Below are 576,716 nucleotides of genomic sequence, written 5' to 3'. Positions count from 1 at the left end.
TCTCCATGCCAGTGAGTTCTATTAAACCCCATATCAGCCCTATCCTTGGGGACAGACTTGTAGAGTTAGAAAAAATCTACACAGGTGATTCTGATCAGCCACTTTCCCAGTGAAAACCACCATTCACTCCCCCATTCACCTGGACTACATCTTTCCTTTTACTCCATATCCTGCCATCATCTTGGTGACTTTAACACCCATGAAGAAGCTTTTGATGGCTCCTGAACTTAGGTGACCATCTCCAGGCCCCTTCAGCAACTCACTGTTGTGACCACATTTGCCATCACCTAGAATTATTCCACTCCTGAAGTTCATCTTTAATTCTAATTTCTCATTCTGTGACTAAAACCTCCATTAGTCTTAGCTTTATCCTTCCCTGACTGCTTCTACATAAGCCTTTAGATATCACTGACATTCCAGTTCCTTGTTTCTCACATTCTCACAATTATCAGTTGCCCCTTTAATTTCACTTCCATCTCAAGTGTGTGTGTGTGCTTACTTGTTCAGTTGTGTCTGACTCTTTGCAACCCTAGTTACCAGAACCCATTTCTTCAATTACTTTTTTTTTAATCAGTACACTTTTCCCCTCATACTCATGTCTCTCTCACATATATCCTCAGACCACCATTCTTGAGCCAATTTAAACATGACACCACTGTTCCTAGCACTCTGTCCTTAATTCTTACTTGCCACAGTAGCAATGTCAAATGTTCTTGAATCCCACAACCTGCTCCCCAGCCTCCTCTGGACTCTGCTCTATCATTAAATTCCTCTTTCCTAAGAATTTTCAGTCTCCCTGAGCGCATGTGTGACGATACTCCAGTATCTCTCCTCTTACCCTTCCTTAATGCAAACACTCCCCAGATCAGTGCCACTCAAAGAATGGGCCATGGACTGTCTGTTACTGGTTCTTGAGGAGATTAACTTTCTCCAGATGTAAGACATCCCTATCAACCAAAATCTTTTTAGTCCAACTGATACTATCTCCTTACTGTAACTGCTCTAACCCCTCCTGTCATGTCATGCTTAGAATCCTTCTCAAAGTTATGATGTTTCATCTCTCCAACTTTTACAAGGGCCATTGACTAAGAATGCCATTTTCTTCCTTAATTCCTACTATTAAGACTTAGTAAACTCCGGGAGTTGATGGACAGGGAGGCCTGGCATGCTGTGATTCATGGGGTCTCAAAGAGTCGGACACGACTGAGCGACTGAACTGACTGAAAGCTTCATTTTTCTCAATGCAATCACTCCAGCACCACTCCAAGCTAGATTTGATGTCTCCCGCATGCTTGCATAGATCAAAGATATATCTCTATTCTAGCACTTTCCATATTTATTATAATTATCTGTTCAAATTAAATAACTTCTCTCTTATCCCCTATTGTGAATCCGCTGAAGTGACTTTCTTACTCATTTTTCTATCTCAGCTTTTAGTACAGTATCTGGCTATTGATAAATGTTTTAAGGGAGGGGGGTTCAGGATGCAGAACACATGTACACCCATGGAAGATTCATGTCAATGTATGACAAAACCAATACAATATTGTAAAGTTAAAAAAAATTTTTTTAAAAGAAAGGAAAAAATAAAATTAGAAAAAAAAAAGAATGAATGCATTTACTGTCTTTTCTAAACCCCATGATCTTTACTTTTTTCATTCCCAGATTGTGTAAATATCTGTGTAAAAAAATGAAAATGAAGTAGAATTTCCCAGGTTTATATCCACTCTTTGCTTGAGCAATCATCTATCTACTATTAATTTCTTTGACCATGATTTTGGTACCATTCCCTTCTGTCACCTTTGAGATTTTGCTCCATCAGTTAGCACTCCCTCATTCCATCATTCCTCTTTCTATTTTCTCCTTGACTTTGGTATGTAAATATATTTAAAGCATTCTAACATCTAAATTAACTATCCACCCACCCATATCCCTTCCCTAGAAACTGCTCTTTCTCATTAACTTTATAAACAAAAATTTTTATGTAGTCTACTTTCAAATATATCCAGTGGAATCTGGAATCCATATTAACAAATCCAATTAAATTGCTCAGGAAAATATCACTAACTTCTCTCCTACCCTTCACACCAAATTTGTCACCAAATCAAGTCAATTCTATGTCTTAAGAACACTTTCAAAGCCATGAAATTCTTCCAAATCCAGCTCAGGCCCCCATCTTTGATATGACATCTTGTACTAACCCAATAACTCTACTACAGCATCTTGTCTATGTACCTGTCTTTTCTCCATCCCCTAAGACTACTAAGATTTTTAAATTTTTTATTTATTTTTAATTGAAGGATAATTGCTTTACAGTATTGTGTTGGTTTCTGCCAAACATCAACATGAATCAGCCACAGGTGTATCTACGACTACTAAGCTTTTGATGATAGATATTTTTGTTTTAGTTACCTTCAGTTCCTAGTGCTTTGCAGAATGACTGCCACTCATTATGCATACAACAAACACAATGAAACCTGAATAAACATTCCGGTTACAAAGCAAATCTACTTACATGTTCTCAACTATAGTCTGTATTTTTATATAATTCCCAAATCAAAATCTTAATCAACAAATATTTAGTGATACCAGTCACTGTGTCATAGAAAGTATAAGGATGACTACCTAAACTTGAGCTTAAGATATCCAACTGGGGATTAAATGGGACTTTGGCTCTCAGGTAGAATATAATAAGTTATGTTGGACCATGTTTCCCCAACAGCAAAGGAAAAAATATATTAAGACAGAGAATCAAGGAAGTAAAATGAATTAAAATTCCATCTTATCTGTATGACAAAGAAAAAGAGAGGCCATTTTTCAAAAAGAAAACATCATTTAGAGTTTCTACAGTTCCTTTTTTATATAGTGACTAGCATGCAACAAAACTTACTAGACATGTGAAAAGGGAGAACATTATATCAAATAATCAACTTTAAAAAAACATTTCCACATTTGAGCCAGATAATGGAGTTTTTTAAAAAGGACTTTAAAATAATTTAAATTTAAAAGTTAAAGAAACAAGAAGCAAAAGGAACAGAAAGAAGAGATGGAAATCTCAACAGAAAATCAAATGGAAATGATAAAACTTCAAAATACAACATAAGAAAACTTGAAGAAATACCGTAGAAATACTCAAACTGAAGCCCAGAGGAGAAAATGGGGGAAAATACGTCAGTGTGTAAAAGACATGTGGGGAAAATGTTTTAGATGAAAAAGTCATAAAACTAAAAGTTGCTTCTTTGAAAAGATAAACAAAATTGATAAAAATTTCAGCAAATTTATTAAGAAAAAAGTGAAGGGCTCAAATTAATAAAATTAGAAATGATAAAGTAGTTACAACTGATACTATAGAAATCCAAAGACCATATGAGACTACCACAAGCAGTTTCCAGGCCAGAACACTGGAGTGGATAGCCTTTCCCTTCTCCAAGGGGTCTTCCCAACCCAGGGACTGAATCCAGGTCTTCTGCATTGCAAGCAGATTCTTTACCAGCTGAGCCATAGGGAAGCCCAAGGATGCTGGAGTGGGTAGCTTATCCCTTCTCCAGCGGATCTTCCCAACCTAGGAATTGAACTGGGGTCTCCTGCATTGCAGGCAGATTCTTTACCAACTGATCTCTCAGGGAAGCCACTACAAGCAACACTATGCCAATAAAATGGAAAACCTAGAAGAAATGTACAAAGTCTTAGGAAGTTATAAACTTCCAAGGCTGAACCAAGAAGAAATAGAAAATTTGAACAAACCAATCACAGTTCTAAAATTGAAACCATGACTTAAAAATTCTCAACAAACAAAAGTCCAGGACCAGGTGGTTTCACAGGCAAATTTTATCAAACATTTAGAGAAGAGTTAACATTTACCCTTTTGAAACTATTCCCAAAAATTGCAGAGGAAGTAACACTCCCAAGCTCATTCTATGAGGCCCACCATCACCCTGATAACAAAACCAAAGATATGACAAAAAGGAAAATTACAGACCAAAATCAATGATGAACATAGACACAAAAAATCCTCAAAAAAAAAAAAAAAACCAGAAAATTTAATTTAACAATATTCAATCATACACCATGATCAAGTTGGATTTATCTCAAGGATGCAAGGATTCAATATATGTGAATCAATCAGTTTCATACACCACATTAACAAATTGAATAAAAACCATATGATCACCTCAATATACGCATAATAAAGCTTTTGACAAAAAACAAAACCCATTATGATCAAATCTCTCTAGGAAGTAGGCAGAGAGGAAGCATGCTGCTGCTGCTGCTAAGTCGCTTCACTCGTGTCGGACCCTGTGCAACCCCATAGACAGCAGCCCACCAGGCTCCCCCATCCCTGGGATTTTCCATGCAAGAACACTGGAGTGTGTTGCCATTTCCTTCTCCAATGCATGAAAGTGAAAAGTGAAAGTGAAGTCGCTCAGTCGTGTCCGACTCTTAGCGACCCCATGGACTGCAGCCTACCAGGCTCCTCCGTCCCTACCTCCACATAATTAAGGCTTTATACGACAAACTCACAACTTTTTCTCAATGGTGAAAAACTGAAAGCATTTTCTCTAAGATCAGAACAAGAAAAGGAAATCCAGACTTGTCGCTTTTGTTCAACATAGTTTTGGAAGTCTCAGCCATGGCACCCAAAGAAATGGAAATAAAAGGAAGCCAAATTAAAAAAAAAAAAAAAAAAAACGCTATCACTATTTGTAGATGACATAATACTATACATAGAAAATCCTAAAGATGTTACCAGAAAACTACTAGAATTTACCAATGAATCTGGTAAACTTGCAGGATACAAAATTAATACAGAGAAATCTCTTGCATTTCTATAACTAAAAACATAAAATCAGAAAGAAAAATTCAAGAAATGATCCCATTTACCATAGCATTAAAAAGCAGGGAATACCTAGGAATAAACCTAAAAAGGCAAAAGACCTGCACATAGAAAACTATAAGATGCTGATGAAAGAAATCAAAGATATATCATGTTCTTGATTTGGAAGAAAAGTTAGACAAAGATAAATCTCATATTAAAAGATCCCCTGGAGAAGGAAATGGTAACCTACTCCAGTACTATTGCCTGGAAAACTCCATGGACAGAGGAGCCTTGTAGGCTACAGTCCATGGGGTCACAAGGAGTCAGACACAACTGAGCGACTTCACTTCACTTCACTTCACTTCAGTATTCTTGCCTTGAGAATCCCATGAATAGTATGAATATATGACCAATAATTTTTAATTGATTGTTTAAAAAAAATGCTGATAATGTCAAGCACAATCTATAACATATGTACATGTCAAATATGATAATAATAATGCAAAGAACAGAAGAGAATTACTTTAAATACTATAAGATTCTTATACTGTTCATGAGATAATAGACATTAATTTGAGATAGGCTATAATAAAGAGTATATACATTACATGTAAATGGACTAAACATTTACATGGACCAAATAAGAGAGATCTTCAGAGTTAATTTAAAAACTGAAAAACTGTACTATACTCTGCTTACAACAAACAAAAGTTGAAAAGGTAAAGGACATACTATACAAACATTAAGCAAAAGAAAGCCAATATGGTTGTATTAATATTAAAAAAGGGTAGACTTAAAGAAAAAAGACTAGAATTATTACAGGTAAAGAAGTATATTTTTAATGATTAAAGAACATATTGATTCAATAGAAAGATAAAAGATCGTATTTGTCTGTATGCTCCCTCAAGAAGTACAAAATAAGAATCTGACAGAGATAAAAGGAAATAAAGAAGTCTATGGTAATAGTTGTCAAATTAAAAAGACCTCTCAGGATGAAAGACCTGTATGCACACTGAAAAACATGAGACAGATGAAAGAAATGGAAGATACAAATAAATGGAAAGATTTTTCATGCTCATGAATTGGAGGAATTTATATTTGTATAATGCTCATACTACCCAAAGCAATGTACAGAACAATATAATCCCTATCAAAAACCCAATGGCATTTTTCACAGAAATAGAAAATTTCTAAAATTTGTATGAAATCATACAAGATTTCAAAGAGTTAATGTAATCTTGAGAAAGAAAACCAAAGCTGGAGACTTCACAATCCCTTATTTCAAATCTAGAAAAATGGTACAGATGAATGTATTTCCAAGGCAGAAATAGAGATGCAGAGATACAGAATGGACATGTGGACACCGTGGTGGAAGGCAAGGGTTGGATGAATCAGGAGATTAGGATTGACATATACAGACTACCACATGTGGGGAAGGCAATGGCACCCCACTCCACTACTCTTGCCTGGACAATCCCATGGACGGAGGAGCCTGGTAGGCTGCAGTCCATGGGGTCACAAAGAGTCAGACATGACTGAGCGACTTCACTTTCACTTTTTTCTTTTATGCATTGGAGAAGGAAATGGCAATCCACTCCAGTATTCTTGCCTGGAGAATCCCAGGGACGGCGGAGCCTGGTGGGCTGCCATCTCTGGGGTCGCACAGAGTCGGACACGACTGAAGCAACTTAGCAGCAGCATTACTATCATATGTAAATCAGATAGCAAGTAGAAAGCTGTCATACTGTACAGCAAGCTCAGCTCAGTGATCTGTAAGGATCTAGAGAAATGAGATGGGGGTGGATGGGAAGGAGGTCCTGGAGGGACAGTATTTATGTATGCATACACATGGACCTCACCAGATGGTCAAAACCGAAATCAGATTGATTATATTATTTGCAGCCAAAGATGGAGAAGCTCTATACAGTCAACAAAAACAAGACCAGGAATTGACTGTGGCTCAGATCATAAACTCCTTATTGCCAAATTCAGACTGAAATTGAAGAAAGTAAGGAAAACCACTAGACCATTCAGGTATGACCTAAATCAAATCCCTTATGATTATACAGTGGAAGTGAGAAATAGATTTAAGGGACTAGATCTGATACATAGAGTGCCTGATGAACTATGGATGGAGGTTCGTGATATTGTACAGGAGACAGGGATCAAGACCATCCCCATGGAAAAGAAATGCAAAAAAGCAAATGGCTGTCTGGGGAGGCCTTACAAATAGCTGTGAAAAGAAGAGAAGCAAAAAGCAAAGGAGAAAAGGAAAGATATAAGCATCTGAATGCAGAGTTCCAAAGAATAGCAAGAAGAGATAAGAAAGCCTTCCTCAGTAATCAATGCAAGGAAATAGAGGAAAATAACAGAATGGGAAAGACTAGAGATCTCTTCAAGAAAATTAGAGATACCAAGGGAACATTTCATGCAAAGATGGGCTTGATAAAGGACAGAAATGGTATGGACCTAAAAGAAGCAGAAGATATTAAGAAGAGATGGCAAGAATACACAGAAGAACTGTACAAAAAAGATCTTCACGACCAAGATAATCACGATGGTGTGATCACTGACCTAGAGCCAGACATCCTGGAATGTGAAGTCAAAGTGGGCCTTAGAAAGCATCACTACAAACAAAGCTAGTGGAGGTGATGGAATTTCAGTTGAGCTATTCCAAATCCTGAAAGATGATGCTGTGAAAGTGCTGCACTCAATATGCCAGCAAATTTGGAAAACTCAGCAGTGGCCACAGGACTGGAAAAGATCAGTTTTCATTCCAGTCCCAAAGAAAGGCAATGCCAAAGAATGCTTAAACTACTGCACAATTGCACTCATCTCACATGCTAGTAAAGTAATGCTCTAAATTCTCCAAGCCAGGCTTCAGCAATACGTGAACTGTGTACTTCCAGATGTTCAAGCTGGTTTAGAAAGGGCAGAGGAACCAGACACCAAATTGCCAACATCAGCTGGATCATTGAAAAAGCAAGAGAGTTCCAGAAAAACATCTATTTCTGCTTTATTGACTATTCCAAAGCCTTTGACTGTGTGGATCACAATAAACTGTGGAAAATTCTGAAAGAGATGGGAATACCAGACCACCTGACCTGCCTCTTGAGAAACCTATATGCAGGTAAGGAAGCAACAGTTAGAACTGGACATGGAACAACAGACTGGTTCCAAATAGGAAAAGGAGTACGTCAAGGCTGTATATTGTCACCCTGCTTATTTAACTTATATGCAGAGTACATCATGAGAAACGCTGGGCTAGAAGAAGCACAAGCTGGAATCAAGATTGCCAGGAGAAGTATCAATAACCTCAGATATGCAGATGACACCACCCTTATGGCAGAAAGTGAAGAGGAACTAAAAAGCCTCTTGATGAGAGTGAAAGAGGAGAGTGAAAAGTTGGCTTAAAGCTCAACATTCAGAAAATGAAGATCATGGCATCTGGTCCCATCACTTCATGGGAAATAGATGGGGAAACAGTGGAAACAGTGTCAGACTTTATTTTTGGGGGCTCCAAAATCACTGCAGATGGTGACTGCAGCCATGAAATTAAAAGATGCTTACTCCTTGGAAGGAAAGTTATGACCAACCTAGATAGCATATTCAAAAGCAGAGACGTTACTTTGCCAACAAAGGTCCATCTAGTCAAGGCTATGGTTTTTCCTGTGGTCATGTATGGATGTGAGAGTTGAACTGTGAAGAAAGCTGAGTGCCAAAGAATTGATGCTTTTGAACTGTGGTGTTGGAGAAGACTCTTGAGTGTCCCTTGGACTGCAAGGAGATCCAACCAGTCCATTCTGAAGGAGATCAGCCCTGGGATTTCTTTGGAGGGAATGATGCTGAAGCTGAAACTCCAGTACTTTGGCCACCTCATGCGAAGAGTTGACTCATTGGAAAATACCCTGATGCTGGGAGGGATTGGGGGCAGGAGGAGAAGGGGACGACAGAGGATGAGATGGCTGGATGGCATCACTGACTCAATGGACGTGAGTCTGAGTGAACTCTGGGAGTTGGTGATGGACAGGGAGGCCTGGTGTGCTGCGATTCATGGGGTAGCAAAGAGTCGGACACGACTGAGTGACTGAACTGACATGAACTGATGGATGATTCACTTCATTGTATAGAATAAACTAATGTAACATTGTAAAGCAACTGTATTGCATTAAAAATAAATCACAAAGCTACAATCATCACATCTATAGTATTGGCACAAAAATAGATACATAGATCAATGGAACCAAATAAAGAGCCCATAAATAAACCCACACATATATGCAGTCAATAAACTTACAATAAAGCAAACAAGAATATGCAATCGGGAAAGGACAGTCTCTTCAATAAAATGGAGTTGGGAAAACTGGATTGCCACATGCAAAAGAAGGAAACGGGACCACTACCTTACTGTATACTCAAACATCAACTCAAAATTAACAAAAGTTTTGAATGTAAAACCTGAAATCATAAAACTGGAGGGAAAAAAGCAACAGATTCCTTGATAATGATTTTGGCAATTATATTTTTTGACACCAAAATCAAAGGCATAAGTGCAAAAAATAAATAAGTGGGATGACATCAAACTTAAAAGCTTCTGACCAACCTACTCAATGGGAGAAAATATTTGTAAGTCATGTACCTGTTAAGAGGTTAATATTCAACAGATGAAGAACCCGTTCAACTCAATAGCAATAACAATAACGATTCAATTAAAAATGAGCAGATGATCTGAGTAGACATTTTTTCCAAAGAAAACATACAGATGACCAACAGGTATGAGTAGAAAGATGTGCAACATCACTTATCATAAGGAAAATGCAAATCAAAACCACAATGAGATATCATGTCACATTTGTTAGAATGACTTATGGAAAAGACAAGTGTAGGCAAGGACATGGAAAAAGGGAATGATGTGGTACTGTTGGTGGGCGTGTAAACTGGTGCAGCCACTATGGAGAACAGCATGAAGATGTCTCAAAAAATTAAAAACAGAACTGCCATTTTATCCATCAATTCCACTTCTGGATATCTATCCAATGAAAAGAGAAACACTAATGAGACAAGATATATACACCTTCCACATCCACATTAGCAGTATTTACAATAGTCAAGATATGGAAGCAACCTAAGTGTCCAACAATGGATGAAAAGATAAAGAAAATTTAATGTGAGATTTATATAATATTTATATATAAATATATGAAAGCATTATACATTTGAATCTATTATTTTATGTATAGATTTATATATTATGTTTAATATGTATTTTTATTAGGCATAAAAGATGAAATACTATCATTTACCACAATGTGAAACTTGGAAATGTCATGCTAAGTCAAATAAGCCAGACAGAGATAGTATGATCTCACTTAGGTGTGGATCCTAAAAACAAACAAACACAAGCTGATGGATACACAGAACAAATTGCTGGTGGCTAAACATGGGGATGGGGAGTGGGCTACATGGATGAAGAGGTCTAAAAATACAAGCTATAAAGTCAGTCATGCAGACACTGCCATGGGGACAATAGCTAATAATGCATGCTGAGTTGCTCAGTCGTGTCCAACTCTCTGCCAAGGACTGCGGCCCTCCAGGCTCCTCTGTCCATGGGATTCTCCAGGAAAAGAATACTCGAGTGGGTTGCCATTCCCTTCTCCATGGGATCTTCCTGACCCAGGGATCGAACCTGGATCTCCTGCATTGTGGGCAGATTGTCTATCGTCTGAGACTGGGGAGAAATTTTCTCATTTCTGGTAAAGCCTTAATCAGTATTAGTCACTTGAAGAGATTAGGACTTAAAATAGCAACCAGCAGCAAACCTGAAGGACTGAGCCGAGGCTGTTGCTTTGTTTTGTGTCTCTGGGGAGTGGAACTAGGCCTGGGGGGGACATATGTCTGTCCCTCACTGGACCACAAGCAATCATGACTCACTGAGGGCTGGCTGGTATGTCCCCACACCAAGCTAATTACACTGTATTGTATGTTTGAAAGTTGCTAAGATGAGTAAATTTTAAAAGTTTTCATCACAAGAATAAAATGCGTTAATTACGTATGGTGATGAATGTTAGCTAGACCAACTTTGATGATTATTTTGCAACATATATAAGTATCAAATCATGTTGTATCCCTGAAACTAATATAATGTCATATGTCAATTACATCTAAATTTTTTTTTTAATGTTAAGACCTCTATCAGTATCTGATAGAATAAGCAAACAAAAAATCAATGAAGATATAAAACATTTGAAGAACATGACTAAGCAACTTAACAAAACTGACATTTAGAATACTGCACTCAATGACAATATATTTCTGCTTGAGGGGATAATCAATCATTTAACAAAATAGTCTATATACTGGATCATAAAACAAGTATTAAACATTTCACAATACTGTAACATACAAAGTATGCTCTCTGATTAACGAAATTTAAGAAGCACTCAAAAATAAAAAGAACTAGAAAAGTTCTAAAAGTTTAGAAATTAGGCAACACAAATCTGATTTCATTTAAGCAAATAGCAATGAAAAACCAATATGTTAGAGCTCATAAAATGTAGCTAAAGTACTGCTTTAGATGGCGATTTATAACTGAAGATGCATAAAATGAAAAAATATAAATATTGAAAAATACATAATGTTTCCAATTCAAAAAAACTAAAGAAAAAATGACAAAGTAAGCTACAAGAAAAAACTATATATAAGAGAAAAATAAAAGAAAAAGAAAATGTACAACTAAAAAAAACCTAGAATTTACTCATTAAAATTTTAATTTTTTAATTAATAAAAACCCTAGAAAGACTGATTAAGAAAAAACAGGGGAGAAAAGCCACAAATTATGAATAACAGAAATTTAAAAGAGGGCATCCCTATAGATCCTACAGACATTAAAAAGATAAAATATAAATACTTCTATCAATAAACTTAAAAGTTTACATAAAAAACTTTTGAAATATACAACCTATCAAAAATGACACAAAAATATATAAATTCTGAATATTCCTGTACCTATTGAAGAAATTGAAACAATAACTTAAAACTTCTCAAGAACTATAACAATAAAAAGTCTAGTCCAAGATTTCCACTCTTAAGTTCCTCAAAACATTTTTAAGGAACACATTACTACGTTTACACACACTCTTCCAGAGAAAAAGAGTAACAATTTCCAAATCAGTTTACAAGGTCAGCATTATATTCATACCCAAACCTGAAATACATTTAAAAAAAGAAAGAAAGAAAGAAAAGTTACATGCCAGTGGTAAAGGACACACCTACCAGTGCAGGAGACATAAGAGATGCAGGTTCAATCCCTGGGTCGGGAAGATGCCCTGGAGAAGGGAATGAGAACCCACTCCAGTATTCTTGCCTGGAGAATTCCATGGACAGAGGAACCTGGCAGGCTATCATCCACAGGATTGCGAGAAGTCGGACATGACTGTAGCAACTTAGCACACACAGAGCACATCCCTCTTGAGTATGGGCACAAGAAACGTAGACAAATATTAGCAGATTGAATGCAAATAAATTGGTTATAAATAAGAATAGGCTATAATAACCAAGTAGGGTTTACACCAGGAAGGAGAGGATGGCTTAATATTCAGGAGCAAATCAATATGACTTCACCATATTAACCAGATAAAGGATAAAACCCGAGACTTCTAACACCTATCTAAAAAGGTATGGGAAAAAAACATGTAATATATTCCAATAGCCATTCATCACTAAAAAAAAAAAAAAATCAGCAAACTAGGAATGAACGGGTTTGGGGGTAGAAACACTTACAGGTAAAAACTGCCCATAAAATTTCTATATAAAATTTACATGGATATACAAAAGTCCTAAATTGGCCAAGAAAATATAGAAGAACAGGAAAACCGAAGGCCTTACACTACTGGGCATGAATATGTATTATAAAGCTAAGGTAATTAAGAGACTATAGAATTGCCTTCATGGAGGAGAACAGAGTACAGAAATAGGCACGCCCGCACACACACTCAATGCACATGCAGAGTCACTTGATTTATTACCAAGATACGAACTGCAATTTAGAGTGGAAAAAGACACGCTTTTAAATAAAGGTACTGGAGCATGCAACTAAAGAATCATTTATAAATATGAATATAATTATAAATACATATGAATGATATAAGGAGAAACGGTGACCTCGACCTGAACCATTTACAAGTTAATTGAGGGTGGATCATAGATCCAGTGTACAAACCAAAACAATAAATCTTCTAGAAGAAACCATAGAAAAAATATCTCCATAACCTTGGAGTAAAAACTTCTTAAGCAGAGCAGAAAAAAATACTAACGATAAAAAATACACTGATAAATTGTTCTTCATTTAAATTAAAAACATCTTTTGATCAAAGTACAACATTAAAAGAGTGAAAAGGCAAGATGAGATAACTTCAAAGCCTACGTTCAAGGATAGAATCATATCCAAACATATTAACAACTACCCTCATAAATCAATGAGAAAAAAGAAAAACAACCCTATTTTTTAATGGGTAAAAATAAAAAAAAAAAAAATCTTAAAGAACAAATGCAATTGGCCAGTAAACATAAGGAAAAATGTTCAATATGGTAAAAATTTTTACCCACAATGCTAAAATTAACTAGATAATACTAAATGGCAAGAATGTGGAACAATTAAAACTCTGATACATTACTGATGGAAACAGCTGGTAAAACTATTTTGGGAAAATATTTGGCAGCATCAAGTGAAGATATACATATGCCTATATGTGACACAAAAATTGCACTCCTGGGCATACACCCAACAGAAATGAGTATTTCAGTCCACTAAAAAAAATTATACAAGAATGTTGATGACAGTAATTTTATGATAGCAAATACTAGAAACAACCCATATCTGACATTCAATGTAGAACAGATAAATTAATTACATACAGTATGTTCATATATTGAAATAAAACTCAGCAATAAAAAAAGAACAAATTACAAATACATGCAATAACATGGCGGAATCTCAAAAAAACAATGTTGAACAAAAGAGGTCAAACAGAAAGAGTACATACTGTATGATCTATAGTGATAAAAAGAACAGTGGTATATGACTGAAGGGAATGAGTCAGTGGTACATGACTGAAGGGAGTTAGTAGAACATTTCTGAAATATTTTATAGTTTTATTTAGGTGTTGATTACATTAGAAAAAATCATTGCACTCCACACTTAAGATTTATGTACTTTAATATATTTAATACCTCACGTTTTTTAAAAAAGGAAAAGACAATTGAAAATCATATGTATGTACGATGTTGTTTAGTCACTGAGTCATGTCTGACACTTTTGTGACACCGCAGACTGTAACCTGCCAAGCGCCTCTGTGCGGGGGTTTCCCAGGCAAGAACACTGGAGTGGGTTGCCATTGCCTTCTCCAGGGGATCTTCCTGACCCAGGGATCGAAGCCACATCTCCTGGCAGGCAGATTCTTTACAACTGAGCCACCTGGGAAGCCCCTATATGTACTATGCAAGGCAGTAAAAAAAAAAAAAAATGTAAATACAAAAACTGAGAAGTAAAGTACAGGAGTTCAGAGGACTCTCGAAGAGTTATATCTAAAATAGTAAAAGCCAAAAGATTTGGACTGAGTCTTGAATAGATAGGAACTGCATAAGCACAGAGTAAGTATATGAGCAAACTATATATACAGTAAGGAAACACAGGGCGTATGCGACGATTGGTGAGTACTCCAACTAAAATGATATATATCAACAGTTCCTAAAGTATGCCCTCAGGTCATCAGTATCAGTTGCTCAAAATTTGAATTCTCAGGTCCCATCCCAGGCCTACAGAATCAGAAACACAAAATCAGCTTCAACAAACCCTCCAGGTGATTCTGATGTACAAAAAATTTGTGAACCCATCATAAAAGAAGCTGGTATAAGAAAAATCTATAACAGCACTCAATATCTACAGTTCTACTCTTTGGAAAAGCCATAAAAAATATTTGGGATAAAAATCAATATATTAGTGGCTTCCCTGGTGACTCAGATGGTAAAGAATTCAACTGCAATGTGGCAGACCTGGATTCAATCCCAAGGTCAGAAAGATCCCTGGGAGATGTGAACGGCTACCCACTCCAGTATTCTTGCCTGGAGAATTCCATGGACAGAGGAGCCCGGCGGGCTACAGTCCAAGGGGTCAAAAAGAGTTGGACACGAATGAGTGACTAACAGTAACTTTCAATATATTATAAGAAAGCAAAAAGAGGAAGAGATATTCTGGTGATGAGTTTGATCTGACATATAAAACATACTATTCTAAGAGACATCAAAGTGGAATGGTTTAGCAGGAAGATCAGAATACAGGACTAAAAAAGAGGTTAAGGATAGGTTATAGATACAAAAATAGAATATATGAGATAAATAATTTCAAAAGAATTTATAAAGTGTTACATACTGCTAGTTCCTGGAGACACAAAGATGAATAAAAATAGACCCTGCCATTGCTGCTGACAATTTATAATCTAGATCAGAGGGCCTTAAACTTTTTAGTATCAAGACTCCTTTACACAAAAACTATTGAGGACCCCCAAAACCTTTTTTTGCATGGATTATACCTACAATTACCACATTGGAAATTAAAACTGAGAAATTTATACACACACACACACATATACACACACAGAAGTTCATTTAACAAACACATTGCATGTATTTTTATGAAGAATATATTTTCAAAAACAAACAAAAAAACCGCAAGAGGAGTAAATTTCTGAAAATCATCTTAATGTCTAGCTTAACAGGGACAGCTGAAGTTTCATATCTACTGCTGCATTCAATGTATTGGAGTAGATCACTTTGGTTCAAGTATGTAAAGAAAATCTGGCCTCAAACTGTCAGGTAACTGGAAAGTTATTTCAATAAATTTTCCAGATAATTGTGGATATTTTCTTCGATACCACATCAGAACATAACCAGGGATAGTTTCCTAACAGTTGCAATATGATATCTGGGACCATATCAATGAAATTTTCATACTCCATACACTTGGAGAAAATTAGAGTGAAGAAAGCAAATAAGATGTATTCAGACTTATGAAAATAGTTTTGGCTTTGAAAATCTCCCAAAGGAGCTCAAAGAGCCATTCAAAGATCCATGAACTATACTTTCAGTTCAGTCGCTCAGTCATGTCCGACTCTTTGTGACCCCGTGAATCGCAGCACGCCAGGTCTCCTTGTCTATCACCAACTCCCGGAGACCACCCAAACCCATGTCCATAGAGTCAATGATGCCATCCAACCATCTCATCCTCTGTCGTCATGTCGGTGTTTTTCTTTCTGGCTTACTTCACTCTGTATAATAGGCTCCAGTTTAAAAGAGAAATTATTTTAAAAGAACCTAACAGAGCTGAAGACTACAATAACTGAAGTAAAAAAAAAATACACTAGAAGGAAATAACAGATTACATGTTACAAAAGAATGGATTAGCAAACAGAAGACAAGAGTAATAGAAATCATTCAAGTTGAACAACAAAAAAAAGGGAAAAAAAATGTTAAATAAGGATAGTTTAAGAGACTTTTGAGACAACATCAAGCATACTGTGTGCATATATGCATGCTGAGCTGCTTCAGGCATGTCTGACTCTTTGTGACCCTATGGACGGTAGCCTGGTAGGCTTCCCTGTCCATGGGATTCTCCAGGAAAGAACGCTGGAGTGGGTTGCCAAGCCTTCCTCCAGGGGATCTTCCCGACTCAGGAATCTAATCCATGTCTCCTGTGGCTCCCGCAATTGCAAATGGATTCTATGCTGCTGAGCCGCCAGGGAAGGCCATCAAGCCGTACCAACATTCACATTGTAGGGATACCAGAAGAAGAAAAAGGGTCAAAGAGATTAACTGAAGTAGTAATGGTTGAAAATTTCCCTTACATGGGAAGAAGACATCCAGTACCAGGAAAAAGAGAGTCTCAAACAAGATGAACCCAAAGAAGTTCAAGACACATTATAATTAAAATAGCAAAAATTAAAAGACAGTTTTAAAAGCAGCAAGATAAATGAAACTAGTTATGTACAAGGGAACTCCCATAAGACTCTCAGCTGACTTTTCAGCACAAAGTTTACAGACCATAAAGGAGTGGCACAATATATTCAAAGTGAGGAACTGGAAAATCCTACAACCATGAATACAAGGCAAGGTTATCATTCAGATTTGAAGGATAGAGTTTTAAAGACAAGCAAAAGTTAAATGAATTTAACACCACAAAATCAGCTTTAAAAGAAAGTTAAAGGGACTTTCTAAGTAGGGAGAAAAGTCCACAACGAGGAATATAAAGTTATAAAAGGGAAAAAAAATCTCACTGGTAAAGGCAAATAGACAAAAAGAAAGTGAAAGAAAGAAAGTGAAGTCACTTCGTCATGCCTGACTCTTTGCAACCCCATGGAATGTAGCCTGCCAGGCTTCCCATTCATGGGGTTCTCCAGGCAAGTATATTGGAGTGCGTTGCCATTTCCTTCTCCAGAGGATCTTCCCAACCCAGGGATCAAATCCAGGTCTCCTGCATTGCAGGTGTATTCTTTACTATCTGAGCCACCAGGGAAGCCCAATATACAAAAGGCAGTATATTAATCACTTATAAATCTAATAAAAATTAAAATAAAAAAGTAATAAAATCATCTATATCCTTGATACGTAGTTAAGGGATACACAAAGCAAAGAGATATGAAATATGTTGTCAAAAAGATTAAATATGGTAGTGGGAGGAATAAAAATGCAGAGTTGTTAGAATTCATCAACTTATATATGTCGATATAAACCTCATGGTAACCAAAAATCTACAATAGATAAACACAAAAGGGAAAAGGAATCCATAAAAGAAAAGGAACCCAAATATAACAGAAAAACTAGTCATACCACATGGAAAGAGAAGAAAAAGAAGAAACAAAAACAAACTACAAAAGCAATCATTAAACAATGAAAAAAATGGTAATTAGTACATACGAATAATCACTCAAACTATAAATGGACTGAATTATCCAATCAAAAGTCATAGAGTGGCTGACTGGTTTTAAAACAACAAGAACCATATATATGCTGCCTACAAGAGACTCACTTCAGATCTAAAGACACACGTGAACTGAAAATGAGGGGATGGAAAAAGCTATTCCATGCAAATAGAAAAGAAGTGGGGGTAGCAATACTCAGATCAGACAAAATATATTTTAAATCAAAGACTAACAAGAGACAAAGAAGAACAGTACATAATGATAAAGGGATAAATTCAACAAGGAGATCTAGCAACTGCAAATACATTTGTATATATATCCTCAATGTAAGAATATCTAAATACATAAAGCAAATATTACAAAATTTATGACAAAGGATGAAGTAAAGTACAATAGGGAAAAGATATCCTCTTCAATAAATAGTGTTGGAGAAACTGGGCAAGCACAAGTGAGAGAGTGAAACTGGACTACCTTCTCACACCACACAGAAAAATAAACTCAAAATGGGCTATGTAGACATAAGGCCTGATCACAAAACTGCCAGGAGACAAGGCAGAAGGCTCTCTGACATCTTTTGGCAATGTTTTTGGGATTTATCTCTTCAAGCAAGGGAAACAAAAATAAGCAAATGGACCACATCAAACTAAAAACCTTTTGCAGAACGAAGGAAACTATCAACAAAATATAAATCAGCCTAAAGAATGGGGAAAGTTATTTGCAAACTGTATACAGGGGTTAATATACAAAACATATAAATTATTCAGACAAATTAACATCCAAAAAAACAACCTGATTTTAAAAATGGGCAGAGGACTTGACATTTTTTCAAAGGACACATACCGATGACCAACAGATACATGAAAACATACTCAACATCACTAATCATCATGGAAATGCAAATCAAAACCACAATGAAGAATGAAATTAGAATGTTCTCTAACACCATACAAAAAAATAAACTTAAATGGGATTAAAGACCTAAATGTTAAGACCAGACGCTATTAACTCTTACAGAAAAACATAGATTAAAACACTCTGACATAAATCACAGCAATATCTTTTTGAATACACCTCCTAGAGTAATGAGAATAAAAGGAAAAATTTAAAAATGTGACCTAATTAAACTTAAAAATTTTTGCATGGGGAGCTATAAACAAAATAAAAAGACAACCCACAGAATGGGAGAAAATATATGCAAATGAAGCAACCAACAAGGGATTAGTCTCCAAAATACGCAAACATCTCATTCAAATCAATATCAAAAAACCCAATCAAAAAATGTGCAGAAGATCTAAATAGACACTTCTCCAAAGAAGACATACAGATGTACATCATACATACATACATACATTGTACATCATGACATTTTTTTTGAAGACATACAGATGGCCAAAAAGCACATGAAAATATGCTCAGCATCACTAATTATTAGAGAAATGCAAATCAAAACTACAATGAAGTATCACCTAACACTGAGCAGAATGGCCATCATCAAAAAAATCTACAAACTATAAACACTGGAGAGGGTGTAAAGAAAAGGGAATCTTCCTACACTGTTGGTAGGAACGTAAATTGATGTCACCACTATGCAAAATAACATGAAGCTTCCTCAAAATCTAAAAACTGAACTGCCATACAATCCAGAAATTCCACTTCTGGGTATTTATCTGAAAAAATAAAAATACTAATTCAAAAAGACATATGCACTCTAAGGTTCATTACAACATATTTACAATAGCCAAGATATTGAAGCAAGCTAAGTATCAATAGACAAATGGATAAAGATGATGTTATATATATATATGCACAAAAAGTATTACTCAGCCATGAAAAAAAAATGAAGTCTTGCTATTCTCTGAAATACTTAGCAGCAACACGGATGGATCTGGAGATAATCATGCTGAATGAAAGCCAGCAAGAGAAAGACAAGTATCATATGATATAATTTATATACAGAATCTAAAAAGATCATAAAAATGAACTTATTTACAAAACAGAAACACTCAAAGATTTAGAGAACAAACTTATGGTTACCAGAGGGAAAGGGTAGGGGAAGACGGATCGGGAGTTTGGATTCAACAGGTATATACTTCTATTATTATATTTAAAACAGATAACTAACAAGGACCTACTGTATAGCACAGGAAACTCTACACAGTATTCTGTGATAACTGGAAAAAGGATTTGTAAAGAATGCATACTTTTATGGGTATAATTGAATCCTTTTGCTGTATGTTGTACACCTTAACAAACACTCCATTGTTAGTCAACTATACTCCAATATAAACTTTTTAAAAAATCTTGCCATTCTTGACAACATGGGTCTAGAAAGTATTATGCTAAGTGAACTTCAAGTCAGAGAAAGACAAATACCATATGATCTCACTTACTTGTGAAATTGTAAAAGCAAAACAAACCCAAATAAAAACAGAAGCAGACATACAGAAAACAAACAGGTGGTTGCCAGTGCGGGAAGTAAAGGGGATTAAGAGGTGAAACTTCCAGCTATATAGTAAGTCATGGAGATATAACATATACCATAAGGAACAAGGTCAGTAATACTGTAATAACTGTATGGGGACTTGTATAATGCATGCAAACATCCAATCGTTATGCAGTATATCTGAAACTCATTTTGTACATCAACTATATGTCAACAAAAAATTAAAAATTAGAAGGCAAATAAATCTGAAGTCAGATTGGATCATTTCTCTACTTAAACCTTCCAGTGGCTTCCCACCTCATTCCAAGTAAAATACAAAATTGTCAACACAGCCTTCACAGCTTTATATAGTCTGATCTCTCCCACCTCTCTGATCTTACTTACATCCTCATCCCATTGCTCACTCTGCTGTAGCCACAGTCAACTCCTAAGAGTCTGGGAACACTCTCAGTAAACTCCTACTTCAGAACCTTTACTCCTGTGATTCCTCCACTTAAGATAATTTCTCATGAACAGCCACATGTCTTACACTACCTCATTTCACTCAGATCTGTGAGGGTGAACTTACATGGAAATAGCGTTACAAACCAGGTTCATTGTATCGGATACACAAGCCAATACGCTGAGACACCAAGTTTCGCAGAGAAGAGAGAGTTTACTTACCAGACAGCCAAGTTCGGAGACAGAAAACACATCTCAAATCAGCCTCCGGGAAGTAAGGAGCTGGAGGTGGGGGGGCGGGGGTGGGGCGGGAGGTATTTATAGGATACTAAATAAAGCAGTGAGATGGTCTGAAGTGTGGGGAAAGGTATTCGGAAAAGGTGCAGTTATCGTCCTGCACAAGTGCAACACGGCTAGGGGCCTCTGCACCCTCTCAGGGCAGAGGGCAAGAGCCAGAGATTCACGCATGCCCAGTGGAAGGGTTGGTGGTTCTAACCAGTCTCAACCAGCTCAGCTTCAACTAGACACAGCTGATTCAGCTCAGCTGAACTAGGCAAAGTTCCTGGAAAATAATTCAAGCAATCCTAAAGAATCCACCTACAATGCAGGAGATACAGGAGACATGGGTTTGATCCCTTGGTCAGGAAGATTCCCCTGGAGGAGGGAATGGCAACCCACTCCAGTATTCTTGCCTGGAAAATCCCAAGGACAGATGAGCCTTGCAGGCTACATTCCATAGAGTCACAAAGAGTTGGACATGACTGAGCACACAAATATGCTGTTTAGGTTGCATGCAACTTGGTGGGCAAAAGTCTTAAAACAACCATTAGTGAAGGCAGGTGAAATGGATTCGAGCCACAGGTTTTTTGGTTTTTTTTTTTTTTTTTTTTTTTTAATGCAGATATAATTAACTTAAGATGAGATCATTAGTGTAGGCCCTGATGCAATGACTGGGGTTCCCCAAAGGCAAGGGAAATTTGGGCATAGAGACAAAGGTTACAATGCCTTGTGAAGACAGAGCCAGAGATTGGGATGATACACGTCCAACCAAAGGATACCAGGGATTTCCAGCCAACATCAGAAGCTAGAAGAGAGGCATGGAGCAGACTCTTCCTCGGAGCCCACGGAGGGAACCAATCCCAGCACATTGATTTCCGATTTCTAGTCTCCAGAACTGTGAAAGAACACATTTCTATGATTTTAAGCCATTCAGTTTATGGTACATTGTTGCAGCAGTTCTAGGAAACAAATGTAATACTAACTGTTTAAATAAAGAAGACCCAAATCTCCCATGCGGAAGTACTCCAGATAACTTATGTAGGTGCATCACGCTCAAAGTCCAGTATAACCAGTACCCCCCACCAGCTCATTAAGTGTGAGCTGCATGTAGTGACTACTTTCCAAAGAGTGTAGTTTGGGGTATGGGAGGTGGAATAACTTTACAGAAGAGAAACTTGACAAAAGTCAGTATCAACAGTGATAAGTCACACACTCATGATGTGATGTGATAAAAATGGCAGTTTACCTCTATGGTCTTCTTTCCAAAATCTCACGCATGCATGCTAATCCACTTCAGTCATGTCTGACTCTTTGTGACCCTATGGACTGTAGCCCGCCAGGCTCCTCTGCTCGTGGGATTCTCCAGGCAAGAATACTGGAGTGGGTTGCCATGCCCTCCTCCAGAGACTCTTTCTGACCCAGGGATTGAATCTGCATCTTCTGTCTCCTGCATTGGCAGGCGGATTCTGTACCACTATTCCCACCTGAGAAGCCCTTCACCCCAAATTTATAAACCCAGTCTAATCATGAGGAAAACAGAAAAACCCCAAGAAATATTTTACAGAATACCTGATGAGAACATCTGAAAACTGTTAAGGTTGCAAAAAGCAAGGAAAATCTACAGAAAAAGAGTAAATTTTAAAGTTTATTGTTACAAATGAAATAAAGCAATGGCTGATATTAAATAGAAAGTACTTTTATTCAGTATTACTTCCTCCCAGGTACTGTTGTATTATAGGAGCTAAGAATAAAATGATAGAGAAACAAAATCCCTGCTCTGAGTAGGTTACATTCTGATGTGAAAACACTGTAGTTCTTAAAGACAAAGAAAATCATAAATTCTTACCTGATCGTCAACATACAATTTCAAGTATACAGCCCAGAGAGTCCAGGGTTAGACTGTCTTCACTGAAAATACGTAAGCAGATTAGCCTGCTCTTAGAAAGGGGGAGGTAGGGGCCTCTAACAGAGACGGCAATGGCACCCCACTCCAGTGCTCTTGCCTGGAAAACCGCATGGGCGGAGGAGCCTGGTGGGCTGCAGTCCATGGGGTCGCGAAGAGTTGGACACGACTGAGCAACTTCACTTTCACTTTTCACTTTCAACCATTGGAGAAGGAAATGGCAACCCACTCCAGTGTTCTTGCCTGGAGAATCCCAGGGATGGGGGAGCCTGGTGGACTGCTGTCTATGAGGTCACACAGAGTCGGACACGACTGAAGCGACTCAGCAGCAGCAGCAGCAGCAGCAGGGGCCTCTAAAATGACCAGTATGGCAACATACGGTAAGTTTTCATATAGAAACCACATATAGAAGAAAAGAGGCTTTTCTTCTCAAGGAGTTACTGGATTGTAACAGTCTTGGCAAAGGAGGAAGAAAAGATGTGCTACAGGAAAAAAGTTTCCTGCTAGTAGTTATAGATGTCTCACTGGCTGCTAGTAATTTTATAATACAGAAGAGGGAAAACTTTCTAACTGGCAATTATTAAATGCTTAAACAAACTAGGCACAGGGATAAATGCTTTGCATAACTTACCTTTTTCAGTCCTGATGGGGAAAAAAAGTCATTCTCTTTTTACAAACAATAAAATCGGCACATGAAATGTAAGCCCTTGTCTAAGATCACATAAAAACAATAGAAAAGTGCTGGCGTGATCGCTCTCTCAGTCACTCCCACAGCCTTCAGTTTACCCAAAAACAGCACAATTAAATGCCCCCAGGTGGTGCAGTGGTTAAAAAAAAAAAAACCTGCTTGCCAGTGCAGGAGATGCTAGAGACTCCAGTTGGATCTGTGGGTTGGGAAGATCCCCTGGAGAAGGAAATAGCAACCTACTCCAGTGTTCTTGCCTGGAGAATCCCATGGACAGAGGAGCCTGGTGGGCTACACTGTATGGGGTCGCAAAGAGTCGGCAGAAGAACCAGAGATCAAATTGCCAACATCTGCTGGATAATGAAAAAAGCAAGAGAGTTCCAGAAAAACATCTATTTCTGCTTTATTGACTATGCCAAAGCCTTTGACTGTGTGGGTCACAATAAACTGTGGAAAATTCTGAATGAGATGGGAATACCAGACCACCTGACCTGCCTCTTGAGAAACATATATGCAGGTCAGGAAGCAACCGTTAGAACTGGACATGGAACAACAGACTGGTTCCAAATAGGAAAAGGGGTACGTCAAGGCTGTATATTGTCACCCTGCTTATTTAACTTATATGCAGAATACATCATGAGAAACGCTGGGCTGGAAGAAGTACAAGCTGGAATCAAGATTGCCGGGAGAAATATCAATAACCTCAGATATGCAGATGACACCACCCTTATGGCAGAAAGTGAAGAGGAACTAAAAAGTAAAAGAAGAGAGTGAAAAAGTTGGCTTAAAGCTCAACATTCAGAAAATGAAGATCATGGCATCCGGTCCCATCACTTCCTGGCAAATAGATGGGGAACAGTGAAAACAGTGTCAGACTTTATTTTTCTGGGCTCCAAAATCACTGCAGATGGTGACTGCAGCCATGAAATTAAAAGACACTTACTCTTGGAAGGAAAGTTATGACCAATCTAAATAGCATATTGAAAAGCAGAGGCATTACTTTGCCAACAAAGGTCCATCTAGTCAAGGCTATGGTTTTTCCTGTGGTCATGTATGGATGTGAGAGTTGGACTGTGAAGAAAGCTGAGTGCCAAAGAATTGATGCTTTTGAACTGTAGTGTTGGAGAAGACTCTTGGGAGTCCCTTGGACTTCAAGGAGATCAAACCAGTCCATTCTGAAGGAGATCAGCCCTGGATGTTCTTTGGAGGGAATGATGCTAAAGCTGAAACTCCAGTACTTTGGCCATCTCGTGCGAAGAGTTGATTCATTGGAATAGACTCTGATGCTGGGAGGGATTGGGGGCAGGAGGAGAAGGGGACGACAGAGGATGAGATGGCTGGACGGCATCACTGACTCGATGGACCTGAGTTTGAGTGAATTCTGGAAGTTGGTGATGGACAGGGAGGCCTGGCGTGCTGCAATTCATGGGGTCGAAAAGAGTCGGACACGACTGAGTGACTGAACTGAACTGAAACAGTCAGACACGTCTCTCTCTCTAGGCATCTGTGAGTGGACCTGGGACTAAACTGAATAAACACAGGGGGCTTCCCTGGTGGCTCAGACGGTAAAGCGTCTGCCTGCAATGCGGGAGACCCGGGTTCGAGCCCTGGGTCAGAAAAATCCCCTGGAGAAGGAAATGACAACCCACTCCAGAAGGAAATGACAACCCACTCCAGTACTCTTGCCTGGAAAATTCCATGGACAGAGGAGCCTTGTAGGCTGCAGTCCATGGGGTCACAAAGAGTCGGACACAACTGAGCGGCTTCACGTCTTCACTTCTGCCCTCAGGGAAACTTCACCAACGCTTTCATTTCCCCGTGCTCTTACTCCGGTCCTTCCTTCAAGCCCTTTTCTGCGTTTACCACAGTCTGAATGTGCTTTTCCTTTCTTTGCATTTACTTAGAATTGAGTCACTTTACAGTTTCTGACTTACCTCTTGATTCTTTAGTTATACTTTTCTATCATATCTAGTGTTACAACACTGAAATGCTGTATTCCATCCTGGCCGACTCTGACATTCCCTTTGAGGGTGGAGGAAGAGAGAAACTAATGCTTATACTGAATTACATTTTACAACAGTTATTATAAATGACAGTTATTCAATAAAATACCCCTCCCTTGGTGCCGCAACCTCTTGGAATATTGCCAGTTGGTCATTTGCTCAGTTGAACCTGGATTAAATGGATATATCTAGAAGAATACAAAGTGATAAATTTGATAAAATAAAAATAAAACTTGAACAAAGTAAGCGAACATTAAAGAAATTGAAATGGTGGCCAAAGAAATAAGATATAGGCCAAGAATATTTAACAGCTGAGTTACACAAAGGTGCTCAGCTAATTGCCTGAAGCTACTGTAATCACGATGCCAAAACCAGGTAACAGTAGAAAAAGAAAAACTTGTATATTATTCATATTACTTGTGAATGTGGGTCTAAAATTACTTTCAGAAATAACTAACTCCAAAACTACATTTCAAAAAGACATCATTTTGATTTTGTCCTAAGAATGTAAGGATGGTTTAGCATCAGCAAAATCTATTAGCATAATTCACCACATTAATACATTGAAATATAAAACTGACATGTTCATGGCAAATGATACAAAAGTATTTGATAAAGTTAAATCATATTTATTGTTAAAAGTTTAAGCAATAAAGGGACCTATCTCTGCTTGGTGAACCAACAGCAAAATTTATGTGGTAAGCCAACTTTAAAAGTTTCCTCTAAGGTCATAAATAAGATAAAGCTGACTCTTATCACCACCACTAATTAACAGATCATTAAAGTTCCCAGAAAACACTATAAGAAAAATAAAAGGAGAAAGGAGCAAGAGAAGAAAGAGTGCAATGGAGAAAATAATGAATGTATTATAATACGGTAGATTAGATGAATAAATGACAAAATTCACATGATTACCCCAGTAGACACAGAAAAACCATTTTACAAAGTCCATTATCCATTCTCAACAAATGAGAAATAGAAAAAAAAAAAAACTTCCTTAACTTGATAAAGGGAAACACTATAAAGCTTACAGTTATTATTGTATTTCATGGTAAAAGTATAAATGCTTTCCCTGTAAGATTAGGAAAAGGCAAGATTATCTACTTTCATCATTTCTATCCATCATTAAATTGAATGTTTTAGCCAGTACAAGCAAGTACAAAAAAAAAAAAAGACATCCAGATTGTAAAGAAAGAAATAAAACTCTCTTTACTGCAAATGATATGATCCTGTATATAGAAAATTTTCAAGCATCCACATACCAAAAAAAATCATTTGAACTATTAAAGGCATTCTGCAAAACCATAGGTTCCAAGATCAATTTACAAAAATCAATCTTACATACTACCAATAATCAGTCTGAAATGAAATAAATACAGCTCCACATGTAATAATATCAAAAAGAACAAAACATCTAGGAATAAATTTAACAGAAGGAGCGGGAGACTTGTACAGTAAAAATTACAAAACATTTTTGAGAAAAATTAAAGATCTTAATATAGGCATCTCCCAGTGTTTTCAGGGCATTGGTTCTAGGGCCTGGTTTCAGATACCAAAACTGGGTGTACTCAAATCCCATATATAGAATGGTATAGTATTTGCATGTTCACATCTCCATGGGATCTTCCCTACCCAGGAATCGAACCTGGGTCTCCTACACTGCAAGTGGATTCATTAACAGCTGAGCCACCAGGGAAGCTCATAACCTACACACATCATCCCACATTCTTTAAATCATCTCTAGATTATTAATAACACCTAAATCTCACATGCTAGTAAAGTAATGCTCAAAATTCTCCAAGCCAGGCTTCAGCAATATGTGAACCGTGAACTTCCTGATGTTCAAGCTGGTTTTACAAAAGGCAGAGGAACCAGAGATCAAATTGCCAACATCCACTGGATCATGGAAAAAGCAAGAGTTCCAGAAAAGCATCTATTTCTGCTTTATTGACTATGCCAAAGCCTTTGACTGTGTGGGTCACAATAAACTGTGGAAAATTCTGAAAGAGATGGGAATACCAGACCACAATATTTGCCTCTTGAAAAAACTGTATTCAGGTCAGGAAGCAACAGTTAGAACTGGACATGGAACAACAGACTGGTTCCAAATAGGAAAAGGAGTATGTCAAGGCTGTATATTGTCACTCTGTTTATTTAACTTATATACAGAGTACATCATGAGAAACGCTGGACTGGAAGAAGCACAAGCTGGAATCAAGATTGCCAGGAGAAATATCAATAACCTCAGATATGCAGATGACACCACCCTTATGGCAGAAAGTGAAGAGGAACTAAAAAGTAAAAGAAGAGAGTGAAAAAGTTGGCTTAAAGCTCAACATTCAGAAAACGAAGATCATGGCATCCGGTCCCATCACTTCATGGGAAATAGATGGGGAAACAGTGTCAGACTTTATTTTTCTGGGCTTCAAAATCACTGCAGATTGTGACTGCAACCATGAAATTAAAAGACGATTACTCCTTGGAAGGAAAGTTATGACCAACCTAGATAGCATATTCAAAAGCAGAGACATTACTTTGCCAACAAAGGTTCCTCTAGTCAAGGCTATGATTTTTCCAGTGGTCATGTATGGGTGTGAGAGTTGGACTGTGAAGAAGGCTGAGCGCTGAAGAATTGATGCTTTTGGGTTTTTTTGTTTTTTTGGGGGGGGTTATTTTATTTATTTATTTTTAATTTAATTTTATTTTTAAACTTTACATAATTGTATTAGTTTTGCCAAATATCAAAATGAATCCGCCACAGGTATACATGTGTTCCCCATCCTGAACCCTCCACCCTCCTCCCTCCCCATACCATCCCTCTGGGTCGTCCCAGTGCAGTAGCCCCAAGCATCCAGTATCGTGCATCGAACCTGGACTGGTGACTCGTTTCTTACATGATATTTTACATGTTTCAATGCCATTCTCCCAAATCTTCCCACCCTCTCCCTCTCCCAGAGTCCATAAGACTGTTCTATACATCAGTGTCTCTTTTGCTCTCTCGTACACAGGGTTATTGTTACCATCTTTCTAAATTCCATATATATGCGTTAGTATACTATATTGGTGTTTTTCCTTCTGGCTTACTTCACTCTGTATAATAGGCTCCAGTTTCATCCGCCTCATTAGAACTGATTCAAATGTATTCTTTTTAATAGCTGAGTAATACTCCATTGTGTATATGTACCACAGCTTTCTTATCCATTCATCTGCTGATGGACATCTAGGTTGCTTCCATGTCCTGGCTATTATAAACAGTGCTGCGATGAACATTGGGGTACACGTGTCTCTTTCCCTTCTGGTTTCCTCAGTGTGTATGCCCAGCAGTGGGATTGCTGGATCATAAGGCAGTTCTATTTCCAGTTTTTTAAGGAATCTCCACACTGTTCTCCATAGTGGCTGTACTAGTTTGCATTCCCACCAACAGTGTAAGAGGGTTCCCTTTTCTCCACACCCTCTCCAGCATTTATTATTTGATGCTTTTGAACTGTGGTGTTGAAGAAGACTCTTGAGAGTCCCTTGGACTGCAAGGAGATCCAACCAGTCCATTCTAAAGGAGATCAGCCCTGGGATTTCTTTGGAAGGAATGATGCTAAGGCTGAAACTCCAGTACTTTGGCCACCTCATGTGAAGAGTTGACTCATTGGAAAAGACTCTGATGCTGGGAGGGATTGGGGGCAGGAGGAGAAGGGGACGAGAGAGGATGAGATGGCTGGATAGCATCACTGACTTGAAGGACGTGAGTCTGAGTGATCTCTAGGAGTTGGTGATGGACAGGGAGGCTTGGCGTGCTGTGATTCATGGGGTCGCAAAGAGTTGGACACGACTGAGTGACTGATCTGATCTGATCTGATCTGAAATACAATATAAAGCCTTTGTAAATAGTTGTAACACAATTTAAAGACAATGTGAACAGTTGCCAGTTCCTGACAAATTCAGGTCTTGATTTTTAGAACTTTCTGAATTTTCTTTCACATATTTTCAAACCCCAGTTGGTTGAATTCATAGGTGCAGAACTCAAGGATTAAGAAGCACTAGTGTGAATGGAACAGGACATCCCATGTTCATAGATTTGAAGACTCAAAATTGATATCAAATTGATCTACAGTTTCTGTATAATCCCTATCAAAAAACCTACAAGCTCTTTTGCAGAAATTGACAAACTAATTCTAAAATTTACATGGAAACCGAAAGGATCAAAACTGCCAAACAAACAAAAATGACCAAGAACATTTATTTTTATCTCACTGGACATATTTTCATTTCATTCTGTGAATATATTTATAGTAGTTGCTTTGAAGTCTTGGCCTGTTAGGCCAACATCTGGACCCACTTGGAGTTGCTTTTTTATTGACTCCTACTTTTTCTGAGTATGGGTCACACTTTCCTGCTTCTTTGCACGTCTAGTAATATTTGGTTGGAAACTAGACCCTATATAATCTATATAATAATATGTAGTGACTTAGAATTTTGTTGTGTTCATCTGCCTGTATCATTTCAGTTCATTCAAGGATTTGGATAGATATTAACCTTATGTTTGAGGACTGACTCTAAAGGTTTCTTGTTTCCAGGAAACTCACACCCCCATTTCAAAATAATCTACAGTTTTCAGACTCTGTTCTCTAACATTTGAAATCCTAAATTTTCAGCTTTATCTTGCCCAAACTACACACAGTTGGGAAATGCATTTGACTTAAAAAAAAAAAAAAAAAGGAAAAAAAAAGACAGAAATTCACAACTCTTTTACCCTGTTAAACTCTATTTTTTCAAGTTTCCCTATTTTTTTTTTCGCTGTGTCCCCTGAACACCATACATAGGTTTAACTATCACCCAGGAATTTAGGGCTTCCCAGGTGGCATTAGCAGTAAAGAACTCACATGCTGATGCAGGAGACGTGAGACCCATGTAAGAGACCCACATAAGAGATGCAGATTCAGTCTCCAGGTTGGGAAGATCCCTTAGAGGAGGGCATGGCAACACACTCCAGTATTCTTTCTTGGAGAATACCATGGACAGAGGAGCCTAGTGGGCTACAGTCTGTAGGATCAGAGGGTTGGACATAACTGAAGCTACTTAGCACACACATAGGAACTTAGATTTTGGGTTTTACTCTTTATTATTGTCCCACTCAGACTATCTCCTTATATTTCCGGCTGCTTTTTCAACTCTGAAGTCTGATCTGGCACTTCAACTAGTGAGGCTGTGGTTTGCATCTGTGATTTCCCAGCTCTATTGCTTTGGGGTTTAGGAAGAACCTTCAGGCCAAGTCCTTCTCAGGTCAAGTCATAACCTTGCAATTACCCCATCCAGTTGCAGTTTTTGCAAGAGAAAACATTTGTCTGGCTTCTGTTTCCAATGCTTTCCAGTACTATTAATTCATGACATTTTAAAATATTTTATCCAGATATTATAATTATTATCTTTTGAGTGGTTCACATAATAAGGTCACTTCATAGCCACTTACTAGAAGTTTCCCCTCTTCCTCAATACTTTAAATTTCCAATATTATGGAAATTTTCAATTCTGTTAGTAGTCACCTTTAAATGCATTTTTAAACTTATATTGCTTTCTGTTAAAGTTGATATTGAATAATATACTTATTATAAATTCTCCCTGTTTAGGAACATTGGGCATAGGAGGAGAGGGTAGTCAGTGAGAGCAATGTGAATGAGCTTCTTAACTACTTGAGTCAGTTCAGTTCAGTTCAGTCGCTCAGTCGTGTCCGACTCTCTGCCACCCCATGAATCGCAGTACGCCAGGCCTCCCTGTCCATCACCATCTCCCAGAGTTCACCCAGACTCACGTCCATCGAGTCAGTGATGCCATCCAGCCATCTCATCCTCTCTCGTCCCCTTCTCCTCCTGCCCCCAATCCCTCCCAGCATCAGAGTCTTTTCCAATGAGTCAACTCTTCGCATGAGGTGGCCAAAGTACTGGAGTTTCAGCTTTAGCATCATTCCTTCCAAAGAAATCCCAGGGCTGATCTCCTTCAGACTGGACTGGTTGGATCTCCTTGCAGTCCAAGGGACTCTCAAAAGTCTTCTCCAACACCACAGTTCAAAAGCATCAATTCTTTGGCGCTCAGCTTTCTTCACAGTCCAACTCTCACATCCATACATGACCACTGGAAAAATCATAGCCTTGACTAGACAGACCTTTGTAGGCAAAGTAATGTCTCTGCTTTTGAATATGCTATCTAGGTTGGTCATAACTTTTCTTCCAAGGAGTAAGCTACTTAGATGAATTTAAATTGTGGATTTTTCCAAGAAAATAGAGTTATTACCATAGATACCTTTAATCTGCTGCTGCTCCTGCTAAGTCACTTCAGTCGTGTCTGACTCTGTGTGACCCCATAGACGGCAGCCCACCAGGCTCCCCCGTCCCTGGGATTCTCCAGGCAAGAACACTGGAGTGGGTTGCCATTTCCTTCTCCAATGCATGAAAGTGAAAAGTGAAAGTGAAGTCACTCAGTCGTGTCCGACTCTTCACCACCCCATGGACTGCAGCCCACCAGGCTCCTCTGTCCATGGGATTTTCCAGGCAAGTGTGCTGGAGTGGGGTGCCATTGCCTTCTCCACCTGTAATCTAGAGCTTCCCAAATGGCTCAGTGACTAAGAATCCACCTGCCAATGAAGGAGACTTGGGTTCAATCCCTGGATCAGGAAGATCCCCTAGAGAAGGAAATGGCAACACACTCCAGTATTCAATCCCATAGACAGAGGAGCCTAGTGGGTTATAGTCCATGGGGGCACAAAAGAGCTGGACATGACTTAGTGACTAAACAACAACAAAACCTGAACCACTGTGGCTTTTTGCAGCTCTAAAGCTACCTTCTTTTCTTTCTTCTATGTCCTGCATTTTAGGTAATTTGTATTATATGATATTCAAATGTTTCTCAATTCCTCTGAAACAAAGTAATAATTTTCACTAAAAACATGGAATGCCCATTAAAATATAATAGTAATCAATTATTTACTGTACATCTTATGAAAGAAAATAAAAATTATTATTTGTGAATAGAAAGCTATAAATCAAACTGGAGAAATGACAATATTGGTTAATCTGAATTTTTCAAATCACAAAAATACTTGAACTACCATAGATAAATGGGGAAAGAAGATAGAAAATACATGGATAAGTATTAGTGGATCAGAAACATGAAAAACATTCAACCTCACTAGTAACCAATAAAATTCTGAATAAAATAGGATATAAACTCCTATTATTTATGTTCATCAATGTAACAAATGTATGCCTCTGGTGGAGGATATCAATAATGGGGGAAGCTATGAATGTGTAGGGACAGAAAACATATGAGAAATTTCTGAACCTTTTTCTCACTTTAGCTCTGAATCGAAAACTAGTCTACAAAATAAAATTTATTTTAAAAATTTGCAAAGATAAATGATATTCAAATTTAATTCAAATGATAATATCAAATTATTCTCAGGTTTCATAAATTGAAAACATGTCACCTGAGAGTTGCAGTTTAATTCATATCAGTTTGGAGAGCAATTCGGTAATATTTATTAAGGGTCCTTAGGACAGTTGTGATCTTTAAAGACCATACAGAACCAATGTCTTTAGGACGTTAGAGTCTTAAAGATAGACCTCATTTTAAGGATACATCACAAGGATGTACCGTGACATAGACAAAGCTCTTTACCACAGGTTATTTACAATAGAAACTTTTGGAAAACTCCATAAACATTTAGAAAATTAATAAGTAATTATTATCATCCATACAAGAGAATGTTATATCAGCAAGCTAATTTTTAAAATAATTTTTAAAAATAAGCGAGGCTAAAATGAAAAGCAAGTCTACAGAAATGCATACGTAGTCCATGGAATTGTCCAGGCCAGAATACTAGAGTAGGTAGCCATTTGCTTCTCCAGAAGATTTTCCCAACCCAGGAATCGTACCCAGGTCTCCTGCTTTGCAGGCAGATTCATTACCACCTGAGCCACCAGGGAAGCCTAATACAATGTTAGGTATGTAAAAAAAAATTGAGAAATGTAATGTAAAAAAAAATTGAGAAAATACACAGAGAAAAAATTACCAGAAAGTACCAACGTGTTACATCTGATCTTTTCTGGGTGTTAAGATAATATGTAAGTATTTTATTTTTCTTTTATGTCATCTGTTTTCTTACCTATTAAAAAATAGTATGTTTTACTTCTTTCAATTATGACAATTTATTTGTAGATTATATTTTAGGTTTTCTTCATATATAGAACAATTCCTTTTCCAACCCTTGTATCCTTGATTTCTTCTTACATTACCTTGCTGGCTGGGGTCTCTAATCCAATGTTGAACACATGTAGTGATGGCTGGCACTTTGCAGATTTTCTAATCTTAAAGGGACTGTTTTCAGGGTTTCCATAAGTTTCCATTTCTTAGATTTCTTGAGGACTGTTTATGTTGAATATGAAATTTTATCAAATAGTTTTATTTGTTAAAATCATGAATAAAATTTTTCTCCTTTAAGCTAATATGAAAAATTACATTTAGTGGTTTTCTTTTATTAAATCAACCTTTCGTAGAAGGAATAAACCCAACTTGGTAATAATAAACTAACATTTTCATCCATAGATTATGATAGCTACTATTTTGTTTAGGGTTGTCCATATACATTATGAGTGAGACTGACCTGTAACTTTCCTTTCTTGTTCGATCCTTGTCAAAATTGTGGTAGTATCATATTATCAGGGATGTTCTCTCTATCTATATTCTAGAATAATTTCCTTAAGACTGGGATTATTTTTTGCTTAAATTTTTGATAAAACTTCCCTATAAAGCCATCTGGGACTTGTATTTTTTCCTTTATGAAGAGAATTTTATCTTAATTTCTTAACACAAGTTTTTCTAAGAATTTTTCAATGTCATCTAATTTTGGAGTATGTTGGCATAAAGTTGTTCCTAAGAGCCTCTTACTGTTTTCTTCATGTCTGAAACATCTGTAGTAATAAACCCTTTTTTAAATTACTGATATTGTTTATATCTGCTTCCTCTTTTATTCAAGTTTGCCAGAGGTTTGTGAAATATGTTCCTCTTTGAAAAAAACAACTTTTGTCTTGATCCTTTCTATTGTCAATTTATTTACCATTTTGTTAATTACTATTTTTACCATTATTGTTTCCTTCCTAATATTTTCTGTGAGCTTCTTCTCTACTATTCTTTTTTTTTTTTAACACCTTGACTGTAATACTTAAGTCCCTCTTCTCTTCTAATATAAGCAATTAAGGCCCTAAATCACCCTCTTGATACTACGTTAGATGAATCAAACAGTTTTAATATATAAGACTTTCATCACCCAATGTCAACATTATTTTAAATTTCCATTATGATTTACTAGACACATTAGTTATTATAAATATTCTTTTACCAAGTTTCAAACATATGGCATTTTCTAGTTATCTCTTGTTTGTGATTGCAAACCTAACTGCAGTGTAATCAAAGAATAAAGTCTTTCAATCTTTAAAAATAGTTGAAACTTGCTTTATGGCCCAGTAGGGAGCTGATTTTCCTAAATGCATATATTCTGTAGTGGTAGAACCCTAGGAACATGTCACTTTATTGTCCTAAGGATCTATATTACTACTGAATTTTTATCAGTTTGATCTATGAATTACTGAGAAAATATCTTAAAATCCCCAATTATAGACTGTGGATTTGGTTAAGTCAAGCTTGGCTTTACATATGTTGAGATTATGTTATCAGATAATTTCCTAATAAATTACAGTTTTTCCACCATGGAGTCACTCTCATTATCTCACATTCAGTTCAGTTTAGTTCAGTCGCTCAGTCGTGTCCGACTCTTTTCGACCCCATGAATCGCAGCACGCCAGGCCTCCCTGTCCATCACCAACTCCCAGAGTTCACTCAGACTCACGTCCATCGAGTCAGTGATGCCATCCAGCCAACTCATCCTCTGTCATCCCCTTCTCCTGCCCCTAATCCCTCCCAGCATCAGAGTCTTTTCCAATGAGTCAACTCTTCGCATAAGGTGGCCGAAGTACTGGAGTTTCAGCTTTAGCATCATTCCTTCCAAAGAAATCCCAGGGCTGATCTCCTTCAGAATGGACTGGTTGGATCTCCTTGCAGTCCAAGGGACTCTCAAGAGTCTTCTCCAGCACCACAGTTCAAAAGCATCAATTCTTCGGCGCTCAGCCTTCTTCACAGTCCAATTCTCACATCCATACATGACCACAGGAAAAACCATAGCCTTGACTAGACAGACCTTTGTCGGCAAAGTAATGTCTCTGCTTTTGAAAATGCTATCTAGGTTGGTCATAACTTTCCTTCCAAGGAGTAAGCATCTTTTAATTTCATGGCTGCAATCACCATCTGCAGTGATTTTGGAGCGCCCCAAAATAAAGTCTGACACTGTTTCCCCATCTATTTCCCATGAAGTGATGGCACCAGATGCCATGATCTTCGTTTTCTGAATGTTGAGCTTTAAGCCAACTTTTTCACTCTCCATTTTCACTTTCATCAAGAGGCTTTTTAGTTCCTCTTCACTTTCTGCCATAAGGGTGGTGTCATCTGCATATCTGAGGTTATTGATATTTCTCCTGGCAATCTTGATTCCAGCTTGTGCTTCTTCCAGTCCAGCGTTTCTCATGATGTACTCTGCATAGAAGTTAAATAAGCAGGGTGACAATATACAGCTTTGATGTACTCTTTTTCCTATTTGGCACCAGTCTGTTGTTGCATGTCCAGTTCTAACTGTTGCTTCCTGACCTGCATACAAATTTCTCAAGAGGCAGGTCAGGTGGTCTGGTATTCCCATCTCTTTCAGAATTTTCCACAGTTTCTTGTGATCCACACAGTCAAAGGCTTTGTCATAGTCAATAAAGCAGAAATATATGTTTTTCTGGAACTCTTTTGCTTTTTCCATGATCCAACGGATGTTGGCAATTTGATCTTTGGTTCCTCTGCCTTTTCTAAAACCAACTTGAACATCAGGAAGTTCATGGTTCACGTATTGTGGAAGCCTGGCTTGGAGAATTTTGAGCATTACTTTACTAGCATGTGAGATGAGTCTTATTTTAAAATCTACTTATTTCTGACAGTAACATATCCGTTAACTTAATTTTTGTTATTATTTGCATGGAATATATTTTCTCAGCTTTTAACTTTTAGACTTTTCACTTTTCTATATCTTTATATTTAAATGTCTCCCATAAGCAGCAATTTTTAAAGATTTTTACTTTGAAATTATTATAGATTTACAAAAAGTTTAAAAGATATAGGCGGAATTGTGGATTTACAGAAAGTTGAAAAGCTTCCTTTCGCTCAGTCTCCCACAGTTCGTTTACATTTTAAATAACCATAGCACAGTATCAAAACCAGGAGACTGACATTGGCATAATGAGTGTGTATGGAGCCGTCATTTTATCACATGAGTAGTTTTGTGTAACTACCACTGCAATCAAAACACAGAACTATTCCTTCATTACAAAGATGGAAACAACCAAAAGTGACTCAGCCAGTTAGTGTTAGGCAGCCCTTGTCAGTGCTCTCCCACTCAACCCACCTCCACAATGTGATCAGGCCAGTTCAGTTCAGTCACTCAGCTGTGTCCATCTCTTTGTGACCCCATGGACTGTAGCACGCCAGGCTTCCCAGTCCATCACTAACTCCTGGAGCCTACTCAAACTCATGTCCATCATGTCAGTGATGCCATCCAATCATCTTATCCTCTTTTGTCCCCTTCTCCTCCTGCCTTCAATCTTTCCTAGCATCAGGGTCTTTTCCAATGAGTCGGCTCCTTGCATCAGGTAGCCAAAGAATTGGAGTTTCTGCTTCAGCATCAGTATTCCAACATTGAATATTCCAATGAATATTCAGGACTGATTTCCTTTAGGATCGACTGCTTGGATTTCCTTGTGGTCCAAGGGACTCTCAAGAGTCTACTCCAGCACCACAGTTCAAAAGCATCAATTCTTCAGCACTCAGCTTTCCTTATAGTCCAGCTCTCACATACATAAGTGACTACTAGAAAAACCATAGCTTTGACTAGACAGACCTCTTGGTAAAGCAATGGCTCTGCTTTTTCATATGCTGCCTCGGTTGGTCACAGCTTTTCTTCCAAGGAGCAAGCGTCTTATAATTTCATGGCTGCAATTACCATCTGCAGTGTTTTTGGAGCTCAAAAAAATAAAGTCTCTCACTGTTTCCATTGTTTCTCCACCTATTTGCCATTAAGTGGTCGGACCGGATGCCATGATCTTCGTTTTCTGAATGTTGAGTTTTAAGCTAACTTTTTCACTCTCCTCTTTCACTTTCATCAAGAGGCTTTTTAGTTCCTCTTCAATTTCTGCCATAAGGGTAGTGTCATCTGCATACCTGAGGTTATTGATATTTCTCCTGGCAATCTTGATTCCAGCTTGGGCTTCATCCAGCCCAGCGTTTCGCATGATGTACTCTGCATATAAGTTAAATAAGCAGGGTGACAACATACAGCCGTGACGTACTCTCCTTTCCTTATTTGGAACCAGTCTGTGGTTCCATGTCCAGTTCTAACTGTTGCTTCTTGACCTGCACACAGATTTCTCAGGAGGCAGGTAGGTGGTCTGATATTCCCATCTCTTGAAGAATTTTCCACAGTTTGCTGTGATCCACACAGTCAAAGGCTTTGGCGTAGTCAATAAAGCAGAAATAGATGTTTTTCTGGAACTCTCTTGCTTTTTCGATGATCCAGTAGATGTCGGCAATTTGATCTCTGGATCCTCTGCCTTTTCTAAATCCAGCTTGAACATCAGAAAGTTCACGGTTCATGTACTGTTGAAGCCTGGCTTGGAGAATTTTGAGCATTACTTTGCTAGCATATGAGATGAGTGCAATTGTGTGGTAGTTTGAACACTCTTTGGCATTGCCATTCTTTGGGATTGGAATGAAAACTGACCTTTTCCAGTTCTGTGGCCACTGCTCAGTTTTCCAAATTTGCTGGCATATTAAGTACAACACTTTCACAGCATCATCTGTTAGGATTTGAAATAGCTCAACTGGAATTTAATCACTTCCACCAGCTTTGTTCATAGTGATATTTCCTAAGGCCCACTTGACTTCACATTCTAGGACATCTGGCCCTAGGTGAGTGATCACACCATTGTGATTATCTGGGTCGTGACGATCTTTTTTGTATGGTTCTTCTGTGTATTCTTGCCACCTCTTCTTAATATCTTCTGCTTCTATTAGGTCCATACCATTTCTGTCCTTTATCAAGCCCATCTTTGCATGAAATGTTCCCTTGGTATTTCTAATTTTCTTGAAGAGATCTCTAGTCTTTCCCATTCTATTGTTTTCCTTTATTTCTTTGCATTGATCACTGAGGAAGACTTTCTTATCTCCTTGCTATTCTTTGGAACTCTGCATTCAAATGGGAATATCTTTCCTTTTCTCCCTTGCCTTTAGTTTCTCTTCTTTTCACAGCTATTTGTAAGGCCTTCTCAGACAACCATTTTGCCTTTTTGCATTTTTTTCTTGGGGATGGTCTTGATCCCTGCCTCCTGTACAATGTCATGAACCTCTGTTCATAGTTCTTCAGGTACTCTATCAGATCTAATCCCTTAAATCTATTTCTCACTTCCACTGTATAACCATAAGGGATTTGTTCAGTCATACCTGAATGGTCTAGTGGTTTTTCCCTACTTTCTTCAATTTAAGTCTGAATTTGGCAATAAGGAGTTCATGATCTGAGCCACAGTCAGCTCCTGGTCTTGTTTTTGCTGACTGTACAGAGCTTCTCCATTCTGGCTGCAAAGAAAATAATCAATCTGATATTGGTATAGACCATCTAGTGATGTCCATGTATAGAGTCTTGTGTTGTTGGAAGAGGGTGTTTGCTATGACCAGTGCGTTCTCTTGCAAAACTCTGTTAGCCTTTGCCCTGCTTCATTTTGTACTCCAAGGCCAAATTTGCCTGTTACTCCAGGTATCTGTTGACTTCCTACTTTTGCTTTCCAGTTCCCTATAATGAGAAGGACATCTTTTTGGGGTGTTAGTTCTAGGAGGTCTTGTAGGTCTTCATAGAACCATTCAACTTCAGTTTCTTCAGCATTATTGGTCAGAGCACAGACTTGGATTACTGTGCCCAGTGTGATATGATGGCATATAAATGAAGTGGTCATGTTAGCAGATATGTGGTAGGACCACATGCAAGAACTCCTTGTTCTAGGGATTCAAATGATGTCATTGGGACCATCTCTGCTTCCCTATGAGGTGGCTTCATTGTCAGGCAGGCTTTCTTTACGTGGTGGAAGAGCGGAACATAGGAAGCTTCTGGTTCCCATCATCCACAGTTAGTGGTTACAGAGAAAGGGTCGGGCCCACTTTACCTTGGGCTACCTTCAGAGAACATGAAATACTGCAAATATTGGTTATCATACTTGGCCATTTTTTGGCAGAGTTGTTAGTACTTTTTGAGGATGTTTAAAAGAAAATCTGGGAGAAGGCAATGGCACCCCACTCCAGTACTCTCGCCTGGAAAATCCCATGGACAGAGGAGCCTGGTAGGCTGCAGTCCATGGGGTTGCTAAGAGTTGGACATGGCTGCGTAACTTCACTTTCACTTTTCACTTTCATGCATCGGAGAAGGAAATGGCAACCCACTCCTGTGTTCTTGCCTGGAGAATCCCAAGGACGGAGGAATCTGGTGGGCTGCCGTCTATGGGGTTGCACAGAGTCGGACACGACTGAAGCGACTTAGCAGCAGCAAGCTAAGTGTTAAGAGGGCACTGACCAGTCACTATAATTAGAAGCTAGATGCTCTGATTGTATTGGGTTGCAGGCTCTCCTTTATGATGGAGAAGAGAAGATCCCATAATTGTCGCCTTCCCCTGCGCACAAACAGAATCACAGGGAGAGAAGCAGAGACAGCTCCTGAAAGGAACAGAGGTCTTCTGTTAGCAGAAGAGGGGGCAGGCGAAACAACTGGTCCACTGCACCAGTGATTAGAATACATGGCCTGGGTGGAGAATCAGAGTTCTGCACATTTTCCTGGAGAATCATTTCTTCTCCGGGCTTAAACTTTCACTTCTATTAGGAGGATTCTCAGACATACAATTTAAACCATAATTTCTTTACTGAGTTTCAGGCCTGGCATTTATAATGACCTGTATTATTATCACCTCAGTTTAACACATCTAAATCTAAGATAATTATTTTCCCTTGAAACCAGCTTCTCCTCTGGAGTTTGAGATTTCAGGCATGGTTTCATCATTATTCATCCTCCTGACTATAAAATTGTGGAGGCATTCTTAGTACCTCCTATAAAGTCTTCCTTTGTAATGCCTCTTACAGCTCCTCATTCCTTTCCACCACTTCTATGGAATCCCAGGTTCCACTATCTTAATGGCAACACTCTTTCTCATTCTAACCTCTACCTTACCCATTCCATACACTGATACCAGATTAACCTTCTCAGAATATTACTAGACTTCCACTCCAAACTGAAAAATAAAAGCAATTTTCTCTATTGTTTATAGGATGCAGTCCAAAATACTTAGCATGGTATTTCAGGGTCTTTTACAATCTGGCTCCGACCCACTTTTCCAATCTACTTGATTATTATTTGCTTATACAAACCCTCTGATCCAGCCAAGCTGATGTACTTATCATTCCCATACATACTGTGTGCATTTGAACCCCTTCTTGTGCTTTTGTTTATACCAATTCCCCTGCCTTGAATGTTTTCCCCATTTCTTCTCCCTATTTAAGCCCCATCCTTTGTCTTCAAGACTGCAAGATCTTAAATTTCATTTATTCCCCCAAATTTTCTTTACAAATTCAGCAGTCTGCGGCTTCTTCCTCTGTGGACAATTGGTCCCACTATTCTTTTAGTAATAAATTTGAGCACCCTTCTTCCCCAGCTGTAGTCAAATTACATGTGTCACGAACCAGCTCAGCTCTACTGCCAGCTTCCAAGACACTCCTCTCTAAGACAGGTAGTACACAAGAAGTCTCCAGATCTAAAACAGTCTTGGCCTGTACTCACTGTTATATTTAAAACAAATAACCAACAAGGCCCTACTATATAGCACAGGGAACTCAATATTACATGGCAGCCTGGATGGGAGGGGAGTTTAGGGGAAAATGGATACATGTATATGTATGGCTGAGTCCCTTTGCTCTTCACTTGAAACTATTCCACAACATTGTTAATTGGCTATCCTGCAATATAAAATAAAAAGGTTAAAGAAATAAAAAATAAAATCAGTCTTGGGACTTCCCTCATGGTCCAGTGGTAAAGAATTTGTCTTCCAATGCAGGGGACTGTGTTCGACCTTTGTCTGGGAACTAAGATCCCACATGCCGCGGGGTAACTAGGCCCATGCGCTGCAACTACTGAGCCCCCTGCCACGGCTAGAGAGACCATGCAATATAAACTAGAGAAGATTTCATGCCACAACAAAGAGCCTGAGCCCTGCAATAAAGACCCATCACAGCCAAAAATTAAAAAATAATAAAAAAAAAAAATCAGTCTCATTGGCCAAGGCCAGATACCTGGTGTCATCTGGGGGTGGGGAGGAAATATATATGTACATATACACACCCACACACACACACACACGACCTAAAAGTTGAGAGTTATGTTTTACTCAGCAGACAAAACTGAAGACTTAAGCCCAGGACACCGCATCTCCTATCACTCTGAGAGACTGTTCCAAAGAGAAGGGGGGAGGAGAGCCAGGATACATGGGGGTCTTTCCAACGAAGACCAAATACTTGTAAAATTTAAAAATTACTGTTAATTAAAAAAAGAAACATATATCTCAAGGAATTTATCGCTTTTCTATATACGAAAGATGGAAGAGTCTGGAATCACTGAAATCCTTCCTTTGATATGCCTCTCAGCTATCCAGGGCCAGGATCATGTCCTTTCTCACCCTGGGTTTTCTCAGGGTGCTCTGTTAGGAGCGGCTGTAGCAGTTGACTGCCAGGTGGCAGGCATCCTACAGGGACGACTGTAATGTGATGACCTGATGGCTGCAACATCCCTTGTTTACTGATGCAGCAGGCAATATTTTTCACTCACCCTGGTGTGGATACGTTCATATACCAATGTGTTCATTGAATTACAGCCTTTGTCTGTGTCCAAGACTGTTGACATCACCCATATCATTGACCTTCTGCTTCAAATTTTTCTTCAGCTTTCCAGTTCCTTCTAGAAAATGGAATCCAGCTCTATATTTCAGTCCACTTCTGTATGATCTCCCAGGTTTTTGAGCTCTTGTCAGCCTCCTTCCATGTTCCCTGTCTGTTGGGAGGCTCACTAACAACAGACTTCTTTTACAGATGGTTCTGCCACCCTGTATATTGTCATTTCCACTTCTGATGTTATAAATTTCTCTTTGGCAGGGATTTGCCTTATTTGTCTTTGCATCCCCAGCAACTAGTAGGTACCTCAGTCATATTTTTTAACATGATGCCCTAAAACCTCCACTAAGTTAGACCTCCATGAACACTTGGGCTAATACTAATTATACCAACTTTGTCCTGCCTCTTTGGACACAATGTAATTAACAGATAGTTCCCCACCAAAGATCAGTTCTCCTGTTTCCAATTCCTATCTAGACTTTCTTCTTCCTCTTCTCTGTCAGCCAATACTACCAGATTCCGGGAATCCCTCACTGCCAGCCATGAGATTTGACGTTTAGCACTTGCCATCTTAAATATATGTTTGGATGTCTCTGAGCGTCTAAAAACACCAGACATCCAGTAAGGTTTTGTTGATGATGCTTTCAGCATATTGCACAAAGCTGAACGTCTCTGTTGTCTTTTAGTCTTATAATGAAGGATCACCTATCAATCATTCTCTACCAGTTTCTTCTTCCTCACTATACCCTTGACTATGTAGATTCAGACATTTCCTCCAGATGTGGAGTCCTTCTCAGTCTATTTATCTAAGAACTTTTTAGTAATTTTCATTGCAATGATAATTACAGATTAACAAGGAAGATGTGATTTATAAAAGGGAGGGAATCATTAGCTCCTTTTAATGCACACACAAAAAAACAGTCAAGCACTAAAACAAAGGTCTTTCCTTTTAAGATTTCTGGTTAACAACCTTTATTTCTGTCTTATCTATTTAATGCCTTTTTTTGGCCTGATTTAAAAGTCTATTGCTACAAATTTTCTCTTACTAATATCATCATATAAGGTGAGAATGATTTCCTGTCATTTGGATCACATAGATTATTAAAGCAGTTATTTAATTTTAAAAGCAGTAGTTAGAGCCTCAATGTATTAGCTATAATACGAAGGTATAAGAAATGGCTTTTACTTTAAGCACACTATTATTAGAGGCCTTATTATAGAAATTAGTTTCAATTATTTTGAAGTTTAAAAAATGTTTGTATACATCTTTGAGGGAAAGATGCGGGAACTGAATTATTTTTGCCTGGAAGGAAAAAACCTGATAGGTGGCCTGATATGACTCTTTAAGAAGGTAAGGGTTCCTGTAAAGAGGATGGCAGCCTCGTCTTCCCCCAGTTGGGCATCGAGTCAGTAGAACTAGTGATGGAGTCTGCACTGGCAGTTTTGAATGAGCCAGAGGTACTGCGGCTGCATTTGCTGCCAGACTGGAAGTCAAACACTCTCTCCTCCTGCCAGACAATCAGAAGAGAGACATCAGATTCGTCCTTCCAACTTCCACAGGAAGGGACCGAGGGCAGACCAAGCCAGGTGGGAGGGGCTGGAATCTATCCTAGTCTGATGTAGAAATCTCCATCTTACCTTCCCTGGAAGCACCCTCTTATTCCCCAATTCCTTCAGGGAGGAAAAACCCAAGACCTTCTATGCCTTGGAGTTAAGGGATGCTCTCTCAACCTAATTCTCTCCCCATTTCTGTCAGAGTCTAAAAGATTCAGCTACATCATATTTTGGAAAAGGAGTTTTTATTTTAACTCATCCATCTTACTTCCAGTCTGGCACCAAATGCTCTGTATTTCCTATATTCACTAAGGAAATGAAATTAAATTGCTCCAGGAAAAAATTTAGAATATGCAGAAAGAACAATGCCCTGACTTCAAAGTTTGTTGGTTGCTGCTACTGCTGATTCGCTTCAGTCGTGTCCGACTCTGTGTGACCCCATAGGCGGCAGCCCACCAGGCTCCCCCGTCCCTGGGATTCTCCAGGCAAGACACTGGAGTGGGTTGCCATTTCCTTCTCCAATGCATGAAAGTGAAAAGTGAAAGGGAAGTTGCTCAGTCGTGTCCGACCCTCAGTGACCCCATGGACTCCAGCCTTCCCGGCTCCTCCATCCATGGGATTTTCCAGGCAAGAGTACTGGAGTGGGGTGCCATTGCCTTCAGAACAGGTAATTGTAAGGAATTCTAGTATCTTCTTCCAGAACCAACCTTGGAGAAAAAAATACAAGTGAGATTTTGAGCTGGCCTTCCTAGTGGGAGACTCTGAATGTCCTTTACCACCCACCGATACATCAGAATTTCAGTAATTAGATTGAAAACGCAAGAGTTCAAATGCCTCAATACTCAGAGCCATCTAATGGTGTTATTTTGTAGCCTTTATTTATTCAAGAGATTATTTTATTAACCTATCCTAAGGACCTAAATACTTTAAACATGGATTTTATTTTCAGTGTTAAACTGAGATCAGCAACACTGGAATTCCTATTAAAGACTCTAGGAAAGATTATCCACACTGTTTTCATTTGCAGAAAAATCAGTAGCTTTCCATTCCTTTGCATGGTAGACTATATTCTTCTCTCCTCTGATACCTTTTTCTGTAATTATGTCTTTCTGTTAATGCAACTTTTATCTTTGCTTACCCACTGGTTTTACCTTTTTCTTCCAAAGTTAAAGTTGTGTCTGACTTTTTGCGACCTCATGGGCTATACAGTAGATGGAATTCCCCAGGCCAGAATACTGGAGTGGGTAGCCTATCCCTTCTCCTGCAGATCTTCCTGACCCAGGAATCGAATTGGGGTCTCCTGCTTGCAGGCAAATTCTTTAACAACTGAACTACCAGGGAAGCCTTTCCAAACACATCCTTTAAAAGGTAAGCACATACTTATCAGAATCTGCCATACTGTAACAACTGTCCTATCTCTGTCCTTCCCATCATACATGGTCCCTGCCTGCTTCTTCCACGTCTCACCCTCATTGCTCATTTACAATTTAGGTTTTGCTCCTTTTGTTCCTTAGATTTACACAACTTTCCACAATGACCTCTTCATGCCAAAAAGTCTTTTTCTAAGTCCCTCTGGGACAACAGGCAGCTCACACCTTGACTCTGCCCGTCATGCTGTGACACTGCATCCAGCCGTTTCTCGCTGTCTCCTGGCAGTCCCTTCTCCATCCCTCTGCTGTCTCTTTCCCGTATCCCGTCTCTTATCTGATGACATGTCTTGAGATTTAATCATCCCTCTCCCTTTTTCATTTTCTATACTTACTACTTCCTGGACACACATTATTCTCAAGACTTCCCTGACCTTTCTTTGCTTCTAATTTCTAAATTTTCGTCTCTAGCCCTCATATCTTTAATTATTCAATTTTATCAGGAAAAGCTCCAGTTTACAGTTTCTCAGACTAGGAAATGTGAATTCACCCTTTACTCTTTTCTCTCATCCCTGACCTGCCTATTTTCCCTAACAGTAAGAAATTTGGAAGCCCACCCTTCAGAGATAGACTGACCCACTCGGGGCTACTTATGTGAGCAGGAGTCCTAGGACCACGATGGGTAGAAGGGTGTATATGAATGTGTGGAGGGAATCACAACCAGGCTATAGCGTGTCTGTCTACAGAGATTCTTTTCTAAGAGGGACTAAATCAGTGAAATCCTGGGAAGAGAGACTGGAAGGTGGAGAGGTAAGAATATAGCATCAAGAGAGAAAGTCAAATTTACACAAATTTAAAAGTTTAATGATATCAAACTGATCAGTTTGTGGGAAAGCAGGTACTTTCATAAATAGATAGCATACCATATAACTTGATATGGCCACTTTGAAAAGACATTTCAGAATGTCGCTTACAAATATAAATATATATATTCTATGACCCAGCAATTCTCTTCTTCATATAACTAATGAAATATTTATTCACACATGAAGAAGAAGGCTTGCTTACAATTTTATTGCAGCATTGTTGATAATATTAAAATATTAGAAATAATCTAAATGTTCCAACTAGGGAATGATTTAGTAAACTGTGATATTTCTATTATTCAGAACACCATGCAGAAGTTCAAGATTGAAGGAGAGGTGCACAAATACAGGAGCCTCTACAAAGACATAATGCTGAATAGGAAAAAGAAAGGCATGTTGCAGAATGAGGCATACAACATATAATTTCTATAAAACACACACATATATATAAACAACACTAAGATACTACTTTTTTTTCAGGCACATGTAAATATACAGTTGTGTGATAGAAGATCTGCACAGCTAAATTATTAGGAGGATTATTTCTGGTGAGGAAGGAGAGAACTGAGGCTGGGATGGTAGACAAAGAGGACTTTATCCCTATCTGGATATGCATTATGTTTAGAAGAAAAAGTCACGGTTATGTTAGTTGTGTGATTATTAGAGACAGGGAGAGACGGGAAGAGAGAATGAAAGAGAGAATGAGAAAGCAAAGAAGCAGAGAAGGAAGCAAAGCAGGAAACGGAATGGCCAGAAGTGACCTGGGTCGAAGGTCAGTTAAGGAACTGGCTCTGCAGACACGGCCTGTCCACTGCAGTGTTTCTCCAGTGCGTGTTTCAGCGCACTTGGCTGGCCCAGAAGTGTCCTTAAAAGAACCAAGTTGTGTTGGAAGGAATGGCCACTGCAGACAAGGTTGGAGGGACCAGAAAAGCAGTGACTGATTTAGCGTCTAGCTTTGGTAAGGTGCAGATAAGAAACAAGCCAGAGCCACGGAAAGAGGTCTAGTTAATGGGAAGGAAGTCCCAATAGAATCCATGGACAAAGAGTCTGGCCGGTGAGTACATGTCCTCTGTGCATGCAAAGCAGAAACAGCTCATAGAGTCAGAGTTAGATACACATTTCAGAGATGACTGTCAGTGGGTTTTGTTATTTCCATGAGATATTGAAATTCCTGTTTCTTTTTACATTGAACAGTTTCTATTATTTTCTAGTCAGTCCTTTTTTGAGAACTTACCTGAAAACAGTTTAAAGTTTCTTCCTGATTGTTACTGGCACACTCAGGCACCTTGTCCTCTTGTATTATGGTAATAGCCTAATAAATGGCTTCACTACCTCTTCATTCCAATGCATCTTACCGATCACTGCCAAATTTATTTTCTTAAAGCATTACTTGCCTCATATTATAATTCACATAATCAAGAAATGGCAGTGGTCCTTTTTTGTCCAAGATCTTATCCAACCAAACATTAAAGATGAAACTCCTCTTCTTTGCTCTAAAAGGTCTAAGTAATGTGAACCATTCCCTATTTAGCTAACACTAACTCCCACTCTGCCCATAATTTGCATCATCAATTCCTCAGAACACTGGAGTTAACTTTTAAAGTCGATTCCTTTAAAAGTATAGGAAGGCAGTGGTAGGCGTCAGATTTGTCCTTTGGTGTATCTGCTTCCCAACCGGGCCTCAAATCATGTACATTACTGTCATCCAAAGAAAACTGTTTGCTCTGCTTCTCACCTACCATCGTCCTTCTTTTCCTGAACCGAGTCATTTATTCTATTTCTGTGACCTCACCCACAGCACTTTTCATGTTAGTCTCTCCTTCTTCTTTTACATCCAGGTCAGGCTCTTCATGTACTTCCCTCCTCTCTTGTGCCTTTCCTCGGCTACTAGCCAACCCTTGAAGAGCTCTCCCTGCTTCTTCATCTATCCAGATTCTACATATCCCTAACTCAAGAAGCATCCCTATCATGTATAAAGGCCCTTGTGGCTCAGATAGTAAAGAATCTGCCCACAATGCAGGAGATCCAGGTTCAATCCCAGGGTTGGGAGGATCTCCTGGAGAAGGGAATGGCTACCCGTTAGAGTATATGACAGAGATGCATCCTGATGCATTACTATCAGGATGCATCTCCAACATACAGCCTTTTCTAATAACTCCAGCCTATAGAGAGGTTGATCCCATCTCTTGATCCCATCCCTTGAGGTATTTATATGCATCAGAAAATAACACCAGGCCTCTCTTGCCTTCTAAGATGGCCCATATTCTGTGGATTGTGTTTCTCTCTAAATAAATCAATTTCTTACCCATCACTTTGTCTCTCACTGAATTCTTTCTGTGCTGAGACACAAAGAACCTGAGCCTCAGTGAGTCCAGACAGTAGTCCCTTGTTACCAAACCAAACCTGGATAGGCTCACCAATCTACTGATACTGAGTTGTAGTGAAGTAGGTTGACTGATTGTCAATAGCTAGAAAGCGAGGATTGGCTTCCCTTTCCAAAGGCAAATAACACTGAAACCCACAGTGAGTAGGAGAAGTTAAGTATGCTTCCCCCAAGCACATAGAACCCAGACTGGCTGGAACCAGAATTTGATGATGCTGACTCCCACTTACCTTGCCATTAAACAATCAAAAGAATCCATGAGTTGATCATGCCCTCTTTGAACTATTACTATAAAATTCCTCACTACCCTCTCCAGGTTGGGATACAGTTTTTAGGGCATTATTCCACTATGGCCGCAATCTCCTGGCAAAGCCATAAGGCTATTCTTTTCTATCTCACTCCCTCCTAAAAAGAAAACACTAATATATATCTTATTCTTCATGATTTCATGCATGTGTGTTTAAGTACCATAGAAGGAATCATATCTTTTATTGTATTCTCTGTAGTCTTTAACATACCATCTTGCTCATAGTGAACACTAAGTATCAGATAATGAATTGATTTGATATATTTTCCACTTGTGCAAAATTATTCTTTATGTATCATATTAAGCAGGACTGTTTTGGTTGCAAATGGCAGTAACTCAAACTAACTAAATTTAAAAGGGATTTGATTCACCTAACTGAAATTGTAAGTATACTTTGACTTAAGGCAAAATTGGATCCATGTGCTGAAATAATATCGTTAAGGATCAATCTCTCTGAAATTGCATCAAAATAAAAATAAATATAAATTATCTAGCAACAAATTTAACCAAGGACCCGAAAGACCCATTTACACTGAAAACTGTAAAACATTGATGAAAAAAATGGAAGAAGACACAAATACATGGAAAGATATTTTGTACTCATAGATTGGAAGAATTTATATTGCTAAAGTTTTCTATTATCCAAAGCAATCTACAGATTCAATGCAATTGCTGTCAATATTCCAATGGCGTTTTTCACAGAAATAGAACAAATAATCCTAAAATTTGTATAAAACCATAAAAGACCTTGAATAACCAAAGAAACCTTGAGAAAGAAACAAAGCTGGAGGCATCATGTTCCCTGATTTCAAACTACATTGCAAAGCTGTAGTAATAAAAAAATATGGTATTGGCATAAAAACAGATGCAAAGATCAATAGAACAGAATAAAGAGACCTACAGTAAATCTGCTGCTGCTGTCACTTCAGTCGTGTCCGACTCTGTGCAACCCCATAGACAGAAGCCCACCAGGCTCCCCCGATCCTGGGATTCTCCAGGTAAAAACACTGGAGTGGGTTGCCATTTCCTTCTCCAATGCATGAAAGTGAAAAGTGAAAGTGAAGTCACTCAGTCGTTTCCGACTCTTAGCGACCCCATAGATTGCAGCCTACCAGGCTCCTCCATCCATGGGATTTTCCAGGCAAGAGTACTGGAGCGGGGTGCCATTGCCTTCTCCATTACAATAAATCTACACATATATAATAAATTAATTTATAACAAAGCAGTCAAAAATACACTATGGGACCAGGACAGTCTCCCTAAATTAAATGTTGTTGAGAACACTGGACAGCAACATCCAAAAGAATGAAATTGGACCACTATTTTATACCATATCTAAAAATTAATTCAAAATTGATCAAAGATTTGAACTTAAGGCCTGAAACCATAAAACCCGTAGAAGAAAACAAAGGCATCAATTCCTTGTTATCTGTCTTGGCAATTATTTTTCAGGTTTGACAGCAAAAGTAAATAAATAAATAGATGCGATAATATTAGACTGAAAATCTTCTGCATGACAGTGGAAACCATCAATGAAATGAAAAAAAGCAAACTACTGGATGGAAGAAAATATTTGTAAATATTATATCTAATAAGAGGTTAATATCCAATATATATTAAGTCATACAACTTCTTAGCAAAAGGAAATTAATTGATTTTTAAAATCCAATTAACAGTGTGAAGGAGACCTGAATAGACATTTTTCCAAAGAAGATATACAGATGGCCAATGGTACATGAAAAGTTTTTTTGCATCATTAATCATCAGAGAAATCTAAAATGAGATAAAACCACAATGAGATGTCGTTTCATGCCTATCAGAATGGCTGTTATGGAAAAGACAAGAAATAACAAGAGATGGTGAGGATGTGGAGAAAATGGAACTTTTGTGCATTCTTGGTGAGAAAGTAAACTGGTGCAGGCACTGTGGAAAACAGTATGAACATTCCTCAAAAAATTCAAAATAGAACTACCATATGATCCAGCAATTCCACTTTTAGATATGTATCTGAAGAAAACAAAAACATTAACTAGAAAAGACATATGCATCCCCATGTACATTGCAGCATCGCTTAAGATAGTTGAGACATGGAACCTATGTATGTTCATCAATAGATGAATGGTTAAAGAAATTGTGGTACACACACACACAGACACTCACAAAGGAATACTATTCAGCCATAAAAAGGATGAAATCTTGCCATTTGCAACAACATGGATGGACCTTGAGAGATAGTGAAATAAATCAGACAGATAAAGACAAATGCTATATAATCTCACTTATATGTGAAATCTTAAAGAAAAGAAAAGAAAGAAAAGAAAAAGCCCAGCTCATAGATATAGAGAACAGATAGGTGGTTACCAGAATTGGCGGGGGGAGGGGAGTAGTGAGCGAAATGGGTAAAGGAAGTCAAAAGGTCCAAATTTCCAGTAGCAAGTAGGTCAAGGGGATATAATGTACAGCATGGTAGCCATACCTAATAATACTGTTTTGCATATTTTAAAGTCATTAAGAGAATAAATCTTAAAAGTTTTCATCACAAGAAAAATTAATGGGTAACTATGTATGTTGATGGATGTTAACTATAGCTGGTCCTGACTTAAGATGGTTTGAAGGACAACTTTTTTTTTTTTACTTTTTCTAGGCTAGCTGATATGCAGTATGATACTCACTTATGATGCCAGGCACCAGTAGCTCCTGGTTAGCCACACTACCACAAGAATAAAGAACCAATATACTCACAACCACCCTGTACACACACAACCATTCTGTTTTTCACTTTCAGTACAGTATGTGATAAATTACATGAGATAGTCAACAGTTTATTGTAAAATAGGCTATGTGTTAGAGGATTTTGCCCAACTGTAGGCTAATACAAGTGTTCTGAGCACATTTAAGGTAGGTAGGCTAAGCTGTGATTTTCGGTAGGTTAAGCATATTAAATGCATTTTCACATGATATTTTCAAGTTTCAATGGGTTTATTGGGAAGTAACCCCATTGCAGTAAGCTGAGGAAGATCTATAGACTTGTTTAGGTGATCATTTTGCAATATATATATAAATATTGAATCAGTATTTTGTACACCTGAAACCACTATAATGTTGGATGTCAATTATCCTCGCCCACTCCCCCAGAAATCTGTCTTTCTCCATCTCTGCATTCTGATGTTCTCTGGGTTGGCTCTCAGGGAGTCTGTCCATCATAAGCAGCAAAAGCAGTCCCCAGAAGCTACAGCCTTTCATCCCATCACCCCAACAGCCCCAGGGAAACTCTTAATATTATGTTGAAATATATAAAGTTGTCATTTATGAAGGTCAAAAATGGTTGAGTAATGGCAATTTCATGTTTCAACATAATAGTTCTAGAAAAAGTCCCAAGATCTACAGTTCACTACTTCAGCTTAGATTTCATACCCATTGATAAACCAATTATTTATGGACTAGAATGTAGTACTCTTCTTGATCAGGTTGGAGTCATATGCCTACCCAAGAGCCATGTGACAAAAAGTGAGAGAAGATGGGTTTCCTCAAAGGAAATTTAAGATGCTATTAGCAGAAAAAGGAAAATAAAATCAGACGAGGCAAAACACCAGATGCCCACTGTGCATATAAGAAACAAATGTGGCAATTTACTATAAAGGGGTGTGTGTGTGCTCAGTTGCTAAGTCCTATATATCTCTCTGTGACCCCATGCACTGTAGCCCTTCAGGCTTCACTGTCCATGGGATTTTCTAGGCAAGAATACTAGAGTATTGCCATTTCCTCCACCAGGGGATTTTCCCAACCCAGAGATCGAACCCAAGTCTCCAGTGTCTCCTGCATTGGTAGAAAGATTCTCTACCACTGAGCCACCTGGGAAGCCCCTACCATGAAGGCAACAAAGCCTAATTTCAGGGAATCTCAAATTGCACAGGCTCCTCCCAAGACCATATATCTAATTTTTATTTTAATTTTTTGAATTCTTTTTCTCAAAGGAGGCCCCCCAATTATATAAGCTTTAGGATCAATAAAACCTGGATCTCCACCTAATAAAAACACTCAAAAAATTTTGTGAAATTAGTAAATAAGTATTCCAAATATATTGCACTTTCTCCTGATTTTAGTGGAAATAAACCATTTATTAAATAGTTTATTCACTGAATTCTTCATAATAACATGATCTCTTTTGACCCTAATAGAAAATAGCTTGATCATTTCCTTCAGATCTTTTCAATTTCTCAGGGTTCAGTATTCAATATATTTTTCTTCACCTCTGTCACAGATCCACACCGAAAAGGTCCTTTTTCATCTTTGACCAGCCCAAGTTGAATGTGCATCTTTGGGTCTCAATGTGGTTTCTTATAGCATCCATTTGAAGAAACTTACCAGTTGTTCAGATGGTAAAGAATCCGCCTGCAATACAGGAAACATAGGTTTGATCCCTGGGTTGGGAGGATCCCTTGGAGAAGAGAAATAATAGAATGGGAAAGGCTATGCTCCAGTATTCTGGCCAGGAGAATTCCCTGGACTGTATAGTCCATGGGGTCGCAAAGAGTCAGACACAACTAAGCAACTTGCACACACATACCAGTTGTTCACATTCACACTAATACTCATTTTTTTTAAAATTCTCTATTCTAAAGCAAAACAAATTCTGTAAAATTACCATAGAGAGAACATGAAACATAAGATGGATCTTACATTGGAATGAATCTAGGATGTGAGTTAGATCAAAGCTAGACAGCTACTGAGGACCCATTATCAGGATTGTGCCGGAATTGGGTCTAGATAACTAGAAAATGTTCCCTTGTTTGTGGGATTTCCAACTACACTCTACCCTTCTATCTGGCAGTCAAACAGCCCCAGGAATGTAAATTCATGCTGGTTTGAATGTGGGGGAAGGTGAGGGAACTAAGCCTGCCTGCTGCTATTCTGATTACAGCATTTTTCCCCGGGAGAGACAGCTCTGGGATTGATGCTATTTTTCTTCCCTCTCAGGAAAGTGACTTGGGCTATGTATCTGAGAGGGCCAAGGAGCACCTACACAGGACAATTTCTGCTTAATCCCCCAGCAGGTTTTTGAATCTGTAGTCCTTCTGGTGTGCCATAGACTTTGACCCATTCATCCCCTCCCCCACCTCCAGCAAGAAATACAGCATAGAAACAGGGCAGTGCAATTGTGTTGCCTTTTTTCTTTTAATTTGTTGAAATGGTCTCTAGGCAGAAGCAGCGGGGGGAATAGAAACCAGATGGTTGTATCTGGAGTAGAAACCCAATACTGAGGAGCTTGGAGATGCTCAAATCTGGTGGCAGTACTTTCCTGTAAGGACAGGGGATGAAATAGCAGAGTGGTGGCAAAAGATTTATAGAAGACTCACCTCCAGTTTGCTCTATCCTCTATCCAAGGTCCACACACCTTAAAATGCAGTCCCTTTTCCTTTAATTCTTAAAATCACCACAAACCTTGGATTAGAATAGACTTCTTTAAGTTTGGTAGTGAGCAGAGAGGTAGGTAGTGGTAACACAAAGAGGAGAAAAGGAAAGATATATCCATCTGAATACAGAGTTCCAAAGAAAAGCAAGGAGAGATAAGAAAACCTTCCTCAGTGATCAATGCAAAGAAATAGAGGAAAACAACAGAATGGGGAAGACTAGAGATCTCTTCAAAAACATTCTGAGCAAAGAAGGGCACAATAAAGGACAGAAACCATATGGGCCTAACAGAAGCAGAAGATATTAAGAAGAGGTGGCAAGGATACATAGAACTATATAGAAAAGATCTTAATGACCCAATTAACCATGATGGCATGATCACTTGCCTAGAGCCAGACATCCTGGAATGTGAAGTCTAGTGGGCCTTAGGAAGCATCACTGCAAACGAAGCTAGTGGAGGTGATGGAATTCCAGTTGAGCTATTCCAAATCCTAAAAGATGTTGCTGTGAAAGTGCTGCACTCAATATGCCAGCAAAGTTGGAAAACTCAGCAGTGGCCACAGGACTGGAAAAGGTCAGTTTTCATTCCAATCCCAAAGAAAGGCAATGCCAAAGAATGCTCAAACTACTGCACAATTGCACTCATCTCACACTAGCAAAGTAATACTCAAAATTCTCCAAGCGAGGCTTCAATAGTATGTGAACCGAGAACTTGCAGATGTTCAAGTTGGATTTAGAAAAGGCAGAGGAGCCAGAGATCAAATTGCCAATAGCCGTTAGATCAAAGAAAATCAAGAGAGTTCCAGAAAAATATCTACTTCTGCTTTGTTGACTACGCCAAAGCCTTTGACTGTGTTCTTTAGTGGGTAAGTCATGTCTGACTCCAGCAACCTCATGGACTATTTCCTGCCAGGCTCCTCTGTCCATGAGATTCTCCAGGCAAGAATACTGGAGTGGGTTGCCATTTCCTTCTCCAGGTTAGACTGTGTGGATCACAACAAACTGGAAAATTCTTCAAGAGATGGGAATACCAGGCCACCTGACCTGCCTTTTGAGAAATCTGTATGCAGGTCAAGAAGCAACAGTTAGAACTGAACATGGAACAATGGACTGGTTCCAAATTGGAAAATGAGTATGTCAAGGCTGTATATTGTCACTCTGCTTATTTAACTTATATGCAGAGTACATCATGCGAAATGCCAGGCTGGATGAAGCTCAAGCTGGAACAAGATTGCTGGGAGAAATATCAATAACCTCAGATATGCAGATGACACCACCCTTAAGGAACTAAAGAACCTCTTGATGAAAGTGAAAGAGAAGAGCAAAAACTCTGGCTTAAAACTCAACATTCTAAAACCAAATATCATGGCATCTGGTCCCATTACTTCATGACAAATAGATGAAGAAACAATGGCTACAGTAAGAGACTCGTTTCCTGGGCTCCAAAAACACTGCAGATGGTAACTGCAGCCATGAAATTAAAAGACACTTGCTCCTCGGAAGAAAAGCCATGACCAACCTAGACAGCATATTAAAAAGCAGAGACATCATTTTGCTGACAAATGTCCCTCTAGTCAAAGCTATGGTTTTTCTAGTAGTCACGTATGGATATGAGAGTTGGACCAGAAAGAAAGCTGACAACTTAAGAATTGATATTTTTGAACTGTGGTGTTGGAGAAGACTCTTGAGAGACCCTTGGACTGCAAGGAGATCAAATCAGTCAATCCTAAAGGAAATCAGTCCTGACTATTCATTGGAAGGACTGATGCTGAAAGCTAAAGCTCAAATACTTTGGCCACCTGATGTGAGGAACTAACTCATTGGAAAAGACCTTTATGCTGGGAAAGATTGAAGGCAGGAAGAGAAGGGGATGACAGAGGATGAGATGGGTAGATGGCATCACCAGCTAGATGGACATGAGTTTGAGCAAGCTCCCAGAGTTGGTAATGAACAGGGAAGCCTGGTGTGCTGCAGTCCATGGGGTCACAAAGAGTCAGACATGACTGAGCAACTGAACTGATCTAAACTGAATTTACAAATGAATATTATCTATCCTTCCTTCACCTCCTTGTACCTTCCTTCAGCATCTCAACCACTCACCAGATCCCAGAAAATTTCACCAAAACCTCTAATGTGTTCTCCACTCCCTCCTCCCTACACAGAGGAAGTAGAGAGAAAACTGAGACTGGGGGGCACAAGGAACAGAGTTGGCTAAGAGTTAGTCTCTTTATCTTCCTATCTTTGTGGAGACTCATCCAAGAGGCAACCCCTTCACCCTGGTCTCTGACCATCTAAACACCTGGAAGACAGCTGCTGCACACTAAAGTCTGGGGTGGGGGCTGATGCTTCTCTCCTAGACTCTGCCTTAGGGAAAACTGATTTTCAATCTTTTGTGAAGACTGGAAGGACTGTTGCTAAAGCTCAATACTTTGGCCAGCTAATGTGAAGTCAATTCATCGGAAAAGACCGTAATGATGGGAAAGATTGAAGACAAAAGTAGAAAGGGGCGGCAGAGAATAAGATGGTTAGATAGCATCACTGACTCAATGGACATGAATCTGAGCAAACTCAAGGAGAAAGTGTAGGACAGAGGAGCCTGGAGTGCTGCAGTCCATGAGGTCTCAAAGAGTCAGACATGACTTAGTGACTTAATAACAATGCAAATGCAGCTGAATATTCCCCATGAGAGTTTTTTCCTCTCCAAACAAATATGTGGATTCTTTTTCAACACTATTTCTCCAACTCTCCAAAATCAACTGAGTGCTCTACAAATTCAATACCCCAAGTTAGCAGCAGTTAACTTCTGTCCAACTTGGCTACAAATTCAAGAGTTTCCACAAACCCCTCTCAGATTTGATAATTTGGTAGCATGACTCGCAGCACTTGGGAATGCACTTTACTTACCAGTTTATTATAAAGATTATGACTCAGAAAGAGATGTGTAGGGTAAGGTATGTAAGGTATGGGAGTGGGGAGGTGGAGATGCTATGCCCCCTCTGAGTATGCCACCCTCCCAGCAACTCCATGTCTTCACCAACACAGAAGCTCCCTGAACCCCATCATTTAGGGTTTTTAATGGAGGTTTCATTATGTAGGCATGATTGATTACATTATTGGCTCTTTGTGATTAAATCAGTCTCCAGCCTCTCTCCCTTCTGTGGAAGCTGGGAGATGGTGCTGAAAGTTCCAAATGCCTAATCAAAGCTTGGTCTTTCTGGTGACAAGGGGCTCCTATCACCTTTGCACGTATGCTAAGTCACTTCAGTCATGTCTAACTTTTTGTCACCCTATGGATCGTAGCCCACCAGGCTCCTTGTCCCTGGAATTCTCCAGGCAAGAATCCTGGAGTGGGTTGCCATTTCCTTCTCCAGAGGATCTTCCTGGTCCAGGGATCAAACCCACGTCTTTTAGATCTCCTGTATTGGCAGGTAGATTCTTTACCACTAGTCTCACCTAGGAAGCCCCGTATCACTCTTACCACTGAGGAAATAACAAGAGTTTTAAGAGCTCTGCATCAGGAACTGAGGACAAAAAACAAATACCTTTCTTATTATACTACCCTGTTATGTTTATCCATCCTGCAAAAAAAAAAAAATCTAGAAACGTCTCCTTAGGGTGTTAGTCTTTCTGGCTATTTCTGACTTTCCCTCTCTGTATACTCTCTATAACCCCATAAGAGACTGACTAGAAACTTTCGTTTTGTTCTTCATTAGGTTTTTTAATACATAACTAGTTCCCCTGTGACAGACTTCTTTATCTGTCCCCTCCAAACAAACCGTTCATGGGAACAAGCATTCTCAGAGCACTGGAGTTGAATGCCCACACTAGCTCTCTTCCTTCCAGAAGAATCTTAGGAAGTCAGTGGTAAGGGTGATCTTAAATGGCCAAGGAACTCACTCCAGGGCACCCCTTTCATGGGCCACCTCCTTTGGCCTCTGAGTCACTGAGATCCACAGAGGAGAACTGAGCCTTTCCAGTGTCCAGGGAGGCCTGTTGGCTCTTGTTCAGACCTCCACCGGGAAACTCTCAGAGCTGGGTACTCAGCCTCTGGAACGGAAGACCAGGAACTTCACTAGTTAAGATGGGATGGAACGGCTGGAGGACCAGTTTGACTGAAGGCCTCTTGCCTTCTGCTCCCGCTGCTGCTGGTTTCCCTCCCTGCACATGCTGAAAAAGACAAAAACAAAAACACAACAAAACCCAGGGAAACAAAGCTATTTTCAAATACTGTTATCAAGAGATCTTCCTTCTGAGGTTAAAAACCTCACTTCCTCCTCCATGGGTTCTGCTCATCTGTGGCCCCGGAACGTCTCTAACGGCGAGGGCCTCAAAGCTCACACTGGCTGATCTGGGATCTGGGTTTAGGTCCCAGCATGTGGCAATGTGCTCCACTCTGATGACACTTTTCGTTTCTAATAATAGAGCCGATGAAGTAATATTGCAATTGATGTTCCCGGGGATTTGATTGGATAAGTGCATAAGCCCTGGAGGGGGAAGGGGGTTGTATGGACGGATCACATTAGTATTCCCATCCTATCGATGCGCCGGGCCGCGAACCACGTCAGCCGGACTGATTCCCTGCGTCTGCCAGTCCCGCCACGGATTCATTTGGGATCCTCAAACAGGCGAGCCCCGTGGAGACGAGGGATCAAGACAGCGGATTAGAACCAATTGCCTGCTTCGGGGACAGCCAGCCCTTCCAGGCCTGGTGACTGGGGAGGGAGGGGAGCGCCGCCGCCGTGGGAAGACACCCGAAGCTAGAGCGACACTCTCCCCGCTGCACCCCCACCCCCTGCCCCCTTCCACCTGGCAGCGCAGGCTTTTGAAAACTGTCCATCTGAATGGAAACTCGGAACCGCCGGGCGGCGTGTTCCTTCTCGCCCAGCCTTGCGATCCATGCCGAGCGGAAAGCGGTGCGAGCCCGCGCCAGCGCCCAGCTCCTGGGACAGGGCCGGCAGTGTTGCTGAGCAGAACTTGACCGAGCCCCTTCCTCGCTGCTAGTGGAAGCGATGCTGCACGGCACAGCCAGCGCTTCCCCGGCTCTCCTTCAAGCTGAAGGTTACCCACCCGCGCAGTCAGCCCCAACCCTGTGAGCGCCGCGCCTTGGGTCCCAGCTCCGGCTGCTCGGCGGCGGCTCGCAGGGCAACGACCGGGCCGCCCGCGCCGGGGCGCACTGCACCAGCGGCTTCGGCTTGGTGGATGTGTATGCATGAGTTCTGCACCGAATGGGCGCAAAAAGCGCCCCAGCCGGTCCACCCGCTCCTCAATCTTCCAGATCAGCAAGCCCCCGCTGCAGACCGGGGACTGGGAGCGCAGGGGCAGCGGCTCCGAGAGCGCCCACAAAAGCCAACGAGCCCTGGACGATTGCAAGATGGTAGGTGGAAAATGCGTCTCCTTTTTTTCTTTTCCCTTTGGAGATGTGGGGGAATCGTGTCTGTTAATAGTTCGCCTGAGTGCCAGCCACTCCGCCACCCTCATCTCCTCCATGCCGATCACGTGCACATGCACTATTTTAAAATCTGCAGTCCCCCAGATTCGGGGTGACACCTGGGTCGTCATGGACCCGCCAAGAAGTGCCGCGGAGAGAGTCTTGGGGGCAGCGGTTGTAGGTCATCCTTCTAACCCCTCGGAGAATGGCAGATATGAAAGACTCGGTGAACTGGCTGGCTCACGAGGGAGGGAGGGGTTAGGAAGGTAAGAGTGCTGTGTTGTGGGGAGACAGGAGCAAACAAACCCAAACAGGACGCACAGGGCTCTGCGGAGGGGACTAAGGTTCCAGCGCAGAGGCTGTGGCAGGTCTTCCTGTCAGACACCAGAGCCTGAACTGTTCAGTGGTCTGGCAGGAAGTGAACGGATTGCCTAATACAACCCACCTTTCGCCTTTTGAAATCCACAGGCCAATTCAAATTCACATCCCAGCTGTAGTAGAGGGGAACATTCTATGCGAGAGTTGCCAGCATCACTCTCTGGTGACCTGGGAGTGGCGTGGTAGCTCTCCAAATATGCTCTCGATCGTCAGAAACTTGAGTCTGAACGGATGGGAGCAAGTAGGTCTGGAAATAGAACTTCTATGACCAGACTTAGGGATGAAAAATAAACACTTGCCTTGGACAAAGAGAACAATCTTTGTGTCCCAGTCTTTAAACACTCTGTAGGCTCTTTTGCTCTTTTGCAGGATATTTGAGGTGGCTCGGGGGTCAGTGAAAGCCTCTGTTTAGGTAGGAAAAAATAGCAAACTTTCTGTTGATAAATGTCTTATGAAAGAAACTCACTTCTTTTCCAGCTTGTGCAGGAGTTCAACACGCAAGTGGCCCTGTACCGAGAATTGGTCATTTCCATTGGGGACGTCTCGGTCAGCTGCCCCTCTCTCCGAGCGGAAATGCACAAGACAAGAACCAAAGGCTGTGAAATGGCCCGCCAGGCACACCAAAAACTTGCTGCCATCTCCGGGTAGGAGCCTCTTGGCATTATTTGGTAATTCATGTATATGATGTGTGAATGCTGGCACACAATGGATATTGAGAGTGATCAAGGCCTCAGAGATGATTGCTGCAAATGTGAGGTTTTAAGAGATCAGGATTGTCTAGAGAGCTATGAACAAACTATAGGCCAAATTATAATCCAAAAGTTGTGTGATTTTTGTATATGTATTGAATATTTGGGTCATTAAGTGTCTTTTTTTTTTTTTTTTTTACAAAATTAACTTTCAGTATGCTGGCCACATTTTGGAATTTGAGGCTTAAGATGTTTTTGCACCAAAGTGAAGTTAAACCATCATGCCTCAAGATTATTTTGTCATCTGCTGCTAAACATGTACTGCACAAAAATCTTTGCTAAATCCCAGATTTACTAAACTATTTATACCATGAGTCAAATTCCTATGATACCATTTAAAATAAGATCCCTAAAATAAAGTCTTGGATATAAATTACTCTCTTCACTGTAGTGTATGAAAGGGAAATTTGAATTTGAGAAAAACTTTTTCAGGATTGGGGAAATTCACAAATTTAACTAATTTTAAGCTGCTTTTGCTCCTTTCTCCAATTATTTTAAATTCTTTTTTTATCACATTTATGGATTCTCATGCCTATTTTAGGTGATAAGACAGTGAGTGAAAACTTCTCTCCTGAGACCATACTCACTTCCTCCTGATCTCCCAATAGTGGGAGAAAATTTAATTGTGGATTTTGTTAACAGTTCCTACTTCAGATAAGTACAAAGAGCAAGGAAACACAGGAATCTTTATGCAGGTACATTGATTTAAGTGTTTCATTCAGTCTGGATTTAGCCTTTCTATGTTTGTCTTTATCAGTATGATTATATCACAGTAGAAGTTCTAGTTAGACTCTTGTGCTAATGTTGTAGATTGATAACTTATAGGAATTATATCCAATTTACTTTTTTGAAAGAATCATTTTATCTTTAGTGCCATTAATATATATGGTGACAGTTATTGGTATATAAAGATTAGAAAGCTGTATGTCACCTCTCTTAATAACTAGTTTACATTTGACAACATGTTTATATTTTATATGATGAAAAATGATACACTCTACTAATCTCCTTGAAGTGAGAGACATATAAAATGTTACAAACCTATTTTATTTAGTAGAAGTATTGAACATTATTGTCCTTTTCTGTTTTGTCTGTTATACTATACTTAACAAGAAGTGAATCTGCGAGTGACTCTAAATGTTTAAGGATTTTGGGGAGGAAATGCAGCTGTGAAAAGTATCAGAGAAGAAGAGAGAAAAACAATCAGAAACACAAAAGGGAATCATGGTGGATTAAAGTCTATAAAGAAACAATGGTTCAGAAGAAAAAACAGGTTTAGAACAGAGAGTTTTATGCTCAGAGCTAAGGAACTGCATATTTGTAAACTATGTGTCTAAAAGTTTATGGTGGGTTTATATCCAGGATTCCTTTGAACTGGACCTCAAATTGAGAACATGTTCTAATCAGATAAGATGTACTGGAGAAATGAACAAGGAGGTCAGTTTAGTCTGTTCTGCTACACACACTTCTAAAGGTTTAGAAAAGAAAGAGTCTGCAACTATCGGGTACCAGTTAAGTTTTGAGGATTTGAGGTGAATTTTATTAATTCAGGGAATTATAGCCATTCACTACTTGCTTACATGTTATTTGAGGAATGTTACTGGGGCAGGTTTATAAGGATTCGTGGGAAAATGGGTTGTTCTTAGAGCCTTGCAAAAGTAAGGTCAACTCTATTGAATGTTCTGGTGTAGAATTTGAAACATTTTCCTCCTTAAAATAATGAGATAGAGTTTAACCTTTCTGAAAAATGACAGCAAGATAATTGAGGAAAATCCCTTAAACCCATCACCATCTGGACCCCATTAATGAAGGATGTGATTCCCCTGGGTGGAATTCTATTCCTGATATTGCTGGTTATGCAGGCTCTCATTTCAGGCTTCCTGTGAAGGTTGGTAGGGAGGCTGAAGGATTCACTTTACAATTGGATGCAGGGGTAAGAAAAGCAATGATTCCTGGGGAATGTAGACAGAAAGACTAGATTTCTTGAGTGCCCATTGTCTGCTGGTACAATCCATTTAATTGACAGAATAATCCTCTGAGGGAAGGATTAGTATCTTTATTCGACAAATTGGTTTCAGGGAGGTTGAGCAAATTGCCCAGTCACACAACTAAAAAGTGGTACTTGAATTGGGCCCCAGGTTTGCATGCTTCTGAAAACCATAATCTTTCCTCCATATAATGCTGCCATTCAGAAAGATGTCAGGTAGAAAGGAACAAAATGCTACGACATGCTCAAGAGATGAACTTCCAAAAGAGTACATAAAGTGAAAGAAGACAGTCAGAAAATACCACATATTATATGATTCCGTTTAAGTGAAATGCTCAGAGAAAGCAAATCTATAAGAAACAGAAAGTAGATTAGTGGTTTCCTAGGGTGGGAACAGAGAGTAAGTGCAAATGAGCTTGAGGTATCTTTGGGAGTGATGGAAATGATCCCAATTTGAATTAGGGTGATAGTTGTCAACTGTATGTTATCTGAAAATCAATGACTTGCCCGCTTACAATGAGTGAATTTTACAGTATGTAAAGGATACCTCAATAAGTGTTTTTAAAAAGGTGTGATCACTGTTACCATGATTAACACTTGCCTTTCGTTGGGTTTATTCTTTTCAACATATGTAGCTTTTAGTGAAAGTGATATGAGCTACAGAGATGGGACAAATAAAGCTTGGCTCTCCATGCGTGCATCAAGTTGCCTGCCTGATAGTGATCATCTAAGCATCAATTTGTTTCTCTGGGGAGGAACATAGTTTGGGTCAAAAGTTAAAAAAAAAAAAAATTAAGCCACAAATGCTATATGGCTTCTATCCCTGACCAATTGAAGTCCTCAAGGAATGGTGACCACAAGAGAAGAAGATTCAAAGTGTGGTTCTCACTAGCTGGCCCTGGGTAAGCAGGCCTTCTTCACAGACACAAGGGAAACGCTTTCTCAAATTGTATTTAGATCAGCAGACGTTTGGGTACAGCCTTTTCTTTCTTTACTGTACCTTCGCCATGCCTATCTTCTCCTAGGTGTTAAAGCTAAGCGGGGCCCTGCTCCGTGTTTCTGTGTATATGTGAGTTCTGGGCCCTGTCTCCTTGAACTTCCTTCCAAAAATGACTTCTGAGACACCTTTGAAGAATCCCTAGGGCTCCATGGTACTGAGAATACTGAGTAAGCAAAATATCCTCCCTTTATATTTACAGAATCTGAGTTTTGGAGGATTTAAAGTGACTTTACAAGCAACTTGGTCATATGAGTGTGTATGAGGATTTTATAGTCAGGCAGACCTGTGCTGAATACCATATTTGCTGATCTTGATGGAATTACTTAACCCTCTGAATCTCAGTTCCCTCATTTGTAAACTAGTTGTCATGCTTACTCCTGAGTTAGTTGAGAGGAGTTAGGGAGCCAGCTGGGTGATGCCTACCCTGGCAGTGGCACTCTGCCCTTCCCAGGTTGCTCTAAGGGTGCAACCCTGGCCTCATGCTTCCTGGTCTAGTGTCTGTTCCATCAACCACATCATCTCCTGAGAGTGAAGACAGAAGAGCACGAGCTAGGAGGACCAGAAGAGACAATATCCTCTAGCAAACCCTCTAGTTTATGCTGTGGCTGGTGGGTTGGTGATTAGGAGTCCTTGTCCTATATGCTTCTATGGTGTCTATGTTGCTCTGGGTCTTCACACCACAACCTTCTGTTAGTGGCTGCTGATGAGACTGAAAGTGAGGTTTGAGTATGCTACTATGAAAGGCAGTATAGCTGTCATAGGAAAGAGCACTGACTCTAAATCAGATCGTATGATTAGTCACTCAGCCATGTCCAACTGTTTGCAACCCCATGGACTGTAGCCTGCCAGGCTTCTCTGTCCATGCGGGTTCTCTAGGCAAGAATACTGGAGTGGGTTGTCATGCCCTCCTCCAGGGGATCTTCCTGACCTAGGGATCGACCCCAGGTCTCCTGCATTGCAGACTGATTCTTTACCATCTGAACCTGGATAAAATCCTGGCTTCACCACTTACTAGGGATACATGCGAACTGATATGCCAATTGCTTCACAGGGTAGTAAATGGCAGTCTGGTGTGGTGGCTAAGTACATAGACTTTGGAGCAAGACTGCCATTGTTCAAATCTCAGCCTCACTACTCACAAATAGTGTGACCTTGGGCAAAGATACTGTCTCTCTGCCTCAATTTCTTAATCAGCAAAATAGGGCTGATGAATAATGGGACCAAATCATAGAGTATTCTGAGAATTGAGTAAAGTAACATACTTAGAAGACTGCCTAGCATCCAGCAAATGCTAGTGTTAAGTTCATATTAGTGTTACTGTAATTATTAACAAAACATTTAAAATTCAGGTGGTCAGATACATTTATATAAAAAAAATGTATCCATCAAATAGTTTTCAAATAAATATTTCAGCTGGAATAAATTTTTGTTTACCTAAGCTTCTTACTTTATGTTCTGAAAAACTTTCTAGACTGAAATTTCCTAGATGGTTATCGGAAGACCTCTTCTTGTTAAAAACACTATGGAGATGCGAAGGTTCAAAAGTAGTTAGGTTTAAGATTATTTTCTTCATATAAATCAACCTAGATTCTTCATAAATCATAATATTTACAAAATCTTTGAGTCTAACTCTGGTATAAGTTGTGTGACATTGGACAAGACTGTTAAATTCTCCGTACACCTCAAAAATGGAATTGAATGATTTCTGAGTCATCTGGCTTTATCATTCTAGTGTTTTATGTTAATTCATGTAGAATCACATAGATTTTCTTTACAGAACTGAGCTATTAAAAAAAAAAAATAAGCACATGCCAGAAGTTTGATGATTGAATTCCAGAAATAATGTTAGGATGTGAACACACTGTGATCACAAGAAGAATCTTAATCTCCTAATGGCTTCCGGGAACAATATCGTGATTATCCTAGGGGTCTGTATTCACAGATTTTACGGTTTTCCCTTCAGCAATTGTTTTCCTGACCAGCCAGGCCTATGTTTTTCTCCTTGTATCTCTCCTCGTGTCTTTTCTTCTTTTTTTGGTCTATTTTAGTTGTGTTTGATTCTTGTTTGACTTTCCTGCTCTTTTTTTTCCCATCTCCCTGTGTGTCCATTTCCTGTCTTGTTTGCTAGGATACTGAGATGGGAGAGGAAGACTCCACAACTGCAGCTTAGTCAGGGTGCTTCCTTTCAGCACTTTGCCTGAGGGTGCAGTGATTACGTGGGGTGATGGAGAGCGGAAGGAGTGTTTGGTGAGAAAGAGGAAGGGGTGTTTGGTGACTATGGACGCAGCTCACTCAGCTTTCTTTGATCCACATTATAGAGGAGGCCTGGGGTGTAGTAAAAGACGCCTAGTTCGTAGTCACGCCAGGTCACCCACACTGTCCTTTATGTTTTCTTCCTATTAAAGATGCTGGGGTTTTAAATTTTTAACTCTCACTGGTCAGATAGTGAAAGGTGAGTTATATCTGCACCAAAAGAATATGCTATCCGTCTAAGATAATGACAATTCAGTGTTACTTTTCTAGGACTATAGTAACAAAGTACAACAACCTGAGTAGCTTAAACTATGAAAAGTTCTTTTCTCACAGGACTGGAGGCCCAAGATCAAGGCAAGGCTAGTGCCCTGTGAAGACTGTTTCTTTATCTAGCTTCTAGTGGTTTGCTGGCAATCTTTGGTGTTTCTTGGCTTGTTGAAATATCTCTGCCTCCAACTCCTCACGATCTTCTCTGTTTATGTACGTGTATCCAGATTTTCCTGTTTATAAGACATCAGTAATACTGAATTTGGGGGCCACTCTACTGTACATTTTCCTTTGGAGAAGGAAATGGCAACCCACTCCAGTATTCTTGCCTGGAGAATCCCATGGACGGAGGAGCCTGGTGGGCTACAGTCCACGGGGTCGCAGAGAGTCAGACACGACTGAGCGACCTCACTCACTCACTCACTCACTCACTATGACCTCATGCTAACTTTACTGATTGCACCTGCACCAACGTGTTTCCAAATAAGGTCACATTCTGAGATCCTGGGTGTCAGGATTTCAACATATGAATTTGGGAGGAGGGGTGCGGACACAAGAAGGGTAATTCAACCCACAAATTTCCTTCCCCCATCTGCAGTAGAATACATACTTTGGGTTGTTTTGCCTGGTGGGGATGGAGTTTTGCCCGACACTATCTGCAAAGATAGTGGAGGACAGAGGAACCTGGTGTGCTGCAGTCCACGGGGTCACAAAGAGTCGGATCCAACTTAGTGACTGAACAGCAACAGCAATCTGCATACTTTCTCGACACCTTTGCACTTCCCGGCACCCAGTGTTTTATCATTTGCAGCACTGCAGCTCATATTGGGGTGGGATTTGTGACCATGAAATAGGATACTTTTTGTATGAAATGGACGTATGTGTTCACAAAGAATCCCCAGTATGGTTAGCACTTTGCTCTAACCGATTTAATTACTGATGTCTGAAGGTGGACCAAAATCAACTGCAGAAAAGAATATTAGGGGGAAGTAGTAATTAATACATCGACTATTAGGCACCTGACGGTCCACATATAGGATGCTCACTTTCTCGGGTCTGCATGGCTAGGAGTAGGTGGTGGCCCTCAGTGGTACTGATACTGTACTCAGGAGCAAGTAACAAAGGACTGGCTCACACCCAATTAAAGAAGAGTGTTATTCTTACTAAGCACACCAAGTGTGATAGGGAATCTAGACACATGTCTCCCATTGCCTATTGAGGTTTAGCCTTTTTATTTTTGAACAGACCTAATGACTTAGAGGAGAGTGAAAAAGTTGGCTTAAAGCTCAACATTCAGAAAACTAAGATCATGGCATCTGGTCCCATCACTTCATGGGAAATAGATGGGGAAACAGTGGAAACAGCATCAGACTTTATTTTGGGGGGCTCCAAAATCACTGCAGATGGTGATCGCAGCCATGAAATTAAAAGATGCTTACTCCTTGGAAGGAAAATTATGACCAACCTAGATAGCATTTTCAAAAGCAGAGACATTATTTTGCCAACAAAGGTCCGTCTAGTCAAGGCTATGGTTTTTCCAGTAGTCATGTACGGATGTGAGAGTTGGACTGTGAAGAAAGCTGAGCGCCAAAGAATTGATGATTTTGAACTGTGATGTTGGAGAAGACTCTTTGAGAGTCCCTTGGACTGCAAGGAGATCCACCCAGTCCATTCTAAAGGAGATCAGTCCTGGGTGTTCTTTGGAAGGACTGATGCTAAAGCTGAAACTCCAGCACTTTTGCCACCTCATGTGAAGAGTTGACTCATTGGAAAAGACCCTGATGCTGGGAGGGATTGGGGGCAGGAGGAGAAGGGGACTACAGAGGATGAGATGGCTGGATGGCATCACTGACTCGATGGACGTGAGTCTAAGTGAACTCCGGGAGTTGGTGATGGACAGGGAGGCCTGGCATGCTGCGATTCACGGGGTCGCAAAGAGTCGGACATGACTGAGCAACTGAACTGAACTGAATGACTTTTACCTTGTTAAAGCTTTCTAATAGATGTTTCAATTTAGAGAGAAAATTAAATCTAAAACAAACTTTAGGAAAACTCCTCATCACTATATTTATTCTGTGAAGTGCAAGAGAGCAAGGCTGTGTTTAATTCATGTTTATACCGGGTGCCAAGCTCATGAGGAAACGTGCACCTTGTTTGTTCATTAAGTTTACTTGGTAGTTTTAAATCTATTCTTAAAAGACATTGTGTCATATACTTCAATTTAAAAATCAACTAAACTTTAATAAGAGGGAAATAACTGTGTCTTGATACAGACTTTAGAAAAAAAAATGAGCAAATACATTAGCTTACATTTTATATTTTTATTATATTTGACTTTATCTTTTCTGGTTTATAACTATAAAACCAATATGTTGGTTTTTAAATGAGAGGACTTGAAGAACACACTTAAGATCAATTTCTGAGGCATAGATTTTCGTTCTTATAAGAAATTAGTGGGCACTCTGTATTTTAGAATTACTCAGAAGGTAATCATGTTTCAGGTTATTTGATAAATAACATCCTAACATCTATTTGGTGACTTTATGTTGAGTAGTTAAACAACCATTTTCTACTGAGATTATTTTTTAAAAACCATTTTTTAAACAGCCCTTGAAAGTTTAGATGTGTCTCATCCAAAAAGATACCTATAGAAAGCAAACTCTGGAGCAGTAACTAAACCACCAGACAGTTCTTTTATTTCCTCTGCTCTAGAAGACATGACTTTAAAAAAAAAAGTGAAAACTTCCTGAAAAACATTTAACTGCTTGTCTATACACATATATACACATACGTATATTGCTTGTTCATACATATATATACTTATAAATAAACACTAAAATTTATGAAATAGATTCCTATTAGAATAATGTGTCTAAGCCTTTAAAAAGAAGTGCTGCTTTAGCAAATAATGTTTACAATCCAATGGAAAACTCTAGTTACAATAGGTTAACAAAAATCAACTTAACATTTGCAGGTGTAGATAAATAGTAAGCTAACAATCTACAGCTATTTAACTGAGTTTGAGCCAAAGTGTGTGTGTTGTGGGGGGGGATGCATACTAACCCAGAAGGCATCAAACCCCTAGGGTATTCTTCAGTTACTAAAAATAAGTATCTCAAAGTCTCCCACAGTCTTATTCTGTCAGTTACTAAGTCCTGTGCTGTTTTATCTTTTCCAACATCTGTTGTATCTCTTTTTCACCCCATTTCTGTGGCCACCCACTTAGTTCAGAATCAAGTCCCCTCGGGCCATCAACTATTCCAGTTGGTCTCCTTACCATTAGTCTCTCATCTCTTCTTTTCAGTTTCTCACTAGATCCAGACTAATCCTGCTAAAACTCTCCTCTGATCTTGTCACTTCCTTGCTTTAAAACTTTCAAAGATGCTCCATTGCCTAAAGCAGTGTTTCTTCAAATGGGATTCATGCATTAACCTGTCTCAGAATCATGTGGGGTGCCCTCAGACTGACAGAACCAAAGTTCTAGGGAATGAGGCCTGGAAATCCAACTTTTTAACAAGCACCACCCCATCCCCCAGGAGATTCTTGAACATGCTGAAAATAAGGCCTGTCAGCCTGAAGCGGTGATTCTCAACCTGGGCTGCACACTAGTCACCGGGGAAGCTTTAAAAAATTGCTGATGCTTGAATTCCATCCCTAGAGTTTCTGATTTAGATGATCTGGGAGGCAGCCTAGGCATCGGGATATTTTTTTAAAGCTCCCTATGTGAGCATTTGTATAAAAATGGATTACATTTGGCTACACTGAACACAAAAATTCAAAGTAGCAGTTGCTTAAAGACATCGGGGTTTATTCTGTTACAGAAAAGAAGCCCTAGAATGGCCAGTTTAGAACTGGTATGCTGGCTCACCAGAGAAGGCAATGGCACCCCACTCCAGTACTCTAGCCTGGAAAATCCCATGGACGGAGGAGCCTGATGGGCTGCAGTCCATGGGGTCGCTAAGAGTCGGACACGACTGAGCGACTTCACTTTCACTTTTCACTTTCATGCATTGGAGAAGGAAACGGCAACCCAAACTCCAGTGTTCTTGCCTGGAGAATCCCAGGGACGGGGGAGCCTGGTGGGAGGCCGTCTATGAGGTCACACAGAGTCGGACAGGACTGAAGTGACTTAGCATAGCATCCTGCTCACAAGTGAGCGTTTCTGTTGCCTGTTGTTTATGGCTTCCATCAATTTCACTTTATGATGTGAGATTACAACAGGAGCTCCAGCCACGAGTCCCAGTTCCAGACAAGAAGAAAGGTTGAAGGCGAAAGGCCACTTCCCAGCTGGGTCCTCTCTTTTTAAGCAGACCCAAACAGAACTTCTTCCAGAACTGCATCATGTGGCCACATCTCACTGTGAGGGAGACAAGGAAAAGGATTCTCTTATCCTTGCCACCTTAAATAAAAGAAGGACTTTAACACTAAGGAAAAGAGAGAGAGCAAATATGGGGAAACAACACATGACCTCTGTCCCCAGTCTGTATTCCTGGACTTAACTTTTACCATTTAATTTGTAAATACTTTGCTTATTCAGACTAATCTGCTTTTTAGTCCTTAAGGGTGTGTAGCGGGATTGCCCCATTCTATCAAGTCTGCATCTATGGTTTCTAGATGAAAAATCCCATTCCATCTATTAAAAGAAATAATTTACTCTCCTAAATGTCAAGGTCTTACTTGCAGTCTCATTGTCTGCCATGCTCCTTGAACAGAAATTCAGAGTGGATCGGAGGGTCCCAAAGTGAATAAGAATATTTTTTCTGCTTTTAAATGGACCCATGAAAAAGATGAAAGGTTCAGGAACCACTTGGGAGGGCAGGAAGTTAGGCAAGGTGCCTTTGAAAGGGTTTGAGTATCATTTTCACACAGCAGGATGTGAAATAGGATAAGGCCTACAAGGAGGATAAGTAGTGGCATTCAAGAAATCAATTTTTAAAAATCTACCAGAAACGGAATGGGTTTAAAAAAAAAAAAATAGACCTAAACTTTATTTTTTAAATTTATTCTTAATTGGAGGATCATTGCTTTACAATATTGTATTAGTTTCTGCTATACAAAAACATGAATCAGCTATATATCCTCTCCCTCTCGAGCCTCCCCACCCCCACCCCAGCATTCTAGGTCAACACAGAGCACTGAGCTGAGTTCCCTGCACTATACAGCTGCTTCTCACAAGCTATTTTACACGTGGTTGCTAAGAGTTGGACACGACTGAGCAACTTCACTTTGACTTTTCACTTTCATGCACTGGAGAAGGAAATGGCAATACACTCCAGTGTTCTTGCCTGGAGAATCCCAGGGACGGCGGAGCCTGGTGGGCTGCCGTCTATGGGGTCGCACAGAGTCGGACACGACTAAAGCGACTTAGCAGCAGCAGCAGCAGCAGCAGTGCATATATGTCAGTGCTACTGTCTCAATTCATCCTACCTTCTAAACTTTATTTTAAATCAAAGAAAAAAATTCCATCAAGGGGCTAAAATCTGATGAGCTATATTAGAAATAAAAGGTAGGGAGGCAGGGTTTTTTGGATACGGGTATAAGCTTCAAGATGATCTATGATCAACATTGTGAGTTCATTAAGAGAGACTGAACTTGAAACTCATTATCTCATGTAAATGGTGTTATATACAGCAGTCGGGACATAAATGGTATTTAACCCATAATTTCCTAAACTATAAACCTATTCAACACATGTGACAGTATCTTTGGTGAGGAAACATATTCATTTCCAACTCTGGAAGTCGTCTTCCTTTCTGAGGACCTATTCATAGAGCATCCATATGCCACGTGCTTTTCTAGGTGCCAGAAACACAGCAGTTCTGAAAAAATAGAGAAGGTCCCTGCATTCATGGTTAGGGATGATCAAGAAGAGCTATAGTCTAAAATTTTGTGTCCCCACAAAGTTTATTATGTTGAAATTCTAATGCCCAGTGTTATGACACCGGTAGGTGGGTCCTTGGGAGGTACTGAAGCCATAGGATGGAGCCCTCATGTATGGGATTAGTGTGCTAATAAAGAAGGCTCCAGAAATATCCCTCACCCCTTCCGCCAGTAAGAACACACAGAGAGGGCACTGGCTATGAGCCAGGAAGAAGGCTCTCACCAAACAGGGCCTTTTTGTGCCTTGATCTCATATTTCCCATCTCCAAAACTGTGAGAAATACATTTCTGTGAAATGGCACCCCACTCCAATGTTCTTGCCTGGAGAATCCCATGGATGGAGGAGCCTGGTGGGCTGCAGTCCATGGGGTCGCAAAGAGTTGGACACGACTGAGCAACTTCACTTTCTTTCTTTGTTTCTAAGCCACCCAGTCTGTGGTATTTTGTTATAGCAGCCTGAATGGACAAAGACAAAAAGAAACAAGCAGGGGAGAGAGCATTTCAGAGAGTGATAAAAGCAGTGGAAAAAATAAAATAGGATGATACTATTAAAGAATGATGGGTGCAGTGTGGTGACATCTGAGAAGGTGACATTCTAACTTGATATCTGACTTTGAGAAGTCATGTGATGAGCTAAGAGAAAAACATTTCAGGTGGAAGGAATAGCAAGTGTAAAGGTTCTAAAATGAACTGACCTTGGCATGTCTGAGGGAAAGAAAGAAGACTAGATGATCAGTTTGGAATTGACTTCAGCTGCAAGTAACATAGGCTGAATTTCTGTGACTTTCATAGATATAGGTTTATTTTCTTGCATAATTATAAACCCAGTGATAGGGGATAGCACACATTGGTTCATGATTTAAAGGTATCAGGCCTGAGATTTCTATAATCGGGCCTTTTCTCTAAGTTCCAAGATTGGTGCTTCAGCTCCAGAAATTCTCTCCATGCTTCCAAGTAGGAAGGACAGAGAGCAAAGGCAAAGACATAGACAATTGTGTCTCTTTTAAAAAGAGCTTTTTCAGGGGGCTTCCCTGGTGGTCCAGTGGCTAAGACTCCGCACTCCCAATGCAGGGGGTCCAGGTTCAATCCCGGGTCAAAGAGCTAGATCCCACCTGCTGCAAATAAGAGTTCACAAACCACAACTAAATATTCCACTGTTGCTGCTGCTGCTGCTAAGTCGCTTCAGTCGTGTCCGACTCTGTGCGACACCATAGACGGCAGCCCACCAGGCTCCCCCGTCCCTCCGATTCTCCAGGCAAGAATACTGGAGTAGGTTGCCATTTCCTTCTCCAATGCATGAAAGTGAAAAGTCAAAGTGAAGTCACTCAGTCGTGTCCAACTCTTAGCAACCTCATGGACTGCAGCCAACCAGGCTCCTCCATCCATGGGATTTTCCAGGCAAGAGTACTGGAGTGGGGTGCCATTGCCTTCTCCAAACATTCCACTAGCCGAAGCTAAAGAAAAAAAAACAATTCTACATGCTGCAACTAAAGATCCCACGTGCCCAGCACAGCCAAATAAATAATTAATTAAAAATAAATAAATGAATAGCAAGCTTTGTCAAAAGTCTCACATAACAACTTCCATGAACATCCTGTTGGCCAGGAATAAATCATATGACTTTCATGCTGTGACTTACATACATCTCTGTCCATATTAGCTGTCTAGTGAGGACAAAAATTTCCCAATCTGTAAGCCAAAGTGATGCTTCCTGAGGCCCAGGATAGGGGAACTTTAGCAAGACTAGGGAGACAGGAAGGATAGGGCGCTTGGATGTGAGAAGTGAGGAAAGGGGTGTTCAGTTCAGTTCAGTTCAGTTGCTCAGTCATGTCCGACTCTGCGACCCCATGAATCTCAGCACACCAGGCCTCCCTGTCCATCACCATCTCCTGGAGTTCACCCAGACTCATGTCCATCGAGTCAGTGATGCCATCCAGCCATCTCATCCTCTGTCGTCCCCTTCTCCTCCTGCCCCCAATCCCTCCCAGCATCAGTCTTTTCCAATGAGTCAACTCTTCACATGAGGTAGTCAAAGTATTGGAGTTTCAGCTTTAGCATCATTCCCTCCAAAGAAATCCCAGGGCTGATCTCCTTCAGAATGGACTGGTTGGATCTCTTTGCAGTCCAAGGGACTCTCAAGAGTCTTCTCCAACATCACAGTTCAAAAGCATCAATTCTTCAGGGCTCAGCATTCTTCACAGTCCAACTCTCACATCCATACATGACCACAGGAAAAACCATAGCCTTGACTAGACAGACCTTTGTTGGCAAAGTAATGTCTCTGCTTTTGAATATGCTATCTAGGTTGGTCATAACTTTCCTTCCAAGGAGTAAGCGTCTTTTAATTTCATGGCTGCAGTCACCATCTGCAGTGATTTTGGAGCCCAAAAAAATAAAGTCTGACGCTGTTTCCACTGTTTCCCCATCTATTTCCCATGAAGTGATGGGACTAGATGCCATGATCTTCGTTTTCTGAATGTTGAGCTTTAAGCCAACTTTTCCACTCCGTTGGGGAGGAGATCCCCTAGCATCTACCCCTCCTTCCTGCCCATTTCCTTCTTGGCTAATAAGCCAAGTCCTTCCATTTCTTCCTTAAATATTGAATACGTACTATGGGCTGGCCACTGTGCAAGGCTCTGGAGGTAGAAAAAGAAATACAACACATTGCCTGCCCTTCAAGGAGCTTATTGCCTAGCATCTGTGTAAACAAGCAGACGTGTAAACAAATCATTGCAAAACAGTGGGATCACCGCAACAATAGAAATATGTAGATAGTAGGAGAGGCACAAAGGAGGTGGCAGTCAGCTCAGCTTGTGTGGGTGTAGCCAGGAAAGACTACTTCATTAAGGGCAGGATGTCACCTAGACAGAGCTTTGGATGCAAGGAGTAAAGCCCTTCCTCTTTCGTGTGTCTTTGAGGTTTCTGCCGTGAGTAAACTTGAAAAGACACCGCTTGTGTGTCTTGAGCCAAGGGGAAACAGAAATAGGAGTGTCACTGTGCTGAGAACCAACCGCGTGCTGTACCCCTTTGCCTATATTATTCCATGATTAAATGCGTTCATCTGAAATAATATTTACTTAGAACCCAGTGAGATAATATCTTAAAGTGAGCTATTTTGGCTAAGAAATCCTTGTACCTATGAGTAGCAGAGACCAGCCTAATCATAGAGCCTACTGTGAATTAGGTAGGTGGGAGCTGGGATTCTTTCACAAGTTCAAGCATGTCAGAACAGTGGTCCTGGTGATTCTTGTGGTTCAAGTGACTTAGCCCTTGTGGGTCCAAGATCATGGTCCCATTCATAGCCAATAAGACTCCAAGGCTGACTCTTGAGATTAGACCAGAAGTCCCCAACATTTTTGGCACCAGGGATCTGTTCTGTAGAAGGTGATTTTTTTCATGGACCCTGGTGGTCGGGGGGAAGGATAGTTTCTGGATGGTTCTCATAAGGAGTTTACAACCTAGACCCCTGACATGCACGGTTCACAGTAGGGTTTGAATTCCTATAAGAAACCTAATGCTGTCACTGATCTGAAAGGAGGCAGAGCTCAGGGGTGATGTGAGTGATTGGGGAGTAGCTGTAAATACAGATGAAGCTTCACTTGCTCACCCACCACTCATCTCCTGCTGTGCAGCCTGGTTCCTAACACAGGAGTGGGGGACCCCTGTGCTAGAGCTTCCACACCTCACCTGGAAGCTCCCCAGAGCACCCATAATGCTAAATATTTTAGAATTTCCATTTGGTAGTACATTTAGTTCAACAAGTTGAGGTATTTGGTCAAGATATTGGGCAGGGTTGGAATTTGAACTCGGGTCTTTCTAGTGCCTGAGTCTTTATTTTGTCACTACACAGGGCTATTTTGTTTCCCCAGGCAGCTCCTTTCTTTCTCCGAGTGGCCCCAGAATTGGCCGACCTGCCTTCCTTCCCTTCCACTGTTACAAAATGTTATTTCCACTCAGAGTCTCTCTGCTTCCCTGGACTCACTTCAGCACAAGGACCTCTTCAGCCAGCACATAGCTGACTTGAGGGTTTTTAAGGTTTCCTCAGCTAGTAAGAGAAGAAAACAAGCAGGCAGGAAAAAAATAACAAAATTATGGCCTTGCTGAAGCCGCCAGTGGAATGTGAATGGATCTCAGCTCTGCATTCTCGAGGCTTCAGCATTTCTCTCTGGGCTCCAAATTTTTCAGACTTCCTCTCTCCATACTGGGTCTACCTCAAATTGCTTCATCCTTGGGCACCCCTTTTCTGGTCTGTTTCCCTACTCAAGTCCTAGAAATATTGGACCAGGTCGAGGCCGGCTGAATTCTGGATTTCAAGAAACCACGTGCTTCTTCTCAGCAGAGCATGCTGGAGGAGGGGACACTCTAGTATCACAGTGACACCGGCCACCCAGCTCCATGCCAGCACATCAGTGAGCACAGGAGTGGGAAGAGAACTGCAGATAAAGTTAGGAGTGGTGCCCACTCACCACTTCTGAGGAGAGGCTCAGAAAAGAGCTTCCCACTGGGTGATGGGTGATAGGACCACTCAGGAAAGTACCATAGAGGCTGGGTAAAAAGATGGGAAGGACTCATAGGTGACAAGAATGGGAAGAGATTACCAGACCAGTCTCAAAACATCACTTCTTAAAATACCAAAATCCCTTGTCAATAAACCCAAAAGAGCTCCTGCTTTCCCCACAAATGAAGTTTAAAATTGGAATACACAGTAATTATCTAAATCGGCCCCTTCATGGGATTTCCAGATTTCAACCAGACAGATAACTTCTCAGAGCTTCAGGCTCTAAGTTTTAGGCCCTGTTATTCCCTTACTGGGTCTCATTTTGAAGCATCAAATATGGCTTGGAAGTTTTCTCCCTTTTTGTATGCAGACATACCTCATTTTGGTATACTTTACAGATACCGCGTTTTTTTAAAGAAATTGATGATTTGTGTCAATCCTGCATTGAACAAGTCCGTGGCTTGGAATTCTTATTTCTGTTCTTGCCATCCACTCCCTGAGCTCAGGAATTATGTGAAACTGACAGTTTTTTCCTCTCTCAGATATTCATTATCAGTAAACAGATGATTTCTGATTTTTTAATCTTCAATATCATATTCCTATTATTCCATTACTATGAAAATTCCTACTTGTCTTAGAATCAAAGAATAAATGATTCCCCCTTACCCTCACCAAAATATTTCTGATGTAGGAAAAATTTAGGTAGAAAACAGATTAATTCCTAAAATTACCTCTGGTGTATAATCATATATAATTCATGTTTCTTAAGTCACACACTTTAAACATTTGGGGGCTTAGTCATTATTTCTGTTCAAGGGGGGATTATTTGAAAAAAACGCACTGATGTCTGTAAGAAGAAGATGTGGTCAGAAGTGAGTTTTGGGGAAGTGAGTCAAGGATAAGTGATCTTAAGACTCTTGTTCTTACTAGCACTTTTATAAAAATCTATTTGTTTTGGTTTTGTGATGGTCCTCATCTGGGTCCTGCTCAAAAATAGGAAGACCTTCTATCTGAGGACCACAACCGAGTGTTCATTCCTACAGGCACCAGATGAGGCAAATGGTAATGGTCAGGATCTTTCTGTGGTTGTGATTTGGGGATGTGTAGCTTGGATGAGCACAAATACGCTCACGGTGGAAGAGAGAAACACTCACCCTACTGAGAAGTGAGTGACAGATCTCTCCCTAGTGTGAGGCATATTAGGATTCTCCAAAGAAACAGAAACAATCAGGTGTGGGGGTGGGGTGGGGGTGGGGTGGGGGTGGTAGGTAATATAGAACGAGGCTCACACAATTACGGAGGCAGAGCGGTCCCACAATTTGCCATCTGCAAGCTGGAGACCCAGGAAAGTGGTGGTCTAATTCACTCAGAGTCCAAACACCCGAGAAGCAGGGGAACCAATGATGTGAGTCCTAGTCTGAGGGCAGGAGGGGACTAATGTCCTAGCTTAGCATTCAGAGAGAGAATTCAACCTTCTTTCACTGTTTTGTTCTGTTTGGACCCTCAGGGGATTGAATGGTGCCCACCCACACTGCTTTACTCTGTGCCAATGCAAATGCTAATCTCTTCCAGAAACAGCCAGAAACAGGGTTTCACCACATGCCTGGGCATTCTGTGGTCGAGTCAAGTTGACACATAAAGGTCATGATTATACTGGGTCAGTTGCCTTGACCATGGCAGAGGGCTGAAAGGCCCAGAATTCATTATTCTCCAAGAGCAGCTGTGGAGGATCACCTGTGGACATCTGAGGAGACCTCTCTGTGCATAGTGAGAGGGGTGAGTTGAGGTGGTCCCTGTCTATCAGCATGTGCTCAGGAATCAGGACCCAGCCACCCCTCACCTCAGAGCCACTACATGGAGGATGACAGGGTTTGAAGGAGATGGCTGTATCTTCCAAGCTGGGTGACTTTCATGAACGTTTTTTGCCATAAACCCTGTTTTCTTACTATCTGAAGTTGGAGCTCAAATGGCTGCATCTGTTTGCGTACTGTACCATCATTGAATAATGAGGAAACTGCTCAGATTATTTTAGGCCACAGCATGCACCATAATGCAAAATCACTCAGCAAATGTTCCCTCCAAAAAACAAGCCTTCTCAACTGTTTTTATATTCATGGATTCAATCTTTTTGTTTTCTGAGGATGAAATATGTTTTAAGCTACCAAGTCTGTTGAGAGAAGCTTTAAATGATTCTCGAAATTTTCCTATTAGGTTATTGTACAGGCACCATCGTGGATTTGATGTGAAAATGTGAAACAAGTTAAAATGTCTGTTTAGGTGTAATCTTTCCGAAAGACAAGTCATCCCAGTTCATTTGGGGAAAGTCTTGCTTTTCATGCTTCACCGTTATAAAGACAATCTCCAACTTCAGAGAAAGAAATTCTGTGGGATGTGAGGGGGAAAGAGGCAAGAAAGGAGAATGATTCAGCTGGAAAAGAGGAAAGAAAATGAAGAAGGAGGAAGTAATTAGTTCTTTGGGAACTGTGCTGATTAAGGAGCTGGCACTGACGAGGGATAAAGGGAAAAGAAAAGGGAACATGCAGTTGTAAGGTTGGAGGCAGTTGTGCAAATCAACTCTCCAAACTCAGATCCATCAGGGGCCAGAGAGGCGATGTGAAAAAATGAAGTGGTGGGGGAAAGGGGAGGGGGCCGATGGAGCGTCCACACCTGTGGGTCTAAGGCAGGCTGCTATCAGACTCCGCTGATTACTGATTCCCATGCAGAAAGGGGGGCCAAATGTGCCATATTTGTGACTTTTAAAAAAGAGAATCCATGAATTCATGTTTGTCTGTGAAATATCACAATTTTTAAATGTTGGCTAACAGAAAAGTCTGCTGAGTGAAAGTGGCCCTCAGCCATGAGTGGCTACCTGTATTATCACCTGCTTGCTTGCTCAGAATATTTACAGAAGGTTGGATATGAACAATTAGAGAGATGCCAGGATGTGTGACCATTTTGTATTTGTGTTAGTAACTGTATCACCTTCTTAATTTCTTTGTTGCTTTCTGTGTGGAGTATTAAAACTCACTAATACCTGTCACCTCATTAAACAAAATGAAACCTAAAAAAACCCTAGCAAATATAGGAAAAAGAGAGATGTATATTTTGGCCTTGAATTGTTAGTTAATGAAGGTCAAACATATTTAATTAGCCTTCAGTTCAGTTCGGTCGCTCAGTCGTGTCCGACTCTTTGTGACCCCATGAATCGCAGCACGCCAGGCCTGCGTGTCCATCACCATCTGCCAGAGTTCACTCAAACTTGCGTCCATCGAGTCAGTGGTGCCATCCAGCCATCTCATCCTCTGTCATCCCCTTTTCCTCCTGCCCTCAATCCCTCCCAGCATCAGAGTCTTTTCCAATGAGTCAATCAACTCTTCGCATTAGCCTTAGGAATATGTTAAACATTTTTAGAATTCAACCTAAGGAAAGAAATTATAATATTTGTACATGTATCCTGAAGTCAAATTGCTTGAAAGATGCTCTCTTTTGCCAAGACAATTATTTACATTATCATCTAGCTCACACCGTTACTCTTTTGTATCAAACAGGAGCCATTGATCTTATTAGGATCAAGATCAAGACAAATAGCCTGTCAGATATCTAGCAGAGTCTGAGTTCCACATGAAAGCTAAATATAGGACATACATATTTTACTTTAGCTAAATGAGATCCTAAGGGGGGGGAAATACTCTCTTAACCTGATTTCTTATTATTTATATGATTTAGTAGCTATTCGGATTTAACTGAAAAAGGATGCCGTATACAAATACAGACAAATGTCAATTTGCACGAAAGAGTCAAGGCCATTTCTAGACAACTATTCCTGAATTCCCAGCAAAGGGTGTAATTCTCTGATCAGTTTTCTCTGTTTAAGAGTGTGGAACCTACATCAGGTATTTTCTTTTTACTCAACAACATGTCCCTTCCAGACTTAAGATGGAAGGGACAACCTCAGTAGATCATCCATGCTTCTCTTGCCCTTCCCCCTACCCATGCCGCCCCTCCTTCAAGCAACTGGAAGAACAGCTAGAGGGACTTCCCAAGTAGTCTTATAAACACAGTTCCCCTCCCTACCATTGCAGGGGTTCTTTGGGCCTCTGCCTTTAGAGCTAAAGTGGGTACTGTCTAACATTCCTTGATTTCGTGGAGCTACAGTGGCCCCTGAGAGGTGCACTCATCCTTCACTGAGTAAATAGAAGCCCTGTCAGTATGGATATCTGCTGCTTTGCAGGATGCAAAGTGCTGCCACAAATATTAAGTCACTTAATCCTTTTTATACCTTTGTGAGCTGGAAATATTATCCCTGTTTTATAGATAAGGAAATTAAAGCTCTGAGAGGTGAAGTGACTTATCTTTGACCACACAGCCTGTGAGTGACAGGAGTAAATTGAGAAGCCGGGTCTTCTGCCTTCTAGCCCATGATCCTGTCCACCACCCCCAGGTACCACTCCCCAGTCATCCTGTTATTTGTCTCTAAGGAATTTCTGGATAACCAGACCTGAGACCAGGCAGATTCTTTTCTCTTATAAACGGACATGCATCTGCTCCATTTGGATGTCCTCCATTCCTTTCAGTTGGTGTTCTGATGTATTATACAGATCTGAGGAATCCACATCATATTCAGGACAGCAGGGAGGCCCCAGGAACAAATCCACCATAAGGAAGAAGGAAGCTGGCACTTTTCTGTAATTTCTAAGAGTAGTATTCTATGTATAGCATGCTCCCTGAACACTTTCCCTCCCAGGCCTTGGGATAGAACCTGTGGCTGTGAACCAAAAGCTAAATCAGTAAATGCTAGAGCTGCACAGCTCAACTGACTTTGCTTCCAGATGTTTCTTCGAATAAACATAAGACATAGTGAACAGTCCTTTTCTAACTTTTCAGTCTCTGACCTGGAGGAGTGAGGTGAGCTTCACTTTCCCCAGCCTCAGGTTACAGTCAGTTTCCAACTCCACTGCTACCAGGAAGAGGCAATGGCAGTGGTGGCCGGTTCTCGTTCAGTTGGCACCTGTGTGGGACAGCTGGGACCTGGGGCAGCAAAGTCTCAGGCCAGCTTACTGCGTGAGTGGATAACTTTAATGGGGCTATTTAAACACTCTACCAGTAGTTTCCAGAAACACCACCCAAGAGTTCCTGGAGATGCTGGGGGTGCAACCAAACAACCAGGCAGGTGGAGGAATCAGAGCCTTTGTGCTCTCGGGGCTAATGCTAAAGGGCCTTGTAGCTGTGCGTACACGTGGTGAAAAGCCAAAGACACTCAGATTTCCCTCCAGCTGCAGCTGCTCATTTGCCTTTCCCCTGTACTGGCTCTAAAACAAACATTCAAAGCTCTCTAAAATCTGAGCAGTTATGAAAGTATGCACTGGTCTTTCAGCTCTCAAGACCAAATATCCCATGAAAATTGACTAAGAAATCACCAGAGTAACACTCGAGTGCTATTAGCTCAAGAAGAATAATTAATTGTAGGAGTATTCATGTTCCCCCTTTAACAGGAGGGATAATAATAACGGGCAGAAGTGAGTGCTGAGAGGATCCCAGGACACCTGACTGTGTGCTCTTGATTCCAGAAGCCCCACGGTGCTGAGCAGGGGATCAGACTCTGCTGCGTGTTAGACTTCCTGGAGGAGTTTTTGAACATACTGATAGCTGGATTCCGCACCCCAGATTGATTACATCAGAATGTCTGGAGGTGAGGCCCAAACATAATATTTTTAAAATTTTCTGCAGGGTTGAGAACCTCTGGTATAGAGGAATGAGGTCCATCTTGATAATCAATTTCAGCCAAGCTTTCAACTGAGTAATTTTGATCAATCCCTTGACTACTCTAGACTGTGGTTTTTATATCATTTCTAAGTTTCCTTTGGGCTTCCCTTGTGGCTCAGATGGTAAAGAATCTGCCTGTAATGCTGGACAGGCAGATTCAATCCCTAGTCAGGAAGATCCCCTGGAGAAGGGGATGACAACCCACTCCTGTATTTTTGCCTAGGAAATCTCATGGACAGAGGAGCCTGGTGTGCTATAGTCCATGGGGTCTCAAAGAGTCGGACATGACTGAGAGACTTAAGCTGCAAAAATATGTGTCTGTACATTATAGAATCACCTGTCATGGTTAAAAAATAGGAGTGATCTAAATATTCAGTAGAAGATTAATTAAATAAATAACAATATACCTAGAGGCTAGAATACTGTGCAAACCTTGAAAATGACAGTAAGTGGAAAAAACAGATTATAAAACAGTTTTACAGTATGACCCATATCTGAAAAAAAGAAAAAGAAAATTATATAGCTAGGGATTTCCCTGGTGGTTCAGTGGCTAAGACTCTGTACTCTCAGTGCAGGGAGTCCAGGTTTGATCCCTGGGTCAAGGATCCCTGGAATGAATAGATCCCACAGGACACAACTAAAGACCCTGCATGCTGTGCCAAAGACTGAAAATCTCCAGTGCTACAACTAAGACCTGGAGCAGCCAAAGAAATGTTTTTAAAAAAGTATACGGCTAGATGTAATTGCAAAGATATGCACCAAAATTTTATAATTTTTCCTTTCTGGGTAAATTATTTTCATTTTCTCTGTTATATATATGTGTGTGTATTTTCTAAATATCCTGTATTAAACATTAAAAGGGGAAAATTGATTCATACGTCGTCTTGAATATACACCTTGATCATACTTGTAGAATAATCTCAAAAATAAGCATATTTGTCTATGTGGTGGTTCTTCTAGACACTGGGCAGCTAGAGGAAAAAAAAAAAAACACTTGAAGCTTTGCTTGTCCTCTAGGTTACCTTCAAAACTGCTTTAGACTCGTTCATTTTCCTGATTTGGAACTACTGATCTAGAGAAAAAAAGTAGGAGAAAGCATTTCTCCGGCAGTATTTGTTCTGTGTCCTGGCGGGACTGCCCCCGTTTCACTGGAAAGAATAATTAGAAAGGAAGCAGGGGCGAGAAAGTCAGGAGGAGAGACAGCCAGGAGGCTTTTGATCTGTGCTTCTTCCCTAGAGCATCCTGTCATATTTTTGCCTGTATGTCAGTGGTTATAAAGATAAAATGAGAGACATCAGTGCAAGGACTTAGTGCACCTTTCTGCACACAACTGCTCTATAAATTTCTGTTCATTCACACATGCCTCTGTGAAGAAAAGAACTTAGGCACTTACCAAGTGTGTGACGTGACCTCACAGCCTCCGCATCCCCTGTGTGCCTCAGTTTCCACTTCTGCAAAAAGTAAGAGTTATGATATCTGTGAGAATTAAATGATGTGATGAAGGTAAGACACTAAGCAAAATGTCAAATACCTCACAAGTGCCAGCTATTATTATTATTCCTTTTTCCCAAATTCCTTAAGTAAAAACACCTTGTGATATTGGTAGGACTTTCGTTGCAATCCAGAAAAATAGAATTGTACAAGCTTATAGCTTTAACAATTTGGGAGGGGAATGATAAAAATAGTTTGGAAGATTATATTTTGATTAGAAAATGTATTTTTTCTGCCATTTCAGTACTAAAAAAAGAGTATTATTTCAAGCACTCAGGAATAATTCCTCTGTGATTTGACACCAAGAATAGAGTATTTCATTTCAGAAAAAAATGCCTTAGTGAAATGATGAGCCACTGATAAATGCAGTCACATTAGAAAATGACTTTGGGTTTAAGGCAAATATTTTTCTATTATAAAAGTGATTACGCTGTTAGAAATGTTTTCAGTACAAAACAATATATATGCATAAAATATAATGAGTGTACCTGGAGCATAAAATATAATGAGTGTACCTTTTTGCTGTCAGGCTCAAAATTCACGAGAACTAAGAATAGGAGAGGAATGGGAAAAAAGAAACTTTGACATCGATGGTTGCAATTCACAAGCTTTATTAACATAAACAGGATCTGAGAACAACATAGGCCAGTGGTTCCCACACTGGATTCCAGTGTTGCCAACTGGAATCACCTGGGAAGCTTCAAAATATATTAGGGATTGGGTCTCATCCTCAACGGTTCTGATTAAGAGGTAGAGGGGATGGCCTGGGCTCCAGGATTTATTAAATATCCCTAGGGGATTCAGATGCATAGATAAGTTTGACAACCACTGGCATAGACAAAGGGTTCACCAAGCAAACAAAAGGTGTCTCCCTTCCTTTTTCCTCAAAGGGATGTTCCCAGGCTTTGACAATAGGGGGAGCCCCAACATGGGACCCTCTCTTCTTCCCCTCTTTTTCCTGCCCTCAGCTGGAAGAGTTACATCAGCTGCCCAGAAACAATTTACGTTACATCATTTAAGACCAATGACCAGATTTCAGACTGTAATCCTTGCTAGGCCAGCATCACGCCACCTCCCTTTTTCTGCCTCAGTTTTCACAGTCTTCCTTTAGCTATGCCTGCAGTACATGGCCAGAGAGCTTCCATTTGTATCCACTTAAGAGCTTCCATGGGCAGGACTTTAATTCTATACTAAATGACATCAAGAAACTGGGAAAACATGTTTCAGTCACAAATTTTAGGTAGAAGCCAAAGTTCGAACAGTAGCTTTGAAGGATGTGATGATCAACAGGCAAACAAACTATGGTTTGAGCATGGCACCCCACTCCAGTACTCTTGCCTGGCAAATCCCATGGACAGAGGAGCCTGGTAGGCAGCAGTCCATGGTGTCACACGGAGTCGGACACAACTGAGCGATTTCACTTTCACTTTTATGCACTGGAAAAGGAAATGGCAACCCACTCCAGTGTTCTTGCCTGGAGAATCCCAGGGACGGGGAAGCCTGGTGGGCTGCCGTCTATGAGGTCGCACAGAGTCGGACACAACTGAAGTGACTTAGCAGTAGCTATATGTTTTTCAGTAGGAGAGTGGCCTCAGTTGGGTCAAATATAAACTCAGCTGTTGAACTAAGAAACAAGAAAGTCATCCACTCATATTTTTAACTTAGTTTTTGCTTTATTGCTTACATTGGAAGTAATAATATAAAGTATTTTTTGAACAAGAATTTGAAGCCAAAGAAGAAACGAGGAAATATGTAATAGATGTGGATTATGAGCAGGAGCTGGTGATGGACAGGGAAGCCTGGCATGCTGCAGTCCATGGAGTCACAAGGAGTCAGATACAACTGAGCAACTGAACTGAACTGGTGGACAAGATGAGATTCTATAGAAGAGATTTTGTTTGCCTGGAGTGATAAAAATAGCTTTAAGATTTAAGACTCCTTTAATGATAAAAATAGTCTCCTATTGTCCTTAGAACATACCTATGTGATGGATTTATTCTTGTGCTGTAGGTGAGGAAATGGAGATTCTTAGAGATTAAGTGTTTTACCCAAGGTCACATAGTAAATGGCAAGGTCAGTTCTTGAACTCATGACCTCTTGACTCACAGGCCACTAGACTTCCTCTGGTGCCACCATTGGAAGAACATAAATAATATCTGAATGTGGTTCAAATTTACTTGATAATTTATCATTTTTGCTTCCCCCTTCATTTTTTAATAACTGCCAGGAACTGTTCTGTTATTGATCGGTAATTATATCAATTTGGGTTTTTGTTGCAAGCAAAAGCAGCTTGCTCTGGACATCTTAAGCAAATAGAAGGATATTTGGAAGGTTGATGGGGAGATCATACAATCAAATGGGGGAGTGTGAGGGAGGGCGTGGAAAATAGATGTAAATCGAGGAAACTGTATGGGCTACATATCAAAAACAGGCCGGCCAGGGTGTTGCCCTGGCTAATGCCACTGATGGGCGCTGCTGCCCCAAATGAGTCCTAATCACCCCTTCCTCTTGGGTCACACTTGAGTTTCAGAGGCCTGGAAGGATTGCCCAACTGCTCATCTGCTGCTAGCACCCTGGCTGCAGGGAGCAAAGGGAGAGTGATTGCCCTGCATCAGCTTCCATAATGGGAAGCAGGACATTGTGACCCCTCAGCACCACTGATAATGGGGAATCTCTTACTAGGTAAGACAGGTTGAATGTTGAACAATAAAAGAAAGGACTAATGTCTCCTGCAAAACAACAGTGGTTTAAAAGATGTATTTTCCTATTGTCCTGCAGTGTTAGGGAAAAAACCTCATAAGACAGGTTCCTAAGGACATTACAAGCTATTATAAAAATACCTACACTCATTTTTTTAATTTAAAAAATTTGTGGATCATGACTCAAAGGTCATTGGAGACATCAATTTGAGAAGAATGAGAAGAAAGCAAGACTCTGCAGCTGGGGAGTTTGTTATCTGCCGTCTCCCGAGTTCGGAGGTCTGTGGGTTTACATTCTCCTTATGTTCCAGTCGAGCTCCACTGCATAGAGAGTCACCCCAAGCAGTAGGGTCACAGCTGCTGTCAGCCAGACTCTGGAAATGCCCTCCTTGTTCATTCAGTTATTCTGCCTATATTTATCATGCACTTCTGTGTGTGCTAGGCACTGAGGCTTCCAGTACCCCGTTCTGGGACTTCAAAATGAAAGATTCATACACCCTTTAAAAATAGATCTTGTTTGTCCCTGTGTGTGATGGGCCTGTTCTTGCATGTATGAATTTGAGTCCCTGTGTTGTAAGTATGCTGCAATGTAAGAATTAGAGATAGTCTCATTTTTCAAACCACATAGGGGATGTAGGTAATTTACAGAATCCCTGTAGTGATAACACTGGGGTAGTAAAGAGACTAATATGGTTAGACAGTGTTTAAAATGTGCATCATCCTGGAAATTCACCTCCTGTTCTATCCCTGGTTTCCTACCTGCTAGGTACCCCCCTCCCCACCCCTTTTCTTGCTATGTACATATCCACACAGCTAAAGTATAAAAATTCCTTACTGGTAAGTGCTGTTTTTAGAGAGAAACTTAGGTCTTGAAAATTTTTGTTTCATAAATCTTTTGGGCACGCTCACTGCCTTTCAGAAAAATTAAAGAAAGGAGCTCACCCAAGACAAGTTTATACGAAAAGTCAGGCTAATTTTGATGATAAAAATGGAGCTGGAGCCATAAATGGAAAGAGCTGTATAATGACTTAATGTTATCATTGTTTAAATCTTTATCTAAACCATGCAAGCACTACCACAATTTGTTGCAATATCCTTTTTTCCTGAAGCTGAACCTGGGTTGTATCAGCCCCATGTCTGTTTTTTATAAACCAAAACAGAAAGCACTCCCTAGAACAATGGGGCTTCATCTGTAAAGCAGAGAGAGGCAGAATGGGCTTTATAAAGAGCATTTACTCTTAGAAGAAATTGTGTAAATACCTTTTCAAGTGTCAAAATAATAACCTTTTGTTTCAGGAAGTTGAATTGTTAGAGCATCTGTGTTTGCTTTTCTAACTATTCGGAAGGCCATTTCCATTTAAAAACAATGAGTAAAAAGCGATGATCTAGTCTCCTACTTCACGAAGTAAAAGCATCAGCTGCTGAAATACCTCTAGAAATAATGAAACAAAACTTCTCTGTTCTCCAGTCCCAGTGGCACTGCTCTTACCTTTAGTCCACATCCGACCTTCTTCCAGGAGTCTGACCCTCCCAGGCCCTACACCCTTCCTTTCCATTCTGCTCTGGTACGTTTGAGTAGCTGGGGGTTTGTCTCACGTGTGCTCTTACATCAGCCTCTGCTGCAGCCTGAATCACTGACTTTATCAGACAACCCCCCCCACCCCCCAGGATTGTTCTTGGCTCTTGTGTCTCTGAATCTCTTTTCTCATAGCTTCATCCTATACACATACTGATTGAAATAGAGACCACTGCTCTTGTGTCATTTCCCCAAGACACCACTGCTGTTACCAGTTAATCTCTCCTCCTGCCCGAGTATCCCCTGGTTGTCATCCCTGAGAACTCTTCCATCAGTTGAAATAGTCCAAGAGACAATCATATCAGTTTCTCCATTGAATCACATATGTAACCCCTTCATTTCTTATCTCTTGAGTGGAACATAATCTCCTACCTGAATTCAGTTCTCTTCTTACTGCTTCTGAAATGCATTCAGTCTTTTTGTTGCCTTCTCAGCTTTAGGGAGACTGCTGTCGTTGGTGATTCTGAAACTCAACCAGGATAAAATAGGCGTTTTCTACCGTGGTTGTATTAATGAAGAAGAAGCTGTGGAAACCTCACATACTAGATTCTAAGACAAATGGCTCTATTTTTCAGATTTCATGGGCTTTGGAAAAACATTTCATGAAGTCCAAAAATATCTCCTAGAACAAGGATTCTCAACTTTGGTCGCATACTAGAAGCACCTGGAAAGCTTTTAATAACCACTGATGCTAAGGCTACAACATACATCCATAATATCAGCATCTCTATGCGTGAGACTCAAGCCAGCCAGGTGATTCCAGCAGGCAACCAACATTGAGAACCACGGACCTTAAAAGTGGCAGGTTAAGGAGTTAAATAAGTAGATCATCACCTGAAATTTTCTTTTATAAATGAAATTATATACCTTCAAGAGGTCTGGATTTTAAGAAAAATCTCACACGCATTCAAAGCTTTAGGCCTATTTGTAATTTGACACACTGCAGTAAAACTGCCCCAAGTAAGAGTTGGAGGTTACTCCGATCTGTTTCTCACACCTATTTCTGAACTACAGTTACTCTTTCAACAAAGATTTATTGAGCACCTGTGTGCCAGGCAGCAGGGATACCTCAGGAAATAAAGTAGATGCGATACAGTGCTACACCCTCATGGAATTTATAGAGGAGACTTGTGACAAATAAGATAACAGGCAAGATAGTTAGAAAAGTGGTACCTGTACAAAGATGATAATATAAAAGGATAATAGGACAAGCATGTCACATCCAGGGCAAGGGGAAGGCAGCTGGTTTGGGTGGTCAGGGAAGTCCCCTCTGTGGGGGTGATATTTGAGATGAGACTTGAATAGTAAGAGGAACTAGCCCTGCAAAGATCTGGGGCAGAGCATTTCTGGCAGAAGGAGAAGAAAGTGCCAAGACCCTGAGGCAAGAACAAGCTTGGCGAGTTCTAGAATCTGACAGACCGGAGAGGGTGGAAAAGCAGGGCCAGGTAAGGTCAAGGAGGGAGCTAGAAGCCAACCCAGCAAGGCCTCATGAGGTAACAGATAGGAGTGGATTTGATTCAAAACTGCAGTGAAAAGCCACTGGAGAATGAGATTTGTGTTTTTAAATATGTGGGAGAAGACTTTAGAGGGCAAGAGAAAAATCAGTTGCTCAAGTAGGAGTGGCTTATTTTAGAGGTGAAGGCAGAAGGATTTCCAGATGGACTGAAGGTTGGAGAGGGTGACATGGAGGTGGGAGATGAAAGGAAAAGAGTCATACAGGAATCCTTTGTCTTTGGCCTGAGCAGCTGACCGGATGCCTTGACAGGAAACAGGGAGGTCTAGGTGAGGCACACTTCGGGGAATGAGAGAGCAAAAAATGAAAAGCGCTATTTGAACATAATAACTTTGAGATTCCTTTAGGCATCCATTAATATCCATTAGAAGCTAATGTCCATTGGAACAAGCCTGGAGCTCAGAGGAAAGGTCAGGGCTATAAATTTAAATTTGGAAATCATTGGCATGGAGGTGGTATTTAAAACTTTGGGACTGGATGAGTTCACTTAGAGAGGTAATGTAAATAGGCAACAGAAGAGAACTCCGGGCTGAGCATGTTTGGAAAGAAAGGAGAGACCCAGGCAACACGACTGAGGAGGAGCCAGGAATTTAGGGTTGGAGTGCCCTGGAAGTCAAGATAAAAAGTGTCTCAAGATGGAAGGTGTGGGGACTTTCCTGCTGGTCCAGTGGCTAAAACTCTGCACTCATTATGCAGGGGGCCCAGGTTCCATCCCGAGTTGGAGAAGTAGATCCCACATGCCGCAACTAAGAGTTTGCGTGTTGAGACTAAAGATTCGCCTGCGGCATCTAAGTCTCAGCACAGCCAAATGAATACATAAACAAATATTTTTTTTTTTAAAGATGCAAGATGTGATTGTTGTGTCAACTGCTACTGAAATGTCAAGTAAGAGAAGCAGGGGATTTTGTGAGAGAGAGGTTCTTGGTGACCTTGATGTGAGCAGCTGGCAGAGTGGTAGGGACAAAAGTCCAGATTGGAGGGTTGAAGAGGAAACAGGAGGTGGGGAAATGGAAACAATAGCTATTGACACAGGTGCCAAGAAGTTTTCCTATGCCTTAGAAGCGTGTATTTATCTCCATCCTGATTTAGACCATAAAGAAACCCACTCCAGTGTGCACATTTCTCTTGTCAGGGTAGGTGACTACATCGGATGCCTGATCCCAGTCTCAGTGTCATATATTCAGTGCATCCCCTGGTGGGCATAATGCTGCAAAAAAACCTGAATGAATTCTTGGGATAGGATTGATTCTGCTCTCACCCCAAGAGTGAATAACTTCTGAAGAGATGCTTCCTACCAGGCTCATCTTTCCAGCTCACCATCACAATCAAAGAGCAAAACACATGGTCAGCTTAAAAGCTATAAATAAAAGCTGATCATTAAATGACAAAAAAGCTGTCAAACATAACTTAGATATTAAATAACACAAAGTAAGACATCCTCAAATTCATATTCATTTCTGTCTAAAACTGAACTAGATGTTTCGCCCTCCTTCTCTAGCAGATAGGAATGAACGCCTCTTCCTTTATGGAGATTAAATGGTCTTGCCAACACCAATATCAGTGTTTTAAAAGGTGAAAATCTAGTCTTTTGGAAGAAAGTCTCAGAATCAAAATGTATAACATAAAAAAGAGCCAGAGACTTAATTGCCTGGGGTATCCATTTAGACAAGTCTTTGGGGTGCAGTCGTAATTGAAAAAAATACTGTGGAGATACCAAGTCTATATTTTGCAGAAAAGAATAATGTGTAACTCTCAAAATCAAAATAGTCTTGCCCTGTATAGCAGGCTTTCAGAATTGGAGTCCTAATATCCTCTTCATGTAGGGGATATCCTCATTAAATATCAAGGAACAGCCAAAAAGATGCTCATAATCTTGGAACAGGGCCACATTTAAAGACAGAAACCTATAGTTATAGCAGTAAAAACAAGGTATTTCTGATTTCTGTGGGCAAACCTCAATGGGAGCAGGACGTGATGATCACAGTGAGGGAAAAGAGAAATAAGAAAATTCTTAGAGGGATCTTGTGAGCATTAGATATCCTCAGAGAGAACATGAAAAAAAAAAATTGTGTTAACCAGGATGATTATGTTCCTTCTGGTGTTTATTGCCATGTACATTCACAGTTTAAAAAAATCCAAATAGGTTGTAGTAGTAGTATGAAAATCTTAAACCTGTTTGTACTTCTTCCTGCAATTTATCTTTGTTCAGAGAGGGGTTGATTTTTCACCAAAGCAAGGAATATATATAAGACACTTCATATTTCAAAACAAAATGTATATGAAGCATACATGTCATCTGTCAACCAACAACACAGAACATCTACACCTCAGCTACTGTAGGTATTCTTCCAGCTGACCTTCACTTTCTTAAGCCTGCTGGATTAAGGGAAGCTCTCTGCTTCTTCTGTAAAACCTCCTAACACCCACACTGTTGTTGTTCTTTAGTCTCTAAGTCATGTCCGACTTTTTTGTGACCCCATGGACTGTAGCTCTGGAGTGGGTTGCCATTTCCTATTCCAGAGGATCTTAAACTAGGGATCTAAACCATGTCTCCTGTGTCTCCTGCATTGGCAGGCAGATTCTTTACCACTGAACCCAAAATGCCCACATTGGAAACCATCTAATACATGCTATGGACTTCTGCACACCCCCATCCAGTTGAGTTATATGCTTATCAAGAGTCAGTTATGCTGGTTTCCAAACATGTTTATGCTATAATTTTAACTATGTAAAGTGGTGAGATAGGAGGGGCAAAAGAGACCTGTTAACATACAAATTAAGTAGTTGTATACCTTAGAAAGGGACCATAAAAGTGAGCTCGTGAGAAAAAATTACTATCAAAGTAGGGGTGGACAAGATAACTGTAAAACACTAGGAACAATAATCATAAAATTTTAGGAGGATTTTGCACTTGGTGTGAATCACAAGTATTTAAGTTCTTGCTGCGCTTAAATTGAAAGTAGAAATTGGAGATGATTATTATGGGTGTGGGGTTTTGTCAAATGGAGAACACTGATCAATGAATCCACATTCAAAAAGAAAACCAGTTTTCATCAGAAAACTGGTGGGTGACCATAAATGTATGTCTCAGCTTAAAATAACAATTTAAGATACAGAATTAGAGCTGACGTACTGGTCACCCAATTACCAGTCTCAGCAACACTGGATAAGAGAGCTTTTACTGTACCTGCTAGGGGTTTTGGAGTCTCTGAGCTGTACTTCTCACTAGAAGCTTGGCTAAATCATTTATATTCAAGAGAGATATCCTAGAAGTAGGTTAGCCATGAATTTCTCTCAGTTCTATCCCTGGGTCAAGTCAGATCCCCAGAAAAGCTACCATTTTGATCTAGATTATGATGGATATTCCCTCACAGAAATATTTTAGCGTTAGACTCTTGACTTTTATCAAGAATCCGTAAGAGAGATGATCATATAAAGACTATCTCTGCCTGGTCTGTCAAACTGCTTTTCTAAGCTTTCTGATAGACTATTCAAAGCCTGGTACGTGAAGACCCACAGGGAAGTTTCACTCCATGTTAAATGCCTGATGGCAGCCACATGAGAAGTGTGAGAGACGAAGGGAAGGGAGGGAAATCACAGCCTTGGACATAACTGTCTCCACTGATTAATTATAAAGCTCCTCTTTCCTTCTGCTTTAACATGTTTTCATGTGGATTTATGAATTTTAAGGGTTGATAAACCTAATTAATATGCATTATTTAACCTCAACCATACATACAACTAACTTTAATTTATATCAGTTTTAATTAAAAAAAAAAACAATTTTTTTCAGCTTCAACAGTTAACATTTTCCAAACATTTCCACTTTATTGCCCCGACTTAATTTTTACCTTTTGAAAATTTATTTAGCTTCAGTTCAGTCACTCAGTCATATCCGACTTTTTGCAACCCCGTGAATCGCAGCACGCCAGGCCTCCCGGTCCATCACCAACTCCCGGAGTTCACTCAAACTCATGTCCATTGAGTCGGTGATGCCATCCAGCCATCTCATCCTCTGTCATCCCCTTCTCCTCCTGCCTCCAATCCCTCCCAGCATTAGGGTCTTTTCCAATGAGTCAACTCTTCCCATGAGGTGGCCAAAGTACTGGAGTTTCAGCTTCAGCATCAGTCCTGCCAGTGAACACCCAGGACTGATCTCCTTTAGGATGGACTGGTTGGATCTTCTTGCAGTCCAAGGGACTCTCAAGAAAGAGTCTTCTCCAACACCACAGTGAGTAAAATTTTCTTTTTTGTTGTGCATTTTTATAAGTTTTGACAAATGCATACAGTTATTTAAGCACCACCAACATCAAGATACAGAAGAGTTGGGACTTCACTGGTGGTCCAGTTGGCTAGGATTCTGCGTTCTCAATGCAAGGGTCCTGGGTTCGATCCCTGCTCAGGAAACTAGATCCTGCATGCTGCAACTAAGACCTGGTGCGGCCAAATAAATAAATAAAGTTTCTTTAAAGATACAAAAGAGTTCCATCACTCCAAAACATTCTCTCATGCTGCCTTTCACAGTCAGTTCCTCTGGGAATCCCCAGCGCCTTGGCAAACGTTGATCTGTTCTTTGTCCCTCTATTATTGCCTTTGTCAAATGTCATATAAATAGAATCACATAGCATATAATCTTTTAACTCTGGCTTCTTTCACTCCTCTGAGATTCTGCTTGATTCTACTTGAACATGGTCCATGTCATTGAATGGTCATTCCTTTTTATCGCTCAGTAGTGTTCCATCGTACAGACATACCACCATTTATTTATTGATCAACTAAGTGAAGAACATTTGGATTATTTCCAGTTTGGGTGTTTCTGAATAAAACTGCTGCAATCATTCACATACAGGTTCTGGGGAAAACGTAATTTTCATTTATTTGCAGTAAATACCAAGGAGTAGAAAGTCTGGGTCACATGACAATGATGTATTATGTATTTAGCTTTGTAAGACGCTGCCAAACTGTTTTCCCAAATGACTTTTCTAGTTTGCACTCCAGCCAGTATGAATAGGAATCTCTGTGCCTCCTTGCCAGCATGTAGTACTGTTAGCTTTTATTTGTTTTAGCCATTCTAAAAGCATATAGAGGTATTTCATGTTATTAATTTGAATTTCCCTAATGACTAAGGATCGGTGAAGGCAATGGCATCCCACTCCAGTACTCTTGCCTGGAAAATCCCATGGATGGAGGAGCCTGGTAGGCTGCAGTCCATGGGGTCTCGAAGAGTCAGATACGACTGAGCGACTTCACTTTCACTTTTCACTTTCATGCATTGGAGAAGGAAATGGCAACCCACTCCAGTGTTCTTGCCTGAAGAATCCCAGGGATGGGGGAGCCTGGTGGGCTGCCGTCTATGGGGTCACACAGAGTTGGACACAACTGAAGTGACTTAGCAGCAATGACTAAGGATATTGAGCATCTTTTTATGTGTTTACTTTTCATCCATATCTCATCTTCAGTGAAGTGTCTGGTTAAGTGTTTTGCTTAATTTTTGTTATTTAGTCATTTGTTTTCTAAATGTTGAGTTTTGAGAGTTCTTTGTATTTTCTGAATAAGTGTCTCTTGTCAGGTGCATAATTTGAAAACACTTTTTCCAGTCTGAGGTTTGTATTTTCAATTTCTTAACAGTGTTTTTCTGGAGAAGGCAATAGCACCCCACTCCAGTACTGTTGCCTGGAAAATCCCATGGACGGAGGAGCCTGGTAGGCTGCAGTCCATGGGGTCGTGAAGAGTCGGACACGACTGAACCGACTTAGCAGCAGCAGTAGCAACAGTGTCTTTCACAGAACAATCTAAAAAAATTATTGATGAGCTTCAATTTATCAGTCCTTTATGAATCATGATGTTGCCTTGTTTAAAATCTCTTTGTCTAATCCAAAAGAACAAGGACTTTCTCCTGTGTTTTCTTTTAAAACTTTTGCAGTTTTATGTTTTATATAAAGGTCTGTGATCCATCTTGAGCTAAGTTTTGTAAAAAGTATGATGAATAGGCTGAGTTTATATTTTTGAACACAGATGTCTAATTGTTCAAGCTCCATTTAAAGTTGATTTGCATTGTTTTAAAAAATCAGTCAAATCTAATTTTAATGATTATTTATAATATTAGAAAGTTTGAAAAATTCAGGAGAGTAAAAAAGAAATAAAATTACTCAAATATCATCAAAGAATAACTGCTAATTATGTTTTAGTATTTTTCTTGTTTTCTAAATGCCTATAACTGTACTATGTAAGTTAAATGATAAGTATTTTTACCATAATATGTCCATGCAGAATTTAGAAATTAAAGAAAAAAGGACAAATATATCTTGAATATATACATTGTTCTTTTGTCTACATATTTAATAAAATTTTACCACTTATAAATTTTTTTACATTAACAAGTCTAGGATATAATGTATCCAATCCTTTATGATTAGTTTATTTTCCATTTTTTGCCAGTTGTAAATAATACTGTCAAATAATGTCATAAAATTTACAAATATATCTCTTAATTTCCTTAGTGTCAATTTCTAGAGGTGAAATGTGGGTCAAAGAGTATTACTATAATGACTTCCAGAAAGATTGTACTAAGTGATTTTCTTCAGATTGTCTGGGAAGCAGACACTAAGATGAAGTTAGGTGTGCCAGATATTTATTGGCGAAGACATTTGTGAAGGGTTAGGGAGCGAGGGGGTTCCCAGGTGGTGCTAGTGGTAAACAACCTGCCTGCCAATGTAGGAGACATAAGAGATGCAGTTTGATCCCTGGGTCTGAAGACCCCCTGGAGGAGGGCATGGCAACCCACTCCAGTATTCTTGCCTGGAGAATCCCCATGAACAGAGGAGCCTAGTTGACTATGGTCCATGGGGTCGCAAAGAATTGGACACAACTAAGCGACTAACACACACACAAGGGAGCGAGAGCAGAAGTACAAAGGAAAAGATTTCAGCAGGACTGACACCTATGAAAGAAGTGTGGAGGGAAGTAGGAATGGGTGAGCAGAGCCTCAGATTGCAGTGCAGCACTGGAAAAGTCTTAGCCAGGTCCATGAGCAGCCCCTGAGCGAAGAAGTCCTGCACTGGAAGGAGTGGCTGGGTTCTAGTGGCCCACTGTGCTCAGTCACCAGCAGGGAGCTCTGCAGAATGTGGCGCTGCATGCACAGCTGGGTGGACCCCATAAGTAGAGCACCAGAGGCCTTGAGCTTGCTGCACTGCTCACAGCACATTCTCTCCCCGGGGGCTACCATATTTACTTCCCACCAGAAGAAGGCAATGGCACCCCACTCCAGTACTCTAGCCTGGAAAATCCCATGGACGGAGGAGCCTGGTAGGCTGCAGGCCATGGGGTCGCTAAGAGTTGGACATGACTGAGCGACTTCACTTTCGCTTTTCACTTTCATGCATTGGAGAAGGAAATGGCAACCCACTCCAGTGTTCTTGCCTGGAGAATCCCAGGGACGGGGGAGCCTGGTGGGCTGCAGCCTATGAGGTCGCACAGAGTCGGACACGACTGAAGTGACATAGCAGCAGCAGCAGCAGAAGGATGTTAACTTACTCTTAAAGCATGGCCAGTGTATCTCATTTGAAAATAGTATCTCATTTTCTTTGTCAGATGCAGTGCAAATACACTTCCTTAGTTTATTCTTTGTCAATCTTTTCTCTGCTAGTTCATCTTTTGATTTTTTTTTTTTTTACTTATAAAGAGCTTTCCTAAGTCAAAATCAGAAATATTTTCATGTATTTTTCTGTTCATTCTATTTTTAAATGATTTTTTCCTTTTTACTTCTTGTTCTAGTATATAATCTATAGCAGGCATCCATTTATTTCTAAATATTAACCAATTTTCATAGCACTATTTTTATAAATAATTTATACTCTTTCTCTCTTCTAATATGCCACATTCATCAGCAGCTTCTTATCTCTTGTATTCAGATGATATGTTAGCCAAAGAGTTGAAAGGTCAGAGTGGACCCCTGTGTATCACACATCTTACCCAAAGCCAAGCTTTACAAGTTATACACAGGGTTCTGTCAAAAACCCATCACAGACGATGCCTATTCACTTTTGGAAAAGCCTGAGTCCATCAGATGCAGCTTCCCAGAACTGCCCCTTTTTCCTGCATTAGGATATGTTTTGGTTTCAGACTAACAACTGAGTTCTAAACAATTTATGTGAACATGCTGTTCTTACACACACACACACACACACACACACACACACACACACACACAAAACCATCATTTTGATTTTGGGGTTCCCAGTTTTACATTTTTTTAGTTAGACAGAAAATGCTCATATGACTACTTCCCCATCTCTAGCCAGCCATGCCCCCATCAAGCCATAAACTGCTGGTTTATTTATAATACACAGTCTAGACAGCCCAGGTCTATGCTGCCAAAAAATGTTAGTATTTTAGATAGGGACTCTTGGGTATCTTTCTACTAATAAATACCATTAGCATGTTTATAAGTGGCTCTGGCTGAGGTCAATCGCTTTCCCCTAGTAAGGAGGGCAGGAATCCCAGACCCGCTGTTAACTCTACTTCCCATGTTAGCTTGATGGTAAATCACTTGATTTACCACTAAAAGGTAACATACACAATTACTTTTGTACCCAATTTACATGTTTCTTCCAGCACCATGAACTGAATACTCTGAATTTTACCACTAGAATTCATCAGCATCTATAACATCACATTTTCATCACAAAAAATTAATGAATAATGCAAATCAAAACTACAATGAGCTATCACTTCACAACAGTCAGAATGGTCATCATCAAAAAGCCTACAAACAATAAATAAATGCTGGAGAGAATGTGAAGAAAAGACAGCTCTCCTACAGTGTTGGTGGGAATGTAAACTGGTACAGCTACTATGGAGAACAGTATGGAGGTTCCTTAAGAAACTAAAAATAGAGCTACCGTATGACCCAGCAATCCCACTCCTGGGCATGTATCTGGAGAAAATCATAATTCAAAAAAGATACTTGCACCCTAGTGTTCATAGCAGCACTATTTACAGTAGCCAAGACATCAAGTAACCTACATGTCCATCAACAGGTGAATGGATAAGAAGATGCGGCACATATATACAAAGGAATATTAGTCAGCCTTTACAAAGAATGAAAGCATGCCATTTGCAGCAATATGGATGGACCTGGAGATTATCATCTATCAAGTGAAGGAAGTCAGACAGAGAAAAACAAACCTCATATCATATCATTTATATGCAGAATCTAAAAAAAAAGTATACAAATGAACTTATTTGCAAAACAGAAACAGACTCACAGACTTAGAGAACAAACTTATGGTTCCCAGGAGGGAAGGGTGGCAGGGAGGGACAGATTGGGAGTTGGGGATTGACATGTACACACTGCTATATTTAAAACAGATAAGCAACAAGGACCTGCTATATAGCACAGGGACCGCTGCTCAGTACTCTGTGATAAATGGGAAGCAAATTTGACAAAGAATAGATGCATTTATAAGCGAATCACTTTGCTGAACACCTGAAACTAACACAACATAGTTAATAAACTATAATATAAAAAAAGGAACTGAAAAAATAAAGTTATTAAGAAGCATGTGATGCTTGTCTCTTGTACACACCCATCCCTGTATGGCCTCATACAGCTCTGAAGTCAGTGTTTGGGGAGAATTCCTGTATCTCATTCCAGACATCTCCTTCCATGTGGAAGTCCTTTCACTGATGTCCTATTTCTGATCCATAACAGGAGGCACATCCCCACATTGGAATGTCATAATAGTTAAATGGAAAATGCTTTGAGTATATATGATATATCTAGAAAAATATAACTCTTACAAGAGAACATGTCTTAAAACATAGAAAGTCTACTTAAGTGTGGCCAAATACTCAAAGAGCTTTATCAATTCAGTTCAGTCACTCAGTCGTGTCTGACTCTTTGTGACCCCATGAATCGCAGCACGCCAGGCCTCCCCTGTCCATCACCAACCCCTGGAGTTCATTCAGACTCACGTCCATCGAGTCAGTGATGCCATCCAGCCATCTCATCCTCTGTCATCCCCTTTTCCTCCTGCCCCCAATCCCTCCCAGCATGAGTCTTTTCCAATGAGTCAACTCTTCGCATGAGGTGGCCAAAGTACTGGAGTTTCAGCTTTAGCATCATTCCTTCCAAAGAAATCCTGGGCTGATCTCCTTCAGAATGGACTGATTGGATATCCTTGCAGTCCAAGGGACTCTCAAGAGTCTTCTCCAACACCACAGTTCAAAAGCATCAATTCTTCAGCGCTCAGCTTTCTTCACAGTCCAACTCTCACATCCATACATGACCACTGGAAAAACCATAGCCTTGACTAGACGGACCTTTGTTGACAAAGTAATGTCTCTGCTTTTCAATAGAAAAGCATAGGTCAGTCATAACTTTCCTTCCAAGGAGTAAGCGTCTTTTAATTTCATGGCTGCAGTCACCATCTGCAGTGATTTTGGAGCCCAGAAAAATAAAGTCTGACACTGTTTCCACTGTTTCCCCATCTATTTCCCATGAAGTGATGGGACCAGATGCCATAATCTTCGTTTTCTGAATGTTGAGCTTTAAGCCAAGTTTTCACTCTCCACTTTCACTTTCATCAAGAGGCTTTTGAGTTCCTCTTCACTTTCTGCCATAAGGGTGGTGTCATCTGCATATCTGAGGTTATTGATATTTCTCCTGGCAATCTTGATTCCAGCTTGTGCTTCTTCCAGCCCAGCGTTTCTCATGATTTATAACTGTAAGCAAAGGACTTTCCATCCTATTTACTTTGCATAAGAAGCTTTAGTATAAAAGTACTAGACAACTCAAGAGAATTAACATATAGCAGAAAAACACACTGAAAAATAATCATCATTTTAGAGCCAAAAATAGGGCAATGACAAGAATTTTTCACAAAGGGTCACCCTCTGGACAAGTAAAATGAAGGAGGAGTCACTCTGTGGGCATGCGCACAATACAAGGCTTATTCTAGGAAAAATGTCTGCTGGTAGAATAGAACCGTATTATCTATAGTTTGTGTATTGATTACTTAGCCAGATTGTGAGATGTTTGGGGAGCTTTACTGTGGTAGTTTCAGCAAAGACAGAAACATTTCACTGTAAATCAGACAAAATTCTTTCAACTACAAGGCACAGAAACCTGCACTAGACTAGTTTAGGCCAAAAAGAAAATTAATTGGTGCAATAACTCTATGAAAGAGTTGAAGTCAGATGTAGGAAGGATAAGGAGGTCCCTGTCCATTCAAGAATAACTTTCAGAATAATTGGATCCAGAACTTAAACACCATGAGGAGTTCATCCCCTCACTTAGGACCAGCTCCCTCCACCTGGAGAGAAAGTGTAAAAGAAAAAAATCCCAGAGAAAGAACAGACTTGTTCCCATCTCTCAGTTAATCAGTTGGGGGCAGGCAATGGGTTCTATGATGAAACAACTTAAGTCTGCTGTCCACCTCTGTTAATTACTGTGTGTAGGTCATGAAGGAAAATGCCAGATCTGTAGGAGCTGCATGGGTGGAGCAAGGAGAGGAATTGTTGCCAGGAGGTCTGTGCTCAACAAACATGGCAGGTGTGGAGGGTGGAGAAAAGGGTACTCCCTCTATGCCTCCTGTAAAGAACAGAGAAGAGGGGAGGGCAGAGGCCTTGAAGTCATGGTCTTCAATCACTATTTTTAAGTTCCGAGTTTAATTTCTGTAGACAAAGTCTTTGGTATCTCTATACAACAGGTAGACTTTGAGTATGTAAAAAAAAAAAAAAAAAAAGTTTGAATATGGCTCTGCTTTCAGAAATGTGAAAAAGATAATGCTTCAGACACCCCTGACTCTCTACTACTTCTGTTAGTAGCACAATTATGTGTATACACTAATAATGTTTAATATGTAGTACTTTTTAAATGGTTGACTTATCCTTCATTTAACAAGTACAAAGCCAATGTGTCAGGCACTGTATCAGGCACTGGGGCACAGAAGTGAACAGGTCAGAGCCCCTGCTTACTCTGCAGTGGGAGATGGAGAGCAGCTAACAGGTGATAATATTTCAGTAACACACACGTCATCTGAAGGGTAAACATAGGGTGTATTGTACTTCACAGGGATGGATGGCACTTAATGCAGATTAGGGATTTTAGGGAGAATCTGCCAAAGAAAATTATGTTGCTCTCTGAGACTTTAAATAAGTATAGGAGTTGGAGAGGATAAATGAATTGAGAAAAGTGTGGCAGCCAGTGGAAGAGCAGGTGCAAAGGCCCTGAGATGCAAGAAATGATGTCACGTCTTAGAACTGAAAGTAGTTTTAATATAGGGCTGTAGCGTAGTAATCAATGAGCAGAAGAGAGAGATTAGACTGAACACGTAATCTAGAACCATGTTGTAAGCCATATAAGCAGTTGAATTTTATCCTAAAGGTAATGGGGAGCCATTGAACAGTTTTAAGCAAGGAATAATATGATCAAGTTGGCATTTTAGAAAGTTTACTCTGGAGGTAGGGGGCTGGATCAATATGTAGAAGGATGTGGAGCTCATCCCCTCTCATGAATCTGTCAATTATACATATATATATACATATATATATATATATACACACACACACACATACACACACACACACATATGGAATGATTCTCACAGAGTACTTGTGGAAAGTTCACTTTGGTCCTACTGTGGAGAATAACTTGGAAGGAGGTCTAAATTTAGGAAGATGTTGGTGTGTGGTTTATGTAGTGATGTTAAACTGAACTCTGTTAATGTAGTGAAATGGAAATAAGCAGAGGAAACTGAGTATAACTCAGAAGGTAGAATCAAAGTGGTTAACTGCATCTGAGGAAAGAAAAGGGAATGCATTAAGAATAACCCATAAAATTCTGGCTTGGTCATATGATTGATCAGGGGTATCAGTCATTGAGGTAGGGAATACAGGAGGAAAAGATTTGAGGGCAGGGTAATAACATTGAACTAGGAACACCTTTGGGAAATCAAAATGGAAATGCCTAATGGCTGTTAGATACGTGGACCTGGACTTCAGTAAGTGGACTGCACTGAAAGTATATGTTACAAGTATAAAGGGAAGTAGTGGGAACAGGTAAGGTGGGTCATGGAGAGTGTATAATATAATGTGAGGTGATGAGTGCCAGGGCAGGATCTTGAGGGACATCAAAATTAAGGACAGACAGATAGGAGAGCCAGAACAGGGACTAACAAGCAACACCCTGAGAGGTAGGAGTGAAACCAAGTGAAACAGCATAACAGGAGCAAGGATGAGAATGTCAAGGGAAAGGAAACCAAGAATGGGGAATGCTCCAGAGAGGTCATAAAATCATGAAAAATAGTCCATTAGACTTGATAGCAGGAATAATAGGGACCTTGGAAAGGGTGTCAGGGCAAAGGGGAGGAGAGAGATTGAATCAAGTGGTTGAGAGATTAGAAATAAAGTGAATACATACATCTTTGAAGGAACTTTGACTGTAAAGGGAAGGACAGAGAGAGGCAGGTACTGGAAGGGGACACGGGATGAAGAATTCTTTTAAGCTGGAAGAACCTTCAATATGTTTATTCTAACTTTCATACAGTAACAACAGAATTTTTTGTCATATGAGGTGGAACAGTGAGTTAATACACTCATCTTAAGTGTATAGTTTATGCAGTTCCTACATGTGAATACACCTGTGAACCACCATCTACATCGACATGTAGAACATTCCCAGCACCCCAAAAATTCCCCTCATACCTTTTCTCACGCAACCTCATTCCCCAATGCTAAATAACCACTATTATAGGTATCACCATAGATTACTTTTATCAGTTCTTAAAGTTCATGCAAATGAAATCATACAGCATATCTGTGATATGTATCCATGTGTTGCATGTAGGATGAATTTCTTAAATTGAGTATAATATTACATGGTAGGAATGTACCATGGTTTATCCACTTTCCAGCGTGGGGCTATTACGAATAAAGCTGCTATGAATATTCTTGTATATGTTTTGGTAGACATACATTTTCCATTCTCTTGGGGAAATGCTGAAGAGTAAATGCCAGATCATAGACTAAGTGTGTATTTAGTTTGAGTAAATAGAGCCATGTGTTTTTTTGAAAGGAGGTAGTACCAATCACACTCCCAAGATCAACACATAGAAATTCCTCTCACCAAAGCTAGGTATTGGCTGTCTTTTTAATTTTAGCTTTCTGGTGAGCAGACATTTTGAAAGTCAGGTTTCCTGAGGTTACAAACCACAGCTTCTCAGCTGGTACTCATAAAAATTTCAAAGCATTTTATCTTAAGTATTTCCCATCATTGGCTACTGCCCCTCAGTAAACCAAATCTAATATTAAAAACAGGTAAACATAAGTCAGGATGTTTCATAAGAAAAAAGTAATTTAATTCTCCTTTAAAGTTAGCTAAATTATAACATAATGATCAGGAAAATCCTGTCAGAAAGAATCTTAGTCCTAATTATGAAGATGTTGGAAATATTGCCATCCAATGTACTAGTAAGAACAGAGTGGTTTCTGATGATAAAAATTATTCACTGATACATCAATTCCAATTTACATTCTGTATAAGTAGTAAGTTTGGAGATAATGGCTCTGTTTCCTCATTTTCATTTAAATGAACTATATTTGAAATCATCACTCACTATGATCAGAATTATAGACTCTGCTATTTTGAAGAATACTAGTGAGTCTTTTGGGGGGAAAATAATGAAATAGAATAAATGGTGGACATAAAATTGAATACTGATTATTTTGTAATCACAATCTTTCCCTCTCTTTGATGCAGTTTCTATTTGATTCAATATCTGAAATCTGACAAAGAAAATAACTGTATGACACAAAAATAACGTTACCTGTATGATGTATGGTTGCTTTACATAAAAGCTTGTTCATGTTAGTATTACACACAGGATTGGTTGTCAATAGCATCACCTAATAATTTACTTAATTCTCTCAAGTGTCATGGTAGATCTATTAAGGAATCTGTTCAAAATCTTACCAAAATAAGAAGGGTTACAGATTTAAGTGTAAAACTTGATAAAAGTACTGGAAAATAATAGAGATACACTTTCATATAATTGTAATGGGAAAGGCCTTTCTAAAAATAACATGAAAGCCAAGACCACATGTAAAATGTTTGACACATTTAAAAATTTTAAAGTTTTAAACTTGTATATGTGAGTAAAATAATATCACATAGTAATAGACACATTCAGAATGTGAAACATTTTACTGGACAGCTGTTCTGGTCTCTTCAAAAATGTCAGTGTCGTGGGAGAAAAAAGATAAGAGACTGTTGTAGATTAAAAAGACAAAAAAGACCTAACCTGTATGATGAGCCCTCACTTATTCCTGGTTTAAATTTTTTTTTTAAGTTTTTAAAAACTATTGACAAAATTTGAAAACATTATTAGATACTATTAAGAATGCTTTGTATTAACTATAAAGTTAATTTCTTAATTTCTATAGCTGTTTGTTTTGCAATTAAAGGGAAAACATACTAAGAAAAATATACTGAGAAAAATATTTTCAACAAATGTTTTTGAAATAAGATAATAACTTACTTTTATGACTTTAACAAATTAGTAAAAAATATAAATACTTTGTGAATAAACTAAGCAAAGGATGCAAAATTACAAATAATGAAAGGAGAAGTGATCAGAAAACTTATGGAAACATTTTCTAATTTCTTGGTAATCAAAGAAATGAAAATTAGGTTGTCAAGATCAAAAAATTATAAATCTATATTATCATAAATAGCTGGTAGAGAACATGAATCAGTTTAAAGTTGATGGATGTCTATTTAGCAACATTTATTAAAAGCCCTAAAAGTATTCCTGCCTTTCATATAGTGCCTGTTGGCCATTTGTATGTCTCTTTTTGAGAAATGTCTCAGCATTATTTTTCATCAGAGAAAGACAAATCAAAATCATGATGAGATATCACTTTACATCTGTTACTATGGCTAGTATCAAAAGACATGGAAATAATCTAATTATCTATGGATGCATGAACAGATAAAGAAAATGTGACATGTAACATTTACTTATCATATATACACATATGGGGCTTCCCCAGTGGCTCAGACGGTAAAGAATCTGCCTGCAGTACAGGAGACCTGGGTTTGATTCATGGGTCGGAATGATCCCCTAAAGAAGGAAATGGCAACCCACTCCAGAATTCTTGCCTGGAGAATTCCATGGACAGAGGAGCCTGGTGGGCTACAGTTCATGGGGTCGCAAAGAGTTAGACACCACTGAGCAACTAACACTTAGACTTAGTATAACACACACACACACACACACACACACACACACACACATAAAGGAATGTTCAGCATCAAGAAAGAAAGAAGGAAATTCTGCCATTTACAACAACATTGATGAACCTAAAGGACATTATGTTAAGTAAAATAAGCCAGCCAGTATTCTTGACTGGAGTATGCCATGGACAGAGGAGCCTGGTGGGCTATATAGTCCATAGGATCTCAAAGAGTCAGACACGACTAAGTGACTAACACTTTCACTAACATTCAGACCATAGTTTGAACATTCCTCATCTTATAAAACAAACACAGTTTTAAATATATTAAACATGAAGCGGTCTAAACCTATCAAAATAATATTTTGCAATGCAATTAGATGAGAGTAAAATCATATCAGCAATTTCTCAAACCAAATGCTCACTGAAATGATGTTTTATTTTGTTGAAACCCCAGTCTTTACCATCTAGTCTCTGTATTGAGCTTTCCATCTGTCACTCTCATTCTAAAAGTGCCCCCTTTGGCCAACATAGTAGTAAAATGTATTTAACCTGACATCCTCATATTAAGTTCATTAGTGTGCTCAAGCAGTATCAAGTTAGTATCTCCATGTCTGATATCTTACAAACTTGATCTTTTCTCTTGACTCAGAATCTGAATATGGACCTTTGTCAAGTATTTTGGTTTTTAGTCAAAGCATCTCTTCATCTCTTATCTACAGAATTAATTTTCCTTATTTTAAAGTATGTCTTAAAGCAAATTACCTACACACACTATAAACTATGCTTTTGATGATCACAAAATATTGATAATGTGGTCTAACATAAAAAGTATACTCCCTAAATAGAAGTTCCCCAGATTACATTTTAATGTATACATATCAGAAAATTTCCTTTTTCTTATTTTTAACTCCCTTTTTTCTATCAATTCTGATTACTTTTCCTAAGCAGTATTTTCTGAATAGCCTTCCAAAATTAATTCAGTTTTAAGCCTGTATTAGCTATCTATACTCCTGACATTTTTGGACTATTTGGCCTTTCATGTAGAATGTATTTTACTGCATTCCAGGAGGTGGGGCAGGGATCCTTTTTCTTTTCCTTTTTTTTTTTTAAATCTTCCCTCCTGCCCTTATTTTTTTGTCTTTGCATTAATTTCTCAAAAAAGCAGGATTTTTCTTTGCTTTTGCAAAATGAAAATTTTAAAATATAATTGGCCTAATATTCATTTTTAATTTCTTCTTCACATGAAGCAGTTATGTGACCTGACTCAACATAATCAAGAATCAGAATTTCTGATGATTAAGTTTTAATTTCTTCACTATTAATTTCTTCTATGCATGAGGCAGCTATGTGACCTGATTCAACATAATCAGGAATCAGAATTTCTTCTCTGTGCTCTACATCAACTTCTCTCACTTGGGTCTGAATTTAATCTGAGGATTTTTCTAGACTTTTAAATGTTGCTTTTTTTCTTTTAATATGTCTGTTGACTATTTTATTTGGAGCCGTTTAATTCTGTTTTGAAGTAACATGGTAATGGTACTCAGATAATTTTAAATCAGAGTATTTTTGTTTCAAGTCTCATTGTTCAAAGAGAAATAAATGATCAGGATTCATACTCTCTTAATGATGGATTCCATGGAAGAATCAATGTCAAATTCAAACCTGTAAACATAACACTTTAATGCTAGTTCTATATTAATGACTCTCTGACACTCTTTTTTTTTTTTTTGTCGTCTTCTCTTTTTGGAGCTTCACAGTTAGTTTTACAGATGACCTAGTATTAGCTGAATTTATAAACCTTCCTCCCTTCCTCTATCTTTCCCACCCTCCCTTCTTTTCTTCCTGTTTTCGAAACAGCAGCCACACAGCACGCCTGTATCCAGTGTTTCCTGTCATAGAAAGAGCCTGGATTTTGGAGGCAGTGTTCTAGTCTGAAGCTCAGTAGTTCTATGACCCCTGAGAAAGTAACCCAAACTTGGTTTCTTCATCTTTAAAATGTTAATAATGACAGAGAATATATATAAGATCGGGTGAGATAATTTGTGTCTTCTGTGTTAGAAAACACAAAGTTTCTCGCACAGGGCTAGACAACTCTAAAGTGTCAGATAAGATGTTTAAAATATGACAAACACCCTTTTAAATGTCTGAGAGCACAAGAAAGATCAGAGAGATCTCCAGGGTCAAAAAATGAAGAAAGAATTCCAAGTGGGGTGGTAGGTAGCATGGACTGATCTGATGGGTTACCTGGGGGAGTTTGCTAGTTCCATTATCAAGGAGCTTGCAGTTTGATGGTTTTATGGGGACAGGAATTAGAAATGAGATATCCACCTAGAAAGTCATGAGCTGAAAGTCTACTCTTTGATCCTCCAGATTCACTCTTTTCCACCCTATATCACTGGGGTCCCTTGTTCTGTGTCTTCTAACTGAGCTTAGTCAACAGGAAACCCTGGCAAAAACCTGGAGAAAGGTGAAATCAAGGTATCTATTCTCCTGTTTCCTCCCCTATGAGGTCATTTTGAACTGGCTGTGTCCCGTAAAACCAAGTCACCTGTTCTTTCCAAGGAAGCTGCACTGTACCACTCTCTCCTCTCAGGTCCCAAGAACCTCTCTCTCCTCTCATGACTTAGTGCCGATGAGTGGTGCTCTGCAGTCAGCCTTAAGTTCCCATTTACCACCCACACCTTTTTATTTTAATCAGTCCTATGTAAATAAATGCTTCTCAAACCGTCCATTTGCTTCCTATTAGGATTCTGATAAAAAAAACAAAATACTCAAAGGGCTATAAGTTTAGTGAAAAGGTAGTCCAAGGAAAATGTACCACCAAAACAAGAAGAATAACTGGGATGTTTACATGACCTGTTCTCCTAAGAAATTATAATTACATTTTACACTACTATTATAGCCCAAAAGCAATATTTCTCAGGAATCTACAAAGTCCTGTGGAAAATGAGATCACAGGTTTAAATTGTAAGACACAAAGAACCTCACAAAGGTGAGGTAACATGCAAAATAAACAGTAGGGTTTTAACCCTCCAAGAACTTTAGTTAATAGCATTATCTGATAATGACTTCGAGTAAGCATGTCTTAAATCATTAAAGGTACAAAAAGAAATTAAAAACATGGGACAAAAGAGGGTATGTAGAAAGACTGAGTATATTTGTAAAAGAAATCATTCCAGAAGTGAAAAATATGATCCTCAAAATGAAAACCTAATGGATAGATGATATACAGCTAAAAAGAGATAAGCAGAGAGGATCTAAGGAAAATGACAAGAATGCAAGAGAGAAAAGTATTAAGGCTAGAATGAGATGGCCCAATATATTTCTAGTAGAAGTATTAGGAAGAGGAAATAGATTGGAATGATACCATAGGGTCCCATGGAAAAAGGAAGACCTTAAGAGCAACCAGCAAGAGAAGACATTACCTACAGAGGAACTACAATTAAGCTGAAAGTGGGTTTCTCCACAATAAAAATTGAGGCCAGATGCTAATGAAATACAATGTATAGCAGATCATAGACACTCAGCAAATAAGCAAAAAAAAAAATCTTGCAACACCTCTCAGTGGATTGTTTCCTCATGAATTGAATGAGCTTCGTATTTTATACAAACATATTTGTCTTTTGGCTCAGTGTAATCACTGTTTGCATCTTTCTTTGTTTTAATACTAATTTTATACAGTCAAATCTGTTAATTTTAACTAAAGTTGTATTAAACCTCAAACAAGAAACTGTAAGTAAAAATGCAGAAATATTTAATGCTTATTTAAAAATACAATGGAAAAATCGTACTGAAATTCTAGGAGATACAAATTATAAAAAATATATATATATATAAATTTAGTAGGAACTGTGGCCAGAAGAAATGAAACATATTGCATGGGATTTATAGCGAAGACTTCAGCCAAAAATGGGCAAAGGGCATAAACACACAATTGCAATGAGCAAAAACAAAGGAAAATATTCAACTCTGCTAATATAATAGTCGAAAAAGCACATGGTAAAATGATATATAGAGTTTTTCACACTGTAAATTAGCAAAATGTCAAAAAATGATTACATCCAGTTTTGGTAGTTCAGTGGTGAAATTGGTATGCTTATAATAATGCTGGAAGCATAGAAATTTAGATTTACATAATTAAAATTAAAAATTCAGGAAGGGTTGGGAGTTTGGGATTAGAAGATGTCAACTATTGTATATAGGATGGATAAACAACAAGGCCCTAATGTATAGCACAGGGAACTGTACTCAGTATCCTGTGATAAACCTTAGTGGAAAAGAATATGAGAAAGAATGTATATGTGGCATAATTGAATCACTTTGCTGTAAAGCAGAAATTAATACAACATTGTAAATCAATTATGCATCAATAACATTTTGAAAAATTAAAAGTTCAGTTCCTCAGCCACACTAGTCTACTTCAGGGCCTCAGCAGCCACATGAACTGACTGGCTACCACACCATTCAGCGCAGAAGACTATTTCCATCATTGCAGGAAGTTCTGAAGAACAATGCCGCTCTAGAAGACAGACATAGGAGGAGAATTGATGGTTGGTTGAATATGTAACACTTTCCTTGTACTTGATGCCAAATTGTTCTCCAATGAGTCTCCCATTGCTACTTGCTACACTGCTCCAATTCCTCTTAAACACTTGGTATTTTCAGACTTTCATTTTTCTATCTAATGGGTATAAATTAATAGAGCTCACTGATTTAAATTAGCATTTTCCTGATTACTAATGAGGTTGAGGACTTTTAAAGGATTGTACTTTTATATTTCCTCTTCTGTGAGTTTCCTACTCAAATTTTTCCCTCATTACTGTGTTGAAATTATTTAACATGAGAAAGTATTTATGATAAAATGATAAGTTTAAAAAAAAAGAAAGGAACACAAAATTGGCCTATGATTATTTTAAATGAGTAAAAGCAAAAATCTAGATAGTCAAAGTTTGGGGAATTTGTCACAAAAGTTAAGTTAGATACAGTAAGATGTGGGATTTGAGAATTATTTGTTTTTCATCTAAAAATGATTTTAACGTCATAATACTGTTTTCTCATTTTCAAAGAGCAAACAAATGTAATATTGCTTGATGCTTGGGGAAATTGCCTGACAACTTCTGACTAAATCTTCGTCTTGGCTCTGTGTAGAATGAGTGATTCTTTTTCTTTGTTCTTGCTATTATTTTTGACATTGTTCCTTTCTGGTGGAACACTGCATGCCTGACCTGAAATCTCTGTGTGTGCCTGTGTGTGTGTGTAAGAAGCAAGGATAGAATGGTGAAAAAACATAAACATTTCAAGATTTGTATCCTTAATTAGACAGCATGTTTAAACTGCAGCAGAAATTGCCTTTCGTACTTCACAGTAAAGGCAGATGAATGTGTGTATATCACTCAGAGACTTCACATATTCATGTTTAGAAATGTAACTTAAGCACACACTAGTCAAAGATATCAACTCGAGAAGGGAATAACATTCTTTACAAAGAGGACCAGCAGTGTCTATAAAAAGCAAAACCAAGACAGAGAGAAATGGTCATGTAAAAATTAAGTAGAAGTTAATTCCTGTCCACCCAAACCCCTGGGAAAAAATGGACTGTATTCCATGTTTCACTGCCGCTTTAACAGCCAACACGCATAGCCTTCCACCAGTGAAAGGTAGTTAAGTTTCCAAAGAGAGTTGTCCCCACTGATCCTTTCCCTGTGTCTTCATGTCAGCCAGGCTTTTATTCTTCCATTTCCTGCCTGGATTTCCAGTTTCCCTGGTACCCTCCACTGAGGAATGTTCCCCACCCTCATGCAAGTGCTCTTTGCAGTAGGTCCAGAGAGCACAACCAGGATTTTTACCTTTCGTGAGGACAGATAGGAGCTGTATTTTAACTTCGTGCTGAGACTGCAGGCCCAGTCCATGCTGCAGCTTCCTGTCTCTCAAGCAGTTTCCATCAGCCATAGGCATGTTGGGTTTCTGTTATGAATCTCTGGGATATTAGTAATGTGAGCTGAAACATACTTTTGTGTGTTCCCTACCTTTCCCACTAGCTTCCAAATAAGCAAGAGGCAGAGGTTATCCTCCTCGCCTTTGCTCAGAATTGTTTCACTTCCCAGTCGTCTCAGCATTTGAGTGCTTCACTAACTCATCCACTAATTTGTAAAGTCGTTGCATTTCCTTTGATTTGCAATAAAATGTCAGTTCATATTAAGAGTGTTGCGACGTGAGTTCAAAGATAAGAAATGAAAGAAGGCCAAAATGAAGCCAAACTTTTAAAACAGGATGTTTTTAAAATTAGGATAAAACCTTGCCCAGTAAAACCTGGAGAGCCAACCAAACAGGATTTGCAACTTGAATGCACACCCTCCAGGAGGCCTCTCAGAAGAATCTGCCAAGCCATGTTTGGCTTCTCAGGGGTGCTTGCCATGTGGGGTGCTGTATCACTGCAGTCCTGGGACCTCCCATGGTCTTCCATCTGCTTAACTTTGAGCTAAGGTGTGGGTTTGGATTCCTTAATGTGTATCTGGAATATTATCTGAAAACATTTTTCTTTCTGTGGGCTTGGAATGTACTTAGATGTTTATTGAAGCTTCTCTTTGGCTTAATGGAATCAGCTCCATGGCTGAGTGTTATGATTTGGGGGCACCCTATAGGGTCATCTGCTTTAAATGTCAGCCTTACCATTGGTCAGCATTATTACTGCTTCTTTTCTTTGGACACTAGATACTTTCCCTAAGGAGTAAGGCTGTCTTAGGTTAACCCGTTGCTTCTCAAAGTGTGTTTCCTGAATCAGCTGGGAACTTATTAGAAATCAAGTGATCAGGCCCCAACCCAACCTCTAGGGATGAAGTCCAGCTTTCTGTGGTTTAATAAGCCTTTCAAGTGATTCAAATGCACATTAAAGTTTGAGAACCTCTGGGCTTACCCTCTGGGCTTCAAAGTGTATGCTAGATGATCTGAAGGAAAATATTATAACTTTATATTTTATGATCTCTTTTTCTAATCTTGATTTCTTTATATACTCAGTACATTAATACATTAATGTATCATTTATCAACAAATGTATGTACAGTAAGAGTGCATGCTTAATTTTTTTATAGCTAGGGATGCATGGTATGCAAAGTGTGAAGACTGCTTGTTTAAGTATAACTTTTTAAAATTCTTATGGTCTAAGTCAACTGAGCCACTAGCCACCAACAATGTCATATATTTGCATTAATATATTTATCTCACTGCTCACTTCTGAAATGCTTTGCAAATAATTTATAGTGTTCATTTCTCCTCCTGTGCAGAGAGCTCTCACATTTCCAGTAATGTGGTAAAAAGAGGCCTCTGCATTGCATGCTGGAGCCTTTTTCCTTCTCCATGAGCAAAATCAAAATAAGAGAATAGTGACGGCCCCTGAATAGCATCAAGGGCATCTCCCATCACCCCACCCCACCCCTGCCAGTCCATCCATTTTTATGCATCAGGAAAGAGCACAGGAATCCAGAAAGAGGATTCTATTTGCAATATTTAACATGCCCTTTCCCCACTCTCTTTGCTCTGCTTAGATGGAGTGACCCCTGGGGGTTAGGGGACACACAGCACTCTCTGAAGGTTCCCCCGCTCCCCCACATGTACCAGCTTGCACTAGCCTGGCATGCCTCCTGTCTTGTACACTTATGCTCCTATTATGTTATGCATTTCTGTGAGCAAAGCAGAAAATATCACGGTGCATTTATTATAAATGGAAAACCTGAAGAACTAGGAGTAGAGCCAACTTAAGTTACAACAATTTAGGGGCTGAACAAAGAAAATGTAGAAAAAAAATTATTTCACTCCTAGCATAATATTTTACATAAAATATGATTGCGATAACAAGGCGTGAGACCAGTGACAAAGGTATAAACACAGCTTGGTCCCTGAGCACTCAGTGCTGGTAATATGAAGCAGTTAAAAGCATACATACAGGTTTGAGTCTTATCACTCTGTTTACTAATTATGTGACCTTGAGCAAGTTCCTTAACCTCTCTTAAGCTTCATTGCCTTCTATTGGTAGATTAAGGATAAGGACACAGTAAGTACCTCATAGACTATTGGGACAATTAAATGAGATCTAAGTGCTTGGCATGATATCGGGCACCCAGCAACCCCCCAGTAAATGTTCCATTTTATTGCACTTTGTAATCAAATGCCAAGAAATAATAAAGTGAATTCCTATCCTGTGACAGTGAAGCCCACAACCCAGTGTTTCTTCCTAGCTAAAGGTTAATGATCTTACATAATTCATACTATTTTGAAAATTTAAAGCAATGCCTCTATTGGAGAGACTGACCTAAAGATTTGTTAATCACTCTCTCCTCCTGCCCATCTGTCTGTCTGCCTGGAAGAGCTATTTCTGTTCTTGAGCTAACTATTGGCAGGGGTGCAGAGTCCTTTTCTTCTGTTTCACCTAATGGCACATTATACTTCATCATTAAGAAAGGGAAAAAAAATTACATCTAGATCTCCACCACGGAGCCATTAAGTTGAAAACTCGATGGCAATAAAATGATACCACATCAAGGAAGAAATAAAAGACTGCAGGTTTTCTGTCACTGTTCAGAGAAATTAATGTGTCTTAGAGGAGACTTCACAATATGTTATCATCAAATAAAAACACCATAGGATAATAATGGGGTTTTCTATGAACTCTTTTTTAAAAAGTAATGCTTTCCTTTTTTTTTTTTTCCAGATCCACCTTTTGTTAATAGAAGGATATGGGTAAATATTATTTGAATTAATAATAGGAAAAAAACCTGTAACAAAATTGTAAAGATGTCTAGGCAGTATTTGCAGAACTGCTTCCCTGGAATACTTCCCTTATTTATCTGTACTTGTTATGACCATATAACTCCCATATATTATTTCACTTAAATCTTTTCAATAATGCTGTGGATTAGGTGTGTTAGTTGCTCCGTTGTGTCCAACTCTTTGCGATACCATGGACTGTAGCCTGTCAGGCTCTTCTGTCCAGGTGATTTTCCAGGCAAGAACACTGGAGTGAGCTGCCATTTCCTCCTCCAGGGGATCTTCCTGACCCAGGGTTTGAACCCAGGTCTTCTGCATTGCAGGCAGATTCTTTACTGTTTGAGCCACAATTAGGTATTACCATCCTAATTCAGTTTTTAAAGCACTGAGAGGTTCAGAAAGTTGTCCAAGATCACATAGTTATAAGTAATGAAATCAGGATCTAAACCCAGAACTGTTCGATGCAGGACCACTTATGCTTTATATGGAGGCTGGAATGTGGCCTTTATGTTAATATTTTTCCTTCTTTAAAAAAACATGAACTACTGTAGTAAAGTGACCTCTACTCCTCCTCTGACTACAGAGTCCACTTTATTACAGTAGTTTTACTACCAACATTCTCCTTCACTGACTTGACCACTCTGAAATTATTAGCCTTGCCCCTATGAGAACACTCCAGGTAGTACATGGATTCACAGGGTCAGCCTCCAGCATCCAGTTTGATTCATATCAACAAACATGGATTGAGAGCTGTGAATGAGCCAGGCATTCTGCTATGTGCTTGCTTGTTTGTTTTGCAACCCCATGAACCATAGCCATGGGGTTTCCCAGGCAAGAATACTGTGGTGGGTTGCCATTATCGTCCCCACTGAATCTTCCTGACCCAGGGATCAAACCCGCATCTCCTACATTGCAGGCAGATTCTCTACCACTGAGCCACCAGGGAAGCCCATTAGGTGCTTGACAAAGAGAAATAATGGATAAGACTTCTGGCTCTTAGCGATATTAATCTGGAAGGAAATATACCAAAACATTAATAATGGATACCTCTGGTATTACTATAAGTCATCTTTTCCTTTTTTACTTAGCTACATAAAATGTGTGTTAAAATGTATTAAAGACAGCTTAAAGGAAAAAAGAAGGCTGCAAAACAAGAAATTCTTAAGAAAATGATCTCTAATTGTGAAATGAGGCTGGTGATGGCAGAACCAGTGCTGAAATTCCAGCCTTCAGCTTCTTACCATCTAGGTGCTACTTTTTAAAACTGCCTTGGGGTACTGTTTAATTGAGAACTTACTATGTTCCCAACAATCTGTTAAGTGCTGGAAGATATAAAGATAAATAAGGTAAACTTTCTGGCCTCAAGGAATTTATAGTCCAATGGGGGAAAAACTCATAAAGGAATGTGAGATTTTTCCATGTGTACAGATACTGGTCTCTTCTGTTTGCATAAATCTTTTGCCTTTTTTGTAGAAAATAGCTGTTACATCTGTCTTAGAAATGTACATTTCCATATTGGCGTGAAGTGTCATCTTTTGAGAGTTCTGCAAAAAAATACAAGTTATCATTGCGTGCCAATGGAAAGACAGAATAACACGACAGAATCCCATTAGGTATAGTATTTAAAGAACCTCTAGCATTGGGTAGGAGTCTGAAGTTGGACAAGTAGACTGCAAAATGCTAAAAAAGTTTTAACTCTTCTCAAAATCCTTTATGCAAGCTGAAAAATGAGCCAGAGAGCTAAACTGGCAGCACCAAAGCTCTGGCACAAACAAGAAACTCTATGTATTTGCCAGTGTTATTTGTATGATAAACAGACACCATCTTTCTACCCCTTTCCTAAACCTTCCCCAAAGAGTCTTCCTGGTTTAATCATTTCGTGAGACTAAAAAAAGAAGAAAAAAAAAAAAAGGATTTCAGGCCTGTGTGGACTGTAGTTTGGACTCCCGTGATCTTTTGTCACCCCTCAGGCCATCGCTCTATATAAATAGTCTCTCACACATAAGAGGAGGCCAAACCACAATGGACTTATTAACTCTGTAACTAGACACATTAGTGTATGTAACTATACTGAATTGTCATCATTAGATATTAAAGTATTAACATTTTGTGCTGTCCAGTCAAATAAGATGGGGAGATTTCTCTCTTTTTTTTTAAATCAAAAACTCTCTTTTGGATTAACTGAATGAGTTAACCTTGGTCATCCCAGTTATCTTAGGTTGTTTTAAAGTCATATCATTGTTTTGGCAATACTCATGAAGGCTATAACTTTAGCTAAAAAGAAATATAGCTTCACCCAGGTTAATGACATAACTAGGAATGAAGGGCGAAATGCCATTTAGATAAACCAACAGTTTAGTATGTTGAACTCTAAATTCCAGTGGATAAAGGCAGGAATTAACCACTTGCAGCAATTACTGACCCAGACTTTGAATATAATGAAAATTAATAAGCTGAATTCTTTCCAGTGTAACACATGATCACTGAATGATAACTGACCTTTGAAGATCATTGCTATCATGTGAAAATAATAAGCATTAAAGGTTGAAAACCTTGATTTTGATGCAAAAATAATATTTTCTAATTAAAGTGCAAAAGCATATATATGTTTCCTTAATTTAAATATAAATGTAACTATGAGAGCTAAAGAATTGATGCTTTGAATTGTGGTGCTGGAGAAGACTCTTGAGAGTCTCTTGGACAGCAAGGAGATCAAAAAAGTCAATCCTAAAGGAAGTCAACACTGAGTATTCATTGGAAGGACTGATGCTAAAGCTCCAATACTTTGGCCACCTGGTGTTAACAGCCAACTCTTTGGAAAAGATCCTGGTTCTGGGAAAGATTGATCCTGGTTCTGGCAAAAGGAGAAGGGGGCAGCAGAGGATGAGATGGTTGAATAGCATCACTGATTCAATGGACATGAACTTGGGCAAACTCTAGGAGATAGTTAGGGACAGGGAGGCCTGGCGTGCTGCAGTCCCTGGGGTCACAGGGTCGGACATGACTTAGTGACTGAACAACAACAAATACTAGGTATATATGTGTGTGCTTTTATCGTTCAGTCACTAAGTTGTGTCCAACTCTTAACGCGCCAGGCTCCTCTGTCCATGGGCTTCTCCAGGCAAGAATACTGGAGTGGGTTGCCATTTTATCCCCCAGGGTATGTGTGTGTGTGTGTGTCTATCAAATATGCTGATCCTTGCCATAGTCAGTGGGATAGGGCTGGTTGTAGCCTATCCCACTGACTCCTACTAGCCTAGCCCAGTAACCCATGGTGCTGATTAGCATCTCAGCAGAGATTCAGGAATCTAAAACTCAGACTCCACCAGCCACAGGCTTCTATCTGGTAACTGTAAGAACCACAAGACCTGGTAAGCCAAGGCCTAAAGAGCTGTTTGCAGACCCCACATGTCTCCCAACTAGAGATCTTAAAGAGGAAAAACACTGAAAGAATCAGAGGGAAAATGGAAAGATCAAAAGACTCGCAAGCCCAAAAGGATAGAAGGGTGGGAGAAGAGGCCAAGACAGAATAAGATATTTTATTCTGAAAATGGAAGGAACAGTGCCTTGTAAATGTCAGTTTTCTCCGATCAATAAGCATGAGTTTCAAGTATCAAGAAAAAAAAGTTATGATGTTCAGCCCATTAACTCCTTCAACCTCAGATGCCCTGGGACATGCCCAGAAAGGCCTTTCAGCATCACCACAAAGGTCACCACCTATCCTCAGCTCTTCTCAGTAATGCCTTAAACAGTACCATTTAAGATAAATAAAAGATGATTTACAATTCAATAGTAGTATTTTTAGTCTTATTTCATTTTAAGTATCACACTGTCAGAAAAATGATGGCTCTCAATTTTTTGTGTGTGTTTAAATATAAGTTTTATTCTGTAAATGGAAAAAATGAACAAGCTGCTTGGTAATGCTACTCACTATTTATCAATCTCTCAACTGGGTCATGGGGAAATGTCAAAGGTCCTGCCAGAGGGTAAACCAAAAACAACAGGGAGATGAAGACCAGGATACAGTGCTAAATCGTAAAAAGTGTTGCCTCTCTGAGACCCGTCGCTTTGCATACAGTACTCAAAGCAGCTACCAAAAGATAATACTGTTGCACTACAGGTTTTAACCCTGCTTTTGAAAGTCAAGTTTCCTTTCTGACTGAACCTGTATAGCTCCAGGGCAAAATTTGATCCAGATTTGTGTTCAGTGGTGAGAAAGTCCCAGAGCCATATGGTCCCATGAAATTAACATGCTGGGAAGCGAGGGAATTACAATTACTTCTTCAAAGGCTTCTGGGGTGGGGGAGAACCAAACTTGCTATGACTCTCTATGAAGAAAATACAGGAGGTTGTCACCTAAAGCACAAGTTTCAGAAAAAAAAAAAAATCACTAAAAGAAGATTATGAGAAAAATGGAGACAAAAGGGAGAGTCAATTATTACATATAGAGATACCTTGAAAAATATCTTGTTCCTGTTCTTCTGATTCACTGGGCTCCTCTTTCTATTGCAGGGCTTATTTTGGTGTGAAAGACTATAGTCATTTAGTAGGTACAAGCCATCTGTTCTGTTTATGAACTTGCATAGACCCTATAATTATGTTTAAGAATTTGAAACCCAAACTAAAAACTAGGTCACACACACACACACATATACACCAACATATACACCCTTGTGCCCTCTCTGCCCTCTGACTATTCATTGATTATGTTAACTCACAGAGCCACCGTGAGAAGTGTCCTTCACGAAGAGAAGGAGTAAGTGTACAAAGGCTGGCCTCTGAAACCATCACTGAATTTGGCACAGCATTGGGATATATCCTTGTTAAGCAGAATCTATCTGAGGGGAAACCATTGCAGGTATTTTGAGATCAGTATCCTAGGGTAAGCCAGTTAATCCCTTTCCTCCTTAATTATTTGCTCTGAAAAATAAACTGAAGATTATTATCCCTTTCCCTCATGCCATTTGGCTTCCTGAGTCTTTCCTTACCATTTGAATTAATAGCCAACAACAAAGTTGACTCTGAGAACGACTCTGATATATTTGCTGCAACAGCAGTTCTGGTTTCCATCTCTGCTACCTGACAAACTCCAAGTGTATCTGTCATCACCAAAGTCTGTGATATGCTGAGGGGTTGTCAGTGGGGTCACACCTTTCTTTCTCAGCCTATTGGCATGTTTATTTAACCAAAGTGTCCTTCAGTTCCATGTTTGGGAGCTGTAAACAAAGAAAGAATGCTGTTGAATGGCAGAGAAGTTTTAATACCAAAGACTATACACAAGCATAAGGCTAAGTAGACAAATTTGATGTGTTCAGTTGGATTGCAGCCAACTTCCAACAGTCCTTCACAGTTTTTACTTATTTTCCCACCATGATCTCATTTGATCCTTGCACCAACTTTAAGATACTTCAATCATAAGTAGCTATGCTTCCCTGGTGGCTCAGATGGTAAAGAATCCGCCTGCAATGCAGGAGATCTGGGTTCAATCCCTGGCTTGGGAAGATCCCCTGGAGGAGGGCATGGCAACCCACTCCAGCATTCTTACCTGGAGAATTCCATGGACAGAGGAGTCTGGCAGGCTACAGTCCATGGGGCCACAAAGAGTCAGACACCGCTGAACAGCTAAGCACAAGCACACATGCCTATTTCACAGCTAAGAAGACTGAGTATTGAAGAACTTAAAGTGATTTTCCTATGATCACAATTCTAAATAATGAAGTCTAAATTTAGAATTGTTTTCTGACTCCAGAATCCATTTTCCTTTTATTATGTCTTGCTGCCTTCATCTATTGATAAATATATAAACCACTGCATTAGAGACAGACTTTTAAAATAACAAATTTTGCTGGTTTTTAAGAAGCTATTAGCAGCTGCGCAGAACACCAAAGTCTGGCGAAAGAGCAGACAGATGCAGAGTCAAGTCATTTCATAACCACAGTCCCCAGTGTGCTAACTCCTGAACTTGACCTTACTAGTTGTAAAGCTTCCCAGTTGTTTTGTTCTGTTTATGCCAGGTAACTATTAGGGGAACCGTAAATCCTTGGACATCAAGTAAATGCCCATCATCCAGATTCTACCATTAAGTTGTACTTGTTTACCATATGTCTGCCTGTATATTCATTCCTCCATCCATAATCTATATTTTTTCTGAAGTTGCAAACATCAGAAAACTTTACACCTAAATGTTTCAGCATGCTTACTATTAAGTGGGGTTCAATATTTGCCTATGGTCCTATTTTTTTTATTTCATTTATTAATTAAGCATCAATTGAAAGGGTTGAAAAAGATAAAAGAGTGGAAGTACATGCTTCCCTTGTGGCTCAGCTGGTAAAGAATGTGCCTGCAATGCGGGAGACCTGGGTTCAATCCCTGGGTTGAGAAGATCCCCTGGAGAAGGAAAGACTGCCCACTCCAGGATTCTGGCCTGGAGACTTCCATGGACTGTATAGTCCATGGGGTCTCAAAGAGTTGGACACGACTGAGCGACTTTCACTTTCACTTCACTTTCACCATATGTAAAGGAGTGCTTATAACTTAAAGTCATCTTAATAACAACTTTCGTGTCAAACATGCTTTAAAACATCTTTATACATAATTAAGGAAAAAATGTTTTTTAATATACTGAAAAAATTAAGGAATAAATGTTTTTTAATATACTGAAAAAGTTAAGGAATAAATGTTTTTTAATATACTGAAAAAATTAAGGAATAAATGTTTTTAATATACTGAAAATCTGACTAAGATTTCCTCATTCTTTACACTCAAGTCATACTTTCCAGGTTCATGTTACAAAAGCTTCAGGACAAATTTAAACTCATCTATACTCTCTTTTATGAAATATCATTGCCTATACTTCTTTTTTAAAAGTTTAAAATTTGCATATGATCAACTAAATGCCCAAATCTCAAGTGTACCATTCAATAAGTTTTGTCAAATGTGTTGTTGTTGTTGTTCAGTCACTAAGTCGTGCCTAACTCTTTGCAACCCTATAAACTGCAGCAGCCAGACTCCTCTGTCCATCACTATCTCCCTGAGTTTGCTCAAACTCATGTCCTTTGAGTTAGTGATGCTATCCAACCATCTCATCCTCTGTCGTCCCCTTCTCCTCTTGCCCTCAATCTATCCCAGCCTCAGGGTCTTTTCTAATGAGTCAGCTCTTCACATCAGATGGCCAAAGTATTGGAGCTTCAGCTTCAGCAACAGTCCTTCCAATGAATATTCAGGACTGATTTCCTTTAGGATGGACTGTTTGATCTTGCAGTACAAGGGACTCTCAAGAATCTTCTTCAGCACCACAGTTTGAAAGGATCAGTTCTTCAGCACTCAGCCTTCTTTATGGTCCAACTCTCACATCCATACATGACTACTGGAAGAAGTATAGCTTTGACTGCTGCTGCTAAGTCACTTGAGTTGTGTCCGACTCTGTGCAACCCCATAGACGGCAGCCCACCAGGCTCCCTCATCCCTGGGATTCTCCAGGCAAAAACACTGGAGTGGGCTGCCATTTCCTTCTCCAATGCATGAAAGTGAAAAGTGAAAGTGAAGTTGCTCAGTGGTGTCCGACCCTCAGCGACCCCATGGACTGTAGCCTTCCAGGCTCCTCTGTTCATGGGATTTTCCAGGCAAGAGGGACCTTTGTCAGCAAAGTGATGTCTCTGCCTTTTAAAACACTTTCTAGATTTGACATATTTCTTCTTCCAAGGAGCCAGCATCTTTTAATTTCATGGCTGTAGTCACTGTCCACATTGATATTGGAGCCCAAGAAAATGAAATCTGACACTGTTTCCACATTTTCCCCATCTATTTGCCATGAAGTATAGGACCAGATGCCATGATCTTAGTTTTTTTAATGTTGAGTTTTAAGCCAGCTTTTTCACTCTCCCACTTTCATCAAGAGGCTCTTTGGTTCCTCTTCACTTGCTGCAATTAAAGTGATATCATCTGCAAATTTGAGGTTGTTGGAAGAAATACCAACAGTCTTGATTCCAGCTTGTGATTGATTCATCTAGCCCAGCATTTCTCATGATGTATTCTGCATAGAAGTTAAATAAGCAGGGTGACAATATATAGCCTTGATGTACTCCTTTCCCAGTTTTGTACCAGTCCATTTTTCCATCTCAGGTTCTAACTGTTGCTTCTTGTCCTGCATACAGGTTTCTCAGGAGGCAGGAAAAGTGCTGGTATTCCCATCTCTTTAAGAATATTCCACAGTTTGTTGTGATCCACAAAGTCAAAGGCTTTAGCATAATCAATGAATTGAAGTAGATGTGTTTTTGGAATTCCCTTGCTTTTTCTGTGATCCAGCCTATGTTGGCAATTTGACCTCTGGTTCCTCTGCCAAATGTATATACCCATGTAACTCAAACTTTCATCTATATATGAAATATTACACTCACTCTAGAAAGTTCCCTCTCTTATGCCCATTCCCAGTCAATACTCTCCCCACCATAGTTCTAACACCTGTTACTATGGATTAGTTTTATCTGTTCTAGAACTTCATATAAATGGAGTCATGTAGTATTTACTCTTTTGTATAAGGATTTTCTCACTCAAAATTGTGTTTGGCGTAATTGAAAAGCACACATGTACCCCGATGTTCACTGCAACACTATTTACAATAGCTAGGACATGGAAGCCACCTAGATGTCCATCAACAAATGAATGGATAAAGAAGCTGTGGTACATATATACTATGGAATATTACTTAGCCATAAAAAGGAACGCATTTGAGTCAGTTCTAATGTGGTAGATGAATCTGGAGCCTATTATATAGACTGAAGTAAGATGGAAAGAGAACAGCGAATATCATATATTAATGCATATATATATATATATATATATATATATGGAACTAGGCAGATAGTACTGATGAACCTATTTGCAAGGTAGCAGTGAAGACGCAGGCATAGAAAACAAACCTGCACACAGTTAGAGAAGGAGAGGGTGGAACAAAGTGAGAGAGAAGCACAGAAACATATATATTCCCATATGTAAAATAGATATCCAGTGGGAATTTTCTGTATGACACAGGAATCTCAAACCCGTGCTCTGTGGTGACCTAGAGGGGTGGGATATGGTAGAAGGTGGAAAGGAGATTCAAAATGGAGGGGATGTATGTATACCTATGGCTGATTTATGTTGACATATGGCAAAAGGCAACAAAATATTGTAAAGCAGTTATCCTCCAATTAAAAACAAAATTTTTAAAGTGAAAAAACAAATAATGTGTTTGAGATTCATCTGTGTTGTTTTGTGTATCAGGAATTTACTCCTCTTAATTATCAAGTATTAGTCTACTGTAGGAATATTCTAGTTTTTTTTTTTTTTTTTAACTGAAGTATAGTTGATGTATGAGAGTCTAGTTTCTTTATCCACTTTCCTCTTGACAGACACCCAGGCTATTTCTAGTATTTAGTTATCTTAAATAAAACTACTCTTTTTTTTTTACAGGGTTTTTTTTTGTGTGTGTGTGTGTGGAATATATTTTTTTTTAATTTTATTTTATTTTTAAACTTTACATAATTGTATTAGTTTTATAGGTTTTCATTTCTCTTGGGTAAATACCCAGAAGTGGAATTATCAGGTCATAGGAAGGTATATGTTTAGTATACATATTTATTACAGAACTCTTTTCAAAATTTTAACTCCTACTAATAATGTACAAGATTTGGTTTTGTCAGTCTTATTAATTTTAACCATTCAAACAGGTATTCATCGTATTACTTTTGAGTTATAAAACAAGAATATCCATAATAGAGAGCATTTCCATGATCACCGGGTGACTCAGGCAATGTCTATATTCTTGTCCGCCTATTACTACACCAGTTCACTTCTCTTAAGTCCTCGTATTAAGACACTAAATCCTGATTCTCAAGCTGATTGAAGTTTCATAAATTGGTGGTTATTTTTAAAGTTTTTTAAATTCAACTTGAGCTCTAAATCACTGAATATCATTTAAGTTCATTTTAGAGTGGTTTTCTATTAATACTTAGGCTTTCAAATTAATCAAAACAAGGTTAGTTCTTGATTTATGATCAGTAGAAAAATAATCACACCTTATAAAATTTCTTTCACAATTAACTGTGCATCAGATTGACTCTCATAGACTTAAACTTGAATAACATGAGTAGTTTTAGACTAAGCATCAATCACATGTGGTAAAGTTACCTGTAAGTTATGTCAGTTCCTAGAGGAAGTATGTAGGTCTAATTTTGTTTCATGTAAAATTCTCTGTGGGCCTCCTAGTTTATTCCTAGTGAGTTTCAAGCCTTTACATTGCTGTCTTCTTGACTTTTCTTCCATTTTCAACTTCTAACTCTTGCTCACTTGTTACAAAAATAACCTAAATACTCTTAATGTTTCCCAAAAATGAATTTCAGTGCACTGATCATATTAGACATATTATTATAACCCGTTTGACAATTTTTCTTTTAACAAACTTTAGTAATCAATAGCAGCAACACAGCTTAGAGCTCTAAAGTAGGAGAAATAGGGCTTCCCTGGTGGCTCAGTGGTAAAGAATCCACTTGCCAATGCAGAAGACACTGGTTTGATCTCCAGTCCAGGAAGATCCCACATGCTGTGGAGCAACTAAGCCCATGTGCCACAACTGTTGAGCCTGTGCTCCAGAGCCTGGGAGCTGCAGCTACTGAGCCCATGTGCCACAACCACTGAGGCCCGAGTACCCTACAGCCCACGCTCTGCAACAAGAAAAGCCACCATGATGAGAAGTCTATGTACCGCAACTAGAGAAAAGCCCCCAAAGCAATGAAGACCCAGGATATCCAAAAATAAATAAACAAAGTAGGAGAAATAAACTGTACAAGACCTGAGGCTAATGTCTAGTCAAAGCATTGGGAAATACTAACATAAAAGGTAAATTGTCCACTGCCCTTTGACTATTTTTTTTCTTTATACTTCAGTTATCAAGATGTTAAAGGATGATCTATGAGCATATGTAAGAATTTTTAAGTAGGAAATTTATAATGCAACTTTAGTATCAATTAATTTTTGTTAGCCTGACTATATTTCTGGTAGCATCCATTCAGTTTCCTCCCATAACATTTCAGTTCAGTTCAGTGCAGTCGCTCAGTTGTGTCCCACTCTTTGTGACCCCATGAATCGCAGCACGCCAGGCCTCCCTGTCCATCACCAACTCCCGGAGTTTACTGAGACTCACGTCCATCGAGTCAGTGATGCCATCCAGCCATCTCATCCTCTGTCATCCCCTTCTCCTCCTGCCCCCAATCCCTCCCAGCATCAGAGTCTTTTCCAATGAGTCAACTCTTCACATGGGGTGACCTAAGTACAGCCTCAGCATCATTCCCATAACATTTAGGAAGGGCAAAATGGTTCCATAGTTTCGAGACTCACCATTGGTTACAGAGACCATTAAAGAGACCATTACAGAGACCATTGCATCCAAGGAAATGATATGAATTAGGCATTTTAATCTCTATTCTGATGTCTTTTTTTTTTCAGAACCACTTGATACATTGTCTCTCACCATCTAGCTGTAAAATAATAAAACTTACTGGCTCTTAAGATATGCTAATACAGTAATCATTTGTTTAAATTACATAAAACATCATCTATATATGAAATTTGCATATTTTTGGAATGAAGCCACAAAGCACATATTTTGTACTTTTGAAAATAATATTCTAAAAAAAAAAAGAAAATAATATTCTGTGGCTTGGAATAATACTGTACTGTTAATTTCCCCAATCATCAAATGTATACTACATACCACATACTCATTGCAGTTTTTTTTTTTTTTTTAATCTGCATACAAGCCACCAGGGCCAACGTTATGCATAGGTGAAAACAAATAGCTATAATTGAAATGATGAAGCAGAACAGAAAAGACCTACCTGCCATAGAATATTTTTGCTCTAGCTTCTCTTTGGGAATAAGACATTATCTTCAAATTTTTCTATCAAAATTAGTGTATTAGCAGGTAATATACCAGGATCACTTTCTATTATATGAACCATTGATGCCCATTATTCCTTCAGAGTCCAGCAGGGCCATGAGGGGAGGAGAGGGGACACAGACATTTGGAAAGGCTGGAGTTAATATGAAATAATGAGGTGGTGGGTGGGTGGGTGTGTGTGTGTGTGTGTGTGTGTGTGTGTGTGTGTCGGCATGGGGGAAAGCTCCAGGAAGCAGAAGGACAGCTTGAGGGTAGAAAGCACCTGTGGGAAGAAGCTCTGCAAGAATCTCTGGGACTTTTGCCAGAGATGCACTTGCTCCCAATGTTGGCCTAGGGCTGGACCCATGAGACACAAACGAGAAAGTAATGTAAGCTCATATTTTTCAGATAATGCCAAATTCTGCATGTAAGCTTTTATGAAGTCCTTTGTTCTGACACAGGAAAGACATAGAATAGTTTTGCAGGCATCATTCATACTCAGGCAAAGGATTTTGCATTTTTCTGTGTTACATAAGCCATATAGTTAGATAAATGCTGGCTCATCTACTAAATAAATATTGAAAATGAAAACTTACTATTACGGTAAATTGCTGTGTAAATACAAATTCTATTTAGTGTGATTCCAGAACTTATATAAAAATGAAGTCACCTTTTTTTTCCCTGATAATTGCCCCTGCTATTTTGTAACTGACCACTTTACAAAGGAATCAAATCCAAATGCTGCATTGCTTAGTCAGATTTCATTGCATTTTAAATGAATGGAGATAGAAGTAAAGATACCCTAGGGTATTTGACAGAGTTCACTTTTAGGCTTCTTCCATTTATAATCTAGCTCTAAACTGTATCCCTTTTATTTAGTTTGCTTTATTCAATACACGCTATTTTAGTAACATATAAAATAGTGTCCTATCCACAACTAGTTTCTGTCCTCTCAAAAAATAAAAGTGATCACTTCATGTTTTATCATATTCACATTTGTATATTTTACCATAGTTAATAGAGAAAGGCTCAAGGCTTCAAATAAATTTGAGAGCATAAATTTAGTATTTATTTAGAATTAGATCATGAAGCAAAATTATCAGAATTTTATTACATTTCATTTTTCATAAATTTTTCATTTTTTTCAATAAAAACACTTAGCCTTTCATAAATTAACCATAGCAAACAATAAAGGGATGTCCTTTAGACTGAGACAAAGACCTTGATAAAAATAATTTCTATCTTGGCTCTCTAACCATATTATCCTAGGGCCTTAATATTAAAGAGCTATCTTCTAACTGGTAATTGAATACCTCTTTGTTAGTTTCTCCAAAAATAAGAGTTTTAAATCTAGTCTTACAGATTAGGATAGTCTTATGGTTTAAATATATTTTGGAAATTTGTTCCAATATTTAAATTGAAAATGTCTGATATTTTCAATTACTTAAAACATTTATGATTTTAAGCTCCTAGCAGAAATCTGCTGCTGAAAGGGGAAAAATATTAAGAGCTGTTAGTCAGAAAGACACTTATATAAGAACTGTGACATTGGTTATTGGTTTGAAAGCAAAAAGTCCTATATTTTAGATTCAAGGCTTTAGAAATCTTTAGTGAGCATTTTCCCCTCTCAGAACTGAGACAAATGGCTGATGAGTGAAATCTTGAGAATGTTCACAGCTTTTCTCCTTCATTCTGTTGCAGCCCAGAAGATGGTGAGATCCATCCAGAAATCTGTCGGCTCTACATTCAGCTGCAATGCTGCTTAGAAATGTACACAACAGAAATGCTAAAATCTATATGCCTGCTGGGGTCTCTTCAATTTCATCGAAAAGGTATCTACATTTAATATATTGCCATAAACAGTGAAAATTTTAAACCAAAACTTATATTTTGCAAAGGCCAATATGTACCATATGTTTGAAAAGTGAAAAGTGAAAGTGAAGTTGCTCAGTCGTGTCCTACTCTCTGCGACCCCATGGAATGTAGCCTACCACTCTCCTCTGTCCATGGGATTTTCCAGGCAAGAATACTGGAGTGGGTTGCCATTTCCTTCTCCAGGGGATCTTCCTGACTCAGTGATCAAACCTGGGTCTTCTGCATTGTAGGCAGACGCTGCCTACACACAGTTAGAATATGTTCAGGAAATATTTGAAATAAATAAAAGAAGCCTGTACCAGTACTGTCAAAATGCATAACAAGCCTGATTATCTTGAACAGAAATTGTGGTAGAAGCAGTTCTCAGAATTATTATTTTACCACTCGTGAACATGATTTTTGCTAGAATCAGGGTGGGCAGCAAAACTATATAATGATCTTACTAGGGTAGTAAATGCTATCCAAAATTGCTGCTATGCCCCTAAATGTATTTGATTGCAAGATGACAAATCACAAATTGTGCCCCAAAGATTTAAAAATAGGGGGAACTCAATAAACAATAGGGAGGCATATTAGTGACTGAAAATCTCATCCTCTGGTTTAAACTTATAAAGAGACTATATTGGCCTAAAGGACTGAAACCTGCAGAGATGGAAGTGGCTTCAGCATGGTTTGATCAGATTTCTGAATTCCATTCTGAGCGATGCTCTGCCTTCTCCTGGGTGTTGCTGTTAACCCTCAAGCTGCTTTCCCCCACATTTAGAAACTGATTCCAACAGTTTCAGTCATCACATATGCATAGAGAGAATTTCTCCCACTACAGATTAGCTCCCTTCCCTTCCCATCCCATCCCTCTGGGTTGTTCCAGTGTACTGGCTTTGAGTGTCCTGCTTCATACATCGAACTTGGACTGGTCATCTATTTCATATATGGTAATATACAAGTTTCAATGCTAGTCTCTAAAATCATCCCACCCTTGCCTTCTCCCATAGCGTCCAAAAGTCTGTTCTTTATATCTGTGTCTCTTTTGCTGTCTTGCACATAGGGTCATTACCATCTTTCTAAATTCCATATATATGTGTTAATATACTGTATTGGTGTTTTTATTTCTGACTTACTTCACTCTGTACAATAGGCTCCAGTTTCATCTACCTCATTAGAACTGATTCAAATGTGTTCTTTTTAATAGCTGAGTAATATTCCATTGTGTATATGTACCACAATTTTCTTATCTGTTTGCCTCTGGACATCTAGGTTGCTTCCATGTCCTAACTATTGTAAACAGTGCTGTGATGAACACTGGGGTCCACATGACTCTTTCAACTCTGGTTTCCTCGGTGTGTATGCCCTGCAGTGGGATTGCTGGGTCGTATGGCCGTTCTATTTCCAGTTTTTAAAGGGATCTCCACACTGTTCTCGGAGAAGGAAATGGCAACCTACTCCAGTATTCTTGCCTGGAGAATCCCATAGACAGAGATGTCTGGTGGGCTACAGTCCATGGGGTCACAAAGAGTCAGACACAACTGAGCAACTAACACACTCACACACACTGTTCTCCATAGTGGCTATACTAGATTGCATTCCCACCAACAGTGTAAGAGGGTTCCCTTTTCTCCACACCCTCTCCAGCATGTATTGTTTATAGACTTTTTGATAGCAGCCATTCTGACCATTGTGAAATGGTACGTCATTGTGGTTTTGATTTGCATTTCTCTGATAATGAGTGATGTTTAGCATCTTTTCATGTGTTTGTTAGCCATCTGTATGTCTTCTTTGGAGAAATATCTGTTTAGTTCTTTGGCCCATTTTTTGATTGGGTCGTTTGTTTTTCTGGTATTGAGCTGCATGAGCTGCTTGTATATTTTTGAGATTAATTCTTTGTCAGTTGCTTCGTTTGCTATTATTTTCTCCCATTCTGAAGGCTGTCTTTTCACCTTGCTTATAGTTTCCTTTGTTGTACAAAAGCTTTTAGGTTTAATTAGGTCCCATTTGCTTATTTTTGCTTTTATTTCCATTACTGAGAGCTGGGTCATAGAGGATCTCACTGTGATTTATGTCGGAGAGTGCTCTGCCTATGTTTTCCTCTAGGAGTTTTATAGTTTCTGGTCTTATTTAGATCTTTAATCCATTTTGAGTTTATTTTTCTGTATGGTATTAGAAAGCGTTCTAGTTTCATTCTTTACAGGTGGTTGACCACTTTTCCCAGCACCACTTGTTAAAGAGATTGTCTTTTCTCCATTGTATATTTTATTCTTTTCGTTGAATGGGATTCTTTCCTTAATTTCTCTGTTTTCTCATTGTTAATGTATAGGAATGCAAGGGATTTCTCTGTGTTAATTTTATATCCTAATACTTTACTATATTCATTGATTAGCTCTAGTAATTTTCTGGTGGTGTCTTTAGGGTTTTCTATGTAGCGAATCATGTCATCTGCAAACAGTGAGAGTCTTACTTCTTCTTTTCCAATCTGGATTCCTTTTCTTTCTTTTTCTTCTGTGATTGCTGTGGCTAAAACTTCCAAAAGTATGTTGAATAGTAGTGGTGAGAGTGGACACCCTTGTTCCTGATATGTAGGGGATATGCTTTCGATTTTTTCCCATTGAGGATAATGTTTGCTATACGTTTATCACATATGGCTTTTATCATGTTGAGGTATGTTCCTTCTATGCCTGCTTTCTGGAGAGTTTTTATCATTAATGGGTGTTGAATTTTGTCAAAGGCTTTTTATGTATCTATTGAGATAATCATATGGTTTTTATCTTCCAATTTGTTATTGTGGTGTATTATATTGATTGATTTGCAGATATTAAAAATTTTCCTTGCATCCCTGGGATAAAGCCCATTTGACCATGATATATGATCTTTTTAATATGTTGTTGGATTCTGTTTGCTAGAATTTTTTAAAGGATTTTTACATCCATGTTCATCAGTGATATTGCCCTATAGTTTTCTTTATTTGTGGCATCTTTGTCTGGTTTTGGTATTAGGGTGATGGTGGCCTCATAGAATGAATTTAGGAGTTTTCCTTCCTCTACAATTTTCTGGAAGAGTTTGAGTAGGATAGGTGTTAGCTCTTCTCTAAATTTTTGGTAGAATTCACCTATGAAGCCATCTGGTCCTGGGCTTTTGTTTGTTGGAAGATTTTTTTATTAAAATTTCGATTTCCGTGCTTGTAATGGGTCTGTTAAGATTTTCTATTTCTTCCTGGTTCAGATTTGGAAGGTTATATTTTTCTAAGAATTCATCCATTTCTTCCAAGTTGTCCATTTTATTGGCATATATTTGCTGGTAGTAGTCTCTTACGATCCTTTGTATTTCTATTTGTCTGTTGTGATTTCTCCATTTTCATTCCTAATTTTGTTGATTTGATTCTTCTCCCTTTTTTTCTTGATGAGTCTGGCTAATGGTTTGTCTATTTTATTTATCTTCTCAAAGAACCAGATTGTAGTTTTGTTTATTTTTGTTATAGTCTTTTTGTTTATTTTTCACTTATTTCTGCTCTGATTTTTATTGTTTCTTTCATTCTACTAACTTTGGGGTTCTTTATTTCTTCTTTTTCTGATTCTTTATGTGTAAAGTTAGGTTATTTGATTTTTCTCTTGTTTCTTGAGGTAAGCTTACATTGCTATGAACCCTCCTCTTAGCAGTGCTTTTACTGAATCCCATAGGTTTTGGGTTGTCATATTTTCATTTGCTTCTATGCATATTTTTATTTCCTTTTTTATTTCTTCCATGATAATAAAAAACACATAGATTCTTAACTGATCATTTCATCTGACCTGCACTGCCTCCTGTCTTCACTGTCAGTCTCTGATTGGTGCTCTTCTCTGCTTCTTCCTTTAAAAATATAAGCCTCTGCTCCCTGCTCTAACATCTTACCATCTAAGTAAAACTCTTAAAAGAGCATCTTTCATTTCTCCTCTTTGTAGGATTAAGTCTCCATTTGGATTTCTATTTTATTCTCCTAAAGTACTACTTAGAATGTAAATCCTTAGAAAATGTGCTACAAAATTATCCAGGATAAACATGGAGATGCACAGATCCTGCCCAGGACCCACTGAATCAGAATCTGGGGGCACTCCAGGTGATTCTGAAACACAGTGAAGATGGATAACCATTTAGCTACCCTTTAAAACAAAAGGAAATAACCTCATTGTATGTATAAAAATGGAAACTTCCAAACTCTTACCCGGCTATTCTTACTCATCTAAGTACATACATGTTGTATGCTTTCTTCTTTTTCAACACTAGAAAGAAATTTGTCCACCAAGATTTAAGATGCCAGAAAATACACTCTTTATCCAAATAGTGATAGCTCTAGTGTGGCCTTGGGCTAGGAAGGGTCTAGGCGATCTCACAAAGCCCCTTCCTGAAATAAAATACATTTGACCCTTCCGGATTCAAACAATGGCAGACCATGCACTATTCTTACAATCTGTGGCTGTTTGGATCCATGGCTGTGGAACCACGGATACAGATGACTGACTCTGGGACTTGAGCATCCATGGATTTTGGTGTCCAGGGTATGTCCTGAAACCAACCACCCCACCTCCCCACACATACAGATACTGAGGGATGAGTGTAGTCCTCAGAATCTTAGGGGAATGGTGATTGCCATTCTAGTCTATAACATTCAATCTCTTTATGCTTAGAATCTCTTTCTGGTATGTTTCTTTTAATGCTATAGTAAAAATTTGCATTTTGGTAACTATTAGGTTAGCTAATTTCTTCTTCCTGCTAATTTCTTATTACAGGTTGGCCACTTCTCTTATTTATTCTATTTCATCAAGGCGGGAAAAAAGAGAATTGCAATTGAGTCATTATTCTGGCTCTATATGAGAGTTTCTGGTCAATTTTTTGTTGTGATTAGATTCTGAAGCCAAATTATTTTGCAGTTATCTGTACTTTTAATTTATTTTTATTTCTAATTACCTCCCTGACTGCTACCAGAAGTCCAGAAAGGATTGTATATCACATTTAGTTTTACTATTGTATTGAGTGGTCATGTGTTTACTTTTTGGAGGAAAAGGGCACACAAGGTTACTGCAGGGGCGAGGAGTACAGTTTGTTTCTGGGAAAAACCAAGCCTCAAATCATTTTAAAGCTTCTGCAGGGAGCTTGAATTTAATAATGAAGATTGTCCTTCTCTCTCAATTAAGCAAATTATAAGTATCCTTCATTAACAATATATTCAGTGGCTCTTCATGCTTTCTGCATACCCCATGTTTCTAAATTTTTGCTGTCTCATAAGTCTGATTGGTACAATCTACTTGGGAATCTTTTATACTTATAAGATCAGGCTGTTGCCAAAAATGAAGACAAACAGTACTGAGATGATTGTCCTATTTCATGGCCAACAAAATTAAAGTAAATTACAGAAATATGAGGTAAAAACACACATTTAATAAAGGCTATTAGATTATGCTATACATGTGTGGTTCTGAAAAACTGTTATGAGAATATGACAGATAGGAATAATTTTAGGCCTCATATTCTAACAGTTTTAAGTTGTAGATTGCACTATCATTTGACAAAGTCTAATTTCTATGTTTATAGCGAAAAATAATTGCTCTTACTTCTTCACAGTTAATTAGGTAGGAAATCTTTTCCCACAACTGAATCCATGTATCACATTGACCATTAATGCCTGTTTCCTGACACCAGATAAAATGAGACCTCAGGATTCATTCACTCCAGTGGCAGAAAGCGAAGCCAGGTTTCTAAGAGAATTCAACAATTCTGCTGTTTTTTCCACAGCTTTCTTCTCTCCCATTCTACTCCCAGTTAGTCAGTTTTTACAACATTCCCATTCTGGAAGAAGCAGAGATGAGAGAACACTCCAGTGCAAGCTCCCTTTACATGTGAACTTGCTCTTTCCGTTTTTATGCTCATTTCTCCTCACTCTGTCAAGCACTTTCTCTGACTCTGCTCCAACCCTCTGCCATCACTTACAGTCAGATTTCCCCAGGTCCTTTGAAGTATACCACCCTCCCTTCCTCCCTCTTAAGATCTAAGATAAGATGGATTCTTCCCCTGTATTGTGCCACTAGGATATACACAGATAGAAAAAATGCAGAGGAAATGTAATCACAAAAAGGAAGAGAGAGATGCTGAAAGTTAAAAATTCTTAATTCAAAATCTAGTGGGAGTTGAGAGATCAAGATGCTCTAATAAGAAATTAATGAACAGCCATCCATCCAGCAAAAACAGGATAAGCTCAAGACAAAGAATAACATATGAGCAATAAAGACTCCTGGGTATTCCATCTCCTATTAAGGAATGTAAAGAAAATGACCCACACCAATAAAAGAAACAAGCAACATAAAGACAGAAATAGAATAGAGCTGCAAGCCTTACTTTCCAATGTAATGAGGCAATTGATACTGAAATAGAACATTAGGTTAGAAGAAATAAAGCGGGATAAATCTTAAAATAGATTATGATTCAAATTATGGGTGGACACATGCATTTGTCCTTTGAACAAATATTTATTGAGCACCTATCATATGCAAGGTACTGGGAGACTGAAATTATCAGGACTACACAGATGGATCTGTGTTCTTGTTGAGTATATAGTCTCGTGCAGAGAAATAGAAGGGGAAGAAAGTTCTAAAAACCCCAAACACTAATAATTACAATGTCAATAATTAAAATAGAATAGGTAACGTAATAGAAAGTGACCATGACTGGGTGACCATTTTAGAAGGGGTGATCAAAACTCTGAGGAGACAGAACTTAATCTGAGATTTAATGACAAGAAGGACACAACTTCATAACCATTTGTATCTAATACAAAGGACCCAAGACCAGAACAAGTTTGTACTATTTGAAGAACATAAATATAAACAACTTCTGGGATCTAAGGGCAGTCTAACACCATCTATTATTCTGTCTCCTTGTCTTAAATACCAAACAGGGCGCAGGACACCATGTTCATCACCTTTAGTCAAAGTAGATGTCAGCTAAGGACTAGGAAGATAACAGTGATCACAGCTTCCACTTGTTGTGTACCTTCTGCTTGCCAGGTGCTTTATCCATGCCATCTTATTTCATACTCAAATATTGTTTTTCCCATTTTACAGATGGAGAAGCTGAGGCGCAAAGAGGTAACTTGTCCAGGGTCACTTAACACATTTATCCCCTCCACAAAGTTTGTGATTGTTCTACCCCACCAAATCATTGCCCACTAAGCTACCTTGGAGAAAGACAAGAGAACATATCAAATGGAGAAACGAAAAATACTAGACTAGCACTATGAGCCAGAGAAGGCAATGGCACCCCACTCCAGTACTCTTGCCTGGAAAATCCCATGGACGGAGGAGCCTGGTAGGCTGCAGTCCATGGGGTCGCTAAGAGTTGGACATGACTGAGCAACTTCACTTTCACTTTTCACTTTCATGCATTGGAGAAGGCAATGGCAACCCACTCCAGTGTTCTTGCCTGGAGAATCCCAGGGATGGGGGAGCCTGGTGGGCTGCCATCTATGGGGTCACACAGAGTCGGACACAACTGAAGTGACTTAGCATAGCATAGCATAGCATAGCACTATGAGCTGAATTTGTTCTCAGATCTGACTTAATGATTGGTGTGCATATTTCAAGACACCATGTTTAATGAACTGCTAAAATTCATTGTGCATTTTATTTCTTACCAAAAGAAGTTCAGAGAGTTACTTCTAAGATGGGAGGGAAAGTGAACTCCATCAATCACTTAATGATTTACAAAATATTTTGATTTGGGTAAAGAAGTTTAATTCTGCCTAGGAAATGCTTGTATTTAGAAAAATCAAATGAAGCTTTCATGTGATACAAAGGAAGCATGATTTTAGCTATGATACTCATTCTGGGAAAGTTGAAGTTAATTAACTACACAGTTGATACCTCCTGTACATTATTCTGCTCTACCTTAGGGGCTGGAAATGGAGCAATGAAAGCCTCACAGGGACCTCCCTCAAATGTGTTTCTATTGTCTCCAGTGTCCTGTTATTCTGCTTCCTCCATGCAGCTAGGAGAACCACCAAGATGACTATGACTCTGGGGGCACTACTACTCTAGTGTCAGAAGGAGTACAGAGGACATAGGGAAGTGGGAGGGGCTGGGAAGAGGGAGGTAGCTCTGTCTCTTCTCTAAATTGGAAAATGTTCATTTCCCAGTGTATGGGCAGGAAAAGAGCTCTGTTTATGGTATAAGTATTATTTTTCCACTATATGTTTTATGGCACTATGAATATCTCAGCACGATGTAGAAGAGCCTTTGAAACTATTTTTCAATACAGGTAAACAACTAACTGAATTAATATAACTTATTTTTTTTTTAATTACATGCTTTTTGGAAATGCAAGGATAAAAGCCAATTACTTAACAGCCTACATTTCCCCACTCCTTTTCACAGTGCATGGAGTTACAAAGCTTCTACCATTTATGAAAATGCATGAGAACAAGCGTAACCATGTGGATAAGCTTCCACACATCTCCTGTAAGCTGTGTTCATTTAGTTGCTCACAGTCAGTACAAAAACCATCCCAGGAGCCTTTCCTAGATACAGTATCATAGCAGATAATGTGTCTGGAGCACAGAGGACATGAGAAATTTGCCCCTGCCATCAAGGAAATGATAGTGCGGTGATACAATATTTGCTCAGAGAAGATTAGTTTGTTTTGTTTTGATTCCTAGGGAAATTCACACAAATGAATAAAGTTGACTACGGTGGACATCAGAAGCCAAACTCAGGGCCTCCAAGGGGACGCTATGGCAGTGCTTTCTACCGTCACTCTAGGCTGAAGACGGAGTGGCAGCAAGAAGGAGGGGAGGGGAGGGAAGAGAGGAAAATAGTAAGAGAAGAAAGAGAATGGGAGAAGTGAGATCAGGAGTAGGAAAGAGGTCTCCAGAGTGGAGGGTGATAAAGGGGCCACCACTCTACATAAAAGACCCCAGCCCAGTCTTCTGGGGCTAGTACAGTCCTAGGACTTTGGAGGTGGAAGGAGCTCTGTGGGACTTTTGAGGCTGCCCCACAGTCAGACGTGTTTTTATTCCTCCTCAACAACTGACCATTTCTCACGAATATAAGAATACCCAACTGGTATGTGCTTCATGGGTGGTTTCCTTTAACTTTTTCTCAAACATGCCTGTTATAGTATCCATAAACAGGCTAAAAATACATGGAAATCCCAAAGGAGCTGAAGGCCAAAAGCTTTGCACAGCCCTGAGGAAAGTGGCCAACTTTTTGATGTCTCGGTTCTCGACAGGGTAAAGCCAGCTTACTGTGATTTTAAGGTACTCTAAAGGCTGTCCTTCTCCCCTCCTTCCATCTCCTCCCTGAGAAAATACTTGTTCACTGAGGCCTGAAATTGATTTTTCAGGGGACAGAGTCTTTCATTTCATAATTAAAAAAAATGATTTTAAATGCATAGTCACTCTTGGGCAAAGTAAAACTTTGCCTTGAAGTTAGCATCTGGAAGCAGCCTGACCCTTTTCCTGTGAGCAGCACAGACACCATCTGAGGTGCTCCTTCCAAGGATCCCTGGTCAAAGGGGGGGAGCTGGGGATGCAGAACTCAGATCTGCCACTGTCCAGGTGTGTGGGGCACTCCCCTGCTGACTTTCTGATGGGACTCAAAAGAACATCTAGCCTCTCCAACCTCATCTCTAACCAGCCACCCCACCCCACCTGCTCCCCAAACCCTGCTGGCCACACTCAAGGAATCTTGAACTACTTTGAGGAACCTGAATTCGGCAGTTCTTTCTAGTTGCTCCCTCTGCCTGTAACATATTGTCCACCCTACCCTATCCCACAACCGCCCTTTCACATAGTCTACCCCTACGCTTTCTTTGAGTTGGAACTTAGATGGGACTTGCCTGCAGAGAGCGTTCCCTGGCTCTCCATGGCTGCACCTCTGCCCACCCAGTGTGTTTCCCAGGCACATGTTCAATTGAGGGGTAGACATCTGATCTGTTGTCTGTTGTCCTCTCTAGAATTGATCATCTTGAGTGTGTTCACCATTACTTTCATTTAATAATTATTGAATAAGCAAAAGGAATGTGCTTTCATTCTGTTGTTGAAAGAGAGGGAGTGTACCAGGAGAAAAAGAAGCTTGTCCAGAGACGTTGGACTGAATTAGTACCAGCAAAAGACACAATGAACAGAATAAATCCATATTAGTTCTTGAATTTGTCAGGGTAGGGTACCAACTATATGAAACAACACCAAATCTCAACGGATTAGAACAAAAGAGTTCACTATTTACCCATGTCAGAGTCCAGCCCCAGAGCTGGGGTGGGCTGGGCCCTTTTGTTCTTTCCATTCCCCACATCCATCCAATGGTCAGGGGAGAAAAGAAAGCATAAGGGTTTCTATGGGAGGATTCTTAGACACTCATCTGGAAGAAGCATACATCATTCTTACTCAGAATTCATTTGCCAAAACTCTGTCACACAGGGAAAAAAAAAAAAAGGAGGAAGAGGAAAAAAAATAGAGGTCGGCAAACACCAAACAGTCTCCTATGGCCCTGAAAAACAAGGAAGGATGATTTCAAGAAACCAGAAATTGAGGAATTTCTCAAAGCTCAAAAGCAATGGAGATTGGATTGGTGGATATAAATGAAGAAAGGAAGCCAGAGCCGATAAGAAACTCAAGGAGAAACATAAGAAATTCATGCAGGAGAAAAATACCACAAAAATAAAATTGATTCCAGAGATCCTTTAGCCTAAGAGTCAACAAATGCAGATCACAGAAAGGATTTCTGGAAACGCTGTCAGGGAAATGAATGTTCGAAATTGAATTCAGGAAGAGCTGGACTACCCCACGCTGAGTAGCTGAGATAGACATTGCTTGCCCCAGAAGGACACCTGCTGTGAGTGTCGGGTCTGGGCGGCAAAGCAGAACAGAGGGTGAAATAACTGGGATCCTCCTTGAGGGCAGCTGCGGAACAGGAAGGGGAGCACAAGACCGCAGCGTTTTTTCTCAGGCTAAATTGTTCCACCTATCTCTTTGGAGTAGACCTTGTAAACAAGAAACTCCAAGCAAACACAGGACCCAAGAAATAAGATGTGTATCCAGGTCAGCTTATCAGTGGAGATGAGAAGCACCCAGAAGACAAGCACCCAGAAGAAAGATGCTCATCAGAATGACAGGCAAACAGAAAAACCCACACCCTGAAAGGGATGTACCAAATGGCAATATGCAAACAGCTAATGCTCAGTGAACAGATTTTAAGTAGAAACAGGTGAAGAATTTAAAATATAAATGTAATTAATAGTCTCAGAGAGATTTGTGTTAGGTCTGTCACACCTCAGAAACAGCAGTAAGAAATCTATCAGTTTTGTTGGAAATGAAAGTGTTATCTATCAAATAAAATTTCAGTAGATGGTTTAATTAGTGTTGGGAGACAGTTTTTCAGTCGCTAGCATGTCTGCATATCTTGCAAAGTGAGATACTGACTGCCTTTGTTTTACACTATCTTTTCAAGGATGTTTATTTAGTAAATGTCTTGAAAAAGAGAGACTGTGTCTCCCTCCAGAGCAAGGGATGCTTACAATTCAGTATAATGAAAATATTTCCCTCTGAAGCAAAGGGCAGACATGCCTTCTTACCGAAGGCATGTCTCTTCTATAAAGTCTTCTTATAGAAGACTTTGGATCCTTAATTTCAGGGCTCTTATCTCCTGTGTGTGTGGAGGTATGAGACACCCTTCTGGTGTCTCAAGAAATTAACACAAATGCTGCTACTCTATTCCTGTTTTGTGTACAAAGTTGTCTTTGTCTCTAACCTAGGAGTCTTGTGTCTCTTTCCAGTACCCATGAGATTGTGGCAGGTTAACACACATAGAGGAAATTCAGACCCTTCACAGTTCTTAACAATTTATATTATAATGGAAATACTGAGAGCTTAAAATAGGGACTCGTGGTTAAGACTCTGGGCTTCCAATGCATGGAGTATTGGTTTGGTCCCTGGTCAGGAAACGAAATCCCACATGCTTTGCAGTACAGCCAAAACAAACAGAAACCCATAAAATCGCGACCTGAAAGGTCAAGTCAAGTTACTCTCCCAGAACTCAGTCCCCACAGTGAATATAGAATATAGGGGATAAATACGATCCAGAGACTAACATGAAATAGGAATTCTGATAGAACTGAGAAAATATAAATAATCAACAAATAGAAAAGCTTTCCCCAAACCTAATGAAAGAAATATTTAAATTGAGAAGGCTATAACATCTCAATAAATCACTCCACATATTACTTAGTAATTACAAAGGGAAAAGGATTCCTCCACGTATAAATCCTGGAAGAAATCACCTTAACCACGCTATCGGTACTTAACTAACCTCATTAATAATGGAACAAACACTTGTGTGCTTTCTAATGCGATGCACTAAAAAGGACACAGTATTGCTTCTATAATATTCTCACTTAAAATGAGAATTATTCTCACTTTACTCTGAATCTAGACTTATGGAAATAATCAGACAATTCTATATTTAAAGACATTCTTTAAAACAACTGGCCTGGACTCTCTGTTCAAAAATATCAACATCATGAAGGATGAAAAAAGACCAGGAGTCTGTTCTAGATTAAAAGAGAATAAAGAAACATGACAGATAAATGTGGTGCATAATCCTTAATTGAATCCTTCAATGTAAAAAGAAAGCTATAAATGACATTACTGGAAAAACTGGATATTGTGGAATATTTGGAAAACTGGAAATTTTAGATATATATATTAAATAATAAAGTGAAAGTGTTAGTTGCTCATTGTATCTGACTCTTTGCGACCCCATGGGCTGTAGCCTGCCAGGCTCCTCTGTCCATGGAATTTTCCAGGCAAGAATGGTAGAATGGGTTGCCATTTCCTTCTCCAGGGAATCTTCCTGACCCAGGGATCCAACTGGGATCTCCTGCATTGCAAGCAGATTCTTTACCATTTAAGCCACCAGGGAAGCCCATCTATTAAATAATAGTATTGCATCAAATTGAATTGAATCATGGATTTAATTAAAGTTAAATAAAGTTTTTCATGTGATAATGGTTTTAAGATTCTATAGAAAAATGTTCTTTAGGAGATATATGTTGAAGTATTTGGGATGAAATATCATTAATGTCTGTAACTTTTACATGGCCCATCAAAAATTATAAACATTGTACATATACATAAATTATATACATAATCTTATATGTGAAATCTATATATATGCATATATATATATATATACACACACAGACAGAGAGGGAGAGAGACAAAAGAAAAATATGGCTAAACCAACAACACTGTAAAGCAATTTTCCTCCAATTAAAAAATAAGTTAAAAAAAGAAAAATAGGCCTAAATATTAACAATTGGTGAAACTAGAATATTTGGATGTTCATTGAATTATTCTGGAAGTTTGCTATAGGCTTGAAAATTTTCAATATAAAATAACTGGAGAAAATAGACTACAAATGCAAGTCAAATGCCAAAAAAGGAGTAATGTATAAAGTACTCATATCTAGACATATTTAGGAACCATTTCATAACTCAATTGTTTAAAGATAAAACTCTTTCAGAAGGCCATAAACAGTCTACATACATAGCATCCTTGGATATATATAGAAGAAAGAGAATAATATCAGCCAAGTTCTGAAAGAAACTTAGAACATAAATTTTTATATCCAGCCAATTAGAATTTAAGTGCAAGTACAGAGAGAGAAGCAAAAAGTATTTTCAGTAATATGAAGACTAAGAAATTTTGTATTCAAAGATGTCCTCCGAAATAGTCAAACATATATTCCAGAAAAATTAAAATGAATCCAGGAAAGAGGAAGACACGAAATCCAAGAAGCAGTGGTATACAAAGAAATTGTCAGCCGTCAATATGCAGCATTAGAGATTAGAAACAGTTACAATAGGAACTATACTATTAAAAATGTAATTAGTGAATGATTTTCAAGGATAAATAAATTACCAGACTCAAGGAAAGCAAAATCTTTTAATAAACCATGAAACCTAGACAGTACTGAAAAAGTAATCAATGAGTCATCTTTTGCTAAAGTTTCAAGTTTCAGATGCTAGTAATTTATAGTTTCACTTGCAGTGGAAATTATCATTATCTATCATGGAGATAGAACTCTTTCAAATCAGCAAGACAGCCAAGCGATATGAACAGAAAATGTAAAGAAGGAATGAATACAGGTAGCCAATTAACTTACAAAAAAATATTAAATTTAATCTCAGTTCAGTTCAGTTGCTCAGTTGTGTCCAACTCTTTGCAACCCCATGGACTGCAGCATGCCAGGCCTCCCTGTCCATCGCCAACTCCCAGAGTTTACTCAAAATCATGTCCATTGAGTCGGTGATGTCATCCAACCATTTCATCCTCTGTCATTCCCTTCTCCTCCTGCCTTCAGTCTTTCCCAACATCAGGGTCTTTTCAAATGAGTCAGGTTTTCGCATCAGGTGGCCAAAGTATTGGCATTTCAGCTTCAATACCAGTCCTTCCAATGAATATTCAGGACTGATTTCCTTTAGGATGGACTGGTTGGATCTCCTTGCTGTCCAAGGAACCCCCCTCAAGAGTCTTCTCCAACACCACAGTTCAAAAGCATCAATTCTTCAGCACTCAGCTTTCTTTATAGTCCAACTGTCACCTCCATACATGACCACTGGAAAAACCATAGCCTTGACTAAACGGACCTTTGTTGGCAAAGTCACGTTACTTTTTAATATACCGTCTAGGTTGGTCATAACTTTTCTCCCAAGGAGTAAGCATCTTTTAATTTCATGGCTGCAGTCACTATCTGCAGTGATTTTGCAGCCCAAGAAAAGAAAGTCAGCCACTGTTTCCACTGTTTCCCCATCTATTTACCATGAAGTGATGGGGCTGGATGCCATGATCTTAGTTTTCTGAATGTTGATCTTTAAGCCAACTTTTGCACTCTTTTCTTTCACTTTCATCAAGAGGCTCTTTAGTTATTCTTCACTTTCTGCTATAAGGGTGGTGTCGTCTGCATATCTGAGGTTACTGATATTTCTTCTGGCAATTCTGATTCCAGCTTGTGCTTCATCCATCCCAGTGTTTCTCATGATGTACTCTGCATTTAAGTTAAATAAGCAGGGTGACAACATACAGCCTTGACATACTCCTTTTCCTATTTGGAACCAATCTGTTGTTCCATGTCTAGTTCTAACTGTTGCTTCTTGCCCTGCATACAGATTTCTCAAGAGGCAAGTCAGGTGGTCTGGTATTCCCATCTCTTTAAGAATTTTCCACAGTTTGTTGTGGTCCACACAGTCAAAAGCTTTGGCATAGTCAGTAAAGCAGAAGTAGATATTTTTCTGGAACTCTCTTACTTTTTCAATGATCCACATTTAATCTCAGTAGTAATAAAAGAGAGGGAAAAAGAAATTCAATGAAAGATTCTATTTTCCCCCATCAAATAAGCAAAATTAAATATTGATAATTAAAGTTCTGGCAAAAGTGTATGGAAATGGATTCTCTCATTCAGAGTTGGTGGAAGCGAAATGTAAATTAGCATAGGCTGCAACTTCCCTGGTAGTCCATGGTAAAGACTCTGCCTTCCAATTTAGGGGATGCAGGTTCAAACCTTGGTTGGGGAACTAAGATCCCACGTGCTATGGGACAGCAAAGCTTATCCTCCACAACAAGAAAACCTGCACACCACAGCAAAGACCCAACACCACCGCCAAAAAAAAATTAGCATAGCCTTTTCGGAGGCCAGTTTGGCAATATGTATTTAAGTACAAAATGTGAATACGTGTACTTTGTCCCAGTTCTCTATATTAAAGGATCTGTCCTATACAAATATTGGCATATGTAAAGAAAGGGAAGAATTGCAATGTAAATTCCTTGCTGGGGAATACTCTGCATCCATTAAAAAGCATGAAATAAATCAGAATGCACTAATATGAAAGTATCTCTAACCATGATGACATGGTGAAGAAAGTTGTATAACATATATAATTACCTTTTTAAATGCCATAGATCTATTGAAATTGTCCAATGTGTAAGACTTCATCCTTGGTACTGGACTTATAGAACTAAAGAAAACAGATTAATTCCTGGCCTTACGGACTTTACATATACAGTTTGGAGATGAATGATTAGAGTAGGATTGGGGCAAGCAAATAATAAACTAGTTAGCAAATACATAACATGCTTTCTAACAGTGGTAAGTTATCTGAAGGCAATACATAGAGACTGCAGTGGGAAGGATGCCCAGCGTCCAGTCAGTGCTCTCAGTAAACGAGGGCAGTTTTGATCTGAACATGTGTTCTGAAATTGAAAACCACTCCAGTCTCCTGTCTTTTATGATGTGCCAGCCAGAGAAGATATAGCATGATCAAACTTCTGCAGAGATTTTGTGAGCTGACAGCACCAAACTGCAGGTCCAGCATCCAGGTTTTCCATTCTTGTTCATCTGCATTAGCAGAATTAGACCTAAGCTCTGAAAACTGAGGGAAAGGAGGGTATACTTGGCACTGCAAGCTCATAGGCCTGTTTCAGGAATACATGAGTAGTTATGTTACTTTGAAAAAGTTATAGAATGTATTTGCCTTATGTAAGTAGAATTAGCACAGGCAGTAAGAGGAAACAAAGTCACTGTGGACTGGAGTCCATATAAGACTTCGTGTGTAAGAGGTGAATGTATGAAGGAGGTAGAGGAAGGACTTTAAGTCCTAACATCACGCTACCTTGAGTTCTCCCCTGTTCCCACGAAGGAAAGCTTTGGGCTCTCTAGTCCTGACCACAGGACAAGGCCTACAGTGGTCCCACGCCAAGCAGAGCCCATAAAGCAGAGAATTTGTGTGAATCTTCTGGGTCTCCAATTTGCTGCCCAAACCATACTCCATTCTCCACAGATTTCAGCACCAAAGGAGCAGAAACAGGAGCCATGCTTGCTTTCAGATGGGCCTCTCCTTTAGAGCTTTGGGCTGTTTTGGGGGGGACACACCCTGTTTTGTCTCTCACTCAAGTATTAGCCACCACTGCTCAGATTCACATCCCAAGGCTGAATGCTCAGAAGTAGGTGCCACATGGACTGCACTTGTGCACTCTACCAGGAGATGAGTGCAAATGCTAAGAAGTCAGTGCCTTCCAACTGGGAAATGGTAGTATGCTAAATTATGTACTTAATTAATCTCTACCAACAGAAATACCATAAAACTGGAAAAAGCAATTAAATCACCCAGGATCAGTGTACATAAAGTATACACAAAAGGAACAAAAATTTCACCAGTAAACTTGTGTTTGTGCTTTGGCTGAATATTCACAGGTCCATTTCTACTATAGGCTGATGAATGGTACACAATTACCAGTTAATTGCTTGTCTCTTTCTCCTTGTGTTGCTACCTCATGGGTTAGAAATGACAGGGATAAAATTTTTGCTGCTGCTGCTGCTAAGTCACTTCAGTCATGTCCGACTCTGTGCAACCCCATAGACAGCAGCCCACCAGACTCCCTCATCCCTGGGATTCTCCAGGCAAGAACACTGGAGTGGGTTGCCATTTCCTTCTCCAATGCATGAAAGTGAAAAGTGAAAGTATAGTAGACTCCTTCAAATCAGGAACCCAAGGGAAAAGATTCCCATTAGATTTTACTGTAACAGCCTGCCTTTTCTTAAGTGTTTTTATATTTTGGGGTTTTTTTTTTAACATGCAAAAACAATTACATGATGATTAAGGAAACTGAGCTAAAAGGTAACCAGGGGGAGCTGCTATCTCATGAACATTCAACGATACAGGCTGTAACGATTTCTTGACAACCAGTCTAGAGCTGTAGTTACATAATACAAATAAAACTCATTGAAAGAGTGAAACAATATAGCTACCCACTTTTTCCCAGATTACATCATATTATACAACAGCTTTGTAATTATTTGTAATTTTTTAAATTGTCTATCTCCAGCTCCATGAAGCAAAGACTATGTCTTTCTCTCACTTCTGTATCTCTAGCATCAAGCCCAGTATCTGATACTTAGCTGACACTCGGGAAACATTTGTGAGTGAATGAATGAATAACTGAACAACTGTAAAGGCCAGGTTTCAAATCCGGTTCTTGAGCCTCACAGGCCCTTCTCATGATAGCAAGATACCTCCTTGCAGATACACAGATGTTCAAGGAAGAATAAAAGGCATTTACAGAGGACACCTGGGCCACAGGCTATACCTCCCATGTAATTTCATAGGAATTTATGGCTTAACCAGTTTGGAGATTTGTTTCCAGAAAGCATTTGATGTACTCCCTTAAGATCAGTCACGGTAAGTACAAGTCTTAGTGCATTGGCAATGCACTGCTATGGCCAGCTACTCAGTGCAAGGTGCTTCAGCTGATGACACTGATGGTCTCAACACAGTGTGGCTGCATCCTGAGACTGGGCTCTTTCCTCACAGAAGGATACGTTGGAGGAGGCTGGAGAGCCAGTGAAACAGAAGGCAGGTCCTTAATCTCTACTGCACCCTCAGGCCCACAGAGCTGGTGTCAGAATCAGAGAGAGCACCAGGGGCTCCTGTTCCTCCTGCTGGGTGTCACCTGCTTCTGGCCCTGCATCTGAGGACCAAAGAGCAGCACGACTTCGCAGGCTAACTCCCCTTCTCCCGAGCTAATCTGGTTTCACTCACCAATACTCCATCAAAAGCAGGGCCCTCACTTCAGGTTGAATTGACCTCAAGATACCTGTCCCAGAATGTTGTGAAAATATGCTACTCACACACACACAAATCACTTTAGTATTCAGAAAGTTTTTAGGGGCTTCCCTGGTGATCCAGCTGTTAAAAATCCTCCTGCCAATGCAAGGGACACAGGTTTAATCCCTGCTCCAAGAAGATTCCACATGCCACGGAGCAGCTAAGCCTGTGCGCCACAACTTCTGAAGCTGGCGAGCCTAGAGCCCATCCTCAACAAACTGAAATCACCACAGTGAGAAGCCTGCCCTCTGCAACGAAGAGTAGCCCCTGCCCTCCACAACTAGAGAAAACCCATGTGTAGCAACAAAGACCCAGCACAGCCAAAATAAATAAATAATAATAATAAAAAAATAAATATTAATAAAAGCTTTTAGGGTTAAAGGAGCATTCGGCTCAAAGCATAACCAAAGTCTGCAATGATACCTTGGGTATAGAATTTGCATATATGATTTCTTATGCCCTTCTCTTTACCAACACCCACTCCCTTAGGAAAGGAGCCTGGAGGGGGAAGCAAGAGCCTGGATTGCAAAATTGAGGAGTGTGCTGAAACACCTGCTCTCGAGGACTCCTCGCCATCCCCTGTAGATATTCAGCAACATTCCTGGCAGGTTTCCACAGACATTGAGAACACTGAGAGGTAAGTGGGAAGTTACCCCAAATAGACTGCAGTCCTCCTCCAGTTAATACTTAGGGGCTACAGAGGGTTGACATTATTTTTCTTTTAGAATCAGAAAACAGAGCTCTCAGTAAACCAAGATGAGAGACAGTAAGGAGTCCAAATCCATCTACAGAATGGCAGCAGAACTGCCAGGAGACGTGGGCTCCCAGCCTCTGCTTATCCCACTCCATCAGCCGTGCATCTCCATGGAGATGCAAACCGAGTGCTTCCTTGGGAAGCAAGAAAGTCAAATCTATATACCCATCACTGCTCACTCACCAGGCTGGGTCCCAACATTTCCATTTGTTTCAGGGAGAATAACTCAAAATCGTGTAAAGATATCTTCAGATTTCAGGTGTATGGGATGGCCTATTTAGTGGCCAGTCGGGAGCCGAGGCATCGATCTAGTTCACAGTTTTCTGAAGAGCTGGCTTCTCTACCTCTCCTGGGATTTAGCTGATGGCCCCTTAGTGGTCAAAGCGTGTTAATGCATTTGTCTTTACAAGCAGTAGCTCAAGGCCAGACGGTTTCTTTCTTGGGAAGAAGAGATTCTACAGTGATTCTATTTCACTTGGGAAAAGGAAGCAATAATAATATAATCATAATCACATCTTGATGCTAAAAATTCCATTCTTTGAGGCAGAGGCATCAGCCCCTTCTTTATTGGCCTTCACACTGCTTTCTTGTCCTTTGCTACTCATGTCCCCAGAGCCAACGTGGAGCAGCTGATTGAACGCTGGGCAATTCCACCGAGAGCTCTGTGTGTGTGGGGTTGAGTCATTGACAAGATAATGAACATTTTATTTTTTTATTTTTAGAAATGTAACACAGTGGCATTTATAGCCATTGTGGTTTTACTTTCAGATTGTAATATAATTCTAAAGCTAATTACCAAATTTCTGTGTTTATAGAAAATTGAAGCATGTGGTAATTATGTGCTATTAATAAAACTTGGACTTTGTATAAGCTTGGAAATCCAACAATTCAGACAATAAAGCTGGTTGGCATGATCTGATAGAACTATAGACAAATGATGAGGGAGTGATTTCTCTTAATTTATAAAGTAGAAAATGCTTTGCTCTATTCCCAGGAAGAAAAACCTGCCAGAGTGCCATGGTCAGGGTATAGTCCATCAGCAAAGCCATTTTCCTTTTCAGAAACCTTGAACAGAAGCACTAATCAAGTCTTGTAAGCTTGTCAGAGAGCAAGCTATGGCGGATAATAATAACACGAAAGTCCACCCCTCAGCATTGGCAGTATTTCATTTCAGCCTCAAAATCCAGATTCTGGTCAAAGGAGATGGGAGCGAGTGGGAGAAGTAGGCACAGTAGACCTGTTACGAGAGAGGGCTTCCTTGCTTCTCCCTATCACTTTTTCCTAAGAGATCTGTGGGTTTCAAACTGGGCTGCACTTTAAAATTACTGGGAGGGCTTTGTAAAAATATTCCAAGTCAATTTAATGTGTTGACCCTTGGAAATGCTTAACACCTGTGTTACTCTGAATCTCTACGTAATGAGGGACGACAGGGAGTGAACGCACAGCTAGGACAGCACTGGGACCAGATGAGAACAGCATCGCCCAGCCTCAACATCACCCAGGACCCATAGCTAGGACAGCACTGGGACCAGATGAGAACAGCATTGCCCAGCCTCACCTTTCCCCAGGGTACCCCTGATGTCCTAGTTGGGTGTCCTTCACCTGCCCTTGGAAATTGAAGTACTGTCCTCGTTACCAGAGTACTCGTCTCTCATCTCAGCCAGGTCCAACTAAAGGCAGAGATGGAGGGCTCCTACTAGCAGAATGCCCTGTGGAAATGTTTGTCAGAGTAGTTCTAATTCCTTCAGAGCCAACCCAACTCAGCTTTTTTCTTCTTCTTCTTGTAAAAGCAAAATAAATGCAATTATTTGCCTACTGGAGGCTCAAACTGGTACACTTAGGCACAGACTTTGTACTTCAGTTGTGTCATAGAACAGACAGTTGGAGATTGCGTTTCCAAAATTTACAGCTGATTATTTTTTCTTTTTATCAATTTTACAGAGACATGCGAGAAATGAAAAACCTTTTAAGCAAACTCAGGGAAACTATGCCTTTACCACTGAAAAATCAAGGTGAGTCTTGTCATTTCTTTTTGAGGCAGAGGATGTTTTTCACACGATAACCTTGGGTCTTGTTTCTTGAGAAATGAAAGCAAGTGTTTTTTACACAAGCAATGGAAGGCATCGAGCGTACATTTGTCTTTCCTTGAGAAGATAAGAGAGAATAGTTTATCAGGTGAGAGCAGTTTTGTTCTGAGGGGCGTTGAGAAACACTCTGATAACAGACACCTCCTTCTCTGGCCCCGTCAGTCGAGAACATGTATTCATTGTTACCCTGCGAAGAGCACTGCACCAGGTGTGGCAAACACAAAAGGGCTGAAGAAGTTTACAGCCAGCTTCCCCAGTGGCTCAGTGGTAAAGAATTCACCTGCCAACGCAGGAGACTGGGTTCTATGCCTGGCCAGGGAGGATCCCCCTTGCTGCAGAGCCTATATTCTAGAACCCAGGAGTGGCAACTACTGAGCCCACGTGCCCTAGAGCCTTTGCTTGGCAACAGAAGATGCCATGACAGTGAGAAAAGCCTGTGTACCACAAGGAAAAGTAGCCCCCACTTGCCATGACAAGAAAAGCCCGTGCAGCAACCACAAAGACCCAGTCAAAATAAAAAAGGTTTTCTTTAAAGTTTATAGTGGAAGAGACTTAAGAACACCTCCAAAGGAAATGCTCTGCCATCCACATGTTATCTAAACAAACTAACAGTAGTAATTAACATATCTTGCCACTGTGATTTTGTATCCAGTTCCAATGTGTGGGGGCGTTTTCCACATATCCAAGCAATTATCAGACACTACTTGGGTGTCCTGCAGCTCAGCTGATTTCTGACACTTACTGGAGATGGCATCAGATTCCACAGGTGAAGGGTTCAGTAGTCCTAAAAAACTGTCTCCCGCCCTCCAACTTTAGACCCCAGTCCCAAGCCCAAGTTGTCACATACGCTTCTGTACATCTAGCTAGATCGGAGGGTCCAATGAGCCCCACCGTAGGTTTAATTAGTTCACTAGAGCAGCTCACAGAACTCAGAGAGAGATTTTACCTACCAGTTCACTGACTTATTACAGGATATTAACTCAGGAGCAGCCAGATGGCAGAAGTGTGGGCAGGGTGTGGGGAAAGGGTGCAGAAATTCCATGCCCTCTTCTGGAGGGCCATCTTCCCAGTCTCAGAAGCTCTCCAAACCCTTTTCTTTTGGGTTTTTCTGGCAACTTCCTAAACACGGGCATGATTGATTAAATCATTGGCCATTGGCAATTGGTTCAACCTCCAACCCATCCCCCTCCCTGAAAGTCAGAGATGGGATGGAAAGTTCTAACCCTCCAATCACAGAGTTGGTTCTCCTAGGAGCCAGGTGTTTTCCTGACTCAGGAAAACACTGTCCTCGGGTGTTTTCCCAAAATCACATTATTAACCTAACAAAAGACATCTTTATGGCCCTCTAAGGACATTCCAAGAGCTTTAGTACCTCTGTGCCAGGAATAGGTCGAAGATCAAACATATATAAATTATAGTGTCACAGCCACTAGTCTAAATACCTTAGACGTATTAACTGTATTAACTTCTTTAATTCTAATAACATGTTTGAGGGAAATGCTATTCACATTTCCCGATTTACAGGAGACTGAGACACAGGTTAGCTAACTTGGCCAAGGCCAAACAGACTATAAGTAGGAAGTCTGGGATGTGATCCCAGGCAGTGCGTCTCCAGAACTATCCTATGGGAGTATACACTCTAACACAGGGAGGGAAAGGGGATATTCACTAGGATGTTAGTTCTGTGAGGGAAGGGTCTCTGTATGCTTCCATACAGTTGTTTTGTCTTCAGTACCTAGAGAAATGCTTGGAACACAGTAGAGTAAAAGCCAGCATAAACAGTAAATGTTTGTTCAACCTGCACCCAACTTTGCAGCCCCAGAGTCTGAAGATACGTACAAAGGGCTAGTAATAATCACTTTCACCAAGCACATGTGGCCAAGAGCAATCTTAAGTGAAGCATCCGCTTCAGAGAGTGGTACACCCAGGGTGGGGAAAGGGTTTGTGGAAGAAGGAAAGATCCCCCTCCTGTTTTCTCTGAGCACAGCCTCAGCAGGAGGGAGGGCAGGTTGCTTCTGAGCGAGGAGGGAGAGGATTTGGCGGCAGAGCTGGAATACAGCTTGGCTCAGGGAGCTGTGTGGCAGAAGGTGGAGAGGTGGAGGTGAGAACACGGACAGAAGAGTGCGGTGTGACCCGAGCTGCAAGGGAGGGGGGCGGGTGTTGGAAAATAAGAGGCAGGAGATGTGGTGCACCAGGTAGCTGCAAGGACCCCCTGAAGGGCCTGTTGACCCAGGCTTACTGCTTTGGGCTTTGAGTTATGTTTGAGAGGCCTTGTAGGGTTTTAAGAAAGCTGTGTTTTACTCCAACTCATGGTGGTGACGAGGGCCCTGTGGACACAGCATGCAAGTTTGCTGCTAGTTGTCAGCATGGTTACAGCGAGCCTTGGGTTACCATGCTGGCTCTGCCATTTTCCTGGAAGAAGTTGTTTCCCTTCTGAACATGTACGTTTCCTCATCCCTGAAAAAGAGATCAGGTGACCTACTTCAGAGAGTTGTGAAGATTCAATGAAAAAATGCTTATCACATGCCTGCTGCTAACCTTACAGAGAGGAAGCACTCAACAAGTGCAGTATATTGTTGTTATTATTTACCAGCTGGCCCACCAACCTAGCTCAGGAAAACTCCAGATCATCATCAAATAGAATATCCCCAACTTCCGTTCACTCTGAAGCCACTGTGTGTAACGTCCATGAAAAGTTGACCTTGAGCCCATGAAAAGTCGACCTTGAACCTGCTCTCCAGAATATTGATCCCTGAGACTGGATTTGGGGCTCACCTCTGAAGCTATCCTCAGCTTCTTAATCTGGAGAGCAAGTACCCCCACCAACAGCATGCAGGCTTCCTCTTGTACTTCCTTAAAAGGATGACAACCCTCCCAGGCTGAATTTCATGGATTCCATGTAGCCTATATTAAACATCTGAAACATTCCCCCTACAATTAGTAAAAGTTCATCCAAAAGTTTTTGAATTAGGCATTATTGGAAGAACAGATATTTTATTTTCTTCATTTAGGACATTTTTATAATCATAAAAGTATAATATAATAGAAATTTTTGTATAACTTTATTACTTTTATAAGCAGAAAAAATAACTAGAATTTTAAATACATTTTAAAAATATAATAATAGTAGTGAATGATTTATACTGTCAGCGAAAAGGAAAAAATCCGAACAAGGGGCACCCAGGACTTGAATCCTAAATCCATTTGGGACATGAAAAGGAAAAAGCTAGGAGATAGAAGGTCTTCTTCAGGAGGGAGTAATGCTGTATGATTTTAAAATAAGTTTTTTCCAACTTTAAACTTTTAATTTTGATTTGGGGTATAGCCAATTAACAGTGTTGTGGTAGTTTCAGGTGAACAGCAAAGGGACTCAGTCATACACATACTAAAATAATTTGTAAAATTCAGGTGAAGTCTTATGGGAAATTAAGGTTTCTTCATTTGGGGGAGAAAAGGGAACCCTTAGCACATGAAGATGCATCTCTATTCTGCGCAAGTTTAATCGGGCCTCACAGTATGATGGAGGGCTCATTAAACACACCCAGACCAGAGATCAGTGGCTCAGATGGTAAAGACTGTGCCCGCAATGCAGGAGACCCATGTTCGATCCCTGGGCCGGGAAGATCCCCTGGAGAAGGGAATGGCTACCCACTCCAGCATTCTTGCCTGGAGAATTCCAAGGACAGAGGAACCTGGCCTCCAAAGAGTAGGACTTGACTGACCACACTGGGAGTGAGCAGTGGAGAAGCAGGGATGTGAGTCTCCACCAGGGGTCTGAGAAGGCCTAAAGGAAGGAGAGAAGGTATCTGGGAGTCACTCTGGGAACATGTTTTAGCAGAGGCTGCTGCTGCTAAGTCACTTCAGTCGTGTCCGACTCTGTGCAACCCCATAGACCGCAGCCCACTAGGCTCCTCTGTCCCTGGGATTTTCCAGGCAATCACACTGGAGTGGGTTGCCATTTCCTTCTCCAAGGCATAAAAGTGAAAAATGAAAGTGAAGTTGCTCAGTCATGTCCGACTCTTAGCAACCCCATGGACTGCAGCCCACCAGGCTCCTCCGTCCATGGGATTTTCCAGGCAAGAGTACTGGAGTGGGGTGCCATTGCCTTCTCTGTTAGCAGAGGCATAGGGCACCATTTTAATGAGGAAATCAACCAGATTCCTCTCTCTGACTGCATACACCAAGGTAGAGCATAGGGGCTGTCCCATTATCTTCTTGGAACTCTGTTCAGACTATCTTTTTATTATCCAGGTCTCATCTAAGCAGAAAATAGTGTGGGATGACATGTGGAAAAATGTATTCCAGTTCTTTTCTGTAGGACCTTATTTTCAAAACATAATTCTAACTGGATGAAAAGCATTATAGAAAGCCATCTGTTTTCCTTGTCTGTGTCTTTCTTTTCTCTTTTTATTCCATTTACATGTGTGTTTGAAGCAGAGATAAAAAGGAATAAGATACTGCCCTGTTTCCCTACTCAAATCCTGACCATGTAGAAATCCCGCCAGGCAAGTATGTGGGGACCCACCTGGAACTGCTTTGATTGCCCTGCTCTCCAAACTCCATACGTGTGTGTGCGCACGTCAGTTGCTCAGGTGTGTCCAACGCTTTGCAACCCCATGGACCGTAACTCGCCAGGCTGCTCTGTCCATGGGATTCTCCAGGCAAAAAACTGGAATAGGTAGCCATTACCTTCTCTAGGGGATTTTCCTGACCAAGGGATAGAACCCAGGTCTCCTGCATTGCAAGCAGATTCTTTACCATTTGAGCCACCAGGGAAGCCCTTCCAGACCCTATCCTGTCCCTCAACTCAGAAACTCTTCCTGTTGATTTTAACATTTCAAGATTTAATCCTACCATCTCCCCTTCCCACCACAATCAAAACTTGATTTAGCAACAATATGCTGTAAATTGACTTTCAGTGACAAGCAAAAGTGGCCAAGAGCAGGCATTGTAATGGTTACTGATTATGCCTTCATTTGAGACGGGCATTTACCTTCCCATACTTTAAGACTGGTCACAAAGGTGCGCAGAAGAAGAGGGAGCCTGACTTGCTCTGCCGCAGCTCCTCGCAGCCTCCCCGTCTCCTGCCTCTCAACCTGCTGTCCTTTCCTCTGCTTCAGCGCCTCTCCTGTCCTACATTCTGGGTCACTGGCAGTTCTGTAGGGAGCTTCATTAATTATGAGAGTCTTGCTGTGTCAAATGGATTACAAATGGAACCACCTGTGGAGAGCCCACAAGGTTACTGACAAAGGCTAAAAGGAGATGCGAAAGTGAAGGACAAGCATCTTCTAAATGCAGGCTGTAATCAAACAAAGCATCGCAGAAGTAAATTAAGCCTGAAAGACAGTTTCACCTTTTCCAAAATTCTGACTTCACGAATCCTGTTGCGGTGTTGTCAGTACGTTTACTTTTGCCTAAAATTCGGTTGGTGGTACCACGCGTTAGAGTCAGTCTCAAGTGGATCAGTCAGGACTTGCAGTTGTTCTAGAATGGGTCCTCTCCTGCAGACAGTCGTGTGTGTGTGCGTGTGCGCACACACTCAACCCCTCAATCATGTCCAACCTTTGTGACCCTGTGGGCTGTAGCCTGCCAGGCTCTCCTGTCTGTGGAATCTTCCAGGCATATACTATAGCAGGTCACCATTTTCTACTCCAAGGGATCCTCCCAACCCAGGGATCAAACCGGCATCTCTTGTGTCTTCTACATTGGCAGGCAGTTTCTTTACCATTGTACCACCTGTGGACAGTCCTGCTCCAGACTAAACCAGGTCTAGGAACAGGTCCCCCGTTCTCTACAGCCCTGCTCCACTCCGGTGTGAATGTGCATAACCGGAACCAACCTAGCCATGGTTGAGTTCTCTGGCATGGAGCTGAAGGACATTGAGCTGTTATGCCACCTGCTAGCCTAGAGATGACCTTGTTGGCCCTTCCCCAGTGCCTCATTTAAAGACTTTCTGTGCTTCAAACTGGTGTCTGAATATCACTTTGGGCAGTTTACCAGTTATCCCAGATTCTTTGCAATCTGTACAACATTTTGCCCAGGATTCAGTGTGATGTATGCTATGCCCTCTCTCTCCTCCAATCTAATCCACTCATCACTGATCATACATCAGTCTCTTAGTACATTACTCTAATTATGTTGAGCCTCTACTCACAAATTTTAAGTGTCTACACATTGTCGAAGGAAAAATAGATTTCTCAACTCAGCATTCTTTGTCCCCACTATCATCCAACATGTGATGGTCACCCATGATGTGCCAGGTGCTGGGGATCTCTCTATTCCTAAAGCAGGGGTCCCTAACCTCTGGGATCTAAGGCCTGGTGATTTGAGGTGGAGCGGATGTAATAATAATAGAAATAAAGTGCACAAAGATGTAATGCTCTTGAATCTTCCTGAAACTATCCCACCCCAGTCTGTGGAAAAAGTGTCTTCCACGAAACTGGTCCCTGGTGCCAAAAAGATTGGGCACCACTGCCCTAGAGGCTCTCCATCTCCACAGGACAAAATGGGAATGAGAATCACCTGGGAAGCTTTTTCACCTGGCATAGCCATCCCTTGCAGAGATTGTGATAGAGCCCTCAGGGTATGGCACGTGAATTCTGGAAACACACACACTATTGGAAAGACAAAAAAAAAAAAAGGGTTTAAATGCAACAGTGCCATAATAGTCAGTAACGGATGCTGCAAGGGCATACTGGACTCTCACCTAGTCAGATTTTAGTTATAAATGGGGATGGAGGAGATGGGAGTAATTGAGAATTGCTTTTTGCAAAGTGTGTGAGCTGAGATTTTTTTTTATGATAAATCAGAATTAGCCAAAGAAAAAGATGGAAAGAAGACAGTCTAGGCAGAAAATTCCAAATGTGTGAAGACATCTGGGGAGATGACAGAGCAGGGGATTTTGATGAACTACAAGTACTTCATTAATAGGGAAAGTGGTTAGAAAAGAGGCTTCAGAGAGAGACTAGAGAGGTAGGGGGGCTATGTCATTAAGACCACTTTATTTCATATTAAGATGTTTGGACTTTATCCTGGGGTCACTGGAGGGGTTCAGTTAGTAGGCAAGTATGATAAGCCAGGTAAGAAATGCTTATGATCTGACCTAAAGCCAGGGGCTTGGAGAAGAGGATATGGCCAGTTGGCTGAAATATGTTAGCAAAGCAGAATCAAGGATGAAACCTGAGTTCAGATTTGCAAAGCAGAGTGAATGATGGTACCCATCACTAAGGTAGAGCAGAGCAGTACCAGCAGACATAGAGCGCAGGACAGATGGAGTTCTGATTGTGGGGACACTCTAAGACCAGTGTTCAGAGTTTGTGGTGGATGTACATGCCTTATGTTGGTGTGAGACATGGGGGCTGGAAGGGCAGGAAATTCAGATGTAAACACAAGCAGCATGTTGGTAATTGAAGCCCTGAAAATACTTGAGACCACCCCCAGAGAGTATACAGAGAAGAGCTCTGAAATACCAAAATTTAAGTTTTGAGGGAAAAGAAGAAGAGTTTACAAAAAAACAGATATAAATCTCAGCATACTGGAATAAGAAAGTTGCAAGGAAAAAATGGCTCATAGTGTGGGGCAGTTCAGCTAAATAAGAACTGAAATTACCCATAGGATTTAGCAACAAAGGAGTCACTGGTGAGGTGGCCAGAATCAGCTTTCTTGGAATTGGGGGCATGCACAAAGCCTAATTAAGGAGGGTTGAGGAGTGAGTGAGAGATGAAGAGTTGAACAGCAAGGGTAAATTTATTGTCTCATAAAGAGTTGCTTATAGAATTGTGGATGCACAGGGTTGGAAACAGACAATGTTCCAAGGGCTATGAAAGTGAAAGTGAAAGTTGCAACCCCATGGACAGTCCATGGAATTCTCCAGGCCAGGATACTGGAGTGGGAAGTCTTTCCCTTCTCCAGGGTATCTTCCCAACCCAGGGATTGAACCCAGGTCTTCCACATTGCAGGCGGATTCTTTACCAGCTGAGCCACAAGGGAAGCCCAAGAATACTGGAATGGGTAGCCTATCCCTTGTCCAGGGGATCTTCCTAACCCAGGGATCACACCCAGGTCTTCTGCACTGCAGGTGGATTCTTTACCAACTGAGCTATCAGGAAAGCCCAAGGGCTACAGCACTTGTTTATAGAATGAATGCAGGCATGAAGGTAGAAGCATAGAGCAATCAGAAAAGCCTTTTCTGGATAAAAGGAGATGGCATATGTAAAGTCAGGGAGGCGAGAGAAGGTATATGGCCTTATTCAGGGAATTCTCAGTAGTTCTGTTTTACACTAACCCTTCTTCATATGCCTGTAATTCCAGCCGGACTGGACTGTTTACTTGGACCCAGTTCAGGCTGCCTTGACCTCCACATCTTTGTTCACACTGCTGTCTTCATCCAGAACGCCTGCCCCCTACTTCACCAAATGTCCGAGTTCTCCCCATCCCTTTTGCCCTAGCATGAACACCAAGGCACCGGGAATCTTCCGCAAATGTTCTCTTTACAAGATGGGAGTAATTTCCCTCTGAGAATTCTCACAGCATTCTATTTATATCTCTCCAATGGCATTTCTAATGAAGCCTCCTAGTTACTCAAACCAGGATCCCTGAGGCCAAGGGTCACCTTTCTCTTAGGACCCATCTGGTGTTACCCTCAGCACCTGACATTCAGTGGTTCTCAAAGTGTGGTCTCAGGACCAGAAGTATCAGCAGGTCTGGGAACTTGTAAGAAATGCAGATTGTCTGGCCCCACCCCAGACCTACTGATTCAGAAACTCTGGAGGTGGGGCCGGCAATCTGTGCTTTAACAAGCCCTCAGATGAAACTGATGCTGCCCATGTTTGGGAACCCTGGAATTAGATGAAGATCTCTTTTTTTTTCCAGAATAACAGTTTCCAACTGCAGTTTCATCATAAGCACTCCTCTTGACTTAGAGAACATAGCTGTAAACTCAAACCTCAGTTTATTATTTGCAAGCCTCATTTTCATGCCCTCTGTTTCTAACACATAATTTATGTAAAAAATCTTTTATTGGCAAACGTAATTTGAAATGGTATTATTGTACCTTAGGGGATTTCAGTGTTCCTGGCTCTAGTAGCACCCAAAAATTAATCATCAAATAACTGGATTTTGAATTTACTGATGACTGAATACCCTACTCTCCTTTGCTTTCACTTTCTGCTATGCTTTCCTCCTTCCTCTTCCCTTTCTCACTTTTTATTTTCAAATTTAAAACTGTCCTAGGTTACAGTTCTTTGAGAGTATGCACTTTGGAAAAAAGACAACATAAAATTCTCAAACATTAGCAATAAAAATAAAAGATTTCCCAAGTTCAGATGGATTAGCGCAGAAAGTTTAGAATAAGTGGAGAAACACCCATTTTGCTCACATTCTGTTGACAGCCCCTCACTTCGAAGTCAGGATTTCAGTCAATGTGGAAAGACATCTTTCCTTGGCATTGAATTCATTTCAAATCATTCCAGGCAGACTTACTGCTTGGTGAATTTCAGCATTTACTTGCAGGTGTCAGCTTCCTACAGGGTAGAAAGCTGCTCTGAATTTCTGCCAAGAATTTTTTAAGCTTTAGTGTCACCTCAGCCCTAGGTGATGATCAGACAAGCTCTGGGCTAGGCAAAGGTGTCACAAATGCTCAACAAAGATGCCCCAAACCAGCAGTCATTCTTATTAGGCAGCCTGTCCTTCGCTTAACATCTGAGCACTTTCTCATCAATTCTAACACATCCTATTCACTTGTGAATGCTATATACGTATGTGTGTGCATGTGTATATAGCACTCACGAGTGAATGTTTTATATATATATATATATATATATATATATATATATATATGAAAAGAAGGGTGAATGAGGAGAATTTCAATAGCACAGAGGTTTTTTGATTCACTGTAATGAATGCACAGATACAAAGGTCAGTCTTGATACAAATCTCATAATCCCTGGGTATGATAGCTGTGTGCTTTTAATACATAAAAAAGAGGAAATGGAAGCAAATATACCACCACAGAACACACATGCCACAGCACACACATGCACACTTTCTTTGTAAATACAACAGACCAATGTATGTAGACATTTCCCCATATAGTGGGAACGATACATATCAAGAATTGCTTTGTATAATATATAAATACCAGTGAGGTCACTCCCAAATTTCTTAAATGTTTGGAGAAAGGCAAACATACAGGAAATTCAGGAAATAAATGGGAATTCAGAAAATAGATCTCTAAGTCTCAAAGAAATAAAAATAAAAATTCCTTTCCTATCAGTATCTTCATAGTTTTGGTGCGTCTATTCCAAGGAAGTGTTGACTTTCAGTTGAACTTGAGTTTCAGGAAGCGTGGTCAGCATTCAAAGAGATACCAAAACCTTCAGGGTCTGCTGTATCTTTGCCATATCCAGTTAGGTTAAGTTCACTGATCATTTGGTGGCTAAAGAAGTGAGAGCCCTAAAAATGATGAGAGAATATGGTTATCATTTCTTTCTGCTCCAGATATATCATGATTCATCTCTGAGAGATTCTGCTGAGAAATTAGGCTTATATATAGGATTTGACATTGCTTTCAGCATCTTAAACTATTTGGGGCAAGTTTAACTGTTTAAAGAAAAGAGATGTCCCATTTTTAGTCTCAAAATGTTGACATCCAGACTATAGTGAATTATTTTTCACTCTGAAAAAAGACAAAGAAAGTCCTGTTTTTCTCCACATTAGCGGAGTGTGGGTTTTAAGAGAGGACTGTAATCTGTGGTGACTGTGGGAAGAAGGCTGTGTTTGATTAATCTGATGTGCCCAGCTGGGGCGCCTGTCTCCTTGCCTGCCTCCAACTTGCTACTCTAGTTCCATCTAAATGTGTAACATAGCGCAGCATTCCAAGGAACACCGTCAGCTCGGTCGGTGATGCTACTGTACAAACAAGCATGACACATGGGAGCCTCGGGGGCTGGGGAGAGAAAAGCCAGGGCACTTGGATGACAATTTATTTAAGAGGACCAGGAAGCCAGGACTCAGTTTTGTTCCTGACAGTTTCCTGAGTGTCCTGTTGTTTTTGTTCAATCGCTCAGTCGTGTCCGACTCTTTGCAACCCAATGGACTGCGGCACTCCAGGCTGAGTTATCGAGAAAACCAACCGTCATCTACAAGCCGGTTTTATTCAACTGGGGCACAGTCTTCACTATATCCATCTCTTCATCTCACTCCCGATTCTGGGCTCTTTCCCAAGGTCCTGCATCTTCAAGATTAGCATGGGGAAAGGGGAACATCTTAGCTTTGTTCTTGGAGAGCAGTGCAAGTGGTCCTTACAAAGCTTAGGTTTAAAAGAGTTCCAGAGGGACTACCCTGTTGGTTCAGTGGTTAAGAATTCACCTTGCAATGCAGAAGACGTGGGTTCAATCCCTGGTCAGGGAACTAGGATCCCACTGCCATGGAGGAGCTAAGCCCACACGCCACAACTAGAGAGTCCTTGCGCCACAACAAAAATCCTGTGTGGTGCAATGAAGACCCGGCATGCAACAACTAATACTCAATACAGCCAAATAAAATTTTTAAAACGTTTCCCAGAGCCAGCCAGCCATTTTGTTGCTCCTAATTCCATTCTGACCATATCCTAGCACTGCCCTACTTGACCGTTTACAGGCTCTTTCCCTGTGGTCCTCCTCCCAGTTCCTCTGGGACTCATACTGGCCAGTTCCACTCCAACAGGCCGTTTCTACTCACTCTCTCTGTTGAATTGCACTATTTCCCCAAAACTCAACTCATTAAACTGGATTTGGTTTACAGGTTTGTTTCTTTGTTTCTCTACTTGTCATTGTACTAAAAATTTCAGGCCAGAACTGGTGAATTTAACAGCTGACAACCTTCTCCAAAAGCCTTTGTATTCAGATGCCTGGCTATAAAAAGTGCTAGGGAAACACTCAACAAGAAATAGTTGAAACCTCTTCCTGAGGCATAGAGTGAGTGAATTGAGGTAAAACAAGGTCCTATGTAAAGGAAAAATAGTTAATCATAGCTATATTATTATTAATAATAAGTCCTTCTTCTATGCTAGGCACCAAAGTCACCAACCAAGCTAAATGTTTTAATAGATTATTTCATTTAGCTCTCACCTAGGGTAAGTATTATTAAACTGTATTTTACATATGGGGAATATGAAGCTTAATGAGCTTAAGCGATATGTTCAAAGTCACAGGACTAGTAAGCAGTAAACTATAGAAAAGAAGCCAATTTTATTCCAAAACACGGGCTCTTTCTCAGAAGGATACATTGCCCAAGTGAAAAACTGCCTCTAAGCCCTTTAACTCTAAGCAGTGGTTCTCAAATGTGGCTATTGGCTTCACTTTCGCCCCCACCCCAGGAACGTGGCTGTGTCTGGGGACATTTGCAGTTGTCACAGTTGGTAGGGAAGTGCTACTGACATCTAGTGAGTAGAGGCCAGAGATGTTGCTGGATATCTTACAATGCTCAGGACAGCTCCTAACGATAAAGGATGATCTAGTCCAAAAATGTCAATGAAACTGAAGTTGAGAAACTTGGATTCAAAGGACTGTGGATTTTTAAGACCAATCCTTAAAAAACAGTTGTTTTGTCTGTACCTCACTCAACCTGTACATTCTATCCCATCACAGATGACAGCAGCCTTCTAAATCTAACTCCCTACCCCCTGGTTAGAAGACGGAAGAGAAGGTTCTTTGGGCTGTGCTGTCTCGTCTCAAGCTAGGCGATTCCTCCCGGAAGCCGCCACTGGGAAGACCTGAAAATATCACTGAACCCGAGGACCTCCAGACAGCTGAACCACAGTCATTGGCTTTTGACTATGTTTTCTAAGCTTCCTTATTACTTTTATCCACCTCTCGCTGTCCTTTTAAATGATTTTACATTTGAAAGCAGCTGCTGTCAAGGAAAAAAAAAAACAGATTCAAAAAGCAGTCTGTTTTTAAAAGGATTTTTTTAAAGCTGACATTGCACATGTCTGCTCCAAACCACACCATGACAGATGCAAGAATTATGATTTTTAAATTATTTAAAGAATTTTTAAGTGTATTATACAGAGAAAAATTATTTCATGTATAATAGTATATCTGTAGCTCTTGCTGATCTATGTAAACAACTGATCACATATGAGAGTCTTTAAACATAGAAGTCTATTTAAAACTGCAAAACTGTTCAAAATCCAACCAATATTAGAAATAATATTATAATCAAATATATACCACCTCGACCTATTGCTTTCTCTGCACTCATTTATGTTTAGTCTTCCATTCTGTCAGACTAAGAGCTTCAACAGAAAAATGTCTTAATTTACAATGCAACAAAAACCGTATATGAAAAGTATTTAAATTTTGTAAATACACAATAATCCTAATTCTTTAATACCAGTGCATATGGGCAACTAATTTCCTTTCGATCCAATGGTGTCTTTTTCAGCTTCTTGGAGAATGAAGTAATCCAGTTAGGAAATGGTGTAGTAACATATACAATTACCCTCCAATGTAAAATTGAATATTATCACATTTTGTTCTAATTGAAATTGAAGCATGATGTCTGCATTATCAGCATATTGTTAAATCTTATAGGGCATGCTGGATTTAGCTCAGATCGTAAAAATACTTAACATTTTACATTGTTAATAAAATCTTTTTAGTTAAGCTAAGCTTGTCTCATTTTAGATAACTATGCAGATAAGACTTTTCCAACGTGTACTTGGTGTCTTGTCTTATGCTTAGAATCTTACAAGCAGGACACATTAAGCAATACTCTATTCTAGAAAGAAGGAAGCCACATGCTTTGTTTTTCTGCTCACAGCTTTGTTGTGCTCTTCCTCCACTAAACTTGTAACATGGTACAGATTTTGTTATATTTTCCCTTATTCTTCCTTTGGCCCATTTCCCAGGCAGAATTTCCCATGGGTTGAAAGATCAAGCCTTTGAACTTCTTTTCTTGTTTTCCATAGTCTGAAAATTCCTAAAGTCAGACAAAAGGCCCAGAATCCAGCACAATAAAAGGATGAGCTATCCGTGGTTTATCCAAGACACGAATTTAATACCAACCCTATAATTTCTCAGCATTTATGTGCACAGGCATTTATATATCCACCAACATTTTGACCTAAAAAACTAAATATACCCAAGGTTTTAGTAGCTTCAGTGAAGAGGGAAAGAGGTAGAGACGAACTACTGGAATAATTATATTAGGTTGAATTATATGAAATTGCTGATATTTGACTGTTTTTGACCTAAAAATGGCAACTTCATATAGTTCAACCTAATATCTGCTGTTGTGGAAATTATCCTTGGAATTGTCTTCTAGTTTTTTTGATTGAAAGTGAAAGGATTGAAGAGTTGGAAGAGATCTCAAAAGACTATGCATGTCTCTATTTAGATCACACCAGCTGGTTATTGGCCTTATTCTTGGAGTCCAGAGATGTGTTCCAATGAGTTGGCAACTGATACATGGTTATAAGTATGACTAGCTTCATGTCAAGACATACCCTTGAAAGTTATACAAGAAAAATCACAATTTTCTAAATCAAATACTTATAAAACAGTTGTTAGAATATGCTATTGAAAGACTCCTAGGGTGACTGCTCCTTTGCAAAACAGGTAACCACTCCCAAATTTACATGGTCTGCAAACCCCAATTTTCACACATCTGCTTTGATTCAAGCTTAATATCCTTTCCTGAATGCAGTTCATTTTCATCTCCTGAAGTTTAATTCACTTCAGGTCCATTGTTTTAGAAATTGCGAAGGAGCCTACTCTGGCATGCTCTCAGCTGCCATCTCTGCCCTCTCCCACCTTCTACCATATTGAACCCTTAGCTTCAATCTAGTTCTTACTAATCCATGTGCAGTTATTAACAGATAAGTCCAGTCTTGGTGTTCCGCACCTTCTAAATGCCTGACCTAAATCACTTCTGCTTGGTTAATTTGTGCTCACTCTCGCCTTAGTCTCAGTGTGAAAGTAACACCTTGCGTGCAATTGTCCTCTGTACAACTGAAGACTGTTAATAAATTCAGGTCTCACCTCCATGTCTGGGGAGGGCTATAGTCGCTATTCATGGAGATAGGGATTTGTCTAATTCCCCAGCTAGGCTTTCCATATCTAAGATAAATAAATTCAGCCACCTTATCTTTTATTCATAGTGCCTGTTTCCCAGCCTTGGATCAATTTTGTAGTTCCTGTGGACATACTCCAAGATTTATAGATCTTCTTTCACTATACAGGTCCTAAAATTAAATTTAGTGCTCACAGTCCCTATAACCTACCCTGGCTCAGAGTTGCAATGGGTAATTTGCCACCTCCTGTTGGGTATGCCAGTGCATCTTGGTAGGAGCTGACCCCACCCCCCTGTTACCTACCAAAGGACTTCCTCAGGTGTAGTTCCACGAGATAACTGTCTCTGTTTCCTGCTGGTAATTTGCTTTCAGATTAGCAATAACACTGAGCTGATCTCTAGGGATAAGGAGAGCCCACTGAACTCATTTTGTTTCATTTGCACATATGCTTGAAACAAAAAAGGATATAAGGTTTCTCTGGCACACAACCACCCATTTCACCACCCTGTTTTTAATACCCTGTGTTGATTTTTTTTTTTTTTTCCAGATTACAGACAGTGCATGTTCTTTGTGGGAAATCTGAAAAATACCACCAAATACAAAGAAAATAAAAATCACTTGAATCCCACCACAATCACATTGTTTAAACCACATTTCCAGGCTTTGACTCAGTCACTGGCTGGGCCCAAAGGCACTTTTGGTTGAGGTGTATGAAGAAAGGCCCCCAGTAGGCGCCACTTTTAAAAATCAGTCCACTTCTGTTTTTTGCATGCGTCTAGGAACAGATCCAGTGCACACTTCTGATTGTGCCATTGTTCAAGGGTACAAAGAAGAGCTTTAAAAGTAGCACAGCCCTGATGCCTCCTCTAATGAAAGCTCTTGGAGCAATTCTAAAATCCTGCCAGATCATTTTGTTCCTCAGGGCTCCTGCAAGTTTGGATACTTACTGTTTGGCAATACTGCCACCTACTGGAATCTAAGCTTTATACAGAGCATAAAAGCATTTAATTAATTTTAGACAGCCAACAAATTGGCCAGATGAACAATGATCCCATGTGGGATTTCAGCCTCCAGAAGTCTCAAAAGTGAAAGAATTAAGGATATCCATCCCTAATAACTTCTCACCCGCCTACACACACACCTTAGCAATGTCTATCATTTCTTTGTGTTCTAGAACATCACCAAATGCAGAATGCTCAACTTTCAGGTAACTACTGAAAGAATGAGAAATGGTCCGGAATAAACCATTAATATTAAATATAAAGCCAAGTTATAAACCCTAGAACATAAAAGAACTGAGTACATTACAAAGATGTCATTTCACATCTATGAGAAAAGGTTGGTTTATTAAGTACATTATATTGGGAGAAATGGTTAGCCATTTGTTGAGGGATATATTAGATCCATACCTCAAAACTGTCATCAAAATAAATTCTAAGTGAAGTAAATATTTAAATGTTAAAGCACATAAATAAACTGGCAGTATTGATGAATATGATATAATTTTAGTGTGTGTGGGGTGGTAGGAGGGGAGCTTTTCTAAGCATTGTAGTGAAGCAAGAAACACCAAAGGAAAAGATGGATGGATTTGACCAATTAAAAATGCAAAATTCCTATAAAGTAAAAAAAAAAAAATCAGATTAAGAGAAAGCAAAATTTTAAATATATGCAACAAAGAGTACAGATGTCTAATAAATACCAAGAGCTTAAATTCCACTACCTTTGGCAAATCTTCATGATCTACAACTTCCTCCCCAGCCAAGTGTTCCCATTTTTTTCTTTTCCTTATTATACTTTTTTCATTATTGCTTGTTTAATTGTCTATCCCCACTAAACTGAAGTTCCAGAAGGCAGCGACCGTGTCTCTTTTGCTTATTCTTATATCCTCAGCACAGTGCTAAACACAAAAGCAAATAGTGAAAACATATTTATGGAATGAGTGAATAATGAATGCATGAATAAATGACATTTTATGACTCAAAAAGAATCAAACTTTCCAGTAGAAAATTGAGCCAAGCATACAAACTGGCAATGTACCATGAATTAAAATAATGCACTAATAATATGAAAATATTTGAATAGACTAGTAATCAAAAATGTAAGCTAATATGATATACTCTTTTTTAATGTATCAGAAAGGCAAGAATATGAAGAGTGAATGTTTCCAGGGACAGCAAGGAAATCTGGAAGTGAGCATCCTCTTATAGAGCAGCATGTATGTAAACTGATTCCACCTTTCTGGAAAATAATTGGGCAGTGTGCTTTTCACCTATACCAAGTAATTCCGCTGTAGGGAAATTCTTCTGAAAAAGTTCAGAAAAAATGACCTAAGATGTAGTCATTTATTATTCAAGAAATATGCAAGAAAGAATACTTATTTGGAAGAATGGGAAAAATTGTAAATAAACCCACAGAATCAGATTGATTAGATATGGTATATCCTATCAGTGGAATACTGTGCACCAATTAAGAGGAAGCCCCATACATATATTTATGGAATTATATTGTTAAATGAAAACAGAGAAGAATATCTATAGCATCATCCCATTTTAAAAATATACTTACATATATATGTGCATTAAAGAGTCTGAAAAGATATTTGCTAAAATGTTAACAGCATTTATCTCTGGGAGGTGAGATCTGGAGCAACTATATATTTTTTTTTTTTGCATATCTGTAATTTCTGACTTTTTCACAATGAGCATGTAGTAACTGTATAATTTTTTCAGGGAATAAATAATAATGTTCACAATATATATTAGATTAAAAACATATTCTAAAACAGTGTGTATAGTATGACACAATATTTGTAAAAAAAAAAAGAAAATATATATAAATATATCTATGTATGTATATATATTGATATATATGCATAAAAAGCTAGAAGGACATACACTAAAATGTTAATAGTAGTTATTTATGGGTAGTGGGATTATGGGTGATTATTTTTTCTTTTTGCTTTTCTGTGTTTTCTAATTTTTCTACAATGAATATGTATTACTTGTGTAATAAAAACTAATAATTAAAGTTTAAAAAAAAAAATGAAAAAGTGAGAGACTTTGTGATTCACCACTTGCAGCGATCCTACGCACCCCCTCACCCCACCCCCTTGACATGTTCCTGTCATCAAAATGTAGGCAGTGGAGACATGGAGAGGAAATAACAGGGCACCGTAACTTTTGAAGAGAAAAGAGAGAGAGAGGCGAAGTGGGGTGGGCAGGAAAGAGAGAAGAAGAACAGAACAGAAGCGGGGGCGGGGGGAATTAAGTGAAAGTGAATTAAGTAATTTTATTTTCTAATAAAAGGAGATGATACACATCTGAAGTTTGAGTTCAGTTAATTGTCAAGGATTGTGCAGTATATCCTAGAGTTACAGACTTTTGTCTGAATATCAGATGGGCTGCAACAAAGTACCCCCAGCTATGGCTAGCAGTTCCAAAACCTGTTTTCTAGAGATCCCAAATTTCAGGAAGACACTGGCTACTTAAATACTTCATTTCCCAGGATCCCTTGGTTATGGGTGTGGCAGTATCACTGAATTTTGGCCAATAGCTTTATGAATGAAATTGAGCAATTCTCTAGGCCAGAATACTGGAGTGGATAGCCTTTCCCTTCTCCAAGGTCTTTCCAACCCAGGGAACGAACCTAGGTCTCCCACATTGCAGGCAGATTCTTTACCAGCTGAACCACAAGGGAAGCCTGAGAATACTGGAATGGGTAGCCTATCCCTTCTCCAACGGATCTTCCTGACCCAGGAATCGAACCGGGATCTCCTGCATTGCAGGCAGATTCTTTAGCAACTGAGTTATCAGGGAAGCCAATTTAAAGGTAACATTCCTAAAATAAGGGGCATGTCTCCCTTCCCACTAAGCTGCGAGGAAAGCATGAGGGTGGGAGCTGAAACAACTGTCTTGGATCCAGAGTTGGACACCACAGGACAATGACAGAGAGCTTTAGCAGAGATTACCTGTCTCACACTGTTATGCTTAACTAATTAATTTCTGTCTCATTGAAGGCATTAATAATGTGAATCTTTGTCTAGAAGAACTTGCTCACCAAATTAGTTACCTTCTGTAAGCCTCAGTTTCCTGAGAGTGAAATGGAAATAATATATCAGTATTACAAAAGCTTCAACCAAATAACTGTCCAATTATTTCCTTAGAATTAAAGCTCTTTTATGAGAAAAGTCAAACCAATCAAACATTGCATGATACTGTGTTGCTGAACAGCAAAGGGAAATCTTGAAATAAATAGTGCTTTTCTGCCAAATGGTCAATTGATTTCCATTTGCAAAAAAATTAAACTTCACTCTTACCTCATTCCAAGTTGATTATGGATCTAAAAGTAAAGGACTCTGTAACAACTTGGAGGGGTGGGATGCAGAGGGAAATAGGAGGGAGGTTCGAGAGGGAGGAGACATATGTACACTTATGTCTGATTCATGTTGATATTTGTCAGAAAACAACAAAATCCTGTAAAGCAATTATCCTTCAATTAGAAAATATATTAATTTAAAAAACAATAAAGCTTCCAGAATATAGGATAATATCTTCATGCCCACAGAGTTGTGAAACAGTTCCTAACAAAATGCAAACTATGTTGGAAAACTGTTTAACATTATCTGCTATTATGGAACGTACGTGTACCCTATGATCCAATAGTTTCACTCCTAGGAGAGACTCAAGAGAAATACATGTGTCTGTATTCAAAGATGGTTAAAAGAATATCCATAGTGGGATTGTCTGTAATAGCCAAAACCCATAAACATTTAAGCAAAAGAATCTATCAACAGGAGAATGGAAAAATGAATTGTATTACACTGATACAATTGAATACTATACAGCAAGAAAAGAAATGACCTTCGTTACAGCTACTCATAAGTAGATGAAAGAATAAAACCATCATAGTGCTGAATGACAGAGAAGGAATGGCATCCCACTCCAGTACTCTTGCCTGGAGAATCCCATGGACAGAGGAGCCTGGTAGGCTACAGTCCATGGGGTTGCTAAGAGTCGGACACGACTGAGTGACCTCACTTTCACTTTTCACTTTCATGCACTGGAGAAGGAAATGGCAACCTGCTCCAGTGTTCTTGCCTGGAGAATCCCAGGGACAGAGGAGCCTGGTGGGCTGACATCTATGGGGTCGCACAGAGTCAGACACGACTGAAGTGACTTAGCAGCAGCAGTGCTGAATGAACAAATAAATCTAGGTTTAAAAGTGCATACTGCCATTAGCGGCCGACATTCACAGAAGCTGAGTGATGGATGTTGTGGTTCAGGAAAACAAATGTAGGCAGGCACCCCAGCATCTACTACAGTTCATCCTCTGCACTGCTCAGATCCAGTTGCTTCTCACATTGATCTATGCCATCCAGTTTTAGCTTCTTCTGTATTCTGTTGTCACAACTCACATATACAGAAAGAGATACAGTGCACAAAGCATAGCCCCCACTTATGTAAGTGGTCCCAATTTTTATGTAGCAGCTGCTGATGACCTCTCTTCTCAACCACCGATCCTAGATTTCCTACATCCTAGTCTGGCACTTCTGAAATGCCTGGTATGATGAACAAGACCCTCACTCCTAGTGGTCTGAGACCACTTATAGGTAAATATAGACCACTTATTGCCCATTTATAGGTAAACCTGAAAAACCCATGAGCATCCAAGAGATGACCTAGTCATCTAAGTGTCAAACATGTTCCTCTGTGCCTCCTTGTGTTACAGAAGCCCTCTTTCCTCATGATGTTTAGGGCCAATAATCTCTGTCAGCATAGTAACTCCTTTATTCACCTAATAGTTTCCTGGCATGAGGAACCTAAAGTGACCAGGTAGCAGTGGTAGCTTAAAGTTTTGTGGGACTCTGCCTTGTGACCCAGAACCTCTAGACACAGATTCTAGACCCCCCAAATATTAGATTGTGAAAAGGTAATTGCTGTTTTGGACTGTGAGCCTTAAACTATTAAAACTAGGCTCAAACACATCTTTATTAGTTAAAATAGGAACCATGACAACCAACACATTTTTGCCAATGAGAAATAACTCTGCTTATGCCTGAAGCAGAAAAATCCTTGGGATTCAACGAACTCTTAGAAAGCATTTTCTGCCTTATGCTCGTTGGGGAAGTGTTTTCCCTACAAAAAGTTGTTGAGATGCTTGAAGAAGTGGTAGTCGGCTGGTGAGAGGTCTGGTGAATGTGGTGGATGATGAAAAATTTCATAGCCCAATTTGGCCAAAGCAGAAATGACACTCAGCTGGGGATGTGTCTGGTAGTAAAAGTCTGATGCTATAAAGAACAATATTACATAGAAACCTGGAATATTGGGTTCATGAACCAAGGTAAATTGGACATGATCAAGCAGGACATGGCAAGAGTGAACATTGACATCTTAGGAATCGGTGAACTAAAATAGAATTTAATTTAGATGACCTTTATATCTACTACTGTGGGCAAGAATCCCTTAGAAGAAATGGAGTAACCCTCATAGTCAACAAAAGAGTCAGAAACACATTACATAGGTGCAATCTCAAAAACAACAGAATGATCTCGGTTCGTTTCCAAGGTAAAGCATTTGACATCACAGTAATCCAAGTCTATGCCCAAATCACTTATGTTGAAGAAGCTGAAGTTGAATGGTTCCATGAGGGTCTACAAAACCTTCTAGAACTAACACCAAAAAAAAGTCCTTTTCATCATAGGGGATTGGAATGCAAATGTAGGAAGTAAAGATATACCTGGAGTAACAGGAAAGTTTGACCTTGGAGTACAAAATGAGGTAGGGCAATGGCTAACAGAGTTTTGTTAAGAGAACACACTGGTCATAGCAAACACTTTCCTCCAACAACACAAGAGACGACTCTACACACTGACATCACCAGATGATCAATACAAAAATAAGATTGATTATGTTCTTTGCAGCCGAAGATAGAGAAGCTCTATATAGTCAGCAAAAAAAGACCTTGAGCTGTGGCTCAGATCATCAGCTCCTTATTGCAAAATTCAGGCTTAAATTGAATAAAGTAGGCAAAATCACTTGGCCATTCAGATGTGGCCTAAATCAAATCCCTTATGATTATACAGTGGAGGTGATAAACAGCTTCTGGGGATTCAATCTGGTAGACAGAGTGCCTAAAGAACTGATGAGGGTTCATAACATTGTACAGGAGGTGGTGACCAAAACCATCCCAAAGAAAAAGAAGGTAACATGGTCTGATGAAGCTTTACAAATGAGAAAAGAAAAGAAGTGAAAGGCAAGGGAGAAAGGGAAAGATATACCAATATGCAATAGAATGGGAAAGAATGCAATAGAATGGGAAAGACTAGAGATCTCTTTGAGAAATTGGAAATATCAAGGGAACATTTCACACAAGGATGGGCACAATAAAGGACAGAAATGGCAAGGACCTAGCAGAAGCAGAAGAGATTAAGAAGAGGTAGTAAGAATACACAGAAAAACTATACAAGAAGTCTTAATGACCCAGATAACCACAATGGTGTGTTCACTCAACTAGAGCCAGACATTCTGGAGCGTGAAGTTAAGTGGGTCTTAGGAAGCATTACCAGGAACAAAGCTAGTGGAGGTGATGGAATTTCAGCCGAGCTATTTCAAATCCCAAAAGATGATGCTGTTAAAGTGCTGCACTCAATTATGTCAGCAAATTTGGAAAACTCAGCAGTGGCCATAGGACTGGAAAAGGTCAGTTTTCATTCCAATCTCAAAGAAGGGCAATGCCAAAGAATGTTTAAACTACTGTACAATTGCACTCATTTCACATGCTGGTAAGGGTATGCTCAAAATCCTTCATGTTAGGCTTCAACAGTACATGAACTGAGAACCTCCAGATGTACAAGCTGGGTTTAGAAAAGACACAGGAACCAGAGATCAAATTGCTAACATATGCTAGATCATAGAGAAAGCAAGGGAATTCCAGAAAAACATCTACTTCTTCTTCATTGACTAAGCAAAAGCCTTTGACTGTGTGGATCATAACAAACTGTGGAAAATTCTTAAAGAGATGGGAACACCAGACTACCTTACCTGCATTCTGCAAAACCTGTATGCAGGTCAAGAAGCAACAACAGACTGGTTCAAAGTTGGGAAAGGAGTAGATCAAGGCTGCATATTGTCACCCTACTTATTTAATTTCTATGTAGAGCACATCATGCAAAATATCCTGTTCAATGAATCACAAGCTGGAATCAAGATTGCCGGGAGAAATATCAACAACCTTAGATATGCAAATAATACTACTCTAAGAGCAGAAAGTGAAGAGTAACTCAAGAATCTCTTGACGAAGGTGAAAGAGGAGAGTAAAAAAGCTGGTTTAAAACTCAACATTCAAAAAATTAAGACCATGGTATCTGATCCCATCACTCGTGGCAAATAGATGGGGAAAAAGTGGAAACAGTGACAGGTTTTCCTTTCTTGAGCTCCAAAATCATTGTGGGTGGTGACTGCAGCCATGACATTAGAAGATATTTGCTTCTTGGAAGAAAAGCTATGTCAGATCTAGACAGTGTATTAAAAAGCAGAGACATCACTTTGCTGACAAAGTCCCTATTGTCAAATCTATGGTCTTTCCAGTAGTCATGTACGGATGTGAGAGGTGAACCATAAAGAAGGCTGAATGCTGAAGAACTGATGCTTTTGAATTGTAGTGCTGGAGAGGACTCTTGAGAATCCCTTGGACTGCAGGGAGATCAAACCAGTCAATCCTAAAGGAAATCAACTCTGAATACTCACTGAAAGGACTGATGCTGAAACTGAAGCTCCAATACTTTGGCCACCTGATGCGAAGAGCTGACTCATTGGAAAGACCCTGCTGCTGGGAAAGATTGAGGGCAGAAAAGGGCAACAGAGGATGAAATGATTGAATATCATCACTGACTTAAAGGACATGAGTTTGAACAAACTCTGGGAGATAACAAAGGATAGGAAAGCTTTGCATGCTGCAGTTCATGGAGTCACAAACAGCTGGATACAATTTGTCAACTAAACAACAACAGCTGTTTGTATTCATGTGTGTTCAGGCATTGCATTCGTGACTCAGAACCAAAAGGTGACGACTGAGTTAAGGAATATAGTGCACCCGAGTATAGTAAACCGAATGCTGCAAGGTCTCCACTCCCTTGAGAGACCATGCCACCACACTGTTGGGATGGCAGCTTCTGTTTGGTGGCGTGTATGTAGGAAGAGTGGATCCTAATCATGTCACTGATGCACCTCCTTTATTGCTGCTGCTGCTAAGTCGCTTCAGTCGTGTCCGACTCTGTGCGACCCCAGATGGCAGCCCACCAGGCTCCCCCGTCCCTGAGATTCTCCAGGCAAGAACACTGGAGTGGGTTGCCATTTCCTTCTCCAATGCATGAAAGTGAAAAGTGAAAGTGAAGTCGCTCAGTCGTGTCCGACCCTCAGCGACCCCATGGACTGCAGCCCATCAGGCTCCTCCGTCCCTGGGATTTTCCAGGCAAGAGTACTGGAGTGGGGTGCCATTGCCTTTGCTATTAAGTGGAGCCTTTTTGTTGTTGTTGTTCAGTTGCTAAGTTGTATCGAACCCTTTGTGACCCTGTGAACTATAGCATATCAGGCTCCTCTGTCCTCCACTATCTCCCAGAGCATGCTCAAACTCATGTCCATTGAATCAATGATGCTATCTAACCATCTCATTTTCTGTCATCCCCTTCTCCTCCTACCCTCAATCTTTCCCAGCATCAGGGTCTTTTCCAGTGAGTTGGCTCTTCACATCAGGTGGCCAAAGTATTGGAGCTTCAGTTTCAGCCTCAGTCCTTCCAGTAAATATTCAGGGTTGATTTCCTTTAGGATTGCCTGGTTGGATCTCCTTGCAATCAAAGGGACTCTCAAGAGTCTTCTCCAACACCGCAGTTCAAAAGCCTCAATTCTTCAGCACTCAGCTTTCTTTATAGTCCAACTCTCACATCCATACCTGACTACTGTAAAAACCATAGCCTTGACTAGACAGACCTTTGTTGGCAAAGTAATGTCTCTGCTTTTGAATATGCTACCTAGGTTGGTCATAACTTTCCTTCCAAGGAATAAGCATTTTTTAATTTCATGGCTGCAGTCACCATCCGCAGTGATTTTGGAGCCCAAAAAATAAAGTCAGATATTTCCCCATCTATTTGCCATGAAGTGATGGGACCGGATGCCATGATCTTCGTTTTCTGAATGTTGAGCTTTAAGCCAACTTTTTCACTCTCCTCTTTCACTTTCATCAAGAGGCTGTTTAGTTCTTCGCTTTCTGCCATAAGGGTGGTGTCATCTGCATATCTGAGGTTATTGATGTGTCTCCTGGAAATCTTGATTCCAGCTTGTGCTTCGTCCAGCGAACGCCTTTGGGGAGCTGCTATTCTGTCTACCACAAAACCAATGTTCTTGGACCCATTTATAGCCTCCATCTCTTCCAGGAGCTGCTTTCTGTACCATTCTCTGCTGCCAATAGCATGCCCTTGCTCTAGAATCCTAAGCATCCGTGCCTTGACTCTCTTATTGGAGTTTGCCAGGGTCTTAATATCATCCTTTGTACCCAGACAGCCTTTACCAGTTATGGCCTAAGTGACAAAGCTGCTTAGGCTGAAGCCTAAACCCACTGCAAAGCCCCTTCCTGCTCTGGAACCCACTTAAAGCTATATCTCTTAACATTATCCAATAAATGGGTCAAGTGTGAAATCGCCAAGTGTGGAATACACTGCTTCCAAGGCCTGATGAGGCCAACCAAGCCTGACATTTCTTTCTCAAGATGCAAGGGACAATAACTTGTTGTCACCTGAGATGGGATAGCCCAGCATCCCCTGACCACAGGACTCCTAAAAAGTCACTGATGTGCAGGCCTCTTAATATTGGTGAGTCTTATCTCCCACCTTCTGAAGTTCATGTGTGTTACTCACCAAAGCATTCAGAGTACTCAGCACTTTTGCTCACTAAGTGCAGGTAACGTGATGGCATCAACTTAGAGGGCAAATGTGATCTTCTCTAGAAAGAATGCTTAGATCAACAGATCAGACTATGCTGTTGTGAGATGTAGTGAGGCCTTCTAGGGATAGAGAAGCCTGGTTTCAAAAAGCCATCTGTGGACATGGATTTATGCTAAACCTTGGGTACCTAACCACTCGATGATTAAAGTAAATATTATAAATGAGAACACAGAGTGCTATAGATGTGGAAAGTCTATTAGAGGTAGAGAAGCCGGATTCTAAAAGGTCATCTGAGGACACAGAGTTGGACTATACCCCAGTTCACAGCTGCTAAGTAATAATATTATATTGTGAGTAACAGAGTTCTATCGTCTATGTTCTCATTGTTAGATAAAAGCCCATAACAATATGGCATGACTTATAATAGTGCATATGTACCTCAGTTCACTTAATGGCTGGCATTTTAGGGATTCCTTTTCACTAGCCCCACAAAAAAGTCTCTGCTGCGGACTTTTAAGGACAGTTAATTTGTTGTAGGGAAGACAAAAGTAGTAATTCTCATTGGGAAGTCACAGTGTCTCTGTAATCCTGATCCCTCTTCAGACTTCTTATAACTTTTCCACAGCTCTCCTAATTGCTATTTCTCCCAAGCCAGGGAAACTGCTTGTGGCTCAGTGGCGAAGAATCTGCCTGCTAATGCAGGAGACATAAGAGACGTGGGTTCAATCCCTGGGTTGGGAAGATCCCCTGGAGAAGGAAATGATAACCCTCACCAGTACTCTTGCCTGACAAACCCCAGGAACAAAGAAGTTTGGTAGGCTATTGTCCATGGGGTCACAAAGAGTCAGACATGACTTAGCAACTGAACTACAAAGGAAACCATGGGAGTCAGCACAACCCCCCTACTTATATCCTGTCCAAATTCATGAGGAGAAGGTCTTAGCCATCGCATCACTACAACATCACCAATGCAGTGTTCCACCTACCATCAGGGCAGGAACGTCACTGCTATCTGTCTGGTGAGTAATCCCATCCTTAGAGTCAGTTTCCTAGGACTACTTCTAGTACCCAAAGTCTTCAGGTACGTATCAAAGAAATGGATCCAAAAGTAAGGATTTGTGTGCATATGACTTCTTTTTTAAGGGATGGGGTATCTCAGCACCACCTCCCCACACCCCTGGACTCCTAAAGTATTTGATTGAAAGCTCTTTGGGAAAAATCTAGGAGGGAGAGAAGGAAGCAGGACAGGAAAGAGGGAAGTAAGGATGTTGCCTTAGGTAAAATCTAGGCTGTCGGGCGTGGGAGACAGACGGTCTGGAGCTTGATCTGCATTGCCTAATGGTGCCCTCTGAGGGAAGAAGTCCAGCTTCGTACCCTCATATTCCTCAGTCACTGGTGTGGGCCACCTGACAAGGGAACTGTGCAGAGCAGCCCCTGGAGAAAGGTAGGTCATCAGCTGAGGACAGTTCTCTGTGAACCATCAGCAGCCATCGGAGGAAGGTGCATGGCCTGGGAAAGGCGATCAGGCAAGGTATCTTGTCTTCGAGAGTCACCTTTCACTGGGGTCTTACATGATTTCCCTGTTTAAAATAGGAAGCACTCTTCAGCTTCCTTCCTTGATTTATTATCCTCCAGAGAGCTTATCAGCTTCTAATATTTACTTATTTTATTCATATCTTCCTTGTAAAATGTAAGCTTCATGAGGGCAGGTTTTATTGTCTGGTATTGATCACGATGTGCCAGAACAGTGCCTGGCACATAGCCATCCTTGAATAACTCTTTTGAATAAACGGTTTGTTAATATTACTTCTTGTCATCTGGCATATCAAACAAATGGATATCTTTTCAGTTAACAAAACAATCATTTCTCCACCCTGGGTTTTCCTTAGAGAATTTTACTCTCTAATTGGCATCTACCATTTTTCCATCAACAGTGAGGCTGAGATTGTCCCAAAGATTTATTTAACTATGTGTTTTTCTAAGTTTTTTAAGCTCTGTCTTCATCAATACGTGTCAGGAAAAAAATAATGCAAAACAATAAATTAATACAGGTGTCAAAAATAGCATTATTATGTTATAAGCTTACTGTGCTTGGGACTCGGCTGTTACTTTCTGATTCTGCAAGAGAAACTTTTATATGAAAGAAATTTCTACAAAACTCCACAGGGTGAAAGTCTCCATGATATCACTCAGTGAAGGAAACAATTCAGTGGAGAGTACTCCAAGGTTTGGCTTCACAGTATACGGTTTTTGTTCTAGCTCCTTCCTGTGTGACCACAGTCTCATTCTACGTGATCCCAGTTCACTGTGTTTTGGTAGCCTCACCTGTAAGGTGAAATTATGTCCCTAAGGAAAAGCTTTCACAAACACATCCACTGCATATGATAGGGAAGACAGAAAAGGCAAAGAAGAAAAGGAAAGATATACCCATCTGACTGCAGAGTTGCAAAGAATAACAATAAAGCCTTCCTCAGTGATAAGTGCAAAGAAATAGAGGAAAACAATAGAATGGGAAAGACTAGAGATCTCTTCAAGAAAATTAGAGATACCAAGGGAACATTTCATGCAGAGATGGCCACAATGAAGGACAGAAACAGTATGGACCTAACAGAAGCAGAAGATATTAAGAAAAGGTGCCAAGAATACATAGAACAACTGTAGAAAAAAGATCTTGATAACCATGATAACCCAGATAACCATGATGGTGTGATCACTAGCCTAGAGCCAGACATCCTGGAATTTGAAGCCAAGGGGGCCTTAGGAAGCATCACTGTGAACAAAGCTAGTGGAGGTGATGGAATTCCAGTTGAGCTATTTCAAATCCTAAAAGATGATGCTGTGAAAGTGTTGCACTCAATATGCCAGCAAATTTGGAAAACTCAGCAGTGGCCACAGGATAGGAAAAGGTCAATTTTCATTCCAATCCCTAAGGAAGACGATGCCAAAGAATGCTCAAACTACCACACAATTGCACTCATCTCACACGCTAGTAAAGTAATGCTCAAAATTCTCCAAGCCAGGCTTCAGCAATACGTGAACCGTGAACTTCCAGACATCCAAGCTGCATTTAGAAAAGGCAGAAGAAACAGAGATCAAATTGCCAACGTCCGTTGGATCATCAAAAAAGCAAGAGAGTTCCAGAAAAACATTGACTTATGCTTTATTGACTACACCAAAGCCTTTGATTGTGTGGATCACAACAAACTGTGGAAAATTCTTAAAGAGATGGGACTACCAAACCATTTTATCTGCCTCCTAAGAAATCTGTACACAGGTCAAGAAGCAACAGTTGGAATTGGACATGGAAAAACCAACTGGTTCTAAATCGGGAAAGGAGTACGTCAAGGCTGTATATTGTCACTCTGCTTATTTAACTTATATGCAGAGAACATCATGAGAAATGCCAGTATGGACCTACTGGCAAGAAATACAGGCTAAAATCAAGATTGCTAAGAGAAATATCAATAACCTCAGATATGTAGATGACACTACCCTTATGGCAGGAAACAAAGAGGAACTAAAGAGACTCTTGATGAAAGTGAAAGAGGAGAGAGAAAATGCTGACTTAAAACTCAACATTCAAAACACTAAGATCATGGCATCCAGTCCCATCACTGCATGGCAAATAGATGGAGAAACAATGGAAACAGTGACAGACTTTATTTTCTTGGGTCCAAAATCACTGCGGATGGTGACTGCAGCCATGAAATTAAAAGATACTTGCTCCTTGGAAGAAAAGCTATCACCAACCTAGACAGCATATTAAAAAGCAGAGACATTATTTTCCTGACAAAAGTCTATCTAATCAAAGCTATGGTTTTTCCAGTAGTCATGTATGGATGTGAGAGTTGGACTATAAAGAAAGCTGAGTGCTGAAGAATTGAGGCTTTTGAACTGCGGTGTTGGAGAAGACTCTTGAGAGTCCCTTTGATTGCAAGGAGATCCAACCAGGCAATCCTAAAGGAAATCAACCCTGAATATTTACTGGAAGGACTGAAGCTGAAACTGAAGCCCCAATACTTGGGCCACCTGATGTGAAAAGCTGACTCATTTGAGATCCTGATGCTGGGAAAGATTGAAGGCAGGGGTAGAAGGGGACGACAGACTATGGGATGGTGGGATCACATTACCGACTTGATGGACATGAGTTTGAGCATGCCCTGGGAGTTGGTGATGGACAGGGAAGCCTGGCATGCTGCAGTCCATGAGGTCGCAAAGAGTCAAACATGCCTGAGTGACTGAACTGAACTAACATCTTTCAGAAAAGCTTTCTCATAAAGGATTTGTTCCAATCTAATTCCATCTTTTAAAATCCTCTCTACTCTTCTGTTAAAGCTACATCTCCTAATACAGTACATCATTTATCTCTGAGGGTTCTATTTCATCTCTTATCTCTATAAGAATTTATTCTACTTATGGGTAGAGAGAGGCATTTTTACCCCAAGTTAGGGGTAGTGTGGGACCAGTATTCACCTTGTGGTAAATGTTCAGAACCCCAACCGTGACACCTGAGCTGGGCTTGACCCTTCCACCAGCAGCCCTCTGTACTTGTTGCTTCCCCACCTGCCCTAGAAATTACTTCTATATTTTATTTTCTCATAGATTTAAAAGGGATTTCTGCACACACAAGTTTCTAGAACACTGGTGCAATTACCTAGTTCTCCAAATTTTGATCTATATGAAATTTTAGTAATACTTTTGCTAGCTGTTGCTATGGTGAGTTTGCCACTGACCTGGGAAAATTGTATGACTTGTTATAGAGCAGGAGCCACCTTCAAATAAAAGGTGAGTGAGTGAGTGAAAGTCAGTCAGTCATGTCCAACTCTTTGCAACCCCATGGACTGTATTCTCCAGGCCAGAATACTGGAGTGGGTAGCCTTTCCCTTCTCCAGGGGATCTTCCCAACCCAGGGATCAAACCCAGGTCTCCCGCATTGCAGGCGAATTCTTTACAGCTGAGCCACAAGGGAAGCCCAAATAAAAAGTAAGAGACTTAGAAAATAAACTGGAAGATTGGGTTCTTCCTAAACATACAGTAGTTTTGCCTCACTAATATAAAAAAGATTATTGTTATGGCAATGAACAGTTCTAAAAATGGGCACAGTGGTAAAGGGCAATGAGATGAATAGTTCAAAAATGATTTTGCCACAAAATTCTAATGTTAGAAACCATGCTGGAATGAAGCCATTCGTCAGCCGGTAAGAAGTCTGCCTGCAATGCAGGAGACCTGGGTTCAACCCCTAGGTTGGGAAGATCCTCTGAAGAAGGAAATGGCAACCCATTTCCAGTATTCTTGCCTGGAAAATCCCATGGACAGAGGAGCCTGGCAGGCTACAGTTCATGGGGTTGCAGAGTCAGACACGACTGAGTAACGTCACTTCATTTCACCACTCAGCAGCCAGTAACAATGGCTACGCATTGTTCGTCAGGAATAGACAAGCAAGGCTCATTGGACATTGAGAGTAGTTTACAACTTAAAAGAGAAAGACTATCATCAAATAAATAAACAAATTAGAAACAATAACACTAGAGAAAACAAATAGTTCTAATTATACTCAAATAAATTTGAGAAAATATTGCATCTTCATCAAACAAATACAGGATATTCTGAAAAAGGAAAAAAATTAGGGAGTAAAGAGGAGCTAATGAAATTCAAATCAATTGCTGAAATAAAAATTCGAAATAATTATTTAAGAAAGCACTACAAAATCAAAGATAATATAAGTGGACCAAGGCTATTGTCTCAGGAATGCATGATTAGTTCAGTTCTCAAGAATCAATTGAGAAGGAAGAGAAAAAAGAAAAAAAATAATCAATGTTTGAAGAAACTATCTTGAAACATCAAGAAATCAAAGAAGAAAAATCATATGATAATCTCAATAGATAAGGGGAAAAACATTTGATAAAACTCATCATACATTCATAATTAAACAAACAAAAAAACCTCTCAGCAAGCTGGGAACTAAAAGAAATTTTCTCAAAAGGATAAGGGGCATCTAAAAAAAAAACCCACAAAACTACAATTAACATCATGCTTAATGGTAAATAACTGAATTTACCATTCTTTACCAGAACAATTCTTTTAAGAAAAAGAAATAGGCGAGAATATTTAGTCTTACCAAAATTGTACTGAAGCTATAAGATAGAAAATAACAAATTGGTTAGGTTGTAAGAAACTGGAAAAGTAGTACATTGCTGGCGGGAATTTAAAATGGTACAGCTGTTTTAGAAAACAGTATAGCTGTTGCTCAAAAGTTTAAACATAATATTACCATATGACCCAGAAATTTCACTCCTAGGTATATGCCTAACAGGAAACAAATGTCCACACAAAAATCTGCAAACAAACATTCGTATCAGCATCATTCATGATGAACTCCAAGCCTTTATCACAGTGCCTGGCACCAATGAATGGATAAATAAAACGTGGTATATCCATATCATGAACTATCTTTGGCAGTAAAACAAAATGAAATACTGATACATACTACAACATACATAAATGTTGAAAACATAAACTAAGTGAAAGAACCTAGTCACAAAAGACCACATATTATATGATTTCATTTATATGATATGTCCAGAATAGGTAAGTCTATACATACAGGGAAGTGATTGCTGGTTTCCTAGAGGCAGCAGGTTGGAGGGGACATGAGGAGTGACTGCTGATGGCTATGGGGCTTCTTTTGAGAATGATGAAAATGTTCTAAAATTGATTGTGGTGAAGATAACTGCACAACTTTGAGAATACACTAACAACCATTGAACTTTGTACTTCAAATGGATAAATTGTATGGTATGTGAGTTAGATCTCAATAAAGGTCTTTTTTTTTTTTTTTTCAAGTATACCAGTGGTCCCAGTCAGTGAAGCAAAGAATAAAAAAGAAATAGGCAAAGATTTCTTAGATAGGACACAAAGAGCACAAACCACGGGAGAAACATTGATATATTGGAATTAATCAAAATTTAAAATTTCTGTTCCTTGCAAGATTTTGTTTAACAAATAAAAATCAAACCACAGACTGGGAGAAAGTGTAAGATACACATCTGGTGAAAGTTTGAAATCCAGAATACGTATCAGTTCAGTTTGGTTCAGTTGCTCAGTCGTGTCCGACTCTTTGCGACCCCATGAATCCCAGCACGCCAGGCCTCCCTGTCCATCATCAACTCCCGGAGTTCACTCAGATTCACATCCATAGAGTTAGTGATGCCATCCAGCCGTCTCATCCTTTGTTGTCCCCTTCTCCTCCTGCCCCCAATCCCTCCCAGCATCAGAGTCTTTTCCAATGAGTCAACTCTTCGCATGAGGTGGCCAAGGTACTGGAGTTTCAGCTTTAGCATCATTCCTTCCAAAGAAATCCCAGGGCTGATCTCCTTCAGAATGGACTGGTTGGATCTCCTTGCAGTCCAAGGGACTCTCAAAAGTCTTCTCCAACACCACAGTTCAAAAGCATCAGTTCTTCAGTGCTCAGATTTCTTCATAGTCCAACTCTCAGATCCATACCTGACCACAGGAAAAGCCATAGCCTTGACTAGACGGACCTTTGTTGGCAAAGTAATGTCTCTGCTTTTGAATATGCTGTCTAGGTTGGACATAACTTTTCTCCCAAGGAGTAAGAGTCTTTTAATTTCATGGCTGCAGTCACCATCTGCAGTGATTTTTGAGCCCCCCAAAATAAAGTCTGACACGGTTTCCACTGTTTCCCCATCTATTTGCCATGAAGTGATGGGACCAGATGCCATGATCTTCGTTTTCTGAATGTTGAGCTTTAAGCCAACTTTTTCACTCTCCACTTTCACTTTCATCAAGAGGCTTTTTAGTTCCTCTTCACTTTCTGCCATAAGGGAGTTGTAATCTGAGTATCTGAGGTTATTGATATTTCTCCCGGCAATCTTGATTCCAGCTTGTGTTTCTTCCAGGCCAGCACTTTTCATGAGGTACTCTGCATATAAGTTAAATAAGCAGGGTGACAATATACAGCCTAGACATACTCCTTTTCCTATTTGGAACCAGTCTGTTGTTCCACGTCCAGTTCTAACTGTTGCTTCCTGACCTGCATACAGATTTCTCAAGAGGCAGGTCAGGTGGTCTGGTATTCCCATCTCTTTCAGAATTTCCCACAGTATATTGTGATCCACACAGTCAAGGCTTTGGCATAGTCAATAAAGCAGAAATAGATGTTTTTCTGGAACTCTCTCTTGAACTTCAATAAAAATAATCCAATTTTAAAAAATAAGCAAAAGATTGAGGAAACATTTCATCCAAGAAGATACACAGATGGCTAATAAACATACAAAAAGAATTATCAGTCATTGAGAAAATGCAAAATAAAACTACAATGAGATCACACTACGTACCTATTAGAAAGAGCTTCCTTGGTGGCTCAGCTGATAAAGTATCTGCCTGCAATGCAGGATACCTGGGTTCAGTCCCTGGGTTGGGAAGATTCCCTGGAGAAGGACATGGAAACCCACTCCAGTATTCTTGCCTGGAGAATTCTGTGGACACAGGAGCCCAGCAGGCTACAGTCTATGCAGTCACAAAGAGTCAGACACAACTGAACAACTAACATACACCTATTAGAAGAGGGGTCGGGTCATGGGGGAAAAAAAAAACCAACCATATCAATACAAAGTGTGCAAGGATATGGGGCATTTGGAACCCTATGCATTACTGATGGGGATGCAAAATGGCACTTCCACTTTGGAGAATAGTATGGTACTTTGTCATTAGGAAAAATCATATACTTACCTTCCCTGTAACCCCACTCCGAAACATTTACTGAACTGAAAACATGTTCACTTAAAAACTTGTATGCGAAAGCTTATAATGGCTCTGATCTATAATAGCCAAAATCTGGAAACAACTCAAATGTCCATTGTACACTTAATATTCATATAATGTTTTATATCAATTACATCTCAAAAAATTAAAAATAAAAATGAATGGTACTTGCAACAATATGGATTAATTTCAAATGCATTAGGCTAAGTGAAAGAAGCCAGATTCAAATGGATACTCAATGCTTCTACTTATATGACATTTGGAGAAGGCAAATGTATAGGAATAAAAACAGAGCAGTAGTCACTGGGGCTGGAGGGAAAGGGAGGCAATTGATTTATGACCGAGCGTGAGGAGACTCTAACGGTAAGTGAAATGTTCTACATCTTGATTGTGGTGGTTACCTGACTGTGTATATCTTGTCAAAATTCAGAAATACTCACCAAAAAATAGTGTATTTTACTGTATGTATATATACCCACTATGCATAACTTTAGAAAATCTGCTGAAGTGTCAGTCATTTCTTTCCTGAATTTACCTCAATCTGGGGTTCTAGCTCTCAGTTTTGCAACTTCAAAACCTGTCAGCAAAGTCTCAGGAGAATCAAATTAACACTTTAAGGATCACATTAAGTTCACAAGAATTCATACATAAATCAGAATGTCAGTTATTTGTAATGGAATTGCCAATGCTGATAGATAACCTCGGTTTTTAGTCAAGTCTTTCTCTCCCTGTAATCATGAAGTGAAGTGATAGTCACTCAGTCCTGTCCGGCTCTTTGCTATCTCGTGGACTGTAGCCTGCCAGGCTCCTCTGTCCATGGGATTTTCCAGGCAAGAATACTGGACTGGGTTGCCATTTCCTTCTCCAGGGGATTTTCCCAACCCAGGGATTGAACCCAGGCCTCCTGCAATACAGGCAGAATCTTTACCAACTGAGCCACCAGGGAAGCCCTCCCTGTAACCATGCTTCATGAGAAACCATGGCCATCATCCTAGAAGATGATCCCCCCATGCAGCCTCTCTAGGCCCCGCTCCATAGCTTTGGTAACATGTTCTCACTGCCAGTAACCACGATCTTGTGGTTTCCCTACACCCTGTCCATACTTTATAAGTCCTTTTATTAAACTTCCTTCAAATCAGTCATGAGGTTCCTACAGATAGAGTTACTTTGTATATTATATCCTATAGTTGATACACTGAGGCTTTCATGCTAAAGGCAGCACAAAACATTCATTTCTTCAACAAATACTCCCTGAGAACCTCCTTTGTGCCAGGTCCCAGGGAACACAGCAGTGAGCAACATCAAGAAATCCTCTCCCTCTGTCCTCCACTGGGGGACTAAGGAAGGATTTCTCCCGGAGATGACTTTGAGGCTGATTCCAGGACAAGGTGAAAAAAAGCCAGACATACAAAGATCTCTAGGAAGAACCTGCCCGGCAAAAGGACAAACGAGAGTGATGACCCTGAGGCAGAGACAAGTTGGGCCTTTTGAGGGACAGATATAAATGCGAGTGGTTGTAGTGGAGTGAATGAAAGAGAAAATGGTGAGAATGGGAGGAAACAGGAGGTTTTGTGGGTTGTGTTAAAGGGATGTGAATTTGATTCCAAGGTTTGTGGGCAGCCCCTGTGGGAGGGGACAGGGGAATGGTTGAGTTTGGGAGAAATATGATCTGATTTACATTTTAAAGATTCATTGGCTGCTGTGTAAGAATAGACTGTAAAACAAGAATGGCAGCAGAGAGTATTAAAATAGCTGAGGGAAGAGATTATGGTGGCATGGATCAGGCTGGTAACAATAGGAGATGGAGAGAAGTGACAATATTCAGAAAGTATCAGAATTTGCTTATTAATTGGAAATGGAGTGAAGGGGAAAGGCAGAGCCTGCTGCTAAAAATTATGATTTTTAACACCTCGGGAGCCAGTTACTAGGTTTTTCAACATTGGGATGGTGTAGAAAAATAAGGATTGATATGTTTATTTGATATCCAAATTGAGATGTTGAGGAGGCAACTGAGTATGAGCCTGGCTCTTAGGAAAGAAATGAGAGTTCAAGAAATACTCATGTGTGAGACAGCCACATCTGGGACGGGATGAGGTTACCCTGGACTTCTCTGCTGGTCCAGTAGTTAAGACTCCCTGCTTCTAATGCAGAGGGTGCAGGTTTGATCCCTGGTCAGGGAGCTAAGATCCCACATGCTGTGCAGTGCAGCCAAAAAACTCAGAGGCTTCCCTGGTGGCTCAGACCGTAAAGAATCTACCTGCAATGTAGGAGACCCAGGTTCGATCCCTGGGTTGGGAAGATTCCCTGGAGAAGGGAATGGCTACCCACTCCAGTATTCTTGCCTGGAGAATCCCTTGGCCAGAGGAGTCTGGTGGGCTACGGTCTATGGGTTCCCAAAGAGTCAGACATGACTGAGCGACTAAGCACACACTTAGGAGGTTACCCTGGGAAACAGGGTGTCTGGAGAAGATCAGGGACAGGGATGAGCCAGGAGGGTGAGCTGGGGCTTAGAGCTTGGAGAGGAGAGGAGGAACTAGCCAAGGAGTCTAAAAGGAAGCCCCAGCAAGGACGAGGGAAGAGGATTGTGGTGGGTATGCCTGGACCAGTGTGAGACTGACAACTCCGTCCCCTAGAGAAAGGGTGTTTGAGAAAAATCAATTGTGCTCAATATGACTGAAAACTGAAAGAAGACAAAGTTGAAAGTTAAGTCGTTGAACATGCCAGCATGTAGGATATTGAGGCTTTCAACAGCAAATGACAGAAACAAAAGTAGGTTAATTAGAAAATTGATGGTTTTAGAACGGAGAGCACGAATATAAACAACTATGCAAAGGAGTTTTGCTATAAAGGGAGCAGATAGAGGGAAAAGTGGAGTTGAGATTGTGGTTAAGATAGAAGATGTCAGGACCTATTTATATGGGTGGTGCTAGTGGTAAAGAACCTACCTGCCAATGCAAGAGATGCTGGAGACAAGGATTTGATCCCTGGGTCAGCAAGATCCCCTGGAGGAGGGCCTGGCAACCCACTCCAGTATTCATGCCTGGAAAATCCCACAGACAGAGAAGCCAAAGGGTCGCAAAGAGTCAGACACGACTGAAACAACTTAGCACACATATACTGATGGGATTTTTCTAGCAGAGAGAAAAATAGATCATCTAGGAAAAGGAAAGATATGTGAAAGACGAAAGTTTTGAAGTGAGGAGAAAGAGTGGGAGCCATTGCGTAACCAGAGGAGTTGCCAACTTACAGGAACTTGAACATTCTAAACTCTTGGTTCTAAATTCCATCTATATATTAGAATCTCTTGAGAATTTAAAAAAAAAAAGAGAATGTTCCATACTGGATTAATTAATTAAGACCCTCTGAGAGTGAGATCTGGGCATCAACATTTTTAAAATTCTACCTATAGCCCTCACTGATAACCATGGACGCATTGAAAGAGGAGCAAAGACAGATTGAATATGGATCCAGATAGTTTGCTTGACTTGGTGATGGGAAGATGAGGCATGTCTTCCCTGACTGCTTTTCTCTTTTCTCCGTGAAATACGAAACAAGGTCTGAGCTGAGAGAGTGTGGTTTGTTTGAAGAGGAAGAGAGGGTTAACAGATGAATAATTTTAGGAAGTAGGAAAGCAAATTTACTCACTAAATGTAATAGGATTGCAAGGATTTTCAGACGGTTGTGGCTCATCTGGTAAAGAATCTGCCTGCAATGCGGGAGACCTGGGTCGATCCCTGGGTTGGGAAGATCCCCTGGAGAAGGGAAAGTCTACCTACTCCAGTATTCTGGCCTAGAGAATTCCATGAATTGTACAGTCCATGGAGTTGCAAAGAGTCAGACACGGCTGAGTGACTTTTACACTTCACTTGAGATTTATGGTGATAAATGTAATATGAGACTAAATTAGCACAGCTGTGTTTCTTCTCCAGCCTGTACCATCCAGGACAGGCAAGGAGTAGGTGGAGATATTCCTTTTGTGATATCTGAAGCAGTTGCCACCCCCTGATTCCTGAGTAAAGTTACAAAGTGGAGACGAGCTGTCTTCAGAAATTTCCTACCCGCTTCTGCTTCTTAACATACTAAACTTAACATACTCCAGGCTGACTTAACCCCTCCCACCAACCCACCAGAATGTTATACAAGAAGAACTAACAAACCCAAAGGGAATTTTAATTGGTGGAAAATTAAGGTACAGGAAAAGAGATTTTAACAGCATCTTATTGAGCCATGATTTACATAAAGTAAAATCTGTTCAAACCTTATGTGTACTGCTTGATGACTCTGTATGTTTATATACACCAAAATGTGATCACCACTAGATGAAGACAGAAAACCATTCTCATCACCCCCACAAAGTTCCCCTCAGGCCAGCACACGTACTCCCTAAGAGACTCCAAGGCTGATTTTCTGATTTCCACCCTTACTCAATTCAGATAGAGCCAGGGTCAGTGAGGAATCGACCCTAACACCAAAAGTTTCATTCCTTCATTCATTCACAAATAGATACATAGATGATACATACATGTAGAATCTGGATGTCAATGTCTTTTCTTTGTGCCAGAGACTGCTGTCCCATCCTCCAGGGCGCTTCCCAGGGGTAAAATCTTCCTGTTGCTAAATTCCTGAGTTTGGGGGCTGCAGACAGGAAGCCATCTGCAAAAACTGACTTCTAATGTCCCTTCCAGCTTTACCAGCTAATCATTCCAGGAGACCAGCGTCAGTCATAACTCTTTGACAGGTGCTAATCACTTTGCCAACAAAGGTCCGTCTAGTCAAGGCTATGGTTTTTCCTGTGGTCATGTATGGATGTGAGAGTTGGACTGTGAAGAAAACTGAGCGCTGAAGAATTGATGCTTTTGAACTGTGGTGTTGGAGAAGACTCTTGAGAGTCCCTTGGACTGCAAGGAGATCCAACCAGTCCATTCTGAAGGAGATCAGCCCTGGGATTTCTTTGGAAAGAATGATGCTAACGCTGAAACTCCAGTACTTTGGCCACCTCATGCAAAGAGTTGACTCATTGGAAAGGACTCTGATGCTGGGAGGGATTGGGGGCAGGAGGAGAAGGGGACGACAGAGGATGAGATGGATGGATGACATCACTGACTCGATGGACGTGAGTCTGAGTGAACTCTGGGAGTTGGTGATGGACAGGGAGGCCTGGCGTGCTGCGATTCATGGGGTCGCAAAGAGTCGGACACGACTGAGCAACTGAACTGAACTGAACTGATCTGAATCATTGTTGACTCAATATCTTATAGTTGGCCTAGGAGCTAAAAAGCCTTCAGGTTCTACACCAGTGACCATACTCACTGTTGCTGATACTTTTAAAACATAACTACATTGCTTTTGAAAAACAATTTAACTACACAAAACTGTAGTTCAAAATATGTCCCAAAGATGGCAGTACAATAATACTTTGTGCTCTGTTGTATTAATAGCTTCAAATATTTTTAGCCCTGCTAAATTATAAAACATTTTAGGTGAAAACTTCATCATGAGAGACTAAGAAAAATAGAAATTTTGTTTTCTATTATTGTTTTTCTACAGGACTCCATCTCCAAGTAAATCATATCACACATCTGCATAGTACTTAAAAATATGCAAAACATCATCACATGAATTACTTTGCTTACAAACCTGTAGGACGGTTATTTTCATTTTATATCACGAAGTTTGGAGATTAATCATGACTAGTTTAGAGTCACTCAGCTAATAAAGCAACAGAATTAGTTTTCCAAAGACCAGGATTTTTTCCTACACACCTCTGCTTAGTAAAAAGCAAACATCTACAGATTCATAATTTACTTTAAACATCATGGGTTATTATGATCCAGCAAATGTTTGAGGTTAAAATCATAGAAGTTAATCACTGAAGCTATAAAGTTGCCTTGATAAGGAGGGTGACCAACTCATCCTGGTTTGCCTGGTTTTCATTTTAGCACTGAAAGCCCTATGTCCTAGGAATCCCCCTGGTCCCAAACAAACCGGGGCTGTTGGTAACCAGTGCCCTGAATCACCTTGTCCACCGGTTACCTGGTGGTTGTCCAATAATTCTGTGAGCTCTGCTAAGCAGTGCCCAAAACATTGCCTCCCACTTAGTATTCTTCAATAAAAATTAGTGAAATTGTAATTCAGTGTTGTGTTTTGTTTGGGAAAATAACTTTTTTTTTTTTTGCTGTTTCCTAGATAAGACATAACCTCTGGATTCACTCTTTTTGATTCCAGACACATCAGCTCAGCCCATTGTGGCATCATTTTCCACTCTGGTCACTCCTGGTCTCAGCTTGGTTCAAAGTTTCTTGAAGTTTTCATCTTCTCTTCAGAGGCTGCTGTTTGAGAGAGGACGGCAGAGAACAGGAGCTGAAAAATACTGTGGGTGGAAGTAAAAGATCTTCCTCTATTTTCCTCCAATGCAACATAAAGCAAAAGCAAGTTCTTTCCCCTTTCAGATACTTCAACAATTCAGCAATGTTTGATGTGCGATACACAAGTGGTCGGTCTTTCATTATTCTTTATCTTGGATATGTGAAGAATAACATACCCCTGGGAAAATGAAAGCAAAATCAAGTGTATTAGGAGTTGAAGCAGAAAGGGTGAGTGTGCGTGTGTGTGTGAATACAGGAGGTAGAGGGCACACATAAATGTGGGAAAACATCCCCAGACCCAGTTCCCTGCACACACCTGCAGCTCTGCCTCATTCCGTCCTACTCCAGAAAGCAAAGTCGATTAAGTGGATGTGGAAAGCCAGAAGATGGTGGAAAATTCTTTGAACCAAAGAAACCAACCCTATCATTAAAAACAAAATGAAACAAACAAACAAAAAAAAACTTCACATTTGTGACCTGTACAATACTTAATAGTAAAAATACCCCAAAAAATAATATTGTAAAAGGATACCCACAGAACACTGAGTTTCTGTGAAAAGTGAATTGCTAAAAACTTTTCAAGTAGTTCCACAGATTTACTTAAACTAAAATTCAAATATGAAAAGTAAATGTAGCTTTTCTATTTTTCTAATCTTCACTCGCACTGAAGTATCTTAATCTCTTCAGCCTCAACAATTTCTTTTCAGTATCAATAGTGCTTACAGGGAAATTCTGCTTCTCAGATGCCCTGACCCAGGGCTTCCCTATTGGTCCAGTGGTTATTAATTCTCCTGCCAATGCAGAGGACATGGGTTCAATCCCTGGCCTGGGAAGATGCCACATGCCACAGAGCAACTAAGCCCAAGCATTACAATTACTGAAGCCCGCATGCCTAGAGCTGGTACTCTGCAACAAGAGAAGCCACTGCAGTGAGAAAGAAGCCCAAGCACCCCAACGAAGAGTAGCCTCTGCTTGGTGCAACTAGAGAAAGCCCACATGCAGCAAGGAAGATGCCGTACAGCCAAAAATAAATAAGAAAAAAAAGATGCCCCCATTCGCCCCTCCCCAAGATGGCATATAGACGTATGTCCTTGTGGGGACCTAGGACCTTCTCAGCAATGGACTCCTTCCCATCACACTGGTGGTATGGATGCATGAAGTCTGTGGCTGATGCATTTGCTTGGGTTCCTCCTCAGCCTGGCTTGGGCCACATGTTCCTCTCTCCTGACTCGATCCCACGTCGGCCACCCACCCTGTATGTATCCTCTGGGAGTCTAACTGTAATTCCTGTTTTCTCCCCACAGTAGGCAGGCAGCCCTAGATCCAACTGTGGTGAAGAGGAAGAAGATCAGGGAAGAAAGGCACACACATGAAATTTTTAAAATATGAGCTGAAAATATATTTCTCTTCTCTCTTCTCCCCAGTAAATTAAGCAATCATGCAGGGAACCAGCCTGTCATTATAGCCCCTACAAAAGGAGGAGAAGGAGGAAGCCCTCTCAGGCAGAAGGCATGATGGGAGGGAAGTTCTGACAGGCCAGCAAGAAGTAGAAATCTGGCCCCTTTCAGCCTCCATGAGATAACGGAGAAAGACAAAGAACAGAAGTAGAAAAAGCAAGACTTGAGATATTTGCTAACTGATCTCTGCACTGGTATCACAGCAAATATAAGCTGAGAAGAAAGCTACAAGACTTCACAGGGGCTCCTAAGGACCCTTGCAGGGCACAATGTAGGGGCCCAATGATGTGCGCGGCACTCTTCGCAACTCAAGGCAGCTGCTTTAGAGTAAAATTGGAAAGGTTATGGGATGACATGGTATTGGGGCCTTCCTAGCTCTAGGTGGCATGAAAAGTTGCTAGTAGCGCCCACGTGGCTTGTGGGTGGAGCACAAAGGAGTTAACATTGCTGGCTGGTGAGCTTCTCCAGGTCATCTTACTGAGAGCCATGTCTCAGGACCATGACCCAGGTCAAGACCAAAGGGGAGTTCATGGCCAGATCTCAGGCAAACCATGCAACATCCACAGCAGCTGACAGACAAGACTATCCCAAGAGAAACCTGACCACGACTTCTCCAGAAACTTCAGCAATGGGAGCCAGCAGAGAGGGCAGGGACAGATAGACAAGGAACACTCTCTCCACAGAAGGACAAGGATCCACTCACAGATCAGAGTCCTCTCCCCTCCCTCTGCTATTGCCACATGCTCAGTTGCTTTAGTTGTGTCCGACTCTTTGGGACCCCATGTAGCCCGCCAGGCTCCTCTGTCCATGGGATTATCCCAGCAAGAATACTAGAGTGGGTTGCCATTTCCTTCTCCATGTGATTGCCACAAGAACACAAAAACCATGACCTCAGAAGCCATCTTTGTCAGGGACAAGGAGAATGGTGAAAGAATAAACAGTTACTGAAAAGGCATAAACTAAAAGGAAACGCTTGAAGTCAGGATATAATGATAAATCCTTAATTTGCATTCCCCTGGACACACACTCACATACACACACCCACACATAATACTCAGTAGGGCAAAAAGTGGGGTGGGAAGGGTGCTTACAAGACTGGATTTTTGTTGAAAAATAAAAGAGCCACATTTTTTTTGCACCTTTATGAATAGAATAAGCAAATATGCCATTCTGCTATAATAGTTAATAGAATGATGTTTTTAGTGTATTGCTAATTCAGCAAATAAGTCTTTTGATGAATTATTCAATCAGCTAATTACTAGTCCATAAATCACAGTTTGGCAAACTGGTGCTCAGCAAATTGCTTTTTTTTTTTAGTAAACTAATCTTTTGATAAATTGCTGTTCAGTGAATTGATCTGTTTCAGCCTACTGGTTTAAAACATACACACACACAGAGAAAATCCCCAGTCCCATTATGCTTATTTTGACTCTCTGCTGTCTTACCTCAAATTCTGCACTAGTTGGAAACACTTTAAAATACATTTATATTGCTTTCCTATCAGCACCTGCAGCTCGATCATTTTGGCATAAACATGAAATCTATGAACCATGTACAACTGTCACAAACCTGGTGTGAGTGGCTCTCCAAATACAGTGCTGGTCTTTCCAGAACACTTACAGACAAGGTGGGACTGCAAGAGCCGAAAGGAGGAAAATGGGATAGGGAGGATGAATGGGAGGTTGCATGATAAAAAATAACCCTGAAGCAACGGGCACTCACACTCATCAAAATCTACAGATGTTCAGCTCTCAACTGGGACTTGCACGCCTTAGGCTCACTTCCAGATAATTGTTCTTACTTCAAACCTCTGTGTAGTTCCACTCCACCTAGAATTCCTTCTCATTGATAAGCTTTGTTGGTGCATGGTATGCAACATTTTTTCCAAGGTTTACTTTGCATAAGTTGAGACTTTTGTGTCCCCTCGAGCATCTGTAGTAAGACACCATTACAATTAAAATCATCCACTGTCAGGACTTCCCGGGTGGTCCAGCGGCTAAGACTGTGCTCCCAACGCAAAAGGCTGGGATCCATCCCTGGTTAGGGAACTAGATCCCACATGCCATAACCAAAAGCTGTTAAAAAAGATCCCATTGCTGCAAAAAAGACTGAATATCCTGTGTGCTGCAACTAAGACTCAGCACACCTAAATAAGCAAATAAGAAATAACAATTTAAAAAAAATCATACACTGTCATAATCCACAACATAGAAGACAAGCTCTCCCTGCCTAGTCATTTTGATTCTAGCTCTCTCTACTCCAACACAATATAGGCAAGTATGTGCCATCAGTGTCTCCCACATTCCACATATCACTTCTGCCACAACTGTCTCTTATTCCCACTGTCCCAACATGCCTACCTTCTGCTCAATCCCTCTCTTTTCAAGGCTCTCTCATCTCAACAATCTCATGAAACCCTGCATCAACTACTTCACGATGATCTATTTTCTGGATGTTTGCCTGCATTATTCATTTTGGCTCTCACTCCATTCATTTCACATTTTACTTATTTCATGTATGTGTCACTCCAAATACCATACATTTCTTGAACTGAGGTGTTGTGTCTGATATTTCATCCCTTCATTCAGTGATGAAGACATCAACATATATTCTAATAAAGATTTATGGAACTGAATGGAATTTTCTATTGTAACTTTAACACTGTGATCAGGTTTAGAAATAATTGCACTTGCTCACATGCTCAAAATAGACACCACACCGAATCACTTAGTAGAAAGAATGCTTTCAGAAAAACCTCTGTAATGATGGGGAGAGATGGTATTCAGAAATGGAACTGAATTGGTTCTTTGGAAAATCAATGTTGGAACATAATATTCTTCTTACAAATTTGCTGAACAAAGAATACAGATGTAGCATATTGGCTGTTTCTGGGGGTGGGGAATAAATTTAGCATCCAAATGAGATAACAGAAGCAGAAACTAATTCACTTAAGAGGGAAAAATCTTACAAAATGCAAGACAAGAAAATAAAGAAATTATCATTGTGTCACAATAAGCCATAAATCGAATATGAAGGTATTTTTAGAGTGAATATGATATTGGGGTAGAATGAATAAGGCATATGTATATTGAAAAGGGATCTGAAAATAAAGTAATTTTTGATGAAGATTCATACACAGTCAGCCCCCTCAAATCCACAGACATAGACCCCACAAATACCAAGGACTGGCTGTGATGTACCATTATATGTAAGGGACTTGAGCATCCAAGGAGCTTGGTATCCATGGGGGACCTGGAACTTATCTCCCTCAGATTCTGAGGGAAAACTGTGGTAAGTTTCTTAAAATCTCCTTAAATGAACTTAAAATCAGTTTGGCATTGTGGTTTCTGTGTGTCTCAAGAGTATATCTATTAAATACTTATGAGCATTAGGACACATTCTTTATGTCCTCTTACAAATGGTTAATTTTTAAGGCACCGAATTTTCATCTGGGAACCTCACCCAGAGGTGTGGAGAAACTGGAGTTAAAAAGCAAACGAAATAAAGACTAAAAAAAAAGTAAAGCAAAGGTTAAAGATTTCATAAACATGATTTTACTTATATAACCACTCTGAATATTTATATATATATGTCAAAATGTTACCAGACTATGTGTAGAAACATAGAGATAAATACTGAAAGAAACAGCCAAAAGGTTTGAAAATAGTACCTCTGTGGAGAAGAAGAGATGGAATAGTCCAGGGCACAAGAACTTTTCCCCCCCATTATACTAGTTGTAATGCTAACTGATTTTAAAGATATCTACGCATTATTAATACTTCAAAAAATTAAATTTTAAAGAAGATGCTGAGGAGCTGATTGGAGGTTCTGCACACCTAGGTGGAAATTCTCCACTAGTGACCTTCACTAGTGACTGTGTAGTGATCCAGCCGTAGAGATAGGGTTTGAGTCTATTATTAAATGGAAGTCTTTTCTCCGGGACTGTTTTCCTGAAGTAAGTTAACAGTGTCTATAGCTGATCAATCAAAATTTCAGTATAAGCACATTTTTGGAGATGTGTTAGATTACCATGGAATTCAACAGACTTTTTCTCTGAGAAGAAAGTGATATGAGGAAGTGAACTGCAACTTTCCATCACAAGCCCATTTTAACGATGTGCTTATACTATTGAAGGGAACACTTTAAAAATAGATTTTTTTTTTTTTAGCTACAATCTATCATAAATCATTTTTTAAATGTAAATAACCACTTTCCATAGGAATTATGCTAATTTTATATTTGTTTCTCTCACATTTCTGAGTGCAGTGCTTTCTTACATGCTAAGTAATCAGTGGGTGTTGAATGAGTGAACTTTGGTACGTAAGTACTACATACTCTCCATGTTCCCTTCCGGTTTACAATTCACTTTATCTTCTGTCTATTGACTTCCGCTTGGCTCAGCCAATGGGAGCCCTTCCAGGATATCTGATCTTGGGAAGAGAAAAAGATCCAGGTATTTTCTCCATCTGCCCTTTCTCTTTTCCTTTCTCTCTCTGCCAGCTCACAGTTTAGCAGTGATTATGTCCTCCCCCACCCAACGTGCACCTCTTGCTAGTCAGCCTGCGTGCAAAGTCACTTCAGTTGTGTCCAACTGTGCAACCCCGTAGACTGTAGCCCACCAGGCTCCTCTGTCCCTGGGATTCTCCAGACATGAACACTGGAGTAGACTGCCATGCCCTTCTCCAGGGATCTTTCAGACCCAGGGATTGAACCCACATCTCGTGTCTCCTGCATTGGCGGGCAGGTTCTTTACCACTAGCGTCACCTGGGAAGCAGCCTTTTTTCTACAGTTGCCAGATTCCAGCAGCTGCTCCCTTTCCTTGCCTTTTTCAGACCCAGAGGAAGTGACTGCTTCCTGTTCGTCTCAGCCCCTGTGTGCTTCACCACCTTCCCTTAACCCACAGTTTTGTATGTAGCCCTTTCTTTAAATTTCTTTTATTTCTCTTTTGATTCTTCTTCTTGACTTCTCTTCTATTTCCTGCTCTAACCATGACAGATTCAACATGTGCCTAACATATTTAGTCCAATTTCAATAACTCTTGAAGCACTGGGCAAAGTGATGTGGTAGATACAGAGACTGAGTCTTGCTCTTTATTCATCAGAGATGAATGTAAAATTGGTAAACTCAGGGTAAATTTAAAAATTTCTCTTTCTCCATCTGTTGCCAAAAGAGCTCTTCAAGGACTGAATGTGCACATATCTGCCTTGTCCTTTGTCATAACTAGGTCAGAATAATTACTTTAATAAAGAGGTCCGAGGTTTCTGGACCTGGGACCCATTTCAGCGCCTATCTGATAAACATTTAAGACTTTTGAAGGTTGATGTGGAGCAATAAAATATACAGCAAAGGCCTAGATCCTTTAGTATTTATGAATGCATAATTTTTTTTGTTAAAAATTAGAAACACCAAGAGCTCCAGAACTTACAGAGTTGGAGATTTCCTAGGACAGAGGGAACGAATATATGTTTTCCTCATCCTCTTTCTTTTTTTGACAGTAAGAATATAGTTTTATTTATAGAAGTAATAAAAGGAATATACCACACAAGTGTTTTACACACAAAACACCTTAGACACAAAAAGATGGAGGTGAATTTTTGCAGTTTATTCACATTGAGTCTAGAGTACTAGGCGACCAACTGTCACCTTTAAAAAAAAAAAAAGAATCTTGTCACATCTCTTAAATGCAAATTAAACAGCTCAGACCGAGGTGAATAAGGTCACATAGAATCTGGAACTCACTCTAGTCTGTACCCTTACAATAACTCTTGAAGCTGCTACACTTACGATAGAATAATTCAGTGGGTGATGGGTCAGACAAAAGAAACGCCAAACAGATTCTCCGTCACAGCACTGCAGGTGAAAGGGAAAGACAAACTTTAAACAAAGCTGCATTTATCAATCGTGTTCCCTTTCGTCTACCCTCAACAGCTTTGTCATACGAGTGCTTGTGGTGTTTTGTTGGGAGAAGAATGGAATTGGTAGACCAGGATTTAAAAAAGTGTACATCAGGCAGTATGGCTTACCAGTTAAGGATAGGCTGCTTGGGTTCAATCTTTGTTCTTCTACTTCCTTAGATAAGCTATTTAGCAGCCCAATGCTTTAGTTGTCTGTAAAATGCAGATAAGAGCAGTATGTATAGGATCACAACGAAAATTAAATGAATTAACTTGTGTAAAGAAGTTGCACATGACACATTATACGAGTATTAGTTGTTGTTGTTATATTTTGGGAGCTTACAAAGTCATTTTGAAACTCTTACTCTGAAATTGGTTTGGTTGCCCTAGTACATGGATTGACTTTCTTGATGTGAGAAATTCCATGTGGCCCATAGATATTTTGAAATTCTGCCGGTTATATGTCTCTGTATTTCCCAAGATGAGTCCTGATTGGTATAACACTACAAACCATAGTAAAATTTAATATTAATTTAAGAACACTTCAAACTGTAAGTTCCAGAGTGCTCAAAGAGGGAAGAAATTGTTGCAGACTGGGAATAGGTCAGGAAGAAGGGTACTTGGGATGGAATATGAAAAAATCAGTGGGATTCTGAGAAGGGGGAAAGGAAAGGTACATGCTTTCCCTCCTAGGAAAATATTTTTAGTTACCAGATTGTGCTTATCTTTGTTTATTCCAGGGTACACTTTCTAAAAGCACTTAGTCTTCCCAAGAACAGCACTAACAGGCTCTGATATTGTCTATTCTGGGAAATAAAAAACAAAACCAGAATGAAAGCAAAGGTTATGTAACCGTGTTACAAATTTAAATGCTTTGTGTTTCGCTCTGCCAGAATTTCATTAAAGACTGTGAGTTCACAATAGTAGGCACCCACTAGGGGTGTGTCTGTGTGTGTGTGTGCTGTGTGTGCATCTAAGTCATTTTTTTCTAGTTTGTTGGGGAGAAAAGAGGCTTTGTCTCCTCCCTGCCCTGAGTCAGTTTCATGCTGCAGCTATTCCTACCTGAGTTAGTGCCCATGAGCCACCATTCACTTTACTGCTTCTTGCTGCCAGGACACCTGGCTTATTGCCCCTTTCAAAGGATGTAGTTACTGCTTGCAGATGTCAGCAAAGGGATGACTCCGGGGTTGGCATATTTACTGCCCTGACATTTTATTTCCTGCATCACCAGCTCACATGGTTGTTCCAGCAAATTAAATTTATACTGAAGATTTAGAGTTATGAGAAGTTTACTTCATAACACAACTTGTTATTATTGAATATTAGACACCCTTGGCCTTAAAGATCTTTTGGTTCCTCCACTACTGGGAGTTTTCTTCCTTCATCAGTCTTCCTTCCAAATTCCTCACTCCTTTCCCCCCAGTCCTCTGTCCTTTTAGATTAACCCCAATATAAAATCTTTGTTTACTCTTATACAGATCAGCTTGTCTGTCTTTTTGTTTCATCCTCCTCTTTAAATGCATGCCCTCAGGATCTCTCCTCCACCCCCAAACAGCTCATTAAGGCATTTTCCTAAACAAAGACATGAAGAGAACTCTGAAGACAACTCTGGTGCCAGGTGCTAAATGGTAAACATAGATGGTAAGAGGGAGAGGAATCTCCTCACAGAGGAAACCTGTAACTAAGCATGAAAGGATCAGCCTGGCTAGTTATTCCTTCATCGACTTGCTAGCAAATCTATAGACAGTAGCAAAGTGGAAGACCATCTCTGCTTAATCAAGTTAAATGTTAGATGATGTCTTAAATTGGGTTTCCCCGGTGGCCCAGTTGTAAAGGATCTGCCTGCCAATGCAGGAGACACAAGAGATGCGGGTTCAATCCCTGGATCGGGAAGATCCCCTGGAGTAGGAAACAGCAACCCACGCCAGTATTCTTGCCTAGAAAATTCCACGGACAGAGGAGCTGCTGGGCTGCAGTCCACGGGGTCACAAAGAATTGGACATGACTGAGCGACTGAGCACATACATACGATATCTTAAATTGGATCCACTAGAAATACAACTCGGAGAAGGCGATGGCACCCCACTCCAGTACTCTTGCCTGGAAAATCCCATGGACGGAGGAGCCTGCTAGGCTACAGTCCATGGGGCCGCTATGAGTCGGACACGACTGAGTGACTTCACTTTCACTTTTCACTTTCATGCATTGGAGAAGGAAATGGCAACCCACTCCAGTGTTCTTGCCTGGAAAATCCCAGGGACAGGGGAGCCTGGTGGGCTTCTGTCTATGGGGTCGCACAAAGTCGGACACAACTGACGCGACTTAGCAGCAGCAGCAGAAATACAACTGAGATGGAAATTACTGATCAAGCGTTTTATTGAAAGAATGCCCTCAGGGGAAACCTGTACAGGAGTGAGGAAAGCAGGCTGGGGACCAGGGGAAAATCCAGGCAAAGATGTGGGTTCATCCCACAGGCAACTCTGGAGCAAGTACACTGGCTGATGGAGCTGCCTATCAGTCAGACATTAACCGTGAGCCACCCTTCAGAGGAGGGCAAGCATTTCCAGGTCAGGTGCTTTTGTTAGCAAAAGGCAGTTCTCAGGAGAAGGGTGCACCTGTGAGCTGTTACCAATCGACAGGTAAAGGAGCTGGGGGCTGGGTGTATCAGTATATGAAGAGGCTGAGGTGGGTGCACAACAATAGCATCTTCTATGATGTCCATGGTAGAATTTACCATCCTGATACCTGGGTCTGAAGCTGACTGAGACAGCTCAGGAGCTATCCAGACCCAGGAGACGATCAAACATACACCAAATTGCACTCTGCCAGTCACTTTCTTTTCCATCTTTTTCCTTCCCTAACTTATTTCAAAATGTCTCCTCTCCATACTTATATCATATTTCCTATTTTTATTTTAATATAACTCGCTAGCTACAAACATTCACTGTTCTTGATGTATGAGTGGTGCTTTTTTCCACAATAGGTGCTACCGAGGTTGAATCACCAAATCCTGATAACATAACTAGACACGTGTGTGAGGTTTACGCGGGATCAAGGCATCACTGGGTTCTGATTGGTTGGCTTGCTAGAGGCATAGATTCACAAAACATTGATCGCTCTTACCAAAGAAGTAGAAGTTATGTTCTTTTAATATTTTATACTGCAGTTTTTCTCCTATGCAAATATTTAGCAATGTCCTATGGAGAAGGCAATGGCACCCCACTCCAGTACTCTTGCCTGGCAAATTCCATGGACAGAGGAGCCTGGTGGGCTGCAGTCCATGGGGTCGCTAGGAGTCGGACACCACTGAGCGACTTCACTTTCACTTTTCACTTTTATGCATTGGAGAAGGAAATGGCAACCCACTCCAGTGTTCTTGCCTGGAGAATCCCAGGGACGGGGGAGCCTGGTGGGCTGCTGTCTAAGGGGTCGCACAGAGTTGGACACGACTGAAGTGACTTAGCAGCAGCAGCAGCATTCATTTGATAACTGCAAATAAAATAACCCAAAACACAATGTTTCCCTATAACAAAAAAAGATGTGCACAATTATGTGGTATTAGAGCCAAGATTGTCAATTGCAAAGAACAAATTAATTCTGCTAAAGAGAGAAGTTAATGTCAAGGATACAGAAACTTCACTGACTCCAAAAACAGGGGATGACACAGAGAGCTGGAATGTCAGAAGCTCTCTCTTTCTTAGCAATAGTGTGGCCTCCTTCACCCCTGATTCTTTCTCCAGTTTGGTCCATGTATCATGGACTCTCAGTCATCCTTCTTTATTTCTCACATTATACATGGCTATTGGCCCAAGTCCACATTAGACCACTGATGACTGAAACCTCCCTCTAGGTCTCTTGGTTCAAATCCTAAAGAGAAATCTGACAGGGTAAAGTGAATATCTTTAGTCCAGTCAACTCTTGAAAGGGTCAGAGGAGTATTGTCATCTGCTGTCCACTCAGCGTGGCTGGAGCAAGAAAGCTCAAGGTGGAAAATTAAACTGGGTATGATAAGACATTACTTTGCCAACAAAGGTCTGTATAGTCAAAGCTATGGTTTTTCCAGAAGTCATGTATGGATGTGAGTTGGACCATAAAGAAGGCTGAATGCTGAAAAATTTATGCTTTTGAACTGTGGTGTTGGAGAAGACTCTTGAGAGTCCCTTGGACTGCAAGGAGATTAAACCAGTTCAATCCTAAAGGAAATTAATCCTGAATATTCATTAGGAGGACTGACACTGAAGCTGAAACTCCAATACTTTGGCTGCCTGATGCAAAGGGTCAACTCATTAGAAAAGACCCCGATGCTGGGAAAGATTGAAGGCAGGAGGAGAAGGGGAGACAGAGGACAAGATGGTTGATGGCATCACTGACTCAATGGACATGAGTTTGAGTAAGCTCCAGGAGATGCTGAAGGACAGGGAAGCCTGGTGTCTGCAGTCCATGGGGTCGCCAAGAGTTGGACACAACTGAACAACAATGATAGAGACATTGGTATTTTTGATCCATTGAGTTCATATAAACCACACACGTTTGTGGTCAGTGACTGGGTGTTCCACATTCTCTTGTTAAGACAAGGGAAGAATTTATTCCAGTTTAGTCTGAGGCCTGGAGACTACTAAGGCACTTAAACAAATAAACCTCTTATGTAATTTGCCTTAGAATATAGCAAATTCTATAGGTAGACTAAGTCAGGAAATAAAGAAGACATCTGGAAGAAGTTTTAGCTTTGGACTGTGTCTATTCAATGACCCACATGAGGTAGAAAAGTTGGGGGTAATAAATGCCATAATTCTTTCCTAAAGTCATTTTAATTTTAGGGTGCTGAGGTTGAAACTAAGATGGAAGATTCTGCTCTAATCACCCCTTTTCAATTCTACCTAGCTCCCTGAAGCTCCAGGAAGGTGTCTGGCCTGCAGACCACCTTGTACCTTTGAGGAACAACATTATATGCAGTGCTATACATAGTATGATTGGAACTCTCAGAAGGGCATGCCTATTCCAAAAAGCTCCTTGCAAAAAACAGACAGCAATGCCTGACATTTCATCACTAAAGACTTAGCTGTGCCCAGATGAGTTTCTAGATACCATTCCCCACTAAAAGGGAAAGCACATATTGGAAATTTGCTGATTCCAGTTCAAGGGCAGGGAAAATTCAAGGTGAACCTGGGACCTCTTGTCCTACAAACCAAAGAAGTGCTCAGAAATTAATCAGATCATGTCAGAGGGACATAGGGGCTAACTTACAAGGACTTTCACTGGTTAAATTTGGAATAATTTGAGCATTAAGAGAATAATTATGACAATGACTGTAACACCCAGAAGTCCATAGCTATACTTGAAAGAAAGAAGGAAAACTCTCCTTTACAAAAGACTGTAGCTAATAAATATAGATGAAATGATAGAGGAAATCAACATTTTGCAGCTCTTATTATAATAATTGATTGAGACAAGGATCCTCAGTGGATTCTCCACTGATTAATATCGCGGATGGTGTTGGTTCTTGGAATCCATACCTCCCTTCTACAGTTACTCCAGAGTGGCTTTTGAGGGTAGGAGACTGCGGCCCAAGCTTGTCTACCATCTTGACGGAAAGCAGAAACAAGACATTTTTATAGCTCTTGATCTATAGTGGATGCAACATTTGGACTCAAGATAGGCTACAAAAATAATGAAGCAATTTGTACAACCACTAGAATGTACCATGCGTGTGTGCTAAGTTGCTTCAGTCATGTCTGATTCTTTGCAACCCTATGGACTGTAGCCTGCCAGGCTCCTCTGTCCATGGGATTCTCCAGGCAAGAATACTGGAAAGGGTTGCAGGCCCTCCTCCAGGGGATCTTCCTGATCCAGGGATTGAACCTGCATCTCTTACGTCTTGTGCATTGGCAGGCAGATTCTTACCGAGAGTGTCACCTGGGAAGCCTGGAATGTATCATAGTGTCCACTAAATTCTATCCTTGCCAGCAGTATGTTTAATAACTATATATTTTTCTAATTCAGTATGGCAAAAGTACATTTTATTGATTTATTTGCATTTCTTTGTTCACCAATAAAGTTGAAATTTTTTCCAATATGTTTATTGAGTCCACGGATTTCTTCTCATGAGAATTTGGCTATTCATGGCATTTGTTCATTTACCTTTTTAAAGCTTTCTTTCCTCATTTATTTAGTCTTTGATGATTTATTCTGGTTTATGATTTGTCCATTTATTTTGACTGACTTTGAGGGCTTTTTAAAGTATATTATAAAAGACCGTTATGGTATGATAAGAGCAATAATGGAAAATCTGATGATCCCATCACAATGGAATTTTCCTCCACAAGCTCTCTGTGAGATGGAGATTGTAACTCTTTTTCTGTTCTGTTATTTATGTGAAAATATTTCTATTTATGTATTTGAAAACCTGTCAATATTTTCTGTATTATTTTATCTGCTGTTTCTAAGCTTATAATTTTAAAACTCTCTCTTCACAATATTCAAAGCTATTAAATTACATTTTATTCAGGTTTCTAAACTTTAGTATTTTATTAGTCAATCTCATCTGAAATGGATTTTGAGGAAGAGGAAAAATAGTTTAAAATGCAAAAATTACAAATTGACGTGCAAAATGGACTTCATGTCTTTTATCCAGCTGAATTATTACCACAGTGGATGGCATCGTGGATCTAGGCATTACAAAGAGATAAATACTCTGTTGTCAAAAAAAGATCGCTCAGCCAAAAGAGAATAATGACAGAGGGGAAACTCATAAAATGTTCTTACTGAGATACTGTTTGGTTTCATTTTGTTGTTATGATAGCTTGATTGTTGGGGGAAGGGCTGCAAAGGGAAATGGAAAAGGCTAGCTCAATTTAACTCTGTATTTTATTGCAAAACTGCCTGAATAATACAGGAGCAAGTTTGAATTGTGACAGCTGGTGCAGCCTTGCCTAAATCACATGGAGTTTCAGGTATAAGCTGAACAGTGACTACTAAATTTCGCTGAGCTGATAATCCTTTTATTTCCTGAATAAATTCATTACTTTATTTACTTCATTTTCTTTCTGCTTTCCTTTGATTCAAATATGAATGAATTTATAACATATATACTTATGTTCTTTGATGACCAAGTTGCTTTCAGATTACACTCCTTTCACCTTACTGAGACCTGTCCTTCACCCCCAGATACTGATCCTGGCTTCCAAGCCATCTTTGTAAACCAAGGAAAAATCACGGGGTGACTTTTTACTAATTTCCTGGGGAAAATAAGATACCCAGATGACAGAAATGTTCTCGGTACACTTCCCATGTGCTTTTTCCCTGTGGAAATAATTTGCTTTATTGAATTAATACAATTCTTACCTTCAATATGGTAGAAGGTGTTTATCAAACTGCTCTCAGACTCCATGCCTGGATAATTCTGTTGCTTGAGCTGTTTGGCACATTGGTTGTCAAGTAACCTAAATGAAGTCAATTTCCTTCTTTGTACTTTAATGTTTTCATTTGCAATAGCAATATAGCACTTATCTATTGAGGACTCAATTATTCAAAATACATTCGTATAAATGTTTGAGGACACAGTTGAATGGTATTTCATAATTGCAAAGGAGAGCTTAGGAAAGGAACAGGAGGAAACTTCTGGTTAGTTTTAGCCTGTCTACCTTAATGGACAACAGCAGCTGCTAATTCTTAAAGGGACATTATCTGGCCTTTGCTTTAAATATATTTTTTATTGTTTTTGTTTTGTTTTTGGTTTTGTTGTTAATGCTACAGTGTCTGCCATATATGTTTTCCTTAAATAAATGAATGAATGAAATCCAGCCATCCAAATTCTATACTCCCAAATTAAGGACTATATGACAACCTAAAATCAACACATTCCAGGAAATAATTTGAAGAAAGTACATTAAACCAATAGACAGGTAAGTCCATGACTCATTGGAAAAAAAAATTAATACTATTTTACAACTAATAAAATAAAAGCTAATACCGTGAGAAGGCAATTAAGAAAGGTCTGTTGTGCCTTGATTTACTTTGGTTTGCGTTCTTATTCTATTAGAAACAGCTGATGCCATTAGAAAAGATGTTTGTAATACAGATTAAATTAAAAAATACACTTTTTTTTTACATTGGTCTCAGGGATAGTTTTTTTTGGCATCAGTTTATTTATTTATTTTTACTTTACAATATTGTATTGGTTTTGCCATACATCAACATGAATCTGCCACGGGTGTACATGTGTTCCCCATCCTGAACCCCCCTCCCACCTCCCTCCCGTACCATCCCTCTGGGTCATCCCAGTGCACCAGCCCTGAGCATCCTGTGTCCTGCATCAAACCTGGATTGACGATTCGTTTCTTATATGATATTATATATGTTTCAATGCCATTCTCTCAAATCATCTCACCCTCTCCCTCTCCCACAGAGTCCAAAAGACTGTTCTATACATCTGTGTCTCTTTTGGTGTCTCGCATACAGGGTTGTCAATACCATCTTTCTAAATTCCATATATATGCATTAGTATACTGTATTGGTGTTTTTTTTTCTGGCTTACTTCACTCTGTGTAATAGGCTCCAGTTTCATCCACCTCATTAGAACTGATTCAAATGTATTCTTTTAATGGCTGAGTAATACTCCATTGTGTATATGTACCACAGCTTGCTTATCCATTCATCTGCTGATGGACATCTAGGTTGCTTCCATGTTCTGGCTATTATAAACAGTGCTGTGATGAACATTGGGGTACACGTGTCTCTTTCAATTCTGGTTTCCTCGGTGTGTATGCCCAGCAGTGGGATTGCTGGGTCATAAGGCAGTTCTATTTCTAGTTTTTTAAGGAATCTCCACACTGTTCTCCATAGTGGCTGTACTAGTTTGCATTCCCACCAACAGTGTAAGAGGGTTCCCTTTTCTCCACACCCTCTCTAGCATTTATTGCTTGTAGACTTTTGGATCGCAGCCAAAAAATACACTTTCATATTTCAAGTTCTTTTCCTTGTACTGAGATCTGGCCTCCCACTCACCTTTACTATCCTCCATTGGAATTTTTTTGTTTTTTGGTGGATGTTACCCATTAAAAGCCCCATAAAATAGTAGATTTCCAAGCTGAGTTCTCTTATCAGGTTAGCTATCCTGTTCCTATCCCCATAGCCTTCCCTAGTGAAAGCTCTAAACTATAACCACTGGACCACCAGGAAATTCCCATCACATTCTACCATTTGTTATCATTGTGATGTCTTCATCTTGTCTCCCGTACAAAAGAAACTCCTTGAAGACAGGAAGAAGCCGTGTCTCTGACAACTGCAAAGCTGCTGTGGAACCTGGTACAGTGCCAGTGTACAGGTGCACCAGACCAGTGTTTGTTGACTGATTGACTGAAGGAATATTAAAGGGTCAAATTAAGTTTTACCTTATTTTTTGGTGTTCCCCTCCATTTCCTTTATAATTCTTCCTCCCCTCCCTCTATACCCAGGCAGATGCCCAGTGTCTTCTCCTGCTACTTTCTAACTGTCCTGCTTTCCCCATCTTCATGCATTACTTGCTAAACGCCTTCCCTCAGACATGCTCACTGCCAGGGGTCTGGGTTAGATTCCTGGTTGGGGAACTAAGATTCTGCAAGCTGTCCATTGTGTGGCCAAAATAAAAAGGTAGAGTGTGGTAAAGGACATACATTCTTTCATCCTCATCCTCAAATTTCTCTCCTCCCATTTTCTTCTTGCTACTGCTAAGTCATGTCCGATCCTGTGCGACCCCATAGACGGTAGCCCACCAGGCTCCCCCATCCCTGGGATTCTCCAGGCAAAAATACTGGAGTGGGTTGCCATTTCCTTCCCCACATTTTCTTCTTAATCCACTCAAAAAAGGTTCTTTCCCATACCACTTTTCCAAAAATGTCATCTGTGACCAATTGCTAAATCTAATGGCCAGTTCTAAGTCCTTATCTGATTTATTAGCAGCACTTGTTGCAATTCATCATTCTCCCCAAATTTCTGTCTTCCCTTGGTTTCCAGGATAACACACTCTCTTGGATTTTATCTCCTGGCTCTTGTCTCTCTTGGTATCCTTTGTTGCCTCACCATCTTTTAGATTTCTTTACGATTCAAGTGTCTCAGAACCTAGTTGTTGGTCCTCTTCTCTGTTTACCCTTACCCCCTTGATGATCTCATCTAGGCTTATGACTCTAAATAGTACCTTTTGCTGATGACTCCCAAATTTGTTCTCCAACCTAGCGCTCTCTTCTGGACTTGATACTCATAAATCCAGTTGGATTCATGACACCCCACTTGAATGTCTAATAAACATCTTATATTCAGCCTGTTTATATATTGAGACTGAAGTCCTGATCTACCCTCACCCTCCAAAACTAAAAAATTCTATTTAACCCACAACTTGCCCTTCTTAGCTTCTGGCTACTCTATCCTTCAATTTGCCCAGGCTAAAAACCTTGAAGTCAACTGTGATCCCTCTCTTTGTCTCACATCGCACATGCAATCTGTCAGGAAATCCTGTTGGCTCTACCTTTTCTAAAAAATATCCAAAATTTCACCATTTTTCACTGTCTCCACTGCCACCACACTGGTCCAATTAACTTGGTCCTCTCAGGTTCTCTTACCATCTTTTTTGTACCATGCTGCACAGCTTGCGGGTTTTTACTGGCAATCAGAGATTGAACCCGGGCCCTCAGGAGTGAAGGTGCAGAGTCCTGACCACTGGATCACTAGGTAATTCCCCGGTTTTCTTAGTTTTTAACTGATATCTCTACTATGTTTGCCCTCCTTCTCTGTAGTGTATTATTAAACTAGATGCCAGAGTAATTATTTTAAAACAAAAGTCAGATCATGTCAGAACTGTTCAAAACCCTTCAGTGGCTTACTTTTTCATTCACATCAAAGTTAAAGTCCTTACAGATGGCCAAAAGGGCCCTGGATGATGACTCCTCTCCCACCATTCTCTCCCTTGCCCTCTCTGCCCTAAAAATTTCCCCAACACACCAGGAATTCTCAGGACCTTTGCACTGGCCATCCCTTTGCCTGGAAAACTCTTTCCCCAGATGTCTGCATGACTAAATCTCTCTGTGTACCTTCAAATCTGTGCTCAAGTGGTGCAATTACAAGGGGACCTACCCTGACTGCCTTATTTAATACTGCAAATTATGCACCTCCATTTTTCTTCATACTTCATTATTTTACTTTCCCAGTTTCATTTTACTTTACTTTTTCATTTTTTCATAGCACTTAGCACCATTTAAGCTACTATGCTGCTGCTGCCGCTAAGTCGCTTCAGTCGTGTCCGACTCTGTGCAACCCCAGAGACGGCAGCCCACCAGGCTCCCCCATCCCTGGGGTTCTCCAGGCAAAAACACCGGAGTGGGTTGCCATTTCCTTCTCCAATGCAGGAAAGTGAAAAGTGAAAGTGAAGTCGCTTAGCCATGTCCAACTCTTTGCGACCCCATGGACTGCAGCCTACCAGGCTCCTCAGTTCATGGGATTTTCCAGGCAAGAGTACTGGAGTGGGGTGTCATTGCCTTCTCCTTTAAGCTACTATATAACTTACTTATTTACAAGTATATTGTCTATCTTTCCCTGCTAGAATCTGAGCTCCATGAGAGAAGGGGTCTTTCTCTTCTTTATTCACTCATATATCTCAAGTACCTAGAACATTGTCTGGTGTTTATAGGTACTTAATAAAATGTGTTAAATTAAAACTGAATTCATTCAACATCCATTTGGCATATACATATTTAGCATCTCCTATGTGCCAAGCACTGTTCTAGAGGCTTGATGTTCAGCAGTGAATAAGATAGACTTGTCAAATATTCATGGAACTCACTATTAGCAGGGATCATAGACTCCAAGCAAGTAATGGCAATGTGATAATTGTTGGGAGTAGGTAGTGTTATGGGGACATATACCAGGCATCTCACTGAGGCCTGGGAGTTAGAAAAAGACTGCCTAAAGGAAAAGATTGAAGTTCAAACCTGAAGAAGGTATGAGTGGGAACTAGCTAGCTAGCTAGTTCATCATCAGTCCAGTCACTCACTCATGTCTGGCTCTTTGCGATCCCATGGACTGTAGCACGCCAGGCCTCCCTGTCCATTACCAACTCCCGGAGTTTACTCAAAATCATGTCCATCAAGTCGGTGATACCATCCAACCATCTCATCCTCTGTCATCCCCTTCTCCTCCTGGCTTCAGTCTTTCCCAGAATCAGGGTCTTTTGAAATGAGTCAGTTCTTCGCATCAGGTGGCCAAAGTACTGGAACTTCAGCTTCAGCATCAGTCTTTCCAATGAATATTCAGGACTGATCTCCTTTAGGATAGACTGGTTGGATCTTCTTGTAGTCCAAGGGACTCTCAAGAGTCTTCTCCAACAACACAGTTCAAAAGCATCAATTCTTTGGCACTCAGCTTTCTTTGTAGTCCAATTCTCACATCCATACATTACTACTGGAAAAACCATAGCTCTGACTAGACAGACCTTTGTTGGCAGTTATTTCTCTGCTTTTTAATAAGCTGTCTAAGTTGCTCATAGCTTTTCTTCCAAGGAGCATGCGTCTTTTAATTTCATGGCTGCAGTCACCATCTGCAGTGATTTTGGAGCCCAGAAAAATATAGTCAGCCACTGTTTCCACTGTTTCCCCATCTATTTGCCATGAAGTGATGGGACCAGATGCCACGATCTTAGTTTTCTGAATGTTGAGCTTTAAGCCAACTTTTTCACTCTCCTTTTTCACTTTCATCAAGAGGCTCTTTAGTTCTTCTTCACTTTCTGCCATAAGGGTGGTGTCATCTGCATATCTGAGGTCATTGATACTTCTCCTGGCAATCTTGATTCCAGCGTGTGCTTTATCCAGCCTGCCATTTTGCATGATGTACTCTGCATATAAGTTAAATAAGCAGGGTGACAATATATAGCCTTGACATACTCCTTTCCTGATTCGGAACCAGTCTGTTGTTCCACGTCCAGTTCTGACTGTTGCTTCTTGATCTGCATACAGATTTCTTAGGAGGCAGGTAAGGTGGTTTGGTATTCCCATCCTTAGAGAATTTTCCACAATTTGTTGGGATCTATGGTTAAAGGCTTTAGCGTAGTCAATAAAGCAGAAGTAGATGTTTTTCTGGAACTCTCTTGCTTTTTCTTTGATTCAGTGGATGTTGGCAATTTGATCTCTGGTTCCTCTGCCTTTTCTAAATCCAGCTTGAACATCTGAAGCTAACTAGTGGAAAGGGCCAAAAGAGAGTTCTAGACTGAGAAAACAAGTTGAGATAGTATTATAAAGTCATATCAAAATGGAATATTTTGTTTATGGCTTGGGGAGAGGAGAAGGCAGCAATGACTGAGATCATATTGAAAATAAATTAACCATTAAAATGAGTTACCCAGGTAAGATGGTGAGGATTGATAAGAGGGTAGAAGTGTGCCAGATGAAGATACCAGTTTAAGCTTAAAATTAAGAGATAGGAAAATATGGAGCTTATAAGATATAGTTTGCCTGGAGCACAGGGTTAGAAAGTCCTAAGAAAGGAAAGGTAGATTGCAACCTGGAAGGTGGTAGGGAAGTCCTGGCAGATTTTTAAGCAGAATTGTAACAACCAAAACTGCTTTTTAGAGAGATTTAATTTAGCTGCAGGATATAGATACTCCTTATTGCCAAATCCAGACTTAAATTGAAGAAAACAGAGAAAACCACTAGACCATTCAGATATGACCTAAATCAAATCTCCTATGATTATACAGTGGAAGTGAGAAATAGATTCAAGGGATTACCAAAAAAATAATAGGAGCATCTTGGATGATGTCATTAATAATTTAAATATAGTAGATCTATATTTAACTAATTGATATTAATCATATTCTACACAAATATATTTAAAATTGTGTCTCATACATTGTTAATAGATGTCCATAGGGCATTTAGGAAAACAGGCAAAAAGATAAGCATTACTAAATTTCAGAAAGTAGAATTCTTTTTTGTGTGTGTGATTCAGTTATATATATACACGTGTTATTTTTGAAATTATTTTCCATTATAGGTTATTACGAGATATAGACTATAGCTCACTGTGCTATACAGTAAACCTTTGTTGCTTATTGCATATCTGTTTTTTAAATTAGAAATTAGCATTCTATTCATACTAAGTCAAACAAGAACAATCAAAATGTCATAAAATTTTAGTTAGGCAAAAATTCATAAGTTTTCTAATATATATATTTTACATAGTATTTATATATAAGTATACAAAAGCTTTTCTACTATGCTTGATAAAGGCTTAGGAAAGAACATCAAACCAAAAAGGAGATGGAGAAATTGGAAAACATACACTAAATGAAATGGGAACACTGAATATAAAATAGAAAGAGTGAAGCAAACTAGACGAAAGTAAAGATACTCAGATAGTCCAGTTTTTTTTTTAAACATGGTTGCTCATTACAAGTATATCTGGAGCTCTGGCAAAAAAATAAATGCAGTACCTGGGCATTTGTATTTTTCAAAAAATTCCAAGATAATTCTGATGTGCATCTGGATTTTTAAAAGTGATTACAGGTTTTTCTGTTAAAGGTAGTTTTGGTGATATAGAATCCTATAAGTAAGTTTTCTGTTGACCAAACATTATACAATGATATTGGTATGCTATGCTATGCTGTTACTTCAGTCGTGTTCGACTGTGTGCGACCCTAGAGATGGCAGCCCACCAGGCTCCCCCATCCCTGGGATTCTCCATTTGCCACAAATTCTCCATTTGTGGGTTGCCATTTCCTTCTCCAATGCATGAAAGTGAAAAGGGAAAGTGAAGTCGCTCAGTCATGTTCGACTCCTAGCGACCCCATGGACTGCAGCCTACCAGCCTCCTCCATTCATGGGATTTTCCAGGCAAGAGTACTGGAGTGGGGTGCCACTGCCTTCTCCGATACAATGATATTAAGTGAGTAATATTTACATAATCACAATAGTAAAAAATGTTTATCAGTTTTCACAATCAATAACCAGACAAATTATAAAAGATAATTACAATTTTTGCAAGCCATAATGGAAACATAATTAACCTAACAATATAAAATAATGACATACAGTTTGGGGGGTCAAGCAGAGTGATGTCGTAAGTGGAAATGGCCTACATACACGTGTTTTTGTCTGTTCAGCCAGTCTATATCCTTTGGTTGGTGCATTTAATTTATTTACATTTAAGGTAATTATCAATATGTATGATCCTATTACCAGTTTCTTAACTGTTTTGAGTTTATTTTCTGTAGGTAGGGCTTTTCTTTCTCTTGTTTTCTCCCTAAAGAAGTTCCTTTAGCATTTGTTGAAAAGCTGGTTTGGTGGTGCTGAATTCTTTTAACTTTTGCTTGTCTGGAAAGCTTTTGATTTCTCCATCAAATCTGAAGGAGAGTCTTTCTGTGCAGAATATTCTTTGTTATAGTTTCTTCCCTTTCATCACTTTAAATATGTCACGCCATTCCCTTCTGGCTTGTAGAGTTTCTGTTGAGAAATCCACTGATAGCCTAATGGGAGTTCCCTTGTAAGTTATTTGTCATTTTTCCCTTGTTGCTTTTAAAATTTTATCTCTGTAATTTTTGTAATTCTGATTACTGTGTGTCTCAGTGTGTTTCTCCTTGGATTTTTCTGGCCTGAGACTCTCTGTGCTTCCTGGACTTGGTTGATTATTTCCTTTCCCATGTTGGGGAATTTTTCAGGTATTATCTCTTCAAATATTTTCTCAGGTCCTTTCTCTCTCTCTTCTCCTTCTGGGGCACCTATAATGTGAATGTTCATGCGTTTAATGTTGTCCCAGAGGTCTCTTAAGCTGACTTCATTTCTTTTCATTCTTTTTTCTATACTCTGTTCTGTGGCAATAAGTCCCACCATTCTATCCTCCAGGTCATTTATCTGTGCTTCTGCCTCAGTTATTCTACTATGGATTCCTCCTAATGTATTATTCATCTCTCTTTGTTTGTCCTTTAGTTCCTGTAGGTCTTTAGTAAACATTCCTTGCATCGTCTCAATTTTTGCCTCCATTCTTTTTTCCGAGATCCTGAATCACAGTCACTAACATTATTCTGAATTCTTTTTCTGGAAGGTTGCCTATCTCCACTTCGTTTAGTTGTTTTTCTGGAGTTTTATCTTGTCCCTTCATCTGGGACACAACTTTCTGCTTTTTCATGCTGATTAACTTTCTGAATGTGGTTTTGTTTTGGCCACTATGGGATTGTGGTTCTGAACCCACATCTCTTAAATTTCCTGAATTGGAAGGCGTGTTCTTTATCACTAGTGCCACCTGGGAAGCCCATATATTCATACATATGTGTGTGTGTGTGTGTGTGTGTGTGTGTGTATGTCAAAGATATCTCAATAAAGCTGTTTAAAAAATACTGAGGCTGGGCGCCACCCCAGGTGAAATGAATCACAATCTCTTGCAGTGGAACCGAGGCATCAGTGTGACAGGGGTAGTTTCTCAGGGCTCCCCATAACTCTCATTTTGGATTGGTAAAACCACAAGCTTTGGAAGGGAACTTTGTCAATGGCCTCTTGGGACCTCCCTTTTGGAAGCCTCCAGGCTTCCAATTTGGTACCAGAAAACTCTTTGAAGATGTTAATCCACTCTGAGTGGTTCAGAGGGGGACGTTTCCTGCAGGTCTTGGAGTGATCCTGCTTTTAGCTCATGTTGTCTGTCTCTGCTCTCACATAGCATCCATAGGACTCTTCCTAAGGGCAAAGCTTCCCTCATTTTTCAAGTTCTATGGGTAAGGGGAGAGCACTTCACTAGGTGATTAGATGAACCAAATAGAAACCTGGAATAAGAAGCTTGGCTAGGAATCTGTGCTGTAGTCCAAGCACTAGGCTGTGGGTAGGGTGATAACTGCAGGACAGAAAAGGAATGGAAGGGAGACGGGAGGGGCAGGAAAAGGAATGGAAGATTAAATTAATTGTATTCGATTTAAACTATTCTCTTTGTACTAAAACTCTTAAAAGTTTACAGAGGAATAACTGAAGTCCCTGGGGGAGGAGTGATTCACACAGCATCTCAATATAGAAAATTATAACTGACACTGACCACCATTGACAATATAGAAAATTAAAATGACAACTGACCACCATTGACACTTTGACAAGCTAACAACAGGGTTTAATTTATCATTTCAATAATGTTTTTTCTTTGTAACTGTGAATATTGTATTTTTCTGACCCTAAATCATACATTATATAGCAATTAGACTATTAGGTCACAGAACAGAAGGCTGAGCTATTGCTAAATGAATGTTAGAAGAGCTAGCAATCACTTGGGATATGAAGGTTAGACCACACACACACACACACACACACACACACACACGATAAACTCCAATAATCAAATATTATAGTCAAGATAATTTTTTATCCTGATAGTCTTAAAGAACTTTGCAACACTTGAAATATGCAAGCAAGAGGTTAAAAAAAAAATTAATGAAATAAAAAATTTCTTCAAATTAACTTCCGTAATGTGTCTACCATACTGTTCAAATTGTCTTTTTCAGATAAGAAATATAACTGCTTGACATACATCAGTGTTCCCAGATATATTTAGAGGCAACATGTTGTTTACCAAATCCCTTTCATGTTTTCCCCTCTGTGTTGAGGGACTTAGCACAATCATGTAACTGAATAGCTATCCTGCTGAGTTAATAATAGCATACTTATTATTTCATTTTAGAAGTTTTCTGTTTCACTATTTGAATTCAATAGCAAGAATCTCAATTACAAAGTGAGCCAAATTGAAATGTTTTTGACAGAGATGAAATATGATATCTGAGATTTTAGAAAATGGAATATTTTCAAGTTTTAAACACAACAGCTTGAAATCACTGACTTTATATATATTAAAATAAACATTTATATAATATATAAAATGTTTATATTTATTAAAATATAAAATATAATATATTTCATCCAGGCAGACTGGATGAAGCACAAGCTGGAATCAAGATTGCAGGGAGAAATATCAATAACCTCAGATATGCAGATGACACCACCCTTATGGCAGAGAGTGAAGAAGAACAAAAGAGCCTCTTGGTGAAAGTGAAAGAGCAGGGTGAAAACGTTGGCTTAAAGCTCAACATTCAGAAAATAAGATCAAGCCATCTGGTCCCATTAGTTCAGTTCAGTTCAGTTCAGTTCATTTCAGTCGCTCAGTCGTGTCCGACTCTTTGCGACCCCATGAATCGCAGCACACCAGGCCTCCGTCCATCACCAACTCCTGAGTTCACCCAAACTCATGTGCATCGAGTCGGTGATACCATCCAGCCATCTCATCCTCTGTTGTCCCCTTCTCCTACTGTCCCCAATCCCTCCCAGGATCAGGGTCTTTTCCAATGAGTCAACTCTTCACATGAGGTGGCCAAAGTATTGGAGTTTCAGCCTCAGCATCAGTCCTTCCAATGAACACCCAGGACTGGTCTCCTTTAGGATGGACTGGTTGGATCTCCTTGCAGTCCAAGGGACTCTCAAGAGTTTTCTCCAACACCACAGTTCAAAAGCATCAATTTTTCGGTGCTTAGCTTCCTTCACAACTCTCACATCCATACAAGACCACTGGAAAAACCATAGCCTTGACTAGATGGACCTTTGTTGGCAAAGTAATATCTCTGCTTTTTAATATGCTATCTAGGTTGGTCATAACTTTCCTTCCAAAGAGTAAGCATCTTTTAATTTCATGGCTGCAATCACTATCTGCAGTGATTTTGGAGCCCAAGAAAAACAAGGTCTGACACTGTTTCCACTGTTTCCCCATCTATTTCTCATGAAGTTGAGAGAGTAACAGACAGGAAGGCCAGGGGTCTCCAAACAGAGGGAATAGCCTGCAAGTGTCAGACACTTTCATCTCTCTTAAGAGGCAGGAGGAAACAAACTAGCGATATTTTTTCCTTCTCTATACAAACTTAAAAGGAGGTTTCTCTTAAAATACTGTGTTGCCATAATGACACCTGGTTTCACATGAAGTTAACTATTCTCAAACCTAGAGATAACCAATGCATTTCTCTTATGGCAATATTTATCTTAAGCTATGCTAATGTACTATGCATTTACCCCAAACTCTGTCTTCAAGTCAAGAGGTTCCACCTCTTGGCTCAGAACCTACTTGACAAACCAGCATGTTATACTCAGATATTGTTTCCCTAATCTATATAAATGCAACTATTTGTATGCTGATCTGTCCTTCTACAAGATTCAAGTTAATCATTTTATGGCCCAGGATGAACCATTTGGTGCCAAGATTATCCCAAAATGCCTCTTATGGGTGAGGGGCCTGGTGCCATTCTGAGTTTTAAGACATTCCTTTATTAACAGACTGCTAGTAACTATATAACATCCAGCTGAAGACTAGCAGGGGGGGGTACTCTTTCTGCCTCCTTCTGATGCCTATGTCAGAAGCTTTCTCTATCTCCTTTGTACTTTAATAAAACTTTATTACACAAAAGCTCTGAGCGATCAAGCCTCGTCTCTGGCCCCAGATTGAATTCTTCTCCTCCAGGGGGGCCAAGAATCCCGGCATCTTTTTTTGTTCAACAACAACCTTTCAAAGTGATGGGACCAGATGCCATGATCTTAGTTTTCTGAATGTTGAGCTTTAAGCTAACTTTTTCACTCTCCTCTTTCACTTTCATCAAGAGGCTTTTTAGTTCCTCTTCTCTTTCTGCCATAAGGGTGGTGTTATTTGCATATCTGAGGTTACTGATATTTCTCCTGGCAATCTTGATTCCAACTTGTGCTTCTTCCAGCCCAGCATTTCTCATGATGTACACTGCATATAAGTTAAACATCACTTCATAGCAAATAGGTGGGGAAACAGTGACAGACTTTTTTTGGGGGGGGCTCCAAAATCACTGCAGATGGTGACTGCAGCCATGAAGTTAAAAGATGCTTGCTCCTTGGAAGAAAAGCTATGACCAACCTAGACAGCATATTAAAAAGCAGAGACATTACTCTGCCAACAAAGGTCTGTCTAAGTCAAGGCTATGGTTTTTCCAGTAGTCATGTATGAATGTGGGATTTGGACCATAAAGAAAGCTGAGCACGGAAGAATTGATGCTTTTAAACTGTGGTGTTGGAGAAGACTCTTGAGAGTCCTTTGGACTGCAAGGAAATCCAACCAGTCCATCCTAAAGGAGATCAGTCCTGAATATTCATTTGAAGGACTGATGCTGAAGCTGAAGCTCCAATACTTCGGCCTCCTGATGCGAAGAACTGACTCATTTCAAAAGACCCTGATGCTGGGAAAGATTGAAGGCAGGAGGAGAAGGGGACGACAGAGGATGAGATGGTGGATGGCATCACTGACTCAATGGACATCAGTTTGAGCTGCTGCTGCTAAGTCACTTCAGTCGTGTCCAACTTTGAGCGACCCCAGGGACTGCAGCCTACCAGGCTCCTCCGTCCATGAGATTCTCCAGGCAAAAGTACTGGAGTGGGGTGCCATTGCCTTCTCCGTCAGTTTGAGCAGGCTTTTGGATTTGGTGATGGACAGGGAGGCCTGGCGTGCTGCAGTCCATGGGGTCACAAAGAGCCAGACACGACTGAGCGACTGAACAACAACAAAGGAGAACTAGTCAATGTCAAGCTGATCAATCAGATTATCAATTTTCTCCTACATGCAGAAGCCAGTAACAGGAGTGAGTATTTAAAAAAGAAGTCTACACTCTGCTGCTAATGCAGGGGGCCCAATTTCGAACTCTGGTCAAGGGACTGGATCCCACATGCTGCAACTAAGAACTGGCTCAGTCAAATAAATAAATAATAAATAAAATCAATATTTTTTTAAAAAAAGAGGTCTGCAAATGTTTATGTCAATATTCCCCACCTGTGGTGTGTCAGCATAGTTTCTTCAGAAAGTACCCTGAGGGACTTTAGTTAGTGGTGCAGGTAAATTGTTGGGGGAGGCACAGGGCAACACCTTGGAAAATTATAGAAGGAAGCAGGAATTGCAAGAGAAGATTCTGGACCACAACTCTGATCTGACACCTGTGACAAGGCAGAAAAAATCAGAATTGCTAGGGAGACTCTCAGACTGCAGAGCAGATCTGATGGTCTCAGTCAATGTGAGGCTCGAAGGTAAAAATGACCAAGATGGTTCATTTTAAGTGTCAGCTAGACCATATGACCAGGATGCTTCACCAAACATTGTTCTAGATGTTCTCTGAAAGTATTTTTTAGACGAGATTAACATTAAAATCAGTGGACTTTGAGTATAACAATTTGAATATAACAGTACCCTCTGTAATGTGGGTGGGCCTCATCCAATAAGTGAAGACCTTAATGGAAAAAGACTGACCTCCCCAAAAGAAGAGGGGAGACTTTCTGAAGACTGCCTTTGGACTTGAAACTTATTTTGGTGTACATAATAGAAAACGTATATCTTGGTCTCTGCCCCCAGTTTCTGGCACAGAGCTCCTAAAATTCGTACAAATTCTTAAGTGAAAAGAACGCTGGGAACATCTCTCATTCTTATATTTGGTCTGCCAACACCTTGAATTCGGACTTCTAGCATATCATGGGAGAGTGAACTTTTATGGTTAAGATGTCCAGTTTGTGGTAATTTGTAACCATAGCCACAAGAAACTGGTAAATTATTCATCATTTCCCCAAAACTAAAAGAGCAGTGAGTATTTTGGTTGAAGAACCTAATTTGCCTGCATCAAAATGGTAGACTTAAGGCATTGTGGAAGGAAAGTGTCAGTCGCTTGTTTGTGTCTGACCATTTGAGCCAATAAGGAAGCCATTTGAGCCACCAGAGGAGCCACTGTGGAAGGAAACAGAGACATTATCTAAGAGTGAAGATAAGAAAGAGTTTTCTATCTGCCTGTTCTTAAAATCGTAAGATTAGCCATTTCTATTATTTCTATTATTCTATCATTATTCCATTTTATTATTACCTGCAATTAGTCTTAGATAGTAAATAAGTCCTTAATGTATAATATATGCACGGAGGTTATTATTCCACATGTGAGATCCTGTGGCTTTTGTCCTTTAAGATGTATATTCCTCTCATTTTAGCATCCTTTTGCTACATTTATCTTTTTTGATCCTTCTGTTCTCCTAATTAATGTTTTTGAAGATGGAAAAAAAAAGCCTCATTATTGATTTTCTAGTTTTATTTGTAATATGAGATAGAAGACTTTTCTAAACTTTATTCCAATCATATATTTATGAGAGATGGACTTTTTTTTAAACCATGACTCTCAGTTTGCAATTTTCTTTATGCTGCATCCAAGATTGCATTTCTTATTACATTCTTATAAGCATAGTTTCTTATTAAAATGTATTTTCTGTAGTTATTTAAAGTTACAGTCTACTAAATCAGGAATTTAAAAGTGGCAATGTCTTTTATTTTCTATGTTTATGTATGCTACCAACATCATTCATTACAGAAGTTGTCTCTACTTTGATTTGGGGGTAATTCTGCTATTGTTGTTTTAAACCTTAATTTCTTTCAGAATTATTCCTATGAGAGTAATTTCTACAGAGAATGGAACTTTTACAGAAAGTAATTTTCATTAATATATATGTCTATATTATTTCTCAGCTATCCTACATTTTACATCAATTATAAACTCAAATTTGATAGTTTCTATGATTTACGTTATTTATTTATTGCTGCCAAGTTGACTGTTGTCTGTAGCCTTTTTACTGTTTCCTTTTCCACCTCCCATTTGAAAAGAAAATTAAAATTATTTTGTACACATATTTAGACCTTCCCAGGGCTTCCCAGGTGGTGCTAGGGTAAAGACCCGCCTGCCAATGCAGGAGACATAAGAGACACGGGTTCAATCCCTGGATCTGGCAGATACCCTAGAGGAGGGCATGGGAACCCACCAAGTAATCTTGCATGGAGAATCCCATGGGCAGAGAAGCCTGGTGGGCTACAGTCCATAGGGTTGGAAAAAGTCGGACATGGCTGAAGCAACTCAGCATGCATACACACAGACCTTCCCAATTTATTTCATTAGAAAAGCACCGCTCAATTGTTTTCCACCATTTTTTGATGTAGGAATTATTTCTTTATAGCTTTGTTGAGCTGTAGATGGTTGTTATACTATACACTTCACCTATTTAAAATACATATTATAATGGCTTTGGATTGTGTTTTTCATTCATGATGAATTATTTACATAGGATCCCCCAAGAAATATGGTCATTTCAATGGAAAGTGTGGAGGATTGAAGAAGCAGAGGAAGCTATAACCCAGGGTCTGCAGAGGGCCTACCAACCAGAAGTGTGAGAAACACTCTCCCCTAAGGCCTTACAGCACTCACTGGAAGAAGAGGTATGGGAGCCTGGCACAGGCTGATACAGAACTCAGGTATCCACCCCCATGAAGGAGCGGCATGAGTCTTAAAAACAGGGTAATTGAGTGACTATCTGCACACTAAATGGTGGGATATGCAGCCTCCTTCACCCAGTTCACTGCCCAGACCACCAGCAGCCAGGACAAGAGCACGCACACATGCACATGTGTCCCCATCTCCCACCCTCACCCTCCACACGAGAAATTTATAGATTCTTTTCTGGGAAAACTGAATGCCCTAAGGAAAAAAAGAGACTTCCACAAATGACATTTAGTGCTTTCCCAACACAAATATGGCAAACCCACACAACTCACAGAACTTCAATTCAGATTTTTAGCAACTTCACATTTCAATATGAACAGAGTCAAAGACTATCAAACATTTAAGAAGTATTTTAATAGGAAAGACATGCACACACACACACACACACACATACAAACTCCTGGCACTTGGAGAAAAACGGAAGAGATACATAAAATGAGGGACAAAAGAGCTTCAAGGAGAATAAAACATTGTATAAGAAGTATAATCATCTTAGATGATCTGCCTCAGTAGAGAATAATGATAGTAATTATTTATTAATTATAACATAATTATATATAATATTATTATTACAATGTAAAGGCAGACTAAACAAGGTGATAAAACAATATTGGGAGGGAAGGAAGAGGGGAGGAATGTATTTTTTTAAATGTTAAATCATCTATATCAGAAAGTAGATCCATAGGGCTTCCCAGGTGGCACTAGCAGTAAGAACCCTCCTGCCAATGAAGGAGACATAAGAGATGCAGGTCCAATCCCTGGGTCAGGAAGATCCCCTGTAGGAGGGCATGGCAACCTGCTTCAGTATTCTTGCCTGGATAAACCCACAGACAGAGGAGCCTGGTGGACTACCGTCCATAGGGTTGAAAAGAGTTGGACATGACTGAAGTGACTTAGCATGCATGCATGCATGCATAGATAATGTCTGACATGGATAAATTAAAAAATAGCCAATTTTTATTATATATGGTTTAAATAATGGTTTTAAAATATGGGGGAAAATATTAAACAGTATCAAAATTAACAGTTAAGCTGATTGTAAGTGAGTCCTTCCAGGAAGTGGGATTATATGGTCTAGGAGTTCAGGGCAGATAAAAGGGAAACCGGAAAAAGGACTACTGTTTTCCTTCACAAGCCCTTTAGTACTACTTGAGGTTTGAACTGTCCATAGACTTTACTTTGATAGAGAATAAAATACAATTTAAAAGATAAAACCCAAAGACACTATTTTGGTTGGCATTGCTTTTTTTTTTTTTTTCTGAATTACAGTTTTCAAAGAGAACAAGGACTTTTGATCTGATAGCTACACAAATTGGACAATTCTTCTAATATTTTAAAGTAAACTGGTTACAATCTTACATGATTCCTCAGGAAAGAAAAATCTTAGTAATTCCTTGAGAAAATAAACTTTTAAATTAAAAAATGTAGTCAGGCGATAATTCTACTGCAAGAAGGGAAATCAAAACTTCAAGCGGTTTTGAATCATTTTTTTCAGACATACATCTGTGCCCCTGACTGCCTGGGAGGCGTGAGAGCCAGATACCTAATGAACCTCTCACTCCTAGCTCCTCAGCCTCTTCCACCTTTTTTGCCTTTCATCCCCTGACAGCTACTTCTCCTGCCCCTCTTCCATGCTTCAACTTTTACCAGCACTAACGATACTTGAAAGATTTCTTTTTAGATATACCTCATTGAACACATGAGTGATGAGTGAAATGGTAAAAGTTCTTTTGTGAAAACAAAATAATGATCAGTTCAGTTGCTCAGTCATGTCTGACTCTATGCGACCCCATGAACCACAACACACCGGGCCTCCCTGTCTATCACTCCCGGAAACCACCCAAACCCACGTCCATCGAGTCAGTGATGCCATCCAACCATCTCATCCTCTGTCGTCCCCTTCTCCTCCTGCCCCCAATCTTTCCCAGCATCAGGGTCTTTTCCAATGAGTCAGCACTTCACATCAGGTGTCCAAAGTATTGGAGTTTCAGCTTTAGCATCAGTCCTTCCAGTGAACACCCAGGACTGATCTCCTTTAGGATGGACTGGTTGGATCTCCTTGCAGTCCAAGGGACTTGTAAGAGTCTTCTCCAATGCCACAGTTCAAAAGCATCAATTCTTCAGTGCTCAGCTTTCTTTATAGTCCAACTCTCACATCCATACCTGACCACTGGAAAAACCATAGCCTTGATTAGATGGCCCTTTGTTAACAAAGTAATGTCTCTGCTTTTTAATATGCTGTCTAGGTTGGTCATAACTTTCCTTCCAAGGAGTAAGCATCTTTTAATTTCATGGCTGCAATCACCATCTGCAGTGATTTTGGAGCCCAGAAAAATAAAGTCAGCCACTGTTTCCACTGTTCCCCCATCTATTTGCCATGAAGTGATGGGACCAGATGCCATGATCTTAGTTTTCTGAATGTTGAGCTTTAAGCCAACTTTTTCACTCTCCTCTTTCACTTTCATCAAGAGGCTCTTTAGTTCTTATTCACTTTCTGCCATAAGGGTTGTGTCATCTGCATATCTGAGGTGATTGATATTTCTCCTGGCAATCTTGATTCCAGCTTGTGCTTCTTCCAGTCCAGTGTTTCTCATGATGTACTCTGCATAGAAGTTAAATAGCAGGGTGACAATATACAGCCTTGCGGTACTCCTTTTCCTATTAGGAATCAGTCTGTTGTTCCATGTCCAGTTCTAACTGTTGCTTCCTGACCTGCATACAAGTTTCTCAAGAGGCAGGTCAGGTGGTCTGGTATTCCCATCTCTTTCAGAATTTTCCACAGTTTATTCTGATCCATACAGTCAAAGGCTTTGGCATAGAGAAAGCAGAAATAGATGTTTTTCTGGAACTCTCTTGCTTTTTCGATGATCCAGCGGATGCTGGCAATTTGATCTCTGGTTCCTCTGCCTTTTCTAAAACCAGCTTGAACATCTGGAAGTTCAAGGTTCCCATATTGCTAAAGCCTGGCTTGGAGAATTTTGAGCAGTATCTTACCAGCACGTGAGATGAGTGCAATTGTGTGGTAGTTTTAGCCTTCTTTGGCATTGCCTTTCTTTGGGATAGGAATGAAAACTGACCTTTTCCAGTCCTGTGGCCACTGCTGAGTTTTCCAAATTTATTGGCGTATTGGGTGCAGCACTTTCACAGCATCATCTTTCAGGATTTGAAAGAGCTCAACTGGAATTCCATCACCTCCACTAGCTTTGTTCATAGTGATGCTTCCTAAGGCCCATTTGAATTCACATTCCAGGATATCTGGCTCTAGGTGAGTGATCACAGCATCCTGATTATCTGGATCGTGAAGATTTTTTTTGTACAGTTCTCCTGTATATTCTTGCCACCTCTTCTTAATATCTTCTGCTTTTGTTAGGTCCATACCATTTCTGTCCTTTATCGAGCCCATCTTTGCATGAAATATTCCCTTGGTATCTTTTATTTTCTTGAAGAGATCTCTAGTCTTTCCCATTCTATTGTTTCCCTCTATTTATTTGCACTGATTGCTGAGGAAGGCTTTCTTATCTCTCCTTGCTATTCTTTGGAACTCTGCATTCAAATAGGTATATCTTTCCTTTTCTCCTTTGCTTTCCACTTCTCTTCTTTTCACAGCTATTTGTAAGACTCCTCAGACAGCCATTTTGCTTTTTTGCATTTCTTTTTCTTGGGGATGGTCTTGATCCCTGTCTCCTGTACAATGTCACGAACCTCCATCCATAGTTCATCAGGCATTCTGTCTATCAGATCTAGTCCCTTAAATCTATTTCTCACTTCCACTGTATAGTCATAAAGGATTTTATTTAGGTCATACCTGAATGGTCTATTGGTTTTCTCTTCTTCTTCAATTTCAGTCTGAATTTGGCAATAAGGAGTTCATGACCCGAGCCGCAGTCAGCTCCTGGTCTTGTTTTTGCTGACTGTATAGAGCTTCTCCATCTTTGGCTGCAAATAATGACAGTATTTGAAAAACCCACAAAGACCCAAAGAACTATGTATGTTTTTTACTATGTGTTTTTTACTTGCATGAGAATGTTGATTCAGGTGGGTGTATCAGCCACACCTAATAATAAAAGATTTGGCATCACTGACTTAAAATAAGAAAAACGTGCAAATGTATTTTCCAACAGTCTTTGGTGAATGAATACGTAGTTTAAGGGCTTTAATGCACAGACACATGGACTCTCAATTCTTTAGTCTTCTCAGCATAGTGCCTCCAGACCCAGACTTGATCACTGGAGGTAGAGTGTTATCCATCTGATAAGCTATCAGGTGGGAAAAGAACCTGCAGATCTCTACCCTTGACTTTCCAGAACTGCCTGAGGCATTATGTCACACGATGGTTGATTTGTTGCATCTTTGTTCTTACCTTCCAGAGAATAGAAATGCCGGACAGTTTTAAATGTTGGCATTTAATGACTGCAGTGATTGAGAAACATCTATGACCATTTTTATCCAAGGACTTTTTTTAGGCTTTTTTAATGCCAAGCCACATGCTTTTATTTGACAGAATTAAATTTCCATACTAGAAAGGTTAGACATTTAAAACATGTCCTCTAATATTTAAAAATAACTTTATGTGATATTTTATTTTATTTTTTACTCTCTTTGCCTGTCTTTCTGTCTCTGATAATTCTGGAATATACAGAATCCTTAGACTGTCCTTCTTCCCATCTCCCTCTCTCTCCTAATCCATTTTTGGGTTCAGCATGAAATCTGTCTCCATTGATTCCCCCTTCTCAGAGCTTGTACTGAAAGCATCAGATCAGATCAGTCGCTCAGTCGTGTCTGACTCTTTGCCACCCCATGAATCGCAGCACGCCAGGCCTCCCTGTCCATCACCAACTCCCGGAGTTCACTCAGACTCATGTCCATCGAGTCAGTGATGCCATCCAGCCATCTCATCCTCTGTCATCCCTTTCTCCTCCTGCCCCCAATCCCTCCCAGCATCAGAGTCTTTTCCAGTTTCTCATATTTGCAAGTTAACTTGTATTTGGGTGAGCAACTAGGGCTTTGCTTTCTTCCTTTCAGGCCGCAGGTACCTAGTCACAGAGTAGATAGATACAGAAAAACTATGGCAACTCTGGTATTCAAGGCTGTTTACCTAGGCTGTTGCTAGGCAATGGGAGGGAACGCAGGATGCCTTGTACTTGGGTCTTAGGACTGTACTGGGAATAAAGATCTGCCAGTCATTCTTTTTCCTCAGGGGACGTGCAGGTGCAGGGTAGACCCAACATATGGAGATTCGGCATAGCATCTGGACTTCTCTCTGGGGTTCATGCTTGCAGCTCATCACCATTCCTTGCTCTGATGCCACATTCTGACAAAGGGGCTCTTGTGCCTCAGTAAACATCTCTTCTCCCCAGCACATTCTCCTTTCCCCTCCTGGTTTATTTCAGTTCCGAGGATCGAGCTTCTCATTTTTCCCAGTTGAGGGTCCTGCTTCCCTCTTGAGATCCTGCTTAGAGTCCCCAGTCTTAACACCAACCTGGAGTCAAGTGCTTTGATAATTACACCTCTATCTTCCAGCTACCATCCTTGCCCTGGATTCGCCACCTCTATGTACCCTACATTTTCCCTGATCCATGATGGACAGTGACCACTTCCCAGCCCCTTCTTGGGTCCCATCCCAGTTTTTGCCACTCCTGACTAGACAGGTTGAATACCCAAGGCTTCTTTCCTCCTTCCAACTGCAATCCTTTCCAAATACTCATACATTCCACATACACTCCAAATTCCAGTGTCCATGTATGTGTGTGTGCTCAGTAATGCCTGACTCTTTGCGACCCCATGGACCGTAGCCTGCTAGGCTTCTCTGTCCATGGGATATTTCAAGCAAGAATATCAGAGTGGGTTGCCATTTCCTACTCTGAGGGTCCTCCCAACCCAGGAATTAAACTCACATCTCTTGTATTTCCTGCACTGGAAGACAGATTGTTTACTTCTAGAGCCTCCTGGGGCTCCCAGGTGGGAATCTGCCTGTCAATGCAGGAGACACAAGAAACTGGAGTTCGATCTCTGGGTGGGGAAGATCCTCTGGAGTAGGGAAGGGCAACCCACTCCAGTGTCCATGCCTCTTTGATAAATCCTGAGGTATGATGTTACCATCAATTTATGCCTTGCTTTGATGCCCTTTTTTGAACCTTTGTTCTGAACACGGAGCTGCATGCACACTGTGCTTTGGAATAGGTTAGAGTACATGGACCAGACTTTATATGAAGTATCAGAGAGTTTCTAATGTACAAACGGGTTATGTTCCCCCAGAAAAATCTACTTCTGAGACAATAATTGAGTCTACACGAACAATCATTTCAGAATCGATGTTATAAATTGTAGTTGGGCTCTCATGTCAGCCTATAAAAAACCTACTTGATACAAAATGCACCAGAGGTACGGTACTCAAGCATTACTTCAACCCTGGCAAAAGCTATTTCTGCAAAGAAACGGAATGTAGGTTTTCACTAGCAGTTTCAGGATCAAGCCCCTGAGCTCCAGTAGTAGAAAAGGAAACTTTCCTAGTGCCTAACAAGAGAAGGTGGAATCAGAGAGGCACTGCTGGAATGAATACAAAGAATTAAGGCCAGCTGCAGTAGAAGTGGAGGGGTTAGAAGCAAATTAGTTATTTTTGCAAATATAGCAAACTCAGTTATTACCATAGACCCTGGAAGATGGCAGGCAACCCACGCCAGTATTCTTGCTTGGAGAATTTCATGGACAGAGTTAGCCTGGCAGGCTACAGTCCATGGGGTTGCAAAGAGTCAGACATGACTGAAGCGACTTAGCATGCATACATGGCCACAGAAGCTGAGAAGGGGGAGCCCAGTCGGTGGAGAAGCAGAGGTAGAGAAGTCATTCTTCATTGGGAACCTTCCTGCCTGAGCAGCCAGTGCCATTAGTAGAGAGACTGCCAACTGACAGCACCCAGGATGGGCACCAGGGAGGGGTGGGCCCTATATCAAGTCTGAAACAGGCAAAACCTGGGACAGAAATAAGGCTATGAATAAGAGTGATGAAAGCTATTGGGATTTCTGTCCAGAACCTTCTTTAGAGAAATCCTTCACTAATTGCTACTTCCATCCACAGCCATGTTATTATTGCAAGCTGGGGCCACCAGGGTAATTTAGTGACTCTATCTGAACAGCATATTAAGAGATTAGACAAAGGATGGACCTTTACCTTCCCAGGAACGTAATTTTCAGATTAAGAGATCTGAAGTATTCTCAGTACACATGCTTAGTTGCTTCAGTGATGTCCAACTCTGAGACTCTATGGACTGTTGCCCACCAGGCTCCTCTGTCCATGGGATTCTCCCGGCAAGAATACTGGAGTGGGTTGCCATGCTCTCCTCAAGAGGACCTTCCTGAACCAGGGATCTGACTCGCATCTCTTATGTCTCCTGTGTTGGCAGGTGGGTTCTTTACCACTAGCTCCACCTGGGAAGCCCATTCTCAGTATATCTGAACACAAAATATAAAAATTCAGGGACTGTAGGCATGTTGTGCCACGTGACCATGGAACAAGGAAATCTAGCTGGCAATAGAGAAGAATTAATTCATTGTTCACTCATTCATTCATTCATTGATCAAGGGGGAATGGAAAGGCAGAGAAAGGGATAATAAACTCTCTAGCGTTTCATGAGAGTTTATTATGTGCCAAACAGGAGATCATACAGAGGCTGCAGAGAAAACTGACGATGGTTCAGGAATGGGTGGTGTAGTCAGTAGGGAGAGGAATTTGGTTGTGATGATTAATTTGGTACAACCTGGAGTCAGAGACAAAGGATGTGCCTTGCCTGTTTGGGGGTATCCAGCCAGCGCTCCCAGTCCTACCATTAAAGAAAGCTTTCCTTTGCTTGCGGAGTGCAGCAGACGTAAAATAATCTCCATGGATAACTTCTGAGGATTAGTAACATGTTTTCTACATACATATGAGAAAAAGTAACCATCTGGTTTGAATAGCCACTGCGTTCTGAAGGAAAACGGAAGGTGGTGCTGAGGAGAAGCAGCATCCTGAAGCAGAATCCCCAACTTTCTGTAGGTGAGTTGAGCACCTTGCATAACATTATGCACAACTGGATGCTCAGTTAACACCCCATGGTTTAATCAATGAATTCTGGCTTACAAAAATGTGATTTTATTTTTTGTCATCTTCAAAGTAACACTATCACCCACATTATAGCACAAGAACATAGTATACTGAGAAGACTGCAGGACAATGATATAATCAATCAGCGATGGGCATTGCCAGAGCCCACAGAATGAAGCTAAATTGTAATTACTAAACTGGGCAACTCAAGTGGAATATAATATTTCTAAGCTTGTGTGATTTAAGAGTACTAAAAATACCATCTTTTTCGTTTTCTAAATTGATAGTACTCACAAGAATTGCTGCCTAAATACAATTGCCCAGTAATCTTGACTAATGTGGCAAGATAACCCAAGAGAAAAATTAGCCGTGTTTCATGTTCCTATAGTCTCAAGACAAAATAATGAGATATATGACTCCAAATCCCTGTTTCCATCCTGACGCATCTTCTAATGATACACACACACACACACACACAAAGGAAAGTTGAGCTTTCTCTGTCCCAAGACTGTGCTATGATTTTTTTTTTTTTCAAAAACCTAAGCAAAGAGCAGAATTATTCAGGGAGGGGGAGGTATTAAGGATTAAGAGGAAGGGGACTGGCCTGACTGGAATTGGAGGAAGGGGATGGCAGTTTCCAATGGTCCCCACAGCATGGCAGAAAAGTGACTTTTGTTGATGAGCAGAGCACGAATGTAAAGAAGCCACAGAAACAGTCCTGGTGACTCTGTTGGGCAGACTCGTTTCCTTTAAACAGACCCTACTGACAAGAGCAGCGGCATCTGCAATGGACTGAACAGCAGAGCAGGAGCACAGATAGCACATTTCATACCAGGAGCAGATAATTTATTTGATATCTCTACCTCCGTAAGCCAAAACTTTTAAAGAATTCATCACATAAAAATAACTATTTTCTTGACTTATTCCTTAGTTTTAAAAGTTAACAGTTTAAAATATAAAATTTCAGTTTAAGTGTTATTGTGCAAAGGCAGTAGGATCATTCATGTAAGAACGAAAAGGCACTAACCCAAACAATAATACTATGCATCACAGACTGCGCTGTGTTGGGCTGCCCCCGACTCCTACTCCTGGAGGCCTAGAAGGCCTGTGCTTGCCTGGCTTCAAGACTGAAGAAAGGGCTTGGAGTCAGCCACAGAGACATCAGTGCTGTAATGGATGGGGGAGCTTACATTTCTGAAGCAAGGGCCTGGAGTTGCTTCAGGCAGGGTGTGCAGGCAGATGGTGGTGGATGGCAGGGGTGGGGGTGCTGCACATGGCATGGTGGTGCTCTCCCGGCCAGCGGAGGGTTGCAGGGGGCGGGGCGGGGAGACTGCCAGTAACAGGGGGAATTAATATCAGTTACTAGGGAAACCAGCGGAGGGGCACATCCTCACTGCCCCTTTGATGAGAACAATCACCAGCTGGGGCCTGGGACGGGTACGTGGGAAGGTCAGTCTTGTGAGCAGGATGTAGGTGAAGCAGGTACTGGTAGAGCAAGGGAGGGACAGAGAGCGAGAGAATAGCCATCTCGAGTGGCCTGACCATACACTCTCTGATTCACTGCTGTAAAATTTAAACACAGAAATTCCAAGTTGTTAAATTGAATGGGAGAACTGAGGTATCTGAAGTTTTATTTCTTCATCTGCATAATCAGTTTGTTATCTTTGCTTCTCTTGAATTGAATCTACTGTTTAAATGCAGGAATACGTAGCACCACAGGGATTCATTCAAGTGTTTCCTAACATTTAGGAATTAATTACTAAGCAAACATGTATGACTGCTGGGCCCATGGCAGAAATGGGGGTGGCGGGCAGGGAAGAACTGAATAAAGTTTCTTCTAATTGAAGTTCATGCACACAGAATAACATATTTATTAAAAAATAAGAGCTAATTTGGAGTTTGATATATATTCTAAAAACTCAACAACATTCACAGCAGTTGTTTAGAATTCATGCACACAAAGATGATTTTCTCATAACAGAGTATCTATCACTGAGTGTTTAAAATTGCTCTTGCATGATGACAATCGAAAAGTAATCTTGTAATCAGCATTATTATTCTTAATTACCCACAAAAACGCACACCCTTTCTGCCTGCACCTCGAGCAGACTGTTCCCACCAGTCCACTTTTGGTGTGCAGAAATTGTTCGAAATTGCATAATCTCTCCAGGACATTTGTACCACCAGGAGAAGAGGAAAAGGCCTCCCCAAATATAAATGAAACACTGAGATTAAATTTCCTATCAGCTAGACTATTAAATTTCCAAATCAGTTGCATCAGATTGCCTTGCCTTTTTTTTTTTTTTTTGGTTGCACTGAACCTGGGCCCAAACCAGTGAAAACACCGAGTGTTAATCACTGGACCACACGGAACTGCCTCATTTGATTTTAAAAAATGATTCTTTACCTGCGTGCTTTAAATTCATATCAGTTATAACATAACTAACATGACTGACATATTACATGCTTAAACATTTGTTTTTTTCTACATTAAAACTCAGCATTCTTAGATTATTTTTTTTTCTGGTAAAACATGGGAGGAGGTGGTCAAATTTTCAAAATTTTATAAAGTAAATCAATGACAGAACTTATGATCTAGACAAATTTTCCAGATAATTCTTCTACCAGAAAGTCTTCTATAACAATGGTTAAAATGTTATCTTTTCCCTCTCCAACTTGGTAGTCACTAAAAGTGTTCCAGGCTTGAAAACTACTCAGCCTGTTTCCTCAGGTTGAACCATTCTGGGAATAAAATAATGTCATAAAATAGTAAAGAACAGTATTTCTTTGCTTCAGCTCCACCTACTATTTCAGCATTTTAGGTTATTTTCCATCTTCCAAATTACCTGCATTTATTTATAGGTGCATTCAGAGGGGCAGCTAATTTTTGCAGCCTATAAGCCCTTTTAGTGTTTATCACCTCAGAGATCTTTTCTGGCCCTGAAAGCCTTGGAGCCGTCTGAGGTCACCTGTACTGCCACAACGGCCCTCTGCTTCCAATGAGGACACCTGTGCCACCTCCACAAAGCAGCTGCTGTCACCGCTGTTGGCACAGCCACTACTGGTGCAGTGACCCAACTTACACTTGACCCGGGGAGATTCCCGAGGACATCTGAATGCAGATAGCAGCACTCAAAATTGCAACCAAAGAACATGAATGCTTCATTCCAGGAGGAAAACGAGGAAAGAATGTTCCCCGGGGGTGTGAGGGATCTGAGGCTGTCTGAGATACCAGTGTATAGAAAACGTGATCGTTTCTCCTAGTAGGAGCATTCCTCCCTGAGATATCAAACTTTCAGACGAGCAGAGCCAATCCCCAGTCCTTGATTCTCAAAATTACAAAATCTAGCAGAGAGAAAGAGAGGCAGAATCTTCGAGTTGAATACTAGTTGAGACTAGTTTGTCCAGCCATACAAATTAAACAGAGCCTTGGTAGACTGACTATCAAGTTTATCTTTGGGAACCACATACTAGTTCCATGAACCAAAGCTAACGGTGCAGACACGTGGGGCCATTCCACTTCTGCCACTCTCTGGGACCTACCTGCCCTTGGACCACCCATTCTCACCAACCTTAACTGCCTGGACAGTGCCTCTCCCAGTGTCTGGTCTCTTATATCAGACAACCAAAACACAAATCACAAGTTCCACTTTAATGTTGGAGGAGGGGGAAGGATGAGTAACTCTTTATCACAGTCCCTCAGTCATAGTAAATGCTAAATGAATGAGAACCTTTTTCCTCTTCTTGGACAGGGGAGGGCAGTTTAAACAGTGACTATTAGGTAGGTTACTGCGCTTCCCTGGTGGCTCAGTGGTAAAGAACCCACCTGCCAGTGGGGGTGCAGGTTTGATCCCTGGGTCGGGAAGATCCCCTGGAGAAGACAATGGCAACCCACTCCAGTATTCTTGTCTGAGAAATCCCATGGACAGAGGGAGTATGGTGCACTACAGTTCGTGAAGTTGCAAAAGAGTGGGACACGACTCAACAAACAAAAAAATTAATTAGGTTAATAATGGTTAGGTTACTGTAGTAAGAGAAACTCCTTAAAAATTAGAAAATAACATATGGGCAAATGAAAGTCTAATCAAACCAACTCCTCAAATGAGGAAGAGACTTTTCCTTCTCTCCATATCCTGAGACTCCCAGGGAAAGGGGAAGGTCAGAAACCAGTCCCTGGGCTGTGTTATGATACAATAAGCTTGTCTCATTTCAGCCCCACCCTAGGGACCAAAGGAGGATGAAGGCTCCTAAACACTGGGAACCAACCTTCTCTCAGCTCAGGTCCTACATGTCATGTGGTGTAACAGGCTCTTCTTTAAAAAATTTATTTATTTTAATTGGAGGCTAATTACTTTACAATATTGTAGTGGTTTTTTGCCATACATTGACATGAATCAGCCATGGGTGTACATGTGTTCCCCATCCTGAACCCCCCTCCCACCTCCCTTCCCATCCCATCCTTCTGGGTCATCCCAGTGCACCAGCCCTGAGCACCCTGTCTCATGCATCGAACCTGGACTGGTGATCTGTTTCACATATGATAATATACATGTTTCAATGCTATTCTCTCAAATCATCCCACGCTCGCCTTCTACCACAGACTCCAAAAGACTGTTCTATACATCTGTGTCTCTTTTGCTGTCTCACATATAGGGTCATTGTTACCATCTTTCTAAATTCCATATATATGCATTAGTATACTGTATTGGTGTTTTCCTTTCTGACTTACTTCACTCTGTATAACAGGCTCTTGATGGAACATCTGCACCAGTTGTTGGGGACAGCCACCGCTTCCTGATGAAGTGCTATTTGTCTTCCCAGGGGTTAGCTGGGACTCACAACTTTTCACTGGTCCAGTCATAGTCTGCATGTGAGGAGCACAAGCTCTTCAAATTATCTTGACGTGCTGATGCTCATCCCAAAGAAGAAGAATGTAGATCAGCCATGCCCACTGGACCATCAGCCATGAGCCTGTTCAGCCTATTCATGGGCCAGAGTAAACTAGAGCTTGCCAGGTGTGTTCAGGTTTTGGATAAAATATGACACTTCCTTCTACATCAGATTGTGAATTCTAAGTTTGAAATGGAGCAGGACCCTAGGGTCCTTGTCTCCCTGCCCCCCGCATCCCAGGCCAAGTCCTCTGCCTGCCTTGTCTGAAAAAACTTTAGCCAAAGAGTATGTTTAATCAGAGAAGTGAGAAAATGTAGAAACAAAGGAAAACAGTCAAAGGAGACCAAATAATAATAACGTAGTCTTTAAGCATAGTCAAGGACCTTTCGTTCCTTCTCAAGAGCTCTTGAAGATATTCTGAGCCATATCTTGTGAGCTGTTTTAGATACTGTAACACCCAGCAGATGGGAGAAGATAACTACATGATGACCAGACTGTAGCCATGACAGATGCTGCCACAATTCTGAGAACTGGTCTCAAGGAAATGGTAACAAATTGACCCAGAACTGAAGATTAACTGTGCCTAAAACAACCAAGATGACACTGGTCAATATCAAGATGATTTAAGAGCTGACTCTGCTGTTTCTACATGTAGTCCCCTCCATCAGCCTATAAAGGCTCTGAGCCATTGATTGCCTGTGGAGAGAGTCAGCCTTTTGACCTGGGTCCACTCTCCCCTGGGGTCGCCAGCATTTAAAATACAGCAAACTTTCCTTTTCACCAACTTAGCCTCTTTAATGGCTTTTGAGCAGCGAGCAGCCAGACCTGGGTTCAGTAACAAGTTTGGCTACTGTTTCTACCCTGCATGTCTTCTTCAGGGGGGAAGCCAGATACATAGGGAGGGAAGACAATGTGAAGATACTGGAGCAGATTCGTCCTGCATAGCCCTCAGAGGAAAACAATCCTGCTAACACCTTGATCTCAGACATAGTCTTCACAACAGTGAGAAAACTACTTCTCTGTTGTTTAAACCTCCCAGTCTGTGCTTCTTAGCTATGGTGGCCCTAACAAACTAGTACATGAATCCGCCTGCAATGCAGGAGACCCTGGTTTGATTCCTGGGTGGGGAGGATCTGGTGGAGAAGGGATAGGATACCCACTCCAGTATTCTTGGGCTTCCCTTGTGATTCAGCTGGTAAAGAATCTACCTGCATTGTGGGAGACCTGGGTTTGATCCCTGGGTTGGGAAGATCCCCTGGAGAAGGGAAAGGCTACACACTCCAGTATTCTGGCCTGGAGAATTCTGTGGGGTCACAAAGAGTTGGACACGACTGAGCAACTTTCACACACGATTATACATAATGCCTTTATTGTTATGTAAAGAAGAAATAAATGGAAGGTGATTTACAATAAAGTATGTATTGGCACTTGTAAATGATCAAGTACATCTATACCAAAAGACGTAATGTTTCTACCATACTGGGCTTCAGTGGCTGTAAGTGTGACCGTACAAATGACAGCTGACATGGAAAGCTCATGGTATTAGTGATTCGAATACAAAATTTGGAGCAACATTACTGTTGATGTGAGATCTTCTGAAAGAGTGAAAAACGCTTGGTAAAGTTCCAAACAAAACAAACAACAATCTTCCTTCAATTTACATAGTAGTTACATTCCTGGAAAATTTAAGTAATATGTGGTATTCATTTGTGACACGGGAACAGGTGCTAGGCACAGATCATTATAAATAGGTTTTTCATCTCCAAGAATGTCCCGTGAAACGTTTGAAAGTCACAGCCAACTCTTCATTTTTCTGTACCTTTGCAGGTTGCCAGAGTGTCTAGCATCGCTGGCTCACAGCCCTCACTCTCAGTAGTGTACAGTCATCATGACAACCAAAAAAAAAAAAGCCTCTTATTTCCAGAATATTTCCTAAAGACTCCCTAAAGGAGAGTACCACCTTGGTTGAGAAGCAGTGATATACAAGAAAATTAAAGTGGGAATTCCCTGGTGCTCCAGGGGTTAGGACTCTGCACTTCCACGGCACAGGGGCACAGTTCAGTTCCTGGTAGGGAGACTAAGATCCTGCAAGCCATGTGGTGCAGCCAAAAAGTTTTTTTTTAATAGAATAAAACTTTTTAAAAGAAGATGTAATGTATGGCTATCTTTTGGTGCCTAGCCAGCCCGATCCACTCCTTGCCAGAGCCCCTCATGCCTGGAGGCAGAGAGCTGGGGACTGGTTCACACAGGATCACACAGCAGGCAAGTCAAGCAGGGGATATGCATCTTCTTAATTGGTATTACTGAGATCCACAGACTTAAAAAAAATTACTTTATTGAAGTCAACTTGATTTGCAATGTTGTATTAATTTCTCCTTTACAGCAAAGTCATTTAGTTATACATGTGTGCATGCATGCTAAGTCACTTCAGTCATGTCCAACTCTTTCCAACCCTATGGACTGTAGCCCACCAGGCTCCTCTGTCCATGGGATTCTCCAGGCAAGAAGACTGGAGTCAGTTGCCGTGCTCTCCTCCAGGTGATCTTCCTGACCCAGGATTCTAATCCATGTCTCTTATGTCTCCTGTATTGGCAGGTGGGTTCTTTACCACTAGCGCCACCTGGGAAGCTCCTTTAGTTATATATATCTATATTTGTGTCTATATTCTTTTTCATTATGGTTTATCATAGGATATTGAATATAATTCTCTATGCTACACAGTAGGACCTTTTAAAGAGCCATAGTCTTGACACAGTCTTTGAGCTTCCTGTATTAAAATGTTCCTTTGCCTACTGGAACTTTAGAGGCCTCAATGTACTCTAAGCTTGGTAGAGACTAGCAGTTTGGGCACACCCTCCTCGGTGTGAGCTTTTGTGTGTATTTGGAGGGTTGGAAAGGGCTAAGGCACTGGCTGTGATTGCAGAGGCGGTAATGTACCAGAGCACAGCTCCAGAGAACCATCCTGACAAATCCTGCTGTCCATTGCTTGGCTCCCGCTCCTGAACAATTGAACGTTCATTTTTGGAGGAAGTCTCATGAACCCATGAATTGGTTTCACCAGCAAGCTGTGATTTTTAATCATTAACTGGGCCCCAATGCACCCAACCCTTCTGTCCCACTCCACCTGTCACCCAGGATGGCTTCCAGTGTTTCCTCTCACACATTCCCCTTCTCTCAAGCACTCAAGTTCCACCTCGTTGTCTCATGCTCCAGGCAGATTTTTGTACATTGTATTGTGACAGTGTCAGTGTTCAGAAAACTTCCTTCCTTTTCACCTCAAAATTTCTTCTCCTCTCACACAACAAGAAGCAGAGTCCACTTGTGTGGACTTGCTCCTCGGTGCTCTTGCTCCTCTTTTCAAGGGAATATGCTCCACTGATTCAAGAACTTTTTCCTTTTCAACTGCCCTCTCCCCTTCACCTTTGCCTGGAGATGTGCTGTTTGAGTTAGAACCCTTTCCTTGCAGGTAACAGAATCCAACTTGAGTGCATTTAAGCCAGAAAATAGGGCTTTAAGGAATAAAAACAAAAAACAAAAAAACCAAACCAATGGTTGGAATGCCACAGGTCTCAGGAAAGGACTTGAACGAGACTTACAAAGGCATCAGTACCACGTCCACCATTCTTCGCTGCTCCTCTGTGCTTCTTTTCTCTCATCCCTGTACACTAGCTTCTTGTGGCTTTCTGTTGCCGACTGCAAAAGATGCACAACCTGTGAGCTGAGAGTTATGTTTTATTCAGCAGGTTTTCTAAGGACTTCAAGCCAGGGAGACAGGACTCTTGGATTGTTCTTAGGGATTGCTTTAAAGAGGTAAGGGAGGAGCCAGATTACGTAGGAGTTTTGTAACAAAACCAGGTAGGTGGAAAGTCAAAAGATGACTGTTAATTAAAGAAAACCATACATCTCAAGTTCCACTCCAGTACTCTTGCCTGGAAAATCCCATGGACGGAGGAGCCTGGTAGGCTGCAATCCATGGGGTCGCTAGGAGTCGGACACGACAGACCGACTTCACTGTCACTTTCACACATTGGAGAAGGAAATGGCAACCCACTCCAGTGTTCTTGCCTGGAGAATCCCAGGGATGGGGGAACCTGGTGGGCTGCCGTTTCTGGGGTCGCACAGAGTCGGACACGACTGAAGCGACTTAGCAGCAGTAGCAGCAGCAGACATCTCAAGTTAATGAATTTAGTGCTTTTCTATGTTTGGGAGGGTGCGAAGGTCTAGAGCTCATTGAAGGCATCCCTTTGATATGCACCTCAGTTACCTAGGACCAGTATCCTGTGTTTTCCATCCTGAGTCTCCTCAGGGCACACCCGTGGGGTGACTGCAGTGGCCAGCTGCTTGATGGTGGGGTGTTCTGTTTCTTTCCTGCGTTCCCTCAGGTCTCAGTGTTGGCTGTGAAGGCTGATGGCCTGAGAGTAGCAACCTCCTTTTTTTACTGTTAGGCAGATGAAACTGTTAGTCCACCCTGTCCACACAACAGAACCTCAATTCCAGGAATGAGAATCCAACTGGCTAGCTTGGATCAGGTCCGATCCCTTGTCCAAGTCCATCTAAAACGACTTCTCTCAACTTCTGAGATGACCCCATGCTCCAGCGCCACTCTCGCCTTTTGAGAGGAGTCACATGTGGAATGTGTATGTCTCTAAATAAACTTTCTTTCACTTTCCTGTGGCACGATCTTGAATTCCTTCCTGCGCAAAGCCAAGGACCTTCACTTGGCAGCCTGTCCCATGGGCTCGCCTGAGACCTGGGACATGACCATCCACTTTAACCCCATTTATCTGCAACAAGAGAGAATCATCAGTTTAGTCCTCGAGTCTGCTCCGGTACTGCCTAATAAAGTTTAAAATCAAACCTGAAAAAATCCATCTGTTTCTGTTAGGGCATCATGGACTGAAGCAGCCTGCCTTGGCCAGGCATGATAATAACCACTTACATGAGTTGTCTCACAACAGGCAGTCCCAGTAAGGAACACAGTGTTACCCTGAAAACTAACTGGGAGAATGTGGGAGGGGCCAAGAGGAGAAAGGAGAGGCCAGTCCATAATATGTCCTGCCAACCTCCCAGAAACCCTCAGGCTGGAATCATTCTTGGCTCAGAGATGCGCACACCATCAGGAAAGGCCTTGAGTTGGACCAACTACAGGTACAAGTAAGATGATTGACCAGAGACAACCCAGAAAGCTAACCCTATTACCATAAACCCAACCCTATTACCATAAACCCTGAGACTGTGAGCCATGTGGCAGAGCAGTTCTCTTGGGTTCCTTTACCCTGCCGCTCTCTGCCTGGTTGAATAAAGTCTCTTGCTTTGCTGGTATGTATGTCTGCATGGAAAATTCATTTCCAAGTGTTAGACAAGAGCCGGCTCTCAGGCCCTGGAAGGGGTCCCAGGTCCAGTAACATTTCCAAGTAATTTAACTCCATCAAAGAGCAAAGCTCAAGAATACTTACGAGAATACAAAAATATACAGCATTCAACAGGATAAAATTCACGATTCTGGTGCCCAATCAACCCTCAGTTGAAGGAAAAAAGTGGAAAATGAAGAGAAAAGAACAATGTCCTATCTCAGCAATTCTATGAATAGTCGCCTTCTCTCCCATTTTAAGGCTATTGATATTTTCCTTTTTACACATCAAAGTTTTGTTTGACTTATTACAAAAGACATCCATTACTACTGTTATTTTTAAAATCTTGGTCAACATATGAATCACTAAAATGAGAATACCAAACAAAAAGAGAGCAAGAGAAAAGGATGAAGTTTCTCCCTCTCTCCCTATTTCCTTTGTCTCCTCTTTCTGCCATCTCTGTAAAAAGTCCTCAGTTTCTTTACTTCAATCTCTTGCTTTCCTTCCTTTTTCAGTTTAACTTAATACAGAATGCTCAGTGGTTGCGGTGCTTGGGCTTAGTTGCCCCGTGGCGAGTGGGATCTAGGGCTTCCCAGGTGGCGCTAGTGGGGAAGAACCTGCCCGCCGATGCAGGAGGCCTAAGAGACCGCAGGTTCGATCTGGAGGTCGGGAAGATCTCCTGGAGAAGGAAAGGGCAACCCACTCTAGTGTTCTTGCCCCGGAGATTCCCAGGGACAGAGGAGCCTGGCGGGCTACAGTCCTTGGGATCTCAAAGACTCGGATACGACAGAGTGACTGAGGATGCAGGCCCATGGGGAGTTCCAACTGTTTGCAATGTTTTCAATGCAGGATGAACCCTGCATTGAAAGGGGGATTCTCAACCACTGGACCATAAGGAAGTCCCTTGCCCTTGATATTTAAATTGGTAGGTTTTAATGCCTTACACATACTTCTGAAAAAAGAAGGGTCCTATTCAACAGCCCCTCACAGTAGTTCAGCGCCTCTTGATCCGCCCTCTACCCCGCTCCCCCAGCCCTGCTCTGTTGGCCCGGAACCCATCTGCCCTGTCCCTGGGCAAACAGAATCACACCTTTGGCCGCATCTGTCCGGATGGCAAATCGGTCCCACACCTCCCGGCTTCCTTCAGGGGCGATCTCTTGCTGGCATGGAGCAGGGTGGGCTCCCTGAATTGAGGGAAAGTGGAGATAAGTGAGCAGGCAGACGAAGCACGAGGGAGAAAGTGTACAGGGCCGGAGATCTGCAGATAAGAGAGCCGCTCAGTAGCGGGAGGGAGAAGCGCGAGTAAAGCGACCAGACACCATGTGGACAGGGGGAGGCGAGCGAGCAGAAGAGGCGCGCGACGGCTGACCGCCCAGGCAGTCAGCTCCGGATCGCAGGAGGTGAGCCCGGCCGGAGGGGTCTTCGGGCCGGGCCGGGTGGGACGTCTTCAGCCAGGGCAGATCGGGGGGCTTCGTGAGCCCCCGGCCCTCAGCCGCCCGCGATGAGCGAGGCCAGTCGGGTGTGCTCCGGCTACTACAGCCTCAACCACAGCTTCGTGGAGCCCTTCCAGTGCCCCCGGCGCGGCGAGGGGGCCACCCTCCTCTACTGCTGCGGCTTCGCCGACCTCAAGTACTGCTGCAGCGAGCCGGGCAGCTACTTCCCCTACAAGCACAGCTACATGTGGAGCCTCAGGTGGGCAGGGCCGGGGGCTTGCGGCCAGGGGTCTGGGGAGGCTACCAGCCGTGCCACGCGGGGAGGAGGGAGCGCGCCCGCGTTCTCGCGACACGCTCGGATCCCTCCGCGGGGTGGGGGGATAGGAGCCCCCAAGGGCGGGTGAGGCCCCTGCCGAGAACCCGTTTGTGGCCACCGTCGTCCGGGTGAAGGTCGCGCTGTGGTTCTAGAGTTGTGATGCCCGGGGACCAGAGCGAGGCGCGCGCGGAAGCAGCGCAGGCGACTCGCCCTGGGCGCAACCGAGCGGACTGCTCTGCTCTCCTCTCTCCCTCACCCGGGGACCAGTCCCAAGTCCGCGGCTCTGCGGGGCACAGACTCACAGATAACTTGAGGAGGTTTTCATTCTCCTTTTGATTTGAGTTGGTGCATTTGAATGGAAAGGGGCTCTTTTGAGACTCATTTTTAAGGCGTTAACCAAGGATTTGAGTATTTTAAGCCTCTCTGTAGCTGAGAAGGAATTTGCTGTATCCTTTAAAAAAAAAAAAAAAGTGAGTGTGAGTATGTATTTGGGCGCGCACAAATACATATAATTTGCCCTTTCAGTTGATCTCATACTAACTCCGAACAGAACCGGAGATCCACAGAGAGGAAGAGTTTCAGTTGCTATGATTACACACCGAAGAACCTTTGCAGGACACCCCCTTTCTCAACATCTTAGCTCTTTGGCCATTGCTAGAAAACGACGGGACTTTCAAAGGTGGTGTCTTTTTGGCCTCTTTTCCCCATGATGGGAATTTTATAATAATTAAATATTAATTTATTCAATTGGTATTCACACAGATACTTTCATTATGAAGGGCTTTCCCTCCCCTCCACTCCAAAGGATTGAAAACTTAGACCTTCATTCTTACATTGTGCCCGGAGAAGGAACATGGTGCTGGGGTTACAGGAAAGAACTGCCACACCACCAGAAATTGTTTCTGACAGATTAGCTAATGTCTAGGAGAGGGAAAGAGGCTGACTCTGCTAAGGACGAGGAAGGGTACTTTTTCTCCCAGTGTCCTAGCATGGTCCAGAACTTGGCACGCATGCCAAGACCACAGCAAATGACTTTAAATGTTACTTCTTAGAGCAGTAAAGTCATTTAAAAAAATTGCATTGCAAGCTTCTAAAAAATCTCAAAAGGAATACCTACTTACCAAGTCCAACTACAAAGTAGGCTTGTCCCCTAATAGGCAAAATCTCAGAAAATAATGACAGCTTATCCTTACTACTTGGGGAAGAACTCTGTATTGCACTGGGATATTATCTTGCCTTTTGGAAAATGACATAGTAACCCAGCTCTGAGTCCTTGGAGGTGTTAATAAGGGTGTCAGCACCTCTGAGAAGAGACTGTCAACTCTTAAGTCAGACTCAATTGGAAAAGTGCCTGGGATTTTCAGATCCCTGAATAGTTCAAGAGTGAGAAGCAGCAGAGGATGGAAAACCTTGCAAAGGCTTATGAAGGCACAAAAGAATGACTAGCTTGCTGGGGTCTTCATTCAGCACTGACAATGCAGCTCTGTTGCTGGGAAATATAAAAATCATTTCGACTGATGGCATCAGTTGGGAATGTAATCCTGGGGTTCTTCTTTAGTTATTAAACTATGAGAACACAGTGGGGAGGTAAGCATTTAGAGCTTCAGTTCCCGCATATTCTTTGCTCTCTCCCCTAATTTAAAACAGTCCAACTGTGAAAAACTTCCCTAATGTCACTAGCATCTGAGAATCTGTAACTGCTGCAGAAAGGTTCGGGTGTGTACCTCCAGGTAAATGAAGTTGTCGAGTCGGAGAATTCATTCATGTGACAGCAGCTACAGAACTTTTCTCAGGGATTGAAAAGCAAGCTGCCCTGTGGTGCTAGGAAGGAAAGATAATTCTCCCTTTTCTCAGCCCCACTCTCATCCCTTCTCCTCTTATAAATAAATCCCTAAGCTCTAAGGGTTCCCTTTGGAAACCTTCAGGACCTAGGAAAATAACACGTGTTGCACAAGGCTACACTCGAGTTCAGTAAGCTATTTATTGAAATGAATATTTTAGGAGATTCCCAGAGCTGCATCTTTATCTGGAATTTTGCATGCATAAAGCAACATTTCTAGAAAGTGGAACTATGACACTGACACAGTTTGTTAGGATTATGAAGAATATCTTTTTATAACAGAAAGAAGTGCCATGTTGTTTTAATTTTTCCTTCAAATCATGTGACCTGGTTTTTAAAGTGTGTATTAATACATGTAAAGCCCATACTATGTCATTGAATTCAGTTAAGTTGATGATTTTACTTTTAATTGACTAAGTCACTTTTTCAGTTTGAAGATGTTTTTAATAACTGGGTTCTTGTTTCAGAAATCTTTCCAGATATCTGGCCTCCTAGCTGCCTTGTGAAGCAAATAATTAATTAAGTGGCTTATGTTCCCATATGTCTGTGTAGAGTCCTGACCCTTCCTGACACATAGAATTTACAAAAGTCAGCTTTGGTGCAAACAAGCATGAAAGAGTAGTTGCCAGAAGCAGGCACCAAGTGAGGGCAAATTCTAATTTAAATGTCTAACTATATACTGACTCTGCCTCTCATTGGTGACTCAGATGTTAAAGCGTCTGCCTGCAGTGTGGAAGACCCAGGTTCGATCACTGGGTCAGGAAGATCCCCTGGAGAAGGAAATGGCAACCCACTCCAGTACTCTTGCCTGGAAAATCCCATGGACAGAGGAGCCTGGTAGGTTACAGTACATGCGGTCGCAAAGAGCTAGACACAACTGAGTGACTTCACTTTCTATACTGACTCTAACCAGAAAATTACCTAGTCTACACTTGTGTACAGGGCTAAGGGAACTGGGCTGATTAGCAATAAACAAGCACAAAAATTTTTTGAAGTCTGACTTCATGTCTTTGACTCAGAAGGCAAAGAACCTCTAAATGGCAAAGAGACTTTATCTGCTAACATCAAGTGTAAGTGGGATGAATTTAGCCCTTCGTTTTCAATTCTGTTCTTCCTCTCAAAGCAGTGACATACCTAGTATCCCTGGTCAAATTCTCCCTTCCCTCCCTGTTGGAACAAGTCAAATTTTTTACCGCCCTAATCTCTGGGAAATAGCAGAAGCTGAAAGGCAGGCAGGCCAGGAAGATAATCAAGAAAAAGACCATTACTTTTCAATGACTATTCCAATGATTGTTACTTTTCAGTGATAACTTTTCAGTGACTACAAACAGATCAATCATCAGTCACTTATCATTTACTTCCATTTATGAAACATTAACTGCAAGCTAAATACTCTATTAAACATTTTTAAGTGTGCAGATTACTATGGGAAAGTCAACAGAAGTATCTGCTCTTGAGCAGTTAAAATCTAATTTTATATCTTTACACATCCCCACACACATAGGGCTCATGAAAGTACATATTAGTCTTTATATATTAGTCTTTAAAGACAACTTTCTTTTTTTGCCAAGCTTCTTTTCCCATTTGAAAATATTAAGTTCACCAGTTTGTGAAAACTGTGTTATTTCTCAAATGATTAGCCTTATTCATAACTGTATCAAGAGGAATGATTATAAACTGAATGCTGAGCAAATATCAGATGTGCAATGCATTTTTAGAGAAAAGTACAAAGATTTCTTCCTTAATGCTAGAAGCTATTGGTGTTATGTTCTTTTAGAAAGGAAAACTTCAGATTGAACATGAACTTTATATAAATTCCATAAATATTACTTTCCTTTAATTAAACCTTCTTCTCTCTTGTAATAGCTATGGTTTTGTATATTAATACATGATAACTCCCATACACATCTCCAAAATAAAAGTTCTACACTTTTGGCAAGCATTCGTTTCAGTATTTTTGCAGAAGTAGATCCCTGGTGGCTCAGATGGTAAAGAATCCACCTGCAGTGCAGGAAATCTCTGGGTCAGGAAGATCCCCTGGAGAAGGGAATGGCTCTCTGCTCCAGTATTCTTGCCTGGGAAATGCCATGGACAGAGGAGCCTGGAAGGCTACAGTCCATGGGGTCACAGTCAGACAAGACTGAGCTACTAAACATACTAAACACATACAGATTTTTTTCTATTCATCTTTTATTAGTGAACCTAATCTTTCCCCTAAAATACATTAATAATAGAGGTTTATTGGATTGAGATGTTCTTGAACCATCCCTAGAGAATTGTGTGACCTTTTACCTGTAATATGAATTCATGTGGTATTCTATAGTAATATTAACATACAAATGTATAGAGAAGTACAGTAAGAATTTGATGGTAGAAGAAGGTGAGCTGTAGATCTCAATAATATGCTGTTTATAGTAAAATATAATTTGGTTATGAATGACTGAAACAAGAACTAACAATATTTAAACCTTTAGTTTATGTGCAAACCAGTTTGCATGACAGTCACAATGTTTTTTTTTCTGTTTTCCTCAGCATTGGTGCCCTGATCGGATTGGGAATTGCTGCCCTTGTTTTACTTGCGTTTGTCATCAGCGTCTGTGTTCTTTGCTACTTATTTCTGTATACAAAGCCTCAAAGATTAGACACTGGCCTTAAACTTCAACACCTAGAGGCTGTTTCCACTCAAGAAGGTAATCAGTAGCCATTATTTGCAACCAATTACCTGTACTCTATTCAAAGTAATAACCTGTGCCTGGGTGGCAGATTATACACTTAAAAATGAACGCTTTTTGAAAATTCAGTTTATTATGTGTCTTTATAAAAATTTATGTTGAATTAGGTCTTAATCGGAGAAGGCAATGGCACCCCACTCCAGTACTCTTGCCTGGAAAATCCCATGGATGGAGGAGCCTGGAAGGCTTCAGTCCATGGGGTCGCTGAGGGTCGGACACGACTGAGTGACTTCCCTTTCACTTTTCACTTTCATGCATTGGAGAAGGAAATGGCAACCCACTCCAGTGTTCTTGCCTGGAGAATCCCAGGACGGCGGAGCCTGGTGGGCTGACATCTATGGGGTCGCACAGAGTCGGACACGACTGAAGCGACTGAGCTGCAGCAGCAGCAGCAGGTCTTAATGATTAAACACCTTTGAAAGATTGTGCTCAAGGAAAAAATAGTGGCAGGATGTAAATGTTCTCATGAAAAATAATACATTGATCTAATAAATCCACTTTAATTTATTTGGGTGTCCCTCAATTATTTAATTTTGTTTTTTGATGGAGCCAAAGAAGTCAAATAAGCAGGAACAAAATATCTGATAATTAATTATCAGTATTGCATTGCTCTAAACTGATTAGTCAGTGGTCAGTTAGGCATTAGCTGTGTGCCCACCGTATGCAGAATTCAGAGGCAGATAAAAGAAATTAAAAAATAAATAAAAGGCAGTCTTTGTTCTTGAATAGATCACAAACTAGTTAAGCCCTATGTGTATGTGTGTGTATATTTGTGTATGTAGTGCAACCATAAATTAGAAATGTTAAAACGTAAGGTTTTTGGAACTGAGTCTCGTTGTTATCTTAATTATAAAGTGCAGTACACGCTAATCATTATTATTATGAAACAATCAGAAAGAACTCATAAAATTTTTGTGAATACAAATTTCTATTAGTGTATTTTAAAAGTCAGTTCAGTCAGTTCAGTTGCTCAGTTGTGTCCGACTCTTTGTGACTCCATGCATTGCAGCATGCCAGGCCTCCCTGTCCATCACCAACTCCCGGAGCTTGCTTAAACTCATGTCCGTCGACTCAGTGATGCCATCCAACCATCTCATCCTCTGTCGACCCCTTCTTCTCCTGCCTTCAATCTTTCCCAGCATAAGGGTCTTTTCAAATGAGTCAAGTTCATCAGGTGGCCAAAGTGTTGGAGCTTCAGCTTCAGCATCAGTCCTTCCAGTGAACATTCAGGACTGATTTCCTTTAGGATGGATTGGTTGGATCTCCTTGCAGCCCAAGGGACTCTCAAGAGTCTTCTCCAACAATACGGAACTTTGGTGGCAAAGTAATGTCTCTGCTTTTTAATATGCTGTCCAGGTTGAGCATAGCTTTTCTTCCAAGGAGCAAGCATCTTCTAATCTAATGGCTGCAGTCACTATCTGCAGTGATTCTGGAGCCCAAAAAAATAGTCTGTCACTGTTTCCAGTTTTTCCCATCTATTTGCCATGAAGTGATGGGACTGGATGTCATGATCTTAGTTTTTTGAATGTTGAGTTTTAAGCTAGCTTTTTCACTGTCCTCTTTCACTTTCATCAAGAGGCTCTTTAGTTCTTCTCTTTCTGCCATAAAGGTGGTATCATCTGCGTATCTGAGGTTATTGATATTTCTCCTGGCAATCTTGATTCCAGCTTGCACTTCATCCAGGCCAGCATTTTGCATGATGTACTTTGCATATAAGTTAAATAGGGTGACACTATACAGCCTTGGTGTACTCCTTTCCCAATTTGGAACCAGTCTGTTGTTCCATGTCTGGTTCTAACTGTTGCTTCTTAACCCACATACAGATCTCTCAGGAGGCAGGTAAGGTGGTCTGGTATTCCCATCTCTGGTATTCCATGTTAAAAGTGGTGATCATGAATTTCATTTTGATATACATATTGAATATATTTAGCAAAAATTTAGACTGTATATATTATATACAGTCTAAATTTATATATATATCTAATATATATATATATTATATCTAATATATATATATCTAATATATATATATATTTAGAACAAGACACAGGTGCTTACTAACTTCTGTTTTAAAGAAAGTGAAAAGCTCTCTTCAAAATAATTTAGAAATTTCCTTCCCGTATATCCCACTTTAGCTGAATCCAGAAACTTATGTTTATGGAGTACATACTCTTTGACCTTCTCAAATACACCAGCACTGCATGACTGCATTAGCTCTAGTTTTCTTCTCTGTAGGGATGTCAAAGGGTGCCCTGTGTCACAAAGCAAGAAGCCAAGATCCATTTGGAGTTCTTTTTCTGAAGCACTGTTTAGAGATTACATGGCCAAATTGACAGGTTGTTAGCTGAATTTAGTCCAATGGCTTAGACTCCGTTTCTCTACAGGCAGCATGAAGCAGTGGACTAGTGATTATCAAATAATCAAATAGTAAAATCAATTTTTGTCTCAATTGCTTAGACAATTTATAGTCCTTACATTTTACTGTGTGTAAGAATCACCTAGGGAGGTTGTTAAAACCAGAGATTTCAGACTCTGCATTTCAAAACAAATTGCTCCTCTTCCTGCCCTGATCTTTCTCTCCTGCTGTCTATTCTCCAAAGAGAAACCAGAGGGAGCCTGAGTCAGGCTACATCACTACTCTGGTCAAAATCCTAATTGCTTCCCATCTTTTAATAGATGGGAATGGAGCCCTATATGTATGGACCCTAACTGTGAAGTACGGGGGTTTGCCCTTTCCACCTTTATTTCTTGCATCTTATGTCCAGCCACCTTGGCATCTTTGCTGTTCCTTGAAAATCCTGCCTCAGGGCCTTGGCGCATGCCATCTCTGTACTCTGGAATGCTTTTCCCTCACTTTCACTTTCTTTAAATCTTTACTAAGTCACCTTTCCCCATCACTAAATCTGCATCTTTAACTTCAGCATATCATGCCCCCTTCCTGCTTTATTTTTCTCCTAAGCACTTACCACTAATTTACTATACATTTTACCTATCCATTGTCCAGTTTTTCTCTATCCCACTAGAAAGTTCCAGGAAAGTAAGACTTTTTGTCTTGCTTGCTCATTATGTGTCCCTAATGCCTAGAATGGGCTTTCCAAGTGGCACAGTGGTAAAGAATCCACCGGCCAATGCAGAAGACACAGGAGATACCAGTTTGATCCCTGGGTCGGGAAGATCCCCTAGAGAAGGAAATGGCAATCCCCTCCAGTATTCATGCCCCCCAAAATTCCATGGACAGAGGAGCCTAGCAAGCTACAGCCCATGGGGTCACAAAGAATTGCACACGACTGAGTGACTGAGCACACAGCGCCTAGAACACTTAGCAAATGAACTAATGAAGTGGCACTGCACTTTGTGTTGTAGGCGATTAAAGCAGCGTGTTCACTGTCACCATTACAGTCATCAAACATTCACTGAGTGCCTCTTCTGTATGACGCATTGTGCTAAATAAAAACTATTGTTTTTTCCTGATCTATCTCAGGGACTACTCCAAAATTTTATTCAAGCTGGCTCTGAGAGCCCAGCGACAGAATTAGTTGGCTTGTTGATCCTCCTTGTAGTCTTACAGCTCTTCAGCTAAGGAGATCCATCAATGTACTTCTTACACAGTAAGTTGAGGCTACTTGCTTGCAATGAACTATCCCCACTCCACTCCTCTGAAAAACAGTTTATCATCTGAAAAACAGTTTATCAAGTCAGCAAATTAATTCAATACACTTTTCCTGAGTGATTACTCTTGGTAAGGCAAAATTTTATACTGCCTTCTGCTGCTTTTAAATTAGATGATTTTGGGCCCATTGGTTGATATTAACCAAATAAGACATAGTGGAGAGTCGAAAACAAAATAGGTAATTCAAATGTTACTGGAATAGGAAGGGAAAGCAGTTTATATTTGAAAGTAACTCTTCAAAGTTATAATTAAAAACCATTGCTGTACCTATTGTTAAATATGCATGCTTCATTCCAATGATTCTCCCACCCAGGGATAGATGCCGGTGTTCCAGCATAAGAAAACAAGACTTTATTCCGTTTAAGGAATGCCTTTAAAGGTTAGGAACATAATATTATGTTTGTGTAATAATCAAGCAAGTAAAACTACCTTGGAGAAAAATTGATTTCACCAGTTACCACTCCTTCCTTTTTTTAAAAAAAATTTTAGTTTTTTAAAAATAAATTTTGGCCAGGCAGCATGTGGGATCTTGGTTTCCCAACTGGAAGTATGGAGTCTTAACCACTAGACCACCAGGGAAGTTCCTACCACTCCTTTCAAAACCATCTGTTCTTAAGACTCAACCTCCTATTATGTTAATTTTTTTTTTAACATTTTAATTTTGTGTTGGGGTATAGCTGATCGGGCTTCCCTGGTAGCTCAGCTGGTAAAGATCTGCCTGCAATGCAGGAGACCCCAGTTTGATTCCTGGGTTGGGCAGATCCCCTGGAGAAGGGATAGGCTACCCACTCCCGTATTCTTGGGCTTCCCTGGTGGCGCAGCTGGTAAAGAACTCGCCCGCAGTGCGGGAGACCTGGGTTTGATCCCTGGGTTCGGAAGATCCCCTGGAGGAGGGCATGGCAACCCACTCCAGTATTCTTGCCTGGAGAATCTTCATGGACAGAGGAGCTTGGCGGTCTATGGAGTTGCAAAGAGTCAGACGGGACTAAGCACAGCACAACCAAGCTGACTGACTAACAGTGTTGTGACAGTTTCAGGTGAACAGCAAAGGGACTCAGCCACACATATACATGTATCCATTCTCCCCCAAACTTCCCTCACATCCAGGCTGTTACGTAACACTGAGCAGAGTTGATCCCAAACTCCCTGTCCTTTCCTCACATCCTTCCCCGCTCCCCACTGTTGGCAACCATAAGTTTCTTCTCTAAGTCTGGGATTCTTTCTCTTTTGTAAATTCATTTGTATCATTTCTTTTTAGATTCCACATATAATCTCCCATTATTTTAATTTTTAGAATTGAGATTGTGCATATACTAAAGCTGACTTAAGGCACTGCACTTTTTTTTTGTTTGTTTCTATAAATGGCTGTAGTGTTACAGAATAAACAGGCCCAAAATGGAGTACCTTGTGCTAACTGCTACTGCTAAGTCGCTTCAGTCTGTGCGACTCCATGGACTGCAGCCTACCAGGCTCCTCCGTCCATGGGACTTCCCACCAGCAAACCAAAACTCTATACCTAACTGCAGTTTCAGTCTCTCCCAGGAGAGAAATTTTAAACCTATTGGTCTGGAATTTCCTGATCAATACTAGTGAGGTAAACTGCAGGACAGGGTGACTTTACCAGAAAAAAATCTTTTGTTTATGATTTCCTTATCCTATCCCCCTTTTCCTATAAAATCCTTCATTGCCTGCATCATCTCAGAGCCCCCTTCTACTTGCTAGGTGGGATGCTCCCAATCCATGAATTGCTGGATAAAGCCAACTAGGTTTTCATATTCACTCAGCTGAATTTTGTTTTATAACAATAGTCCAAGTCTAAAATAGTCTAATCTTGGACTATTTTGCCAAGATTTTTCTTTAAGGTATCTTTATTCTCTTGGGGTTCATTATTTTTAATGTATACAATTTAAGGCTTTCTTTGAATTGATTCTGAAAATAGCAGGTCTCTGGTACTGACTACATGTAGAGTTTAATTTGGCTACCTCCAGGCTCACTTGGTACAGAAGTACTATTGTTAAGCAATTGATTGGGCTTTAAACTGTGTCCCATAATCATTTTCCTTCTTTCTAACTTTTGTGTTTTGAGTTACACCTGTATCAAATGCTAATGTTTAAAAGAATACCATGGTTTGTAAATTGTACTGTATAGGACAGAGTTCCGGGCAAAGGTTGACTGTGTGAAGGACATCTTTCTGAGTAGACACTCCTGGGATGAGGACTCATGGCATAAATTGTGGAAGAATTAATGGTTAACAGGAGAGTAATTAAAGGGATGATTGTGTTAGATTCTTGCTTCTCAAACTTTTCCATTGGAGAATTCTTAAAGGTAGATAACAAAGGAATGGTACCACCAAAATTCCAAGGTTTTCTTGGAAAGGCTTGCTTTATGAGCTTTAAATTATTTGAAGATGCCCATTACACTTTTTAAATATGGTTATTTTTGATTGCAAATATAATGACTTGTTTTATCTAACAATAATATCATATCCTTTCCACTTATGAGTAAAATTGATGCTCTTGGAAGATAAACTATATTCATCCTGTGGTTTTGAGTATCCATTGACACTCTAGGGTTGTGAAGTGTGATGGAGAATCGAGGAGAGGGTCCTTAGAAACAGAGTTTTCAATGAAAATGAGAAGAGCAGAGAGTAGAGCTGCTTGACACAAAATAATATTGTTGTATAGGAATAATAGACAACTCCAATTACCTATTATTTGATGGTCTCTTTTTCAAAAGCAGGCAATATAAATGGAAAAGGGTAAACAAATCAGCAGTAAGGTACAGGTTGTCTAGAAGAGAAACAGAAATTATATCTAGAAAACTGAGACAGCAAAACAATTTGACAATCACATATGCAATTATTTGTTCTGCCTGTGAGCAAAGTAGGATTTGAACCAGCTCAAAATGGTTTGCTATATTTCTTCTTAAAAGGTATCCTTACGTGCCCCCCCCGAAAACAAACAAAAAAACAAACAAACAAAAACCTTTCTCTTAATGCACTTTCTTATTAGGAAAATTAAAAAATACAGAAAAACTAGTAACTTCATCCATGAGCACACCACACAGAGGTAACAGATATTAACAGTGGCGAATATCCTTCACGGATTTTTTTTCTATGTATTTATAGATACATGTATGTATAACAAAATGGGGAAAAATGAATCCTATAACATGGGTTTTTTTCCAGTGAACAATATTGACATAAGTGTTTGCCAATAAACACCACTTTTAATGATTCCATTTTATTACTTTGATGGCTGCTGCTGCTAAGTTGCTTCAGTCGTGTCCAACTCTGCGACCCCATAGACAGCAGCCCACCAGGCTCAGCCGTCCCTGGGATTCTCCAGGCAAGAACACTGGAGTGTGTTGCCATTTCCTTCTCCAATGCATGAAAGTGAAAAGTGAAAGTGAAGTCACTCAGTCATGACCGACTGGTAGCGACCCCATGGAATGCAGCCCACCAGGCTCCTCCATCCATGGGATTTTCTAGGCAAGAGCACTGGAGTGGGGTGCCATTGCCTTCTCCGGTACTTTGATGGAGTGCTATGCATTTTTATTCTTTTACTTTGACATAGTTCACACTTCCAGAAAAGTTGCAAGAAAAGTATAGAAAAGGTAGTATACCTTTTCTCAGCTTTACTAATTCTTAATACTGTGCCTCATTTCCTTCAAAATTGACTTTCTTTTGATGTATATTTTCTGAACCATTTGAAAATAATTTGCAGATATCATGCTATTTAACAATAAATACTTCAGTATATGTTTCTTAGGAACAAGAAATTTTTTTAATGTAATCACAGTATATTTATCAAAGTCAGGAAATGTAACAGTTATACAGTAATATTATCTAATCTGTAGTTCATATTCAAATTTTGCCAATATCCTTAAGTAGCTATTTTTTTCTTATCTAGGATCTAGTTCAGAGTTACATCTTATAATTAGTTATCATATTTCCTTAATCATTTTTTCCTTTGTCTTTGAAACTTTTTGCCATTACCAAGTAATTTGTTGGGAGGTATGAGAACATCCTGTTCCTCCTTCAACTATTACCCATGGTTCTTGACTAAATGTTTTCATTCAAAATACAAGATAATTTCTGATTATTATGATAGCTATAATATAGTGATTTTCTAGCCTCATCATTTCTTCTGTGTTTATTAGTTGTTATTCTACTACAAGGAAGAGCTTTCCCTTTTCCACCTATTTATCTATTAATTTATTAATATCAGTATGGACTCAGATCTTTATTCTAAAATACTCTATTACTATCATTATTTATTCCGATTCATAAATTATCCCAGATTCAGCTTGTGGGAGCCCCTTTAAATTGGGTCGTATATCCTTTTGAAATATGTACATCATTTTTTGAGCATTTTTTTTTTCTTTGTCACAAAATGTTCTCAAGCCTCCTGTACTTTTCCTTTTTCCTGTGCCAGCCCTGAAGTCTGCTATTTCTCCAAGAAGTCTGGTTCATTTTATTTGGGAATGGTGTTTAGAAACTAAAGTCTGAGTATATCATACTTTATTATTGACTTGGAACTAGCTTCCATTTTTTTTTCTACTAATATTATACATATGCATTGAACACTGAAGTATTTTCCTAGCATAAATCCCTAGGAATGGAATTGCTGAACAAAGATTTGGTACAAATAAAAGGCTGTGGATACAAGTTGCTAGCTGTCCTCTAGAGAAGCACTGTTTCACAAGTATTTTTATTTCAAAAGATATATATCTTACTAATTTCACTGAGGGAAACCATGTAGTGTTTTTAAACTTATCTAATTAGGAGTGAAGGCAGAAATTTTAATGTTTATTTATCATTTTTTTATGGTATATTGTTGCTCATATTCTTATACACATTTTTCTAGGGGGTTGTTCATTTTTCTTTGCTTTATAGGAACTTCCCATACAGTAACTAATTTTTTTTTTACATATGTATTTTTTATAGTTGTTGCCTTTTTAATTTTATATGTGACAATTTTTCAACTGTATGTTTCTCCTTTTGTGATTTCTCCCTTTAGTTTCTTTTTTAAAAAGTTAATTAATGTATTTTTGGTTGCACTGGGTCTTCGTTGCTGCCGGTAGGCTTTCTCTAGTTGCAGCGAGCAGGGGCTACTCTTTGCCGCAGTGCTCAGACTTCTCACTGCGGCGCTTCTCCTGTTGTGGAGCACAGGCTCCAGGTTCGCAGGCTTCAATAGCTGCAGCACGCGGGCTCAGGAGTTGTGGCCCAGGGGCTTAGTTGCTCTGTGGCATGTCAGATCTTCTCGGACCAGGGACAGAACCCCTGTCTCCTGAATTGGCAGGCAGACTCTTATCCAATGCACCACCAGGGAAGTCGTTTCCCTTTAGTTTCATAGTCAGGAAGTTCTTGTGTGCTTAGTGGCTCAGTCGTGTCCGACTCTTGCGACCCTATGGACTGCAACCTGCCAGGCTCCTCTGTCCATGGGGATTCTCCATGTAAGACTACTGGAGTGGGTTGCCATTTCCTACTCCAGGAGGAAGTTCTTCCCTCACTCTAAGATATAAAGATATTCACCTATATTTTCTTCTAATACATTTCTTTAATAATCCTGGAATTAAATTTTTGTGTGAAGTGTGAAGTAAGGATTTGCCTTTATTTTTATTTTACAAATAATGTGCCAATTGCCCAAATATTCATTGCGAGATCTATCTTTTTCTCTTGTCAATTTAAAATGTCACCTTTGCCATAAACTAAATTATTATATATACTGGGATCTGTTCTTAGATATTCTGTTCTGTTAAACTTATCAGTCTGTTTATTCTTAAGCCAGTAATATACTTTAAAAATTATTGTAGCTATATGGGGAGATCCAACCAGTCCATTCTAAAGATCAGTCCTGGGTGTTCTTTGGAAGGAATGATGCTGAAGCTGAAACTCCAGTACTTTGGCCACCTCATGCGAAGCTTTGACTCATTGGAAAAGACTCTGATGCTGGGAGGGATTGGGGGCAGGAGAAGAAGGCAACGACAGAGGATGAGATGGCTGGATGGCATCACTGACTCGATGGACGTGAGTCTGGGTGAACTCCGGGAGTTGGTGATGGACAGGGAGGCCTGGAGTGCTGCGATTCATGGGGTCGCAAAGAGTGGGACACGACTGAGTGACTGAACTGAACTGACTGATGGTTTAATATCTGATTAGGCACGACTTTCTCTTCTTTCCCATTATGATTTTTCAAAATTTCCTGGCTTCTTCTGTAATGTTCAGTATTCTAAGTAAACCTCTGAATCACACCGTCAGGTCCGTAAAAATCAAGTGGTATTTTGATGGGTTGTACTAAATTTATAGGTAACTTTGCAAGCTATTTTTCTTAGTAGCCTTAATACTTCAACCAAATTCTGCTCAGAACACTTACTAATTATGATGCCAAATTATTTTTAAATACTATTCTTTGTTTCAAAGAGATTTTAAGAACTCACTGTGACCTCAGTAAAAGATGAGGTAATTTGAACTCAATGGCAGAAAAGGACAGTTGTGTCTCCTGAAGGGACCTTTCTACTGAAAATAATGAATCCGGAATTTCCTGCAACTCTTTTTGCTCCTAGAATGTAGAAAATCAAATTGCTCAGTAGAGTTACTGCTACTTTTAGCAATTGTGAGTCCTCCTCAGGGACCAGGGTTAGGCAGTGCTGGCTGATATTGGAACCAATTAGCAAAATAGAAGCCAATCTCTCATTTTGAAAATTCATTTAAAAGATTTAATATAAATCTTTTTATTATATCTAATAATAATTATATTTAATAATAATAAATCTAAATTCTTTTGTGAACTATGCCAGTCATCTATGGTTGAAAAAAATCCAACAATGCAGAAAAGAAAAAAAAGTCCAACTGTGGAAAAAATAGGGTAGAAAAAACATTTCTGGAGAGAACTGAATTCATTAACTGTTGTTGGAGCAAGTCTAAGATTTTTTTCACAATGAATTGTTAACTGTATTTTCATGAGATACATATGTGTCCTCCAGGGGAAGGCAGAGCATTGAAGAAGGGAGAGGTCAATAGACCACTAGGCAAATTTTGCTCACTTCCACCATTTTTCTCAGATCCAGTTCTCCGGTCTGTGCATTGTATTAAATTTGAAGGGAAAAATGTCCCCTCGTAAATAAAAAACACCTTTAGGGTGCAAATTTAAAATTGCTTGTTTCCACTAGAAGAAAATGCAAGATGAGTCGGGTGGGAGAGATTTCCCGTAAACAGTAAGGTGAGTCAGCTGATTTGTCACTGAGGCTGCTACAGGGCAGCAGATTGGTAATGCAGAAGCTGGGAGGTCAAAGACAGTGGCAGAAAAGCTTAATTACAGTCCGGCCGGATAGCCTGAAGATAAAGACCTGCAGTGGGGCCCAGCATTCTTTTGATATTTTCAAATGGCACGAAAAAGCAGAGTTCACAGAAAAGTTTCAGGATAAATGGACCTCTGAGGAATGGTTCTGAAAATGAATGTAAAATTGAACTATTGTAGAAAAAAAAAAAAAAATTGGCCTAGTTTGTGATGAGGATAAGTGGAAAGATTTTGATGAATTTTATTTAAATGGTGAATTTGATTTGCTTGATGAACTGAATTTAAATTTTGGCAAAGGCCAAAGCTTTAATTTAAATGATGGGCTGAGAGGCGTAGGATTAAAGGAAGGTTGAGATTTAGAGCTGTTGACCAGACTGAAGAAAAGAATAAAAATGGGACATGAGCAGCAGAAAGGACAACTAGTATCAACTCAGGAGAGCACAGGGATGTTGGATCTTTGTAGTCTGCACTCAGGTAAAGAAAAGAAGAAATTAAATAAGAAAAATCCTTTATGTGTTAACAAGTCCCTTGAGAGCCCAGTGGTATTACAGATTTCTTATTTAAAATTTAATCCATGTTGTGACCTTGTGACAGAAGAGGCAGCTGGTTTTATCTCTTTGTTGGTTAAGAAAGTAGTTTCTGTTTATTAAAGGAAAACTAGGAAAAATAAGATTTTTTCTCGTCTCTCTTTTAAAATCATTCCAAAGGGATGCAGTTAGCTGGACTCTGATATCACTACAAGCACAGCCCCACTTAACTGCAGTTGTTTTTTTCCATAATATGCCCAATTACTCTAACTTGCAAAGTAGCTTCAGTCATGTCCGACTCTGTGCGACCCCCAGACCCCCTGGAGTGGGTTGCCATTTCCTTCTCCAACTTACCAGAGGGATATACATTGAAAGCACCTTTGACTTTTAGAAGGTGCAGGTTTGACCCCTGGGTCAGGAAGATCCCCTGGAGGAAGAAATGGCAACCCACTCCAGTATTCTTGCCTGGGAAATCCCATGGACAGAGGAGGCTGGCAGGCTTCAGTCCATAGCATTGCAGAGTCAGACATGATTGAAGCGACATAGCACACACACACACAAGCTGCAGGAAGAGAGGGAACACCAGGGTGTTGACTTCCTAATCAAAGTTCTTGCTTCAAATGATGTCAGTATGGTGTTTATATCAAATCTTTTATTTTCTCATGTAGCAAATCAGTTTGGCTAGTGGAACTGCCTGCCCTTAAGGAGCCAGTCTAAGAAGTTATCTTTGTACCTGCATTGGTTAAAAGGATCCAGTAGCCAAGGACATAATGAACCAGGGCTGGGGAACAGGGGGTTTTTACAAGTCCTAGACAAAGGAAAATCTATAATGCTGGAATGTGTTTTGCAAGCCTTTAAATCTCAAGAGGGCAGTAGACAGGTTAGATAAATTCTTTCGGTTGTTTCCAGAAAAAAACATAATGGAAACAAGCTGACAGCTCCTGAGATGGCTTAAGAGAGAACCCCAGACTAAGGGATTCCTAGAGAGAAGCTCAAATTAAGGAATTAACTTTCTGAGTTTAATCCTCATAAAAAGCAAAAAACCCTTTTATGTGAAAGATGGTTGAAAAACCATCTTGAATGTCTCACTAGAATATTAGGAATTTGGAGAAGGCAGTGGCACCCCACTCCAGTACTCTTGCCTGGAAAATCCCATGGACGGAGGAGCCTGGTAGGCTGCAGTCCTTGGGGTTGATAAGAGTCGGACATGACTGAGCGACTTCTCTTTCACTTTTCACTTTCATGCATTGGAGAAGGATATGGCAACCCACTCCAGTGTTCTTGCCTGGAGAATCCCAGGGACGGAGGAGCCTGGTGGGCTGCCATCTATGGGGTCGCACAGAGTTGGACACGACTGAAGCGACTTAGCAGTAGCAGTAGCATCAACTGTGTAAAAAGCTTAGGAAACATGAAGGATTTGAATTAACCAACATTACAGTCTTCAGACTTTCAGGGCTTTCACTAAAAGGTTAAAATTTAGATGTTTAAAGAAATGCTGGAGAGGGAAGAGGAGTAAGAGGTACAATCTATTATGTATAAATAAGTGACAAGGACATATTGTATAGCATAGGGAATATAGCTAATATTTATAATAACTTTAAATGGAGTATAATCTGTAAAAATATTAAATCCCTATGTTGTATGCCTAAAACTAACATGATATAAATCAACCATACTTCAACAAAAAGAAAAGAGGGGCTTCTCTGGTGGTTCAATGGTAAAGAATCTGCCTGCCAATGCAGGAGACATGGGTTTGATCCCTGGTCCGGGAGGACGCAACATACCATGGAGCAACTAAGCCCATGTGTCACAGCTACTGAGCCTGTGCTCTAGAGCCTGGGAGCTGCAACCACTGAGTCCATGTGCTAAACTGCTGAAGCCCGCACTTAAGCCCATGCTCTGCAATAAGAGAGGCCCCTGCAATGAGAAGCCCACGTACCTCAGCTAGAGAGTAGCCCCCACTCTCCGCAACTAAAGAAAAGCCTGCTTAGCAACGAAGACCTAGCACAGCCAAAAATAATAAACAAATAAAGACAAGAAATGCTTATATCAGATACAAATTCTGCCCAGATAATATGGAACTAATTTATATTTTAAATCCTTGGTCTTTTTAAACTTTACCTGCTGTGATACTGTAGAATACAAATGATGCTAAACCAATAAAAATAAACCTACAAACATTTTATTTTTCAAATGTATATAAAGCAAATAGTTTCAAGGGTGTATATACATATGTGTGTGTGTGTGTGTATATATACACATATATATATAAACTTAGGTAATGGGATATACATACATACATTATATATATATATATATATATATATATCCCATTACTTAAGTTTTTAGCAGTTACATTTGAATCTCAAATATCCTTTATAGTCTACCTTGCAACTAATAGTCAAGAATCTATCAGGTCATCAAATTTTCATGCCAGCTTCCCCAGCTACATTTATCTAAAACAATTTTGCTTGTTGATTGGGCCAAGAGCTACTTGCCAGGCTAGAAAATGTTGTGATTACAACAATTATCTTTTTGTTTAAAAATCAAATTATATAGTCAAAACATTATGATTGGATGTTTAGATAGAACATTAATTTATTTAACACGAATGAGTTCAGAAGTAATGAAATAAAGTCCATCTATTGTAGGCCCCACATTTTAAACTTACGATACTTTTGAATGCTGCATGTTTCAGGCATATGGGTAAGATCTGGGAGCTGGAGTGAGACATTATCCTTCAAAACTTACCAATAACATTGCCCCTTAACAACCCACAGTGGAGGATGTCCTCACTGACTCCAGAGAGCAGTCTACGTATAAATTACTTATAAATAGGCAAAGCCAGGCATTATGAACTCACTTAAAGGTGAGGCTCAGACTTATCTAAAGAGGGAAAGTGAAAAAGTCATAGAAGACAGACTAGACGGCAGACAGTAGAGAAAAGCTACTTCTAATAGTGAAATCTCTTGACTAGTGAGTCTCCCTTCTCCTTTAGGTAGTTTTGGAGCAGACTTTCTAAAATTTAAAGAATAAGTAAGAGTTATTCAAGCAAAGAAGAGAGTTAGGGACACCGGGCAGCTGGAAGCATGCAAAGGCTTGGTGCAGAGAGCAAGCAAGCAAGCAAGCAAGCAGGGCAAGTCTGGGAGCCTTTCAGTCAGTATTTCTGTATGTCTGAAATGCCAAATACGAGGAAGGGGATGGGGCCAGCTGAGCCAGGAGAGGGAAGCAAGGCTGATCCTCCGTCTAAACAAGAAACTCAGATTTGATCCTAAAGGATTTTAAGTAGGGAGAAGCTGTTATGAGGAAATGCTACATGAGCAGGAACTATTATCGTATTGCTTGACAGTATCGCACCTTTTCTCACTTAAAGTTGTATTCAATATAACATTAACAGGACATTCAATATAATTAAAAATTTCTTAGAAATCACTTTTTTCAAATCAAATGACTGCATCATACTTCACTACTATTGTTAAGGTACTTACATTTTTTTGGTATTGAAAATAACCAGTGAGTATCTTTATATATAAATTTTAGAGCTTATCTCTCATGGATTCCTTAGGAACTTCACATTAAAATCACAAGGTATGAACACTCAAGACTTAAAAAATAAACGTACCAGTTTACATTCCCATTGGGCTGTCCCATTAGCCCAGCTTCCTAGGGCCCAACAGGACATCCCCCACTACAGGTTGATTTCATAGACCAACACTCAAAGGGGCAATATTATTTATGTCTTGAAAAATGATGTCTCACTACAGCTAGCAGATGTTGCCCACTGACCTGAAACATGCATGACATTATTCTCTGGGCTAATATTAAAAGCATCTTAAGTTTAAAATGTGGGGTCTTGAGTGGTACCATATATGGTTTTATTACTTTTCTTCTGAATTTTTGTGATGGAAATATAATTACTAATATAGTAAATATAGATTATTCTTAGCCAAGAAAGATTACTTTTAATCTGCTCCTAATTGAGACATGAAAAATGGTATTATAATGTTTTGAATTTACACGTCTTTCTGACTAGTGGAGATGCAGTATATCTTTTGTCCATCTCTTTACCAACTAAGAGGTGTTAATGTCTTACGTATGGATTTGTAAGTCCCTGTTACATTACACATGAATCATTTGTTCTAAACATTTCTTCCCAGTTGACTTTCAGCCTTGTCTTGTGCAATCTACAACTTTATAACTTTTTACTGTGTCACACTTTCAATCTTATTATTTCACTCAACAAACTGATTGAACACTAGCTACATGCAAGGCAATTTTCCTGCATCATCAATGAATAAAACAGAGATCTCTGGCATGTGGTGCTTATATTTCAGACAGAGGAGACAGATAATAAATGATAAAATAAAAAGGTAAATTATATAGTATATTAGAAGATCAATACTATGGGAAAAATAGTAGAGAGCAGAAGGAATTGGGGATAGGATGGAGGGAATGTAGGTTGTAATTTTAAATACAGTGTTTAGGTCCCATTGAAAAGGTGACTTTTGAGCAAGGATTTAAAATTAAGAGTTACCATACAGATAATCTGAGGGAAGAGCACGCCAGAGTGAATAGCCAGTGCAAAGGTCTCGTGGCTAGAACATTCATGAAAGTCTGATCAAAGAGGTGAGAGTGAGAGTGAATGAGAGGGCAAAGTAGAAAAAGATGAAGTCAGGGATATTAATGTGTGTGTGTATGAGAACATGAAGGCCATTATAAAGACTTGGGTGAGATGAAGGGTTCTGAGTGCTTTACATTCCAAATTACTCTGAGTGCTGTGCTCAAAATCAAACAGTGGTAGCTGTGAAGGTGGTCTGATTCTGGGTGTATTTTAAAAGTGTAGGCAACAGGATGTCAGATGAATTGGTGGTGGGGCTGAGAGAACAGGAGCAAGGCTGACTGAGGTTTTAGGCCTGAGCAACTAAACTCATGGAGTTGCCAGCAATTGAGAAGATGAAGACTGTAAGAAGCTTTTTTTTTTTTTTTCTTTCTGGGAATGCCCCAAATATCAGTTTTGGACTAAGTTGGAGATGTCTATTAGATACCCAAGTGGAGATGGCAACTAGGCAGTTGAATCTAGAGTTCAGGGGAGGTATGGAGTAGAGATATGTATCTGGGGATGATCAGCAGAGATAGTGTTTAAAACTGTGGGGCAATTGAGACTAATAAGGGAGTGAGACAGCGACAGGAACCAATCGCAGGCCCTCCTCCAGCCCAAGATGCCTGGAAGAGGAAAAGGAACCAACGAGAGATACCAGGAAGGAGCGATGGTGACACCGGAGTGAGTCGAGGAAAGGTGGCATCTAGGAAGCCAAGGAAAGGACATGCCACTCACGGGTCACATAAATGTGGCTTGTGAAGTGGACTGTGGGTTTTGCAACAGGGGGTTGGTGAACAGCACCATCTGTGACTTCTTGCACTGCTTTCACATATTTGTAAATTTAAAAAATATATTTAAATCTGTATATATTGGTGAAATACATTACATATTATTTTCACACTTAATTTTTCTAACATTGTCCACTGATTAAAATAACCCATTTCTTCACTATGAGCTTGTTAGTCTAACTTCTGATGAGCAAAGATCCATAGTCCTCCACCCGTGAGCATTCTGGGCTCATTTACACAAACTGAGTGAATGGGATTGTGGAACAAACACGCGCTTTTTAAATGTTACATCTAAATTGATTATAATGGCAAAGCCTTGAGATTGTTGTAAATTATGACTGACTTTAGCTTTGTTCACTTCATGCATAGGGACAGTCACACTTTTTCTAAGCAACTCAGAAATTGTTACCTTCTGATCAAAAGTGTAGTTTCCTTCATGGAAGTGTAGAGAAAGAAAGGTAAGCATGGAAACGAAATCCTTACTTTTGTTACTGAAAATTTCCCTTATTGGACCTTCAGGAGAAAATGCTCAAGAACAACTCTGCAATGATTCATCCACAGTGCTTAGAGGACATCTTATTTCCAATATTCTAAGAAGTTTATTTTTTAAGGACAAATTTTAAAGTAAAATTTGATGTCATAAGTTCAAATAATTATTTCATTTTGTTTTGTGTATTTATTTCCAGGCAACTCAAATAGAAAAAGCAAAGCCCCCCGTTCAAATGCAGCATCAAATTCAACAAATGAAACGTTCTATGAGGCTGATGACATAATTCAAGAAAAAACAATGGATACGACACAGATCAACACTGCTTATTGTTAAAAATCCTGTGTTATAAAAGCTCACTGGGGATATGAAGCAAAAAAATAAAGAGTGCACTTCAAATACAGTTTGTAATAATACTTTTTAAAAATTTGCCACACACAAAGCCAGACACAGTTGCAGTTTTGATCATTCAGTTCATTTATTAAATATCCACTAGGTTTCCAATAGATTTCCATGTGAGTAAGTTTACTTTTATTTGCTAATTAATGTGTTTCTACATTACATGAAATTATGCTAACATTTCAGGAGAAATTATAGAATTTATCAGTAACACAGATTAGCACACCTATGTCAGTGAGGAACAATGAGAAGTTTATGTCACATTACCAGCATTTCACAAGTTTCTCATTCTTGGAAGCAGTTATTTTTATAAGAGATGGTACTGGATAAGCTAAATCTCAGAGAGGTGGCCTTATGAACGAGAAGTGGCATGTTCTTAAGTCTCTTAGAAATCAACCCATGCCTTTTTTAGAGGATTTGCTGAGCACACAATGTATTATTGCCTTTATAAAAACTAACATTCGATAACAAAATATATCATGTATAATCTGCATGATAAATATTTTCTGTATACCAAGGGATAATCATAACAAAAATCCTTCACTGATAAAGTTCCTAAGGAATTTCTAGAATTAAAGTTATAAAGCAAACAAATTACTTCTCTGGTCCCGCCTAAGTCTACTGCAGTAATACCATTTAGACATCTAGAAACAAAACTACAGTTTCTGCAAATTAAACCTGCTTTAAAAGATTTTTTATTCATAAATATGATTTCTATTATAAGAATGGAGACCTGGTCCTATAATGGAATTCAATAGGAAAAAAAAGAATTAATTTTAAGCTGGCCCTGCTAAACATATCCACTGTGTTGTACAAAGTTTCTGTAGTTGGAAGACTAGCCTTTCAAGATGTGCCAAATACACTCTGATCTGTTAGGGTAGGGGGCGGGTAAGGAATGCTTTATTCCTCTCTGGCATGCAAAGCTCAGGGTTACAAACTTTTGATCATCAGCCTGTCCAAATTTCTACCAAGAGCTGGGAATTCTAGCACTGTCCACTAGAGGTTTTTATGTGATGATGGAAATGTTCCTTCTGTATCTGTCTTGTCTGGCAAGGTAGCCACCAGCCATATGTGGCCACCGGGCACTTGAAATGTGGCTAGTGCAACTGAAGAAATACTTTTTCATTTAATTTATCTACATTTCAGCAGCCACATGTGGCTAAGTTGACAGCGTAATTCCAGGTCATTATTGCAACATCCTACTGCCTGTGTTGCATTTCCAACTCAAAAGGAACACAGTTTTGCCAATGTTTAAATATTAAAATTGCTTAGAGTGTTTGTGAAGTCTGAAAGTTGAAACATTTCCACTACAAAAATGACATTTTATGTGGTTATAAAAGCAAAGAATTTTCATTTATTTTTTGAGAAAGCACATAAAGCGTTTGTGGGTAGTTCTTGATCTCAGATCCTGCTTTGATAAAAAAAAAAAAAAATCCCAGACAATTGGCTATCTTGATACACAGTTAATAATAGTTATATTACTAATTAGATGTTGCCTCAGGTGAAAATCTCAGTAGAGAAAGTTAGTAAAGGCACTGGTTAGTCTACTTTTGTCGCTTAAGACCAAGAGCAGAGGCCATAAAGAATAAGCAGGAAACTTAAAGAGACGGGCAGGGCCATCAAAATTCTCCTGATTCCCCAGACTCTTCCCAACCTTTCGGAAAGGCACGCTGGGGTTGGGCATGTATCATTGGTGGTGCTCTCAGGGAGGCAACCCAATTCTCTGGCACTCTGCAAAATTTTGGAGGAATTAGGAGGAGACAAATGAGGTCTGAAGACCCTGGGCTTTGCAAGTGAAAGTATCATTTAGGGGGCATAAAAAATCCCTACTATTCTTGGATGCCAACTGCCTAGGAAAAATCAACTCTCAGCACTCGTATCAGCTGGAGTCCGTGGAGCACTCCCTGCTGAGCCAGAGACCCTGAGGGAGAGCAACACGGCTCACCGAGTGGACCAACTATGCGTGACACTGTGACTCTGAAGCAGCTGTGCTTCATAATATTCACAATACTGAGACAAAATATTGAAAGAAGGCTTACTGAATTATGATAGTCTGTACATTGAAAAATATATTTTAAATGATTTATTTTGACCAAAAATACTAACATTATGACAGAATATATTCTGTCAGTCAAAAATAACCTAAAATAAAACTAAAAGCAAAGCATTCCAAATTATGTACATACGCATGAATTCTGGGGATGGGTCTGATAAAGAAGACAATAGCTTTTCAGAAAACTTAAGTTACTGTAGCTTTTAGAAATAATCAGAACTTAGAAAGAAAAGTGGGCCTAGACTAAGACACCAAATAACAGAAAATCAAAATTTCAAATTATTCTTTATGTGGGCTTCTGATGAAAGCAAGTTCATCCTTTAAAAACTGTGAATTGGATTATGAAATGGATGGAATCAAACCTCAATAAAAGTCACTTCTTTCCTTGTTCGCTCTTCAGTCACTAAGTTGTGTCTGACTCTTTGCACCCTAGGGACCGTAGGATTTCTTTTCTTAAAACTCTCTGGTGGGGTCTCTTGCTTACAGATAAAGTCCAAGCTCCCAAACATGGAGCATAAAACCTCTTTCTCTTGTACCTAAGAACCTAGAATGGCGGTCTTGATTCTTACCACTCCTATCCTATAAAAGGCTTGTAATTCTTGACACACACACCCCAGCCTTGTCCACTGTGGGCTTTGTTCACAGTACTCATTCTGTCAGGAATTGCTCTAACTCCCACTCTCATCCTCAATCAAAATGTACTTCAGGCATTACTTTTTCTAGGCTTCTCCAGACTCTTAGGTACTCCTTGAAGTCTTCCAATTACTGCAGTTAATACCTAATGATGAGTTTGCTGATTCCCCTACCAACTAAACTTGGAATTCCTTTCAGGGAAGCAAATGTGTCTTATTAATCTCTGTATCCCTGGTTATTTAACATAGTGTTTGCCATGCTAAGTTCTCAATAAATGTTTACTGAAGAAAGGACTCAATGGCATTTATCTAGACTATTAATGATAACTCATCAATCTAGTTGAAGGTAACCTAAGGCATGTAATTTGAGAGGCTCATAAATACAGATACACACAGTTGTTTTACTTACTGATGTTTTAGCCTCAAAGAACCAAAGATGTAAACAGATATGTATTCTGTGACAAACTGGGGATCTCTCTGAGAGGTTTTAGCCAACAGATAATATGGAGAAAAGAAACAGGGAACTGGGTAGGGTGTAGGTCCATCAGCTCAAAAGCAATAGTCTCAAAGTGTTCAGACAATTGGGTTACAGATACAAATCTAAAACTAAATCTAAAACTAAATTGTCTGCATCTAGTGAAAATGACATGCACTGAGTGGTAAGGATGTGAACCAAATGTCAATTATCTGCTTTGAGAAGTGACATGTGTTTAACAGCTATATTGATAAATTCAACCTTTACCATTACAGAATGCTACCTGCTTATCTGCAGCCATTTCTAAATGAATATAATAACTCATATTCCTAAATGAATATAATTTCTAAAATAATATTATTTAAATTTTACTAAAACATTGATAATCATATATATTAAGGATTACAAGGGATCTCAGAGATAATTTGGTACAGTATTTTATAGATGAAAGACATCAAAGCCCAGGGAAGGTAAATGACTTTGTTGAAGGTCACATAGGTAGTCAGAATAACTAGGATTTTGGGATTTTTTACTACCAAGTTCAGTTTTCCTTATGCTACATATTGCCTGAGAGGAAATGTCACTAATTTACTCCTACAATATATTAGTGAGATTTTCATCCAATCTTAATAACAATAACAAGATCACTTTAGTAGAAATTATTTTAGTAAAAACAAACGTATTTTATTCAGGTGAGATCTTTCATAAACTATTCTCATACTATGGGAAATTTAATCAAGAACTATTCCAAGATTTTTTTCTGGGAGTAAAAAAATTACACAACATTAAAATCTTTTAATTTGCAAACTCTAGTAGTTAATGAAGGCTGAATTTTATACAACTCTCCTGAGCCACTGAGTATACCACCATTCAAAAAACAAACCTGACAAGCCAATTTATTGTCTCTACAATTAACTAAAATAAAACTTACAAATAACTGGATTAACTCTGTGTCACTACAATAATCACTTTTAACCACATTACATACTCAATACAATGAGACCATCTATTTGCATGTAGCACTTTCTAATCATCTTTTTAAAATTGGAATTTTTTTTTTTACTTTTTTTATCCTGATAACCAAAGGACTGTATTTTCATAAAGTACTGTTTTTAAAAATAAACTACAGCAAAGGCAAAAGAAACTCTTAAAAATCTAACAGCTCTGTGTTTCTCTCCAAATAACTGACTAACACATTTAAACAAGTGGAGGTCTTTTAAAGGAGGCCACCGGACTAAGCTGGGTTATAGAAAAGCTACAAGTGTGACAGCATCCATGGCTGCAATGCTAGAACAGGGATATGGACTTGGCTTCCCTAGAGTCTGCGCCTGGTGAGCACTGCTCAGAGGAGCTATGAAGCTCTCCCAGTCTTACTGAGGTCATGCAGGCTAGGGCTGCTGGGTGAAGGGAGGATCAGCACACCTTTCCAGGCTGGGAGGTTACCTGATTTCATCATTATGAATACACCTATAGCTACGTATGTAGGCTAAGAATTTGTAACTGCACCCACAGTGAGGTACTCGGCAATCTTTGGTGCTATGCCATGATAACTAGCTGATTTTCAATGCTGCTACAATGAAAAGTATTTAACTTATAGGACGTAAGGGATATTGGAGTATTTAGCCAAGTAAGTAGCACTGATCATTGTGAAATTAAAAAAAATATAGAAACATTTATACCTACTACTATGTGTCTGACAATGCTGACTCATACAAAATTTTCATTATTATATAAAGGCTTTCATGATGTAACTCCCTGGCTCTTAAATTTTAAAAAGTACAGAATAAAATTCTTAATCCTAAATTTTTGTCACTGCTCCTGAGATTTATGACTGAAGTAAGAGAAACACCCCAAACTGGTCATATTATGAAATCATAAAGTCAATGGAAACCTGCTTCAAAACTACAAATTATTTCAGACAAATAAATATATATGTTCACATTTATAAAAAATTTCCACATTACTCATAGAAACAAGCTTCATAAAATTTATATACTGAATACAATAAAAATCAGTTCTAATGAAGATTTAGCTGTTGTCCTTCTAAATAAAAAAACTCTGTGTTTGAGGTATCTCTTTAAGACATGCCAATATGGCACATTTGTAAAACAACCCAGGAGTCTGTCCTAAAAATCCTGCCCAACACAGCATCATCTCTACCAGACTTACAAATAGGTTGAACTAGACTTGTCTTTTTAAACAAGGAAGAAATATTTTGTTACAAAAACGAAGGAGGCAGGTACTAAAAACTCTGCATCTCAGAAAACAGTGAAATTTTGTTATAAATATTTTCATTATCATATTCCTGCTGACACCATTCATTAAAAAGTTCTAGTCAAGACCAATAGAGCAGCTTCATCTCCTATGACATCCAAAAAAAAAAAAAAAAAAATCTAAGTGAAGAATTTCATTATCTTAATAGTAATATATTATCACAGGATATAAAGCTTTTAAAATTTTCAGCATCAAGCCTACCTCACTTTATCACTGGAAGATGGACACTTAATCCAGCAATATTCATTTACTGCTAGGTAGATTGCCTGTGTTGACTGTAGTAAAGCAATTTACAATCAGCTTATGAAGTAATAACATTAACACAGAAAGGAATACCAAAAATGATGAGTTTTGTTGCACAGATATCCATACTTGGGGCATGGCTATCAAGTAATAAGACTGATTCAATACTCTATAATTATAGCACATTAAAATATTGTCAGACAATAATGGTCCTATATATGAAAAAATGTCTATATGGAAATGGCTGTGATTTACTGCAAAGCATAATTATATGGAAAATTTCAAAGAATGTCAAATAATTTTCAAAAGTAAATTTTTAAATTTAATAGCTCAGGCCAGTCTCAGTTACTTTTTGGATATTTCAGAACTGTTAGGGGCAGAGGAATGCTTTTCCTTTTTTCTCTTCTTTTTGTCCTTTTTGTGATGCTTCCCCTTTTTCGACTTACTCTTTTTCTCCTTTTTCTTTTCTTTCTTCTGGTATTTTTGCTTCTTTTGTTTTGAAGTGTCCTCTTCAGTGGAACTAGATGAATAAGACCTACGGGTAATAATACATACTGACTGATAACTGTATTTATGGCTGATGGGTGCATTTAAATGGAATCCAGACTGCTTTGAATCCTTCTTGGAACAAGGTGAGAGTATAAAGAAACTCAAATGAAATGTGCCTTTTACATCTGTATGCTCTTAAAATACTGTAATCAGAATTTTTGCCACTTAGCCAGAGAAACTAGCAAAATAAATATCTCTATTCTGCTCAATTCCAGTTATGAGTTTTAAATTCAGCAAGGATGAAATAATTTTTCTGTGATTTTCAGTTTCTCATCCTGTGTACCTCAGTTTACCCTTCAAAGTCTTTCTTATAAGGCAAAGAAAGTGGCATTTTATACACTCTCAGTATATACACAATTCACTGTATATACAATAACTTGTTGGTTTATTCTCTTAAAAGAGCCACAAAGAATGCAAAAATATAAAAAGAGCTATAATTGTACCTCCATATAAATGTATGAAAGCTGAAAATCGGCAAAATAAAAGCACTTCTGTTATTTCTTTTTTATTTTTCAAGTTAAAGTACTTGATTCTTTTATATACAGAGTGATACAGATGAACAGTTGCATTCCATAATAATTTTCAGTAGTTACAAAAGGATACTTTTAAATGTATAATCTAAATAAATGAGAATGATTTACCCAAACCCCAAATAAGTAGAACAAAACAGAAACTGAGTTAATTTATAATAAAAAAGGTATCCCAGAGTTAGATGAGTGATCTAAACATGGGAAGTTAAAACTCAAACTAAGAAAATCTGACAGACACACAGGAGAAGGAAAAGGAAACCCAGGAGACCACAGGTTGTGTCTGTACAGAGACTCGCTGTGCGGATTCCTTGACTGCCTCCCTTGATCAGGGGCCCTGAGTCTCCTGGGTTTCTGGAACAGTGTGTTCCTTCCTTTTCCTTGTTTACCCTCTCAGACTCTGGCTCTCTCCTGAGCCTAGTTTCTCATGTATTCTCTTGCACTCTCTTCAGTTCTGTTTTTCTCAACTCTTGTCTGCTTTCCTGTTTTCAAGAACTTCTTGACCTCTATGTTCTGACCAGAGCTGCTTCTCTGCCTATACTGTTTTCTTTGCCTTTTTGGTCTTGGATTCTCTTTTTTAAGGCAGAAGGTTAAACTTTAGCATAGCAACTACATTAAGTGGCATTATCTTTGCTAAAACTGTACTTAAAAAAGTTCTTGTAATTCTGGGCTGTGTCTGAATGAGGTCTGTGAAGCCCAAGGTAAATAATATGTTACTCTAAAATCAGTATATGAAAATTTGGAAGAAAATAGAAAATCTCACTTTTCCTACAAGGAATCCATTATGTTGTAGTAGTGCAAATAACAAAACAATACACTAATCAGACTACGTGATACATTGAGCTCTACCTTCCTTTATTAGTTCTTACAAACATTGTTATTTAACTCTCAACACCTGAAAGTGAGTTAACTTCCAATATGTATACTAGCCGAGGTGTCAGAGTTTATATATTTCATGCTCCACAAAAACTACAGAGACAACACCTGACATGCAGAACCTACTCTGTCAGAGAACTAAGGTCCAGGCTAGATATTACTACCTGCTAAATACCTTAAATAGTGCCTATATGTACATGCTTATTCTGGTATAAATGAAAGTGCACTCATGAACCAAGGAAGAAGTTGCCTCTTAAGTCTTTGGATCAATTTCTTTAACCAGTTGCTGTCAAAAGAGTTGACAGTAAAAAAAAAATCATAGGTAGTTGAGAATTCTGAAGACCTGAAGGAATTTTTTGCATGACAAATAGGTACACAAATCCAATTAATCAATTAATTAATTTCATTAATTAATGATATTCTGAGAATACTGATATTTAAGCCCCAACTTCATATATATGAGGACAAAATGTGTATGTGAAGAATTTCAACATATGTCCAAATTAAAACTTGACTAATGTTCCATAATTTAAAAATTCTAGAACACAAATAGAATACATAAAAGAAGCAGTGTGGCTGTTATTTATTTATACCTTAATTTGCTCCAAAAAAGAAAATTTAAGGTATTTGAGTGCTGACTCTATTTTTGAATCCTGACATGAAGGATTTTGTTATTTTACTGAAACAACCGAATTCTCTTTAATATTAAATTAACAAGACTGTGATATGAAAAATAAAATTTTTTAATCCATCCTATATTCAGTCCTGTTTAAAAAAAAAAAGTTTAAAAAATACCTCTTCCTTTTTTTTTTCAACTTGATTTTCTCTTTGCTTTTTGCTTTTTTCTTTTCCTCTTCTTCATTAATTCCTGTGTGTTGAGGGGAAAGAATCAGGTCACCATCAGTTCATATATTATTGTGGTATGTAAGCATTTTTTTTTAAAAATTGGAGTACAGCTGCTTTACAGTGTGGTACAACAAAGTGAATTAGCTGTATGTACACACACATCGCCTTCCTCTCACCACCCTCATCCCACCCTCCCCACTGAGGCCACACAGAACACCGAGGCTGAGCACCCTGCACTGTGCCACAGCTTCCCATCGGCTATCTGTTTTACACATGGCAGTGCACATTCGGCAATTTCAATCTTCCAGTTCGCCCCATGCTCTCCTCTTCCCTGTGTGCCCATGTCTGTTCTCCACATCTGTGTCTACTGTTGCCCTGTAAATAGGTTCATCCGCACTATTTTTCTAGATTCCATATATATCCATTAATATATGATATTAATATTTTATACATTTAAAAATTTGGTTGTTGGTTGGTGAATTTCACTGGTCAGGATCTGCACTTTTCTTGTAACAATGCCCCCTTTCTTGATTATTTTTACTCATTAAAAATCTAATAAAAACACTATACCTTTAATACAAATTTCAAATCAACTACATATATTTACTAAAAACTAAAAACTAAAAAGTATTTCATTTCTAATACCTAATCTAGGTTGAAAGTTTGGTGGGTACTATTTCAGGCCTTATGAAATGAAACAACACAATCATGTATAACTTAAAAAAATTTTCCTTTTCAAGCAAAATTAGGATCATAAAATCCTAGGGTAATGGGACAATAACAATTAATATTTATGTTGTCAGTATCTAGGAAGGAGAGAATACACAGTATTCTCTAGCTTGATTTTCAAATACACAATTTGGTGTGTATTCTTCTAGGCTTTCTCTATATATAACTAAATATAAACATACATTCACATATACAAATAAAGTTACGTGTAAGTCTCAAGTTTTTTCTCATCTGAAAAATGTAACATATATAATATTTTTCAACTTACTTATTTCACTTAACACTTTTAAAAATATTCATTTATTCTAGCACTATTTGCTGAAAAGACTTTTTCTACATAGAATTGCCTTTTCACCTTTGAAAAAAATCAGTTGAATTGCTTCTAGGAAGATGAAGTAGACATATTTTTCCTATTCCTCTCATTAAGTATAACTACACATCCCAGACATAACAAAAACAAGCATAAGAAGACTCTGAAAGGTGAAAAGGCAGACACTAGCTAGGGTTCTCGTATAATCTAGAAAACAACCCAGTACTGAGTTCCCTGAAATATCTTTTTACTTTATACAGTACAGCCTTAAGATCTGGCAACCTGGCAATGTCAACAGGTGGAGACAAAAATGCCCCAACAAGAATCTGCTCTTTCTAGTCAAAGGACCAGAAAAGAGACAGCATAGTGACAAGAAGTTTTTAGATAATAATTGCCATTCTCCAGCCAAACACCACAGAAAAAAATGTGGCACCACCCACATCATCAAAGACTGAGTGGAGAACACAGACTTCCTCCCTTGTGAGGCTGTGATACCAAACATTTAAAGGGTTAATACAAATTTTATATAATCTTATCTAACAAACAGAAGAGAATGAAACCCTTCTCAATATTCTATGAAGCTAATGTTACTCTGATACCAAAATCATATTAAAATAGTACAAAATTAGAAAAAAAGACTAACATCTCTCATGAACATGGATGCAAATAACTGTTAACAAAACATTAGCAAAGAGAATTCAGTATTTAATATTTTTAAAAAATTATACACCATGACAAAATGTCACTTATTCAAGGTATGCTAGGCTGACTAAATATTCAAAAATCAATTAATGTAATCGACTATCTTAATTCTGAAAGAGATGGGAATACCAGACCATCTGACCTGCCTCTTGAGAAACCTGTATGTAGGTCAGGAAGCAACAGTTAGAACTGGACATGAAACAACAAACTGGTTCCAAATAGGAAAAGAAGTATGTCAAGGCTGTATACTGTCACCCTGCTTATTTAACTTCTATGCAGAGTACATCATGAGAAACGCTGGACTGGAAGAAGCACAAGCTGGAATCAAGATTGCCAGGAGAAATATCAATAACTTCAGATATGCAGATGACACAACCCTTATGGCAGAAAGTGAAGAGGAACTAAAAAGTCTCTTGATGAAAGTGAAAGTGGAGAGTGAAAAAGTTGGTTTAAAGCTCAACATTCAGAAAACGAAGATCATGGCATCTGGTCCCATAACTTCATGGGAAATAGATGGGGAAACAGTGGAAACAGTGTCAGACTTTATTTTTCTGGGCTCCAAAATCACTGCAGATGGTGATTTCAGCCATGAAATTAAAAGACGCTTACTCCTTGGAAGGAAAGTTATGACCAACCTAGATAGCATATTAAAAAGCAGAGATATTACTTTGCCAACAAAGGTCCGTCTAGCCAAGGCTATGGTTTTTCCAGTGGTCATGTATGGATGTTGAGAGTTGGACTGTGAAGAAAGCTGAGCGCCAAAGAATTGATGCTTTTGAACTGTGGTGTTGGAGAAGAATCTTACAAGTCCCTTGGACTGCAAGGAGATCCAACCAGTCCATCCTAAAGGAGACCAGTTCTGGGTGTTCATTGGAAGGACTGATGCTGAAGCCGAAACTCCAATACTTTGGCCCCCTCATGCGAAGAGCTGACTCAATGGAAAAGACCCTGATGCTGAGAGGGACTGGGGGCGGGAGGAGAAGGGGATGACAGAGGATGAGATGGCTGGATGGCATCACCAACTCAATGCACATGAGTTTGGGTGAACTCCAGGAGCTGGTGATGGATAGGGAGGCCTGGCGTGCTGCAATTCATGGGGTCGCAAAGAGTCAGAAATGGCTGAGCGACTGAACTGAACTGTATTAACAGGTTAAAGAAAAACTGTAGGATCCTATCAACTGATACAGAAAATGCATATGGCAAAATCTGACACTCATTCATGATAAAAACTCTTTCAAAATAGGAATGGAGGGACACTTCCTCAACTTGATAAAGAGTGGCTACAAAAAAACTGACAGCTAACTGCTAAGGTCTGAATATTTCTGTCCCCTAGGGTTGGAATCCAGGTAAGAATTCATCTTCACTGCTCTTTCTCAATATAGTACTCTAAGTTCTAGCCACAACAATAAGTCAAGAAAGGGAAATAAAAGGCTTACAAATAAAAATGGAAGAAGTAAAACTGTTTTGATATGCAGATGACATGATGGTTTACATAGAAAATTACAAGGAATCTACCAAAAACTCCTAGAAATAATCAGTGAGTTCAACAAGGATAAAAGATAAACATACACAAATAAACTGCATTTCTATATACTTGTAATGGACATGCAGACAATGAAAAAAAACATCATTTACAATTTTTCAAAAAAGAAATATTTATAGATATAAATCTAATAAAATATGTAGGATTTATATGCTGAAAATTAAACAGTGATAAGAAAAGAAATCAAAGATCTAAATAATTATAGAGACATATTATATGGGTTGGAATGCTCAACATAGTAAAGGTGTCAATTTTCCCCAAATTGATAAACATGCTTAATGCAATGAGTATCAAAATCCCAGCAAGATTCTTTGCAGATAAAAACATTATTCCAAAATTTTTATGGAAAGGAAAAGAAACTAGAATAGTTGCAATAATTTTGGAAAAGAAGAATAAAGTAGAAAAACTCAGTCCCTCCATCTTTAGCTACATTAATCAAGAATGGGTGGAGGGCTAGACATACAGATCAATGGAGCATTATAGACAATCCAGAAACAAATCCACACAAATATGATCAACTATTTTTGGCAAAAGCAATTCAATGAAGGAAAGGCAGCCTTTCAATGAACAGTGCTGGAACAATTGTTCATTATTAAACAAAACACTAAGTGCTCTAAGTTTCATATCTTATATAATAATCAACTCAAATGGATGAAGGACTTAATGTAAAATATAAAACTATAAAAACTTTAGAAAAAAGTAAAGGAGAACAAGAGATAGGTAAAAAGTTACACTTGAAAGCAAAGCATAATCTACGAGGAAAATTAATAACTTGGACTTAATAAAAATTAAAATCAATTGCTCTGTGAAACACCTATTAAGAAGATGAAAACACAAGCTACATATTAGGATAAAATATTTGTAAACCAGGCATCTAACAAAGGACTTATATAAGTACACTAAAAACTACTTGCTTTCTCCTGGCTATTTTAATTATATCATACCATTAAAAAAAAAAAAAAAACTTAAAATATTCAAGAGAGTTGGTATAAGATCTCTCTAGCTCTAAGGACTAAGGAAGAATTCAAGGAGCTCCTAGGATTACCTAAAGGATGCAGGTCAAGGATGCATTCAGTCACTCACACTGAGAACTGACCCTTTCAGAGATTTTGAACAACATCATCAAATTATCAATGGAACTAACAACCACAGACTCTACACTCCCTTCCTCTGTGTGCTTCAGACCCCACTCTATGGTTCATTTGGGTAGGGGTTACTGGGATTCCTTTGCACTGTTCACTTAAGAAGGCTTTCTTATCTCTCCTTGCTATTCTCTGGAACTCTGCATTCAGTTGTGTATATCTTTCCCTTTCACCTTTGCCTTTCATTTCTCTTATTTTCTCAGCTATCTGTAAGGCCTCCTCAGACAACCACTTTGATTTCTTGCATTTCTCCTTCTTGGGAATGGTTTTGGTCACCACCTCCTGTACAGCCTTATGAACCTCTGTCCATATTTCTTCAGGCACTCCGTCTACCAGACCTAATCCCTTCAATCTATTTGTCACCTCCAGTGTATAATTGTAAGGGATTTGATATATGTCATATCTGAATGGTCTAGTGGGTTCCCCTACTTTCTTCAATTTAAGTCTGAATTTTGCAATCAGGAGCTCGTGATCTGAGCCATAGTCAGCTCCAGGTCTTATTTTTGCTGACTGTATAGAGCTTCTCTGTCTTAGGCTGCAAAGAAAATAATCAATATAATCAATCTGATTTTGGTAATGACCATCTGGTGATGTCCATGTGTAGAGTTGTCTCTTGTGTTGTTGGAAGAGGGTGTCTGCTATGACAAGTATGTTCTCTTGGCAAAACTCTGTTAGTCTTTGCCCTGTTCCATTTTGTACTCCAAGGCCAGATTTGCCTGTTACTCCAGATACCTCTCAACTTCCTACTTTTGCATTCCAATCCACTATGCTAAAAAGGAGATCTTATTTTCGGTGTATATTGTCACTCTGCTTATTTACCTTACATGCAGAGTACATCATGTGAAATGCAGGGCTGGATGACTCACAAGTTGGAATCAAGATTGCTGGGAGAAACATCAAACTTCAGATATGCAGATGATACCACTAATGGAGGAACTACAGCGCTTCTTGATGAGTGAAAGAAGACAGTGAAAACTCAACATTCAAAAAACTAAGATCATGACTTCAAGGCAAACAGACTGGAAAAAGTGGAAACAATGATGGATTTTGTTTTCTTGGGCTCCAAAATCACTGAAGATGGTGACTGCAGCCATGAAATTAAAAGAGGCTTGCTCCTCAGAAGAAAAGCCATGACAAACCTAGACAGCATATTAAAAATCAGAGATATCACTTTGCTGACAAAGGTCCATATAGTCAAAATTATGGTTTTTCCAGCAGTCATGTACGGATGTGAGACCTGGACCATAAAGAAGGTTGACCACCAAAGAACTGATGCTTTCAACACGTGGTGTTGGAGAAAACTCTTGAGAGTCTCCTGGACAGCAGGAAATCAAACCAGTCAGTCTTAAAGGAAATCAACCTTGAATATTCATTAGAAGGCTGAAGCTGAAGCTCCAATACTTTGGCCCCATCATAAGAAGAGCTGACTCATTGGAAAAGACCCTGATGCTGGGAAAGACCGAAGAGGGCAAAAGGAGATGGGAGTGGCAGAGACTTAGATGGTTAGATAACATCAATGATTCAATGGACATGAGTTTGGGCAAACTCTAGGAGGTACTGAAAGACAGGGAAGCCTGGCGTGCTGTAGTCCATGGGAGAGCAAAGAGTCAGATGTGACTTAACGATTGAAGAACAACACTGGGACTCCATCTGGTGATCATGAAATAAATATGGGTCCCTTCTTTGTGTGTGTGTTAGTTGCTTGGTTGTGACCAACTAACTCTTTGTGATCCCATGGACTGTAGTGCACCAAATTCTTCTGTTCATGGCATTCTCTAGCAAAGAATACAGGCGTGGGTAGCCACTCCCTTCTCCAGGGGATCTTCTTGACCTGGGGATCGAACCTGGGCCTGCCGCACTGCAGGCAGATTCTTTACCGTCTGAGCCAGAAAGCTGATTTGCTAATAATGAAGCTTCACCAACTACTCTCTGTCCTGGAGGCTATTATATGCTCCTTCCTCCCCTTTCTCCCAGAGTGGATCTGTCCCTGGTCTTCTGATTGAAAAATCACCTCTAGGACAAACCACTATTCACGATGAGGGTGTAGTTTATCCTTCAAGATTGATGTGATAAAGGACAAAAAGGTCAAGAACCAATAGACTGGATGACATCTAAGGTAGGAGAGCAGTACATTGTAATGAAAATACTACAGGACAAGTAGGCAAGAAACCTGAACCATGGCAAGAAATGTTGGCTCTACTGTGACTGGTGAGTGACTTTGGAAAGTCACCTGTTTTCATTTTCTTTTTCTACAAAACTAGGTTTTTAAATTATTTGTTCTAAAGATTCTTCCTAATTCTAAACTCTTATGCATTTGTCTTTCTTAAAATGGGGCAGTACAGGTGAAAGGGGTAGAAAGTATCCTTGTGGGATTAAGGATCTTAGGCTTTCTCTCCTAGAATCTTCTGTTGTGCTCCTATGTGGGCTTGGCTACTCTCCATTTTGGTGCAGCTGTCCTTCTGGAATATCTCCTTACCAGCATGCTACAAATTTCCCTTGTTATCTTTTCTAGTCCCTACATTCCTGTCTTCCTTTATTCAGTGTATTCCCTTACATTGGTAGAACACTTATTCCAGAGGTTTTCTGAGAAAAAGTGACAAGTAAATTGTTTTTTGAGACTCGAATGTCTGACAATATCTTTACTGTACTTCCACATTTGATTAATAATATGGTTGGGTATATCATCCTAACTTGGATATAACTTTTCTTCAACAATTGAAAGCATGATCCACATTCTACTAGCTTCCAATATTGGTTAGAGACATACATAACTATTCTGACTCCTGATTCTTCATGACCTGCCTTATTCTCAACTCTGGAAGTCTGGATTATATCTTTGGGTTTCTAGCATACTTTAAGTTTCATTATAATGTACTTTGTGTGGGATATTTTTAACACTGTGCCTGGCACTTGTAAACCTTTTCATCTGGAAATTATTTCTTCTCTTTCTGGGATTCATTTGAATGAAGTATTTTCAAGAATGACCCTTCAATTGTTCTATCTTCTTTCTCTCACTTTGGTCTTTTTTGTTTTTTCCAACTTTACTTCCAACTCTATCAAGTTTTCCATATCTGTTTAATTTTTAATTTTCAAAAGCCCCTTTGTAGGTTTTATTCATATTCATGCATGCTATATCTTTTCTATGAAACTAAATATTTATTATTTCTGCTAAGTTTTCTCCCTCTACAGGCTGTGTATTTCTCAAGTTGATTTTTTGTGTTTTGGAATCTATATTTCATGTGAGAATCCTTCTGCAGAAATTTAGCACTCTTCACTATCTAAAAAGCTGACCGGAAGCTTTTAGCAAGTGAAACTTGGAAGACCAGACTTCACTGGCCATCTGGTGAGATCTTGTTTTTGAAGAATCCCTAATGTCAATATCCTTATTTCTTTCTTCTTTGGGTGGTCAGATTTCCCAGGGATGTATCTTCAGATCTTCTGCCTGAGTGATATATGACTGGGAACCAATAGGTGAAGATGGCTAGAAGGCTCTCACCATTCTGTATCTAACCTTTAACTTAAATATCTTCATTTGTGTTTGGTGTGTCCCAGTTTAAAGACTGTTGATCTGACCCTGTCTAGAAAATAGACCTGTGGCAGTCTACTGAGACGACAGGGCTTCACAGAGTAGGGAAAGGGAACGGAGCATTAACTACTGCAGGCTTTTAAGCAATCGCTGTTTTTAGCCTTACATTCTCACTTTCAGAGGTACCCAAGGATACTCATTATCAAGACTGTATACTTGAGTTAGAGTGTATACTCAGGTTATTTCTCAGCTTTCCACACTGTTAAAGGGTTGAGCTCTCTTAAAGTGTGAGTCCATTATCACTAACCCCAATTTTTTGACTCTTGTTTTCTTTGTCCTTGTGAATTTGGGTCTTTAAAAAATTCTATTGTTAGTGTTGTTTCAGTAGGGAGCAAAAGAAAAAATACGTATACATTCAAGCAGCTATCGCTGCAGTTATACAGACTCACATTTCCTGTCACTCTTGCCTGCCTTCTTTGGGATGCCACCCTTCTTCTGCCTTCTCGGCTTGTCCCAGTACCCTGGCATTTGACTTCTTCCACTTACCTTCACTGGACATTATATGGAAAGGTTAAAAAATTTTAAGGTGTTTATCGTTCTCTTATGACCAAAAACAAGTTTAACCTTTTTGTATCTGTCTCACTCCATGCTTAAACCCATAATCAAATAAGCTGCATTTTGCTTCTGTGTGACAACTACCAATAAGGCATTTTGTAGTTTACAAAATATTTTCACATATGGCATCATATTTTATCCTTAAAAACCCCACTGCAAAGATAGGTCATTTTATACACAAGATGGAAAACAAATGGTTAAACAGTTGGTCTGAAATTTGTTCTCTTTTGCAGGGGAAAGGAGGATGCCTCAGGAAAGAAAAAAGGTAACTTGGTCAAATTTCTTTATAAACATGCTAATGATAGATTTCCTGGAAATAAATTACTAGTATTTGCTGGCCAGAGAATCCTTTTCTGGGGGGAGTGGGGAGGAGGTGGTGTATAGTTAAATTATAGAAATTTACTTTCTCACAGTTCTGAAAGTTCGAAGTCCATGATCAAGCTGTTGGCAGAAGAATCCTTATTTATAGACTGCTTATAGCTGAATGTACTTGGTTGGTCTAGGACTGTTTATGGTAAATAATCCTGGAATCTAGGGATTTGGGGGGCATAAATCCATAATCCCTGGGAAATGTAACTATCTGGGCATAAAATTAAGGTGTTTCATGACCAAAATGACTTTCTTTTGTGTAAGTAATGTCAAAACCTTTGACATTAACCGTGGCCAGAGTGGGAACCTAGGAGGTTGTACTGTAGTCCCAGAACTCTTGCTGCTTTGCTATGCCACATGGTCATCTGCATACATGAAGTTACAGTTGACCCCTGAGTGGCACAGGGGTGAGGAAATAAATTTTGTGAGGAAATAAATTTTCTGTAATTTTGCAGTCCAAAATCCAACTATAATTTATAGTTGGCTTTCCACATACACAGTTTCTCCATATGCATGGTTCTGAATCTGTGAATTCCATCAACTGCAGCTTGTTTATTATTCTAGTATGTAATGCTGAAAAAATTTGTATGAAAGTCAACCCATGCAATTCAAATCCATGTTGTTCAAGGGTCAACTAAAACTTGTTACTGCTAAGATCTCTGATTTTAATGAGTGTGATTTGACGATCCAATCCTTTAGACTCTTTGTACCATGTGATACATTCCAGTGAGATGGAAAAACAGAACAAAACACAATAAAACCTGGGTTGCAGAATCAGAAACATACTTGCCTGCTGGTTCTATCACTGACCAATTGTTTGACTTTGGGCAAGTTACTTACAACGTTCAAGCCTATTTCCTTACCTATGCAATACTTCTTACGTAAGATGCAAACTATTTTAATGACGAATATAAGAGAACAACAGATAAAGATGACATAATACAACAGGACATTTAGAAACAACCTTAAATGCTGGAGGGAAAAAAAAGTTTTGCTTACTTTTTTCTTGTAATGCCTGCAGTTTATTCAGTTCCTCATTCTCTTCATCACTCTCTTCACTGCTTGTGCTGCTGACATCCAAAACTATATCCCTTTTGGGATCTACTCGGAGAAAATTGCGGCATTCAAAAGTCAGGTGACCAGCTAAGTAAAACAAAGAAATATGAATGACAAAACTACAGATACATTACATATTTTTTGCTTTGTTTATCCACTAAGCAACAATTACAATTTAATAATATAATATTTAGTTGTAACTTTTATTCAGTGAATGATCATCTGCTTTACCTGAATGAAAAAGAACTATTTTTAACAGGGCTTCTTATTCAATAAATATTTTTTTGGTTACATCTTATAGATTTTAGAATACGCAATTAATGTAAATACTTTCAACTTTAGAGTTTATATTTAATTCCTTTCCACTACCTATGTGCTTCTCATCTTACTATTACATTTTCATTACACAGCTTTCACCTAACTAAAGGTGTCATAATAAAATAATTGAACATGTTCAAAAGAATACTTATGATTTTAATTCTAACAATAATATTCTGTTCTTAAAGATTCTCCCTATAAGAAAACTACAACAGTTATCTACTTATTGCATGATGCAATTAAAAAATCAAACATTATAAACACCTGGAGACCAAACAATATCACTAATATCTAAGTACCTATCACCTGCATGTTAACATTTTGCTTTATTCACTTATAATTTTTTTTAAGTGAAAGGCTTGCAAACGTGCACACACAAAGTTGGAGAGCTTGCACCATGGCTTGGAACCCTGCCCCAAACCCATTCCATTTTTTTTTTCTTCAGAAGTTGGTTATACTGAAGTTGGTGTCGATATTTTCAGAACACCGTATTATTATTTTTTAACATAAACTCAATTATACTTAGCTATCATTCTGTAACTTTCTGCCATTCAATATTATGTTTTGTGATTCATCTACGCTAACATCAGATCAGATCTGATGTTAGTCGCTCAGTCGTGTCCGACTCTTTGTGACCCCGTGAGTCGCGGCACGCCAGGCCTCCCTGTCCATCACCAACTCCCGGAGTGCACTCAAACTATGTCCATTGAGTCAGTGATGCCATCCAGCCATCTCATCCTCTGTTGTCCCTTTTCCTCTTGCCCTCAATCCCTCCCAGCATCAGGGTCTTTTCCAATGAGTCAACTCTTTGCATGAAGTGGCCAAAGTACTGGAGTTTCAGCTTTAGCATCATTCCTTCCAAAGAAATCCCAAGGCTGATCTCCTTTTGGATGGACTGGTTGGATCTCCTTGCAGTCCAAGGGACTCTCAAGAGTCTTCTCCAACACCACAGTTCAAAAGCATCAATTCTTTAGCACTCAGCTTTCTTCACAGTCCAACTCTCGCATCCATACATGACCACATGAAAAACCATAGCCTTGACTAGCTGGACCTTTGTTGGCAAAGTAATCTCTCTGCTTTTGAATATGCTATCTAGGTTGGTCATAACTTTTCTTCCAAGGAGTAAGAGTCTTTTAACTTCATGGCTGCAGTCACCATCTGCAGTGATTTTGGAGCCCAGAAAAATAAAGTCTGATACTGTTTCCACTCTTTCCCCATCTATTTGCCATGAAGTGATGGGACCAGATGCCATGATCTTCATTTTCCGAATGTTGAGCTTTAAACCAACTTTTTCACTCTCCTCTTTCACTCTCATCAAGAGGCTTTTTAGTTCTTCTTCACTTTCTGCCATAAGGATGGTGTCATCTGCATATCTGAGGTTATTGATATTTCTCCTGGCAATCTTGATTCCAACTTGTGCTTCTTCCAGCCCAGCATTTCTCATGATGTACTCTGCATATTAAGTTAAATAAGCAGGGTGACAATATACAGCCTTGACATACTCCTTTTCCTATTTGGAACCAGTCTGTTGGTCCATGTCCAGTTCTAACTGTTGCTTCCTGACCTGCATATAGGTTTCTCAAGAGGCAGGTTAGGTGGTCTGGTATTCCCATCTCTTTCAGAATTTTCCACAGTTGATTGTGATCCACACAGTCAAGGGCTTTGGCAGTCATTAAAGCAGAAATAGATGTTTTTCTGGAACTCTCTTGATTTTTCGATGATCCAGCGGATGTTGGCAATTTGATCTCTGGTTCCTCTGCCTTTTCTAAAACCAGCTTGAACATATGGGAGTTCACGGTTCATGTATTGCTGAAGCCTGGCTTGGAGAATTTTGAGCATTACTTTACTAGAGTATGAGATGAGTGCAATTGTGTGGTAGTTTGAGCATTCTTTGGCATTGCCTTTCTTTGGGATTGGAATGAAAACTGACCTTTTCCAGTCCTGTGGCCACTGCTGAGTTTTCCAAATTTGCTGGCATATTGAGTGCAGCACTTTCACAGCATCATCTTTCAGGATTTGAAAGAGCTCAACTGGAATTCCATCACCTCCACTAGCTTTGTTCGTAGTGATGCTTTTCTAAGGCCCACCTGACTTCACATTCCAGGATGTCTGGCTCTAGGTCAGTGATCATACCATTGTGATTATCTTGGTCATGAAGATCTTTTTTGTACAGTTCTTCTGTGTATTCTTGCCACCTCTTCTTAATATCTTCTGCTTCTGTTAGGTCCATACCATTTCTGTCCTTTATCGATCCCATCTTTACGTGAAATGTTCCCTTGGTATCTCTAATTTTCTTGAAGAGATCTCTAGTCTTTCCCATTCTGTTGTTTTCCTCTATTTTTTTGCACTGATCGCTGAGGAAGGCTTTCTTATCTCTTTTTGCTATTCTTTGGATCTCTGCATTCAGATGCTTATATCTTTCCTTTGTTCCTTTGCTTTTCGCTTCTCTTCTTTTCACAGCTATTTGTAAGGCCTCTCCAGACAGCCATTTTGCTTTTTTGCATTTCTTTTCCATGGGATGGTCTTGATCCTGTCTCCTGTACAATGTCAGGAACCTCAGTAGATGCAATTATCTCATTTTATCTGATGAATAATGTTCCATTGTATAAAAATATGTTTACCCTTTCTACTACTGATAGGATCTTAGGTTGCTTCTAGCATTTTGCTATTATAATAATGATGAAATGTGTAAACATGTGCACATATGCCTAAGGCAGTAACTTTGAAATATTTTTGACTAGGACTGACTAATGATAAAAAATAACAAGCAATCAAGTGTATTAATATATATGTTCATATGCAAATACACACTAACTCACAAAAATTAAAACAAAGATTACCTGTAGCACTATGACATTTGATATTCAAAAAATATGAATGCTGATAGAAACCACATAATTTATTTCACAACCATCAATTCACTACAATTCTGTTCTAGGATTTAGTCCTACTTCTCTCTTATTCAAGGACAAAATCTTTTGGAAGTCTTAGACTCATATGAGAGCATCTCCTAGCAAAGTACCAATCTTGGGCTGGGTCCTGAGCCTTGCCTTATTCCCTGAACTCAGTCAATACACAAAAATAGAAGTTCAAGAACCCTGGGTTCAGCAAATACCCTCAACACCTCCTAGACTTTCTGCTTCCTTTGGTTGCTAGTCTCTAAGTATTCATGAATTCTGTATTTTCTCCTAGCATACTAATATATCTAATATGTACTGCATATTTTATACTAGTTTCTTAGTTGTTTACAGTAGGGTCCAGCCTGCCATACTGCTGGAAACAAATTTTCTTGGTTTTGATTTCCTTCCAAATGAATCCTTCAGAAATGTTCTTTTTGGTTTCCAAACATACAGAGCTTTCAGATTATGCTTTTGCTGATTTCTCAATGTGTTACACTGTTATCAGAGAGTATCTGTAAGGTAAATCAGTGTTTTAGTGTTTGCCTGTATGGTATCAGTGTTTCAGTATTTGCTAAGATTTCTTTTATGGCCTATCTTGTAGTAAATCTGGGGGAAAACTTGGAATGTATTTTAAAAGAATATATCACTATTTGTTGAAGAGAGGCTTTTATGTTTATTTTGTTTTCAAACCTCCATCTTACTTTCTTGTGTAATAATTTCTGATAGTATAATTTTTAAGTACCTTTATCACTATATATTTGTCCATTTTCCCTTGTAATAGATTTTGCTATACATGTTTTGAGATTATATTAATAGGTATAGTCAAAATCATTATTTTATCTTCTTGGTTGATTAGAACTGCTCTTGCCTCAAAAGTCTAGTATTATAATTGCTGTACCAGTTGCTCTTTTGGTTATTATTAGTTAAATCATATGAAATTACCATTTGCATGAGTAAAACTGTTGAATATCAACAATATTCAACCTAATATCTATTTGCTCTTTTTCCTCCATCCCTTTATTTTGAAATTTTCTATGTAGTTTTCAGTTTTCTAAGTAGTTTCACTAATAATGACATGCAGCTGGACTTACTTTTTTAATGTGATAACAGACTACCTTTTCACATTAATTTCTTAGCTTGGAAAGCTAGTTTCTGCCTCATTGGAGGAAGTGTAAATTTACTCCTCATACCTACAGATGACGTAAGCTTGGGCTGTCATTTCTGAATTATTCCTTTTCCTCTAATTATTGTTTTATAGGAAGTTAAACACAGTAAACTTTCTCATCACTTCCCCTAGACAGTAAATGGAACTTCTGTAATTCCCACTTCACTGCTTTTTTGAGCAGTCTGGCTTTAACCAACAGCCTTCACTCCAGCCATGCTGTGATCCTGCAGGAGTCTAAAGCTTCATTCCGTATTCCATAAAAGTCTACCCAGGAGGCCTGTGAACCTCATTGTTTTCAGCTATCATTCCCTACTCTGGCTTTGAGCACCTTTTCCTTTCTAACATGTGGCAATTTTCCTTTTATTCTTTTGAGCTAGCTTATTTTTATTTTTGTTGTTACTATATTTTTCTCCAGCATCTCTCTGTGTTTGGAGCCAAACAGAGGACTTTCTATGTTGGTTTAGTTGGCCATTTTGATCAGAATTTCTGATGATACAATTTTTCTTTTACTTAAACTAGCTTGGCATCCAAACACCTTACACTGTCATTATTATTTAATATAAATAAACTACTTAAATAATAACCACACTGGCAGCAGTCTGTCTCACATCCTTTTTTGGCCTTGCTTTAATGAAACTGACCCTAAACTGATAAGACAACACACTGCTTCAGATCAGATCATTCGCTCAGTCATGTCCGACTCTTTCCGACCCCATGAATCACAGCATGCCAGGCCTCCCTGTCCATCACCAACTCCTGGAGTTCACTGAGACTCACATCCATTAAGTCAGTGATGCCAACCAGCCATCTCATCCTCTGTCGTCCCCTTCTCCTTCTGCCCCCAATCCCTCCCAGCATCAGAGTCTTTTCCAATGAGTCAACTCTTCACATGAGGTGGCCAAAGTACTGGAGTTTCAGCTTTAGCATCAGTCCTTCCAAAAAAATCCCAGGGCTGATCTCCTTCAGAATGGACAGGTTGGATCTCCTTGCAGTCCAAGGGACTCTCGTATTCTCCAACACCACAGTTCAAAAGCATCAATTCTTCGGCGCTCAGCCTTCTTCACAGTCCAACTCTCACACCCATACATGACCACAGGAAAAACCATAGCCTTGACTAGACAGACCTTTGTTGGCAAAGTAATGTCTCTGCTTTTCAATATGCTATCTACGTTGGTCATAACTTTCCTTCCAAGGAGTAAGCATCTTCTAATTTCATGGCTGCAGTCACCATCTGCAGTGATTTTGGAGCCCAGAAAAATAAAGTCTGACACCGTTTCCCCATCTATTTCCCATGAAGTAATGGGACCGGATGCCATGATCTTCGTTTTCTGAATGTTGAGCTTTAAGCCAACCTTTTTCACTCTCCACTTTCACTTTCATCAAGAGGCTTTTTAGTTCCTCTTCACTTTCTGCCATAAGGGTGGTGTCATCTGCATATCTGATGTTATTGATATTTCTCCCGGCAATCTTGATTCCAGCTTGTGTTTCTTCCAGTCCGGCGTTTCTCATGATGTACTCTGCATATAAGTTAAATAAACAGGGTGACAATATACAGCCTTGACATACTCCTTTTCCTATTTGGAACCAGTCTGTTGGTCATGTCCAGTTCTAACTGTTGCTTCCTGACCTGCATACAGATTTCTCAGGAGGCCGATCAGGTGGTCTGGTATTCCCATCTCTTTCAGAATTTTCCACAGTTTATTGTGATCCACACAGTCAAAGGCTTTGGCATAGTCAATAAAGCAGAAATAGATGTTTTTCTGGAATTCTCTTGCTTTTTCCATGATCCAGCGGATGTTGGCAATTTGATCTGTGGTTCCTCTGCCTTTTCTAAAACCAGCTTGAACATCAGGAAGTTCACAGTTCACATATTGCTGAAGCCTGGCTTGGAGAATTTTGAGCATTACTTTACTAGCGTGTGAGATGAGTACAATTGTGCAGTAGTTTGAGTATTCTTTGGCATTGCCTTTCTTTGGAATTGGAATGAAAACTGACCTTTTCAGTCCTGTGGCCACTGCTGAGTTTTCCAAATTTGCTGGCATATTGAGTGCAGCACTTTCACAGCATCATCTTTCAGGATTTGGAATAGCTCAACTGGAATTCCATCACCTCCACTAGCTTTGTTCGTAGTGATGCTTTTTAAGGCCCACTTGACTTCACATTCCAGTATGTCTGGCTCTAGGTCAGTGATCACACCATCGTGATTATCTGGGTCGTGAAGATCTTTTTTGTACAGTTCTTCTGTGTACTCTTGCCATCTCTTCTTAATATCTTCTGCTTCTGTTAGGTCCATACCATTTCTGTCCTTTATCGAGCCCATCTTTGCATGAAATGTTCCTTTGGTATTTCTGATTTTCTTGAAGAGATCTCTAGTCTTTCCCATTCTGTTGTTTTCCTCTATTTCTTTGCATTGATCGCTGAGGAAGGTTTTCTTATCTCTTTTTGCTATTCTTTGGAACTCTGCATTCAGATGTTTATATCTTTCCTTTGTTCCTTTGCTTTTCGCTTCTCTTCTTTTCACAGCTATTTGTAAGGCCTCCCCAGACAGCCATTTTGCTTTTTTTGCATTTCTTTTCCATGGGGATGGTCTTGATCCCTGTCTCCTATCAATGTCATGAACTTCATTCCATAGTTCATCAGGCACTTTATCTATCAGATCTAGGCCCTTAAATCTATTTCTCACTTCCACTGTATAATCATAAGGGATTTGATTTAGGTCAGTGGTTTTCCACACTTTCTTCAATTTAAGTCTGAATTTGGCAATAAGGACTTCATGATCTGAGCCACAGTCAGCTCCTGGTCTTGTTTTTCCTGACTGTATAGAGCTTCTCCATCTTTGGCTGCAAAGAATATAATCAATCTGATTTTGGTGTTGACCATCTGGTGATGTCCATGTATAGAGCCTTCTCTTGTGCTGTTGGAAGAGGGTGTTCGCTATGACCAGTGCATTTTCTTGGCAAAACTCTATTCGTCTTTACCCTGCTTCATTCCGTATTCCAAGACCAAATTTCCCTGTTACTCCAGGTGTTTGACTTCCTACTTTTGCATTCCAGTCCCCTATAATGAAAAGGACATCTTTTTTGGATGTTAGTTCTAAAAGGTCTTGTAGGTCTTCATGGAACCGTTCAACTTCAGCTTCTTCAGAGTTACTGGTTGGGGCATAGATTTGGATTACTGTGATACTGAATGGTTTGCCTTGGAAACGAACAGAGATCATTCTGTCGTTTTTGAGATTGCATCCAAGTACTGCATTTCCGACTCTTTTGTCGACCATCATGGCTACTCCTTTTCTTCTGAGGGTTTCCTGCCCGCAGTAGTAGATATATCTGAGTTAAATTCACCCATTCCAGTCCATTTCAGATCGCTGATTCCTAGAATGTCGACATTCACTCTTGCCATCTCTTGTTTGACCACTTCCAATTTGCCTTGATTCATGGACCTGACATTCCAGGTACCTATGCAATATTGCTCTTTACAGCATCGGACCTTGCTTCTATCACCAGTCATATCCACAGCTGGGTATTCTTTTTGCTTTGGCTCCATCCCTTCATTCTTTCTGGAGTTATTTCTCCACTGATCTCCAGTAGCATATTGGGCACCTACTGACCTAGGGAGTTTCTCTTTCAGTATCCTATCATTTTGTCTTTTCATACTGTTCACACACTGCTTATGAAGCTACAAAAAAAATTTCCTTTTTTTTTTTCCAGTTGGGGAACATAAGTGAACAAACTTAAGAAATTAACTCCAAAATATAGTTCTTATGAGTTCTTTTCTAAATAGACTCTCAGGAGACAATGATGACGATCAGAGATGATCAGAAACATAAATTTTGACCACAGATATGTAGAGACATTTCAAAGTTATAACATCTCAGTTCAGTTCAGTCGCTCAGTTGTGTCTGACTCTTTGTGACCCCATGAATTGCAGCATGCCAGGCTTCCCTGTCCATCACCAACTCCCGGAGTTTATCCAAACTCAAGTCCATTGAGTCGGTGATACCATCCAGCCATCTCATCCTCTGTCGTCCCCTTCTCTTCTTGCCCCCAATCCCTCCCAGCATCAGGGTCTTTTCCAATGAGTCAACTCTTCACATGAGGTCGCCAAAGTACTAGAGTTTCAGCTTTTGCATCAGTCCGTCCAATGAACACCCAGGACTGATCTCCTTTAGGATGGACTGGTTGGATCTCCTTGCAGTCCAAGGGACTCTCAAGAGTCTTCTCCAACACACTTCAAAAGCATCAATTCTTTGGCACTCAGCTTTCTTCACAGTCCAACTCTCGCATCCATACATGACCACTGGAAAAACCATAGCCTTGACTAGACGGACCTCTGTTGGCAAAGTAATGTCTCTTCTTTTTAATATGCTGTCTAGGTTGGTCATAACTTTCCTTCCAAGGAGCAAGAGTCTTTTAACTTCATGGCTGCAATCACCATCTGCAGTGATTTTGGAGCCCCAAAAAACAAAGTCTGATACTGTTTCCACTCTTTCCCCATCTATTTGCCATGAAGCGATGGGACTGGATGCCATGATCTTCGTTTTCTGAATGTTGAGCTTTAAGCCAACTTTTTCACTCTCCTCTTTCACTTTCATCAAGAGGCTTTTTAGTTCTTCTTCACTTTCTGCCATAAGGGTGGTGTCATCTGCATATCTGAGGTTATTGATATTTCTCCCGGCAATCTTGATTCCAGCTTGTGCGTGTTCCAGCTGATTGCGAAAAGTAATGGGGCTTATTCAGTAATGGAAAAACAGACCCTTAAATTTATAAAAAAATACCAGAGGCCTTGAATAGCCAAAAAATCTGAAAAAGAATAGAGGTGGAAGACTCATATTTCCTGATTTCAAAACTTACCACAAAGCTATAGAAATCAAAACAAGGTGATCTATAGTCATAAGGATAGTCACATAAACCAATGCAGTAGTCCAGAAATAAACCCACACGTATATAGCCAATTGCTTTTTGACAAAATTGTTAGGTCTATTCAGTGGGGAAAGAATAGTCTCTTCAACAGACAGTGCTACGAGAACAGGATTTCCACATGCAAAATAATGAAGTTGAATTCCTCACCTCACGTCATATGCAAAAACTGACTCAAAATGGATCAAAGACCATTACAATATAAGAACTAAAAGCATAAAAGTCTTAGAAGAAAGCATGGGGTAAGTCTTCTTTAACATGGATTTGGCAATGGATTCTTACATGTAAAACACTAACAGCAAAATAACAAAAGATAAAACTGGTGAGTTGGATTTTATCAAATTTTAAAACATTTGTGCAAAGAAATTATGAAAGTGAAAAGACAACCTACAGAATGGAAAAGAAGATTTGCAAATTATATATTTGATAGGGTTTAGCATTTAGTATATATACAATTCCCACAACTCAAGAACAAAAAGACAACTCCAATAAAAAATGGGCTAAGAAACTGAATAGACATTTCTCCAAAGAAGACATACAAATGGCCAATAAGACCATGAAAAAATACAGAACATAATTAGTCATTCGAGAAATGCAAATGAAAATCATGAGCTACCACATCACATCTACTGAGATGGCTACAATTCAAAAATAATAGGAAAAAGGAAAATAAATATTGGCAACAATGTGGAGAGACTGAAACTCTTATATTGATATATTTCTGGTGGGAATATAAAATGATGGAGCTGCTGTGGAAAACAGTTTGGCAACTCAAGAAGCTCAACATACACGACCCAGCGTCCCACTCCTAGTTATATACCCAGAGAATCGAAAGCAGGGACTCAAACAGATGTGTACACCTTAATATTCACTGCTCATTATTCACAATAGCCAAAAGGTAAAAATAACCCAAGTGTCTATCAATAGATAAATGAATTAAGAAAATGCGGTATATCTAGACAATGAAATATCATTCAGTCATAAGGAGGAATGAAGTTATGGTATCTGCTACAACATGAACAAACTTTGAAAACATTAGGCTGAGTCAAATAAGCCAGACACAAAAGGACAAATATATGATTCCACTTACATGAAATATATAGAATGACCAAATTTATAGAAATAGAAAGCAGATTAGAGGTTACCAGAATCTGGCAGAAGGGAGGAGTGGGGAGATAGTGCTTGATATTTATAGAGTTTTTGTTTGGTGTGATGAACAAGCATTGTACTTGAGAGTGATGGTTGTACAATACTGGGAATGTAATTAGCACCACTGAATTGTACACTTAAAAGGAATTAAAATGGCAAATTATGTTTTATGTGTTTTACCACAATTGTTTTGAATGGGCAAAAAAATACCATGGCATAGTATAAAGTCTTACAAATAGCCAGATTTCAATTCCCAGTCTTCCTACTTAACAACAGAGTAATCCTCTTGATTTTTAAAGAACAACTATGGCAAAGCATAGATCTAGAACTTGCATCTTTACAAGTCTATGGAAATAAGTACTGTAATCTCATTTTACAGACAGGCAACTGAATCACAGGGTGGTTAAGTAACTTGCCCAAAGTCACACAGCTAGTTATTGCCAGCTGTGTAAAAGCTATACCTAGGTGCCAGACCAATGGTTTTGAGTATTCCTAAAAGTGTGTGTGTGCTCAATCACTAAGTCATCTCTGACTTCATGATCCCATGGACTGTGACCTGCCCGGCTCCTCTGTCCATGGGATTTTCCAGGCAAGAATACTGGAGAGGGTTGCCATTTCCTTCTCCAGGGGATCTTCCTGACCTGGGCATATAACTTACATCTCCTGCTTTGCAGGCAGATTCTTTACCACCTAGCCACCTCTTGGGACTATGAAATCTACCTACCTCACAGGGTTGTTTTAGCAATGAAATGCAATGAATTTAACCAAGCTCTGTCTCTATCTTAGGTCCTGAGTTTTGAAAACATAAGAGCTACATTATAAACTTCTGAATTCTTAAACCCAGCTAATTCCCCCCAAACTTCGCATCCCTATTATTTTTATTCCTACCCAAAGTATAGGCCTCTGTATTCCTGTAACTTTCCTGAAGTCTCATCCATACATTGCTCTTTCTGTTCCTCTGACTTAACTAATCATCACCCCTGTATCCCCCAATCGTTTTATGACAGCTGCTGAAACACGCAATCCCTTGTGGACCAACTGTGCTCAGAATGCTCCCTCTACCACTTTTTAAAGGGATAGCTGGCTCTTCCCTGAAGATGCCTCTCTACAGCTTACCTCGGTATTATTAGCATGCTCCCCACTTCTTATCACTGCTTCTAAGTAGCAGTCCCCTAGGCTCCCCTTTGGGCTTCCCTGGTGGCTCAGATGATAAAGAATTTGCCTGCAATGTGGGAGACTCAGGTTCGATTCCTAGGTCGAAGGAATCTGGATAAGATAATGGCTACCCAACTCCTGTATTCTTGCCTGGACAATTCCATGGACAGAGGAGCCTGACAGGCTACATTCCATGGGATCGCAAAGAGTTGGATACAACTGAGCAACTAACACACACTCCCATTCAGCCCTCTGCGGCTGTACAGCACCCCCATCCACTAAAACTGTTGGAACCTGGCTCAGACTAGCTCTTTACTTTAAGCTTTCCTACAAGTCTTAAGTTAAAAGAGGTCCAAGTAGACGAACTGATATTAGTAGACAGACTGGGAAATCCATTCTAGATTTTGAAGTAAATATAGCATTTATATATAGAGAACTTCCTTAATTTTAATGTAAAAATTCAAATTTAATTGAATAATAAAATAAAATAAAATTGAATTGAATTAATTAAATAAAAATTTAATTTTAATGTAAACATTCAAACAAGATTTATTATTAAGTGCATCACACATAGAGAAGACTAGAGAAGAGTATATAAAATGAATACTTACAGTTGAAAGAGAATTAATAAAGTAAATAGCTGCACCTCTCACTTTAGGGAACAGACTGTTACCAGAACCTTGACTAATCCTCTGTGTGCCCTTCCCCCACAGACCACTCGGTGACCTCTCTACCCTCTCCCTAGAACCACTAGCCTCACTCAGGTATGTCTTCTCTGCTTTTCACTGTGGGCTTACTCCTTATGTATGCACTCCTAAACTTAAATCTTAAATAAAGAAATGAAATTAACAATGATTGAAAGACATAAAGTGTAAATAAATATAAGCAAATTTAGAAAAACAGAAAAGACGTCATTGTACTCATTTCTTGCATGCAAACACATTCTTCAGGAGTTTTTATTCATATGCAGGATATGTATACTTACATGCCCACTTTTGCTAGTTAGCAAGCTTCAACGGAGCCAGGTTTCAGTTGTTGCTTAGAGGCATGTGACTTGGTTCTCCCAGCATGCTTTTATTCTAAGCCCTTCTCTTGGAGATTCATACCCCAAGTATTCTCTTATTACATGATTTAAAAAATAAAATTTTTTCCCATACAAGAACATCTTTATTCCGTTATAAAATAACTCTGCTATGAACTAGAGTATCAACAACAATCCAGGTTCATTTGCATTTTCTCCAAACAACTTAGAAAACAGTGTAATGCCACTGTGAGAGCTGTTATCAAGGCTTTAGGAATTGTCACATTTATGTAGAGAAATGATATTTGTTTACAGTACATAAGTACAAATTTAGATTGCATAATTGCACATGCTGAAGTTTACTTTTCCACTCCATTTCATTAATCAGAATGGAGCTGTTTAAATCAAGGTTTCACCAGACCAAATTTACCTTTGTAAAGAGTTAATTCAATCAACAGGAAAACCTTTCATAAACAGTTTCCACTGATCACCTCTTCACCTAGTATCTGCAGGGATAAGGAATAAAAGGTTAAGTATCTATACAGTTTTTTCTGGAATAGATTTTCTCCAAGCCCCTAAATCTACTCCACTTGTACTTCATAACATCTTTGCTAGTCACCAGATACATAGCCACCTGTCACTGGGTCCATGGCAGGGAATAGAAGTGTGTATTTAGTACAGAGGGATTTCTGAATTTTCTGCAAAACTGATCCAAATAACAGAGCTAAAGGACTACGCCCAAGGCCCTGAAATCAGGATGCTAAATCACATGGTCCAAAGAAGCAATGATTCACTGCACAAAATGCTATTCTTTAATGCACTTACGGTAGCCACATTTTTTACAGCCTGCTCGGACACTGTCCTTGTTGCAACCTGAAATACAATTAGATAACATTTTAGAAGACATATAGATAAGTAAAAACAAACATTTCATCACATGGAAAAGCTGAGAAAACCACCTGCAATAGAATTTATTTCTTAAAAAAACCCCAAATCCCCCCTGACCTAGCTTAGAGTACTGCTCAATTATTATAATTATTAGAAATAACTGGAAAAGCTAATTCACTCAATTTCCTTGACAAATACTTAACAGAAGATATTTTTCTCTAACACAACAGAAATGCAGTATGATAGTCAAGAGTTTCAACATTTCAAGGATTCTCTAACACTGCAGAAGAAATTCCAGGGTACTTTGGCCTATCCCTCAAATACAAAGTAATTGACTAGATAGATATGTAAACATTCAGGTTAACAAATGTTTTTCTGCTTACCCTTAAAAGAAAAAGAAATTCTAACTTTCTTAAAGGAAATGGTGAAATTTTAGAAAGATACTTTAATTGCTAGGTATTAGAAGGAACATCTCAAATTGGCACTCAAATTTTGACAAGAGACAGGAAACTAGTCACATACTCAGTCTGACCAATGTTTATAAGTATTTACAATATCTCTGTATAATTAGTGGTACCCACAAGTAATGTTGAAGATACAAATATCAGATGAAGTAACATTTTTATTGTGATAATATACATGTAAAAATTTATCATCTTCACCATTTCAAAGTGTACAATTCAGTGGTGTTAAATACATTTACAATGTTATGCAACCATCACCACTATATGACTTTCAAAACTTCATTCTTATCCTCTCAAACAGTAACTGTAGCCAGTAAACAATACAGTCCATCCCCCTCCCTCTTTAGCCCCTGGTAATCTCTGTTCTACTTTCTGTCTCTATGCATTTGCCTATTTTAGGTATCTTATATAAGTGGAATCATACAATATTTATCCTTTCATGCTTGGCTTATTGTATCTAGCATTAAGTTTTCATGGTTCATCCATACTGTAGCACAAACCAGAGTAGCATCCCTTTTTATGACTGAATAATATTTCACTGGGTGTATATGTACTTCAAACTGATGTTAACCTCCAGTAAGGGCTCCCATCAATCAATCAAAGGGCCAGTACAGTATTACTCTATTTCCTTAATGAAGGGTGTTTCACTTCCAAATCCTTCAAATGGAGATATCCCAATTTAATAAGGTACATAGTGCAATATAATATACCTAATTTTAAAAGAAAGATCATTTTCAAACCATTTATTTAATATTATAAAGTCAAATATTAATTTCCAGCTAAAATACACATTACTGAGTTGTTCTAATAAAAATAGTCAGTTCTATTACAATGCTTGATTTTAGAGACATAAATTTGTTCCAGTGCACCTAAGAAGGAACAATTGGAGTGCAATGTGTCCATGAAATAGACTAGATGAATACAAAAAACTGCATCCAGTTGATTGGAGCCTCAAAACACACATGGGCACATCTCAAAACATTTCTAGTGACCTCAGTTCACCCCACGTGTGCTGAGAGCAGCATCCATACCTATCTGGTTTTGTATTATCACCTTCCTACCATTACTTTAGAACTCAAAAGCTGCAATTCTTCTGAATTCCACTTCCACAGCAAACTTCAGGTCTTTTAAAAGGTATAATGCCCTACTTATTTCAATATTTATGTATCTTTTAGCCAATTAACATGTGCAGATAGGTTCCTATGATTTTTTTATGTACCAGTGATGAAGTTTTTGAGTGTGGTGCCCCAACCTCATTCTTCTCCCCTTAAACCTGTGGGTTTTATTGCAGAGTGTAAAAACACATATGCTGCACTGTAGCAGAATTGTGAAATGAAATTGGGTTAATAATAAAATCAGGTTCTCTGTTATGAAATAACTGCATGTTGAAAAAAAGGCTCAGAGAATCCAGGTCAATGTCAAGTTTGTTACCATAGAAACCATAGACACTGAATAACACTGAATAAAACTGTACTAAATGCCCCGTTATCTGTCTTACAGCAAACTCAAGACGTTGTAATGGACAGATTTGAAGTCATCTCATCTCAGCACGTATTAGAAATTAACTCATCTTTGATGAAAGATGTTGATAAAACTCATTATTCAAGTATCTCATATTTTTAGAATGAATAAAATATGAAACTTTTTCAGAGCAGTTCATCTTCTTTAATAAGGTTGTAATTTTTACACAAAAGGGAAGTATAATAAGAACTCTAAGTAATTTCACATCAGCTATTTCCTCATCAGCCTTTGGTTAAATTAAGATTTCAAGCTTCATTTGTCTATAATTTTCCTGACTATCTGGCCAACTAAATGCTTCTACCTGGAACCTTGAACCTATCTTCTGGGAACCTATCTTTCTTGAACCTTCTACCTGGAACCTATCTTCCCTTTTCTACCTAAATTAACAAGTCAATTTCTGCTGTCTGGATAAAGAACTCTGTTGATATACCAGTACTCGAGATCTGTGTCAAACTGAACAGCAGGATTGTAAGGGAGGCCCTGACTCTGACAAGTTTTCCATTTCCCCACTTAGGTTCCCATGCTGTTCTCTGTTCCACTCCTCTTCAAATTTTGAGAATAATAAACCCTGCTTCCCTCAAAATGTTTCAACAATCCAAAAGCCATTAAATAATCATGACCTACAATCCAAAAGCCATCAAATAAAAACTCAGAAATCTGGCTACATAACAAAATCTGAATGGTGAAGACTACCAAAAGCAAACTCAAAATACACATTAAAAAAAATGGGAAAAGATATTTGCAATTCCTAGTACCAACAAAGGGCAGTTATCCCTACTCTAACCCACCAGATCATTAAGACCAATAGCCACCAGGGAAAAAATGGGCAAAGGAACTGAACAGAATGTTCACTGAAAAGGAAATAAAGACAACTCTGAAACATATGGACAGATGCTCAGCCTTATTCATGATAAATGAAATGTACATTAAAATCTATCCTGGGATTCCATTTTCACTTATCTGAACAGCAGAAATTGATAAGGTTGAAGACAGTGTGGCGGGGAATATACGTATGTGTATCGCTGGTACAAGTATACATCAGTATCCTCTCTATGGAAAGTAAGCAGACAAAATCTATCAGAACCACTGAAGTACATACTCCTTTGATACAGCACATCCATATCTGGGAATTAATCCTCAATTTACCTGCACAAATGCATACAGGTTTATGTACAAAGTTATTCACTGCAGCATATTTGTAATAGTAAGACAGTGGAAGTAACCTAGTCATCAATTTTGGTATAAAAGAATAAGGATGTTGTTTACTTAACGATATGCAATAATCTCTGAAAGAAAAAAGTAAACTATAGAATAGTGCTTACGGTACATTGCCATTTGTATAAAAGGAAGGAAAACCCCTGCACAGTTATACATAATATACATTTTATATACATTACATCAATAGATACAGACATGTAAAAAATGTCTCTGCAAGGATATACATTGGTTACCTGAAGAAAGCAGTCCTGGCTCCAGGGGGGAAAGGGTGAGAGACATGTCACTACAGACCTTTTATATCTCTAAAATTTAAAACATGTGAATGAGTTGCTTTCTCAAAAACCAAACCAAGAAACCTCCCTCAAACAAACCAAACCCAACAGTAAGAAGGGTTGCTGTCATGCAAGTATTCGTAGACAAAAGGCAATGATTGCACTTGCAAATTCTTCAGAGAAGCTATATTGCAGATTTTCAATAAAATTTCATTAACTGAAGATTTTAGGAGCAAATTGTAGAGGTCTTTATATCTTGCATTATTATATGTTAACAGGTTTCCTCTGAATCTAGAATTCTGCTGAGGTTGAGTGGTAAGGAGTCCTTCCCCTCCCAGGGAACTTACAGGAGCAAAAAAGGCCAGATTCTCCAGATTTGGGCCATGCTACATTTTGTATACAACTTAGTGCCTAGCATGGTGTAGAGTGGCTAGGAGCTTCTCAACAAATTTTTGCTGCTTTGAGGTTATAAACTTAAGAAAATACTTCATCAGTTGGGAATTGGTAATTTCTACAGCTCCCAATTGCCAGCTATGAAACTATTGTCATTAGCCTATCTGAAACATGATATGCTCTAGAAGAAAAGAAATTAAAGGACAAAAGAAAACAAAACAATGATTGCTGGGTAGGGGGAAATGACAGAGACACAAGGAAACTTCCCGAGGCGATGGAAATATTCAAAATTTTTACGTACATATGAACTTCAAGGTGTAGAAAAGTTTTCCCGCTACCTACATCAATAACATACATTGCCACTTTTGCCAGGTAACTCTTCACTGGGAATGGTTAATTATTAACATGAATGTAAGAATGTGAATGATAAAAGCAGTTTCAAAAGAAAACAAACTTCACTAGTGGCTTCCCTAGTGGCTCAGTGGTAAAGAAGCTGCCTGCAGCGCAGGAGACGTGGGTTCAATCCCTGGGATGGGAAGATCCCCTGGAGGAAGAAATGGCAGGCCACTCCAGTATTCTAGCCTGAGAAATCCCACAGACAGAGGAACCTGGGGTCACAAGAGTCCGACAAGATTTAGGAACTAAACCACAACTTCACTGAGTTTCATTGTGTTACAATGTCCTTTCCTTAATAACAATTCTGAGTCCATAATTTCACTAAGTAACAAAGTATACATTTCATTGTGTCACCTACAGAATGGTTACACACACTGCTATGGAAAAGCAGCTGAAGCAGGTGACCATAAAATAGGTGAGGCTCATTATCATTTGTGGAAACTAACCTTGATACTTTATAGTCATACTTTGTAATAATCACTAGCAGGACCACCCAAAAAATGCCATGCTGTAGAAGAGGGCAGCAGAGGATGAGATGGTTTGATGGCATCACTGACTCAATGGACATGAATCTGAGCAAACTCCAGGAGACAGTGAAGGACAGGGAAGTCTGGTGTGCTGCAGTCCATGGGGTCGCAAAGAGTCAGACACGATTAAGCGACTGAACAACAACATCTGTATGAGCATTATACCTAAAAATAAAAGAGCATTCTTGTCCTTTTTGATGATCAGAATCGTTGGAGCCCTACTTTTGTGTAATACACTATCTGGATCAATCATCCAAGAAATTACCTTCACATTTTCTGTATTTTCTAATGGCACTTGCATTGTGCTTTCACAGTGCTGTTGTGCTTATTATTTCAATTTTTTCCTGGGTTTAAACAGTTTATCTATGTCTTACCATCTAACTTAATGGTACAATTTAAGATGATTACACTTTGAAGTATTATTTTGAATTGAAAGAAGGTTAACATATCTATAACTCTGGTCTAAGTTTAAGGGAACTTCAATAAGGATTTTTTTTTTTTTTAAATCACTTTTGTCCTCTTTCTTAAGCAGTGCATTACATTGCATTACTTGACCTAAGTTTTATGAAGACCAGGCTGTGACACTGTGTCCCCCACTGTGCCTATACCACAGTGGTGCTCAAAACACTTGCTCAAATAATGAAACCAGCCGTGGCAGCAGGTCAACTCAGGATGCAGCTGTGTGTGGCAAAGGCCACCAGGGCTGACTCAGCTTATCAGGATGCCGAGGCAATCTACTGTGAAGATTGGACTTTCTCCGCTGGCCCCTTACACATTGATATTCTCCAAGCTCCACCCACAGACCTTCCCTTCATACTCTACACATTCCACCTGGGCAAAGACTTCCATTCCCCTGGCCTATTATAAGTGTGTGGATGACACCAAATTGTTCTTTGATTCTGTTTTCCTTCCTAAGATACAGATTTTCTCTCTTAGTGTATATTAGATATTTCCATTCCATGACTACATCTCAACACAAGACCCAACTGAACGCATCATCTCGCTAAAAACTGTTCCTTCTCAGGTGTTGCCTGAAATAGCCCCACCCAACTGCCTATCGGTGAAACTCAGGTGTATCTCATTTATAATCTTACTCACCTACCATGAATCAATCAGTGATTTTACCACCAGAAATATATCTCTAATCTATCTACTTCTCGTCTTTTTTACTGAGACCATCTGGTGAGGCATCATCATAACTTACCAGAGTTACTCTGAACTGGTGACTCTGCCTCCAAACTAGCTCTCCTCTAATCTACTGTGCAGCCATGATGCACTTTCCAAAACGTGAGTACGTTTAAAAATCCTTAAATCTTTTCCTGTGGTCCTGAGGGAAACATCCAAACTCCTTCTCATGGCTTAAAACATCCTCTATGAATGGGAAATTGCCTTGTAATTATACTAAAACATGGCAAAATGGATAAGCACACAGGGTCCAGAGGAACCACACTGACCCATCACTTCCTAGCTGTCTCAACTACTCACTTGACTTCTCTGTCCCTCAGCATTCTGAACTGCAGAATGGAAATTGTAATACCTATCTCACAGTGTGGGTGCCAATGTTAAATAAGAGGAAAATACAATGCTTGAGACAGCGTCTGACACATCTGACATGCAGCAAATGCTTAGTAAATGTTAGCTACTGTTCTGTCTCCAGTTAATTTCTCACTTCTCTCTGTTAGTACTCTGAGTTCCATCCAAAGGGCACATCTTCTCACACATTTCCTCTTCCTTTGCATATCTGGTCTCTCCGGCTATAACTCCCCCTCTCACAATTCTTCAGGTCTCATCCTAAATGCCATATCCTCTGGAAAGTCCTTCTGAACTCTCCAGTTTCCTATTAGATGCCCTTTCTATGTGCTTCTCAAGGCTGTGTGTGCTCCCTGTCATACCACTGTCTGACTTTCTAGTACTTTCTTTTAACTGCTAAATTGTAAGTCCTGTGCGAAGGGCAACTGTATTCCCGGGGCCTAGTACAGAGCCTAGCATGCAATATGCCTTTAATAAAAATTGTCAGGTCTATGAATAAGTGTATCTTTCATCTTGTACATGACCTCAATGACCCAGATAACCATGATGGTGTGATCACTCACTTAGAGCCAGACATCCTGGAATGCAAAGTCAAGTGGGCCTTATGAAGCATCACTACAAACAAACCTAGTGGAGGTGATGGAATTCCAGTTGAACTATTTCAAATCCTAAAAAATTATGCTGTTAAAGTGTTGCACTCAATATGCCAGCAAATTTGGAAAATTCAGCAGTGGCCACAGGACTGTAAAAGGTCAGTTTTCATTCCAATCTGCAAAAAAGGCAATGCCAAAGTATGTTCGAACTACCACACAATTACACTGGTCTCACATGCTAGCAAAGTAATGCTCAAAATTCTCCAAGCCAGGGTTCAATGTGCATGAACTGAGAAATTCCAGATGGTCAAGTTGGATTTAGAAAAGGCAGAGGAACCAGAGATCAAACTGCCAACATCCACTGGATCAGAGAAAAAGCAAGAGAGTTCCAGAAAAATATCTACTTCTGCTTTATTGACTACGCTAAAGCCTTTGACTGTGTGGATCACAACAAACTGTGGAAAATTCTTTAAGAGATGGGACTATGAGACCACCTTACTTGTCTCCTGAGAAACCGGTATGTTTCAAGAAGCAACACTTAGAGCCAGACATGGAACAGACTGGTTCAAAATTGGGAAAGAAGTGCGTTAAGGTTGTATATTGTCACCCTGCTTATTTAACTTACGTGCAGAGTACATTATGCAAAATGGTGCTGGATGAAGTGCAAGCTGGAATCAAGACTGCCAGGAGAAATATCAATAATCTCAGATATGCAGATGACACCACCCTTATGGCAGAAAGCAAAGAACTAAATAGCCTCTTGATGACAGTGAAAGAGGAGAGTGAAAAAGCTGGCTTAAAACTCAACATTCAAAAAAAGAAGATCATGGCATCCGGTCCCATCACTTCCTGGCAAATTGATGGGGAAACAATGGAAACAGTGACAGACTTTCTTTTCTTGGGCTCCAAAATCACTGCAGATGGTGACTGCAGCCATGAAGTTAAAAGATGCTTGCTCCTTGGAAGAAAAGCTATGACCAACCTAGACAGCATATTAAAAAGCAGAGACATTACTTTGTCAACAAAGGTCTGTCTAGTCAAAGCTATGGTTTTTCCAGTAATCATGTATGGATGTGAGAGTTGGGCTATAAGGAAAGCTGAGCGCCGAAGAATTGAGGCTTTTGAACTGTGGTGTTGCAGAAGACTATAGAGTGTCCCTTGGACTGCAAGGAGATCAAACCAATCAATCCTAAAAGAAATCAATCTTGAGTATTCATTGGAAGGAATGACACTGATGCTGAAGCTCCAATACTCTGGGCACCTGATGTGAAGAACTGACTCATTGGAAAAGACCCTGATGCTGGGAAAGATTGAAGGCAGGAGAAGGGGATGACAGAGGATGAGATGGTTGGATGGCATCACCAACTCGATGGACATGAATTTGAGCAAGTTCCCAGAGTTGGTGATGGACAGGAAGCCTGCATGCTGCAGTCTATGGGGTCGCAAAGAGTCGGACATGACTGAACTGACAACAGTGCCCAGTGTGATCCTCCCAAAACTGCAGTTGGTAGAACAGCACAAGCTTCCCATGCATAACAGCTATGTGCAAAACACAGTTCAGCAAAGGCTGCCACAGAACAAACGTGGTCAAATAATACTGAGGAGGGGAGCTTAAAACAAAGTTAGGGCTTCTGAACCACTGCAATTCTGAGTCTTTTCTAAATACAGTGAATCTCCAAGTTGCATGTTTGAGTCGGAGGAGGGGTAGTGGTGGTGTATATTTCTCAAAATAGCTCCTGCAAGGAGAACTGGAAGGAACCACAGGTATAAATCAACACATCTCCCTGTTTTGTTTTTGTTTTTTTTAACAGTTGCAGAAACAGGCCCAGAAGGGCAAAAAGACGGGTTCAGGACCACACAGCTACTATAGGTAAGAGGAAGAGAAAGAAGTGGAACCCCAGAGGCTCATTTCAGCCCTGACACTTCCAGCGCAAACAATGCCTTCGGCTACTTGGGTCTGCCAAGTGTTGCCACCTCAAATTTTATTTTCAAACCATACTAAAGTTGAGGTTAGTTTTTCTGGGCCAAATGCCTCCTAGGCCTACAGACAGGAGTCTGTCTCAAACACCCCTCCCCCACTCCGCCCTATATATACTTTCGCTGTAAGTCCATTTTGGGCAGTGGGAGCTGGGCTGCTGCGGGGGAGATCGTTTCTTTCTTCTTTTCTTTCCTTTAGAGTTTATTTTTGGACTGTAAAATTTTTCTTGTAAACCTAACGAACCTGATCATTTTAACGCCTCCACCCTTGGGCGCTACTCCTTACCCAGAGCACACTAACCTACCCTACTTACTCCCTCCCTCGCCCAAATCCCTGCGGTTGGTCTTTACCTGGAATTGCCATGGCGTTGGTAAGAGGGGTCGCAGAACCCCTAGGCTTCTAAGTGTTCGCTCGCTTCCCGCTGGCCGCGAGGACAACACCAACGAGGGGGCCGTCTTTCTCCCACCCGCGCCGCGGCACCCGGGTTTGACAGTAACGGAAGGCCCTAAAAGCCCCTGGAGATTGCGGAACCAAGTGGCTGCTGATGCCGTTTCCGGGGGAATCGTTTTGTACAGCACACACGGCGCGAACCATTACTGCCAGCTTCGAGGGGGTGAATGAGACGGGCACACGCGTGTAGTGAAGTAAACAACACCAAGACTTACGAACTGTTGTTTTTAAAATTGGAATACAAGTTAACTTAATCTATAGGAGTTTAATAGTCTCTTCTCAATTCCCTGGACGCCATTGGAATCCCCCTTTTCAGGATTAGCGGTGCTCGGGTCCGGGAGGAACATGGCGGCGTCCGTGAGGACCTAGGCTTGGGAAGAGCTAGTGTTTGGTGTGGTGCTACTGTCTTGCGGGATATTGACAGGCTGTAGCTTTCCGCGACTTCCCAATTTAAGGAACAGGGTACCGATAGGTGGCCAGCTCTAGTTACCTGCGGTTTACTCTCATCCCCATTAGGAGCGGAGTCCTGAGTACTGACCGGAATGAGCAACATTTACATCCAGGAGCCTCCCACGAACGGGAAGGTGAGTCTCACCTAGGGTACCTGGGCTCCCCAAAGCGATATCTCATTGATTAAAGGAATTCTGGGGTTGTAGGGTTGGAAGAGATTACAAAAACTTTGCCTCTGTCTCTGAGCAGGATTGCATTGAAAGCCATATGCTGACACTTCTCAGCACATAATTGAAAAAGTCCTCAAGTGGAGATTTCTTCATCAACCAACAGTATTTCTCCATCTACCAACCTCCTGGCCTTACTGTTTTTTGTTTTGCTTCAGCCTAACTCTGCATGCGTTTTCTAGGGTCGTAGGTAAAAAGCCAAGTATGTTTTAAAAATTGACATTCTTTTGCTAAACTTGGAGATCGCTATTTCTCCATTTGTTCTACAGTTCTTTATTGATTGAATGCCAACTAGGCACCAGGTGCGGGGAATACAAAGATGGGTGGATAAAACCTGTTGCTGCCCTAGAAGAGCTAATGGTTTTAGTTCTAGAGACAGGCAGGTAAAGAAAAACCCTATGGTATGTTTGGGAGGCGTTCTAATGGACAGAGGAGCATTTGCTATGATATTACTGAGAAGTTAGCAACTGGGAAAGTAGAGAAAGTCTTCGTGGACGAAGTATCTTTTGCCCTGGGCTTTGTCAGCGAAACTGGGGAGTGGAAAGAAAAGCCAGCATTGTCCCTATTATCACAGCTTAAGTTGAGTGAAATACACATTGATGAAATAGTCATGCAAATTAGTGTATGCAAACTGTGTTAAACATTGTCCTTCTGAACAGAATTGGACTGAGAAAGAATATCAGGCATAGCCCAAGTTTTCCTTCAAAACCAGTTTGGGACTTTTTATAGCATAAAACGAATTGAAGCTTCAAAATTCTGTACCATAGACAACTTGGCAAGAATTTTGCGTGGAGAACTCAGACCAGTGCTATGTGACAACCTAGAGGGGTGGGAAGTAGTGGAAGGTGGGAGGTTCAAGAGGGAGGGCACACCTGTATACTCATGATTGATTCATGTTGATGTATGGCAGAAGCCAACACAATATTGTAAGGCAGTTATCCTCCAATTAAAAATTAAAAGAAAATAATTTTGGCCTGGAAAGAATTTAAAGCAGATGTAGTAAGTTTGTTCAATGAATGTTTGTTTAGTGGTCTGTACTAAAAGGATTCAGAGATATTCCAAATAAATGGGACAAAATTTCTCTCTACAAAGAGTAGTATCAACTTAGAAAGTACCCCTTGACAGAAATTTCCTTATCTACTGAAAATGAAATGTCCATGTATTATGATGATTTAATCTACATTTTATATTAACCCATATGTTTTATTCTTAAGAAACATTATCACAGTATTGTCTTACTTGTAAGCATTAAGAAAAAGAGCCACTGATACATGATAGAGTTCAATTCAGTTCAGTTCAGTCGCTCAGTCGTGTCTGACTCTTTGCCACCCCATGAATCGAAGCATGCCAGCCCTCCCTGACCATCACCAACTCCCGGAGTTCATTCAGACTCACGTCCATTGAGTCAGTGATGCCATCCAGCCATCTCATCCTCTGTCATCCCCTTCTCCTCCTGCCCCCAATCCCTCCCAGCATCAGAGTCTTTTCCAATGAGTCAACTCTTCGCATGAGGTGGCCAAAGTACTGAAGTTTCAGCTTTAGCATCATTCCTTCCAAAGAACACCCAGGACTGATCTCCTTCAGAATGGACTGGTTGGATCTCCTTGCAGTCCAAGGGACTCTCAAAAGTCTTCTCCAACACCACAATTCAAAAGCATCAGTTCTTCGATGCTCAGCTTTCTTCACAGTCCAACTCTCACATCCATACATGACCACAGGAAAAACCATAGCCTTGACTAGAGGGACCTTTGTTGGCAAAGTAATGTCTCTGCTTTTGAATATGCTATCTAGGTTGGTCATAACTTTCCTTCCAAGGAGTAAGCGTCTTTTAATTTCATGGCTGCAGTCACCATCTGCAGTGATTTTGGAGCCCCAAAAAATAAAGTTTGACACTGTTTCCACCATTTCCCCATCTATTTCTCTTGAAGTGATAACACATGACAGAGTAGTTATGGCCAAATGGAATGCATGGCCGAAGGAGGAGCAGTGTACCTTCTTTTTTAATTCAGTAGCTTACCAATGAAAAGATTAAGAAAACCTGGTTAGAAAAGTGACCCAACCATAATGTGATTTTACCGTATAAACTTACTTTTATAAGTTTCCTGTTGTCAAAAATTTTTATAAAAATAATAATTACAGCAATTATAGCGACCATATTTTGAGCATTTACTCTATCAGATACTGTTCTAAGCAGTCTGTGTATAATAACTCATTTTGTCCTCACAACAAACCTATGAAGATATTACTATCCCTATTTTTATTTTTTATTGAAGTATGGTATATGTGATATACATTATTAGTTTCATGTGTGCAACATGATTTAACATTTGAAACATTACAAAATGGTCACCACAGTAAGTCTAGTTATCACTTGTCAGCATACAAAGTTAATGCTATTTTATTGACTGTTCTCTGTGCTGTACTTTTCATCCCCGTGACTTACTTATTATGCAACTGGGTGTTTGTACCTCTTGATTCCCTTCCCCTATTCTACCCCTCACCTCCCACCCCTTTTCACTGTTTCTTACCTCTTGCAACCACCAGACTATTTTCTGTATCTAAGAGTCTGGGTTTTATTTGTTTCTGTTTCAGAGTCCACATGCAAATGGAATCATGTGGTATTTATCTTTCTATGTCAGACTGAGTTCATTTAGCATAATACTCTTAAAGCTCCATCCATGTTGTAGCACATGAATATTACTTTCTTTTTTATGGCTGAGTAGTATTCTGGTGTGTGTCTTCTTTATACTTATCCATCAGTGGACACTTAAGTTGTTTCCATATGTTCAGTTCAGTCACTCAGTCATGTCAGACTCTTTGCGACCCCATGGACTGCAGTATGCCAGGCTTCCGTGTCCATCACCAACTCCAGGAACTTGCTCAAACTCATGTCCATCAAGTCGGTGATGCCATCCAACCATCTCATCCTCTGTCATCCCCTTCTCCCACCTTCAGTCTTTTCCCAGCATCACGGTCTTTTCTAAGGAGTCAGTTCTTCACATCAGGTGGCCAAAGTATTGGAGCTTCAGCTTCAGCATCAGTCCTTCCAATGAATATTCAGGACTGATTTCCTTTAGGACTGACTGCTTTGATCTCCTTGCAGTCCAAGGGACTCTCAAGAGTCTTCTCCAACACCACAGTTCAAAAGCATCAATTCTTCGGCACTCAGCCTTCTTCATAGTCCAACTCTCACATCCATACATGACCACTGGAAAAACCATAGCCTTGACTAGAGGGACCTTTGTTGGCAAAGTAATGTCTCTGCTTTTGAATATGCTATCTAGGTTGGTCATAACTTTTCTTCCAAGGAGTAAGCGTCTTACTGCATCTCTTTTATTCTGGAATGTTTATGGTTTCAGATTTTGCATTCAAGTCTTGAGTCCATTTTGAGTTTATTTTTATATATAGTGTATGATAGTGGTCCAGTTTCACTCTTTTACTTGCAGCTGTTCAGTTTTCCCAGGATAGATTTTTGAAGAGAGTATCCTATCCGCATTATGCATTTTTGCCTCCATGGTAAACTAATTAACCATGAAAGTGTGGTCTTATTTCTGAGCTTTCTGTTCTGTTCCATTGATCTATGCCTCTGTTTTGTATACCAATACCATTCTGTTTTGATTGCTATAGTTTTGTAGTATAATTTGAAATCAGGGAGCATGATACCTCTGGGTTTGTTATTCTTTCTCAAGGCTTCTTCGTCCATTTGGGGTCTTTGGTGGTTCCATACAAATTTTAGGATTATTTGTTCTAGTTCTGTGAAAAATGCCATTGGAGTTTTGATAGGGATTACACTAAATGTTGGAGAAGGAAATGGCACCCCACTCCAGTACTCTTGCCTGGAAAATCCCATGGACGGAGGAGCCTGGTAGGGTGCAGTCTATGGGGTCGCTAAGAGTCGGAGACGACTGAGCGACTTCACTTTGACTTTTCACTTTCATGCATTGGAGGAAATGGCAACCCACTCCAGTACTCTTGCCTGGAAAATCCCATGGACGCAGGAGCCTGGTAGGCTGCAGTCCATGGGGTCGCTAAGCGTCGGACACGACTGAAGCAACTGCACTTTCACTTCACTTTCACACTAAATGTATAGATTATTTGGGTAGTATGAACTTTTTTTTTTTCCTTTTACTTTCTGGCCTTTATTTTTGTTGTTGTTTTTGTTATTTTTTTCTAATTAATTAATTAATTTTAATTGGAGGCTAATTACTTTACCATAATGTAGTGGCTTTTGCCATACATCGACATGAATCAGCCTCAGGTACACATGTGTTCCCCATCCAGAACCCCCGTCCCACCTCCCTCCCCATCCCATCCCCCAGGGTCATCCCAGGGCACCAGCCCTGAGCACCCTGTCTCATGCATCGAACCTGGACTGGCGATCCACTTCACATAATATACATCTTTCAATGCTACCCTCTCAAATCATCCCACCCTCGCCTTCTCCCACAGAGTCCAAAAGACTGTTCTTTACATCTGTGTTGCTTTTGCTATCTTGCATATAGGGTCATCGATACCATCTTTCTAAATTCCATATATATGCATCAACATACTATATTTGTGTTTTTCTTTCTGACTTACTTCACTCTATAATAGGTTCCAGTTTCATCCACCTCATTAGAACTGATTCAAATGCATTCTTTTTAATGGCTGAGTAATATTCCATTGTGTATATGTAGCTTTCTTATCCATTTGTCTGCTGACCATCTAGGTTGCTTCCATGTCCTGGCTATTGTAAACAGGGCTGCAATGAACACTGGGGTACGTGTGTCTCTTTCAATTCTGGTTTCCTCAGTGTGTATGCCCAGCAGTGGGATTGCTGGGTCGTATGGCAGTTCTACTTCCAGTTTTTTAAGGAATCTCCTTAAAAACTGTTCTTCATAGTGGCTGTACTAGTTTGCATTCCCAGCAACAGTTTAAGAGGGTTCCCTTTTCTCCACACCCTCTCCAGCATTTATTGCTTATAGATTTTTTGATAGCAGCCATTCTAACCATTGTGAGATGGTACCTCATTGTGGTTTTGATTTGCATTTCTCTGATAATGAGTGATGTTGAGCATCTTTTCATGTGTTTGTTAGCCATCTATATGTCTTCTTTGGAGAACTGTCTGCTTAGTTCTTTGGCCCATTTTTTGATTGGGTTGTTTATTTTTCTGGAATTGAGCTGCAGGAGCTGCTTGTATATTTTTGAGATTAATTCTTTGTCAGTTGCTTCTTTTGCCAGTATTTTCTCCCATTCTGAAGGCTGTCTTTTCACCTCGCTTATAGTTTCCTTTGTTGTGCAAAAGCTTTTAAGTTTAATTAGGTCCCATTTGTTTATTTTTTGCTTTTATTTCCATTACTCTGGGAGGTGGGTCATGGAGGATCCTGCTGTGATTTATGTCAGAGAGTGTTTTGCCTATATTTTTGTCTAGGAGTTTTATAGTTTCTGGTCTTACACTTAGGTCTTTAATCCATTTTGAGTTTATTTTTGTGTATGGTGTTAGAGAGTGTTCTAGTTTCATTCTTTTACAAGTGGTTGACCAGTTTTCCCAGCACCACTTGTTAAAGAGATTGTCTTTCCTCCATTGTATATTCTTGCCTCCTTTGTCAAAGATAAGGTGTCCATAGGTGCGTGGATTTATCTCTGGGCTTTCTATTTTATTCTGTTGATCTGTATTTCTGTCTTTGTGCAAGTACCATACTGTTTGATGACTGTAGCTTTGTAGTATAGTCTGAAGTCAGGCAGGTTTATTCCTCCAGTTCCATTCTTCTTTCTCAAGATAGCTTTGGCTGTTCGAGGTTTTTTGTATTTCCATACAAATTGTGAAATTATTTGTTTTAGTTCCGTGAAAAGTACCATTGGTAGCTTGATAGGGATTGCATTGAATCTATAGATTGCTTTGGGTAATATACTCATTTTCTCTATATTGATTTTTCTGATCCATGAATATGGTATATTTCTCTATCTTTGTGATCTTTGATTTCTTTCATCAGTGTTTTATAGTTTTATATATATAGGTCTTTTGTTTCTTTAGGTAGATTTATTCCTAAGTATTTTATTCTTTTCGTTGCAATGGTGAATGGAATTGTTTCCTTAATTTCTTTCTGTTTTCTCCTTGTAAGTGTATAGGAATGCAAGGGATCTCTATGTGCTAATTTATATCCTGCAACTTTACTATATTCATTGATTAGCTCTAGTAATTTCTTATTTTGTGGTGTCTTTGGTTTTGGTATCAGGGTAATGCTAGCTTTGTAAAATGAGTTTAAAAAGGATAGATATTTAATCTTTGAATGTTTAGAAGAATTCATCAGTGAAGCCATCTGATCTTGTGCTTTTGTTTGTTGGCAGTTTTTGATTACTGATTCGATCTCCTTACTAGTAATCTGTCTATTTAGATTTTCTATTTTTTCATGATTCAGTCATGGAAGATTGTATGTTTTTAGGAATTTATCCATTTTTTTTCTAGGTTGTCCAATTTGTTGGCATGTAATTGTTCAGAGTATCTCTTTGCTTCTTTGTGTTTGTATGGTATCAGTTGTAATTTCTGTTTCATTTCTGATTTTATTTATTTGAGCTCTCTTTCTTTGTGAGTGTGGCTAAAGTTTTGTCAGTTTTTTTTCTCTTTTCAAAGAGCTAGCCATTAGCTTCACTGATCTTTTCTATTGTTTTTTAGTCTTTCATTTATTTATACTGTGTTCTTTATTATTTCCTTTCTTCTAACTTTGACTTCATTTGTTCATCTTTTTCTAGTTCATCTAGGTATAAAGTTAGATTGTTTTGGATTGTTTTGTTTCTTGAGTTTGGCCCATATTGCTATGACCTTCTCTCTTAAAAACACTTTCCTTGTACCCCATAAGGTTTGATATGTGGTATTTTTGTCCCTAGGTATTTTTTTTTCCTTTGATTTCTTCAGTGATCCATTTTGGTTGTTCAGTTATTCTTTTTTTTTTTTTTTAAATTGAAGTATAGTTGATGTACAGTGTTGTGTTAGCTTCAGGTATACAGCAAAGTGATGCACTTATACATATAAGAGCAAGCCTCTTAGCATTTTTCCAACAGTTTGTTCACTTTGTGTCTTTGGGTCACATTTGGGTAATACTTGCAACATTTTAAGCCCCCCACCAGTGAAAAGATTATGATTCGCTAACGGCTTACATGTAGATTGGCAGTTTTTAATAATAAAGTATTTTAAAATTAAGGTTTATGCTTTGTCTTTTCAGACATAATGCTGTTGCATACAGTATAGAGTAAACATAACTTCTGTGTGCACTGAGAAACCAAAAACTTTATGTGACTCACTTTTTTGCAATATTCACTTTGTTGTAGTGGTGGGAAACCAAACCTGTGATGTCTCAGAGGTAGTCTGAATTTGGCAATAAGGAGTTCATGATCTGAGCCACAGTCAGCTCCCGGTCTTGTTTTTGCTGACTGTATAGAGTTTCTCCATCTTTGACTGCAAAGATGCGATCAATCTGATTTTGGTGTTGACCATCTGGTGGTGTCCATGTGCTTTAAGGGTTAAGGAAACCATTTTAAAATCTACTACAGTATAGATATTGTCTCCTCCTCCACCCCCAGGTGCATAATTATAAAAGAACTATATAGCCAGTAAAAGCCCAAAAAGATACAATACATTCATCAATGTTATATAAATCATGGCAGTGTAATTTGGGCTTCTGAAGCAGAAACTGAAAGGCAGTTGTAGCAAAAGTGATGGTGATGGTCATATGTCATGGACCATTAATCAGTGATTGACAGTGGACTGTGTTCTGCTGAGGGCTGGGTGTGTGGGGGAAGTGATACTAGAGCAGTTGGATTCAGCTGTGCCAGGGTGTTCAGATTTAGAGCTTTCTATTCTTTTTGGTTGTTTGTAATTATTAATAAGACTGTTATAAGCTGTTTCTACCTGTGGACTCAGTAGGGATTTTGGTTCCTGCAAGATGGCTGCTTGCACCAAGGAGTAACTGCCTTCATGAGCTGTGGAAAGGAGACTATCAACGGATTTCATTTACTGTCGATAGTAATTTTAAGGGTCTTCCCTGGTGGCTCAGTGGTAAAGAATCCACCTGCCAGTGTAGTAGACACAGGAGATACAGGTTTGGTCCCTAATATACAACCCAGAATTGGATTAAGAATGTTCCTTTGTAAATTAGAAATGGCATGATTGTGAGTGAAGAGGTCAACTGTTCATATGTTAAAAAATAATTGTAAAGTCGTCTTATAGTACTGTAGTTTCATGGGATCATTGTTCTTTAATGTCTTAATTTGCTTTACCAATTTTATTGGAAGAAATGATATGGAAAACTTTTAAAATTAAAGCAAGTTTACAGCATTGATTTTTAAATGAATGCAGTTGTTTCTGTGATTAAAAAATATTTGTGCCAAATTTTCCGTAAAGCATAAATTATTTCTGAAAATAGTATTTAAAAGATAGAAATAGAGTAACTTGTACTGATTATTTGAAGTTTTTGAGTATAACAACAGAAACCAAGCAAAGTTTCTCATGTTGGTTTTAAAATGGAAAATTCAGTAGTGAATACTTTATGTTGAGCAGCCAGTAAACTCATTATGAAGCAAAACGATAACTTAATGATTTTATGTGCTTTATACAGGTTTTATTGAAAACTACAGCTGGAGATATTGATATAGAGTTGTGGTCAAAAGAAGCTCCTAAAGCATGCAGAAATTTCATCCAGCTTTGTTTGGAAGGTAATCATAATTCTTGAATTTTATTCTGTAAAAGAAATTTTGTTAATTTAAAAATTGCGGTGTATTTTCCCACAACATTGAAGACTCATGTTAAATAGTGGTAATGAATGATCAGAGTTGATAGAAGCAATGTGGGTTTGAGCTGTGTGTCAGGAAATTGAGAGAGGAGATAAAAATCCCTCTAACCCCCTGCCACCAGTCAGTAAATCTCTGCATCTTTAACAGAAATTTATCTCACTTCTTTCTTTCATCCTCTAAAAGTGGGTACTCCCTAAGATGCTTTTTTCTTTAATTGTTACTTCCAACCAGTGAAAGTGAAAGTTGTGAAAGTCACTCCGTTATGTCCGACTCTTTGAGACCCCATGGACTGTATAGTCCATGGAATTCTCCAGGCAGGAATACTGGAGTGGGTAGCCTTTCCCTTCTGCAGGGTATCTTCCAAACCCAGGGATTGAACCCAGGTCTCCCACATTGCTGGTGGATTCTTCACCAGCTGAGCCACAAGGGAAGCCCAAGAATACTGGAATGGGTAGCCGATCCCTTCTCCAGCGGATCTTCCCCACTCAGGAATCAAACCGGGGTCTCCTGCGTTGCAGGTGGATTCTTTACCAACTGAGCTAACTTCCAACCATGTAACCATCAAATGTAGAATTCCAACCATTTCTCCTCTTTTGAACTCTAATTTACATATCTGATTGCCTGGTAGACTTTTCTACTCAAATCTTCTACTGTCAGCTACAATTCAAATAGTATAAAACCAAATTTACCAGTTTCTTCCCCAAACTGCCTAACTGTTACCTGTGTGATTGTAATTGCCTCTTACCTGGTCTTCCATTTTCTTATCTTTGATCTCTTTACCCTCACGTTTAATTCATCTGGTAGTTAAATCCTCAGGCAGCTTGGCTTCCTAGTTTTCCAACTTCATTTTTCATTGCACTGAATAACCATGTGATCTCAGTTGACTATTACCTTTATTTCCTGAGCAGGTCCTTCCCATTTCCACTCATAACCTCCTTCATTTCCTGAAATCTTCTCATATCCTCACATGCCTTTTTGGAATACTTTCTCTTCCCTTCTTTTTCTGTTCAAGTTAACCTACTCGTTCTTCTGTTTTTTGGCCATGTGGTGTGGCTTGTGGGATGTTAGTTCCCTGACCAGGGCCGGGGTAAAACCTGGGGCCCCAGTAGTGAGAGTGCCAAATCCTAACCACTGGACCACCAGGGAATTCCCAATCTGCTTTTTCATGTGTATTAAAAATTTTGTTTGCTTCATAAAGCCTTCCATGCAACATTCAGTGATGATATTACCGATGTCACTAGTAACTCTTAGATTTGAGTAATAAAGTGACTATCTTTCTTTTTAACAAACTTTACAGAATTACATTCACTTGAGTGTTTTCCCCTTTAGAATATTCCCTTTTAGAGCTAAATTTCCCTAACATTTATAACATGTTGACTTTCAGTATACATTGCATATAGTTTCAGGTATCTCCAGTGGTGGCAAATCATTGTCTTAAATTATATCTGATTTTTAGGAAAAGAGAAGGTTAGTCAAGGTATCAGAAAGCAATGCTCTGAGTCTAAAGCAAGATGTGAAAGAAAACACAGAATAACCAGTAGTAGGATGCAGTGAGAACTCTCCAAATAGATAATTATTACCAGTGGAAAATCTAAAGAATAAAAATACCCAGACCAAAACAATAAAACAAAACAACCTCCTTCAGCACCTCAAAAAAGAAAAGAAAAATTGAGCTGACAAAAAAGGAGAAAATAAGACATCTGTAAAGACCATCATTAATAATTACTATGGCAGGCAGGAAGGAAATTGAGTCAGACAGGTAGTTCAGTCAGAGAAGCCTCAAATAACTGTCTGCAGAGCCGAGAAACACAGGAGACACAGAAAAGTCAGATTTTTTTCTGGAAAGAAGTTTGAAGAATATTAAGCTCAAATTTTACAGAGGATTGAAAGTATAAAAACATTAGAAAGAATAGATGGTAAATTATAATCCATGACCATGTGAATAGAAGAAACAGAAAACATCTGGATATAATATAACAATGAAAGAAGAAATAAGGTTCTTAAGTTAGGTGATGAAGAAACTTAATCACAACATCAATAAAATTATTTCCCTATTTATGAGAATACAAGTAGAAAGAAAAAAGACAAGGAAAATAATAAAAAATAACTAGAGCAATTCTTTTAACTGAAAAGGTGAGAAATGGAATTTTTGCAAAGGTTAACAAGAAACTTGAGAAAACTAATTTAAATAAAGATGCTCCCAAATGAATAAAGTCAGGGTTTTAAAAATTTAACTCAGAGGGCCTCATTTTAATTCTCTGCTTATATGATTTAAACAAGTCACAATATTCTAGATCTTATAATGGTCGTATCAATATTTAAAAAAAAAAAGGCCATGGTTTCCAAAATTAAAAAGCAAATGAATAAACGCGAGCTAGTGGGAGCACAGCCTCAGATACGGCCTTCAGCTAAAATGGTGTTCACAGTTAAAGAGAAGTTCTTATTTTTTTTTTTCCAGTTTTATTGAGGTATGATTGGCAAAAATTGTATACATTTAGGTTGTACAACATGATTTTTTAAATAGTGTACAGTGTGATAATTTAATATATGTATACATTGTGAAATGATTACCATAATCAAGTAACATATCTGTTACCTCACATAGTTACCTTTGTGTGTGTGTGTGTGTGTGGTGAGAATATGGTATGTATACATTTCTGATATACACAATACTATTAATAAAAATTTCTAGTATACAATAATCACCATGCTGTGCACTGGATCCCCAGAACTTACTCATCTTATAATTGAAAATTTGTATCTTTTTGACCATTATCTCCCAGTTTTCCCCATCCCCCCCTAGCCTCTGTCAACCATCATTCTGCTCTCTGTGTCTGTGTGTTGAACTTTATTTTAGGTTCCCCACAAAAGTGAAAAAATTAACTATTTGTCTTTCTGTGTCTGGGGGTAGTTTTTAGTCTTTATGAAAACAAAAGATTTACAGTTACACAGACTTAATCTTGGATTTCAGATCTTTGCAAGATAGTTAAGTGAGCACTCAAAAATGAGTGAAACCGTTACAAGAATTCCCTGGTGATCCAGTGGTTAAGATCGGGCCTTTCCAATGTAGGGGGTGCAGTTTTGACTGCTGGTTGAGGAACTGAGATCCCACATGCCATGTGGTATAACCAAAAAAGTTTTTTTTTAATGAGTGAAAATTTTTAAAAATTACAAGTTTAAAAAGTAGGTTGAAGAGAAGGGAAGCTTGTTATCTTTGATAATTTGATTAATTCTTCTGAAAAATGAGGAAGAAATAAAACTTTAGGTTTGAAAAGCAAAGTGGGGAGCAAAAAGAGAAGTAAATAGGAAAATCAAAATTTTTATACTTTATGTGACTGTTAACTCTTTTGAAATTTTACTTCAGCCATGTCTCCTCAGTGTCCATGCTTCATCAGTTATCTTTTATCTTCTTCCTCCTTTAGCAAGAGTTTTAAATTCTTTAGAAGTTACAAACATTTAAGTATATAGTAAGAGGTTAAAAGAAATATCTTTACAAAACTAAAATATTTGTTTAAAAAAACCCAAGAGGCTAAAATAGAGAGCTCATAAAGGAGTTTTAAGTAAAAAGTTATTAAAGATAATATTTGCAGAAGTAAACACACACAAAAATTCTAAAAGAGACACATATACATGATTTTAAAATGCAGTGTAAATTCCTATATGTGCTTGAGCAGAAATATAACTAGTCAGAATATGTTGTTATACCCATACATTGTTATAGCCAGAAATACAAGAATAAATGACAATAGCAGACTCAGCATCCAAATAGAAACTTCATTTTGTATTTGATGTACATGTAAATTGCTTTTTTCAGTAGTGGAGAAAATTCAGGAGTTTATTATGAACACACATAATGAAATAGTAAGACCTCTTGAAAATACTAATTGAATGATACATAAACATTTAAGAAGGATGTCAAACATTGCAAACAGCAAGGTCTTTTATAGCACACGATAAGCTGTAAGTGCATAGTTCAATGTCGTGTCTGACTCTCTGCAGCCCTATGGACCATAGCCACCAGGCTCTTCTGTCTACGAGATTCTCTAAGCAAAAATATTGGAGTGGGTTGCCATGTCCTACTCCAGGGAATCTTCCTGACTCAGGGATTGAACCCCGTGTCTCTTAAGTCTCCTGCTTTGGCAGGTGGGTAGGCAGGCACAGTTCAACAGTGATTATTAATAAATTACAAGGAAGTGGAAATAATGGATATAGAAATTATGTGGAAATTTGGAATTTTAGGCATGATAGCATACAAAATTAAAGTGTAGAGAAACTATAGAAAATTTATACTCAATATACATAATGTTATAATAATTTCATTTATTCAACAAGAATATAATTAGGAAAATAAAGAAAAGTTTAAAGTTAAAATCCAACATCACTGAAAGACTTAATAGGAAATACAAAAAGGAAAGATGGGTAATTTTAAAATTAGAAAACACAATAAAGACCTCTTTCATTTCCCTCTTCCATCATCTCAAATAGATTGCGGAGTCTTAATAGATCCTGTTCTAGAGAATTCTTGAATCTGTGTGTCTCCAGATAAGCCATAGTTGTGTTTTGATTGGACAACAGTTGCTTTCTATCCAGCCTTGTAACTTACGGGAGTTTAAGTGATCCTTTGAAAAAGTAAATCTGATCATGTGCTAAAAACTGTTGCTTATATATTACGGGCATAATGGATTATTTTATTTTTTGAGTAGGCTGGGGTATGTTTTATATTCAAATTTAAATATGGATTTGTAGAATTTAAGTGGAAATATTAAAGTTTGATCTCACATTTGTGTTGAACTTGAAAATTTATAGGTTGCCTCCATATTATTTAATCTTCAGAATAGCACTATGAGTAATTTATATTGTTGATTTTATAATTAGAAAATTATATGTGCAGCATGTTGACTATAGTTATTGCATATTTGGAAGTTGTTAAAAGAGTATATCTTACAAGTTCTCAGCACAAGAAAAAAATTTTGTAACTGTGTGGTGGTAGATGTTAACTAGATTTATTGTCTGTGAACATTTCACAATATATGCAAATATTGAATCCCTGTGTTGTACATCTGAAACTAATGTAATCTTGTACATCAATTACATCAATTTTTTTTAAGAAAATTGAGTTTTCAGGTTACAGCCAACGAGAGGCAAGACTTACAATTCCTAACTGCAATACACATTGTTAATCAGAGTAAATGGTTACTTAGGAATACAGGAGAAATACTTTTAGACTTCTTGGTTTTTACAATTTCTGTTTGTAGCCAAAGAGAACTTATCTATACTTGGGAGTTCTTATGAATGTAGTGCAACAGATCTTCACTCAGAATGGATTGGGGAAAAAAATCAGTTAATCTTCCTTTCTATTTCTTCCAATCCATCCTCCAAACTGGATACAGTTGTTAGATTACTTGTTACTTCGTTGTTACTTTTTTAAAATGTGAGTTTTATTTCCAGTTATAGCTTGCTTATGTGAAAAATTATAAGGGTGTCTGTGAACAAGCTGAAGTATTATGGTATTTTATGAATTATGGTAAACCATAGTCATGTTTTGGCTAATAAAGTGTCACAAAGTACTCATGTAATTGATGTTTTATGGATTATGTCAATAATTGTATCAGTACAGTGCCTGGTCCACAGTAGGCACTTGATAAGTATTTGTCGTTGAATGAGTTGCATTGGTTCAGTTTCACATAACAGAAGATTCAACTCAAATGATTTAATTAATGGAGACATTTATCATTCTCTTTGATAAGAAATCTGGTGTCAAGAAGTTCTGCAGCTCAGTAAAGTCTTTAGGGAACTGTGCTCTTTCCATCTCTGGTCATCAGCATGTGATTAAATTATAACTACACTCAATAATTGACTCCAACTCAATCAATTAAGGGATCATATAAATCTCGTATGTTTTTTAGTGTATTTATATATAAATATAAATAGTATCTTCAGTCATTTAGCAAACTTAATGGGAGTCTGATTTGTTATTCAGTCACTAAGTCATGTCCGTCTCATTGAGACCCCGTGGACTGCAGCACACCGGGCTTCCCTGTCCATCACCAACTCCCGGAGCTTGCTCAAACTCATGTCCATTGAATCAGTGATGCCATCCAACCATATTATCCTCTGTTGTCCCCTTCTCCTCCTGCCCTCAATCTTTCCCAGCATCGGAGTCTTTTCCAATGACTCAATTATATATTGTGTTGATTACTCATTTTATTTATTGACTGTTTCTTGAGAAGGGTGCACTGATGGTGCCAGACCTATAGTCAGTGAGTAATTTTGATATATTGTGGATTTGTATAGTGTTTGTATAAGTTAATTTTCTGTGGGGAGACGAGGAAGAATTAAGAAATAGGCTATTTCACACACACACATACAGAAATGCAGGTTCTGTATTCTGTAAAACAAGGTTACTGCATTTCTCCTGAAACATAAAGTCTTGGGACCACATAAGTAGAGTTTATGACTACAGTATAATGTAAGAGGTATTGAAAAGAAAATGTGTGGAAGAGAATATTTTCCTTTTAAATATTAAATTTATATTAGATAACAGTGCTTGATGAATATTTGTTTGTTAATATTTTTCCTATACCAACAGTTGTGGGTGGCTGTGGGCAAAAAAAAAAAAAAAAGAAAGAAAAAGAAATAGGCTATTTATCTCTATGAAGGTTTCTCAATCTCCAGCACTGTTGATATTTTGGGCTAGTAATTCTTTGTTGTGGGGATTTTTTGTGCCTTGTAGGATGTTTACAAGTATCCCTGGCCTTTCCCTACTAGATGCCAGTAACATCTCCCATGTGTGACAGCCAGATATTTCCAGACATTGACAAATATGTGCCACAGAGAAAAATTGCTGCTCCTCCAAACCTAGTTGAGAACCACAGATCTATAACAAAACCTTTTCAATTTTTATTTTGAAAACTGTATCCAGAGTTTGAGAGAATCCTTGAAGTAGATCCAAAACAACCAATACTGTGGTTTCTGTAGAAACTGTGTTAGATATTTTAGAGTAAGTAGAGAAGGCTATGGCACCCCACTCCAGTACTCTTGCCTGGAAAATCCCATGGACAGAGGAGCCTGGTAGGCTGGAGTCCATGAGGTCGCTAAGAGTTGGACACAACTGAGTGACTTCCCTTTCACTTTTCATTTTCATGCATTGGAGAAGGAAATGGCAGCCCACTCCAGTGTTCTTGCCTGGAGAATCCCAGGGACAGGGGAGCCTGGTGGGCTGCCGTCTATAGGGTCGCATAGAGTTGGACACGACTGAAGTGACTTAGCAGCAGCAGCAGCAGCAGGGAAGAGAAGATTTTGGTTTAGGAGCCTATTTAACATTCTGGGGAAAAAAAAATCTTATGACCAGTTTTGTTAACTCTAACTATAGATACACTTAGTTTTAGGCATTGATAAATTTTCATTTTATTAAAGTATATTAATTTCAGATATACAGCAAAGTGATATAGATATAGATAAATAGATTCAGATTCTTTTCTATTATAGGTTATTGCAGAATACTGATACTGAATACTGTCCTGTGTTATCCATTGATCCCTGTTGTTTATTTTTTCTATAGTAGTTTGTATCTGCTAATCGCAAGCTCTTTCTTCAAATTAATTCAGTTTTGGCCATGCTGGGTCTTCGTTGCTGTGTGTGGGCTTTCTCCAGTTGAGGCAAACAGGGGCTGCTCTCTAGTGCAGTGTGTAGGCTTGTCATTGCAGTGGCTTCTCTTTTGTGAGGCATGAAATCTAGGGCATATGGGCTTCGCTAGTTGTAGCTTGTGGGCTCCAGAGCGCAGGCTCAGTAGTTGTGGTGCATGTCCCATGGTATGTAGGATCTTCCCGGATCAGGTATCGAAACCATGCCCCCTGCATTGGCAGATTCTCAACCACTAGGCCACCAGGGAAGTCCCCAAACTCCCTTCCTCCACCCCCTTTTCCCTTTGGTAACCATAAGTTTGTTTTCTACATCTGCTAGTCTATTTCTGTTTTGTAAATTAGTTCATTTGTATCATTTTTTGATTCTCCATGTAAGTGATAATATATCATATTTGCCTTTCTCTGACTTCACTTAATAATCTTTAGTCCATTCGTGTTGCTGCAAATAGCATTATTTCATTCTTTGATTGAAATATTTCATTTATTGATAAACATGTGATTTCTGCTTTATTGACTATGCCAAAGCCTTTGACTGTGTGGATCATAATAAACTGTGGAAAATTCTGAAAGAGATAGGCATACCAGACCACCTGACCTGCCTCTTGGGAAACCTATATGCAGGTCAGGAAGCAACAGTTAGAACTTGACATGGAACAACAGACTGGTTCCAAATAGGAAAAGGAGTACATCAAGGCTGTATATTGTCACCCTGCTTATTTAACTTCTTATGCAGAGTACATCATGAGAAATGCTGGGCTGGAAGAAGCACAAGCTGGAATCGAGATTGCTGGGAGAAATATCAATAACCTTAGATATGCAGATGACACCATCCTTATGGCAGAAAGTGAAGAGGAACTAAAAAGCCTCTTGATGAAAATGAAAAAGGAGAGTGAAAAAGTTGGCTTAAAGCTCAACATTCAGAAAATGAAGATCATGGCATCTGGTCCCATCACTTCATGGGAAACAGTGCCAGACTTTATTTTTTTGGGTTCCACAATCACTGCAGATGGTGATTGCAGCCATGAAATTAAAAGACACTTACTCCTTGGAAGGAAAGTTATGACCAACCTAGATAGCATATTGAAAAGCAGAGATATTACTTTGCCAACAAAGGTTTGTCTAGTCAAGGCTATGGTTTTTCCAATGGTCATGTATGGATGTGAGAGTTGGACTGTGAAGAATGCTGAGCGCCAAAGAATTGATGCTTTTGAAGTGTGGTGTTGGAGAAGACTCTTGAGAGTCCATTGGACTGCAAGGAGATCCAACCAGTCCATCCTAAAGGAGATCAGTCCTGGGTGTTCATTGGAAGGACTGATGCTAAAGCTGAAACTCCAGTACTTTGGTCACCTCATGTGAAGAGTTGACTCATTGGAAAAGACTCTGATGCTGGAAGGGATTGGGGGCAGGAGGAGAAGGGGACGACAGAGGATGAGATGGCTGGGTGGCATCACCGACTCAATGGACGTGAGTTTGAGTGAACTCCAGGAGTTGGTGATGGACAAGTACACCTGGCGCACTGCACTTCATGTGGTCACAAAGCGTTGGACATGACTGAGCAACTGTACTGAACTGATATATATATATTGCTATATCTGTCTCCCACATCTTTACCCATTTATCTGTCGATGGACACTTAGGTTGCTTCCATGTCTTGGCTATTGTAAATAATGCTGTATGAATATTGGGGTTGTGTGTATCTTTTCAAATTAGAGTTTTTATCTTTTCTGGATATATGCACAGGAGTGGGATTGCTGGATCACATGGTAGCTCTATTTTTAGTTTTTTAAGGAACCTCCATACTGTTCTCCATAGTGGCTGCACCAGTTTACATTTCCACCAACAGTGTAAGAGGGTTTCCTTTTCTCTACACTATCTCATTTATTACATTTACATTTACACCCATTTATTGTTTGTAGACTTTTTGATGATGGCCATTCTGACTGGTGCGATGTGATACCACATTGGTTTTGGTTTGCATTTCTCTAATAATTAGTGATGTTGAGCTTCCTTTTATGTGTTTGTTGCCCATTTGTATGTCTTCTTTGAAGAAATGTTTATTTACATCTTATGCCCAATTTTTGATTGGGTTGTTTGGTTCTATTAAGCTGTATGAGCTGTTTGTATATTTTTGAAATTAATCCCTTGTTAGTCTCATCTTTTGCAAATATTCTGTCTCATTCCGTAGGTTGTCTTTTCATCTTGTTTATAGTTTCCTTAGCTGTTTAAAAGCTTATAAGTGTGACCAGGTCTTATTTGTTTACTTTTGCTTGTATTTTTGTTTGTTTTGGGAGACTGACTTAGGAAAACATTGTTAGGATATGTCAGAGTTTTGCTTATGTTCTATTCTACTAGTTTCATTGTGTGATGTCTTATATTTAAGTCTTTAAGCCATTTTGAGTTGTTTTCTAAGTTCATTGATTTATATGCAGCTGTCCAGCTTTCCTAATACCACTTTCTGAAGAGACTGTCTTTTCTCCATTGTTTATTCCTTTTTTTTAAATTAAAAAAAATTTTTTTTAGCTTTACAGTATTGTATTGGTTTTGCCATATATCAACACGAATCCGCCACAGGTATACACGTGCTCCCCATCCTGAACCCTCCTCCCTCCTCCCTCCCTGTACCATCCCTTTGGGTTGTCCCAGTGCACCAGCCCCAAGCATCCAGTATCGTGCATCGAACCTGGACTGGCAACTCGTTTCATATATGATATTATACATGTTTCAATGCCATTCTCCCAAATCATCCCACCCTCTCCGTCTCCCACAGAGTCCATTGTTTATTCTTGCCTCCTTTGTTGAAGATAATTGACCACAGTGTGTGGATTTACTTCTAGGCCTTCTATTCCATTCCATTGATCTATATGTCTGTTTTTGTGCTAACACCACATGTTTTGATTACTGTGGCTTTAAAGTATTGTCTGAAGTCTGAGATAGTTATGCTTCTACCTTTGTTCTTTTTCCTCAGGATTGCTTTGGCATTTTGGGGTCTTTTGTGTTTCCATATAAATTTAGGGTTACTAGATCTAGTTTCGTGAAAAATGTCATAGATAATTTGATAGGGATCACATTAAATGTTTAGATTGATTTGGGTAGTATGGCCACTTTAACAATGTTAATTCTTCTAACCTACAAGTGTGGGATGTCTCCATTTTTTGAATCATTTCTGATTTCCTTTATCAGTGATTTATAGTTCTCAGTGTGTAGGTCTTTCACCTCCTTGGTCAGGTTTATTCCTAGGTATTTTCATTTTATTTTTTGATGTGATTTTAAAAGGCACTGTTTTGTCAACAAGAAAGACAAAAACCACATGGTCATCTCAGTAAAGCATTTGATAAAATTCAGTATTAATTCATGATAAAAACTCTCACCAGAATGAGTATGATGGAAAATATCTCACCATAATAAAAGCTATTTGTAACAAACCCACAGTCAGCATAATACTCAATGGTGAAAAACTGAAAGCCTTCTTGCTAAAATTTGGAACAAGACAGGGATACCCACTCTTATTACTTTTATTCAACATAGTATTAGAAGTCCTAGCCATAACAGTTAGACAAGCAAAATAAATAAAAGTTATCCAGATTGGAAAGGAAGAGGTAAAATTGTCATTATATACAGATGGCACGGTACTCTATGCGGAAAACCCCAAAGACTCCACACAAAAACTATTAAAACTGATAAATGATTTCAGCAAGGTAGCAGGATACAAGATTAACATTCAGAAATCTGTTGCATTTCTTAATACTAACGCTGAAATAACAGAGAATGGTAAACTCTTTTTTATTTTCTTCCAGCATATTATGACAACACCATATTTCATAGAGTTGTGCCTGGCTTTATAGTCCAAGGGGGAGATCCTACTGGCACAGGGACTGGTGGAGAATCTATCTATGGAGTCCCATTCAAGGTGAGATTGGATTTTACAATTTATTTTCAAGTCAGTTTGGATTGCTTAATTGAAATGATTGAGCCCCAGAAGAAAATGCATTTTACATTAGTACGCAAAATTGGGTCTATAACATATTTAGGATTATACAGAATAAGGGCAGCACTTATCCCATTAAGCTTTCTTTCTGCGATGTCTTATCACAGAGTTTTATGCTAGATTGAATTCAGGTGGAGCTAAAGATGGTAATGAGAATAATGTGAATCAGAGAAAAGACTGTATAACATTTTTCCTGATATCTGACTATCTGATCTCTGTAACTTTGCACATGTAAAACATTTCTAGAACATTGCATACACCATCTGATTTTAAAACATTCTATTTTAACAATACATAGAATTTATATTAATTTACTTGAGCCTCTATAACAAAGTACTTCTGTGTGGGTGGTTTAAACAGTAGGAATTTGGTGTATAGGAATGCAAGGGATTTCTGTGAGTTGATTTTATATCCTGCAACTTTACTATAGTCATCATTGATTAGCTCTAGTAATTTTCTGGCGGAGTCTTTAGGGTTTTCTATGTAGAGGATCATGTCATCTGCAAATAGTGAGAGTTTTACTTCTTCTTTTCCAATTTGGATTCCTTTTATTTCTTTTTCTGCTCTGATTGCTGTGGCCAAAACTTCCAAAACTATGTTGAATAGTAGTGGTGAAAGTGGGCACCCTTGTCTTGTTCCTGACTTTAGAGGAAATGCTTTCAATTTTTCACCATTGAGGATAATGTTTGCTGTGGGTTTGTCATATATAGCTTTTATTATGTTGAGGTATGTTCCTTCTATTCCTGCTTTCTGGAGAGTTTTTATCATAAATGCGTGTTGAATTTTGTCAAAGGCTTTCTCTGCATCTATTGAGATAATCATATGGTTTTTATTTTTCAATTTGTTAATGTGGTGTATTACATTGATTGATTTGGGGATATTGAAGAATCCTTGCATCCCTGGGATAAAGCCCACTTGGTCATGGTGTACGATCTTTTTAATGTGTTGTTGGATTCTGATTGCTAGAATTTTGTTAAGGATTTTTGCATCTATGTTCATCAGTGATATTGGCCTGTAGTTTTCTTTTTTTGTGGGATCTTTGTCAGGTTTTGGTATTAGGGTGATGGTGGCCTCATAGAATGAGTTTGGAAGTTTACCTTCCTCTGCAATTTTCTGGAAGAGTTTGAGCAGGATAGGTGTTAGCTCTTCTCTAAATTTTTGGTAGAATTCAGCTGTGAAGCCATCTGGACCTGGGCTTTTGTTTGCTGGAAGATTTTTGATTACAGTTTCAATTTCCGTGCTTGTGATGGGTCTGTTAAGATTTTCTATTTCTTCCTGGTCGAGTTTTGGAAAGTTGTACTTTTCTAAGAATTTGTCCATACACTAATAATGAGAAAATTGAAAAAGAAATTAAGGAAACAATTCCATTCACCATTGCAACGGAAAGAATAAAATACTTAGGAATATATCTACCTAGAGAAACTAAAGACCTATATATAGAAAACTATAAAACACTGGTGGAAGAAATCAAAGAGGACACTAATAGATGGAGAAATATACCATGTTCATGGATTGGAAGAATCAATACAGTGAAAATGAGTATACTACCCAAAGCAATTTATAGATTCAATGCAATCCCTATCAAGCTACCAACAGTATTCTTCACAGAGCTAGAACAAATAATTTCACAATTTGTATGGAAACACAAAAAACCTCGAATAGCCAAAGCAATCTTGAGAAAGAAGAATGGAACTGGAGGAATCAACCTACCTGACTTCAGGCTCTACTACAAAGCCACAGTTATCAAGACAGTATGGTACTGGCACAAAGACAGAAATACAGATCAATGGAACAAAATAGAAAGCCCAGAGATAAATCCACGCACCTTATCTTTGACAAAGGAAGCAAGAATATACAATAGATTAAAGACAATCTCTTTAACAAGTGGTGCTGGGAAATCTGGTCAACCACTTGTAAAAGAATGAAACTAGAACACTTTCTAACACCATACACAAAAATAAACTCAAAATGGATTAAAGATCTAAACGTAAGACCAGAAACTATAAAACTCCTAGAGGAGAACATAGGCAAAACACTCTCTGACATACATCACAGCAGGATCCTCTATGACCCACGTCCCAGAATATTGGAAATAAAAGCAAAAATAAACAAATGGGGCCTAATTAACTTTAAAAGCTTCTGCACATCAAAGGAAACTATTAGCAAGGTGAAAAGACAGCCTTCAGAATGGGAGAAAATAATAGCAAATGAAGCAACTGACAAACAACTAATCTCAAAAATATACAAGCAACTCCTCCAGCTCAACTCCAGAAAAATAAATGACCCAATCAAAAAATGGGCCAAAGAACTAAAAAGACATTTCTCCAAAGAAGACATACAGATGGCTAACAAACACATGAAAAGATGCTCAACATCACTCATTATCAGAGAAATGCAAATCAAAACCACTATGAGGTACCATTTCACACCAGTCAGAATGGCTGTGATCCAAAAGTCTACAAATAATAAATGCTGGAGAGGGTGTGGAAAAAAGGGAACCCTCTTACTCTGTTGGTGGGAATGCAAACTAGTACAGCCACTATGGAGAACAGTGTGGAGATTCCTTAAAAAACTAGAAATAGAACTGCCTTATGATCCAGCAATCCCACTGCTGGGCATACACACTGAGGAAACCAGAAGGGAAAGAGACACGTGTACCCCGATGTTCATCGCAGCACTGTTTATAATAGCCAGGACATGGAAGCAACCTAGATGTCCATCAGCAGATGAATGGGTAAGACAGCTGTGGTACATATACACAATGGAGTATTACTCAGCCATTAAAAAGAATACATTTGAATCAGTTCTAATGATGTGGATGAAACTGGAGCCTATTATACAGAGTGAAGTAAGCCAGAAGGAAAAACACCAATACAGTATACTAACGCATATATATGGAATTTAGAAAGATGGTAACAATAACCCGGTGTACAAGACAGCGAAAGAGACACTGATGTATAGAACAGTCTTATGGACTCTGTGGGAGAGGGAGAGGGTGGGAAGATTTAGGAGAATGGCATTGAAACATGTAAAATATCATGTATGGAATGAGATGCCAGTCCAGGTTCGATGCACGATACTGGATGCTTGGGGCTAGTGCACTGGGACGACTCAGAGGGATGGTATGGGGAGGGAGGAGGGAGGAGGGTTCAGGATGGGGAACACATATATACCTGTGGCGGATTCATTTTGATATTTGGCAAAACTAATACAATTATGTAAAGTTTAAAAATAAAATAAAATTAATTAAAAAAAAATAAACAGGAATTTATTTCTCACAGTTCTGGAGGCTAAGAAGTCTGAGATCAAGGTACTAGCATTCACCACCTGTGAAGGTTCTCTTGCTGGCTTGCAAATGGCTGGCTTCTACTGTGTCTTTACATGGTGGAGAGAGCGTTTTGGTGTCTTTTCCTCTTCAGTACAGTCCCATTGGAGGTTAGAGTGTCAAATGAACTCCAGGAGGACATAATTCAGTCCAGAGCAGAATTCATTTTAAACTGTACACAGTAGACCTTTGTAGCACAAACTGGATGCCTTAATAAGAAATCACAAAATGCATGCCATAACACGGGGAAATAGAAGAAAGAAGCAACATAAAAAATGTTAGAAAAGGATGTAAGTTTTCATCAAGAATAGGTCAATGCTTTGTTAACTGCCAACATAAATCTAAAAAGAAAGATAATGTCATATTTAAGATATTAAGGGTAATGGTGGGTTCAAGTAAAGGCTAAAAAAGCTGGATTATTTATCAATCTTATGGTATCAATATTATGTTCTATTAGTAAACATTAGTAGCTCTTAAAATATGTGAATTTTTTAAAAATTTACATTTATACTAAAAGGATAGAGTGTCTGGAATTTCCTTCAATTTTGAGAAAAATACTTGAACTGTTTGCTTTACTTTTCATATGATAATGGCCTTTAGAGCATGTGAAATAGTTTTAAAAATCTCAAATGTCACTGTTAGACTATTTTATATTTTACAAAATTGAGATATCTCATTAGTTTAGAGACTCCATCTGGTAGGAAGCATTCCTTTATTATTTGGTTAACAGAATAGCTCTTTGTGACAATTCCTTTCTAAATTGAGACTTTTGCTTATTTCATTCAGGTAATACAGTTATGTTGGTAAAATTTTAAATTACTTGTATTTAATTTGGGCTGTGCTGGGTCTTGCTGCTGTGCGGGCTTTTCTCTAGTTGTGGTGGGCGGGGGCTCTCTTCCTTTCAGTGCATGGGTTCAGCAGTGCAGTAGCCAGGCTCCAGAGTACAGGCGCAGTAGTTGTGGCCCACCGGCTCCGCTGCTCCATGGTGTGTGGAATTTCCCGGGACCAGGGATCAAGCCTATGTCTCCTTCATTGGCAGGAGGATTCTTTACCACTGAGCCAAGGGAAGCCTGGTAAATTTTTCAGTTAGGTCATTTTTAATACAGTGTACAGAGTTAGGATCTTTTGAGTTTAGATCTCTTGAGAAGAACTTATTAAAGGAAAAGAACTTTCTTTCTGAAAAGCATTGATTATAAAACATGTCTATATTATAAGTGAGTCTAGTATCAGGTCTTCTATTAACTAAGAGATGGGTATAAATGTTAGGTAGCCCTACCCTAGCAAGAAAACCACCTTAGAATGGCTTGCTCCAGCTTTTTTTGAAAACTGGCAAATGGAACCAGTCCCAGTTCAAAGAAATTTCAACTTAAAACTTTAAAAAGCATAGTAAAGCACCTAACATAATCACACTAGCTTCCTTGAATTAAAATAAGAAAACAGTTGTTTCATGACATTCAGAAAAGGATCAAGAAGAGAATAGTTGAAGCTCCTGAAGTGAAGTGGAAGTTGTACAGTCATGTCCGACTCTTTGCAACCCCATAGACCGTACAGTCTATGGAATTCTCCAGGCCAGAATACTGGAGTGGGTGGCCGTTCCCTTCTCCAGAGGATCTTCACAACCCAAAGATCGAACCCAGGTCTGCTGCACTGCTGGCAGATATTTTACCAGCTAAGCTACAAGGGAACCCCTAACAATTAATTCAGATTTAATAATGTGGCTTATTTTTTAAAGTGATAGTGAAAGTCACTCAGTCGTGTCTGACTCTTTGTGACCCCATAGACTATACAGTCCATGGAATTCTCCAGGCCAGAATATGGAATGGGTAGCCTTTCCCTTCTTCAGCAGATCTTCCCAACCCAGGAATCGAACTGGGTCTTCTGCATTGGAGGCAGATTCTTTACCAACTGAGCCACAAGGGAAGCCCTTTGAAGCCTCTTTAATGACTCAAAAGTAGTTATCCTGGAGAAAAAAGAAATAGATGGTTCTGAAAGCTTGGAAGGAAAGTTATGACCAATCTAGACAGCATATTAAAAAGCAGAGACATTACTTTGTCAACAAAGGTCCATCTAGTCAAGGCTATGGTTTTTCCAGTGGTCATGTATGGATGTGAGAGTTGGACTGGTGAGTGCAGAAGAATTGATGCTTTTGAACTGTGGTGTTGGAGAAGACTCTTGAGAGTCCCTTGGACTGCAAGGAGATCCAACCAGTCCATCCTAAAGGAGATCAGTCCTGGGTGTTCATTGGAAGGACTGATGTTGAAGCTGAAACTCCAGTACTTTGGCTACCTGATGAGAAGAGCTGACTTATTTGAAAAGACCCTGATGCTGGGAAAGATTGAGGGCAGGAGGAGAAGGGGATGACAGAGGATGAGATGGTTGGATGGCATCGCTGACTCAATGGACATGGGTTTGGGTGAACTCCAGGAGTTGGTGATGGACAGGGAGGCCTGTTGTGCTGAGGTTCATGGGGTTGCAAAGAGTTGGACACGACTGAGTGACTGAACTGAACTGAACTGAACTAAAAGCTTAGATGGCTCTGAGGGATGAGAAGAATAGGGAAATGTCTCAGAAATCCATTCCCCTTGAGTACCCTTGCTCAGTGTAAGAGGCAACTTTCCACAAAAAATTTGTGTTTGAGTATATTTAGAAGACACAGGTGAGTAAAGTCAAGATTAGTAGATTGAAGGAACTGTAGATATTGGATTTGATTATATGTGAAAATCAGTAGAAGTTGTGTGGGACCTTGTTTGTTAGCTGAAATATGAAGGGCCTTATAACCGAGGGCATTCACTAAATCTTTTTTTTTTTTATGCTTCAGGATGAATTCCACTCACGGTTGCGTTTTAATCGTAGAGGACTGGTTGCCATGGCAAATGCTGGCCCTCACGATAATGGCAGCCAGTTTTTTTTTACCCTGGGTCGAGCTGATGAACTTAACAATAAGCACACCATCTTTGGAAAGGTTTGTATCCAGTTATCTTAGGCTTCTATGATGTATGTGATCAACTTACCTAAGAGCTGCGTTCATAAAAATATTCCCTAGGATATTTATTTATTATTTCTAAAAATGGTGAAATGCTCCATATTCCTGTTACGATGAGCCGTGAGGGACCACCTGAGTTTTTCTGTGTGTGTTTCAGGCCAGTCATTGATTTTTAACTTAAAATTTTTATTTTTTCTAAAATTGTTTTAATCATTATTATTAACTGCTGTGTCAGCTGATATGTTTTAATGTTTTTAGAAAGACATTTAGATAATAACATTTAGTAGTTTAAAATTTATTTTGTTAATAATGAATTCCCTTCAGTTTAAAGTAGAAGTTGTGTTAACATTTAAACTGCTTACCTGAAATATTACTTTGAATAGTACCTATTTAATCCTGCTGACATTTAACACCATATCAGAGATGGTCACTTCCATAGAATTTTCAATAGTTTTCTTTTAAAGGGATTCTGAAGGGTTTGTTTTTTTTTTCTCATGCTTCTCCCTTTTCATGAATATGCTCTCAGATGCCCTAAGTGTTAGGCATATTAGGCATCACTAGTGTATCAGCTCCCTCTGCTGGTTCAGTTAGAATGGTTTCCCCATATCCCAGACAAAACTGGATTTCGTGCCGATGAAAAGGAAAAAAACAAACAGCACAACTGGAAAACTGGTATTATTTTAGTTTTTTAAATATTGAATGAAAGGAGTCATGCCAAAAACATGGAGTGCAGTATTGTTGCTTAATACTTTTGAGCCACTCCAACACAGGTTGTCTGACACTCATGGATTTTCCTCCCTGTTATTTAAAAAAATAAGTATTTAATAAAATGATATTTAGGTTGTCCTTCTGCACCACTGTTTACAACCGATGTATATAACTCACACAGTAGAGGCAAAGTATAGCGTAGTAGTTAGAAGTCAGAAAGGCCATCACTGTCGGATCTACAACTTCTTTCAGCCTCAATTTTCTTATCTAGAGAAGAAAGATAATGATAGTACCTACTTTTAGGATGTTTTGAGGATTAAGCATGATAATGTCTTCAAAGCACTTACCACATTGTTTTTATTATTTGCTTGTTCTTCCCTCTTCTAAAGTCTAAATTTGTTTATAATGTTTGAACAAAACGTAGTCATTCAGAAGGAAGTTACTTGGCATTGTGTTTTTAGTAAAAACTGACATTAGGTATATATTGGAAATTTCCCAAAAATCTTATTGAGGAATTAAAGTTTGTCAAACCTTTTCCCCTTAGGATTATGTTGCTTTATTTGCACTGTTTAATACATATAATCTTATTTAACAATATGAAATGCCTTTTTAATTACTTTAAAAATATTTTCAAAAGTCCTCCCTGATTTCAAAGAATGAATTTAATAATTTTCAATTAAATTTCCTTTTTTATTTAATAGGTTACAGGGGATACAGTATATAACATGCTACGCCTGACAGAAGTAGACATTGATGATGAAGAAAGACCACGAAATCCACATAAAATAAGAAGTTGTGAGGTATGAGCATGATTATTAGAGATATATTACTTTGTCACTTAAAAGAAATTGAATATTTGTGTTCAGTTATCAGGTGAAGGCTTTATACTAAATTAACATCACAACTTGGATTTTAGCTCTGTAATTTAGTTACAATTTCTGATTAAGAATTTTTTTAATGGAAGATTTTGAATTTGAGGATGAAACTTAAGCTGATAATCCAATGAATGAAAAACTCCATAGTGAAAAGCTGGATGAATTAGGTTTATTTAGCCCAGTGAAGTGTTGTCTTTGGTAATTTAAGAGCGGTCCTTCATTGAGAAAACAAGGACCTGAGAACATTTGATTTGAAGTAAGGATACCTGAGTTAAAAAAAAAATACCTGAGCTTGTCTCTCTAACTATATATTGTTTTCTTGACTGTCTTTCCGTTTTGTTAAATAAGTATAAAACATTTTTTCCTTAATAGCACATTGGATTACTGGGAGAATCCAATGAGGCCATGTAAGTGGAAGTATATATATCATTATACTGGTTCTATGAGGAGAAATTATAGATACTAGTGGCACCTATTAAATTAAATATTGGTTTTATTTTTTTGTGAAATTAAAAAAATTGAGTAATATTTTCAAAATATGTCTTTTCGTAGGTTTTATTTAATCCTTTTGATGACATCATTCCAAGAGAAATAAAAAAGCCGAAAAAAGAGAAACCAGAGGAGGAAGTAAAGAAATTGAAACCCAAAGGCACAAAGTAATCAGAATAGAAAGATTTTTTTCCTCAACTTGAAAAGCAACACTGATTTATTTAGTTCACTTTGTTTCCTTCTGTAATAATTATTTAGTAATTAGGGGGAAGCCAGTGTGGACCAGGATATATGTCTAAATTATCTGTGTGTTTCTTTTTCTAGATGTACATTTCTTATATTCAAATAGAGTGTATAACTTAAAACCTTAAGCTAAAAATGTATTGTCTGAGATGTCTGATGAAATCTATTAATAAATAGATAAATATTTATGACCACCACAAGAATTATTTATATAAATGAGTTGTTGAAACTTTTGTTTGTTTACTTGTTTTTCCAATAATACATGCTCAGGATAAAGAAGCTAGAAAGTAAAGTATGAAGGATTTAATGACTGCATGGTTAATATTATTTAACTTTCTTGCTCCTTTTTTTGATGCTATTAAAATAACCTTATTATAAATATATTTACACATGAAGTTCTTTCTGTATTCTGGATTAATTCCTGAGGATAGTTTTCTAATAACAGAAATTTCTTCAGTATTTCTGTGAGTAATATTCTTTACATTATTAATTTTGTCTGTTTTATTAAAATAGGTATCAGAGAGTTAGATTTCAACTTTCTCTTTTACTAAACTGTAGAATCCTTTTTAGGGATTTTGTTGTACTTATATAAGTGTTAGATTCAGAAAGCTTTAAGTATAATCCTGCCTACTGCAGTTATAGGAAGCAAAGTATACTGATCTTTGAGCTTCAGTTTCCCCATCTTATAAAATGGAGATTTATAGTATAGCATCTGCTTATTACAAAGTTTAAATGAGAAGGGGAATTTGAAAATATCCTATAGTGTAGGTATTCAATACATATTCATTTCCTTTCTTTGATATCCTATAATGTAAGTTAAGTTGCTGTTATAAACTGTCAAATATGAGCCAGACTCTAATAGGCAGTTGATATCTTGTGGCAAAATAACTTCTTACACAACTGTATATTTATTTGATTTCTTTTTATTTTGTATTAATTTATTTTTACTAATTTGTATCTGGGTGAAAAGTCACTGTTACTATATTGAGATATAATATTTCATCACTGATTTATCTTGACAGCAAAGCCAAAAGTTGGATATTTTGTTTTTTAATTCATAGCAAATATGTTAGGGGTGATGTGATAGTTACTGATTATATCTAAGTAAGTTTTGAAATGAAAATTCCTCTTTTATTGCCTGATCTTTTGTTTTTCCAGTATTTCAGAGGAGTTTTAATAGCTTACTATTTATCTTCCTTGTGATGTATTCATCTGAAGGGTCAAAAAAGACTAAAGTTAGTTTTTTATTCCCATGGACTGTTTGCTTAGCTAAGTTTGTTGCCCTCCCCCCATAATTTTGTGTAACTTACTAATTTTAAAATATTGAAATTATTTTGGCAGACACTAGATAAATTGCTTCCCATTTATAGTACCCTCAGAGCTGTATGTTTATTAGTTTTTTAGCAATCCTTATTTGATAATATGCTGTACTTTGCTGAGTTGCTGAGTCGTGTCCGACTCTGCGACCCTGTGGACCGTAGCCCGCCAGGCTCCTCTGTCCACGGGATTCTCCAGGCAGGAACACTGGAGTGGGGTTCTGGGCCCTCCTCCAGGGGATCTTCAGACCTGGGGATAGAACCTGAGATTCTGATGTTTCCTGCATTGACATGCAGGTTCTTTACTGTGCATGCTGCCTGGGAAACCCACAAAAAGCTTTAATTATTTCTGTCATGCTTGACAGTGTATTTAATGGTAGTTTTCGGGATAGATTTTTGGTCATTAGTTTAGTCTAGTATGTGAAATGGGAAAGATTGAAGCAAAAGGAGAAAGGGGCAGCAGAGGATGAGATGGTTACACAGCATCACCAACTCAATAGACATGAATTTGGGCAAACTCCAGAAGATAGTGAAGGACAGGGAAGCCTGGTATGCTGCAGTCCATGGTTTAGCAGAGTCAGACATGACTTTGCAACTGAATAACAACAACAATATATAAAACATCTGGAACTAAACATTTAATGTTATGCTAAAAATATATATCCTTAGTATATTTCCCCTGAATACTAAGTAATTATTGTCTGTTGAGAGAATGTTTCTTCTTGTAAATTGTGTTCTATTGCTTTGAAAATAGGATATTTATAAGTTTCATTTAACTTTTTCTTTCTAATTTTATTTCATTCCTTTTTCCTTCTTTTTCAATAGAAATTTTAGTTTACTTTCATTTGGAGAGGAAGCTGAGGAAGAAGAGGAGGAAGTGAATCGAGTTAGTCAGGTAAAACTCTTAATTTGCCCTTTGTTCAGAATTGTAAAAGAGATTAGGGTCTATATTCTCACTCATTTTTGTATCTACTGCTATATATAGGACAGCATGTTTTACATGTTTTACAGCAAATTTTAAATGTTCATTGAACCGATTCATAAAATGATTTGTGTGGTCAGTAATATTTGCAACTTCTGAAATGATTTGAAATATATTTTTTAATCTGGCATTTTAAAAATCAGTTACAAACTGGGGTTAAAGAAGGATTTAATGTCGTGATTCAAATTTTAATTGCTGTTGGTTTAATTGGATTACTAGATGGTTTGTTATTAATATTACTGTAATAAACAGTGACAGACCAAAGCTCTTATATTCATTTTAATATAATTTATATATATTTATTCTTTTCATTAATTCCCATCACAGCCCTGTAAGGTAGGTATTATTATTTCCATTTTACCTATGAGTAAATTAAGTATTAATAGGTTGTAATTTGCTCAAAGTCACATACCTAGTAAGTTGCTAGAGCTGGGAGCTGAACCTACAGCTGTCTCTATAAAATCCACGTCTCAGGTTATACATTACTTCCTGGCCTTTACCCCACCAATGCTTCCCATAGGCCTCTAAGTATGGTTTTCCTCAATATCCCTTTCATCACGGTACTCATTGCTGAAACACCTACAGTGCCGTACCATTGTTTAAAGCAGTGATTCTGACAAATATGCCCCAAGAAAATCATCTTCAAGGATTTTTACTCTCCTAGATTTTCATCTCATCCTTTCATGACAGTTAGTGAACACTGAGACCTAAAGGATAAGATTCAAAGTCTTTTTTGTAGTATGTAATTAAAACTCTATAACCTAGTACTGCCTTTCTCACTTAACACAGTCACCTCTTTCTTACTGACACTGACAATAGCATCAACTTAAAAGCACCTTGTTTTTACCCTTGTCTTTACTTCTTTATCTGCATGCTTCCCTCATCATTGAGCCTGGTTTGGTAAGCTGCTATTGGGCACACAGTAAGCACTCTACTTATACCTTTTGCATTAAAACTGAATTAAAATGGGCATGTGTAAGTAAGAATTTAGTCATAATTTTTTTTCTTTAACTGTCTTCAGTATCCTTGATTGATCTATTTAATACTGTAGATTCAATTACCACCTGTATACTGTTAATAACATTCTGAACTGTAGGAGACAAAGCCAAATATTTCCCCTGGGCTCTTATCCCTCGTTCTGTGTTGCCTTTAGGAAACATCACTATTTTTAGATATCAAAACTAAATTCATTTTCACATGATAACTTCCTTTTTCAATTTCTTATCAATATCACCAACTATTCTGTCACCTCTCCCATCAGGAAGCCTCTGTACCCTCTTATCCTTCTCTATCAGAGGGCAGACAGACTAAAAACCACAATCACAGAAGATTAACCAATCTGATCCCACAGACCACAGCCTTGTCTAACTCAGTGAAACTATGAGCCATGCTGTGTAGGGCCACCCAAGGTGAACTGATCATGGTGGAGAGTTCTCACAAAACGTGCTGCACTGAAAAAGGGAATGGCAAATCACTTCAGTATTCTTGCCTTGAGAACCCCATGAACAGTATGAAAAGGCAAAAAGATAGGATACTGAAAGATGAACTCCCCAGGTGGGTAGGTGCCCAATATGCTACTGGAGAAGAGTGGAGAAGTAACTTCAGAAAGAATGAAGAGACGGAGCCAAAACAACAACACTCAATTGTGGATGTGACTGGTGATGGAAGTAAAGTCCGATGCTGTAAAGAGCAATATTGCATAGGAACCTGGAATGTTAACTCCATGAATCAAGGCAAATTGGAAGTGGTCAAACAGGAGATGGCAGGAGTGAACATGGACATTTTAGCAATCAGCAAACTAAAGTGGAATGGAATGGGTGAAATTAACTCAGATGATCATTATATCTACTACTGTGGACAAGAATCCATTAGAAGAAAGAGAGTAGCCATCATAGTCAACTAAAGAGTCCGAAATGCAGTACTTGGATGCAGTCTCAAAAATGACACAATCATCTCTGTTCATTTCCAAGGCAAACTGTTCAATATCACAGTAATCCAAATCTATGCTCCGACCAGTAATGCTGAAGAAGCTGAAGTTGAATGGTTCTATGAAGACCTACAAGACCTTCTAGAACTAACACTTAAAAAAGATATCCTTTTTGTTATAGGGGACTGGAATGCAAAAGTAGGAAGTCAGGAAATACCTGGAGTAACAGGCAAATCTGGCCTTGGAGTACAAAATCAAGCAGGGCAAAGGCTAATAAGAGTTTTGCCAAGAGAACACCCTGGTCATAGCAAATACCCTCTTCCAGCAATACAAGAGAAGACTCTACACATGGACATCACCAGATGGTCAAAACTGAAATCAGACTGATTATATTCTTTGCAGGCAAAGATGGAGAAACTCTGTACAGTCATCAATAACAAGACCAAGAGCTGGCTGTGGCTCAGATCATGAAGTCCTTATTGCCAAATTCAGACTTAAATTGAAGAAAGTAGGGAAAACCACTCGACCATTCAGGTATGACCTAAATCAAATCCCTTACGTTTATACAATGGAAGTGAGAAATAGATTCAAGGGACTAGATCTGATAGACAGAGTGCCTGATGAACTATGGACGGAGGTTTGTAACATTGTACAGGAGGCAGGGATCAAGACCATCCCCAAGAAAAATAAATGCAATAAGGCAAAATGGTTGTCTGAGAAGGCCTTACAAATAGCTGTGAAAAGAAGAGAAATGAAAGGCAAAGGAGAAAAGGAAAGATATACCCTGAATGCAGAGTTTCAAAGAATAGCAAGGAGAGATAAGAAAGCCTTCCTCAGTGATCAATGCAAAGAAATAGAAGAAAACAACAGAATGGGAAAGACTAAAGATCTCAGGAAAATTAGAGCTACCAATGAAACATTTCATGTAAAGATGGGCGCAATAAAGGACAGAAATGGTATGGACCTAACAGAAGCAGAAGATGCTAAGAAGAGGTAGAAAGAATACACAGAACAATAAGGAAAAGATCTTAATGATCCAGATAACCAGGATGGTATGATCACTCACCTAGAGCCAGACATCCTGGAATGTGAAGTCAAGTGGGCCTTAGGAAGCATCATTCTGAACAAAGCTAGTAGAGGTGATGGAAGTTCAGTTGAGCTATTTCAAATCCTAAAAGATGATGCGGTGAAAGTGCTGCACTCAGTATGCCAGCAAATTTAGAAAACTCAGCAGTGGCCACAGGACTGGAAAAGCTCAGTTTTCATTCCAATCCCAAAGAAAGGTAATGCCAAAGAATGCTCAAACTACTGCACAATTGCACTCATATCACACGCTAGCAAAGTAATGCTCAAAATTCTCCAAGCCAGGCTTCAACAGTACGTGAACCATGAACTTCCAGATATTCAAGCTGGATTTAGAAAAGGCAGAGGAACCAGAGATCAAATTGCCAACATCTGCTGGATCATCCAAAAAGCAAGAGAGTTCCAGAAAAACATCTATTTCTGCTTTATTGACTATGCCAAAGCCTTTGACTGTGTGGATTAAAATAAACTGTGGAAAATTCTGAAAGAGATGGGCATACCAGACCACCTGATCTGCTTCCTGAGAAATCTGTATGCAGGTCAGGAAGCAACAGTTAGAGCTGGACATGGAACAACAGACTGGTTCCAAATTGGGAAAGGAGTACCTCAAGCCTGTATATTGTCACCCTGCTTATTTAACTTATATGCAGAGTAAAGAGAAGTGCTGGACTGGATGAAGCACAAGCTGGAATCAAGATTGCAGGGAGAAATATCAATAACCTCAGATATGCAGATGACACCACCCTTACGGTAGAAAGTGAAGAAGAACTAAAGAGCTCTTGATGAATGTGAAAGAGGAGAGTCAAAAGTCGGCTTAAAACTCAACATTCAGAAAATTAAGAACATGGCTTCTGATCCCATCACTTCCTGGCCAATAGAAGGGGAAGCAATGGAAGCAGTGAGAGACTTTATTTTGGGGGCGGGGCCCTCCAAAATCACGCTGATGGTGACTGCAGCCATGAAATTAAAAGATGCTTACTCCTTGGAAGAAAAGTTATGACCAACCTAGAGAGCATATTAAAAAGCAGAGACATTACTTTGCCAACAAAGGTCCATCTACTCAAGGCTATGGTTTTTCCAGTATGTATGGGTGTGAGAGTTGGACCATAAAGAAAGCTGAGCACTGAAGAATTGATGCTTTTGAACTGTGGTGTTGGAGAAGATTCTTGAGAGTCCCTTGGACTGCAAGGAGATCCAACCAGTCCATCCTAAAGGAAATCAGTCCTGAATATTCATTGGAAGGACTGATGTGAAGCTGAAGCTCCAATACTTTGGCCACCTGATGCGAAGAACTGACTCACTGTAAAAGACCCTGATGCTGGGAAAGATTGAAGGTGGGAGGAGAAGGGGATGACAGAGGATGAGATGGTTGGATGGCATCACCAACTCGATGGACATGAGTTTGAGTAAACTCCAGGAGTTGGTGATGGACAGGGAGGCCTGGCGTGCTGCAGTTCTCGGGGTCACAAAGAGTTGGACATGACTGAGCGTCTGAACAGAACTGAACTGACGGACTCTGTCAGCCCGGAATCTGAGAAGTCATCTTTAAATGTCAGTGTACTAGTCTTATATTATTCATGATTCACATTTGTCCCTAATGAAAATGAAAGATTCGCTGTATATCGTGATCCTGTAGGTATTTTTGTAAATGGAAAAAATCACGAATGTTAGATCTGAGAATTGCCAGGATTCCGTTTCATTGATGTTATCTGAAGATGTCCAGTTTCCTTGTATATCCATGCCTTCTGCAGCATCCTCCCAGGCCTGTTTTTTCTTTTGCTTGGAGTGTGTGCTCTCCTTTATTTGACTAATTTTTATTTTTCCTTTGTAATATTTAGTTTCATTATTAACTTCTTAATGCCTGTACTTCCCTCCTAAAGCTTGAGCCATCAAAGCACTTATTATCTTTCATTGCAATGATTTCTTTTCTTATCTGTGCTATGTATTTTATGTAATCTTTATAATAATAATGTCATATGGATTTTATTCCTGATTTATAAATGGCAAAATCAATACTCAGATATTAAGTTTCTTGTCCAATTAAGAGTCATGGGATCTGAATTTGACTTGAGTTTCTGTAGCTATTGAAGTATCCAGTGTGGTTTTGAATACTGCAAAGCTGCCTCCTTTTAAATGGCTGGCAGAAACTTTCACTGATAGCACAGCATTCTGGGGTTAGGGACAGCTGGCTCAGTGCAGTCAGCCCACCGCCCTTTCCTAACTTCCGCAGGGCCCTGGGTGGTACTAGTTTAGCAGCCATGTAGCAAGAGTAGGTTGTCAAAAGGAATTTTTCTGTCAGTCTTTTTGTTGAATTAAATTTCTGGTCTAAAGTAAGATTTGTGCACAATTACTGAGATTGACTTTACTAGGAAATTAGTTTGAATTTTTTCTGTTGGTAACAACATGTCTTAAATGTTGAAAGCATATCTTCCTCCTGCTGCTTGCTTTTTGCACAAAGTTTAAAAACAAAAAAAAAAATACATGTTTTGACTTCTACTGATTATAGTGAACTGGCCACTGCCAAAGCAATTTGTGTTTGCTAAAGGTTGAAATGTGAAAGAATCCACTGTGGACAGTTGTAGCTTGCTTTTTAAGTTTTCTTTTAAATGTGTAAAACACTTTAAACTGTAGAAAGACCAGTTAAAATCTTCCCTTCTTGCCAAGAACATTGCAGCCCACAGTCCTTTATCAAATAAGAAGTATAACTAGTATTGTGTCATCACATTTCTCTCGTCTGACTTTTTAATTGAGGGTGCTATGTGATAAAATTATCAACTGTTTGTTTCTGACTCTCAAATCTGTATCTCTAGGCTGACTTATTTTTCTCCAGCTGCCTAGTAGACATCTCTGTATTAGAATTTCTCACTAGTTACCCAAGCCCTAGCCAAGGCTTAATTCATTATCTTTTCTTCCCAAACTTCTCCATGTTCTGTGAATTCTTTTTCTAATTCCTTGGTATCAGTGTCCCCTAAAGAAGAATTTTAGATTTAATTCTGATGTTTTTCTTACTTTTTCCCTTGCACAACCAGCTAGTTGCATTAGGTCTACCAATTTTCATCTGTGGCATATCTCAAATCTTATTTTTAATTTATTTTACTACTCCTCTTATTCCAGCCTTCATTATCTCTAGGCTGTGCCGCTGCCCTAGTCTGCAGACTGATCCCCCATCTCCCTTCTCTTTTTACCCCTTCCACTCATTGCTATCAGAATAGTCTTCCTGAAGCCTGATAAAGATGCTATAGCTGCTCTTTGTTGACTATAAAAATAAAGCCAAGTTCCTTGGCCTATTATTTCTGGCTTCTACTTTCATGACTCCTCTTTACCAACTCTGTCCTTTAGGGTAATGCTTCTTAAACTTCCTCACTAATAAAAAGTCACTTATAGTACTTAAAAAAAATTAAATTCCATATCCATCTCAGACCTACTAATTCAAAATCTCTAGGGGAGAAACCTAGGAATCTGTATTTTTAATGAATTCAGTAGAAATCTTACCTGGAAAATGTAGGACACACTGTGTTAGCAGATCCGAACTATTTGCTGTTCTACATATATGCCTTGTATTTTCCTTTATGTGTGTTTGTTCATGTTTTTTTTCCTCTGCATGTAATAGCTTATTCCACTTGTCAATGTCAGAACCATATTTATCTTCAGCATGTAGAATACTATATTTTCTAAATGTCTTTCCCAGTTTTTCTTAATCTTTTCTTTTTCTGATCTAATTTCTACCTTGTGATTCTTGTATTTTCCTTTTAAACACATTCTTTTTGCTTTATTATGCAAGAAATGTATGACTTTACTCTTGTTGAATATTGTATTCAACTGTATTCAAACATTACACCCTTTTATTTCTGCCTTAATAATTTTGTAGGGTCCTAGGCTCACAGTAAACTTTGTGTCATCTTTGAGTGGCTGTGTGTTGCAGTAGAAATGGCATAGATTTGGGATCATACAAACACATATTGGCACTTCATTTTTACAGATAGTCTGTGACTATGGAGAAGGTGATGGCACCCCACTCCAGTACTCTTGCCTGGAAAATCCCATGGGAGGAGCCTGGTAGGCTGCAGTCCATGGGGTTGCGAAGAGTCGGACACGACTAGAGTCGGACACGACTGAGTGACTTCACTTTCACTTTTCACTTTCATGCACTGGAGAAGGAAATGGCAACCCCCTCCAGTGTTCTTGCCTGGAGAATCCCAGGGATGGGGGAGCCTGGTGGGCTGCTGTGTGGGGTCACACAGAGTTGGACACAACTGAAGCGACTTAGCAGCAGCAGCTTGGATAACTTAAGTCTCTCTGAGCCTCCATTTTTCTCTTTGTAGCATGTAGCATGGAAATAATAGATACCATTTAGAGCTGTGAAATAAGGATACAGATAATCCTTAATTTGATAGGTCATGCAATTGAAAAGTGGTTTTGAAAATCAAATGTCTTAAACAATGTACTCTAGAAGTTGTCTTTTATTCTCAAAGAGCTAAAAAATATCAGTCACTAATATGATCATGATTATCATGCAGAAGCTGCTGCCCTACACTCAGGTAGAGGGCTGCTGAGAAACTTCACCAGCTTCCTGAGGTAGGAAGTCATGAGCACAACACAGTTGGCCCAGGGCCCTTCCTGCTCACTCCCACAGGGTCCTTGATAGTAGCTTGAGCAGCCTGGGAGAGCATGGGTGTACACCTGTACATCGTGACCCACTAACGACTCATTCTCCATGTGTGAGTGGGTCTTGAAACAAGGAGCAGAATCTTTTGGCATACAGAATTTAGCTGTTTTGTATATTCATATTATGGAATCATGGGTAAGTTTAGCTTGAGAAAAGAGAGCAACAACACCAAAAATTGTTGACATTTACTGGCTTAAAGAAGAGGAAATTTCTGTAGAGAGCATGAGATAAATTCTAGGGAGAACAGAAATAGAAATATATTTTGTTTATTTTGCTTTTGTACTGTTCTTCAGCCTTCAAATACATTTTGCCTTTTAGGGACAATGAAAATTGGATCAGAAAAGGGAAGGCTAGCTTGAATTTTGGAAAAGTGTGACCAAATGGTATATTTTTAAAAATTTAGCCTGTTTTTAAATACTGATAACTAGAGCCAAAGTCAGTGTCTTTTATAGTGACTAAGAGCAATTTGCAGTTTCAGAGGTTGCATGAAATTAAGTATTTCTAGAGGGCTTAAAAATAATTTTCATTATTCATTTGCTTATCAAGTTTCTTTCTTTCAGTGGCTCCACAGTGTTAATCTTTATCCCAGAACCTAACATCACAAGTTAATAATTGGTAAAGTCTGAATTGAGGCTTTACTTTATGTGAAAGAAGAAATAAGATAGAGTCCCCTCTGGTTTATGGATTATCAGTGTGGGATTACAGACACTGCTTCACCCCACTCAATATTCATGAGAAGGTGCCTCTCTCCCAAGGGTTAGCTTTCTTTCATTATTTATTTCAGTATCTTTCTACTACCTGATAAAATCTCTTTTAGAATAATAGAATTTTATAGCTCAAAGGGATCTAGTCCAACTTCCTTTCTTTATAGATGAAGAAACTGAGACTCTGGTTAAGTGACTTGCCAGACTGACTTCATTTCCTTTTTGATAGGATTGCATGATAGGAGGATGCCATAACAAGTATCTTGAGTTCAGGAAAGCACATTGTCGGAGTCTCTAATGATATGCTTGTGGACAACATGAGGAAATGTGATCTGGGAGATAGTACAGTCAGATGGATTTAGAGCTGATTGAATACTTCTGCCCAAAGAGTGCTTTGTTGTCAACCTGTGCCTAATTATTTGAACTACTAAGTTGAAATGTAATAGGAGTACATGTATATTCTGTGCTTTAGTTTAATGAAATCAGCTAAATAGGTATGACTTAATAGCCTGTAAGCCTTATTGAATTATTAAGAGTAAGGTCTCTGGAATGAGGAATTTAACATTCTTTGCATTTTGGGGGATAGCATTTGCAGCATTTTGTTCAGTTCTGAACACCTTTAAGGATACTGACAAACTAGATGTATCCAGAGGAAGGGAGGGTCATGAGGAGGATGGGCATAATGCCAAAAACATGCTCCTCAGGGAATGCTTGAGTAACTGGATATACATTGGCGAAATAAAATCTAACTGAAAATGTAAGTCTAGGCTTCAAATATTTGAAAGGTTTTTATCTGGAAGATACTCTCCTTTATATTGCTTTATTAAATAATAGTTTCATTCAAATGTCCATGTTGGTAAAGTTTGCTTCTGAATGTTTGTGTATAACTTAAACAAGAATGTCAGAAAATGTTTTTCTAATAAAACTTATGATCAGATGAGTAGTTTTCCCGAGGCAAGTTAAATGGTAGGTCTAGTAAAAAAATATCTTAATAGCTAAATTTGAAAATAGTTACTAAGTTGTGCCACATTCATATTGATACACAGTATTTTTTCTTCAAGATATGTTAACATTTTAATTTTGAACCTAAATTTATAAAAAAGCTTTTTTCTTACCCAGAAAAATGTATGTTGATAAATATATCACTTTTGAGAATAAAGTGATAATATTTTTGTCTTATTCTCATTTATCCTTTGAGATTATAGTTTCCAGGTGGATTAGGCATAGCCTGGAGAGTTTTGTACAGAGGCTGTCGGAAATGTTAAATAGTTTTTTTATCACATGGCTTGTGGGATCTTAGTTCCCTGACCAGGGATTGAGCCCCACTCTCAGCAGTTGAAATGTGGAGTCCTAACCATTGGATCAGCAGGGAGTTCCCCAGTCTATTTTATAAAATGTTTTTTCTCATTAAATTGTATTAAACTTTAATTTACTTATCTTTCTAGTTGTTTATATTTCACTTTTTAAAAATGTTGATGTATTTGTAATCACTTTGTATTTCTGCTGTAGCAAATTACCATACACTTAATGATTCAAAGCAAAATAAATTTAGTATCTTATAGCTCTGGAGGCCAGAAATCCAAAACAGGCTTCACTGGCCTAGATAATGAGGTACTGGCAGAGCTGCCTTCCTTCTGGCAGCTGAAGAGAATCCATTCCCTTATTTTTCCAGTTGCTAGAGACTGCCTGTATTCTTTGGTTAATGTCTTCTTCATCTTCAAAGCCAGCAATAGCAGGTCAAGACTTTCTTATCTTTCATCATTCTGCCCCTGACTTTCCTGCTTCCATCTTTCTTATAAAGATTTCTGATTACCTTGGACCCACCCTGATAATCTGGGATAATCTCCTCATCTCAAAATTCTTAATTTACCTACAGAATTCCTATTGCCAAGTCAAATAACTTACCCACAAGTTTTGAAGATCAGGAAGTGGACATCTTTAGGGGCTATTACCTGCCTACAACCTATTTGTATCTAAGCAAAACTGTGCGGAGTATTCCTATTGACAGCACTTGTTTATGGTTCATTTTTAGTTTTAGAAGGTAGAAATAGGGTTAGTTGGATGGTTGAAAATTAAACATAGATTTTCTTTTTCTCCAATTAGAGAGTTGTCCAATTATAGAACTCCTTTAAAAAGGGGTGATTTTTCATGTATGTATGTGTGTAGTTATTAAGCTCCTTTCCAGTGTGGAGATACTGGTTGACTAGTCAGTGATGTCAAGGAGATTCCTGCATTGTGTGGGAGACTAGATTAAATGGCTTAAAGATTTTTCCTCCTGTCAAGTTTTCTGGTTCTGTACTAAAGGTCACAAGAATGTAATAGGGTTCATCATAGAAACTATATACATATATATTTATATATATATATAAGCAGAGATGGAGACTGATAGATTGATTGAATTTTAGGAATTGGCTTGTATGTTTATGGGGGCTGGCAAGTCTAAAATCAGTAGAGTGGGCCAGCAAGCTGGAAACTCAAGGAGGAGTTACTGTGACAGTCTTGAGTCCAAAATCTGTAGGCTGGAAAGTCAGGCATAATTTTTGTGTTACAGTGTTGAGGCCAAATTGCTTCTTCTTGGGAAAGTCTTTACTCTTAAGGCCTTCAGCTGATTAGATGAGGCCCACCTACATTTTGGTGGATAATCTGCTTTACTCAGTCTACTGATTTAAGTGTTTAATCACATGTTTAAAAAATACTTAATTTTGTAACACCATCTAGACTGGTGTTTGAATAGACAGCTTGGGTACATAGCATAAAATTAACCATCACACTGAAGTAGTTAGAAATTGGCACTCAGACCTTCCAACTTCTTGACCACTATGCCTCTTGCTTTCTTTCTACTTGTATTTAGTTCCCACTGTTTCACTGCCTCTGTGCTCTTGATAAGAAGTAGCAGATAATAATATAACTTTCCCAAATCCCCTTTGATGTTCATTTTCAGGTTTGCCTATGGTTTTGAATTTACCTTGGAGCTTTTTATGTTGTGCTCACTAAATATATTTAGTATTTTTTTCAGCCCCTCAACCAATTAATGAGCCAGCTGCCTTTATGTAACTTCTTCAAAAATTATTTTAAAGTATATTTGGTGTTTCTTCTTTCTCTAAAATTATTATTGATAGTATAAATAAGAACCTTAAAATAGGTCTCAGAAAGAATAGGCATGAAAGAAATATTTGAATTCATTTTTACCCTCTTAGAGCCTATCTCCTATTTATTTTCTTGGCCTGCAGGATTCAAAGTCTACTATAGTGGGAATGGACATCTAAAAAATTGCTTTTGATCATATATTTCTCTACTAGTTTAATTGAAAATATTAATTTAAATTTGAAATGGTAATAATTATTCATATTAATCAGTTTCCTTCTATTGTGAAGTCTTATTTAAAGTTAATGTTAAGACAAGTTTCTTCTTTTCTTTTAAGCTGGTTTAAGTTTTAGGAGATAAACAAGAAACCATTTTTAAAGAAATTGTATTTATCTGTTTTTGGCTGCACTGGGTCTCTGTTGCAGCGTGTGAACTTTCTCCAGCTGCAGGCGGGGATGCTCTCTAGCTGTGGTGTGCAGGCTTCTCACTGCGCTGGCTTCTCTTGCTGTGGACCACAGGCTATAGGGTGCACAGGCTTCAGTACTTGCAGCGCATGTGAAATCTTCTTGAATCAGGGATTGAACCTGTGTCCCCTGTTTTGGCAGGCAGATTCTTTACCACTGGACCATTGGGGAAGTTCAAAAACCTATTTTTAAAAAACGTTAATTAAGCTAACATTTATAAACTAATATTTACAAGTAAATGGAATAGTATAGCTTATTAATGGACCAAGAACCTGGAGACCTGAATTCTAATCTTACTCCTCTTATGTATTAGTGCAACTCTCATTTCCTGATCTATTATCTGTTTCTGGACTAGAGAGTCTGAGGCCTCCTCTGGCTGTTATGTCTGTAATTGTGACTCCATGAAGGAAGCATATGGGGAGAATTGATAAGGAACTATTTCTTAGCATAAATGAAAATAAACATTGGTGGCTAGAGGTGCAGAAGGAAGAAATTTTAGAAAGGAAAACATGAAAATAAGATGCTTGTGTTTTATTCTAGTTGAGGTCATTTTATATTCATTTGTTCACTTTTGTACACATATCTTATGTAACAAAACTGCTATTATTATTATTTCCAGTTTTTAGGCATAGGTTCTGAAGTCTGATGAGGTCATTCTCTTTCCCCAAATGGTACAAGTTTTGGCCTGAAGCCCACAGAATTACTGATTATTAGATTTTGAAATTCTTTTGGTCCAACTGTTATCCTCTTTTCCTGTGTTCTTTCTATTATACCACCTTCAGTTTTTGGACAGTTTACATTGTTAGACAAACATCAAGTAATTCTTTGATGTTTGTCTTTTTATTACTTCTTGGTTTTCGTAAGGTTATGGAATTAGATATATATATTAATTGCATATCTGTGACTTTTTAAAAGTACAGATAATAGTATTTTTAATTGAGAAAAGTTTTTATTTTGCCCAGTGAAACTGGATTATAAGTATATTTAAATGGACATCTAAAAAATGATTAGGTCTTTAAAATGTGGAGTACTCCATGTTAATACAGAAAAATTCTAAAATAGATTATTTTTATCATGGAAATAAATTTCAGAAAGTATACATCTGCTTCAAAGTAAGGCCTGTCAAATTTAGAAGCCTATTCTCAAAATTGTTAAGCAGTGAAGAATGAGGATAAAGGGAAAAAGGTCTTTTCACCTCTCTGTATTTGACATTTTAAAATTTCAGTTAACACATTTTGTAATGAATTTTTCAAAATAAAAACTTCCTTCAAGATAGAAATTGTCCTTTTTTCTTATCAACTCTAACCTGATACTGGTCACTCAGACATGATTAATTGAGGGATGGGAATGGTAAGCAGCTTTCCACCTTAAGATAGAAAGTACGAATTTAAAGTTTTCTCACCTTATGGTGAGGAAGCTTGTACAATAGTCTGCAGCTCTGAAACAGGCCAGTTGTTCTGGGTCCATAGGGGCCTATAGGAAAAGAAAAGTGGATTATATCATTGTGAGATAGACCAGGATTTAAATCCTAGATCTTCTACCACTAGCTTTGTGAATTACTTAATCTAAGTCTATTTTCTGTCTGTAAAATGGGGCTGATAATGGCTACCGTACTACTTTCATTTGGTGACAAGAGGAATTGAGATGTGGGAATATTGTATTGTAGCTCAGTGCCTGACACAAGTATATATTTAATAAATTAGAATAATGGTTGTAGCTTGTTTTAATTTTTATTGGGATATACTTGATTTATAGTGTAGTGTTTCAGGTGTACAGCAAAGTGAATCAGATATACATACACATATATCCACACATATATATACACACACATATATCCACTCTTTTTTTAGGTTCTTTTCCCATATAGGTCATTACAGAGTGCTGAGTAGAGTTCTCTGTGCTATACAGTAGGTTCTTATTAGTCTATTTTACAAATTTATAGGCCCATCCCTACTGCCAAAAATGACATTATTTTGTCCGTTTTTTAATAGTTCTACTTATCTTATAATGTCTTATATAAATTTAAAGTATAAATTTACTGAGAATATGACTTTTGAAGTTATTTAATATTAGGTCACCAATGAGCAGTCATACATGAAAAGATCTTTTACATATGCTAAATAGTATTTTATAGATGTTCTCATCTGGTTGCTTGGGTACATTTTAAAAGTGTTCTGTGCAAGAATACTATACTACTGTATTCTTGCCTGGAGAATACCAGGGACGGGGAAGCCTGGTGGGCTGCCGTCTATGGGGTCGCACAGAGTCAGACACGACTGAAGTGACTTAGCAGCAGCAGCAGTATACACAGTATATTTGAAGAATAATAGTGTGTGTTTATTTCAAACTACTCTTGGGATTTGTCTTCTGAGTTTTAATATATCAATCAAAAATTAACTAAGAAATCATAGAGTGTTTAGTGTTTGGAAATAGTAATCAATAAACTTGTTTTTAAGGCTATGTCACACTTTTTGAAGGAGAGATGCTTTTCAAATAATATTTTTAGTCTATGGGAGAATAAAATTGCTATTTTAAAAAGCTTTTGTTTCTACTTAGATTTTTCAGTAACATGTATCTTTTACTAATAACCACAGAATAGCAGTACTAGATAATATGTAAATGTGTTAACTTGTCCTTTTGGAAAACTGTTTTTTCCTCCACTCATGATTACATTGTACATTTCTTTCTAGAGCATGAAGGGGAAAAGCAAAAGTAGTCATGACTTGCTTAAGGATGATCCACATCTCAGCTCTGTTCCAGCTGTTGAAAGGTTAGTATGGTGCTAAGCTCTTATTTTTTGGCTCAGATAATTTTCTGGCTCCCTTTGTGAGTAAGCAGTCAGTTCTCATTAAGTCAAATTTTGTCAGCCCAACCAAAAAACTAAAGTGTTTTGGTAATGGGGGTAATAGAGCTACTAGCATAATGGAGAGAGAATCACTCTGGTCACATTCACTCTCTTGCTATCGATCTATCTTTGTTGAGCTAATTAAAGTTACCTGTTAAACTTCTCAATCTTGGGATAGTTTGAACACTAGAGAGCTGTCCACTTTAATGATTTAATGTTTAATTTAAAGTTTTTTTTTTTTACTAATCTTCTTCTTTAATCATTTTTGTCTCAGAATCATGAGTAAGCAAATCAGATTTGAAGGGTTTTGTGAGGAAATCACCACATTTTGGACCAGTTCACTGAGTATTATTCCATACCTATTTCAGGAGTTACCAGAAAACTGTCTTACTGTTTTTGTTGCTTCTCTTTGGTACGGGAAAATGTCTGACTGTTAAATGTAATTATATGTGATTTACTGGACCAGTGATTGAAAGGTGCACTACAATACTGTGGTACTGAGTTTAGCTCATTTTTAGAAATTGTACATTGTAACAGTCTGTTCTTAACATACTTGTATTTGAAGGACTTGTCTTCTTCAGCCTGAAGACATAAAGCCAATATAAGAAATTAATTTCTGCAGCCTTTTGTTCATAAAAATAGCACTATTGGTTATTTGCTTTTTAAAAAAAAAATTCTAGAAGATTTGTATTTGTGCTAATGGAGCATACCTTCTATTCTGTTTATAAAAACAACTTCCTTTTAGAATGTTTCTCTTTGCTCTATGATGCCATTCTGAAATTCCTGTGTTGAAGTATTTTTGAGCTATTAATCATAGCAAAATATTATAAATTTTTGGGTAATTGAATAATTTTACTAGTTTCATTTTGAAGCTAAAATTTGTTTTTCTTATTTTTTGTAGTGAGAGAGGGGATGCAGCAGAAGATTCAGATGATGTGAGTTTTAATTTTAGTATAAATATAGTTGAACAGTATATAGAAAATTCAAAATCTTTACAAATGATTATTTTTCCTAAAAGGTACTATATATTATCTTTTATAAATATATAAAAATTTGAAAAAATTTTGAAAGATTTGAAAAATAAATATGTATTTCAGTATTGGAATTTTCTTCATAGTAAATTTATGTATTTGTTTTCCTACAAAATCAGAATCTTATATATGAATTTTTAGCCTGTTTTTTCCTCCATCTCACATAATGTTACATGAATACTCAAAATTTAGATGGCATTGATTTTGTTTTATTATGATAAGTTTAAATGCTGATGTGTAACATGATATATGGGAAATGCTTGAATCAGTCATTTATGGTAGTTTCCTTCTTCATACAAACATTTCAGAACATTCTCTCTTAAAAGTGTCTTGACGTCTTTGCATTACTTGTACTGGCTATTAGAGCTGATAAGGCAGGATTTCCTTTATGTGTAAGAGATCAAGTTTTTCAAGTCATTCATTTGCCACCTGATATAAAAACTCATTGATCTGTGCATTGTACAGAAGGAAACACATAACTGTCCATGCAAGAACACAGCTTCATCTATTATCATATTCAAAAGACAGCATTTTCTCTGTGTAAATGGAGAAAGAATGACTGTCTAACCTGGTCAAGAGAACCTTCTGGGAAGAGATGATGCTGTGTTGTGTCTTATAGGAGAATTAGGAGTTAACTAGATCAAAAAAGAAAGTGGTAAAGGGTGGGGTCACTCTAGCTTAGAGAACAGCATATGTTAACACATAGTGACTGGAGAAGGCAATGGCATCCCACTCCAGTACTCCTGCCTGGAAAATCCCATGGACGGAAGAGCCTGGTGGGCTGCAGTCCATGGGGTCGCTAAGAGTTGGGCCTGACTGAGCGACTTCATTTTCACTTTTCACTTTCATGCACTGGAAAAGGCAATGGCACCCCACTGCAGTACTCTTGCCTGGAGAATCCCAGGGATGGGGGAGCCTGATGTGCTACCATCTGTGGGGTTGCACAGAGTTGGACGTGACTGAAGCGACTTAGCAGCAGCAGCAACACATAGTAACTAGGAGACAGTATATCTTATTTAGGAAGTACACATTAAGGTTAAAGTTTGAGAAGGAACCTCACTGTGAGGAGAGCAGGAGGGAAGAGGGTTAGAGGGAGCCACATCTATAAAAGGCTCTGAAGTAGGAGAGAGTTTGTTGTGTTTCAGGAGCTGAAAACGGACCAAAGGGACCAGAACTTAGTGACAGGAAGGAGAGTGGTGAGGTTGGAGAGGTGGGGAGAAGTCAAAGAGTAGAGAGCTTCATAGACTATGGTGAGGAGTTTAAATTTCATTCTAAAAATGATGAGAAACAGTTGAAGGGCATTAGTTAAAAAGATGAGTGCTGTGGTCAACTTTGCATTTTAGGAAGATCCGTGTTGGCAAAGTTAGAGGAGAAAAATTAGAAGAAATAGGCAGGACTCAAGGAGAACTGTCAGGGAGCTATGTTGAGAGGAGAAATAAAGAAAGAAAGTGAAGTCGCTCAGTCGTGTCCGACTCTTTGCGATCCTATGGACTGCAGCTTGCCATGGTCCTCCATCCATGGGATTTTCCAAGCAAGAGTACTGGAGTGGGTTACCATTTCCTTCTCCGGAGCATCTTCCTGACCCAGGGATCAGGAACCTGGGTCTCCCACATTGTAGGCAGACACTTTACCATCTGAACCACCAGAGAAGTCCTGTTGAGAGGAAAGCTGGTAGAAAATCACAGCTGTGAGATGGGAGACAGACAGACTTGAAAGAGGTCTAAGAGGTGACTTACTCTCAGGGAGACAACCATAAGCTTTCTGATTTGGTCAGCTTGTTAGATGGGTACAAAAGACAAATGGGGAGAATGATGAAAAATAATGTGCTTAATAATGTACATTTTGTGATTCAGATAACTTGGAGACATCTGTGTAACGTTAATATGGATCTGGAAGGTAGGACCAAGGCCTGATGTAAAATTATCCATACATTCTTATGGTCTTGGCAGGGGTAAGGTCACCTAAGGATAGTGTGTGATCTTTAACCTGTTTAGTGTCCCAAGATCCTTTGCAGTCACTAAAATGGTGGACCTCTGACCCAGGAAACACTGCATCCACAAACAAAATTTTACTAATTTGCATGGCATTTTTTTCTGTCTCCTGAGGACCATGCATGGAAGACCTGGGTCAATGGTTATGAAATTTTAAAGCTAAAGAAAGTCTTAAACATCTCACTGAAAACACTCACAATTTCTATCTACAGAGATTAGAAACAATCCACATTTTATAGTCTGAGAACCACTGCCCTAGGGTCCACAGGCTTCAAGTTAAGAATCCTGCCTCACCAAGACTCACCTGGTCAGAGAATCACAAGAGAAAAAGATCAACTTGGGTAGTTTCTTCCTTCTTCTCTACCCTCTTCCCTCCTTCTCTCTTCCTTTTTCTCTCCACTTCTCTGTCTGTTAATCCAGGGAGCTATTCTGGAAGTTGTCAATTTAGCAATAAGCACAACAGTCCAGAATTTTAGCTCTTATGGAGTCTTTCCTTTGATCATTGGAGACAATAATCATATAAATAATTAAAATATATAGTATGTCAAATGAGTTATAAATGTTTTGAGGAAAAACAGGGAAGGGGAATAGAGACCACAGTGGGTGAGCGTATGTTTCTGCCATTTTATTAGGGTGATCAAGAGAAGGAGCACTGAGAGGGTAAATTTGACCAGAGACCTGAAGAAGATGAAAGAGTGAGCAATGCAGATTCATAAAATAAGAGTTTCAGGTTGGAAGGAAGAGCAACTCCAGAGTTGGCTGTGTTGCTGGCCTAGAATTGTAGGAGATTATGTCAAGGAGCTACAGATTGTATAGTGTCTTGGTAGAGTTGGGGACTCATTGCAGGGTTTTGAGAGAGGAGTGATTGCTATGTCTTAATTTGTAGGAGGAAATATCAGCTTCTTTACCTCCACCTCTTTTATTTGCATTAATACGTGGTTGAGGTCAGTATGCTAGCCAACTGCCTCCAGAAGCCACCTTGCCTCCTGGGGAAGAACAAGAATGTACAACAGATCAACACAAAAGTCTGGGTAATCCAGCAGGAGCACAGTCTGCTGCACAGATGGACTGGTTGTGGATTGAGCAGCAACCCTTGCTGGGCTATGGTATACTTAGAGCAGACCCCAGCAGGTATTCTCACGAAGAGCAGATTCTTCGAGCCCTTACTAGTTCAAAATGAAACAAACAAACAAAAAAAACTGGCCTAAAATGCAGTGAGGAGAGTCTGAGACAGACCTCTGGAAGCGAAAGGAGAAACTGGAATGCCCAGTAAATACTACATTTCACTTTTTACAGGATGGAGAATATGAAGGTGCAGAGCATGATGAATATGTTGATGGTGATGAGAAGAACCAGATGAGAGAAAGAATTGCAAAAAAGTTAAAAAAGGACACAAGTGAGAATGTTAAGAGAGCTGGAGAGGGTGAAGTGGAGAAGAAACCAGTTAGCCGCAGGTGAGTCAAGCAGTTGAAATATCAGAGTTTCTGTCTTTTATACTTCATTTAAAATTAAGATTGAGTCCTCTATTCAACTTACTTTCTAAAATGTTGTTTTCATAGTGTTTGATATATATACCAGTTGTCCTAAATTACCCCACTCAGGCCAAAAAGAAAATAGACCAATTTTATTTACATCAGTGGTCTTGAGTCAAATTCTGCTTTATTTCTCTTTGATCTCTTCTTTAAAAGCCTCCAAGTTTTTTCTTTTTATATTTGAGGTAAGCAAAATATTAGCTATATGTGAAAGACTGCATTTGTTTAAAACAAACAAGATAAGTCATTGTACAAAACAAAAAAATGTCCTCAGATTTAGGGGAGTGAAATTTGTCAAAAATGACTAAGAAGGATGTGGCCCTGAAAATACTCTTAATATTTTTTCAAGTCTGATTTATACTGTCTACCCCTCCTAACCTTGGTGGTATCATAAAATAAATCTCAGCACATGTCTCATTTTAAAGACTTGTTAAATTTTGTGACTCAACATTTTATTCTCCTGAAATTCAGCTTAATTGAAAAGCTCTCCTTTATAATTCTGTTATTACAACTTTGTTACACATATAAAATAATATAGCTTTAAAAAATGGTAGTGTTTGTTTTCTTTGAATGACCTACAGTTGGGGGTAAGATAGGTGTAACTCCCTATAAACAACATTGTTTTATTCTATTATGTTTCTCAACGTCACACAGGAAAACTACAAATAAAAAACATTTTCGTATTATCATCACTTAGATCTCTAAATTTTTTCTTTATGTAACCAGAAAAGTACTTCCCCAGAAATTTCCACTGATAGTATAACCTTTTGCATTCAGAAATGGTACTTAGAAGTCTTTAAATATCTTTTTCTGGCAAAATTCACCTGATGCTCAAGTAATCATTGTTGAATAATTTAATATAGTTGATTAACTTTGGGCCACTATTGGATGAAGATTTTAGTGATCATATATATGCTTATATAAGGCCCATGGAGTTGACGGGCCTCTTATCAGCTCAAACGTTTAGTTGGATCATGAATATAATCAAGAATACTTTATTTCTCTCTCTTACTCAGAAGATGCATTTCCTGATTTTTCAGTTCCTTTCAGTCCAGTCACTCAGTCATGTCCAACTCTTTGCAACCCCATAGCCTGCAGCACAATAGACTTCCCTGTCCATCACCAACTCCTGGAGCTTGCTCAAATTCATGTCCGTTGAGTCAGTGATGCCATCCAATTATCTCATCCTCTGTCATCCCCTTCTCCTCTTGCCTTCAGTCTTTTCCTAGCAGCAGGGTCTTTTCCAGTGAGTCAGTTCTTCGCATCAGGTAGCATAAGTACTGGAGCTTCAACTTCAGTATCAGTCCTTCCAATGAATATCCAGGACCTATTTCCTTTAGGACTGACTGGTTTGATCTCCTTGAAGTCCAAGAGACTCTCAAGAGTCTTTTGCAACACCACAGTTCAAAACCATCAGTTCTTTGATGCTCAGCTTTCTTTATGATCCAACTCTCATATCCAGCATGACTACTGGAAAAACCATACCTTTGACTATACGGACCTTTGTTGGCAAAGTAATGTCTCTGCTTTTTAATATGCTGTCTAGATTGGTCATAGCTTTTCTTCCAAGGAGTAAGCGTCTTTTAATTTCATGGCTGCAGTCACCATCTGCAGTGATTTTGGAGCCCAAGAAAAGAAAGTCTGTCACTGTTTCCATTCTTTCCCCATCTATTTGCCTTGAAGTGATGGGACTGGATGCCATGATCTTTGTTTTTTGAATGTTGAGATTTAAGCCAGCTTTTTCACTCTCCTCTTTCACTTTCATCAAGAGATTCTTTAGTTCCTCTTTGCTTTCTACCATAAGGTTGGTGTCATCTCCATATCTGAGGTTATTGATATTTCTCCCAACAGTCTTGATTCCAGCTTGTGCTTCATCCAGCCCAGCATTTCTCATGATGTACTCTGTATATAAGTTAAATAAGCAGGGTGACAACGTACAGCCTTGAGGTACTCGTTTTCCAATTTGGAACCAGTCCTTTCTTCCATGTCTGGTTCTAACTGTTGCTTCTTGATCTGCATACAGATTTCTCAGGAGGCAGGTAAGGTGCTCTGGTACTCATATCTGTTTAAGAATTTTCCACAGTTTATTTTGATCCACAGTCAAAGGCTTTAGCATAGCTAATGATGCAAAAGTAGATGTTTTTTCTGGAACTCTCTTGCTTTTTCTGTGATCCAGCAGATGTTGGCAATTTGATCTCTGGTTCCTCTGCCTTTTCTAAATCCAGCTTGAACATCTGGAAGTTCTCAGTTCACATACTGTTGAATCCTAGCTTGGAGAACTTTGAGCATTACTTTGCTAGTGTGTGAGATGAGTGCAATTGTGCAAAAGTTTGAACATTATTTGCATTGCCTTTCTTTGGGATTGGAATGAAAACTGACCTTTTCCAGTCTTGTGGCCACTATTGAGTTTTCCAAATGTGCTGGCATATTTAGTACAGCACTCTCACAGCATCATCTTTTAGGATTTGAAATAGATCAACTGGAATTCCATCACCTCCACTAGCTTTGTTCATAATGATGCTTCCTAAGGCTCTCCTGACTTCGCACTCCAGGATGTCTGACTCTAGATGAGTGATCACACCATTGTGATTATCTGGGTCATGGAGATCTTTTTTGTATAGTTCATCTGTGTATTCTTGTCACCTCTTCTTAATATCTTCTGCTTCTGTTAGGTCCATCCCATTTCTGTCCTTTATTGCACCCATCTTTGCATGAAATGTTCCCTTGGTATCTCTAATTTTCTTGAAGAGATCTCTAGTCTTTCCCATTCTATTGTTTTTCTTTATTTCTTTGCATTGATCACTTAGGAAGGCTGTCTTATCTCTCCTTGCTGTTCATTAGAACTCTGCATTCACATGGGTGTATCTTTCTTTTTCTCTTTTGCCTTTCACTTCTCTTCTCAGCTATTTGTAAGGCCTTCTCAGACAACTTTGCCTTTTTGCATTTCTTTTTCTTAAGGAGGCTTTGATCACAGCCTCCTATACAGTGTTATGAACCTCCATCCATAGTTCTTCAGGCACTCTGTTGATCAGATCTAATCCCTTGAATCTATTTCTTACTTTCACTGTATAATCATAAGGGATTTGATTAATGTCATACTTGAATGGTCTAGTGGTTTTCCCTACTTTCTTCAATTTAAGTTTGAATTTTGCAGTTTAAGTCTGATTTCTAAAAGATTAGCTTTCTAATGTGACAAAAAATACATTGAGTTTTTAATAGGTGAACCAAACATTTGTCATCTTTAAGTGCTTTTTAAGTCCTCAACTCTGTTTTGTTGGCCTTAATACAACTTTAAATACTTATATACCCTATAATTAATATAACTTAAAGTTTAACTAAGTTGAATTTTCTGTAAGAATAAATAAAGCTTACTTGGTAAAACTTGCCATAGTAAGTACAAAACATCTATTTATAACTATTCTTCTCTTCCCCCAAGTTTTCAGTATTCACATCCTCCTTTGTCCCTCCTTTATCCTGTGTCTCCTACCCTACAAAGAGAAATGAAAGAAAAATAAGGAGGTCAGGACAAAGTACAGAATTTCAGAGAGAAAATACAGTTTTTCTCTCTTGTCTGGAAACGTCCATGATTGTCTCATGACCACTTATTTTGAGGGGAAGAAAATTTCAAAATCATTAGCGGTTTTGGTCAGCTAAACCAGCTTCACTATAGTTTGTCTCAAGTTAATTTTATGTTAAAAGAAAAAGAAACTTCTAAGAGTCTTTAAAAATTGTAATGTGGTTAAAAAAAAGGATAATTGTATTTATTAATAAAAGAAAATCCCTGCTCAGCCTAAGTTAAATTATAATGGGTATAAGATAGTTGCCAGCCCTGTAGGATGTCAATGTGAAATCATTATCTATTCAAAAAGCAATTCTTTTAGTATATACAAACTTTTCACCTGGATGTGTTTGAAGTACTCGATTATCCTTCAGTCGTTTTCTGATTTGAGCAGTATGATCAAGGACTAGACTAGCCTTGATCAACTTTTTATGCTAGAGCCATTCAAAATGTGATTTTACTGAAAATTTGTGGTGAAGAAACATCTGGAATCTGTTAAAGCTGTTTATCACTTTGGATGGTAAACCTACAAGCAGATTTCTTGAGTACTTAATATTTAAGTTGAGGAATAATATTTCACAATATAATTTTTAGCAGGTTTACAGAGTGGAATATTTTCCTAATTGTTCTGTTGAAAAATACTTAGGGGTTCAAGAGGGGAAAACAATCCAAAGCTCTTATTACCTTCTCTCCTTTCTTTTCTTTCATGTACTCATTCTGACTTGAGGATCTCTGTCTCTTGCTTCCTTCGTTTTCTCAGTGTATAGTCTCTTTCTTAACCAGTCCACTTCCTCTAAGCCTCCGCCTTGACTACTGAATGCTGCTGAGCAGAACCACGCGGCCAGGGGCAAGTCCGGCCTCAGCTGTGCCTCCGGTGCGTCTTCATTACCCAGCCGCTGGCGCTGCCCTTCAACCTCAGGTTCACTCTCCCTCATCAGATCACCTGGCTTTCTGCTCTATGAAACAGGAGTACCTTCTGCAACTCATATTCTTTTCCCTGTTTATTCAGATCAGTTCTTATCTCCTCCTCTTCTACTGTTAAGGTAGGAATCCCTTTACCCATTGAAAATGATTCCATCCTCTTCCTTTGTTTGTAGTTTTCGCTCTCACTCTTGCCTTTCCTTCAACTTTAGACTTAAGGAGTGAAAAAAAGAAAACCACTTAATTTCATTCCCTGTCCCCATTACCTTAGTTCCCATTTATTTCTAAATACACATCATTCAGCTTTTCCTTCGTCACTCTCCTGAAACTGCTCTCCCTAAGGCCATGTATTTGATACATCTAGTGACTGCTTTCCAGTTTTTGTTTTTCCTAGTGTCTCTGTTGTGGAATTTGGCATTTTTTTTGCTTTTTCCCTCTTAAAAACCATCCTCCTCATGAACTTGCCACTTAAATTGTGTTTCACTTGGGATCTTTATAGAAATGCCAAGTTTCAAGCCCCACCTCACACTTTTTAAATCAGAATCTGCATTTTAGGAGAGTGATTTGTATATTCAAGTTTGAGAAGCACTCCTCTGGAAGAGTAATTTTTACCACCAGTGCCACTGGACTAGTTCAAGTTTGTATCATCTTAGCTCCAAGGTCAGCAATTCCCGACTCCCCAGGGTGTTTCCCAGGGTATTCCTATAGCATCTATTTCTTCTTTGTGTGGCCTTATACTGTAATTTTCTTGAAGGCAGAGATTATGTCCATTTATCTGTGGTCAAATAGCATGAGGACACAAATATTTATGTAAATGAATGAACAACAAAAAGGAATGAATCCTTCATTGACAAATCATTTCTGTAGATCTTGTAAGTGACTTGTATTTATCACAAGAGATTTATCACATGAGATTTATTGGTTTGCCTTCTATCCATTGCCTAGAGTGAATTCCTTCAGAGATCATCTTCTTTATCTTTAGGTCCTCTGAGTCTTATGTAATGAGTGTATGGTAATTAGTCATTAAAGTTTGTGTAATGAGTGGGTGAATAAATGAATGAATGCATTTGTGATTCATTAGGGGAGTGGTTTTCACCTCCTGACTCCACATTAGATTCATTGGAAAAATGTTAAAAAGAAAAACTATTGATACCCAGATCCCACTCCAAACGATTCTGAATGATTTAGTCTGAAGTGAAGTCTAAGCATATCCTTTTTTAACATTTTAACTTTCAATTTAAATATAATATACATACAGAATTTATCTGTATGAACTATATTTCATAGTGCACGTATTGCTGAATGTTTACAAACCAAATACACCCCTATACCCATCACCCAGTTCAAGAAACAAAATTGCCATTACCCACAGTTCTCCCTCTTGCCCTTTTCTGGTTATTTCTTCCTTTATTCCCTAACAGTAACTACTTTTCTAACTTCTGAGAACATAACATTAATTTAGGGCAATAATACTTTGTAAAATCTGTCCATATATTCTAGTGTGCAGTTAGGGTTAAGAACTAATCCCCACCAAGCACTAGACTTTAAAAAAAAAAAAAAGTTGCATCACCTCCAAGTCTTCTTTGCAGTCTGACAGAGACAAAATATTAATATCAATGGAACTCAATTTAATCTCTGAAAAAGTAAAAGGGTCAGTATAGTGGGAAGTCATTTTAGAAGAAACAGAATGATACTGAGTTTTCCTAATGTTTTTTAAGATGTGTGCTGTTAAAAACCCAAATCAGTATCTCAATCTTTTCCATATATTTGAATCACCTGAGGACAACCGACCACCACCCCCCCCCCCCCTACCCCCTACCCCACCGCGATCAAGACATCAAAATGTTTGGACCATGAGAAGTTTTAGAAAGCACAGGTTATTCTAATGTGCACTCAAGATTAACTGAAAGGCATTGCAGCATGTCTTTTGCAAAGTCCTGTTTTAAAATTTTTTCTAAAGTATCCTTTTGTTGCCTGTAGGTGGAGCTCAGCTGCTGCAAGTTAATCATATAAACCAAGCTGAGTTGTCTGCTCTACTTCTTTTTTCGCATTTGTGTATAGATTTATAATAAATGGCTAAACAGTAAAATCAGATGTAACAAGCAGACTGGATAGTCAGAAATCAGTGGTTTGTTGTGCTGATTACAGTCATCATGGAAATCCTTTCTTTTATTGTGTAATTTCTATCATCTCTAATTTTATTGTGATTACTCTTACTTCTATATTATTTTCATCAAATTAAAATATAAATGAAAGAAATCTTGACACATACCCTGAAATCGCCATCATTAGTTTTTGTAGTAGTTGTTCAAGGTTAACTGGAGTAATGTTAGTTTTGGTGTTTGCAGAGGTTCTCGTTTGGTCAGCTGTGTTATGTCACATTAAGTCAACTGTGGCACTATTCCTTTTGTATAAAAACAGTTCTCTTATTTGGTAAAGTCAAGTTAATTTGTGTTCTATTCATAAGCTGTGTTAGGTTGACTGAATATAAACTATCTTATCTGATAGTATCAAAAATTTAGATATAAATATCGAAATTGAGTTTGAAACCTAATGAGTTGAACTTTAAATTATGAAACAAGGGATAATACAGTCAGAAATACCTCCTTTGGCCTGGGTGAACACCCAAATGAGCTGTTGCTAATTTTAGCCTTACACAGTAAGTCTCCTTTTGTTGAATTTGAAATATGTGACCGCATTTTCTTATGGTACTTTGAATACTTTTATTTCCTCAATATTTCTGGCCTTCTGAAAAATATTAATACGTTTTCCCTGAGCCTTAGGGAATTTTTTGAGTCTTAATATACTTTGTATTCTGTTTTCTCTTACTTTATGATCAAACTTGAGGAAGTACATAGCTGTCTGCAGTACATAAGTTTAGTTTACTTTAGTGGATTCAAAAAGATAGTGTCATATTTAAGTTTCAAAAATTTAAAAGATAATGCACATTTAAAAATGATAGTACAAAATTTAAAAGATAATACAGTAACAAAGATTGAAATCCAGAGACATTCTAACCATCCTATGTAAATCATTAAAACCATGATCTCTAAGAAGTCCCCCTGCTGATCTCAGAACTTTTACAAGCAAGGAATGAAATTAACCAGTTAGAGCATTTCTTCTCCTTTTCACCTTCTGTTGCCCCAAGATATTGTACTGAAGCAGAGAGTAAAAAAAGAAAAGAAAGAAATGTAAGATATACTGGATAAGTGGTCTCTGAAAATTTGCAAGTGTTATTTCTTTGGTATGGAGTAGTAGTGGTTTAAATACTGTATTTTCAGAAAATATTTGGGTTTAACATCAGATGTTAAGTTTTGGAGCACTCTGGTAGCAGCTAGTTTGCATACTAACTTTTACTAGAACTTGACTTTTCTTTTTTACATGTTCTTTCTTAATCTATCCTTCTATTCTCTTATTGTCAGTTACTGTGCAAGAACTGCTATATGCCAGACAGTGCCAGGCCCCAGGAACATGAAAACAAAGGAGAAATGGTTTCTGCCCACCAATGTTCACAACTGTAGCATAAGAGTGAGAATTATAAACAGTTAATTACAATTCAGTATGGCATGTGCTCTAATGGAAGTGCATGTGAAATATTATAGATGTTAAGTAGGCAATGTATATTTCAGGAAAAGTTTAAAATACCAGGATTAAAAAGGATTGAATGTATAATTGCCTTTTTTGTAGATCAAGAATGGTCAAATACAGCAATCTCATAAGTTCCACCCAAATGCTAGTAAGATAGGCCATTTTTTGGAACCACTGTCTAAAAGAAATAGCATTTTAGCATTGTCAAATCATCTAAATTAGTGTTGTATAATCTCCTTATGTGGACTAGATGGTTTATCATATTGTCTTTACCTGTTATTTTTTAAATTATGAAATATTTATAAACTATACCATCATTTGACTTTTCTGGTGAGCTTCCAGTTTTCTTCTTTTTGGGTATTTATAGCAAGAATTTGGATAAAACTGTTTCTTGGGCAGTTTGAAATAAAATACCACTTTAAAAATGCCCAGATAGTTTATTGATAACCTTAATCCATATCCAAGGAGTCACTTTCAAAATAAAACCCAAAAAGTCCTTGAACTTCAGTTATACACTTCAGAAATACAACCACCCTACCATTTTTACAGTTAGGTTTTGTATGACAGAAAGAAAACAGGGAAATGTACATATGGGGGGAGATTCTCCTGTCAAAATAGAGAAGAAGTAGTTGCATCTCTTTAGAATGTATTGATTTGTATTACCCTTGAGAGTTACATTCTATTGATCTTGTGGTATCAATTGTGTATAGGCAGTGGAATTATACATTTGAAATGTAGCATTGAGATTATGTGCGGGAAAACATTCTTTTAAGTTATCCAGCATTTGAGGAAATGTTCAGTATAGTCACACTGAAGAATTTTTAAACATTCATTGCTTTCCTATCTTCCTTATCAGGACTTTGTGAATTCACCTGTAAATGAAGTTGGCAAGAGTAGTTTGGTTAAATACAGAAGAGAATAGCCACCCAAGATGCCAAGTTCTTGTTTAGCACAAAGTTAAAAGCACATGCAGTTACACAAGGACTTGAGGAAGATATACGATTATTAATGATTTTATTCACTCTGACTTCAGCCATTCTCTCTGTTCCCTTCTCTAACCATTCAGGGTGTGTTTTCCACTTTCAGATATCACTTAGCTTTAATACTTTGAGTTCCTCTTTAGTCCAGGCACTGTGCTTGGTCCCAGGATGCTCAGATGAGAAAGGCTCAGCCCCTTCTCAAGCTGCTTAGTTTCTAGAAAAGGGAGACAATTAGATAAGCCAATAAGAGCTGTGAAGTTTTCACAGCCAGAGATTTTTTCTCTTATTCCACATGTATTTATTGTTCTACGGTGTGGCCAGGCAATAAATTTTGCCAGCTCAGTTTATTTCTCTAATTTAATCCTGAGAACAAAGCTGTGAGTAACATTATGATTCTTATTTTACAAAGGAAAAAAAAAAATTGTACTTGAAGAGGTTAAGTGACTTGTGGCCAAAAAGTGGCAAAACCTGTACCTGAGCCTGCAGTGGTTTGATACCTTTATGGAGCCTGGAGAGGGGTTGGCTAGGGTTGACTCATGTGTGTCCAGCTGAAGTGTGCCTCATGTGGTATGTTTCTGGCAAAGTGGCAATATCGTTTTAGGAATATGTATTACTCTGTATAAATGTAGGGAGTGGATTAGAGGAAGGAGACTGAAGCAGAAAGGCAAATTAGTGGATTATTACATTAGTGCAAGGGAAAGGTAGTAAGAGGCTAATTAAGATAGTATCTGTGAGGATAGATACAAGAGACATTAAGGAGGTAATAGATTGGATGTAGGAGACTTGGAGGAAAAAGATATATTTCAGATGATTGTTTTCTGGCTTGGATAATTGGCTAAGTAGTGTGATAAGAATTGAGACAGGAACCCTGGATATTCCTATTGTTTCTCTCCTGTTCTTTCTGTTATACATTGATGTCTCAACACATAAACGTATATACTGAATTGTTTCTTATTTAATTGCTCCCCCTGGTGGCTCAGATGGTAAAGAATCTGCCTGCATTCAGGAGACGTGGATTAGATCTCTGGGTCTAGAAGATCCCCTGGAGAAGGGCACAGCAACCGACTCCAGTATTCTTGCCTGGAGAATTCCATGGACAGGGGAGCCTTGTGGGCTACAGTCCATAGGGTCGCAAAGAATTGGACATGAATGAAGCAACTTTCACTTTCCCCTTTTAAGTCAGTTGCAGAGCCAGAGATGACTGAGCAACTGAACAAAAATAAGTCAGTTTAGGTTAGGTTATGCTGTAGTAACAAACAATTCCCAAATCTCACTGGTTTAAAATTAATGTTTATTTCTTGCTCTAGCTACATCTTGGTGAGATCTGTACATCTGTTCCATTATCATTTTCATTCAGAGATAGAGGATGAAGAACAGTTTCTTTCTGAGAAGCATGGTAGAGGGAAGAGAGTGACAAGGAATCATATTCTTAAAGCTTCTACCCAGAAGTGGCATATATCACTTCACCATTTTATTAGCCAGAGCAAGTGATGTAGCCAAGCCTGATGTCCACATGGTAAAGTAGCAACCTTTCACCGAGTGCTTAGAAACAGTAACACAATCTACTACAGCCTCTGTGCTTTATCCAGGAATTGCTATAAACACCTGTGCCTGTGTAATAAATTTATCCATCCTCCTCCTGGCAGAAAACACAAAAATAGACATCAGTTCAGTTGCTCAGTTGTATCCAACTCTTTGCAACACCATGGACTGCAGCATGCCAGGCTTCCATGTCCATCACCAACTCCCTGAGCTTGCTGAAACCTATGTCCATCGAGTCTTGGCGATGCCATGCAACCATCTCATCCTCTGTCGTCCCCTTCTTGCCTTCAATCTTTCCCAGCATCACGGTCTTTTCCAATGAGTTGGCTCTTTGCATCAGGTGGCTGAAGTATTGGAGCTTCAGTATCAGTCCTTCCAATGAGTACTCAGGGTTGATTTCCCATAGGATTGACTGGTTTGATCTTCTTGCTGTCCAAGGGACTCTCAAGAGTTTTCTCCCTCACCACAATATGAAAGCGTTAATTCTTCAGTACTCCGCCTTCTTTATGGTCCAACTCTCACATCCGTACATGACCACTGGTAAAACCATAGCTTTGACTATATGGACCTTTGTTGGCAAAGTGATGTTTTTGCTTTTTAGTAGGGTGTCTAGCTGTGTTATAGCTTTCAATTAAGTGTGGCAGATCCTAAGTCTAGCTGATAGTGTAAGACTGTTTCTTCCAGGGCTGTGAGTAGGCCAGATTCTCTAAGGTGGGAATGTGGGAAGGGAGGAAATGAATAGCTGCTTTATTATTTCAGATAATTTTCTTAGTTGGTTTTCTTGTTGTTTCTGGAAGAGAATCATCTCAATCAATAACACTCAACATGTTCATCCCTCCTCTTACTTTTTGGCGAATCATCTTGCTCCTTATTTCATTACAGAAACGGAAGTAATGGGAGAACTTTCTCATTTTCCCACCACGAAATCTGCTTATCTACATCTGAATTCATCTTCTATCGAAGGCAACCCCCCCACTCTCTTCTCTGGTCCTCACTTTCTTACACTTATTACCAAGCTGTTAGCCACCTTACTCTTGTTGCTCACTTCACACCTGGCATATTATCCTTCTTGCTGTTCCAGACACGTAAAGCTCATTCGTCTTTCAAGCCTCTGCACTTGGGGTTGCCTCAGCTTGAAACTTTCTTCTCTGAGATATTCTTAGTAACCCTTCCTCCTCTTAGTAGTTATTCAGCTCCTTATTCAAGTGTCATCTTGTCAGAAAGGCTACCACACTGCTTAAATAATTGCCTCCGTCCCTACTGATGGCACATACCCAAATGACCTGGGGACAGATTTTTAAACTTTGGTTGGTTTTTACAAAATGCATATGCTAGGACCTTGGAGAAGGAAATAGCAACCCACTAGAGTATTCTTGCCTGGGAAGTCCCATGGACAGAGGAGCTATGGTCCTCCTCCTGAGTATAGTCCACGAAGTCACAAAAGAGTCGGACACAACTTAGCAACTAAACAACAACAAATGCTAGGACCTGCTCCCCTCAAAAAAGCAAACAAAAAAACAAAACTCGTGCAGTAGGTCTAATACGATTTGCTCACAGTTTTTGAAGCTAGTTAATTAGTGATGAAAATACACATTACTCAATGTTTTTGCAGTGTTGGGAACATCAGAGAATAAAACTAAACAAGTTTAAAAAGCAAGTTTGGAACTAACTTATCTGTCCTTTTCAGGCTCAGATTTTGTAGAAGACAGTGGGCACTCTAGGGAGTTAGAGGGTTTCTTCTCCCCACCAAAGTCACTTTTTCTACAAGTTCTACAATTTTAAGAATGGTTACTTTAGTGTTTCATCAGCATTAATCTTCTAAGCAAGTGGATTTTGTTCTATTTTGTTAGCCTTATTGAATCTTAGCCTTTATTTAAGCTTGTCTTTTTAAGAGTAGACATGGTGTAAAAGTCTTCAGTAAAGATTTACTTTGAAGAAGAATCTCACAGAATTCACTACAGTTCTTTCCTTTTTGCCAATTTTGATATGTTAGAAAAATTTGATCTCTTCTCCTTCCTTAGTTTTTGTTATTTAGATATTGCAATACCATGTGTATCAGTTTGTTCAATATAAGTGTGCATTTATATTGATTTCAATGTGTGTACTATACAAATGCACCTATGTGAGTGTTAAGGCTTTCTTGGTGGCTCAGATAGTAAAGAATCTGCCTACAATGCAGGAGACCCGGGTTTGATCTTTGGTTTGGAAAGATCTCCTGGAGAAGGGAATGGCAACCCACTCCAGTATTCTTAACTGGAGAATTCCCTGGACAGAGGAGCCCAGCGGGTTTATAGTCCATGGGATTGCAAAGAGTTGGACACGACTGAGCAACTAACACTTTCACTTTCATATGAGTATTAAACCTGAAATAGGTTTCCCAGTATTACTTTGAAGTATAGCTTCAGTGGCTTAATGTGAGATTTTTAATGTAATTTTCTATTTGATTTATTTTTCAGTAAGTCAATAAACAGAGTAAGCCTGTTTCTTCCAGGGCTGTTAACAGGGTAGGTCCTTTAAGGTGGGAATATAGACAGGAAGGAAGTGAATATAAGCCTATCTTCTACTTCATTTTTTTGTTAAAGGTTCTTAATACATTTTTATGGTATCACTAATTGAAAATTTTGTAATGTCAGCACAGTTTGCTTTCCATTTTAAAATTTATATTGTTGATTTAGCTGCTTCTTTAAAGATTTATCTTGTTTAAACAGTCTCGAGTTTATTATATGATAGTGGATAGAATTCTGTTCCTACTGAAAAGTACTTTTCTTATGGTCAAAGGCAGTTATTAATCGGCATGCAAGCTTAAGTATTAAATCCTTTCTTTTTAATTTGTGTTTTCAATTTGTTCTAGAAATTCATTAGATCAAAGGTATATATGTACTCAACAGATAGGAAGTTAGATTTGTTCTTTGCTGTATATTTGATTTTCTTGATCCTAAGAAAATGTTTTCTTAAACTTCAAAAGTTATATAATGACTTCCTGCCAATTTCTTTTTCCTTTTAGATAAGCATTTACCTTTTTATCAATGATTTTATTAATCATTACAGATTAATAGAAAATTTCTGGATGTGCTTATTTGTTCGCAGTATTGACAGTAACTTGAAATGTCTTAAAGTCGGGCTTTATGTAAGGGAGTTAAAAAGAAAAACCCTTGGCTGGACTTCAAAGAGTTCAGAAAGATAATCATGTAGGCCTCATACAAAGACTTGAGTGTTATAGTCTCTATTTTATATCCTTGCTGCTCTTTGGTAAGATTCAATTTTAGATGAAATTTGTATGTACTTGCCTAGTCATGTAGGAAAAAAGATCTATGACTGACCTGTGAAAGCATATTTCATGTGATAGAAGGTGAGAATGTCTAATCTTGATGCTTCTGGAGAATAGCCCAGAATTTGAAGGCCAGGATAACATTGCAGAGTTATCACCAGTATTAATTACTTGACTTTATGGCTCATCATGATACTCTTAGGTAGGATTTATCAGTGTCCTAGTGAAGTTTTAAAAATTAGGATTTTTTTTTTATTGTTTTAAGTGATACTGTATGGTATGCAATGAATTTTGTAACAAAATGTGTTTACATTTTAGTAAATATTTAAGTCTTTGCTCACAGTTTTTTAGTAAATTAGTGATAAAAATGTTACTTAATGTTTTCCTATGTATTGAAAGTATAGATGAATAAAGGTAAAAAGATTAAAAACAGGTTTAAATATAGATTATTTGTCTTTTTCAATGTTAGGCTCAGATGTTTGCAGAAGACAGTGGTTCCTGTAGAGAGACAAAATGAGAAGAACCTTTCTCCCAGCCAAGCTAACCCTGTTTCTAAGCTGTGCCACTGAATAGCAACAGTTTGCACTAGGAAGAAAGAGACATAACACCTGCTATAGTACTTACACACAGCCTTCAACAAAAATTAAACACCTAGGACCTTGGCCTCCAGAGTGGGGCTGCAGTCTAAGGATGGTTCAATGCAGCATCACTGCTTTGGGTCTTTGGTGCTAGAGCCATAAAATGGAGCAATGTTAGAATTATCTTAATTCATGGAGTTTAAGTAATAGCCTTTTACCACGTGTAAAAGCTCCTACTAACTCAAGGTACTTTTCATAAAATACTGATAAATGACTGTTCCACCACAAAAAGCACATAAGGCATATTTGCGTATGAGAAGATTAATTTGTTCTTTTTAAAAGTTTTTAAAGTAACATTTTAAGAATGTTTGTAATGTATGTATTTTTGAGTTACTCTTTTTTATTTATAGCACTATAACTGTTGAAGTTTAATATAGATGAACATCTGGCATCTAAACTGGGTTAAAACAAAGTGCAAGCAATTAAAACAACTATAGAGCTATAAATCTAATATGAAACGAGATTATGCCAAAGGGATTTACCTCATCTGGGCCCTTTAATGTTGAAAAACTCCCAGTTTCTAGGTAGCACAATTGCCTAGCCTTAGTATATTATTGCATGCTACAACATTACTTTTCTGCTACACATTAGTCAATTTCTGCTTAGGTCAACTTTTTGTTATTGTTGTTAGATTTCCATTTTTTTATTCTTAGGACGGAAAGAAACTCATAAATCAAACTAAAATACATTGGACACGAACCTTGAACTAGAAGGGATACTTAATTAAGCATATTCTGTTTACCAAATCTAGAGCATTGCATACCTATTAAATCTTAAAGAGGAAGAAATAATAGATGGCTAAAGGGTAGAGAGAGATTGATGGGACAGAATACAGCGCCCAGAAATAGATTCATACAAATATAGTTTTCTGATTTCTGACAAAAGTACAAAGACAATTTGACTGAGAAATGGTAGTCTTTTCAACAAATGGTAATAGAATAGAGTTCGATATGCTCCAAAAGTGAATCTTGACACATACACACATTTAAATAGGAATTAACTCAAAATCATAAAACTAAATGTAAAACTTCTAAGCTTCTGAAAGAAAACAAAGGAGAAAAACCCATATGAACTTGGATTTGATAATGAGTTTTTAAGATACAAAAAACATGAAATACACTAATAAATTTAAATACTTTGGCTCTGCAGAAAATGCTATTAGGGTCATAAAAAGACAAGCCATAGACTGGGAAGCAATATTTCCAAATTACATTTCTGATAAAAAAACGTGTATCCAGAGTATATAAAGAACTCTTAAAACTCAACAATAAGAAAACAAAGCAATATAAGAAATGGACAAAAGATCTGAACAGACTTCACCAAAGGTATATGAGGCAAACATGTATGAAAATGTACAGTATGTATATCCTTGCAGAGATGAACAGCTATTGTAACTGGAAAAGAATTTGAAATTTTCTGTTTTGTTACTTGATATTTTAGTATACAGTGAATAAGGAGCTAGAAGAAAACAAAGAGTACAGCTTATTTGTTTTTAAATCTTTTTTGTTTTAAAGTAAAGCAAATACTTCTTCTGACAAGGAACCTAGAGCTTAGATTTTAATGCTGGCTCTTATTTTTGTATTTTACAGTAAATGTTGATGTTGCCCATCTAACCACTAGAGCAGAGTTGTATTGCAAAGAGAGCAGGAAAAGAATGGTGAAGCTAGAGAGTTTTCCAATCTTCCCTCAATTGTATTTGCAAAGTTTAACTTACTCAGAATTACTCTCCCAAGTAAGGACAATCTAAGATTTAAACACAGATATGTTTAACTCAACTGCCATATTATACCTCCCCTGTGATGAGGCATAAAGAATGAGCTGTTAGAATGATGGATCTTGTAGATGTTCTTACAAGGGTATAGGTGAGAATTTGCTGTTCTGATGAATATGGAAACGTGTGTAAACATGGATGCACATCTGCATGAATTAACAGTGCAGAATGGAAGAGAAGTAGACTAGGGTCATGTCAAGATCTCCTTTAGACAGTGGAGAATAGTGTGAATTTAGAAAGGGACATAATCAGGTTTTTGTCTTAGACCACTGTGGTAGTAATATGGAAAATACAGTGGAGAAAGCCAGAAGTAGAGGTTGAGGAAACTGACCAGGAGGCTGCTTTACTAGACCAAGTCCAAGTGACATATGATGAAAGCCTGATCTAAGACAATGTTCTGTTTGCTAAGTAATTTGCATTAGGTAAAAACAGTTTTTCATACATCTACAGTATGCGTGTGGTAGGTAAAAATTAAAGGAAGATACTCCCTTGCCACAAGCTCTGAGCTGAGCCAGATGTATAGCCATGAACTATAAAACACAATGAACTCAGTATAAAACAGAGGTCCAGAGAAAGTACAGTAGCCTCATGGAGGAGGGAGAGATTAATTCTGACTTAGGGGTCAGGAAGTCTGCATGTATGTAAAGTAGATAGCATTAATACCAGTCCTTGAAGAAAGGGTAGAGTTTGAATAAGAGGAAATGGGTGGGAAAGGACATTTCCAGTAGAGGAAACTGAGAAAAGTACAGAGTGTATTTGAGGAACAATCTGTTGTGTCTAGAAGAGAGGATATAGTTGGAAATAAAGCTGGAAAGATAGTTTGGGATAGATGAGGTACCTTCCAGGACAGCAAAGTGGAAATATAACTCATTTTTGCTTGACTTTTGTATTAATTCAAATGTACAGAGAAGCATAGATCAATTTCTTTTTTTTCAACCAAAGTATATCAGTTTGAAAGATTCAAGGTTAGGTAAATTTTGGATTTATACATTTTTGGAAAGGAGAGTTTGGTGAGACTACTGTAGCTGGTAGTCATGTTTATTTTACTTTTTATAATTGGAAAATGAGTGCCTATAGTAAATGAGGTAGCAGTTTAAGGCTTGATATGAATCTGCCTAATGGCAAGATAAAAACAAGTTTTATTTCTGGCACCGTGCTAAAAATTTTATTTGAATAATGAAAGTTCTGGTTGTTTAGTCACTAAGTAATGTCCATCTCTTTTGCTAGCCCAATGACTGTAGCCCACCAAGGTCCTCAGTCCATGGAATTCCCCAATCAAGAATACTGGAATAGGTTACCATTTCCTCCAGGGGATCTTCCCAACCCAGGGATCGAACCTGCATCTCCTCCTGGTATATTCTTTACCAGTAAGCCAGCAGAGGGCTTCCCTCTGTGTATTCCCTCTGTGTATTTCTTGGCAGAATAACAACAGCATTCTAGACTGAAAACGTCTTTAATTTCCTCAGAATTCCAAATGATCAAAACGTCCTCAGAATCATTTGAAATATGATATCAAATATAGATAGGAATTCCCTGGTGGCCAGTGGTAAAGGATCTGCCTGCCAATTCAGAAGATGAAGGTTCAGTCTCTGAGTCAGGAAGATCCCCTGGAGAAGGGAAAGGCTACCCACTCCAGTATTCTGGCCTAGAGAATCCCATGGACCATATAGTCCATGGGGTTGCAAAGAGTCTGATACGATGAGTGACTTTCATTTCACACTTCACTCTACACCACCAGAGAACCCATATTGAAAGTTACTCAAATTTAATGACAGTTTAAACAATACTGAATTGCTTTGTTTACTCTAAGTGAGATCTGAACAAGTCAACTTTTCTGAATCTGTTCTTTACCTGTAAAATGTGATTAGTACCTGCCCTCCCTGTCTCAGTAGGATTGTGGTCAGATCAGATGAAATACTGCATGTGAGACCACTTTTAAAACATGATGCTATTGATGGCTCATGACTATAGAGTTTAAAGTACCTTTGCTACCTTGCAATCCAACCCTCTCTTTAATGAGCATAGGACAGCCCACCTTTTGGTACTCCTTCCAACCATGGCATATTTTAAAATAAAATGAAAAATTAATTTGTCAGGTAATCGACAATAATTATTAAGCATGGATGGCAGCCAGAGTAGTGTTTAAGGGGATGTATGTGTTTAAAGGGTATGATACCAACAGGGTAGAAGAGATCCATGGGGACAAGGTAGAGAGACAAGCCAAGACTGCCTAGAAAGAAAATTAGTCACTGCTGTTCTTCATAAACATCCTGGTTGTCCAACCTCCTACATCCCTCTGTTGACTACTGAGCATGTACTCTGTCTGCATCAGATACGATTATTGCCTAATTCATATTTAGGCAATATGAAATTACTTAAGAAAGTAATACATTGAAAAGTTCCAAATGGTATAGACAGAGTACTCTGAACACATAGAAAATCCCAAGTAAAATATTGTTAAGTCTGCTGCTGCTAAGTCACTTCAGTCGTGTCCGACTCTGTGAGACCCCGTAGACGGCAGCCCACCAGGCTCCCCCGTCCCTGGGATTCTCCAGGCAAGAACACTGGAGTGTGTTGCCATTTCCTTCTTCAATGCATGAAAGTGAAAAGTGAAAGTGAGGTCGCTCAGTCATGTCCGACTCTGTGAGACCCCATGGACTGCAGCCTACCAGGCTCCTCCGTCCATGGGATTTTCCAGGCAAGAGTACTGGAGTGGGGTGCCATTGCCTTCTCTGATTGTTAAGTCAGATGAAGTTAATTAGTTTTCCTGAAGGTGTGTTTTAAGGCCATTTATATTGCCAATTGTCAGAACCTAAACTGCAGTAAGTGGATTGTAGGAGTAATTTTGCTAGTAAAAGAAATCTTCTAAGATAATGTGTTTTACTGAAATTGTTAATTACTATTTTTATTTCATTTGTTTCATTTTGAATGTTTATAAAAATGGAAGTATTATTTTTGAGAACATCCTGTTTATAATAAAAACTTAATGACAACTTCATAAAACAAAAATAGCATGTGTCTACAAATGTGATTATGGACTTGTTCACTTAAGGGAGCAAATTTAGAAGATAAAATTCTAACTTTAGCTAGTATATGCAACTGTTTTATTTTAGAAAGATAAATGTCCTTGCAATGATGACATTTATTGCTTAGGAAAACATGTTGCTTTATTTTTTCCTTCCATGTGATTTTTAATATAGCACTTACAGAAACACTTCAAATCTAACTAAATAAAACAAACATAAAATGTCACTTTTTAAAATGAAATATTGTTAATAAACTTTTCTGTCTAACTCTTACCATTGAGATTCTCCTTGAATATTTATAATATTAGAACTTCTGTATGCCAGGAGTTTTAAGATACAGCTTAAGAGTTTTAAAATGTGTTTTTTTCCTTTTTTAAATTTTGTTTTATATACATTCAACTCATTTATGAAGGGCGTATTTTTATGGAATGACATTGCTTGATTTTGTGCATTTGATAGTATAGCAAATGATTAAGTAGGACTACTGAATACAGTTTTACCCATTGTAACCTGAAAAAGAGGACTTAGCCAGAGAGTGTAAACATGGGCTGGAATCTGGCTGGAGCTCCACTTCAAGCCTTGTGCACTGGTGAGGGGCCACATGGACTCCAGAAAATAGGTGCCTTTTTCTAATCTCTCAGCTGAAAAAGTATGTTTATTTTGTAGGGGATTTTCCAGAGAGAATATGCATAAGGGTGTTTTATGTGCTGGCCTGTGGATAAATTTAAGAAGTAAAAGAAAATGAGCAGATAGATATGGTGGTAATTTTCCTGATGGTTACTGTAGCATAGTAGCCTAGATGTGGCAGACTTTTAGTGACATGTAAAGCAACTGGGAGATTGTAAATTACAATGGGAAGAACTCTGGGAAGCCGTTTTGGAAATCAGGTGCTAGTCCTTGCTCAACTTTTCCCTAGCTGTTTGATCTTTGGTGTCTTTTCTTGAAAATGAAGGGCTTGAACTTCATTCTACCTTCAAGGATGCATCCACATTTCAACTTCTGTGAAAGTTGTATCTGGAGCATGGTAAGCAAGGAGAAGTTGAAACTGAGAATTTTTCAAATTGTCACATTGCATATGTGATTAAAAGGTATCTTTGAGATACCTATTTACATGATTTATAATATAAAATAGTTTTGAAATCAAGTAGCTTTCTGCTTTCCTTCTTTTACTTACTTTCTATTTAATCTGCTCATTCTTCTTTTTCTTCTTGTCTGTTCTTTGTTGTTATTGTCTTGGTTTTTTTTTTTTTTTTTTTTTAGCTTCTTTATTCTGGAAGCTGAGATAGTTGATTTTGGAATTTCTTTTCTATTATAAATACTTAAAGCTCTAATGTTCCCTCTAAGCATGACCTTCTCTGGATCTCACTGATTTTAACATATTGTTATGATTGTCAGTTTCATCAGCTATCAACTTGGGTAGGCTATAGACCGTTCAGTTCAGTTGCTCGTTGTATCCAACTCTTTGTGAACTCATGAACCGCAGCACACCAGGCCTCCCTGTCTATCACCAACTCCCGGAGTTTATCCAAACCCATGTCCATTGAGTCGATGATGCCATGCAGCCAATCTCATTCTCTGTCATCCCCTTCTCCTCCTACCCTCAATCTTTCCAAGCATCAGGGTCTTTTCCAATGAGTCAGCTCTTCAAATCAGGTGGCCAAAGTATTGGAGTTTCAGCTTCAGCATCAGTCCTTCCAATGAACACCCAGGACTGATCTCCTCTAGGATAGACTGGTTGGCTCTCCTTGCAGTCCAAGGGACTCTCAAGAGTCTTCTCCAACACCACAATTCAAAAGCATCAATTCTTCGGCGCTCAGCTTTCTTTACAGTCCAACTCTCATATCCATACATGACCACTGAAAAACCATAGCCTTGACTGATGGACCTTTGTTGGCAAAGTAATGTCTCTACTTTTTAATATGCAGTCTAGGTTGGTCATAACTTTCCTTCCAAGGAGTAAGCGTCTTTTAATTTCGTGGCTGCAGTCACCATCTGCAGTGATTTTGGAACCCCCCAAAATAAAGTCAGCCACTGTTTCCAATTGGTGTTGTTGTGAAGGTATTCTGTAGATACTATTAAAATCGGTAATCAGTGATTGAAGGCAGATTATCCAAAATAATCTGGGAATCTTAATTCAATCAATTGAAAAGCTGAGGAGCAGAGCTGAGGCTTCCCTGAAGAAGAAATTCTACTGGTTCTGTTTCTCTGGTTAAACCTAGTAATTTAGTTGCTCAGTTGTGTCTGACTCTTTGCGACCCCATGAGCTATAGCCCACCAGGCTCCTCTGTCCATGGGATTCTCCAGGCAAGAATACTGGAATGGGTTGCCATTCCTTTCTCCAGGGGATATTCATGACCCAGGGATCAAATCCAGGTCTCCTGCATCACAGGCAGATTCTTTACTGTCTGAGCCACCAGGGAAGACTGGTTAAACCTGGGCTGATAACAATTGTGCTTTCAATTTCATTCAGTTCATAATACTTCCTAATTTCCCTTGTGGTTTCTTTTTTGACCTATGGGTCATTTAGAAGTGTGCTGTTTATTGTTCAAATATCTGGGAATTTTCCAGATATTTTTCCGTTACTGATGTCTAAATTGATTTCATTGTGGTTAGAGGACATATTCTGTAAGATTTCAGTTCCTTAACATTTATTGAGGCTTGGTTTTTGGTCCAGTGTTTGGCTTATGTTCCATGTGAACTTGAATTTGTATCCTGCTGTGGTTATTTGGAATGTTCTATAAATGATCCCAAGATTTTTGATGGGATCTTAGATGCATTTTAATGTTTGAATTATACCTGGTAGCTTATAAATTTCATTGACCTATCAGATTTTTGGAAATTATCCTATTTCTGAAAATCTAAAAGACGGAGTAATAAGTTCTGACTTTCTACTTCATTAGTTACTTCAATTAATAACTTAATAGTTATTTTAACTGCAGTTCTTACTACTTGATTATTTGCAGTAGTTCATAATACAAGACAACTGTTGGTTTCATGTCTTTGCTTTCAATTTAATCTTATATAATACTTTTATAATACTTAGAAATCTTTCTCAGCTTCTTCTTGATTATAAAAGAATAAATTTTTAGTTGGTAAATTTTCTTGGATTTGTCCTACTTAATTTTTTCAGAATACTGTGTGTGTTGTGTGTGTGTGGTAATTTTGTTGCTGTACCCTAGGAACAGGAAAAATTCATGGAAATGAAAAATCATGTCAGTATATTTTTCTTTGGAGCAAGTTTCTCCTATCTTTAAGAAAGCATTATTAGCCCGGGTTAAAATAGTCTTTTGAGTTTTCAATGTTTTTCTTTTAAACAAACCCAATGAAAGAAAATAGAAAGGTTTAAAACAGCAAGTTTTTGGATCCTTTTCTTAGAAGATCCCCACTATTACTTCTTGAAATCATGTGCTTATTATTTGTGATTAATCTACGATTGATGTATATAAATTATACATTTATGTCTGAGTGGGAAAATGCATTAGATAACCTATTTAAGCCTCAGTGAACGAAGAAGACTGCTTAGATTTGAGACTTGGAAAATGGCCTAAGAAGCCATCCGATCTAGAATCTCACCCCAGCCCCGGAACTCGTTTTGCTGGAATTCATTCCATGTCATAAAGTGTGATACCATGTGTGTGTGGGATTTATTTTTCCATGTTGTTCCTTTTCCCATTACTATTAGCAATTAAGGCTTGACTATAAAAAAGATACTCATTTGTGGGAATTGAAATGCATGGTGTTGTTACAGTGGGAAGAGTATTGCTTTACAGTCAGACCCAGATTAGAATATCAGTGGTGCCATTATTCAATTTAGTGTCTTTGGATGAATTATTTAATCTGAGCCTCAGTTTCTTCATTTTCAAATAGGAATTAAAATACCTTTTTACCAGATTGTTATATGATGAGGTGAATTAGTAAGCAGTCAGTAAATCATAGTCATTAAAATTACATCAGTTATAATAGTTTCTTTTTCTGTTTTCAAGAAACTTTGTACTTAGAATGATATTCTCTAATATATTTTCAGAACCTTTCAAGTGATTCTTTCTGAATACTATTCATTTTACTGTTTAGTTTCTTAATTTAAGAAAACATGAATAATGTATAGTACATTTTTAAATAGCTAGGATGAGTCATTTATACTACTTTCATTTTCCTACTAAGAAGCATATAATCTCCTGTCTCAATAGTTCTAAGCCAAATGTTCATAGCACCTAAATAGAATTCTGTAAGTTTAAAACTGGAGGATCCATGGAAGTGAAAGTCGTGCAACTCTTTGCGACCCCATGAAATTTTCCAGGCCAGAATACTGGAGTGGGCAGCTGTTCCCTTCTCCAGGGGATCTTCCCAACCCAGGGATCGAACCCAGGTCGCCCAAATTGCAGGAAGATTCTTTACCATCTGTGCCACCAGGGAAGCCCAAGAATACTGGAGTGGGTAACCTATCCCTTCTCCAGCAGATCTTCCTGACCCAGGAATTGAACCAGGGTCTCCTGTGTTGCAGGCGGATTCTTTACCAGCTGAGCTACAAGTCTGCTTCCTCATTTAGCAGATAAAACTTTGAGAGGTTAAGTGACTAGATCAAGATCATTTGTTACGGACAACCTACGCAGTTTCAGTGAGCCTGAATGTCAATTTGGCATACTTTGTCATGTGCTTCCCTCTGAAAGCTTCCAAACCACTCACCAGACTACTGCAACATGTTAAATTCTGGAAGCAGCTGGTAAGTTTCACATTATTTTTCCTCTACTCCCTAAATAGTACACGCGAGCAAAAGGCCAGGAAACCACCTAAGGAACTAGTCACAACTTCTACCAGTGGCATCTGGTATATAATAAATTATTCAGCCATTGTGAAAGAATGAGTGAATATTGGATCTATGAATTAGGCAAGTGATAATCCCAGTGATGGTGTAAAACGAAAGTGTGATTTTCAGTATTCTGATGTTTAAGATAAATTTGATTACAAAAGAATAATTAAGCTGTTAATATGACTAATAAAATTACCTTTCTTGATTTGGGTTTTCTAAAAACCTGCCTCACCTGTACCTTTTATGACTCATATGTTTCATTCTTTTTTTGTTAGATTATTTGTTGGGTCCAGGAAATTCAGTCACTTTCCGGTTTTAGAATTATTGGCTCAATGTCAGCGTGCTCACTGATTCATAAATGGATCATATTTGTAATTTTGTTTGTTTTTTATTTAGAATTGAAGAAAATTTTCCTGTAGAAGCAGGCTATAACTTGTACTTGGTTTTTCTTAATTTGGGAAATTTAATTTGGGATCTCTTGGAATGCCACTAGGGAAACAAAGATGTTAAGGGATAAATATGTAACTTTGCATACATATGCATTAGTGTGTATGTGTAAAATCTATAAAATGCCTTTAGAACTACATGTAAGGCGCATATGCACAATTGTAAATATATCCTGACAATAATTTCAATGGCAGGTCTGCGGAAGGAGAATCATTTTAATCAGTTTATTCACCTATTTTTTGTTAAAATCTATTTAGCATCTGATGTCTTTAGGGCATATTTTAAGAGGCTTATATCTCAGCTAGATCTTCAGAGATGGATAAGATTTGAACATATGGTATATTGCATTATGTTATGCTTGTGTAAGTATTTGCCTTACTTTATAAATATGATCTGTTTGTGAATCACACATTTAATTTTGTGTTTTTTCAAATATTCAGGAGTGCTTATATAGTTTTGCTGGCCATTTGACCCTCACAGCTTTCTTAATTACTATTACTACTTTCTGCTTAGAATACTACTTTTATTTTAATGCTGAATAACAATTTCTTGAGTTACAGAGTTACAGTTGCTAAGATTATTTTCATGTTTGTGGTCCATTCATGCTCTTCCCCATAGGGAAATAGAGAATCATCCTTCACAACCAAAACAAAGCTCTAGAAGTTGGGTAGCAAATATAGGAGCAGCCAAGGGCTATTGTTTTCCCTCTGTCCCCTAATGTGTACATGGATACACAGAAACTCACACACATAGAATAGTGACAGTACAGCTTTGTGTAGCAGTTCTCAACTTTTAGTCTCAGAATCCTTTATATTCTTAAAAATTTATTGAGGACCCCAAGGAACTTAATATTTATTAATATAAATTTAAAATAGCAATAGTCAACTTCATTTTATTTTAACATAAATAACACGTTAGAAAAAAAAGCCTATTTCCCTAAATTAAAAAAAAAAAAATTTAGTTAGAAAAGTAGAATTGTTTTATACTTTTACAAATCTGTTTAATGACTGGCTCAATAGAGGGCAGCTGGATTCCCATGTCTACTTCTTTACTGAGTCCGTTGTGTGTTTTTTTGGTTAAATTATAGGAGGAAAATATGTTCTCACACAGATATATGGTTTGAGTAGAGATGAGTATTTAATAGCCCTTTCAGTTAATTATGGTTATTCTTCTTTGATAATATTTCAAAACTTAAGAAGTATTAATTTTTTATAGGTTAATGTGAAACCAGTAGATCCTTCATAATCTACTATACTTTAAAACCCATTGGTTTAATTTGCACCTTGAATGGATCTTTTACCATGCATGATTTTTTTAATATTATGCATTGATTATTTGGAAAGTGTTGATCCAGTTAGTCAATGCAGATCTACCAATGTTGATACAGTTCGCCATGCAATTTTAAAAAAGTCACATTCATTAATATGATCACTGATCTCCAGAGTCTCCCAGTATAGTGATAGTGTGGTTCTCAGTTTTCTAAAATTCAATTTCTTTTCCTTGAAAACTCAGATTTTATCATTGTCAACAAATTTACCATTTTCAGTCCTTTTCCTTGAAGTAAAAGTATCACTTTGTTCCCAGATCAGAATAACCAGTTTGTCTGTTGTTCATTCAAATAAAAGTGGTATATTATTTGAAAAAACAAAACTGTTTTACCTCACAATTCAAATAACTGCATGTTTTTCCTCAGAACAGCTACATTTCTATATGCAGAAAAAGTGCTTTATGCAATACTTGAGTTTCATCACATAAAATATTGTGCTCAAGGGTTGAAGTTTCATAAAATTAATAATTTTTACTGTTTCATCAAGGGCATTCATAAGTGAAACTGGTTTAAAAAATGTTTTCTTCACTGTGAGTTCCTGGCAGTGACAAGTATTACAATGACTTAGACCATAGTGCTGCCACTGCCTTGATTCATGTCATGGTTCCAGCAGTTTTACCTACAGTCACTTTTGTACCATCAGTAAAGCAGATGTCAACACATTGGAAAGGGAAAATCACATCTTACTAGTATTACTAAAATACTTTTGAGGTCACAGACTCTTCAAATGGCTTTATAGTTTTTCAAGGTCTGTGAACCATAGTTTGAGAACTGCTCATGTAGTGGTTTTAAGGCATCGTGCACACTCAGATGCATCTGGCTTTGCCTAGCCATAAGATCTAGAGATCTAGAACTAGTAATTACTTCAGCTTTATTTGTAAAGTGAATTTATAATAGTGTGATATTATACGGTTTGTGGGAGGGTATGAGTTAATATATATAAGCTTTTATACCACTGCCTGGCATAGAGTAAGCCTATGGGTTTGAAAATTATATTTTCATATTTTACAGATTTGTGCAGGTATTCCATTAATTCTGGATATTTGGAAACTCCGGGTTCATTTCACTGCTTTCAAATCACCTCATACTTAAACCAAATAGATGACACATTTTAGTTCTGAAGATGCTCAGAGACAGTTCTTTATGTATTTTTTTGACATTGGTTCAGTTTGAAGAGTGTTCTTTGGATTGTTTCATAGCAGTCATGGAGGAGTAAATGCTTCCATTTATATGCTGTAAGTGGATTCTCTTAATATCAGTTGATCAGTGTGTGCTCTTGAGATGATTCCTTCTGCATCTTAAGTGGCCTTAAGAGGTGTTTTCAGTGGTATTAAAGGGGTTGGTGGATTGTTTTGGCCTTCAGTGTTAAACAATAGTACAGCTCGGCTAGTCTTGTAGTTAAACAACCATTTGTATTGCTTTATGTAGGCTTTTGCTTTCAGTTCATATATTTTTTGCAACTTGGATTTTACTTGAAAGTTGTTAGCTCTGTGACATACTCAGAGTTTTGATTCTCTCTTTCCTATGGCCTTCACTCAGAGCTTTGTACTAAGAGGCTAATTGTCATCTTTGCTACACAATGTAGGAGGAAAATGTTGAGTCTCTGAATATAGTCAAAGTTAGTCTTTGCTTAATTTAAATTCATCATATATCCAGAATATACAAGCTATTGATTGCCTGTATTTGTTTAATACACCTGCTGTAACTTCTGATTAAATGTAAAATTAGCTTAACTGTATTTTTGAGGCCAACAGGACCCTTTATGCTAATGATCAGTCACATCAAATGAAATTATTCTGTTAGAATAGTAAATAACAGTTACATGAATTTGTTTAGTATCACTGAACATGAGATAGAGGAAAATCAATGGTGAATTTTTTGGGGAACCAACCTCAAAATTTGCCCCTTGCCATTTTTTAAAGGAAATAATATTGTATCATTTATATTCAAATTTTAAAGAAAGTAAAATCAAATTATTTCTTTGAAAATTTTCAATATTTATCGAATTGCATCTGTTTACATAAAAGAGTAATAAGTACAATTTTTTCTGTCATCTTTATAGCCAGAAACAAACGTTTGTTCTTTTCTTATTCGAACTTTAAATGAACTCTTATATAAAGCTCTATTACGTCGTCTCTTACTAACTTAGTATTCTTCTACATATCATAATACAAAGGAACTTTCTATTTAAACAAAGGCAACTTTGATGTAATTTGCTAAGACCCTACAAAAGGTCTGGAATACTTTTATATTTTGTTTTAACCTCATGTTTATAATTTGGTTTTTGGCGTTCTATGAAACGCCTTTCACTCTAAGTTAGACTAGATGATAATCACTCTTCTCAGTCTGGCCAAAAGGTAATACTCAATGCAGTGACACATTCGAAAGGAAAATGGAGAGATTTCCAAGCATTTATATCTTAGCTTGATTTTTACTGATGTATGCCCTTTTTTGTATTTTCTGCTGTTTGCTTTGATTGAAATTAAAGTTTCTTCGTAAACTCCAAGGACACATATGTATTCTATACCTAGGGTCCAAAAGTTTCCCAGTCATTTGCTTATACTATGTTTCAAGACTTGTGTACACCTAAGCTCTTAATCCTTTCCCCTGAGCCATCTCCAAAAGCAAGCTTCATATTTGGTGAAGCAAGAATTGTTTCTAAAGATTGTCCTTGGATTCAGATGTAGAACAGGAAAAGAGTTTGCAATTCTGGGAGTTCCCCAAGCTCCCACCGCCAAAACAACTGAAGGTTTCTGGAGCCTGCATATGTCCCCCTCTTAACAGCACAGAGACACTCTTTTAAAACCTGAATTAACAAAACAGAAATGGAGAACATTGTAATAAATGTGCAATTTCTTATGGTTTTTAGATTTAGTAGTAATTTTATTTATTTTGATAAATAAAACACTACTCTTTCAGGCACATAAATAGTAGAATGAAGAAACTTTTCTAACAGTAGGATATTTCCACTCAACTTCTTTAGTATATATTAACCTTGTGTCTTTGACTAGTAGACATCTTCCAATATTGTAATTTAAGAATTTACTTTTTGAAAAGTTACTGAATAAATGAATAGCAGTTTTCTATGTAAAGTCTAAATCACATTTTTAAAGGATTATAGGCTAAATAAATCTGTGTTCCTCCTTCCCATTTACATGCTTGTCCATAAAACAGATGTCATACTGGCTATGGATATCTTATGCATTCAGAGTCTGTAGATTGCTGAATGTTTGGCAAAGATAATTATATGCTTTGGCTTGGGATTTGGAAACAGTAAACTTTTCCACTTTCCATTATGTAAATTAGCAGTGGAAATAGCTGTATATTTCTCTATGATGTTATCTTGCTAAATATAGGTAATGCAGATTCATTTCTATTAGAAGGAATAGTTTGCCATAAATTGATGGTTCAGTTTTTGGTATAACTTAGATTTTATATTAACATTTTTCATTGTATAGGAGTGTCTTTCAATGATTTATTTTTTCTTCTAAACTTCTATGGATTTTTAGCCTCTAGCAAAATTAATCAGACTTCTCTAGTGACTTGTTTTACAGGATATCTTTATATTAATTTACTGAAGTATAGTTGATTTATAATATGCAGTTTCATGTGTATAGCATAGTGATTATTTTTGCAGATTATACTCCATTATAGGTTATTACAAGATAATGGCAGTAATTCTCTGTGCTATATGGTATATCCTATTTTTAAAAAAAAAAATCATATGAACACAATATATTTGCATTCAGAAAAACATAATCCCAATTCAAGAATTTCTAATAGCCTATGGTTATCCTTACAATAGAAGAGGCTTCTATTTAAAATTAGACATTCAACCACTTACACTTTTAACAGATATTTAAAATATCTGTTTTATCTTTGTGTCTCAAATCTAGTTTTTATATAGAAGATAAAAAATTAAGAACCTTATAGTAGAGAGGGAACTTAAAATTCATAACAGGTCATTATAAAACAGTGTCACAGATAAAATTCACTTTTGATGTAATCATTCAACAAATAGTTCATGATCCACTACAGTGTACTTAGGCTTTGACCTTCCAGGGCTTAGAGAGGGTCAGAGAAGACAGCTCAGACGTTGTATGCCCTGCCTAAAATTAAAGATTTAAGTTTTTGATTTATTATTTTTTAAAACTAAACTGCAGACATTATTTGAATTTTATTTATTTTTCTGCTAATGTCCTTTTCTGTTACCAGACCCAGTCCAAAATCCCATAATGCATTTAGTTCTGTGTCTCCTCAGCCTCCTCCAATTTTCAAGAGTTCTTCTACCTCATTTTGTCTTTCATAACCTTGACACTTTTGAAGGGTTCTGTCAGGTGAGTGTATGCGCCTCGGTTCTTTGTCTCCTCACAGCAAAGATTTGGAGCAATGGACATTAAAGCCCCCTCGGCGTGTCACAGCTCTCGGGTCTTGGATAGACTGTGTTATAGCTCTCTGGTCTCGAATGGGCTGTGTTATAGCTCTTAGATAAATCAGTGTTACAGCTCTATTTTATTTAGAAGATAGCAGGAAAATCCATCTTGAGGCATGAGGGCACATTGATCCAAAGACACGAAGAGAAGAGCCCAGCCCCAGCCCGTGGGAGAGAGAGAGTGAGCCCTTTGGCTCCTCTTTTTATGTTTTTTTCTTCCCCCTGGGCCTGCCCTATGCAAATTGGTCTTAGTCAAGAGTGCTGTTCTTCCTGAAGTTCTCACTCTGGTCCTTGGACCTTCCTTTGACCTTCCTCTGTTCTATTTTCGTGGGCTTTTCTCTTCCTTGTCTTTTAGCCACTGCCATTTTGGACTCCTTTTCCCTATTCTAATTACCTAACAGTTCTGATAAACTGTTTTGTAATGCCCCTCACTGTGGGTTTGTTTGATGTTTTCTCATAAGTAGCCAGAGGTTATGCATTTTAAGCAAGAGTATAAAAAAGTGTCATATTAGGAGTACAGGATACCCATAGATCTTTTTATTGATGGTACTATCCCTAACTATTTCATCAAGGTGGTATGGCTCAGGTTTTCTATTATAAAATTACTATTTTTCCTTTGTCATTAAAAAATATCTTGGGGGCACCCTTTGGGACTGCATAATTTTTAAAAAAAATTTTAATGAGAGACCATTGTGTTCTTTTTTTCTTGTTTTTGACTCTGTTTTTAACTGGAGGATAATTGTTTTACAATGTTGTGTTGGTTTCTTCCGTATATCAACATGAATTCACTGTATTCTTGCCTAAGGAAAAAAGATTTATTTTGCCCTGATATATGTTGCTTCTGGATCTCTTATTTCTTTGTGAGCTTATCTTAATTCTTGGTACTGTTGAAATGTGGACAATCAAACCCAAACAAAAATTTAAAACTTGCCAGCTTAATTTTGATGAAAATAGATAGTAAATTACCTCATTAAGTATTTACATCTTGAGTTAAGCAAACTAGTTTATAAATTATATCCTACATCCAGTTTAACAAATATTTGAATACTGTATTCAAGTTAATTATTTTATTATCATATTTAAGGCATTCAACTGAGAGTATATTATTCTTATCGATTTATGATAGTGGAATCTGGTGAACCTTCAGCAAAGGACTTAGGTTGAATATTGCTGAGGTACCATTTTGTTTCAAAATGAGGTACCATTTTTGTTTCAAAAATAAATCCTACACTTTTGAAGTAATCTAATGTTCCTTGGTGGTTCTAGAAGACAATGGACAGGAAGGAGAAAAGAAGTGAATCTGAAACAGTCAGGCACAAATAGCACAGATTGTTTGCTGTGGACTTACATTGCATTGTGTGGTATGTTCTATTTTTAGATTTCACTTAACTGTTATGTTTTTACTTTCATTCAATTGCTAATCAAGAGTTTCCTCTGTGAAGATGTTTTTGCTATTCTTGGAACCACATGGAGTTTTCCCTTTAATAGTATTTCTGTTTGCTGTGGTCCCAGACATGTGACCTTTAAAAAAAAAATAAGGCAAATCATCTTACTTTTAGTATGTGGTTAGGAGTGAGTTGCCCATTCACATCAAGCCTAATTTGATGAGAGTTAGTACTAACCTTTGACAAAATCCATTGTTTAAAATTTAGACTAGAAAGAGACCATAAATCTTACTGTTTAAATCACCCAAAAGGGTAACTGTACTATTTGTACCATTTCTCCAGTCTTCTGTTCCCAAATCTGTTATTCTGTGATGTAAAGCCTTGGTTGCTTTTCACTACTTTTAAATTTGTTTGCAGAAGGTGGAGCCCAGAAAATGTGCCCATCATTGAATATTCTAAGTTTAGCTAAGGAAAAGCAAGGCTGCCGTAATGTTTCTATTCTAAAAAAGCTGTATTTATCTGAGTTACAGGACTGGTTTACATACATGAGAAACTAAGATTTTCCATACACCAGGAAAAGTTTCAAAAGGATGGCTTTTGTGCTTGCCACTTCATCCCCACCAAATGTTACAAACAAATACTCATGTCTGCAGTGGGCCAGTTGTGGGTGTACTTAATTGCAGTTCTCAAGTCATTCAAACTCAAGACTTTGCCAGGTAAAAATGAGAAAGCCTCAGAAAATTTGTCTTTCCTCTGCACTTTTGGAATGAGGTTTAGCTTTTAAGGTTTACAATTTTTTTTAATTTATTTTTTGTTTGTTTACATAGAAGTAGATATATCAGAGGCTCACTTTATTTCAGGAGGGAATTCTAATACCTTTGGAGTAAAACAGCACCATTATAATCTCTGTCATATGTAACTACATTTTTGATTGTTGGGACTGGTATTTTAGAGATGTTAAAATCTTTAATAGCTTACTTTATTTTAGTTAACTTTTAAAAAGAACTTTGTACACTGATAAGTTTTTAATGTGACTCCATTGCTTACTTTGGCTACTGAACTGCCAAATTTGGTTTCAGAACTCAGGAGAAGATTTTAATCAGTCTCTTTTTCATAAGGAAACCAGAAAAGATTTCAGTGAAGTCGTGTTTAATGTTAGTCTTATCTGTTACTGTATAGCAAAACAGCTTGTGCCTAGACCAATAAGAGAGAAATCCAGGCTTAACAAAATCCGTTTACCACTCTTTTCCATGTTGGACATTGAAAAAAAAAACACAGAAACCCCGAAAACTGCTCACAGGGATCTTTCTTATTTAGTTTTACAACTTTACAACTTATTTAGTGTGTAATTTTGCTGAACTTGTTCCAAAATATAAAATCTAAAGTAGTTGTTGCTGGTTCTAGGAACTCTTTTCCTTTCAAAGTATTTTTGAAGTTGAAAACTTTTAATAGTATTTCCTTTGGAAGACATTTTTAATGTCAAAAGACATTTTCTGTCTCTTTTGAGGTATCATTTCTAAAAAGTTGAAGTGTCTCTCAAAAAGCACCTTACTATGTTTTTCCTAAAGATTCCTGAATTATGTACATTTTGTTTCCTGAGTAGGAGAACTATCTGTTCTAGAAGGACTATTTTCAATTAATCAAATGATCATTCTCTGCAATTATTATTGGTCATGTAATTGATTTATTCCTGAGTAATATAAGTAACATTACTTATTTAGTCAAAGCTGTCTTAGTTTTTCTCTAAATTAAGTACAGTGTTTTGGGTGGGTTTTAGATTGACAGGAGGTTAACATATATACGTGTGCTTTTTAGCTTTAGTTCCTAATTTAACTAACCAAAGATCCAGTGTCTTATCAGAAGTAAAGTCAGGGCAGAAGCAGATGTAACGTATCTCAGCATAGCTTCTTTTAGCTCATAATAGGAATCAGCAGTTGCTATGACAATGTACATGCAAGGTAGTATCCTTGAATAAGGACAAGTTCATTTATTTCTATGTCACTACCCTTTTAGATTCACTCTTCTAAAAGAACTAACGATCTGGGAGCAATTCCATTTTCATCACTATTCCAGAAGAACTTAAACTGACCATCTGTGGGCTTCCTTTTAAGGGAATGTTTATAATTACCAGACTCCTGGTTCTTGAACCAAACTCAGTGTCAGCAAGGACATTTTCTCATTCAGAGGGCGAAATCAGAGTTAATACACAGGTGTCCTCTGTCTCTTTACTTGCAAGTGTTCTGGAAGGCCCACTTCCCCCTAAGTATTAAACCTGAAATTTATAACTTTGAATCTTAAAATAACCTAGTAAGCTCTTGATTTTTTGCATCAAAGAAAGGGAATAGAACTATACTAATCTAAACAGACCAAATTTATACAATAATTTGTTTCGGTTTAGAATTTCTTTTATACTCAGATTTGATGTGGTCATATGTGCCTAGGGTATTTTTGAAAAATAATGATTCATATTATGAAAACTTGACTCAAGAAGAAAAGAAGCTACCTGGTCTCTCTCTTCTTCAATAGGAAAATAACCTTTCAAAACAATGCAAGATGGCACCATAAAAGAAAAAACTATTTCTCACACACCTCTGACACCAAATGTGTGGTTTTCCACAGCAAGCGATTCTCCACCAACACTAACTAGGTGTCCTACAATTTAATTCAGTTCTGATACTTAATACCTCGACTTAGCACACATTCCACAGGTTTCATATATGCTTACTCCCCAACTTCCATCTTGCCCAGTCATGTATTTTCTTATGCTGTAGCCTTTTTACACTAAAGTCCCACAAGACTGTTCCCCCATTCCAGATACTAGTTGCAAGTTGTGGGTTTGAAGAGTACCCACAGAGAGTCCAACTTCATTACAAATCTGAGGCGCCCACATTTTTTCCTCTCTCTCAGGTTCAGTAGTTTGCTGTAACAGCCCACAGAACTCAGGGAAATACTTTTGTTTACTGATTTGTTATAAAGGATTTTTAAAGGATACAGGTGAACTGCCAGAGGAGATAATCATTGCATGAAATCTGGAAGGTCCTGAGCACAGGCACCTCTGTCCTCATGGAGTTTAGAGGGTATAACCCTCCGAGTGCATAGATGCTTTCACCAACCCGTGAGATCTCCGAAATCTGAAGTTTAGAGGTTTCTGTGAAGGTTTCATTACAAAAGCATGATTATTAACTCAATCTCCAGCTCCTCCTCCCTCCCTAGAAGATGGAGGGTGAAGCTGAAAGTTCCAAGCTTCTAATCATGGTTTGACCTTTCTGGTGCCAGCCTCTATCCTGAGGCTGTCCAGTTAGCCTGCTAACAATCCCCTCATTAGAACAAAAGATACTCCTGTCACCCAGGAAGTTCCAAGAAATTTAGGAGCCCTGTATAAGACACTTCTATCACCCCGTCATTCAGCAAATTACAAGTATTTTAAGAGATTTGTGTCACAGGCACATCTTCCTATGTCACAGATGATTTTTATAATTTTATTTCAGTCCTCTTTGTGAACTCCTAACCTCTGTGCCTGACATACACTGGGTGCTCAGGAAACACTTATTAAATGAGTGAATAAGTGAAGTATTTATATCGATTAAGTACCTTCATCAGATCCTTAATTAGATGTGCAGAGGTTAGAGATGTGAAGACAAAGTCTTGGTCCTTAAAACATTTGTTGAGAAGAAGCATTAATTCAGCATTCATCTACTGTACATTGAATTATGTTGATCTCTGTGATGATTCCAATGATGAAGAAGATGAGGGTAGAATAGTAAAATGTAGTATAGTGACATAGGAGACAGAAGTTGGGGAGTGAAGTATTATTATACAGGCAGTGTTGGAAAGAATTCAGGTTGACTCTTGTGAACAAGGAGAGCTTAACAGAGTAGATAGCATTTAGCTGGACCTTAAAAACTGAGTGGGATACTGAGGAAACCAAAATTGAAAAAGACACATGTATCCCGTTGTTCATTGCAGCACTATTTACAATAGCTAGAACATGAAAGCTACCTAGATGTCCATCGACAGATGAATGGATAAAGGAGGTTTGGTACATATACACAATAGAATATTATTCCGCCATAAAAAGGAATACATTTGAGTTAGTTCTGATGAGGTGGATGAACCTAGAAGCTACTGTACAGAGTGAAGTGAGTCAGAAAGAGAAAGATAAATACTGTATCCTAACACATATATACAGAATCCAGAAAAATGGTACTAAAGAATTTATTTACAGGATAACAGTGGAGAAGCAGACATAGAGAATAGACTTATAGACATGGGGAGGGGGAGGAGATGGTGAGATATATGGAAAGAGTAACATGGAAATTTACATTACCATATATAAAAGAGATAGCCAACGGGAGTTTGCTGTATGGCTCAGGAAACTCAAACAGGGGCTCTGTTTCAATCTAGAGGGGTGGGATGGGGAGGGAGACAGGAGGGAGGTTCAAAAGGGAGGGGTATATGTATACCTATGGCCGATTCATGTTGAGATTTGACAGAAAACAACATAATTCTGTAAACCAATTATACTTCAATAAAAAAATACAAAAAAACTGAGTGGGATAAAGACAGGCCACTCCTTTTTGGAGGGGATTTGAGAAAATACCCAAAAGCAGGAAAACACAAGGTCTGGTGAGGGAGCTGGGAGAGACCCAGCTATCTTCATGGACAAATACTGGAGAAAGAAGTGCTGGTCTGGAGTGCAGTCTGAGGCAGACTGTTTCAGCTTTCTTTGGAGGACTATTTAAGGTTTCTGAGTGCTACACTCATAAGATGGATTACAGCAGTAGAAGACTGGAGGCAAAAAGATCAGTTAGGAATCTGGGGCAGTTATACAAAGGAAAGATTAAAGCACTTGAAAAGAACATAGAAAGGAGAAGATGGGGGGAAAGTTGATTGTAAAAGAAGAAATGGCAATTCGACATGGCACCGACTGAGTGCCCAAAGGGGATAGAGTCAAAGAGGATTCCTGACACTTCTTACCAGAGGCCTGGTAACTGCCTGAGCAGGGCCATCTGTGGCCAGAAGACTGCAAATTACAGATTTTCTTAGACCTAATCTCACAGGATTCTTTTTGGGAGGAAACTCCTGCAGATGAGCTCCCTGCCAGGGACATAGCCCTTCAGGCCTACCCCCTCCTGAGCCAAATCTCCAGTCTGGGTCTGGGAGTTAGTGTGGTAGGAACAAGTAACTGAGTGTGCCAAGCAGAGAACTGAACTCTGCAGGCTGTTCCGGAGAACAGCCAGATGGGGAGGAATGACTCCACCGCCCCAGAGCCCTGTCCTGAAAGGATATAGATGCGAAGATGGAGCATTCGAAAGGACTTAACAGAAGGAGTTGCCAGAAAAGGGAATTTTTCTTGTTGCTCTTGTATGTGTTTTAACTTTCTCTCACTTTTCATTAAAAAAAAAGGGGGGGGGGTGTACTATGTACTAATTCAAGACATTTCAGAAAACAAAAACTTGTTTAAAAAAGTTTTCCTCATCTATATAGAACTGTTCATATTTTGGCATAATATTTATAAGTTTTTCTATGGAGCAGGTTTTTTTCAGCTGAAGATAGTGGTGTATGCTATATAAGGCAACAGGCAGCTACTATAATTGCTTGTTATTATTTGTCAACAAGATGGGATTCTCTGGTAGCTCAAATGATAAAAAGTCTGCCTGCAATGAGGGAGACCTAGGTTCAATCCCTGGGTCAGGAAGATTCCCTGGAGGAAGAAATGGTAACCCACTTGAGTATTCTTTTTCTTTTTTTTTTAATTGAAGGATAATTGCTTTACAGAATTTTGTTGTTTTCTGTCAAACCTCAATGTGAATCAGCCATAGGTATACATATACCCCTCCCTTTTGAACCTCCCTCCCATCTCCCTGCCCATCCCACCCCTCTAGGTTGATACAGAGCCTCTGTTTGAGTTTCCTGAGCCATAGAGCAAACTCCCATATCTATTTTACATATGGTAATGTAAGTTTCCATGTTATTCTCTCCATACATCTCACTCCAGTATTCTTGCCTGGAAAATCCCATGGATGGAGGAGCCTGGCAGGCTACATTCCATGGGGTCGCAAAGAGTTGGACACTACTGAGCAACTTCACTTTCACTTTCAGATAGGAGTTAGATCCTAAAAGGACTTATACATTGTTGGGGAGCTGTTGAGTTTTAAGCAGGGGAGTGCCGTGATCAGATTTATGTTGGAGAATGGTTCTTTTGGCCATAGTGTTCTTGTTGATCAGTTGAGTTGCTAAGTCACATCCAACTCTTTGTAACCCCATGGACTACAGCATGCCAGGCTTCCCTGTCCTTTGCTGTCTCTTGGAGTTTGCTCAAACTTATGTCTTGAGTTGGTGATACCATCCAACCATCTCATCCTCTGTCATCCCCTTCTCCTCCTGCCCTCAGTCTTTTTCAGCATCAGGGTCTTTTTCCAATGAGTCAGCTCTTCTCATCAGGTGGCCTAAGTATTGGAGCTTCAGCATCAATCCTTCCAATGAATATTCAGGGCCAATTTCCTTTAGGATTGACTGATTTTATCTCCTTGCAGTGCAAGAGACTCTCAAGAGTCTTCTCCAGCACCACAGTTCAAAAACATTAGTTCTTCGGTGCTCAGCCTTCTTTATGGTCTAACTCTCACATCCGTACATGACTACTGGAAAAACCATAGCTTTGACTATACAGACCTTTGGAGGCGTAATATAAAGCAGCACAATGGCAGTAATTCTTACCACATTTACTTCCCATCCTAGATTCCCTCTCTCAGTGACTATGTTCTTACCCACCTAGATGACCAAACTAGAAATTTGGATGTCATCCTAGACTCTTATTCCTCTCATATCTATCTCTACATCTAGTCAGTCTCTAAAACCCACCAGATCTTCTACTTAAATCCTTAAGATTGATTTCTTTATGTCTTCATTGCCACTGTACTTGCCAAGTTCTAGTTTTTATTTTTTACTTAGAACAGAGATTGGCAAATTTACAGCTTACAGACTAAATCCATCCTGCCACTTATTTGTGAGTCACCTGTTTCTGAAAGTGTTGACTGAAATAAAAAACACACAATTTGAGAGCTGTGAGTTTTATTTATACTGAGGACTTACTGAGGACTGTATCCCAGGAGACAGCCTCTCAGATAGGTCTGAGGAACTGCTCCGAAGAAGTAAGGCGGGAGGTCAGCATATATGTGGTTTTGGCAAAGGGATGCGTGCAACCAAATACATCTCAGTAAAAGGTTTCTGCTAGTCACGAGGCACAGATACCTCTGTTAATGATCTTAGTGCTTTTCTAAATATGGGAGGATGCAAGAAATTTAACTCACAAAATTTTCTCCTGAAAATATCTAACTATCTGAAGGCCTGTTTTGCCAGTTTTACCAGAGCACAGAGTACCTCATTCCTGATCTCCACCCTGAACTCCTTCCAGGGTGTGTTGAAGGTCAGCGACTGCACTGGCTAGTGACTCAACCCCTGCAGAGCGGATGGCTAGCGACGTTCTTTAGTTGGCAGAAGGTTTAATAGAACACAGCCACACTCATTTGTTTACATTTTGTCTGTTGCTGCCTTTACACCACAAGGGCAGAGTTGAGTACTTGTGATCAAGACCATGTGGCCTATAAAGCCAAAAATATTTACTATCTGGTCCTTTACAGAAATACTGCTGGCCCTTGGCTTATATTATTGCAGTTAGCTGGCTTCTCTGCCTTCAGTCTTCCATCTGGCCTTTACTGTGTTGATGGAGTGACTTTTCCTAAAACACAGTTCTAGTCCTGTCAGCTCCCCTTGATCATATTTCTTTAATGGCTCCCAACAGCCAACAGAATTAAATCTACAACTCCTTCGCATAGCAGGTGCTGAGTTCTAGTATAGTTTCTCAAATCCTAATCCCAAAATGCCTTTGCCAATAAACCCTATCTCAATCATCAAGTTATTTGTAATGGTTCACTTTAAAGGGATCATTTACATGAGAACAATTTCCATTAATGTTAATGTTATGAAGTTTAGTTTTTCAAAGTCTTGTACAGAAATTATTTGATGAATCCATGTTTCTATGAGGTGATATTTCTTAGAAAACCTCCATCTATTGGCGGTCAGTTGTATATGTCAGTAAAAAGGAAGAGAGTAAATATTATTGCCAGACGTTAGTTTTACTTCTTCGATGAGAACTCTGAAGCTTGCTAAGATTTTTTAACGCTTCTGCTGTTTTCATTTATTTTGTGATTCTTGAAAGACCACTACTACATATTATCAGGAAACAAAGAGAGCCTTGTATAGACTTCCAAATTCAGCACAATAAAAAAAGTTGAAGATAGCTTTGTGTGCAAGAGAAAACAGAATCAAAGTTTTGCTACTTTTATAAGAGAACATTCTTTTTAGCATCTTAGCACTAAATAAACAATATTGAAACATTTTAAAGTACAAAGACATTTCATTTGCAAGTTTAGTCTCAAACAGACTCCATTAGTGACATCTATTCTAGGAGAACTATGTCAGGAATCAGTCTTCTTTTTACCCTTTATCCCAGTAAGGAATTCTGTCAGAAGAGAAGAACCTTGTTTTCTAGGTTGAAAATGAAAGGAACTCATAGATTTTGATTTGAGAAAGGTCACAGGTGTTTTACAAGGGAAATTAGTTGCTTGTCTCTTTCTCAATATTAGCAGAACTTTTTATAGCACTGGAAAATCAAAATGGAAACGTAGTTGTAGCCATTCAAGTACCTATATAGATTTTTCTTCTTTTAAAGAAAATTTACTGGAAAATTTTTGAGAAACGTAAATTTTAATTATATGAATTTAATTGCATTTAATTTATTGAATTTATTTTTATTTCCCTTTTCAGGTAAATTTCAACCCTTTTAGAAACTAATAGAATTTCAATTAAGTACATGAAGGTAGACTTTTCAAAAAGTTTATAAGCAATTATTTTGGTATATGGCACAGTCTATCAATATAGTTTAGACAGCATAGTCCATCAGAATAATTTTGAAGACATGATAATGTTACCTAAATTACTTTTTTAAATTCCTTAAGTAAACTTTCACTAGTACTGAAATACAGGAGATTTCCTTAGAGTGGAATGCAAAAGTAATTGGTTAGAGTGCTTCAGTAATTTAGATGGGCTGCAAACTAATGCCTAGTATTGGTTCTTGTTTACACAAATGAACCCAATGATCACAGTGATAAAAATCCTCTTAATCACTTTAGATTGTGTAAGTGCTGAACACCTAAAATCTCCAACACAAACGAAAATGAAGCAAATGGCTCCTAATAAGATACTGTGCTTTTGTCACAACCTTTGGGCTAAAGCACTTTGCTGACAGCATTTATAGATACCTGGGAGCTACTTGGAGGAAGGACAAAAGAGCCAAATGGAGTTTCAGAGTCTGAAGAAAAAACCCTGTTGGTGATTAAAGGCTTGCCTTGCCAAATAGAAGGAAAACCTAAAATTATAAATGATTTCAAATGAATTAACATTCCTTTGAACTTCTAATCAGAACATTTTGAACTCTATTTTAAGAGAAAATGACTTGGAATTATATGGGTCCTATTACCCATCCTTGAGGGCAACGGGCTAATGAACTTGTAGGCAAAGAAACTAGAGACTATGATATTATGGCATTGTCTCCAACCCCTTTATACTGAAAGATGTTCATATGAAAGAACTAGGTTATTTCTGTCCTCTCTAGAATTCCTAAGGCGGGAGCCAGAACTAATGAATGAACGTTACAAGGAAGCAGTTTTGGGTTCAACAATAAATAAAAACTTTGTAATAGGTAGTAAGTGAAAGTCACTCAGTCGTACTCTTTGCGACCCCAAGGACTATATAGTCCGTGGAATTCTCCAGGCCAGAATACTGGAGTGGGTAGCCTTTGCCTTCTCCTGGGGATCTTCCCAACCCAGGGATCGAACCCAGATCCCCCCCATTGTGGGCAGATTCTTTACCAGCTGAGCCACCAGGGGAGTCCTGTAACAGGTAGACCAGGCTCAAAATAGGACAGAGGAGCCTGGCAGGCTACAGTCCACAGAGTCACAAACAGTTGGACATGTCTGAAGCGACTAAGCACACACATATGCTATACCACAAAGCATTACAGTGGTCCAAATGGAAGTTAACGGCCCTTTGCCAGAGGTGCTGGGGAGGGGTGTGAATGGGGAGAGAGTGGACTTTTTTATTCTTAAGAAATGAACTTTAAGGCTCCTACTGAGTCGAACAGTGAATCCCTGCTTTCTTCTGAGGAAGCAGTGCAAAACTTCTGGTCCTTATTGCAGCATATCATCAAGAAGTTAATTGACTTAGTTTATTGAGCACTGTCTTACACAAAGTATTGACGTAATTTTGCCCCTCCTCTTGGAACTCACTTTTTAAAAAAAAAATTTTACCCCTGGAGAAGGAAATGGCAACCCACTCCAGTATTCTTGCCTGGAAAATCCCATGGACAGAGGAACCCTGTAGGCTACAGTCCACAGGGTCGCAAAGAGTCGGACATGACTGAGCAACTTCACTTCATGCGTGTGGCTGAGTCCCTTTGCTGTTCACCTGAAACTATCACAGCATTGTTAATCAGCTATACCCCAATACAAAATAAAAAAAAAAAAGTTAAAAAAATTTTAGATATGGTAAAACAGAGCATAAAATTTACCACCATAAACCTTTTAAGTGTATAATTCAGTAGAGTTAACTTGATTCGTGTTGTATAACCAACTTCCAGAACTTTTTGATCTTAACAAAACTGAATGTCTGTACCTATTAAATAGTTCCCAATTTTCCCTTCCTCCCAAGTTCCTGGCAACCATCATTCTACTTTGTGTTTCTGTAACCTTGACTCCTATTGGTAGTATCACACAGTAGTTGTTTTTTTGTGACTGGCTCATTTCACGTAGCCTAATGCCCTCAAGGTTCCTCGATGTGTCAGAGTTCCCCTCTTTTTTAAGACTGAATAATATTCCATTGTATTTATGTACCACATTTTGTTTATCCATTAATCTATCAGCAGACACTTGGATTTCTATTGTGAATAATGCTATTTTAGGAAAATAAGTGTGTAAATACCTCTTTGAGATCCTGCTTTCGGTTCTTTGGGGTATATAACCACAAGTAGGATTGCTCGGTCATAAGGTCATTCTACCCTTATTAGTTTTTTGAAGAACTGCCATACTGTTTTCCATAGTGCTGAACTCTTTTATTACATTCTCACCAACAGTGCACATGGTTCTGATTTCTTTACATTCTTGCCAACACTTGTTATTTTCTGTTTGGGGTTTTTTTTTGATAATAGTCATTCTTATGGATGTGAGGAGTACTGACAATTTTGACTTCAGTGCCTGGTGCAATACCCTACACATAGCACCTACTTTGTAAAAATTCATGCTTGAGATGAAAACTCATATTTTCATAAAATGTTCATTTTATAAAGTTGATCTTGGATAAAAAATATTAATAGAGTCAATATTCTCTGTTCCAGGATAGGCTAAGGAAGCCACATCTTAGTTCTTCTTATATTTGTTTCTCTATTAATATTCCAATTTTCAGCACTGATGTTAACTTATATGTGTTATTCTCATAAATACCTATCAATATCTGAGCTTAGGGTCATAATCCATCTCCTGGTTTTAGCAGTCTGCTTCGTTCTTTTATTCTGGCACTTTTAAAATAACACTTGTGAAAGACAAACACACTAATTAGTCTACAAGCAAACTATTAACTGTATCTAGGAATTAAGGTTTTTGGAGTTGTGTGTGTGTGTGTGTGTGTGTGTGTGTGTGTGTGTTTTAAAGAATCTTGTCAAGAAGAGAATCTGGTTTACTACATTTGGAGTTGTAGTGTTTAGTTTTTCTCTTCTCCTTTCTTCCCCTGCAGTGCCTACAGGCTGATATGAGATCACTGGTACTCTGAGCCAAGTTTATAGTTAGTGTGGTCATGTTTAAACTTTTGCTATCTTGAGTAAATGCTTGGTAACCTTAGTATTAACGGTCTAACAATTACCAGTTGCTGGCCTTTTGAAAAAGAGATTTATGATTGTTATCATATTTGAAAAAAGTGGTTTGGGAATAAATAAGGAAGTAAGAGAGCTGAAAGTTTTCACTCCTAAGTAATTATTGCAGAAGGGTGTTTTAAGTAGTATTTTCTTAGCAATGAGTGAAATCAACATTCTGAGACTTTTGCAAGTACAAAATATATATCTTTTCTGAACATTTTGGCATAATAAGCAGGTGCTTTGTAGCTGTTTCACCTTGTATAGTTAGGGTTGACATAGAGCAGGGCTCTGGTCTATGTTTAAAATGAGGAGGTTTCAATTAATTTATTGCTTCTTTGAGAGCAATATAAGAAATGTGTAAGGTATAGTTATACTCTATTTATGAATCAAAACCAAGTACTATGAGGTTCAAGCAAGTGGAACGTCTTTTAACCTCCCAGGGATAAATGTTTATTGAATAATGACTGAAGCAAGCCTACACAGTGAGCAGTTGGGAGTAATGTGGTAATAATGTACCTACTTAAATAGTGTTCCATCATGACCATTTCACAAATAATATTTGGTTGAACACGAAAAGATTCTTCAGAAAGCTCCGTCAGGTTCTTCTTTCTATTTTAATAGAACAAGACAAACAAGGGTATGGAAGCGTGAGTAACTATCAGACTGAACACTTGGGAGTAACCATTTTTATTCAAACATTTTCCCTCACGCTCACTTTGATAGAAAAAAACTTTTTCTTGATTTAATGTAGTCTTGTTTTAGGTCCCCAAGAGAGAAGCAAAGACTGAAAAAGGCTATTTGTAAGAAATCCATAATAAGAGTAGGCCAAACATAAATTTAGCTATCAGGAGGAAGCTTGGCTTACAGGGAATTACTATCATCACCATCCCCTTTAGTCCAAAAGTTTTTAGGTTATTCTCTTTGAATGCAGATTTTGTAGTTTTTTAGATGACTGAAGTCTTCAACATTAATAATTTTTAAACAAATACCTCACATTCTCTTTAAAAAGCAAAATGTGTCCTGTAATGAGCCAATTTAGTAGGTGCACATACCACCTAATATCAAGTGGCTCAATGGTAAAGACTCTTCCTGCAATACAGGAGCTTGGGTTCGATCCCTAGTTCAGGAAGATCCCCTGGAGAAGGAAATGGCAACTCACTCCAGTATTCTTGCCTGGGAAGTCCCGTGGACAGAGCCTGGCAGGCTATAGTCCATGAGTACGCAAAAGAGTCAGACATGTCTTAGCAGTTAAACAATAAGAATAACACCACCTAATGTCAGTACTTATAGACATGATTGATTTGTTCTAATTGTTTTAACTTTTTTTTTAATGTTTATATATTTATGCTTTAATTAAAGCTTTTGTAGAGCATATTTTCAAAAGCAAATAAAAATAGTTTTCCTAATAGGAAGAAATATTATAAAGCATTTATAGTAAAATTTAAAGAGAGCTTTTTAATTTTTTCTTGAAACTATTTCCTATATATTTTGAAAGCTGTTATACCACTTTCATACTTAAAGAAAGTGTGTTGTGTGTGTGTGTGTGTGTGTATATCTAGATTTTAATCTAAGTTTTTAATCATTTAGCTTTTCAACAAGTTTTTGTGCTTGCTGAAATAAAACAATATTTGGGGTAAGTTTGTGAGATTCTCTTATTGCTCTAATTGCAACATGTAATTCTAGGGAAAATTAGGGACTTGGCTCATTCAAGGATATCACATTCGTTAGAAGAAAAGAGATCATATTAAGTCAGTGGTAGTTTTAAGAGGTAGACATTGTTAAAGATATACATTTGAAGGAATAGTTGGAGGCAGTAGAAATGGACTTATTAGTTGCCTTTTCACAGCCTTTCTGTATAATCAACTCCATTTTTTTATAATTCTGAAAATCAAATATACATTGTTTTATTTCTGTAAATGATCTCTGTATAATAACAGTTTGTGATGGACCAAATGCTGTTAGATAATGTAAATAGTCCAGGTTGAAAATACAGGTATGTTGATAAAGATCTATAAATATGTAAAAGCCTATACAGAATAGTAATATTTTACTGGCAAAGAGAAAAGTGTCCGTTGACAGTGCATTTTTCAGTCTATTCTTTCTGAGAAAGTCTCAGATTAGAGATATTGTAAGCTCTTAAGTTCTGAGTAAGTTGTTAATAGCTGAGTGATATATTGTTTTAAAGAATAAAACTATTATTTATTGTCAGTTTAAATTTCAGTATTCAGTTTATTCATCACTGCCTAAAATATTGAGATTGTGCTTTTTTTTTTCACTACATTTACTCACTGACTAGTGTTCTACTACTGTCCAAATAGAGACAAAGATAAATGCCTATGTGTGGGCAGAATACACTCAGTCAGGGTTTCACTTGATGACTGCCAGGTTTAAAAGATCCAGCAATACAAAGCCTATGAAAGTGGATACCTTGACAGGGACCTACTGTTAGGTAACTTAAGGATCAGACCCACAGAGGAACTGTTAGCACTTTTTGGCAACCTGGAGGGTATATTGAGTGCCTGATCCATGTGAATATCTAATTTGTTGTCTTTGAAAAAAGGAGTCAAATTAATATTCAGTATATTTGTACACATAAGGTAACATTACTAAAATACTAGAGGTCAGATTTAAAATAGCCTTATTAAGTCAGGGGGAAAAAAAAGCCTTAAAAATGGAAAGCCACTCAGGTCAAATGTATCAAAGTAATAGAGGAAATTGTGGACCAGAGGTCAGTGACAGATGTGGTATTGGAAATTCATCTTGGACCTCATTGCATTTTCTTTTGGATTTAATAAATAATGATTAGAATTATGATTTCACATTATATAATTTCAGTATCAGTTGCACTTTAAAGGAATAACAAGGACTTCTACAAAATTAAAATTTTCTGTATATCAAAGGATATTGTTAAAAAAAATGAATAGGTGGATACAGATTTGGAGAAATATTTGCAACATGTATATTTGATAAAGACTTGTATCTAGAATCTTACCATTCAAAAATAAGAAGATAGTTTTTTAAATGAGGAAAGGACTTGAACAGACATTTCACAGGAAGACGAATGACCAGTAAGCACATGGAAAAACATTCAACATCATTTTAAAGGAAACAAAATGAATCCACTATGAGATAACACCCACTGGATTGACTAATTAAAAAGACTGAAAAACTGTTAAGTTTAGCAGAAATGCAGCAAACTAGTCACTGGTGGGAGTATGAAATATGACAAGCAATTTGAGAATTTTTAATAAAGTTCAGCATGCACATACCCTGTGTTCCATCATGCCCAGGTGTTTATCCAAGAGAAATGAAAGCATTTATCCACAAAAAAACACTTGTACATGTGTATTCATAATAGCTATATTTATAACAGCCAAAAACAAGAAGCAATCCAAATTTGTATCAACACAATCAATGGTAAACAAAGTGTGTATATTCTTGATGGACTACTACTACTACTACTACTCAGCAATAAAAAAGAAACAAATTACTGATCCACACTATAGTATTTTCTATGAATCTCAAAAAGTGCTTTGTTCTGAGTGAAGGAAGCCTGACACCAAAGAGAACGTACTGCGTGAGTTTCATTTGTATGAATTATTAGAACATGGCAATCTAACATATGGTGTTAAAAAACCAGAGCAGTGGGTGTGGGCAGGGATGGTGGGGGTGGCAGAGATTATGTGCAAAGGGGTACAAGGGAACTTCTGAAATGATGGAAACATTCTAAGAGTTTGGGTTGCTGCTGCTGCTGCCAAGTTGCTTCAGTCGTGTCCGACTCTGTGCGACCCCATGGACTGCAGCCTACCAGGCTTCTCCGTCCATGGGATTCTCCAGGCAAGAACACTGGAGTGGGTTACCATTTCCTTCTCCAAGAGTTTGGGTTACCCCAGTGTAAACATCTATCAAAACTTATTAAACTGTATACACTTAAGATACAGTTCATTACACTTTATCTAAATTATATCTCATAGAAAAGAAAAAAATTTCGAAAAAGAATAGGACATGATTAGAATTCAGAGTAGAATACCAACATCACTAAAGTGGGGGCAAGTAGACCTATCAACTATGATGAAGTTTCTACAGGGACTTTGTCTGAAGAAGGTACTGCTGTGTGTTCGAGCATTAAGAAGGCAACACATTCTAGAAGCAGAATCAGATGATTCCTTAAGATCCTTTCCTGATAGGATTCTATTCTTGTTGTTAAGTACTTATTCTATCTCAGGGACTATACTGAGTCCTTTATGTTGATTTTCTTATTCTCGGTGAGACCTTTTACAGAGAGTCGTCTTTGTTATTCAATTGCCCACATGTGTCCAACTCTTTTTGACCCCATGGACTGCAACACGCCAGGCTTCCCTGTCCTTCACCATCTCCCAGAGTTTGCTCAAATTCATGTCCATTGAGTCAGTAATGCTATCCAATGTTATTGTTCATTTAATTTTGAATTTTGAAACTGTAGCATCAACATTTTATTGTCAGTAAAGTAAATAACAATTAACAGATATTTATTTGGCACATGTTATATATGCACTCTTCCATGTTAATTCATTAAACTCTCTCCACAACCCTACAAGAGTTACTATAACTAGACCTATTTTTGTTTTTTTTTTTTAATTTAACTTTATTTATTTATTTATTTTTACTTTACAATATTGTATTGGTTTTGTGATACATTGACATGAATCCACCATGGGTGTACACATGTTCCCCATCCTGAACCCTCCTCGCACTTCCCTCCCCATCCCATCCCTCTGGGTCATCCCAGTGCACCAGCCCCGAGCACCCTGTATCATGCATCGAACCTGGACTGGTGATTCGTTTCACATATGATAATATACATGTTTCAATGCCATTCTCCCAAATCATCCCACCCTCGCCCTCTCCGACAGAGTCCATAAGACTGTTCTATACATCTGTGTCTCTTTTGCTGTCTCGCATACAGGGTTATCTTTACCATCTTTCTAAATTCCATATATATGCATTATTATACTGTATTGCTGTTTTTCTTTCTGGCTTACTTCACTCTGTATAATAGGTTCCACATTCATCCACCTCATTAGAACTGATTCAAATGTATTCTTTTTAATGGCTGAGTAATACGCCATTGTGTATATGTACCATAGCTTTCTTATCCATTCATCTGCTGATGGACATCTAGGTTGCTTCCATGTCCTGGCTATTATAAACAGTGCTTTGATGAACATTGGGGTACACATGTCTCTTTCAATTCTGGTTTTCTTGGTGTGTATGACCAGCAGTGGGATTGCTGGGTCGTATGGCAGTTCTATTTCTAGTTTTTTAAGGAATCTCCACACTGTTCTCCATAGTGGCTGTACTAGTTTGCATTCCCACCAATAGTGTAAGAGGGTTCCCTTTTCTCCACACCCTCTCCAGCATTTATTGTTTGTAGACTTTTTGATAGCAGCCATTCTGACCATTGTGAGATGGTACCTCATTGTGGTTTTTTTTTTTTTTTTAATTTTATTTTATTTTTAAACTTTACAAATTGTATTAGTTTTGCCAAATATCAAAATGAATCTGCCACAGGTATACATGTTTGATTTGCATTTCTCTGATAATGAGTGATGTTGAGCATCTTTTCATGTGTTTGTTAGCCATCTGTGTGTCTTCTTTGGAGAAATGTCTGTGTAGTTCTTTGGCCCATTTTTTGATTGGGTTGTTTATTTTTCTGGAATTGAGCTGCAGGAGTTGCTTGTATATTTTTGAGATTAATTCTTTGTCAGTTGCTTCGTTTGCTATTATTTTCTCCCATTCTGAAGGTTGTCTTTTCACCTCGCTTATAGTTTCCTTTGTTGTGTAGAAGCTTTTAATTTTAATTAGGTCCTATTTGTTTATTTTTGCTTTTATTTCCAATATTCTGGGAGGTGGGTCATAGAGGATCCTGCTGTGATGTATGTCGGAGAGTGTTTTGCCTATGTTCTCCTCTAGGAGTTTTATAGTTTCTGGTCTTACGTTCAGATCTTTAATCCATTTTGAGTTTATTTTTGTGTATGGTGTTAGAAAGTGGTCTAGTTTCATTCTTTTACAAATGGTTGACCAGTTTTCCCAGCACCACTTGTTAAAGAGATTCTTTTCTCCATTGTATATTCTTGCCTCCTTTGTTAAAGATAAGGTGTCCATAGGTGCATGGGTTTATCTCTGGGCTTTCTATTTTGTTCCATTGATCTGTATTTCTGTCTTTGTGCCAGTACCATACTGTCTTGATGACTGTGGCTTTGTAGTAGAGCCTGAAGTCAGGCAGGGTGACTCCTCCAGTTCCATTCTTCTTTCTCAAGATTGCTTTGACTATTTTAGGTTTTTTGTATTTCCATACAAATTGTGAAATTGTTTGTTCTAGATCTCTGAAAAATACCTTTGGTAGCTTGATAGGGATTGCATTGAATCTATAGATTGCTTTGGGTGGTATACTCATTTTCACTATATTGATTCTTCCAATCCATGAACATGGTATATTTCTCCATCTATTAGTGTCCTCTTTGATTTCTTTCACCAGTGTTTTATAGTTTTCTATATATAGTTCTTTAGTTTCTTTAGGTAGATATATTCCTAAGTATTTTATTCTTTTCATTGCAATGGTGAATGGAATTGTTTCTTTACTTTCTCTATTTTCTCATTATTAGTGTATGGGAATGCAAGGGATTTCTGTGTGTTGATTTTATATCCTGCAACTTTATTGTATTCATTGATTAGCTCTAGTAATTTTCTGGTGGAGTCTTTAGGGTTTTCTATGTAGAGGATCATGTCATCTACAAACAGTGCAAGTTTTACTTCTTCTTTTCCAATTTGGATTCCTTTTATTTCTTTTTCTGCTCTGACTGCTGTGGCCAAAACTATGTTGAATAGTAGTGGTGAGAGTGGGCACCCTTGTCTTGTTCCTGACTTTAGGGGAAATGCTTTCAATTTTTCACCATTGAGGATAATGTTTGCTGTGGGTTTGTCATATATAGCTTTTATTATGTTGAGGTATGTTCCTTCTATTCCTGCTTTCTGGAGGGTTTTTATTATAAATGGATGTTGAATTTTGTCAAAGGCTTTCTCTGCATCTATTGAGATAATCATACGGCTTTCATTTTTCAATTTGTTAATGTGGTGTATTACATTGATTGATTTGCAGATATTGAAGAATAGACCTATTTTTGAGTTAAGCAGCCATGGCCAAAAACTAAAAAGTGGCAGAGCAGCATTCCAGATCAAGTAGTCTCATTTCAGATAACCGTGCATTTAACTGCTTTGTCATATTTTCTACCATTATTACATTCTTAACTTTAATAAACTGTCACATTTTAACAGTTTTATCATTTGTTGATATTTAAATGAATTAAAATATTATTGGTGAAAAATTATAAATTAATATAATACTAGATTTTTTAATGTATTTAAACCCTCAATATGAATAAAATGCAAAATCATTAACATTTATGATAAATAAAGCATCAGACATTAACATCTGTCTAAATAGAGCTTTTGCCTGCCCTGTCTGTTGAGGTTATGTGTCTATATCACCCCATGAACTACACTTCCTGCGATTTTAAAGCAGACCACTATGGTGAGATGGGTGTCATCAGATAAGGCTAAAATGCTAGCCCAGGTTTGAGGTTTTAAGGCTTGATTTTCAGTGTTTGCCTTTGGATGCTTTGCCTGTGCTTTATTTTGAGTATGTTCAGTGCAAGGATCTCGTTGGAGTCTTTTTATTTTTAATGTTGTTAATATTAACAGCATAAATCTTTCTAGCCTAAAACTTCATGTCAAATTTTTGAATGGGTATTTTACATGTATAATATAGTATGTTTTAAACTGTTGTAATAGAAACATTTGTAGTTCCTCTTAACCTCAGGTATTTTGATCCAACTCTTTGTGGGCACCATTTGGACTGATTAATAGTGGTTAATTCCTTCAAAAAATATCACTGCTAACTTATGAGTACTCTTGGTATGTTATCAGTATATAACCATATTGGAGTCCTGTTTAGGGAGAAGGCAATGGCAACCCACTCCAGTACTCTTGCCTGGCAAATCCCATGGATGGAGGAGCCTGGTAGGCTACAGTCCGTGGGGTCGCTAGGAGTCGGACACTACTGAGCAACTTCCCTTTCACTTTTCACTTTCATGCATTGGAGAAGGAAATGGCAACCCACTCCAGTGTTCTTGCCTGGAGAATCCCAGGGACGGGGGAGCCTGGTGGGCTGCCGTCTATGGGGTCGCACAGAGTCGGACACGACTGAAGTGACTTAGCAGTAGCAGTAAAATCCTGTTTCAGTTATCTATTTCTGTGTGGAACTATTCCCAAACCTAGTGACTAAGACAAAAAACTAATTCTACTCATCAGAAGTTTAGACAGGGTACAAAAGGGACCATTCATTCTTTTCTGCTGTATCTGGGGCCTTAGTTGGATGTGATATCTGGTTATCTCTTGTTTCCTCAAGATTGATGAAGTAAGTTTAGGTACTTATAGCTAGCCTACTGTATTGTAAAGTTATGTTTTTCCTGGCATATTCTTTATGAGGTGATACTTTGGTATCACATGAATATCTAGTATTCAAGTAATCTAGTAAAGTTTTTCATATCCATTGGTAATTCTTTTCTTGAATCATTACTTCAGTAGAAGTCACAAAATAATGATTTTCTATCATTCTTTCTATATTTATTAGCTTGCCATCTTTTATAAAAAAGGGATTTCACTCATTAGCTGAAGCTATTGGTTAGTTTGAGATGTTGTTACTAATATAAAGACAGGATAAATCCTTATTTCCTTCCTTTCATTATCAAACTTTCTAGCAACAAGTGTAATAGTCACCTCTGCTGCTGCTGCTGCTGCTGCTGCTAAGTCACTTCAGTCATGTCCAACTCTGTGCAACCCCACAGATGGCAGCCCAACAGGCTCCTCTGTCCCTGGGATTCTCCAGGCAAGAACACTGGAGTGGGTTTCCATTTGCATTTCCAGTGCATGCATGCATGCTAAGTCACTTAAGTCGTGACCAACTCTGTGTGACCCCATGGACAGCAGCCCACCAGGCTCCTCTGCCCCCAGGATTCTCCAGGCAAGAATACTGGAGTGGGTTGCCATTTCCTTCTCCGATAGTCACCTCTAGAGATGGCAAATGAGTTTTTTGTTTGTTTGTCTTGGCTTTCTTTTTGATGAGTATTGTTTATGACTCATAGATTTTTATATTGAGAACATGAATAGTTAATATCTTGTTGGAATACTAATCTTAACAGAATTGTACATTTAGAATCATTTTCTAAAAAGTTCCTCTTATTTTGAAGTCTTCCAGATACATCTGTCATATATTGTGACTGTAAGAAAGTCAATCTGGATTTAAAATATTTGGAACTCAAAACAAGTCATTATAACCAAAGTATGTTAGAAAGACTTGGTTAAAATAATCACACACATAAATAACAAATATTTCTAAGTTCTTGGAACTTGAGGCCAAGAAGTCTCAAGTCCCATCTTCTGTCTGTCAAGAAGCTTTCTTAATAAGAGCATCAATTTTTTCATCCATGGAACAGGTGATAAGCCCCTGCCCTGCATTCTCTGAGACTTCAGTAAGATCACATGTGTACACAAACTTTGCTGGTATAATTTGAATATGTGGTTGAGACCAAGGCCAGTGATTTTTATCTCCAAGTTATCACATTAACTTTTGAACCCCCAGAAGTATAATTCCCAAGTAGCAAATGACAAGAGGAAATAATTCACTGGTTGATTCTTATTATATGGTCCAAATTAGGAAAAAATACCAGAAAAGAATTACTAGGCTAAGAGTATCATATTAGCTTATGTTTACTTAAGGCTTACAGTGTGCTAAAGCAGTAAAAAGCACTTTATAATTATCTCATTTATTATTCAGAACATCCTTATGAAGCAGGTACTGTTGTTAATCTCATTTCCAAATCGAAGAAATTGAGGCTTAGAAAATTCAAGTTACCTACCCCAGGGGCTTCCCTGATGACTCAGGTGGTAAAGAATCAGCCTGCAATGCAGGAGACCCAGGTTCAGTCCCTGGATTGGGAAGGTGCCCTGGAGAAGGAAATGGCAACTCACTGCAGTATTCTTCCTGGGAAATCCATGAAAAGAGGAGCCTGGTGGGCTACAGTTCATGGGGTCACAAGAGCTGGACATGACCTAGGAATTAAACCACCTTTCAGTTCAAGTTCAATTCAGTCAGTCATGTCTGACTCTTTGCGACCCCATGGAATGCAAAACACCAGGCTTTCCTGTCCATCACCAACTCCTGAAGCTAACTCAAACTCATGTCCATTGAGTCAGTGATGCATCCAACCATCTCATCCTCTGTTGTCCCCTTCTCCTCATGCCTTCAATCTTTCCCAGCATCTGGGTCTTTTCCAATGAGTCAGCTCTTCGCATCAGGTGGCCAAAGTATTAGAGTTTCAGGTTCAGCATCAGTCCTTCCAGTGAATATTCAGGACTGATTTCCTTTAGGACTTACTGATTTGATCTCCTTGCAGTCCAAGGGACTCTCCAGAGTCTTCTCCAACACCACAGTTCAAAAGCATCAATTCTTCAGTGCTCAGCTTTTTTTATAGTCCAACTCTCACATCCATACATGACTACTGGAAAAACCGTAGCTTTGACTAGATGGACCTTTGTCAGCAAAGTAATGTCTCTGCTTTTTAATATGCTGTCTAGATTGGTCATAACTTTTCTTCCTAGGAGCAAGCGTCTTTTAATTTCATGGCTGCAGTCACCATCTGCAGTGATTTTGGAGCCCAAGAAAATACAGTCTGCCACTGTTTCCATTTTCCCCATCTATTTGCCATAGATGGGACTGGTTGCCACCATCTTAGAATGTTGAGCTTTAAGCTAAGTTTTTCACTCTCCTTTTTCACTTTCATCACGAGGCTCTTTAGTTCTTCTTCACTTTTTGCCATAAGAGTGGTGTATCTGCATTTCTGCAGTTATTGATATTTCTCCTGGCAATATTGATTCCAACTTATGCTTCATCCAGCCCAGCATTTTGCCTGATGCACATGGCATATAATTTAAATAAGCAGAATGACAGTATACAGCCTTGACATGCTCCTTTCATGATTTGGAACCGGTCTGTTCTTCCATGTCCAGTTCTTACTGTTGCTTCTTGACCTGCATACGGATTTCTCAGGAGGCAGGTAAGGTGATCTGGATCTCTTTAAGACTTTTCCATAGTTTGTTGTGATCCACACAGTCAAAGGCTTTGAATTAGTCAATAAAGCAGAAGTCGATGTTTTTCTGGAAGTGTCTTGCTTTTTCTATGATCCAATGGATGTTGGCAATTTGATCTTTGGTTCCTCTGCTTTTTCTAAATCCAGCTTGAATATCTGCAAGTTCTCAGTTCAGATACTGTTGAAGCCTGGTTTGGAGAATTTTGAGCATTACTTTGCTAGCGTGTGAGATAAGTGCAATTGTGCGTTAGTTTGAACAGTCTTTGGCATTGCCTTTCTGTGCATTTGGAATGAAAACTGTCCTTTTGCAGTCCTGTGGCCACTGTTGAATTGTCCAAATTTGCTGGCATACTGAGTGTGGCACTTTCACAGCATCATCTTTTAGGATTTGAAATAGCTCAAGTGGAATTCCATCACCTTCACTAGCTTTGTTTGTAGTGATGCTTCCTAAGGCCCACTTGACTTTGCATTCGAGGATGTCTGGCTCTGGATGAGTGATCACACCATCATGATTATCTGGGTTTATGAAGTTCTTTTTTGTATACTTGTTCTGTGTATTCTTGCCACCTCTTCTTAATATCTTCTGCTTCTGTTAGGTCCATACTGTTTCTGTCCTTTATTGAATCATCTTTACATGAAATGTTCCCTTGGTATCTCTAATTTTCTTGAAGAGATGTCTAGTCTTTCCCATTCTACTATTTTCCTCTATTTCTTTGCACTGATCACTGAGGAAGGCTTTCTTATCTCTCCTTGCTATTATTTGGAACTCTGCATCCAAATGAAAATAGCTAGTGAGTGACTGACTTGGAATTTACATCTCAGCAGTCTGACTCTAGAGCCTACACTTTTGGTAAGGATAGAGTTCAATCTATAGATCAATATGAAGAATCTTCAGATGCAGGAATCTTGGAGGTTTTTCCCAGTTATTTACATAATTACTAATTTATCTGAACAGTGTTTCCTAGTTTTCAGTATACAGGCCTTGTACTTCTTTTGTTAAATTTATTCCTTAGTAGTCTATTCTTGATGCATAAATGGGATTTTTTTTTATTTTCATTTTTCAGTTGTTCATTGCTAATATATAGCATGTTTGCATGATAGGTCACTTTAGTTGTGTCCAACTCTTTGTGACCCTATGGACCATAGCCCACCAGGCTCCTCTGTCCATGGGATTTTCCAGGCAAGAATACTGGAATGGGTTGCCATTTCTTCCTCCAGGGGATCTTCCCAACCTAGGGATCAACATGGTTCTTACACGTTGTGCATTGGCAGGTGGGTTTTTTGCCACTAGTGCCACATGGGAATGTTTGTATCCTACAGTCTTGTGGAGCTTATTAGTTCTAATATTATTTTTATGGATTCCTTATGATTTTCTACGCAAAATTACATCACCTCCAATTTGGATGTCTTCTATTTCTTTTTCTTTCTTAATTTTAATGGCTAAATCTCCAATACAATATTGAATAGAAGGGGCAAGATCAGATATTTTAGTCTTGTTTCTGGTCTTAGGGAGAGACATTAAGTCTTTAACCTTTAGATGTGATGATAGTTGTGTACGTTTTATGTACACACTATCAGATTGAAGTTCATTTACATTTCTAGATAAGTGTTTTTTTCATGAAAGGATTCTAGATTTTTCAAATGGCTTTCCTGCATTTATTAAGATTAAAATATGGGTTTTTTCCTTTATTCCATTGATTGGAATATGACGTTGCATATTACATTAGTTGATTTTTAGATGGTAAACCAACCTTGCTTTCCTGGGATAAATCTCGCTTGATCATAATTATAATTCTTTTTATCTGCTACTTTTGTTGAGGATTTTAGAATCTGTATCCACAAGATTTTGATCTGAAATTTTCTTGTCATAGTTTTGTCTGGTGTTGGTATCAGTGTAAGACAGAATGAGTTAGAAAGTGTTCCTATCTCTTCTGTTTTCTGGCAATGTTTGTAAAGAATCAATATTCTTTAAATGTTTATAAGAATTCACCATTGAAACCATCCTGGGTTTTACTTTGTGGGCAATTTTTCAATTACTAATTCAGTTTCTTTACTTGTTATAGGTCTATTCCAATTTTTATTTCTTCTTGTTTTGGTTTCAGTAATTTTTTGTCTTTCTAGGAATTTGTCCATTTCATCTAGGTTACCCAATTTGTTGGTGTACAATTGTTCATAGCATTCCCTTATAGTCCTTTTTAATTCTGTGAAGTCAGTAGTGATAGCCTCTTTTTCATTTCTGATTTCAATAAGTTGAATGTTGTCTCTTTTTTCCCCTTGGTCAATCCAGCTAATGGTTTGTCAATTTTGTTAATCTTTTCAATAACTGACTTTTGGCTTAGATGATTTTCTCTGTATCTTCTATTTCATTAGTTTGTGCTCTAGTCTTTATCATTTCCTTCCTCTTCTTGGTTTTAGTTTGCTTTTATTTTTCCAGTTCTATATTACTGATTTGACATCTTTTTTACTATTAATTTACAGTTGTAAATTTCCTTCTGAACATTATTTTAGCTGTATCCCACAAATTTGGATTTGTTGTATTTTCATTTCCATTAATCTCAAATAACTTTAATTTGCCTGGGACTAATTTGATTCATTGATTACTTAGTGTGTTGTTTATTTCCACATATTTGTGAATTTTCCAAATTTCTCTTTGTTACTGATTTCTAATTTCATTCCATGTGTTCAGAGAACATACTTTGTATGATTTCACTTCTTTTAACAACTACATTGAGTCTTGTTTCATGACCTGGTATATGGTCTATCCTGAGAATGTTTTATATGCACTTGAGTAAAACATATATTCTGCTCTTGATAGGTGGAGTGTTCAATAGGTTAGAGCCCACACAAGATATGAGCAGGAGTGTTAGAAAAGCTATGACACTTTTACTTAGATATTTCTACTAAAGTGCTTTATAAACATTCCACAAACCTAAGAATTATGGATAAATAGAATTCAGTAGCTTCTAGCAAAAAAGAGAAACAGTTTGGGTTAGTCTGAGAATGGAAGAAGAAGAATCAACATTTGTTGAGAATTCCCAGCAATACTGTGGTCCAGTACTCCTTGGAAGCAGCCTCGGGGATTTTATATAAACTTCCCTAATGTCACACAGATCATGAGCTTTTGAGTCTGGATTTGAACCCATATATATATTTCTGACTGCAAAACTTCTGGACTTACCGTGTGTGTGTGTGTGTGTGTGTGTGTGTTTGTAGTCGCTCAGTCGTGTCTGACTCTTTGCAACCCCACGGACTGTAGCCCTCCAGGCTCCTTTGTCCATGGAATTCCCCAGGCAAGAATACTGGAATGGGTTGCCATTTCCTTCTCCAGAACTTACCATATAGAATTTATAAATGGAATACATTTGAATCTTGCTTTTGGTATTATTGATGTTGTTGTAAATAGATATGTTACAAATTTTCAGGATTATAAAGTGTGAATTTGTACTTTAACAAGAATAAGTTTCTATTTTATGAGCACCCTTTTCACGTGGATATTGAGAGGAGATGAAATCTAAGAAAGCAGCCAGTGATTTATCATTAACTTAATCCTAACAGCTGGGCAAGCAGTGCTACTCAGAATCTAAAATATGTGATAAGATTGCAGAGTCGAAATTTGCAGACTAAGTCAGGGGTCCTGATAAAGAAAACCTTGTTAGGCATTAGCAGAGCCCTCCAGTGTGAATTATAAGGAATTACTTTGCAAATCAGTGGGACATGAGAAGGTACTCTCAGTCATAATATTCCAGTACTTATAAAGTACACTTGATGTGTGAACTTACTGAATGACAGTGATCCCGTGTCAAGATTCCTATAGTATATTGAGTGTTGGAGGTTATTTTCAATGCAGAACATTAGGACTTATCTCTAACCCTAACCTTCTCTCACCAAGAACTAGGGAAGCTTATCAAAGGGAGAAGAGAAGGAAAGTATTTTAGGAGATACCTCCAGATCCCATTTGTTTTTGTTCTTTGTTCTGTTTTTAACATTAGTTGTAGACATTCACTGCTGTGTCATGTACCAGATTTGTATCCTTCTGAGCCAGTACTTGCATTATACTGCCAGTTCTGAATGCACATCATAAAACCAGGGGGCAGTAACATTTATAAAGCAAATGGTAATGTTGAAAATTCATCAAGAAATTACCAAGACTCTGGAAGACTACTCTCCCTACTCCAAATGTATTACCTTCTTTTAAACTACATATTAGAAAAGTCATTCTGAAAGCTCTCCATGTTAATGGTGACAGTGAAAGAGCATGAAGCATGTAGAGGGAATCTGTGTTCCCTCTGGCCTCTGGAAAATATCTCAGTTTGTTTATTGAAGACCTTACCTGGGAGCAAAATTATATGTATGTACTTATCCTCCATTTCCCAGTTGCCTCTGAAGTTTTTTTGTCCCAGCTATAAATACTAAAGTTTGATCAGATCATTTCATGGCAAATAGATGGGGAAAGAATGGAAACAGTGACAGACTTTATTTTCTTGGGCTCCAAAGTGACATCAGATGGTGACTGTAGCCAAGAATTTAAGACACTTGCTCCTTAGAAGAAAACTTATGACAAACTGAGACAGTGTATTAAAAAGCAGAGATATCACTTTGCCAACAAAGGTCTGTATGGTCAAAGCTGTGGTTTTTCCAGTAGTCATGTATAGTTGTGAGAGTTGGAACATAAAGAAGGCTGAGCGCCAAAGAATTGATGCTTTCGGACTATGGTGCTAGAGAAGACTCCTGAGAGTCCCTCGAACAGCAAGATCAAACCAGTCAATCCTAAAAGAAATCAACCCTGAATATTCATTGAAAGACTGATGCTGAAGCTCCAAGACTTAATCCACCTGATGCAAAATGCCAACTCATTGGAAAAGGCCCTGATGGTGGAAAAGACTGAAGGCAGGAGGAGAAGGGGGCGACAGAAGATGAAATGGTTGAATGGCATCACCAACTCAATGGACATAAGTTTGAGCAAGCTCCAGAAGTTGGTGATGGACAGGGAAGCCTGGCGTGCTACGGTCCACAGGGCCGCAAAGAATCTGACACAACTAAGTGACTGAGGAACAACAAAGCAACTAGTTCTATTGAATAACTGACTTAGATTTATTTTCAAATTTAAACTAATATTAACAAAATTGAAGATTTGCATATGTGACATTTCTATGAGCCATTTGTTCTCAAAGTGTGGTTCTCAGACCAGCAGCATCATCTTCCCCAAGGAACTTTTTGCAAATGGAAATCTCAGACCCCACCTCAGACTTAAGGAAGCAGAGAGCATGGGAGTAGAGACCAGCGTCTGTTTTAAGAAATCCCTCAGGTGATTCTGATGTGTGCTAACAGTTGAGAACCACTGTTTAAACTAGATTCCATTGAAAACACTTTCCACCTGCCCCCATTGTTATCTTAAGTGATCTTTAAGCTTATCTGTCCAATCAGACTCTTTTGGCATTGAGAATGCAGTATGTATGAAATATGTCATTTTTATTATCCCAGGTTTAGACTTGCAGTTTAAGTTATTGTGCACTATCTTCTAGGTAAACTGAAATGTTACTTCATTTGTTTTGTGGTTTCTTGCCTCATTATCTTTGCATATATCATTCCCTCTGTTCAATTCCCCATAGCATTCCCTCTGTCCAGTCTTCACTTGTAAAATAAAACCTCTATAGAGTTTGATGTGAGGTCTAAAGGCGAAAGTGTATATAGATGTACTTAGCACAGCACTTGGAACGTTTTGGAAGAGACAGAAAGATAAAAACAACTGTGTGAAGTTCTGATCATATTACTTTACTGCTTATAATTTTTAATGAATTTACTCCATTAGAGAAAATTTTAGTTTATTGACAAAATTAAGGGCAAATACAAAATGTGGTCCACTGGAAAAAAACGAATGGCAAACCACTTCAGTATTCTTACCTTGAGAACCCCATGAACAGTATGAAAAGGCAAAAAGATGGGACACTGAAAGATGAACTCCTCAGGTGGGTAGGTGCCCAATATGCTACTGAGATGAGTGGAGAAATGACTCCAGAAAGAATGAAGGGACGGAGCCAAAGCAAAAACAACACCCAGTTGTGGATGTGACTGGTGATAGAAGCAAGGTTCGATGCTATAAAGAGCAATATTGCATAGGAACCTGGAATGTTAGGTCCATGAATCAAGGCAAATTGGAAGTGGTAAAACAGGAAATGGCAAGAGTGAACGTTGACATTCTAGGAATCAGCTAACTAAAATGGACTGGAATGGGTGAATTTAACTCAGATGACCATTATATCTACTACTGTGGGCAGGAATCCCTTAGAAGAAGTGGAGTAGCCATCAAGGTTAACAAGAGAGTCTGAAGTGCAGTACTTGGATGCAATCTCAAAAACGATAGAATGATCTCTGTTCATTTCCAAGGCAAACCATTCAATGTCACGGTAATCCAAGTCTATGCCCCGACCAATAATGCTGAAGAAGCTGAAGTTGAACGGTTCTATGAAGATCTACAAGACCTTTGAGAACTAACACCCAAAAAAGATGTCCTTTTCATTATAGGGGACTGGAATGCAAAAGTAGGAAGTCAAGAAACACCTGGAGTAACAGGCAAACTTGGCCTTGGAGTACAGAATGAAGCAGGGCAAAGGCTAATAGAATTTTCTCAAGAGAAGGCACTGGTCATAGCAAAACCCTCTTCCAACAACACAAGAGAAGACTCTACACATGGACATCACCAGATGGTCAACACCGAAATCAGACTGATTATATTCTTTGCAGCCAAAGATGGAGAAGCTGTATACAGTCAGCAAACATGAGACCGGCAGCTGACTGTGGCTCAGATCATGAACTCCTTATTGCCAAATTCAGACTTAAATTGAAGAAAGTAGGGAAAACCACTAGAGCATTCAGGTATGATCTAAAACAAATCCCTTATGATTATATAGTTGAAGTGAGAAATAGATTTAAGGGACTAGATCTGATAGAGTGCCTGATGAACTGTGGATGGAGGTTTGTGACATTGTACAATAGACAGGGATCAAGACCATCCCCAAGAAAAAGAAATGCAAAAAAGCAAAATGGCTGTCTGGGGAAGCCTTACAATTGTATAGCTGTGAAAAGAAGAGAAGCTAAAAGCAAAGGAGAGAAAGAAGCATATACCCATTTGAATGCAGAGTTCCAAAGAATAGCAAGGAGAGATAAGAAAGCCTTCCTCAGTGATCAGTGCAAAGAAATAGAGGAAAATAATAGAATGGGAAAGACTAGACATCTCTTCAAGAAAATTAGAGATACCAAGGGAACATTTCATGCAAAGACGATTCAATAAAGGACAGAAACAGTATGGATCTAACAGAAGCAGAAGATATTAAGAAGAGGTGGCAAGAATACACAGAACAAGTATACAAAAAAGAACTTCATGACCCAGATAACCATGTTGGTGTGATCACTCACCTAGAGCCAGACATCCTCGAATGCAAAGTCAAGTGGGCCTTAGGAAGCATCACTACAAACAAAGCTAGTGAAGGTGATGGAATTCCACTTGAGCTATTTCAAATCCTAAAAGATGATGCTGTGAAAGTGCTGCACTCAGGATGCCAGCAAATTTGGACAATTCAGCAGTGGCCACAGGATTGGAAAAGAACAGTTTTCATTCTAAATGCAAAGAAAGGCAGTGCCAAAGAATGCTCAAAATCTCCAAGCCAGGCTTCAACACTACATGAACTTCCAGATGTTCAAGCTGGTTTTAGAAAAGGCAGCGGAACCAGAGATCAAATTGCCAACATCCTCTGGATCATTGAAAAAGCAAGAGTGTTCCAGAAAAACATCTATTTCTGCTTTATTGACTAATTCAAAGCCTTTGACTTTATGGATCACAATAAACTGTGGAAAATTCTGAAAGAGATGGGCATACCAGACCACCTGACCTGCCTCTTGATAAATCTGTATGCAGTGCAGGAACCAACAGTTAGAACTGTACCTGGAACAACAGACTGGTTCCAAATTGGAAAAGGAGTACGTCAAGACTGTATGTTATCACCCTGTTTATTTAACTTCTATGCACAGTACATCATGAGAAATGCTGGGCTGCAAGAAACACAAGCTGGAATCAAGATTGCTGGGAGAAATATCAATAACCTCAGATACGCAGATGACACCACTCTTATGGCAGAAAGTGAAGAACTAAGAGCCTCTTGATGAAAGTGAAAGAGGAGAGTGAAAAAGTTGGCTTAAAGCTCAACATCAGAAAACTAAGATCATGGTATCTGGTCCCATCACTTCATGGCAAATAGATGGGGAAACAGTGGCTGACTTTTTTTGGAGGGGCTCCAAAATCACTACAGATGGTGACTGCAGCCATGAAATTAAAAGACGCTTACTCCTTGGAAGGAAAGTTATGACCAACCTAGACAGCATATTAAAAAGCAGAGACATTAATTCACCAACAAAGGTCCATCTAGTCAAGGCTATGTTTTTTCCAGTAGTCGTGGATGGATGTGAGAGTTGGACTATAAAGAAAGTTGAGCGCCGAAGAATTGATGCTTTTGAACTGTGATGTTGGAGAAGACTCTTGAAAGTCCCTTCGACTGCAAGGAGTTCCAACCAGTCCATCCTAAAGGAGATCATTCCTGAGTGTTCATTGAAAGAATTGATGTTGAAGCTGAAACTCCAGTACTTTGGCCACCTGATGCAAAAAGCTGACTCTTTGAAAAGACCCTGATGCTGGGAAAGATTGAGGGCAGGAGGAGAAGGGGATGACAGAGGATGAGATGATTTGATGGCATCACCAACTCAATGAACATGAGTTTGTGTAAACTCCAGGAGTTGGTGATGGAAAGGGGGCCTGGCATGCCGTGGTCCATGGAGTTGCAGAGTCAGACACGACTGAGCGACTGAACTGAATTAAACTGAAGGACAAATACTGAATCTTGCCACACATCTCATATTGGTTTAATGAAAAGCAGGAGGGGTACATGATGGCCAAATGTACACCTTATTCTATAAAATGGCAGCTTTTATTCATAAATCACGAATCAAGCCTAAATTAAAAACTCACATAAGTATAAATAAAGCATCTTTTCCTTTTAGATTGAGCTAGTTTGGATTTCACATTAAGCTGAATTAAAAATATGTTTTTATTAGGTGCAAGTAGTTTCCAAAATGCTTTTTCTAGCTCACATCTTGTCCTTATTTTCCTGATTGCTTGGTCTAGCACAGTTTAAGCAAGTTTTTTGGTCCAGTTTGTCTGCCAGGTGGTAACAGAGTGGGAAACCCATAGAGAGGTTAAGTTTACATCGACTTGCAGAAAAGAAAAACTGACCTTTTTTGCAGAAATAGCCTGGAAGTGAGTCAGTTCTTGCATCCAGCCACTAATGCTCTGAGGATGCAGTGTGTTTTCAGCTAAATACCAGCCAGGGTTCTAGAAGTCGAGAATCTGCATACTAATTAATCTCACAGGTGTAGGTGAGAGTTTTTACAGAAGTCAGGAAACACAGATTGATAGCCTTTGCTGTGGCTCAGTGCCTATTGGATATGTGATACTTTCATTCTGTACTGTGTGTGTCATATAGCCAGAAAGGAGAGAAAACTAGTGGGTTTTTCTCCTAAATTTAGAGCTTTACTTTTTACTATTAAAAGTATTAGTATTTTTTTCCTCTTTTCCCCTTATAGTCGTGGTTTTTGTTCCTTCCCCAACCTCCATTCCCTTCCCCCATGGTTCTGAGGATAGGAAAGAAGCTTTAAAAAAAAATATTAAGGTTTATGTTCATTCTCCAAACAGCTTCTTAGTGGCTGTGGATCAGAAGCATATTTCAGTGTAGGTCCCAAAATGTTTAATTTTGAGAGGTGAGATCAAATTTGAGCAAAAGGTTTTGAGTAATTTGGGTTCATGCTGCTGCTGTTGGTGCTAAGTCGCTTCAGGCGTGTCCGACTCTGTGTGACCCCATAGACAGCAGCCCACCAGGCTCCCCCGTCCCTGGGATTTTCCAGGCAAGAGTACTGGAGTGGGGTGCCATTGCCTTCTCCGATTGGGTTCATAATTTTATAAAATTCGTACAGCAAGTTTATTTATCCATAGTGACAGGTAATAAAATTGCAATGGAAATTTTAAGAAAGCTTTTCTAAAAATCTCAATAATGCCATTGTGTGATAGTCCATTTATTACTTAGTACAAATTATAATATGCCCTATAGTAGAATGTGTCTTACAAATAAGAAAATCTAAACATTGTATAAGCATTCAAATATGCCAAACTCTGTCTTCTCTTTTGTACTAGTATATTTTATTAATAAGCTTTAAAATATCTGAGATTATGCAGTGTGACTGTTGTGGAAATCAGAAAGTTCTAACAGATGGATTCTTAAATTGGTCAGAATGATGCATTCAAAGTGCTGTACATCAGAGAAGTTTCAGTTGATTAAATTTAAGTTCTTAGTTATAATTTTTAATTTTATTTCTTTTTTTGTTTTAAAGAAGATCAAGGAAGGAACAATGAAGCATAATACATACCAAAGATGTTCAGGGAATTATTTCAAATAATTCCCCTAAAAAAGAAGCTTTATTTTTTTTAATAGAAATAGATTTTTCCTTATAATCAAAATTGAGAGTTTATAAAAATCAGTAATTCATGTGGTATTATAGTGTACAGAGCTAATTATTGTTTTCATTTTGGTAAACTTACTTTCAAATCTTTCACATGGCAACCCACTCCAGTATTCTTGCCTGGAGAATCCCATGGACAGAGGAGCCTGGTGATCTATAGTCCCTGGGATCACAAAGAGTCAGACATGACTGAACACGGATTGGTATGCACACACAAACACATGGTTTTATATAAATTGAATGATTCTTTATCTTTATTATATAATCTATATTATATAGTCTAATTATTTTAAGTAGACACTTCCCATTTGTAATGATATTTTAATTAACAGCCAGAACATTTTTTTTTTTTTTGCATTGGTCCAGGTGCTTGAACACTTTGGAGCCCTTAATTGAATGCCTGGAATTGCTGAGTTCAAGGGTACACAGATTTAGTACTGATACATGTTGTCAGTAATTAAGAGAAGTTATTTTTTTAGTGTTAAATGTACTTTTTTCACCTATCCAAAATGAAGATAAATTGCTGTGTTAGGCAGTTGTGAAGAAAAATTTAAATGCCACCAGCAATTTGGTTCAATATGATGTGTTTTCTGAATGCTGAATACTGCTTATGTGTCAGATTCTATTCTAGTTATTAGGTTTGTAAAAGTGAAGTGACTCAATTTTATTGGACTAATGGAGATTACAAAGAAATAATAGGAAGTTAAAATACAGTATGGTAAGTGTGACAGTAAGGATAAAATAGAGGCAGCTTGTGTACCAGTATCAGGAGTTCAGAAGTCTCAGCATGAAAGCTGAGATCTGAGGACAAATGTGAGTTATGTGGAGGAAGGATGTAAGAGGAAGGAGTATTGTAGGCCGTGAGGAGTAGATGTCAAAGATTATGATACATTCTAGGAACTATTAAGTCAGATTTTAGACTGTGTGGGATGCACATAGGGACTGAGGCACCAGAGCTAGAGCTGGAGAATAAAACAGAGCTGAAACCGTGAAGAACCTTGTAGTAGAGTTAATGAATATGGACCTTGAGAATTAAGGGGTGCTGTGTAGCATGGAAGCAATGAGATCAAATTTGAGCTCTAAAAAGTTATCCTGGTTCTAGTTTGGAGCCAGGGAAATGCTAGCTCACATTGTACTTTTGTCTTCCTCGTAAATGGTTCCGGAGGGATGTGAAGTGGACTTGTAGATGAAACTGAGACCTCAGCATCTCTGCATGCTATAAGAAAGGCAGGGCCAATTGTCCCTAAACTTAAAATGTGGAAAGTTTCAGTGATGTGAGAACACCTCCATGCAAGTCCATTTGTGGAACACTGTATAAAACCTCATGATTTTCTAGGAGCCAATTTATATAATTCTGATTCATACCGATAAAAGTCCAGCTGAATGCCAGAAAAAGTTTTGCCTCAATTTCTTTTCCTTATATAGTCATATAGTCCATTTTGTACTTAAAATCACTTGTTTACATTTTCATTCTTTTATGTAATGTTGAAATCATTTTGATGTCAGGAAAGCAGACTTCAGAATACTGGGGGAAATGGGAAATCTGTAATAAACAATTTGCGTAAAGCTTTTATGTCACTGAGTGAGTATGACCTTCACTAAAACGACCTCATCTTTTTTTAGGTAGACATTATTTTAAATGATGTCTTTTTCTTAGTAATTTTTATCCTGTGTGCTACATTTGAGATGTCTTTCTTCTCACAAAATTTCTGCTCTTTCCTAGCTTCCACACTTCCCTCTGGTGGTTTCCAGGATTAGTATTCTGATACTGTTTTCCCCTTAACTTATGACTATTTTTATTTAGTATATACTACATAGTATACTCATTGTTAGAAACTGTGATAAATGTACCTTATTAAACTTTTTATATGACTTTAGTTTTTTGTAAAAATGATGCCTGCTCATAAAAAATGAAGGCAGTACATCAGAGAGAGGAGAAAATAGGAAACCCAAAATGACAACTCACTGAAAAATATCCAGAAATGACTATCATTAACAGTAAGTAAACTTTATTTCAACCATCTCTTGAACTTAGGACCAGAGAAAGGTACTGGAGTAAAAGAGATGGTGGCGAACAGTGAATCCATTTAAATAGAAAACTAAGGCTATACAACTCTGAAAATTCTGTGCACAGATTCTGTAGACTTTGACAATTTAAAAACACTAACATAACCCAAATTGGAAAATGAAGGAAGGAAAAAGTAGAAAAAAATGTTAAGTATATTAATTTCCTCAACCTTTAGGGCAGGATGTTAATCAATATAAACTAAAATTAAATCATGTAGTTTAAAAAGTGACTCTATTCTCTTAGTAATTTCATAACATTTTTCTGTAAAATGGAGACATTTCTTAAGAAAGCTCTTGAGACAAAGAAGTGAAAGTTGCTCAGTTGTGTCCGACTCTTTGCAACCCTATGGACTGTAGTCCATGGAATTCTCCAGGCCAGACTACTGGAGTGGGTGGCTTTTCCCTTCTCCAGGGGATCTTCCCAACCCAGGGGTAGAACCCAGGTCTCCCACATTGGAGGCAGATTCTTTACCAGCTGAGCCACAAGGGAAGTCCAAGAATAATGGAGTGGGTAGCCAAACATTTATATAAAAATTAGAAATTTCTTGGTTTACTTCTGTTTAGTATTTTTGTGTTAAATTCAAGTACAATAAAATAGTCTCTTTTAATAAAATTATCTATTTAAACTTCCTTTCCCTCTACTTGGGTCACTAAAAGAGGTGAGGGCACAGGGCAAACTGCTGCCGGCCAAGATTAGAGAGAGAAATAGTTGAATACAGGGAGTCAGTTTATCTGAGCACAAGCAGAAATTGCATTGGAACCAGTGCTAGAATATGAAACCTGAAATATAATTGATAAATTGATGGAGGCTCAGCATGGATAAGTCTGAGAGTTAAAAACTCCAGGGGCACTTGGTCATGTGGGGGGCACAATACTGTGAGATTTATTTTTGAATGCTTGACTAGGTCCTCATAGTAAATATCACAGAAATAAAATTTCTACTCCTTCCTTTAGGAGGAGGAAGAAAGGAACCATTTTGACTTAGGCCAGAGCACTCTTTGTTTTCCTTCAGGGAAAGCCAGTTAACTAGAGCTCAACTTGCTGCAGGAGAAGGCAGTGGCACCCCACTCCAGTACTCTTGCCTGGAAAATCCCATAGATGGAGGAGCCTGGTAGGCTGCGGTCCATGGGGTCACTAAGAGTGAGACACAACTGAGCGACTTCCCTTTCACTTTTCACTTTCACGCACTGGAGAAGGAAATGGCAACCCACTCCAGTTTTCTTGCCTGGAGAATCCCAGGGACGGGGAAACCTAGTGGGCGTCCATCTATGGGGTCGCACAGAGTCGGACTCGACTGAAGCGACTTAGCAGCAGCAGCAGCAACTTGCTGCAGGTTATCAGAGCTTAATGGACCTGGGAGAAGGGAAATGCCCAGCTTCAGGTGGCTCGAACCCTCCGTGTTGGAGAATAGAAACACCCAGCTACAGCCCATCCTAACCATCCTGGGTCCCTACCTAAGGGAGGAGAAAAAACCTAAGACAAATTTCTATATTCCACAATCCAGAGGCATAGTATCACTAAGAGACTTACCTAATCATAGGACTGTACGACACATGCGCTTTCCCCATACTTCACTATTACATTCAATTCAGTTTGGTCGTTCAGTCGTGTCCGACTCTTTGCGACCCCATGAATCTCAGCACGCCAGGCCTCCCTGTCCATCACCAACTCCCGGAGTTCACCTAGACTCATGTCCATCGACTCAGTGATGCCATCCAGCCATCTCATCCTCTGTCGTCCCCTTCTCCTCCTGCCCCCAATCCCTCCCAGCATCAGAGTCTTCTCCAATGAGTCAACTCTTCTCATGAGGTGGCCAAACTACTGGAGTTTCAGCTTTAGCATCATTCCTTCCAAAGAACACCCAGGACCGATCTCCCTCAGAATGGACTGGTTGGATCTCCTTGCAGTCCAAGGGACTCTCAAGAGTCTTCTCCAACACCACAATTCAAAAGCATAAATTCTTTGGTGCTCAGCCTTCTTCACAGTCCAACTCTCACATCCATACATGACCACAGGAAAAACCATAGCCTTGACTAGACGAACCTTTGTTGGCAAAGTAATGTCTCTGCTTTTGAATACGCTATCTAGGTTGGTCATAACTTTCCTTCCAAGGAGTAAGCGTCTTTTAATTTCATGGCTGCAGTCACCATCTGTAGTGATTTTGGAGCCCCCAAAAATAAACTGACACTGTTTCCACTGTTTCCCCATCTATCTGTCATGAAGTGATGGGACCAGATGCCATGATCTTAGTTTTCTGAATGTTGAGCTTTAAGCCAACTTTTTCACTCTCCACTTTCACTTTCGTCAAGAGGCTTTTTAGTTCCTCTTCACTTTCTGCCATAAGGGTGGTGTCATCTGCATATCTGAGGTTATTGAGATTTCTCCCGGCAATCTTGATTCCACGTTGTGCTTCTTCCAGCCCAGCGTTTCTCATGATGTACTCTGCATATTAAGTTAAATAAGCAGGGTGACAATATACAGCCTTGACGTACTCCTTTTCCTATTTGGAACCAGTCTGTTGTTCCATGTCCAGTTCTAATTGTTTTTGTTTTTTTTTTTTTTAATTTTTTTAATTGAAGGATAATTGCTTTACAGAATTTTGTTGTTTTCTGTCAAACCTGAACATAAATCAGCCATAGGTATACATATATCCTCTCCCTTTAGAACCTCACTCCCATCTCCCTCCGCATCCCACCCGTCTAGGTTGATACAGAGCCTGTTTGAGTTTCCTGAGCCATACAGCAAATTCCCATTGGCTATCTATTTTACATATGGTAATGTAAATTTCCATGTTACTCTTTTTTTTTAAAAAAAAAAACCCTCCTCCCTCCTCCCTCCCCACACCATCCCTCTGGGTCGTCCCAGTACACCAGCCCCAAGCATCCAGCATCGTGCATTGAACAAGGACTGGCATCTCATTTCATACATGACGTTTCACATGTTTCAATGCCATTCTCCCAAATCTTCCCACCCTCTCCCTCTCCCACAGAGTCCATAAGACTGTTCTATACATCAGTGTCTCTTTTGCTGTCGCATATACAGGGTTATCGTTACCATCTTTCTAAATTCCATATATATGCGTTAGTATACTGTATTGGTGTTTTTCCTTCTGGCTTACTTCACTCTGTATAATAGGCTCCAGTTTCATCCACATCATTAGAACTGATTCAAATGTATTCTTTTTAATGGCTGAGTAATACTCCATTGTGTATATGTACCACAGCTTTCTTACCCATTCATCTGCTGATGGACATCTAGGTTGCTTCCATGTCCTGGCTATTATAAACAGTGCTGCGATGAACATTGGGGTACACGTGTCTCTTTCCCTTCTGGTTTCCTCAGTGTGTATGCCCAGCAGTGGGATTGCTGGATCATAAGGCAGTTCTATTTCCAGTTTTTTAAGGAATCTCCACACTGTTCTCCATAGTGGCTGTACTAGTTTGCATTCCCACCAACAGTGTAAGAGGGTTCCCTTTTCTCCACACCCTCTCCAGCATTTATTATTTGTAGACTTTTGGATCGCAGCCATTCTGACTGGTGTGAAATGGTACCTCATAGTGGTTTTGATTTGCATTTCTCTGATAATGAGTGATGTTGAGCATCTTTTCATGTGTTTGTTAGCCATCTGTATGTCTTCTTTGGAGAAATGTCTATGTAGTTCTTTGGCCCATTTTTTGATTGGGTCATTTATTTTTCTGGAGTTGAGCTGTAGGAGTTGCTTGTATATTTTTGAGATTAGTTGTTTGTCGGTTGCTTCATTTGCTATTATTTGCTCCCATTCTGAAGGCTGTCTTTTCACCTTGCTAATAGTTTCCTTTGATGTGCAGAAGCTTTTAAGGTTAATTAGGTCCCATTTGTTTATTTTTACTTTTATTTCCAATATTCTGGGAGGTGGATCATAGAGGATCCTGCTGTGATGTATGTCAGAGAGTGTTTTGCCTATGTTCTCCTCTAGGAGTTTTATAGTTTCTGGTCTTACATTGAGATCTTTAATCCATTTTGAGTTTATTTTTGTGTATGGTGTTAGAAAGTGTTCTAGTTTCATTCTTTTACAAGTGGTTGACCAGATTTCCCAGCACCACTTGTTAAAGAGATTGTCTTTAATCCATTGTATATTCTTGCCTCCTTTGTCAAAGATAAGGTGTCCATATGTGCGTGGATTTATCTCTGGGCTTTCTATTTTGTTCCATTGATCTATATTTCTGTCTTTGTGCCAGTACCATACTGTCTTGATAACTGTGGCTTTGTAGTAGAGCCTGAAGTCAGGTAGGTTGATTCCTCCAGTTCCATTTTTCTTTCTCAAGATCGCTTTGGCTATTCGAGGTTTTTTGTGTTTCCATACAAATTGTGAAATTATTTGTTCTAGCTCTGTGAAGAATACTGTTGGTAGCTTGATAGGGATTGCATTGAATCTATAAATTGCTTTGGGTAGTATACTCATTTTCACTATATTGATTCTTCCAATCCATGAACATGGTATATTTCTCCATCTATTAGTGTCCTCTTTGATTTCTTTCACCAGTGTTTTATAGTTTTCTATATATAGGTCTTTAGTTTCTTTAGGTAGATATATTCCTAAGTATTTTATTCTTTTCGTTGCAATGGTGAATGGAATTGTTTCCTTAATTTCTCTTTCTGTTTTCTCATTATTAGTGTATAGGAATGCAAGGGATTTCTGTGTGTTGATTTTATATCCTGCAACTTTACTATAATCATTGATTAGTTCTAGTAATTTTCTGGTGGAGTCTTTAGGGTTTTCTATGTAGAGGATCATGTCATCTGCAAATAGTGAGAGTTTTACTTCTTCTTTTCCAATTTGGATTCCTTTTATTTCTTTTTCTGCTCTGATTGCTGTGGCCAAAACTTCCAAAACTATGTTGAACAGTAATGGTGAAAGTGGGCACCCTTGTCTTGTTCCTGACTTTAGAGGAAATGCTTTCAATTTTTCACCATTGAGGATAATGTTTGCTGTGGGTTTGTCATATATAGCTTTTATTATGTTGAGGTATGTTCCTTCTATTCCTTCTTTCTGGAGAGTTTTTATCATAAATGGGTGTTGAATTTTGTCAAAGGCTTTCTCTGCATCTATTGAGATAATCATATGGTTTTTGTTTTTCAATTTGTTAATGTGGTGTATTACATTGATTGATTTGGGGATATTGAAGAATCCTTGCATCCCTGGGATAAAGCCCACTTGGTCATGGTGTATGATCTTTTTAATGTGTTGTTGGATTCTGATTGCTAGAATTCTGTTTAGGATTTTTGCATCTATGTTCATCAGTGATATTGGCCTGTAGTTTTCTTTTTTTGTGGGATCTTTGTCAGGTTTTGGTATTAGGGTGATGGTGGCCTCATAGAATGAGTTTGGAAGTTTACCTTCCTCTGTAATTTTCTGGAAGAGTTTGAGCAGGATAGGTGTTAGCTCTTCTCTAAATTTTTGGTAGAATTCAGCTGTGAAGCCGTCTGGACCTGGGCTTTTGTTTGCTGGAAGATTTTTGATTACAGTTTCAATTTCCGTGCTTGTGATGGGTCTGTTAAGATTTTCTATTTCTTCCTGGTCGAGTTTTGGAAAGTTGTACTTTTCTAAGAATTTGTCCATTTCTTCCTCGTTGTCCATTTTATTGGCATATAATTGTTGATAATAATCTCTTATGATCCTTTGTATTTCTGTGTTGTCTGTTGTGATCTCTCCATTTTCGTTTCTAATTTTATTGATTTGATTTTTCTCCCTTTGTTTCTTGATGAGTCTGGCTAATGGTTTGTCAATTTTATTTATCCTTTCAAAGAACCAACTTTTGGCTTTGTTGATTTTTGCTATGGTCTCTTTTGTTTCTTTTGCATTTATTTCTGCTCTAATTTTTAAGATTTCTTTCCTTCTACTAACCCTGGGGTTCTTCATTTCTTCCTTTTCTAGTTGCTTTAGGTGTAGAGTTAGGTGATTTATTTGACTTTTTTCTTGTTTCTTGAGGTGTGCCTGTATTGCTATGAACTTTCCCCTTAGGACTGCTTTTACCGTGTCCCACAGGTTTTGGGTTGTTGTGTTTTCATTTTCATTCGTTTCTATGCAAATTTTGATTTCTTTTTTGATTTCTTCTGTGATTTGTTGGTTATTCAGCAGCGTGTTGTTCAGCCTCCATATGTTGGAATTTTTAAGAGTTTTTCTCCTGTAATTGAGATCTAGTCTTACTGCATTGTGGTCAGAAAAGATGCTTGGAATGATTTCTATTTTTTTGAATTTACCAAGGCTAGCTTTATGGCCCAGGATGTGATCTATCCTGGAGAAGGTTCCATGTGTGCTTGAGAAAAAGGTGAAATTCATTGTTTTGGGATGAAATGTCCTATAGGTATCAATTAGGTCTAACTGGTCTATTGTATCATTTAAAGTTTGTGTTTCCTTGTTAATTTTCTGTTTAGTTGATCTATCCATAGGTGTGAGTGGGGTATTAAAGTCTCCCACTATTATTGTGTTATTGTTATTTTCTCCTTTCATACTTGTTAGCATTTGTCTTACATACTGCGGTGCTCCCGTGTTGGGTGCATATATATTTATAATTGTTATATCTTCTTCTTGGATTGATCCTTTGATCATTATGTAGTGACCTTCTTTGTCTCTTCACAGCCTTTGTTTTAAAGTCTATTTTATCTGATACGAGTATTGCTACTCCTGCTTTCTTTTGGTCCCTATTTGCATGGAAAATCTTTTTCCAGCCCTTCACTTTCAGTCTGTATGTGTCCCCTGTTTTGAGGTGGGTCTCCTGTAGACAACGTATGTAGGGGTCTTGTTTTTGTATCCATTCAGCCAGTCTTTGTCTTTTGGTTGGGGCATTCAACCCATTTACGTTTAAGGTAATTACTGATAAGTATGATCCCGTTGCCATTTACTTTATTGTTTGGGGTTCGAATTTATACACCATTTTTGTGTTTCCTGTCTAGAGAATATCCTTTAGTATTTGTTGGAGAGCTGGTTTGGTGGTGCAGAATTCTCTCAGCTTTTGCTTGTCTGAGAAGCTTTTGATTTCTCCTTCATACTTGAATGAAATCCTTGCTGGGTACAGTAATCTGGGCTGTAGGTTATTTTCTTTCATCATTTTAAGTATGTCTTGCCATTCCCTCCTGGCTTGAAGAGTTTCTATTGAAAGATCAGCTGTTATCCTTATGGGAATTCCCGTGTGTGTTATTTGTTGTTTTTCCCTTGCTGCTTTTAATATTTGTTCTTTGTGTTTGATCTTTGTTAATTTGATTAATATGTGTCTTGGGGTGTTTCTCCTTGGGTTTATCCTGTTTGGGACTCTCTGGGTTTCTTGGACTTGGGTGATTATTTCCTTCCCCAGTTTAGGGAAGTTTTCAACTATTATCTCCTCAAGTATTTTCTCATGGTCTTTCTTTTTGTCTTCTTCTTCTGGAACCCCTATGATTCGAATGTTGTAGCGTTTAATATTGTCCTGGAGGTCTCTGAGATTGTCCTCATTTCTTTTAATTCGTTTTTCTTTTATTCTCTCTGATTCATTTATTTCTACCATTCTATCTTCTAATTCACTAATCCTATCTTCTGCCTCTGTTATTCTACTATTTTTTGCCTCCAGAGTGTTTTTAATTTCATTTATTGCATTATTCATTATATATTGACTCTTTTTTATTTCTTCTAGGTCCTTGTTAAACCTTTCTTGCATCTTCTCAATCCTTGTCTCCAAGCTATTTATCTGTGATTCCACTTTAATTTCAAGATTTTGGATCAATTTCACTATCATTATTCGGAATTCTTTATCAGGTAGATTTCCTATCTCTTCCTCTTTTGTTTGGTTTGGTGGGCATTTATCCTGTTCCTTTATCTGCTGGGTATTCCTCTGTCTCTTCATCTTGTTTAAATTGCTGAGTTTGGGGTGTCCTTTCTGTATTCTGGCAGTTTGTGGAGTTCTCTTTATTGTGGCGTTTCCTCGCTGTGTGTGGGTTTGTACAGGTGGCTTGTCAAGGTTTCCTGGTTAGGGAAGCTTGTGTCGGTGTTCTGATGGGTGGAGCTGTATTTCTTCTCATTGTTCAGTCGTGCTGTGGGGAGGGAGGGAGGGATGCTGCAAACAAATAACACTGGCGTGCGCTCGCAGTGCCTCAGCCACACTGGGTCTGCCCCTGCTCACGGCGCGTGTAGCTCCTGCCCACACTGCTCGGGCTCTAGGTTGTTACGCCGGGAACAATCCGAGGCTGGCCCTGGGTTGCATGTACCTCCCAGGTTGAAGCCGCTCAGGTTCAGGCACTCGGGTAGTCCTCAGAGGCACAGACTCAGTTGGGCCTGAGTTTCGTGCTCTTCCCAGGTCCGAGCAGCTCAAGTGATGAGGTGTTTGGCGAGCGCCAATGCTGCGACTTATCGCCTCCCCACCACTCGGTTATCTGGGTGTAAAACCGGCGCACCTTCTCAGGCAGATGTTAACCGTCCAGACCCCCAAGAAGTTTTAGTTAGCAAAGAAGCCTGCTTACAGTTTTATAGATAATGTCTCTCTGGGGCTGCGATTGCCCCCTTCCGGCTCTGGCTGCCTGTCACCAGAGGGGGAAGGTCTGCAGCTGGCTATCTTTGTTCAGTCCTTTGTTCCGTGCGTGGGCCTGGCGGTCTTAGGTTAGGGCTGGCTTTTCGCGTGGTAGATATCCCACAGTCTGGTTTGCTAGCCCAAATTATTTCGCTCAGATAGTGCTCAGGGTATTCAGGCCAGATTCTTACTCTAAGCGATGCAGCCCGCGCTGCGCCTCCCTGCCCAGCCCCCGCTTGCTAATGGTGCCTGCAGGCGTCTGCGCTGCTTCTCCGCTGGGGGAGTTACCATAGGGCTCGCAATCTGCGAGTTTTAATTGTTTATTTATTTTTTCTCCCTGTTATGTTGCCCTCTGTGCTTCCAAAGCTCGGCACAGATTCGGCAGTGAGAAGGTTTCCTAGTGTTTGGAAACTTCTCTCTTTTTAAGACTCCCTTCCCGGGTTGGAACTCCGTCCCTCCCTCTTTTGTCTCTTTTTTTGTCTTTTATATTTTTTCCTACCTCCTTTCGAAGAGTTGGATTGCTTTTCTGTGTGCCTGATGTCCTCTGCCGGCATTCAGAAGTTGTTTTGTGGAATTTACTCGACGTTTAAATGCTCTTTTGATGAATTTGTGGGGGAGAAAGTGTTCTCCCCGTCCTACTCCTCCGGCATCTTGGCTCCTCCTCCAGTTCTAACTGTTGCTTCCTGACCTGCATACAAATTTCTCAAGAGGCAGATCAGGTGGTCTGGTATTCCCATCTCTTTCAGAATTTTCCACAGTTGATTGTGATCCACACAGTCAAAGGCTTTGGCATAGTCAATAAAGCAGAAACAGATTTTTTTTGGAACTCTGTTGCTTTTTCCATGATCCATCAGATGCTGGCAATTTGATCTCTAGTTCCTCTGCCTTTTCTAAAACCAGCTTGAACATCAGGAAGTTCATGGTTCACATATTGCTGAAGCCAGGCTTGGAGAATTTTGAATATTTCTTTACTAGCGTGTGAGATGAGTGCAATTGTGCGGTAGTTTGAGCATTCTTTGGCATTGCCTTTCTTTGGGATTGGAATGAAAACTGACCTTTTCCAGTCCTGTGGCCACTGCTGAGTTTTCCAAATTTGCTGGCATATTGAATGCAGCACTTTCACAGCATCATCTTTCAGGATTTGAAATAGCTCAACTGGAATTCCATCACCTCCACTAGCTTTGTTCGTAGTGATGCTTTCTAAGGCCCACTTGACTTCACATTCCAGGCTGTCTGGCTCTAGGTCAGTGATCACACCATCGTGATTATCTGGGTTGTGAAGATCTCTTTTGTACAGTTCTTCTGTGTATTCTTGCCATCTCTTCTTAATATCTTCTGCTTCTGTTAGGTCCATACCATTTCTGTCCTTTATCGAGCCCATCCTTGCATGAAATGTTCCCTTGGTATCTCTAATTTTCTTGAAGAGATCTCTAGTCTTTCCTATTCTCTTGTTTTCTTCTATTTCTTTGCATTGATCACTGAAGAAGGCTTTCTTATCTCTTCTTGCTAATCTTTGGAACTCTGCATTCAGATGCGTATATCTTTCCTTTTCTCCTTTGCTTTTCGCTTCTCTTCTTTTCACAGCTATTTGTAAGGCCTCCCCAGACAGCCATTTTCCTTTTTTGCCTTTCTTTTCCTTGGGATGGTCTTGATCCCTGTCTCCTGTACAATGTCACGAACCTCCATCCATAGTTCATCAGGCACTCTATCTATCAGATCTAGGCCCTTAAATCTATTTCTCACTTCCACTGTATAATCATAAGGGATTTGATTTCGGTCATACCTGAATGGTCTAGTGGTTTTCCACACTTTCTTCAATTTAAGTCTGAATTTGGCAATAAGGAGTTCATGATCAGCTCCTGGTCTTGTTTTTTCTGACTGTATAGAGCTTCTCCATCTTTGGCTGCAAAGAATATAATCAATCTGATATCGGTGTTGACCATCTGGTGATGTCCATGTGTAGAGTCTTCTCTTGTGTTGTTGGAAGAGGGTGTTTGCTATGACCAATGTATTCTCTTGGGAAAACTCTATTAGCCTTTGCCCTGCTTCATTCCATACTCCAAGGCCAAAAATTAAGAGAAGCGAAAAGCAAAGGAGAAAAGGAAAGATATAAGCATCTGAATGCAGAGTTCCAAAGAATAGCAAGGAGAGATAAGAAAGCCTTCCTCAGCAATCAATGCAAAGAAATATAGGGAAACAACAAAATGGGAAAGACTAGAGATCTCTTCAAGAAAATTAGAGATACCAGTGGAACATTTCATGCAAAGATGGGCTCAGTAAAGGACAGAAATGGTATTGACCTAACAGAAGCAGAACATATTAAGAAGAATGAATTTATTATTATTTCATAATAAACTGTGGAAAATTCTGAAAGAGATGGGCATATCAGACCACCTGACCTGCTTCTTGAGAAACCTATATGCAGATCAGGAAGCAACAGTTAGAAGTAGACATAGAACAACAGACTGGTTCCAAATAGGAAAAGGAATACGTCAAGGTTGTATATAGTCACCCTGCTTATTTAACTTCTCTGCAGAGTACATCATGAGAAATGCTGGGCTGGAAGAAGCACAGGCTAGAATCAGAATTGCCAGGAGAATTACCAATAACCTCAGATATTCAGATGACACCACCCCTATGGCAGAAAGTGAAGAGGAACTAAAAAGCCTCTTGATGAAAGTGAAAGTGGAGAGTGAAAAAGTTGGCTTAAAGCTCAACATTCAGAAAACTAAGATCATGGCATCTGGTCCCATCACTTCATGGGAAATAGATAGGGAAACAGTGGAAACAGTGTCAGACTTTATTTTTGGGGGCTCCAAAATCACTGCGGATGGTGATTGCAGCCATGAAATTGCAAGACGCTTACTCCTTGGAAGGAAAGTTATGACCAACCTAGATAGGATAATAAAAAGCAGAGATATTACTTTGCCAACAAAAGTCCGTCTAGTCAAGGCTATTGTTTTTACAATGGTCATGTATGGATGTGAAAGTTGGACTGTGAAGAAAGCTGAGCATCGAAGAATTGATGCTTTTGAAGTGTGGCGTTGGAGAAGACTCTTGAGAGTCCCTTGAACTGCAAGGAAATCCACCCAGTCCATTGTAAAGGAGATCAGTCCTGAATTTTGTTTAGAAGGACTGATGCTAAAGCTGAAACTCCAATACGTTGGCCACCTCATGGGAAGAGTTGACTCATTGGAAAAGACTCTGATGCTGGGAGGGATTGGGGGCAGGAAGAGAAGGGGACAACAGAGGATGAGATGGCTGGATGGCATCACCGACTCGATGGAAATGTTTCTGGGTGAACTCCAGGAGTTGGTGATGGACAGGGAGGCCTGGCGTGCTGCAGTTCATGGAGTCTCAAAGACTGTGACACAACTGAACGACTGAACTGAAAGTATTTTTATTCTTTTTCCAGTTACTGTTGTAGATCTCATACTCAGTTCTTTATTCTCTTTCGTTCTTTTCATATAATAAACATATTTGTTTTATTTTTGCAGTATCTGAAGTTTTGAGAGTCAGGTTCTATTACTTATTGTTCCTTTTATTCTTATAAACAGTGCCTTGTTTCCTTGTATATTATGAACTCTTTTTATTGAGAGCTGATTTTTTTAGAACTTTTTTTTAGAGTTCTGTGATATCTAATTAAAGATTCTTTGTTTAAGAGAGGATTTCACTTAGTTCAAGCAGGTACATTAGAGTACCATACAATATTAGTGATTTTAATTGAAAATACTCCTTAGATACCCTGAGAATATTCATTAGCTTGAATGCCTACTTACCCACATAGACCTGAGACAGACAAGCTTCATTGCAGCCTTTCTCTGTTTTATAGTTGATGTTTTTATTCACACGCTTCCAGTGAGTGGAGAATGTTTAGCTTTTTGTATAGGAGTTCTAGTTCATGATTAAAACACCATGTTAAACCCACATTTCTAGGTAGAATAACTCAGTGTCTCAATAATAGTAGCAGTGCTTCTTTGGTTTTTAGTCTTCCCCTTGGTTTTCAACCCCTTGGTTTTTAGTGAGCCAAGCTTTGCATTTAAAGGTATTTTTTTTAAATGTGTGTTATTCAGCCCTCCTAGGTATTTGATTGTAAGAGAGTTTTTGGGTTACCTAGTATTCTGCCTTACTGGAATTAAAACCTCATTTGTTTTTCATATTGATTTAATGTCATTCTATAAAGTTGGATTATGGAATAGACATATGGCTAAAGACGGAACTTCTGCCACAACAGATTTACTCCACTTCTCTGAAATACTGGCTAAGCCAAGTTCTTCCTGTGAAATAACATGTTTGATTTAGAATTTTTTACTTGGTATTTAGACAGAATAACACTATCACCTATGCTTATTCTGGATATTTTATGATTTAGTGCAGGGTTTACTCTTGTTTAGTTTGTTCTGGAATAGACAGTAAGATTTTCTAAGATATGAAGGAGGTTGACAATCTATATCAGATGTCTAAACTTTTTATTTAAAAATAAATGTGATCTTTCATATGAAAGGAATATGACTGTAAGTCTAAAGGCTAGTTGCAGATGCATTTAAATTCTTCCTTCTTCTCAAATTTCAGTGTACATATAGGTAGGGATTATGTACCTATGGAGAGGCATTATAGTCTTTCTTTTCCTACCTAGTGGTATAACAGATTATAAAAGGGCATGTGGAACATTATCTCTCAGATTAAATTTTATCTTCTGATAGATACATCTAGGATCATTTAGACTAAAATAATGTAGATTCTCTGTTAATCTCCCTCATAGAAATTGTAAGTGTGTAAACACACAGACACACACACATACACACATACATATATACATTTCCTTGTTGACTTGTTTTTTCCTTATCTTCTTGACTAGACTATAATGGATGACAATAAGCGATTCCATTCCAAGTGTTTAGTAACCACAATTAAGATGTGAGAATTTAGTAATTTTTAGGGGTTTTTTCTACTTTATATTCCTCATTTTCAGAGCATATGATATTTAATCCAAGCAGTACATCAGACACACACACACAAAACTTATCAGTAAGCTTTTAAAAGCTGTGCATCCATGAGAAAAATGGAAAGATTTGCCTTTTTAAACTCTTCAGTTAGCCTGAGATCTCATTTTGTCAGTAATTGATCCTGTAAATAGTAAGAATAGTAGTGTTAGTACTGGAGAGGAGAAGAATGATAGTAATTGAAGAAGCAAACTCATGTTGGTCACATATTCTGAGCCAAGCACCACGATAAGTATACTGAGTAATTTCCATGGAATCATGTTTCTTCCTTACAACTTTACCTTAATTGTCAAGATGAGAAAACAGATTTACATTGGTTAGCTTAATTGTCTAAGCCCATATTGCTAGTAACAGGTAGAACAGAACTTTGTACACACAAATCAGGGGTTCTGTGATTTAATTTGATTTTGATTTTTTAATTTCCTGTGTATACCTTCAAAATTAATGTATAAACTATAGCATATTATACTTCCTGATACATGTTTAACCTGCATCTCTGCTCTTTCTGCCCTTGCTGATGATACCATACTAAAAATCATGTCATACATTTATAGTTTTAATACTTATGATGGGCTCTCATTATGGCCATTTTATGATTTCATCAACAGCCAAGCTGTTGTTTCATTACAAACAGATTCAGTATCTTTGTGATTAAAGCGACAAACTAAAAACCATGAAGGCTGTACTGTTTAGCTTGCAATCATTTCCATGTGTTATGAATTCTTATCAGATGTTGGGAAATAGGAGGCTACATCCATGGTCCAAGAAGCAATGATCTGTAATGGACATGTGTTTAGCGGTCAGCTTGCTTAACAAGATCTCTAAGCAAATTCATTTACCATCTTATGTAAGATATATATACATATTCCATTTTATTTTTGTACATTAAAGTTTTCTTCAAAAGCATGTCAAGTACTCAGGTCTTGATAATTTTACCTTTTTTTTTTTTTTTTAAAGTGAATATTAGAGTTCAGTGTTTGAGCTCACCACCCTTATAGTAAGATAATATTTCTCATGCCATAAGTAAAAAGAACAGATATAACTCAAAATTTTCCTAAGGCACATTCCTGGAAACTGGAGAAAATGAGAAAAGCATCTGGGAAAAAATAAAAACTGACTGAAAATTATGCAGGATACATATCATTGCCATATTAAATCCTCAATCTCAAGCTGAAAGTTGTACGATTTAAAAAATTGCAAGAATTCTACCTTTTATAAAGTAATATAAACTGTCTGATAAAAATATAAATATACTGCTACTTACTTATTCATAGTCTGTTCTGTTGCATGAAAAATACTCAGCTCAAAAATAACGTATTCAAGTCTAAATGTACTTTTCATTCAGTGGGCAGGAAACATATTAAGGGGAAAACTGCATAAAGAATTAGGATGTCTGTATCATGTTTATAGTATTGTAATTGATTTAGGCAATATTGAAAAAAATAAAAAACTCTTACTATCTCTACACTTCAACTTCTTTGTGTCTAAGACCTCTCACCATTTCTTTAGATAATGGGCCTTAAGATCCTAAAACCAAAGGAATTGAAATAGAATGATATACAGAGTGCAATCACTTTTTACATTTATAGTTGATTATCCATTTCAAAAATATTAATTTATACCTTCCTCGGATTATTTTTAGATTATGATATAACTGAGATAAAGGAAGAGAATTAATTGCTTTCCTGTAACCATATAATGATGTTGGTTCTAGGTCTTCTGAAACATGTCTCTTTTTTTTATGCAAAAGTTTTATTTAATCTTTTGGAATGGACATGGGCATTAAGATGAAAACAACATCCATCAATGAGATTAGAGTGTATATCTTTAACAGTATAGTAATTAATATCATTTTACATAAAATCATTGATTTTTATTTAAAGTTTTAATTCTTTAAATTGCTTATATAATTTAATAGTCATGAGTTGGTTGTAGTATATTTTCTTATTTAAAAAAAGAAAAAATTCCCTCGTAGCTCAGATGGTAATGAATCTGCCTGCAGGAGACCCGGGTTCAATCCCTGGGTTGAAAGATCCCCTGGAGAAGGAAATGACGGCCCACTCCAATATTGTTGCTTGGAGAATTCCATGGACAGACCATGGGGTCACAAAGAGTCAGATATGACAGAGGGACAAACACTTTGGGCCTCCCTGGTGTTTACTGGCTCAGACAGTAAAGAATCCACCTGCAATGCAGGAGACCTGGGTTCAATCCCTGGGTTGGGAAGATCCCCTGGAGGAGGGCATGGCTACACACTCCAATATTCTGATCTAGAGAATCCCCATGGACAAAGGAGCCTGGTGTGCTACAGTTCATGGGGTCATAAAGACTCAGACACGACTGAGCAACCAAGCACACGTTCTAAGCACCTAATGAAAGTGAAAGTCACTCAGTCTTTTCCGACTCTTTGTGACCCCATGGACTATACAGTCCCTGGAATTCTCCAGGCAAGAATACTGGAGTGGGTAGCCGTTCCCTTCTCCAGGATATTTTCCTAACCCAGGGATCAAACCCAGGTCTCCCGCATTGCAGGTGGATTCTTTACCAGCTGAGCCACAAGGGAAGCCCAACAGTACTGAGGTGGGTAGCCTGTCCCTTCTCAGGGAATCTTCCCAACCCAGGAATTGAACTGGGGTCTCCTGTATTGCAGGCAGATTTTTTACCAGCTGAGCTACCAGGGAAGCCCTAAGCACCTAATAGTGCTTTTATTTTAATCCTTAATCTTTGCATTGGTCTTGTTATAATACATAGGCTGAATATAGTCACTATTTATAGATAAGATGATGCTGTGAAAGTGCTGCACAGCAAATATGGAAAACTCAGCAGTGGCCACAGGACTGGAAAAGGTCAGTTTTCATTCCAGTCCCAAAGAAAGGCATTGCCAGAGGATGCTCAAACTACCACACAATTGCACTCATCTGACACACTAGTACAGTAATGCTTAAAATTCTCCAAGCCAGGCTTCAGCAATATGTGAACTGTGAACTTCCAGATGTTCAAGCTGGTTTTAGAAAAAGCAGAGGAACCAGAGATCAAATTGCCAACATCCATTGGATCATTAAAAAAGCAAGAGAGAAGATGGCGGAGGAGTAGGACGGGGAGAACACTTTCTCCCCCACAAATTCATCAAAAGAGCATTTAAACGTCGAGTAAATTCCACAAAACAACTTCTGAATGCCGGCAGAGGACATCAGGCACCCAGAAAAGCAACCCAACTCTTCGAAAGGAGAGAGAAGAAATACAGCTCCACCCACCAGAACACCGACACAAGCTTCCCTAACCAGGAAACCTTGACAAGCCACCTGTACAAACCCACACACAGCGAGGAAACGCCACAATAAAGAGAACTCCACAAACTGCCAGAATACAGAAAGGACACCCCAAACTCAGCAATTTAAACAAGATGAAGAGACAGAGGAATACCCAGCAGATAAAGGAACAGGATAAATGCCCACCAAACCAAACAAAAGAGGAAGAGATAGGAAATCTACCTGATAAAGAATTCCGAATAATGATAGTGAAATTGATCCAAAATCTTGAAATTAAAATGGAATCACAGATAAATAGCCTGGAGACAAGGATTGAGAAGATGCAAGAAAGGTTTAACAAGGACCTAGAAGAAATAAAAAAGAGTCAATATATAATGAATAATGCAATAAATGAAATTAAAAACACTCTGGAGGCAACAAATAGTAGAATAACAGAGGCAGAAGATAGGATTAGTGAATTAGAAGATAGAATGGTAGAAATAAATGAATCAGAGAGGATAAAAGAAAAACGAATTAAAAGAAATGAGGACAATCTCAGAGACCTCCAGGACAATATTAAACACTACAACATTCGAATCATAGGGGTTCCAGAAGAGGAAGACAAAAAGAAAGACCATGGGAAAATACTTGAGGAGATAATAGTTGAAAACTTCCCTAAACTAGGGAAGGAAATAATCACCCAAGTCCAAGAAACCCAGAGAGTCCCAAACAGGATAAACCCAAGGAGAAACACCCCAAGACACATATTAATCAAATTAACAAAGATCAAACACAAAGAACAAATATTAAAAGCAGCAAGGGAAAAATAACAAATAACACACAAGGGAATTCCCATAAGGATAACAGCTGATCTTTCAATAGAAACTCTTCAAGCCAGGAGGGAATGGCAAGACATACTTAAAATGATGAAAGAAAATAACCTACAGCCCAGATTATTGTACCCAGCAAGGATCTCATTCAAGTATGAAGGAGAAATCAAAAGCTTCTCAGACAAGCAAAAGCTGAGAGAATTCTGCACCACCAAACCAGCTCTCCAACAAATACTAAAGGATATTCTCTAGACAGGAAACACAAAAATGGTGTATAAACTCGAACCCCAAACAATAAAGTAAATGGCAACGGGATCATACTTATCAGTAATTACCTTAAACGTAAATGGGTTGAATGCCCCAACCAAAAGACAAAGACTGGCTGAATGGATACAAAAACAAGACCCCTACATATGTTGTCTAAAAGAGACCCACCTCAAAACAGGGGACACATACAGACTGAAAGTGAAGGGCTGGAAAAAGATTTTCCATGCAAATAGGGACCAAAAGAAAGCAGAAGTAGCAATACTCATATCAGATAAAATAGACTTTAAAACAAAGGCTGTGAAGAGACAAAGAAGGTCACTACATAATGATCAAAGGATCAATCCAAGAAGAAGATATAACAATTATATATGCACCCAACACGGGAGCACCGCAGTATGTAAGACAAATGCTAACAAGTATGAAAGGAGAAAATAACAATAACACAATAATAGTGGGAGACTTTAATACCCCACTCACACCTATGGATAGATCAACTAAACAGAAAATTAACAAGGAAACACAAACTTTAAACGATGCAATAGACCAGTTAGACCTAATTGATATCTATAGGACATTTCATCCCAAAACAATGAATTTCACCTTTTTCTCAAGCACACATGGAACCTTCTCCAGGATAGATCACATCCTGGGCCATAAAGCTAGCCTTGGTAAATTCAAAAAAATAGAAATCATTCCAAGCATCTTTTCTGACCACAATGCAGTAAGATTAGATCTCAATTACAGGAGAAAAACTCTTAAAAATTCCAACATATGGAGGCTGAACAACACGCTGCTGAATAACCAACAAATCACAGAAGAAATCAAAAAAGAAACCAAAATTTGCATAGAAACGAATGAAAATGAAAACACAACAACCCAAAACCTGTGGGACACGGTAAAAGCAGTCCTAAGGGGAAAGTTCATAGCAATACAGGCACACCTCAAGAAACAAGAAAAAAGTCAAATAAATCACCTAACTCTACACCTAAAGCAACTAGAAAAGGAAGAAATGAAGAACCCCAGGGTTAGTAGAAGGAAAGAAATCTTAAAAATTAGAGCAGAAATAAATGCAAAAGAAACAAAAGAGACCATAGCAAAAATCAACAAAACCAAAAGCTGGTTCTTTGAAAGGATAAATAAAATTGACAAACCATTAGCCAGACTCATCAAGAAACAAAGGGAGAAAAATCAAATCAACAAAATTAGAAACGAAAATGGAGAGATCACAACAGACAACACAGAAATACAAAGGATCATAAGAGACTACTATCAACAATTACATGCCAATAAATGGACAACGTGGAAGAAATGGACAAATTCTTAGAAAAGTACAACTTTCCAAAACTCGACCAGGAAGAAATAGAAAATCTTAACAGACCCATCACAAGCACAGAAATTGAAACTGTTCAAAAATCTTCCAGCAAACAAAACCCAGGTCCAGATGGCTTCACAGCTGAATTCTACCAAAAATTTAGAGAAGAGCTAACACCCATCTTGCTCAAAGTCTTCCAAAAAATTGCAGAGGAAGGTAAACTTCCAAACTCATTTTATGAGGCCACCATCACCCTAATACCAAAACCTGACAAAGATCCCACAAAAAAAGAAAACTACAGGCCAATATCACTGATGAACATAGATGCAAAAATCCTGAACAAAATTCTAGCAATCAGAATCCAACAACACATTAAAAAGATCATACACCATGACCAAGTGGGCTTTATCCCAGGGATGCAAGGATTCTTCAATATCCCCAAATCAATCAGTGTAATACACCACATTAACAAATTGAAAAATAAAAACCATATGATTATCTCAGTAGATGCAGAGAAAGCCTTAGACAAAATTCAACATCCATTTATGATAAAAACTCTCCAGAAAGCAGGAATAGAAGGAACATACCTCGACATAATAAAAGCTATATATGACAAACCCACAGCAAACATTATCCTCAATGGTGAAAAATTGAAAGCATTTCCTCTAAAGTCAGGAACAAGACAAGGGTGCCCACTTTCACCATTACTATTCAACATAGTTTTGGAAGTTTTGGCCACAGCAATCAGAGCAGAAAAAGAAATAAAAGGAATCCAAATTGGAAAAGAAGAAGTAAAACTCTCACTATTTGCAGATGACATGATCCTCTACATAGAAAACCCTAAAGACTCCACCAGAAAATTATTAGAACTAATCAATGACTATAGTAAAGTTGCAGGATATAAAATCAACTCACAGAAATCCCTTGCATTCCTATACACTAATAATGAGAAAACAGAAAGAGAAATTAAGGAAACAATTCCATTCACCATTGCAACGGAAAGAATAAAATACTTAGGAATATATATACCTAAAGAAACTAAAGACCTATATATAGAAAACTATAAAACACTGGTGAAAGAAATCAAAGAGGACACTAACAGATGGAGAAATATACCATGTTCATGGATTGGAAGAATCAATATAGTGAAAATGAGTATACTACCCAAAGCAATCTATAGATTCAATGCAATCCCTATCAAGCTACCAACAGTATTCTTCACAGAGCTAGAACAAATAATTTCACAATTTGTATGGAAACACAAAAAACCTCGAATAGACAAAGGGATCCTGAGAAAGAAGAATGGAACTGGAGGAATCAACCTACCTGACTTCAGGCTCTACTACAAAGCCACAGTTATCAAGACAGTATGGTACTGGCACAAAGACAGAAATATAGATCAATGGAACAAAATAGAAAGCCCAGAGATAAATCCACGCACATATGGACACCTTATCTTTGACAAAGGAGGCAAGAATATACAATGGATTAAAGACAATCTCTTTAACAAGTGGTGCTGGGAAATCTGGTCAACCACTTGTAAAAGAATGAAACTAGACCACTTTCTAACACCATACACAAAAATAAACTCAAAATGGATTAAAGATCTCAATGTAAGACCAGAAACTATAAAACTCCTAGAGGAGAACATAGGCAAAACACTCTCTGACATACATCACAGCAGGATCCTCTATGACCCACGTCCCAGAATATTGGAAATAAAAGCAAAAATAAACAAATGGGACCTAATTAACCTTAAAAGCTTCTGCACATCAAAGGAAACTATTAGCAAGGTGAAAAGACAGCCTTCAGAATGGGAGAAAATAATAGCAAATGAAGCAACTGACAAACAACTAATCTCAAAAATATACAAGCAACTCCTACAGCTCAACTCCAGAAAAATAAATGACCCAATCAAAAAATGGGCCAAAGAACTAAAAAGACATTTCTCCAAAGAAGACATACAGATGGCTAACAAACACATGAAAAGATGCTCAACATCACTCATTATCAGAGAAATGCAAATCAAAACCACTATGAGGTACCATTTCACACCAGTCAGAATGGCTGCGATCCAAAAGTCTACAAATAATAAGTGCTGGAGAGGGTGTGGAGAAAAGGGAACCCTCTTACACTGTTGGTGGGAATGCAAACTAGTACAGCCACTATGGAGAACAGTGTGGAGATTCCTTAAAAAACTGGAAATAGAACTGCCTTATGATCCAGCAATCCCACTACTAGGAATACACACTGAGGAAACCAGAAGGGAAAGAGACACGTGTACCCCAATGTTCATCGCAGCACTGTTTATAATAGCCAGGACATGGAAGCAACCTAGTTGTCCATCAGCAGATGAATGGGTAAGAAAGCTGTGGTACATATACACAATGGAGTATTACTCAGCCATTAAAAAGAATACATTTGAATCAGTTCTAATGATGTGGATGAAACTGGAGCCTATTATACAGAGTGAAGTAAGCCAGAAGGAAAGACATCAATACAGTATACTTACGCATATATATGGAATTTAGAAAGATGGTAACAATAACCCGGTGTACGAGACAGCGAAAGAGACACTGATGTATAGAACAATCTTATGGACTCTGTGGGAGACGGAGAGGGTTGAGATTTGGGAGAATGACATTGAAACATGTAAAATATCATGTAAGAAACGAGTTGCCAGTCCAGGTGCGATGCACGACACTGGATGCTTGGGGCTAGTGCACTGGGACGACACAGAGGGATGGTATGGGGAGGGAGGAGGGAGGAGGGTTCAGGATGGGGAACACGTGTATACCTGTGGCGGATTCATTTTGATATTTGGCAAAACTAATACAATTATGTAAAGTTTAAAAATAAAATTAAATGTTAAAAAAAAATTAAATGTAAACTCCTCTAAAAAAATAAATAAATAAAAAATTAAAAAAAATAAAAAAGCAAGAGAGTTCCAGAAAAACATCTATTTCTGCTTTATTGACTATGCCAAAACCTTTCACTGTGTGGATCACAATAAACTGTGGAAAATTCTGAAAGAGATGGGCATACCAGACCACCTGACCTGCCTCTTGAGAAACCTATATGCAGGTCAGGAGGCAACAGTTAGAACTGGACATGGAACAACAGACTGGTTCCAAATAGGAAAAGGAGTACATCAAGACAGTATATTGTCACCATGCTTATTTAACTTCTATGCAGAGTACATCATGAGAAACGCTGGACTGGAGGAAGCACAAGCTGGAATCAGGATTGCCAGGAGAAATATCAATAACTTCAGATATGCTGATGACACCACCCTTATGGCAGAAAGTGAAGAAGAACTAAGAGCCTCTTGATGAAAGTGAAAGAGGAGAGTGAAAAAGTTCGCTTAAAGCTCAGCATTCAGAAAACCAAGATCATGGCATCCAGTCCCATCACTTCATGGAAGATAGATGGGGAAACAGTGGAAACAGTGTCAGACTTTATTTTTCTGGGCTCCAAAATCACTGCAGATGGTAATTGCACACATGAAATTAAAAGACACTTACTCCTTGGAAGGAAAGTTATGACTAACCTAGATAGCATATTCAAAAGCAGAGACATTACTTTGTCAACAAAGGTCCGTCTAGTCAAGGCTATGGTTTTTCCAGTGGTCGTGTATGGATGTGAGAGTTGGGTTATAAAGAAAGCTGAGCGCCGAAGAATTGATGCTTCTGAACTGTGGTGTTGGAGAAGACTCTTGAGAGTCCCTTGGACTGCAAGGAGATCCAAGCAGTCCCATCCTAGAGGAGATCAGTCCTGGGTGTTCATTGGACGGACTGATGTTGAAGCTGAAACTCCAATACTTTGCCCACCTGATGCAAAGAGCTGACTTGTTGGAAAAGACCCTGATGCTGGGAAAGATTGAGGGCAGGAGAAGAAGGGGACGACAGAGGATGAGATGGCTGAATGGCATCACCGATTCAATAGACATGAGTTTGGGTGGACTCCAGTAGTTGATGATGAACAGGGAGGCCTGGCATGCTGAGGTTCATGGGGTCGCAAGGAGTCGGACACGACTGAGCGACTGAATTCAACTGAACTGATACTACAGATTTACCAAATTAAAAAATATATATGATGAATTATTAACTGATGGCTAATTAGCTGATGCTGATGTCATAAAAGCCATGTTAAAATTCAAATGAATCCAAATTAGAGATCTATTAGGAAAAAAAGTAATTAGCTTAAAATTAACAGTACCTAATAGAAGTATTTATTTTATCATACAGGTGGAAACTAGGCTCTGAGGAAGCCAAACAGATGCCGCCTGGACTCAAGCAAGCCCATAGTTTGTATTCTTGCTTTGTAAGCAGTGTAAGGTGACATATAGTCCAGGCTTACAATTTTCATTCTTTTTTTAGCAGGTTCAAATATATTCTATTACCAATGGATAAAATTATATTCCAGAGAATATAAGATTGGGTCCCCTAAAACTAGACTGTTACCTAAAGACTAGGGTAAAAACATGTACTGCATTCTAAGAGTTATGGATTCCATGTGTACTAACAAATGGTGTTGTTTGAATAGTCTTGAAAGATTTTGACAGTGTTGTAAATTTTTATTTTCTTGAAAAATTCAGTATAATGAAACATAGTTTTATGTATATAGACAAAAACCTCTTTCTTTCTTTGTCTTTTTTGAGTTCTTGTTCATCATTGTTCAGTTTGTTTATTATTATGGCTACTTCAGCAGTATATCTAAATCTTTGTCTGTTTAAGAGTAGATTTTTAGAAGCTGGCATTAAACATTTATTACCCTTTTTAAAAATTATGAACAGAGTTGATCTTCATATGCAGTAGAGGTGGCATTTGTTTATAATAAATAATCAAGAAAATATTCCTACTTGACAAACAGACCTTAACTGTGGCACTGTTTTTAACAGAACTGAATAATAATAGCCATCATTGGTCGAAAATGTATTGAATGCCCAATATTTTAAATACCTAACTCTGATTTTATAGCTGAGGAAACTGAATCTCAAAGAACTTAAATAATTGTTGTTAGGTCTTCCAGACAATAAGTAATGGAATTGGGTTTTAAATCAGGACTTTCTGATCTTTTTAATATCTGTGCTTTAATATCTGTGTTAGTCTTTTTGATATCTTTGCTTTACTGGGTCTACAATAGTTTATACTCTCATTGCCCCTCATTCTTTGCATACTTCAGATCACCATGATAACTAGTTTGTTTGGCTGTCATGCAGCACTTCTTCAGCTTTCAAAATAATCTTCCCTCACCTTAGTCTTCAGAAAATATCATTTGAATTTCCTGAATATTTACCAAAAAAAAAAAAAAACCTTAAGCTAGTATTTAGTGGATGGAGCAAAGATGTGGTTGCTATTTTCTGTTTTCATATAACTTCAAGAAATAGGAAGTAATTACATTTATCTGAGAAATAGATCATGAGAGCTAACCCAGGCATTGATGGTGAGAGTCAAGAAGAGCAGTTGCATGTGAGAGAGAGATCAGAAAATGACATACTTGGACAGCGATTCAGTGAAAGGGAGGGTGAACAGTCCCAGGGGAAGTTTAAAGTTTGGTCATTAGAAGGAAATCGGTTTCATGATCAAATAGGGACTTCAGGAAAAGGAACAGATTTGACCAGGGAAAAGATGATTTGGAGTTTGGACATAGAGAGTTTGTAATTCTTGTGATATCTAGCCTCAAACTACATCTGGATCTAAGCCCTTGACCTGTGACTAGTTTGAATTGAGATGTCCTCTAAGTATGAAATACACACTGCATTTAGAAGAGTTAGTACAGAAAAAATGTAAAATAGTGTATTAATATTCTTACATTGATTCCATGTTAACATAATAATACTTTGGATATTTTGAGTTATTGAGCTAAATAAAATATGTTTTTAAAATTAACCTGTTTCTTTTTACCAGTTTTTAAAATGTGCTAGGAAACAAAATTGTATGTGTGTCTTGGCTTATATTTCTGTTGGACAGTACTAATTTACATAGAGATTTGTAATAGAAGTGTAGGGGGAGACATCTAGATTTGGAAATATCCTATTATAAAAGTGATAGTTTATAAGATTAGATAAAATGCCAGCATACAGGGTATAGAAATGAGAAAAATGACAATTGTAGTGTTAGAAGAGAAAGAGTAATTCAGAGGAGAAATGGAGAATCAGGACTCTAAAGTGGTACATAGTCTGATTAGCAGAAAATTTCAGAAGGAAGTAGTTCATATCTTTGGATGATAGGAAGGCCAAAGAGGAAGAAGAGGACTGAGAAAAGGCCATTGAATTTGACTGATACAGACCCAGTTTCAGTAGAGTACAAGAAGGATTGATTGCAAGAGATTAAGAACTTAGAGCTTGATGAATTAGACTCTGTATATAAGCTGTTCTTTCAGGCAAGGAGTCCACTTGTAAAGATAATAATCTCTTGTTTGGAGCAGAGTACAGGGAAATTTGAGTATGCTGTTGGCCGAATGAAAGGATCAGTAAAGTAGAAGTGCTTGAAGTTGTTAAGAAAGAGAAGATAATTTCTATAGTAAGGTCCTAATGCATTGGGTCCCAAACTTGAGTGCATGTTAAGTCACCTTGGTAACTTGGCACAGGAGCAAATTCCCAGGCAACTTCCCACATCTGAAGAAATCATATTTCCTGGAGATATGTCTCCCTGAACATGTTTTAACAATTTTTCTAGATGGTTATGATGTATCCAACAGGACAAACAAGAAAATTAAGGGTCCTGGTGAGGACATGAGGGAAATGACTGACCATAGCATCAGAATGCACAGAGAGCCAATTGGGTTAGAATAAGACTGGCAGACCATGAACTGTGATTAAGGAGTTGGCTTTCACTCATAGAAGAGTGAGCCTAAGTTCAGTAGGAATGAAAGACTGAGAAAGCTAAAAGCATAGTGATCAGATAGGGAAGTTTCAGAATTGAGGACCTTGGAGGTCATGCAGATACATACAAATAGGGCTGTGTGTTTGATACAGAAAAAAGTGAAAAGAACTGAGTCACACACATTATAAAACCCATCAGTTTAGTGACTCTAATACAGAACAGGAGTAAAAAAATATGAGACTTGGGGTTTAGGAGGAAGCACTAAAGGCTTTATTTGGGGGGGCACCAAAATCACTGGAGATGGTAACTGCAGCCATGAAATTAAAAGACGCATGCTCCTTGGAAGAAAACCTATGACCAACCTAGACAGCATGTTAGAAAGCAGAGATATTACTTTACCAACAAAGTTCCATCTAGTCAAAGCTATGGTTTTTCCAGTAGTCATGTATAAATGTGAGAGTTGGACTATAAAAAAAGCTGAGTGCCAAAGAATTGATGCTTTTGGACTGTGGTGTTGGAGAAGCCTCTTGAGAGTCCCTTGGACTGCAAGGAGATATAACCAGTCCATCCTAGAGATCAGTCCTGGGTGTTCATTGGAAGGACTGATGCTGAAGCTGAAACTCCAGTACTTTGGGCCACCTGTTGTGAAGGAACGACTCATTGGAAAAGACCCTGATGCTAGGAAAGATTGAAGGTGGGAGGAGAAGGGGACAACAGAGGATGAGATGGTTGGATGGTGTCACCGCTGCGATGGACATGAGTTTGAGTAGGCTCCAGGAGTTGGTAATGGACAGGGAAGCCTGGTGTGCTGCAGTCCATGGAGTCACAAAGAGTCGGACATGATTGAGCACTGAACTGCTGAACTGAACTAAAGGCTGAATCAGCTTAGAACCAGTGTCTTTAGAGACTTCCAGAATGGGGTGCCTCCTTGGGCTACAGTGTTCTCAGTCTCCATGACACACTCTAGCGTGTTGAAAATAGAGTGAATGCCTGACATTCACAGATATAAAATGCATAGGTTTAACTATTTGCAGGTGACTCACAGGGTTCATGACATGAGCAGTTAATAATTGTTTCCAAGGCTTGAAATTGAATCTCCTGCCCTAAAGTGGCTTGTAGAAACCAGTCACATAACATGTAAGTGTTGCAGAAAAGCCAGCACTTACATCTTCATTTGCCTTTGATATATGATTGTATTAATTATCAAACTATCTCAGTCTGATAGGTTTCACAGAAGAGGAAATTATTTGGCAAATTGTGGTATCAAAAGGTTTAAAAACTAATTGAGTTTAAAAAAAAATGTAGCATTGCTCCTAGCATGTAATAAAAAAGGGTTCAAAATGAATTAAGTTTAAGAAAAATTTTAGCATTGTTCCTAGCATGTAATAATTGCTTGATAAGTGGTAGTTACTTGTACCAATTCAGGAATTCAATAAGTTTTGAAGTCAGATATTTTTTGTGTATGCCCAGGTTTAGAGAATAGTATTTATATTAAAAAGTTTGTTTTGATTTGGAATCTCCATGCATTATTAAACTGAATTTAGAATGTTAAATTTGAAAGTAAATTAGAAGGAGAACAAAGGTTCATTTATCACTCATCAACTGTTTGATATACTTGAAGGGGGCTGTATTTCATAGCACATGCCTATGTGCGTGCTAAGTTGCTTCAGTCATGTCCAGCTCTTTGCAACCTCATGGAGGAGCCCACCAGGCTCTCTGTTTATGGAATTTTTCAGGCAGGAATCTGGAGTAGGTTGCCACTTCCTTCTCCAGGGCATCTTCCCAACCTAGGAATCAAACCTGCCTTCCCTGGGTCTCCTGTATTGGCAAGAGGATTCTTTACCGCTGTGCCACCTGGGATGCCCCTATATTTCGTAGTAAAGTGTCTGCCTGAAATGTGGGAGACCTGGGTTCAATCCCTGGGTTGGGAAGATCTCCTGGAGAAGGAAATGACAACCCACTCCAGTATTCTTGCCTGGAAAATCCCATGGACGGAGGAGCCTGGTAGGCTACAGTCCATGGGGTCACAAAGAGTCGGACACCACTGAGAGACTTCAGTTTCACAATATATTGCTTTTGTGAAATCACAACTTTTAATATATCTTTTAAGTATGTTTCCATAGGGAGACCTGGGTTCAATCCCTGGGTTGGGAAGATCTCCTGGAGAAGGGAATGGCAACCTACTTTAGTATTCTTGCCTGGAGAATTCCATGGACAGAGAAGCCTGGCAGGCTACAGTCCCTGGGATCGCAGAGTCGGACACAACTGAGTGGCTGTCACTTCATTTCACTTCCATACCATAAATACACATACACAGAAACAAAATGAATTATATTATTCATGTTTTCTTACCGTACATGACAACTGGATTTAGGTTTTTTTGCTAAACAACTTTCTCAGTCTGTTATAATCTTATATAATTGTTTTTGATTTGTAGTGAAGAGCTCAGAAAAGAAGCAAGACAATTAAAGCGGGAACTCTTAGCAGCAAAACAGAAGAAAGCAGAAAATTCCGCAAATCAAGCAGAAAAAAGAAGTGAAGGTAAGCACGGTTATCAAGCTTATATTTTCACTTGGTATTTCTTCCCTCTCTCCTTCCTGAATTGAGTGGTGGTGGTGTTTATTACTTTGTTTGGCTAGTTAGTCAATAAAATTGTTTCACTTAGGACTTTTGTCCGAGAAGGACATTCAATCAAATGTGATCATAACTACTGTTCCTTAATAAAGAGAGTACTTAACATCAGGCAAAACTTATGTTGTCATAGCACATATCTAGAAGTGCACAGGATAGAGTGTTCTTTTTTTTTTTTTTTTAAACATTGGGTACCCTTTAAAACATTTAATAAAAGTGTTTAGGCCCTACATTTTGCACTTGTATAAACATTATTCATACATTGTTTGAATAGTATTAAATATGAATTCCTGTTTTGTGTTTATTTTGCTCTTATTTAAGTACAGAAAATCTAAAACATTGATAAAAATGATCAAAAGCTTATCAGAATAATACCCTGCTTTTTACAGAGGTTAAATATTTCTTTATTGTACTTTTTTTTTTTTATTAAGCTAGAACAGCTTCAGAAAAGCTATTGCACTGAAGATCTTGAAACTATTTCAGCTATGAAACATGTAATGTTCAGTTTCCAAAATAGCAATTGGAACCCTCAAATCTGTCTTATCTTCACAATAGTAAAATACATTGTAGATTTGGTGAAATGATCAGAAATTTAATTGTTATCTTTAATAATGTACACTAAATTTGGCTTAATAAATTTGCTTTGTGCATATATCTTGTGTATTCTCATGCTTTTGGAAAGCATGAATAATTTTATCAATTGATACTAGGTTCTGTAATAGTGACTGGAGATAATTCAAAGCATAAGATATAACATCTAACCTTAAAGAATACACATTCCAATACCAAACAGTGGTACAGCATTTGACCATGTGATTATTATTTATTTTAAGTAACACAAGTTATACCACATAAGCCTCTAAAGCTCAAAGTTGTTAGATGATTTGCACCATGTTCCCAATGACTATTGTTGTAAAGGCAGGTACTTGATAAAGAACTTGAAATTGCCAAAATATGTTTGAATGAAACAAATTATTAAAAAGTTAACTCATCCAAATGACACAAATTATAGACTGAATTTTAAAAAAAGGATAAAGTTATATATGTGACTAGATAATATTGGTAAAATGTAACCCAGAATAGAAAGAAGATATATTGGCAATATTGAGGTTTGAAGAAGTACAATAAGGATTCTTTAAGTTTGTGTATAATTTTCCCAGGAGATTGTTTCTTATAATTAAAAAGCACTCTAAATATATGAAAGTAATTCCTTTTAACTGGGAAGATCTTCATTTTTTTATTCTTTTCTGAGCTGCTGCTACTGCTAAGTCTCTTCAGTCGTGTCCGATTCTGTGCGACCCCATAGACGGCAGCCCACCAGGCTCCCCTGTCCCTGAGATTCTCCAGGCAAGAACACTGGAGTGGGTTGTCATTTACTTTTCTGAGCTAGTAATTGTTATTCCCACACTCCATCTCAAAGTCCATGATATACTGTGAAGTTGGTAATGGATGGTTCTTGCTTTTGTAGTTTATGATCTCAAAGAAGTGAAAGAACTGCAGTAGGAAGTTTCTGAAATAGAGCTGTATGGTTAAGACTTATATTAGATGTAAACAGTGCTGTTGTAATTTATCTGCCTTTGAAATACTTAATACAATTAGGTAAAGAAAGATTTGAGTCTTAAAACATTGATTTCTTAACACAAAGAGTCTTCTGGAGCTTATTTCAGTCTGTTTATATGAAAGTTAACCAGATTAAAACTCTTTTTATGCTGCAATTAGAGAATTATATTGGTAATTTTCTGAATTTAATTTTTCTTGTATCATCTAGAAATACCTGGATTTTCCCTAAATCTAAAAGACAGTTAAAATTAGCTTCTCTAAAACTGTGATCATTTGGTTGCTGTCATTTTTCTTTTAGTCTCAGAATGGGCTAAAAATGGGCTAAAGTTTTTTTATTTTTTTATTATTTTGAAATAATAAAAATTATTTTTATTTGGAATGAAAATATTTTTATCATGTAATATTTAATATAAATTTGTATACATTATTATATATATTATATTATATATATAATAATATATTATATCCATCGCGACCCCATGGACTGCAGCCTACCAGGCTCCTCCGTCCATGGGATTTTCCAGGCAAAAGTACTGGAGTGGGGTGCCATTGCCTTCTCCGAATTAGGTAATCAGAAGACCTTGAATAAATTTACAGTGCTATATAAAAATAATAATTTTATATTTGTAAGAGAAATATAGTTATTCGTGGTTTTATTTTGTTCTCTGTCCAGACTTACAAACTGAAAATATGAATTTTAATACAGTGTTAGAATTAAAGACTCTAATCAGTATAGCTCATATAAATATGACATAAATTAAATCTCACAATGAGCTTTCCTTAACTGTGTTTTCACAGTTGTATTTTTATAATTATATTCTTTCTTAAAAAGTATGTGTGTGTGAACTACGTATTTGCATTCTTAAGTAAAGCTTCCAGTAGTGGTATTTCCTGATTTTATGAATTGATTTGGCAAGTCTAATACTTGCTGACTACTGCCACTTTCTTTTGGAATTTAATGTATTACTTCCACATTAAGAGCACTTGGCAAGAGACCCATAAGAACAGGAAAGCTCCTGCATGCTTCTGTCCGTGCTCTGGTTTCCCGAGTTTTGTCGTGTGTGAACGGAGGTGTTCCGCGCAGGCAGGCGCTCTAGTAGCTGTGGTGCTCTCGTCAGGGCTTCTGTCGTCTTAGGAAATCACCTTTGATCAGGGAGTAATAATTCCCTTAGTTTTATCATCTCTGTCGAATTTCCTGAGCTAGATCCTTAGCCAGATCTGTGGCTCAGATGGGAAAGAATCTGCTTGCAATGGGGGAAACCCTGGTTTGATCCCTCGGGTTGGGAAGATCCCCTGGAGAAGGGAATGGCAACCCACTCCAGTATTCTTGCCTGAAGAATTCCACGGGCAGAGGGGCAGGTGGGCTACAGTCCATGGGGTCGCAAAGAGTCGGTCATGACTGAGTGACTAGTACTTTAACTTTCACTTTTTTCATTTTAACCAGTTTTGCTTCTAAATCTATTCTATTACCTGAGGCAAGTTACTTTGAAATCAGGATCCATCTGTTTCTCCATATAGAAAATCTAAGATAAGATTTTATATAATCTTAACATAAGGTCTGCTTTTTTAATGTTTTACTGTATTTATTCTTTATTAATTCCTTCAGTTCCATTATGACAGAAAATAAAATAATTAAAAGTCTTTGTTACTTTTACATTGATAAATACTTTGGGCCACATACAATTAAGCAATTCTAAATACATTGCCATTTTTATATTACCTGATTATAGTGATAGTGGCCATGAGTATATGCACATGTTCAAACCCATAAAACTGTGCATGTTCAAACATGTACAGCTCATTTGTATGCTAGTTATGCCTCAACAAAGCTGTTCCCCAGAAAAGAATATTGGTCTGTAAACCAGAAGCCTCTTAACATCTCTGTCCTAGTATGAAAGCATGTACATATAATTGAGTCAATGTATAAATCTTTTTTAACACTAGTGTAGTAAAAAAGCTTCCCTATGTAGTAAAATTGAATATGGGGCCATCCATTTTTCCCTTAAGTCTTCCCAGTAAAGCTCAAGTTCTGCTCTTTCTTCTATCACAGAGATATGATGAGGTAACAGATGTACTTATGCCTCTATGTATGAAGAAGAGCACTACATAAATATAACCTCATAATTTTTGCCACCTATTTAGTTTCCAAAGGCTTCAGATAATGTATAAAAGAAGGCTTCAGTAAATTAGAGAACTAGAATGTGAAGGAATAAAGCCACTATTATAGTCATATAATGAGAATTTTTATAGTAATGTGAAATTTGATTCTAAAATTCAAAACAGTTACATTTCTTAGTTGAATACAGAATCTGCAGTAGGCTCTAAGATCCCAATTTAAGTAAACAGGGAATGTGGTGTTTTACTTTAGATACCAGCAGTGTCAAAAGAGATGTACTGCAGGACAGTCTGTTTACAGCCTGGGAGTCTCTTTAGTCCCACTGTAAATCATCCGGGCCTGTGCATAGGATTTTTGTAGGGGGTAATAAATTTCAAGTAAGATTGATAGTTAATTGGAGATAGAGTTGGTTTCCTGGGTTGGCTCTGTCAAGTTCTTTAATAAACTATATAATCCTTTTCATTAAATTATGCCTCTAAGTCCTTTCCAAATTTAAGTTTCATCATATCAAAACCAGTACCAAACTGAACACAGTCACATAGAGATACATGTTTGGACATATTATCTAATCAGCTTTAGGGAGATAAGGTGTCAGATCCTCTTTTCAAAGTTCCAGGCACACAATACCTGCTGTATGACTAGTGCCAGAAATTAGAGGAGGAAGAGCAATCTGAGCTTGTAAATCAAGAAAGAATTTTAAAGCCTCTTCATGAAACACATCCCTGAGGTGCTTAGTACCTCTCAAATTGCACTGGGCCATTTCAGGTTTCTTCAAACTGTCTTTTTAATGCTGGATTAAGTCAGACTAAGGCCCTTCAGGCTTGATAGGTTGGGAAAGTATATAGTGTGGTGGTTTTTTTTTTTTTCTTTTTTTTTTACTACTTTTTGTCTCTCTAACATATTATGTTAAACTAGTTTAATCTTGGTTTTTATAAGAAACAGAAACCATTGTGGAATGTTAGCTCTGTGTTGTGCCTGATACCATGTATAATTAATTCCTCTCTGATCAAACTGGTCCTATTTGCCACAGCAGTGAACTCTCTTCAGGGAGTCTTAAGTCATCATTTTTTTTCTTGGAGGCTAGAAGTATCAGACCTATTTTTCCCATAGTCTACTCTTACTGTATTGTTAACTTTTAATGTTATTTACACAGAAAAGTGAAAGTATATTTGCCCTTGACTTATAGAAAGCCTCTCAGTACCGCCGTCAGTAATATAGATTCTTACTTTGAGCGTGGTACTAACAATTGTTTATCTGATTTTACATTTCAAAAAAAGTTAAAGAGTAATACAAGTGTGGGACAGTCCTCTTTAAAAGGGAAAATTTGATGTTGTTTAAAGTATATCTCAAGGACTAGAAAATAAATAAGCAAAGGAAAACCCAGGGCAGGACTGCCCTGTGGATCTTCCTAGCCATTTTATTGAACTAAAAAGAAAATAAAATTTTTTAAAATGAGAGATAAAGATACAGCTGGGGACATCCATTCAGGTAGCAGTAAGAGTTGATACTGAACACTTTACATTAGGTAAGGAAACACAGGAAGATGGTAGTGGAATGTTATGGACATATTTACTATAGATGATACTTCACTATATTTGAAAGTATGTCAATATTCAAATTATTGATGCTCATTTTAATAGCCCTGATTCATTAAGAAAAGTTTAGATGTTGTTTATTACTGTTGAAAAAGGCAGAGAATGGGCAGTGGTTCTAACTTGATTGAAAAACTGTTTTTAATTATTTTAATCAGCTAAAGATAAGATTTTTTTTTTATCTGAAATAATTAATTGTGTGGAATCCTTCATTTCCTAGAAGTCCTGGAAAAATGAAGCTTCCTTCTATAGTCAGGACAGTCTGTGAAGTGAAATCTTATTGAACGCAGTTTACTACCTTTACGTACCAGAAATCATGTTTATTTTAACAGTATGTTTTTCAAAAATATACTTTTTAAAATAATAAAGACTTTTAATTAAAAGTATGTAACAAGTATAAAGATGTACATACCCTCACAATTAGACCAAGAATTTAATCTTCTATAAAGTAAGAGATGATTGTCTTTAATTTGTGAGTCCATAGTGAACTCTATTCTTTTTTAGACAGTCCTTCTCAGACTTTTCACTAGCCACCATGAACAAATCTTGTTGTGCTTTAAAATTATACATTGTGGGCATATTTAATTTTATTTTCTTGAATTCTGTGCCATCTTGCAGACCTCCTAGCAGTTACTTAGGACTCTCATCTCTTGGTACTTTAAAAAACCAGTGTATTAGGAATACCTCTTTGCTGCCCTTCGCTGTCTTAATATAGTTTTTTAATAAGCATTCTTTTTGCCTGGTGATTGACATAATTCCAATATTGGAAATTTGACAAAAACCTTAAGCTATTTTTTTAGTAACTGCAATCTGTCTTTTTAATATCAATGCCATTCCTAACCCATTAAATATAGGTTTGTTAATTGATTCAGGTAAGTATTAACCTTTGGCCATAACTGTCTCTTTTTAAAAAGAAAAAAAAAGTATGTTATTTCTCCCAATTGTAAAAGTAATGTATGTCCTTTGCAAAGATAGCAGAAATATAGAAAAGTATAAATGAGAAAAAGAAAGACCACTCCATAATATATCTTCCAAAGATAGCCATGGTTAACTTTGTGATATTTATTTTTCTGTACTTTTTAATCTTCATGCCAGAAACACATGTGTATTGTTTTCCATAATCTTATTTTATCATAATCTTTTTTGTAATATATATATATTTCAAACTTTCCAAGTGAATTGACTGTTAACTTTTAAATGGACAACTTGCTTTTAGGGGCATTTCTTCCTCTTCATTCTCTCATATCTGATAGTGTAGACTTTAGAAGATGAAAAAGACTGTATAAATGTAAATGAGAGATGCAAATTTCCCACTGTTCTCAGTTCTAGGGTTTAGAAGATGTGAGGGACTCCATCTGCACTGCTGATGGGAATTATTTGTACCTCTCATAAGTTAAAACAAGAAGACTGACATTGCCTGGTAGATTGCCATCTTGTCATTTGCCAAGTGGCCATTGATAAATCTGTAAGATATTTGGAGCTTGAATTGAAATAACTAAAAATTTGTCCACATTAGAAAATAAAAGAGGTGAGGGCTGGGTATGTGTGCGTGCACATATTGTTATTTTATTTTGTTTTGTTTGGGTATTTAAATTTTCTCGAAGCAGGAACTAATACCGTCATTAAAAGTTTGATTATAACCAGCAATTCCATTTGGGAATGGTGTTGTTAACTATTCCAGACTGCTGTCAAGACCTTATTTTAAGTAAGATGTTTTTCTTTTATGTGACATTTTCTGAGGCTTTGCCAAAAATGACATCAAACATATAACTCATTTGAGTGCTGAGTTTCTTCAACATCTTACAGCACTTAATCAAATTTGAAAAAGATATTCTTTTCACAACTTTATAGTGTAAACCTGTGAATATGTTGCATTAAAACTTACTTGGGACAATTTAATCTGTGTGGTATTAGGTCAATTTTTTTTTTTTAATGATTAATGCAATATGCTGACAGTTTTAAATGGTTCTGTTTTCAAAATTCTTCACATAAACTCCTGGCAGATTATTCAGATGCAGCTTTTGAGTAATAGTAATTTTTCATGCAAAAGCCAGATAATCCATAAATTATGTTAATAGCTACATTAAAAATTTTGAAATACCAGATAGGACAAAGAGAATAATCAAGTTCTCAGAACTAAGAAGATGTCAAAATATTAAGAATAATTAAGAATTTGTTTGAAGTACAAAAGTAGTCTATATTGATGTTTTTAAATGGCTTCACCAGTGGGTAAGCTTTTTAAAAACATGCTGCAGTATGTTTAAAATGTGAAAGTAGGCTAGCCTTAAGCAATGCCATGACATCAGAAACTTCTATGTTGAGTATACTCTACATCACATAGCTCTGTGCAGTCACAGAGGTTTGGTCCTGAGAGGAACATCCAGTCCTACCCCTCCATTATATATAGAAAATCAAAAGAGTTAGTCACTCAGTCGTGTCTGACTCTGCCACCCCATGGTCTGTATAGCCCACCTGGCTCCTCTGTCATGGAATTCTCCAGGTAAGAATACTGGAGGGGGTAGCCATTCCCTTCTCCAGGGGATCTTCCCGACCCAGGAATTGAAGCCGGGACTCTTGCACTGCAGGCAGATTCTTTGCCATCTGAACCACCAGGAAACCAATAGGAAGCCAAAGGCCAGCCCGTTAAGGGGCTTACCCAAAGCCACATGGCCAGTAGTAGGACTGGGGCTGAGGTCCCCTGGTTTCCAGTCCAGTGCTCTGTCTACACCTCTGTTTTTCAGTTTGATCCAATCTTGAGTAGGTACAGTCTGTAAATTTTTAATTGTTATTTATTAAAACTCACCTTGGCTTTAGTGCTAATAATTGTTTCTAAGATCTTCTCAACACACCTAGAGTCCTTTAAAGAGCACTTTATCATTATACTTGTTGTGCCTTTTCAAAGACTAAAACATGTGATTTTTGAATGAGTGACAAAAATTGTAATGTTGTAGAAAATGTTCATTTCTAACAACATAGCAGATTGAGTTCAAACTGATCTTACTGCTAAAAACAACTAAAAATGTTGGATATACTATTAAAAAAAAAAAAAAAACTTCTCATATACTCCTATGAGCTTTAAAAAAAAAATAAAAGCCCACAAGAAATACTCAAACCAGTAAATAAGTAAAGGTGTGAGGTAAGAGAAGTAAGTGGGGCACCAGGTCTAGCTGTAACTCTAGTGACATTTCCTCAACTGGGTGAACTGAAGCATTGTTTTTTGAGGTCTTACCAAGAGAGAACATAAAACCCAAGCCCTTCCCAAGGCAGAGGCTGACTAATAGAAGACTGTCCCATGTAGTTGGGGGCCCAAAGGATCTCATCCTTAATGGCAGGGAGAATTAGAAATAAACAAAATCACCTTATCCCCCATCAGAAGACTACAAGGAAAACTACCCGTCTTGAGTCATGTCACAGAGTATTTTGGGGCAAGAGCATTTACTAGGAAGTCTAGCCACAGGGCAGTCTTCCCATTAGTTTGGAGTGCCAATTGAAGAATGTAGTTGGGAATAGTCCTGGATTCTTAGTGCCCGCATAAGTCTGATAGAAGAAAGCATAAATCTTTTTAAGAGGAACCTGCTTTCATCCCCTGTTCTTAAAATTCAAAAGAAAATAGAGTAGTTTTGAATGAAAACACAAACAGACACACACCAATCTAGGCATCCTGTCAAAAATCTGATAGAAACAACAGAGAACAGAATCAGACCCCGGAGCGGATTCTTGGGACTTCATTCCGACATTGAATGTTAAGTATATGTAACGTATTTCAAGAAATGATAAATTAAGAACAAACAAATTTTAAAACAAACAAGGTTAATTTCCTTGAAATAAAATATATAAGAGTTGACATTAAAAACTCAGGAGGTTTGTTTTTGTTTTTTTTTTTTTTTTTAGCAAATTAGACACAGCTTAAAAGAACATTAGTGAACTGAAAGATAGATCTGAAAACATTATGTAAAATTCAGCCCCAAATGATAGACCTAGAAGAGAAAGAAAATTACTAAATGTCTAATCAGATTCTAGGAAGAGATCAAAAGGCAAAGGCAAAACTTGAAGAGATGATAGCTGAAAATTCTCTTTAACTAATGAAAGAGATCAATTCACAGAGTAAAGAAGTTTTTAAAAAAAAATGAATAGAGGATAAATAAAAATAAATCCAGTTCTAGACACACCAAGTTAATACTTCCTAGCATTCATCACAGAGAGATCTTAAAAGCAGCAGTAGAGAAAAGACATCTTTTAAAAAGGAAGAGCTGATTTTTCAACAGCAACAAGTGAGGACGTAAGAATATAATCTTCAGTGTATTGAGGGAAAATGTTCTTCAAAACTGAGAGACTTTGCTACCTACATACCGTCATTAAAAGAAATTCTAAAGGACATACTTTAGGCAAAAGGTGAGCCCATATGGAAAATCTGTAGTGCAAAGAGAAAGGAATGTGGAAAGTAATAAATATATGAGTACATCTGAAGAAACATTGAATGAATAAAATAACAATAATGTCTTATGTTAACAATAAAAATAAAATTAAAATACATAATAACAATAGCGTATAAGTTTGAGGAGCAGATAAGGAAGTTTGGAAAAGCATTCTATGGTCCCTGTATTGGTTCTTATTTGGGAAGAAGATAAAGACCCAAATTAACTTTTAGACTTGAACACAGTAAATATGCATGTTAATATTTTTAAGAAAACTGATAAAAAAAAGAATGGAAAAATAACTACCAAACTGGTAGAGAAAAAAGATGGATTAAGGAAAAATCGAACCCAAAAGGAAGCAAGAAAAAAGAGAAAAAGAAGTGCAGTCTGATAGGATATTAAAAATAATGGTACAAAATAAGATAGTAGGCATAAAATAAAGATATACTAGTGATTATACTGAAATAATGCAAAAAGTCAAATACTTTACTTTAAAAGATCGAGATTGTCAAACTGGGTTGAAAAAAGAAATTTGATCATGTATTATTTACCTGAGAAACATCTTAAATATATTTTACAATCTAATTCTTAGGGCAAAATGTATGATTAAAGAGAGTCTCTACCTAATAGCAAAAAATTTACTTTTCCAGGAAGATTTAACAGTCCTAAACCTGAGTATACCCAGTAACACAAACTCAAAATATATGAAGCAAAAGTTGGTAGACCTATAATAAGTAAGTAAGTTCATCATAGTGGGAGAATTTAATACATTTTTCTCAATAACTGATTTTAAAAGCATATAGAAAAATTAATGAAACTATAGATTTGGAGTACTCAGTTAACCTACTTTATATAATACACCTATAGAGAATATTGCACCCAACAGCTTCAGAATGCAGTCTTTGCCAACACCCTTGAAGAAAGTTAGAAAGGTTTCAGTTGACTGTTTTCAAACAGCCTACCTTCTCTGACAAAATCCAGTTGTTAAGAATTAATAACAACTGATTCTGAAGTTAATGATTTCCAAATATGTTGACGTGTCTATCGCTGTACTTAGAAGAAAAATCATAGCTTCAGAAACTTGTACTATTTTAGGAAATTACTAACAATGCTTCTCATGTAAAGAACCTTTAAAAAAGAAAAAGAAGCAGGCAAAATTAACACAATGAAGTGGAAAAAAGGAAATAATAAAGAACAGGATCAACAAAATAGTTTTAAAAACAGGATTACAATAATAAATTGTTCCTGGCATAACTTCTTAGTCCTTTATATAATACATGGTAGATAATGAGGAAATTGCTTTGATGATATTGTGTTAGACATTTGTCACTTGGTGTTTATTGGATGTCCTTCCAATCCTGAGAAAATAAGATCTACTTACTTTGTACAAGGAGTTCCACAGGGGAAAGTTTCTATTAACAGTGCTGCTTTTATTCGCTACAAAAGAAGCTGCTATTAAAAAGAGTGAGAGAGAGAAGCAGACAGGGACTCAAAAACACAAGAGAAATAATTGGGGATTATTTTTCTCGTGCAGACCATCGATGTGTGAACACTTGACGGCTAGCAAGTGATTCAAGAACCAAGTTTCTTTTCATTTTGATTTTTCATTGTCCACATTGCTCACCTTTATGTCTGTGTTCTAACGAGGGAAGAGGAAAAATCAAGTACCAGACAAATGGCTTCATCTTAAAGTTGACCCAAAAGTTTCACACAGCACTTTTATCCATATCATATTGTTCTGAAATCACATGGCCATACCCAGCTCTCAGAAAGCTAGAATGTAGTTGAGTGGCCAAATGCCTGATTAGAACTTAAGGTTAGGACTGGGGAGGTGAGGGCTGGTTCTGTCACTAAAAGGTAAGAGGAGAGAATAAATTCACGGAGAAAATCAGCAAATTCTGTTACATAATATAAACCAAAGCCTAAAGAACTAAAGAGGCAGTAATCCATTTGGTTGAAAAAAACCTGACCAAGTATCTGAGCCAGATTTTGAGAGAGAACTAAGATTTCACCATAAAATGAAGGGCAGTAAAGTAGAGCAATAGTTGGAAGGGTGCCCTGCCAGGCAGGAGTCATAGCTGATTCATCCCTTCCCTATGCTTGGTACTTGACACAGTGACTCGCAAAATAAAAAGTATTCAACAAATATTTGCAGAAGGAATGAATGAAATTGACTTTTCTATCTAAATGGATAATTCTATAACTTGTAAGGGGAAAGAGAAAAATAAGAATGAAGGAAACTCAGGATAATATTTTTAACATGCTAAAATGAAGAGTACAGATGAACAAATAATAAAGTAGATAGTAAGAGCTAAGAGAGTAATATAAAACAGGATAGTGTAAACACTGACCAGAGAGCTACTTTAAATTGAGTGGGTATCAGAAAGGACCCAGTCACAAACAGAATCCACAAACATTAATTTGAATGCAGAAAAAAATTTAATAGCTTTATTAAGGAATAATTTAAAGTTCATAGTTTGACATGTTTTGACATATGTACATACCTGGAGAAGGAGATGGCAACCCACTCCAGTATTCTTGCCTGGAAAGTTCCATGAACAGAGGAACCTTGCAGGCTGTAGTCCATGGGGTTCACAAAGAGTCAGACACAATTTAGCTACTGAACAACAGTATACCTGTGAAACCTTCACCACGATCAGAATAATATTTTCTTCAAGGTCCAGTATGTTTTCATGCCCCTTGATAATCCCCTCCCCAATCCCCAGACTGATGTTGAAGCTGAAACTCCAATACTTTGGCCACCTGATGGGAAGAACTGACTCCTTGGAAAAGACTCTGATGCTGGGAAAGATTGAAGGCAGGAGGAGAAGGGGATGACAGAGGATGAGATAGGTGGATGGCATCACCAACTCAATGGACATGAGTTTGGGTAGACTCCAGGAGTTGGTGATGGACAGGGAGGCCTGGTGTGCTGCAGTCCATGGGGTCGCAAAGAGTCGGACATGACTGAGTGACTGAACTGAATCCCCAGACAACCACTCAAGTTCTTCCTATCACTATAAAGCAGTTTGTATTTTCTAGAATTTTATTTAAATAGAATTGTATATTTTGTACATAATGTACCCTTTTGGGGCATGGCTTCTTTCAGCAAAAGTATTTTGAGATTTATCCATGTTATTGTATGTATCAGTAATTTATTCCTTTTATACTAAATAGTAAGTAGCCCATGATATAGATATGCCGCAAGGGTTTTTGTTTTTGTTTTTACTGTGAGGTTTTATATAGCTGTATGGTCTTATTTCTTTTGGATATATATCTGGAAGTAGAATGACTAGGTCATGTGATAGGTTTATGTTTTGTATGCTTAACTTTTTAAAGATTGCCAAACTGTTTTCCTGGTGACTTAGGTGGTAAAGAATCTGCCAGCATTGCAGGAGACCCAGGTTCTAATCCTAGGTTAGGCAGATCTAGAGGAGGGAATGGCAACCCAGTCCAGTATTCTTGCCTGGAGAATTCCATGGACAGAAGAGCCTAGCAGGCTACAGTCCGTGGGGTCATAAAGAACTAGCACACTTCACGTACAAACTTTCTCAAACTAATTGTGCCATTTTACGTTCCTACAAGTAGTGTGTGAGATACACTTTTATCCCACATCCTCATTAACACTGGTATGGTCACTTTTAATTTTAGTCATTCTAATAATTTGTAATGTTACCTTGTGGTTTAATTTGCATTCCTCTAATTAATAATGATGTTAAGCATCTTTTCATAATTTGTTTGCCATTAGTACAGTGAAAAGTCTATTTAAATCTTTTGCCCATTTATTATTGTTATCTTTTACTGGATTTTGCATTCTTTATATATGCTGGATACAAGTCCTTTATCAGAGATATGATTTGCAAATGTTTTCTCACAGATAGTGACTTAATTTTTCATTCTCTTAATTTTTTTTCAAAAAATGAAACTTAAATTTTGATGAAGTCTAGCTTACTTATTTTTCATTTTTGAATTTTTTATATAGAAATCTTTTCCTTAGTTTTTTATGACTGGCTTCTTTCCCTTAGCATATTTTCAAGGTATCCATATTGTATCATGTATCAGTAGTTTATTCCTTTTTACTGACAGTTAAATAATCCATTGAGTAGATATACCGTAATTTGTTTATCTGCTAATCAGTTGACGGACCTTTGAGTTTCTTCCTCCGTGTGTGCACGTGCGTGCGCACACACGCTCTGCTGTGTTCAACTCTTTGTGACTCTTTGGACTGTAACCCGCCAGGCTCCTCTATCCATGGAATTCTCCAGGCAAGAATACAGGAGTGGGTTGCCATTTCCTACTCCAAGGGATCTTCCTGACTCGGGGATCAAACCTGCATCTCTTGTGTCTCCTGCATTAGCAGGCGGATTCTTTACCACTGAATCACCTGGGAGACCCTTTGGGTTTTTCGTACTTCTTGACTGTTTGAATAGAGTTTCTTTGAACTTGTACACTCATTTTGCTTTAACGCTTCACCAGTGGTATTCTCAGAGATTGTTGTGCTTCTACAAACAGTTCCTTCAGGATTTTTGAAGCTTTCATTAACAAATTCCTCAAAATCCTTCCAGCTTCTGTCCACTATCAGGTTCTAGACCTACTCACATGAATTCAATTTTAGGATTTTGATAGAGCAGCACCAGACATCCGGAATTTTTCAATGTCTGTGTTATAATAAATACGATTACACCCCCACACACATATGTGCATATCCAAGAGATACTGACAACAAATTAAAAATTCCTATCCATTAGATACTTCTATGCTTTTGGTTTCCAACTGTTTTTCTGTACCCTTCTCAACATCCTTGTCCTGACAGTCCTCTAACCACCTTCACCTGATTCAGTTTAATGACAGCTACAACAGTAATAGCAGCTACCATATCATATATGCTTGCCATGTGCCAGGCTGTATATTAGAAAGTTTTATATATTATTTACCTGAGTTTAGTTATCACACAGCAACCCTATACAGATGGATATTAGTATCCCCATTTTATAAAGAAGGAAGCTGAAACTCAGAGAGATTCATCTAGCCCATTTCATACAGTTGTAGAACCAGCAGAATCTGAATATTTGATTGTATTAACCTGTATTCCATTGTATTAACCTGCAGGAGAAGGTCTGTGGTTTTCAACTTAATGAAGGTTTTTGACGGTTTTGCTCTTGTTTCTTCCCACTGGTTGAGAAAGAGTACAGCTCAAGTATCATTTTCTTACTTTGTGTGTCTCTTTTATATAGTAGTCAAATAACACAACTCAAATATGCCTACTAAAGATTTGCCCTTTCAACAATAAAATGAAATTGTATTTTTCAGAGTAGTTTTACAAGATTTTCCATGTTAGCTTAACTGTTTTCAAAAAGTTTATTAAAGAAGCCAAGATACATACATGATCAGAAAAATGCTGTAGTTTCTTTTGGTGGCAGATAAGACTATAGGATTTCAATTTTCAAAGATAAGAAAGGTGTCATGGTTAAAAGTACAACCTTTGAAGTTAGAAGAATCTAGTTTTGAGAATTAGCTCTTCCACTGATACCTCCTGCTCTTGGATAAGTTGTATATCTGGGTATTACTTAAGGTTCTTGGTCTCACCCAACTGCAATTTAAACCACAGGATAGGATACTGAGATAGCACACTGAATAGCCAAGCTTCAGGAAGGGCAAGAAGACCAGAGGCATTGGATGCAGGACGTCTTGGATTCTTATCAGGATCTGTCACCAGGCGACTCACCCTAGCTTCTTTCTAGCTTTCTTGTGTACCCACCTCCCAGAAGTCAGACATCAACTGATTGGTGTGTCACTCTGTCATCAGGGGCAGGATCTGTTACCAGAGGAAGCAGTCAGAAATACACTAGGCAAACAAAAAGCATACCTACAACACTTGACCTCTCTTACCTCAGTTTCCTGCTCTGTGAATGGGTATCTTCATTTGTTTATTGTTAGGTTTGAGCATGTAAGGTATACAGTATCTTTGGTGGTGGCTCTGGTGGCAGTGCTGATAGTGGCAGTAATAGTATAGAGGATTTGCTGTGTGTTGGAAGGTTATCTTCAGGTTCTGGACCTCAGCTAGTATTTTAGAATGTTCTCCCCTTTTTACCATAGCTAAACGGATAGTCAAAGTTACCTATAAGGCTTATGTTCTCATTCCTCCAGAAAATTGGCTCTGTTCCCTCATAAGCATATGACTTGGTGCTGGGAGATTAGTTCTACAGTTTTTTGTGATATTCAGCTCTTCCCCTGAATCCCCTCTGCTTCCACACATGTGCCCAACCAAGATACCACCCATCTTCTGTAGTCCCCTTGGTGTGATTATGACTAGAGGAAACCACACTGAGGTACTGTAGCCTTTCAGCATAAGTACCTCAGGAAAACATATTTCCTTGTTCCAAGTAGGGCATCTGGCAGTATCTTCTGTATATGCATTATTACATGGACTGCATGTGTAATATGAGAGCTGAATTCTGTTAATTTTGCCATAGAAAAGACAAAGGCCCTTAATCTGATGTGATGTTTAATTTTATGTATCAACTTTATAGGGCCACGAAGTGCCCAGATACTCGGTCAAACCTTATTCTGAGTGTGTCTGTAAGGGTGTTTTTGGATGACATCAGCAGTTGAATTGGTAGAGAAGTAAAGGAGATTGCCCTCCCTAGTGTATGTAGATGGCTCTCATCCATCAGTTCAAGACTTGAATAGAACAAAAAGGCCTACTTTCCTGAGAGTAAGAGAAAACTCCTGCCCAGACTACCTTGAGCTGGGACACTAGTCTTTTCCTGCTTTCAGAATCAAACTGAAACATCAGCTCTTCATCAGTTTCAAACCTGTGACTTTTTTAGATGAGAACTTAAACTATCAACTCTCTTGGTTCTTGGACCTTCAGACTCAGACAGGATCTCAGGCTTGCCAACTGCAGGTTTGGAACTCCGTAGCCTCCATAATCTTGTGAGCCAGTTCCTTATAGTAAACATCTTACTGCATATAATCATATTGGTTTTGCTTTTCTAGAGAACCCTGACTAATACACCTGGTAAATTCAAAACAAAAAAAAAACACTTTCTGTTTTTCCAGCTGAGTGTTTGTTTTTCAGCATCCTAGTCTCAGTCCAAAAAAAGAGGGAAGGAGGAGAGAAGTCTTTAAATAATAAATCTTGAAGATATCTATATGTCATTCTAATAAGATTAAAATATGAAAATAAGACCAGTTGGTAGTAATATTTTTCTTTAATTTAACAAGTGTAATGCAGTCTTACCTTGAATCTTTTCTGCTTGTTTCTTCTTGGTTTCAGTTTAATGATGTCTTTCGCTTCTTTTCTTAAATGGTTGTTTAATATTACTGCTCTGTTCCACAGCATACCCACCACAATCCTGTCCACTTTTCTTCCCACCCACCCCACCTCCATCCCTCAGCGGTTATGTATTGAACATGAGCAAAGTCATTCTTCCAGGGTTTGTAAAGCCCTTTGGGATCATTGAGAATGAATCGTGTTGTATAAATGTCATATTGTTTCATAACAGTTCTTAAAACAGTGAGATAATGTCTGTTAAAGGACTTTAAGTTCCATGGAGAAGTGGAAGGTATAAAAACAAGTCATTTTCATTATATCCATATATTTTTGCTGTACAATTTAAAACATTATTATATCCTTTAGAGATATAAATGTTTGTTTGAGGGTGTGCACACATGCTGTTGACTATATAGAACTAAATAACTACATTTTGATTTTGTTGCTCCATTTTGTCATTTGGGTATAGTAAATTTGTCACTGTAAAAGCTGGCTAGAAATCTAAAGCAGTCTCTTCTTAAGATTAAATATGGTGTTTATCTCTTTATTTAAAGCTTTGTACTTGTGCAGTACTGAATTTTGTCTATATATATGATGATTTACTTAGTTTTACAAAGACCTCAGCGAAGTCAGTTACTTAAAATAATTCCAAAATTCTGAGCTTCAGACCCATGTAAAACTAATAGTGACTAAAATTAAATGTGTTTTCTTCTCCACAAAAATAAGCCCCTGACCTAATTCCCCTACTAGTATTATTAATGGCACCACTGTTCTTTCAGTCAGCCAAGTTAAAAAATCTTAGTATCATCTTTGGCTTCTTCCACTTCTTGACTCATCCTCCATCTCTTATTTGCCATTCCTCCCGAGGCCCACAGGCAGCCCTGCACACTTTACCTGTCCTTTCACTCATATTAGTTGCTTTTCTTAGGAAATTTACTTCTACTCGTGGAACCTCAGTTTTTTGTTTTTTTTTTATCTAGAAAATACCTTACCTCATAAGTAATTCACTGTGATAATTCAGTTGGATGACCTGTTGTTCTAGTTTATACTTTATTGGCTTCACGCATCAAGAACCATTCAAGCTAGCTTAAGTGAAAAGGAAATTTTTGTAAGCATACAGTGGAATCTCATGAATACCCAGAGATAGAAACCGAACAGAATATGACCAGAAACGGAAGTTGACCTCCTAGAGATATGCTGTCTCCTTTCCTCTTTGTGTCTCTGCCTTTCCTTTTACATCTGCCCTGTACTGTTCTTTCTATTCAGTCTTCTCTTTTTCATCTCCTGTAGAATTCTGTGTTGCACATGGTATCATAATGCCCATCCTAACTCTGAATATGCACATCTTTTTGCCTACCACCAACTGGCTCAGTCTCACCATATTTTCAAGAAAGGAGCCTGATTGGCCTATCACATATTTTGAGTAGCTACACAAGTCTTAGTCCCTTGGGAGCATGCATGTGTCACATGCTGCCCCTGACTCTAGCCTCTGAGGCTAATAGAAGGAGCTGCAGTTGTGGACAAGGAGATCCCATTAGACATAGATATGGACAAGCTGGTAATGATTGGCATCTAGAGAAATTTTAGGTAAAGGCATAGTGTGCTCACTGAGTAGTAGGTATTATTTTTATATACCAAAATAAACTAAAGTTAAATCCTGATTTTCTCTCTCCTCACTCTCTTTTTTAGACATATGTACACATATATATGAAAACATACAAAATAAAAAATTCATAGTTAGCAACATGGGCCTGAAGCCATCATATATGAATTTGAGCTATAAATCTATTATTTAAGCCCTATGTGACCTTGGACAAATTATTTACTTTCTCTATCCTTCAGTTTCTTCTTTTGTAAAATGGAAATGACATTCTATCAGTTGGGAATCTTACAGTGTCAAATAGTTAATCAGGCTTATTGACATTCTAAAAAGCTTATATTTGAGCCAGCAGTTCAGTTTAGTCACTCAGTCATGTCCAACTCGTTGCAACCCCATGGACTCCAGCACATCAGGCTTCCCTGTCCATCACCAACTCCTGGAGCTTACTCAAACTCACGTCCATCCAATCGGTGATGCCATCCAAGCATCTCATCCTCTGTCGTCTCCTTCTCCTCCCGCTTTCACTCTTTCCCAGCATTAGGGTCTTTTCCAATGAGTCCGTTCTTCGCATCAGGTAGCCAAAGTATTGGAGCTTCAGCTTCAGAATTAGTCCTTCCAATATTCAGAGCCAATTTCCTTTAGGATGGACTGGTTGGATCTCCTTGCTGTCCAAGGGACTCTCGAGAGTCTTCTCCAACACCACAGCTCCAAAGCATCAATTCTTCAGCGCTCTACTTTTTTATGGTCCAACTCTCACATCCATACATGACTACTAGAAAAACCACAGCTTTGACTAGACAGATTATTGTCAGCAAAGTAATCTCTGCTTTTGAATATGCTGTCTAGGTTGGTCATAGCTTTTCTTCCAAGGAGCAAGCGTCTCTTAATTTCATGACTGCAGTCACCATCTGCATTGATTTTGGAGCCCAAGAAAATACAGTCTGTCACTGTTTCTGTTGTTTCCCCACCTATTTGCCATGAAGTGATGGGATGGGATGCCATGATCTTAGTTTTTTGAATTTTGAGTTTTAAGCCATCTTTTTCACTCTTCTCTTTCATTTTCATCAAGAGGCTCCTCAATTCTTCACTTTCTGCCATAAGGGTGGTATCATTGCATATCTGAGGTTATTGGTATTTCTCCCAGCAATCTTGATTCCAGCTTGTGCTTCATCCAGCCTGGCATTTCGAATGATGTAATCTGCGTGTAAGTTAAATAAACAAGGTAACAATATACAGCCTTGACATACTCCTTTCCCAATTTGGAACCAGTCCATGGTTCCATGTCTGGTTTTAACTGTTGCTTCTTGACCTGCATACAGATTTCTCGGGAGGCAGGTAAGGTGATCTGGTATTCCATCTCTTTAAGAATTTTCCACAGTTTGTTGTGATCCACACAGTCAAAGGCTTTTCCAGTTGACTATTGGCCTAGTCGGTAAGGCAGAAGTCAATGTTTTTCTGGAACTTTCTTGCTTTGTCTATGATCCACTGGATGTTGGCAATTTGATTTCTGGTTTCTCTGCCTTTTCTAAATCCAGCTTGAACACCTGGAAGTTCTCAATTCACATACTGTTGAAGCCTCGCTTGGAGAATTTTGCACATTACTTTGCTAGCATGTGAGATAAGCACAATTGTGCAATAGTTTGAACATTCTTTGGCATTGCCCTTCTTTGGGATTGGAATGAAAACTGAGCTTTTCCAGTCCTGTGACCAATACTGAATTTTCCAAGTTTGCTGGCATATTGAGGGCAGCACTTTCACAGCATCATCTTTTAGGATTTGAAATAGCTCAGCTAGAATTCCATCACCTCTGCTAGCTTTGTTCATAGTGATGCTTCCTAAGGCCCATTTGACTTCACACTGCAGAATGTCTAGCTCTAGGTGAGTGATGACACCATCATGGTTATCTGAGTCATTAAAATCTTTTTGTATAGTTCTTCCATGTATTCTTGCCACTTTTTCTTAATATCTTCTGCTTCTGTTAGGTCTATACTGTTTCTGTCCTTTATTGTGCCCATCTTTGCATGAAATATTCCCTTGGTATTTTGGAGCTATAGATAGAACTGATTTCAGGCACAGCTTTATCAGAGGCTAAAATAATGTCAGGTAGACCTTGATTTCTCTATGTGTCCATCTTTTCATTCTGCTTTCACATCCCCATCTCAGTCCCCATATACACACTTTATTTGTGCCATTCAGGTTTTCCCCCTCCTGGGTTTGAATAGTCATATCAGCTCCCCATATCTTCCCTGAATCTAATCCAGTGGACAGAGGATGCTTGCCTTTTTCCCAGAGGTCGCAACAAAAATCTCACACCACCTCATTGCTGCTGATACTATAATGATTACTGTAGTTGTAGAACTAAAGGCTTTAATTGAGCAGTCCTGAAGCACATGCCATTTCTCACGCCATAGATAGAATCAGCTCCCTTAGAGTCACATGGACTCGGGGTGCAGGGAGCAGTTTGCCCACCACAATTATAATAATACCAGTCTCACATGATTGTCTAGAGGATTAAGTCAGATAAGCTAAGCCAAAAAAAACTCTCGCTCTATGCCCATCCTGTTCTCAAGAAAATTATATGCACTCAGAATCTGCTGTAAAACAGATTTGAAGTCTTTTCTTCCTTTATTTCCCCAGATTCCATCTTCTCCCCCAGCCGCCCTCAGGGATCTTTGACTACCCTCCACCCTTTCTTGTCTGTGTCAAATTGCTTACTGCTTATACAATTCTGTTGCACCATTCGTACACCATTTTAGTCTCTGAAATTATTGTCTTTCATGCCCCATCTCAAACACTCTTCCACCTACAAACCTTTCCCAAACTCCCTTAGACTCTAATCAAAATCCCACAAAAGATACAGTTGCTGGTTCACCAGTCTATTTCTAGCTCCACACCTCAGACATTTCAAAATACATTTCCCTGGATATCTCAGAAAATTTCTTATGATACGTACCATATTCTGCCTTGTATTAATCTTCTGTATCAATCCATATCATGTATACTGAAGGCTAACAATAAATATTTCTTTCATCTAATTAAACATAATTTCATTAAATATACATAAGCTTTAAACCATTTATTTTATGCAAAAGAAAATGTTAATCTTTAATAAGCAATTTATACTCTGACTGTATCATAGATATTTAGCAATGATCTAATAAACCAAATACATAGTCAGTTCCTAGTATCTACAGGGCTGATGTTATATCATGTAAACCTTTTTTCCTTACGATTACATTTTCCTTTATATGCATTAGGATTCTATATTTGATTTTCTATCTGCTGCTAAGTCACTTCAGTCGTGTCCAACTCTGTGCAACTTCATAGATGGCAGCCCACCAGGCCCCTCTGTCCCTGGGATTCTTAAGGCAAGAGTACTGGAGTGGGTTGCCATTTCCTTGTCCAATGCATGCATACATGCTAAGTCGCTTCAGTCGTATCTGACTCTGTGCAACCCTATGGACAGCGGCCCACCAGGCTTTTCCATCCACACGATCCTCTAGGCAACAATACTGGAATGGGTTGCCATTTCCTTCTCCAGATTTTTTGTCTATTTATTGAGTACTTATTATAGTCTAAACATTCAAGGCTCTTGAGAAAACAAAGAATAAAATGATAAGTATCTGTTCTCAGGGGACTTACATTCTAGTTAGGCATGGGGTGAGTTGGGATAGGCAATGGTGACTTGGGATAGGCAGTAATGAAGCACATGTACTTTATAATGTTAGGTAATGACCCAGTCCAGTATTCTTGCATGGAGAATTCCATGAGAGAGGAACCTGGCAGGCTATATAGTCCATGGGGGTCACAAAAAGTCAGACACTACTAAGTGACTAACAGTGACAGTTCTACTAGTTTTAAGTTGCCAGAAAGTTTGCTTGTTTGTTTTTTTTTTTTTAAATGTCTGTGTTGTAAGAGGAGTGTTGAACGGAAATTATTATATGGCAGACTTCAAACAAAGTAGGAAAAAAGCATATTATGCTACTTGCTTCACAGAGTTATCTCACAGAATGTTTTTTCAGTTTCTTTAACTTTCTCACTTTTTAATCTCTCTCTGAACTGGGATTCACCACCATTTTATTTTATGAGCAGTCAGCTTTTTTTTTTGGCTCTAAAAATCGAGACATTCCTAAAAACTGTTCTCAAAGAATGGTGTTTTACTGTGTAAAAGCAATGTTTATTGAACATTAACCTTTAAATCAGTTCATTCTTTTAAGTACTTATAATAGTGAAGAGAATTCTTTAGTTATTACTACAAGCTTAAAATAACATGTAAATACAATGTATGCATATAATCACAAATACGCATATTTCTAATTCAGACTTAGCAAGTGCCGTATTTTTAAAAGTTCAACTCTTTGTTGAGTTGATATATTGTTTGTGACTTTATGGGATAGCTTAAAATTTTTCAGTCCAATAATAAAAAGATGGCAGCAATTTCAGAACAGTCACATCAATTTAGTATCTGGCAAATGTTCCACTGAAATAGGGAAAAATTGAAAGAGTTTACTTGTTATTGACATTCCTGGTTTTAATGTAGGTAAGTGTACTTTACATTATTAAACTCAAAGCTGAATAAATTCCAGTACAGAGATTGTCATATTTATATTGTTCATTCTGTTCTGAGTTCTCCGTGTAGCCTCTCTCTCTGCCAAGCATTTTCCACAGTTCTCACATCATAGTGTCAACGCTGCCTCCCTGCCCCAACTTTTCACAGATTACCTCATCTTTACTCTTTTCAGAAGACCATCTGATATGAGCTTCCTCAACTCCACTCCTCTCCATCACAGGATTTGTTTCCCCACATATTTCTCCAGACTCTTTTGACTCATGACAAGGTGACCCTAATTCTTTTTAAGGCTAACCACCTATCTTCCCAGCCCCACGATCTTCAGGAACTTTATCTTCTCAGTCCTTGTTCTCCTGCAAAAGTCTCTCCACATCCATATGCCTTTTTCCCTTTGGTATCTGCTCATTTCTCCCCTGACCTTAAAGATGATGTTTTAACTTTGTTTCTTCTGTGGAAGAAGAAGTTTGTTATTTCCTTTCCAATTCTGTTTTCCACTGTTGATCTACTTCTGAAAGGAGTAATCTTAAAAATCCTGCCTCTTTTTACAGCTTCTAATTATTTCTTGGGATCTAGGTTCTTAACTTCACAACTGTATGAAAAAAATTGTCCTTAAAAAAAATAGAAGTATAGTTTATTAAATAGAATTATTGACTTCCCTGGTGGCTCAGATGGTAAAGCATCTGCCTGCAATACAGGAGACCCAGGTTCAATCCCTGTGTTGGGAAGATCCCCTGGAGAAGGGAATGGCAACCCACTCCAGCATTTTTGCCTGGAGAATCTCATGGACCAGAGGAGCCTGGCAGGCTGCAGTCCATGGAGTCGCAGAGTTGGACACAACTGAGTGACAAACATTTTAAGAACTTTAAAAATAGTTTATTTATAATATCGTGTTAGTTTCAGGTATGCGGCATGTGATTCAGTTTGTATATATATGTACACACATATATATCTTTCCAGATTATTTTCCATTATAGGTAATTACAAGATTGAATATAGTTCCTGTGCTATACTATAAATCCTTGTTGCTTATTTATTTTATGTGTAGTAATTTGAACCTGTTAATCCCACACTTCTAATTTATTCCTCCCCACCTCCCTTTTCCTTTTGTTAACCATAAGTTTGTTTTCTGTTTGTGAGTCTGTTTTTATTTTTGTATTCATTAGTGTTATTTTTCAGATTCCACATATAAGTAATATCGTATGTTTGTCTTTTTCTATCTGATGTACTTCATTTAGTATAATATGTATACTATAGTATAATATAATCTCTAGGTCCATCCATGTTGCTGCAAGTGGCAATATTTCATCCTTTTTTGTGGCTGAGTAATATCCGCTGTGTATATATACCGCATCTTCTTAGTCCAGTTGTCTGTTGATGGGCACTTAGGTTGCTTCCATGTCTTGGCTATTGTAAATAGTGCTGCTGTGAATATTGCAGTGCACAGATCTTTTCGAATTAAAATTTTTATCTTTTCTGGATATATGCCCAGAAGTGGGTTTACTGGATCAGATGGTAGCTTTATTTTTAGTTTTTAAAGGAACCTCTGTACTGTTTTCCATAGTGGCTGCAAAAATTGTCCTTTTAAAAGTCAACAGTCATCCATACTCATTGCCTTTTTTCAGTTCTCATATTCTCTTGAGGAACTTGAGTCTTTGTCTTATCACTATTGCCTCTTCAGGTTTACAACACAGGCATGCCAGTTGCTTCTCTGAAATACATTTTTTTTACTCTTCCATAGCAAAAATAAACATTTAAAAGTCCAGATATCCAGTATAATCATAGGTAATGACAATATTGTTTGTTTTCAATTGTCACAAAGTTGTTTTGTTTTTCTTTTAGCAATCTCGATGTTGCAAAGCTAATGCTGAAAAGGGATTACTAGGGGAAAACTCATAATTTACTACTTCCTTCCCAAGGGAATGCTTGAAAATACTTTTTTAGAGTCTTAAACTTTTTTTTTATTCTTTGAAAATAAGTGCAAAAACTAAGTATATGCTATGCATTTGCCATATATTTACTTTTATGTGAGGGAAAAATGAGGAAATAAGTATACACATACACCCTTACTTTTGCAAAAAAAAAAAAAAAAGCATAGGATGGATAAGCTAGAAAACAGTGAAGTTTGTTGTTTGTAAGGAGTAGGAGAGCAAGAATGGGTAGAAGAGATGGGGAGGCAGTAATACTGCTCTGCATTTGTCTTTTGGTGTGGTTTTGACTTTGGGAAATATACTCATGTTCTATGTATTTTAAAAATTAAATTAAATCAGCAAGCATAGGAAGAAAAAAGAAAAACTAAAACTGAATGTAAACAGACACAAATAAACCCAACTATAAGTCAAATGAATAACATTACACTGATGAAGGATAAAAGAAAGAGAAAATTAATTCAAACTTTGAACTTGGTATTTTGACTATATTATGTTTGGTCTGGGGGGAAGATGAGACTAGCCAGCAAATTTTGAACTCTTCTTAGGAGGTTTTATTTTTGTTGTTCTATAGACCCACTAATTATAAAGCTGTTTATGAATGAGATTTAGTAAATGAATGCATATGTTGATGTTGTAGGGAGCCAGAATTCTCATCAGAGAAGAAAGGAAATAAAAAATACAGAAAGAGGGAAGATAAACACTTTGGGAGAGGGACTGAATTTGCATAAACTCATAATTTCATATATATATATACACACATAGATATGTGTATTTCCCACCTATGATTGCTAAAAAAGACCTGAAAGCAGGGAATCAACAGCAATGAACACATCTAGCACCCGGATATTGGTTTCTAATACTGTTTCCCACTGAGAGGAGCCAGAGCTCTTTGGAGAAAAGCAGTATTCTCAAGCCTGGATCACCTGTTACGCAAGCGTCAAGAAGTCATAAAGGGCATCTTGAAAGGCCCCTCCCTACTCCCAGGTCAAATGTGGAATAATTTGAGCTGCAGCTAATTGAGGATATACAACTCAAGAACACAAAGGTAAACAGCCCAATGTAAAAATAGGCAAAACACTTAATCTAAGAAGATATACAGGCAGTCAATAAGATGAAAAATACTCAACATCACTAGCTATCAGGGAAATGCAAATCAAAACCACAGTCAGGTACTATTCTGCACCTACTAGGATGTCTTTAATTTTAAGAGAAAGGAAGGAAGGGAAAGAGGGAGGGAATAAGGAAGAAGTTTTGGCAAGGATATGGAAAAATTGGAACCCTCATACATTGCCAGTGGGCTTGTAAAACGGTACAGCCACTGCAGAAAAAAATTAACACTTCCTTAGAAAAGTTAAGCATTGAATTACCAGATGACCCATCAATCTCATTCCTAGGTACATACCTAAAAGAATTGAAAACAAGAGTTCAAACAAAAACTTGTACACAGTTGTTCACAGCAGTATTATTCACGATAGCTTAAAAGTGGAAACAAACCAAACAAAAACAACCTGACAAAATATAATATATCCAGATAATGAAATGTAATTCAACCATAGAAAGGAATGAAGCACTGACACATGCTGCATCATGGGTGAACCTTAAAAACATTACGCTAAGTGAAAGAAGCCAGACACAAAAGGTCACGTAGTATGATTCCATTTATATGGAGTGTCCAGAAAAGGCAAATCCATAGAGACAAAAAGATTAGTGGTTGCCAGGGGCTGCAGGGTGGTGAAAATTGTGACTCACTTTTCAGAGTGTTTCTGCTAAGAGGTACCATATCTTTTTTGGGTGATGGAACTGTTTTAGAATTATATAGTGGTGGTGATTGTACAATATTGTGATTGTACTAAAAATCACTGACTTATACATTTAAACATGGTGAATTTTATGTGGATTTTTACCTTAATAAGAAAAGGCAAAAAATATGGGGCTTCCCTGGTGGTCCAGTGGTTAAGAATCTGCCTTGCAATGCAAGGGACATTGGTTCTGTCCCTGGTCAGGAAAATGCCACATGTCTAGGGGCAACTGAGCCCAAGCTCTGGAGTCCGTGAGTCACAACTACCGAAGCCCGAGCGCCTAGAGCCTGGGATTCACAAGAGAAGCCCTACAGTGAGAAGCCCTCACCCTGCAACTAGAGAAAGCCCTTGCACAACAGTGAAGACTCAGCACAGCCAAAAATAAATATTAAAAAAAAAAAAAAGAAAATGCAAAAAATAGTGATTTAAAACAGGAATGAAATTTAAAATAATATCTGTGAGTCCATAAGCTATAAATGAGTAAATAAATACTTAGAAGCAAAAGAAAGTCTTCTTATAGTAAGATGCCAAACAGTAGATGTGCAGAGAGTGGTAGAATTGAAAGATTACAGTTTTCATAGTTAAGATGGGTTTGGCTAAAAATTATCAAAGGATACTAAATGTACGGGGACTGTTTGATGAAGAGCGATGTATTTGCATGATCTTAAAGTATCTCCCCACTGATTGCTTATTAGTTGCAATATGAAATACATACATTATTTCTCTCTAGAGAAATCAAATAACACCTTGATTGAAAGTGAAAGTCGCTCAGTCGTGTCTGACTCTTTACAGTCCATGGAATTCTCCAGGCCAGAATACTGGAGTGGGTAGCCGTTCCCTTCTCCAGGGGATCTTCCCAACCCAGGGATCGAACCCAGGTTTCTCACATTGCAGGGAGATTCTTCACCAGCTGAGCCACCAGGGAAGCCCTTGATTGGCTCTTCAGAATTAACAGCAGCCGTGAGGGGCACCATGTATCTCCTAATGATACCCTGAGAGGGATGAAAAGTCCCTCATATGGTGCTTTAGCCTGAATTCTAATAAGGGAGCATCAGACAAACCCAAACTTGTTTATTAAAAAGAACAACTGCCCTATATTCTTCCAAAAATGTCCATGTATAAAATACAAAGAAAGGCTAAGGAGAGTAAAGAGACGTTAAACTAAATGCTGTACATGATCTTAGACTGGCACTTGAAACAAAGGAAAAAAATAATGCTAAAAAAGGACATTATTGGGTACTTGACAAAATTGGAATGTGGCTGGTATATTAAAGTATTGCATCAATTTTTATCTTCTGAATTTGATAATCATGCTTTAGTTCCATCCTTGTTCTAATAATTACAAGCTGAAATATTAAGGGCCATGGTAAACTACATTCAAGGGGTTGAGGGAAAATATGTATGTATATATGCAAAGGGAGAGAAAATAATAAAACCTAGGGCAAAATGTTAAAAATTGATGATTTTGTGTAAAAATATGTTTTATATTATTCTTCAGCTTTTCTAATTCTTCTACATTTCATTAAGATGTGTTTTAAAAATTTACTCAAATTGATGGGCTGCCATTTTTTCTTCTGCTTTTTCCCTTTTACCTTATGAAATTATTTTTATTTTTATTTTTTTTAAATTTTATTTTTAAACTTTACATAATTGTATTAATTTTGCCAAATATCAATACAGAAAAGTACCAGGATTTAACCTATATTTTACCTAACTAATCAGAATATTTTTTTCACACTTGTTTTAGAGGGTTTTTTAATGTGAATTTACATATTTTAAGTCATCTGTATATTTATGTACTCTCCAGTTTAGTTTCTCTCCCTCCTCAAAAGTATCCACTACCAGAAGTAAGTGTGTTTCCTTCCTGTGCATATTTTTAAACTTTTACTACATATATTTGTTTATAGTCATTAAAAATAATAATATTGTTAGTATGCCCCTTAAAATAAGCATTATCAAATGCTGTGTATCCCGTTGCACCTTATATTTTCACTTAGCATTATGCTTTCCATACTTGTCTGTTTTTAGATGTACTACATCTTTATTCATTTTAAATGATGTATTCACTGAATGCTTATACCTGTTCATAGACTTTGACATTCTTTCCGTATATTTTCTATTTTAAACATTCTGCAGAAAACACCCTTAAGCATTTACTGTGCGCATAAGTAAGAGTTTCTCTAGGTGAGGCCTTGGAATGGAATTGCTCCATCTAGGTTGTCAGCATCTTGATGATCCTGTTGGCGGCAGTGTTTACCACTGGCATGCACTGGGCCTGGGCACTGTTCTCAGTGCCTCATATGTATTAATTTATTTAATCCTCACAACAATAGGTAGCCACTGTTATTATCTACATTTTACAGATGAAGAAACTGAACTCTAGGTCCCAAATCCAATAAGTAGAAGGTGTCAGAGCTCTGATTCAGCTGATGTATGTTCTTAGCAATGGGGCTTCCCTGATGGCTTCCCTGCCTGCAGTGAGAGAGAAGCAAATACCCAGTACACAAGCCATGTTCAGCAGAATGTGAATACCGCCCCTGAATATTGACATTTTTCTCCAAAGTAGTTTTACCAGCTTTCACTCTGAACAGCTAAAAGAAGTTTTGGGGGTTTTTTTTGGAGTTCTTAATTTATGAAATTAAAAAGCAACTCATCCATTACGTTTGTTTGGAATGTTTTTAGATCTCTAAAATCTGCACGTCTGAAAAGCACTTCCTTACATGACACTGTTTAGAGGAACATGCTTTATAGAATCTTAAGGCTGGAATCACCACTTCCTTACTTGACACTGTTTAGAAGAACATGCTTTTATAGGATTATAAGGCTGGGATCTTGGCCTTTAAAAGGCCCAGCTATAGGAAGTTTTCTTGAATTCATCTGGATCCAAACTCTTCTATCCACCACCCAGGCGTGAAATCTCAGTAACCTTTGCTCCCTTTCGTCTCTCCCTTACCTCTTCACCTCTTTTCACAGTTCTTTACCCTGTGCCTGTGCCACATTCAGCCAATCAGCTGGCCTTAGACACTCACCCACTGTGGAATCTCTCATCTGTCCCCTTCTAGTCCCATAGGCTAGGTCAGGTTCTTAACACATCTTTCTTGGCACACTTATAAAAACTTACAGTGCTCTTTTCCTCCCGAATCTCCCAGAAGTAACACATTCTATGCAGTACTACTAGAGGGATCTTCTTAATATAATTATTGTATTATTCCTCTGCTCACAAACCTTCTGTAGTGTCTTATTGTGTACCAAAAAGTGTAAAATCATCTACTGCTGTTCTCCATAATCTTACTTTCAAACAGTTTAGCATCTTATTCCCTATTACTGCTCTTATGTTCTGTAGATCATAAGTGGTCTAGGGTGGAACTGAAGAATTTGGGTTTCTATCGTTTTCAAGTGAAGCTGATACTGCAAGTGCAGTCTGGGTATCACACTCAGAACATTACTCCAGCTGATCTGTAGGACCTGACATGAGGTTTTATAAATGAGATGCTCATTGGCTATGTGCTGAACAGAATTAAATCTCTTTTTTAAAGCCTAGAAAAACTGATTTTCCAAAGATCACGGGGATTAAGCATTCAAATCATAAGAAATGATTACTTTTGAAAATTTTAAACTTACAAAAAGGAACAAGAATACAGTGATTCTTTATACATCTTTTACTTTGATTTGCCTGTAGTTTACATTTTGTTACATTTGCATATGCTATATGTTTGTAGTTTTGCATGAATGAATAAATGTATGTATGTTGCACTATATGTAATGTCCTTTACTTGAACTATTTGCTTGTCCCTGCTGTACTGTCAGGAATATGATTTTACAGAATTCTCAGATAGATGCAGGCTTCGTTACTCTGATTTGGGGGATGGGCAACCTTTGGGGAAAGGTGAGTTATTTCTGAGCCTGTTTCCTTATCTTTAAGATCTGAATATAATAAATAAATTAGGTACAACAATTTAAGTAACATATATATAAATTACCAATTACAGACTTCTTAACATAGCAAGCATTCAGCAAATATGACCATTTTGCATATTATCAAAGGAGTTATTTACATGTGTAGATAAATAATTTATTAACAAGTTTGTTAATATGCTAAGTATATTGTACTAGACAGAAGCACTTTTAAGGGCAGGAAGTGTTGTATCTTCTACCAATAAAAAATTGGCAATCGATCTTAAAAATAAATGGACAATATAAATATATATGTATGCATATATGTATAATAGTATATACTATATTTAAGGCTAAGTCAACTATGCCTCCATTACATATAAATCCAGAAATTAGGAATCATAGTTTTATAATACATATACCAGAGAATTGATGAATGCTTGTGTTATTTGCTGTTAGAATGTGCTTGGTCAGCCTGTTTTTAGCTTTTATGCTTGTAACAAGTAATGAAAACATTGGCTTTCCACAGTCAACCAAATATTTGTTTTGCTGCTACTTACTCATTACTGTAGACTAAATAATTTTTCTTGCCTTAAGCAGCAAAAATATGACTTTATTCCAAGCTTTGGATACTTCAGCTTTAATTTATTCCTGTATATATAATGCCACATCTGTGCTCCTATAATAAAATTATAAATACTTTGTCTTCTATTGTATAATAAAGGATTGTACTCAGGTATACAGAAATGATTCCAGAAGAAAAAGATAATGCTTTATCTGCTAAAAATGAAAGGAGGAAAAAGCATGCTGGCATGGAACAGAGAAATATAACTCTTCTAAAGAAAAAAGCAGACATTGAACCTCTTAAATGTTTAAAACAGGGCATCCTGTGTGCTTTTCAATAAAAACTGGTGATAGCTGTGGTAAAATGTTTCATCAGTATGATTGTACTCCTAGGTCAAAAAAAAAAAAAAAAAATGTAGACAAGAGAGAACAATGAAGTTAATGAATAAAACAAATGTTCCCCTAGATCATGGCCCTAGTTGTGTCTTACTAAGGAAAAATATAAGGATTATATAAAATAAATTTCTTTTCAATTTATTTTTATAAAGAAATTGTCAAAATATTCATATGAGGCAAAACATTTTCTAATTAACATTCAAATGGTGGAAGCTTATTTCCACAATCTGCAAAGAAGTTCATTTCCTTACAGAATCAAGGTTAGCTAACATCTAGCGCTTTCCCCTATAATACCACTTAGAGCATAGGAGTGTAATTATTTCTTTATTTGCTAGTATATATCAATATACAGTGAGTTTCTTAAAAGCACGACCCATTTGCTAATACTTCATTTATTTAGCAAATATGTATTGAGTGTGTACTATGTGCCAGACACTCTTTTTGGACACCTTGGATACACCAGGTAACAAAATGAAGACCTCTGGAGTCCTTTTAAAATGTATCAGTTCAGTTCAGTCGCTCAGTCATGTCCGACTCTTTGTGACCCCATGAATCGCAGCACGCCAGGCCTCCCTGTCCATCACCAACTCCCGGAGTTCACCCAGACTCACGTCCATCGAGTCCGTGATGCCATCCAGCCATCTCATCCTCTGTCATCCCCTTCTCTTCCTGCCCCCAATCCCTCCCAGCATCAGAGTCTTTTCCAATGAGTCAACTCTTTGCATGAGGTGGCCAAGTACTGGAGTTTCAGCTTTAGCATCATTCCTTCCAAAGAAATCCCAGGGCTGATTCAGAATGGACTGGTTGGATCTCTTTGCAGTCCAAGGGACTCTCAAGAGTCTTCTCCAACACCACAGTCCAAAAGCATCAATTCTTCGGTGCTCAGCTTTCTTCACATCCATACATGAGCACTGGAAAAACCATAGCCTTGACTAGACGGACCTTTGTTGGCAAAGTAATGTCTCTGCTTTTGAATATGCTATCTAGGTTGGTCATAACTTTTCTTCCAAGGAGTAAGTGTCTCTTAATTTCATGTCTGCAGTGATTTTGGAGCCCAAAAAAATAAAGTCTGACACTGTTTCCACTGTTTCCCCATCTATTTCCCATGAAGTGATGGGACCAGATTCCATTATCTTCGTTTTCTGAATGTTGAGCTTTAAGCCAACTTTTTCACTCTCCTCTTTCACTTTCATCAAGACACTCTTTAGTTCCTCTTCACTTTCTGCCATAAGGGTGGTGTCATCTGCATATCTGAGGTTATTGACATTTCTCCTGGCAATCTTGATTCCATCTTGTGCTTCCTCCAGCCCAGCATTTCTCATGATGTACTCTGCATATAAGTTAAATAAGCAGGGTGACAATATACAGCCTTGACGTACTCCTTTTCCTATTTGGAACCAGTCTGTTGTTCCATGTCCAGTTCTAACTGTTGCTTCCTGACCTGCTGTATAGATAGGTCAGATCATCACACTGTACACCCTAAGTATCATACAGTTTTGTCAGTTACACCTCAATAAAACTGGAGTTGGGGAAGCAGAAAAAGACCTCTGCCCTAGTGGACCTTACCGTATACACACATTTGCAAAGTTACTGGCACATACACAGTGGATTTCCCATCACAGAAATAAGATGTCCACACCAACTCTAATCATTATATCTTCATAAAATAGCATCCAAGGTAAGAAGGAAGGGAAAATGTAAAAGGCCTTTCTTATCTTGGACCTTTCTCTTTATGGGAAAGAAAATCTTTCCCAGAATCCCCTGCCAGATGTCCCTTTGCATACCATTGGTCAAAACTAGACCTATAGGACTAATCACTGCAAAAGAGGAGTGAGATTTTTTACTATAAGCAACTAGAAGAAAATGTATATCACCATAGCTACCAACACACCTGTATCTGTGCAATTTGCTTGCCTGTCGCCCTGTAGCTGTTCATACTCCAAACCAACTCCTCCACTTCTGCACTAGATCCTGCAGCCTCTTCAGTTCAACTGCTCAGTTATGTCCTCTCTTTGCAACCCAATGGACTCTAGCATGCCAGGCTTCCATGTCCATCACCAACTCACAGAGCTTGCTCAAACTCATACCCATCCAGTCGGTGATGCCATCCACCCATCTCGTCCTCTGTCGTACCCTTCTCTTCCTGCCTTCAGTCTTTCCCAGCATCAGGGTCTTTTCCAGTGAGTCAGTTCTTCGCATCAGGTGACCAAAGTATTGGAGCTTCAGCTTCAGCATCAGTCCTTCTGACGAATATTCAGGACTGATTTCCTTTAGTACTGGCTGGTTTAATCTCCTTGCTGTTCAAGGGACCCTCAAGAGTCTTCTCCAACACCACAGTTCAAAAACATCAGTTCTTTCGTGCTCAGCTTTCTTTATGGTCCAACTCTCACATCCATACATGACTACTGGAAAAACCATAGTTTTGACTAGATGGACCTTTGTCAGCAAAGTAATGTCTCTGCTTTTTAATATGCTGTCTAGGTTGGTCATAGCTTTTCTTCCAGGAGCAAGCGTCCTTTAAGTTCATGGCAGCAGTCACCATCTGCAGTGATTTAGGAGCCCAAGAAAATAGTCTGTCTGTCACTGTTTCCATTGTTTCCCCATCTATTTGCCATGAAGTGATGGGACTGGATTCCATAATGTTAGTTTTCTGAATGTTGAGTTTTAAGCCAGCTTTTTCACTCTCCTCATTCACTTTCATTAAGAGGCTCTTTAGTTCCTCTTTGCTTTCTGCTGTAAGGGTGGTGTCATTTGCATATCTGAGGATATTGATATTTCCTCCAGCAATCTTGATTCCAGCTTGGGCTTCATCCAGTCAGGTATTTTGCATGATGTACTCTTCATGTGAGTTAAATAAGCAAGGTGACAGTATACAGCCTTGACGTACTCCTTTCCCAATTTGGAACTAGTCTGTTGTTCTTTGTCCAGTTTTAACTGTTGCTTCTTTACCTGCATACAGATTTCTCAGGAGGTAGGTAAGGTAATATGAGAGTATTCTCTTCTCATTAAGAATTTTCCAATTGTTGTGATCCATGCCATCAAAGGCTAACATAATCAATAAAGCAGAAGTAGATGTTTTTCTGGAATTCTCTTGCTTTTTCTGTGATCCAACAGATGTTGGCAATTTCATCTCTGGTCCCTCTGCCTTTTATAAATCCAGCTTGAATATCTGGAAGTTCTTGGCTCACATACTTTTGAAGCCTGTCTTGGAGAATTTTGGGCATTATTTTCCTAGCGTGTGAGATGAGTGCAATTGTGCCGTAGTTTGAACATTCTTTGGCATTGCCTTTCTTTGGGATTGGAATGAAAACTGAGCTTTTCCAGTCCTGTGGCCACTGCTGAGTTTTCCAAATTTGCTGGTGTATTGAGGACAGCACTTTCATAGCATCATCTTTTAGGATTTGAAATAGCTCAACTGGAATTCCATCACCTCCACTAGCTTTGTTTGTAAGGATGCTTCCTAAGGCCCAGTTGACTTCTCATTCCAGGATGTCTGACTCTAGCACCATCCTAGTTGTCTGGCTTATTAAGATCTTTTTTGTATAGTTCTTCTGTGTATTTTTGCCACCTATTCTTAATATCTTCTACTTCTGTTAGGTTCATACTGTTTCTGTCCTTTATTGTGCCCATCTTTGCATGAAATGTTTCCTTGGTATCTCTAATTTTCTTGAGGATATCTCTAGTCTTTCCTGTTCTATTGTTTTCCTCTATTTCTTTGCATTGATCACTTAGGAAGGCTTTCTTATCTCTCCTTGCTGTTCTTTGGACTCTGCATTCAGATGGATATATCTTTCCTTTTCTCCTTTGCCTTTTGCTTCTCTTCTTTTCTCAGCTATTTGTAAGGCCTCCTCAGACAGCCATTTTGCCTTTTTGCATTTCTTCCTCTTAGGGATGGTTTTGAGCACTGCCTCCTATACAGTGTTACAAACCTTCATCCATAGTTCTTCAGGCACTCTGTCTATCAGATCTACCTCTTACCCAGAGCTGCCTCTTGCCCACTTGCAGATATACTCCAACAGTTCTCTTCTTTCTGTCCTGCTCCCTCTTTACTGGATCATTTACCATCAGCGTGAAAATGTGCAGTATTTTCCCCATTTAAAAAACAAACAAAAACTCTTTTATCCCCATAGTTCCCTCTAACTAATGCTCTTTAGCTGTGCTCCTCTTTCCAGAAAAACTCCATGGAAGACTGTATATGCTTGCCATCTCCAATTCCTCTTCTGCCATTCCCTCTTAAACTTACTTCATCCTTGCAAGTCAGCTGCTCAGCCCTCTTAAGTGATCTGTCACCAGCATTTTGCACTGTTGATCACTTCCCCTTCTTTTAGTCACCTTCTTTACTTAGCCTTCAATTTCTTCTCTCTTCTAGCCTAACTTCTTTGCTGTAAGTCTCATGGATTTATTTTTATTTTATTTTATTTTTAAACTTTACAAATTGTATTAGTTTTGCCAAATATCAAAATGAATCCGCCACAGGTATACATGTGTTCCCTATCCTGAACCCTCCTCCCTCCTCCCTCCCCATACCATCCCTCTGGGTCGTCCCAGTGCACTAGCCCCAAGCATCCAGTACTTGCATTGAACCTGGACTGGCAACTCGTTTCATACATGATATTATACATGTTTCAGTGCCATTCTCCCAAATCTTCCCACCCTCTCCCTCTGCAACAGAGTCCATAAAACTGTTCTATACATCAGTGTCTCTTTTGCTGTCTCGTACACAGGGTTATTGTTAGCATCTTTCTAAATTCCATATATATGCGTTAGTATACTGTATTGGTGTTTTTCTTTCTGGCTTACTTCACTCTGTATAATAGGCTCCAGTTTCATCCACCTCATTAGAACTGATTCAAATGTATTCTTTTTAATGGCTGAGTAATCCTCCATTGTGTATATGTACCACAGCTTTCTTATCCATTCATCTGCTGATGGACATCTAGGTTGCTTCCATGTTCTGGCTATTATAAACAGTGCTGTGATGAACATTGGGGTACATGTGTCTCTTTCCCTTCTGGTTTTAAATATCATCTATATACTTATAATTTGAAAAGTAGTAGTAACCGTCTTAAATTTAGCATGTCCCAAATTGAACCCCTAATTTATATCCCAAATCTACTCCTCTTGAAATCTTCCCTATATCAGTTAATTTTAGAATCATCTTTAACTTCTGTCATTCTTTTATACCTTCCATCTGGTCAGCACATCTAGGATATATAATCTGACTGCTTCCACTGTTACCACCTTGGTGGGAGCCACAGTCATCTCCTACCTAAATTAGTACAGTTGTTTTTAAACTCCTCTCTGCCTTTGAAAGTCTGTTTTCAACATGGTAACCAGAATGGTCTTTTCAAAGTGTAAGTCAGATCTTATCACTCCTTTTTTTTTTTTAACCTACCAATGGATTTCTTGAAAGCCAAAGCCTCAATGTTTGCCTACAAAGCTCTGCCTCATCTGTTCCCCCACCTCCTTTTTACCTGTCTCACTTCACCTACTCCTAGTTCCCTCTCCTTCATTCTGTTCTAGGCACAGCAGCCTCTTTGTTGATCTGAGTTCATGTTAGGGATTGTTTGCTGCCACAGGACCATTGTATGGGCTCGTAGCTGGTCTTGACTGCAGTTCCTCCACGCTTCCAATGACTCATCCCCTTACCTATCAGATCATACTCTCACTGGGACCTTCTTTGACCACCTTTGCTTGGCACTCCCTAACTGCTCTTCCCTACTTCTTTCTTCTCTGAACTATCTTACCACTTCTGATAGACTGTATATTTTACTTATTTATTGATTTCTGTCTTCCCCACCAGAATTTTTGTCTGTTTTCCTTACTATTTTCCTAACACTTAGAACAATGTTTGGCTTGTGGTAGGCCTTCAAAAAGCTATGACAAAGCTAGATACTATATTCAAAAGCAGAGACATCAGTTTGCCAACAAAGGTCTATATAGTCAAAGCTGTGGTTTTTCCAGTAGTCGTGTATGGATGTGAGAGTTGGACCACAAAGGAGGCTGAGCACTGAAGAATTGATGCTTTTGAACTGTGGTTCTGGAGAAAACACTTTGAGAGTCCCTTGTATAACAAGGAGATCAAACAAGTCAATCCTAAAGGAAATCAACCCTGAATATTCTTGGGAGGACTGATGCTGAAGCTAAAGCTCCAGTGCTTTGGCCACCTGATGTCAAGAGCTGGCTCCTTGGAAAAGACCTGGTGCTTGGAAAGATTGAAGGCAGGAGGAGAAGGGAGTAAGACAGGATGAGATAGTTGGATGTCATCATCAACTCAATGGACATGAGTTTGATCAAACTCCAGGAGATAGTGAAGGACAGGGAAGCCTGGCCTGCTGCAGTCTATGGGGTCACAAATAGTTGAACACAACTGAGCGACTGAATAACAACAACAGATATTCAAAAAACGATATTTGGAAAAAGAAAGATGAACTAACTGGCTTAAACAGTCATGATTTGTCCTCCATTACTAAGCATTCTATTGACAAAACAGGTCTAGATTTTGTTAGCAAAAAAAAAAAAAAAGTAGGCTTATTACTTGGGCAATCAACTGTGTCTAACACAAGCCTGTACTTGTGAATAATTTAGTGCCTTTTTCCTTTTCTCCTCCACCTTTATCTCTTACAAGAACCCAAGAGGAAGATGGGACAGGTTGGCACAAGGAAATTATGGCTCAGATAAGTTAACCTGTTTTTCCCCAAGAGCACCAACACACTGGTAGGACCTAAACTACCTGGCAGCAACTGCAGTCCTCGTTCCATGGTTCAGTCGCTCAATATGTCCAACTCTTTGTGACCCCATGGCCTGCAGAATGCCAGGCCTCCCTCTCCATCACCAACTCCCGGAGTTTACTCCAATTCGTGTCCATTGAGTCAGTGATGCCATCCAACCATCTCGTCCTCTGTCGACCCCTTCTCATCCCGCCTTCAATCTTTCCCAGCATCAGGGTCTTACCAGTGAGTTAGCTCTTCATATCAGGTGGCCAGAGAATTGAAGTTTCAGCTTCAGCATCACTCCTTCCAATGAATATTCAGGATTGATTTCCTTAGGATTGACTTGTTTGAACTCCTTGCTGTCCAGGGACTCTCAAGAGTCTTCTCCAACACCACAGTTTAAAGCATCAATTCAGCGCTCAGCTTTCTTTATAGTCCAACTCTCACATCAACACATGACTACTAGAAAAACCATAGCTTTGACTAGAGGGACTTTCGTTGGCAAAATAATGTCTCTGCTTTTTAATATGCTGTCTAGGTTGGTCAGAGCTTTTCTTCCAAAGAGTAAGCGTCTTTTAATTTCATGGCTGTAGTCACCATCTGCAGTGATTTGTTTCCACTGTTTACCCATCTATTTGCCATGAAGTGACGGGACCAGATGCCATGATCTTTGTTTTTTCAATGTTGAGTTTTAAGCCAACTTTTTCACTCTTCTCTTTCACTTTCATCAAGAGGCTCATTAGTTCTTCGCTTTCTGCCATAAAGGTGGTGTCATCTACATATCTAAGGTTATTGATATTTCTCCCGGCAATCTTGATTCCAGCTTGTGCTTCATCCAGTCAGGTATTTTGCATGATGTACTCTTCATATAAGTTAAATAAGCAGCGTGACACTATACAGCTTTAACGTACTCCTTTCCTGATTTGGAACCAGTCCATTGTTCCATGTCTAGTTCTAACTGTTGCTTCTTGACCTGCATACAGGTCTCTCAGGAGGCAGGTAAGGTGGTCTGGTATTCCCATCTCTTTAAGAATTTTCCACAGTTTGTTGTGATCCACACAGTCAAAGGCTTTGGCATAGTCAATAAAGCAGAAATAGATGTTTATTCTGGAACTCTCTTGCTTTTTCGATGATCCAACGGATGTTGGCAATTTCACCTCTGGTCCCTCTGCCTTTTCTAAATCCAGCTTGAACACCTGAAAGTTCACAGTTCACGTTCTATTGAAGCCTGTCTTGGAGAATTTTGAGCATTACTTTGCTAGCATGTGAGGTGAGTGCAATTGTGCTGTAGTTTGAACATTCTTTGGCATTGCCTTTCTTTGGGATTGGAATGAAAACTGACCTTTTCCAGTCCTGTGGCCACTGCTGAGTTTTCCAACTTTGCTGGCATATTGAGTGCAGCACTTTCACAGCATCATCTTTCAGGATTTGAAAGAGCTCAACTGCAACTCCATCACCTCCACTAGCTTTGTTCACAGTGACTTCCCTGGTGGCTCAGATGGTAAAGCATCTGTCTATAATGCGGGAGACCCGGGTTCGATGCCTGGGTTGGGAAGATCCCCTGGAGAAGGAAATGGCAATCCACTCTAGGACTATTGCCTGGAAAATCCCATGGACAGAGGAGCCTGGTAGGCTACAGTCCATGGGGTCGCAAAGAGTCAGACACGACTGAGCGACTTCACTCACTCACTCACTCACTCACGCTTCCTAAGGCCCACTTTGCATTCCAGTATGTCTGGCTCTAGGTATGTGGTCACACCATCAGGATTATCTGGGTCATGAAGATCTTTTTTGTATAGTTGTTCTGTGTATTCTTGCCACCTTTTCTCAATATCTTCTACTTCTGTAGGTCCATACCATTTCTGTCCTTTATTGTGCCCATCTTTGCATGAAATAAATGGTCCCTTGGTATCTCTAATTTTCTTGAAGCAATCTCTAGTCTTTCCCATTCTGTTGTTTTCCTCTATTTCTTTGCATTAATCACTTAGGAAGGCTTTCTTATCTCTCCTTGCTATTCTTTGGAACTCTGCATTCAGTTGGATATATCTTTCCTTTTCTCCTTTGCCTTTTGCTTCTCTTCTTTTGTCAGCTATTTGTAAGGCCTCTTCAGACAAGCATTTTGCCTTATTGCCTCTCTTTTTCTTGGGGATGGTCTTGATCCCTGCCTCCTGTACAATGTCACGAACCTCCATCCATAGTTCTTCAGGCACTCTGTCTATCATATGTAATCCCTTGAATCTATTTCTCACTTCCACTGTATAATTGTAAGAGTCAATATCTAGTATGGTATTTTGTGGAATAAGGCGTCATCCTTCTTGCGAGCCAAGAGAGCCTTGACCTTCAGAAAAGTGATTATGAGTCTAACTTTTTCTTTGACTGTTGTCTCAAAATGGAAAAAACAGGAATGCTGAATATTTAATATGAGCCTATTGTTTTCTATATTTTGGATTAAAGGACCTTTGTAGTAATTTGTACTTTGGTTACTGATTATCTTATTTACTGTCAGTGTGTACTGTTTACATAACAGTATGCAGAATAGGCTTTGCTCTCAGATTCCTCCATATTTTGCCCACCTCCTTCCCTTCACTTCCCCACGAGAAATCATCTGTTTCAGCAAAGGTTGTTATTTTTAACCAGTCAAGTAAGGTGAACAGGCATAATTGTCACCTTTTTTTGTTAGATATTAGAGGAAAAGGTATTTGTAAACTTTTTCGCCTAGAAGGAATTATTTACAGTATTCAAATATGCTGTGATACTAGTAGACTAGCTATGTGTATGTACATACATATATACCATAAATGTGTACATGTCACATAATGTATAACATAGAATAAGTGCATATAATAAAATATCTAACACTAAAGCTATCCTGAATGTGATTTATTCCCTGTTTGACATTTCAAAATGTATTTCTGAATTTTGCAACTCCTTTTCGTGGACATCAGAGCCATTATCCATTATTATCATTGCATGGTGATTAAGCATGTTCAGTTGTACAAAACTTGTGGAGAATAGAGTGATGGACATTTAGGATTACTATTCAGTGAAGAAGACACAGTGAATGCACTTAAGTTCTAACATGAGATTACAGGATGGAGCAGATGAAAGCATTCTCTTGGTCTGGAACTTGAGAATGTGCTGGGTTTAAGAAAGATGCTTATTGTGAATTCCCTGGCGGTTCATTGGTTAGCTTTCACTCCCAAGGGCCCAGGTTCAGTCCCCAGTCAGGGAACTAAGATCCCACAAGCTATGCAGTGCAGCAAAAAAAAAAAAAAAATACTTATTATTAAAACTGCTATTTGCTCTTATTATTATTAGCATTTACAGTTATAAAACTTACTTGTTTCAGGTTTTTCTTCCTTCCTAAAATTAGACAGGAAATTTCTTTTCCCTCTGATTTTTATATTGGCATCATAGGTCTGTAGTTTTTGATTGGCATGATGAGTAGTCAGGCCTCTCAACTGACTAGGACTTGGCATTCTTATCTTTACTATTGTCATGCTTTATCTGCTGAGATAAACAGTAAAAGGACCAGTCTTGCATGAGCTAGAACTCAGTTCGGTTCTAGTATGCTTATCTATGTGGCCAGGTGTTATTTCCTTTAGATTTATATTTTTCATCTCAGTGTTTTAGTGCCTTATTGTATACACTGAACATTTATTTGACTTTCTTTGATTCTTTGTTTTCTAAAAACTAAAAACATTTTTTTATATCAGAAAACTGTGATAATCCATTTCAACCATTTTTTCATATATCATCTTACTGCTACTTCCAAAAAAGGAAACATTCCCTCCAGCCAGCAACTGTTCCACCTTTTCTCATCAGTAGGGCTGGCACCAGTTCAAGTTCTGTCAACACTGTTCCATCAGATAAAGCTGCTGGTAACATAAAGGGTGAGAGGGGGTGGTATGAATGCACATGATTCAAGCACCAAAGCAGGTTAATGCATTCCCATTGCTCCCATGTTAGCCTGGGTGCCTGTGCTCTTGCTTGAAGCCTTAGAGCTGAGAGTGACACTTGCCCATGCACATATCAGCATCTGTCTGATAATAGTTGAGTCATTTGGATAAGAACTCATGTTTTTGGGTTTTCATTGACAAAATGGTTAATAATTAAGCTTTTGTACAAGATCTTTGTATAAACATCATTTTTAATAAGCTAAAAGCCTAATCAGAATATAAGCAGTATGTCTGCAATCTGTTATCATCTGTACTGTTTCACTCGTTATTAACAGAACTGGATAAGCTTCACTTTTAGAACATGTTATGCAGCATGGAAAGTTTCATTTCATCCAACAAAATGATGATCTTCTAAAAAGCAAGGAAAGAAGTGTCAGACAGAGCTGTTCCCTATGGGCCTCTTCTCCTTGTGGAAGAAAAATCTGGCATTACACGTAAAGTTTTTTTTGGATTCAGGAAAGGGCTTTGGAGAGAGCCTTATAAAGCTATCACTGTGTGCCAAGGGATAGCCCTCCTTCTGCACATTACCAGTCAACCATGCTGAATCACAGTCTGGTTACGTGATCAGTTTAGTTGTGTCGCGTCAGAAAGGATTTAATCAAGCTCTCCAATCTCTGTATTCTGTCTGTTTTGTATGGTCCTTGCCAGTTCTGCTAAGTACTCAGGGATGCACAGAGAGCTTCCAGGCAATTGCACCAGCTTTCTGACCTGCTTCATCTTTACCCTGCTGTCCTAGGCCATTTGTGAGTCTCTCAAGATCTTTTTATCCTGTAAGCCTAAGTCTTATGCTAGAGGCAGGCCTGAACAGTAGGTTAGAGGCTAGATGAGGGGTTTTCAAACTGTAGTTGATAATTCACTTGGGAGGGTCATGCAATCAATAGTGTGTCTTAATGAACATTTTGGTTTAATGGAATGGCATGAACAAGAAAACATCAGAGTGCATCACATGTAGTAAGGGTAAATAGTGTTTTATGAAATTTTTATTTTTTTCATTATATTTTAGTAACAATATGAAATTGCCTTTTTTGTGGGTAAAACAATAGAATACCAGTGATTTCATATGGTTCAACCTTATACATACAGTTTTATATGTTAGTTATGTATACCAAACATGTGTATAGAATTAAGGTGAAAAACTTATTTCCTGTGCTAAGTCACAGTCTAAAAAGTTCATCATCAGTGCATTAGACTAAATGTCTAATAGTGCTGTGCTAAGCCAGGAACTGTGATATTGTTGAAGACTCTTGGGAGTCCCTTAGACTGCACGGAGATCCAACCAGTCCATTCTAAAGGAGATCAGTCCTGGGTGTTCATTGGAAGGACTGATGTTGAAGCTGAAACTCCAGTCCTTTGGCCACCTCATGCGAAGAGTTGACTCATTGGAAAAGACCCTGATGCTGGGAGGGATTGGGGGCAGGAAGAGAAGGGGACGACAGAGGATGAGATGGCTGGATGGCATCACTGACTCGATGGATGTGAGTCTGAGTGAACTCCAAGAATTGGTGATGAACAGGGAGGCCTGGCGTGCTGCGATTCATGGGGTCACAAAGAGTAGGACACGAATGAGCGACTGAACGGAACTGCAGTGAAACCAGGAAAAAGAAAACCCCACAAAATTCTTTCCCCCTGTTCTAAAATAGCTAACCTCTGCTGGATAGAACAAGACTATTCATGAGAAACATATTTTATAATTAATAGACAATTTAATACTTAATAGTCATAATTAAACAGTATTCACAATTAATAGGCATTTCAAGTGCTAAATTTGGTGTGCAGATGAGCTGGTTTTAGAAAATCCAGAGGAACCAGAGATCAAATTGCCAACATCCACTGGATCATCGAAAAAGCAAGAGAGTTCCAGAAAAACATCTATTTCTGCTTTATTGACTATGCCAAAGCCTTTGACTGTGTGGATCACTATAAACTGTGTAAAATTCTGAAAGAGATGGGAATACCAGACCACCTGACCTGTCTCTTGAGAAACCTGTATGCAGGTCAAGAAGCAACAGTTAGAACTGGACATGGAACAACAGACTGGTTCCAAATAGGAAAAGGAGTACCTCAAGGCTGTATATTGTCACCCTGCTTATTTAACTTATATGCAAAGTACATCATGAGAAATGCTGGGCTGATAGAAGCACAAGCTGGAATCAAGATTGCCAGGAGAAATATCAATAACCTCAGATATGCAGATGACACCACCCTTATGGCAGAAAGTAAAGAGGAACTCAAAAGCCTCTTGATGAAAGTGAAAGTGGAGAGTGAAAAAGTTGGCTTAAAGCTCAACATTCAGAAAACGAAGATCATGGCATCTGGTCCCATCACTTCATGGGAAATAGATGGGGAATCAGTGGAAACAGTGTCAGACTTTATTTTTGGGGGCTCCAAAATCACTGCAGATGGTGATTGCAGCCATGAAATTAAAAGATGCTTACTCCTTGGAAGGAAAGTTATGACCAACCTAGATAGCATATTCAAAAGCAGAGACATTACTTTGCCAACAAAGGTCTGTCTAGTCAAGGCTATGGTTTTTCCATTGGTCACGTATGGGTGTGAGAGTTGGACTGTGAAGAAAGCTGAGGGCCGAAGAATTGATGCTTTTGAACTGTGGTGTTGGAGAAGACTCTTGAGAGTCCCTTGGACTGCAAGGAGATCCAACCAGTCCATTCTAAAGGAGATCAGTCCTGGGTGTTCGTTGGAAGGACTGATGTTGAAGCTGAAACTCCAGTACTTTGGCCACCTCATGCGAAGAGTTGACCCATTGGAAAAGACTCTGATGCTGGGAGTGATTGGGGGCAGGAGGAGAAGGGGACGACAGAGGATGAGATGGCTGGATGGCATCACCGACTCGATGGACATGAATGTGTGTAAACTCCGGGAGTTGGTGATGGACAGGGAGGCCTGGCGTGCTGCGGTTCATGGAGTCGCAGAGAGTCGGACATGACTGAGCGACTGAACTGAACTGAACTGAACTATAAGATTTAGAGGCATTCAGAATAGTGAGAAATACTAAAATCAAAAAAAAGGTTCCTCATTGAGAGAGAAAGGAAGAAATGGGTCTAACTGGACAAAAGGGCACATTCTTATGTTTAATCTCTGTAACATGAGTTAAGTAGTTTAATTTGATAATTTATAGAACCTTGAAGAAACATGAAGTAACCTATATGAGAGAGAAATCATGAATACTACATAATTTTGATGAAATAAGATCAAAAAACAGTGTCACTTTGAAAACCCCTAACTTTAATGTGATCAACAACCTACTGTGGGAAGATTTTTGAAATCTCACTTTAGAGCTGATGGTACCTTACACAATCGCTTTAATTTTACCTAGTGGGTGTTTTGGTTTCTTTTTTTTTTTTTTTTTTTTTTTATTTTTTATTTTTTTTTTATTTTTTTTTTTTTTTTATTTTTTTTTTTTTATTTTTAAACTGGTTTCTTTTTAAGATTTGATTTTTCTTTTAAGAAATTTGGAAAATGTAGAATTATAACTTCAGGGAAATTCATTATTTTACTTAGCAAATAAACAAATTAAGATTTCTGAAAATGAATGTGAAATCCATGACCTCAAGGATAATTATTTTAGAAACTGTTTTATTGTCTAGATACCTAGAGGTATTTTTAGAAAAAAACATCATTTATCATGTGTCAGTGAGGGATTAGTGTTTGCTTTTTTTTTTCCTAAATGAAAAGAATTAGATTTAGATCTCAAAATACTGCCATATCCTCAAAATGAATCTGTTCTTTGTACATTTCTCTTGCAAATTCCACCTCTTTTACTGCAGGTTTTAAGTCCACACCTTATGTCCTACCCTGACCATTTTAGCCACGGTTTTTTCTGTTGGGCTATTTTAACAACCTGCTAACAGGCTGCCAACAGATCTCTGTTGCTAATCTCAGATCCTGCCAATACATTCTGTGTGTGGCTTTCTTAAACACAAACTTGATCATGTGTCAATCCCCTTCATAAAATTCTTTAATGGCGTCTCATTTCCTACAGGATGAAGTCCTTTGCATTCCATACGAGGCTCCACGTGGACTAAACTTTGCCTGCCACACTAGTCTCATCTCTCACTGTGGATTCTGTGCTCCACACAGGCTTGATGTTTCTGCAGAGCAACCTATTTCCCATCCAACTTCCTCTTCCTGAAATGATTTCTATTTGTAGTGGATATTGCCTCCATACCCAAGTTGTTATTCAGACCGTTTCTCTAAGATGCCTTTCGTGATCTCTCCTTCATCACTTCCTGTGGTCCTCAAACTTTTCTGCACATTAGAATCACCTGAAAATTCTAAAGCTTAGGAAGGGAGACCCAGTGTCAGTTTTTTTAAAACTCCGCAGGTGTCTGATCAAGATGGTTTAAATATTCCTCCATATCTTCCTATAGTTTATTCTATTATTTTATTTATACTTTTGATTCTTTAAGCCACCTTAAAAGTATTTTAATCTGTGATGTACAGTGAGGATATAGGGTTTATAGTTGTAACAGATGAAAGAGACAGACTACCAGTTACCAGTATAGCATTCTTTTCATAAATCTCTTCAAACATCACTGTAATTTTAGAACAGTTTCATCATGTCAAAAAGAAGATATATTCTTCACTGGTGACTGCAACAACCTCAGCCTCCCCTCCCCCAAACCTAGACAACCACTAATCTACTTTCTGTCTTTAGAGACTTCTCTGTTAAAGATATTTCATATGAATGGAGTCATATAATATGTGGTTTTTTGTGACTGGTTTCTTTCACTTATCATGTTTTCAAGGTTCATCTATATTGTGGCATATATCAAGTAACTCATTCCTCTTTATGGTTTCAATTTTATGGCTAATCCACATTTTGTTAATTTGTCAACTGAATGGACATTTTGGTCACTTATAAAGTATGAACACTTCCAATATATATGTTTTTAAAGCGTGTTTATGACTCATGTAGGTGCTACTGCATATTCATTCAGTAGGTACTGTATATAACATACACCAAAATGTTTAAAAGATACAATGAAATATAAACAGCATTCTTACTTTTGTTTTCCCACCTCTCAGTGGGTCATCTGTATTCTGGAAACCTCTCACTTTTACAGATTTTGAGGCTACTAGATCAAGTGAGTAAGTTAGCTGAATAACAATATTTTAGATAGAAGATACAGTGCATGCAAATACATGGAAATAAGAGATAATATGGCACCTTTTCTTGTCTTGGAAGTTGTGTGTCTGAAATATAAAGTGGAAAGGAATTTTCAGGCAGTCATTTTTATCTTGTCCCTCACTACGATAGTTTAAGGCTTAGTGAGAGTAGAATATCTATACTCGTCTTCTTTCTCTCTCTCTACACACAAACACATATATATGTGTGTGTATATATATGACACATATGTATATATATGACACATATATACGTGTGTGTGTGTGTGTGTGTGTGTGTGTGTGTGAGGGCTTCCCAGGTGACTCAGTGGTAAAGAATCTGCCTGCCAAAGCAAGAGACACAGGAGACATAGGTTCCATCCCTGGGTTGGAAAGATCCCCTGCAGAAGGAAATGGCAACCCACTCCAGTATTCTTGCCTGGCAAATCCCATGGACAGAGGAGCCTGATGGGCTACAGTCCATGGGGATGCAAAAAATCAGACACAACTTAGTGACTGAGCACCTATATTAATATGAACACCTAAGAAGGAATATTAAATAAAATTTTTGTTCTATAAAAGTCTATAATTTTTGTAAATTTATAGTTTTATTATTACAGTTGACCCTAGAATAACAAGGGTTTAAACTGTACAGTTCTATTTATTCATGATTTTTTCCATGGCTGCATCCAGCATGTGATTGGTTGAATCTGTACAGGTGGAACCACGGATATAGAGGACCAACTATAAAGTTGTACTCAGAATTCTAACTGTTGGGGGATTGGCACTCCTAACTGCCCACACTGTTCAAGGGTCAAGTTTATTATTTGGCAGTGTATGTTAGACGCTGTATTAGAATACTTTCTAGAAACCCCCTTATAGTTTGGACTTTTTTCAAATAACTCCAACCAAGAATTAGCAGCATTAATTTCCTACTTAACCACTCTATTCTGGTTCATTTCTCAACATCTTAGTTGCAGTATTTTCTGTGATTTAAGGAGACAGACTGAGTCTGCTACAAGAAAACAACATCAAAAATAAGTCCTTTGTACTTTCTCTTCTACAAAACCCATGGAGACGTCCCTCACACTTTTATTTCATATTGTGCTGAGTTCAATATTAAGCAATACAGAAGAAAAATGATGTGTGTTCTTACCAGTTTGGTTGTGGTTGAAGAGAAAATGGTTGTAATATTTATCCTACTACAGCCAAAGGCTTTCCTAGTCTGTGGTATCTTGTGAAGACTCTGGGCAGACTACTGGGATAGAATCCAATCAACTTAATTCCTCAGAAATATTTCTCAAGATTAGCTTGTTTATTTTTCTATTATTCACATACTCATTTTTCTAGGTATTTTAACAAGCATATCACAGTAATTAATTTACTACCTTATATGCTCTTAAGCCAATAGTAATTAATACTGAGTTGAAATAAAGACAAAGCATTTGTGAGGTTGACTCAAGCCTTTACTTCAGTGAGTGACAAAGCTGGGAATAGAATGTAAAGTTACTAACTCAAAATATTGAACCCATTCCATTCAATGTGTTGGCTTTCTTTTGTGACTAAGCCAGAAATTAAAAAAAAATTAATCAGTAAGAATGTGTCTGTAGTTATGTTCTAATCCAAAATAAGAGGGTGAGAAATTTTCCACTTCACCAAGAAAAAAAGTGTAAGATTGCTTTGGTAACGATTTCGGTTTATGAAATTAATCAGACAAACAAACCAAAATAATCCTTATTCATTAAAGGATTAATTAATACCATTTGAAAACTTAGGTACTTTCTAAATCCTTTTATTTCCTCCATTAAATGTGTTTTTATACTGTAGAGTTCAGAGACTAACTTTAGTTGATAAACTACCTTGATGAGTATTATATGTCCTAGGTTTCCTGATTGTTTTTTGACTGTGGGTACCATATAAGAAATGTTCAGCGACACCAAGCCTAAGAAAGCACCTAAAGATTACAGCTCTTCGTGGTTTGAGACAAAGAGGACTGGTTTTTCAGCCTACTCTGCTTTTACACACTACCATTTCCCACTCTCAATTATTTTCTTTAAGAATCCACTTTCCTCTGAAATATGACTTTCCTTTTTTTAAAAAATTTATTCATTAGAACAATATTTGTCAAATGCCTGAAAACATACAGGCTCTGTTTTAGGCTCTAGACATAAATCAGCAAGTAAAGCAGAAAAGTCACTGCCCTCAGTGAACTCACAGGTTGGATCTAACTTTGGTGCCCTTTTCAGTTTGAGCTCACCAACATTCACTCATCATGTACTTTTTCAGTTTTCTTTTTCCAAAATGGTAGGTTTCCAAAGGTAATGCCCTCATCTTTATAGTGGCAGCTTCTTCCCTATTATATTTAAATGAGTTATTATGCACAAAGCACTTAAAATAACTGGACATGGAAAGCCCTATTTGTGTAAGTGTCAACTACAGGTCAAAGTTGTAGTTTTTCCAATAGTCATGTACGGATGTGTGAGTTGGACCATAAAGAAGGCTGAGTACCAAAGAATTGATAGTTTTGAACTGTGGTGTTGGAGAAGACTCTTGAGAGTCCTTTCAACTCTCAAACCAGTTGGAGAGTTGAAATTGGTCTCACTTGAAAACCAGTAGGATTCAAACCAGTCAATCCTAAAGGAAATCAACCCTCAGTATTCATTGGAAGGACTGATGCTGAAGCTGAAGCTCCAATGCTTTGGCCACCTGATGCAAAGAGCCAACTCACTGGAAAAGACCCTGATGCTGGGTCTTTTGAAAGATTGAGGGCAGGAGGAGAAGGGGATGGCAGAGGATGAGATGGTTAGATAGCATCAGTGACTCAGTAGACATGAATTTGAGCAAACTCCAGGAAATAGTGAAAGACAGGGAAGCCTGGAGTGCTGCAGTCCATGGGGTTGCAGGGAGTCGGATACGACTTAGGGATTGAGCAACAAACAGATTGAATATAGGAGTTGTTGTTCAGAAGGTAGGAGTAGCAAAGCATTTTCCATCCTATCAGCATACCAGCAGATACTGCTTATTCTTAAGCAAATTCAGGATTATGGGTAAACCTCATAACAAGAATACTACCTGAACATTTAAATTTAGAAAAATATAAATTGTTCTGATAATGCCCATCACAAGGATTCTCTACATTTCTTCCAATTGTAAGTTTTATTGGTGCTTTGAAAAGATGATTTAATATACAAAAATATTTTTAGTCAAACAAGTATGTTAATAGAATGAAAAACATTGTATCTATTCCTTGCTTCTTTTAGTCATTTGAAGGGAACCATAACTATAAAGTAGCTTATAGGCATAAAATGTGGTATTCTGTATTCTCTGCCAAATAATAATACCTCATATTTATGTAACATGAATAGTTTACAAAATCCTGTCACATGCCCCATTACACTTAGTTCTGTGACTAAACAAGTAGATTAAACAAGTATTGTGTCCCATTTTGCAAATGAAGAAACCAGTATTAAAGATACTTAGATTCACCCTAACTTAAACGGTAGATTTGAGGAGTCAGATCTTCTGTCCAATATTCTTTCCACTATAAAACTGCAAAGCATTGTTTCCTTTTAAAATAAAACAAAAGCCACAAGCAATATGACCTGTTAGCTTGAAGCCAGAATCAGCAGACAGAGGACTGGCCTATAATTTATAGCATTACCACTAAGATTGAATAAAATGCCCCCCATCCAATTCACCCTCTAACCCCAGGTTCCAGAAAGCATATTTGGACAGAGTCAACTTCAGGTGAAGCATAATTTGATCATCTTTTTTTCTACTCTCACTTCATTAAATGTACCTTGTTAGAACTATCATTAGAGATAGGGGTTGGGAAGAATGGATAAAATCTGAACCAGATTATAGAACAGTCTAGGCAGGTAAAAAAAAAATCTGAGACACTGAAGCGCCAGAAATACCGAGTATGGTACTTTCAAATAATGGCACATATTTTCACATTTAAATTAAATTATTCTGATAGATGTGGAAAATGTATTTTTCCAGGATATTTTTCAAAGCTTCTTCCTAAAATAATTAGGGGAAAATCCTATAAGATTTGGGGAGTCAGTTTCTCTTTGTCTCTTTCTCTCTCTTACCCACTTGCCTTTGCTCTCTTCATCCCTGAATTTGGGAAATGCATTGTTTTCCTTGATTTAGGGAAGTGTGGATGTCAGGAAACTTGGGATTGTAATTTTATCAACTAACTCAAACTAGTACCATAATAAGAAAATACCTTTAGCCACAGTTATCAAGACAGTATGGTACTGGCACAAAGACAGAAATATAGATCAATGGAACAAAATAGAAAGCCCAGAGATAAATCCACGCACATATGGACACCTTATCTTTGACAGAGGAGGCAAGAATATACAATGGATTAAAGACAATCTCTTTAACAAGTGGTGCTGGGAAATCTGGTCAACCACTTGTAAAAGAATGAAACTAGACCACTTTCTAACACCATACACAAAAATAAACTCAAAATGGATTAAAGATCTAAACGTAAGACCAGAAACTATAAAACTCCTAGAGGAGAACATAGGCAAAACACTCTCTGACATACATCACAGCAGGATCCTCTATGACCCACGTCCCAGAATATTGGAAATAAAAGCAAAAATAAACAAATGGGACCTAATTAACCTTAAAAGCTTCTGCACATCAAAGGAAACTATTAGCAAGGTGAAAAGACAGCCTTCAGAATGGGAGAAAATAATAGCAAATGAAGCAACTGACAAACAACTAATCTCAAAAATATACAAGCAACTCCTACAGCTCAACTCCAGAAAAATAAACGACCCAATCAAAAAATGGGCCAAAGAACTAAATAGACATTTCTCCAAAGAAGACATACAGATGGCTAACAAACACATGAAAAGATGCTCAACATCACTCATTATCAGAGAAATGCAAATCAAAACCACTATGAGGTACCATTTCACACCAGTCAGAATGGCTGCGATCCAAAAGTCTACAAATAATAAATGCTGGAGAGGGTGTGGAGAAAAGGGAACCCTCTTACACTGTTGTGGGAATGCAAACTAGTACAGCCACTATGGAGAACAGTGTGGAGATTCCTTAAAAAACTGGAAATAGAACTGCCTTATGATCCAGCAATCCCACTGCTAGGAACACACACTGAGAAAACCAGAAGGGAAAGAGACACGTGTACCCCAATGTTCATCGCAGCACTGTTTATAATAGCCAGAACATGGAAGCAACCTAGATGTCCATCAGCAGATGAATGGATAAGAAAGCTATGGTACATATACACAATGGAGTATTACTCAGCCATTAAGAAGAATACATTTGAATCAGTTCTAATGAGGTGGATGAAACTGGAGCCTATTATACAGAGTGAAGTAAGCCAGAAAGAAAAACATGAATACAGTATACTAACGCATATATATGGAATTTAGAAAGATGGTAACAATAACCCGGTGAACGAGACAGCAAAAGAGACACTGATGTATAGAACAGTCTTATGGACTCTGTGGGAGAGGGAGAGGGTGGGAAGATTTGGGAGAATGACATTGAAACATGTAAAATATCATGTAAGAAAAGAGTGGCCAGTCCAGGTTCGATGCACGATACTGGATGCTTGGGGCTAGTGCATTGGGACGACCCAGAGGGATGGTATGGGGAGGCAGGAGGGAGGAGGGTTCAGGATGGGGAACACATGTATACCTAGGGCGGATTCATTTTGATATTTGGCAAAACTAATACAATTATGTAAAGTTTAAAAATAAAATAAAATTAAAAAAAATAAAAATAAAAAGCTTCTTAGAAATGAGTTCTAACAACTTAACAGCCTAGGGTGGTTCGGCACACTCCATTTCATTTTCTAAAAGGCTCACAAACACTTGTGAGCTGCACGCTGTAGACTGTGGCTTCCTTCTTGCGTCCCCTAGGGGAGTTCAGATTCCTTTCATGATCAGGTTTTTAACTTATTTTCTTTATTCCCCATTTTATTTACCCGTTCTTCGTTTCCCCAGAATACTCCTCCTCTTCCTCACGTGTATCCTGCGCCATGCTGCTTTCGTGCTGTAGTTGTGGTGTCTTTTCTACCTGCTGTGGTTAAATATTATTACTCCTTTAAGGCCCAGTTCCACTTCCTCTTCCACCACCCAATTTTTCCCCCTCCCTCCTCTGCATAAATTTCATAATTACTTTATCAGGACCTCTCCTATGTCATTTGCACCGTCGCATAGTTGAAGAGTATGTCTTATCCATTTTCCAGCCTACAAGCTCTACAACATCACACCTGTCTTCTTTTCCCTCACTCTCATGTGTGACAGTGCCCCCACCATGACGGTTTGCCATATAATAGGCTAGAAAAAGCGTTGACCTTGAAGTCTAACAGCCCTAATTTCAAATTCTTGCTCTATCATTTATTAGTCATATAACCGTGGGCAAATTACTTAAACTCTCTGAACCTCTGTTTCTTCATATTTAAACTCTCTGAACCTCTGTTTCTTTATACTTCAACAGGAGTATGAGATGATCATACTTCTGTTGTTACAGCACAAATTTAAGTGAGCGAGCAGGCACAGAGTTATGAGCATCTCAGACAAGCTAGGTCCTAAAAACTGGCGGTGGTGCTGGTAGTAGTAGCCATGCTGTATTTTAGCAGCCACTTTATTGCTTGTTTCCTCAGTCACACAGAGGACAGGAAGAAGACTGTCATACCACACATGAAGTGATTTAAGGAGGATTTTGACCAGTTTAGAAACTCTCAGAATTAACTTGCAGAAAAGTACTTCATCAGTTTACTCCAAAATAATAGAATCCTCCTTTAAGTACTGTTAGCAATTATGTTATTCTGCACAGTTGAATTTGCTAGGATAGTCATTGGCCTCAGGAGATTTTAGATAGCAGTTATTTCTTTAGTATCCTCCTTGAGATCCAACCAGTCCATTCTAAAGGAGATCAGCCCTGGGAGTTCTTTGGAAGGAATGATGCTAAAGCTGAAACTCCAGTACTTTGGCCACCTCATGCGAAGAGTTGACTCATTGGAAAAGACTCTGATGCTGGGAGGGATTGGGGGCAGGAGGAGAAGGGGACGACAGAGGATGAGATGGCTGGATGGCATCACCGACTCGATGGATGTGAGTTTGAGTGAACTCCGGGAGTTGGTGATGGACAGGGAGGCCTGGCATGCTGCGATTCGTGGGGTCACAAAGAGTTGGACACGACTGAGCAACTGAACTGAACTGAACTGATTGACTTTATGAGATCTTTTTATTTTTAAATATTCAGGTTTTTTTTTCCTTATTGCTACAACACAGAGTTTGTATTAATAATTTGTAGGTTCCACATTCAGAATAACAGGGCAACATTGGAATGTTGTCAAAATGCCCATCAAATTACAAGAATTGTGTGTCATACCATCTGGAGAAGTACAAAGTGTGTTCTATTGAGGGGTCTGGAGGCAACATCAGTCAACCATGTGCTAGTCCTGAGATCCATATGAGGCAGAATAAGGTAAAAGCGAACAGGAGGACAGGCTATAGCCAACAGGTGGGAAGCTGGAGCCCCCAGAAGAGAAGTCGTTTATGCCCATCAGTAATTCTCAGTAACTATTTATATATTGTATTTGTTTCTTGTGATCATTATTAATAAGAATGGAGAAGCATCTGATGAAAAGCTTATCAGATAGTCATATAATTAAAAACTTTTATTAGTAAAATATAAGACAATTAAGTCTAATTGAAACGTTAAACACTAGTTTAACGTTTAGTAATCAGAACCTGTCTTTACCAGTCTATGTTCTCTTATCTCTTAATTTACTAGATAAGTTAATTTAACATTATTTGAATTGATTTTTAGTATATGTGTTGTGGTAATTAATTTATGTGCTGTATGACTATAAGTTATTTTCAACATGACTGCTATTTGAATTATAGACTCGACAATCAATATACTCTCTCTAAAAAAGAGAGAAAAAATTTCGTATTTGGAAAGGAGTGAAACTTAAGCTTCTCACTCCAGTATTCTTGGGCTTTCCTAGTGGCTTAGATGGTAAAGAATCCACCTGCAAAGTGGCAGACCTGGGTTCGACCCCTGGGTTGGGAAGATCCCCTGGAGGAGGGCATGGCAACCCACTCCAGTATTCTTGCCTGGAGAACCCCCATGGACGGAAGAGCCTAGTGGGCTTCAGTCCATGGGGTCGCAAAGAGTCAGACACAACTGAGTGACTAAACATACATGAGACTTTCAAAAAACAAGTTTTTTAAATTACTAAGAATAGACTGTATTTGGGGATTAAAAATTCCAGGAAGTTTCAAAAAGCAAAACTTGAATTTTCTGTATACCAGTTATTTACAGTAGCATTTACAGTGTACTAATTGTTCTAAGAACCTGCCTGCTAATCCAGGAGACGTTAGAGAGGCATGTTTCATTCAATCCTTGGGTCAGGAAGACACCCTGGAGAAGGGAACGGCAACCCACTCCAGTATTCTTGCCTGGAGAATCCCACAGACAGAAGAGCATGGCAGGCCATAGTCTGTGGAGTTGCAAAGAATCAGACACGACTGAAGCAACTTAGCACACTAAATGTTTTAGGTAATCTAGAGATAATTTAAAGGTTATAGGAAGATGTGCATATTTATATGCAAATACTATATCATTTTATATAAGGAACTTGAGCATCCTTGGATTTTAGTCTGGATGTTGAGGGTCCTAGAACCAGTTTCCCACAGATACTGAGGGACAACTGTATATAATTGAAAGTGGTTATTAGACTATAATGAAATACATCTGCAGTGATTATGCACGGCAAAAAAAAAGTACACATAGCAATGTATAGAGAGAGGAAACAGCATTGGGTTATCAGAAAATCTGGTTTCTGATATTCTCAGCTTAGCACAACCATTTAACCTCTCTGAACCTCAGTTTTCCCATCTCTAAAATAAGCAAGTTATTACTGTTTAAATTCTTAGTGTTGATATTTTGTGTTGTGTTTCTGCACATATTCCTTTTGTACTAAATTTAAAAATTAAGATTTAATAGCTAGTAGAACATGAACATATAGACCCCTAGATATGAACTGTCATATATTCACTAGTCACCCCTCCTGGAAGTGCCTAAATGGGGGGAAAAAAAAAAAAAAAAATATATATATATATATATATATATATATATATAGTTATATTCCAAATGAAAATATAAAACAGTCTGAAAATGTGGATAAATTTAACTATTATAATGTGTTGCCTTTATATTTCTTAAATCATCTGATAGAAAAACACAGAGGAAGGTAGTCTATATTACTTTGGAGAATTATTTTAAGCTCCAAAATAACATGATGAAATGAGGCTAGGATGAACAACAGAGAAAGAAAAATGTTTTACATCTGTGTAAGTGTAGATAATTCCACTTAACATTCAATGTTGAGGCATACCTCAATGTGTAGTATTCAATATTGAAACATATTATTTCACATAGTACCTAAATTATTTAATCACTTTTGACTAATTTTCATGAAGTTCTAGAGGCTTATTTTGCCCACCAGATGGAGCCAGCATTGTTTGATTTGTAGAATTTAAAATATACTGAAAATAAAAATTGGTTAAATGAAATTAATAAGTTGTACATTTCTTACTTCAGCACATAATACAGAAAAAAATTAAACTTTTAGCCCAGTCTTTGCCTAAATTTCTGCCTAGTCTTCATAAATGTAGATACCTCCATTAAATAATTTCTTCATTGTGAATTAGTTTTTATATTAGTAGTTTCATTGGATAAACCAGTTTTCTTCTTATCACCTTTTAAAGATACCATCTAAGCAGTTTCAGTTATCTTTAAAACAAAATTAGTACAATAAATATTGTGGATTATAATTATGGCTGTATTACATATAAGCTCTCATTTTAATGTCACTGAATATTCCCAATGTTATCATTTCTATAGTGGATTTTCTTAATAAAACAAACCAAAAAAACAGGCATTTTGACTGAGGTGGAAGATATGCAGTTTATCCCCAGTAGCTCCTCAAGGAGATGGTATAAAGCTTCAGTGATTGGCTGTAGCTCTTACAGAGATTCTGCCCAGAAAGCTCAGTGCTCAAGGGCTTCATGAGGGATAACTGCCTTCAGGTTGACTTCTACTCCTCTCACCTCTGTTTAATAAGCGTAGAAATTATCTAATTCCTTACAACTCAACTTAATTAGGCAGCTATCTATTGAAAAACTGTTTGTACACTAGGGGCCCAAAGCCCCTACAAGGCCCTCAAGGAGCCCTTCCATCCAGCAAGAGCTACAAGGCAATCATGGACACTGCTGTAATTTAAGATCTAAGAATGAGCACACTGTTTATTTGTCCATTCAGCTTCTATCCATTGAATACATACTATATGCAGGGAATATACTAGCCCAAAAACAGGGCACTCTCCCTGCCATTTGAGTTTATAGCTGAAGGGGCAGTACAAAGAGAGAGTTATGATATAGTTAAGTGAGGAGCTACGAAGTGTTGAAAAATTCAAATGAGGGAAATATACGATTAATTAAGGGGAATCAAGAAAAGCCATAAAAGACTCTTTCTAGATGGAAATTATTTTCATTGACCCACTGTTTGGCATATCACAGTTCCTATTTATTATGGTCCGGGAGGAATTCAAGACCTTTTTTGGTAGGACTTTATATTTCATCAGGACACTTCCAGTATGGTGACATGATGCCTTTTTATGTCAAACTGGAATATCTTCTTCTAAGTTTTCTTTAGTTTCAGACATGAAGAAAAAATAACCACACTGGTTAAGAGATTGTACTTTAGAGCTGGACTTCCTGGTTTTTATTCCCATGTTTATAATCCCCAATTATAACCCACTCAGCAGAATAGGTTAATAATGTGTTGTTTATGAGGATTAAACAAGTAATTCAGGGTACCAGTATCTGGCACTTAGTGAGTACTTGAAATGTTAGCTATCGTGTTATTTATTATTTTCCTTTTTTTGCATCATGTTAGCTATTTTCAAGTCTGGTGCTTTTCCTAGAATTAATTTAAGGTATATATAAAATTTGATAAAAACATACTTTGTAGCTTCCAGTGTGATGAGATACAATTAGGTGTTAGTAACTTTGGTATTTTTCTATATTCATATTCATTAAAGTGTGTCCCTTTTCTTTTCAGATGTTGTTTACTATTATCACTAACATATCACCTTTCTTTATATAAGTTTTTATTATGGGAATTTTTCAAAAATTTCCTTGAAATAGTCTAGATCTATTTAAAAATCATGTGCATGCTTAGTTGCTTAGTCATGTCCAACTCTTTGCAGCCCACTAGGCTGCTCTGTCTATGGAGTTTTCCAGTCAAGTATACTGGAGTGGGTTTCCATTTCCTTCTTCAAGGGATCTTCCTGATTCAGGAATTGAACTTACATCTACTGTGTCTCCTGAATTGCAGGCACAGCAGGATGGCTTATTACCCACTGAGCCATCGGAAAGGCTATTTAAAATCCTAAGTAGCTTTATTAACAGTTTATGACATAATAATCATTTAGTAAACTTTTTTTTTAATGAATGAATATGTACCTACTTGAGGCTTTCAGCTGCCTGAACTCTAGTACTGAGACAGTAGAAGGTATAAGCCCTTTTATCTATGAAGTGAGATTTGTAGACAGATACCATTGGTTCATTAGCTAAGTAACCAATAATTGAGTAATCATCACCCCTTTCTGCTCAGAACAAAATAGTTTTGTAATGAAGAGAGTCAAGTGGAACAAAGATTATGTTTCTGACTAGTTCTTAGGGAAGAGTTAGAGACATTCTTTATAACACACAGCAGGGAAAGTGCAGAGTCACCAAATCTCAGAGTCAGAACATAAGTTTTAGCCCAAGTTCTGCTTCTAATCCACATGGGACACTAGCTAAGTTTTCGTGCTCTAGTAAACTAATGCTCTAATAGGAAATTGATCGTTATAGTGATGTTGGACATTCTGGTCACCAAACCCTTTTAAATATATTTTCTAATATTATTTTGGAGATCACTAATATATTTAAATTTTGTTATTCTAATACTATGCAGGCTTCCCTGGAGAAGGAAATGGAAAACCACTCCAGTATTCTTGCCTGGGAAATCCCATGGACAGAGGAGCCTCACGGGCTACAGTCCATGGGGTCACAAAGAGTTGGACACGACTGAGCAACTAACACAACAACAAGAGCATCAGTTCAGTTCAGTCGCTCAGTCGTGTCCGAACTTTGCGACCCCACGAATCCCAGCACGCCAGGCCTCCCTGTCCATCACCAACTCCCAGAGTTCACCCAGACTCACGTCCATCGAGTCACTGATGCCATCCAGCCATCTCATCCTCTGTTGTCCCCTTCTCCTCCTGCCCCAATCCCTCCCAGCATCAGAGCCTTTTCCAATGAGTCAACTCTTCCCATGAGGTGGCCAAAGTACTGGAGTTTCAGCTTTAGCATCATTCCTTCCAAAGAAATCCCAGGGCTGATCTCCTTCAGAATGGACTGGTTGCATCTCCTTGCAGTCCAAGGGACTCTCAAGAGTCTTCTCCAACACCACAGTTCAAAAGCATCAATTCTTCAGCGCTCAGCATTCTTCACAGTCCAACTCTCACATCCATACATGACCACTGGAAAAACCATAGCCTTGACTAGACGGACCTTTGTTGGCAAAGTAATGTCTCTGCTTTTGAATATGCTATCTAGGTTCGTCATAACTTTCCTTCCAAGGAGTAAGCGTCTTTTAATTTCATGGCTGCAGTCACCATCTGCAGTGATTTTGGAGCGTAAAAAGATAAAGTCTGATGCTATTTCCACTGTTTCCCCGTCTATTTGCTATGAAGTGATGGGACCATATGCCATGATCTTAATTTTCTGAATGTTGAGCTTCAGGCCAAATTTTTCACTCTCCTCTTTCACTTTCATCAAGAGGCTCTTTAGTTCCTCTTCACTTTGTGCAATAAGGGTGGTGTCATCTGCATATCTGAGGTTATTGATATTTCTCCCAGCAATCTTGATTCCAGCTTGTGCTTCCTCCAGCCCAGCATTTCTCATGATGTACTCTGCATATAAGTTAAATAAGCCAGGTGACAATATACAGCCTTGACGTACTCCTCTTCCTATTTGGAACCAGTCTGTTGTTCCATGTCCAGTTCTAACTGTTGCTTCTTGACCTGCATAAAGGTTTCTCAAGAGGCAGGTCAGGTGGTCTGGTATTCCCATCTCTTTAAGAATTTTCCACAGTTTATTATGATCTACACAGTCAAAGGCTTTGGCATAGTCAATAAAGCAGAAAGAGATGTTTTTCTGGAACTCTCTTGCTTTTTCAATGATCCAGAGGATGTTGACAATTTGATCTCTGGTTCCTCTGCCTTTTCTAAAACCAGCTTGAACATCTGGAGGTTCATGGTTCACGTATTGCTGAAGCCTGGCTTGGAGAATTTTGAGCATTACTTTACTAGCGTGTGAGATGAGTGCAATTGTGTGGTAGTTTGAGCATTCTTTGGCATTGCCTTTCTTTGGGATTGGAATGAAAACTGACCTTTTCCAGTCCTGTGGCCACTGCTGAGTTTTCCAAATTTGCTGGCATATAGAGTGCAGAACTTTCACAGCATCGTCTTTCAGGATTTGAAATAGCTCAACTGGAATTCCATCACCTCCACTAGCTTTGTTCGTAGTGATGCTTTCTAAGGCCCACTTGACTTCACATTCCAGGATGTCTGGCTCTAGGTGAGTTATCACACCATCGTGATTCTGGGTCATGAAGCTCTTTTTTGTACAGTTCTTCTGTGTATTCTTGACACCTCTTCTTAATATCTTCTGCTTCTGTTAGGTCCATACCATTTCTGTCCTTTATCAAGCCCATCTTTGCATGAAATGTTCCCTTGGTATCTCTAATTTTCTTGAAGAGATCTTTAGTCTTTCCATTCTTTTGTTTTCCTCTATTTCTTTGCATTGATCACTGAGTAAAGCTTTCTTATCTCTCCTTGCTATTGTTTGGAACTCTGCATTCAGATGCGTATATCTTTCCTTTTCTCCTTTGCTTTTTGCTTCTCTTCTTTTCACAGCTATTTGTAAGGCTCCTCAGACAGCCATTTTGCCTTTTTACATTTCTTTTTCTTGGGGATGGTCTTGATCCCTGTCTCCTGTACAATGTCACGAACCTCCATCCATAGTTCATCAGGTACTCTGTCTATCAAATCTAGTCCCTTAAATCTATTTCTCACTTCCACTGTATAATCATGAGGGATTTGATTTAGGTCATACCTGAATGGTCTAGTGGTTTTCCCTACTTTCTTCAGTTTAAGTCTGAATTTGGCAATAAGGAGTTCATGATCTGAGCCACAGTCAGTTCCCAGTCTTGTTTTTGCTGACTATATAGACCTCCATCTTTGGCTGCAAAGAATATAATCAATCTGATTTCGGTGTTGACCATCTGGTGATGTCCATATGTAGCGTCTTCTCCTGTGTTGTTGGAAGAGGGTGTTTGCTATGACCAGTGCGTTCTCTTGGCAAAACTCTATTAGCCTTTGCCCTGCTTCATTCTGTACTCCAAGGCCAAATTTGCCTGTTATTCCAGGTGTTTCTTGACTTCGTACTTTTGCATTCCAGTCCCCTATAATGAAAAGGACATCTTTTTGGGGTGTTAGTTCTAAAAGGTCTTGTAGGTCTTCATAGAACCGCTCAACTTCAGCTTCTTCAGCGTTACTGGTTGGGGCATAGGCTTGGATTACTGTGATATTGAATGGTTTGCCTTGGAAACGAACAGAGATCATTCTGTCATTTTTGAGATTGCATCCAAGTACTGCATTTCATACTCTTTTGTTGACCATGATGGCCACTCCATTTCTTCTGAGGGATTCCTGCCCACAGGAGTAGATTAATGGTCATCTGAGTTAAATTCACCCATTCCAGTCCATTTCAGTTCACTGATTCCTAGAATGTCGACGTTCACTCTTGCCATCTCTTGTTTGACCACTTCTAATTTGCCTTGATTCATGGACCTAACATTCCAGGTTCCTATGCAATATTGCTCTTTATAGCATCAGACCTTGCTTCTATCACCAGTCACATCCACAACTGGGTATTGTTTTTGCTTTGGCTCCATCCCTTCATTGTTTCTGGAGTTATTTCTCCACTGATCTCCAGTAGCATATTGGGCACTTACTGACCCAGGGAGTTCCTCTTTTGGTATCCTAACATTTTGCCTTTTCATACTGTTCATGGGGTTCTCAAGGGAAGAATACTGAAGTGGTTTGCCATTCCCTTCTCCAGTGGACCACATTCTGTCAGACCTCTCCACCATGACCCACCCATCTTGGGTGGCCCAACAGGGCATGGCTTAGTTTCATTGAGTTAGACAAGGCTGTGGTCCATGTGATCAGATTGGCTAGTTTTCTGTGATTATGGTTTCAGTGTGTCTGCCCTTTGATGCCCTCTCGCAATACCTACCGTCTTCCTTGGGTTTCTCTTACCTTGGACGTGGGGTTATCTCTTCATGGCTGCTCCAGCAAAGTGCAGCTGCTGCTCCTTACCTTAGAAGAGGGGTATCTCCTCATGGCCACCCCTCCTGACCTTGAACATGGAGTAACTCCTCTCGGCCGGTGCCCCTGACCTCTGGCGTGTGGTAGCTCCTCTTGGAGCATAGGTATGCTCCTAATAATAGCATAGGAGATACCTACGCTAAGATAGCATAGATAATGCCATCCTAACAATAGCATAGGTAAGCTTTAAACCCTCTCTTGGTGGCTAATATTCTAAACAAGAATCAGCAACATAATACTTATAATCAGTGGCTTGATTTCTTAACTATTTTTACATATATTATTTTTACTTTACCTATTACATTACTTTCTAGAATGAAAAGCCAGGCATACAGTGGGAACACATTAAATTTTGTTTTCTGAACTGAACTTTTAATTGAAGACAGTAGGGCACAGTATGAGATTTTACTATCAGATAGACTTGGGTTCAAGTTACAGCTTTAGTATATTCTAATTGTGGTCTTAACCCTGTTTCCTAATTTGTAAAATAGGTTTATAGATGCTTTCTTCATAGAGAGTCAAAGAACCGTAGCATGGTACCTAACATATAGTAGGTATTTAGTAAATGTTCTTTTTCCCCCCATTCTTCATTCCTAGTTATTTAGCATACATTTTGTTGAGATTTCAGTTAATGACAAATAGTTGTCATATTGCATTATTATTTATAAATTACCCAGCATATATTAAGATTTTTAAGAAAGGTATTAGATGTGGAGCACTGTGTACTTAAAGAAACTGATTTTTTTTCATGCCCCTTTTCTATGTTATTAGATAATTTTATGTCACTAACATCATCCGGTCATTTACTCAATTTTTGCTTATTCTGGGACATTCAAAGTGAAAGTGAAAGTTGCTCAGTCATATTTGACTCTTTGCAACCCCAAGGACTGTAGCCTGCTAGGCTCTTCTGTCCATGGAATGCTCCAGGACAGAACACTGGAGTGGATAGCCGCTCCCTTCTCCAGGGGATCTTTCCAACTGAGGGATCAAACCCAGGTCTCCCACATTGCAGGCAGATTCTTTACCGTCTGAGCCACCAGAGAAACCATGAATGTGCTACTTTTTCTTCTGGCCACATGGACTGAGTTAAAACAGAACATCTTTCTCCAAATATATAGAAATGCTAGATAAAATATGATCCAGCCCAATTCAAATCTTAGCTAAATATATACGGAATCTAGAAAAATGGTACTGATGAACCCACTTGCAGGGCAGGAATAGAGACACAAATATAGAGAATGGATTTATGGACACAACATGGGAAGGAGAGAGTGAGAGAGTAGCATGGACATGTTTACACTGCCATGTGTAAAATAGACAGCTAGTGGGAAGCTGTGTACAACACAGGGAGGCAGCCCGGTGCTCTGTGCTGATACAGAGTGGAAGGAGGCGGGGTGAGAGGGCGGCTCAGCAAGGCTGATTGACATTGTAAGGCAGAAACCAGTGCAACATTGTAAAGCACTTATCCTCCAATTAAAAAATAAATAATTAGCTAAGCTTGAAAGAGACAGAGAGGGGGTTGGTGGAATGGCACCCCACTCCAGGACTCTTGCCTGGAAAATCCCATGAACAGAGGAGCCTGGTAGGCTGCAGTCCATGAGGTCGCTAAGAGTCGGACACGACTGAGCAACTTCACTTTGACTTTCACTTTCATGCATTGGAGAAGGAAATGGCAACCCACTCCAGTACTCTTGCCTGAGAATCCCAGGGACGGGGGAGCCTGGTGGGCTGCCGTCTATGGGGTCACACAGAGTCGGACACGACTGAAGTGACTTAGCAGCAGCAGAAACAAAGGGGAGGCCCAACTAGAGCATTAAATGCTCAAACTGACACAGCAGTTGCCCAGAGGGATATTGAAACCAGATGTGGTCTCTGATAGCTAGAAGTTCCGGTTTTAATATCACACTTAGAGATACAGTCTTGGATCAACAGAAGAAGAAGCTAGAAAAACTGTCCTCCTGGTCACGAAGTCCACAAAGAAGCTTGTCAGTTTTCAAAACTATATATGGAAGGAAAAAAAAAAAGTCTGTCATAAAAAATCAAAACTCTAAACTTCTACCAGGCACAGCTATAAACTCTGAATGTACACTACCTATGTGGTACAGAAATCCTAAGCCAGGAAATTAACTTGGGGGAAAATGGCTGTGCACAAATGGAACCCCTTAATTTCCTGGTAGCAACAAATGCAGAAGCTCTCTGGAGGAATGCTGACACAATCCTGGGTGCCAGGGATTCCTATGGAGCATGATGAAGATGCAGCTCTAGCTATAGGAACACTCAAAATCAAGAATTAGAAAACGCATGGAGAAATAACCACTGTGGGGAGAGAGTCAGAAGCCATAACAAAGCAACTCCAAGAATAATCCAAAAGATAAAATATAACAAGTGTGTTTAAGATAAAGAAGTTTTTAAATATATAAAAATCATAATAAAAGACTTAGGCCATCCAAAAAAAATGGGTCAATTTGAAAAGGAAATAGAATATCTAGAATTTTAAAATATGATTATTAAAATCAACAACTCAGTTTATGTCTTAAAACTGATTAGTCCGTCTAGTCAAGGCTATGGTTTTTCCAGTGGTCATGTATGGATGTGAGAGTTGGACTGTGAAGAAGGCCGAGTGCCAAAGAATTGATGCTTTTGAACTGTGGTGTTGGAGAAGACTCTTGAGAGTCCCTTGGACTGCAAGGAGATCCAACCAGTCCATTCTGAAGGAGATCAGCCCTGGGATTTCTTTGGAGGGAATGATGCTAAAGCTGAAACTCCAGTACTTTGGCCACCTCATGCGAAGAGCTGACTCATTGGAAAAGACTCTGATGTTGGAAGGGATTGGGGGCAGGAGGAGAAGGGGATGACAGAGGATAAGATGGCTGGATGGCATTACCGACTCGATGGACATGAGTCTGAGTGAACTCCGGGAGTTGGTGATGGACAGGAAGGCCTGGCGTGCTGTGATTCATGGGGTCGCAAAGAGTTGGACACGACTGAGCGACTGAACTGAATTGAACTGAACTGAAACAGAGAATTAGTGAACTAAAGTAGAGCTAAGGAAATTACTCAGAGTATAGTACTGAGGAATCAAAACATGAAAAATGAATGTGCTGTGAACATCTGATCACACTATAAACAGAAGTGCTTCATACTGATATAATATGCCCCATTAGGAAATACAAGAGTTGACCGTATTTTTTCACACAGTTGGGTTTGTGTTGCAGATAATCATTGCGTTTGGCTGTGTGTACCATGTTGAAGTGTTTCGGAGAAGGCAGTGGCACCCAACTCCAGTACTCTTGCCTGGAAAATCCCATGGACAGAGGAGCCTGATGGGCTGCAGTCTGTGGGGTCGCTGAGAGTCAGACACGACTGAGTGACTTCACTTTGACTTTTCACTTTCATGCATTGGAGAAGGAAATGGCAACCCACTCCACTGTTCTTGCCTGGAGAATTCCAGGGATGGGGGAGCCTGGTGGGCTGCCGTCTCTGGGGTCCCACAGAGTCGGACACGACTAAAGCGACTTAGCAGCAGCAGCAGATAACTACAATCTAGCTAATTAACATATATCCATCACCTCACAGCATTACACTTTGTTTGCATATGTATAGTGACCACCTTTCTTAGCAAATTATAGGTATACAATACAGTATTATTAACTGTATTTACCATCAGTTCAGTTCAGTTCAGTTGCTCAGTCGTGTCCGACTCTCTGCGACTCCATGAATTGCAGCATGCCAGGCCTCCCTGTCCATCACCGACTCCCGGAGTTCACCCAAACTCAAGTCCATCGAGTGGGTGATGCCATCCAGCCATCTCATCCTCTGTCGTCCCCTTCTCCTCCTGCCCCCAATCCCTCCCAGCATCAGGGTCTTTTCCAATGAATAAACTCTTAACATGAGGTAGACAAAGTATTGGAGTTTCAGCTTTAGCATCAGTCCTTCCAATGAACACCCAGGACTGATCTCCTTTAGGATGGACTGGTTGGATCTCCTTGCAGTCTAAGGGACTCTCAAGAGTCTTCTCCAACACCACAGTTCAAAAGCATCAATTCTTCGGCGCTCAGCTTTCTTCACAGTCCAACTCTCACATCCATACGTGACCACTGGAAAAACCATAGCCTTGACTAGATGGACCTTTATTGGCAAAGTAACGTCTCTGCTTTTGAATATGCTATCTAGGTTGGTCATAACTTTCCTTTCAAGGAGTAAGTGTCTTTTAATTTCATGGCTGCAGTCACCATCTGCAGTGATTTTGGAGCCCCCAAAAAATAAAGTCTGACACTGTTTCCACTGTTTCCCCATCTATTTCCATGAAGTGATGGGACCAGATGCCATGATCTTAGTATTCTGAATGTTGAGCTTTAAGCCAACTTTTTCACTCTCCACTTTCACTTTCATCAATAGGCTTTTTAGTTCCTCTTCACTTTCTGCCATAAAGTTGGTGTCATCTGAGTATCTGAGATTATTGATATTTCTCCCAGCAATCTTGATTCCAGCTTGTGCTTCCTCCAGCCCAGTGTTTCTCATGATGTCCTCTGCATATAAGTTAAATAAGCAGGGTGACAATATACAATCTTGACGTACTCCTTTTCCCTTTTGGAACCAGTCTGTTGTTCCATGTCCAGTTCTAACTGTTGCTTCCTGACCTGCATACAGATTTCTCAAGAGGCAGGTCAGGTGGTCTGGTATTCCCATCTCTTTAAGAATTTTCCACAGTTTATTATGATCCACACAGTCAAAGACTTTGGCATAGTCAATAAAGCAGAAAGAGATGTTTTTCTGGAACTCTCTTGCTTTTTCAATGATCCAGAGGATGTTGGCAATTTGATCTCTGGTTCCTCTGCCTTTTCTAAAACCAGCTTGAACATCTGGAAGTTCATGGTTCACGTATTGCTGAAGCCTGGCTTGGAGAATTTTGAGCATTACTTTACTAGCGTGTGAGATGATGCTGTACCTTAAATCTCCAGAACCTTCCTATCCCACATAATTGAATCTTTGTAACCTTTGACATCAAAATCATCAGGTAACCATAAGAAGATCCCTTGTTTCTTAGTTCACACATTTTTTTTTAACTAGATAATCTCTTGAACAAAATGGCTGATTATTAATATATTACACATTAATTATGGTTCTCAAACTAGGTAACAAAGAGGCAAGCAACAAACCAAGATTTGACTAGAACCATTTGTGATATTCTTGATTACAACTGGCTCATCTTGGTTTGTCAGCCAAAGATGAGAAGATATAGGTTTTTTTCTTAAGTCACAAATTTTCATTAATATATTTAAATGTAAGTATTGTAAAATATTGGTACCTTTTTTTTTGAGGCAACACTGTATTCTGTGAACCCAGATGTTAACTAATCTTTGTATGGAATTTATTGCAGGATCAAATCCATAATTTTTTTTTTCTCATTTCTAATTTAGAAAATGTTACTTTTATCTGCTTCTGGGCAACTGTCCTCATTTTTTTTTAGATATTTATATTTTATGATGCTATTAAATTGAAGTTGTTTGTTGTTGTTTTGTTATTGTTTTAACTGGGGAGCAGAAATGGCAAGTAATTGGAAAATCAACCAATATTGAATGATTATATCTTATAAGGCAAAGGAATAATATGAAATGGTATTGCTGAATTTTAGGAATATCTTATTTTAAAGGTGAGATAGGTGATTTTATAGTCAAATAATTACAAGTGAGAATAACTATAATAGTACAGTATAAAATAAAGACATTAAAATTGGTTGTTTAATTAAAATCAGTCACCTTCTAATCTAGGAAATCACTGTGGAGTCTTTAGAGTTTATTGGTTTGTTTGTTGAGTTTTCTTTTTTTAATGGAGGAAAACCAGTCCGAGGTTCTGACCTCCTCTTCAGCAATAGACATTCATAGACTTCAGTATGAATCCATACAGCCTTTTTACTGTTTATTCTAAAACTAGTCTATTATTCCTCAGAGGAAGAGGCTGCTCCAGATGGTGCTGTTGCAGAATACAGACGAGAAAAGCAAAAGTATGAAGCTTTGAGGAAGCAGCAGGCAAAGACAGGAACTTCCCGGGAAGACCAGGTAACTTCACAAACCAAAATCCATATGCAATTCATTGCCTTTTAATTGTATGCAGGAATTGTTAACAGAACCTATTTTGATTATACATGAGGGAAAACATTATGTCTTAAAAATGAAAAAGTATATATAACATATGGTGAGGTGACCAGGACCTTGGCCATTCAAGCAAAGATCCAGATGATAGAGTTCTTTCCAGATAGAAAGGTATAAAGCCTGGGACTTTCAAGTTTTAACTTTGTGCATGTGTGCTAAGTCACTTCAGTCATGTCCGGCTCTTTGCGACCCCATGCACTGTAGCCTGCCAGACTCCTCTGTCCAAGGGATTCTCTAGGCAGGAATACTGGAGTGGGTTGCCATGCCCTCCTCCAGGGGATCTTCCTCATCCAGGGATTGATCTCAGGTCTCTTTACGTCTCCGCATTGGCAGGTGGGTTCTTTACCACTAGCGCCACCTGGGAAGCCTTAAATCATGGGTACCTGCTATAGGCCTTAGGTATCCTAGGGGATCTTCCTGACGCAGGAATTGACCCAGGTCTCCCTCATTGCCAGCAGATTCTTTTCCGTCTGAGCCTCCAGGGAAGTCCTCCCTAATTAAACACAGGAACCTGGTAAAACCACATATTACCAGATACTCACATAGAATCTTTGCTAAGTGAATATTATGAGACCATAATTATAAATGATGAAGGGCTCAGCATCTCACCTGCTGCCTAGCCAACTTCGCTTGAAATAGTACACTGCCTATAAATAAGGCACTTGGTCTGCTGGTTAACGTCCACCATAAACAATATTGCAAAACTCTCTTTACTGAAAGTAATTCCTGAATCTTTAGCTAATAATATAAGAAGATTGTCAGAAATCAAGAATAAAGAAGATAGGAAGTTAGCTCAACAACTTGGGGGTCAGCACCATGCAGCACTTGGCACTTGGTGAGATAGAGCCCTTGAGCAGCCCTTTATGTTGAAAAGATAGGGGGCAGACCAAAATTACTTATATTTGGTGCTGCCATATATATATGAGAACACATCATTTTAGGCATATAAATAAAACAGGCAAAATAAAAGTAAATTAAAAAGCCCAGGCCTGTTTGAATAAATTAATCTAATCAGGAACTGTATTATAAATGACACCTAATTACTGGTAAGGAAGATCACGCATCAGTGCCTAGCGTGAAAATAATCATAGGGAAAATTCAACGAGAATTCAGGTATAGGAAATTATAATTACAGAGAACTAACTTATGTGCAATTTTCAAAAGAAATGGCACATCAAATGAAATTAAGAAAAGTCCTTTATTAACTTGTTTTCATGGAGTCACAAAGTCCTCTGAATGTATTACCAAAAGATGTTAAGGATCACTGTTATCCTTGCATTTCTCTTTCTTCCTCCTAGTAAATAATTATTAAAAATCTACCATGTCCTAATCACTGTAGTTGGTGGTAAACAAGGCAGAAACATCCCTATCTTCTCTGAGCTATCCGAAAAAAATAGGCAGTTAAACAAGTAATACCAATAAAAGGGGATGAGCATTATGACAGGTTAGATATAGGGAATTATGTAAAGGTATCGCATAATACGGCATAAGAATCCGAAAGGCTTCCCTGAGAAAATGATTTGTCAACTTGAGGGTTACTAAGAAGATACATGGCTAGACAAGAATACTATATGAGAAGTCTTTAACCTCTTTGCAAAGAACGAAAAGATGTTAAATATGACTGGAACTTAAACTAAGAGAAAGAAAGAGATGAGGCTGGAGAGGTAAGCAGGAGCCAGTTCACACAGGATATTTTTGAGCCATATGAAGGAGTTGAGATTTACCCTAAAAGCAGTGGGGAGACATCAAAGAAAGAAGGTATTATAATCCCATTTGCAGTTTGGGAAGATCCGTCCAGCCTGGTTGCTGTATGGAGTAGAGGACCTGGGGCAGCACTGGAGGAGCAAAGGCCATTTGAGAGACCCATGTATACACATGTGTGCAAAAGGTCTACCAGGGGAGGCGCCATCAACACATCTTCTTCATCAACACAGCTGGGAGGCTCACTCTGTGCTGAAGAGAATGTGGTTAGTGGTTAGTCCTTCATTCCTCCTGCAGGAGCCAGAAGACTGATTCCTCTGGATGCCAAACATTAATACCTCCATGCAGATCCTGTTTTCTTCCATTTCTTTTCACAGTGTCTGCTTTTTTGGCTAGTATCTGTCTTGCCTTTCAAATGCAACTAGAGAAAGTCCAATCTTGAAAATAGGAAATGTTTAGAAAGGCCAACCGAATGCAGAGTTCCAGAGAATGGCAAAGAGAGATAAGGCCTTTGTAAATGAACAATGCAAAGAAATAGAGGAAAACAACAGAATCGAAAAGACTCAAGATCTCTTCAAGAAAATTGGAGTCATCAAGGGAACATTTCATGCAAAGATGGGCTCAATAAAGGACATAAATGGCAAGGACCTAACAGAAGCAGAAGAGGTTAAGAAAAGGGGGCACAGATACACAGAAGAACTGTGTATGTCTTACTGACCCAGATAACCACAAAAAAAGATGTCTTAATGACCAGGTAACCACAACAGCACAAGAGATGATTCTACAAATGGACATCACCAGATGGTCAATACCGAAATCAGACTGATTATATTCTTGGCAGCTGAAGATGGAGAAGCACTATACAGTCAGCAAAAACAAGACCGGGAGCTGACTGTGACTCAGATCATGAACTCCTTATTGCCAAATTCAGACTTAAATTGAAGAAAATAGGGAAAACCACTAGACCATTCAGGTATGACCTAAATTAAATCCCTTGCAATTATACAGTGGAAGTGAGAAATAGATTCAAGGGATTAGATCAGATAGAGAGAGTGCCTGAAGGACTGTGAACAGAGGTTTGTAACATTGTACAAGAGGCAGTGATCAAGACCATCCCCAAAAAGAAAATGCAAAAAGGCAAAACGGTTGTCTGAGGAGGCTTTACAAATAACTGAGAAAAGAAAAGAAGCTAAAGGCAAAGGAGAAAAGGAAAGATATATCCATCTGAATGCAGAGTTCCAAAGAATAGCAAGGAGAGATAGGAAAGACTTTCTCAGAGATAAGTGCAAAGAAATAAAGGAGCACAATAGAATGGGAAAGACTAGAGGTCTCTTCAAGAAGATTAGAGATACCAAGGGAACATTTCATGCAAAGATGGGCTCAATAAAGGACAGAAACAGCATGGACCTAACAGAAGCAGAAGATATTAAGAACAGGTGTCAAGAATACACATAAGAACTATACCTAAAAGATCTTCATGACCCAGATAATCATGATGGTGTGGTCACTCACCTCAGACATCCTGGAATGCAAAGTCAAGTGGGCTTTAGAAAGCAGCACTACAAACAAAGCTAGGGGAGGTGATGGAATCCCAGCTGAACTATTTCAAATCCTAAAAGATGATGCTGTGAAAGTGCTGCACTCAATATGCCAGCAAATTTGGAAAACTCAGCAGTGGCCACAGGACTGGAAAAGCTCAGTTTTCATTCCAATCTCAAAGAAAGGCAATGCCAAAGAATCCACAAATTACCACACAATTGCACCCATCTCACATGCTAGCAAAGTAATGCTCAAAATTCTCCAAGACAGGCTTCAACAGTATGTGAACTGAGACCTTCCAGGTGCTCAAGCTGTGTTTAGAAAAGGCAGAGGAGCCAGAGGAGCCATTTCAGATGTTGAAATTGCCAACATCCACTGGATCACAGAAAAGGCAAGAGAATCCCAAAACAATATCTACTTCTGCTTCATTGACTACTCTAAAGCCTTTGACTGTGTGGATCACAACAAACTGTGGACAATTCTTAGAGTGGAGAATACTCTCAGACCACCTGACCTGCCTTCTGGAAATCTGTATGCAGGTCAAGAAGCAACAGATAGAACTGGACATGGAACAATGGACTGGTTCCAAATTGTGAAAGGAGTACATCAAGGCTGTATATTGTCACTTTGCTTATTTTAACTTATATGCAGGATACATCATGAGAAATGCTTGACTGGATGAAGCACAAGATGGAATCAAGCTTTCGGCTTTCGGCTCGGGGGAGGCAGAGGTGCAACTTTCTTTGGTCGTCCCGAATCCGGGTTCATCCGACACCAGCCGCCTCCACCATGCCGCCTAAGTTCGACCCCAACAAGATAAAAGTCGTGTACCTGAGGTGCACCGGTGGGGAAGTCGGTGCCACGTCTGCCCTGGCCCCCAAGATCGGCCCTCTGGGTCTGTCTCCAAAAAAGGTTGGTGATGACATCGCCAAGGCAACTGGTGATTGGAAGGGTCTGAGGATTACAGTGAAACTGACCATTCAGAACAGACAAGCCCAGATTGAGGTGGTACCTTCTGCTTCTGCCTTGATCATCAAAGCCCTCAAGGAACCACCAAGGGACAGAAAGAAGCAGAAAAACATTAAGTAAGCACAGTGGAAACATTACTTTTGATGAGATCGTCAACATTGCACGGCAGATGCGGCATCGGTCTCTAGCTAGAGAACTTTCTGGAACCATTAAAGAGATCCTGGGGACCGCCCAGTCGGTGGGCTGCAATGTTGATGGCCGCCACCCTCATGACATCATAGATGATATCAACAGTGGCGCAGTGGAGTGCCCTGCTAGTTAAGAACTGCAAAGGAAAAAGGAAAATAAAGGATCATTTGACAACCAAAAAAAAAAAAAGATGGAATCAAGATTGATTCCAGGAGAAATATCAATAACCTCAGATACGCAGATGACACCACCCATATGGCAGAAAGTGAAGAGAAACTAAAGAGCCTCTTGATGAAAGTGAAAGAGAAGAGTGAAAAAACTGGCTTGAAACTCAGCATTCAAAAAACTAAGGTCATGGCATCTGGTCCCATCACTAATGGCAAATGGGTGGGGAAACAATGGAAACAGTGACAGACTTTCTTTTTATGGGCTCCAAAATCACTGCAGATGGTAACTGCTGCCATGAAATTAAAAGACACTTGCTCCTTGGAAGAAAAGCCATCACCAACCTAGACAGCATATTAAAAATCAGAGATACTACTTTACCAGCAAAGGTCTGTCTAGTCAAAGCTATAATTTTTCCAGTAGTCATGTATGGACGTGAGAGTTGGACCTTAAAGAAGCTGAGTGCCGAAGAATTGATGCTTTTGAACTATGGTGTTGGAGAAGACTCTTGAGAGTCCCTTGGACAGCAAGAGATCCAACCAGTCAATCCTAAAGAAATCAGTCCTGAATATTCATTGGAAGGACTGATGCTGAAGCTCCAATCCTTTGGCCACCTGATGCGAAGAACTGACTTATTGGAAAAGACCCTGATGCTGAGAAAGATTGAAGCAGGAGGAGAAGGGGATGACAGAGGATGAGATGGTGGGATGACATCACTAACTTGATGGACATGAGTTTGAGCAAGCTCTGGGAGTTGGTAATGGACATGAAAGCCTGGCATGCTGCAGTCCATGGTGTCGCAAAGAGTTGGACACGACTGACTGACTGAACTGAGCTGAGCTGAACCACAACAGTATGGTCACTCATCTAGAGCTGGACATCCTGGAGTGTGAAGTCAAGTGGACCTTAGGAAACATTACTACAAACAGAGCTAGTGGAGATGATGGAATTCCAGCTGAGCTATTTCAAATCCTAAAAGATAATGTTGTAAAATTGACTGGTATGCTGAATGTGAAATGCTGCACTGAATATGTCAGAAAATTTGGAGAACTCAGCAGTGGCCATGGGACTGGTAAAGGTCAGTTTTCATTCCAATCCCAAAGAAAGACAATGCCAAAGAATGTTCAAGCTACTGCACATTTGCAGTCGTTTCACATGCTAGCAAGGTAATGCTCAAAATCCTTCAAGCTAGGCTTCAGCAGTATGTGAACCAGGAACTTCTAGGTTTACAAGCTGGGTTTTAAAGAGACAGAGGAACCAGAGATGAAACCGCCAACATTCATTGGATCATGGAGAAAGCAAGCAAGTTCCAGAAAAACATCTACTTCTACTTCACTGACTAAACTAAATCTTTTGACTGTGTGGATCACAACAAGCTGTGGACAATTCTTAAAGAGTTGGGAATACCAGACTTATTTGTCTGGGAATACCACCTTACTTGTCTCCTGAGAAACCTATTTGCAAGTCAAGAACGAACAGTTAGAACCTTACATGGAATAGCAGACTGGTTCAAAATTGGGAAATGAGTACAACAAGACTGTATATTGTCACCTTGCTTATTTAACTTATATGCAGAATACATCATATGAAATGCCATGCTGGATGAATTACAAGCTAGAATCAAGGTTGCCGGGAGAAATACCAACAACTGCGGATATGCAGATGATATTACTCTAATGGCATAAAGTGAAGAGGAACTAAAGAGAGTCTTGATGAAAGTAAAAGAGGAGAGTGAAAAAGCTGGCTTGAAACTCAGCATTCAAAAAACGAAGATCATGGCATTCACTCCCCTCACTTCATGGCAAATAGAAGGGGAAAAAGTGGAAGTAGTAAAAAATTTTATTTTCTTGGGCTCCAAAATCACTATGGACAGTGACTGCAGCCATGAGATTAAAAGAAGCTTGCTCCTTGGAAGAAAGGCTAGGACAAATCTAGACAACATATTAAAAAGCAGAGACATCACTTTGCCAACAATGGTCTGTATGGTCAAAAGTATGGTTTTCCAGTTGTCATGTATAGATGTGAGAACTGGACAATAAAAAAGGCTGAGCGCCAAAGAATTGATGCTTTTGAATTGTGGTGCTGGAGAAGACTCTTAAGAGTCCCTTGGACTGCAAAGAGATCAAACCAGTCAGTCCTAAAGAAAATCAACCCTGGAAGGACTGATGTTGAATATTCACTGGAAGGACTGATGTTGAACCTGAAGCTCCAGTATTTTCACTGCTTGATGCAAAGAGCCGACTCATTGGAAAAGACCCTGATGCTGAGGAAGACTGACAGCAAAAGGAAAAGAGGAGCTGCAAGAGATAAGATGGTTAGATAGCATCACTGACTCAGTGGACATGAATCGAAGCAAACTCTAGGTAGGAGATAGAACCGGGGAGCCTGGTCTGCTGTAGTCCATGGAGTCACTAAGAGTCATGCATAACTTGGCGACTGAACAACAAAAAGAAAGGTATTTTGCTTGTCGTAGTCCCAGCTCTCCTCTGAGCAAATGCCAGTCAGTATCACATTATTTGGCTCTAAAAACAGACTGTCTTGCCACTTTCACCTCAAAAGAATAAGATCCATGTCTAGTAATTTTCTAGGAAGTTTTAAAATCATTCCACTAAGAAGTCTCCTTTGTTTTCATTTTTATTTATGTCCCCAGAGAAGACATTTCCAAATTTGTGAAAACCCACCATTAAAAACTGATGGGGTTTGCTTTTAAGTGATAGATAGAGATACATGTTTGTAGACACATCCATGTAGAGATATGTGTTTATGAAATATATAAATATATAAACACATGCACATATACACACAGAGAAACAGGAAGCCCTGTAGGATATATACCAGATGTCCACAGTGGTTACTAATTCTTAGTGGTGGGATAGTAGATATTTTTATTTTGCTTGTGTGTATTTTCTAATATTTCTACAATAATTTCTTTCCATATTATAAAGCAAATACAATAAAAGTTTGTAGGCAGAATGGGTTTTTTTTTAATGAATAAGGTTTTAAAACAAAGCATGTTTTATTAACATTGTTTGAAGAGCTTAATCCTTTAATTACTACTTTAGAAACAAATAAAATATCTAAACCCTAACTCACTAGCAGCCCTTAAAATGCTTATGAGGATATTCTATAGGAATTTATAGTTTTTCCTTAAAACTCATCTCATTCAGCAATTGTGGTAATGTGTTTATTTTCAGCTATTATCTATGCAGGCATTAAATCTTACAAAAACATATAAGGCACTTTTCCCTATCATTTTTTAACAGTAATTTCCTTTGTTTCTTTTAGTTATTTTGACACCACCTGTCTTAGCGAGCTTAGGTTCTAGGCCACCAACACCTACTTAATTTTTTCATAAACTGTGGTCTTAATGATATTTTAGATAAATTCTGGAGCCTCCAAGTTACCATGACTATTAGATCTGTTTTTTACACATTGAACTATTACACATTTTCCCTTGTAAATATAAGTACGGTTAGCCCTTGAGCAACACAGCTTTGAACTTCATGGGTCCACTTATACTCAAATTTCTTTCAGTAAATATATACTACAGTCCTGGACTAACCATGAATGGTTGCATAACCACAGAAGTAGAGAGAGGGCGGATTTTTAACTGCTCAGAGGGTGGGTGCCCTTATGCTGTTTAGGGGTCAACTATATTTCAGTACTGATTTCAGTGTGCCATTGTCTTAATTAGAAACTTGATTTTTTTTTTTTTTAGACAGGTGGTATTTTATCCCATTTCACAATTATGTACCTTCTAAAACTGTAGAATAAATTTTTTTCCTGATTTCTCTGCTCAAATTCTGAAACAAATTCTTAAGGTATAGCTGGAGACAATATGATTAATATTTAAGGCACTTGTTGTTTCCTCTTACCTGTAAAGGGCATGGGAGTCAAAAAGAAAATCAGAGGACTGGTCCCTTTTTTATAAAAATATACTCAACGTTATGGTTATATCCTACTTCTTTCACTTAACAATAGAATACTTCATGAATATAGTTTAATAATAGTGTAATCACACATTCACTGCTTTTTACCAAATTTATCTATTTTCTTATAAATAGACATTTAACATTTCCTTTTTCACTTGTATGAATATTGCTGCAGTGTACATCTCTTGCATAAGCCATTTTCGGTGTTTCAGATTATTTTTCTACATGTATTCCCAGGATTGGAATTACTGAATCAAAGGCAGCGAGCATTTATTGTTTCTGATATGTATAAAAAACTTTCCAAAGATGTCACTCCAGTTTACCCACCTTCCAGCAATTAATGTGTTCTTTCATTTCACCTTTCCCAACATCGACATCTTTATATTTTTGGAAATTTGTTCAGTGAAAAGTGCTGTTTGTTGTTGGTGTTTTGTTTTTGACTTCACATTTCTTAGTGAAGTATTAATACCTCCCTATCCTGTGTACCGTAAAAACTTAGCTCTTAGTAAGCATGCATTTTAAAGTTTAAATGTCTTCTATATAAACAAGTTTATATCCCCCAAATCAGAAATAGTCAAATATTCCTGGGGGAAAATGTCAGTGCAAATACAAACAGGGCAATGTCAAGGTTTGTAAATATCAATCATGGTTATAATCGGAGGGCGGTTTTGTTATTTTCCTTCAAAGTTAGAAAATTGTTTTATGGAAGAATATTTTCTCTTCTACTAAATTTAAGTGTCTCTTCTGAAATTATATTTATCCTTATCAGGAAGTTTAGCAGTCCTAATTGTTATTTCAGACTCTTGCGCTGCTGAACCAGTTTAAATCTAAACTCACTCAAGCAATTGCTGAAACTCCTGAAAATGACATTTCTGAAACAGAAGTAGAAGATGATGAAGGATGGTAAGGCCTTTGATTTCTTTATATTAACTATGAACAAATGGACTCAGAGCAGAGACACTGTTAAAACAGTTTTATTATAGCATCTTTTCTTTTCAGACTTTACATTCAATTATATCCTCATCTTATATGGTCTCAATCTCCTTTTACTCCACTTCAGTTCAGTAAGCATAATGCTTTGTGTATTCCCACTGTTGTATTATCCAGTAGAATATACACAGGAAATATATGACACTATCCTTGCCCTAAATACTTGTCTAATATCATGGGAAAGATAAGACTCACGTTTAACAACTAGAGAACAGTCTTAAAAGATTCCGAGTCATTAATTTTTTTACACTTTCCCACAAACACTTTAGAACTCATTAGTCCATTTCATAATCCTACTAAGTTCCTCTTCAAATTTATGATCTCCTGGATCCTAGCAATACATACACAGTTAACTCATTTTTATCTTTGGATATTTTTCAGCTTTAAAAGACACTGATAAGAAATAAAGGGATTAATGTCCTGTGCTTAGCACTTTATCCTATATTGGAGGGGAAAAAAAAAAAAGAATTGTGCTTTCTCTTATCATTCTCCTCTGTCCTCCAGTTGACTTCACATGCAGTATATTAGGCCTCCCCACACCTAACTGCCTCCACCTCCCACGACACCCTGGCTCAGGCACGTTGCTGCAAGCAAGCCAGTGGGTCACCCCCACACATGACTCACTCTCTGGAGCCTCTGCACTGTCACAGTATGCCATCACCCCAACCCAGAACCTCAGCCTTACTCCCCTCTGCCAAACAGCGTCTCTCCCCCTTTCAAAACACTGTTCAGCACTCCCATGCTCCAGGAAACCAGTCAGCAAGATTTGTTGAGCACTCACAAATCTAGAGGGTGGAGGAAAGAGGGCTGGAACACACATTTAAAAGGACATAAAAACACTTGCTAAGAAAACATTTAAGCAAGTAAGACTCTGCAACTATATCTAACTTTAATCAAAAGGACCAGGTGGTGATGAGTTGAATGGGATGAAAGCACTTTTGTATTTCTCAGTCTGTAATTTCTGTATGATTTGGGTTATGATGCCAATGTTTGTAAAACCCTAAGTCTCTTTTAATAGGTTTCTATTGCTTATGTGTATTTGCTTATACTTAAATTCAAAGTTGCTTAAGACAGAAGCTGGCTCATCCCATAGTTCTTTGCCAAAGGTGAAGGCTCAGTGAGTGGTGAGTGACCCCCAGAGATAAATGCACATTGCACAGAACTCTCTGTTTTTTTGTATGACCGGACAGGTTTAGTTTTATTTTGGATTCCTTGAATGTCTCAAAATATCTTTCAAATGTTTCGGGTTCAGCCACCACACAAAAAAAATGTTTTGCCAAGTCCTCTTCCTCTTATTTTTGAATCCATATGCATTTTTTAAGGAAATACGATCCATGTGTTTCTGATTCATTTACACTTAACTCATCAAGATGGTGTTTTGTAAGAGCAGTTTGATGCCCAATAAGTTTTTTAACCTTTTTATAAGCCATTTAAGTCCTTTTTTATTGAACAGGAAAGTCACCAACAAATTTAAACCCAGAAATTTCATTTGAAACTCATAACCCACAGGATTCAAATTTACTTTCAACTTGGCAAGACCATTTAACTTCCCAAGGTTCTACCTAGTCCCTTGGTTCCATATCCTCTCATTTTGAATCCCTCATTAGCATCAGATATCAATTAGTGTTTTTGAAAGGGTCATTCTTATTTTTGATGTGATTTCACAATACAATCAATATTCTAACACCCTCATTAGCAAGTTAAAACAAACGGGAAAACTTCACCAGATTGGGGGTGGTGGTGGGAATAATCACAGGTCTAGAAATCTAGAACTAGAACTAGAAATTGGCTAGTTCTCCATCTAGGAAACAAAAATAAGTGGTAAAGGAAGAGGCATTAGGATAAAGGAACCATTACCAGGTCTTCAGGGGGTTCCTTTCTGCTTCCAATTACAGTCACCTAACCAGAAAGTCTGGAGAAGGCAATGGCACCCCACTGCAGTACTCTTGCCTGGAAAACCCCATGGATGGAGGAGCCTGGTAGGCTAAGGTCCATGGGATCGTGATGAGCCAGACACAACTGAGTGACTTCACTTTCACTTTTCACTTTCATGCATTGGAGAAGGAAATGGCAACCCACTCTAGCATTCTCGCCTGGAGAATGCCAGGGATGGGGAAGCCTGGTAGGTTGCCATCTATGGGGTCACACAGAATCGGACATGATTGAAGAGACTTAGCAGCAGCAGCAGCAGCAACCAGAAAGTCAAAAGTCTACGCTATGTACCTACACACTTTTTGTATTTTTTTTTTAATCTAACATCTAATTAAAAAATATGGGGCTCTTATCTACCGCCTTTCTGTTGCAGTGTAAACTATTGAAATTTTGTAACCTGATAAGCAATGGCATCACTTCTGTTCATAAATAAACCAGTATAAACCAGTTCAGCTTTATCAAATCCCTGGTGATTTAGATCATCTCTCACAAAATATATTCCACTAGGAAAAGATGTCTTATATTCAGAATGATTTATAGCAAATATTATGAGTGCATGGCATATGCATGTGTGTTATGCATAAATTACATGGTTCCCAGACTGTTTTGTAGGTCACGCTTGCCACTTTTCTAAGAAGTGAAAGTCAGCCAGTGCTGTACAACACTGTCAGGGCCTGTTATCTGAGGTAAAATGATTGCTTCTAAGACATTTTTATGTGTCCGCATGAGTGACCACACATTGAGGGATCATTTTCATTTTCTGTCAAGATAGAAACCATTACCAATTTGTTATGTTTTCTTTTACTTGGCAAACTGTTCTATTCGCATTTTTGGCCGAGCTGCTGTATTGGCATGGTATACAACAGACATTTGGGTACCATTCAGCTGCGTTCTACTTTTTATGCAAAAAAAAGTGGGAAGGGGAGAGAAAGAAAAGAAATATGATTCTATTGTAAACACCGTATATGGTGTTTGATAATTATTCCCAGATTTCACTGTCTAACAAGGCATTTAAGAAAGTGTTATTAGTAGATCTAAGCTGAAGTGCGTGATAGAAATTTTTCACTCAGAACGATTAGCATTCCTCCTTTGCTGGGATATATACTGCCAATATTTGATAGTGGCAGTGGCGGGCACCAGATTCTAGTGCAGCAGCTAAAGGAACCTCTTGGCCATGACATTCCTTCTTCCTATCCTAATCCCATAACATCACACACTCTTCTAGATATAGAAACCAACTTCAAACATGGATTTTATAAAAACCAATTAGATACATAGCAGGAGTTATCAGCCAAAGGATTTGTATGACCATGTAGATGAAGTCCATATGCCATTTTGAGTTTAGTTAGATAAAGCTTGGTTAGCTCCCAAAAAAGTTTTGAGAGTTGTGTCTGACAAGGCAGTAGGGAGACTTATAAAAAAAAAGAAAGCCACCTGCTCCTTATGCAACAAAATTAGCATTCCAAGAGGAGGGGAAAAAATTAAGTCTATGAGAGTAGACTGCAGTCTTGTGAACATTAACTATTCACTACTGTGTTCCATTGAAACTTCTTTCCAGATCGTTAACATAAAACTTCACAACAAATGTACATGATAAAATAATAAACAGTATAAATGTCTATCTGCCTTCATCCCTTTTTCTCTTCTCTCTCTCCCTTCACCACTTTCCCTTAGTACACACAATATTCAGTAATATAAGAATAGGAAAACACTAACAATTGCAATGGTTGCCTTAAGTAAATTGGAGAAGGAAATAGCAACCCATTCCAGTATTCTTGCCTGGAGAATCCCAGGGACAGAGGAGCCTGGCGGGCCACGGTTCACGGGGTCACAAGAGTTGGATACGACTTAGCAGCTAAACCACCATCACCACCTCAAGTAAAGATTTTATTATATAAGGAAAAGATATTCACTGTAGAAAAACCAGAGTATAGATTCCTCAAAAGAAGTAAAGTAAATCACCTGTGATCCCAAACTCAACAATAAGTGGTATTAATTTATGCATGTATATATGCCCTTCCACATACTTATGCATATTTTCAGCAGAAATGAGATTATATAATGCTACAGTCTTATAATTTGCTTTTTGTCCCCTCAGCTATGTATAATAAATACTTTCCCTTGTGATATAAAACTTTATGATGTTCTGTTTGTATTCTGTATTGTGGCCATATAGTATTCCCTTAAATGCTGAACCACGTTTTACTTGGTCAGTTCTTTGTTGTTGGATGTTTAGGCTCTTTCCAGTTTTTATTAGTATACACAGCACTGTAATGAACATCCTTATATCTGTGTCACTGCCAGTTTTCTCAGGATAAATTTATAAAACTGGAATTGCTTAGTCAGTGGGTATGCATGTTAGACTCTGCTAAATATTTTCAAGTGGCCCTAGCAAAATGTCATTCCAATTTATACTCCCAAGTAAATATCTTTTTTATGACTTGCTTTTAGGACTGTTAGAATCGTAAGAATTAATTATGGTACTTTGTAACGCTTAGTGAAAGAGTATAACATTTCAGAAGAAATGCTTTTCCCTTGTAAACTTTTAAAAAATACCCAGTCTGGTTTGCTTCTGTTTTTAATATATCAATAGCTGGTACATATTTCAACATAACTCCTCAAGATTGTCAGCTCTAAGTATCCTTGTTCTTGGTTCTGAAAAAGTCTTCAAGATAATCCTTTGTGTTAGAACTTTAGGATCTAGAATTTTTTTCCCATTTTATTGTTACACTTTGGCTTGCATTAAAAATCAGTTTTGTCTATCAGCCAGACAGTTTGTTTCTGCTAAAGACTAGAGTTCTGAGAACCACGTTAGCATAGCATAGAAGCAACAAGTACCAGTTGTCTTGAGTATCCAACACAGTGAAAATTTAATAATGTAGATTTAAAAAAAGATTAGAAACTGTTAGACAAATTTGGACCTCACTATAAGATACCATTAACGGATATAGCCTCATTTCATTCCTTGTACTAGCAAAGCTATAAACACCTTTTGTATGCAATACTATAATTACAAATGTAATGCATACTGTGTATGATTTGGTCATGTGTTGAATGAAAGGTGCTGTGACAACAAATGAGTATTTTAACTGTATTCCCCACTTCAAGCAGCACATTGCCAGGCAAGGATAATAACTTGGTGTTAGTTCAGTTCAGTCACTCAGTCATGTATGACTCTTTGCGACCCCATGGACTGCAGCATGCCAGGCTTCCCTGTCCATCACCAACTCCCAGAGCTTGCTCAAACTCATGTCCATCCAGTCGGTGATATCATCCAACCATCTCATCCTCTCTTGCCCCCTCCTCTTCCTGCCTTCAATCTTTCCCAGCATCAGGGCTTTTTCTAAGGAGTCAGTTCTTCACATCAGGTGGCCAAAGTATTGGAGCTTCAGCATCAGTTTTTCCAATGAATGTTCAGGACTGTTTTCCTTTAGGATTGACTGGTTTGATCTCCGTGAAGTCCTAGGGTCTCTCAAGAGTCTTCTCCAACACCACAGTTCAAAAGCATCAATTCTTTAGTGCTCAGCTTTCTTTAGGGTCCAGCTCTCACATCCATACATGACTACTGGAAAAACCATAGCCTTGACTATAGGGACCTTTGTCGGCAAACTAATGTCTCCATTTTTTAATATGCTGTCTAGGTTTGTCATAGCTTTTCTTCCTAGGAGCAAGCTTTTCTTCCAAGATAAGATGAGGGCAAGTCCTTCTACTCCACCATCTGTTCAGCAGCCTGAAAGTGAAAGTCGCTCAATCATGTATGTCTCTTTGCGACCCCATGGACTATAAGTCCATGGAATTCTCTAGGCCAGAAACTGGAGTAGGTAGCCACTCCCTTCTCCAGGGGATCTTCCCAACCCAGGGATCAAACCCAGGTCTTGCAGACTGCAGGTGGATTCTTTACCAGCTAAGCCATCAGAAAAGCTGAAGAATACTGGAGTGGGTAGCATATCCCTTCTTCAGCAGATCTTCCCAACCTAGGAATCAAACCAGGGTCTCCTGCATTGCAGGCGGATTCTTTACCTGCTGAGCTACCAGGGAAGCCAAGTTGGTGTAGGCAAACACAAATACAGCTATAAGGAGACTATGAGGCTAATGAAAGCCCAGATTAGCCACCTAAGAGATCTTTACCCTTTAGTGAAAAGAAGAACTGCAGGTCTCAAACTATTGGTCTCTGGGCCACTTTTATACTCTTAAAAAATTTTGAGGACCCCAAAGAGCATTTGTTTATGTGAAATATATTTATTGATATTTAGCTTATTAGGAATTAATAATAGAAATTTTAAATCACTTCAAAATAACAATAATGAACCTATTACATTTAATGTAAGTAATGTACTTTTATGAAGAATAATTATATTTTCAAAGCAGAAAATAATTATATTCTCAGCAGCAAAAAAACTGAAAAGAGTGGTATTTATTTACATTTTTTCATATCTCTTATGTCCAGCATAACAGGAAGAGCTGGTTCTCATATCTGCATTCCACTCTGTTTTGATCTAATACATCATGTGTTCTCTGAAAATTTTCTCTGCACGTTCATGAGAGGATGAGAATAATGAGGGTAAATAATGTCTTAGTATTCATAGAAAATAATTTCGACATTGCAGGGACAGTGACCCCCAGCATTTTGAGAACTGCTGAGTTAGAGCACCTTTAGTCACTGTGTGTGTCACGGTGGTCCTCACTTATCAGAGGGTATGACCCAATCTGTAAGTCCTGGGAAGCTTTATTCCAGATCCTGGATTGTGATCCTTGTTCTCAAGTGGTACCAAAGTGGTGCTTTCTGAAGTAAATGTGCCCAACACCGTTGACCTAGACTTGGTACTGTTGTTCTTGTTCAGTCACCCAGTCGTGTCCAACTCTTTGCAACCCCATGGACCACAGCACACCAGCCCTCCTTGTCCCTCTCCATCTCCCGAAGTTTGTCTAAGTTCATGTCCACTGCATCAGTGATACCATCCAGCCATCTCATCCTCTGACGCCCTCATCCTGCTTCTGCCCTTAATCTTTCCCAACATCAGGGACTTTTCCAGTGAGTCAGCTGTTCTCATCAGATGACCAAAATACTGGAACTTCAGCTTCAGCATCAGTCCTTCCAAAGAGTATTCAGGGTTGATTTCCCTTAAGATTGACTGGTTTGATATCCTTGCTGTCCAAGGGACTCTCAGGAGTCTTCTCCAGCACCACTGTTCAAAGGCATCAATTCTTTGGTGCTCTGCCTTCTTTATGGTCCAGCTCTCACAACCGTATGTGACCACTGGGAAGACCATAGCCTTGACTGTACAGACCTTTGTCAACCAAGTGATGTCTCTGCTTTTCAACATGCTGTCTAGGTTTGTCGTTTTCCTGTCAAGAATCAATCATCTTCTGATTCATGGCTGCAGTCACCATCCACAGTGATTTTAGAGCCCAAGAAGAAGAAATCTGTCACTACTTCCACTTTTTCCCCTTCTGTTTGCCATGAAGTAATGGGGCCAGATGCCATGATCTTAGTTTTTTCATATTTAGTTTTAACCCGGCTGTTTCACTCTCCTCCTTCACCCTCAAGAGGCTCTTTAGTTCCTCTTTGCTTTCTGCCATTAGAGTGGTATCATCTGCATTCTTGAGGCTGTTGAAGTTTCTCCTGCCTATCTTGATTCCAGCTTGTAACACATCCAGGCCGGCATTTCTCATGTGGTCAGGGTATAGGTTAAACAAACAGGGTGACGGCAGACAGCCCTGTCGTACTCCTTTCTCAATCCAGAACCTATCAGTTGTTCTATACAGGGTTCTAACTGTTGCTTCTCAACCCATGCATGTTTCTCAGGAGACAGGTAAGATGATCTGGTATTCTCATCTCTCTGAGAGCTTTCCACAGTTGGTTATGATCCACACAGTCAAAGGCTTTCGCGTAGTCAATGAAACAAAGGTAGATGTTTTTCTGGAATTCCTTTGCTTTCTCTGTGATCCAGCAAGTGTTGGCAATTTGATCTCTGGTTCCTCTGCCTTTTCTAAACCCAGCTTGGATGTCTGGAAGTTCTGAGTTCGCCAAGACTTTAAGCATGATCTTGCTAACATGGGAGATGAGTGCAATTGTCTGATGGTTTGAACATTCTTTAGTACTACCCTTTGTGGAAATTGGGATGAGAATTGACCTTTTCCAGTCCTGTGACCACTGCTGGGTCTTCCAAATTTGCTGAAATATTGAGTGCAGCACTTTGATAGCATCATCCTTTAGGCTTTTGAATAGCTCCACTGGAATTCCATCGCATCCACTAGCTTTATTGACAGCAGTGCTTCCTAAGGCCCACTTGACTTCACACTCCAGAATGTCTGGCTCTGGGTGACTGACTAAACCATCGTAGTTATCCAGCTCATTAAATCTTTTTTGTACAGTTCTTCCATGTATTCTTTCCATCTCTTCTTGATCTCTTCTGCGTCTACTAGGTCTCTACCGTTTCTGTCCTTTATTGTACACATTTTCAGGTGAAATGTTCCCTTGATATTTCCAATTTTCCTGAAGAGATGTCTAGTCTTTCCCCTTCTGTTGTTTTCCTCTGTTTTTATGCACTGTTCATTGAGGAAGGCCTTCTTGTCTCTCCTTGTTATTCTTTGGAACTCTGTGTTTAGTACCTTTCCCTTTCCCCCTTGATTTTCACGTCTCTTCTTTCTTCAGCTATTTGTAAAGCCTCTTCAGATAACCAGTTTGCAACAGGTCCTGCATACAGGTTTCTCAGGAAGCAGGTAAAGTGGTCTGGTATTCCCATCTCTTAAGAATTTTCCGCAGTTTGTTGTGATCCACACAGTCAAAGGCTTTAGAGTAGTAAATGAAGCAGATGTTTTTTCAGGATTCTCTTGCTTTTTCTGTGACCCAATGGATGTTGGCAATTTCATCTCTGGTTCCTCTGCCTTTTCTAAATCCAACTTGAACATCTGGAAGTTCACAGTTCACATATTGCTGAAACCTGTCTTGGAGAATTTTGAGCATTACTTTGCCAGCATGTGAGATGAGTGCAAATAGTTTGAACACTCTTTAGCATTGCCCTTCTTTGGGACTGGAATGAAAACTGACCTTTTCCAGTCCTGTGGCCACTGCTGAGTTTTCCAAATTTGCTGGCATATTGAGTGCAGCCCTTTCACAGCATCATCTTTTAGGATTTAAAATAGATCAACTGGAATTCCATCACCTCCACTAGTTTTGTTCTTAGTGATGCTTCCTAACGCCCACTTGACTTTGGACTCGAGGATGTATGGCTTTCATCAAGAGGCTCTCTAGTTCCTCTTCACTTTCTGCCATAAGGATGGAGCAAGTATCTTTTATTTTGTGGCTGCAGTCACCATCCACAGTGATTTTGGAGCCCAGGAAAATAATATCTGTCACTGCTTCCACTTTTACCCCTTCTGTTTGCCATGAAGTGATGGGACCAGATGTCATGATCATAGTTTTTTGAAAGTTGAGTTTTTTTGTTTTTTTAATTTTTTAATGAAGGATAATTGCTTTACAGAATTTTGTGGTTTTCTGTCTTACATCAACAAGAATCAGCCATAGGTACATCCATGTTCCCTCCCTCCCGGAACTCCCTCCCATCTCCCTCCCCAACCCACGCTTCAGCTTATCTCAGAGCCCCTGTTTGAGTTTCCTGAGTCATACAGCAAATTCCTATTGGCTATCTGTTTTATATATGGTATTGTAAATTTCTATGTTATGCTCTCCATACATCTCCCCTTCTCCCTCCCTTCCTCCTACAGTGTCCCACAGGTCTGTTCTGTATGTCTGAAGTAAGTCAGAAAGAGAAATATAAATATCGTATACTGACACATATATATGGAATCTGAAGAGATGGCACTGATGAATTTATTTTCAGGGCAGCAATGGAGAATGTTGAGTTTTTAAGTCAGCTTTTTCACTTTCCTTTTTCATCTTCATCAAGAGGCTCTTTAGTTCCTCTTCACTCTCTGCCATTAGAGTGTCATCAGCATATCTGAAGTTGTTGGTATTTCTCCTGGCACTCTTGATTCCAGCTTGTGATTCATCCAGCCTGGCATTTTGCCTAATGTACTCTGCATGTATGTTAAATAAGTAGGATGACAAAATACAGCCTTGCCATACTCCTTTCCCAATTTGGAACCAGTCAGTTATTCCACGTCCAGTCCTAACTGTTGCTTCTTGACCCATATACAGGTTTCTCAGGAGACAGGTAAGTTGGCCTGGTACTCCCATCTCTTGTTACAAATCTTCCACAGTTTGTTGTGACCCACAAATTCAAAGGCTTTAGCATAGTCAATGAAACAGACGTAGATGTTTTTCTGGAATTCCCTTGCTTTCTCCATGATCCAGGGAATGTTGGCAATTTGATGTCTAGTTTTTCTTTCACTTTAGCAGTATATATTTAAAGTTCTTCCATGTCTTTTCATATTTTTTATAGCGCGTTTCTTTTTAACAATGAATAATGTTCCATTGTCTAAATGTAGTATAGTTTATTTATCCATTTACCTACTAAAGGGTATCTTGGTCGCTTCCAAGTTTTGACAGTTACAATTAAAGGTACTATAAAGCTCTACGTGTAGGTTTTTGTGTAGACATATGTTTCTGGATAAATACCAAGGAACAAGATTGCTGTATTGTATGGTAAGAGTACGTTTATTTTTGTAAGAAATTGCCAAACTATCTTCCAGAGTGGTTGTTTCATTTTGTATTCCCACCAGCAATGAATAGGATTCCCTGCTCTATGTCTTCAGCAGTATTTGGTGTTGTGTTTTGGACTTTGGCCATTGTGCTAAGTGTGGTGGTGGTTTAGTTGCTAAGTCGTGTTGACCCTTGTGACCCCATGGACTGTAGCCTACCAGGCTCCTCTGTCCATGGGATTTCCCAGGCAAGAATACTGGAGTGGGTTGCCATTTCCTTTTCCAGAGGATCTTCCTAACCCAGGAATCAAACCCAGGTCTTCCGCATTGCAGGGATTCTTTACCGACTGAGCTGTGGAGTAGTATCCAGTTGTTGCATTAATTTGCAATCCCCTAATGACCTGTGATGTTGATCACCAGAGCTTCCCTGGTGGCTCAGCTGGTAAAGAATCTGAAATGCAGGAGACCTGGGTCCAATCCCTGAGTTGGGAAGATCCATGAAGAAGGGAACGGCTACCCTCTCCACTGTTCTTGCCTAGAGAATTCCATGGACAGAAGAGCCTGGCAGGCTGCAGTCCACAGGGTCGCAAAGCGTTGGGCACAACTGAGCAACTAGCACTTTCACTTTCTTTTTACCTTTCTCAATGACCTGTGATGTTGATCATCATCTTGCATGCTATTTGCCATCTATGTATTTATGTTGGTAAGGTGGATACTAAGGTTTTTTGCTCACTTTTTAATTAGCAAACAAATTAAAAATTTTCTAGTTGTTGAGTTTTATGAGTTCTTTGTATATTTTGAGTAACAGTTCTCTATCAGATGTATCTTGGGCAAATATTTTCTCCTAGTTTGTAGCTTGTCTTCTCATTCACTTGACATTGTGTTTCATAGAAGTGTTTTAATTTTAATGAAGTCCAGCTTATACATTTTTTTCCCATAGATCACACCTTTGATACTGTATCTAAAATATCCACTGTCATGTAGGTTTACTCCTATGTTATCTCCTAGGCATTTTATACTTTTACATTAGGCCTATGATCAGTTTTGGGTTAATTTTTGTGAAGGGTGTAAGGTCTGTCTAGATTCAGTTTTTGGGGTGGTTTTTTTTTTTGTTGTTTTTTGTTTTTTGCTTGTGGAGTGTTTATGTTTTCATAGACTTTCTGTTTTGAGATATCTTCAGGGTTACTTTAATGTGAAATCTCATCATTTCTTTTAAAACCACTTGTTAAGTATACTTTTAGCCAATTACCAGTTATTCAGATTAATCAGTAAGACTACACAAAATATCTGACAGTAAGTATACATCCTTTTTATGGTTTTTTGTTTTTGCTGTTCTACTGATAGTGGACTTCCCATCTGGCACAGTGGTAAAAAGAAAAACCCACCTGCCAATGCAGGAGATGCAAGAGATGCAGGTTCAGTCCCTGGGTTGGGAAGATGCCCTGGAGTAGGAAATAGCAACCCCCTCCAATATTCTTGCCTGGAAAATCCCATGGACAGAGGAATCTGGCAGGTTACAGTCCATGGGGTTGCAAAGAGTCAGATATGACTGAGCACACACATACATACACACTGGTAGTAGGAGATTAAGGTGGCTCTGGATCCCACCAATTCATTCTTAAAGCAAATATTTACATGTGCTGCATTTCAGGCACCCTGCTATCTTCCCTTATTCAAACCTCCCAAGAGCATCATAAGACTCTAAGGTTAGAGAGCAACTGTGGTGGATTTATTTCTAACTCTATCAGATAGGTTAGTATTACTTTCATCCTATAAATGAAGAAACTGAGGATCAAACGGATCATTTGTCCAAGATCACACAGTAATAAATAGTGAAGCTGTCAGTCACACTTAAGAGCCCATCCTGCCTCCAGAACACCAGCTCCTCTCAACAGTCATTTGAACATGAAGTAATAATCTGCAGGATGAGAAGAAATCATAATAATTAGTAGGATGAGCAGGACTTTCAGAGACTTTTGATTCCAAATAATAATATCTGTCTTCTGGAGCTGGTTACAGAGTATATTACCCATTCTCATCTTTAGAATACTTTCCACGTTCCTTTAAAAAAAAATACATTCAAGGAGGCTGTCTGTAATGCCATATATTGAATCATTTCCTAATTATACAGTGGGCTGTTAAATTATAGCACCTGGTTCAAATCCCTCCTGTCACAATGACTGCAGCAAGAGGCCTCTCTTGCAAGCCTCAGTTTCTTCACCTGTAAAATAGAGATGACAATACATACCTCAGAGTTATTATTAGAGTTAAATGAGCTAATTAATGTAAAGTAGTCAACAGAGTGCCTGACTCTTAGGAAATGCTTAGGAAATGTTAGGTGTGAGAGAAGGAGGGTGCATGGTACCAGGGTAGTATTGATAAAGCCTGCCAAATTACCCAGACAACACAAACTAAATAAACTGGCAAAATGTTAGTTATACAGTCCTCTCATTGTAATAACCTCAAAGAAAAAATAACATAAAGAAAAGGCAAATGTTCATTTACTTTTGTTATCTGTGACCTAGAAGGAATGTAGACATAGTCATTAAATTGGCTAGTAGTGCTCAGTGGTTCTATTCTAAAATCTGTTGAGAAAAGGGGTAAGTATAGTCAAGCAGGTTCTTTAGATGAATCCAGATTATAAAATGCTTAATATTCTGAAGTCTGTCTGACAGACTTCAGCTAATGCAAATATGGCATTCATAGAAAAAGAGGAGGAGAGTGGGAATACACAATCATAGATTGTAGACTCTCTCCAGAAACTTCCCCCCCTCCCCACAACGGACAGCATTTTGGAACAAAGAAAACTATATAGGCATAAGCAGTTTACTTCTATTAAATAGTAAGTTTAAGGGACTTCCCTGGTGCTCCAGCGGCTAGGACTCCGAGCTCAGAGGGCAAGGGGCCCAGGTTCAGTCACTGGTCAGGGAACTAGATCCCACATGCTGCAACTAAGACCCAGTTTAGCCAAATAAATAAATTTTTTTTTTTTTTTTTTTTAGTTTAAGGAGCAAGCAAAGGTCCTTGGGATTAGCACAATGTAGTTAAAAAGTCATTTCTCAATGGTAGTTTCAAACAGCAATAAAGCCGGTATAAAATGAGAGACTGGAAGTTGCCATCGTACACAGGCAATCGAGAAATTCTCAGCAAACCATATCTGAAGTTATATGATGCTTAAAGCAAGATAGGAAAACCCAAGTAGTAGGATTTCAGGCAAAATTTAAGGAAAGACGATACATAAATTGTACGTAGTCTTGTTTGTATTTCTCTAAAGGCAGTTTTAAACAATGTGTCATTTTCTTTCATAAGAAAGAGTTTTGTTGTTTGTTGTTCAGTCGATCTCAGTCACGTCTGACTCTTTGTGACCCCATGGACAATGAATTATAAAACATTGAAAAAGAAAAGAAAAAATCGTTTTAATCTTATATCCCACAGGTAATCATCACTGTGCTTTTGTCTAGACTAAGAACACTTACCTTTTTATTATAAGCCTTTCATCAGTGAATAATCCAGTAGTTAAAATTTTGTGTATCCACTGTTATTTCTTAGGCTAAAGAAATTTAAACCGCTGAGCCAGGTATGCATTTTTTTATTTTAATTCAGGTATATTTTACAGATTAAAAAATTCACAGTTCTTATTGTTCATTTTTAGAATTTTAATAATTATATACAGCCATTGTAAACACCACCAGAACAAGCCAGAACACATACAATACCCCAGAAAGTTTCCTCATGCCCCTTTTCAGCCAGTCACCTCACCCAACCACTCTCTGATTTCTGTCAGCTCAGGTATGCCTTTGATGACACTTTTGCTGGATTGAATTCCAGAAAATTGAGTCATCTATGCCTTTACAGCAGTGTATGAAGTTGCTGGGTTCTCCATACTCTAGGTATTATTTACGTATGTGCTGTAGTATATCCCAGGAAACAGATACAGTCGTCTTTGCCAGTTTCTACTCTGCATTATTTTCTGTTTCTTTGTTTACTGGTAAAGTGAACTTGTTAAATATGTTAACTGGCCATTAATATTTCATTGTTGTTTTGGTGATGGTTAGTTGTATACTCTAAGATGATTATACATTTCTTATTGTTTTACAAAAGCTCTTAAATATTAAGAATGATATTATTTGCTTTAAATATTTTTACGAGTTTGTCATTGCCTTACAGTTTGTTTATAGAGGTTTTTGTTTTTGTTTTGAAGAGTTTTAAATTTGCATTGCCAAATCTGCCAATCTTTTTCTCCGTGTTTTCTGCCCAGTTTCATCTTCAGGCCTTTAAAAATCCCAGGATTATAAATACCTAGTTGTATCTTTCTCGAGTAATTTTATGGTTTTATTTTTAATTTTACATCTTTAATCTATCTGGAATTGATTTAGTGTATTATAGTATGTTAATGTTACAACTTTTTTTCCCTAAATTACTAATCACCACAATTGAATAGTCCTGTGTTTCCCCACCGACATTAAACATGTCCTTTATGATGTAATAGGTCTTACATACATTTTTGGATCAGCTTCATTATTGTACATGGATTTTTCTATCTATTCTTGTGTCAGTACCTCAATACTGTACCAGTGTAATACTATTTAATATTTGGTAAGCAAGTTGGACTTTATTGTTCAACATTTTATTTTTACTGTAAACGCTTAAACAGCTGGTTAGTGTGCTATGTTCTTATTTTGTTTTAGTTTACCACAGCTGGAGAAACCTTAAGACAGTTGACCATGAAATCAGTAAAAAAGCCCTCATTATTTAACAGGTGGCCACTACCTGAATTGTGGCCCTAGAGCCAAGAAGGAAGTAATCAATCCTAGGCAAACCCCCTTCCTTCAAAGTACTGGAAAAGATTGCGTGCGGAAAATAAGTAGTGTGAGGAATAAAAAGAACAAAATCTAGGATATTTGATTGCCATTTTCTATTATGGGTATATAAAAGTTTTTATGAGAAGTTTGATCAGAATTTTTCCATCTCCGTAGTGCTGAACAAAAGCACAAAGGCAGAGGGCAGACAGTTCTCACTCATGTTTATAAGGCGTGAACTCCAAGGGCATCTAGGGTGGCCATGCATAAACGCAAGTCACAGAGCCCACTTCCAAAGACATTCACTAATAATCTTTCTACCACCTGACATTTTGGATTATTAACACCCTTTTTCTTCTCTGGCACTAGTGGCTAATCAAGTTACATATAATAATAATGTTCTGTCTTTGTGTTCAGATAGTTCACTTGACCAGGATAAATAAAACAGTGGGCTTGAGCTATTTTTCTAAGTAGAAGTAAACCATAGTAAGAAGTTAGCTTTTACTGAACATTTTCAAAACACCTTTTTTAAACCTGTAAGTTTGATATTGTTCTTAGGCCCAGATTCTATGGGAAGAATCGGAGACACAGAAAGGTTACATAACTTTGGTCAACATCTCATAGCTAGGAAGTGGTAGATTTCAGAAATAGCCAATCATGTTTGACTCAGTGATTTGATTCTGCTTGTTTTCAAAAACATTACCTTGTTTGTGATTTTGTATTTCAATAATGCATATTTTTCATATTTCTAATAATGCAGTATTGTTTCAAACTGTAGTAACTAGGTCAGACAAGTGACTTCGGGACTTTAATTCTTGATCAAAAATTGTCTGACCATCTTTAGATCATGGAAAATGTTAAATTCATGGCCCTACTATTATAATCCCTATATTATTTGAAGAATTATAATTCAGAAGGTTACTCAAAATGTTGTTTAACTTGAACAAGAAGTACCTGTGATTTATCTGTAATTTTTCTTAAAAATATAAAGAGAGTGGTTGATTATGGAGTTTGAAGTTAGACCTGATTTTGAATGCTACTTTGGAAGTTTACTAGCTGTGTGATCTTGGACAAATTATATATCCTTTCTTAGACTGTTCCTTAAAGTGTAAATTGGGTATAATAAGAGTACCTTCCTGATAGGTATATCTGTGGATTAAGTGAAATACTGGTAGCATGGTGTCTGGAACAATCAGTGCTCCAGAAAGTATTTTATTCTCACTCAGTGTTGTCCCTGATATTTTTAAGAATTCATTTGTCTATATTTGACTACTGTCAGTATATTGAGATGATGATTGGAATTTATAGCATTTCTATAATATTTGACAGTTTTTGTGACCTTTACCTAATTAGCCCACAAGTTACAGTGTTTAGTTTTTATTGTAATTCTTAATATTCTGAGAAAAAATTGAGATCTGATATTTTTATGGTAGACGGTACTACCTCATAAATGAAATGTTGGGGTTTTTTCCCTTGATGCAAGGGAAAGATGCTGGAAAGAAATTAGGGGATGGGGTTTCACTGGTAAATACAATTTAAATATGAAGCAGAATGTCATTACTTTGGAGATTATACAATTATAAGCTCAGTGTAATGTGAATGTTTTCCTTCCATTTCTCCCTCTTAGCCAAGTTCTAAGGCGGTAATAAAATGAAGGGAGAAGGAATATGATTATAGACCAGGTTCCCTATTTAGTGTTCATTTTATACAAGACTATAAATAATGCTGCTGAAGACCAACATGGTTCTTTATAAATAAGTCTTTGTCAGAGTTGCTGACCCTGGAAAGGTGATTATTCAAATTGTAATAAGCCTTCTGTTCAATCCCTGAAGTTACCTCTTTTTCTGCCCTTTTCTTCTGGATGAAGAAGACTTTTCTGTGTTTACTCTGCTTTCATATCTGCTCTGAAATAAGTTTCTCTCACATTAGAGAAGTTTGCTTTGTTCATGGATTTGTCTTGACACAGGCAGATAGCCATGTACCACAGCTGCTTACCAGGCCTTTTTGATTGGGAAAGGCCATCTTCCCTATGTTTTATTAGTTCACAGACCATATATTAAAAGTTATTGGCAAGATGACACAAACAGATGGATAGATATACTATATTCTTGGCTTGGAAGAATCAATATTGTGAAAATGGCTATACTACCCAAAGTAATCTACAAATTCAGTGCAGTCTCTATCAAACCTCCAATGACATTTTAGAACTAGAACAAAAACTTTTACAGTTTATCTGGAAACCCAAAAGACCCCAGATAGCCAAAGCAATCTTGAGAAAGAAAAATGGAACTGGAGGAATCAGCCTGCCTGACTTCAGACTATACTACACAGCTAAAGTCATCAAGATAGTGCAGTATGGTAGTAGCACAGAAACAGAAATATAGACCAATGGAACAAGACAGAAAGCCCAGAGATAAACCCACACACCTATGGGCACCTTATCTTTTACAAAGGCAAGAATATACAATGGAGAAAAGACAGCCTCTTCGATAAATGGTGCTGGGAAAACTGGACAGCTACATGCAAAAGAATGAAGCTAGGACACTTCCTAACACCATACACAAAAATAAACTCAAAATGAATTAAAGACTTAAATGTAAGGCCAGAAACTTAGAGGAAAATATAGGTAGTATGCTCTTCAATATGCATCACAACAAGATCCTCTAGGACCCATCTCAGAGAGTAATGGAAATAAAAACAAAAATAATCAAATGGGACCTAATTAAACTTAAAGCTTTTGCACAGCAAAGGAAACAATAAATAAGATTAAAAGACAACCCTCACAATGGGAGAAAACAATTGAAAATGAAACAACTGACAAAGGTTTAGTCTCCAAAATATACAAGCATCTCATTCAGCTCAATACCAAAAAAACAAACAACCCAATTAAAAAAGTGGGCTGAAGACCTAAAGATATTTCTCCAAAGAAGGCATACAGATGGCTAATAAAACACATGAAAAGATGCTCAACATCGCTCATTATTAGAAAAATGCAAATCAAAACTACAGTGAGGTATCACCTCACATTGGTCAGAATGGTCATCATCAAAAAATCTATACACAATAAATGCTGAAGAGGGTGTGGAGAAAAGGGAACACTTTTACACTGTTAATGGGAATGCAAATTGATCCAGCCACTGTGGAGAACAGTGTGGAGGTTCCTTAAAAAGCTAGGAATGGAACTACCTTACTCCTTGGAAAGTTATGACCAACCTAGATAGCATATTCAAAAGCAGAGACATTACTTTGCCAACAAAGGTCCGTTTAGTCAAAGCTATGGTTTTCCCATTGGTCATGTATGGATGTGAGAGTTGGACTGTGAAGAAGGCTAAGCGCTGAAGAATTGATGCTTTTGAACTGTGGTGTTGGAGAAGACTCTTGAGAGTCCCTTGGACTGCAAGGAGATCCAACCAGTCCATTCTGAAGATCAGCCTTGGGATTTCTTTGGAAGGACTGATGCTAAAGCTGAAACTCCAATACTTTGGCCACCTCATGCGAAGAGTTGACTCATTGGAAAAGACTCTGATGCTGGGAGGGATTGGGGGCAGGAGGAGAAGGGGACGACAGAGGATGAGATGGCTGGATGGCATCACTGACTCGATGGACATGAGTTTGGGTGAACTCCAGGAGTTGGTGATGGATAGGGAGGCCTGGCGTGCTGCGATTCATGGTGTCACACAGAGTTGGACACGACTGAGCAACTGAACTGAACTGAACTGAATGGAACTACCGTATGATCCAGCAGTCCCACTACTGGGCATATACCCTGAGGAAACCATAATTGAAGAAGATACATATACCACAGTGTTCATTGCAGCACTATTTACAATAGTGCTTGGAAGCAATCTGGATGTCTATCGACAGAAGAATGGATAAATAAGTTATGGTACATATACATAATGGAATATTATTCAGCCATAAAAAGGAATGCATTTGAGTCAGTTCTAATGAGGTGGATGAATGTAGATCCTATTACACATAGTGAAGTAAGTCATAAAGAGACATATTGAAATGTTAACACACACATATATATGTATGGAGTGGCTCAGCAGGTAAAGAATCCTCCTGCAATGCAGGAGACGTAAAAGACATGGATTCAATCCCGGGTCAGGAAGATCCCCTGGAGAAGGAAATGGTAACCCACTCCAATATTCTTGCCTGGAAAATCCCATGGACAGAGGGGCCTGAGAGGCTATAGTCCAGAGGGTCACAGAGTCACACAAAACTGAATACGTACCCATTGTGGAATCTAGAAAGATGGTACTGATGATCGTATCTGCAGGGAAGCCTTGGAGACAAGGACAATAAACAACAGATTTGTGGACACAGGGCAGGGAGGAGACGGTGAGAAGAACTAAGAGAGTAGCATTGAAACATACACATTATCACATGTATAGATAAAAATTAGAGCCAGTGGAAATTTGCTCTATGATGCTGAAGCTCAAATCCGATGCTCTGTGACAACCTAGAGGCGTGGAATGGGGTGGGAAGGAGATTCAAGAGGAAGGGACGTGTGTATACCTGTGGCTGTTTCGTGTTGATGTATGGCAGAAGCCAACACAATATTGTAAAGCAATTACCCTACAATTAAATAATTTTTTTAAAATTACTGCCTGAGCAGTTGGTCAAATCTCATGGCAAGTGTAAAAATACATATTACAGGTTTATTCTGGAAAGCCTCTTAAGTCTTTCCACCTGTGTCCTATTGAGTGTGAAGCATGCTAGATAGTCCAGAAAGCCAAGAAACTGCATTCCCATGTTGCTGAATATATTTTAAAAGTTACATATTTTATATTTGCCTCAACAATATGCAGTATTTATTAAAGACACTCTATAATATTGTGGAATTTCTCTTTTTCAACTAAAGGAAAAATACATTTTTAAAGTCAGCTTTTCAGAATTCTAAACTAAAGGAGAAATACTAATATTCATTCAAAACTCAGAACAAAGGAAGTTTTCCCATGTGAACAATGAACAGCAAAAGAAAACCCACTGGCTTTCCCCCTTGTTTTCTTTTTCAAAGGCCAGCGCCTGTCTTCCTCTTGCTTGGTTTACCTAGTGTTCTGTTTTACTGTATTTTGCTTATTCCTGTTTTTCCTCCTATGGCAGTTTCCAAAACTCTTAGGTTTTGGACATTTCTATCTGCATTTTTCTATGCTTCGTTTAGTCACTGTTTCTCTATCCCTCTTTGAGTTTTCTTACATTTTTTTCCTCCTTGTTTTCTTGCTTTTTAGTCTTTTCTGTTTCTCAGGCATCTGACTTGTGCCATCCTGCTCTGCTGTTCATAAAGAATGCTAGTGACCTCATTTTCCAGGAATTCTTTTTAAACATACATACTTTGGTCTTTGGACTCATTTATGTTTTGTCTGTCTCTTCCTATGAATTACTATGATCTCTATATACTTCATACTGAAAAAAAGATATTTTAAAAACTAGTACTTTTTAACCCTTTAACTTCTTAATCCCTATAGAAGCTTTGAACATTTGTGAAAATGAAAAACATAAGTTGTTTGTAACTAGTGATGGCACTAAATCCTAAAAATAAAAAATTCATAAGGTTTTAACTTTAATTTTACATTTTGGAGTTAAAATGCAGAAATGAAATCATCTAATTGGTATTATTCAATTAATGTTTTTAAATTTATTCTAGAAATCATGTTGATCATATGTACTCTTGATATGATGTAATGATAATTGCACTTTACATCTTGGTCTTGGCCAACAAAGGTCCATCTAGTCAAAGCTATGGTTTTTTCAGTAGTCATGCCATCAATGGGGTCACACAGAGTCGGGCACGACTGAAGCAATTTAGCAGCACCAGCATGTATGGATGTGAGAGTTGGACTATAAAGAAAGCCGAGTGCCGAAGAATTGATGCTTTTGAACTATGGTGTTGGAGAAGACTCTTGAGAGTCCCTTGGACTGCAAGGAGATCCAACCAGTCCATCCTAAAGGAGATCAGTCCTGGGCGTTCATTGGAAGGACTGATGTTGAAGCTGAAACTCCAATACTTTGGCCACCCGATGGGAAGAAATGACTCACTGGAAAAGACCCTGATGCTGGGAAAGATTGAAGGCAGGAGGAGAAGGGGACGACAGAGGATGAGATGATTGGATGGCATCACTGACTCGATAGACATGAGTTTGACCAAGCTCCAGGAGTTGGTGATGGACAGGGAAGCCTGGCCTGCTGCAGTCCATGGGGTCACAAAGTCACAAAGTTGTGTCAGATTTCTTCACTGCAAAGTTAATCATTTTTTTTCCCCCCTGCTTTCCATGTTGAATCCTTTGGAAGCAAATTCACTATATGCAGTCCACACCAAGGAGTGAAGTTTACTTCCCTACTCTTTTTATTAAAATTTTTGTTTTCTAACTTGTTATTTCAGACTGAGTGACTGAACTGAACTGACTGAGAATCATGAGAAAATGTCAATATTTAAACAAAAATGCCTGTTATATTTTTAAGTGTCTAAAATGAACTGAGACTCAAAGAAAAAGATTTGTGATATCTGTGGTTGATAATTTCATTATTCCTTATATAACTAGTTTTAATTCATTTGATGCAAATCTAAAAGTTTGCAATTTTTATACTACTTGTACTTTCTTAAAGTTGTAATAAGTACCAAATGTTTGTTAGCATAGTTACCTAAATCCTCAACAAGTTATTTTAGTCTTTATTTTTTTTATAGAAGCAAAAGTACCTGTAAAAGTATTGGACATAATGAGACAGATTTCTAGGCATGAACTGGAAATCAGGCTTCAGTTGGTAAATAATCTCAATAGCTTTTCTTCAGTTGCTTATCTATAAAACGAAATGGAGGAAAACAAGTTACTTGCAGATCTAAGAAAATCCAAAGCTATCTACCAGCAGTCCTAAGCAATCAGTATTATTACCAGATATAAAATAAATACACAAAAATCAACTGTTTTTCTGAAATAACAAGTTAGAAAACAAAAATTTTAATAAAAAGAGTAGGTGAGTGTAACTCTTCACTCCTTGGTGTGGACTGCATATAGTGAACTTGCTTCCAAAGAACTCAACATGGAAAGCAGGAAAATAAGAAAGATTCCAGTGGGGACATTGACAAGTACTACCTCAGCCATGTGGTCATGGTCAGCATCAGCATTGTAAATCATGTTGATAGTATGTACCCTTGATACGATGTAATGATAATTGCACTTTACTTGGTCTTTATCCCAGTAACTCAAAGCCCAGTCTTCTCATGAGACGAATCAGGCAAATTTCAGTGATGGGGCATCCTACAAAACATCCAACCAGTATCCCTGGAAATTGTCAAAATTTAAGAAACTTGAAATCATAAAGCAGCTTTTCCAACTACAATGCTATGAGATTAAAAATTGACTATATAAGGAAATAACTGCAAAAAAAATGCAAATGTGGAAGCTAAGCAATATCCTATTAAACAACCAATGGAGCATTGAAGAAATCAAAGAGGAAATCAAAAATATCTGGAGACAAACGAAAATGGAAACATGATGATCCAAAACCTATGGGATGCAGCAACAGCAGTTGTAAGAGTGAAGTTTATAGCAACACAAACTTACCTTAGAAACCAAAGAAAAATCCCAAACAACCAGCCTAAACTCAAACCTAAAGCAAGGAGAAAAAGAACAAATGAGACCCAAAGTTAGTAGAAGGAAATAAATCATAAAGATCAGAGCAGAAATAAGTAGAAACTTAAAAAAATAGAAAGGATTTACAAAACTAAAAACCAGTTCTTTGAAAAGATAAAATTGATAAACCTTTAGCGGACTCATCAAGAAAAAAAGGGAGAGGGACCATATGAACAAAACTAGAAATGAAAAAAAGTTATAACTGCCGCCAAAGTAGTACAAAGGACCATAAATGACTGCTACAACCAACTATATGCAAATAAAATAGACAATCTAGAAGAAATGGGCGAATTCTTAGAAAGGTACAATCTCCCAAGATTAAACCAGGAAGAGATAGAATATGAACAGACCACATTACAGGCACTGAAATTGAGTCTGTGGTTTTAAAACTCCCAATAAAAGTCCAGGACCCGATGGCTTCACAGGTGAATTCCATCAAACATTTAAAGAAGGGTTAATACCTATCCTTCTGAAACTGTTACTTAATCTGGAAAAGTGAAAGGCTTACAAACATTCAGTTAACACTTGAGCAATGTGGAGGTTTAAGGCACCCACCCTTCGTGCAGTTGAAAATCCACTTATAATTTATAGTTGCCCCTCCACATACCTGGTTCCTCTAAATAAGTGGCTCCATATCTGCACAATCAGCCAACTACAGATCAGATAGTGCTAAAGTATCTGCAAAAAATCGGCATATAAGTGGACTGTGCATTTCAAACCTATGCTGTTCAAGGGTCAACTGTAACTGCTAAAAAATTTGGAATTACCTTTTAATACTCAAGGAGAAAGGTGAATAAAGCCAGGTTTTTGGGTTACTGGCTATCCAGAAACGTGTGTTTATTTAGCATTTATTGAGGGCATCCTTCTTGTGAAGCCTTGGTGACTGTGCTGGTACAGAAGTCAATAAAACAGAGCTATCTTCAGTCTAGTGAGGGAGGCTGAACTAAAGATAGGTTCGGAAGAGGACCTTAACCCTCCTGAAAAAGAGCAGGAGAGGAATCATGGACTGGTTCTCAGAGGGATGATACCTCAGTTGAAGCAGGGAGAGAAGTATATCACCATACAGAGGTGGCAAGGAGGCAGGAGAGCAGGTTCTACAGAGGAACAGCAAGTAATTCGGGATGTCTGGAGCATAAGATGTGAAGATGACATAGTAGCTTAGAGAGGAACAAAAGCTGGGTCATCGAGGCTACATAAGAAATTTGGGTTTTATTGCTTAGACAGTGGGAACAGGGCAGTTTTCGTGATTAAATCTGATTTTTGAAAAATATGTATATAATAGAAAAGACCTCCCGGATATCATCAACCACAGGGCACTCCTTAGTAATTTGGATGGCTGAGAGGAGACTGCCAGACATCCGCCCTACAGGGTCAGCCGGGGCCTGTGGCACTGCAGACATCCACTCTCTCAGGGTCAGCCGGGGCCTGTGGCACTGCAGACATCCACTGTCTCAGGTCAGCCGGGGCCTGTGGCACTGCAGACATCCACTCTCTCAGGGTCAGGCCGGGGCCTGTGGCACTGCAGACATCCACTCTCTCAGGGTCAGCCGGGGCCTGTGGCACTGCAGACATCCACTCTCTCAGGGTCAGGGTCAGCCGGGGCCTGTGGCACTGCAGACATCCACTGTCTCAGGGTCAACCGGGGCCTGTGGCACTGCAGACATCCACTGTCTCAGGGTCAGCCGGGGCCTGTGGCACTGCAGACATCCACTCTCTCAGGGTCAGCCGGGGCCTGTGGCACTGCAGACATCCACTGTCTCAGGTCAGCCGGGGCCCCTGGCTCTTGCTCCTCTTGGACCTCCAGCCCAATGGAGGTCCTCATTTTAGGAGGATTATGGAGAAATTGGGACTAATTTCAGAGAAGAGTGAGAAAAGGCAATAAAGGCATAAAAACTTCCAGTGAAAATTAACTGCCCCCTTAAAAAAAAAAAAAAAAAAGCAAATGTTCACCTCACAGAGAAGTCCCTTTTCCCAAAGAGGCTCTCATATGGCCCAAGACATTTTGGGAACCTCTTTTCTAATGGCATTAAAGGCCAGCCTGGGAGCTGCACATATTATCGTTCTTGGCTCTTCATAGCTGCCTTTTCTTTTTTCTTTTTTTTATTTTTTCCAAGTGTGGGTTTATTTCAAAATTATGAAGATTTATATATTATTTTTTATTACATACAATAAAGCAGTTTAGCTTAAAGTAAAAGCTTTCACATTTAAAGTTTTTATGTTAAAAAGATATTTTCAAAATGTAGACCCTTAAAAACCACCAAAAAAGCTGAATATATCTTGCAGCGTAGGTTTATCCTTAAATATTCACATCTCAAATGCTGTTTAGAAAAAAGATTTTAAAACTGGCTAAAAATCATTTACCCTTGGCAATGATTAAAATCTCCTCGTCTCTGACAGAGCATATTAATGGCACATAATGAATTTACTGTCACAAGCATTTAACAGTTTAATGGGTACGTAGTTTTATCAGTATACAAAATGGTCTTAGATGGTCAGTGCAGTTGTTCTGGAGTGATCACTGTATCAGGAAAAGGACACCGTACCAAAAACAGAACATGAGCTTTCAAAAGGTCTTTTCAAACAGTTTCCTTCTTTTCAAACAGCTTTCAGCTCAGGAGAGAAGAACAGCACTTAATTACTGCATCCCTTGTACATGAGATGTACGACATATACCAGGTCATTGACAGGAACTGCAAAATGCAAAGTTATACGGCCAGCCCCTTCTTGTGCCACTGAAGAGCAGCGCGCAGGGTGAGCACGAAACGCAAAAGCATGATAACTGTTGCAAGCAGTCTCGCTGATTCAAACATTTTCTTCAGTTGTTTCACGGGTCCCATTAAAAGCATGTACTGGCTAATGCAGCAGTATTTCCAAAAGTATAAAACACTGCAAAAAGCTTTATGCCTCCAGGGAGCCACAGCAATCCAGTTCCAAGGATGGAGAAGAAGATGCCACTGACGAAGCATACGGCAAACCACTTCAGCCTGGTGTTGAAACTAAGCGTAGAGGCATCGAGGACCTGCGCGGTCAGGCCCTGCTCCTGTCGTCCTGGCTGCTCAGGACCCGCCGCGGTGCCCAGCCCTCCCCTCTATCCTGCATAGCTGCCTTTTTTCAAAGTGTTGTATTCTGAAATAAGCACTACTTGATCTGAGTTTTTTTATCCTGTTCACTAGATTTAGCACTGAATTAACTTTTGATTTATTCCTCAAGTTAAATACTTCTTCACAAGATGAACGTTTGTTACCTCTAAAGACATTCAATCAAGCATCCTGTCAACTACTTATCAGCTACAAGTTTCTTGACCACAGATCTCTCAGGTTGCCTGTTAAATTGGGTGAATAACATATTTCCCACCTACCCCATATAGTTATTGTGAAGATAATACCAGACACATGAAAGCTCTTCATAGACCGCTATGTAAGAGGATGCTCTTCTTACTGGTGCCTCACACTCTGCAAACAGTTCTAAAACGTACATTTGTTCTGGTGCCAGTATGTTCATCTCCCCTAACAGGCTGCTCACTTCAGGACAGCAGAGCCTGGGTCATGTTCGGCTTTATTTCCCTAGTGTCTGACACTAGGTCTCACACATAAAAAGGCTCCAGTGTTTGTTGAATGAATAATTCAGTGTAGCTCCTTGCCTTTCCCTCAGACTATATTTAAGAAATGGATGATACACTTGAGATTATTCAGTTAAAATAGGCTCAGAAGTCACTTAAGATTCTTTAAGTATGTGAGTAGTTTGTCATCAGGAACCAGCTGTTCTTAATGTTCTCTGAAGGGACCAGAACAAATGGTGATGAACTCAGTCAGTCTGAACGTGTAAAGGTTCTTAACCTTAATGCTGTGGTCTTAACTTCGGCTGTATTTTTAAATCACCAGGAAAAAAAATTTTAGATTACTGAGGCTGAGGCCTCGTCCTGGGATGCTGAGGCCTGGCACTGATAGTTTTAAAACTACCCAAGTGATTGTAATGTACAACCTGTTTGTTGCAGAACTCTGGGATTAGACTTTGAGGAACACTGTTTTAAAAGAAATCCTGTCTAGTTCTACAGGTACCTACATTAGGTACCGTACCATAGGAAATGGGAAAGAACGTGAGACACGCTCCCACCACAGTCTGCATGGAAAAAAACGAGCCATCACTGATCTGAGAGCAGTGGAAAAGCAGCCATCAATGTGAGCTGAGCTATGAGAGGTCATGAAAAGGTGGGCCTGTGCGGAGCCCCAGACTTTCTACAGAACCTGTTAGACATTTAGAAGTTTATCATAGAAATAAAAAACATGAAAGGAGGTTAAGTGTTAGTTTAGCAAACCAGCCAGTTCCAGCCAGAGGGCCTAGCCAGTACAGAGGATCTGAAGGCTTTGATTCCCAGCACAGAGAGAGAAGTTAGCTGTGAAAAGACAAACTGTCTGAAATAACTGATATTCAAACTCCAGTGAGTGGGCAGTTACGAAATGGGGAAAGTTGATGAAAGAAACAAAATAAAGTTGGTGAGATACGAAGGGTTTTAAGGTCCTTGTCAAAGGGTTTTAAGGTCAGGCTAAGGTATTTCAGTGGAATCCAATAGCTGATAGTTTCTGGTCAAAGGATATGCTATAAAGAAAATGTATAAGAAAGATTAGGGCTTCACTGGTGGTTCAACAGTAAAGAATCTGCCTGCAATGCAGGAGACATGGGTTGGATCCCTAGATTGGGAAGACCCCCTGGAGAAGGAAATGGCAACCCACTCCAGTATTCTTGCCTGGGAAATCCCATGGACAGAGGAGCCTGGCAGGCTATATAGTCCATGGGGCCACAAAAAAGGTGGACATGACTTAGTGACTAAACAACATAAGAAAGATTATTTTAGAACCTTGGGAGCTTATAAAAAGGAGAAATAGTACAGACACCTACAACAATCTCAGGGTAGGCTGGTAATTTCCTATGTTAGGGAGACTTGGTAATGGGAAAGAGTGGTTTATAGAATTGCTGATGAAAAAGATAGCTGTTTACATTATATTAAACATAAATGCATTTCAGTCAGAAATGAGTTATGAATATTGGAATTCTGTATTGTAATACTACTTACTCTATGTCTGGGAATAAGGACCTCTCTTGTTTTCCCAATGAATATGAACTGCTGTCACATCTTAATCTAGTTCACAATTATATAAGAGGTTTTAAAAACAGATGTCAGTTTGGTCAGGGTCCAGGTCCCTTTTGAAGAATCACTTGCTTACTTATGTTTATAATTCCACACAGTCTCATACAAAAAAGAAAAATAAACTTACCTGTTTGTGGGCTGTACCCCACTGGCCTGTGAGCTTTTTAGCTGCCCACCTGTGAGACCAAAGAACCCGGAACAGTGACAAAGTCACCCAAGATGTACTGTATAGGGAATCTTACCAGTCAAGCACAAGGTCGTGGAGCGACACCCTACCCCACAGGCAGATGGCAGGCAGGAGGCAGCAGAGTCTTAGCTACCAAGGCGGAGAAGGAGGTTACCATTTATGGGGGAAATTGATGTCAGACTGGCTCACCAGTTAATAGGAGAACCAGCAGAGGAGCAAGTCTCTGCCAGCCCCTCAGGTAACAGTCGCCAAGGGGGCAAGATGCTGCCCTTTGATAGCCTCGCTTGGTGGAGTGGTTCTGCTCTCAGCACTAGAGTAGTCACTACCTGGGACGGGGGGCACACATGCTGTGGTTACTGTTGAGGCTCTGGGGCTGAGCGGGAAGATGGGTCGTGTGGTAAAGCAGGGACTGTATGGAAAGCAAGAGAACCACCATCTGGAAGGGCCTGACCGTACACCTGTCAGACGCAGCCTCTGTAGAAATGGAAAGCCTCCACATTTCCATAACACTAAAATCAATGTTCTTCCTTGAGAATCTGATCTTATGTAAAATTTTTAATTAATGAGAACTAAATATTTGTCTTTGCCTTCAGCTGAACAAGCTCTAAAATTTTCATATGTAAATGATGTGTGTAATTCCAAAAACTTCACTGCTCTTGTTGGCCAATTCTATGAGCAGCCACAGAGTGGATAGTATTGAGTTATTAGTACATACAGGGCTATAAACTACCAGACCTTATGTACTTGAATTAAGTCTGTATAATAAGTCTGCGTGTGTATTCTCATAGGAGACTGTAAAATGTGGGCATGCTTTCAATTCATGCAGTCTGTGATTTATGAAGGCACACAGGTCAGGAGTTTATTATGCTGAAAATCATAATAATTGTTTTGTTTTGCTTTTTAAAATGAAGTGACCAAAGCATGTTGAAAGATAAATGGGAGAAGCATTTTGATTATGTTTTTATTTCAATTAAAGATTAAATATTATTGCTGAGTAACCAGCCATGCTAAATAGTGTAATATTAAAGCTGAAGTAGTTTGTAAGCTGATAGCCCCTTCTTTCCTCTGGGTTTAGGTTTGTTATTAATCAAAATGTTGGACTTGTTTAGTGCAGTCGTGTATGAAACAAACAGTTGAAAATGACAGCTACTTTAATTTACAGCTTTCTGTTTTTTCAGATTTGTAGGAAAATCTGTTTCTTTTTGTGGACTCTTGTGGTATTATTCACATGTCTAGATTTTATTTCTTAACACCAAAGCCAACTAAATTCAGTAGTTGTAAGATTCTCTCATGACATAGAAAGGAGGGTGCCTTGTAATGGTTTTACTTGACAAATTCTGATAAAGTCATTTTTGAAACATGGACAACCCCTACTAGAAGTACATAATACAAAAAAAAAAAAAAATCTGTCTTTTGGGACAGAGAAAGGACTAATTTTTAAAATAGAAGAATGTATATATAGAAAGGTATTAAGTTAACTAGGATAGTGGGGTTTGTATTCTTATATTAATATAGGAGTATCGAATAAAATTGTTTTAAAGGGAATATGATTCCAGCTATTTTCTGGTTTGGGCTTAGCCTCAGCACAAGTCATTTGGAAAGCTGCTACGCACTTACCGAAGTATAGTGTTAGGGTCTGGGTTCCCCACAGCGTGTGACAAGGACCTGTAACAGGACAGTCTGGCCACACTTCTAACCCTAGTCCTCAGCAGTGGTCTCACTCACAGTTTCTGAAGAGCACACTCTGTAGGGAATGCTGCATAGATTGTAAGGAGCATCAAAGAAAAAGAGAAAGACCACCTCTCAGCATCTGGGGAAAAAAAGCATATTAAAGAGCGAGCTTGCTTTTAGGCACAGTCTCTGAGCAAAGGAGGTTGCAAACCTTATGCAGAGTTTTGGGGTTGGGGATGGTCTCAGGGTTGATCACAACCTCCGAAGCACCACTATTAAGGTAACTAATTGGCGGGCTTTCTGAAGCATGTTCACTGGTGTGGTTCTGCCACTGACTGGCCAACTTTCAAAAGCATGAGGCTGTCACTGATTTTTTGGCTTTCCAGAGGTATATTTACTGAAATGAGTTACCACTGATCATTTTGGCCTGCGCAGGCCATCATTAATTGATTAAATCCTGTTTGATCGATTCAGTCTGGTTCTAATGGTCCCTTGCTACCATGGCTAATTGCCTTTTGCTAGGAGTTGAGGATTGTTTTATTCTCAGATGCTAATACTTAAAGAGTGTAGAACATTGAAAGCATAAGAAAATCATACTCGGAGGATTCCATCTAATAAGCAATAATCCTATAATGCACTTTCTAAATAAGGCTGTTTCCAAGGTTAAAGCCATGAAAGTATAAAAAACCAGCAGTTCTCATGTGTGACACTGTTATGAAATCTAATGAAAGTACAGAAATGCAAATGTGCTTTACTTCAGTTAGTAAATTAGATTCTGCTGCTGCTGCTGCTAAGTTGCTTCAGTCGTGTCCGACTCTGTGTGACCCCATAGACGGCCTCCTACAAGGCTCCTCTGTCCCTGGGACTCTCCAGGCAAGAACACTGGAGTGGGTTGCCACTTCCTTCTCCAATACATGAAAGTGAAAAGTGAAAGTGAAGTCGCTCAGTCGTGTCCGACTCTTAGCGACCCCATGGACTGCAGCCCACCAGGCTCCTCCGTCCATGGGATTTTCCAGGCAAGAGTACTGGAGTGGGTGCCATTGCCGTCTCCAAAATTAGACTCTAGGTCATCCATATAATAATATCACTTGTACTCACTGCATTCTAATAAGCTTTTCTGGGAAAGAAGAGGTGTGAATGGTGGTAATACATAGCTTGTCAACTCGTGACAGTCAACCCTACTGAATTCTTTGCAATTGTAGTATCACTAATATTGTAACGTTTCATTTTGCTCACAAAATCTTTTTAGAATTCTTCAAAAATCTAAGTATATCCATGGGAATTCTTAACACAAGTAAACTTCACCCTGCATTTGTGGTACTGCAGGAAGAAAGGGTGTGGGAATTTCTGCTAGTACCTATCGCCCAGTCTGCTTATAGAGGGAAAAAGAAATCACTATAATATTTGGATTTCATCTGAAAGTTACAGCTGACATGTGGGGAGTGTTAATCCTTTAGGCAATTTAGCCATATCTGCTGTGATAAAGAAAAGTGCTGGGTATGCCTATTTTACAAATTGCTTAAATATCTACTGAGAAAAAGAAGCCTTAGTAGTTTCACTTATGTATCAAAACACTGAACTTTTTTCTTTCCAAATTTATTCAGCTGCCCTAGAATCTGGTTTGGGACTTCCCTATTTATTCCCAACACCTCCTAATGGGGGCAGAGCTAATCACTTACACGGTTCTGTGCTGCTAAGCATGGCCAACTTATGACCACTTAGGATTCAAGCACATGTTGATACCTTAAGACCAGTAAGCATTTGATAAAGTAGGGAAGCAGGGTGGTTAGATTTGTTGTAATCAACAGTAAGAGGAGGAAATTAATTCATGGATCTGTGCCCAAAACTCAGTTTCTTTTTGTACAAATTTTTTTTAAAACTCAGCAACTCCCCAGAAAAGGGAGTCATAACACCATTTAAACAGTTTTCTGAGCACATTCCCTACTTGACCCGTTTAACTACTGCAAACAAAACACATCAGATAGGGCTGGTTTACTGTCAGGGTTTTGCTTTGCAATCTGGCTCACCCTGGCTCAGTGAGTGTGCTCTTTAAAGGAAGCTGACAGAATGTTCTCTGAGTTTAGTTGAAGGAAGACTTCTGGGTAGAACTCTTAACCTCCCATTAGAGAAGGAACCTCAAGTGAAGTCTGAAGCACAGAGACTCACTACTAGAAATACAAACCAACAAAACAAACTCCAGACATGTTTTTCAAATTTAAGTGTTTTCTGAGAAGTTGGTTTCCATGTGGTTTAAGCACCAGTAAACAATAAACCCATCTTGATGTTTTGTAGCCTTTTGGTTCATTATGCCAAGACAAGTGTAGTGTAGAACTTCTTTCAGTTCTTATGCCAAAATCAGTGAACCATCTCTCTCCCACTTTAGGATGTCGCATGTACTTCAGTTTGAGGATAAAAGCAGAAAAGTGAAAGATGCAAGCATGCAAGACTCAGACACATTTGAAATCTATGATCCTCGGAATCCAGTGAATAAGAGGAGGAGGGAAGAAAGCAAAAAGCTGATGAGAGAGAAAAAAGAAAGAAGATAAAATGAGAGCAATGATAACCAGAACTCGCTGGAAATGTGCCCACAATAAATGGCCTTATAATAGCCATTGTTCCCAACAGCATCACTTAAGGGTGTGAAAAGAAGTATTTTTGAACCTGTTGTCTGGTTTTGAAAAGCAATTATCTTCTTATGTAAATTGTGGAATGACGTAAGCAAATGCTTTTGGCTACTGGTATATGTTTTTTTCTTTTTTCTAATTGACCTTTTGTATTGCTAAATCTGAAATAAAATCACTTTCCTTCCAGTTTACATATTAACCATTTGCAGACCACGCAAGCCTGTTTGTATCTTTTTACCCTAAAATCTGTGAAGCCTTTGTTTTCAAGATTTTTTTATAAAAGTTTTACAGGAAGAATATTTAAGGGAAACCTCCTTGGCATTCTGCTATCTTTGAAATATAATTGTTAAATTATGTAATATAAAGATTGGTAGGTTTGTTTTGCATATAAATATCTAAAAATAGCCAAGTCAGTAAGACTTCATTGCCTTAAGTCTTCAGGAACCCCTAAGTGAACGCTGACACCCGCGTCTAGGTCAGTACCTGGGCTTAATGCAGTCCAGACACGACCACACCACGTAATACCAGCCAAGCTCACTGCAGACCATGGCCCGACACCATCCACCTGCCCTTCTCAGCACAGCAGCAGCAGGAGCATGTACAGAGGCCCCATCCTGGCAACAGAACTCATTAAGAATTTAGCCTTTTATGACAATCGGTCATGCTATTTACTCTATATTATCTATTTAGTCAATATCTTCTAGGATCTGAATGCCAAAATTATTACCACAGGTTAACGCTCAGTTACCTAATAAAACCTTACCAGCTACATATTTTCAGATAGTGTCTCATCAGTTCTCTCTTTTGAAGTGGAACCCAATAGGCTTTCTTTATGAAGCTACCAGGTGGCAGAAGTGATAAAGAATGTGCCTGCCAAAGCAGGAGATGTAGAGAGATGCGGGCAGAATCCCTGGGTCGGGAAGGTCCCTCGGAGGAGGGCGTGGCAACCCACTCCAGTATTCTTGCCTGGTTTTCCACAGAGGAGCCTTGCAGGCTACAGGCCTTGGGGCTGCCCAGAGTCGGACAACTGAAGCAACTTGGCACACACACGCAGGCTTTCTTGACAGCAGTTTCTCTACAACATAGTCCCAGACACTACAAGTGTAGCAGCAGCAGCCTCACTTCTGGCCATGTTAGAAAAGCAAATTCTTGCCATACTACCCACCACCACTGCCTCCATCTAGACTGAATGTGAAACTTGGATCATAGAGAGCTTGTTAAACAACCTTCCAGCTTCACTGCTGGTGATCCAGTCTTTGAGACCAGCAATATCTAGTGAAGTTTAAAATGTTCATATCCAGTGATCCAAAATTGCAAATCTAGGTCTGCCCCCTAAAGAAATTTTCACACACTGCTCAAGGGAACTGTACTAAATATACATTGAAGTATCAACCAAAGACTAAGTTATTGTATATCCATGCTGCGGAATACTTTGTAAGCAGTAAAGATCAATAAACCAGACCTCTGTGTATTAGTTTCTCTTAAAAATAATGTGAGGAAAAGGAAACCTCCCATATAAAAATGTAAAATATGCAACTCACGGTTATATATTATTTATGGATGTACACATGTAGCAAAAGTATAAAAACAAAAAAATAGTGTTTACCTCTAAGGAGGCAAAAGGAATACACAGGGAGATTCACTTAGGTTTGTAATGTTTGATTTCTTAAGATAGATAGATGTTGGGTAGTCAATCCTCACTATATTTTTCTCTATACATTTTGGTATGCCTGGAATATTTCATAATTTATTCTTTATGATCATATCTAGAACCTGGGGTGAGAAGACAGAAGGACAATCCCTTTCTTTTTTGCACAGAAGTAGGACAAAGTTTCAAAGAGGAGAGGGATATGACAAAAGTTTTCTGGGAAATAGATGCAAAGTCACCAAAAAATAAGCCAGTGTTTGGAAATGTGCCCTGTCTTTCCCTCATCACTGTAATAGCAGTTGTATTACAGAGGTTCACAAAGCAAAAGGCTCTTTTCTCAGCTCACGAAGTCTCTGTTGGTTACTGTTGAAAAGTATTACCACTAGATCTGTTTGTATTGAAGTACCCCATAGGTTTTCTCTATCATTCCTCCAAGACTGTGTCCACCTAAAACAGTGGTTTTGTCTCCAAAACAGAAGGAACCTCAGGTCTCTGGGGCGCAACCGGAAGACTAGTATTTATAGACTGAAAAAGAGAACTGAATGACAGAATTAAAACAGGTTGGCTGAGTGCTCCGTATGTTGCTTTAACTGCAAGGAGCAGAAAGATCTGAAATTCTACAGAGATTAGAATCTAATCAGAATTTCACCATGATAATAAAACTGACTTTGAACTTAACCAAATAATAGCAGTAGCAATTTTGAAAAGCTTAAGAACGTGGTTAAACTGTTATATATGATATTAAATGTGCTTATAGCAAAATCTTTGGAAATGTCACAGGAACATGTTTCAGTGCAGTTCAGTTCAGTCGCTCAGTCGTGTCCGACTCTTTGAGACCCCATGAATCACAGCACGCCAGGCTTCCCTGTCCATCACCAACTCCCGGAGTTCACTCAGACTCACGTCCATCGAGTCGGTGATGCCATCCTGCCATCTCATCCTCTGTCGTCCCCTTCTCCTCCTGCCCCCAGCCCCTCCCAGCATCAGGGTCTTGTCCAATGAGTCAACTCTTCACATGAGGTGGCCAAAGTACGGGAGTTTCAGCTTTAGCATCAGTCCTTCCAAAGAACACCCAGGACTGATCTCCTTTAGAATGGACTGGTTGGATCGCCTTGCAGTCCAAGGGACTCTCGAGAGTCTGTTTGGGCCATGCAAATTGCAAAAAAAGAAAAAAAAGAATTCAAAGAAAAAAGAGAAAATATGTAAGAAAATTAGCCTTTATAGTTCATTCTAGTTTTACATTTATTTGGGCTTATTTTTCTCTATATGCATCCTCTAGGGATGTGTTATCCTGAAACAGTGAAGTCTGGTAGCCTTCTTGTTCACTGTCTTTGGTGATGCTGGACATTGTAGAGAGCAGAGACAAAAGCAACTCCCAGCAATTTTTTTTTCCTCATTTTCCTGACAAGCTATTTTTTTCACATTGGTTAAAGCTTATGGCAAGGTCAAAGTTAAAATTCACTCTAGACCTCCCCTTTCTCAATAGGTAATTGAAGAAATGCAGATCTCTAGAATTCTTAATGATATAATAGCAAAATGCACATTATCACATGCCTGCAGCTCTCTGTATGCTCCGAGGCCACACAGTCAGTAATACGTCTCCTGCCTCTAAAAACAGGGACGCCATAAAACAAGGTCATTAAAAAAGTGTGAGGAGATAAGTGGTTTGCTGCTGTTGTTTTTAGAACAAGTTCAATAAACTATGGTGTCCTTATCAACTGTCACTACCAAGTCTCTTGATAGGATCTGACGTGTGAGGTACATAAACCTGTGCTGTTGTATCACTGTGGCCTGAGTGAAAAGGTTAGATAAATGCAGAATATTGCCCCAACATGCTGTTTAATCTTGGTGATAACAAGAAAGAAAATGGATGTGTGAAGTGAGTTACCATTGAGGGTTGTATCTGTATAAGCAATTTGTATATACGGGGTGTAGAGAAGTTAAGAGGGGTTACATTCTTTGACACCGTCATTCACAAAAAAAAAAAAAAGGGAGGTCTGGTGTCTCTATGGCTTTGACTCCTTTCCAGTGACTACAGTTTATCCTGCGATACCACTTCTGCTTCCTAGAAACCAGGAGGGTTTCCTGTCCCATATATATTTTATCTCCGTTCTTTTAGCTTTTAATTAAGGCGAAATAGGAGCCATATTTTAAAGAAATCCTTTCTAATAAGGATTCAATGAAATCCAAATTCCTAGAGAAATAAAACAATCTTAACAAGACGAGTATTAAAAGTCCCCATAAGAAGTATGCTTGTGGAAAGAATAGTCATTATTCCTCAAAATCTTCTTTGCAAAGCCATACTCGAACATCTTTGTCACAGGTTCTAAGGGCTGTGCTAATCCCTGGGCAGTTTTCAATGGTGCGCTGCTTAACTGGCTCCGTAAAAAACAGAAGGCAAGCAAAGCCCTGATTTGCATCATTTGCCAACTTCTGTGGTGTAAATACTCTCACCGTGGCTGATTTCAAGCCACCAAAGGCAGCTCTCGGCTACAACTGGTTATTTTTCCCATTCTGTTTCATTGCTAAACAAGAACTTCTACAGTAACTCTTGAGCTGGCCCTAAAGAACTCACAAAGGTTTTTAACCTTTTTTCCAAGATGACAGTCTTCAGGGGTATTTCTCTTTTATGTGATTACTTCAGACAGTTTGGTGAAGTTCTAAACTGTAGCAACATCTGCACCCTATGCTTTTCATGATGAGTTTGCATCTTTAGGTTATCTGCTGAGAGAGTTTTCTGAAGTCACTTGGCTCACATTTATTTTTCCCTCTGCTCATCTTTTTGCCTCAATTTAGTCCAAATCTCACAGAATAAAGGGGGAGGGAGAAGGAAATGTAATTACATTTCTTTGAATTATTTTCTGTAAGTGATAATGTAGAAATTCATCATTTAAATTTTTTGGAAGATATTTTGGGCTAAGGTTGGAGAATCCTACCTGGAGAGAACACCAGCTTCTAAATGAAATGCAGACAGGAATCTGGTCTCTCTCTTCCACATCTGCTGGGGATTATTCCTTTAAGGTTAGATCATGATATTAATTCACATTACTTGATCAGTAAGAACATCTTCTGAAGGCTTTCTTCACAGCACCAGTCAAAAAGAAGGTGTTCTTAATCTTTTAGAAAATTGTTATTTTCTCATTCCATGATGCCAGAAATGATAATCATTGCTGCAGTTCCAGTACTTTTTAATAATCAGGATAATTTTGAGAGCAGAAAACTCTTATGTGATTTTCTCATTTGTTTTCTGATTAATATAATTGGAGCTTTGTTATTCAAATGCTTCAATAAGAATATATTTGAAACAAAGGGCATCATGTATTGAAAACATATTTGAAATGAAAGGCATCATGTATAGAAAATAAATTACTAAAGTAGTATCTATTCTATGGCTAGTTCTCACTGCTTATGAGTAAATTTAAAATTTGTGAACTACCTTTTTTTTGTATTATGTGTGTAAATTGTTCTTTAATTTGCAATTTTTGAGGAAATATTTTATTTAGGGTAAGAGGAATGTGATCTCTGCTCTAAACTTTTATTATATTATTGGTGTAAATGAATACAGTAGTTAAGAATGGGTACTATCTCCCAAGCAACCAAGAAATTCAATTAGTGATTTTTAAATTAATTTAGAAAAGTTGTGCATGTGAGGTGTGGGTCCATTTCGGAGAGAAGTTTCCTAATGTCCATCTTGTGGATTTCATGTGTCATCAAGCCAACATGTCCAACGCTGAACCCGTCTGCACCTCCGAGCCCTTCTTGCCCTGGATCTGCTTCTCCTGCACTTTCCCCCATCTTCCCCATTGGCAGTGAGACTTTTCTAGTTGCTCAGGCCAAATAGTTTGGATTCCTGTCTTCATCTCACACCCTGTATCCAGTCCGTTATGATAATCTGTTGGCTCAACCGTTGACATATACCCAGAATTTCACCATTTTTTTACCACTTCCCACTGTTACCAACCCTGGTCAAAGGGACCATCAGCGTTCGTGTGGACACCTATAACAGCACCATAACCAGTCTCCCTGCTTCCACCCTTGTTTCCCTAAAGTTATTAACAACACAGCAGCCAAGTGAACCCTTTTAAACATAAGTCATATTGTTACACTTCTCTGCTCAAAACCCGTCAGCGTCTCCCCATTTCACTCACAGTAAAACCCACAGCTTCACAATGGCCTACGAGGCTCTGGAGGACCACTGTCCCCTCCCTCAGTCTCTGACTCCCTGCTTAGTACACTCCTCCTCGTCACTGGACTGACCACACCGTGTGTGCAGTTCTGCATCAGACGAGCCAGATGCCGTCCTCTCGGGTGCTGTGCACTAGCCAGTTCCTCCGCCTGACCTCTTGTCCTCCACACCCAAGTCCCACATCTCCTTCAAGTCTGCTCAAATGGCCCTTTTCTCATTATGGTCTACAGTGACCCACTCAACTTTAAAATTGCAACCTACCCCACCCCGCATGCTCAGTTTCTCTACGCCTCCCACTGTAGTTATATTCAATGGCACTACAAACTCCTAAGCACTCTTCCTTATTAATTTATTTAACTCTTACAAACAACCCTATGGAGGAAGTACGAACTCTTGTTACCATTTTACAGGTGAGAAATTAAGCTTTACAGATGTTAATTGTTGTTTATCATAATCTCCCACCATAGAATGCCCTCCAGGAGGACAAGGAGTTTGGTCAGTTTTACTATTGATCCAGTGCCTAGAACCATGCCTAGCAAAGACAGACGCTTAATATTTGTTGAATGAATAACCCTCCCTCCAAAGAAAAAAAAAAAAACAAAACAGGATCCATTATAGAACTGAGGCTTCCCTGGTGGCTCAGACACTAAAGAATCTACCTGCAATGTGGGAGACCCAGATTCAGTCCCTGGGTTGGGAAGATGCCCTGGAGAAGGAAATGGCAACACATTCCAGTATACTTGCCTGGAGAAGCCCATGGACAGAGCAGCCTGGCAGGCTACAGTCCATGGGGTCGCAACGAGTTGGACATGACTGAGCAACCAATGTTATATAGTGTTAATCTGTATTTTATCACTTAATATTACCACCATAGCCTTGAAACTCCAGTACTTTGGCCACCTCATGCGAAGAGTTGACTCACTGGAAAAGACTCTGATGCTGGGAGGGATTGGGGGCAGGAGGAGAAGGGGATGACAGAGGATGAGATGGCTGAATGGCATCACTGACTCGATGGACATGAGTCTGGGTGAACTCCAGGAGTTGGTGATGGATAGGGAGGCCTGGCGTGCTGCGATTCATGGGGTCGCAAGGAGTCGGACACGACTGAGCAACTGAACTGAACTGGATTACCATCATTTCAGAAAGTTAGGACATTTTTATACTAAAAATGAAGGAAGGTTATAACTTCAGTTCAGAAACAGCTCTAATATTTGAAGAAATTTAACTTTAGGAAAACTTACTACATTGTCCTTTTCTCATTCTACTATAAGACACTTTGTCACAGGTGGGCACAGATCCAAAGAGCATTTGGAGAGACCTGTGGTCTGTAGGAAAACATACATGGCTTCCTTGAGTACCTGCTCTTTATAGAAAGTGATATTCTAACTCCTGAGACAGGAGGGAGCCGAGGCCCAACAGGTAATGTGTAGAAACCAGACGTGTAATGTGTATAAGGCTTCAGACATGCAACTGATTTAACAGAAAAACCATATAACCTCTTAATATCAGTTTTCTCCTCTCACATGGGAACAGTATCAGCTGCCTTACCTACCTGTCACAGTCAAAAGAAGGGATAAACACAAAAACCAAGCTTTATAAAGCATATAATGATAACAGCTAACATTTAATGGATGCTTCCTTTATGCCAGACACTCTTCTAAGTACTTTATCTGTATTAACTCTTTTAATCCTTATAAACAACTCTATGAGATAGGCTCTACTGTTGTCTCCATTTTACAAATGAGGAGGAGACTTGAAGCTTAGCAAAGTTAAGCAATGTGTCCAGGTCACACATGAAGTAAAGCAGCTTGCTGAAATTTAAAACAAGACTGAACCCAGAGTTCTGAGTTGGTCACTAGACTACCATGCCTCTTGCTATACAAACCAGACTGCTTTACAGTACACCTCTCGAATACCTATAGGGTTACAATCCAAAGGAGGCTAACAGCCCAGAAGAAAGACACAACACAGTGACTTCAGTTGACAAGAGTTATATGTGTAAGAACGAAGTGAGTGCTAGAATGAACACAGACTGTAGTTTAGTGGGATTAGTCTAGAACTGCTTTGTGGCAGAGGGAATTCTGACCATAATTTGGAAGGAAGGGAGAACATGGCATTGAGGAGACAGGTCATGTTGCAGGTGGAGAGAACGTTATGCAGACAAGCCATTAGGACAAATGCAGGAGACAGTGATGTGTCTACATGATGCCAAAACATCTGGTCAATTCAGTTTTAAAAAAAAAACTCTATCAGCATAGATTTCTTCAGTCAATCCAGATGTTTGGCGTCCTGTAGACAAAACATCCAGATGATTAACTGAAGATCTGACAGAGTTGACTGAATTAACCAGATGTTGTAGCATTGTATAGACATCGTGTCAGGACATTTGTTTGGCTGGAGTGGGGTCCAGCTGTCAAGGAGATAATGGTCTGGGCAATGAGAGAGGACTGGAGCTTGCATTTGACGCAACTGGGAGCTGCTGGGAGAGGCGTGTGATGGAAAGGATGCTTAAGGAAGAGGATTCTAACAACCATGTGAAGAAAAAAATATGGTGAGAGGAAAAGTTGCAGACAGGAAAGAGGATGTGAGTAGAGTGCAGGTGTGTGTGAGGTAATTAGAGCCTGGACCAGAATCAGGCTGGGGAAAGAAACAGGAAGGAGCGGATCTGAAAAACATTACAGAAAAAGAACAGGAAGTCATGATGGGCTAGACAAGGGAGTGAAACTGCACATCACCCCAAGGTTGGAAGCCTCCAGGCCTGGGAAAGCAGCTGCCGTCAGCCTCGCCACAGTAGTGAACCAAGACGGAATCCCCAAGAGACCTCCCCCACGCACCTCCACCCAGAGGCCAGAGCCGGGCCCACAGGCAGAGGGAACTTGGTTGGAGACCACAAACACAACTCTTATGCAAGGTTCCCTATTCCTTTTAGAGCTACCTAAATGATTTCCTTTCAAATCCAATTTCATGCAAGGATTGAGAATGCTAGATTAAGACTGTTAGGTAGACCCAACTTCAGCCAAAAAAGACAATATTTTGATGTAATTTGCCTTTATACAGTATATAATGTAAACTAAGATCTATAGAGGTATGACTAAATTAGATGAGATTAAGAGAAAAAAATATAACCTATATTACCTAGTTAGCATTATAAAATCCTGTTAACAGGCACAATTAATGGCTGAATTCAAGAATTTATATATCTTTTAAAATCCTTAATTTATGAAACCTTGGAACATTGACTCTTGGTTTGGATATTCTGCAGATTTTTAAAAATTGCAAATATCTTATTTGACAAGAATCAAGTTTATATTTATCTCTAAAGAGTCACAAATTCTAAATTACTAGGATTCAAACTATGGTAACTGTGATAGTGTGCGCCTGTTTATTTTTTAAAATTCCAAATATTCATGGTTTTGAAAATTCGCAGTTTCAAATGTTTTCAGCCCCAGGTTTATCAGTCCACCCCACCAGCGCGTGCCCTTTACAAAAACACCCAGGATTTCTTCAACTGTTTCCTTGTTCATTTCAGGAGGCAAGAAACCATCAGCAGAGGTTTGTTGTTGTTGTTCAGTCATTGTGCCCAACTCTTTGCCACCCCACAGACTGCAGCACGCCAGGCCTCCCAGTCCCTCACCATCTGCCAGAGCTTGCTCAAACCCATGTCCATTGAATCGGTGATGCCATCCAACCATCTCATCCTCTGCCGTCCCCTTCTCCACCCTCCTGTCAACAGAGGTTACTCTCTGTTCATGGTTTGGAGCAAAACCGAGAATTTCTCTCTCCCTCTCTCCCCTCCCATCTCTCTCTCCTTCCTCCTCCCCCCACCAGAGAAACAACACAGAATGTGAGACCATAAATATATTGATGCGTTCCAAATCACCATGGGGGAGGTGGAAGGGTCAGGAAGCTTGTTAAAATCAATGTCCCAGACCTCTGAAATGACAAGTCTGTTGATCTGGGGTGGGAGCCCAAGCATCTGTTGCTTTTTCTGTTAGATTTTTAACAAACTTCCCCAACACTTCTGATGCCTGTTTCCTGAAAATCAGACTTAGATGCTGCCCTAAAGCAGAAAGCTAGAGAATGAAATGCATCTATTGGAAATGCAAATTTAAAATGGTAAAACGTAGATTAAAATTATTTCACATCCCTTAGTCCTTCCTTTATGTAATAAGTGCCTAAGTAAATTCACTGTGTTCTATGATATGCAGAATGTTTCACAGAAACTGCATAAAGCCAAGCACACCTATGCAATCAAGCTAGAAGTGCAGAAGACAAATGGGACAGCTTGTCTGTTCTCAGTTCACAGCAGTGGCCATGACAGCCCTTCCCGAACACAATGTGTACATGATGGGAAATATAATTAATGATCTCGGTAAGTATTTCTAGTGCTCCAAGGCTGAGTAACTTATCAGATAGAAAAAACAGTTGAGTTCACCAAAACAATGGGTGATTTATCCAGGTGTGTTTGAATATAACCTTCCCACAGCCATCTTTTTGTAAGAAATACTTCAAAGTTAGTAGATAGCAAACTATTCAAAAAGTTAATCAGTGAAATGTCCCCCATCATAACATCAAGATTACCGTGTTTGTTCTCTACATATAATCCCTTAGGTATCCTTTTCTGGCTGTACTAAATCTGCTACAAGAAATATTAGTGGATTTTTCCCCCTGGTACTATGGCTTCATTTGCCTTAAGCTTAACTCACTCTCAGAAATCTTTTCCCCAAGGATATAGGAATAAGAATAAATTGGGAGAACCTTATTAGGGGCCCTTCATTACCTAAGGTGTAACAATTAAAAGTCAAACTTACTTTTATTGTGCTTTGAATGATGCTTTGGGAACAATCAAGGGTCTCATATGTAACTCAAGTAGTTTTGACTTGAGTAGTGATTCTTTCCCACTTCGCATTCTCCTGCCACTTTCAAATCTCATCTGCAACCATGGGGAATGGGAGAGAATTTGGACAAGCTAGGATTACAAAAGAAAACCCTTAGGAACTTTCAGAATATAAAAAGCCCTTGCCTTCTGATACAGGTTAAAATGAAGATTCATTTCCAATGATCCTCTTTTATCCCACGGCATGTGCTCTAGAGCCTGAGCATCTATCTGCCTCTACATCCTCTGATCAAAGAAGACAGCTTGCCTTTGCTCCTGAACCAAACCTGGTCTCTTTCACTGGTTCAAACAACACTAGGGGTTGGGAGGAGAACCCTTGTTGGGGCTTGACTTCACAGGGTTTATAACACTACCTTCTTGGAACTCTCTCCTCCCACCTCTTAATCCTGACTCTCCCTTTTTTTTTTTTTTTAACTCTGATCTTAGATGCTGGGTCTGAAATACTCCCTGAGATAAAATGGCCTTCAGAGCCCAGGCATTTAACAGGTGGAAGCTAAAAGTGCTGCCTGTTCCACATGACTTAGCCTGTACCACCTCACTTTCCCATCACGAATACTCATCAAATACTTGTCTGCCTGTAAAACCTGTGGCACAAGCTAGCCGATTTAGTGACAAGACAGTAATTTATGACTTGGGCCATCCGATGTTCTATCTCACCTGCAGAGGCCCATGGCTTGTTCAAGAAATAGATCTGCCTGGAAGTTGAGACTCTACGATAACTAAAGAGGCTTCTCAGCATCACCGTTCGGGACCACAGCCCTCTGTCTTTGGCCCCCAACCATCTGCAGCACTTTGAGGAAGATGGTTTTTCACCAGGCCTACAATTTCATGGCCACCCAGTAAGATGTGGAAGAAAGACACTCTTTCCAGGCCTGTGAGCTATATGAGTAGCCAAAGTGTCTCTCCACAGGCTGGCAATAGTCCCAGGTTTAAGAACGAGGTCCTCATGACCTGCTGAGCTGGGAGAATATTGTGTTCCTGGATGACAACCTGCCTTTGGCTCCCGGGTGAACCCTCTCTGTAGGTATAATGTGAAAATGTGTTTAGTGCCTCTCTTCAAAGAAAACCTCCTCTCTGCTGACAAGGGTTAGTAATATGCTAAAATGGTACACTTACGTCTCTCTCTCCTTTATCCAAGACACTTAGTGTCTCCTGAGGTTTGCTAGTTAATAACGGGGCTTTTTTTTTTCCCCTGACAATCCCATCAAGTATCACCTGAAGAAGGGCTAGCCATTTCAAAATCCATAGTAGCCAAAGAATTCTTCTAGCCCCTGCATGCACCTGAACGCAGCTCCTCTTGTCTTCTATCCCACATTATCCTTACTGCTTTTCAATAAAGTATCTCCTACAAATAGAGGGGAAAATATTTTTTATTTTGTTTTTCTGCAAGTGCACTTTTTTCCAATCATCTTACGTGCTGGAAGTTAAGTAAACAGTGACCTAAAAA

General features: G+C 38.7%; 4 protein-coding genes, 1 long non-coding RNA gene and 1 pseudogene across 10 annotated transcripts; 4 read left to right on the top strand and 2 right to left on the bottom strand.

The window, feature by feature from the left end:
- The first annotated feature begins 59,068 nt into the window (after positions 1–59,068).
- RGS7BP (regulator of G protein signaling 7 binding protein) lies at positions 59,069–163,959 on the top strand. Its single transcript, XM_019983117.2, has 6 exons — positions 59,069–59,904; positions 60,814–60,980; positions 128,627–128,757; positions 147,962–148,109; positions 150,168–150,238; positions 162,940–163,959. The coding sequence occupies exons 1-6, from the start codon at positions 59,740–59,742 to the stop codon at positions 163,029–163,031; spliced, it is 774 nt and encodes a 257-aa protein (XP_019838676.2). The 5' UTR covers positions 59,069–59,739; the 3' UTR covers positions 163,032–163,959.
- A 72,497-nt stretch (positions 163,960–236,456) lies between these two features.
- On the bottom strand, positions 236,457–241,668 carry LOC139177996 (uncharacterized). The gene is made up of 2 exons (XR_011562418.1): positions 241,551–241,668; positions 236,457–239,893 (listed from the first exon to the last, which is right to left on the bottom strand). It is a non-coding gene; the product is annotated as an uncharacterized lncRNA (long non-coding RNA).
- A 293-nt stretch (positions 241,669–241,961) lies between these two features.
- SHISAL2B (shisa like 2B) lies at positions 241,962–264,557 on the top strand. The gene is made up of 3 exons (XM_019982937.2): positions 241,962–242,152; positions 246,582–246,739; positions 264,354–264,557. The coding sequence occupies exons 1-3, from the start codon at positions 241,962–241,964 to the stop codon at positions 264,488–264,490; spliced, it is 486 nt and encodes a 161-aa protein (XP_019838496.1). The 3' UTR covers positions 264,491–264,557.
- A 50-nt stretch (positions 264,558–264,607) lies between these two features.
- On the bottom strand, positions 264,608–305,963 carry SREK1IP1 (SREK1 interacting protein 1). Of its 2 annotated transcripts, XM_019982938.2 has the most exons (5): positions 305,775–305,960; positions 296,470–296,517; positions 282,964–283,107; positions 272,978–273,050; positions 264,608–270,765 (listed from the first exon to the last, which is right to left on the bottom strand). In XM_019982938.2, the coding sequence occupies exons 1-5, from the start codon at positions 305,785–305,787 to the stop codon at positions 270,576–270,578; spliced, it is 468 nt and encodes a 155-aa protein (XP_019838497.1). In that variant the 5' UTR covers positions 305,788–305,960; the 3' UTR covers positions 264,608–270,575. The 2 variants fall into 2 exon arrangements, with proteins under 2 accessions (XP_019838497.1, XP_070630729.1); XM_070774628.1 differs by lacking the exon at positions 296,470–296,517 and having other exon boundaries at positions 305,775–305,963.
- Positions 305,964–306,031: 68 nt separating this feature from the next.
- On the top strand, positions 306,032–574,717 carry CWC27 (CWC27 spliceosome associated cyclophilin). 5 transcript variants are annotated; one of them, XM_070774625.1, is made up of 14 exons: positions 306,036–306,458; positions 315,143–315,239; positions 326,755–326,867; positions 333,089–333,232; positions 334,663–334,761; positions 335,389–335,492; positions 337,710–337,779; positions 352,485–352,564; positions 353,541–353,574; positions 356,958–357,115; positions 453,100–453,203; positions 522,254–522,363; positions 531,751–531,854; positions 557,514–564,291. In XM_070774625.1, exons 1-14 carry the CDS (start codon positions 306,417–306,419, stop codon positions 557,644–557,646), a joined length of 1,392 nt encoding a protein of 463 aa, XP_070630726.1. In that variant the 5' UTR covers positions 306,036–306,416; the 3' UTR covers positions 557,647–564,291. The 5 variants fall into 5 exon arrangements, with proteins under 5 accessions (XP_019838495.2, XP_070630726.1, XP_070630727.1 ...); XM_070774626.1 differs by lacking the exon at positions 557,514–564,291 and adding an exon at positions 533,837–557,505 and having other exon boundaries at positions 306,039–306,458; XM_070774627.1 differs by lacking the exon at positions 557,514–564,291 and adding an exon at positions 574,581–574,717 and having other exon boundaries at positions 306,046–306,458.
- LOC109574978 (large ribosomal subunit protein uL11-like) lies at positions 526,372–527,006 on the top strand (annotated as a pseudogene).
- Positions 574,718–576,716: the final 1,999 nt, after the last annotated feature.

This window comes from Bos indicus, chromosome 20 (genome assembly GCF_029378745.1).
Source record: "Bos indicus isolate NIAB-ARS_2022 breed Sahiwal x Tharparkar chromosome 20, NIAB-ARS_B.indTharparkar_mat_pri_1.0, whole genome shotgun sequence".
Lineage (NCBI taxonomy): Eukaryota > Metazoa > Chordata > Mammalia > Artiodactyla > Bovidae > Bos > Bos indicus.
Note: the sequence above shows the minus strand (reverse complement) of the source record. Positions and strands in the feature narration are given on the sequence as shown.

Excerpts from the sequence above, each read along its gene's own strand:
- RGS7BP (XM_019983117.2), top strand. The coding sequence starts at position 59,740 with ATGAGTTCTGCACCGAATGGGCGCAAAAAGCGCCCCAGCCGGTCCACC. Across the intron at positions 59,905-60,813 it reads CCCTGGACGATTGCAAGATG|CTTGTGCAGGAGTTCAACAC; the intron begins GTAGGTGGAAAA and ends CTTCTTTTCCAG. Across the intron at positions 128,758-147,961 it reads TCTTCAATTTCATCGAAAAG|GAAAGGAGCCTGGAGGGGGA; the intron begins GTATCTACATTT and ends CCACTCCCTTAG.
- SHISAL2B (XM_019982937.2), top strand. The coding sequence starts at position 241,962 with ATGAGCGAGGCCAGTCGGGTGTGCTCCGGCTACTACAGCCTCAACCAC. Across the intron at positions 242,153-246,581 it reads AGCTACATGTGGAGCCTCAG|CATTGGTGCCCTGATCGGAT; the intron begins GTGGGCAGGGCC and ends TGTTTTCCTCAG. Across the intron at positions 246,740-264,353 it reads GGCTGTTTCCACTCAAGAAG|GCAACTCAAATAGAAAAAGC; the intron begins GTAATCAGTAGC and ends ATTTATTTCCAG.
- SREK1IP1 (XM_019982938.2), bottom strand. Across the intron at positions 273,051-282,963 it reads GCAGGCATTACAAGAAAAAA|GAATTAATGAAGAAGAGGAA; the intron begins GTAAGCAAAACT and ends CTCAACACACAG. Across the intron at positions 270,766-272,977 it reads TTGAAAAAAAAAAGGAAGAG|GTCTTATTCATCTAGTTCCA; the intron begins GTATTTTTTAAA and ends TATTACCCGTAG.
- CWC27 (XM_070774624.1), top strand. The coding sequence starts at position 306,417 with ATGAGCAACATTTACATCCAGGAGCCTCCCACGAACGGGAAG. Across the intron at positions 335,493-337,709 it reads TTGAAACCCAAAGGCACAAA|AAATTTTAGTTTACTTTCAT; the intron begins GTAATCAGAATA and ends CTTTTTCAATAG. Across the intron at positions 531,855-564,297 it reads GTAGAAGATGATGAAGGATG|GATGTCGCATGTACTTCAGT; the intron begins GTAAGGCCTTTG and ends CTCCCACTTTAG.